This window comes from Phacochoerus africanus, chromosome 11 (assembly GCF_016906955.1).
Source record: "Phacochoerus africanus isolate WHEZ1 chromosome 11, ROS_Pafr_v1, whole genome shotgun sequence".
NCBI classification, from domain to species: domain Eukaryota; kingdom Metazoa; phylum Chordata; class Mammalia; order Artiodactyla; family Suidae; genus Phacochoerus; species Phacochoerus africanus.
Genome location: NC_062554.1, coordinates 5,390,201 through 5,810,289, shown reverse-complemented (window position 1 = coordinate 5,810,289; position 420,089 = coordinate 5,390,201). Strand labels below are relative to the sequence as shown.

Below are 420,089 nucleotides of genomic sequence, written 5' to 3'. Positions count from 1 at the left end.
GATTTAAGAAGTAACCACATAACTTACTGCAATAAAATTAAAATTAGGAGTTCCTATCATGGCTCAGTGGAAACAAATTTGACTAGTATCCATGAAGATGCAGGTTCAATCCCTGGCCTTGCTCAGTGGGTTAAGGACCTGGCGTTGCCATGAGCTGTGGTGTAGGCTAGTGGCTGTAGCTTTGATTCAACCCTTAGCCTGGGAACCTGCATATGCTGTGGGTGTGACCCTAAAAAACAATAAATAAATAAAATTAATAGATTAGACACAGCTGAAGAGGTAACTAGTGAGTTTAAGGACAGATCTGAAGAAATTACCTAAAAAGAAACTGAGACTAGGAAACAGAGGAAAGAATGTGAAGGTTAAGTATATATTTAACTGGAGTCTCAAAAAGAGAAAACAGAATGGGGGAAGTCAGCGCTGAAGAGAGGAGAAAGAGAGGAACAAAACCCAAGACACGGAAAATAAACAATGTTATACATAAACTCAAACTTACCAATATTTACATTAAACACATGGCCTAAACACATTAATTAAAAGGCAGAGATTACAACACTAGTAAGAGAAGGACAAGCTAGACTGGAAGAAAATATTTACAAATCACATAGTCAACAAAGGACTTGAATCCAGAATATATTTTCTCAAAACTCAATAGTAAGCCACATAAAATTTTAAATAATAAGGAAAAAAATTTAAAACAGAGAAACAAAAAAACAACACATACACAAAAGAAAAAAAAAAGTGGGCAAAGGATTTGGACAGACACTTAACCAAGGAAGAGATAACGACTGCAAATAGGAGAGTGTCCCCATCGGGGCTCAGCGGAAACCAATCCGACTAGCATCCGAGAGGCCTCTCTCACTGGGTTAAGGATCCGGCATTGCCCTGAGCTGTGGTGTAGGTCTCAGATGCAGCTGGAATCCTGCGTTGCTGTGGCTGTGGTGCAGGCCGGCAGCTGTAGCTCTGATTCGACCTCTAGCCTGGGAGCCTCCATGTGCCTTGGGTGTGGCCCTAAAAAGACACACACAAAAATTAAAATTAAAAAAACTTAAAAATAGAGACTGCAAATAAACACATGAAAAGTGGTGAACAGAATTACATATAAGGGACATTAAAATTAAAACTTCAATGAGATGCTACAATATTTATGAGAATGGCTAAAAATATTAACAATACCAAGTACGGGAGAGGTTGTGAAGCTGCTGTAACTTTCATACGTTGGTTGTGGGAACGCCAAAATGGCACGGCCACACTGCAAAGTGCTCTGATAGTTTCTTATACTTAACCACATGACCCAGGAATCCAGTACCAACTTTTATGGTCACACAAAATTCATGCATGAATATTTACAGCAGCTCTACTTATAAATGCAAACCTATAAAAAACAAAATGTCCTTTAATAGATGAATGGGTAAACACACCATACATCTAGACAATGGAAATATTTAGCATTCATCACTAAGAAGAAATGAACTATTAAGCTATGGAAAGACAGGGAGGAATCTTAAATGCATATTAGTAAGTGCAAGAGTCCAATATGAAGGCACTACATCCTCTGTTTCCAACTATATGACGTTTTAGAAAAGGTGACACTATGAAGATAGGAGGTTGAGTGGTTGACAGGTGCCAGAGGGGGCTGGAGGAGAAGAATCAGTGGAGCAGCAAACCCCTAGAGCAGTGAAAAGACTTTGCCACAACGATAGATACATGTCACTATTCATTGGTCTAAACCCACAGAACCGCCAACCCTAAGCATGTAATATAAACTATGTATGGACTTTGAGTGATGATGTGTCCAGGAAGGTTCAGGTGAAAGGAGCTCCCTGGTGGCACAGAGGGTTAAGGGTCCATGTTGTCACTGCTGTGGTGAGGGTCTGATCGCTGGCCTGAGAACTCCTGCATGCCGCACACACAGCCAAAAATAAATAAATAAGAGAGACTTATGAGATCTATCAACCACATGCAAAGTCAGGAACCCTGTTTTGTCCTGATTCAAACAAATCAACTGTAAAATTTTCCTTTTGAGACACCTGGAGAAATTTGAAAATGCAGAGTATTAGGAACAGTAATTACTGGAATTAACAGGAATTACTGTTAATTTTGTTAGGTATGACAATGGTATTGTTATTATAATTAAAAAAAATTGTGTTAGAACTATTGATGAAATGATCTCCCTTACAGATACCATTGGGGGGAGGGTAAGAATAAGAATGGGGGGGATAAAGATGAAGTAAGATTGAAAAATTGAGACACCATTTTACTTGGGTATGGGTGAAAATTTCTACAATAAACGATTTAAAAAAAAAACCCTTAGCGGAGTTCCCGTCGTGGCACAGTGGTTAACGAATCCGACTAGGAACCATGAGGTTGCGGGTTCAGTCCCTGCCCTTGCTCAGTGGGTTAACGATCCGGCGTTGCCGTGAGCTGTGGTGTAGGTTGCAGACGCGGCTCGGATCCCGCGTTGCTGTGGCTCTGGCGTAGGCCGGTGGCTACAGCTCCGATTCGACCCCTAGCCTGGGAACCTCCATATGCCGCGGGAGCGGCCCAAGAAATAGCAACAACAACAACAACAACAAAAGACAAAAAAAAAAAAAAACAAAAAAACCCTTAGGGGGTTCCCACCATGGCACAGTGGGTTAAGAACCCAGCTGCAGGGGCTCATGTCGTAGCTGCAGATCAGATTCAATCCCTGGCCCAGGAACTCTCATATTCCACCACTAGGGCCATAAAACACAACAAAAAACCCTTAGGAAGGAAAGCATAAGACTGTTTAAAGCCAAAATTAATATATTACAATACACACCTTCAGTAAAACTTTTAGTCTGAGAGCTGATTCTTTGAACGATGACAAATTTAAAAATCTGAAGTAATTTTCTGGGAATACAGAGTAACAAAACAAGTCAGAGTGAAAACATCTAAAAGGTACAGCTACTCTTGCAAGCCTTGGCTCTGCTAATCTAACAGTTAATCTCCAAACCTTGACTTTGATTCTGGTATTAGGCAGCATCCTGATGAGGAAATACTTATTTTGGGCATTGTATGAGGTGGCAGATTCCACAGCTCTGTTGGCTTTTGAGACAACAGTTTCCTATTTTTATATCTTTACAAAATTTTAAAACTCTCAGTAGCATTTCAAAAATGGAAGAGACTCATCTTTATCACTTTGAACTGGGAGTCTATTCTTTGTGATTACAACGTAATTGCTGTGGTAAATATTTTAGAGCTTAAAAAACAAAAAGGAAATACCTTATCTGGAATCTAATAATGTACGGCACAAAGAAACCTTTCCACAGAAAAGAAAATCATGGACTTGGAGAATAGACTTGTGGTTGCCAAGTGGGAGGGAGGTGGGTGGGATGGACAGGGAGCTTGGGGTTAGTAGATGCAGACTGTTGCCTTTGGAATGGATTAGCAATGAGATCCTGCTGTGTAGCACTGGGAACTATGTCTAGTCACTTATGATGAGGCATGAGAATGGGAGAAAAAAGTATGTATACATGTATGTGTAACTGGGTCACCATGCTGTACAGTAGGAAAAAAAATTGTATTGGGGAAATAATAAAAAAATTAAAATAAAATTCAAAGATAAATTAAAAAAAAAAAAAAGAAATACTTAAGAGTAAATGCTGGAGTTCCCTTTGTGGCTCGGTAGTTAATGAACCCAACTAGGATCCATGAGGATGTAGGATCCCTGGCCTCACTGAGTGGGTTAAGGATCCAGCGTTGTGGTGACTCTGGTCTAGGCTGGCAGCTACAGTTCCAGTTGGACTCCTAGCCTGGGAACCTCCATATGCTGCGAGTGCGGCCCTAAAAAGTAATGAAGCAAAAACAAAACAAACAAACAAAAAAAGGAGTAAATAATGTGCACATTCACTATTCTTAACACTTAGGGTACATTTCACTTTTCCTAAGACCCTTCTGGTGAGCAACACCGAACAAATGCTTCATCAGAGGGTCAGTAACTGCTCCGTGACTCACCTGCTCGGTCAGTAATGGTGGGAGATTTCCAGCTGAGCAACCCTTGTCCTCAGGGGCCCAGATTTAAAGAGAACCCCCGGTCACTGGGAGGACCCACTCTCTGCTTTCTCATCTCCTTGATCTCCCAGAAATCTCTGGCTTAATCCTAACTGGAATTTGCTCACATCTTCAGTTTAACAGAACCAACCAACCTGCTCATCAGCAACATCAGGGACCATTACCTCATTTACACAATGAAACTGAACGATGAAGTGCCAAGGTTTCAAAACAAAGCCCCCAGGAGTTCCCTTTGTGGCTCAGCAGTGACGAACCCCACTAGTATCCATGAGGATGCGGGTTCGATCCCTGGTCTTGCTCAGTGGGTTAAGGATCTGGCCTTGCTGTGGCTGTGGTGTAGGCTGGCAGCTGCAGCTCCAATTTGACCCCCTAGTCTGGGAACTTTCATATGCCTCGGGTGCAGCCCTGAAAGGCAAAAAAACCACCCCAAACAAATAACACAAAGCCCCCAGAGCGAAAGAGCAATGAGGTTTGAATACTAAGCATATTCCCCTGGACAATCTGAGACCCTCCCCACCCCCACTGAGAATCCAAGCACATAGAAATAAATGTACAGAAGTGAGGATTCATCAATAACCTCAACACTTTCACCCCAAATTGGCCCTTACAAACCTAGCCTTTGATCCAGTCTGTATCCCAGCTTAGAAACTGTTCTCCTTTGCTGTACAGCAGAAATTGACAGAACATTGTAAATCAACTATAGTAAAACATAAATAAATGAAAAGAAACTGTTGTTTCCTTCACCTGCGGCCAATCCCTTTAGACTGCAAACTGAACAAGGCCGCCCCAAAGCTCCTTGGGGCACAAAGGCTCCAAAACACAAACGAAAAGCCAGTACCAGGGATGCTATAAACATTTCATTTTATTTTATTTTTTTAAGAAAGTAGCTTCAGAAAAAGAGGAAAATAATCTAGATCATTTATTTATATATATATATTTTTCAATAAAAACCTTTACATAATCTTCATGCATAAAGACCCGGGCGTGGATATGCTGTCTGTGCCTGCCCCACACCAGCAGTCTCAGGCCAGGACCTGGGGCTCCCCATAGCTGGCAGCAGTGGAGCAGAGGCCCTCTGCCTGTCCCTGAAGCCCAGCTCCCTATCTGCCTCAGTGTCCGCTTTACCTTCTGGGACCGTAGGTGGAGGGTGGAAAATGATCTGGGCCAGGATGGGAGGGGCAGGGGCGCTACCCAACCTGCCACGTTTCATCCAAATCCAGACAGGAGGCCTAGCAACAGGACTGAAAATCAGGACTAAACTGAGTTCTGGGAGCTTCCCAGATTCATGGGCTCTGTATTCAAGGGCTTCTGCACACGGCAGTAGGGAAGGTTTGGTGTTCATGGAACACTCACGGCAAGAACAACAAGCAAGTCTTGAAGCCCCAACCCTCCGTGGTAGGCACTCTCCCTACCCTAAATGAGTCAGAAAGACCCTGTTCTGCTTCCAAATTCAGTCCAACCCTCTTCTAAGAGTCAGATCAGTCATCAACCAACTTTAGAGACAAATTCTCTTCTTTCTGTGGACAGGTGACCTGTCTAGGTCAACAGTTCGTCCTTCTACCTGTGCCCCTCCTTCAAGAGTCCAGTGCTCAAGCACAGGCGGAGGAGGCGGCGGCGGGCTGGCATGTGAAGGATCACGAAATCCAGAAGGGCGGAGGGTGGGAAAGGACTCCCCTGGTTCTTTGGGAAGTGGGGGAATTCTGTCAAAGGTGTTTTTACTGACCGTTTTTTTTTTAAAAAAGGAAAAAAAAAAAGTTTTGAGGAGAGTAACAAGAGACCTGGCTCCCTTTTGTGGGTTCCGAAAGCCCTTGTGCTGTGTTTAGTAGTAAGAAAGCCCTGAACAACTGGAGGCTGCTGCTTGGGCAGCAGGAAGGGAGGGAGATTCCACAGCCAACCCAGAGAATGGCAAACAGTGCCAATCAACTCAATGCAGGGGCTCTGAGCGTGAGTGTGAATGCGCATGAGTGTGGCGGGAGGAGACCGCGGCTCATTGGCTCCCGACAGTCAGTTCCCGAAGGTAGGACTGTGTGAGACTGCGCAGTTCCTCCAAGGCATAGTCCTCGGGCATGGGGAGCCGGCCAATGTGGGGAGCCAGCAGGCGCAAAGGGACTCGCTGAGGGTCTGGGGTTGACTCGGAGGCAGCATCAGGGGTGTGCTGGAGGCTCAGTACCACCCGCAGCAGGTTGGCTACACGTTTGGCCATGTCTGCAGAAAAAGAGCAGAGTGAGCACCCAGAACCTGGTGAGGTGGCGTGTCATCAGCACGAAGACAGGCCGTGAGGAGGCAGGCGAGGGGACGGGCGGGAGGCTGACCTGACTGAGCCAGGCGGTCCTTGGCATTGTGACACTGGATCTGCTCTATCCGGGTGCACAGTGAGGTCACTTTGGTGTGTAGCTGCTCGAGCTCATAACCTGAGCAATCCACCTACAAAAGAAGCAGAGAAACCAATGAGGCCAAGAGGAGCTCCCATCACTCCCATCCTACATACAGACTATGCAAACCTCTGCATCAAGAGTCAAGCGAGAGGGGAAAACCAAGAAGCCGGCCCGAAGTGCCACGGCACCGACCTCCAGCCTGGGCGCCCAGGATAAGGCAGGACCTTAGCAGTCACACACAACAGGAAAGCAATATGGTGTACAGGGGCTGGGTTGGGCAAGTCCTGAGATCACCATTCATAGGCCACTTAACTAGCGAGCTTTAACATGGCACCAAAACTCTGGATGGGTCTGAGCAGACACCGTACTGACTTCTCAGAGGCACACAGTGAGAGGTGGAAGCCAAACCTAAATTTGACTTAGATCTCCTGACTCCACCTGAGAATTAGCATTTAATTATTAACGTAGATATTAACAGGAACTGTGATGTGTTATCAACAGAAATCAGTTACTCTCACACCATTTTACAGTGGCTAGTGACTTTTCAATATACTACTTCAAAATTCCAGCAGTTGGTAGATCCACTGCTAGAGCTTGTTATTTAAGATGTTAGTTGGGCACTTATGACTTACCATAAGTTTGTTTGTTTGTTTTGGCTGCACCTGTGACATGTGCAAGTTCCCAGGCCAGGGATCAAACCCTAGTCACAGCAGTGACCTGAGCCACTGCAGCTGACAATGCTGGATTCTTAACGCCCTCAGCCACCAGAGAACTCCCCAAAGTATTTAATATTTTGATAACTGTATCTTAATAACTAGTTTCTTTTGTAATCCTATGGATTTAAATCCTAGGCATTAAAAAACATTAGAGCTCCATCCATGGGCCTCACCAGACTGTCTCCGTAATATTTGCAATTGTAAAACACACCAAATGTTACACCAAACAATTAGCCTCATCACATCTGACCTTACCGTATCTCTCAACCCTAGGCTTCTTACTTAAACTAGGTGAGAAGACAAAGGGAGAAGACTGACTATGGATAAGCCTTAGGAATGTCCACCGGACATACTCCTTGGCCATAAGCAAAAAAAAAGTTCTGAAGTTTCATCAGAGCTGTCATAATGGCTACATCAAAGCAGCTTCATGAAAACCTTTCTCCTGCACCAACAATGCTATCTCTGCCCATAAGGTTTTCAAGTAGGTGCTCAGGCCTTTGGAGGGCTCTGTAACCTCATGGGCCAGGAAAGAGGAAAACCAGGCCGTGGTTTAGATACCATTGTACCTGCTGTATGCGACGGAGCATCTCGATGACGCGAATGTAGTCCAGGTAAACAAGCCCGGACGTTTCCCAGTCCTGGATCAGGCTGCTGCGCTCTGGGGGTGCCAGGTCTTCCAAGAACCCCTTCAGGTAGTCATAGTTCTCATTAATGATGGCATCTGAAGAAACAAAATATTGACCCAAAGTGCACAAGAAGAAGGACATGGCAGAGATCCAAGACAGGAAGAAAGGGAAAACTTGGAAATCACAGTGGATATTTTGAAATCCTCTTAAGAAAAATGTGAAGAATTTCTGGCTTTCGTTTCCCAAACAGGTATCTCTGGTGTTCCAGGTGAACAAAGAGCTTAACACAGCTGTGCACACCAAGAACACTCTGGGCAAACGGTAACGGAGCACCACTGCTGCTGACCCCCGGCGCCCCCCGCCCCCAGTCCCTTCTGCACAGGGAGCTCTCACAAGGTGTGGTCTGATTCGAGGCTGCCGCAGCCCACCCTGAGCATCATCTCGGCCCGACTCGCTGGGGGTCTGAGGCCGGAAGAATTCAGGGTAACGGCAGAAAACCCAGGCCCTCATGTGCAGCACTCACCGGAGGCTAAGTGCCGGATGACGAGTTTGTGGCAGCGGTTCCAGTGCCCTGCTTTAAATAAATAGAGGGCCTCCAAGTGCTTGTCAGATTCCATGTGTGCTCGCACTGCTTTGGCCTCGTGAATCCATTCAGCAGGCACACAAAGCTTCTGGGTCAGGAAAGCCTCCTTAGCCCAAGATTCAGGGGTCTCTAACAGCTGGCAGTGCCGGGTAAGCAGCTCTCGAACAGCCTTCTCACGGATGCTGTATGGGAGGAAAGATCAGGTAGAAGAAAGCCCATTCTCACTGATGGAGAAGGGTGCCTCAGACAGCTCCAAGCGCTCCTAGGGCAATCTCTTCAGCCTTATGGATCACCTCAAACTTCACTTAAAAAAAAAAAAGAGTTGCCATCGTGGCTCAGTGGTTAATGAATCTGACAGCATCCATGAGGATGCAGATTCTGTCTCTGGTCTCGCCTAGTGGGTTTAAGGATCTGGCATTGCCGTGAGCTGTGGTGTAGGTTGCAGATGCAGCTCGGATCTTGAGTGGTTATGGCTGTGGCCTGGCTGTGGTGTAGGTTGCAGATGCAGCTCGGATCTTGAGTGGTTATGGCTGTGGCCTGGCTGGCAGCCGTAGCTCTGATTGGACCCCTACCCTGGGAATCTCCATAGGCTGTGGGTGGGGTCCTAAAAAGCAAAAAAAGAAAAAAAAAGCTGGAAGTTCCCTGGCAGCCTATTGATTAAGGATCTGGCATCGTCACTGCCTTGGCATGCTTTGCTCCCTGGCCTGGGAATGTCCACATGCTGCCAGTGCAAAAAAAAAAAAAAAAGTATCACATCAGAATTATTTTTTATAGGGAATTCCCATTGTGGCTCAGCGGTTAACAAACCCAACTAGCATCCATGAGGACGAGGGTTCGATCCCTGGCCTTGCTCAGTGGGTTAAGGCTCCAGTGTTGCTGTGAGCTGTGGTGTAGGTCACAAATGGGGCTCAGATCCCATGTTGTGATGACTCTGGTCTAGGCTGGTGGACCCCTAGCCTGGGGGCCTCCATACGCCTCAGATTCAGCCCTAGAAAAATAAAATTATGGAGTTCCCATTGTGGCGCAGCAGAAATGAATCCGACTAGGAACCATGAGGCTGCAGGTTCGATCCCTGACCTCGCTCACTGGGTTAAGGATCTGGCATTGCTGGGAACTACATGAGTTGCAGACTCGGCTTAGACCTCATGTTGCTGTGAGCTATGCGCTATGCTGTAGGCTGGCAGCTGCAGCTCTGATTTGACTCCTAGCCTGGGAACCTCCATGTGACGAGGGTACTGCCCTCCAAAAAAAAAAAAAAAACCAAAAAACAGAGAAAAACAAAAAGACAAACAAAACAAAGAATTTTTCTTCTTAATTTTTTTTTTTTTGGTTTTTTGAGGGCCGCACCCACAGCATATGGAGGTTCCCAGGCTAGGGGTCTAATTGGAGCTGTAGCCACCGGCCTACACCACAGCCACAGCAACGCCAGATTCTCAACCCACTGAGTGAGGCCAGGGATGGCACCAGCAATCTCATGGTTCCTACTTGGATTTGTTAACCACTGCGCCACGATGGGTACTCAAAGGTTATTTTTATCTTTTTTTTTTTTGTCTTTTTTTGTTGTTGTTGCTATTTCTTGGGCCGCTCCCAAGGCATATGGAGGTTCCCAGGCCAGGGGTTGAATCGGAGCTGTAGCCACCGGCCTACGCCAGAGCCACAGCAACGCGGGATCCGAGCCGCGTCTGCAACCTACACCACAGCTCACGGCAACGCCGGATCGTTAACCCACTGAGCAAGGGCAGGGACTGAACCCGCAACCTCGTGGTTCCTAGTCGGATTCGTTAACCACTGCGCCACGACGGGAACTCCTATTTTTATCTTTAAAAAGTTCAGAGATCTCCCTCCCTCCCTCCTCAGAATCCTGGGAGGTCTTAGGATAAACAGCATAGTTTGACACTTAACCAAACGCAGTCTCATTTCTAACTTGTTCACATAAATACAGACACTGTCTTAAGGTTTATCACAAGGCTGGACCACAAATATATTCTGACCACTTACTTGCTGAATTGAACCCTAGGAGCCTGACTCCTTTGGCACTGCGCCCAGGGCGTGCAGCGGCTTCTCACTCACCTTGAGTTGTCAATGTGCAGGAAGACAAAGATGGCCCACTCCCAGAGCCCCTCGCTCTCCAGCTGGCCAGCATAACTGGCCTGCAGCACGCCCTCACACTGCTCGGAGAGGTGGGTGTAGTTCAGAGCCCGCAGCACTTCCCACAAGTGCCAGCTCAGGCGATAGTCCAAAGGATCCGCGGTGACGCTTCGAGGCTCCAGCAGCGGACTGAGATCGTAATGCCTGCGGAGGACAGTGTGCCAAGGTTACCATACCCGGCCGGGGGCCACCTGCACGGACAGGTCACCTGTTCCAGCTGTGGCTAAGGAAACAATAAAGGCAGGCGCCTGAGAGCAGAAGCATCATAAGCCCCCGAGTCTACTTCCTCTAGGTTCAGCCAGGTTACAGACCCTACCAAAACCCAAGGCATCTTTGCTTCTGTGGCTTTTCTAACAGGTTTGCTGGGTTTTGTTTGGTCTGTAATTTTACCATCCTGGTACGGGGAGCCTGCACAACCCTCACCCTTCCATACTTTCATTAAGTACATTTCATTACTTTGCTTAGCCATTTAAAAAATGCAACTGACCTTGTGTCTTTCAGGCTGTTCTATCTAAAGTTGCTAGCAAGCTACTTTCTCTGTCTGTCTGAACAGCTAACTCGTCTTCATGATGGGTACTTCCTTCCATGGCCTGTAAATCTCACCTTTGTCTACACTGGGGAGCATTCTCTACAAAGAAATCCAGGTACCTGGGGTTTGAAAGCCTCCCTACAGACCTTTGCTTTTTCTTCTGCTGGGGGCCCAGGGATTTCAATGATTCCGGACCAACTTATGTGTCACGTCCTTAGCTTCCAAGTCCCAGACCATAAGAACAGTAAAAGTAAAATCTCACACCCGTTAAGTTTTAAAGCTCTGGCCCTTGGATCACCAACCGAAGCGTTTCCTTTCACCCCAGGCCCCGGACGTGTCAAAAGTTCCTAACACCTGCCCCAGTGACAGACGCCTTCAGAGCCGTCAACCTGAACACTGGACGATGACGCACATGTCCTACAATTTGCCTTGACCAACAATATACGTCCTAGCCACATGCAGCCATTCGACACTCGAAAAAGAGCTAGTACGAAGGCGTAATTAAACCTGTCTTGTGTGAATAGCAGCCATTATGTTGGGCTGTGCAGCTCCTTACAGTTTATGTTAAGTTTTTTTGTTTGTTTTTTTTTTCCTCTTCTTTTTAGGGCTGCACCTGGGGCTTATGGAAATTCCCAGGCTTGGAGCCACAGCTGCCGGCCTACATCACAGCCACAGCAACACAGGATTCAAGCCACATCTGTGACCTACACCACGGCTTGCAGCAATACTGGATCCTTAGCCCACTGAGTGAAGCCGGGGGAATTGAACCCCTCATCCTCATGGATACTAGCTGGGTCCTTAACCCACTGAGCCACAGCAGGAACTCCTCTGTAAGGGTTTTAGTTACAGCAATTGTACCTTACACAAGAAGAAGGCTTACTATCTCATTCTGGCTTTAGTGTCTCTATTTCTGGCACCTTGAGATGTATTCTTTTCTTCCTCTTCTTTTTCTCCGTTTTTTTCTTTGACATTAGAAAACGACTTACAATAAACTGTGCATGTTTAGAATGTACACTTTCCTAAGTTTTAACATATGCATATTACACCTGTAAAACTACCCCCAAGATCAGGATGGCAAGCATACCCATCACCTCCAAAAGTTTCCTTAAGCCCCCCTATGAGCCCTCTTTCCTGCCCCCCTACACCTGCCCTTCCCAGGCAGACACTGATCTTCCTGGCATAGGGTAGCTTGCATTTTCTCGAGTTTTACAGAAACTGGAATTACGGTAGGTACATTTTGGAGCTATTCCTTTTTTGTCTCACCTCTTCAAAACTAAGTAAAATTATTTTGTGATTCACCACGCTATTATTGCATGTTATCAACAGTTCGTTCTCATTACTGAGGACTACCTATTCTATTGTAGGGATGTGCCACAATTTGCTTTTCTAATCACCTGTTAATGGAAATTTGGGTTGTTTCCAGTTTTGGATCTTTACATATAAAGCTGCTATCAACATACACAGACACATACATTTTCACTCCTCTTGGGTGGATACTTGGCTGGATCATATGTACGTAGCTGTACATTTGATTTTTTAAGCTGTCAAACTGTTTTCCAAAGTGCCAGTACTATTTAACTTTTTTCACCAGCAGCCTAAGAGAATTCCAACTGCTCTTCATCCACGAGGACAACTGGTACAGGTCTTTTTAATCCTGAGCCGTACTGACGGATGGGGAGTGGTATCCCACCATGGCTTTAATTCTACCGATTAACAACTCTTCACGGGCTTGATATGCAGGTCTTCTTTGGTGAAGCATCTGTTTAAGTATTTTCTCAAATTTTAATGTTTTTTAATTTTTAGGTTTTTTTTTTTTTTTTTGGTCTTTTTAGCGCCGCACCTGCGGCACATGGAGGTTCCCAGGCTAGGGGTCTAATTGGAGCTACTGCTGCCGGCCTACACCACAGTCACAGCCGAGCTGCGTCTGTGACGTGCACCACAGCTCACGGCAACACTGGACCCTTAACCCAAGGAGCGAGGCCAGGGATCAAACCTGTGTCCTCATGGATGCTAGTCAGATTTGTTAACCACTGAGCCACGACGGGAACTCCCCTCACCGAGTTTTAAGTTGGATTGCTTGTTTTCTTATTAACGAGTTTTTAAGAGTTCTTTACATCTTCTGGATAAAAGTCCTTCATCACACATATGAATGGCAATATTTTCTCCCAATCTGTGGCTCATCTGTTAATTCTCTTTTTTCTATCTCTCTTTTTTTCCCTAAAGTACAGGTGATTTCCAATGTTGTGCCAATTTCTGCTGTACAGCAAAGTGGCTCAGTCATATATTCTGACTCTGTCAAACGTTCTGACAAACTTTTTAAATATTATTTTCCATCATGGTCTATCCCAAGAAAATGGATAGAGAGAGTTCCCTGTGTTATACAGTAGGATAATGTAAAGGCTACCTTGATACTGATGGTAGTTACATTACATTAAAACATATATCAAAACACATACTTTACTGTATGTAAACTGTATCTCATTAACGTTGATTACAGTCATTTTCGTATTTCTTTTTTTTTTTTTGTCTTTTTGCTATTTCTTTGGGCCGCTCCCGCGGCATATGGAGGTTCCCAGGCTAGGGGTCGAATCGGAGCTGGAGCCACTGGCCTATGCCAGAGCCACAGTAACGCGGGATCCGAGCCTCGTCTGCGACCTACACCACAGCTCACGGCAACGCCGGATCCTTAACCCACTGAGCAAGGGCAGGGATCGAACCCGCAACCTCATGGTTCCTAGTCGGATTCGTTAACCACTGCGCCACGACGGGAACTCCATTTTTGTATTTCTAATCCTAGTTCCAATGTTCTTTGCACTCAACCACTTTAAGCTGTATTTTGGTAATTTATACAGACTTTCCCAAAAGGGAAAGGACTCCCCATGGCTCATGGTCCCCCCCCAAGTGGCTCCAACACATGGCTCTGATTTACCTGTCACTGTAGAGTTTTAGAAGGTGAAAGCAGACGTCTTGGAGAGGCCTCTGTGAGTCCTGTTCCTCCTCCACCATACAGCCAGAGCCCTCCAGGTATGAGGGAAGTGGGCAGCAGGCGTATCTGTCACCCTCAGAGGTATCCTGGAGTTGAAAATGTGATAAAAAAACAAAACGTCAGCTGCTAGCCTGTTTCACTAGATGCTATTATGTCTCAGGGATTTTAAACTTATTTTGATCAATGACCTACTCTACCTGCCTTCAGTGGACTGGCAAAGACCACGGATAGCTCTCGCTAACCCACCACCTTTCTCGCCACAATTCTTATTACACTCAGTTTTTTTAGTGTTCTCTTTTTCCTGACAGATAATTCTGACAAGTGATGATAAAGACAATGAAAAATTTTTAATTTTACATTTGTTAATAAGAACCCAGTGATGGCATTAAAAATGGTTTAATAACCCTTCAACCTCCAAATGGACAGGAATATGAAAGAAGATAGTTAGAGGCAGAGGTCAGACTTACTAATTTGGGGCGCTAATAAGCCTGAAGTCAGGCTGTATCTCAGGAAATTCCCAAAGGAAGGAGCGAGCATTAGTGATGAATGAAAACCGTCTAACGCTGGGGCAGGAAAACAGAAATAAGAAAGTGAATTGTGGAAACTTAGCGTATTAAAGAAAACAGAAGCAGACACTTGGAAATTTCCCATCAGATTTCCTGGGTCCCTTTCAATTTTATGGTACTTTCAAGAACAAACAGGAAAAGGTATTATGAAATGTGACTTGATGGTTTCTCCCCTGTGGTACCTTTCTGGAAAAACAGAACTACTACCAGGACTCTTGCTTGGCTCTACTGGACACGTGTACCTGAAATGCTTCTTCGTACATGCTGAGCGCCCTGGAAATGGAGGCTGTTGGCGGAAGCAAATACCAGAGATGGACAGCCAGGGAGCGCTTCCAGTCCAACTGGGAGCACACGTTGACGTGCTTCTGCTCGGAGAGCTGCCATACCTGCGGGAGAGGAAATCCCCGCTCGAAGTTACACGCTTCCTTGCTGCTGCCAGCTCTGAGGCTGGTCACTTAGATATTCAAGTTGCATTTCCAATGATTTAAACGGCAGTGTTAATGATCTAGATAGAAAATACGTACACCTTTGGTGGCAGGTAGCAGGGTGGACTTAGACAATCAGTCCCCTCAAAAGAGGGGAGAATAACTCACTGCCCACAGTTGCCACCTCTAAGGGGTGAATAAATTCTTTTTTTTTTTTTCTTGTTGGCCGCCCCATGGCATAAGGAGTTCCCAGGCCAGGGATCAGGTTTGAGCAGCAGGTGTAACCAAAGTTGCAGCTGCAGTAATGCTAGCGCCTTAACCCACTGTGCCGGGCTGGAGATTGAACCTGCATCCCAGTGCTCCCAAGACACCGCAAATCCCACTGCACCACAGCGGCGACTCCAAGGGGTGAATAAATTCTGGTCAGCTCTTTCCTTTACGGAAATTGACTTTGCGTGGGCACTGGTAGCAACAGAAAGGTGGCTTGAAGTGAGGATGCTACCTCGTCTGTAAGATGGAACAGAAGTGGCTATTACGAAGAAAGAGGCAGAGCTCCTGCTCTGGTGCAGTGGGTAAGAATCGACTGCAGTGGCTTATGTAGCTACAGAGGCATGGGCTCGATCCCCGGCCCAGCATGGTGTGTTAAAGACGTGGGTTGCAGCAGCGGCTCAGATACAATTCCTGACCTGGGAACATCTATGATATGGGTACAGTAATGAAAAAAAAAAGCCCACACAACATCAAAAAAATGTCCATATACAGTAAGTTAAAAAAACTTGCAGAACTGCTATGCATAATTCACTTTATTTGAATATACACAAGTGTAAATATATTTGAATCTATGTTGTAATAGGCTTAAAATACGTCTAGAAAGACAAACAATTATATTATCACTATGATATGGGATATATTGAATTTTAACATTTAAATTGTTTAAATATTTTATTTTTATTTTTTCCCTTATACTTGATTTATGCTGTTCTGTGAATTTCTACTGTATAGCAAAGTGATCCAGTCATTCACACACACACAATTCTTTTTCTCACATCATCCACCATCATGTTCCATCACAAGTGCTTAGATATAGTTCCCTGTGCTGTAGAGCAGGATCTCATGGCTTATCCACTCCAAATGCAACAGTCTGCACCTATCAACCCCAGACTCCCAGACCAACATTTTAATTTTTATACAACTAGCTTTTTGCCTTTTTAGGGCAGCACCCATGGCATATGGAAGTTCCCAGGCTAGGGACTGAATTGGAACTGTAGCCACTGGCCTACGCCTGAGCCACAGCAACACCAGAGCCAAGCCTTGTTTGTGAGCTACACCACAGCTCACGGCAACCCGGGATCCCCAACCCCTGACTGAGGCCAGGGTCCTCGTGGATGCTAGTTGGTTCTGTTACCGCTGAGCCAATCAAGAACTCCTTTTTTTTTTTTTTTTTTTTAAATGTATATGGAAGTTCCTGGGCCAGGGACTGAATCTAAGCCGCAGCTGTGACCTATGCTGGATCCTTAACCCACCATGACACAGCGGGAACTCCTATATAACAAGTTTTGTTTCCCACAGCGTATAGGTTGTACCTCTGCAGTTTGAAAATATTTGTTAAAAGTTAAGCACGTTAAATTGCTTAGTTATGTGTTAACAGTGTACAATTTACAAAGATAGCGCTTTGCCTTAACATCAAGCCGTCTTGAATCTATGTGGCGATTTCTGTGTGTTTATTAGAAAAGAGGAAAATACCGGTTTTCCAGCCAACAGGGCGAAGACACGCAGTCTCTCATCCTGGATGAAGCAGTCGGCCTGGAGCTGATGCCAGTCCACCAGCTGCATCGTAAGCAGCTCGCGGACCGACTGGCTGCCAACCAGCTGGGATAAAAGAAGGGCAAGACGATGGTCACCTACAAGAGACACAGAAGTTCTCCGGTGAAGCTGACAATCTGCAGACCGGGGGACACCTTTGGGCGCATTATCTTATTTCTTCCGTCCCTCAAGAGGGAGAACTTAACACCTCCGACTCCGTTCTGCAGTAGTGCTAAAATATTGATCAAGAACTCACCATTTCTGCTTGGTAGAAAATCTTTAAAGGAGCTTAACCTGCTGGCACAGCATTGTAAACCAACTGTATTTTTTAATAAAAATTTTCTTTAAATAAACAAAGTAGCTTAATCTAAATTACATATAAATTGTATGGTACACACAGTTTGGTGTCCAATGTACTATTACTTCCGTCACCCTCCACAGGGCACTTCATCTGTAAAATGGAGGGAAATATCAGGATTCAAAGGTTTGTAGTGAGAACTGAGATGAGGAGTTCCCTTGTGGCTCAGGGGTTGAAGATTCAGCACTGTCACTGCTATGGTGAAGGTTCAATCCCTGGCCTTGCTCAGTGCATTAAGGATCTGGCATTGCCGTGAGCTGTGGTGTAGGTCACAGACGCAGCTCGGATCCCGTGTTGCTGCGGCTCTGGCGCAGGCCAGCAACTACATCTCTGATTAGACCCCGAGCCTGGGAACCTCCATATGCTGTGGGTGTGGCCCTAAAAAAAGACCAAAAAAAAAAAAAAAGATTCTAATTAGCCAGAATGAGAGGTGACAGAAATTTTGGTTTATGAAAATTTCCAGTTAAATTGTGAGTTAAGTCTTGTTTTCAGCCCTAATACAAACCTCCTAAAAGTTAATACCGCTTTTCCTTTTGTTTTTGGAAATGGGTTAAGTGCTTACTCGACTAAAGTACTCTTCTGCCAGAAACTAAAGCTTTCATCTCAACGCCTTTCCTTCACAAACCACAGAGGCCTGGAGGAAAGAAATCACCCATCAGGAACGTGGTCGGAAGAGTGGGAACAGGCTAAGCTGTCTCCCTGAATGTGCACAGGTGACCAGAACACGACTGGACTACGATTCCTATAAGAAGGGTTGCAGCTCATCTGACCATGAGCTGCTAGTATTCTAGGGGAATAATAATCGAGAAAAAAAAAAAAGACTATTTCTCTGTATCTACTGGACAAGTTCTGAGAAGGAACTGGCATTTCACATCCTGAGTCAATCACCCATCAACATCATCACTCTGCTCTGATCAGCCAATCAGTTTCTGCAATCTTGCCTTTTCACATAGATTCTCCCACTGACAAGAACACACATCTGAGCAAGTGGAAGAATTCTAGCGCACCTCAGGTTGCGCTTACTGTGTGATGTGAGGGAAGGGTCTGGATTCATCTTTCGCATGTGATTATCTGGCGATTCCAGCATTATTTGCTGAAAAGATTATCCTTTTCACATTGAAACTATCTTGTATCTTTGTCAAAAATCAACTGACTATGAGTGAGTTTTATATTTAAATTCTCATTTCTGTTCCGCCAATCTCAATGTTCATCTTTCTGCCAGTTCCACACTGTCGTGACTGCTCTAGCACTACAGGAGTTTCGAAATCAAAAAGCACTGAGTCCGCTGACTTTGTTTTTTCAAAATTGTTAAGGTTTTCTACATTCCACATAAGATCAGCCTATTAATTTCTTTTTCTTCCCCCCCTTTGTTTTGCCTCTTCTAGGGCCGCTCCTGTGGCACATGGAGGTTCCCAGGATAGGGGTCAAATCGCAGCTGTAGCCACCGGCCTACACCACAGCCACAGCAACGCCAGATCCGAGCCACGTCTGCAATCTACACCATAGCTCACGGCAACGGCTGGATCCTTCATCCACTGAGCGAGGCCAGGGATTGAACCCGCAACCTCATGGTTCCTACTCAGATTCATTAGCCACTGAGCCATGACGGGAACTCCCAGCCTATTAATTTCTGCAAAAACATCTGTTAAGAGATTTTGACAGAGACGGTACCGAATGTCTAGATAAATGTGGGGATGACAGACATCTTAACAATACTGAAGTTTCCAATCCATCAGTGGTTCTCAACCTGGGAACATCTGGCAATGTCTGGAGATATTTTTGGTTGTCATAACTACAGGGGAACAGACTCTTTTGGTACAGGGCGGAAAGGCTGCTAAATATCCTACAATGCTTAGGACAGTCCCCACAGCAAAGCATTTCCAGCCAAACATGCCAATAGTGCTGAAGATGAGACATATTCCACAAATATAGATGTCTATTCATTTAGATATTTATCTTACCAGCAAAGTTTTTCAGTTTTCAGTACATAAGAGACTTTTGTTACATTTATTCCCCAAATATCTTATTCTTTCTGTGGCTATTGTAATGAAATTGTTTAATTTCATTTTTTTTTGGATATTTGTTGCTGATTTATAGAAATACAACTGAATTCTTTTGTTTGTTTTTAATGCCCACACTCATAGCATATGGAAGTTTCCAGGCCAGGGAATGAATCCAAGACTCAGCTGCGACCTATTGTAGCAACGCCAGATCCATCAACCCGCTGCACTGGGCCCGGAATCAAACCAGCACCTCTGCAGCAACCCAAGCTGCTGCAGTCGGATTCTTACCCCACTGCACCATGGTGGGAACTCCTACAACTGAATTCTGAATATTCATCTTGAATCCTGGACCTTGCTAAACTAGTTTATTGGTGTTACCACCTCTTCTGTGGATTCCTTAGGACTGTCTACATTCAGAATTACATATTTTCAGTGAATAAAACAATTCCATCTCTTCCTTTTCAATCTACCTTTTGCTTCTTTTCCGTGTCTGAATACACTGGCTACAACACCTATGACAACTGTCAAGGAATGGTGCTACAATCTTAGGGTGAAAACATCGAGTCTTTCAACGTCGAGTATGACGTTAGGTTTGGGTCGTAGCTCTGCTTTGACAGCAGGACAACGTCGTCAGAGGCTGAGCTGGAAAGTGCTCCATGGTCTACTTTCCGGAAGAGCTGCAGAAACTGGTATGACTTCTTTACATGTAGGTGTGGTCACCAATGAGGACACCTGGACCTGAACTTTTTCTAAGGCCACACCAGTGCCTTTGCAGGCTGCCAGGCTAGGGGTCTAATCGGAGCTGCAGCTTCTGGCCCACACCACAGCCACAGCAAGGCCAGATCTGAGCCTCGTCTGTGACCTACACCTCAGCTCATAGCAATGCCGGGTCCTTAACCCACAGAGTGAGGCCTGAGATCGAACCTACGTCCTCATGCATAATAGTTGGACTTGTTTCCTCACTCCTATTTTTGGCAATGTGTCTTTCTGCTTTTTTTCACTGTCCGTGTAGGTAAAGGTTTATAAACTTTCTTGATCTTTTCAAAGAAAACTAATTTTTGGTTACTGACTTCTCTATTGTTTCTATGCTTTCATTGACTCCTATTTTTAATATTTCCACCTTTTCTCCACCTTTGGATTTAATTTGCTCTTCTTTCGCTAATTTCCTTAGGTAGAAGCTTACTGATTTGAGGACTCTCTCTCTTTTGGGTAGATATCAGCTATGCTTATTGATAGTGTAAAGTATTCTATAGTCTTGACTTTCTGTTTACTTGTTCCACCAATTACTGAAAGCGGAGGTCGTGAAGCAGAAGTTTCAATAAGCTGTAACGTAGTTTGTGAAAGAGTAAATCTAAAGACCTGACTTCCAGCCACCCTTAAGATCTTCTTCCGATACACGTATGTGTGTGGGTAAGCCTAACACTATCTCTCTACTGATTCACCATCTTTATAACTTTGTAAGTCAATCCTGAAGACAAGGTCTCACTGTACAAACCGGAGCTGTAGCTGCCGGCCTACATCACAGCCACAGCAACGCCAGATCCGAGCCGTGTCTGTGACCTACACCACAGCTCATGGCCATGCCAGATGCTTAATCCACTCACCGAGGCCAGGGATCAAACCCACAGCCTCATGGTTCCTAGTTGGATTCATTTCCACTACACCACGAAGAGAACTCCAGGATACTATCTTTGGAAAGTATACGTGCATATGTTGCTCCCTGCATACAATCTGCACATACTTTACATGTTTCAGAGTACACATGCCAAGTACAAATTGCACATGGAAATGGCAATGGTGACTAGCAATAAAGCAGTATTGCTTTTAGTGGTAAACTAAAAGTTTTTTGCTTTTCACTTATCTGCATTTTCTAGTTCTACTGCACACATACGCAGCATGTAAAATGAAAATGATTTTAATTAAAATTTAAAGTTTCATGTTATAAAAGGAAAACCAGAAGATACAGTCCCTATTGTGGAGGAAGCAGCAAAATCTTCCGGGGAAGTTTATACTGACTATCCGGGGAAGAAGACGAAGGCAAAGCCGCAATGACGGGGTGGGGATAGTGAGTAGGAAGTAGGCGGGGATGCAGAGAAGGACCGAGCGCCCCACCTGACTGCTGGGCCAGGGAGCAGGCCTCACTGATCCTCTTGCCCGTGAGGAAGCTGAAGACCGCCTCCACAGGATTGTCTTTTCGGGTTAGGGACACTTCCTCCTCAATCTGGGGTGCGGCGGTATGGGACAGCCAGCGAGAGAAAGCTCTTCGACGCTCCAGGATCTGGACGTATTCGCTGGGCTCATCCAGCTGGCTATCGAGCTCCTTCAGGTGGCCCCACAGAGCTTCACACAATGTCCATGTTAGGCTCCAGTGCTTCACAACTAGCGAGGGACAGAAAAACAGTGCAGTGACACGAAGTCACACAGTAATAGAGAAGGGGTCGCTTGAACTGTGGCATTAAAAATACATAAATTAACAACCCAAACTGGAGCTGATTTCCCGGAATCTGCCTCCACTTCTCTCAGCTGTGTCTTACAAGCTCCAGAGGTGTGTGGTACAACTACCCGCTCAGTCCACGCTCCCAAGGTACTGATGTAACAAACTTACCTCCATGCGCCGTTCAACAGGGTTCTCTCGCCAAAGTATGGCTGATATCCTCTCGAATGAGAGAGAAAACCCCTCCAATGTCATCAAATTCTGTTCACAAAATACTCTAAAAATTTGTGAGGGATTATTCTCTGCTATAGGTCCAGCAGGTCCAGCTTAACATTTAGTGAGCCTGAATGATACCGTTCAAAGCACTGAAGAGTAAACCAACCCGAATCCACACGATATACCTATACAGCAGTTACCGACCAGCGGGATTTCACAGATGAGGAAACTGAGCGACAGAGCACTAGGGGACCTGATCAAAGCTCCAGGCACCATGTAAGAGAGCCAGGATTCACTCTCCAGTAATTGGAGTCCAAGTCTACACTCCTTTTTTTTTTTTTTTTTTTTGCTTTTTAGGGATGCACCTGCAACACACAGAAGTTCCCTGGCTAGGGGTCGAATCAGAGCTGCAGCTGCTGGCCTACACCACAGCCACAGCCACACGGGATCCTTAACCCACTGAGGGAGGCGAGAGATCGAACCCGCGTCCTCACAGATCTTAGTGGGGTGTGTTACTGCTAAGCTACGATGGGAACTCCCAAGTCTATATACTCTCAACCACGATGCTGACACTGCTCCTCATAGAGGAAGCACTCTTTACCACCTTAAGCCACTTAGGAGTACGCACTGGGAAGATAACTCATGTATTTGAAGAGATGATACAAGTAAAACAACCACAAAGAAATGAATATAATTCCCAAAAATGTGTGGTATGGAACATTCTAAAATGGTCTCCGCTGTTCAATGAAGGGGACGTAAAATACCGTGTGAAACGTGATCATGATTTTTGACTACCTGAAATCATAAGTACCCAAATTATAAAAGCTGTTTATCAAATACTGGTTCAGAAAAACATGGTCACAACAGTTACAGCGAGGGAACAGTGAGAGGCATCAGGAAGGGAAGTTACAATTACCAAAGTTGCTGGGAAGTAAAACTGGGACTTGAGCTGGACACGGAAGAATGGGCAGGATTTAGAAAAGCAAGAAGGAAGACTCTCTCTCCCAGTGTTGTCTGGGTGGAGGAAGGGATACAATGTCACAAACCCATGGGGTGTGACTGGCTACAGCTCCCGAGTGATGACAAACAATGACGTGGTTTCTTCCTGCTTGGACTCTGCTCTTCCTCGCACTCAACTATAGACAAGTGCCAGCTCAGGCGCCCACCTACTACACTGGCACAGGGAAATGGGTCTTCCTATGAACACATGTTCCTGCTCCTGTTCCATCAAAGGTTAGAAGCACAGTCCATACTCACTCTGGGCTTCCAGTAAGTCTCCAGATGCCTCCTTAACCCAATCTGCATAGTCATGAATGACAGCAACTCCTGGATTGGGAACAATCAGCGGACAGAGCTCATCCACATGGACAGTGCTATGTTTCAATTTAAGCTCCAGAGGTGTCTGGTATAACTGCAGGTCTTCATCCAGCTTCTTTTGCCTCAAACTGAGTTTTTCCAAATGAACTTTGAATGGAGACTCAGTTAGGCTACAAGGACAAACAACAAATAAGACAGAAAATGAAGACAGATGCTAGAATTTTCCTACAATGAAACCTTTGTTTTTTTTTTTTATAATTACAAAATAGGACGCAAAACATTCCACTGCAATTTTATTTATTTATTTATTTATGGTCTTTTTTTTTTTGCCATTTCTTAGGCCACTCCTACAGCATATGGAGGTTCCCAGGCTAGGGGTCTAATCAGAGCTGTAGCCACCGGCCTACGCCAGAGCCACAGCAATGCGGGATCCGAGGCATGTCTGCGACCTACACCACAGCTCACCACAACACCGGATCCCCAACCCACTGAGCAAGGCCAGGGATCGAACCCGCAACCCCATGGTTCCTAGTCTGGATTCGTTAACCACTGAGCCATGACAGGAACTCCCAACCACTGCAATTTTACAGAAATTTTTTTCTCCTATAATATAATGAACTTGATTACAATGAGCCAACAAATTATCCGACTCACACGTTCAGAATCCCAAGGCTTCTTAGGGCAGCTATAATAAGCATGGGAATCAGTACAATTAGCTTGGAAATGGCTTCTGTGTATATCTAGAAACTATGAAATCCAATGGCCAAAGGCTATTGTGGGAGACTTGTTTCTCACATTGCACCTGAGGAATCAAAAATCCTGGGGCTAGCTTATAGACACTAAAGAACTGACTCTCAATTAAGATGAGCATGCAGCTGGGTCTTAATCCAATTCTTAAGACTGACATTAACAATCTCTAAAATATCATGACATCACACATAAGCTGGGCTTGGCAGGAACATTCCTAACTGTGAGGTACAAGAGATGCTGTTTTTTATTTCTTCAAAATCTACTTTAAGAATAAGAGGTGATCAGAGTCACTTTATAGTAGAGATAGCACAATTTCTTGCAATTATAAAAAGTAAATGAAAAAATGTTACAGGAGTTCCCGTCGTGGCTCAGTGGTTAATGAACCCACCTAGGAACCATGAGGTTTGCGGGTTTGATCCCTGGCCTTGCTCAGTGGGTTAAGGATCTGGTGTTGTGGTAAGCTGTGGTGTAGGTCTCAGACACGGCTCGGATCCCACATTGCTGTGGCTCTGGCGTAGGCCAGGGGCTACAGCTCCAAGTAGACCCCTAGCCTGGGAACCTCCATATGCCGCGGGTGCGGCTCTGGAAAAGACAAAGAAAAAAAAGAAAAAACGTTAAACATATTTTGCACAAAATAATTGTATGCTTACCATCTAATAACTACCAAAACACTATATATATAATTGCTATGGCATACACACACAGTATATACAGAACTACAAACACACATATGGATAGATTAATGGTGAGGCTTGTGTAGACCTATATATAATTAACAGACGTCACCTTATTTCCAAGTCCTTGTGTAGGGATTATCCAGTTTATACATTTACCTCATCCCTAAGACACCGGGAATGTGCTTTAATCGAAAGTATATTTTATATATGAAGAAATCACAAATATCTAAGTGAGAAAATAGAGAAATGACTAATACAATACAAAGGATGAAAACTCAGGTTACGCTGCAGCATTAGCTTTTCCAACAAAAGTTTAACCATTAGGTAAGTAGTATACACTCTTCAACCCTGATAGAAGCAATGAAATTATTACCATCGCAGTTCTTAACTATACAAATGCCCTCTGCTATGGAAAACTGTGCTAAGAATAGATCTAGAACGTTCACAAAACAGACCCTGACCTTGGGTCTCTTGGTGATGAGAAGCTTTTTTCCTCACCCACCATGCTGCTTTTCTCAAAAAGTACAGGAAATGTGACTCACGATTTAACAGCTACCGCATTAGGGAGGAATCCGTACTCCACAGAATCAGTCGTCTGATGATGTCCCAGTTCCTGAGAGCCACTCAGCTGCTTTCCACTATTAGCAAGAGTCCAGTTGGGGCCCCAACCAACCCGAAATGAGCGTCCCATGAAGAGGGCCATGTCCATCAGGAGTCTCCCCTTTCCGTAGGTGACAGACTTTTCAAGAGGGACCAGGCCCGGCTGTCTGCGTGTACCCACTGTTTTCAACGGAACCTCAGGCGCTGGGCTGGGCACCGTGAACGCAGAGGTCAGGGGTGGAGGCGCAGACCACGGAGCTGCGGGGGGGATCTTCATCCATGAAGATGCTCTGGGGGTGCGGCTTTCTTGTAAAGAGGCACTTGGTGAAAGAAAAGTTCCACTTGTGAATTTTGATTGTAGCAACCCACCTACTAAAATAAGGAGCAAAAAAAAAAAAAAAAAGACTCAGAAAACAGAATAGTAGAGGTCTCAGAACAAATCTCATCAAAATGAAATACATTTTTTTTTGTCTTTTGCCTTTTTAGGGCCACACCCGCAGCCTATGGAGGTTCTCAGGCTAGGGGTCCAATGCGAGCTACAGCCACTGGCTGGCGCCACAGCCACAGGAACATCAGATCCGAGACGAGTCTGCGACCTGCACCACAGCTCACAGCAACGCTGGATCCTTAACCCACTGAGCAAGGCCAGGAATTGAACCCAAAACCTCATAGGTATCTGTCAGGTTCATTAACCACTGAGCCACAACCGGGAACTCCTGAAATAAATCTTTATTCCTTTTGTTTGTATCTATGTGAATACCGGTGTGAATGCTCTGTCTACAGTTTATTTCTTTTCACAATATAAATGTGAATGCGTTTTCTTTTCACAATATCAACGTGAATGCTTTGTTTACAGTTTCTTTTCACAATATGTGCTTTTTACCACTTGAAATCTAAGATGATTTTTTAATAAACACAAATTTTAATGTAAAAAAAAATTGTCTTTTTTTTTTTTTTTTGATTTTTAGGGCTGCACCCACGGCACATGGAGGTTCCCAGGCTAGGGGTCCAATCGGAGCTAGAGCTGCTGGCCTATGCCACAGCCATGCCAGCCGTGTCTGCAACCTACACCATAGCTTAAGGCAACGCTGGATCCTTAATCCACTGAGTGAGGCCAGGGATTGAACCCGCAACCTTATGGTTACTAGTTGGATTCGTTTCCACTGAGCCACTATGGGAACTCCAAGTCTATTGATTCTTGAACAATAGTGAAGGCTGAAATTACATTTTTATTAAAGTAACTCAGATATAGATGACCAGGAGCAGGTTATATTCTATAAGACTGCAGAAATTACCCTTCGAACCAGGAAATCAAGGCAGGAATTGTAAAAATGATGGTGTCAGCAAAAATAACATTAATAACCATCACTACTTACTGTTAAAAAAACTATCTAGTACTCACTGGCAGCAGATTCTACATAAGCCATTTGTATACAGTGTTTTATTTCATCCTTCATACCTTTAAATGAAGGACAACATTACAATCTTCAGTTTATGGGGGGTAAAACTGGGCTCAGATAAGTGACTTGCCTAAATCCACAAAGTTACTAAGTGGCAAGACTGAGAGAGAAACCCAGATTAAGTCTGACACCAATGCTCATGCTCATCAGAATGCCATCAGAATGCCAAATGTAAAACCTTTCTTAGTCAATATAAAAAGATCAAAGTTCAAATGCCTACTCTAGTGTTCAATGCTGGCCTGAAAAAAACAAAAACCCGCCGAGATATCTTATGATTGTACACAGGCCTTGCAGAAGGAATAGTTCTTGTTAATATCGCCTGTTTTCCAATTTTATTTATTTCCTGTCTAAATCAAGAAGTTAGTTATTAAAGTATGAGATTTCCGCAGTTCCCATCGTGGCTCAGTGGTTAACGAATCCAACTAGGAACCATGAGGTTTTGGGTTTGATCCCTGGCCTCGCTCAGTGGGTTAAGAATCTGGCATTGCCGTGAGCTGTGGTGTAGGTTGCACATGTGGCTCGGATCCAGCGTTGCTGTGGCTCTGGCGTAGGCCGGTGGCTACAGCTCCGATTAGACCCCTAGCCTGGGAACTTCCATATGCTGCAGGAGCGGCCCTAGAAAAGGCAAAGACATAAATAAATAGGAGTTCCCGTCGTGGCGCAGTGGTTAACGAATCCGACTAGGAACCATGAGGTTGCGGGTTCGATCCCTGCCCCAGCTCAGTGGGCTAAGGATCCGGCGTTGCTGTGAGCTGTGGTGTAGGTTGCAGACGCGGCTCGGATCCCGCGTTGCTGTGGCTCTGGCGTAGGCCGGTGGCTCCAGCTCCGATTCGACCCCTAGCCTGGGAACCTCCATATGCCGTGGGAGCGGCCCAAGAAATAGCAACAACAACAAAAAAGACAAAAGACCAAGAAAAAAAAAAAAGACATAAATAAATAAAGTATGAGATTTCCATGGAGTGTTCCTTAAGGAAAAGATTGTTATGAATGTTTAACTGATGCTTTATTAAAGTATTTTTAAAAAGGAACATTAATAAGGGCACTCAAAAGAACTGAAAAAGAAACGTTTAGTTTTTAAGCCAAACGTTTAGTTTTTATTCTGGTTTTCAGAATGTTTCCAAATTACGTCTGCTTAAGCCCTCTGTGGATATCAATACTCCACTTCCAATCCTACATAGCTCACAAGCCCACTAGAGGAGATGAGGAAAAGCCTCTAAAACGAAACAGGTAGTTTGCTTTCCCGGGACTTTGGGAGGTTTAGGGAAAAGCTGAAATCTGACAAGTTTTGTGCATTACACAAAGCAATATTTGCCCCTGAAAAGCGATGAGGGCAATGTTAGAACTGCACAAAAAGAATGCGGACAACTTGCTAATTCCTCTAAGGTGTGATAAAAATTAAGAAATTTGAACTTACTTTCAACTGTAAGCAAATAAAAACATCCCCTAAATAAAATACAAATGCTTTTTTCTCCATACAACTTCTGCATCTGCACCAATAATCATGTTTTTTAAAAAACTGGCCTAACAGGTATTTATAGGAATAAGTTTCCTCTTGGCATCATTATGTCACATGCCTTTAGGGAGATACTCGCTGTAGAAGTTAACTCAGCTTAGAGATGAAAAGCCAGGCTTTCTTTCTTTCCTGTAAGAAAGCATCTTTCACAGTACCTAAGGAACGGGATTTTGATGAGTGCGCTGCTGAAATGGGGAGCCTGGGAGAACAGATTTCTTGAGATGTATCCGCTTTAGAAGGAAGGCGACCGAAGCGTTGATCCAGGACCATATCTGCATCTTCTTCATCAGCAAGCAACGATGCTTTCATGATCTAAAAAAGCAGTATCTACAGAATGAATATGCTCCCCTAAATCCAAAAGCCATAAAAGAAAAATGCAACTTACAACAACTTACAAAAAGTTCTGCCTTAGGCTGTGTCCAGAGCTGGTATATCGTTTGTGTGACTGACTCTACTACACTGTATATGCCTGGAGGAATCAAGTTTTGCTCACGTGTTTGCTGACTGAATTAATTTCAAAATCAAACATAAGCCAAAGGCTAAATTCATAACATGGCAGAAAACACAGGCAGGGGGAAGTTAAGACAGACCTTAGAGAAAATTGTATCTGCAATTATCAAACTTTTGTGGAGCACCTTCCAGAGCCTCCAAAGCACTCTGTGAAGTAAATGAAGTTATTCACAGAAGTTAAATGACTTGCCTCAAGTCACATATTAACAGTTACAAAACTGGGGTGAGAATCCAGGTCTTCTGAATCTCAATGTAGTTTTCCAAGCACGAATGGGAAAATGATGCCCAAACATGGGTTGTATTCCTGTTTTTTTCTCATTCTAGTGACCACTCAATGCTTTTAAGAGATTAATGAAGACAGGGAGATGAACAGTAGTTTGGATTCCTATTGTAGTAAGGGTGGGTTAGGACTTCACCTGTAAGACATGTGGATTAATTCCCAGTGAAGACGCAATGTGAGTTGAGGCGGACACAGGCTCCTGATCCTCAGGCACGCTCTCTTCTAACATGGAATCCAAAACTGGCTCCTGGGTGATATCTACCATGTCACTGTCCAGCTCCACAACCCTCCCTAACTGCTCCACCTCTGGGCTCTGGCTCTGTAGACGGCAGAAAGATCAGGGAAGCAGCATTAAGTGACACCAATCAGACAAAGAGCTCGTATACCACATTGAGTTTATTCAGAATATATTCTAACAATATTAGATTCTGCCCATTCTAGCATAATGTGAGGTAGGATATTAGCTAAAAAGGATTTAACAATCACCCCAAAACTCCTCTGTTAGTACTTGGGATCTGAATGAGGACTCATGCAATCACCTTTTTGTACCATTAAGCCTGCACCCATATGAACAAATGGCAGTCTTCAAAGGCCGTGTCTTACCCGATTTAGCTAGCAACTATAATGTTCTGATATACACAGCAGTCCCCTGCCCTCACACTGCCTCATAAGCCAGAAGCCAATGAGAAAAGGGAATAAAAGGTACAAATATCGAAGTCTCCAGGAACCCTGCATTCACTTAGGGGCCTGGAATTTATCCTCTGGGGGGCTGAATCCTGACGGGAGCTGGGCCCTACCGATGCACCACTAGCCAGACGAGGAATGTCCACCCTAACTTCCTACAAGAAAAAAAAGTAATATTAGGAACAATTTTAATCTGGGAATACTCCCTTTATGTTTAAATGTGCCAAGAATTAGATTTATATATATTAAACAGTTTTAAAAATATAGCCATGATTAACAGCCTATGGTTTCAACAGGTCAAACACTCAAAAGCTCAAATACACTGTAAAACTGGCTCAGTGCAAATCATTAAATATGTCCTTAACTCGCATATTAGTAGAATGTTAATGGGTGGCTATGCCAATTTATAAAACATTCTCAAACCTGAAAGTCTGACTAATTATTTTTCTTATAATATCATCTATTTCTAACTTTTCACAATATTTGGCCTATCTTTCACGAATGGCCTATTTCATGCTAAACTTCAAATAGATGCTATAAGTGGTTAAAAAGTTTCATGCTTTGGACCAAGAAATAACCACTAGTCTTTTTTTTTTTTTTGTCTTTTTGCTATTTCTTTGGGCCGCTCCTGCGGCATATGGAGGTTCCCAGGCTAGGGGTCGAATCGGAGCTGTAGCTGCCAGCCTACGCCGGAGCCACAGCAACGCGGGATCCGAGCCGCGTCTGCAACCTACACCACAGCTCACGGCAACGCCGGATCGTTAACCCACTGAGCAAGGGCAGGGTCGAACCCGCAACCTCATGGTTCCTAGTCGGATTCGTTAACCACTGCGCCACGACGGGAACTCCACCACTAGTCTTTTAAAATTTTATTTTCAATGGTATATCACCTATCACTTCCTTGAACTCCTTTAACAAATATTCTGACTAAAAAGAGTAACAACTCCCATCTATAACTGCAGGAAAACTGAGGTGCTAGATGGTGAATTGTCACTTAAGTTGCGAACCACCCTAAGGACTGCTGAACAGAAGTGGAGACTAGATAATGGCTAAAGGCATAAATGATACTAATTTTTACCTGCTGGGGAGGCTATAGGCAGGTCTAACTACTTTTTTAAATTCTGGGAAAAAAAAAAAGTTAAAAGACCCCCTTTTGATGATGCTCCCGTTATAACAACAAGAACTATGGGAACACTCTGCCGGCACCCTGGTATATTCATTTTTGTTCTGGGGTGTTTTTTTTTTTCTTTTTTTTTAGGGCCGCACCTCAGCATGTGGAAGTTCCCAGGCTAGGGGTCTCATCGGACCTACAGCTGCCGGCCTACACCACAGCCCCAGCAACATGGGATCCGAGCCACATCTGCAACCGACACCACAGCTCATGGCAACGCTGGATCCTTAACCCACCGAGCGAGGCCAGGGATCAAACCTGTGTCCTCATGGATACTAGACCAGTTCATTACCACTGAGCCACACTGGGAACTCCACACTTTCAACCAATCCACTTTTAGGGAGGTTCTGAAACTCCTCATCCTCCGTCCACCTGTCAGGATATCCTCTTCAGCTGGGCTCCCATAACCCTAAGTACAGTTTACATAATGCATCATGCTGTACTATAACTTCTTATGTGTATTCATCCCCCAGATTGTGAAGGCTTAAAAACAGATGTTACAGTCTACAATTTTCTCTAGCACCAAGCACATTGCTACCTACACTAAAATAGTTATATCTACTGCCTAAGGCAGTACCTACGCCAGGGTAGAAAAGGCTAGTAACTAGGAAAGGATAAGGAGAGAGTAGGACAGGGAGGAAAGGAAGAAGGGGAGGACGGTTCCAACGTAGCACACGCTTCAACAGAAGAGTAACAGCAGCAGCAAGAGAGGCCCACTCACAACACTTTCAGGCAAAGTGCGAGGCTTTCATCGAATAACAGAGACATGGAGTCCCTGTCGTGGCGCAGCAGAAATGAACCCAACTAGGAACCATGAGGTTGCAGGTTTGACCCCTGGCCTCGCTCAGTGGCTAAGGATCCCCTGTTGCGGTGAGCTGTGGTGTAGGTTGCGGATGTGGCTTGGATCCTGCATTGCTGTGGCTGTGGTGTAGGCCGGTGGCTATAGCTCCAATTTGACCCCTTAGCCTGGGACCTTCCATATGCCACAGGTGTGGCCCTGAAAAGACAAAAAGCCAAGAGAGAGAGAGAGAGAAACGTAAGGGACTCAAGCTATCATTAAGAATGCTAAGGATCAAAAAAAAAAAAAAAAAAACCAAAAACCAAAAACCAAAAATAAATCACTTTCGGAAACAAACAAAAAAGAATGCTAAGGATCAAGATCTTACTGCTTCACCCTCATGCACAGACCTCAAAGCTAATAAGCTAATATTTGTAAGCAGACCAGGGCAAGGGTGGGGAGTGAACTACTATGAAACTGTGAGGATCTGGTAAACTCCTAGAACCCATGTGTGAACTTTAAGTATATCGAAGTAACTGAATAAACTACCCCAAAAGATGTTACTTTCAGAGAAATCTTGGGGTATCAGGGTGCTTCTTCAAAGCCAGTTCTAGAATGAAGAGGAAACTAATCAGGAATTAGTGGCTTAGAAGGAACTGAGGAACAAAAAAAATACTAAGTAAACACACAATATCTAAAAAAATGGCTTTTTCTTCAGATATATGGAGGATGAGGTTTCAGAACTGAAACCCTTCATGTTTTTAGAAACCTCCATCCTCCAACGCAGAAGAATCTTCCTCCTACGAACTATACCCTAAAGACAAAGCCTCTCTCAACCAAAGAGAGAAAGTAATTCAAGTAAAGCAAAGCAAAGCAGGCTACCTTAATTCAACAAAGGGTGAACTCCAATCCAAGGTCAAAGTCATATTTACAGAATTCGGACTGTCTTCCCAGCCAACAGCTTAATGGAGTATGACTACTACTCCTGCCTGTGTCCAAAATCAAAAACTCCTTTCCTAACTACAAAGAACGTGTTGTATTCACTTTGCTGGAACATCAGCCCGGTCAAGAATATTGTATTCAAAAGAAATTGCACGTCAGGCTTTCAAGGGCCCACTGAAGTTGGTGTATATTTCTACAAATACATTCACCGATACTACTACAGAGGCAGACAACTCAATAGTATGAGACAAAAAGACTTGTGGTTACGGAATTATTATATATGTAATATATATGTTACATAAAATATAAATTAAAATACATATTGAGTCACTGGGTAAATTTAGATAGCTGCCACTTTATTCTTTTAAAAAAGTAAATACAAGGTAAAATGGAAGAGTTCCTGCTGTGGCACAGTGGGTTGGGATCCAGCATTGTCTCTGTGGTGGTATGGGTTCCATCCTCGGCCCAGTGCAGGGGGTTAAGGATCCAGTGTTGTTGCAGGTGTGCTGTAGGTCACAGCTGTGGCTTGGATTCACTTCCTGGTCCGGGAACTTCTATAGGCCGTGGGTTTCAAAACCTGGCTGCATATCTCAATCGCCTGCGGGAATGCTTTTAAAATATAAATAAATATGCCTAGACCCGCTGCCAGATCTATAGACTCAAACTCATCAAGACAGCGATGAAAATTACCAGATGAAAACTGGGTCTCAGGTCAGCATTTTGGAACAAATGCTCCAAACAAATGTTCCTGCAACTGCCCTAATTCATCTGTGATGAAGGCTATCCTGCCACCATTTTCTCTAACTTAAAAGACACAGAGGAGAAGATTATATAAAAATTCAGTTACCTTTTCTGATTGTTTAGATGTACTTGTTTTTTTGGAAGCAAAGCAAGGCTTGAGAATGAACTGCAAAGAGAGGGCTGAGGATCTCACATAAAAGGTGGTACTACACGCAACTGAGTATCTTCCTAACAACGTAACAAACCTACCCGCCACCCTCCCCTCGCACCCCTTCGTCCCCACCAGATCAGAGAGCCTGAGCCTGTGTACAGGACAAAAAAAAAAAAAAAAAAAAGCCATAGCAGACTGAACACCATCATGAAGATCCACCTCTCCGGGGCCAGGTGACACTGTGGGGACAGTCATCTTGACGCAGGGATAAGAAGACTGCTGTTCCCGTTCATTCGAATGTCTCCAGTATTTTGCCCACGCCAAGTAAAACAGAGGTCTCTGGTGCTAACGACGAAAAGCTGAGTAACCACTGGCATTTCCCACCTCTCTCACTTAGGTCATCAGGAAGGAGAGGGCTCCAGGGTCCCATGTTATTTGTTTTATCACGTTGGCCCAAATATCTGAACAAGTCTACCTCTTTCTCCTGTTTCTGCTTTCTGCATCCAAGAGGCCAGAGACCACGCACTTCCTCAGAGGAGACGTCTGAGGGACTTGCACCTATTCTCTCTGTCCTTCTTGGTCCTCACTACCTCTCTTTCCTAGAACCTTCTCTGGAAACTCTTCAGCGCCCTGTTTTTCAAAAGAACTCTCACCTTCTACAGTGCTGTCACGGGAACTTACAGTTATCTTACTATCTGTACTCTGGAAATTAAAGAGCCTAAAAAAGACCACTGATGGCCGACATCACATAAATTTGCTCTGTCTGTCCACAGATAAAGCAAGCTTTTTTCAGCTCTATCTTTAGCATCCTATGTATTACTTTTATTGGCAGAAAAGAAGGCTATCTGACTTTTATCCTAAGCAATACATATTACGTAAGATTAAAAAACACTCTGGAAAGAGAGATTATGCAAAGTATGTGATTCAGACAAAATGAATGTGTGTAACTGGAAAACTGAGTCCATTTACAGTATTTCTTTAGTTCGGAAGATTTCTTAGGGGTATTCTAAATGCTACCATTATCAACATAAAAAGTCAGCATATTTCCCATGTTCCACTTGGATCACACCCTCCCCTCACCAGGTACACACAAACATGAACATTTATACACAACCACCTCCAGAAAGTGCCTCCCAATAAATTATTTAATAAATCATAAAAATCACACATTTCAGCAGCCATAAGAATTGCAGCGCAGAAAATTCCAAAGATCCTGCTTCTAGCAGCTGAGAGGTAGAGGATGCTTTACAAAGAAATTTTCTATTAAGTTCTCTTCTTTGAGGGAGTATGGCAGCAAAGGGGAAAAAATAACTTGATTGAATATAAACAACACCCAAAGAAAGTAAAACTCTTATGAGTCGGCAAGTAAACTACCTGATATTTGATTACAAACCTTTCCTTATAAGGACAAAAGGTTTATTTATTCTGGCTTAACAACACTGAAAAAGTATGGCGTGAGTAATTTTAATAAACAATGCAGGCCTCTACTCTCCAAGCCAAATAACTCATTGGTATTCTAAAGATTTATGTATTTTCATAAAGATTATGTATTCTTAAAATACGAGTATCAAGAGGTTACCTGAAGTAGAGGGAAACTTGAGAAATATGGAGTTAAAAACCCTTGCAGAAAGCTAACTGAACTTTTAAGAAACCATGGAGGTAAGGAACAAGATTAAACTGCACATCAGGTCGTCAACAAAAGTGTGATTTACTTTGCGTCAACCCACACAAGCAAGATACTAGCTTAAGTTGATCACTGAGTAGAGACTTCAGCAAGTCCAAATAAGAGAGGAAGGGGTTTAGAACGACAATCTGTAAAAAGAATGATCCAAACAGAATTCTTTGAATCTCGCAAGTAAAAAGCAGATGCCAGGAGCACCTCAGGCCCTCCCTTACACTCGTGTCAACACGACTGCCAGTACACCAGTACTCTTCAAAGTTCCAGGGACATAAGCAGCTTTGTGCTGAGGGACTTGCTTTCAGCTTCCGGATCATGGACTCCATTCAAACTCACTGTCCTGTCTCTACCTGGGGTGGAGGTGCTGGTTTGCCATTAAGAGCCATCTGGAATGGGGCGGCCTGGCCTGCAGGAGGCAAAGGGGCCGTCTTCAACTTCTTTGTACTAGTTTTGGATGGCCGTTCCTCCTCCTCTTCATCAGAATCCTGAAGGCCATACTTAGAAAAATGGGAGACCTAAGGCAGAGAAGAATCCGACAAAATCAATTTAACACTGTTATATTCAAAATCTTACAGAATTAGCTTTAAAAAAAAAAAAAAAAAAGAGCCATCAAAAATATTTAAAGCACAGTGAAATGTCACCTATCATACTTTACTGTTTTTCTAAGATTTAGATGGTTTTTAGTGTATGTACTAGCTGCTCAAATACTTATTAACTTAATATATCAAATATAGGAAACCACCTCCAAAAGGGCCGTTAGCACCTTCATATCCACATAGGACTCCACAAGGACTCCAACAAGCTAAACAATCCAACTGGCCTAGAAAGGAATGATGCCGCTGGACTGAACTACTGAGGAAGGGTGGAAGCCAACCTCCACACCCCCAGAAACCTTTAAAAGAGTAACAGTTACTTAGAAAGAGCTGATCTATCAAGAGGCAAAAAGTCTGCCTGATGTCCCTAATGATGCCACATATTAGAAAAACCACATGGGAATGGTCATAAAACAGGGTCAGGACTTGAATATTGAGCCCATAAAGTTTTATAATAATAGCTACTTACTCTGGGATTGAATAAAATGTATAATTTGGAGAAAATACTATGTATCTCTACATCTTTTATGTAAAAATAAAATTTAAGATAGGCTCTCTTCTAACACAGTTTATAGGAGTTTCCGTCATGGTTCAGCAGTTAATGAATCTGACTAGCATCCATCAGGATGCAGGTCCGATCCCTGGCCTCGCTTAGTGGGTTAAGGATTTGGCATTGCCAAATGGAGCTGTGGTGCAGGTTGCAGACGTGGCTCGGACACCAAGTTGCTGTGGGTGTGGTGCAGGCTGGCAGCTACAGCTCTGATTCAACCCCTTGCCTGGGAACCTCCATGTGCCATGGGTGTGGCCCTAAAAAGAAAAAAACAAAACAAAACCAGGTTTATAACTTCCACATACTATATACCATTTATAATGAATGACCGCAGATTATAAGAGTTAGGTTAAGTGACCATACCTTAAACACCCAAGAACCTGTTTCAGGACGGTACTCTTTGAACTGAGCTCCCTGTTTCCTTGAAACTGCTTCCAATCTTCCCTCATAGTTGATGTCAGCAAGTCGATCTGGGCTTTTGATTAAACAACGAGATGTTTTATCTGTTGGCCAAACTCCATCCAGCGTAACCTCGGCCTTCCTGTAAGGTACAACCAAGTGAAGGGTGAATGGTTCATACTTAAGACCAGAAAGCCAAGTAACATCTATATAAATCGCAAATAAAGGTATCTGTGTTACTTTGGGATTTTTCTGCCTGTATTTCATGAACTTGAGTCTTCTCTCCCAAAGCAAACAGGCTTATATTCAATTTTTTATGTTGAGCCGTCTCAACAATATATCCAATGGTCATGGAGTGTCATCTTTTTGATGCACTGCTGAGCTCTAACTGCTAGTATTTTGAGGATATTTACACCAATATTACAGAGACTGGTCTGTAGTTTTCTTGTAGCATCTTTGTCTAGCTTTGAATGACGGTAACGTTTGCCTCATGCAAAGTGTTAGCAAGTGTTCTCGCCTCAATTTTTGAGGAAGAGTTTGAGGAGAATTAGTGTAAATTCTTCTTTAAATGTTAGAGAGAATTCACCAGTGAAGCCATGTGGTCCAAGGCTTGAATAGGGTGGAGGCAGCAGTCGGGGCTGTTGATTACTAACTCAATTTACTCCTTAGTTATAGGGCTGTTCAGATTTTCTATTCCTGATTCAATCCTGGTGGGCTGTGAACATAAATTATTTTAACTATGGCCCCCTGACCTGTCTAAAGACATATTATGAGCTAGTGTCTCACACTAAATACAGAGAAAGGGTTAATAAGCACAATCACAGCAGAAACAAGAAAAAAAGTAAAATATTATGGAAAACTAACGATTGGACCTTAAAACATTAGAGAAAAGGAGTCAAGAAGGTCACCACGTAGCATTTCTTGTATCACTTGTCGCCGTGAATGAACAGTGAAGAAACAATAACCACACACTACATAGTGAGGCGAAGAGGCAAAGGTGCAGAGCAACATACGCAACATGAAGACACCCGTGGTAACAGGAAAAACTGTGACTTAGCTGATTATTTTCCAAACATGTAAATAAAATACCTATTTAGGCCTTCGCCCACAGGTGGTTTCTGGTTATCGTCTAAGTAGACAATCACCTCCTTCCTTCGGATATGCACGATATCATCCAAATTTAGATTTGTCAAATTAACATCTCCTTCAAAATAGATTGAACCATAACCTATAAATCAGAGCAAAGAGTTAAAAACTCATCCTGCATAGAAGGCAAATACCCACTTTATACTTCTAATGATTAATCAGAAGGAACAAGCAGCTCTAAACATTAATCAATAATTTAAATCACCCAGCAATCTTTTTTTTTTTTTTTGTCTTTTGACTTTTTAGGGCTGCACTGGTGGCACATGGAAGTTCCCAGGCCAGGGGTCAAATCAGAGGTGTTGCAGCTGGCCTACACCAGAGCAACAGCAATGTGGGATCTGAACTGTGTCTTCGACCTACACCACAGGTCACAGCAACGCCAGATCCTTAACCCACTGAGAGAGGCCAGGGATCAAACCCACCACCTCACAGCTCCCAGTCAGATTTGCTTCTGTTGTGCCACAAATGGAACACCTCACCCAGCAATCTTGAATAGAATATTTCATCTACATGTATTTGAAAGAGACACCAAATGCTTAATTTGATAAATGCATTTTTACAATGCTTATGTTATCCTACGGTTTTTGTTTTTTTTTTAAATGGCCACACCTATAGCATATGTGGGTTCCTAGGCTAGGGGCTGAACTGGAACTGCAACTGAGGCCTACAGCACAGCTTCGAGTAACGCTGGATGCTTAACCCACTGTATTTCTTGCTGTTCAGAGTACTTTCTTTAACTGCAGAAAGTCTCAATGAGTCAAATACTTACCTAAGACTGTTATAAAGTTCTAGTCTTCTTTTGTTACTTGTCAATGAAAACGTCTACTCAGGCCAAGGTGGGTCCAAATATAGGTAAAAAACAAATTCAGCTTCCTTTACTTAATTATAAAAATAAGGTGCAGGCACAGTGGTTTATACACCGCAAACTCCTAAACACGCACTCACCTTTCCGACCAATGGTGAAGTCAGAGACAACGCATTCTCCTTTTTCATTGGTGATCTTAGCAAGGTCGTCCATAGAGGGAATGGTATAGTAACCAACCTTAGTGAGAACAATGCCTATGACAAAGGAAACATGGTATGAGTCGTGACTGTCCTCAGGTGGAGGTGCACGGATACTAGCTGGGTTTGTCATCACTGAGCCATGACGGGAACTCCTGGATAATCACCTGAAATCATCATATTATATATAAAGAGAAAATTATACAGGAATAAAGCATTTTTCCAATGGTTTTTCAACATGGTTTCTCCCTGGAATAGTGTTTCTTAGAAAACCAACTTGGAAAAATGGTTAAGTAATTTTGGGGAATATGCACATGAGAGTATATTATAGGTTCTGAAAACACAAAATGAAATCCTATTTAACTTAATCTAGGTTTCCAAGACTTTTTTTTTTGGGAGGGGGGCTCTTTTTAGGGCCATACCCACAGTAGATGGCGCTTCCTGGGCTAGGGGGTCGAATCGGAGCTACAGCCGGTGGCCTACACCACAGCCGCAGCAACGCCAGATCCAAGTGCACCTGCGACCTATACCACAGCTCACAGCAATGCTGGATCCTCAACCCACTGAGCGAGGCCAGGGATCGAACCTGCGTCCTCATGATGCTAGTCAAGATTTGTTTCCTCTGAGCCATAACGGGAACTCCTTTTTTCTCCCCCTAAGACTTTAAATCATAGAACTTCCTTCTCATGTGATACCCATTAACATACTGTACTATGAAAGGTATTCCATAAATTCTGGGAAAGACTTCTTACTTTTATCTTACACATGGAAGATGCCCAAACCCAGGATTTGGGATTACAGAGTAATTCAGTGGTAGAGACAGAGCTAAAACTCTAAACCCAATACTTTAAATTTTATACCCTACTGTCTTCCATAAAGCTCTTTTATCTTTCAAATTTACACCCTCAATTTGATAGCTAAAATCAAGATGAAAACTCCTACATGAGCAAGTCCCATAAATGGAAACCTAAAGGTCTACAGTAATGTTATTTTAAAAAACATTATCTAGATATATTTCTGAAAAAATATGGCACAAGTATGCTTGTTCCAGTTATAGACAGAAATCAGACTAACTCGCTCTCTGAGAGAAAAGGGTTTAAGGCCAATAGAATATCAAATTCCAGCCTCCAAAAATGCCGCCGACATGCTTCAACTTGCTTCTTTACGGCAAGGTGTAGAGGGTGGATTGTTAAGGTGTCCTTGGGAGCGGAATTTTAAACTGGGCGGTAGCAACAGAGGTCAATGAAAAACCTAGAAGCAATAAAAACTCTAGACTGAGTATTTAAGATTTAGCATATAATGAACTCATGTAGATGTATAAACACAAATATAGATACTTAGGATTCTTAATGTGAAAATATAAAGTTATTTCCCTAGGGCACCAAGTGACCAGAAGATATATAGGAAAACAATAAGATAATTAGATATAGAAAAATCTTATAGACACATCAAGATGAACTGTAAAATAACCTCAAATGTTTACTAACAGAAATGGAGAAACTAAATGTGTCATATTTATGTAATAGAATACTACTCAGCAATAAAAAAAGAATGAACTGTTGGTATATATACACCATGGATAAAATCTCATAAAAATTGGAGCAAAAGGAGTTCCTGTCGTGGCGCAGTGGTTAACGAATCCGACTAGGAACCATGAGGTTGCGGGTTCGATCCCTGCCCTTGCTCAGTGGGTTAACGATCCGGCGTTGCCGTGAGCTGTGGTGTAGGTTGCAGACGCGGCTCAGATCCCACGTTGCTGTGGCTCTGGATTAGGCTGGCGGCTGCAGCTCTGATTAGACCCCTAGCCTGGGAACCTCCATATGCCACGGAAGCGGCCCAAGAAATGGCAAAAAAGACAAAAAAAAGGAGCAAAAAAAAAAAAGTATGTACAGTATGACTCCATTTATATGAGTTTCAAAAATAGAAAAAACTGGATTTCTCTTGTGGCACAGCAGGTTAAAGATCCAGTGTCACTGCAGCTGAGGTCGCTGCTGCGGCCCAGGTTCAATCCCTGGTCCAGGAACTTCCACATGCCTTGAGTGTGGCCAAAACAAAACAAAAAAGAATAGGCAAAACTAAGCTATGTGACAGAAAGCAGGCTGTGGTTAACTTTTGGAGATGAGAAAATTTCCATGGAAAAAGAATGCTCTAGGAGTTCCCACTGTGGCTCAGTGGGTTAAGAACCTGACTAGTATCCACGATGGATGCAGGTCCCATCCCTGGTCTTGCTCAGTGGGCTAAAGGATCTGGTGTTGTCATGAGCTTCGGTGTAGGTTGCAGACACAGCTCAAATCTGGCATTGCTGTGGCTGTAGTGTAGGCCAGGAGCTGCAGCTCCATTTTGACACTGGGCCTGGGAACTTCCACATGCCACAGGTGAGGCCATTTAAAAAAAAAAAAAGAAAAGAAAAATAAATGCTCTACCTCTCCCCCCCTCCCCGCCCTGGACCCACAACACATGGAAAGTCCCAGGCTAGGGGTCAAATCAGGGCTATAGCTGCCAGCCTATGCCAGAGCCACAGCAATGCCAGATCTGAGCTGCATCTGCAACCTACACCATAGCTCACGGCAATGCCAGATTCTTAACCCACTGAGCCGGATCCTTAACCCACTGAGCGAGGCCAGGGATCCAACCTGTACCCTCAAGGTTACTAGTCAGATTCGCTTCCCCTGAGTGATGACGGGAACTCCTCTACCTCTTGATTGAGTATATATATATATATATATGTCAAAATTCACTGAAATGGGAGTTCCCACCGTGGCGCAGTGGTTAACGAATCCGACTGGGAACCATGAGGTTGCGGGTTCGGTCCCTGCCCTTGCTCAGTGGGTTAACGATCCGGCGTTGCCGTGAGCTGTGGTGTAGGTTGCAGACGCGGCTCGGATCCCGAGTTGCTGTGGCTCTGGTGTAGGCCGGTGGCTACAGCTCCGCTTCGACCCCCTAGCCTGGGAACCTCCATAGGCCGTGGGAGTGGCCCAAGAAATAACAACAACAACAAACAAAAGACAAAAAGACAAAAAACAAAACAAAAAAAATTCACTGAAATGAAATTCAGGGACACACCTGCAGCACATGGAGGTTCCCAGGCTAGGGGTTGGACTGGAGCTGTAGCTGCCAGGCCACAGCCACAGCAACGTGAGGTCCGAGTAGTATCTTGGACCTACACTAGAGCTTATGGCAATGCCGGATCCTTAACCCAGGATCGAACCTGCATCCTCATGGATACTAGTCAGATTCCTTTCTCCTAAGCTACGATGAGAACTCCTGAAATGAACACTTGAATTCTGTGCGCTTCACTATATGTAAATTGTACCTCAGTTAAAAAGGGGCAAGAGGGAAAGTAATGACATCTGTCAACACCCAACACAGAAAAAAGGCAAAATTTAAGCATCTGATCGAGATGCTCTAATCTTGTAGTTTATACTAATTATTTCATGGATTAGCTGGGAAGAAACGATCAGTTCAATGTTGGTAACAAACAAGAAAAGCACAGAACAGGCGATAAGAACCACAGCGACCACTAACATCTGAATACCTACACTGGTTCGGCACGGTGGTCTATATATTAATCTATCAAACCCCAAAACCTCATATGATACTTATCACTATTATTTTAATTAAAAAACTAATAGGCAATCTATGTCAGTTTATAAATCGAGTAAAGGTTATGAGGGTAGTCTCTCTGGCTACAAAATTTGGGATATTTTAACTATACCAAGATAACTAATGAAATGAATTTTAACTACTCCAAAGGTACACAAAAATGTGAATTACAAATCAACCAAAGCATGAGTGAAAGGGTTTAAATGTTCACTTTCATAAAATACAATTAAAAAACACTTAAAAGTTCAAACAGCTGAGTTCTATCATGCTGAAAATCTGGGACAAACGAGGTCTCGAATGACTGGTAAGGGATTACCCATGTGCCAACTGGCATCTGACCTGCAGGATGCATGTGGTAAGCATTATTTTCTAGTTCTTCGCGGTCATCCTGCAGTGACTCCTCATGAAAAGAGGTTTCCTCGCTGCTTCCTTCCAGCCCATTTCGCAAGGCAGCACGCATGTTTAACGCAACAATGGTGTCATCCACGCTGTTGCTGCTGTTGTGTTTATTTCCAGCACTCTCTGGGGTTTGAGGAATGGGTTTGGCAATTGGGTTAGTATAAAATCGTGACACCAGAGAATCGTCATCTCCATCCTGCTGATGGTTCTCTTCCACTGGTTTGCTCATAAAATTGAATCTAAAAAGAAGAAAGTAAACAAAATCTCAGCCCCGGGTGCTAAGAGCAAGAGCAACAACGGTAACATTGGTAACCATTACTAAGCCTTTCCTAATGATCTGGCATGGTGTGAGGTAATTATACCTACTAAAACTTCAGTTAATACTTAAGAGAATCCTGTGAAACAGGCTGCTATCATTTTCCTCTATTTCATAGAAAATTCGGACATAGAAAAATAACTTGCCCGAAGTCACAAAGTTTTAAGTGCTAGAGTTGGGGTTTTAACCCAAAGCATCTGGCTGTAGATTTCATGTCCCCAAATTTTCAATTGGGGCTGCCATACTATGTGGGGTCAAGGAATAAGTGGCGAATTTCAAAATAAGACACAAAAAATTTTTATTTTTAATACAATCAGTAAGGTATTAGAAAATACTTCATTAATGAAAAATGATACTAAAACTGTATCCAAAGAGGAAAAAAAAAAAAAAGCAAAGACACATATATAAAGATTTCCCACTGAAGCATCATTTTTTTTTTTTTTTGGTCTTTTTAGGGCTGTATCTTCAACACATGGAGGTTCCCAGGCTAGGGGTCAAATTGGAGCTATAGCCATTGGCCAGTACCACAGCCACATGGGATCCAAGCTCCTTCTGCAATCTACACCACAGCTCAGGACAACACCACGTCCTTAACCCATTGAGCAAGGCCAGGTATTGAACCTGCATCCTCATGCTAGTCAGATTCATTTTCACTGAGCAACAACAAGAACTCCCTGAGGCAGTATTTTGAATACAGGAATACCAAAATAACCTAAATGTCCTCCAAGAGAGAACTGATTGAATTATCTCATGGTCTCAGTAACTGTTACAGCATCATTAAAAAAGAGGAGGCAAGGGAGTTCCCATCATGGTGCAGCAGAAACAAATCTGACCAGGAACCTTGGCGTAGGCCGGCGGCTACAGCTCCGATTAGACCCCTAGCCTGGGAACCTCCATGTGCCACTGGTGCGGCCCTAAAAAGACAAAAAGACAAAAAGACAAAAAAAAAAAAGAAAAGAAAAGAAAGGAAGGAAAAAAAAAAGAGGAGGCGGCGGCAAGATGGAGTTCCTATTGCGGCTCAGTGGGTTAAGGACCCAATATTCTCTCTATGAGGGTATTGGTTCGATCCCTGGCCTTGGTCAGTCGGTTAAAGATCTTTTGTTGGCGTAAGCTGCAGTGTAGATTGCAGATGCAGCTCGGATTCAGTGTTGCTGTGGGTGTGGCATAGGCCCCAGCTACAGCTCTGATTTGACCCCTAGCCCACTTCCATATTCCACAGGTGCGGCTGAAAAAGAAAAGAAAAAACAAAAACAAAAAGAGGAAGCAGATTATTCATATAGATATGGAAAGGTGTTTCTAGTAGTTGGAAACAAGCAGGTTACAGAATATTATTTGATGCATAATCTCTATAAGAATATATTTATAAATAAATTTGTAAACTGTAACTATTAAGGATTATTGTATATATATGCATTTCCTCCTTCATAATTTTTTTTTGGTTTGGTTACAACTATGTATCACTTTAATAAATATTACAACTAAAATATCCCTTATTTTAAGGGGGGGGAAGAGTTGTCATATGCATGCTAACCCTGTCCAAAATAACATACATGGAATACCAAAATAGTTTTGCAGAACTGAATCAGAGAAACAATGAGTTTAGGGTCTAAAGTACTCAAGAAGCAAAAACAACCAAAAATATGACATAATTTCTAGGTGTACACATGATGCAATACTTCGAATTTCATATATTTTCATAGGATGATAAATTCTAATTTCAGAATCTCTTCTAAATGAGAACAAAGCTATCAGAAATAACCCAAAACAGAATTCAGTTTACCTCTCTCCATTTTCTGGGTAATCAGATGGTGAAGCCAGATCTTCTGAATCACGATTAACAGGAGAGAAGAGATTGCTACTGTTAAGGTTTTTCAAAACCAACTTCTTAATGCTCTTCCTATAAACAGAGACCAAAAAGACAAGGAACTCAAGTAAGTCAAAGACATCATCTTAAAACCTGGAGTAGAAAAGGGCACTCTTAATTCCCGCCATATATGTCCGTATATACATACATATATATGTCTAAAATTGATCAAACAAGTTCAATTCACAAACCCGTCCCATAAACATATAACCAGACCACAAGGTCTCAAATATATTACACTCTGCTATTTCTAAGAATACGCTAATAAGCACCTCAAAACCAAGTAGGAAATCATCTTGAAAACACTCTTACTTTTCTGAACTTCCTGAGCATTTTGTCCAGACACTAGTTTACTCATCATACTGTCATATATTTCAACTCTATCTCTACAGTTTTTTTTCTCTCTTTAAATAAATATTTTTTCTCTTTTAGCAGTCAGGATTTTTGACTGCTTCTCCACAGAACTTGGCATGCTGCCTTGAAGGAAAATAGGTATTTGTTGATTAAATGAAGATTTCTTTAAAAAAAAAAGATAAGAAAGAGGGAGTTCTCTGATGGCCTAGCGGGTTGAGGCTCCTGCATTCTCACCGCTGTGGCTCTGGTTGCTGCTGTGCGGCATAGGTTCAATCCCTGGCCCAGGAATTCCCACATACTGCCTGTGTGGCAAAAAAGAAAAAAAAATAATAATAATAATTAAAAAAAAAAACAAGAGAGAGCCTGAAATAAACGTTGCAACTCTCATTAAAAAAAAAAAAAAAGATAAGAAAGAGAAAGGAGTTTCCTGGTAGCTCAGCAGGTTACAGACTCAGCATTGTCAGTGCTGTGGTGCAAGTTTGATACCTGGCCTGGGAAATTCCACATGCCACAGGTGTGGCCAAAAAAAAAAAAGGAAAGAGAAGTAAAAGCCCCTGATACCCAATGATGCAAATGATCCCGAACACCTAAAACATTCAAGTTGGTATACAGCAGATTTACCTGAGAATCCCTATAGTATATTGGCCTTAAGTAGAAAAATCATATAAAAGATCTTAACTGTCACTTAAAAAGTCACTGGACTGGAGCTCCCCTTGTAGCTGAGTGGTTAACTATTTCGACTAAGATCCATGAGGATGTGGGTTTGATCCCTGGCCTTGCTCAGTAGGTTAAGGATCCAGTGTTTCTGTGAGCTGTGGTATAAGTGGCAGATGCGGTTTGAATCCCACATTGCTGTGGCTGTGGTGTAGGCCAGCAGCTGGAGCTCTGATTTGACTCCTACCTAGCCTGAGAACTTCCACATGCCACAGGTGTGGCTTTGGGGGGGAAAAAAAAAGAGAGCGAGCGAGAATGCAAATTACAAGCATTCACACCCACTAAGACGGCTACAAACCAAGCAAACAATAAGTGCTGAAAAAGACATGGAAAAAATGAAAACACTGCACTGCTGAGGAGCATGTAAAATGGCGCAGTTGCTGCGGAAACAGGTGGGCAGTTCTTTAAAGGGTAAAAGTAGAACTGACGTATGACTAAACAACTCTACTCCTAGGTATGTACCCCCAAGAACTGAAAACAGGGACAAGTGTTTCGGGCAAAGATGACGTGCTCAAGACCTGAGCTCAGGGGCATTCTGGTTGGAGGCATGCCGGGAAGGGCAGGCGCCACCAAGGAAGACACAAGGTGCACCCTGTACGGTAGGGATGAAGCCGGAAGAGTGGGGGGTTCCTGCAAGTCCATTAACCTCAGCAAGGAAGAGGGCGATTAACTGTGCCAAGTGCTTCGGATACGGTAAGTAAAGACTTTTAAGAGCAACACCACAGCATTAACAGAAAACGAGTGTCTTGCCACTCCAGCAACCGGTTCCATCTGCTTCTCATAACCTTAAACCCTGAAAGTTGGTGATCTGGTGACTGGACTGAAAAGGGTGAATCCAAGCCCTTTTAATCTCCTGTCCACCAGACAATCTGCTAAATGCGGAGACATGAACATGAAGAATACACAGATCCTGGCCTTCAAAATAATCCAAAGATGTTCTAGGAAATGTATAAACTTGGACTCTCCACCTTTTCTGAAGCAGCTTACCATACTTTGAAGGGGGAAAAAAAAAGGAGTGAACATTTTTTTTAAACTATAAAATTCACAAAGAACAGCAAATGATGAATTCCCACTTTTCCCTCAAAGCTTTAAAAAAACAAAACTTTCCTTTCTGATTAGGAAAATACTTGGTGTTTAAAAAAAAACACAAAAAGCCTGTGTGCGTGTGTGCATGCATGCAGTTATACAGCTAGAAAAAAAACTTAGAGATGAAATTACATCGTGCCATATGTTAACTACTGTTAACATTTTGGTTTGTATGTTTCTTCAGTTCTCTTTCCCCTTATCTCTCTTTTTTTTTTTTGCTTTTTAGGGCCACACCCTCGGCCTATGGAGGTTCCCAGGCTAGGGGTCTCATCAGAGCTACAGCTGCTGGCCTACACCACAGCCACAGCAACGCCCGATCCTTAACCCACTGAGCAAGGCCAGGTATCGAACCCGCAACCTCAAGGTTCCTAGTCGGATTCATTTCTGCTACGCTACAATGAGAACCCTTCCCCCTTATATCTCAACACTCTAAAACATACTTTTGCTCCAATGCATACTTTACCCGTAATTTTAAATGTTTAACAAAAAATCTTGGAGTTCCCGTCGCGGCGCAGTGGTTAACGAATCCGACTAGGAACCATGAGGTGGCGGGTTCGGTCCCTGCCCCTGCTCAGTGGGTTAACGATCCGGCGTTGCCGTGAGCTGTGGTGTAGGTTGCAGACGCGGCTCGGATCCCGCATTGCTGTGGCTCTGGCGTAGGCTGGCAGCTACAGCTCCAATTCGACCCCTAGCCTGGGAAACTCCATAGGCCGCGGGAGCGGCCCAAAGAAATAGCAAAAAGACAAAAAAACAAAAAAACCTGCATACTTTCAATTTTCCATGTAATCATTTTCATTAATATCTGTTATAATAATTAAAACAAGTATGTGTGTGTATATATATATTCTTAATTGGTTTGGCAAATTTGAGTTGTAAGAAAATAGTGTCTTCTGCTTAAAATAAAATTACGTAAGCACTAACATCTCAAAAACAAAACCGAGTAAGTAGCATGCATACACCAAACTAAAAGTGTATTAACCAAACATTTTTACATTAACCATGTTTATCACTGGGACTGATCAAGTCACTTTTTCTTTTTCTTTTCTTTTTTTTGGCTATTTTTTAGGGCAGTGCCACGGCATATAGGGGTTTCCAGGCTAGGGGCCAAACCAGAGCTGTAGCCGCTGGCCTACGTCACAGCAATGTGGGGTCCAAGCCAAGTCTGTGACCTACACCACAGCTCATGGCAATGCCGGATCCTTAACCCATTGAGTGAGGCCAGGGATTGAACCCACATCCTCATGGATCCTAGTCGGGTTCGTTAACCACTGAGCCATGAAGGGAACTCATTTTTTTTTTTCTTTTTGCCATTTCTTAGGCTGCTCCTGCGGCATATTTTTCTTCATGATAGACTATATTTCTCAACTTAAAAACAAACGATAACATTTTCCACAGAGTTAACAGCTTTATACTTAGGTTACATTAGTATTTCACACTTAATTTAACAAAAACTCACTTGGGCATGAATGCTCCATTGGCTAAGGATGGTTCGTCGTCATCCAGCCCATCAAAGAGTTGTGACTTGGCTGTGCCTGTTGTCTGCAAAGCCTTTGGTCGGACTCTGGTGGCAGGGCGGGGAGTCAGTTTATAGTGAGTAGGAGTTGTGAGAGCCTTCTGGGCTGCTGGATTTGTTGGTTTCAATCTCTGAAAAATGACAACAACAACAGCAACAAATCAAGGAAAGTTCTAGTCTTACTCAAATGTATGGTTTTGGCCTTAAAAATCAAAAGATCAGAGTTCACACCTCATCTCGCCATTCATCCACGAGACACCTACTGGAGTCTCATTTATTCTCCAACTGCAAGTTTAAAGCTCAGTCTCCCTCACTTCTTTCTTTCCTTCCTCCTCCCACCTCCCTCCCTCTGAAAACTACTTCTTTGTTCTCATACCTATGACCATTTGTTTTGTTAGATTTCACATATAAGTGAAAAATAAGTGAGTCACGGGCATGAGATGCACAGTGTGGGGAAGAGAGTTAACACCTGTGTAAAATCTTAGTGTGGCGACGGATAGGAACGAACTTACTATCACGGTGACCGGTTTTGACACATAGAAATATTGAAACACTATGCTGTGTAACAAGTAGGTCAGTTATACTTCAAAAACGTAACACTCAGAAAAAAAGAGATCAGAGCTGTGGTTGCCCAAGGCAGGCGGCGGAGGATGGGAATTGAGAGGGAGACCTTCAAAAGGCAGAGACTTGCAGGTGGGAGGTAACTGCGCACTAGGGATGGAACGCGCGCCGCGGTAAACGCGATCCCCACTCCGGATGCGGCACGTGAACGCATCAGGGAGAACAAATGCTGAGTTCCCACCACAAGGAAACACTTTTTTCTCTTTAACCTTCTATCCATATGAGAGGATAGACAGTCACTAAACTTACTGTGATAATGACTTCATGATGTGTGAAAGTCAAATCATTACGCTACGAACCTTAAACTCACACAGTGCCAGTACGTCAATTACCCATCACTAAAACTGATACAGAACCAGCTGAGGGATAAATGAGATGACATAAATAACTGAATAGGAATTTCTGCACACTGAGCAACTTAAATTCTCAACACATATATCACTACTCCCATTTTACAAAAGAAACACATTGAGAGAGACAAAGAGAGATGCCCAGCATCTCATAGATTCGAAGTGGTAAAACGAGGGTTAAACAGACAAAAGACTGCTTTAACCCCACGCCACAGCACAGCGAGCGGAAGATCCTCTCTAGAGCATAAGAGATTAAGACAAAGCTATACAGGAATTGAGAGAGGAGTTCCTGCTGTGGCACGGAGGTTAAGGATTCAGTGTTGTCTCTGCAGCAGCTTGGGTTGTTGCTGAGGCACAGGTTTGAACCCTGGCCTGGGAACCTCCATGTGCCACAAGTGCAGCCAAAACAACAACAACAACAAACCCAGAAAAAGAAATCGTAAGAAAAAAATTTTGATTCGTCACTCAAGTCACGTTGTTAGGAAAATCAGCCTCTGTGCACCTTAGTTTGCTTAATTGTAAAATGGGTATAAAACTGGAGTTCCTCGTTGCTATGGCTCTGGCGTAGGCTGGGGGCTACAGCTCCGATTCGACCCCTAGCCTGGGAACCTCCATATGCCACGGGAACGGCCCAAAGAAATAGCAAAAAAAAAAAAAAAAAAAAAAGACTAAAATAAAATAAAATAAAACAAAACTGGAGTTCCTGCCACGGCATAGAATCTGACTGCAGTGGCATAGGTCACCGGTGATGTGGGTTCAATCCCTGACCTGGTGCAGTGGGTTAAAGGATCTGGCACAGGTCGAAGCTGTGGCTCAGATTCAATCCCTGACCCAGGAACTTCCACATGCTGTGGGTGTTGCCATAAAAAACAAACAAACATAAAAGGAGGATAATATTTGCCTTATTTCGGGGCTGTTGGAAAGTCTCAACCTTCACTTCCTATCCAGTGCTCGTTAAACTGTCATGCTACCTTCCAGATACAAAAAGAATTCATCCCCTGGTCTAGTGAAGAGCATCACATATTCCCGAGAACAGAGTTTACAGGAACACCCCCAATTTACCTCTTCCTTCTTCTTAGGGTCTGACATAGGGTTCCGGAAGAGAGGAGAGTCTCCAAAAGGTGAGTATGTCAGACTATTGATGTGCTGCTGGAGGACTGCCTGCTGTGCAGCAGAAGCATTTGGATCTGCTAAAGCTTTTAAAAAAAGAAAAGGCAAGATGTCAGTCCAAGGATCCAGTGCCTTAAATCAAGAGAACTCAAGACTCTCTCTGGAGCTGGAGTCTTCAAAGTGTTCAGAGTCACTCAGTGGCATTATTACTGGTAGCGAGCAGAGAAGCAAACTATGAAGAAATTCAACAAACAAACAAACTAAGATGTCAAAGACATAAGGAGGCATTTCCTAAGAGACAAGACACAAAAAACTCCAGTTAGGTGTTCACCACGACTAATGAGAAATCCTGAAGAAATCAAAACAATCTTGAAGAAATATTTTCTATTTATTTACTTCATTATCTACCAATGGCACAGTTGTATAAAAAGCAGCACAGAAGGTTAAAGATCTGGCATTGGCACTGCAGCGGCTTGATCCTCTGCTGTGGCATGACTTAGATCCCTGCCCCAGGAACTTCCCTATGTCACAGGTGTGACCCCAAGAAAAGCAAAAGCGTCGGATTGCTAGAAATACTGCAAATTGGTTTCATCTGTCTAGAAGAAACACTATGATAGTACATAGAGCAAGTACTGTTCTTCTATTTTTTAATCTAATAATTTCAGTCATGAAAACTTAACACAAGGATTTAATTAAAGTAGAAAGAAAATAAAGAAATGCTTGTAAGTGTTCACTGAACATATCTGTAATAGTTGACACTGGGAAACAACTTACATCCAACAAGTTAACAATTATAAAAATCATGATTCGGAGTTCCCGTCGTGGCGCAGTGGTTAACGAATCCAACTAGGAACCATGAGGTTGCGGGTTCGGTCCCTGCCCTTGCTCAGTGGGTTAAGGATCCGGCGTTGCCGTGAGCTGTGGTGTAGTTTGCAGATGTGGCTCGGATCCCGTGTTGCTGTGGCTCTGGCGTAGGCCGGAGGCTACAGCTCCGATTCGACCCCTAGCCTGGGAACCTCCATATGCGGAGGGAGCGGCCCCAGAAACAGCAAAAAAACAAAAATAAATAAATAAATAAATAAAATAAAAATTAAAAGTGACCAGGAGTTACTGGTATGGCTTAGTGAGAACGAAACTGACTAGTATCCCTGAGGATGTGGGTTCGATCCCTGGCCCTGCTCAGTGGGTTAGGAACCTGGTGTTGTTATGAGCTGTGGTGCCTGCAGTGTAGGTCGAAGATGTGGCTCAGATCCTATGCTGCTGTGGCTGTGGCTGCAGCTGCAGCTTCAATGTGACCCCTAGCCTGAGAACTTCCACAGCTCACAGCAACACCAGATCCTCAACCCAATGATGTAAGACCAGGGATCGAACCCCTATCCTCGTGGATCCTAAATAAAAAATAAAATAAGAAAGAAACACTGACCAGCACCAGCTGACCCTATCATTAACAAGTACAGGTCATCCCACCTTGGCTTGAGAAAACAAAAACCTTCTTCAACAAATTCAAACCTAATTAGGAAAGTGTGTGAGGATGTTTTTATGTTTTTATTTTTTTTCATGTTTAAATATGAAATCTTCTCTGTTAACTGTGTTATTTCAAAATACAGAAGAGAGATGCTAAGTTCGAAAAATAAGAGAAAAAGCAAGCATAAACACTAGTTAAGCTACCATTGTGTTATATTTCAGTTCTAGTAGTAGTAATTTGAAAACATACTAAAAAAACACATCTGAAGAAATAGAAAAAAAAAATAAAAAATCAAGTCTTCTGAGAATGGAAGAAACTGAAGATATTTATCTGAAAGAAAGGCATTAGGGTTAACACAAAGAAACCATAGGAGACTGACTTTGCTTGGCTCTAGGAGGTAGAAGTAGAACCACTGGGTGGAAATTCTATAAAGGCAGGTTTTGGTTTCTCAACAACCTGAACAAAACAATGGACTGGACTGACCTGTAAAGAAGCCACCATAACTGAGGGTTTTAAGACAAGTAAGGGACTCCCACAAGCTCTAAAGCATCTTCTAACTAAGATCCTGTGATGCAAAGACGTGCTTTCTCAAAGTCAGCACTGGCTACAGTGTATGCAACTGTAATGTCAAATTCTTGTGTCCAGAACTTCTAATTGGCTTTTGGAAAAGTTGCATTATTAAAATTCATTCAAAAAGCTATCTAGGAGTTCCCATTGTGGCTCAGGGGTAATGAACCCAACTAGGATCCATGAGGATATGGGTTCGATCCCTGGTCTTGCATCAGTGGGTTGAGGATCTGGTGTTGCTGTGAGCTGTGGTGTAAGCCAGCAGCTGCAGCTCCAATTCGACCCCTAGCCTGGGAACTTCTGTATGCCGCAGGTACAGCCCTTTAAAATAACTAAGTAAATAAATAAAATCTATATAAGTGAAAAACAGCCGGTTACAGTATTTATGCTACCTCCTACTGAAATGAAAACTAAGGAAAAGAAAAAATGAAAATATTTTTTATGATAAAACTGATTCTAATTTTCACACAAAAATTAATTAGAATCTAATTCACCTTTGCTATCTCCAAAGAGCTAATTAAAATCTATGGTCATAAACAAATTAAAATATACAGATATACCCTACAATGACAAAGAACAGAAAGGTATTAAAAGACCAGATAGGAGAAAGAAGTGGACAGTGATAAAGTAGGAGAGAGCAAGCAATACCTTAGAGTTCACTCTCAGGGGCTTCGAGCCAAAGCTAAAGGTGGGGGACTAGCTGCCTGAAGCTCAGAAAGGTCAGGGATTCAGGAACTCAAAGTGAAGAAAGACAAGAAGAACCTGTGAAAAGTACACATACAAAACAACCACTAACCTTGTAATCCTCCTAATCCACCATGTTCAACATATAAGCCAAAAGGGCAGAGTGTGCCTCTGATGGAATCAAGGTAACATATGGGAAGAACAAGGGCCCCTATTCTGAGTCCCTGCATCGTCCCAGAGCTAAGAACGTGGCATTCCAACATTCCGAGGGTCGCTGGCTACGAGCTGGTTCTTGGACTACTTATCAAGTGAAACCTACTGATGAAAAAGCTCTACCTAGATACACAAGTTGCCAGTGATGATTTTAACGATTTTATTCTCAAAATATGAATGGAAAGTATCACTGAAGACTAGGAGTAAAACAAAAATAATTCTAAAGAGTTAAAGTGCAGAAGTTCCTGTCATGGCTCAGTGGTAACGAGACCAACTAGGATCCATGAGGATGCGGGTTCGATCCCTGGCCTTGCTCAGTGGGTTAAGGATCCGACATTGCTGTAAGCTGTGGTGTAGGTCGCAGATGCGGCTCAGATCTGATGTTGTGATGTTGCTTTGGCTGTGGCGCAGGTCGGTGACTACAGCAACAATTCCACCCCAAGCCTGGGAATTTCCGTATGCTGCAGGTGCGGCCATTAAAAAAAAAAAAAGTGGGAACAAGAAGAATCCCGTCCCCCACCAATTTTTTTTTTTTTTTAAATGTCCATTAACAAATTCACTTTCAAGAAAAAACTGCATCTAAGAACTGGATGCCTGGAAAAAAAAAAAAAAACTTTCAGAGAATGAGAAAGAATTCTTTTAAGGTAAAAATTCCAAAAAGATGGGTTAGAAGCCAATGAAAAGATCTAGACACAATACTGTAAATGAACTCTACTTTAATAAAGAATTTTTAAATAACATAAATATGCTAAACGGTCAAAAAAAAGTCCCCTAGAAAGTAAAAACAGACGAAAAATCAAATGTTGAGACAGAAAAGGTCTAAGCAAATCACTAAAATTTCAGAACAAAGGGACAAGCCAAAATGTTTGTTTGGGTGGGGGATAGTCTCAAGAATGAGAAAGGCATCAGAATTCTCATCAAAAACGGCTCATGCAAGAAGCGATATGGTCAAAAGTCTAAGCGTGAATGATTTCCACACAGAATTCCGCTGCACTGAAGCGTGCGGAATGAACGGAGATGTTCTCAGAACAGCAAGGAGTCCGTGTTTACCTTCCATGGACACTTCACCTGGGCAACCAATGAAGAACATTTAGGAACCAGATCAAGAGGAAAACATCACCACTCCCACTGAGCAGACTTGAAGAGAATACCCCAGAGGAACGCTGAAGCCCTAGGAATAATCAGTCCATACTGCTGCAGGCCAGAGACATCAAAGAATGAGCTACCCAGGATAAAAGACTTCTGGTACCACGCGTAAGAATGTGGGCTAGTTTGGGAAGGTGCTGGTAATGCAGGGGAAACAAATAGTGAGAAGTTACAGGAAAAAGAAAAAGCTGCCTGACAAAGGTGGACTCTGATAAGTAGCAACGTTTTCACAGTTACAATAAAACACTCATTTACATTTGCAGATTTACATTATTCTTCACCCAAACAAGAGAAGACAGTAATAATGAGCTGAGAGCCCCTTATCAACGTTATCCGTACAAAAACATAAAGAGGGCAAAGAAATCAGAGAGAGAGAAGGGTAAGAAAGGACACTTACCGGACAAAGAGGACTCACGAAATACTAGCTCATAGGAGTTCCCGTCGTGGCTCAGTGGTTAACGAATCCGACTACGAACCATGAGGCTGCGGGTTCAGTCCCTGGCCTTGCTCAGTGGGTTAAGGATCCGGTGTTGCCATGAGCAGTGGTGGAGGTTGCAGACTCGACTTGGATCCCGCGTTGCTGTGGCTCTGGAATAGGCTGGTGGAGACAGCTCTGATTCGACCCCTAGCCTGGGACCCTCCATATCCCACGAGTGCAGCCCAAGACATGGCAAAAAGACAAAAAAAAAGAAAAAAAAAATACTAGCTCCTAGTGGAGAGAGTAAGAAAAAGGATGTAAAGACATGGTTTAAATCTGAAAAGGTTTCTGGAAACGTGGAAGAGCGTGACAGCACCGGAGACGAATTTAATGCTACACAGACCAACTCTTTCCTTCCTCCCTCCCTGCCATCTGTCCATCTCAGTCACTTTATTTCTGCCAGGCGATGGTGACTGTTATTTTTGATAAAATATAATTTTCTTTAAAACTATTTTTTTTTTGTCTTTTTGCCATGTCTTGGGCCGCTCCCGCGGCTTATGGAGGTTCCCAGGCTAGGGGTCTAATCGGAGCTGTAGCTGCTGGCCTGCACTAGAGCCACAACAACGCAGGATCTGAGCCGCGTCTACGACCTACACCACAGCTCACGGCAACACCGGATCCTTAACCCACTGAGCAAGGGCAGGGATCGAACCCGCAACCGCATGGTTCTTAGTAGGATTCGTTAACCACTGCGCCACGACGGGAACTCCTAAAACTATTTTAAAAAGTTAATTTTAAGTTAGAAATAATACTAAAGGTGACAGGTAGATATCACAAAAAATGAATGACGTATGAAGAGCACTTTAATAGAGTAAACTAAACTTAGGGAATTTAGTAAACATAAGCTATGCTGGGAGAAGTGAATAAAGAAAAGAGGTGATAACTAAATTCTTATCTACCAATAACAAGTTAAATATACATAGACTAAAGCAAAACACAGCAATATGAGCACATAGAGACATGAACTTACTTATATACCAGATGAATTAAAAGCTGGTTTCTTTGGGGGAGCAGGCCCAGGATCTATGAGAAGCCCTTCTGCACTACGTGACTGCTCAATGACCTGAGTGTGTGCACTGCTGTGGTAGGGACAGGACAGGATGGGGTGGAGAGGGAAATCAAGTATGAGCAAGAAAAAAACGGAGTAAAGCTTTCTAAAGTGACTGACACTTACCTACTGGAGCCTGGGGGGCTCCAAAGCCCAAAGTGGCTGTCGTAGTATTAAATCCAGGGGCCCCAAAGGCTCCTGTACCAAGAGGCCCTCCGAGCTTAGGCTGGTTGTTCCCAAACAAAGATGCCTGTCCAGCACCAAGAGCTATGGAGACAAGAGGAAAGAAAAAGTGCCACAGAAGAGCCTTTGAATGTTATGCCAGAGGTCAGTTACTTACAAATACAGTACATGTGGAAACTTCATAAAAACCATTCATTTCAACACAGAAGCTGATACTGTAAATGCTAACTATAGGCACGGCACCATGCTGAGCACATTGCTGTATCTGCATTATATAAGCAAAATACGCAACCTCTGTGCTTCATTTTCCTCCATTCTAACACAAGGTAATAATACATAGCTTAGATATGACTCCTAAGATTAAAATGAATAGACAGACATTAATTACTTAGAAGCGGTCTGGTAGGTACTAACACTCATTAAGTATTAGCTAGTATCATCTCATTTAATCTTCACAAGGCTGAAGCCGGAACCATGCTCATTTCATAGAAAATGGAGGGTTGAGTAATTCGCTCAACGTCACACATGTATTAAGTGGTGAAACTGCACTTCAAACCTCAATGCATCCCCACAACACAACCAGGGCTCTTAACTGCTACCCTATAGTAACACATTTCAAAAGAATTTTTAAATTGGCAATTCTCCTTAAATTTCAATATGTGCAAATCAAAATACTCAAGTGAACCAATTACCATGTCATCTTTTTGACTAACATATAGGCCATATAAAGTCAAATCCAATGCGTCTTCTTTGAAGAGCAAAAAGTAATACTTTCAAGTATACCATTCTTTGACAACTATTTCAAACAAATACCTAATTTTTTGCTTTAACAAAGCCAAATGCCTTGTGATGATGTTACTAAACAGATTCAAGCTTCAGCGTGAATCAATGGATGGAATAAGAAATTATTTTCACCAGGGGGAAACCTGTTACAGGAAATGGTTAGGTTTTAAAGCCTAATGAATCTTGTTTTGGACCATGTTGTTGGCAGTGACTTTTAAAGTGTAGAATGATAGGAATTTAGTTTAGAATAGGTTAAATAAGCTATCGGCACAAATTAAAAACACTTTTCCGGATTTCCTGTCATAGTTCAGTGGTTAATGAACCCGACTATTATCCATGAGGACGTGGGTTTGATCCCTGGCCTCTCTCAGTGGGTTAAGGATCCAGCATTGCTGTGACCTGTGGTGGACGGTGCAGATGTGGCATGGGTCCCGCACTGCTGTGGCTGTGGTGGAGGCCAGTGGCTACAGCTCAAATTGGAACTCCAGCCTGGGAACCTCCACATGCTGCGGGCGCAGCCCTAAAAAGACAAAAGACAAAACAAACAAACAAAATTTTTCCATCCCTGCTCCTCAAAAATTTACTGGCAGTTTAGAAGATCTGAAGTTCCTTTTAATGTATCAATGCTTCTTGACAGACACATGGTTTACCAGGAAAATCACTTCAAACATAATACTTCCAGGTCAAAAATATCAAATGGGAACTGCTTTGAGATCACAACCAAAAAAAAAAAAAAAAGTATAGAAAGTTTATACTCAGAGAATACACACAATATAAATCAGTGAGGGTATCTGGCTTTATAGCACAGGGAACCATATCTAATCACTTGTGGAACACGATGGAGGATAATATGAAAAAAAGAATATATAAGTGTATAACTGGGTCACTCTGCTATACAGCAGAAATTGACAGAACACTGTAAATCAACTATAATAAAAAATTTTTTAAATGAATAAAACACCTCCTTACCCCCAAACAAAAGCTTAGGTGAAACCCAAATATATAAGGACAAAAAATTCTGTTCTGGATGAATGCCTATTTGCATTAGCCCTGAAGGAAGAACCATGAAACAGTCTAAAAGTCACTACATTTCAATAACCTACAAAAGAATAAAAACATGTATTTTTTCCAGTTTTGCCTTATATTATGCACAAATTGTTTTTTTTTGTGTGGTTTTTTTTTTTTGGTCTTTTTGCCATTTCTTGGGCCGCTCCCGCGGCATATGGAGGTTCCCAGGCTAGGGGTTGAATCGGAGCTGTAGCCACCGGCCTATGCCAGAGCCACAGCAATGCGGGATCCGAGCCGTGTCCGCAACCTACACCACAGCTCACGGCAACGCCGGATCGTTAACCCACTGAGCAAGGGCAGGGACCGAACCCGCAACCTCATGGTTCCTAGTCGGATTCGTTAACCACTGCGCCACGATGGGAACTCCACAAATTGCTTTTTATGTTTCATCAAAGGACTTATAATACATAATTTAAGGGATGTTCTGATTATGACAATGTCAATTCATAAAATGTGCTACACTTATGATTAGCTGTACGAGTCATAAGGCAAATAAATATATTAGGAGCACCATGTTAATAGCAGTCCTAAAAACTCCAAGGATGCTCAAGGAGTAAGTAGAAATGGCTATATTCCTTTGAAATCACCTAATAAATATTAGTATTTAATTTTATCTATGGTATTTATTAGCTTTGGATAGATTATTCTGTGGATCGCTTGGGGTAACAAACTTTACTAGATGTACCCTTAAACTTATTATTACTTCGTGGAAACCAAAGAAGTAGTTTTTTTTGTTTTTTGTCTTTTTGCCATTTCTAGGGCCGCTCCTGAGGCATGTGGAGGTTCCCAGGCTAGGGGTCTAATCGGAGCTGTAGCCACCAGCCTACACCAGAGCCACAGCAACGCGGGATCCAAGCCGCGTCTGCAACCCACACCACAGCTCACGGCAACGCCGGATCGTCAACCCACTGAGCGAGGCCAGGGGTTGAACCCGCCACTTTATGGTTCCTAGTCGGATTCGTTTCCACTGTGCCACGAGAAATCCTAAAACTTAATAATTACTAAGTAACTCTCAAGAAAAGGACATACTGTTGATAGTACTAGTGATAGTATCACTGAGAAACAAGAAACTGATGCACCCATGATTTAATGAGTGTTCCTTAATCTGAGCATATTGAGAGAAAAAAGTATCATTTGCCAAAGAATAGAAAACATTTTATAGTTTGAGTGGTCACTTAAATCTAAGAGTATAATAATTTTATGCGTTTGTACATTTAAGATTCTACAGTCTACTACTCCTGAAGGCCTGTGTTACATGAAAACGTACTTCTACTGAGGTTTGAGTTTGAGTCTCTACCATTCAAAACAAAAAGCTAGACAGGAAAACCCGCTCAGCTAACGCCCTTCCAAAACAAAGTTCAAAGCGACCATGTTATTCTACTTGTGATACCATGACATGTAGAATTCATTAATGCAAGTATTTATACATAATAGTCTCCAGACACATTCCCCTCAAAGCTAAGTCTGCCTAGCAGACGTGATCATCAAAGGGTGTTAACAGTGTGTACTAAGTGACTCATGATTTTCACTTCCCTAGGGAATCTCTTACTACTAAGGTTAGCGGTGCAAAGTTCTTTATTAATTGTATTTGGCTTTTAGTTTATATCGACAGGGCACGAATTAGGAATATACAACATCAACAAAAATGAGATTCATTGTCTGATAGGTACAATTGTTCAAGGAAACCAAAAATATTCAAATAAATAAAAAAAGACTGAGATATTACATTATTGTGGAACAGAAGACAAAAGCATCAGGAAAAAAGTTACAGACCATGTTATGATATTAGACTAATAGGAGAAAGCACTGCTAATCGTAACCTGCAAGACCCAAAAGCAAAAAGGGAAAGGATGATAACTCTGACCACATGAAAATAAAACTTGTATATGAAGATACCATAAACAAAATTAAATGATGAGGACTGGGTGGAAATATCTGTAACAGACATCAGAGTAGTATCTAACCTGGGCTTAGGTTTATGGTTCATAAGCTGTCTATACTCAAAACTACCTTGAAAAAGTCCACACCAAAGCTAACTTTTCTTCTGGGATTAGAAGAAAATACTTACGTCAGATGCTATATTCTGCTTAAACTTAGGGATCACACTTTACAAAAATGAGACCTTTTTAGATTTTATTTTTTGAAAAATATATGTGGTAGATTTTGAATAAGCTAAAAAGCTCAAAGTCTGCCATGCAACCAAAAAGAATACCCTCAATATATAAAGGATTCTCAAAAATAAACAATGACCAAATACTATGAATAGAAAATTTAAAGATTCACATGGCTGATAAATATATACAAGGCTATCCTTCACCAATAATCAGGGAAGAGCAAATTAAAAAACATACCAACATCTACCATCATGCACACGAAGATGAAGAAGCCCAAAATATAAAACATATGAAAAAAATGAGCATTTTTATAAAATATAAATGCAGCAGTTCCCTGGTGGCACAATGGGTTAAGGATTTGGCTGTCACTGCTGTGGTTCAGGTTTGATCCCTGGCCCAGGAACTTCAACATGCTGTGGGCACAGCAAAAAAGAAAAAAAAAAAAAAAAGCAAACTGGCATTCATTTTGGAAGGCAAATTAAAGTTTAGCAAGACTGACCCAAACTCAAAAATTGTGTATCTTCTGAAATCATTCCCAATTCAATCCTACAGTGGCCTACCACACACAAACTCATGTAACTCTTCACTACTGCATTGCTAGTAATATCGAGTAACTCAAACGTCCATCAAAAGCTAAAACAATTATGGTGTATGTGGGTACTCATTTGTTATGTGTGTGTTTATATACACAATGGAATAGTACACAGGGATTTGTCTTTTTAGGTAGGGCCATATCCTCAGCAAACGGAGGTTCCCAAGCTAGAAACTGAATTGGAGCCATAACCGCCAGCCTACGCCACAGCCACAGCAACTCAGAATCTGAGCCGCGTCTGTGACCTACACCACAGCTCATGGCAAAGCCGGATCCTTATCCCACTGAGCGAGGCCAGGGATGGAACCCGAATCCTCATGGATACTATCAGACTCATTTCCACTGAGCCATGAGGGGAACTCCTAAACAGTTATTCCTAAAGAAATGAGTTAGAATTACACACACTGATGTAAGGAAAAAAATGTGCCAAAATGTCACGGAAAATGAAAAAATGAAAAGAATACTAAGGCAGGCAGCTACTTTCAGTTTGAAACTTTTTTATTTGGCTACATCTGCAGCCTGTGGAAGTTTCCGGGCCAGGAATCAAAGCTGAGCCTCAGCTGAGACCTGCACCACAGCTGCAGCAATGCCGGATCCTTAACCCACTGCACCACAAGGGAACTTCCTGAAATATCTGACTATATAGTACATACTATGAAACAGACTGAGAACTATAACATACATATATATAAATAAAAGTTAAGTAAATTGATACTTAACCTCACAATGAACAATGATTTTTAAAATTCTAGTGTTAGGTTGCAGGTTCAATCCCTGGCCTTGCTTAGTGGGTTAAAGATCTGGCATTGCCATGAGCTGGGTAGGTTGCAGACACGGCTCGGATTTGGTGTTGCTGTGGCTCTGGTGTATGGGGGGCAAGCTCCAATTAGACCCCTAGCCTGGGAACCTCCATATGGTGTGGGTAAACGGCCATAAAAGGACAAAAGACAAAAGACAAAAAAAAAAAATCCAACTGATATATATCTCAGTCTTTGGTTTAAAAAACATTCACGAATAATACGGCTTCCTTTTAAGACTACCACAAAAATTCTATATAAAAAACACACGTGTACATTTGTATTGTGTGTGTATACGTGTATGTGTGTGTGTATATATATGTGCATATACACACACACAAACATATAAATATACACACACAAGGAGTTCCCTAGTGGCCCAACAGTTAAGGACCTAACATTGTCAAGGCTGTGGTGTGGGTTTGATACCTGGCCAGAAACTTCCACATGCCATGAGCACAGCCAAAAAAAAAAAAAAAAAGTACATAAGGCAGCCTGACAAGACACATGCCAAACTTTCCATAACTGTTAGTTCACTGCTGAAAAAATGTGAACTTTTCACGATACTTCGGCAAGGCCGAATTTTTTAAAAAGTACTTATATCTTTTATCTTAAACATTAAACAAAAGAAATAGCTCACAGAGTACAAAATTAGGTTCTACTAAAAGGAGATGAGAGATAACTGAAGAGTAGAAGCAGAGACATGGAAATAAATGGTTTCCAACCAAATGACTGCACCATGGTCAGGTGAATGGTAGGCTTAAACCGCCTTATCAAACTGTAAAGCACTCACTCCTTTTATGACTGCCACCCCCGCTAGTTGTTTAAAACAGCTAGGCAGACAGAAGGGACAATGTCTTTAAAGGCCTTTTAAAACAATTATCAACAGCAGAAACAGAGACAAAGGCTTGAGATTTTAGCCCCATAAAAAGGTGAAAAGAACTGAAAAGCTTGCACAGTCCTTGAAAAACACCAGCATATTTGCTAACTACTTCAGCATGTGCTCTTACTGCTGCATTATTATTAGGATAATAAGGCCTACTTAATAAACAGTTCAGGGTCTCAAATCCCTGTCACAAAGACAACACAGGGGAACCTCAAGTTAATAATGTCATCATACCGACAAGTCTCGCCTTAAGTACTCAAAATTAAAAATCCCAGGTAGACCAGGACTATCAGAGGACAAACGTTTTGTAGAAAGGGAACAAATATAGATTCTAAGATAAATGTACCAGTGTTTAAAACATAGTAAAGCATATGGAAATGTTTTATAAAATCTGTGAAAATGAAAATCAGGGCCTCTTATTTCCATGTATATGGTTGAAGAGCAATCAGAAAGCCAAGATGCATTACTTCCTAAATCTTGTGGTACATACAGTTCCTTACCTGTTCCAAATCCTGCACCAAGCCCAGGTCCCAGAGTTCCAGGTCCTGGTTTACTTCCAAAAATACTATTCCCACTGGTATTTGTGCCAAAACCTAGAAGGACAAAAGTATGAGTGAACCATGCTTTTAACACAACTCTCAATTTCCTGTACAAGGGAATTTAAAACAAAGCAGTCTGACCCTAAGCTTCACATCTCTTCAGTTACTGATAATCAGAAATCCTAAATGGTAGGCCAATTTAACTTTTTTTTTTTGGCCACACCTGTGGCATGCAGAAGTTCTAGGGCTAGGGACTGAACTCATACCACAGCAGTGACCCAAGTCACAGAAGTGACAATACTATGCTGGATCTTTCACCAGCTGAGCCACGAGGAAACGCCTTAACTTTTTTTTTTTTTTTTTGGTCTTTTGTCTATTTAGGGCTGTACCCATAGCGTATGGGGTTCCCAGGCTAGGAGTCGAATCAGAGCTGTAGCCACTGGCCTACACCACAGCCATAGCAACACAGGATCTGAGCAGCATCTGTGACCTACACCACAGCTCACGGCAACGCCGGATCCTTAACCCACTGAGTGAGGCTAGGGATCGAACCTGCAACCTCATGGCTACTTGTCAGATTCGTTAACCACTGCGCCACGACGGGAAAGGAAACTCCTGCCTTAACTTTTTTTAAGTTTAATTCTGATTACTGAAAACAGACCCCACGGTGTTTACTTAATTATATTTCAGACATGAAATATCAATTCAGTATAGGGTAATACCCAACATTAAAGCAAAGTGACTATTCTTGAGCTTGGGGACTATTCCCTATGCAAGGCTCAAAGTCTCCATTCCATATTTTGTGTTTAATTATTAGAAGAAAAACTAAGGCCCTCAAACTTTCACTAAAAAAGAAGAACGTCAACAAGATACTCTACTGAACCTGTACGTTCTTGCTAAGACAAAAATTACCTATAAAAATCTCCACAGCAGCTTTTGTTTTGAACAGATGTACCGTGAATGAATACTAATGTGTGTGGATCGCACATGAGAGGCTTTCATGGTGTCAGATTTGATCAGCTCAGAGGAGCACTCAAGGACACAGCTAATCGATCAATAACTTTTATTGAGATGGCCTGCTTCATTATCAGAGATGATGGAGAACTGAACAAACCATCTTCCTTCGCTGTGACCCACCATTTAGAGAAAATGCTATGATTTCCCTATAAAATCCACAGGAGTCCCTGCAGACACCTACACATCGCATTACTGCTATTATTTCTCTTTTGTTCAGGTATGTCCACAGTTTCTGCACTCCTTTTTTTGAGCTAAGTATCAACAAAATAGCTGATGACATATCATTAATCTCTTGGGTTAAGAAGAAATCAACCAGGGAGTTTCCATCATGGCTCAGCGGAAATGAATCTGACTAGTAACCATGAGGACACAGGTTCGATCCCTGGCCTCCCTCAGTGGGTTAAGGATCCAGCATTGCCTTGAGCTGTGGTGTAGGTCGAAGACGTGGCTCAGATTCTGCGTGGCTGTGGTGTTGGCCAGCCACTACAGTTCCCCAAGCCTAGGAACCCCCACATGCCACGAGTACAGCCCCAAAAAGAAAAAAAAAAAAAAGAAGACGTCAATCAATCATTATTGGCTAGCAAATCCTGTTTGTTGAACACCTGAAGTCTTCTTAAAAGGTACCATGAAGGGACACAAGCTCAAAACATAACAGAGTTAAAGGAAGTGTCCTGGAATATATACCATTATTACCAACTAAATATATTGAAGTTCCTGTTGTGGCTCAGCAAGTTAAGAAAGCAATTTGTCTCCATGAGGGTGCCGGTTCAAGCCCTGGCCTTGCTCAGTGCGTTAAGGATCTTGTATTGCCGCAGGCTGTGCCTGTAAGTTACAGATGCAGCTTAGATCTGGTGTTGCCGTGGCTGCGGCACAGGCCTCAGCTGCAGTTCTGATTTGACCCCTAGCCTAGGAACTTCTATATGCCACACATCCTGCCATTAAAAACTTCCAAGTAAGTAATCTGACTTAAATATGTTTATTTCATGGATTCATTAAATCTTTTATTTTTTGGCTGCAGGTGGAAGCAGCAGGTGGAAGTTTTCAGGTCAGGGACTGAACCCACGCCACAGCAGTGACCCGAACCACAGTGGTCAAAAAGTGACAACACCAGATCCTTGTCACCACTGAGCCACACAGGAACTCCTTTTAAATCTTTTCTTGCATTGTGCTAATTAATAGCTATGCCACAAAAATGGAGAACTGCTTACTCAAACACAATCAATTTCCCTAACAAAAAAAAAAAAAAGAAAGAAAGAAAATATTCTTGGATATGTTCTTGATCTTTCTGAGTTAAAATTTAACCAAAATTAACTTAGCCACATAAACAACAGAAAACACCGTACTTGTGAACTATCTCAAACCCACAGGAGGGAAGTAAGTCCCACCTTACACTGTTTATACCACACATTTCCTCAGATTCTTATCTGAAAATTTCAAAACAATTTTAAATTAAGAAAAATGAATTAACAGTTAATTAATTTATGATAAAGGAGCCTAGAATACACCACGGAGAAAGGACAGTCTCTTCAATCAATGGTGCTGGGAAAACTGGACGGTCACATGCAGAGGAATGAAACTAGACCATTCGCAAAATGGATTAAAAATTGGAACATAAGATCTGAAACTAAAACTCCTAGAAGGAAAGAGGGGGTAAGCTCATGACATCTATCTTGGTGATGATCTTTGCATCTGACACCAAAAGCAAAGGTGACAAGTGGGACTATTACAAAACTAAAAAGCTTCTGCACAATACAGGAAATCAACAAAATGAAAAGGCAATGTACTGAAGGGGAAAAAATATTGGCAAATCACGTATTATTTGCAAATCATGTATCTGTTAGGGGTTAAAATTTAAACTATATAAAGAATTAATAATAATAGCTATTAATAATTTAATAGCAAAAACCCCCCAAACAATGCAATTAAAATATGGAATGAGGATCAGAATAAACATCTTTCTAAAGGTGACACCCAAGGGTTCCCCTGTGGAGCAGCAGGTTAAGGATCTGGCATTGTTACTGAAGCAGCTTGGGTTACTGCTGTTTGATCCCTGGCCCAGGAATCGCCACATGCTGTGGGTGTGGCAGAAATAAAGAAATAAGACACACAGATGGCCAGCAGGTACATGAAGACGGCCAACATCACTCATCATCAGGGAAACGCAAATCAAAACCAAAAGGAAGTATCAGGTCACACTTTTCAGAATGGCTATTATTCAAAAGACAACAAATAACAAGTGCTGGGGAGGATGTGGAGAAGAGGGAACCCCTGCGCCATTGGTGGGAGTGTACAGTGCAGCTGCGATGGAAAAGAGTACAGTACGGGACGTCCTCAAAAAATTAAAAACTACCATACACTCCAGCAAGTCCACTCTTAGGTATGTATTCCAAAGAAATGAAAACATTAACTTGAAAAGACATATGCACCTCAATATTCATAGCAGTATTCTATATAATAGCCAAGACATAGAAGCAACCTAAGTGTACATTAATGATTAATGGCTAAAGAAAAACAACGTATATATGCACGACATATACATGTACATATATATATCTATGTACAACATGTAATATTTACAATGTATCTAGCTACAAACATAATGAAATCTTTGCATTTGTGCAACATGGATAGACCTTACAGACATTAGTGCTAAGTGAATTACGTCAGGCAGAGACAAATATTCTATGACCTCACTTATCTGTGGAACCTAAAAAAAACCACCAAACAACAAAAAAAAAACCACCACCAAAAATAATGAGCTCATAAAACAGTTCACCAACAACAATAAAATAAAGAGCTCATAATGGTTCAGTGGGTTAAGGATCTGGCGTCATCACTTCAGTGTCATGGGTTTGATCCCTGGCGCAGGGAACTTCCACCTGCCACAGTTGCTGCCAAAAATAAAAAAAATTTCTTAAAAAAAAAAAAAACAAAAAAAGAGAAGTTCCCATTGTGGCTCAGTGAAAATGAGTCTGACTACTTAAAAAAGAAAAAATAAGTTGCTAACAGTAAATCTTAAAATTTTCATCACGAGGAAAAAAAATTGATCTATTATATATGATGACAGCTATTACCTAGACTTAAGGTGGTTGTCATTTCACAATATATAAAAATATTGGACCATTATGTCAATTCCATCTCCAATTTTTAAAAATCGGCTTCAAAAAAATCAGATTTTTATGTACACAAATTAATGTTACATGTCAATTCTATCCAATTCTTAAAAATTGGCTTAAAAAAACAGATGTTTATGTACACAAATAGCTCAACTGTCTCCTTCCACGAAGCATGAAGAACCAATAATTTATTACCCAGTACAAGCTTATCAATACCCAAAAGATCAACCTCTTTAAACTGTTGCTCACAAGTGCTGACAACTTGCCTGTAATTTCTCTCCTTAAACAATCCTATTCTACTTCATTCAGAAATTAATACTGCCATACACTCAACCTTAAACTAATTCCTATTAGGAATAATTACTAAGAAAATGAACTGATGATCTAAAAAAATGACTTAAGGATGTGGCAACATCAATTGTAGCAAGTACTCCAACACTTAACTCTATGGATATTCACCACCATTAATGAAACACAATCCCATGCTGCGTGATATGCACCTAACAGTAACATAATGAAGCTACAGATTTTTGTGTAACCTTACTCTATTTTCAGATTTGTTATATGACTTATTTCCATATCAGAAGATTACCCCTGCCCACGACATCAAAGCTGACTGCTTTCCAAGAAAATACGAACATCAAACACAAAGTCTTAGCAGATTCGGATCCCTCTAGGGTAGTAATGGAATGCTAAGTTCATCTGAGAGTGAAACAAAATTTGCCATTCTGAAACCATTGATTCATCCAGGGCCCCATTTACTCCTTGTTTAATTTACTAATAAACTTTTAGTGAGCAATTACTCTACATTAAAGATTAAAAAAAAAAAGACAATTCAAATTCAGCATGTAAGTTAGTAAGCCTTATCCAATAAAGATGAGAGTTTTCATTTTCTAATCACTCAACATGAGTATAACTATATTTACATAACAAACACTCTAAACAAATAGAAATCTGAAACCATAGAATAACATCAAATATTATTCTGGTCCAGCAAATTTTATCAAGCACAGCCTATACAAACACCTTGTCAGAATGAAAATATATTTAACTCTGAACATGAAGCGTCCACCAAAAAAACATGCATTTTCAAAAGGAGCAAAACTAGCTGTTTGGGGTTTTTTTGGCCACACCTGCAGCATGTAGAAGTTTTGGGGCCAGAGACTGAACCTGGGCCACAGCAGTGACAATGCCAAATCCTTAAGCTACTAGGCCACCAGGGAACTCCCAAAACTAGTTCTTAAGGGGCAGAAAAAAATCATAGATATAAGATGGTTTATGACTTTCCAAAGGGCCACTCTGCATTAACAGATACACAGTATATGTGCAGTATTAAAATCTCATGGGATGAGAAAATGGAAAGGTCCACAAAGGCTCTCTGGGGAAGAGGGAAGACAGTGATTTAAAAAAAAAAAAAAAACAAGCTGGAGTTCCTGTGGCTCAGGGGTTAACGAACCCGATTAGTATCCATGAGGCCGTGGGTTCAATCCCTGGCCTCAGTGGGTTAAGGATCAGGCATTGCCATGAGCTGTGGTGTAGGTCACAGATGTGGCTTGGATCCTCTGATTGGACCCCTAGCCTGGGAACATCCATAGGCCGCAGGTGCGGCCCTAAAAAGACCTAAAAGTTGAAAAACACTGCTTTAACCATTAAGTATCTTTTTCGTCCTATTTCACAAACAAGAAACAAGTGCATGGAGTTTCCCAGTGGCTTAGCAGGTCAAGGATCCAGTGTTGTCACTGCCTGGGTTCAATCCCTGGCCCAGGAACTTTTGCATGCCATGGATGCAGCAAAAAAGAAAGAAACAAGTACACAAAATTGATACCCATGCTGGAGTTCCCGTCATGGCTCAGAGGTTAACGAATCCGATTAGGAAGCATGAGGTTGCAGGTTCAATCCCTGGCGGGTTAAGGATCCAGCGTTGCCGTGAGCTGTGGTGTAGGTCATAGACACAGCTCGGATCTGGCGTTGCTGTGGCTCTGGCATAGGCCAAGGGCTACAGCTCCGATTAGACCCTAGCCTGGGAACCTCCATGTGCCAAGAGTGCAGAGAAAAAAAAAAAAACTTACGGCTTCTCAATTGCTGGTGAGGTAATACAAAGAAAATGATGTTTCCTCATTTCAAAAAAATATTTATCTCCAGTAGAGAATCAATATTCTGTAAGGTCCTACTGTATGTGCTAAATGCCCCATTTTATCCAAAGCAGGGAGTCAAGAGAATATAAATCAGGTTAAGGCAATATACATCTCTTCTAAACATCTCACCCCACGTCCTTGATTTTAAACCTTTCCCTCCAGGACCTCATATCAAGCCACCGCTTACCTGAGAATTTTTAAATATTCTCAGTCATGTGAATCAGGAGGATGATGTGTGGCATAGTCAGTGTAACCGTAAGAGCGTCAAACCTGCTTTTTATATGTACCAAAATTGGAAGTGTTTGTATTGGTTCCTAAAGTCAGGGTTGGTTTGTTACCAAAGAGCCCGCCACTGGTTGTACCAAATGAAGGCGCACTGGTTGTGCTGGTTCCAAAGGTCGTAAGCTTGTTGCTGCCAAACAGGGTCTAAAAAGAACACAACACAGGCGAATGTAAGCAGTATAAAGATACGCTCCCAACACAGGAAACAGAGGCTACCGCAGGTATCCCAGACTGGGTTTGGGCTAAGGAAGAGAAGACGCCATCATTTTTACGAAAAAGGTATGAAGAAGGATGACTAATGGTCTCAGAAAAATAAACTAATGTAATCAAGATTAACCTTATGGAGAATACTCCTAGCTGGAGAAGTTAATGGTAGCCCCTCAACAAACATATCTCAGTGAGACAAAGGAAAAAAACAAGGCAAATATTTTTTACCTGGTAACAGAAATGTTATCATGTATTGAATTTGTCAGTACAAACAGCTACAATAAAAAAATTTAAATATGCTACAAAATGGATGAATCTTCAAAGCATCATGCTAAATGAAAGAAATCAGTCACAAAAAATATAATTCCATTTATATGAAATGTCCAGAACAGGTAAATCCATAGGTGACAAGCCTGCTGTGATTTAGGGGAATGAGAGGTGACTACAGATGGGGATGAGATTTCTTTTTAGGGTGACAAATATGTTCTGAAATTGACAATGGTGATAGCTGTATAATCTGTGACTGCGCTAAAAACTACTGGATTTTAAACTTCAAAAGGGTTAACTATATATATATGGCAAGTCGATTATAGCCCAATAAAACTGTTTAAAAATGAGAACTTTCTGGCGTTCTCGTTGTGGCACAGTGGGTTAAAAATCTGACTGCAGAGCCTCTGGTCACTGCAGAGGCGTGGATTCAATCCCTGGCCTGGCGCAGCAGGTTAAAGGATACAGTGTTGCTGAAGTGGTGGCTAGGATTCAGTCTCTGGCCCCGGAACTTCCACGTGCCATAGGTAAGGACATTAAAAAAGAGAGAAATTTCTGAAGCATTATATAATTTTCTAAATTCTCACCTCAGTTAGCAATCCAAAGTTAAGAAATAATGGAGTTCCCATTGTGGTGCAGTGGAAACAAATCCAACTAGGAACCATGAGGCCTTGGTTCAATCTCTGGCCTTGCTCAGTGGGTTAAGGATCCGGTGTTGCTGTGAGCTGTGGTGTAGGTCACAGACGCAACTCGGATCCTGCGTTGCTGTGGCTCTGGCGTAGCCTGGCAGCTGTACCTCCAATTTGACCCCTAGCCTGGGAACCTCCATATACTGCAGGTGTGGCCCTAAAAAGCAAAACAAACAAACAAACAAAGACAAAAACAAAGTTAAGAAATAACAGATTTCAATTTCCATAAAAACAGCCACATGACTTAAGGGACTTTTCTTTCTTATGCCAGATCCTTAACCTGCTGCACCACAAGGGAACTTCCCTAAGTAGTAATTTTTTTACCTACATGACTTAACAAGGGAAAAAATTCAGTTAAGTCCCAACAGCATGAAAACTGTGAGAACACTAGCAGTTTTTTTTTTAATTTATTTTTTCCATTAACGGTTTAAACTAACAGTTTTAACAGCTTAATCACCACTAAAAATATTTAATTAACAAATATCATACCAATTTATCACCCAAAATAGAAATAAGAAATTACCTGATTTTAAGAGCAAAACCATCTCAATTCAGATGCAAAATTTAACTAGAGTGATATTTTGCTATCAGAAGTAAACTGATTTGAGGCACACAAGTATTGAGGCAAAGAAGTTTAAAAAAGAACTTACTATTAGAAAATAAACCTATTATAAATTATCTGATTTTTTTTTTTGCACCAGCTTTCAGTTACTATCAGTATCAACTAACGCAGTATACACAATAAAACTATTTGAAGGACAGATGTTTCTTAGAAATTCCTTTAAGAAAGTTACACACATCGGTACACCACAGTCCACTGTAAGAACCTACCGAACCAACGGCACCAAATCCAGTACTGGTCTGCCCGAAGAGACCCGTTCCCGTTCCAAACGCTGTCCCCGTGCTGGTGTTCGTTGCTGTCCCAAAAAGTCCTCCTGGCTGCGAAGCCTGGGTTACTCCAAATAGACCCTGCAAAAGGTAATCCAGATTATAAGATACTCTGTAATCGTCAGTTGTCTTTAAAAAGTCTTAGATGAATAGCTGCCATTTTTTTTTTCACATTTACATGACAGATATTATGCTGAATGCTTTACATGGAACATTTCTTCACAACAACCCAGAAAAGCAAGGCCATTTTCCAAAAGAAAATAAAGCTCAGAGCATTAAACACTTGCCCCAGATGTAATATATACTTTACAGCTCCTGGCAAGATCTGAAATCTGTGTCTATCATCTAAGCCTACTGGGCGCCCAAGCCATGGACACTGATAAAGACTACCCTAACTCTTGTTCTCTAAGAAATAACAGGGTTGCTACAGGAAAAGAAAACGGCATGACAGGTGCTTCATTTTCAGAGTTATGCCAAAAGAACTTATTATTAATACTGAGCTGGAGGGAGTTCCCATCCTGGCTAAGAAGTTAGGAACCCAACTAGTATCCATGAGGACATGGGTTCAATCCCTAGCCTTGCTCAGTGGGTTGAGGATTTGGTGTTGCCGTGAGCTGTGGTGTAGGTCACAGACACAGCTCAGATCCCATGTTGTCATGGCTGTGGTGTAGGCTGGCAGCTACAGCTCTGATTCGACCCCCAGCCTGGGAACCTCCACATGCCGCAGGCACAACCTTAAAAAGACACACACACACACACACAAATAAAAAACTACATACATTTCAAATACGCAAAATTTGTGTCATCTAATGTTTAAGATCTTTAAATATTTATTTATGTATTCTTTTCTTTTTACAGATGCAACTGCACCACATGGAAGTTCCCAGGCTAGGAGGTGAATCAGAGCTGCAGCTGCCAGCCTATACACAGCTACAGCAATGCCAGATCCTTGGCCCACTAAGCAAGGTCAGGGATCAAACCCACATTCTCACGGAGACTCTGTCAGGTTTCTTAACCCACTGAGCCACAATGGAAACTCCAAGATCTTTTTTTTAATGCATTCACCAATCAACAGAAGAAAAATATTGCAGTGATAAAGATGAATTGAGAATTCACTGCAGTGTTAAAGAGCTTTACTGAGACATAATTCACATACCCTAACATCTACCTCAGGTGGACTTTTCAGTGCCTTTTTTCTATGTTCAGTGTTGTGCAACCATCCCCACTCTAAATTTAGACCATTTTGATTACTCTGAAAAGAAACCCTGGGCCCATTAGCAGTCACTCTCCACACCTAGGTAACTAACCACTAATCTACCTCGTTTCCACAGACTCGTCCCTTCTCTCACATGAATGGAGTCAGACAAAATGTGGTCTTTCTTTTTGAGTGGCTTCTTTCACAGAGCATGTTTAAAAGTCTATCCACGTTGTAGCATGATCAGCGCGCCCCGCTCCATTTTATGGAGGAATAACAGTCCATTGTGTGGATGTACCACATTTGTTTATACATTCAACACTGACCTTTTGGTTATTATGATCAGTTGTATAAAAGTCCCTGTATTTTCATTTCTCTTGAAGAAAAGCCAACGTGGGCAACTGCTGGGTCAAATGGAAACTCCATTAATTTTGAAGAATCGCCAAACTGTTTCCCAAAGTGGCTGCACTATTTTATACTCCTACCAGCAATGTATGAGGCTTCCAATTTCTCCAAATACTGTTTTTTCGGGGGGGGGGGGGGGGAAACACCTGCAGCATGTGGAGGTTCTCAGGCCAAGAATCAAACCTGCACCATAGCAGGGACCCAAGTCACTGCAGTGACAATGCCAGATTCTTAACCCACTGTGCCAAAGGGGAGCGCCTCCAAATTTTTGAAAACACTCATTACTATGTTTTGTTTATAGCCTTCCTAGTATGGATATAAATGATCTCACTGTGGTATCGATATGCTTTCTCTGATGCCTAATGATACTGAGTACCTTCTCATGTGATTAGTAGCTATTTATGCATCTTTGGGAAAATGTCTATTCAAGTGTTTGGTCCATTTTTGTAATGTGTTATCTTATTACTGAATTATAACAGCTTTTTACTGTTCTAGATACAAGTCCTCCATGAGATGTATGACTTGAAAATATTTTCTCCCATCTCTAGGTATTCTTTTGGATTTCCTTCTTCTTTTTTTCTTTTTAGGGCCACACCTGAGGCATGTGGAAGTTCCCAGGCCAGGGGCTGAATCAGAGCTGCAGCTGCCAGCCTAGGCTAGAGCCACAAGGGGTTCCAAGCCACGTCTGTGACCTATGCTACAGCTCACAGCAACGCTGAATCCCTGATCCACTAAGGGAGGCCAGGGATAAAACCCACATCCTCATGGATATTAGTCGGACTCCTTTCTGCTGGGCCACAACAGGAACTCCCCATTTTGGATTAACTTTTATAGTTATCACAACTGTGAGGAAAAGGTCAACCTCATTCTTTGGCATGTGGAAAATCATCAACCCAGCACTATTTGTTGAAAACATTACTCTTCCCCTACTGAATTGTTTTAGTACTCTTGTTGAAAATCAATCAACGTCAAGGATTTGTTTCTGGATTCTCAATTCTATTCCCCTGATTTGCATGACATTAATATGAAAATATGTTGAACCAACTTTCCTAGGATAAACTCCACTGGTCAAAGTGCATAATCTTTTTTACTTTTTTAAATGTTCTTTTGCCTTTTTAGGGCCACAACTGCAGCATATGGAGGTTCCCAGGCTAGGGACTGAATTGGAGCTGAAGCTGCTGGCCTACACCACAGTCACTCTAACACCAGACCTGAGCCACATCTGTGGATTACACTGTAGCTCACACCAACACTGGACCCTTAAGCCACTGAGGGAGGCCAGAAATCAAACCCGCATCCTCATGGATACTAGTTAGGTTCGTTACCAGAAAGCCACAATGAGAACTCCTGTATAATACTCTTTATGCGTTGCTGAATTCAGTTTGCCAGGGTTTTTTTTTGGGGGGGGGGGCATGCCTTTGGCATGTGGAAGTTCTTGAGCCAGAGATCGAACCCATGCCACAGCAGTAAGCAGCCACAGTAGTGACAATGCCAGATCCTTAACCCGATGAGCCACCAGGAAACTCTTAGTGTGCCATTAGTTTCTGTGGGATTTTTTTACTTTTTAGGGCTGCACCCAAGGCATATGGAGGTTCCCAGGCTAGGGGTCAAATCGGAGCTGTAGCCACTGGCCTATGCCAGAGCCACAGCAACGAGGGATCTGAGCTGCGTCTGCAACCTACACCACAGCTCACGGCAATGCTGGATCCTTAACCCACTGAGCAAGGCCAGGGATCGAACCCGCAACCTCATGGTTCCTAGTCGGACTCATTAATCACTGCACCACGACAGGAACTCCGGTTTCATTTTTTTAAAATCAAAGACAGTGTATCTAATTTTAAGACCAGGTAAATTTCAAGGATTCTAATCCATAAATCATACCTCAAATTAACCTTTAATTTTATACTTCCCTACAAGAATCGCTAGAAAAAAGCTGTTAACGACTGTTAAGGACTTTATTACTATCTGGACAGAAGCAGCAACTATCCAATATGGCTCTGAACTGTAGTTCTCCCTCTATATTTTAATGAACTAAACTTCTTTGCCTGACTCTGCTTAAGGGAATGAGCTGAAAGAATATTCTGAAATACAGCCAGCAGTTAATATTTTCTCCCATATTCTACAGACTGGTTGGAGCCGATGTCCTAAGGTACAGCTTCAGTACGGCCAATTCCGACACACTAAGCAACTTCTAGTGGTAAGAAAATATGCTCAGAAAAAGGTTAAGTGACTTACTCAATAGCTTCTCATTAAATACAGAGTCGAGCCTAGACTGGAATCTATGTCTTAATTATTCAAAACTTTGCTCTCTTCCCTTTACTACATATACCCGTCAACCCTTAAGAACTGCAGTAGGGACGAACTTTCTAGTTGGACATAATTAAGAGCCTCGTTGCTCAGCTCTACAAATAAGACCTGTTTCCTTACCATGGTGTTGGTGCTCGGCTGTCCTAGTGTGCTGGTATTACCAAAGGAGAAGCCAGTGGTCTGAGTGGTTATGGCCTGGGCAAATGGTTTGCTAAAGAGGCTGGTGTTCTGCTGATTCTGTTGGCCGAAGAGACCCCCTGGATTTGTCCCAAATCCAGTTGTACCTTTCAGGAAAATAAAGAAAAGAAAAATGAGGGAAAAAAAAAAAACCCTCCCAACCTCATATTACCTTGTTACTGCAACAGTCTATGTTAGAGATTACATATCTAAATTACCCAACATTCATTCACTATTCAAACTAATAACCATTTCATTTTCCATCTTTTTTCACCTAACTCCAGATTTGGTTCAGACTTTAATCCCTTCGGCAACACTCTGACCTCAAGAATCTGGGCTGGAAAAGAAACAAACTCATGGACATGAAAACAGACTTGTGGTTGGTGAGGGAGGAGGAGGATTGGGAGTTTGGGGTTAGTAGATGCAAACTACTGCATTTGGAGTGGAAAAGCAATGAGATCCTGCTGACTAGCACAGGGAACTGTATGCAATCACTTGTGATGGAACATGATAAAGAATAACGTGAGAAAGAGAATGTGTATGTATGTATAACTGTCACTCTGCTGTACAGCAGAAACTGACAGAATACGGTAAATCAACTGTAATTAAAATTTTTAAAAAATAATTAAAACAATTAAAAAGCTTTTATGATTATAAAAAAAAAAGACTCTTGGCTGGGCTAAGTAAGCTTCCTTTGCAAGCCCACACCTTTTGTCTATTTTACAAGACATCATACTACACTTAAAGTCTACGTGTGTGTTTTAACCTTATTAGACTAAGGTTTCTTGAGAATGGGGGCTTTCTCTTTAAAGCTGTATATCCAGCCGAGGGTGTGACAAAATAATAGTACTTAATAATGAATATGTAGCTAAACTAAATCACAGAAGACCAAAATTGAGAAGAATGTAAATGCCATTTAAACATGTATCAATTTATGTGTTTGTGTGTGTATATATCTCTATAAGGCAACAAAAAAAATCTAACTTTTGCTCGTTTCTACAGAGGCAAACTGGTGGCTAGGGCTAAAAAAAGAAAAGACCTTTGGTTATGCACTTTTTTTGCATTTCCTAAACTTTATATCATATATGTAGTATCTTTGCAAAAGCAGTATTTTTACAAGGTAATTTAGTAACCATCCTAGATTCCCCTCATGCAAATCCCACATCAGGAGTTCCCGTTGTGGCGCAGTGGAAACAAATACAACTAGGACCCATGAGGTTGTGAGTTTGATCCCTGGCCTCGCTCAGTGGGTTAAGGATCCGGCGTTGCCGTGAGCTGTGGTGTAGATCACAGACACGGCTCAGATCCTGCATTGCTGTGGCTGTGGCATAGGCCAGCAGCTATAGCTCTGATTTGACCTCTAGCCTGGGAACCTCCACATGCCGCTAACGTGGCCCTAAAAATCAAAACAACAACAACAACAAAAAAACAAACCCACATCAATTCAATCCATCAATAAATCCCATCAACTGTACATTCAAACTGGGTCCAGATTCTGACATTTTTATCATTTCCATAGCACCACCGTTCTCTCTAAACCACCACCATCTCTCATGTGGAAAGGGACAGCTGTTTTTCTAACTGATTTGCTTCCATCCCTGCCCCTTACAATCTACTCCTAATACAGCACGCTTTAGAAAGATTCTTTCTTCATAATCGCATGACTTCTCGTTCTAAACCCACTAATGGTTTCCCATCTCAAATAAAAACTCACATCTTGACACCAGCCCTACAAGATATGTATTATAGTCCCCACATCCTCCAGTACATCCCTTCGTCCTCTTCACTTTGGCAGAAACTCAGGATTTTTAGGCTTCTAGTCCCCTCTAGCTGGACTGTCCTCCCCGTCAGAAATCTGCACAGCCTCACTTTCCTCAGTTTACAGCACAGATGCCACCTACTGGTGAAGCCCTTCCTAACCATCTACACTTAACACTACATTTCTACACACACACACACACACACACACACACACACACACACGCACGCATTCCTTATTCCTCCAGCATCCCCACATCATTCTTCTCCAAAGCACTTAATCACCAAATGACAGTTATATTTCACTCAGGTGTCTCTCCCTCCTTGATACGGCCCAATATGATGCCAAGTGCTTACTGGTTCCAAAGGCTGTTTTGTTCTGACCATATGCAAAGCTTGAATTTGTGGTCGAAGAGCTGAAGAGTCCTGCCGCACTGGAGGTGGCCGGCGAAGACCCAAACAAGCCAGTCGCAGTACCTGCTCCCACCTGGTTCTGTGGGCCCTTCCGGTTGGCTTGATAGTCCTCCAAGCGAAGTTCCTGGAGTGAGAGAAAACGTAGCCCAAATTAACGCACAGCCAAGAAACATTCAGGAGATTAAATACTTGAATTTAGTTTTCGATTTCTATGTTCCCACAGCAACTATGACTAAAAAACAAAAAATGGCTAAATGGTTAACTTAGTATCCTTACAGAAAAGTATTTTCAATAGCGTAGAACGGACATTTAAATCTATGCTACAACTACTGCAAGACCACAACTACAGGCCAAGGGACATCTCAATTTCAATTTTTTTTTACAGACAATAATACTTTCCTTTAGACAATAATTTTGCCCAGTCTTACTCCAAATGTGAATATTAGCTGATTGCAACATGGAAGATTCTGTGGAATTCAGAAAACTTAGGAAAAGAAGGGACAAAATCTTTTAATTAACAATTTTGTCTCACAAGTGAGGGTGTCTCTATATACTCCAATGAAGCAGGCACATTTGGGGATACAGAAGAAGCAAGAGCAGCAACAACCTGACGGTCAAAATGTACAATGACACAGCAACGATGATGCACAACCTGTAACTTCATGCAACACGGATAAACCTCACAGTGTTGACAGACAGACTTCAGAGTATATAACGTAAGACTGCATCCACACAAAGTTAAAAAATGGGCAAAACATGAGCAGCCAGGACACCTTGGCTACCTCTGGAAAGTGAGGACTGCGACTATGGGCAGAAGCCAAAGAGGCTATCGGGATGCCGGGGATGCTTTCTGTTTTTGATCTAGATCCTGATTACACGGCTGGGTTATCTTAGCAAAAACTTACTATGTTGCATACTCATGACCTTAGTAAAAACACATGCACGAGCACACACTGCCCAGACATACGAGCAAGAGCCCATCAGAACAGATCATTAACAGAACTGTACTGGTATATGCAAACTGAATGTCACCTCCATCTAAAACAACAGATACCTATAAATAATACACTAATTTTATTTTTTGGTTTTTTTTACATTAATTTTAAAAAATAATTTGACGTTAGTTTTTAACATAAATCCTAAAAAATAGTTAAATATTCGAAAAGCTGCTTTCCAACAGAATCGCGTTTTACTGACCTCTAGTGACTTGCTTTCATACTCCTTCATAGCAGTAATGCACTGGTGCTTGGTACTGATGTTAGTGCTAACTCCAGCCTTAACCATAGTATCTGTACCAGTTGGAGGCTGCAAAAGATAAAGGCAAATCTGAAAGGCTAAAGCAAAAATGCAAACTCAAGCTTTATACCCCTAGAGTTCCCTGGTGGCCCAGTGAGTTAAGGATCCAGGGCTGTCACACTGTGGCACAGGTTCCATCCCTGGCCTGGGAACTTCTGCAAGTGCAGCCAAAAAAAACAAGGCTTTACATCTCTTCTCTTATAGACACAATTCTTCAACCCACTCAACGCTATAAGCAGGCCGCCAAGTCTTTTACTAAAGAGACAGTGTCAAGAGTATTTAATTAGGAGTTCCCACTGTGGCTCAGTGGTAACGAACCCGATTAGTATCCATGAGGACACAGGCTCGATCCCTGGCCTTGCTCAGTGGGTTAAGGACCCAGGGTTGCCATGAGCTTTGGTGTAGGTCAAAGACGAGGCTTGGATCTGGTGTTGCTGTGGCTGTGGTGCAGACTGGCAGTTGTACCTCTGACTAGACCCCTAGCCTGGAAACTTCCATATGATGCAAGTGTGGCTCTAAAGAGCAAAAAAGAGTACTTGATTAAATACACTTCATTTCTGATCTCTTCTTACATCAAGGTTATATGCCTAAGTCAATCTCAGCAATAACAGGCATCAAAAACCTAGAAATTAATCCCATAACCAAGCCATCCAATTATCTATTAAAATACACTTTATATGCCCAATATATACATTTAAACCTCCACTTCTGAGTTCTACCTCCTACTCCGCTCTTAAGTGTTTACTTTATGACTACTGTTGCATTTAAGTAATATGGGAGCCAGGTTTTCATCCCTTATAAGCATAGGAGGCAAAAGGCACTGGTAACTGGAGATTCCTACTTGTATTGCTGGTTTTCTCAACTGTTGTACATTCTAAGAAACAAGACATGGTATTTTTCATTACAATTACATTTAACCTTATTTTAAATTCATGATTCTAAATTCAGTAAAATGAATTCACCACCTTGCCTAAGAAATTCTTCATTTTCTGGAGTAAACTTTAACAAGTTTTGTCAATCCCTATTTTTGCAGATTTCCATTACACTAACTGCACTGCCAGCCTATCCTAGAGTAACTCCCAAACAATCATATCAAGTGTATCTGACATCAAATGGTATTCCATACATTTTCACAAACTCTTCCATTCTAACCCTCTATCCAACTTCTCAAAAAAGCTACAGAACAAGTTCCCCTGTGGCTCAGTGGGTTAAGGATCTGGCACTGGCACTGCTGTGGCTCTAGTTACAGTTGTGTTGCAGATTTGATCCCTGGCCTGGGAACTTCCACATGCCAAAGGAGTGGGGGGAAAAAAGGTGAAGAAAACATAAAGCTTTATTTATTTTTCCATTTCACCAACAAATGTTTTATTTCTTTTTTTTTGGTCTTTTTTTGCTATTTCTTGGGCCGCTCCAGCAGCATATGGAGGTTCCCAGGCTAGGGGTTGAATCGGAGCTGTAGCCGCCGGCCTACGCCAGAGCCACAGCAACGCGGGATCCGAGCCGCGTCTGCAACCTTCACCACAGCTCATGGCAACGCCAGATCGTTAACCCACTGAGCAAGGGCAGGGACCGAACCCGCAACCTCATGGTTCCTAGTTGGATTCGTTAACCCCTGCACCATGACGGGAACTCCAAAAGTTTTATTTCTAACTGGCACACAGAACATTGATTGAGTTATTCCATTTATCTCCTTAAAGAGGCCCTGTTTTCAATTTTTATACAGTTTACCCCATACAATTCTATGGCTTGACCATTCAGAGGCCATTTACTATGAAAATAGTAAATACAAGCTCAACCTTATACTAGCTGTTGTAATCAAACACTGTGAATACAAATATAAGTAATTTGAGCATAATTCAAATATACATTATCATCGAGATTTATGATTCATGCCTTTACTTATCTACTGTACAACTATTCACAGATTTTGTTCTTAACACATCTTTCAGGAAGAGTAAGACTAAGCTGTGCAGAACTGTAAAGAGGAGAAATTTTATGATTCATTCTGCAAAAAAATATATAGGAGGAAAACATATTCCACAAAGACTTAAAAGAAAATACTTACGTTAAATTTAATAGTAGTCCCAGTAGGAGCCGCTGTAAAACTACTTGGCCCAAAGAGGGAGCCAGATGTGCTACCAAAAGGATTGGAGGTGGTATTTGTAGTTCCAAAAAGGCCCCCACTGCTAGTACTTGTTCCAAAATCTAAATATTAGAAAGAAAAATGGGATGGTAGAATTATTTAAAAATTCGTAAGTGATCTTAGGACTGGGCTGTGGCCCTTGAGTACATTACTTCACATCCTCAAACGTTCCATCTTTCAAATCTCCCCAGCAAGTACCTTCAACCAGATAGTTCCTACAGACATACACATAGTTCTAGGCTCACAACGCGGAAGTCAAACATCAATCCTGTAGTCAGCTCAGTGTCCATGAAGTCCCCCTTCTTGGGCATATTTAGAATACGAGTTAAAACAGAGCCCTGTTTCATCATATATTTTGTCTCATTTTTCTTGGTAAGACTAGATGCTGAACACGTCTTTCTGAAAATATCACAACGGACTTAGACAAAGATCACAGTATCTTTTATTTACATGTTACCAGAAAACCTACATATAACCAAGTTTAAAACATACAAATGGTCCCATTAGCACAACCAAACATAGGTTAGTATGAAATTTCACCCAGAAAAATAAGTGAGAAAAATTAGTAGGGGAGTTCCCTGGTGACCTAGAGGGTTAAGGATCTAGTAGTGTCACTGCTGTGGCTCGGGTCACTCACTGCTGTGGCATAAGTTTGATCCCTGGCCTGGGAACTTCCACATGCTATGGGTGAACACTTCCCTCCCAAATAAAAATATGAGTAGGCATGTTGATCATTTTATAAAAATAAATTTATTTTCCAAAAAGCTAATTTTTTTTTTTTTCTGCTGTTGTTTTATCTTTTTAGGGATGCACCCATGACATGCGGAAGTTCCCAGGCTAGGGGTCAAATCAGAGCTGCAGCTGTAGGCCTTCACCAGACCACAGCAATGTCAGATCCAAGCTACATCTAAGACCTACACCACAGCTCACAGCAACGCCAGATCCTCGACCCACTGAGCAAGATCAGGGATCGAACCTGCATCCTCATGGATACTAGTTGGATTCGTTTCTGCTGAGCCACAACAGGAACTCCCAGTAAGCAATGAAAAGTTACCTGCCAATATTTAATATTAAGCAACATCCTAATTACTAAGAGGAACTGATTTCTCACTGATAGTCAAACTATTTCTTTTCTTATTTCTCTGTTTCAACATCTCCTCAAACAACTTTCCCTTTGTAGAATACTGAGAGCTGTCTATCGTCCTCATTCTGCCATACTCTTGCTGGGAATGGTATCAACTGACAAGGCACACCTGTGCAAACTTCAGTGGCTGCTCAAAGAACTGTGTGGAGAACTATCCCCAGGCCACATTTAAAGAGAAAGAAGCCATAGATTAAACACCTGCCATCCAACAGAAATAAAAACAAAAATAAAAAAATAAAGTGAAATAAAAATAAAATAAACCAAACCAATGGGACCTAACCAAACTTCCAAGCTTTTGCACAGCAAAGGAGACCAAAAAAAAGTGAAAAGACAACCTAAGCAATGGGAGAAAAATAGATGCAAACGATGCAACTGACAAGGGCTCCAAAATACACAAAGAACTCATACAGCTCAGCAAAAAAAACCAACCCAATGGGAAAATGGGCAGAAGACCTGAATAGACATTTCTCCAAAGAAGATATATGGATGGCCAACAGGCACATTAAAAAAAATGCTATAAAACCACTATTAGAGAAATGCAAATCAAAACTACAATGAGGTACCAACTCACACGGGTCAGGATGGCCATCATTAATAAGTCTACAAATAAAAGCTGGAGAAGATGTGGAGAAAAGGGAACCCTGCTACACTGCTGGTGGGAATGTAAACTGACACAACCGCTGTGGAAAATAGTATGGAGGTGCCTCAGAAAACTAAATAAAAACTACCACATGACCCAGCAATCCCACTCCTGGGCATATACCCAGACAAAACTTTCATTCATGCACCCATATGTTCATTGCAGCACTATTCACAATAGCCAAGACGTGGAAACAGTCTAAATGTCCATCGACAGATGAATGGATTAAGAAGATGTGGTACATATAGGAGTTCCCATCATGGTGCAGTGGAAGGGAATCCGACTAGGAACCATGAGGTTTTGGGTTCTATCCGTGGCCTCGCTCAGTGTTAAGGATCCAGCGATGCTATGAGCTGTGGTGTAGGTCACAGATGCAGCTCGGATCCAGCATTGCTGTGGCCGTGGCATAGGTCGACAGCCATAGCTTCAATCTGACCCCTAGCCTGGGAACCTCCATATGCCACAAATGCGGTCCTGAAAAGACAAAAGACAAAAGACAAAAAAAAAGAAAGAAAAAGAAAGATATGTTACATACATACACAATGGAATACTTTTCATCCTTAAAAAAAAAACAAAATAATGTCATTTGCAGCAACATGGATGGAACTAGAGACTCTCATACTGAGTGAAGTAAGTGGGAAAGAGACAAATACCATATGATATCACTTCTATCTGGAATCTAATATATGACACAAAAAAAACCCTTCCACAGAAGAAAAAAAAAATCATGGACTTGGAGAACAGACTTATGGCTGCCAAGGCGGAGGGGGAGAGAGTGAGATGGACTGGGATGTGGGGTTAACAGGTGCAAACTATTGCCTTTGGAGTGGATCAGCAATGAGATCCTGCTGTGTGTATAGCGCTGGGAACTATGCCTAGTCACTTACGATGGAACATGATGGAGGATAATGTGAGAAAAAGAATGCATGTGTGTATGTGTGACTGGGTCACTTTGCTGTACTGCAGAAAACTGACAGAACACTGTAAATCAACTATAATGGAAAAAATAAAAATCATTTTAAAAAGGAGTTCCTGTCATGGATCAGTGGTTAATGAACCCAATTAGCATCCATGAGGACATGGGTTCGATCGCTGGCCTCACTTAGTGGGTTAAGGAGCCAGCGTTGCCATGAGCTGTGGTGTAAGTCACAGACATGGCTCAGATCCCAAGTTGCTATGGCCGTGGCATAGGCCGGTGGCTACAGCTCAGATTAGACCCCTAGCCTGGGAACCTCCACGTGCCTTGGGTGCGGCCCTAGAAAAGACAAAAGACAAAAGACAAAAACAAAACAAAAAAAAAACACCATTAAACCAACCAACCACCTGCCATGGACGAAGAGTGGAGGAGTCGCCCTGTCACAGCCAGTATTTCTCATTCCTGTTTCAGTCTCTCCAAACCGAAAGTGAAACAGAGGCAGGGAGGTGCCCCTGCAGGCTTCAGTTAACCGCCCACAGTCCTCCCTGAAATTCTCCTGTCCAGACACCCATGACACTACTGGGACCAGGCTCTTCATCCTATTCTCTAGTCCTTCTCTGTCAGGTGCTTCTTTCTCTGCCTGTCCCACTAACACCTGTGCTCCTCAGATTTCCATTCTTGGAGAAATGTACATACCCCCTCCTTTCCAGTCTACTAAACTTTCTGACACGTTCTGAAGTTCTCCTCTCCCCATGTCTTAGCTCTCTGGTGGGAAAAGGAGACGGGAGAACACACTCAACAAGCAAATCACATTGTTAGATGCAGAAGCCCAATGATTTACTACTTACTCCCAAAGCCTGTTGGTTTATTTTGTGCAAAGGCATTGTTTTGGGATGAGAAGAGACTGGTCCCTGTGCTTGCAGTTCCAAACAAGCTGTTTGACGTTCCTGTTGATGTGCCGAACCCAAAGCCAGTGCTTGTGGAGGTGGCTGGCTGGCTAAAGGAATTGGTACCAAATAATCCTCCTGGAAAGATGGAAAGGGGGGAAAAAAATAAACAGTTAAATGAACAGATTGGAGCCACTAAGGGAAGTCCTATACCAGCTACAAATAAATCAACTGTGTTCTATACAAAACCCCTACCTGGCTTGGTCTGTGAATTTCCAAACAGGCTTCCAGTATTGTTGCTGGAACCAAATGCAGATGTTCCAAATGCCCCTCCACTAGTAGTGCCAAATCCAGTATCTGATAAAGCAAAATCCAAGGTCAGAGTAAAATCTATACCAGGTGACCCAATAAAAAAGGATTCTATTTTTTTTTTTTAACATTTACCATTTGAACAGAACCACTAGTCTAATCCAAAAAATTTTTTTTTCAAAATTCCATCAGACTACTCACTACAGAATTAATATTAAGCCTCAGACATTTTAGTCGCTGTCCTGGTAAAGTAAGGAAACAAAGTAAAAAAGGTTATGACTTTTCAATGAGTTAAAAATGTTGGTAGATTTTTTTAAAAGAGTGCCAATGTAATTAGCTACTAAGAGCTACAGACAAAAATAAAATTATCAAAATAAAAGTGTTAAAATTTTCTCCAGACTCCGTACACTCCATAATCACTGGGATGAATGATCCTTAATTACAGGAGCGCATCCGAATGATCTGGGAAGTTTTTCAAAATACACATGTTCAAATTCTCATCCCAGAGATTCTAATTCCCTAGTTTTAGGATAGGAAGTATGTACTTCAGGAAAAAACCTCCGAAAGTGACTCTGAGATAAACAAGGTCCTACTGTAGAGCACAGTGAACTGCATTCAATGATATGGCAATAAATTATAATGGAAAAGAATCTGAAAAAGAATATATTTATGTATAATGAATCGCTTTGCTTTATACTAGAAACTAACACAACATTGTAAATAACTATACTTCAATAATTTTTTTTTTAAAAAGTGACTCTGGAGTTCCCGTCGTGGCGCAGGGGTTAACGAATCCGACTAGGAACCATGAGGTTGCGGGTTCGGTCCCTGGCCTTGCTCAGTGGGTTAACGATCTGGCATTGCTGGGAGCTGTGGTGTAGGTTGCAGACGCGGCTCGGATCCCGCGTTGCTGTGGCTCTGGCGTAGGCCGGTGGCTACAGCTCCGATTCGACCCCTAGCCTGGGAACCTCCATATGCCGTGGGAGCGGCCCAAAGAAATAGCAAAAAGACAAAAATAAAAAAAAGTGACTCTGACATCTACACTGTAGCTCACGGCAATAATGGATCCTGCCAGGGACTGAACCCACGTCCTCATGGATATTAGTTGGGTCTGTTAACGCTGAGCCACAGTGGGAACTCCCCAGGATGTGGGTTTGATCCCTGACCTCATTCAGTGGGGTAAGGATCCGGTGTTGCCACAAGCTGCAGAGTAGGTTGCAGATGTGGCTCAGATCCAGTGTTGCAATGGCTGTGGTGTAGGCCTGCAACTACAGCTCTGATTTGACCCCTAGCCAGGGAACTTCCATATGCTGCAGGTGTGGCCATAAAAAGAAAAGAAAATTTCCCCTATTATTTTTGTTAGGAATGTCTGAAGTTTGGTAGTTACGCTTTTTTTTTTCGGGGCGGGGGAGGCAATTCCAGTTCCTGAGCCAGAGATTCAACCCATGCCACAGCAGTGACAATGCTGGATCCTTAACCCACTGTCCCACCATGGACCTCCAATAGTTATGCTTTTAAAAACTTTCCTATGTTAGAGAAAGTTTCTGTTCTGAGATTTCTATTAAAATATTCTTCAGGAATTTCTGCTGTGGTGCAACAGGGACTGGTGGAATCTTAGAAGTGCTGGGATGCAGGTTCAATCCCTGGCCTGGCATAGCGGGTTAAGAATCCTGTGTTGCTGCAGCTGTGCTTAGGTTGTGACAGCAGCTCGCATCTGATCCCTGGCCCGGGGAAGTCCATATGCCGTGGGAAGGCCAAAAGTGGAAGAAAAAAAACCTCTTCAGATGCTTCTCTCCCTTAAGAGAGGGATAAAAACAAGACGGGGAAAATGCTGATTGCTGAAGCTGAGAAATAAGTACATGAAAGTTCTTTCTGCTTATGCGCCAAGTGTAAATTTTTAACAAAAAGTTTAAAAATGAGTGAATAAGGGTTGCTACAGGCAACTAGTGTCATGTATAATACTGAGTGCAAGGGGAAATCTCAGGAGGGCTGGTGGGCTTAGGGACTGATATTTTAACAGCTATGTTCCTTATTCACAGAGCAAATATCAGAGCTGTTATTCAATAAGTGCATTTTAGACTTATATTTAAAAAGGTATTTCTTGGAGTTCCCATCTTGGCTCAGTGGTTCCCGACCAGGAACCATGAGGTTTCTTTCGGGTTTGATCCCTGGCCTTGCTAAGCGGGTTAAGGATCCAGCATTGCCATGATCTGTGGTGTAGGTAGCAGAAGCGGCTCGGATCCCTCGTTGCTGTGGCTGTGGTTTAGGCTGGCAGCTACTGATCCAATTAGACCCCTAGCTGGGGACTCTCCACATGCTGCGCTGCACCTCTAGAAAAGACAAAAAAAAAAAAAAGACAAAAAAATAAAAAATAAATAAACAAAAAGGTATTTCCTGGTCTGAAATTAGTAGCTTTATAACTTTTTGCTAAAAGAACCAATTAATAAAAACACTTTAAGTACTTTCTACTGATAACTAAAAAACCATGAAAACTCAGAACTTCTATATTTTTAGGAAACGTTTAACAAGATCTTCTTCTTACATGGCCATTTTTCAAAGAGACTTTATTATAAAGACCAAAGTATGAATTAATTTCTATCTAAAACTATCAGAGTGGATTTGTTCTTAAGAATAGCTTTTTTCTCCCTCTCTTGTTATTTTTTAAACTTACTCTGCCCAAATGTTGAAGTTGTGCCAAAGCCACCTGTGCCACCCCCAAAGGGGGTTCCAAATGACTTATTAAACATCTTCAAAATGAGTCTGCTTCAGAAAGCTGAAAAGAAGGAAAAAATTATCACTTTTTAAAGACCACAGAATACAATGGAATTTTTTTTCAGAAAATGCATCATTCTACAATTTAGTTAGGCCGGCTCAACCTAGGGTGTAATGTTCACACTCATTCAATATCCTCAAACTCTATATAATAAATCAGACTTTGTAAAATTGTGCTGAATTGAGTTAGTACCATAACTTGAAGTTAAACTTCAGATTATACTCACAATCACCCCTTTAAAACAATGTTTTTTGACTTTTTTTTTAAACCTAAGCCCCCTTTTAATAAAGACTTCAGGTCTATTATGCCAGATTTTGGCATTCCTATGTAGGAAGTTTATGCCTAACACACACTAAAAATTACAATGATATTCTGTTCTCCCAACCAATCTAAGAAGCTAAAATTTTTGTCAGCTTTTTTTTTTTTTTTTTTGGCTTTTTAAGGCCACACTGGTGGCATATGGAGGTTCCTGGGGGTCAATTCGAAGCTACAGCTGCCAGCCTACACTACAGCCACAGCAACGCAGGATCTGAGCTGCATCTGTGACCTACATACACCACAGCTCACAGCATCGCCAGATCCCTGACCCGCTGAGCAAGGCTAGGGATTGAACCTGCATCCTCATGGATACTAATCAGATTCATTTTCGCTGCACCACAGTGGGAACTCCCAGCTTTTATTTTCTATAGTTTGCAGAGTAAAAAGTTTACCCCTTATTTTTTGTATACAAAATGTTACAATACTCTTCTTCAAATTATGCACACCCTCTCCACCCATCTCTAAACCCCAGAGATTCGGTGCCCTGACATCCTTTTTAAGATTACTTTCTAAACACTATGCTCTATGTTCCCCTAATCCATCTTCTACTACTTCTGGGAACATTATAGAAAACCTTTGGTCAAAACCCCCACCTCATATGAATGAGTCCCCTCCAGGATCTAAACAATGCACCAAAGTTCCACCAAGTACAAAAGTCAATCTCCATTCTTCCCCTCTAGATTTGAATGAAAACAAGGTAAAGGTAGAGTTTTCTAAGAATTAAGACTCCCCCAATAAATGTTTCTTAAACTTAAGACAGTCTGCTACCACTTACCTGCCGGCAGACAAGAAAATGAGTAAACTACTTCCAACATGAGAACTCAGTCAATCATGCTTGTTTAGATTTTATGGCAGATATGACGGTTTTTCTATTATTTATACATAACAAGCAGTTTTTTCTTATAGTAAAATCATACACCTCATTCATATAACAGAAATTAATGTAACACGCTGAAGTGTGCCCCACAAGAACCAGTGTCCCATTAGCACTTTGGTATTCTAACACTCAACACATTTTGTGTAACATAGGAAGAGATGAAATACAAAACGCTTTTACAGAAAGCAACATTCTGCCCCTCTGAACTCTCCCAGAAAAAAAATTCCAACATTGAGTTCTTTATCCCAACAATAAAATTAATAAAGCCTTCAGTGAAACAAAGCTCAATGAAACCAGTGATTCAAGAGGGCCACATCAGAATTAGATGGCAAGTTTTTCAAAATATAAACCCCTGGGCCCCATTCTGGAATTAAGACACCAAAATGTCCAGGGTTAGGATATAGACATTTCTATTTGGAAAGGATCCTCAAGTGGCTCTCATGCATCCCCTTGGAACTGGAGGCTATATTTCAAGTAATCATCATTTCTCTTTCAGTTATGAGATCTGCTTGAAGTGTCCTCCCTTCCCAATTTATCAGATGTCACAAAGTGACAGACTGGACTTTTACCGTATTAACTGGTGACTCTCCCTTCCAGGGAAATATTCTAAGTATTTAGCACAAGTCTAGATCTCTTTGGGTTTATCAATGTATTTGCTTTTCAACAGTTCGTTGGAACTGACAGCTGTGCTAGGGGTCAGACGTCTGGACCAATTTATTGGATTGTACCCCCTCTCACACCGCAGTCTTGGGTCACAGCTTCTATTAAATCTACTTCCCTGCACCTGTTGACTAAATTTTTTGATCCTTCACTAGCAACACAAAAATATAGTTGAGTTATAATAGTTACCATGCTAAATTTGCCCTTCTTTTTTTTTTTTTTTTTGCTTTTCTAGGGCCACACCCGCAGCACATGGAGGTCCCCAGGCTAGGGGTCTAATTGGAGCCAAGCTGCATCTGCGACCTACACCACAGCCCACAGCAACGCTGGATCCTTAACCCACTGAGCGAGGCCACGATCGAACCTGAAACCTCACGGTTCCTAGTTGGATTCATTTTCACTGTGCCACTACCAGAAATTCCCCATTCATTTTCTTATTCGTCCCCACAAACAGCAACCTATTTACTCATGGAAATCTGACATCTCCTATACAGCACACGTCAGGATTCAAAAGCCAAATAAAAGAGTTTTCTCTATTAAACTTGTCCTCATATAGAAGATTTGTGTTAATTCAAGTTTTAGTGGCACTAGGTTCCAGAGACAATAGCCAGAGCTTCTAACAAGCAAAATTTGATTTTTCATAATCTTATTCTAACACAGAAAACCAGCATCACATATACATTCCACAAAGGGATTTTAAGTAGTAAAAAAAATGTTCTGAGAAACACCTCAATGTTTATAAGCACTTAGATGTTTTGTTTTGTTTGTCTTTTTGTAATTTCTTGGGCTGCTCCTGTGGCATATGGAGGTTCCCAGGCTAGGGGTCGAATCGGAGCTGTAGCCACCAGCCTACACCAGAGCCACAGCAACTCGGGATCCGAGCCGCGTCTGCAACCTACACCACAGCTCACGGCAACGCCGGATCCTTAACCCACTGAGCAAGGCCAGGGATCGAACCCGAAACCTCACGGTTCCTAGTCGGATTCGTTAACCACTGCGCCACGACGGGAACTCCAATAAGCACTTATATGTTATCTCAACAACCTTAAAAGGATTGTATTGTGCACCACCACCTAGACTTTACAGATGAGACAACAAGATCAAATCTTCAGTAAGTTTCCCAATGTCAAAGTAGTGATAAGCAGTGGAGCCCCAGTTTAACCTCTGACTTTGCATGGACACGCTCAATCCTAGAATGAAGGATACTAAGCGACAAGCAAGGACATATGCAGTATATTAAGGAAATCCATGTGTTCCAGATCCAAGAACAAGATCTATTACAGAGGCCAAATGCAATTTAGACTCCCTGGGCGGTAAGGGGTAGGGAGCTTCTCACTCAAGCTCAGCCTATCTTTTTGATTCTGGCAAGGATGAACCTGCTTTGGCTCAAACCTGGGATTCTGGGTTTTTGTTTTTGTTTTTTAAATATCACCGTGGAAGTGAACCAAAATTGTGGAAACAGCCTCATGATTTTCAGAAATTAAATAATGGATAATACACAAAACCCTCTGTTCTTCAAAAAAATCAATTTCCTGACTATGCTATGAAGTGTCAGTGATTTGACCAAAAATGCCCCTCTCTCTACTCTTGCCCCCTACCAAACAACCTACAAATTCATTCTTCAAAACCCAGCTCACAGAGTTCCTGTTGTGGCTCAGTGGTTAACGAACCCAACTAGCATCCATGAGAACGTGGGCTCGATCCCTGGCCTCACTCAGTGGGTTAAGGATCTGGTGTTGCCGTGAGCTGTGGTGTAGGTTGCAGACGTGGCTCAGATCCCAAGTTGCTATGGCTGTGGTGTAGGCCAGCAACTACAGCTCTGATTCGAAACCCTAGCCTGGGAACGTCCATATGCCACCAGTGCGGCCCTAAAAGACCAAAAAAAACCACACAAAAAACCACAGAAAACACCTCGCTCAGGTATCATCTCTTCTCTAAGCCCTCCTTAAGGCCCTCCATCAGTGAGTGGTCACTCCTTTGGGCTTCTACAGAACACTGCATGTTTACACGCACCCATCTCGACTCCCTCTACCCTGCGCCCTGTGATAACATCAACTACACAGATTTCCCTTTAGGACCGGGGAGCTGTCAGCCCGCTGCTGCGAAGTTCTGCCGAGAGGCCTTAGCTGTCCGTCCCCTCAGCACAGTCCCCGCACTGCCCCCAACGAAGAGAGCGACCTCATCCAGGCTCTTATCCACAGCCAGGCCCCTCCACGTCAACTGAGGGTAACTCTTGGTAACCCCAGCTTCACATTCCCCATGGACTGGCTGGGACGTTATCACAACTCTGCTTCTCCCCCAGCCCATTTCTCCTCCTCCACAGGCGGTGATCCCAAGCGCTCTTCAATAAAACTCATGCAGGACCATCTCCAACTCGGAGGCGGCTTCCCAAGGAAATCAACCTCTCAAGCTCCCCAGCGCTCTCCCCCCACTTTGTCAACTGTCCAGGGTGGAGACGGTACCCTTTGTTTACTATCCCGGAACCTAACCAAGGGTCCACGTTCTAAATTAATGACAATCATCATGAGTGTGTTTTAAAGCAGCCTGAATGACCAGGTTACTTGACCAGTAACTTCAACTGGAAAATAAAATTATGCTAGATTAATTCTAACAACAAAGGAAGCCATGAAAGGGAAAGACTCTTGGTAGAATTTATCATCTCATTCAGAAGCGATCGCAATGGCGGATACGACCAGCAGACACTGCTTTGCCGAGCCTTTACATACATATATAAAATCAGATTCTTAACCTGCTGAACCAACCACACAGGAACTCCCCATATGTACGAATGCTGAAATGTTTAGGTGTGTGTATATATTGTCTTAAACTAGCTGACAATATTTAAAATAGGGATATGGGAGAGTTCCCGTTGTGGTGCAATGGAAACAAATCCGACCAGTATCCATGAGAATGTGGGTTCAATCCCTGGCCTTACTCAGTGGGTAGGGGATCTGGCGTTGCCATGAGCTGTGGTGTAGGTCATAGACATGGCTTGGATCCCACACTGCTGTGGCAAAGGCCCACAGGTGCAGCTCTGATTTGACCCCTTACCTGGGAACTTCCATATGCCACCGGTGCGGCCCTAAAAAGCAAAAATAAGTAAGTAAATAAATAAAACAGGGATATGTCAGAGTTTCTGGACGGCCTAGCAGGTTAAGGATCTGGCATTGGGGAGTTCCCATTACGGCTCAGCGTGTTAAGAATCTGACTAGTATCCATGGGGATGCGGGTTTGAATCCCTGGCCTTGCTCAGTGGGTTAAGGATCCAGCATTGCTGTGAGTTGTGACATAGGTTACAGATGTAGCTGGGATCCTGCATTGCTGTGGCTGTGGCACAGGCTGGCAGCTACAGCTCTGAGTTGACCCCTAGGCTGGGAACTTCCATATACTGTGGGTGCAGCCCTAAAAAGCAAACAAACAAACAAACGTCACCACTGTAGCTGGGGTCAGTACTATAGTGTGGATCTGATCCCTTGCCCAGGAACTTCCTCATGCCACGAGCAGAGTCAAAAAAAAAAAAAAAAAAAAAAAAAAAACAAAAAAAAAAACAAAAAAAGGATAGCTCCTACCGAGCCCCAGACTGTTACTGACATGAAATGATTACAGTCCTAGGCTGCATAATCATTAGGTTTTTCATGTGAACCCGTTCCTACCGAATGCAGAAGTTCCCGGGCTAGGGATTGAACCCACACCTCAGCAGTGACCCAAGTCACAGTAGTGACAATAAAAAATCCTTAACACTAGGACACCATGGAACTCCAGGAACTGCTCCTTTTGGTCAGAGTCATATTCTCCAATGTGCTGCAATACCCACCCATTATCACTTATCACCATCAGTTGCCTCGCCCTAACAGGTTGAGTTTGTAACTTCTGATATAATCAGAGAAAGGAGCCATACATTAAAAACTCAAAGAGCATGTAAGTGACAAGAAACAGGAAGTCAAAGTTAGGTCAACAAATGAGCAAGGAGTTCCTGTTGTGGCTCAGCGGTAATGAACCGGAATAGGACCCATGAGGATGTGGGTTCAATTCCTGGCGTTGCTCATCAGGTTAAAGATCCAGTGTTACCATGAGCTGTGGTGCAGGTCGCAGACGAGGCTACACCAAGTTGCTGGGGCCTCTCTGCAGTTCGATCCCTCACCCAGCACAGTGGGTTAAAGGATCCGGTGTTGCCTAGGTGGTGGGAACTCCATATGCTGCAGAGTGGCACCCCACCCCCAAAAAGTGAACCAGGCCTTGAGGAATTAGAAAGCGAAGAGAGGGAAAGCCTAAGAAAGGAACACATGGAAGTTCCCGTGTGGCACAGTAGGTTAAGGACCCTGTGGGGCAGGTCACAACTGCAGCACAGGTTCAAACCCTGGCCCGGGAACTTCCACATGCCAAGGGTTTGGCAAAAAAAAAAAAAAAGAAAGAAAGAAAGAAAAGAAAGGTATACAAGTTAGAATGGGTTATTTGTGTACCATCTTGTCTGGCCTTGTATCTAAACACCAAGTCCAGTTTTGCTCACATGATAAGCATATAATAAATGTACTTATCGGTTTATGACGTAGTGATATTAACCTTAAACTGCCCAATTAAAGGAATGGCTCAGAGCACTCTAAGTCTGTACCCAGGATATCATATCAAGAACAAGGCACTACCACAACTTTTACACAAAGTTACCCTAAGGGAATTATTTCAAGTAAAAGATGTTTAGGGAGTTCCTGTTGTGGCTCAGTGGGTTAAGAACCCGACTAACATCCATGAGGATGTGCGTTTGATCTCTGGCCTCGATCAGTGAGTTAAGGATCTGGTACTGCCCACAAGCGTGGGTCACAAATAAATGCAGCTCAGATCCGGCATTGCTGCGGCTGTGGCAGAGACCAACAGCGACAGCTCTGATTCGACCCCTAGCCTGGGAACCTCCATATGCCACTGAAGTGGCCCTAAAAAGACAAAAAAAAAAAAGATGTTTGATGAAAAAAATCAAGTTACAAAAAGATATACTTGGCGGATTCTTTATATAAAATAGAAAAGATAACACTGTTTTTTATGGATACATACATAATAAAAGTAAAGAGGGAGAGGAGTAAAATACATGAAAGTGGTTGCCTCTGGAAAGGAAGGGAAATGACAGAGGGGCAGAGAATCAGAGGACCCAAACACTTCTGTAGTGTTTAATTCCTCTACTAACAGCAAAAGATTTAGGATGCAAATATTTGCACTAACTCTATTTCACTTAAAAAATCTATTCAAAAAAGAGGACAAAGGAAGTTCCCATTGTGGCTCAGTGGTAACAAATCCAACTAGTAACCATGAGGATGCAGGTTCCATCCCTGGTCTTGCTCAGTGGGTTAAGGATCCGGTGTTGCCGTGAGCTATGGTGTAGGTTGCAGACACAGCTCAGAGCTGGCTTTGCTGTGGCTGTGGTGGTGTAGGCCGGCAGCTGCAGCTCTGATTCGACCCCTAGTCTGGGAACTGCCACATGCCTCAAGTGTGGCCTATAAAGACATTAAAAAAAAAAAAAAAAAAGGAAGACAAAGTATTCCTGGAGACTGAAATGTACATGACTTCTGAATCTGTTGAAGTTTATAAAGGCCTATCATACACACATTCAAGTCTATCCTTTTATATATAGTAACCTGGCCCCAAATGAAACCCTCCTAGAGTAAATAATACTAGCTAACATTTGAGTTCTTATTTTGTCCCAACCACTGTTTTAAGTGCTTTTTATGAATTATCTCATATAAACCTCCCAAGAATCCAATGAGGTAAGTATTTTTATCCCTATTTCACAAATGGTGAAATTGAGACAGAAGTAACGTGACCAAGATCACAAAGTTATTATGGACTCTCGAGATTACGCTCGAGTCTGGAGTCCAGACCTCCTCAGGAACACACACTGACAACTAAAGGGAAATGACTCTGCATTCACTTTCAACAGGAAACCTATAAACCCAAAATCTGGAAGTATTGATCCAGCACTATCAGGAGAAAGAGAAACGTCTCCGGCAAACAGGGGAGTTCAAGTTCCCAGAAAGATAATCTCTCCTGCCAGATGACAATTTACATGGTTTCACCCAGCCTGGAGGAACTTTCCTACCAAAGTTAACCACTTCCTTTATGGACAGACTGACTTACACTTGCTGCAATTTGGGCGGAGGGTATAAGACATACTTAGGAAAAACAAAAAAGAAATAGTGCTATACAGAAAGAGACAATGCCCTTAAATTTACTCTGCGCTCTATGCTTCGCTCCTAATTGATAATTCAAACTGTCAAATACAAAAAAAGAGGTAGCTGTAATAACACACCAGTAGCCCAGCAGCCCCTGCTGTCCAGACTCGAGCGAGACAAACTGATGTCCAATTTTTGTGAGCTTTATGAACTTTGTGAACAAAGACAAAACTCAGTTTTCTCCCAGAAAAATGGACAGACCCTGAAACATGGTAACACCCAGTCAACTGCCAACTTTAAGTGCTATCTGAATGACTAAGCAAGCTTGCTGCTCTCTGACAACAGAAAGTTACCCAAATGGCACGTTTTTCATTTCACTCCACCAAGTTCCTCTGTATCAAACTCAGTAAAGAGCAAAAAACACTAAATATTTGTTAGATGAACGGAACAGTACAGTTAGTTACTTTCCAGCTTACAAAGTACTTTTTTATATGCTCTCTCTCATCTTCACAAAAGTACTAGGGAAGGCAGGAATTATCACCCACAGTTCAACTCAAGAGAAAAATGACTGCTAATTTTTGCCGTAGGTGGGAAGAGTGGTATGGGAGCTGGGGAGAATCCCAGGTGAAAAACATTGTCCTGATCTTCACACCTAGTAACATACCCAGCAAATCATCCACTCCCCTCTTGTTTTACAGTATCCTTCTTGTGACTGACCCCCAGATCAAGTCACTCCCTTTGTTAGAACTTTGTTTTCTCCTAAAAAAACCCGTCCTCCTTTCTAAAAAGTGCTGCTCAAGTCTCACCTGCTTCTCATCTGTCCCAGATTAGACCCTTCACTCTTATCAGTATAAAAATACTTCTCCTTCCCCTCCCCCTTTCCAAGCCCTATTACATAAACTAATGCCACCCAGCTGTTTTCAGTTACGCAATGTATCTGCCACAGTACCTGCCGCTCGAGTTTATGAGCTGTGTGCTGCCCTGGTAAACACCATCTTGATTGTGCTCAATTCCTCCCACTAGTGCGAAAATTAATTTGACATAATCCACTGTATCTAATACAGCTCCCTCCTCATAGCACTGCATGGCATTTCCTTATCCCCTTAAACCTAACAGTCATTTTACAAACTCAAGGAGTGAAAAGAGCACATGAGTTTTAGAGTGAGACAAATCTGTGTTTTAAACTCTCTGCCATTTAGTATCTCTGTATTTCTGTCAATCTAAAATTAATTCAAAATAGTTAAAAGATGAATAAAAAACTGTGCAACTGTAGTAAAGTCATGAATCCAACTTTAGACCTCAATTTCTGACAACAGGGTTTATACAGCCTATACCAAAGGACTGCTAGGACAAAGATGCCTCAAACTAGAGCTCCTCAAAAGCGGGTTTTGATTTAGTTTTACAGTATTTTTTTTTTTAGAAAAATGTATTTCCCCTTACTCTCAACCTTGATTGATCAACGCCTAGCTAGAACTCCATACATAATAGGACTTATTTTCCAATACTTCAGTGTCACCTACTGACCATTTAACACAGCCATAAAGCACCACTGCAAACAATAAAAACAAATACCCCTCCCCCCCCCCACACACTGTACTGAGGTCACTCTGACCCTTCCCTTACTTCTGCTCATCTCACATCTCTAGCCTCATCCCCGACTACTCACCTTTTTCACAAACCCTTGTGCCTGTTTCTTAAGAAGTTTATTCCAGCAAGAAGGGTTATGCAGATCCTAGCAATCTTTATATAAAAGCAGCACATGGATGTAGAACTGAACAAAAGTGTGAAGTGATGAGTGACTCCAACACATGCCCATGGAGAGAGGATGAACAGACTAATTCAGGCATTCCATTATCTTCCCCCGATCAGTGGCTGTCAAATATTTATAGCTATGGAAACCTATATATAAAACAGACATAAAGCACGAGCTGCTCTGGCTGAAGGAAAGAAGGGTGAGGGGCACAGCACCACCAGCTGAGACCTTTCAAAGCAGCTTATGGCTGTAGGAAGGAGTGTGAAATTCATTGTCCGAGATCAGTGGTTCCCAAAGTGTGGTCCAAAGGCTCCTAGAAGCCCCCAAGACCTTTTTCGGTAAAGTCTAAACTATTTTCAAAATATCCTAAGACATTATTTGCCATTCCCCCCCCTTTTATTTTAACTGTGCTGACCTCTGCATGGCTCAGCAGAAACAAAATCTGACTAGCAACCTTGAGGACGCAGGTTTGATCTCTGGCCTTGCTCAGTGGGTTAAGGATCTGGCGTTGCCCTGAGCTGTGGTCTAAGTCGCAGACGTAGCTCAGATCCGGCACTGCTGTGGCTGTGGTGTAGGCCGGTGGCTACAGCTCCGACTCGACCCCTAGCCTGGGAACTTCTATATGCTGCGGGTGCGGCCCTAAAAAGACAAAAATAAATAAATAAATAAATAAATTTAAAACCACTAGAATCTGAGCAAGAAAACACCCAAACTGTATATTTACTGACTTCTTCACTGCCACCCACTTTCAAGTGAATGTCCTTGATAAAGTAGTAAAAATTATTCCTGTTACTGATGAAGTAGTAAAAATTATTCCTGTTATTAAATCTTGACATTTCAGTACAAAGCTTTTTAATACTGTGTAAAGAATAATGATTCTTTGGGATGAAATGGGAAGTACTCAAAAGAACTTCTACATATTGAAAACACGAAGGTTGTCCCAAGGAAAAACACTTGTGTCACAACAGTCGAGGAGAAAGGTAAAGAAACGGCTCAGGGAGTTCCTGTCGTGGCGCAGTGGTTAACGAATCCAACTAGGAACCATGAGGTTGCGGGTTCAGTCCCTGCCCTTGCTCAGTGGGTTGACGATCCGGCGTTGCCGTGAGCCCACATGCTTCGGAAGCGGCCCAGGGAAATAGCAAAAAGACAAAAAAAAAAAAAGAAACTCGGCTCAGATCTGACATTGTTGTGCCTGTGCTGTAGGCGGGGAGCTGCGGCTCCCATTCGACCCTTAGCCTGGGAATTTCCATATGCTGCAGGTGGGGCCCTCAAAAGACATTAAAAAAAAAAAGAAAAGAAGATAAAGCAATTGATTTTGTTTTCATGGAGCACCATTTTTATTTCAAAGGATAAATGACAAACTATGGTTACTTAGATTTGAAGTGAAAATTGGAATCTTGAAAATCTGCGTATGCTGCCAGGAGCTTGTGAGTTTCCCAATTCTTTTTTTTTTTTTCTTTTTAGGACCGTACCGGCGGCATATGGAGGTTCCCAGGCTAGGAGTCAAAGCGGAGATACAGCTGCTGGCCTACATCACAGCCACAGCAATGCAGGATCTGAGCCGTGTCTGCGACCTACACCACAGCTCATGGCAATGCCAGATCCTTTACCCACTGACCGAGGCCAGGGATCGAACCTGCAGTTTGCCAGTTCTTAAAAAGACTTATCTGATGAAACAGGCAGAAATATTAGCAACTGCTAATTTGTCAACTTTTGGAAGAGCTGCATAAGTCAGTGAACCAGTGATTTCTAAATGACCAATGTATGATGTCATGAAGTCATGCACGGGTAAATACCCAAAGTGCAAGACCAATGAATTTTAATGTAACCTTGTAACAAAGTTCAATGATATGCTTTCAGATTCCATGTTGCAACAAAACTTTAAAAAGGTGTGAGCAGTGTTGAAGGAAAACAACTGCCACTATTTGAAAAGGCTTTTATTGATACACTGCTTCCGGAGTTCCCGCTGTGGCACAGGGGAAAAGAGTCCAACTAGGAACCATGAGGTTGTGGGTTTGATCCCTGGCCTTATTCAGTGGGTTAAGGATCCCGCGTTGCTCGACTGTGGTGTAGGCTGGCAGCTGTAACTTCGATTGGACCCCTAGCCTGGGAACCTCCACATGCCGTAGGTGCGGCCCTTAAAAGCAAAAAAAGAAAGAAAAAACCACTGCTTCCTTTTCCAACTACTATATATCTGTATGAGGCTGGATTTTCTTCACATATTTCAACCAAAACAACATACTAACCATGCGAATGCAAAAGATCTGCGAATCCAGTGGTTTTCTACTAAGCCAAACATTTAATTTGCACAAATGTAAAGCAATGCCACTCTTTTCATTAAACTTTTTACATAATTTTTCCTAGTTATCTTTATATTAACAAATTTATTTTTTTAAATCAATAAATCTTTTAAAAGTTGGTTTCAGTTTCTAGTGCAGTAAAAATGAGTAAATATAACCCACATAAGCAAAAGCTGCTTGTAGCCTTCAATAATTCCTAAAGGTATAAAGGAGTTACAAGGCCTCAAACTGAAAACTTTGAGACCATCGCTATAGCCTCCAATTTGTCTGACCAGTATCACATCTTCCAATTTACTCCATTCCCTTCTCAGCTTAAAATCACCCAGTATCAGAGTTAGCTAATTAGACCTATGTTTTAAGAAATAATTTTTATTTCTCTACTAAAAAATTACAATTACTTCACATTGCATTGAATTAAGTAAAAACGCTTCAATGTGACATATAATTTTCAGTGTTTATTAAATTCTCAAGAGTCAGGAGTTCCCATCGTGGCTCAGTGGTTAACGAACCTGACTAGTATCCACGAGGATTCAGGATCGATCCCTGGCCTAACTAAGTGGGTTAAGGATCTAGCATTGCCATGAGCTGTGGTGAAGGTCAAAGACGTAGCTTGGATCCTGCTTTTCTGTGGCTGTAGTGTAGGCCATCAGCTTCAACAAAGACTGGACCCCTAGCTGGGAACCTCCATATGCCTCAAGCGGGGCCCTAAAAAGAACAACAACAACAACAAATCTCAGAGTCAGTACAACTGGCCAAGGCCTCTGATTCACGTGGTATCAAGTACATCAGTGAAACGGAGAGATAATGGAATCAACAGCATCACATTTAATTACATCAATTCAACTACAAGCTCTTTCGCCCTCTTCCACAAAACTGCAATAGATGTTGCTCTATTTACCCAATGGCCTATCCCCTTTCCGACACGACTTTGATTTCTCCTATCCCAGAGGAAGGGAGGCTACCATAGAAATGAAAGAAGAAACTAAAAGTGATTCTAGGACTCTTAGCTTTTCCGCTTCCCACACCAGATTTCAAGGACAAGGGTTTTCAAGGACAATCTTAACCAAATGTACCTTATTAGCTGACCCCACAAGCACTGACCAGGCAAGATAAAGATAAAAGTTTTTTTTTTTTTTTTTAAGCTAAAATACTGGGAACATTTTCTCTAGAACACTGGTCTCATTCAGGGGCAGTTCTGCCTCCCAGAACACCTGACAATGCTCAGAGACATTCTTGATTATTACAACTTGGGGAGGAGTGTGTTCAGAGTATCTAATGGGTAAAATACTGTTAAATATCCTACAATACACAAATGCCAAATACTTAGGTTTTCTTTTTTTTTTTAAGTGAGGCAAATAAACTGTCAAAAGAGAAGAAAGCAAGGGCTGGCTCAGGTGAGGTGGGGGCAGGGGAGAAAGAGACTAGGTTCAATTCTAAACGCAAAGAATGCAGGAGTTCCCCCTGTGGCACAGTGGGGTAAGAATTCAACTGCAGCAGCTCGGGTCTCTGAGAAGTACTGGTTTGATCCCTGGCCCAGGAACTTCCAAACACCTTGGGTGTAGCCATTAAAACAAACACACACACACAAAGAATGGGCCAAATTCTCAAGAAACAATGGTTAGAGGCATACCTTGTCTCTAATACCTATTGTTAAATCTCTAAACTTCTTAGTCTCCCAAGCTTTCAACAAATTGCATAATTACAGATGTGCTCTTTACTGGAAATTAAACATCAGTACTACCACCCTCTACTTTCTAAAGTTAATTGCTATTATGAAAATAATATTCCAGGAGTTCCTATTGTGGCTCAGGGGTAACAACCCCAACTGTATCCGTGAGGATGTGGGTTCAGTCCCTGGTCTCGCTCAGGTGTTGATCTGGTGTTGCTGTGGCTGTGGTGTAGGCCGGCAGCTGCAGCTCCGATTCAACCCTGTCTGGGAATTTCCATATGCCTTAAAAAACAAGAATAGGAGTTCCTGTCGTAGCACAGTGGTTAACGAATCTGACTAGGAACCACGAGGTTGCGGGTTCGGTCCCTGCCCTTGCTCAGTGGGTTAACGATCCGGCATTGCTGTGAGCTGTGGTGTAGGTTGCAGACGCGGCTCGGATCCTGCGTTGCTGTGGCTCTGGCGCAGGCTGGCAGCTACAGCTCCGATTAGACCCCTAGCCTGGGAACATCCCATATGCCGCGGGAGCGGCCCAAGAAATGGCAAAAAAAATAAATAAATAAAGAGCAGACATTAAAAAAAAAAAAGAAGAATAACAATATTACAGTAAAGTATATCTTTTCCAAGCTATGAATGTTTCCCTAATATTTGTGCCTATTCTTACCTACCTAAGAGCAAGTGGACATGAAATAAAGTTAGGTATCAAAGAACTGTGTAACCGTGAGCAGTATGGGTTCTCTTATCTGGGTCCCGTATTTCAGGAGTACACAAATACTCAGCTACTTTATAGACTATTTTTAAGCTTAACTCCTCCATGTTTGTTTATTCAGACTGGCAAGCACACTTACAGAAGGCCTGCTATGCGCCAAATTATCTGAATATAAAGGTAAGACCACAAATATTTCACCACAATCTAATAAAAAGACACATCTAAAATACAAAATGATTTGTGCTATAAATAGAAGTATCAAACAAGTGTCATGGAAGCTTGCAGTGGAGAGAATGCCAAGAAAGACTTCCCCAGGAGAGGGTGATGTTTGTTGAGAAAATGTCACAGAAGACACCCCACTCACCTCTTAAGAGTTAGGACTACAGTTCTGCGCTTCTCTTACACACTACTGTTTTTCAGTTTTTGCTTCGTCATCAAAACAAGAGTAAAGTGACAGTCTGACTGATGTGAACAGACCCAAGTGTCAACTAATTCGATTTCATTAAATCTCAATGAAGAGTCAAAAAATAATTCTATCAAAGTATTTCCCAGTACCTCCTTCCTATCCACCTCCTGGTTTTGTTTTTTAAAGATCCAAACTTCTTTCACCAAGAATCCAAACATGCCATCTGTCATGTTAACAAGTGTTTCTTTCTGAATTTATAAGACTCTTACAGGGAATGATCACTGCTCTTTTTCTTTCTTCCAGTTAGATTCTCCTCTGAAAAGTTTAATTTTCTCACCTTTATCTACTACAATTTTCAAATTCAGCAAGAGCTGAGTTCCAAGGTACCAGAAGCACAAAATGACTGCAGTGTACCTTTCTAAATCTTGTCCATATTTCCTGTTTTCTATTCCAATACCGTTGCAGGTCACTAAACTGGACTCTCTTCCGAGTCCCCAGAAGCTGATACTAATAAAAATTTAAGATCTGGAACAGAAAACCAGTCAATAACACATAGTTTTATTGATTCATTTACAACATAACATCACTGACATTCTTTTTCTGTGTGTGTGTCCTTTTTTGTGTTTTCATGGCCTCAGGGTTGGCATATGGAGGTTCCCAGGCCAGGGGTCTAATCAGAGCTGTAGCTGCCGGCCTACACCACAGCCACACCAACATGGGATCTGAGCCGTGTCTGCGACCTACACCACAGGTTACAGCAACACCGATCCTTAACCCACTGAGCAAGGCCAGGGATCGAACCTGCATCCTCATGGTTCCTAGTCGGATTCGTTAACCACTGAGGCATGACAGGAACTCCATAACAAGTGGCCGCACCTGCGGCATACGCTAGGTCCCGAGCTAGAGGTGGAGCCACAGCCAGTGTAGAAGCAAGGCTGAGTAGTTATGTTGTGAGCCACAGCGGAAGTCCTTTATTTTTTATTTTTGTCATCACTGACATTCTTTAACCAACTTTTTTTCCCCTGCATCTGTGACATGCAGAAGTCCCTGGGCCAGGGATCCAACCCCACAGCAGCATCCTCTGGAGCCACAGCAGTAATAATGCCGGATCCTTCAGCATGTGCCTTATCATGAACAGAGCTGGTAGCAACTAAATCAGAAACGCTACTGAAGACTATGTCTGCTTCTAACTACCCAGGGTCCCCACCTTAACCCCCTCCACCATTCCAAAGGGAGTCCTCAGTACTGGTAGGCTAGAACCCAGGAAGGGTGGTGCAGGAGAAAAATTTCTAGACTGAGTCAGACCTGATAATTGGTTAACTCTGTTTCTTCTCTGAGCCTCAGTTTCTCCACCTAAAAAACTTGCACGTGACTTACAGTAAGGGGATTGGCTTAATTTCTAATGTCCTTATGTCCATAGTAATCCAGACACCTCAGATGTCTCCTCGTCAAGCTTCACAGGGAACACGTGGAGAACAGAAAATAAGCTTTCACACCATTAAGCCGACATTAGTTCTCATTGTTTGAAAAAGCTAGAAACTCCTGACCCACTCATCCTCCCCTAGAGCTGCAAATTTCCCCTTGGAGGAACCAAGGCAAATAAAGTCCATCCCTCGCGAGGGTCAGGGAAGTGCTGGGGGAACCGTATTCAGCGTTTCAGGGCGCTGCCCTCCCAAAGGGCCGGCCCACCTAAACACCGCCGGGCCAATGAATGAGTACAACCAACTGCAGGCTCGTCCCCTGAACGCAGGCTGCAGCGCGGGACCCCTGGGCCCAGACCCCACCGACAGCGACTCCCTCCCCGAGCCCCGAGCGCGGACCTCGGGGCCCCGCCCCCTCCCTTGGGGCCGAAGGTGCGCGCAGGGGCGCGAGACTTCAGCGCAGCGAGGGCCTGGGACGCCCCGCGCACCGGCCCGCCCTGAGGGGAGGAGGAGCCTGCGGGTCCCGGCCACCACCGCCACCCCGGCTCCCCACTTACCGCGGTGCTGTGGGGGAGGGGAAGTGTCAGGAGTGAGGGCCTAGGCCCGTCCGCCACCCGCCGCTCCGAGAGCAGCGCGCGGCCGCCACGAAACCGTCGCCGCCTCCGCCGCCACCACCGCCACCGACCGCCGCTCGGGGCGCAGCGCGCAGAGGGCCCGACTGCGTCACACGCCGCCCGCCGTCAGAGGCTCGCTGCGAGCGCTCCGCCCCCGCTGTCTTCCCATTGGTAGATGCCGCCGCCACTCTAGGGCCTCCCTGTTACTCATTGGACCACGGGCCTTTTGAAACCGAACGTGAGGGCTGTCTTCGGGAAACTGGGAGAGGGGGAAGAGGAGGGACACAGGAACTAGGGGGAGGAAAGGGGAGGGGCGGTGGGAGGGACATGGAGTCCCGCCCCTCGTCGCCGTGGTTGGCTGGGAGCGAGTCGTGACGTCACACAGGGCTCCGTTAGGTGGGCTGGTGAGTGGCTACATCGGGCGGGGTTGGGAGAAGAGTGATGACGTTATACCAAGGCTCCGCCCCCTTCTTTGGAGCAGAGAGACTCCGGCGGCTGAGGCTCGGGCCAATCAGAGTGAAGACTCCAGGATGGCATGGTAACTATTCTACCCTTTCCCTGCCCCAGTCAGCCGGAGGTGATGGGAAAGCACCCCAGTCGTCCTGCCCTCATTTCCTGGCCAGACCACGTGCACGGATGGAGGGCTCTCTTAGGAGGTCTGTCGCGCGCAGTTCACCTGCAGCTGCTCGGAGGCCCCGAAACCGGGCCTCCTTGTCTCCTGACCCATGCTAACCCCAACACTACCGTCCCCTCCTTGTTTCCCTAGAATAGACGTTAGCATTAGAGATGCCATAGGGCATGGCTCAACTTAAGGTTTGTACAAAGAACAGTTCTGGTACTTCTTTCCCACCTGCACTTTAGGAACCCCTACTTATTCCTAAAGTCCTGGTTGAAATGTTCCCACCTTCTCTGGGATACATTTGCCTATCTCTCCCAGTGAGTTGGGGGTAACGCTTGGGCAGGCCTCTGTTACAGCCTTGTTACTTTGTATTCTGTTATTTACTTTCCTATCTTTTGTGCCGGGCTCTTGAAGGTCAGTTTTATTTTCACACTGGTGTTCCTTTCCTCCAGAGCCTAACTTGCAGCAGAAGCCTGCGAGAGGGTGGGTAGAGCCTGTTCTAGAAAGTAGATCTAGTGACTAAGGGTCCCACATAAAATAGCAGAGACTGTGCTGAGAAAGCAAAACCTTGAGATTTACCACTCGGCCACCCCCTTCTGGGACATTAATAGATTGAAATAGGCTCTGCCCAAAACATACATAAATCACTCTGTGTTTTCAGTGGTGGCAAGGGATTAGTCAAAAAGTGGGGTGGTCCTAAAGATAAAATAATGGGTAAGAGAAACGAAATAAATGTTCAGTAGATGCTTGAGGGGACAGAGAAAGAAATCTATGGATGGTCAAATAGTAAAGCTGAACCTCTGACTCCAGACACCTTCCCCCAACTCCTCCAGCTCCTCCATTGAAACCTCACTCCCTACCCTCCACCCTCTCTTGCCTGTGCTCTGCATCAGAAAGTCATAAGCTCTCCTCCCTGCCCTCATGGACTCTTGTTTTCTCACCTTCCCCGCCTCAATCCTCAGTCCTTTCAATCCTATGTTTGAGCTTTTCCTCTCCTTATTTATTCCGATGTTCCTAGGCGCGCAGCATAGGTGCACATTAAATGTTTGATGCATGAGTGAGTGAATTACTCTCTCTCTCTCTCTTTTTTTTTTTTTTGTCTTTTTGCCATTTCTTGAGCCTCTCCCGCAGCACATGGAAGTTCCCAGGCTAGGGGTCTAATCACAGCTGTAGCTTCCAGCCTACGCCAGAGCCACAGCAACGCAGGATCCGAGCCGCGTCTGCGACCTACACCACAGCTCACAGCAACACCGGATCCTTAACCCACTGAGCAAGGGCAGGGATGGAACCCCCAACCTCATGGTTCCTAGTCGGATTTGTCAACCACTGCGCCACGACGGGAACTCCTGAATTACTTTCTTAAGTAGAAGAGAAATATGGGACTTTTGAGTCAGAGGACCCTGGATGTTAAATCTAAGCCCAGGAGTTCCCGTCGTGGCACAGGGGTTAACGAATCCGACTAGGAACCATGAGGTTGCGGGTTCGATCCTTGCCCTTGCTCAGTGGGTTAAGGATCAGGTGTTGCCGTGAGCTGTGGTGTAGGTCGCAGATGCGGCTCGGATCCTGCTTTGCTGTGGCTCTGATGTAGGCCGGCGGCTACAGCTCCGATTCGACCCCTAGCCTGGGAACCTCTATATGCCGCAGGAGCGGCCCCAGAAATGGCAAAAAGACAAAAAAATAAATAAAAAATAAATCTAAGCCCAATCATGTATTAGCTATATGAGTGTGAGTAAAGTTCTTAACCCCCCTGAACCTCAGTTTCCTTGTCTGTAAAATGGGAGTAATAACTGTACTTGCCTCACAGAGCTCTGAGGATTAAGTGGATAAGGCCCTTGATGTGGTATCTGGTACACAGCCCTCAGTAAATGCTAGAGAGTATTTGTATTCCTTAACGATGTTAAGGAATTCCCATTCTAAATATTCTAAGACATGGATTCTGTCACAGAAAAGGAGCTCAGAAATGTGTCAGTCCAGAGTAGTACTGGCAGGTGTGCAGGAGCCAGTCTTCTTAAGTAGTGTATACCAGTGGGCCAGCTGGAGGGGGAGACATCGGACAAGGCGTGCTGCAGGGACAAATGTCTTGTGACCACGGTGATTTCTAAGTAGAAGGACCTCTTATGAGGTACTCTGGTAGGCATCCAGCCCACGAAGGATTTCTCTGTGGGCCAGGGCTTCTTGGGCCTGCACACTCTTACTCTGCCTAATTCTCATAAGCCCCTTGGATTGCCATCATCTTCCTTCTTCCCCTCTAAAGCCAAGGAGTTGGGTGCATATTCACAAAAGCTTGATGAGCCACTGTCCTGGACATCAGGAGCCCAGAGATATCCACAGCTCAGTTTTCTGCTCCGAGACAGAGCTAAGTGAAATCTAGTTCTGTCCTGGGAGCTCCCAGTCTCTCTCACACATGGCCTGAGATCTCAGTTTGTGCAGCTCTGGAGAACTGATGCCCAGGGAAGAGACTGACCTCTAAGTACTGCAGAATCATCAAAGGAATAGATGATTCTAGATTTCTTTTTCTTTGCTTTTTTTTTCATGCTTTTTGGGGCCGCGTATGGAGGTTCCCAGGCTAGGGGGGATTGAATTAGAGCTATAGCTGCTGGCTTGTACCACAGCCAAAGCAATGCCAGATCGGAGCCACATCTGCGAGCTACACCATAGCTCACAGCAACACCGGATCCTTAACCCACTGAGCAAGGCCAGGGATTGAACCTGCAGCCCCATGGTTCCTAGTCAGATTTGTTTTTGCTGCACCATGACAGGAATTCCGATTCTAGATTTCTTATACAGTGCATTGGAAAGAGCAGTAGAGTTAGACTCAAACACATCTAAATTCAAGTCCTATATCTGCCACTTGTTAGACTTTGCACAAATTATTTAATTGTCCTGTGCTCCAGTTTCCTCGTCTATAAAGTGCACACAATAACTTCTATTTTGCAAGGTGCTTGTGAAGGTTTAATAAGACCGTGAAATTTGCAAAGGACTGGGCCTCTCATTGGCACATAGTAAGCACTCAGTAAATGTTGATTGACTTCTGCTCCTATAACTTGATAAGGAAGTGTGATATTTATAAATGGCATATAATTAGATTTGTATAAATCTTATCTGAATATCCTTGATTTTTAACTACAGCATTTAGTCAATTCCATTTAATGAATTTACTGGTATATTTGGGATTTTGTCTAACATTTTAGTCTTTCTGTTTGTCCCAGTTCTTCTGTTTCTGTTTCTCTCCTTTAAGATTAAAAAAAAAGAAGCTTCTGGGAGTTCCTGTCATGGCTCAGTGGTTAACGAATCCGACTAGGAACCATGAATTTGCAGGTTCCATTCCTGGCCTTGCTCAGTGGGTTGACGATCCGGCGTTGCCATGAGCTGTGGTGTAGGTCGCAGACGCGGCTCGGATTCTGCGTTGCTGTGGCTCTGGCGTAGGCCGGTGGCTACAGCTCTGATTCAACCCCTAGCCTGGGAACCTCCATATGCCGCGTGAGCAGCCCAAGAAATGGCAAAAAGACAAAAAAAAAAAGAAGCTTCTGTTTTTCAGTAATAATAATAATTACCATTTATTGAGGCCTAGCTCTTTGTCAGATCTTTTTTTTTTTTTTTTGGCTTTTTAGGGCTGCATCCACGGCATATGGGGGTTCCCAGGCTAGGGGTCTAATCAGAGCTGTAGCTGCCGGCCTACACCACAGCCACAGCAACTTAGGATCTGAGCCATGTCTGTGATCTACTCCACAGCTCACAGCAACACTGGATCCTTAATCCACTGAGCGAACCTGCAACCTTATGGTCCTTGTTGGATTCATTTCCACTGCGCCACGACAGGAACTCCTCTTTGTCAGGTTTTTTTTAAAAATTGGGATATAATTCATATAATATAACATTCATCCATTTAAAAGTACCATTCAGAGGGTTTTAGCATATTCACAAGGTTGTGCAACCATCACTACTGTATAATTCCAGAACATTTTCATAATCCCAAAAGAAACCCCAGCCCATTAGCAGTCGTACCCCATCTCCCCTTCCACCAGCTCCTGGCAACTGCTGATCTACTTTCTCTCTCAGTGGATTTGCCTAATCTGGACATTTCATATAAAGGGAATCATACAACATGTGGCCTTTGTGTCTGACTTCTTTCACTTAGCGTAATGTTTTCAAGGTTCATCCATGTTGCAGCATGTATCAGTACTTTATTCCTTTTTATGGTAGAATAATATTCCATTTTGTGAGTATACCATATTTGTTTATTTATACCTTCATGAGCTGGATGGCATTCGCGTTGTTTCCACCATGAATAATGATTGTTCCATAGTTCCACTATGAATAAGACTGCTGTGTACCAGTTTTTTTGTGGACATGAGTTTTCAGTTCTCTTGTATTTATACCGAAGAGTGGATTGGCAGGGTCGTGTGGTGACACTGTGTGAACTTCTTGAGGAGCTGCCAAACTGTTTTCCAAGGTGGCTGCACCATTTTACATTCCCACCAGCAGTGTGTAAGGGATCCGGTTTCTCCACATCTTTGCCAGTGCTTTTCATTTTCTTTCTTTCTTTCTTTTTTAATTATAGCCATGCTAGAGCGTGTGAAGTGGCATCTCTTTGTGGGTTTTTCTTACACATTTCCCTAGTGACTAAGGATGTTCACTGTCTTTGCTCATGCTTATTGGCCATTTAAATCTCCTTTCTTGCAGTCTTTTGAATTACTTCATTTTTCCTCCTGTGTCAATTTGGAAATTAAATTATTTTTCTGTTTTTTAGTGATCTCCGTAGAAATTACCACATGCATTCCTAACTTACTGAAGTGTCGCGTGCTAACGAATACCATTGTAGGAAGGGTGGAGTTTGCTGAGACGAGGAGAAGATGTGAGCAAGGAAAACAAAGATATGAAGCCAGGGAAGAGCTCAGTGTAGCCATGGGTGCAAACTGGGACTTCATCTGGAAGAGACAGGGGAGCCAAAGAATATTCTATAGAACAATGAAGATGTAATTGCTATTTGAGGCTGAGTGGAGCCAGAGCAAGATGGGTGAGCCTGGGGTGAGAGTTTAATGCCATCCAAGAAGGGGGTCTCTGCCACGAAAAAGATCTCTGGGAAGAACAAAGAACACTCCTCCTTAATCCAGAAAGACTTTCCTGAGGCTGCCCAGGAGGCAGGGCAGAGTTTGGCCCCAAGCTGGATGCTTTTAGCACTGTTTCTGTCCCTGCCACTTTACCTACTCCCTCTGACCCCACCTCCACCCCCAGCAATCATTCTTCAAAGGCTTTTCTTGCATTGCTAAATCTCTTCTTGATATATCTAAATCCTGCCCATCTTGCAAAACCCAGTTCAATTAAATCAATCCAGCAAATGTTTCTGGGCTCCTACTATATGCCTGCCCCTGGGCTAAGGTGAGATATTCAGAAATTAATGGCACAGGAGAGTTCCCATCATGGCTAATGAATCTGACTAAGAACCATGAGAGGTTGCGGGTTCGATCCCTGGCCTCACTCAGTGGGTTAAGGATGTGGCGTTGCCATGAGCTGTGGTGTAGGTTGCAGACGTGGCTCGGATCCCGCATTGCTGTGGCTGGGGTGTAGGCCGGCGGCTATAGCTCTGATTAGACCCCTAGGCTGGGAACTTCCATGTGCCTTGGTTGCGGCCCTAAAAAGACAAAAGACAAAAAAAAAAAGAAAGAAAGAAAGAAAGAAAGAAAGGAAAGGGTGGAGGATCTGTCCTTAAATGAGCTCCCAGGGAGGTGGGGACAAAATTATTTTGCTTCATCGTGGTCAGAGCCCTAATACGGGTGTGCCAGAAGGCCCTCCGAGGCTGCCTGTGGAGTGCGGAGGGGGCAGATCTTGGAGGCTAGGGAGAGAGAAGGAGGAAGTTAAGCGACGCTCCGTGGAAAAGTGTGGATAACCAGACGGCAAAATATGTGGTTGCTGGAGGAGTAGAGGATGGCCAGATTTTGAGAGGTTTTGAATACCACACTAAGGAATTTGCTCTTGATCCTGGAAGCCATGAGGAGTTATGAAATAATTTGGCACGAGGGCAAGATATGATCAAAATGCTTTGTAAGAAGAACCAGTATGGCCATCATAACGGGGAAGGATGGCGAGACAGGAGGGCAGCGAGGGAGACCTCCTACCGGGAGCCTTCCTTGGCAGGTACATCCCACCTTCACTGCCCCCTTCTTCCCCTCACATCTCTGCTGCGTCCATGCTCCTACAACACCCCTGGAAACACCTGCTCTGTCAGCTTGGACGATCTGGCATGTGTATGTGGAGAGGGGAGGGAGCAGTGGTGGCTTGAGCTGGAAGATGGAGGGGCACTGGCCTCTGGGGGGGGGGGCGGTATGACCAGGGTCCAGGCAAACTAACCGGGACGGAGGAGACCTGGAGGGCTTCAGCAGCAGCCGCCGCTCGGACAGTGGACAAAGGCCAGGGCAGCAAGCCCTGAGCACCTCCTGAATCAGGGCGAGACTAAATTCTCAGATGCTTGTTCAGTGTCTTACCTACAAAATGGCTTTCATCAAATTTACCTCATCGGATTATTAAGAGGATGAAGGAAGAAAATGTGCAGATAGTCCCTGGCACGTGGCAGGAACCCATTCTTCTTTTGCACTTTTCCTCACAGGAGTAACTGATAGTCTTTCCACCTGACAGTGGAGGGAAGAGACTCGGGGGGGCCAGTGACAGCGGAGGTCGGACCATTCAGAAGAGGCTCCGTCAGGATGAGCTCAGCCTGTAGCGGATACATGGTGTTGTGATCAGTGTGGCGTAGTGGGTACTTTCCTCATGCCCCGGCACACTGCTGTGTCACCTCATCTAACCCTCACAACCCCCATTGCGTGGGTGTTCCCCAAACCATTTTACAGATGAGGAAACTGAGGTCCAGGACTGGAGGGTGACGAACTGCCCAAATTACCACAGAATTAAAGGCCAGTTAGAGGAGTTCCCGTCATGGCTCAGGGGTAATGAACCCGACTAGCATCCATGAGGATGTGGGTTCGATCCCTGGCCCCAGTCAGTGGGTTAAGGATCTGGCAGTGCCATGAGCTGTGGTGTATGTCACAGATGCGGCTCAGATCCTGTGTTGCTGCGGCTGTGGCGTAGGCTGGCGGCTACAGCTCCAATTAGACCCCTAGCCTGGAACCTCCAGATGCCACGTGAGCGGCTCAAGAAAAGGCAAAAAAACAAAAAAAATAAAAATAAAGGCCAGTTAGAGCACCTCAGGTGTGAGGCATTGGAGGTGGTATAGAGGCAGGGAGAAGGGACTCAGACTCAGGAAATGGTATTTAGGGCCAAAGGAGCAGACAAGGGGTTAAGGCAGGGAACAGGGGAGTTGCAGTTGTGGCTCAGCAGGTTAAGAATCTGATTTGTATCCATGAGGATTCATGTGTGATCCCTGACCTTGCTCAGTAGGGTAAAGGATCCAGTGTGGCCGTGAGTTAAGGCGTAGATCAAAGACGAGGCTCAGATCTGGGGTGGCTGCGGCGTAGGCCGGCAGCTGCAGATCTCCGATTTGACCTGGGAACTTCCTTGTGCTGTGGGTGTGGCCTTCAAAAAAAAAAAAAAAGTCGTTTTTAGAGTAAGACACCTTCCCTGCAGACTTGGAGCCCCCAGGAGTGAGCAAAATAGCTCTGGGTCTTCCATCATTGCCTACCACAGAGGGGGCCTAGGTTGGATGCATGCAAAAGGGTTCTGACAAATAATCCATTTGGGGCCTCTGTTTCCCCATCTGCAAAGCGGTGATTATAAGTGCCTTGTGGGATTAACAGTATATAGTGATTGAGGGAATGACCGCCAGTGCCAGACCTGGATCCTGATTCTGACACTTACTAGCTGTGTACGTAGGTAAATTTATCTTTGTTTTCCATTGGTGAAATGGGGATATTAATGGTACTATCCCACAGTAAAAGCATTTTAATAGGGCTTTTATGAGGATTAAATGGTAAAACATAAAAAGTAGAAAAGTACTAAATGTGCTAATTATTACTGTAGGGGTTTAAATGCAAAAAATGCGACTGGTAAGATGTCTGGCTCCTAGGTCCTCCACCTGCTGTGGACACCAACCCCACACATAACTGTAGGAGGGATTCCAGATCCCTTCATTCTTTTTGTTTGTTTGTTTTCTTTTGTTTTTTTGTCTTTTTAGGGCCACACCCGAGGCATAGGGACGCGAGGCATAGGGCCACTCCCAGGCTAGGGGTCTAATCCCAGACTAGGGGTCTAATCAGAGCTGTAGCTGCCGGCCTATGCCAGAGCCACTGATCCCTTCATTCTTCTTCCCTCTTGAGGTAGGACGGTCTCTACTAAGTCGCCAAGAGTCCCCTCCCCTCCTTTATGGGTCGGTCAGGGAGGGGCAGGAACCCTGGCTGGGAGCTGGTTTCTGGAGCTGATGGCGAAGAGGGACCCAGGGCGCGGGGCAGGAGATCCGCTCCCTGTGCTGCGACAGTCGGGACAGGGCGCCCTCTCCTGATCAAAGGCCGGAATAGCTCTGGCCCAGAATTTCTGGGTGGGTCCCACCGGATTTCACTGCCTGGAAGGAGCTCTTGCCTTGGCTGAAGTGCCCCGATTCGGCTCTGGGGAGCAAAGTTTGGGGGAGGATCGCCAAGGCTGGGGCCACACTGAATTAATGTTTCAGAATTCCTCTAGATTAGAGGTAGGAGGAGGGGTAGAGACTGCGGTCTGGCAATGAGAGAATTCGGGGCCCTGTTGTATTAATTCTGTGCTCTTTCAACAGGTGATGGAACGCCGCTGAGAGGTAAGGTGACAAAGTGGCTTATCCAAAGTGTCAAATCCCGGTGTCCAGGGCTCTTTCGGCCGCCCCCACGCAGCTGGCATTAGTGGGGGAGACCAGGGCTGGATCGGCGAAGGCCTGAGGGGGGACGCTCGGTTAAGGGGTCAGAAGCGGGGCGGGGCCAGTGGAGAATTTGTGCGCAGTTTCCTCCCCGAGTCCCGCCCCCAGCGCGCCGGCCCCGCCCCCGCCGTTCCCGCTCCGACCGGCCCCCTGCCGCTCGCCCCCGGGGCCGGCCTGGGCCTCCCTCGGGCTCCCCCCCCGCCCCCGCTGGCCTGCGCCCGCACGCCCGCACGCCCTCCTCGCCTCCACAGCTTGGGTGAGTATGGGCATGAGTGTGCGGGACTGTCGGGCAGCCCCACTCGGGGGCGCTCGGCCTGGCGGTCTGGCCGAGCCCCGCCCCAGGCCGTGGGGGTCCGGGTGCGGGCCCTGGAGCTGCTGCTGTCCTGACCTGCGGACCTGACCCCTTTCCCCTCTGCTCCCTGACATGAGCCGGGTGTTGGGCGGTAGCGCGCCCGTCACTCCGCAGGGACTCCTGGTCCAGATTCTCCCTTAGGTGCCCGAGGATGGAGGTGTGAGTGGCCTTGGGACCCTATAGATTAGGTTCAAATCCCAGCTCTGCCAGCTATTAGTTTGTGATGTTGAACAAGTGTCTTTAACTTCCCTGAGCCTCCCTTTCCTCTTCTGTAAAATGGAAATAAAATGGAAATATACTGGCTTTAGCCCCTACCTCCCAGAATTACAGTGAGGATTAAAAGAGACAGGTGTTTCTAGTGCTAAACAGGGTGCCTGGTCCTCAGAAGGCACCCAGTAGGTGTGGATTTGGGCTGGAGGCTGAGAAGATCTTTAGGGATCTTCAGAAATAAGGTAGGGATACTCCTAAGAAAGCAGTTTTGAGGTAAGCGGTACCTGGGCGGAAGTTCAAGTTGGCTGGGGCTGCACAGCTGCCCTTCCGATAGTGAGCTCCCTGTCCCCAGGCCTGGGAGGGCAGAATGGCCAAGTTGGAATGGCCTTCTTAGTAATCCACACCACGTGGGCACCATGTTGTGCAGCTGTGAAAACAGGTCCAGAGTGGTTAGGTGACTTGCCCAAGGTCACACAGCTAAAAGGGAAATTAGGCATACTTCCAAGAAATGGAGCAGACTGTTCCCTCACACCTCCTTATCAGCCCCTGCCTTGGGCACTGCCTGTCCATTCCTGAGGATCTGGTCTTCGATGTGAGGATCCCAGGGATTCCTGAGGGATCCAGAGCAGCTGGCTTTAGGGAGGGATGCTGGAAGGGACGACGGACACCATTACAACCACAGAATCTGGGTTTGGGCTGCCTGGGGGAGGTGTTTGGAGATATCCAAGGAGTGCAGGTCTGTGCTTGGTTTGAGAGGGCCGCCAGAGCCACTCCCACCTCCCCTGGGAAGCCCTGGCCCCCAGAGGGAGAAAGGAGCTTGAGCAGTTGGCCCGGCTGTGTGATGGAGCCTGGCAGAGAGGCAGGTGAAGACTTGGAGAGTGACAGCCTCCTGACTTGTTCCGGATTCCAGGAGGCCAGCCTCCCAGACGACAGGGTTCCTCCTGAGGGCGGGACCAGGAAGAGCCGGGACTTGGTTTGCCAAGGCCCTGGAGTCCAGAGGGCAGGTTCTTTGTGTGTCTGGAGCCAGAGCTCTTTTGGCAACAGGAAGCCTGAACTCGGAGGATGGCTTTCTCTCTGGCTCAGCCTGTGGCTTTCAGGAGGAACCTTCCTCTCTCTGTGTCTTGGTTTCTCTGTCTTTCAAATGGGCACAGGGCTGAGTGATGCATCTCTCGAGGACTTGTTTTTTTAGCTTTTTTCCTTCTGCAGACAGGTTCCCCTGACTTTCCCCTCCTAACCTGACCTAACCTAACCTTTCTGCCCAGAGAGGAAGGGGCCAGGAAGGCCAGAACTGCAGTCTGTGACCTGTGAGCCCCACACCTCCTGCACTGCTGGCCCTCCCTCCTATGGGCTGTGCGGCCCCGAGCAGGGTCCTGCCCCTCTCTTGGCCTCAACGTCCTCTTCTGCACACTGAGGGGTTGGGCTGGGATTGCTGGGATATGTGGCTATTGCCGTACCTGACCCTGGACAGCCTCACCTGAGCGGGCCTGCGGAGCCCTTACCTAGTATCTGGAAGGGGGGGTGGGTAGACCCCTGAGCACAGGGAAGCTTCCAGAAGCTGACCAGGCAGCTCTCTCCAGCAAACAGCAAGCCCAGGCTAGCCCCAGGCCTGATTTTGCAAAGCCTTTTACTCTCAGAGCACGTGAGGCAGCAGGCCTGGACAAGCAGGGGCTGGAGGCTCTGCTGGCTTCCATGGAATCCCTTCTGGAATGTGGTGCAGGCACACAGAGCCTGGGAAGGGACCAAAGGTGCAGAAGGGCCCTGGGCCGGTGGGTGAAGCAGTGAGAGCTGGTGGGAGGTTCTGCTCTGAGGCCTGGCGGGGGAGATGGGCCATTCTGTCTGTTGAGAGGTTTTAGGATTCAGTCCTAAAACAAGAGAGACTCGTTCTACCAGCTCCTGGAGTCCCAGGCCTGTCAAGGCAGGCATAGGGTGAGGATCTTTCCCAGTGTCTTCAAGCTTCATCTTATCACCGATTTGGCTCATTGTCTTTCCTCTGAAATTGAGGGTGAATGTCTCCTGGGATGCTGAGTCCATCTTCCTTGTCCAGGGCAGTGGCTGCCTGGGCTTAGGGGCTGGATGGCCTCCTTCTCAGACTCTCCACCCCCGTAGTAGAGCCAAGCTGAGGACTGAGCACACAAGCCGCCTGCGCTGCGTGCCAGCCCTGCTCCCTTTGGCCCTGACGCCACACCCCCTCCATCCCCAGGTCTGACAAGATGTACCAGGTCCCACTGCCGCTGGACCGGGATGGGACCCTGGTCCGGCTTCGCTTCACCCTGGTGGCCGTGGTCATGGTCTGCTGTCCACTTATCGCCTTCTTCTTCTGCATCCTCTGGTCCCTGCTCTTCCACTTCAAGGAGACTACGGCCACACACTGCGGGGTAGGGCTTGGGGGAGGCGGCGGTGGCACCAGTACCTCCGAGTCAGGCCCAGTCAGATCATTTTTAGATCCTGATTCTATTGTAACAGGATTAGCCAGCAAACATACTGGGCTGCTGGAGGGGCGGGGGCGGGGGGGGGGTGCCTGCAAATTGAGGTCCCAAGGACTTGTCTCCCTGTACCTGCCCTGGAGGTCACTGGAGGGGGGCAGGGTTCCAGAAGCTGGGCAACCCAGAACCCAAACCTTCCTTCACAGAGGGGCATATTCAGCAGCCCCAGGGCTTTCCGGGGTTAAAGAGAAGACCAAGACTAGGCTGGCAGACACTTGGGCTTCTTAGTGCGGCGCAGGGGCTCTGCCTGTCTCTGTGGGGTGTGAGTGTGAGTGCGTGTGAGAGAGAGACTGTGAGGGACGTGACTCTACTGGCTGTGAGTTTGGAAGAGAGACTGCCTCTGCGCCCGTCCAGCTGGGGACCTGATTATGTGTGCATGCATGTGTTTTCTAGGGTAGAACCCATGACCTCTGAGGTTCCATAGGTGGATCCTAGCTCTGGACAGGATGCTGGGCCGGAACGACATTTGTGCGAGTTCTCTATTGGAATGCGACCTGCTTGGGCCTTTGTTACTACCCTCCTGGTCCATCCTCTGACTGTATTGCCTGAGACTCAGAGACTGAGCTGCAGTTTCCCCAAATCTAAGACAGGGCCGATAATTCCCATCCTCCTCCTCCTCCTCCTCCTCCTCCTCAGGGTTCACGTCGAACTCCAGGTAGAGGAAATAAGAGGATGGTCTGGGAGTGTGAAGGGTGGAGAGCAGAAGGAGGAAGAGGACTTTCAGATTGGAAGGCAGGGCAGCAGAGGAACGTGGCCTAGGGTCTCCGGGGTGGGGTGGTGGCGGGGGAGGCAGAGCCTGGACGTGGGCCCTTGGACTAGCCTCGCAGAGAGCTCTGAAGGTCCCCAGTCAGCTGGGCGGCCCACCTGCCTATAAAGAGCATCTGCTCCAGGAAAAGGGGTGCAACTAGGTGTGGGATCCGACTGGCACGGGTGAGGGTGCGCTTCTTTGGTTCCTATGAAGCTCTCCCGTCTTCTTGATTTGTCAGTGCCTAGATGTGGGCCTTGAGTTGTGGGCAGCCAGTTTGATGAGACCCAAGGCTGGGAGCTGTCAGAAAGAACAGGACTGGAAGAGAAGGACAGACTGGTGACCAGGTGATCTGAAGGGAGGAATCAGAAAGGGTCCATCCAACAGCCTCTCCTGACCTAGCTCTCACCTTGGAAATGCATCAAGTGTTCCATTACCCTGGCCAGCTCCTCTTCATATCTGCATCCTGCAAAGCATTGCTCATGTGTCTCCTTCAAAAAGCCTTCTCCAGCCGCCTTAGAGCAAGCTTAATTACTCCCTCCTCTGGGGTGCCCACAATTCCCTAGGTTCTCTCTTGTCCAGTTTTTGGGGTTTTTTTTTTTGCCTTTTCTAAGGCCCCGCTAGCGGCATATGGAGGTTCCCAGGCTAGGGGTCGAATTGGAGCTATAGCCACCAGCCTACGCCAGAGCCACAGCAACGCGGGATCCGAGCCGCATCTGCAACCTACACCACAGCTCACGGCCATGCCGGATCCTTAACCCACTGAGCGAGGCCAGGGATCGAACCTGCAACCTCATGGTAACTAGTTGGATTCGTTAACCACTGCGCCACGATGGGAACTCCCTGTTTTTGTTGTGTTCTTGTTTGTCTTTTCTTGGGCCACACCCGCAGCATATGGTGGGTCCCAGGCTAGGGGTCTAATTGGAGCTGTAGCTGCTGGCCTACACCAGAGCCACAGCAACTTGGGATCCGAGCCGTGTCTGTGACCTACACCACAGCTCACGGCAACGCTGGATCCCTAACCCACTGAGCAAGGCCAGGGATCGAACCCGAAACCTCATGGTTCCTAGTCGGATTTGTTAACGGCTGAGCCTCATCGGGAACTCCTGTTGTTGTTGTTTTTTTAGTACTCTTTTTTTTCTGTCTGCACCAGGGATGGAACCTGTACTGCAGCATCACAGGAGCCTTAACACACCATGCTCCGCCAGAACTTCCTCTCTCATAGGGTTCTATCACATCATACTTATGTCTCTTCCCTGCTAGACTGGGAGTTCTTAACGGTGGGCATTGCATTTAAATAAAGCACATATTTGCTGAATAGATGGATAGGAACCACGTCCCCCCCACCCCCGCCACACACACACACCAGCCCAGAGCCTTAGGAAAAGGGGAAGCACGATGTGATGCAGTCATAGCCCATACAGAAAATTATAACATTTGTAAGGCACATGGAGTTGGATGGAGCAGGCTGTTTGCTCTAGCCTTCGTGGCTGGCTCCAAGGGCTAATGGGATCAATAACCTCAGCATACTTATAACCCATTCTTAGTCCGCTACTTAGGGGCTAAGGCATAGGTAGTTGCTGGAGGTGTACCTGGCCCCTCTGGGGCAGGGTTAAGTCCCTAGTGATCCCAGGAGTTTTTTGTCCCCACTCCCTGGGACTGTTATGATGAATCACCTGGGCAATTTCATATATGCTTTGAATTTCTTACCCAGAGTATCCCAGGGATGGCCAACCTCAGAAATAAAAAAAGTAGCCTTAGTCTAATACCTCTATAATTAGATGATGTTGGCTCTGCCTGCATGTCCCCAGGATGGGGGCCACCTTTTCTCCCCAGGCAGCCTATTCTTTTTTTTTTTTTTTTTTTTTCCAGGGCCACAGGTGTGGCATATGGAGGTTCCCAGGCTAGGGGTGGAATCAGAGCTGCAGCCACCAGCCTACACCACAGCCACAGCAAGGCGGGATCTGAGCCGCATTTGCAACCCACAGCCACAGCAATGCTGGATCCTTGACCACTGAGTGAGGCCAAGCATCGAACCCGCATCCTCATGGATACTAACTAATAGGGCTTAAGCCCCCTGAGCCATGACAGGAACTCCACCCAAGCAGCCTGTCCTGAAGATACCTAGTAACTAACAGATAGCAAGGTCTGTCTGTCTTTCTTTTCTTTCTTTCTTTCTTTCTTTCTTTCTTTCTTTCTGTCTGTCTGTCTGTCTTTCTTTCTTTCTTTTCTTTCTTTCTCTCTCTCTCTTTCTTTCTTTCTTTCCTTTCTTTCTTTCCTTCCTTCCTTCCTTCCTTTCTTTCTTTCTTTCTTTTCTTTCTTTCTCTTTCTTTCATTCTTTCTTTCTTTCTTTCTTTCTTTCTTTCTTTCTTTCTTTCTTTGTTTCCTTTCTTTCTTTCCTTCCTTCCTTCCTTCCTTTCTTTCTTTTCTTTCTTTCTTTTCTTTCTTTCTCGGCTGCCCTGCGGCACATGGAGTTCCCAGGCCAGAGATCAGATCAGATCTGCACACAGGTGTAGCAACGCCAGGTCCTTAACCCACTGTCCCGCGCCGGGGATCAAACCTGCATCCCAGCACTCACAAGACATGGCCGATCCTGCTGTGCCACATCGGGAACTCCAGCAAGCTCTTTCGTACAGTGAGCATACACTCTCTTTCTGGTGAAGCTGTCTTGGCTCTGGCTCTGCTTCGAGACCCCTGGAGCTTCCCATCTGGCTTCCAGCCAGCCCTGCAGAGGTGGGAAGGCAGTCAGGGTGGGGGAAGGGAGTCCCCGGCCTTTACTCTTCTCAGGTAGCATAGTTGCAATTCCTTCAGCATAATTCCAAGCTGGCTTGGCCCAGCTGATCACTGTTCTCTCCTAGGCTCTGATAGGGTACAGGACTTCCTATGGCCTGGGCGGTACAGCCAAAAAGCAGGACCATTCCTAGCACTAGCCTTTAGACCTCTGTTAATCAGCCTGAGCTGCTCCCAGCTGTTTCTGCGCAGATATAAGCTGGACACCGATACCTCATATTCAGGTCTGTCTAGATCTCTTTTGGATCCTGAATCTATTGTCTAAGCTAATTCTGAATCTAAGATTAGCTAGCTCTCTATTAGCTAGCTCTCTAACGGGGCCCAGCGAACATGCTCGATCCTACTCCAACAAAAAGGGGCTAAATCCTATTCTGCTATCTCGCTTTCCCTCCTAGAAACCTGCCTATATCACTGGATTCAAGCCTCAGAAAGGTCCCCACCCCCGTCTCTGGCAAGGAAGCTGCTGGAGGCTGACCTCAGCCACTACTGCTTCTTACCTTTGCAGACTGTTCTGGGATGATGACATGACCTTTTTGGTCCTGGGAAGGCTGTGTGCCTGAGCAGGCGTGGAGATCTGGGCTCTGTGGGCGGGAGGCAGGCGCTAGGGAACTGGGGGTGGGACCCTCATTTTAGAACAGTCTCAGTCTGACCAGAGCCCTCAACCCGAGCCCGGGATCCTTCAGCACCCAGTGTGAGTGTCGCGTAGTGCAGCCCCCCCTCCCCGATTCCTTGATGCTAAGCTCAGCCGGTGGACTAGGTTCCCTTAATGGAGGGAGATCTGAGTACCAAGGGGAGCTTGGGTCCTAGGCCTTTTAGCATAAAGCCATCTCTGTCCTCCAGAAGGGAGCCCAGCTTGATGTGTCGTGGTCGTGGGGGCGGTGGGGGTGCGGAGGGAGTTCTCTGCCTTCGGGGGCGGGGGAGAGAGGGAGCAGAAGAAGCCACCTCCTTAGTCTGGGTCTGTCCTTCCTCGGTCCGGCCCAGCAGATAAGGCTCAACCTGAGTGGAGAAGGTGCCCATGACCCACAGATGCCCGAAAACCTTGGACTGGGTGACATGGTCTTAGGAAGGCGCTAGAGGTCTGGGCTTCTTGGAGGGACCCTGGTATCTTAAGGTCAGGGTACTGCTGGCCTGAGGCTTGGATCATTCTGAGCCTGGGGCTGAGACGGCTGGCAGCCTGCGGTCCCACTGAAATCGATTTGGGGGTTCTCCCACTGTTCTTCGTCAACCTTGGGTGAGGAGCAGGAATGCGGTCAGACAGGGTCAGCGGGAGGGCTTGGGCTCGGCTGAGCCAAGCGTCGTTTGTCTGGGTTTCTTGGCCTGAAGAAAGCCTGATGTGGAGCCTTAAGCTGTTAGGCAGCAGGCCTGAGGCCCGATGTTTGATCCTGGCAAAGTTCTGGGCCTTCATCTTCTCTTCCGTGGAATGGGAATAACACCCCTTCCACCTCTGACCCTTCTCCTGCACGGGTATCAGGGTGACGGGAAGGAGGAGGGCCATCGGAGCCCCCATGTCCAGGCCACCGGGAGCCTCTTTTCTGCAGACTCTTTGAGAGATGCACCTAAAGGACCAGTGCGCCCAGGGGGCGCCTGTGAGCGGCCCCGCCGCACTCTGCTGTCCCTGCCCGGTTCCCTCCGCACCTCCTGCTCCTCTGCGTCGTCGCTGTCCTTTCTCTCTTAGGCCCTTCCTTCGCCTTCTGCACTGGCTCTTCCCTAACCCGAGAAGCCAGCTCTGGAAAAGGCCCGCTTTCCGAGGCCACGGTCTCCTGCCAGGCCTCAAGTCACGTCCCTCGCCCGCCTGGGCACCACTCCCTGCAGGATGTTCTCTGCGGCCTCCCAGCCCTTGGACCCCGATGGGACCGTGTTCCGGCTCCGCTTCACCGCCATGATCTGGTGGGTCATCACTTTCCCTGTGTTCGGCTTCTTCTTCTGCATCATCTGGTCCCTGGTGTTCCACTTTGAGTACACGGTGGCCACTGACTGTGGGGTGAGTGCCAGGCTCCCCAGCACCTGGGTCAAGGCCAGGTCAGGAGATGGTGATAAGCTGGAATCAGAGAATAGGAGGAGAAAGTGGGGGGGTAGAAAGAGGGGAGAGGGGTGGGGGGGTAGTCAGAGGCCGGGGGGACTTGGGAAAGTCGGTCCCAGTCTTCCAGGAGTAGAAGAGGGTCAGAGAGGGTGTAGGGAGCCAAGGGGGTGTGGCAGACAGGAAGGGTGAGAACAGGCAGGCAAGATTGGGAGAGGGAGAAGGGGCTGAAGAAAGCCCAGACTGGGCAGGAGGCCAAGGCTGAGGAGGAAGGATGAGGCCAGGAGCCGGGAGAAGTAACAGATGGCTTTGCCCAGACGAGGGGCCTGACCTGAGAGGACCCCTAGCTCTGCGCCGGGTTCTTCCAGCTTCGCTTCTCCTCCAGCAACCTCGGGCCCCATGACCGTGTCCACTCAGGGCTCTGCCAGCTAGAAGCCTAGGAGGAGTTCCTGCCTCTAGCAACTATGCTTCTCCTAAGGGCCCGGGGCTGGAGGTTCTGGGTCAGGGGCATGGAATTGGACACGGACGACTAGCATCTTATTCTTTTTTTTTTTTAGTTGAAGTGTAGTTCATTTGCAGTGTTGTGTTAGTTTCAGGTGCACAGCAAAGTGATTCAGTTATACATGCATATCGATCTATTCTTTTTGCAGAGCCTCTTCCTTTTTAGGTTATTACAAAATAATGGTGTAGTTCCCAGCATCTTATTCCTACAAGAGACAGACCTAGGCACAGATAGTCACAGTACTGTGAGAAGAGATTCCTTTTGTGATAAAAGGGAGCAAAGAGGTGGCGGGGCCCAGGAGAAGCACTTAACCCAGCTTGGCTTCCTGGAGGAGGGAGAATTGTTGCTGTGGAGGCGAAGAAGGATCTTTGTGTCCTCATTTATTTTTTTATTATCTTTTTCAGCCGTACCTGGGGCATATGGAAGTTCCCAGGCCAGGGACCAGATCTTAGTCTCAGCTGCAACCTAAGCCACATCTTCAGCAACACTGGATCCTTAACCCACTGCACCCAGCCAGGATCGAACCAGCGCTGCTGCAGAGACAAGCCAGATTATTAACCCACTATGGCACAGTGGGAACTCCACAGAAGGATCTTTATGAATGCCATGCTGACAACTTCTGATTTTATCTAGAGGGCAATAGTGAGCTTTGGAAAGATTGTAAGCGGGAAAGGGCCATGATCAGATTTGAGCTTTAGAAGACGGTTTTGGCTGCTGAGTGGAGAACAGATTTAAGGGCAGGGGGTGGAGTTCCTTTGTGGTGCGGTGGGTTAAGGATCCAGCACTGTCGCTGCAGCAGCTCGGTCAGTGCTACAGCATGGGTTCGATCCCTGGCCCAGAAACTTCCACATATCCCAAACAAACAAACATACTCCCTAAGAGTAGGGAGGCCAAGTAAGGAGGTTAGTGTAATAGCTCGTGGTACAGGGGGCACCGGAGCCAGGATGGGGACCATGAGGAGGGAGAAGAGGGCATGGAGCCCCAAAGCGAGGAGCCAGTAAGATTGATAGGAATGGGAGTTTTTGTCCAGTTGGTAGGGGGCCGGGGTGGATGGGGGTCGGGGGTGGGTGGGCAGTAAGTTACAAAGAAAAGTGATCCATAATTTTAGGGGACTTTCATCTGAGGCCCAAGGAAGGGGTCTCTAATGGTGAAATGTGAGGAGCTAAGATAAGAAGTTGTGAGGATTCCTGCCTTTAGACTGTGTGCATTGCTAACCCACTGCACTGCCCTGTCCTCCAGGCCAGAGTTTCCGGTCTTGGGGAAAAGGGTTCTATTCCGGTCTCTCCGTATTCTTAGCCCTGGGCTTGTGGAGAGGTTTGGGGTGAGCTGTGTACCTGGGCTCTGACAGCTCCTGATGTTGCTTTTTTTTGGTATAGTTGGTGAGTGTGGAACCTATGTACTTGGGATGGCAGGGGTTGTGTGTATGTGTGTGTGTGTGAGAGAGAGAGAGAGAGAGAGGAAGAGAGAGAGAGAGATGAGGGAGGCAATTCCTGTTCTTATTTATTTATTTTTATTTTATTTATTTATTTATTTTGCTTTTTAGGGCCATACTCGCGGTACCTGGAGGTTCCCAGGCTAGGGGTTGAATCAGGGCTGCAGCTGCTGGCCTACGCCAGAGCCACAGCAACGCAGGATCCAAGCCGCGTTGGCAACCTACACCACAGCTGACAGCCCTGCTGGGTCCTTGACCTACTGATCGAGGCCAGGACTCAAACCCCCGTCCTCCTGGTTTCTAGTCAGATTCGTGTCCGCTGCGCCACGAGGGGAACTCCCCCATCTCTACTCTTTACCTGTTTCCCAGCATTGGTCTGGGCTCTCCCAGCCACGCTTTAGATGCTGGTACTGTTCCCCCTAGGGCAGCTGAGACTGGGGCTGGATTTTTCAGAATGAACATTCCAGGAAGTGGCGGCAACATTCCTGCTGCTTAACTACTCAGGGACGTACCCAGAGGGGCAGAAAAGCTCAGTAAGGAGGCTCGGAAGTCTCAGAAGTGTCCCGTGAAGATAGGATTTGCACCTTTCGCCCCTATGTTAGCCTTCCCACGTTACAGCCACCTAGCTATGGCCGATTTGCAGGCTTTTCAGGGAAGTTTGTCTTCTGAAAGCCCTCACCTGTACCTGCTGCATACCAAAAACGGTAGATGCCTTGTACACATTATATTCGGGATTCACCATCACCCTGCAAGGTAGGTGATATCATCCTTATTTTGCCAATGAAGACATTAAAGCTCAGAGAGGTGCAGTGACTTGCCCAAGGTCACCCAGCTGATAAAAGCAGAGCTGGGACGCAGACCCAGGTCTGTGTGGCTCCAAAGCCTCCAGGCTGCCTCTTCACTGATTGCTCAGAGCCAATGTCCGAGCCTGGTCTCAAGGTACCACATCTTAAGCCATGGCCTTGAGAGCATCGCCCTCTCTCCGAGAGCTCTGCACTTAGCCGCCTCTGACAGGGCTGAGGGGGAACGCATCTCCTTTTCTGTGAGGCTGTGAAGGCCCTGGCTGGTCCTGCCTCCATCACTGCCTGTCTCCCCAGTCACTGCTGGGACCCATTCAGCAGCCCCACTGGGAGAAAGGGATCTTCCAGAAGTCCGTCTCTGAGGACTGGCCCTGCCGTGGTCACAGCAGGATCATCCCCTCTCTGCGTTGCTGGGCTCTGGCGCTGCTCTGGCTCTTGCTGAAAATCTAAAAAGTCCATAGAAAGTGGGGCCACAGACCGGTAGCTTCCGCAATCATAGAATCTTTTAGAAATGCAGATTCTCCGATTCCATACCTGCATTCTCTCACAACCCAAGGTGAGTTGTATGCATATTAGTTTGAGAAGCACTGCTGTAGGCCCCCCAGTCTAAGAGATTCCTGGCTTCCCTGCCCCATTGCAACTACTGTTCACCCATCCCCAATTCTTGCACCTTCCCATAAAAGCAGCACACCAGTCCTGCAGCTGTGTGATATTATCTTCCTTCCTCAGCTTTAAAGAATGATATTTCAGGAGTTTCCGCCGTGGCTCAGCGGAAATGAATCTGACGGAACCATGAGGTTGCAGGTTCAATCCCTGGCCTCGCCTAGTGGGTTAAGGATCTGGTGTTACCATGAGCTGTGGTGTAGGTCATAGTCGTGGCTCAGATCCTGTGTTGTGGCTGTGGTGTAGACCAGCAGCTATAGCTCCAATTCGACCCCTAGCCTGAGAACTTCCATATGCTGTGGGTGTGGCCCTACCACACACACACACACACACACACAAAAGACACTCCAGTTCCTAAAAGAATAAGGAGAGATAGATGAGAGAGATGCATAAGAATAGGGTTGGAGGTCCCTCATGGCTCAGCCTTTTTAGGGATCCAGTGTTGTCACTGCTGTGGCTCTGGTTACAGCTGTGGTGTGGGTTCCATCCCTGGCCCAGGAACTTCTGCTTGCCACAGGTGCAGCCAAAGAAAAAAAAGAACACGATCACTTTCTTAGATGACCTCAGATTAGAAGCACCTTTCTTTCTTAAACATGATCAGAGTTGGGGTACCTTCTGGCCCAGCCCCCCCAGGGTCTCACAGCACCCTCTGCTACCTTGGCGCCCCTGAGCAGAGCAGGTGCAGCTGGGAGCAGTCAGGAACAGCTCAGCTGGGCAGTGAATCCAGTGACCTCCCAGGGAAGTTCAGATGGTCTGTGACTCTTTTCTGTCCTTGGGACTGAATCTGGGGTGCTGGCCTCCTGAAACCAACCACAGGGCCTTATGCAGGGCACAGCCCTGAGCAGTGGCTGGGAGAGCATCTGAACCTGTCTCCAGCTTTCCCCGCCCCCTGTAGGGAGATGGAGCCGGTTCCACCATGCCCTGTAGGGACCCCGGGCTGGCTGGGGAATGAGAACCAGGCACCTTGGGGGCCCAGAACCTGGAGGGATAGGTGGGAGCCGGGCCTTCTGAAGGTCAAGGGGATACAGGGGTGGAGGGACTCATGGTGGGCGGGTCAGCAGGGGGCCGGCACCCAGATGGCTCACACCTCTCTAGGTGCCCAATTACCTGCCCTCCGTGAGCTCGGCCATAGGCGGGGAGGTTCCCCAGCGCTACGTGTGGCGCTTCTGCATCGGTCTGCACTCGGCGCCCCGCTTCCTGGTGGCCTTCGCCTACTGGAACTACTACCTCAGCTGTGCCTTCCCGGGTCCCTGCTACCGCCAGCTCTGCCGCCTCAACTTCGGCCTCAACGTCGTGGAGAACCTGGCGCTGCTCGTGCTCACCTACGTCTCCTCTTCCGAGGACTTCAGTGGGTGCCCAGAGGCGGGCCGGGAAGGGCGGGGAGGGGGGGCTCCCCCCTTCCCCCCTTCCCCCCTCCCCCCTTCCCCCCCCCCCCCCGCCCACAGCTCTCCCCCCCGCGGGGCCCTGGTGGCCCCAACCGCCCTCTCTCCCCGCAGCCATCCATGAAAACGCCTTCATTGTGTTCATCGCCTCATCTCTCAGTCACATGCTGCTCACCTGCATCCTCTGGCGCCTGACCAAGAAGCACACAGTAAGTCCGGAGGTACGGTCTACCCCTGGGGGGGGGGGGGCCCGGGCGGCCCCGAGGAAACTCAGGGACGCTGGTCCGAGGGATGCCGGTCCTGGTGAGGCGGGAACGCGGGTTCTACTGGACCGAGCGCTGGGGCGGGGCTTGGGGCCACGGGGAGGGGGGCTGGTCCGAATCCAGGGCTGCGTTTGGGTGGCAGCCTGGAGAAGAGCAGAGGTGGAAGCTGCGGGGCCGGGGGGGAGAAGGAGGGGTCGCCCCCAGGCAGCGCCGGGTTAGGGACCCCGAGTCAGGGGGCTGTGGTCTGTCATAACTCCAGTCCCCCCCCACACACACTCTCCCCACAGTATCTAGAGGCGGAGGGATGGTGGGAAACGCCAAGTAACGTTCATACTCATCCCTCTGCAGTGGGAGGGACAGGGACCCCCTGCTCCTGGGCCTTATTACACCCCCAAGTGTAGGGATATGAAACGCCCATCACTCCTGCTGCCCCCGCCTGTGCCCCCTTCCAAAACCAAGGGAGGTCAGACTCGGCCCTTAGGAGTTGGGGCCAAAAGCGGAGGCTGCCCACCGGGACCCACAAGCTGCAGGGTGATCAGAGGGCCCCTCCCGCAGGACCGCAAGTCCTACAACTGGAAACAGCGGCTCTTCATCATCAACTTCGTCTCCTTCTTCACGGCGCTGGCTGTCTACTTTCGGCACAATATGTACTGTGAGGCTGGAGGTGAGAGCACGCTGGGACCTGTAGGTGGCCCCAGGGGCTCTGGGGCAGTTGTGGTGTTCCTGCCGTGTAGACAGTGGTCTCGGGGTTTGCTGCCGCTGTGTTCTCTGTGTGGCGATGCAGTGGGGGTGACGCCCGGAGGCCCCTGGCGGGCGGGGAAGGAGGCTGAGCATGCCCTGTCCCTGTGTCCTTGCCACAGTGTATACCATCTTTGCCATCTTGGAGTACACTGTTGTCCTGACCAACATGGCATTCCACATGACGGCCTGGTGGGACTTTGGAAACAAGGAGCTGCTCATCACCTCCCAGCCTGAGGAAAAACGGTTCTAAACCCTTCTCTCCTGCTGGGCGAGAGGCCCACTGCCCCGACACCAGGAACAAGATACCACTCTGGCCGTCCCCTACCCCCTGTGTCCTCTCGGGGCCCTCCTGAAGCTGGGCAGAGGGGAAGGGCGGGCGGGCACAGGACACGGCTTTACCCGGCCCTGCTGGGGTCTCCTCTCCCCCGCCCACTGGAAGGCACCAGGGCCTTCAGACAGCACCACCTGTACTTGGGAAGCCCTGAGAAGCCGAGTTGGCAGGAGAGCTTCACCGTCTGGTGCTAAAAAAGTCCTGAGGTTCTAACCACCATCCGGTTCTTGGCCTTTACAGAGCCACCTCGCGCTGAGGTCAGGGACCACTGAGCAGCGGCTGCTACCAGAAAACCACAGCCATCTCGCCCCGTGAGGTCATTCACTTGACTAATGTGTCTAAGAATTTCCTCTGCACAGTCAGGCCTATGGCCACGGTCCCGCTAAGGTTGCCCAGGTGTCCTAGGCCTGACCTCACCTCTGACCGGTGTGCGCCCTTCCCTGTCTGGGCCTCCGCGTGTCCGTGTGGATGATGGCGGGTGGGGGATCTATGATTTCCAAGGGCTCTGCCAGCCTGTGCGTCTCCTGGTGGAGGTGGGGGCGGGGTTCTGCCTTCTGCCCCCCAAGGATAAGATCCAGAAAAAACACTGGCACAGCTCGTCTTTCCCTTCCCTTCCGAAATCTCTGGCTTACAGACGCTTCCTCCTTGGCACAGGTGTCAGGTAGAGGGGTCAGAGGCACAGGTTCCCACCCAGAACGGGCTCTCTGGTGTCCCCCCACCCCATCCCATCCTCCCCACTGCCTCAGGCCCTCTGCTCTTGGGGTTGTACATTTTATTTCAAAGGAAAATAAATTTTTTTTTTCCCCCAACAGTCTGGGCTAGGCTTGTTTGGGGGCTCATCTCTGTTTAATGGAACTGAGGTGAGGGACAGGCCCCTGGGATGGAGGGAGGAAGTCCATGCAGCGTGCGATTCCATGTGGCAGCCTCCTGACCCCCTTAGGCTGGGCGTCTCCGAAGGCTGGTCCAGGCCTGGATTCTGATGAGCAGGAGTGACGGAGCTAGCCCTGTAGTGACTCCAGGCCTGGAAGCTGGGATGCCTGGGGGTCTTGGGTTGAGGCAAAGGCCTGAGTTCCAGACCCAACTCCGTCAGTGAAGGGTTTTTCCCCTTCGGCGTATAAGGGGATGCATGTCGGAGAGCACCTACCTGCAGGCTGCTGGCTCTCAACCTCTCCCTTGCTGAGCCCTGGATCAGGGTTTTCCCTCGTGCTTTGTATCCCAGTCTGCTCCGCTCAGCGGGCCCCTCCAAGGGAGCCCAGCGCTCTGTTAGGGAAATTGGGGGGTCGGGACCACAATGAAGCCTATTGTCTCCTGTACCCTCTTGCGGGAAACAAAAGGCTCCCAGTCTCTGGGGAGCCCTAGCTCAGGCCCAGCCCCTGCCCAACCCCCAATGCCTAGCACACAGGGAGGAGCCAGGGCCACTGGAGACAGGAGGTTTTATTGATGCTGATGGGGGTAGGAGAGGCCCCCAGGAGCCCGGAGGGGGTGGGGTGGGGTGGGGGCCAAGTCAGTCGGCGGGCGCGGAAGGCCTGGGCACAGGGGCGTAGGGTAGGGCACGTGGATCTTCTCAGGGTTCCGTGGCTCCTTCCTGGGAAGGGGGAGCATCTTGAGGGGAGCGATTCCAAGAGCAGCGGGGAGAGGTCGGGGACAGCCAGAGCTCCAATCTGAGAAAGCACCGCAACTGGCAGCGACATCTGCGTGGACAGCGGGATCAGCTGCTCAGAAGGGAGGGGGCGCTGGGTTGGCTTCTTGGGGAGGGGTCCGACCTCGGCCTGGGGGAGCTCTCAAGAATACCTGGTGCTCCCAGGCGGAGTGGGGTGGGGCCCAAAGCCCCTCTCCCCGTGGGCCTCCTTAAGGAGCGAAAGGCATTTGGGGAGCCCCCTGGCAAGGGGTGCCAGGATTAGTCCTTAAGGCACAGCTGGGGGCAGACAAGGCGCCAAGGCACAAAGGCACAACTGGTGGGGGGCAGGGGCAGCCTCCAAGCTGAGTGCCAGGGTCACAAGAGGACGCAGGACCGCCCACGCTTGATGGGCGTGGGGTTGAGCACGGCCCGGACGGCCTCAGCAAACACTTCCTTGACGCCGTCCTGCTGCAGGGCCGAGCACTCGAGGTAGCGCACAGCGTGGATCTGCTTGGCCAGCGCCTGGCCCTGCTGCGGCGTGATGGGCGCCTGGCCCTGCTCCTTGAGGCGCCGTAGGGTGTCAGGCTGGGATCTCAGGTCCTTCTTGGTGCCCACCAGGAGGATGGGCACGTCGGGGCAGTGGTGGCACACCTCTGGATGCCACTTGTGCCGCACATTCTCATAGGAGGGCGGACTGGCGATGGAGAAACAGATGACGAAGACGTTGGTCTGAGGGTAGGAGAGTGTGCGGAGGCGGTCGTACTCCTCCTGGCCCGCTGTGTCCCACAGGTTCAGGTTCACGGTGCGCCCGTCGACTGCGCTCTGGGCGCTGTAATTGTCGAACACTGTGGGGATGTACTCCTTGGGGAAGGCGTTGGTTGTGTAGCAGATGAGCAGGCACGTCTTGCCCACAGCGCCATCGCCCACCACCACGCACTTGATGCTCTGCATCGCGGGTGCGGCTGCTGCAGTGGAGGCTGTGCCTCCCTCCCCTTCTGGCCTAGGGACAGACGAGAGGGACTCGTGGTTAGGGAGTCCGCCATCCACGGGCAAGAAAAGATGGCATACAGAGGGAAACCAGGCGTTCTCGTCATGTCGCAGTGGTTAACGAATCTGACTAGGAACCAGGAGCTTGCAGCTTCGATCCCTGGCCTTGCTCAGTGGGTTAAGGATCTGGCGTTGCTGTGGCTCTGGCGTAGGCCAGCGGCTACAGCTCCAATTCGACCCCTAGCCTGGGAACCTCCATATGCCCCAGGAGCGGCCCTAGAAAAGGCAAAAAAAAAAAAAAAAGGGAAACCCATTCTTTTTAACCTGACACCATCCCGAAATCCTATCAAGAGAGACTCAGAGAGACAGACACATGATGGGAGAGAGTCTGAGACCAAGCGGAGATGCTCGGAGGTACGGCGGCTGGGGCTGGGGCGTGTGATAGAGCAGGTGAAGCACCTGAGTTCTGAGGCCAGACGGCGAGGGGCAAAATCTGGTTCTGCTGTCTCCTAGCTGTATGACCCCAGACAAGCTACTTCACCTCTTTATGCCTCATTGTTCTAATCTGTAAAACGGGAGTAAAATAATAGCTCCCCCAGTGGGTTGTTGTGGGGATTATGTAAGTCTATATATATAAGGCAGCACATGCAGAGCATTTAGGACAGGCCGGGTCATAACAAGCCGTCAGTAATCATGCGCTGCTTTTCTTTTTCCTGCTTTTCGTCTAAGTGTAGATAAAAAGGAGGGGGCATAAGCGTAGAGGCCGGCCAGATCCTCCGGCAGACACGGAGCCCTCCTACTGAGCGGACTGGGGAGGGCTTCCAGCACAGGACAGCCGTCCCGGGTCCCTAGGAGATGCAGCCATGGATGGAGCCCCTCTCAACTCAGGGCCAGCCCCGCCTAACACTCTGATGTTTCAGTTCTAAATCTGACATCCTGGCAACTGAGGGCAACCCAAATGGTGCAGGGAGAAACCTGTTGAGTAGGAAGCACAATTCTCTAGACAGCGGCCGTATCTCATCCTGGGTACCCTGCGTGCGGGGAAAAGGAGGAAGAATTCGCCCCCTCGTTCCTGGAAGCACAGGAAACCCCATCTGGCCACACACAGCCAGCCTGGCAACTCAGGGCCGGAGACTGCTGGCGACTGAGCCGGGGCTGGGACTGGGTCTGGAACCTTGTACGGCACGATGCAAGGAGGCAGAGGCTGTGGCTCCCCGATGTCTGTATCCTGTCTCAAGGTGGAGTGAGGCCGACCTTCTAAGGCCGGCCAAGGAGGATGAACAGAAAAGTAGGGCAAAAACTTGATTTTCCCCTTAATTCCCTTTTCTGAGACCACGGCGTCTGCCTCTGAAGAATCCGAGGGGCTGGCAGACGCGTGGGTAGAGAATGAAGTACCACAAAGCACGAGCGCTGAGAACACACACAGGCTGGAACAGACTGGCCTGGGACTCGAAGCACAGCTCCCCCAGCCGGTCCTGTATGATCTCGGGCAACGTGTTTACGTTTCCTGAGCCTCAAATCTTCTCCTCCGTAGGACACGGATAAGCTTGCCTACGGGGCTGGGGTTGGTCAGAATAAAACACGTAGGAAGAGTCTGCCGGGAGGCGTGGCGCGCGGGAAGTGCCCTGTGAACAGGCTGCTGTAATTGTCAGTGGGGCAGGTGGAGAGGAGTCCAGCCCCAGCCATCACCCTGGTCGCCCCTGCATCTCACAGGGCCTGGAGGCGAGGCACCCTCTTCCGAGTTCGGGAACAGACCAGCACTTCCGGAAACCTGTGACTATTTATACGGCTGTGGCAAGGGTCCTCTAATTGGCTACTTCCTCTCAGCCATGGGGGACTTTTTCTGGCTCCTATGTGACTTCCTTTCCCTGCCGCTCCCTCACAGCCAGGTCCCTGCTCCGGGGAGGGCGCAGCCCTGTGTCAGACACACCCAGATCTCGGAGTACCCCGGTGTCACACAGCTAGAGAGCCTGGGAGGTGGGACGCAAGCCCCAGGCACCGTCACCACGGACACAGGTCCTCCGTTTCACTTCATACTCGGCCAGACCACACCCTGCTCTGACCACCTCTCACCCCTCCGCCTGACCTCTCCACCACGGGCTCCAAAGCCTCAAAAAATCAAATTTGGAGGCGGTAGGGGGGCAGGGGGGAATCCACCCCTGGGAAGCGGAAAAGGAACCCTGGTGGCGTGGAACCCGCTTAGGGCCCAGGGCTCGGTCCCAGCTCTCTCCCAGGCCCCAGCTTCCCCTCGGGCCAGCTGGGAGGGAAACGGGTTCCTTCTATGAGACTGCCTCTCTGTTTCACATTAAAAATATTTCCCTCTTATTTGCATGAGCACGTGTGTGTATTCAATCTCAGGAGAGGGCTTCGGGTATGGGTCCAGGAAGATAAGGACCCTCTAGGGCAGCAGAGAATTTCAGACTGGAGGTCAAGAAACCTAACAAGTCTAAGCCCCAGCTCTGCTCTGCTGCTGACGCTGCAACCAAGCAGGGGACACTTGGCCTCTCAGGGCCTTGGCTCCTAACCACGCCATGGAGAGCAAAAAGCCTGTGCAGGGCGCACTGGCTGAAAGGAGCCCTGAAGAGCCCGGGAAGCCGAGGGTAGTAGCCTAGGCCCCTGGGAGTATGGGCTGGGGGAGGTGAGTGAATCGGCAAATGCACAAGACTAGGCAACGTGGGGGCGAGTCAGGGGCGTCCATCCTCCCAGGGCTGTGCGGCCTCTCCCTTGGGGAGAAGGAGGGGGTCTTCGGGGGGAAGGTGTTGCTGCCATTACTTCTGACCACTGGATTCGCCAGGGACCCCAGCATCTCCAGAGCAGAACTCTGAGGCCTATAAACGCTCAGTTCCACACACAGCAGGGGAGTGGGCAGGACAGAGTGGCTGGGAGCTCTTCCCCCTCAAGCCCAGCACCGGGTTGGCCCAGGCGGGGAGGCGAGCGGGGAAGCCTGGCCGGCAGTCACAAGGCCCAAGAGACTGGAAGCACAGCTGGCTCCAAGGAGCTCTCCAGGGTGGGGTTATCAACGGGCAGTCCGTAGACCAGCCCTCGAAGGAGCGGGAGGGAGAGGGGAGCTTCTGGGCTGCCAAGGGAACAGGGACCGACACCAGAAAGGGACCCTGAGTGAGGCTGTGTCCAGAAAGAGTCCGGGCAGAAGCAGTGTCGCATCAGGTGAGGGCACTAGATACCCGAATCTGGCCTCCTGGGTTCACCTGCTGACTCTGCCCCTTGATTAGAAGCCCTCACGACGTACCACCCTGTAGCGATCACGTGCTGTTACATTATGTGATCCTCCCAACAGCCGGATGGTACAATTCCCATTTCCGGATGAGGAGACAAACTCAGAGCAGTGACAGTAACCCAGTGTCACACAGCTAGACAGCCTGGGAGGCAGGACGCAAACCCCGGTTTTGTGATCCAAAGTCCTCAGCGTGTCACACGGCCTCCAAGGTACCTCGTGCCAACTGACTGTGTGACCGTAAGCAACAGCAGGCGTGATAAAGCTCACCCTCCCGACCGCGAAGGGCAGCGAGGAGGATCTGAAGCCTGAGAATACACGTGCTTTGCAAACCGGGACGTGCCGTGCACACACAGGAGGTGGCGAGAGCCGAGCTTTTCACGGCAGGAGGCAGGAGGCACTGGGTCCGCGGGTGTCAGGGTGGTGCGGCAGCCCAATCCTCCTCCCCATTCGGCTCTAATTCAGACCCTCACCCTCTGTCCCAGGACAACGCTTGTCTCTGAAATCCCACAGCCTGAACCCGGTCAAATAAGCCGCCACAGCGCACTTAAGGAGGCTGCTCAAAGGTGGGGCCAGCCTGTACCCCATAGGACGAAGGGAGTCAGTGGTGCAGGTGGTCAAACAAGGAGTGTGGCTGCCTGGGGTTGGGGTTCAACTGTGACCTATTCACTATGTCACTTTAAAAAAAAAAAAGAATATTTGTTGAGTAAATAAATTAATGTTTGCAGATCAGTGTAGTATTAGCCATAATAAAACGACTTGATCAGGCTTTCTCTTCCCAGCTTAATAAGAGATCACGCCTGGTCCTTCATCTTGGCATTCAGAGTTCATCGTAATCTGACAGGGGTTCTGCAGTCAGATAGACCTGGGCTGAAATTCTAGCTCTGCCACTGGGAGCTGGGTAACACGCCCAACCTTAGAAGGCGGTCACACGAATGAAGTGTGGTGATGGGCAACGCACGCGCCCAAAGCAGGTACCCCTGCTCCAGAGGGGTCTCCGCGGTCCTTTGTAAGCATCAGGATGATTCTCGCCTCTGAACTTTCACTCTTGTTCTTCTCTCTGCTGCGTTCCCTCTCCCTTTTTGGAATCTGCCTCACTCGAGGCCTGGCTGAAGTCTCACAGTCCCACGAGGCTATGGAATTCTCCTTCCTTTGAACTTCCACAGCAAGGCCATCCTTTCAGTCCTTCTCTGGCTCTGTGACTCCTTCTCCATAGCCATCCATAAGTTCCTCAGCTTGCAGGTGGCCCCCTCCCCATGAGAAGCTTGTGCCTCTGGACCCCCCCCTACAAAAAAGCTGACTATGGGGCCAGGCAAGCAGGCGTGTGCCCCCACGGCCTTCTGGTTTGCCGGCTTCTGTCCCTGTTTCTGGGATCTGGGGAGACAGGTCAGAAGGCCATAGCTGGACCCACACCCCCACAGCCAACAGTGCAATGCTGAATCTTTTTGGACAGCAGTGACAGCCAAAAGCTTTGCCTGGGATGGGGAAAAAACAAACAAACAAACAAAAAAAAACCCTCTCTTCTCAGGACCAGCTTGACCTGGTTCCTGCAGGGAGCACAAGCCACGGGGCTCACCCCGTCTGTGTGTGCTTCCGAAGTCCAGCTTGTCCCCAGTGGGGACTGGTCTTGGGGTGTGGCCCAGGCAGGCCCAGAATGGGGGAGGGAAAGGAAGCAGCAGATTGCCTGATTGCCAGCTCGCTGCTGTGGCCGTTATAGCAGGGGAAGTGTCCCAACTGGGAGTGGGGGTAGGGGTGGGGAGGAATAGCCCTCAGAGATGGGGGAGTGTGGAGGCAATGGGAACTTTCTATAGCCTTCTAAACTGCTTCCCTGAGATGAGGGCTCCCCCTCTGCAGCCCTCCCTGAAACTCATTCCTACTATAGTCCATCCCTCTGGCCATTCTGATGCTAAGCTCTGGCCACATTGCCCTGATCCCTTCCAGAGGCAGCCTCACGTGCTTTTCTCCAAAACACATCAAGCGGCGCTATTTGCTGTCCTGGAGGGAATCCAGCATTTCTCCCCCATTTCCATCCTTCACCCCCCTGCCCCCCGACCCAGCAGCTCCAGCACCACTGCCACCTCCTCCAGGCAAGTTTCTGTAAATCACCCAAGTGACAAGTGACTTATCCCATCCTAGGTCTGGCCCCTGACTCTCTCCCAGGTGCAGTCTATCTTAGTCACGTGGCAACTGATCTGAATCTTATCGCTTGTCACCAGACCAGGAGGTCCTAGAGGGCAAGGTCCCGGCTGATCCGTCTCCCCAGGCTGAGCACAGCACACAGTGGCTGTCACAAAGTAGCTGAGTGAACTCAACTTGTCCTTCAACGCCGTGGCACATGGGAGGTGCTCTCCCTGGAATTCTGCTTCCCTACCTCAACCCCATCCCAGAGCCCCCTAGTTCTTCACAGCTCAGCTCTGTCCCCAGCTCCTCTAGGACACCACAGCCACCCCTTCTTCTGCCCTCCCTTCCCCAGCACTGCTGTTATACTGTTCATTGTGCTGAACCAACTGGATGTCCCATGAGCAGGGCACTCTGTCCTGCTTATGTCCAGAACCCCAGCAGAGGGCTGAGCAAAAGCTGCAGCCTGACACATGTCTTCCCCCATTGATTCACAGACCTTAATTCTGGGAACAAGGAGGGCCTCCAGGCCCAGAAGACACCGGACAAGGGCAACCAACTTCCTCTCCCCGAGGTGTGCAGTTTAGGGTAAAGAACACGCAGACGGGACTGCCCTGTCCTCAGCCGGCAGGGTACGAGAGGTACAGCAGGCCCAGCGGCCCAGTGGTGACGAGGTAGCTGGGAGGACAAGTGGTCCTGATGAGGCTAAGGACTGGGAGTATCTGGAGACTGGAACTGCTCAAGGATGAGGCCAGGGTCAGGGTCAGGAGGAGGGGTCAAGAAGCTCTGCCCATGGATCTGCCTGTTTTGCAGGGAGGGGTGAGGAGCACTGGTACCAAGAGGCTCAGGGGGCTGCAGCTGGGCGAGGAGGAGGAAGCTGGGGGAGACATGTGGTCAGCGTGGGGCTGGGACCAGGCCAAGGGCTGAGTCTCTCTCTTTCTTCCCCTTCTCTGATCAGCAGGGACAGAACCCAAGAGAACCCCGTTCCCAGCCTTAAAAAAACTCATCCATGCTGGAGGCTTCTCCGCCCTTCAGCCCCTGGAGAGGATCCCGCCCTCTGCAGGCAGGGTAAGAGACACAGCAAGCTGACTCTACCCACGAGGGGCCGGAGAGCAGGAGCAGACGGGACAGCTGAGCCCGGGGACCCGCTCACTCAGGCCCGCGGCCGTCCTCCTCTAGGCGGCCCAGCACGTGGGGTGCTCCACGAACCCCAGGGCGGGGCAGCTCTGGCCGGGGGAGCCAAGGAGGCTGCCCTCCCCCACCAGGCGGCCCAGAGGAAGGCTGAACACTGGCTTCCTCCTGCCTTCCTCCTCCCCGCCTACCAGCAGCTCAGCAGTCCCAGGGCCCCACGAAAGGCCCGACAAGTGGCACTTCCTTTGCCGTGGCTCATCCTGCACGAGGCTGTACAGAAGTGCCATCCTCCCGATCCTGCCTTCCCCAGCTGAAAATACCCACAGAGGCCCAGGGCTGCCCGGGCACTCCGGCCCCGCCCTGGCCCCCGGGGGGTTTCCACAAGGGAAAAACACATCAGGGAGGAAAGTCCGGCATCTATTTTCCACCACCAGTGGGGCAGAGCTGGAGCCGGCATGGCCTCCTCCCCATATTGCCGCCCCCCCCGCCCCCGGGAAACTTCCCGACGCTCTGCCCTCTTCCCTTGTGCTCTGGGGCAAGGGCCACAGCTTGTGGCCCTCAACAGATACTCGGACGGTTCAACGCTGGGCCCGGGGTCAGGGATCCCGCTGCGTGGAGCCACTGGGGGAAGGCGAGTCAGAGACAGCAGTGTTCTGGGCAATCTCCGGCGGCACCGACGGGCACCTTCTTAATGCTGAAGCTGAGCCCAGGACACAGAGCTGCCTCGGGTTATACCGAGGGCTGGGCGCAGATCCCGGACAAGGAACCAGGCCTCCTAACCTCTACCCTGGGAATGGGCCTATCTCCGTGACCTCTTTCAAGATGACCCTTCCCTGATTTATCCCTTCAGGAAATGGGCCAAATGGATCAGGCTGGTGTCTGAAACCTTTTTGCTTCTGGGCCATGACGCCTAGCCCACAGCGGGCAGCCATGATGGAGAAGTGACATTACTGGACTGACGGCCACCCCGTCCCAGCTGAGGAGTGACTGGGCAGAGGCCTTTCCCCCAATGCATGAGGACAAAAGAGGAAGCTGGACCCTGGACAGGAAAACCGGTCTGTTCTGGGGAGGTGGCCCAGGCTTTGTCTTCGGTTTCCCTCCTCCCGGACCCCTTCAAGCCTCACCTCTGGTGGGTCTACACTGGATGGAGGAGGGGTCTTCAGCCTGGACCTGGGCTTCCGTCTTCTTCCCACTCGCCTAGCTACTCTCATTCTAGTATCTTCCCAACTGTGTCCCTTTGGCCACAACCTTCCCAACCTTCCTGCTTAGGACCCCCCAAAAGCTTGCACCAGTCGCCTCATTTGCCCCAACGTTGTGCCAGAAACAACTCTCCAGATCCTCGACTCGCCCCCAGGATCTGTGACCATGTCACATTAGCTGCTTCTGTTCATGTCAAGTCCTTGACCATATTTCTTTAGCCAAGACCTCAACGGCCGCCTCCTACAGCAGCAGACAGACACATCTCTCCTGCCCCCCCCACCTATTTCCCCACTTAAATTCCTCCTATTCTGGTCATATTTTTCCAGCAATTAGCGCAAACCTGTAGGAGGCCCAGATCTTACGGGGGAGGAGCCCCTGGGTCTCATCCATCCTGTCTTCACTCAGAGCCGTGTGAGTTCCTCAGTTATCTAAGGTAAGTACTAGTTTGGCAGGTGGGGAGTCGGGGCTCCTGGGTGGTTTTTACCGAGCCCTGATGCTGGGAACGTGTCTTGACTACTCAGCTTCCCTGAGCTGGGATTTTTATGCTGGTCCCCTGGGATTTCCTCCTGGGGCCAAACTCCCCACATCTCCCGGAATGAAAGGAGGAGAGACAGGAGCACAGCGAAAGGGACAACAATTCATGGGCGAGGGACAACTGTGAGAAGGAAGACGACAGAGTGGGGGATGGTGCCAGACTTTAAACCTACTCTGCTTCGAACCCCACAAAACCTGCACTTGGCTTCGCTCCACTTCTTTTTTCCTCCAGTGGAGAGAAGTAAACAGAGCAGACCTGAGGAGGTGGACAGAGGCGGGATTTCTCAGGATGCATCCCAAAGGCTTGAGGAAGGAGCTCTAGAATGGGGACAACAAGAGCTTATAAAGCCAGGCTGAACTGCAATTAGACTCGGGAGAAATTCCCCAACAGAGGGAGAAGGGGCTAGGAGAGCCGGGGAGTACCAAGGATGCCTGAAGGCTGGGGGTGGGCAGAACTCCAGAGGGCTACCCACTCCAGGGAACGTGGGCACTGAGCTTAGGCAGGCCCTGAGAGGCAGCAGGGGGGAAGGGGCTCATAGCCCTCTTCTTTCTCGGAACTGGAACGAAAACGCATAAAGCTGAAGGTAGACCAGCTGTAGTCTTCCCTCCAGAATCCTGCCTTGACTGCTCCCTTTCCTTCCATCACACTTAGCTGGCCTGGGCCCATTCTCTCCACCAGGTGGTACTGGAGCCACTGAGCCCTGCAGTCAGGGACCTGGAGGCTGTCCCCGAGCCTCCAGGCCTGGCCTCTTGATCAAGCAGCCAAGGGTCTGGGCGATTTTGATTTCCCACGGCCTCTCTCACCAGTCCTGTTCCTGTGTCACTCTCCACCCTGATACCCTGACTGCTACAAACTGCTTCCTCCTACTAAACCACAACCTCACCCACTGCAGGTTCCCTTCATTCTGCTGGCTTCCCCTGCTCTGGGTCTTCTCAAGGCTGAAGGCAGTTATTTTGGCTTCAAAAGATAAAGATGTAGACACGCAGACACTTGCACGGGCACACACACACACACACACACACACACACACACACACACAGGTTTTCCAGCCCTTTCATCATCTCTGTCACAGGGAGCCTGCAACCTGCCTCTCTGAACTAGGGAGGTCTGAAAAGGCCTCACACTCACCAAAGATCCTGACCCCAAAGCTGGAGATAAGTGGCTGAAAGAAAAGAGGACAGAAAGTGATCCAGGGGAGTGGGGGAGATGGAAGGAGCAAGAGAGTGGATCTGTGCAGAAGCTGGGCAAGGACGTGGAGGGGCAGGGAGAGGACAGAGATGGCCAGAGAGGCAGGGCAGGCGAGAGGCCAGGGGCCAGGAATGACTGCATTTTGGGGAAAGGAGGATACAGGAGAGGGTGATGGAAGGTCTGTGGGTAGAGACTGAGGAAGGAACGGAGGAAGGCAGAATGAGCACATGCAGAATTCAGGGACTAACAATGTGGGGGGGGGGGGAGATTAGGGGATTAGGAGCCTCTCTGCTGCCTCCCAGAAGCCCTATTCTCTCCATCTCCTGAATACAGTACTGCTCTTGTGATGCCATCTCACCAAGGACTCTCAGTGCCTCTGAATAAGAGTCCTACCACTTCTACTCATAAGGCAGGACCAGGCCCCTGCCGTCCTCAGTTCACCCCCCAAAGGGCAAAGCCAGGCACAGGTCAAGGAGCACAACCCAGGTCTGCTCACTAAAATACCTGCTGCTCCGTCCCAGGGATGAAGAAGCCGGGCCTCGGGAAAACAGACTTACAGCGAGGGCTGGGGTCGGCGGGGCTCCCCCACCCTCCTCCTGAGCGCGAGGACCCTTGGGCTGCAGGCGGCGAGTCTGTGTCTGGACTGGCCCGATCTTCCTGGGAAAGAGCTCTTCCTCCCCAGCCCAGAGCTTCAGAGGCAACACACACGGCCCCTTTCACAACCTCACAGGTGTCACAACTGCCAGGGCACAGGCAGCGCCTTCTCCCGCTCAGAGCCCCCTCCCCGCACACGCTTCGGAACAGCCCCCACCTCCGAGTCCCCCCGCTGAGCTCTTCCACTCGGAGACTTTTCCCTCGGAGCAAGAGCCCCTCCGACCTCGGGAGTCCCTCGCGGCTCCCGGGAGCCGGGAGCGCCGCGGTCCGTCCGGAACCCGCCCGGCCCGAGCCGCCGCCGGCTCGCAGGGGCCCGTCCCCGCCCCGCCCGGCCGGCCGCGCCCGCCCAACTTGGAGCGAGCGGAGCACCTCCCGCTGGGGCCTCCTGCAGCCAAACTTGCCGGGCCCGCGCCCGCGCCCGCTCCCGGGCCGGCCGGGCTCCCCTTCCCCGGACCCCCCAGCCCGCCGGCCCGCGCCGGGCCTCACCTGGTGCCCTCCCCGCTGCGGGGGAGCTGGGGGCGGCGGCAGCGGCTCGGGGCTCGAGAAGGAAGTGAGAGCGGGAGGCCGGAGGAAGTGGGGGGGGCGGGCCGGCCGGCGGGGCGGGGCGGGGCGCGGGGGCGGGGCGGGCCGGGGCGGGGCCCGACGAGGAAGTCGGCGGGTCGGTCCCCCCACCCTCGGCGGCCCCCCGGCGGGGTGCGGGCCCCCCCCCCCCGACCCCAGCCCTCTGCCTCTGAGGCACTGAAGGTCGGGCCTCGGAAGGGCAGTCCTCCCAGTCTCCTTCTTGTCATCCCCGCCCCAGCAGAGGCCCTGGCCTAGGCGCTCGGCTGTTGTACCCCTCCCCGTATCTCGCCCCCACCCATCCCCGCGGGAAGATGCTGAGAAACGGCGCCTCGAGGCCTGGTGCCTTCCGTCAAGCCCAGGGATCGAGTGATGGCCTGGGCTGGGGGTTGGCCAGAATGGGTCCGTCTGGGACAGTCCCCACCCCTGCCCCAAGTCCCGGGGGAGCGCAGGGTGGCGGTGATTCAGCAGCGGGAAGGCCCCAGACCCCTGGGAAGGGTGCGGAGACTGGGGGAAGTGGAGCTAGCGTCAGCACCCGGGGAAAGACAAGATCAGCAGAGGCGCAGGCGGAGCCGCGGGCCCCCAAAACAGGATGTCGTGTCGTCGTTCCGCACCCAGCGGCTCCGCGCGCCTGGGCTCTGGGGAGGGGGGCGGGGCGGAGCCAAGTCGTGGGGCTCCCTTCGGCCCCTTTCCTCGCCGGGGCGCGCAACTGCTTGGGACTCAGGGACCGCACCCAGTCCTGAATCCTGCCGGGGCCCTGGGTTCAGGCGGGTGGGTGGACTCGTGGGCGCCCTCTGGTGCATCCGCGCCCCGGCTTTGCGCGTGGAGCTCTGACAAAGATATTCTTGGTGGGACCCAAACTTTCTGAGCACCTACCACGTGGAGAGCTGCGTGCTAAGCGCTGTGAAGGAAAGCAGAGGCGTTTACGAATGGCTCCCTGTCCCCAAGAGGCTTTCCGGATAAAGAGGAAGAACAACTCCAAGACTAAATAGTTGAGTCTCTCTGAGCTTCGGTGCTGTCTTTGGCAAAATGGAATAGCCTCCCTTTCCTCTGGTAGTTGTGAAAACACGAGAATGGATGCGAAAGACCTGCTGCCAATGCCTGACTCAAACACTCAACAAATGCTTCTTTTCGTCTTTTTTAGAAATCATGCTACTGGAAGAATGACTTCCCTAAACACCGTGTGCCTGCCTCCAGCTTCGGGTCTGCTCATTCTCGTCCCTCGGCCTGATGTCTTTCCTGTCTTGGCTGCCAGGCCAAATCCACTCAGTTACGATCTGGCCCTAATAGACTCCTCCATACCTGACTGCCTCCAACCACACACACACACACACGCCTCTGCCACGCACTTTATAGTCTTTTCCAGAGCTGTCCAGTGGAAATATAATGTGAATCACATATGTAACTCAAAATTTTCTAGTGATGACTTTTTTTTTTTTTTTGTCATTTCTTGGGCCGCTCCCGCGGCATATGGAGGTTCCCAGGCTAGGGGTCGAACCGGAGCTATAGCTGCCAGCCTACGCCAGAACCAAGGCAACGCGGGATCCGAGCCGCGTCTGCAACCTACACCACAGCTCACGGCAACGCCGGATCGTTAACCCACTGAGCAAGGGCAGGGACCGAACCCGCAACCTCATGGTTCCTAGTCGGATTCGTTAACCACTGCGCCACAACGGGAACTCCTAGTGATGACATTTTTTAAAAAGTAAAAAGCAGGTAAAAATAATTTTCATAGTCTCTTTTACATAGCCTAACATATCCAAAATATTATCATTCAACATATGATTAATATAAAATTATTGATTATGAAAACAAATAGAATATTTTACATTCTTTTTTTCTTTCGTCTTTTTAGGGCCACACCTGCGGCGTATGGCGGTTCCTAGCCTAGGGGTCCAATCGGAGCTACCGCTGCCGGCCTACACCACAGCCACAGCCACAGCCATGGAGATCCGAGCCGCCTCTTCAACCTACACCACAGCTCACGGCAACGCCGGATCCTTAACCCGCTGAGCAAGGCCAGGGATCGAACCCACAACCTCGTGGTTCCTAGTCGGATTCGTTAACTGCTGCGCCACGACGGGAACGCCTTTCTTTTTTTTCTTTTTCTTCTTCTTTTTTTTTAATGGCAGCTTCTGTGGCATATGGAAGTTCTCAGGCTAGAGGTCTAATTGGAGCTTCAGCTGAGGCCTATGCCACAGCCACAGCAACACCAGATCCAAGCTGCTCCTGTGACCTAGGCTGCATGACGACAATGCCGGATCCTTAACCTGCTGAGCGAGGGTAGGGATTGAACCTGTATCTTCAAGGACACAGGTTCAATGTCAGATTCTTAACCCACTGAGCCACAATAGGAACACTTTCTCTTTCTTTCTTCCATTCCTTCTCTTTCTTTCTTTCTAGTCACACCCGTGGCATTCAGAAATTCCCAAGCCAGTGATTGAATCCAGTGCCCAGCTGCAATAACACCATATCCTTTAACTCACTGTGTTGGCCAAAGATCAAACCCTTGAGCCTCTGCAGTTGGATTCTTAACTCACTGCACTGCAGTGGGAATGCCATGATATTATACATTCTTTTTGTACTAAGTCTTTGAAATCTGGTGTATGGTTTTTTTTGTTTGTTTGCTTGTTTGTTTGTTTGTTTGTTTTTGTCTTTTTGCCATTTCTTGGGCCGCTCTGCTCTCATGGCACATGGAGGTTCCCAGGCTAGGGGTCGAATCAGAGCTGTAGCCGCCAGCCTACGCCAGAGCCACAGCAACGCAGGATCCGAGCCGTGTCTGTGATCTACACCACAGCTCACGGCAAAGCCGGTTCGTTAATCCACTGAGCAAGGGCAGGGATGGAACCCACAACCTCATGGTTCCTAGTCGGATTCGTTAACCACTGCGCCACGATGGGAACTCCTGGTGTATGTTTTACACTTAGGATACATCTGAGTTTGTATCCTAAAAATGGGTGCAGTAGACCAAAAGGCTGCATTTGGCTAGACCGAGTTCAGAATCTCAGTGGTACATGCAGTTAGTGGATATGGTACGAGCCAGAGATGTTAAAGCCTCCTCCCTCAGATTCCGGCTGGTAAAACTGAGTAGATGAATGCACTCCCCATGATCCTTCTGCACAAGCTTCCCCTGATCTTCCAGAGTCTGAGCCTCTTTCCTCCCTCTGCATAGCACTTGGGACCTACTCCTCTCTGTGGAGGAGAGGAAGCCAGGAAAGATGTGGGGAAATAGGATCCCTCCATACTTGGCATCTGATGACGAAGAAAGGATTGCGAGTTTCCATTAAAGACAGGGTTCAGTGGAGGATCGTATACTAAAATGGCTTCTGTGAAGCCATTAAAAATTGTGGGCGAGGAGTTCCCTTGTGGCTCAGAGGGTTAAGGATCCAGTTTTGTCACTGCTGTGGTGTGGGTTGCCTCCCCCGACCAGGAACTTCCACATGCCACAGACGTGGCCAACAAAACAAACGAAGACACTACTGAGTTCTAGAACAAAGATTTTTGAACTGTGTTCTTAGGTTTCCTACCCCAGAACTAGACAGCGGAATAGAGTAGGGCTTTGGCCTTTCTTCCCTTCACGTGGAGTTGATTTGCTTTTATTTGATTTATATACTAGTGTTCTAGATAAAGGGCTCATTTTTTTTTAACGTTATCTGCAACCATATTTGAAAAGTTGGTTTTATTTTAGTTTATATATTTATATATTTATTTATTTATTTTTGTCTTTTGTCTTTTTGAGGGCCGCACTTGCAGCATATGGAGGTTCCCAGGCTAGGGGTCTAATCGGAGCTGTAGTTGCTGGCCTACACCACAGCCACAGCAACACCAGATCTGAGCCACATCTACGGCCTACACCACAGCTCATGGCAATACCAGGTCCTTGACCCACTGAGTGAGGCCAGGGATTGAACCTGCAACTTCATGGTTCCTAGTTGGATTCATTTCCGCTGCGCCACAATGGGAACCCCTGGAAATCAGTTTTAGAAGCATAGTGGTAAAAATGGGTGCAGTAGACCAAAAGGCTGCATTGGCAGTCTGGGGTCAGGCCGTATTTCCCGAGCCCTTGGTCTCGGGTATGTCTGGTCCTGGTTCAGCTTGCTTAGGTGGGAGAAACTGACTTGGCCTTGAGAAGGTCATGGTCTGATGGGGATGGGACTGCTGCATGTGACGCTACCAGCAGAGGAGGAAAGGGCTGGGCTTCTGAACACCTGAAGCCTCGTCTTGGTTCAGCCAGACTGGCCCATGAGACTTTAGAAGAGGCCTCGCCCTCCTCTGGGTCTCAGACTCCACGGAAAAACAAGAGCTTGAGCCAGCTGAAACCTTTGAGCTCTGACCGTCTATGACACACTCTTCAGAATAATCATTAAGTAATTACGGTTCATGCATGTAGCATATTGCTCATAGTTTTTAATACCAGTTAGGTCATCTCGCTTTGTGCTCCAGTTAATCGTATCTGTGCCTCATGTCTGTCTCTGCCACTGAGTATCAGTCCTTTGAGGCTGGTCTGATTCACCTCTGTGTCCCCCGCTGGGCCTGGCACAGGCAGGCCTGACCACACGTTTGCCTTCAGTATACATCTGTGGAACTGAACTGCCTTCAGAGATCCCGAATATGTGTACGATTATCAGAGGTCAGGTGACCTGGAGCCACTTTCATGGCACAGATATAGGAAAGACCAATCAGGCCAGAGGCGAGGGAGAGAGGCAGAGAGGTGGGGCTGTCTGCAAAGGCTTCTTGGAGGGGGAAGATGCTGAGCTGCAGCGGGTAGGAAGAAGGCATAACCCTGATGGGCTGTTTCTTCTTCCTACTCGTTCATTTACTATCCTTGAATCGGTGGGATCTTGGCAGGTGGTGTACGTAAGCAGCGGAGACAAAAGGTCGCTGAGAAAGGACGTTTAGACATGAGACAACGTGTGAACACACTCAGTGGGGGTAGAAGAGAGAGACCGGAGGTGAGTTCTAGAGCCAGGCGGTCCAGGATTCAAACCTGGTTGTACAGCTTACACTGGGAACCTTTGACAGGTCACATGAACTTTCTTATTTATTCCTTGAACACGTATTTATTGAAAACCTCTGGACCAGGTGGAGTGTCATAGGCCGGTGATGCAGCAGTGAAAACAAACACAAGCCCCTATCCTGACGTGACTAGCAAGGGAGATAAATCTCAAACAGGTTGTCATACAAAAGTACAGAGCGCTCTAAGAGCATGTAACAGAGGCATTTAGTGTCATTTTAAAATTGGAATGACAGTACCATGTGCTTTGTGGGATCGTGAGCATTAAGTGAGGTAAGCAAGCCAAGAGTCTAGAAGATTGCCAGGGCACAGCACATAAACATTAGTTAACGTCGCCAAACACTCGGGTTGTTTTCAGGTTTTTCACCCTGACAATTCCTCCCTCTTTCCCAAGGTCGAAATGCTACAGCTGACTCAGTTCATCTCAAAGAGCAGGATGGGGACAGAGAGGCGGAGAAAGGCCCTGAACGGATCTCACCCCTGCCCTGGTGTTTTCCAGGTGGGTCCTCCCAGCCTCATCCTCGCTGAGCTCCAGCTCCCATGGCTCACCAGTGGGCCACAGGGGCTTCTGCTCGGTCCCAGCCCCAGCCTCTTGGAGCTAACCCTAAATCTGAGTTCTCCTTTGTCTCTGACTCAGCCTTCTCGGGTCTCCCCTTGAGTCCCCAGGGTCCCCTCGCTCAGCTTGCCTGAGTAGAAGTAGGAGTCTCCCCCTCACTATTGCCTTTGTAGCCACCCTCAGCCACAAGCCCGATGGACCATTTTGTAACCTGGGAAGGTGATGGGCAATATAGGAGACAGCAGAAAGAGTGAGCAGGGGAAGTGACAAAGTTCTGGAGTTTTCATCTTTGGATCCATTATTCCTGATTCCCTCTGAGGAAATAACGGGATTGGGGCGTGGTGGGGGCGGGGGAGGGGGCGGGGGGGGGCGGAGGACCAAGCACCTGCCCAGTCCCTCAGGAGGGCCCCCTCCTCCCAGTCCCACAAACAATATGTGTCCTGTTGGCCTCCAGGACACATTTGCTGCTGCTGCTGCTGCTGCTTCTTTTGCTTTTTAGGGCTGCATCTGTGGCATATGGAAGTTCCCAGACCCGGGGTTGAATTGGAGCTACAGCTGCCTGCCTACGCCACAGCCACAGTGGCACGGGATCCGAGCTGCATCTGCACCCTATACCACAGCTCACAGCAACGCTGGATCCTTAACCCACTGAGCGAGGCCAGGGACCGAACCTGCGTCCCCATGGATCCTAGGGGGGTTCGTTAACTGCTGAGCCACGAAGGGAACTCCCCACCTCTGCATCTTTGGGGTTCTCTGAACTGAGTGGACGCCAGGTCATCTGGCTTGCTCTCCTCTGGGAAATTCCTCTCTCGTCAACTCTAATGCATTTAAGGAGCATCTCCGCTTACCCAGAGTCACGCAGCAGAGCCAGGAAGCGAATCCAGGGAGCCTAATTCCAGAGCCCCTCCTCCATCCCCTGTCCGTCCATGTCCACGTGCACCACTTCTCTGACTGCTCTAGGCAGGTACTTGCCCCTCCTCTGTGTTCCCTCACCTGCCCCTCCACCAGTTCTTCTCAAGACATTACCAAGTACTAAATACTGTTCATCTATATATTTCTCCTAAGAACCAAGCTCTTGGAGGATAGGAACTGGGTTGTTACAAACTGGGGCTAAAGTGGATGGGAAATGAATGAATGAACATTGGCAGTAAGATTCCAGAACTGATTCTGGGAAGGGAGCTGATTCTCTTTGTGACACTAGCCTGGGGAGAATCGGTAGAAACCAAGATTTCGCTCCTCATTCCCTGCCCAGCCGGACCTTATTCTTAGCGATAGCTGTATTTGCCATTTTTGGACACCAGGGAGCACCACTAGTAACACAGCCTCAACTTTTCGGAGCAGATTTCCCACTCTTCCCTACAATTCTACCCAAGAGTCTCTCACTTTCCGAAGGAAAGCTATTGGCAGTCCCGAACTGTGTGGTGTAGAGGATGGATGGCTAGGCTACTCTACAGAGTGCCTAACATTCACTCATTCTTTTTTTTTTTTTTTTTGCTTTTTAGGGCCTCACCTGTGGCACATGGAGGTTCCCAGGCTAAGGGTCCAATCGGAGCTGCAGCTTCTGGCCTACACCACAGCCACAGCAACATCAGAGCCGAAGCACATCTGCAATCTACACCACAGCTCATGGCAACTCTGGATCCCTAACCCACTGATCGAGGCCAGGGATCAAACCTGCCACCTCATGGTTCCTAGTCGGATTCATTTCCGCTGTGCCACGAAGGAAACTGCTCATTCACTTTTATTGAGTACCAGCTCTGTACTGGGTAAAGTCCTAGCCCAGGAAAATACAAAGATGAATGAAATGAAGTCCTTGATGAGCTCACAGGCTAATGGGGAAGAGAAATACTTATTAGATCATCACAACCCAGTTATATAAGTAGTCCAAGGTGTAGCAGAAGACCCGGGAGAAAGAGTAAGTCAGGGAAGATGCCAAAGGAAGGAACAGGTGACTTTTGAGCTGGTCTTTCATTTATGTATTTATTTTTAAACCAATTGTAACTTTTGGTTCACGCTGTGCTGTCATCACGTGTCAAGACCTGGCTGGATTTATTTCACTTGAACTGAGACTTGAAGGATGAGGAAGAAATCCCAAAGGAGAAAGACAGCTTGCTGTGGTTGTCACTTCATCTCCTCAGACTCAGTTTCCTCATCTGTAAAATTAGTAGAGTCTCTGACTTAGCAGAGCTCTGGAGAGCGAGAGAGGAGATAATAGATGTGAAAGCGCTGGCAAATAGTGGAATAGAGGCATACGAATTTTTGATCCAATTTAATTTAACCAACATCTGCAGAATATCTATTAAGAGCGAGGCCCTAAGTGTGATGCAAGGCGCATGGTAAAGGCTTGGTGTATTGGTTTGAAAGAGATACAGAGATGAAAAAAAGCTCTCTGTTTTCTCCTGGGACTCACGGTGTTGTGAGGGGTTCTTGCTGAGGCTGCGTTTAGACAAGGACCCAACCCAGGATTTACCGGGGTGAGGCACAGCTTCTGATCTAGGAAGATCCATGAGGTCTAAGGATTTTCCTATCTTATAGAGTGTTAAAGCTGAGCTAGATCAATGCTCTGGTGCCTACCCATTCTGCAGCGGGGAAGACTGGGTCCAGAGGGGAAATGGCTTTTCTTTTCTTCTTCTTTTTCTGTCTTTTTCGGGCTGCACCCGAGGCATATGAAGGTTCCCAGGCTAGGGGTTAAGTTGGAGCTGTAGCTGCCGACCTACACCACAGCCACAGCAACGTGGGATCTGAGCCGCATCTGTGACCTACACCACAGCTCACGGCAACGCCGGATCTTTAACCCACTGAGCAAAGCCGGGGATCGACCTACATCCTTGGCGATACTAGTCGGGTTTGTTACCACTGCACCATCATGTGAACTCCGGAACCGGCTTTTCTGAGGTGACACCACAATCTTGGAGTCAGAGAAGAGACCAGAATGTGTCTTCTATTGTCCAGACCATAGCTTTGGCTCCCAGACACCATTTATTTGTATTTTTAAGTGTGGTAAAATACACATAACATAAAATGTACTTTTTTTTTTTTGGCTTTTTAGGGCTGTACCTGCGGCACATGGAGGTTCCCAGGCTGGGGTTGAATCAGAGCTACAGCTGCCAGCCTATGCCAGAGCCACAGCAACTTGGGATCCGAGCTGTGTCTGCGACCTACACCACAGCTCATGGCAACGCCAGATCCTCAACCCACTGAGCGAGGCCGGGGATCGAACCCGCAACCTCATGGTTCCTAGTCGGATTCACTTCTGATGCGCCGTGACGGAAACTCCAAAGTTTACATTTTTTAAGTGTGTTCCGTACACTCACATTTTTTTTTTTTCTCCTCTCACACTTGTGGCATGAGGAAGTTCTCGGGGGCCGGGGATCAAACCCGAGCCACAGCAGTGACAACACTGGATCCTTAACCTGCTGCGCTACAAGAGAACTTTGTATTGACATTATTTTTTTGGCCACCAATCTCCAGAACTCTTTTCATCTTGCAAAGGGGAAACAATATTCATTACACAACAATCCCCTATCCTCCCGGCCCCAGGCCCTGACGACCGCTGTCCTACGCTCTGTCTCTGTGAGCGTCCCTACTCTAGGAACCTTATAAAAGTGGAATCATAGTAGTTGTCCTATTGTGACCAGCTTATTTCACTTAGCATAATGTCCTTAAGGTTCATTCGTATTGTAGCCTATGGAAGTTTTCTTCCTTTTTAAGGCTGAATAATATTCTACTGCATGTATATGTGCCACATTTCGTTTATCCAGGCATCCATCCATCCACAGACACTTGGGTTGCTTCCACCTTTTGCAGTTGTGAATGGTGCTATGTACATGGGTCTACAAATATCTCGTTGAGAACCTGCTTTCAATTTTAGGGAGCAGGTGCCCAGAAGTGAAATTGCTACAGCATATGGTAATTCTATTTTTAGTTCCCAGACACCATTTTAGCCTCACAGGAAATGCAACAGGCTCTGAGAGATTCAAGGCCTTGGTGTGAATTGGTAACATACCCTTGCTTCCTGCCTCCAAGACCCAGGCTCTTTTGTACCAAATGTGTTTTGCACCCATACTCCCAAAGAAATAGCATGGGGGGCGAAGAAGAGAAATGATGCACTGGAGCTGAAAGGAGGTTGTTTTAAGCATGCTTTCCTTTCCTTTTGTCTTGTGTGTTCTCTCAGACAAATGAGTGCACCAGCAGGTGGACTGGCTTAGGCAGAAAGGATAAACTAGTAGTCTGAGTGATCAATGTAGGCTGCAAATGTGTTTTATGTGGCATATATACGGTTTTATACCTTTAAAGGGCTATGTCATTAATTTTTTTTATATTTAATTTTTTGTCTTTTTAGGGCTGCACCTGCGGCATATGGAGGTTCTCAGGCTAGGGGTCTAATCAGAGCTGTAGCCGCCGGCCTACACCACAGCCACAGCAACGCAGGATCCGAGCCATGTCTGTGACCTACACCACGGCTCATGGCAATGCCAGATCCTTAACCCACTGAGCAAGGCCAGGGATCAAACCTGCATCCTCACGGATGTTAGTCGGGTTTGTTACGCCTGAGCCATGATGGGAACTCCCAAAGGGCTATATCATTTAAAAGTTCAGATTTTCATCTTCTCCTAAAAGTGATCCAACGATACTGAGTCCACCTTCCTGCCTACTCACCAGTGTGCCACTGTCCCCACCACTCCCTATTACTTCCACCTACTTCTCTCGGTAATATTGGCTATTTCCCCGTTTTGCTGTTTGAGCTTAAGACTCCTGGCTCAGAGTGTAGGTCTAGGAGAACCTAGATCAGGGGCTTATCTTCTGTTAGGGCCAGCTTCTCAGCACACTGCTGTTACTTGAGAAGAGTGATCAGAGGAATTAACTTCTGTCAACCAGCTTTTACTGAACCCTAACTATGTATAGGGCCCATGACTGGATGGTTGTTTCCTAGACATGAGTAAGGCCCAGCCTCTGATCTCTGAAAAGCCACAATCTGATGGAGAAGGCAGACGTGTGTACGGTCTGATTCTGCACCAGAGGTGTGTGTGTGGGGGGGGTCAGAGCAGCAGTTTCTGAGAAGATCTGGAAGTGTATCTGGAAGGAGAGGTCAGCTGTATGAAGAGGTGGTGGCACCGGGGCAGAGGAGAGTATTTCATGCAGACGCAATGCCCTGGGGGCGGGGGGGCAGCTGAGGTTCCGTGGGTTTGAGGAACTTAAAGAGGGCCAGGGTGACTGGAGTTTAATAAGAGTGGGGTGAGTGGTAGTAGGTGACGTCAGATGTGTATTTTTATATCAACAGCCTAACCCTTAAGCCGGGCAGCTGTTGGGCAAATCCATGTTGCCGGTCTCCAGAAGCCTTGCTCAGGACAGGTAGCTGGCTTAGCAGTGTCAGAGGAGGGACCAGGCCTAATCCCTTCTCCTGCCTCCGATGCCAAGGACAGGGTAGGGCACGGAGCAGGTTTCAGTAAAGATCTGCTGACAGCATACTTGAGATGAGAACAGGAAGTGCAGGCTCTGTTGAAGGCGGCCCAGGGCGGCTCCCTCTTTGTGGGGGCAGGTCGCTAACGCCCCTAAGCCACAGAGGGCTGGGAGAGTAAGATGCAGGGAGCAACCAGCCACAGGCCCTACCCGCGAAAATCTCGGAGGGGAGGGGACCTGAGGGGGCAGGTGGGAAAACGCGCTGTGAGAGTTGAGGGAGGGCATCCGTTTTAGCTTAAATGAGTGTGTGGCGGGCGGTCAGGAAGGCAGATGGGGGCCCTTGAGCTGAGACTTAGGGGAGGGGTAGGGCAGTTTTACCTACAGTGGCTTGGACGCTTCAGTTTGTTTTCTGGCATCATTTCCTCTTAAAACACCAACAGGCCCTAATGGGCCTCCGGCAGGGCGGGTCCTCGCTCCACTCCCCAACCCTCCGCAAAGGGGCAGGGCCACCCAAGGAGCCCGGGTCCCGACTGCAGCACCCAGATCTGCCCGCCAGGGGCCGCTGCGCACGGGGTGACGAAGCGCGCGGGTTCCTAAGCTGCAGAGAGGAGGAAGCCGATTGGCTGAGAGGCGCGGCGGGAGGGCGGAGCTTCGGTTGCCTGTCCGGAGTGGGGGGCTGGGAGCGCGCCCCCGGCCGCAGCAGGCCCGGCGGTTGTCGCCGCCGCAGCCCCGGGCGGCAGTAGTGGTGCTGAGGGCTTCTGTCCAGCCTGGCTCTAGAGCTGAGGCGAGTGGAGCCAGAGATCCGGGCCGGGCTGCTACTGTCATCCTCGCAGCTGCCGCCGCGGGCCTGGGTTACCTGAGCGACTGCGTGCCGGGGGCCCGCCGGTCCCTCCGCGGGCGGTTGGCGCGGGGGAGACGCTCGCGGGGGACGGGGAGGCCGGGACCCGAGCCTTGGCGGGGGAGAGGGGTCCTGGCCGAGACCCGCGCGGGCCAGCGGCAGGGAGCGCCCGCAGGGGTCCGGGGGCGCCGGGCTGCTGCCTTGCCCAGGTTATTCCGGGAGAAGCCCGGCGCTGGGGCGGGCCCGAGCTTCGCTGGGGGCCGGGCGGCGCGGGGCGGGCCTGCCGGAGAGCACGCCCCCGCCCGCCCCGGGCCCGCCCCGCGCCGCCCGCCCGCCCGCTCCCGACCCTCTGTCCCGGGCCTGGCCCGTGCGCGTCCGCCTGCTGAACCTGGGCACTGCCGGGCGCCTGGGCACGGGACTGGGCGGGGGCGCTGACCTCGGCCTAGGAGGCCTGGGATCCCCGAGCCACCCGCGGGGGCCTGGGAGTCGCACGCCCTCCTCGAACCTGTGCTGCTCGCTGCTGCTCGGCGGGGCGCGGCCAGGTGCCCCCCTCTCTCCCTCTCTTGTCTCCCTCCCCCACCCCGGTGCCCGCAGGTCGTCCTGTCCGCCCGCCCCGTCTCGCAGGGGTGTAGCCCGCTGCGGAGCTGACAGCCGCTCCGCGGCCACCCAGCCCAAACTCTCCGGAAGCGGCCCGAGCCGACAGGGCGCTCAGGCCGTCGCAGCTCCGGCGGACCCACTATTGGACCAGAGGCGCCGGCCCTCCTCCTGCGCCCAAACTTGGAGCACTTGACCTTTGGCTGCCAGAGGAGGCCAACTCGCGAGTGGCTGGACAGCTGCGGCACCTCGAGGGCATCTTGCCTGGGGTTCCAGGACCGTCGGCTGCACTCCGGGGCTCCCGGCTTTGCCTCTGGGATCCCGAGGTGGCCAGAGCCGGCGCATGGTGACTGAGACCGGGAGTCATGGATGTGTGCGCCCGTCTCGCCCTGTGGCTCCTCTGGGGGCTCCTCCTGCATCACGGCCAGAGCCTCAGCCAAAGCCACAGCGAGAAGGCGACCGGAACTGGCTCAGGGGCCGGTTCTGAGGAGTCCACTGCAGCAGGTAAGGCCTTGCCACGGGCAAGAACTGAGTTGCCCAAGTGGGGAAGTTGAACCCTGGGTCTCTGCATGTGCAGTGGATGGAGGCCCCACACACGGCACTGGCTGTTCTTGGTAGTCCAAGGAGTTCTTTCTGTTCAGGAGCCGTGACTACTGTCTCTCTGTTTCTCCGACAACTTCACTCATCCCTCCTCAAGGTGTCCTTTGTTGGCAGTGAAAGGAGGTCTGCCTTTGGGGTAGCTTGGCCTTGCAGGTCAGCAGGCCAAGACCCCTTCTCAGGACGACTTGACTGCGAGGGTGGCCCGCGCGGATGATAAGGCTGTTGCTCTTGGCCAGTTTCAGCACTTGGCAGCACAGGAAGGTTGAGGCTGCTTGGGTTGGTCAGGGAGAGCCAGGACCGGGCCAGCTCTGTTACTCCATAACGTAGTGTTGAGGTGTGCCGGGCTATTCCAATAAGTGTGGGAAGCCAAGTCCGTCCCTTCCCCTAGGTGATCTGCTGTCTCCTAGCTGTGCCCCTTTGAAATAGCAAAGCAGCTCGTTCCTTAGATGGATTCTGACTTACGGCCGTGGAGTTCAATGGCCTTTTCCTGAAACGGGCGTGATAAAATTCCTGGGACCACTTGTTGGCTTATTCTCTCTCTTCTGACTGATGAGGGTAGGAATTCTACGGTATTTTCGATCTGTCCTGGTTTTCCCTGTGCACCGGGGGAGCCTTGTCAAACAACAGGAGCCCTGGAGTGCTGTGGCAGGAGAGCAGAGCACGTTTAAAATCCAGTTGTCGTATATGTGTGTGTGTGACTGGGTCACTTTGCTGTTCAGTAGAAAGTTGACAGAACACTGTAAACCAGCTATCATGGAAAAAATAAAAACCATTTGAAAAAAAAAATAAAACTGACTTGTTGTACATAAGGCTGAGAAGGAATTCAGTTTCGTATTCCCATGTCTCTCACCCTGTCACTGGGATTTGCCAGAAGCAGTGAACTCAGAGTGAGGAGAGTTTATAGCTGGGTTCTTTTCTGTGGGTGGGCGAGCTGGAGTCAGTATCTGTTGATAACAGGGAGGAAAAGGAAGTGTAGGTCGTGGTGGCTAGGAAGTTTTGTGGACGGATGCAGAGGCTGGCTTTGGCCATAGACCCTTTCTTAGGAAACCCCCTTTTAAATTCCTTGACTGGGCTGGATATGATTGCAGGTACCCCAGGTGCTGGCTTCCAAGTGAGCCCAGCATTGCCCAATGTACCAGCATGATACCTCGGCTGCTGCTTTGAAGATGGGCCCTTCTTGCCTGTGAATCCTGTTTCTCCAAACAGTGTCTCCTTGGCCCCTGACACCCAGCTCAATGCTTGGAAGGGGAGGACTGGTAGGCAGATGTAGGTCAAACTTTGAAAAAGACTAAAGGAGCATCTCTGCTCTTCCAGTGACATCCTTGTTTGTAATTGATACTATGTCCCTTTTTCACCCTGTAATATGAGCGCCTGACATAAAATGTGCATATATATACATGTATGTTTTTTTGGGGGGGGAATGTGTTCTATATTTTAGACACACGCTGAAAGGGAAGACGTTTTGAAGTTAGACATTGGCTAGCTCTCAGGAAGATTTGTTCGTGTGTGTTCGTGTGCCTTCCGTAGGTCCTTCCAGCATCCCTTACAACACTCCTGATTCGAGCTTATGGAAATAGCCCTCCATGGGTTGTAGGGGCCTGGCTGTGTTGATTATTCTACTTAGCCTTCTTTTTTTGTTGTTTTTTTTTTCCTTCCTCTCAGTTCAGAAATTAGTTTGTCACCACCATATACTGAATCCCAGGAAGTCTCAGAGAGCCTGGTGCTGGAAGTGACTGTGGTTTGGGGTAACCTGGAGGCCCCAGTTGCAGTTATTTGGTAGACTGTCCCCTTAGGACTGTCTGGGGCTTTGCCTGTGACTCAGATAGGAACTCATTTTTGCAAAGAGGTAGCCTAGGCTCATGAACTGGGCTCTGCTAAAGGGTTTGGTGAAGAGCTTCCTGTGCAGCCAGGAACTCTTGTAGCCTTTCCTGTCCCTCTGGAGCCTCAGAACACAGGTGTTTTACTTACTCTTAAAGCTGCCACCTTTGGAATCAGATTGAACATATTTAGTCAATTTGTGTGTTCTCTAAAGTTTGTGTTTTACAGTCTCTCAGCTGTTTTTCCTACAAAAGTCTCAAAATTGTCCTTTTAGAATGAGGGGCAAGTGATGCCATCACCATTTTTGCTGGTGAGGAAACTGGATCCCGTGCTCATTTTTCCGATTCTTAAGTCCTAGACCTCTTCCATCTTCCGTCTTCTTAGGGCCCCCCTCCTCCCCCATTAGAGGTGCACTGGGCAAGCCCAAGAGAACACTGCTTCCTTCTGGCGAGTTAGGTAGGCCCCGGTGACTCTGCAGCAGAGATGCGAGAAAAGGGCGGGCTTTCTCTCCTCTGCAGAGTCTTCGGGGGGGGGGGGGGGGGTCCAGAGAATTTTTCTCTCTTTGGAGAGGTATATGCATTTTTTTCTCTCCTTGCATGTATATACCTATTTTAAAGGTCTGCCCCTCCAGTGAAGGCAGATGCTCTGCGAGGAGACCCTCTCATTAGGCTGTGGAGAGGCCACTGCTGGCTCTTTGATGCCTGTGCATGTAGCTGTGCTCAGTTACTTTCTCAGGAAAGATCTGTGCCTGACTGTGCTGCCCTGGAGCCTGCACTTGTGAAACTGGCCTGGAATTGATGCTGGGAACTTCCCTTAGACGCTGGACTCACTGCCTGCAGAAACTCCACGTGTGTCCCGCAGAACGTGTGTGAGGGGTCGCAGGTGTGTCTGGAGTGGTGACTGCCAGAGCTGCTTGCGGGCCTCTCATCAGGAACTCTGCTTGGACTCAGCATAGCTCGAGCCGGGGCTCGGACGATAGACATGCTGGCGGTTTGCGGAGCGCGACCGGACTTCTCATCAACCCCTCGTGGAGTGGGAGGCCGGAGTCCCGCCTGCCCACCCAGCTGGTTGCTCCTGCCTCCAGGGCTATAAATGGCCTGGCCATCTTGGTGGCTATGCTAATTTTAGCTGAGGGTGGCTCCCGGAGCTGGACTGGGGCCAAGGGCAGGTGGGTGGGGCTTGGCCCAGGCTGGTATTGGGGGATGGGCAGAGGGGCCCACTAATCATAGAGCAGCCAGGACAGCCTCTGCACCCACACCCCAGCTTGGCCAGTCACCCTTAAGGTGATTTCAGCATCGAATGGTGGACATCAGTTTCCTCATACGTCAAAATAAGTGGGTTGGGAGGTCTGCTGTGGCACAGTGGGTTAAGGATCTGGCATCATCACTGCAGCGGCTCTGGCTGGTGATTTCACCAGCGCCTGTGGTGTTTATTCAGCAAATATTTGAGTGCCTCCTCTGGGCCAGGCACTGTGTTTGGTGTTGGGAATTTAAGGATGAAGCAAACAGCGACGTCCCCTGCCCTCATGAAGTTTACAGTCTAGTGGGAGCTCGACAAGCCACCAATCAATACCCCGTGGTAAGCGCTACGGAGGAAACAGAGGGTGGGGTGGGGGGCGATGGGAGGAGCGCAGGGACCCCCCTGCTAAGCCGCTACTGATACCAGGGACGTCGGCAGTTGTAACAACGTGCGTTTTTCCGTGCTTACCGTGTGGCCAGCACGATTCCAAACATTTTATTCCTTTTCATTCTTAGAACCATCCTGTGTGCTGGGTTGTACCCCTGGTTTATAAGCGCGGAAATGGTCTTAGGGCAGTCAGGTGACTGCCCAAGGCTGTACAGACAGCAGGGACGAGCCCCAGAATTAGACCCCAGGCAGTCTGAGCCTTCTCCCACCTCCACCTCAGCCACTAGGCTGTACACTCTTTCAGAAGGGTGTGGTAAGCGCCGTAGTAGCGGTAGGATCCGTACATACAGAAGGCTGGGGAGGCCCAGAGCAGCAAGTGACTAACCCTGCCTGGGAGAGCTGGGGGAGGCCTTTCCGTTTCCCCCATAATTTTTCTCAGATCTTGAGGAGATCAAAAGTGGTTGCCTTGTTCAGAAGTTGAGCAGTGGAAACATGAGTTAGTTTAACTTACCTTTTTTTGGGGGGTCGCACCCTCAGCATGTGGAAGTTTCCAGGCCAAGGATCGCATCTGCGCCACAGCAGCGGCCCGAGCCGCTGCAGTGATGATGCCAGATCCTTCACCCACTGTGCCGCAGCAGACCTCCCAACCTGCTTCTTTTGACGTATGAGGAAACTGATGTCCAGAGAGGCTTCACAGAAGTTCCGTAGCGGGTCACTGGTGGACCTACGCAAAAGCACTTGAGTCAGGGACCCTGACTTGGTTGGTTGTTCAACCCACAAGTCCAGTGAGGTGCTTGCTCCTTGCTACGTACCATGGAAGAACTTAAGGCTACCAAAGAAGTCTAGTCTGGGCGTGGGGGTGGGGATATATATTTAGAAAATATTAAATAAAACATAATGGACAAACTTAATGAAGCACAAAACCAAGCAGGGTGGATCCTGTGGGTTAAGGATTAAAAGAGCTCTGTGTGGACAAAGCTAGGCTAAGGTGGCTGGAGAGGGCTTCCTAGAAGGAGGGACTGGGGGGAGGCAGAGAGAGCTGGGTGGGGAGAGGTCTGACCTGAGGATTGGGGGAGGAAAGGGGGCACTATAGATCCGAATTGCCCCTGTGAGCACAGGAGGACTGGCTGTTGGGCAGCTGAACAGTTACAGGGCTGAGTTGCTTCATAGTTGGCCAGCTACCTTGCACGAGGGCCTGTAGACAGGAAGGATGCACTCACGGGTGATCTGCAGCAGGTCTGAGAACTACTGTTACTCTAATTTTAAATTAATGATGAATGTAAATAATATTTGTAGACATCTGTCCTAATGTGACATGAAAATGCCTGTAATTTCTGTTGGTGAAAAAATCATAGGTAGTGCTAATATGATGGTTGGTTAGAATATATAATTAAAGGAAATGCTGACTTTCAGTGAGAGGTATTGAAAGTGTAAATGTAAATGAAAGAAAAGATGTAATTTCTTTCCCACCCAAATTCATAGGCCTCCCTGAATTCTTCTCATGGGTCCCTTAGGAATGTGGGGCCTTCATGTTAAGAATTCCTGTTCTTGGATTTCCCGTTGTGGTTCAGGGGTAATAAACCTGACTAGTATTCATGAGGTTGCGGGTTTGATCCCTGGGCCCACTCAGTGGGTTAAGGATCTGGTGTTGCCTTGGAACCTCCATATACCATGGGTGTGGGCATAAAAGGCAAAAAAAAAAAAAAAAAAAGAATTCCTGTCTCTGATAAGGAAGGATGAGGTCTTGAGGGAAGGCTTTCCTAGGTCTCCACAGGCCTTGGGGTTGAGTCCCAGAGGCCCCTCATTTCCTGCTGGGTAGCTTTGAGATCCATTGCTGAGTGACTTGATGGGCATGCTGTGGTTTATTTCCCTTTGAGGGAAATGATTCTCCAGGAAACGCAGCCGCTCTGGCTGTCAGACTTTTTGGGAGAGAGAAAGATACCAAACTGGGTCTCCAATAGAACTTTTTTTTTTGGTTACTGCTGGTAAAAAAAAAGTGAACTCCTAAGATACATAACTAAGTATAAAGAATAATACAATGAATACCTGTGTGCCCACAAGACAGTTTAAGAAATCAAGTAATAACAATACAGAGCTTTCTTTATTACCCCGGATACTTTGTATCAATTGCTAATGGAACACAGAGCACATTGTGCATAGGCTTTTGCTCTCTTGCAAGTGTAAGCTCCTGCTGAAAGAAGGGAGGAAGGGTTGTACTTTATTAATCTCTGCTTTTATGGTGCCCAGCCTCAAACCTCTGTTAAGGTTTGTTGGAAAAGCTGGAATCAGGGCCTGTTTGAATGGATTATATTTTCTCTCTTGCTTTCAAACCTTCTCATACATCTTGGTACAACTTCTGGGCTTTTCATCAACCCTTGGAGGTCTTGCTCGCTGAGGGCGCTTTCGTATTTTCATTCAAGCTCAGATCTGCTTATCTGTTTTCAGTCTATTCTTTTATCCTTAACTTTGGAAGTAGGTAGAGCAGGTTTTTTTTTTTTTCCTCTATGTCCATTTTATTGTATTATTATTATTATTTTTTGCCTTTTTGCCATTTCTTGGGCCGCTCCTGCGGCACATGGAGGTTCCCAGGGTAGGGGTCGAATCAGAGCTGTAGCTGCCGGGCTATACCACAACCACAGCAACTCGGGATCTGAGCCGTGTCTGCAACCTACACCACACCTCATGGCAATGCCGGATCCTTAACCCACTGAGCAAGGCCAGGCTCAAACCCGTAACTTCATGGTTCCTAGTTGGATTTGTTAACCATTGCGCCACGACAGGAACTCCTCCATGTCCATTTTAAAGGTGAAGAATTTATAGCTGAGAAATTTGTGTTCTTGGTCACAAAAGCTAAAAAAAAAATGTGGCAGGATCAGAACCATAACTCTGGAGATCTGTATATCAAGCGTTTGCTATTTTTTCTCTTTCTCGTTTTTTTTTTGGTATGTGGAAGTTCCCTGGCCCAGGGATGGAACCTGTGCCTCAGCAGTGACAACACTGGCCAGCAGGACCTCCTTTCTCTCTTTTATTTATTTTTTATTTTATTTTATTTTTTTGTCTTTTCTAGGGCCGTTCCCATGGCATATGGAGGTTCTCAGGCTAGGGGTCCAATCGGAGCTGTAGCCGCCAGCCTACACCAGAGCCACAGCAATGCAGGATCTGAGCCATGTCTGCAACCTACACCACAGCTCACGGCAACACCAGATCCTCAACCCACTGAGCAAGGGCAGGGATCGAACCCGCAACCTCATGGTTCCTAGTCGGATTTGTTAACCACTGAGCTATGACGGGAACTCCCCTTTCTCTCTTTTAAAACTTGAAGTAGGAGTTCCCGTCGTGGCGCAGTGGTTAACGAATCCGAGTAGGAACCATGAGGTTGCGGGTTCGGTCCCTGCCCTTGCTCGGTGGGTTAACGATCCAGCGTTGCCGTGAGCTGTGGTGTAGGTCGCAGACGCGGCTCGGATCCCGCGTTGCTGTGGCTCTGGCGTAGGCCGGTGGCTACAGCTCCGATTCAACCCCTGGCTTGGGGACCTCCATATGCCGCGGGAGCGGCCCAAGAAATAGCAACAACAACAACAAAAGACCAAAAAAAAAAAAACTTGAAGTATAAGTCCTTGATTTTTTTTTTGTGTGTGTGTGCCTCACCCTTGGCATATGTAAGTTCCCAGGCTAGGGGTTGAATCAGAGCTGTAGCTGCTGGCCTATGCCACGGCCATAGCAACGCCAGATCTGAGCTGTGTCTGCATCCTACACCACAGCTCATGGCAACTCCAGATCCTTAACCCACTGAGCGGGGCCAGGGATCGAACCTGTGTCCTCGTGGATACTAGTGGAGTTCCTATTCAATGAGCCACAATGGGAACTCTTTTTTTTTTTTTTTTAAATAATTTTCCCATCCCCCCCAGGGCTGATTAGTTAGTTAGTTTATTTTGCTTTTTAGGGCTACATGTGAGGCATATGGGAGCTCCCAGGCTAGGAGTCAAATCGGGGCTGCAGCTACCAGCCTATACCACAGCCACAGCAATGTAGGACCTAAGCCGCGTCTGAGACCTACACTGCCGCTCACGGCAATGCCAGATCCTTAACCCACTGAGCGAGGCCCAGGATTGAACCCGCGTCCTCTGAATGCTTGGTGGGTTTGTTACTGCTGAGCCACAGCGGGATCTCCCCCTTGACGTTATTTTATCAGCACATTCATTACCTGTCCGTGATTCCCTCACCAGGCTGGCGTGCAGAGCCTCAGCCCCAGTGGTCCTGCTCTAGCCCTTGTTAATGAAGGTGTTTAAATAGTCTAGTCCCCTGCCTCAAAGAGCTGCCCTGGAGGATGGTGGAGTTACCAGTATATGTGCCTGCCTGCCTATCTTGATAGAAACTCCTCAAGGGTTAGGACAGCAAGCTCCCAGCAGAAACTTGGCTTGTGGTCTACTTTACATACTGTAGAGTTTGTAAAAGTGAATCGAAGGGGATTTATTGTCTGGTTTTGATCCTACTGTAGTTTACTAGGCCCTTATTTAGAAGTTGAAAAAATTTTCCTTCACAAGGGCTAGGTAAAGTAGAAGAAGTAAGTTTCACTTATTTAGAAAGGTCCCTGCTTGTTTGTTTTATTTATTTACTTATTTTGCTTTTTAGGGCGACACCTGTGGCATATGGAAGTTCCCAAGCTAGGGGTCGAATTGGAACTACAGCTGCTGGCCTACACCACAGCCACTGCAGCTGCTGGCCTACCCCATCATCCTGGATGCAGGATCCGAACTGCGTCTGCAGTTCACCATAGCTCACCGCAACGCCGGATCCTTAACCCAGTGGAACCCGGATTCGTTTCCACTGCGCCTTGATGGGAACTCTTAGAAAGTTCACTGTTTTAGAATTTCTCATTTTTTTTTGTTTGTGTTAAAAAATTCACCCAGAACAGTTTGAGTCCAACAGCCTCACTTCACTTGGAAGAAGTTTGTCTAGGATTTTAAGGAAACCAAACTTGTCTTGTTGCAGGCCCTATCAGGAGAACACAGTTAAGAGTACCTGGAGGAGGTCTCATAGTGGCGCAGCGGAAATGAAACCGACTAGGAACCATGAGGCTGTGGGTTCGAACCCTGGCCTCGCTCAGTGGGTTAAGGATCCCGTGTTGTCGTGAGCTGTGGTGTAGGTCCCAGATGAGATTCGGATCTGGAGTTGCTGTGGCTCTGGCGTAGGCTGGCAGCTGTATCTGATTAGACCCCTGGCCTGGGGACCTGCACATGCTGCAGGTGTGGCCCTAAAAAGCCCACAAAAAAAGAAGGTGGGGGGGGGAAGTAGCTGGGAGACTATCTAATCCCACAGAGAACCTGTGTGCAGTGGGGAGGAGAGTTGAGCAATGAGTGGGTGGGTGGGGCTGGGTGGAAGCCATGATGAGATGATTGGTTTTGGTTGGCAGAAGGGTTTGAGTTGGCCACAGCCACAGACGTAAATATCCGGCTCTGGGGGAGCTGAAGAGTTCCAGCTCCTGTTCTTGCTCTCGGTGCACCCTTTGGAGGGTAAGTCACCGCGTCTCTCTCGGCCTCGGTGTTTCATTTGTAGAGCAGGCATGACGCTCACGACTGTCTGCAGCGAGGATGACGTGAGACAACTGACGGGGGGCAGGGGCTTTATGAACTCCGAGGTTCGGCACTGCTGGGGAGAGTTGGGTCCTCTCAACCTTTGCTCTTGTGGGCCTGAAAAGCCTCGGTCCGAATCTCAGCCTCTCCTTATGGCAGCACCTTTCCAACGGAAGTTGCTTCTCTGAACCTGCTACCCTTGCGTTATTTTACTTCAGGGGGCCCCATGGGGCTTACGTGGGACTCTGGGTGTGTTCAGGCTGGGCTTTTCCTCATGGCTGACTCTAGGCTGCAGGGAAGCTGTTGGCGAAGGCTGGGTGCTGGTGTTTCACTTGATTTCTGGTCCATATCCCCTTCCTTTTACTGGGTGTCACCACTTCCCTGGCCCCACCTGCAGACCTGAAACGGCTACCAGAGGGGCCTGGTTCCCACCTGCATTGGTGCGTAACAAAGTATCCCCCAGTTAGTGGCTGCAAATAGCAAACATTTACTATTTTCAGTTTTTGTGGGTTGGGAATCTGGGTGCTGCTTAGCGGGGTGCCTCTAGTTCAAGGTCTCTCGTGGAGTTGAAGTCAGGCTCTTGGGCTAGGGCTCCAAGGCTTAGTTGGGGGGTATTTGACACACTCTCTATTTTTTTTTGGCCATGCCTGTGGCATGTGGAAGTTCCTGAGCCAGGGATCAAACCCGTGCCACAGCAACAGTCTGAGCTGCTGCAGTGGCAACGCCAGATCCCTGACCCACTGTGCTATAAGGGAACTCCCGGGGGAGGGTATTTGCTTTCAAGCTCATATATGTGGTTGTTGGGAGGCCTTGGTCCCTTGGCACATGGGCCTCCTCACTGGGTGGCCTCATGACCTGGCAGTTGGCTTCCCCCAGGACAAGTGAGCCAGGAGCGCACAACGGGGAAGCCGCATCTTTTTACTGCCTGATTGTGTAGTTCGGATGCCACAAATGCTGCCACCTTCTATTTGTTAGAAGCAAGTCAAGGGAGTTCCCTGGTAGCCTAGTGGTTAAGGATTTGGCATGGTCACTGCCGTGCTTCAGGTTTGGTCCCTGGCTTAGGAACTTTTGCATGCTGTGGGTGTGGCCAAAAAAAAATTAGTCTAGCCCCCACTCAAGGGGAAGGGATGACTCACAGGCATGACCTGCAGGCGGGCAGGGGTCACTGGGGGCCCCCGTAGAGGATGCCTAGGATAGCATTCTAGGGCCACCATCTTGGGAGCGATGGCTGTTAGGTGCTACGTCCTCTTAGCTTTTCTCCAATTTCCTTTGCTTGCCTCCTGGAGTCTGGTGGAGTCTGTCTTCCCTCTGGTATTGTGTCCTCTGGTTCAGTTCACGTGTGACTTCATTGCTTTGACATGGAGAGTTGACGGCCCTTCCTTCTGTACTCCTCCCCTGTTTTACACCCAGTCTGAAACTAGCTTTTTAGCCTGGGTTCTGGTCCTGCCTCCCAGCTCCTTGTTGGTACCTTCCGTGCTGGAGCACAGTGTGTAGCCAGTGACCTTGGAGCTGCTACGCACCGGTTTGGTAATGAGAGCCAGACTTACAAGGGGCCCTGGGACTTACACATGGACAGTTGAAAAACTTACTCTGAGCTTTTGGGCTCTTGGTGCTGGCTGCTAGGGCTTAGCATCCTGGTAGGTCAGAGCTGGGAGGGCTTTCAAGTACCATCTCTCCTCAACTCCTCAATTTGCACACGACAGGAACACATTTGTCCAAGGTCTCTGTTGAGGCCAGAATCTCATTTTGTCTGATTATCATTCACATGCTGTTCCCACACTGTCATGGAGCCTCTTTCCCCTAAAGTAGCCGGTGTGGGTTGTTAGGGGATCTGAGGCCTGCACAGAGGACGACCAGAAAGCAGTCAACAATACCGTATTGTGTTCACAGCCCTGGGCTGGGCCGAATGGCAAGTATGCAAAGTCAGTGTCAAGGGCTGCCCAGCGAGGGAGCTTTTGCATGAGGTACCGGAAAAGACGCCCAGGACTGTCTGTGGCGTGTGGTGGCCCGTATCTGTACTCTGTGCTCCCTTGGCAATTTCATTTCGAGCAAGGAGAGGTCTGCTTGTTGGCATGCACAGAGCAGGCTTCCTGCAGAGCTGCATCAGAGCGTTGTACTGCTGTCTCACTGGTGTTCGGCTCAGCTGGTTGCATGATGTCTAGATTTGGGGCCTCTACAGGCGGATAGATGTGTCTGAAGCCCTGTAGGGTTACTCATGGCCGCCCGAAAGGTGCCAAGGGGAAGCTTTACTGGACACTGAGAATTTGACGAAGCCTTGCTTGTGTTGGCACAACTTGCTGGAGCAGGGCTTGAATAGGGACGGCTCTGGCCCTGTCATGCTAATCAGAGTGGAGTAGATTTTTTCAGTGAGAAGCCACGCGAAGAAAAACCTGAAGTGGGCCTGCAGCACTGTACTTTTGTTTTCTGCTGGGGAGCTTGGAATAGAGATGCTGAGGCTCTAAAGCCCTTTGTGGGTAGGAATTTCCTCCCTGACCCAGGGTTCTGGCCCTGGACCACTTTGCCCACTTCGTCTTCCTCTGTCCCCCTCTCTGCATCTTGGCCCAGCCGGGCTTTTTTTCTTTGTCCTGGTCTGCAGAACATACTGTATTCGGCTTCTCTTTTGTCTTTCCTGCCTCCCTTCTCTTCCTTCCTTCCTACCTGGCCTCTCCATCCTCTGCGAAGTGTTCCTGATGTCAGTGCTAGCTGCAGGTTCTCGTCTCTGATCAGACGCCAGTAGCACTTGCTGCACCTGCGGTACCCTGTGCCCTGCACACCCTGCTCATGCCTCGTAAAGCAAGAGGTGGCTTGATGGGGAAACAAGAGCCCTGGGGCCTGGCCTGAGCCCTTATTGACAGTATGACCCAACCTACATTTTCCTCACTCAAAATTTCTCTGAAAGGGGAGTTCCCATGTGCCTCAGCGGTAATGAACCTATTATCTGTGAGGACACAGGTTCGATCCCTGGCCTTGCTCTGTGGGTTAAGGATCTGGTGTTGCCGTGAGCTGGGGTGTAGGTCACCAGAGGGGCTGGGACCTGGCGTTGCTGTGGCTGTGGCGTAGGCTGGGGGCTGCAGCTCCAGTTTGACCCCTAGCCTGGGAACCTCCATGTGCTGTGGGTGCGGCCCTAAAAAGACAAAAGAAAAGTTATTTGAAAGGGTTGTACAGCTTTTCAAGCCTTTTCCTCCACATGCTTTCCTCTCTCCCGAGGGCAAGAGCCACGTCTGTTCTCTGACCGTAGCACCATCCTTGGTTATCGATCCCGGTGCTGGTCCAAGAGCACATGCCTGGTGGGTATTTGTTGGATACAAGATGAGTAATAATGCGTTGCCCCTGGATTGAGGAGTCATGGGGGTGGGTGCCAAGTAAATTGATGCCAGTTCCTATGAAAAGCTTTGGGTGAAGGGGTGGAGTTCACATTGCAGGTGATTTCTGAGGCATCCTGTGGGCACTATTTTTTCTGCTGCCTGGTACTTTGTCCCTATTGATTGGGTACCCGCTGAAGCTGCGCTCAGAGACAGTTGTCCTCACTGGGGGATGGCTCGGCCCTGGCCTCTGGCCGGCAGTCTTTGTTTGCCACCGTGGCTGGCTGCGGTAGGAATGGGGCAGGGCTGTGCTGGCGGAGGCCTGACGTGAGACTGGAGGCAAGGCTTCCTTGGGTCCTGCTGCTCCCTGCCTTTGGTTCCATGGCCCACACGGGTTCCCCGGAGGTCAGATTTGAGGCAGCCGGTTGAGCAGCACTGTGTCCCGTCGCCTGGCTTGTGGGATGGCGGAGGGGCTTGGTGTGCAGCAGGGAGAGAGGACAGTCCAGAGTGGGGATCGCTGGCGTTCGGAGTGTTGTCTCGGATGCTGAGCCTCCCTGGGCCGCAGGGAACTCTAGCCTGGCGGACGTCACACCAGCTCTCCTTCAAGGCGTTAGGGAGACGCGGCAGGGAGACTGGGTGAAGGGGGCAAAGGTATCAGACAGCGGTGACAGCATGGCCCACCTGGGACAAACCCGTCCTTTTCCACTGTGAGCCACACTTGGAGAGCTCCTGGCTGCCTAGTGTTGAGTTCTGGCCTAGGTAATGGCCAAAAACCTCACCCACAGCCGGGCAGGCGGGCGGGCGGGCGGGCTTCCAGGTCTCACACGCCTCTCATTTCTCCGGTGAGATTCAGTAGCTCAGCTCCTGATTGGCCTCTCTGGGTTATCTTAGCGCTCTCAGAAAGCTCTTAGAACTCTCATCACTACAATGTACATTAAAACAAATGTGCCTGTGTTTGCCAAGTTCCCAGAGCCGGCACCTGGAATGTAGGACCAGGGGAGCTGGGTGCCTTCGAGTGTAACACATACACGGGTTAGAAAGCAGCTTGTGTCTGTGTGTTTGTGCCTGCGTGTTGCTGGGTACTCAGACCTGTGGAGGTCTTGCTGCAAGAAACTTTTGCTGACAAGAGCAAAGTTCACTGGAACTCATACTGCGTATCGCTAGAGAGATAAATATGTAATTAAGACAACTCACACGACTGTAATGATAAGAGTGACGATGAGAGCTACCATTTATTGAGCACCTGTATCTTCTAGGCACTGGGCTAGGAGCTTTGCATCTGTATAACAACCCTTGAAGACGGACATTTTTGCTCATTTTATAGATGGGGAAGCTGTAACTCTGAGAATTGAAGTCATTGTCCCAAGGTGACTAAGCCTGGATTTGAATTTAGGTTTATCTGACCCAGAGGCCAGTGCTGTTCCTATTTTTGTTTAATAACGTTGAGAGGGAAGGAAACAGCTCTGTGGACTTCAGTAGAGATGTGTATTTGGGTTAAAAAGCAGGCACCTTATCAGACTGTTAGTGGCATTAGTTTGTTCTGTCACCTCAGTGGCCTGGAATCAGCTGGGATTAGAATTTGGGGCTTGGGGAAGGGAACGAGAGAGCGCATTCCCCTAGGAACTCTGCGTGGGAGTACCGCATGGGTGAGGGGCAGAGCCGGGGCGCCGTGTGTCCCCACGGCATCTTCCACAAGCAGCGTACGGCTGAGCGCTCGTGGGTACGGGCTTTGGCATAAAGTCTGAATCCACGCGGCGTTTTACCCTTCATTTAACATGTACGTCGGGTGAACACCGAGGTCCTGCTGCAGAGCACGGGGAACGGTGTTCAGTATCCTGTGCTAAACCAGAAGGGAAAACAGTATGAAAAAGTACGTATGTGTATAACTGAGTCGCTTTGCCGTGTAGCAGAAGTGAAGCTGTGCTTCCCTTCCCCTGCCCGGGAAAGCACTGAGTGTGACTGGGAAGCCAAGGCGCGTACTGACGTTGTCCTTGATTGTGAGGCCCCTGTTTGTTGAGCACCTGCTGCACATGAGGATTGAGCTAGATCCTCTGACATACACGGTCTGGTTTCATCCTCGCAGTGGGTCTCCCGTTTTATAGCTTCTTGCGCAAGGCAATCTAAGGTCCGTGCCCTGTGACTGGTAACCTGCGGTCCTGTTGGAAAACGAGGCCCCCTCTGCCCGGAGAGATCAGGGAAGCTTTATGGAGGAGGAAGCAGCTTAGTAGGTCTTCAGAAATAGAAGGTAGATTGCAGGAAGCATTCCAGTCAGAGGATATGCCTTGGATAAAGGCATGGAGTAGGACAGCGTGAAGAGTCTTTAGGGGACATTAGGTGGCCCAGGTCGGCTGGAGAGGGGCATCTCTGAAGGAGAGAACTCTAAATAAGGCAAAAAAAGAAAAAAAGATGAATTGAGGACAGAGAATGGAGGGCCTCAGTGTCAGGCTAAAGAGTTTGGACTTGCCTTTGTAGGCCGTAAGTCGTCCCTGCAGGTCTTAGCAGGGGAGAGTCGTGACCTGACCTTTGCTTTAGGGAGATAATCTCACGGAATGTGCATGATGCATTGGTAGGGAGCTTGGAGGCAGGGAGTCTAGGCAGGGGCCTGCAGTTTTTCACGAGCAGAGCTCAGGTCTGCATGGTGGAGGCAGAATCAGAAGGACCTAAGCGTTTAAGTGTAGGGAGGGAAGGAAAGAGACACCCATGTCTTGGGTGTGGGGAACGAGGAGCCTGGCGGTGTCCTTAACAGAAATTCTGTGGCACTCTTAAGGAGGCCAGGCTGGGGCTGATGCCTAGAGGGTGGCTGACTTGTTCGGAAGGGCTGGGCAGGGACTGCTCTCACAGCACTCTCTCTGGGAGCCAATCAAGTCTCTTCTTTCCCTGCTCGTTTGGCGTCTCTCCATTCCAGATGAGTTTTCTGATGCCAGTGAAGGGAAGGGATTGGCCTGAGGTCGCACAGGAGATCCTTGGTGGATTCCGAGTCTGAGAGTCCAGGTCTCTTGCTTTTAGTTATTGGGCTTTCTATCAAAGCTGGGCCTTCACTGTGGGAAATTCAGAGGATCTCGGAGGCAGGAAAACCTGGGATCAGCTCCAGGCTTTGCCATGTTCCATTCATGAAGTCTCGAGCAGATGGCTTGTTCTCTCTGAGCCTTTCGTTTCCAGCTTTGCAGCGGCTGGACTCTTAATCTCTACCTCTGGGAGGCAGCGGGGGCCAGGGCATTTTGTGAAGCGCGCCACAGCTGTGCGGGGTGTTACTCCGCGATCACGGCTTGGGTTGGGGCCGTATGTATAGTGAATATTTTGGCCCAATAAGAGCGGACTTAAACTCACAGTTTTGCATGGAAGAGCTTTCTCTTTAGGCCATGCAGTCACCTCAGTTGGGGCTTCAGGTCTGGGAACACACGCCGTTTCCCACAGTCACTCATCTCTGATTGTCTGTGCTGGAACAGAGGTGCCGAAGGAAGCCCGCGCGATGCTACCCTGTCAGGTGTCCTTGGCTGAGAGAAGGTGATTCCCGTCCCTCTCCGCCGGGGCTTCCTCCAGCCCCAGCTGGCTTGAGGCGGCCCGCAGAGTGTTAGCCGGTTTAGGCCGTGCTTTGAGGGGAAGCTCCTGCTAGACTAGAGTAGCCGTGTCTCGGGACAGAGGCACCAGGGCGCCCTGCTGGTCACAGCTAGTGCCTGGAGTCCTGCTGTGGTCCCCTCTTCGGTTTGGCGTCCATGTTCCTGAGCCCTCATGACAGGGGAGGAGGCTGCTCATGTATGGTCACGTAGCAGGTCTGGGGTTGTCTCAGCTCATTGTCGTGGGGCAGCCTGAAACTGCCGTCGGGTCTGATGTCTTGTCACACACCCTCTGAGAGAGTGGGAGGGCGATTGCAAGAAGGTTTTTTTTTTTTTTTTTTTCTGGTCGTTTTTAGGTCGGCATACAGAGGTTCCCAGGCTAGGGGCTGAATTGGAGCTGTAGCTGCTGGCCTACACCACAGCCACAGCAACCCGGTATCCAGGCTGAGTCTGTGACCTACGTACGCCACAGCTGACGGCAATGCCAGATCTTTAACTCACTGAGCGAGGCCAGGGATTGAACCCATGTCCTCATGGGGTTTCGTTACCGCTGAGCCACAATGGGAACGCTGCAAGATTTTCTTTTCATTTTTTGCCGCCCCTTGGCATATGGAGTTCAGGGCCAGGGATCAGATTCGAACACAGTTGAGACCCAAGCCTACAGAACACTGGATCCTAACCCACTGTGCTGGGCCGGGGATAGAACCTGCGTCCCAGTGCTTCCAAGATGCCACCGATCCCATTGTGCCACAGAGGGAGCTCCATAAGAAGATTTTCTGATTAATAAAATAGCTGCTTACTGTTTTGTAGCTTCTGTCTTTTTTTTTTTGTCTTTTTGCCATTTCTTGGGCCGCTCCCGTGGCATATGGAGGTTCCCAGGCTAGGGGTCGAATTGGAGCTGTAGCCGCCGGCCTACGCCAGAGCCACAGCAACGCGAGATACGAGCCGAATCTGCGACCTACACCACAGCTCACGGCAACGCCGGATCCTTAACCCAGTGAGCAAGGGCAGGGATCGAACCCGCAACCTCATGGTTCCTAGTCAGATTCGTTAACGACTGCGCCACGACGGGAACTCCTGTAGCTTCTGTCTTAACGCATTTTCTTTCCACTGTTTCTCTTGAACCTTTCTCCCCTCTTTTTTTTCCCTCTTTCCAGCTTAGTTCTCTTGAGTCTTCATGGCTTTCTTTCTGAAATAGCTAGTTTTTAAAAAAAGAACATTAAATACCCTGGTTCTTCCCCTCTCTTTACTATCTTATGTCTCCCCTCTCTTTACTCTCTTAGGTCTCCTAGGTTCTCGCTTTTTCTTACAACCTTGCTTTTCACCTCTCAGTGACAACTGGAGAAGTGTGGCTACCCTGGAACAGTTGTCAGGCAGAGGACTGAGCCTTAGGAAACATGATGTTTGTTGGCTTTTGAGTATAAGATCTTTTTTTTTTTTTTGGTCCAGATCCATGGCGTGTGGAAATTCCCGGGCCAGAGATTGAACCTGTGTGGCAGCAGCAACCCAAGCTGCTGCAGTGACAATGCCGGGTCCTCAACCCACTGTGCCGTAGGAGAACTCCTGCGTATAATATCTTGTCATTAACTTGAACAAGGCTCCTTCCCCCTTCATGCCTCCGTTTTCACGTTTGCCCCCTGGTTTGCCATTCAGCTCAATTCTTATGAGCCCCGAAGTCATTTTCACTTTGGAAAACCCCCCTTTAAAATACAGGCATTACTGGGTTGAGGGTACTCTGGACTGGGAATCAGAACTAGCCTTCGGGAGTTCCTGCTGTGTCACAGAGGGTTAAGGATCCAGCATTGCTGGATAGGTCACAGCTGCGGCTCAGATTCTATCCCTGGCCTGGGAACTCCATGTGCCTTGGGGGTGGGGGTGGCGGTGGTGGGCGGGGAGAAGAACTAGCCTTTGCTAGCTTTTCAATGTGGATTTGGTGGTTAGGGTTCAGCCCCGGGAGGGTAGGTCACAGTAGGACACTGGGGAGGGGCTAGGACCCGGCAAGAGGGGAGTTCTTTGTTTACTGATGTAGCGGAGGTGTCGGGGTCTCATGCTTGACGCTGCCTCTCCAGCAGCCCACACCCAGCTGCTCTTCCTGAGCTGAGCACGTGCCTGTGCTCTCAGCCAGAAGTCAGAGCTTGGCGAGGCCGGACTCCCCCCGGAATTCGGTGATGAAAATTAGGGCACTTGAGCAGATTTAATTGGCTGGACAGAGTGGAGGGCAGAGGCTTTCCCTGGGGGCTCCTTTTAATCTCCGTGGTTGCACACTTTTAAGGTTGGACTAATTAAAATCCTGGCAGCTGGACCCAGTGGTTTCCTTGCACTAGGTCCCGCTCCAGCCTCCTAGCGACCCGAAGTCAGCGTGGGGCTGTCTTTCCCGAGGAGCTGAGGTGGGGGCTTCCACTTCCTCATCTGACTAAGTCCATGATGATGTACTGTTTGTCTAGAGTGAGCTGCCACACAGTTCATGCTGGAGAGAGATGTAGGCTGAGACCTGGATCCAGGTATGTGCCTGGATTTCCTACTCTCCCGACTCTGCAGGTACCCTTTCGGGTCAGTTGTCTGTTTTATTAGCCCCCAAAGGGCTCTGCTCTGTTAGCTGGCAGGTGATTGCCATTGCCCTGGGGTATCCTTCCCGGATGCGCGTTCCTGTTCTCAGCAGAGAAAGGGATGTTGGTTAAGTCCCATCGTGTGTCCAGGTGGGACCAGGGTTTTATATAGCTGTGTTTTGAGATATGGCTGCATCTTTTCACAATGCCTGTTTTATAGAGGAGAAAATACTCATAAAAGGAAAATAATTTGCCTGATTATCATTACAGCCTATAAGCAACTCAACCAGAATTCAAGTACGGGTCTCTCGAAATGTATGGTTACATTCCTAGAGAGGCAGTACAAATGATTTCATGTTCTCCTGCCTTTCTAAGCTGAGCTAATTCCCTGACTCCAGAAAGACCTCTTCAATTCCTACAGCCAGAATTCTTTTCCTTTTTAAAAAAATTTTTTTTTTTTTGGTCTTTTTAGGGCCATGGCCACAGCATATAGAGGTTCCCAGGCTAGGGGGCTAATTGGAGCTGTAGCCGCCAGCCTACACCACAGCCACAGCAATGCAGGATCCGAGCTGTGTCTGCGACCTACACCACAGCTCGTGGCAACACCAGATCCTTAACCCACTGAGCAAAGCCAGGGATTGAATCCGTGACCTCATGGCTCCTAGTCGGATTCGTTAACCACTGAGCCATGACGGGAACTCCCTCTTTTTTTTTTTTTTTTTTAATGATTTTTTTTTCCCATTAGAGTTGGTTTACAGTGTCCTGTCAGTTTTCTAAGTGACCCAGTCACACACACATATAACATTCTTCTCCCATTATCCTCCCAGAATTATCCTCTGACCCGCCTTTCCAGAGCGCCTTGCCCCCTCCAGTCTGCCGGACACCCACCGAGGCTGGCTCTTCCTCCCGCGCTCGACCTCCCCGCACTCCTGCAGGGTGTGGCACTTGGGACGGGTTCACTCACTAAGGACCCGAAGGAAGTCATGGTGCTGGAATTTCAGGCATCATGACGGGCTGGTCCTGGAACGGTTTGGGGCGTTGTCTCCACTGGTTCCCCGCCGAAAGCCTGGCCTGGGTTTGCTTGGTTTGCCGGGTGTGCTGTGCTGTCCTGGAGGCAGCAGGGGTTTCTAGGCAAGAGGACCTTTGGGTTCCCGGCCTCTCTCCCCTCAAGTCATTTTCCTTGCATCTGGCTTTACAATTAAAAAAAAAAAAAAAATAGCCCTCCTGTGATTAAAAGAGTTAGATCAGGGATCCCTGGAGTAGAGCGGTGTGACAGAGCCCTCAGCCTGGCCCTGGTTGCTGGAATATTCCGGATGACTGCAGGTGCTTGGGTTATTTTTGCAAAGAGCATGCTCAGTTATCAACTCTAAGTTATTAGCCCTGCATTTGGGTGTTAGGCTTTCCGCAGCCTCTGCCTGTTGGTGTGCCTTACTTCACAGGATGAAGGCTTCCCTGGAAATGGGAGGCCTGTGAAAGTATTTTTATAAGTTGAATTATCTTTCTCATTGACTTGAAAAAAATCGTTAAGTATTTTCACGGCTTTTTCTATGACAATAGCATATTCACTTAGTGTTTTTAACATCAAAAGTTTGTTCCTTTGGTAGGAGGTCCCTGCTGGCCGAGTGGTTAAGGATGGAGCGTTGTCACTGCTGTGGTACCAGTTTGTTCCCTGGCTCATGTTCAGGTGTGGCCAAAAAAAAAAAAAAAAAGACAGGAGTTGTTGTCTGTCTTATACACTGCTGTGTATTCACTCAAGATTAGTGCTTGAGGGAGTTCCCTTGTGGTACAGTGGGTTAAGGATCTAGCATTATCACTGCAGTGGCTCAGGTTGCTGCTATAGTGAGGGTTTGATCCCTGGCTCTAGAACTTCTACTTGCCATGAGTGTAGCCAGAAAAAAAAAAGAAAAAAAAAAAAAGATTAGTGCCTGACACATAGCAGGCACTCAGTAAATATTTGTGGAAAGAAGAGGCCCAGTTGTGGAATTTGATAGACTGAGTTCAGATCCAGGCTCTGCCGCTTACCAGCCCCTTTTCTGAGTAAATTGCTTAATCTCTCTGCTGCTCAGACTCCTCATTTATAAAGGGAGACTAGCTTCAGGGTTGTTGAGCATGAGCCACCTATTTCTCTTTGCTTGGCCCTGCAATAAATCTTTCTCTGCTCCAAAGTAAAATGAAGTAAAAGCATAAATAGAAATGGGACTAGGATTAGCTATCATAGAGGAGTATTGGGAGGATTTTTTTTTTTTTGGCCATACCCGTGGCATGCAGAAGTTCCCCAGGCAGGGATCAAACCTGCGCCACAGCTGTAACTAGGGCCACGGCAGAGATAACACTGGGTTCTTAAGCCACTGAGCCATGAGGGAACTTCTGGGAGGATTTTCTGTTTTTTATTTTTTTTGGTCTTTTTAGGGCTGCACCTGCGGCATCTGGAGTTTCCCAGGCTAGCGGGTGAATCAGGAGCTGTAGCCGCCAGCCTACGCCACAGCCACGCCAGATCCTAGCTGCCGCGTCTGTGACCTATGCCAGAGCTCACGGCAATGCCGGATCCTTTAAGCCACTGAGCAAGGCCAGGGATTGAACCTGCGTCCTCATGGATGCCAGTCAGATTTGTTTCTACAGAACCATGACAGGAACTCCCTGGGAGGGTTTTTTAAAAAAGGAAAAGTTTAAAAAATTTTGTACAAGTCTTGGTAAAAGATGGTTCCTTTTGTTTTCCCTTCCTGGTTTGCAGAGTGTGATGGAGTTAGCAAGGGTGAAGCAGATCTGCTTGGGGCAGCCTGGCCAACGGCTTCACGGGTTTGATCGGACTATGCCTTCCTAATTTGCGAGATTAGAATTCCTGGTATTATTTCCTCACAAACGGAAGCTCCAGGGATTGAGCAAGAGTGTTGGAATGAACACGCGCCGCTTCCCTGCGTCTCCCGTGTCTTTGCGGGGGGCTGGCTCTTGTCTTGGAGGGCAAGATAACGTTTGCACTGCAGGTCTGTGCAGAGGTTGTTCCCCGAAAGAGCAGCGTCCCCTGGAGGGACGACCCACCTGCTCAGGAGTAGGCTTTTTTAGCCAGCCATCGCCCCCACCGCAGGCACGCCCCTCGGTAATGGTCAGTTACAGCTTTGAACGGCCCTTGCCGCTTGACTTCTGTCCCGAATCTGTTGTAAATTCTAACAGAACATGAAGCAGAGCGTGTTCGCATGGGTTAATCAGGTATGTATGAGCTGCCCTTTGCTAGTGAACACCTAATTATCTCTCCTGCCTGGGTGACTCCAGCAGGCTGGGGGCCTCCTTCCGAGACATTCCTGCAACTGTTGGAAGTGGCAGCAGCTTTGCCTGCCCTTGTCCTGAGTGCGCTAGACCAGTGGGATCTTAAGACCCTGAAACACCACTCTCCTTGCTTTTGTCGACATTTAGACTTCAGGCCTTTCTCTTCTGGCGCAGTTTCTTGGAGGATGGGTCCGCAGGGGAGCTGCCTGGCGGTCAGATGGTAACATTGAAGCCGCCTGGCAAGCAGTGTGCAAAGAACACCTTCCTGGGTGGGGGTGTTGGGCCTTGGGGTAAGTTAGGGTGAGTCTGGGGGTTGGGGGCTGGTGCCTTCTCAAAGCAGAGAGGGTAGATGCTCTTGTGGGCTCTGTCCCCGCCTTTGGGAGCTCGCATCGCTACCAGGGAGACCCCAGATGTGGGCTTAAGCAAGGAGACAGAGGGGAGCGAGGGAGTTCTGCTGAGCTGTCGCTTCACGCCAGGTGCTTTCGAACAGTTATTCCCTTTAATTTTTACCACAACCTTTTGACCTTTACAGATGATGAAACCAAAGCCCAGAGAAGTTAAGCAGCCTTCCCAAGGTCGCAAAGCTGGTGAATAATGATAATAGTTATTATTTGTTGTGTGTTGAGCAGGCACACGCCAATTTGCTTTTTTAACTGCTTTATATAATTTCCTACTCAACACCATTCCTATGAAAGATTATCATCGCTTCTGCTTTGCAAATGAGGAAACTGCTAATCAGAGAGCTTTGGTTCCTTGATGAAGGTCATTTATGTAGCAGTGGTGGCGCAGGGACCTGAATCCAGAATTCTGTGGTTATAAATAAAGCTTGTACTTTGATGTCTGTGTCACCGCAGGTGGAAGAGTAGGATTCAGACAGAGTCCCGAGGTGCGTGTCTCATTCCATCTCTGGCTCCTTATAACCTGTGACAGCGCCTGCCACATCATTAGTGCTCAATCCATGTTTGCTGTGAAATCCAGCTCTGCCCACCCCACGCACGGCCCCCTGTGGCCAACTGCATCCTTTTCTAGCTCCTTGGCTGACCGGCCTCTCCGCTATCTGGCCTTATCCCACCTGCGCCTCCCGGCCTCCCTGACCTTGGCCTCCCACCACCCGGCGTCTGATCCCGCCCTGCTGTACTTCTATTGCGAGGCCGCCCTTTGCCCTCCCTGGCTCCAAGCTTTTGCTGCCGTGTTGCTCTGTATCCCCTTCAGCCCTGGCCTTCTTTCTCTGCAGTGTCTCTGACCAATCCCAGAGACTACCCCTCTCCTGACCGTAATCGTCTCAGTTTGTGCCATGTAACTGGGCACTGAATTAACTACTCTTTCACCTTCTACTTGTTTCATGGGCATGAATCTTCTCTCCAGCCAGCTTGTGGTAGTTGTGTCATAATGACCCCTCAGATTAATTTGCGCTTTGCACTTTTCAAAGCACTCTCACCTTCAAGACCTGTTTTGTGCTTCTTATGTCCATAGCAAACCTGTGAGGTATGATGGGAGGGAATTGTTATTTGCATATTATAGCAGAGAAAACAGATTCAAAGAAGGCAGATGACCTCCCAGGGTCATATAAGTAATTAGGGGCAGAACTGAGACTGGGTCTCAGGTCTATTGATTTTCTTTTTTTTCTTTTTTTCAGGCAGCACCTGCGGCACTTGGAGGTTCCCAGGCTAGGGGTCGAATCTGAGCTACAGCTGCTGGCCTACACCGCAGCCACAGCGACCTGAGATCTGAGCTGCATCCTCGACCTACCCCACAGCACACGGCAACACCAGATTCTTAACCCACTGAGTGGGGCCAGGGATCGAACCCATACCCTCATGGATACTAGTTGGGTTCGTTTCCGCTGCGCCACGACGGGAACTCCTGGCGTGGCGTTTTGTTTGCCATGCCTTCTGCAATTGTGTTTCTCCTGGGCGTTTCCCCTCTTGCCTTCAAGGGCTATCCAAGGCAGAGCACAGATGGTTGGGTTTTCAGGAAGCTAGATGGGTGACCTGGAGAATGGTGGAGTGGCCCAGATAGCACTCTCAGGTGCTTCTCGGGGTGTCGGTACTCTGGGTTGTTACTGCCTGAGGGGGTTCTGTCTCTGAGAATTACTGTTAAAGTAATGTTAAACTAGAAGCATTGATTTATTTTGAGTGATCAGAGCGTTTTCTCCTGGACACACGGACCTGTTGGGGCAGGATTCGTGGTGCTGGCCTGTGCGATGGCGTGATGTTTGGAAGCACGCAGACCAGAGTTTAAAATCTGGCCTTGCCTTTGTGTGTTGGCTTCGTGGCCCCGGGCAAGTCCTTATCAAGCTTAGGGCTCTGGCGAGAATGTGCTTAAGGGCCACCTAATGGCCCTGGATGAAAGGAAGTACCTGTGGGTGGATTTTATTGTCAGTGTGGCTCTAAGGCATGAGGAGCCTGTGGAGGAGGTGCCTGTGGCCCTGGCAGGTTACTCCCTGTGGCGTGAGTGAGCTCGGGGCTTCAGTGATGACGTGTCTGCTGTATCGGAGCCTTATGGCTGAGCGTGAAAGCTGTGCCCAGAGACTCTGGCCTCCAGGTCTGCCTCCCAAGGGCAATGAAAACAGCATGTGGGCTGCTGAGGCCTGGCCTCCGTGTCAAACTTGGGGAGTAAAGTCTTTTATGTTCTTCTGAAAGACGTGGGCATCAGAATTGTTGCTTCTGAAAGGTCAAGAACCCAGTTATTGTTGAGGGAGTTTAGTTAGTTCGGAAACCAGATATTGCTTCCGAGTTTTTTGTTAATTACTTCTCTGTTCCTCTTGAACCCCCACCCTTTCCCCGAAGAAAAATAAATCAGATTCAGGCCTTGAGTGAGGCGTGTATTTTTGGTCTCCCTGGCCACTCAGACTCTGACTCCCTACGCAGACAGCTCCCACCTGCTGCTTCAGGGGAAGGCGTGCATCCTGCTCTCTGCCTGTGACCTGCTCTAGGGGAAAGGGAACAGGTACACATGGACCTGTTTAAAAGGGAGTTTGCTTTCTCATTAGCGACTTTACATGGCCTGACCTAGGAAACGATTTGAAAATGAAAGCAAGGCAACATCCCTGTTGCTGTGATGGCAGGACGGGAGGGCAGGCTTCCCGGAAGGTCAAGAAGGAGCAGGTGGATAGGTAAACTCCAGGTCGCTTTGAGTTTTTCCTTTCAGAGTATAATGCCTGAGACAGTCATCTTTTGAAAAAAAATTGATGTGAAATTCACATAACATTGACCATTCACACACATGATTCAGTGGTTTTTAGTGCATTCACAGTGCTTTACAACCACCGTCTCTGTCCGATTCCAAACCATGTCCAAAGGAAACCAATACCTTAAGCAGTGGTTCCTGTTGCCCCCAGCCCCATCCCCGTCTCCTTGCAGCTACCAAGCTGCGTTCTGTCTCTGCGGATTTACCTATTCTGGATATTTCTTATGAATGGAATCACATATTTGTGTCTAGCCTTTTTTACTTAGCATAATATTTTAGAGGTTCATCCATGTTGTAGCATGTAGAATAAAGCAGTATTTCATTCCTTTTTATTGGCAGTGTATTTATCCACTCATCTGTTAATGGACATTTGGGCTGATTCTGTCTTTTGGTTATTGTCAGGAGTGCTGCTGTGAACATGTGGATACATGTACTTGTTTGAGTATCTGTTTTCACTTCTTGAGGGGTAGATACCAGGGGTAGAATTGCTGGGCCATATGGTAATTCTATGTTTAAATTTTTGAGGAACTGTCAAACTATTTCCCATTAGGGCTGAACAATTTTTTACTTGTACCAGCAATACACAGGGAGTTCAGTTTCTCTGCATTCTTCCCAACATTTGTTGTTTTTTTTTTTAAATTTATTTTTTAATGATTTTTATTGTTTCTATTATAGTTGGTTTACAGTGTTCTGTCAATTTTCTACTGTACAGCAAAGTGACCCAGTCACACTTTTTTTTTTAGTTTTTTGATTATAGCCATCCTAGTGGGTATGAAATGGTATCTCATTGTGGTTTTAATTTGCATTTCCCTGATGACTAATGATGTTGAGCATCTTTTCCTGTACTTGTTGGCCATTTGTGTATCATCCAGAGAGAAATATTTATATGTCCTTTGTCCATTTTTAAAATGGGTTTCGTCTTTTTGTTTTTGAATTGTGTGATGGTTAATTTTATATGTCAACTTGGCTAGCCCATGGGATGCCTAGATAGCTGAGCATCCGTTATTTCTGGAAATGTCTGTGAGGGTGTCTTTGCCTCAGTAACTGATTGGAGAAGATCACCCTCACCTGTGGTGGTAGGTGCCATTCAATCTGCAGAATATGCCTGAGCGGGGCAAAGAGGGGTGGACGGGGCGAATCTGTTGTCACTGTTTGCGATGGGACACCCGCCTCCCCCCACACCCACACTGGAGCTGCTGGTTCTCAGGCTTTGGGACTCAGAGTGGGACCTGTGCCATCACTGCTCACACTCCCTCACCCCACCCCGTTCTCAGCCTTTGGACTTGGTCTGAATTAACCACCAGCAGTCCTGGTTCTGGAGATTGCAAATGGCCGACTGGGGGACTTTTTGGCTCACGTTCCATAATCGTGTGAGCCAGTGTCCATAATGAATCTCCTTTTTAATATGTCTACATATCTATGTGTTATATTGGTTCTGTCTCTCTGGAGACCCCTAATACAAAACTTGGAGTGTTTATATATATATGTATATATATATATATATGTATCCCCCCCCCCCTTTGGCTGCACCTGCGGCATATGAGCATTCTGGACCCAGGGATGAAATTGAGCGGGAGCTCTGACCTACGTTAATACCTGCAGCAAAGCTGATTTCTTAACCCAGCGTACCGTAGTGGGAACTCCGTCTGTATGGGTTTTGGATACTAGCTCTTTTATAAAAACATAAATTTGGGAGTTCCTGCTATGGCCCAGTGGGATCGGCGGCATCTTGAGACTCCTGGGATGCAGATTCGATTCCCAGCCTGGCACAGCAGGTTAAGGATCTGGTGTTCCCACAGCTGCAGCTTAGGTTGTAACTTCAGCTTGGATCTGATCTCTGGCCTGGGAACTCCCTATGCCCCAGGGTGGCAAAAAGCAAACAAAACTAAAACTAAAACAAAACGTGATTTTGGGCCAACCTTCCTTGACTTAAAAATTACTCACTAATCGCAGGTATAGACAACAAACTTTTGGTTACCAAAGGGGAAGGGGCAGGGGGAGGGATAAATTGAGAATTTGGGATTAACATACACATTACTGTATATAAAATAATAGGAGTTTCCCAGTGGCTCAGTGGGTTAAGGACCTGGCATTTTCACTGCTATGGCTTGGGTCACTGCTATGGTGGAGGTTTAATCCCTGGTTGGGAACTTTTGCATATGCTGTAGGTGTGACCAAAAAAAACAACAACAGGGTAAACAAAAAGGACCTATTGTATAGCACAGGAAGCTATATTCAATATCTTATAATAATAACCTATAATACAGAAAAATCTGAAAAAAATGTGTACATTGAATCATTTTGCTGTACACCTGAAATACTGTAAATCAACTACATTTTTAATTTAATTTAATTTAATTTTTTTTAATCCTTTTTTGTTTTTTCTAGGGCCGCACCCACGGCATATGGAGGTTCCCAGGCTAGGGGTTGAATTGGAGCTGCAGCTGCCAGCCTACACCACAGCCACAGCAATGCAGGATCTGAGCCGCATCTGTGACCTATACCACGGTGCAGGTCACGGTAATGCCAGATCCTTAACCTGCTGAGCGAGGCCAGGGATTGAACCTGCAACCTCATGGTTCCTAGTTTTATTCGGTAACCACTGCGCCACGTTTGGAGCTCCTCAGCTATACTTAAATTAAAAAAAAATCACTTACTAATCTTTCAGTATTCCTAGATCTTTGATGTCTCTCAGAAAGCTTGTGGTTTTCTTTTTGTCTAGAATATTCCCGTCTTCTTCTCTGGTGGCTAAAATTGTGATTGTTTTTCCAGGTCAGGTCAAATGTCAGCTGCCCTGCAGAGGTCCCTCAACCCCCTTCTCCTTCTTCCACTAGTTAGGCCCTCCTCCCAGGAGCATCACCGTCACCACTGTCACTTCTTCGTTGTCTGTGTGCTTCGAACCCCTAGGTCGTATTTCTGGAGTCGGGGATCGCGTTTGGATTCCTTTCTGTCTGTGTTGTCCAGCGTACTGCCTGCCATGTAGTGGATGTTAATAAGTGCTGAGTGAAACAGACATAGATGGGAATTTTGATGGTAGACTGGAGGCTTACTCGGCAGAAATGACGTAGAGGGGATCCATGGGGGGCTGCACTGTATTTGTTTATTCATATAATAAATATTAAGGCCTTATTGTGCACCAGGAACTCCGCAAGGCATTTGACATGCTGCAGATAATAAGAATAACAGTCCCAGAGTTCCCATCATGACTCAGTGGTTAACAAACCCAACTAGTATCCGTGAGGATTCGGGTTTGACCCCTGGCCTCGCTCAGTAGGTTAAGGATCCAGTGTTGCCGTGAGCTGTAGTATAGGTTGCAGATGTGGCTCGGATCCAGCGTTGCTATGGCTGTGGTGTAGGCCAGCAGCTACAGCTCCGATTCAACCCCTAACCTGGGAACCTCCGTATTGCCACAGGTGGTGTAGCCCTGAAAAAAACAAAACAAAACAAAACAAAGAATAACAGTCCCTATTGTCTTGTTTATTTTTTTTGGCTGTGCCTGCGGCATGTGGACGTTCTGAATCTAGGGATCAAACCCACACCACAGCAGTGACCCAAACTACAGCGGTGACAATGCTGGGTCCTTAACCTGCTGAGCCACCAGGAAACTCTGTCCCTGTTGTCTTATATTCAAGTAGAAAGATAGTAAACAAGTAGTCATTTAATATAATTTCAGGCAGTAATAAATTCTATTTTTTAATTTATTTTTTTCCATTTTTTTATTACTCAGATGAATTTACCACATCTGTAGTTGTATAATGATCATAACAATCTGATTTCCCAGGATTTCCATCCCACAGCCCAAGCACATCCCCCACCCCCCCAAACTGTCTCCTCCGGAGACCATAAGTTTTTCAATGTCTGTGAGTCAGCATCTGTTCTGCAAAGAAGTTCCGTCTGTCCTTTTTTCAGATTCCACATGTCAGTGAAAGCATTTGATGTTGGTGTCTCAGTATGGCTGACTTCACTTAGCATGATAGTTTCTAGGTCCATCCATGTTGCAAAAAATGCTGGTATTTCGTTCTTTTTAATGGCTGAGTAATAGTCCATTGTGTATATGTACCCCATCTTCTTGATCCACTCCTCTGTCGATGGACATTTAGGTTGTTTCTATGTCTTGGCTATCGCAAATAGTGCTGTAGTGAACATCGGAGTACATGTGTCTTTGCGAGTTGTGGTTTTCTCTGGATAGATGCCCAGGAGTGGGATCACTGGATCAAATGGTAGTTCTATGTTTAGTTTTCTGAGGCATCTCCATACTGCTTTCCACAGTGGTTGCACCAATTTACAATCCCATCAACAGTGTACTAGGGTTCCTTTTTCTCCACACCCTCGCCAGCCCTTATTGTTTGTAGACTTTTGGATGATGGCCATTCTGACCTGTGTAAGGTGGTACCTCAGAGTGGTTTTGATTTGCATTTCTCTAACAATGAGTGACGTTGAACATCTTTTCATGTGTTTCTTGGCCATCTGTATGTCTTCTTTAGAGAATTGTCTGTTTAGATCTTCTGCCCATTTTTGGATGGAGTTGTTTGTTTTTTTCGTGTGGAGCTGCAGAAGGTGTTTATAAATTTTGGAGATTAATCCCTTGTCTGTCGATTCACTTGCAAAGATTTTCTCCCATTCTGTGGGTTGTCTTTTTTTGTTGTGTAGGGTTTCCTTTGCTGTGCAGAAACTTTGAAGTTTGAGTAGGTCCCATTATTTTTCGTTTTATCATCAATACTCTGATAGGTGGATCTGAGAAGATGTTGCTGTTGTTTATGTCAGAGAGTGTTTGGCCTGTGTTTTCCTCTAGGAGTTTGATAGTGTCTAGTCTTATATCTAGGTCTTTAATCCATTTGGAGTTTCTTTTTGTGTATGGTGTTAGGGAGTGTTCTAATTTCCTTCTTTTCCATGTGGCTGTCCAGTTTTCCCAGCACCACTTATTGAACAAGCTGTCCTTTCTCCATTGTATATTCTTGCCTCCTTTGTCATAGATGAGTTGGCTGTAGGTGCGTGGGTTTAATTCTGGGCTTTCTATCCTGCTCCACTGATCTATATTTCTGTCTTTGTGCCAGTACCATGCAGTTTTGATGACTGGAGCTTTGTAGTATAGTTTGAAGTCTGGGAGCCTGATTCCTCCAGCTCCATTTTTCGTTTTCAGGATGTCTTTGGCTATTCTGGGTCTTTTGTGCTTCCAAACAAACTTTAGAATACTGTGTTCGAGTTCTGTGAAAAATGTCCTTGGTAATTTGATAGGGATTGCATTGAATCTGTAGATTGCCTTAGTAGTATAGTCATTTTGATAATATTAACTCTTCCAATCCATGAGCATGGTATATCTTTCCTTCTATTTGTGGCAGTAATAAATTCTAGAAAAGATGAAAAACCAGTACAAAGGGTTAGAGTGATGAGAGTGCTATCTTAGGTAGAGTGGTCAGAGAAAGCCTCTCATTGGATGAATCCATAGTGTCACTCCACCAGGGTCTGGACCAAGAATCAGAAGACCTAGGTTCTTCTGTTTCTGTACTTAAATTTTAAGGTTGGAGTTTCTTTGTGTATAAAATGTAGGCAGGAATCCCTGTTTTGAGATTATGGGGTGTTGTAAAGATTCAGTGAGTTAATAATGGACATTGAAAATGCTTTCTTAAATGGTCACAGCATGGTGCCTGGCTCTCCCTTTCCTAAGTCCGGAGGATGAATGAGCAGGGTGGGGGCCCTCCGGATGTTTTCAGCACCTCAAAGACCAAGGAACTGGCTTTTACTAGAAGCTGCCCTGTCACCTGATCTGGACACTGACTGATGCAGCCCTGATTCAGGTGTTGAGAATGAAACCCATGCTCCAAGTGGGGCTCCGTGTAAATTGGCAAAAGGGAAGAGCCTGGGGGAATTTGGAGCCTGTTTATTAGCTCAGCCCCCAGGAGGAAGAGTGCGATTAGCGTCCTGTGCAGTGAGGCGCTCATGTTTGTTCGCTGTCTCTCGTTCTCGCTCTCTCTCTCATTTTGGCTTTATTTCCTGCTATGTCTGAGTCCAACATGAAGGATTAATAGTAATCAGCAGCCCTCTAGAAACATGAAGATTTAGTACTTGCTTTGAGTTCTGCTCTTTGTTACACTGAAGAGAGGAGACTAAAACGTGGTCTGTATTCTTGTCTTTGGGGAACTTGCATGTCAGATAATTTCTTAACTAGTTAGAGAGCAGCGAAATATAAAACAGAGCAGGAGAGAATAGTGTGGCCTGCAGTAATCCAAGGAGACTTTCTGAAGGAGATGGTGCTTGGATGGGCCAGCCCGGAGTATAGAAAGAGTGGATTTAGATTAGTGCTTCTTTTTCATGCTTCTTTAATGAAGTCTTTTTCTTTCTTTTTATTTTCTTTTTAATTTTTTAAAATGATTTTTATTTTTTCCGTTATAGTTGATTTACAGTGTTCTCTCAATTTCTACTCTACAGCAACGTGACCCAGTCTCTTTGGAACCTTATCCTCTGTCCTGTTCCATCACAAGTGACTGGATATGGTTCCTTGTGCTGTACAGCTGGATCTCATTGCTTATCCACTCCAAGTGCAATAGTTTGCATCTGTTAACCCCAGACTCCCAGACCATCCCACTCCCTCCCCCTTGGCAACCGCAAGTCTGTTCTCCAGGTCCGTGATTTTCTTTTCGTTGGAAGGGTTCATTTGTGCCGTATATTAGATTCCAGATATAAGTGCTATCACATGGTATTTTTGTCTTTCTCTTTCTGACTTACTTCCCTTAGTATGAGAGTCTCTAGTTCCATCCATGTTGCTGCAAATGGCATTATTTCATTCTTGTGATGGCTGTGTAGTATTCCATTGTGTGTATGTACCACATCTTCTTTATCCATTCATCTGTTGATGGACATTTAGGTTGTTTCCATGTCTTGGCTTTTGTGAATAGTGCTGCAGTGAACATATGGGTGCATGTGTCTTTTTGAATGAAAGTTTTGTCTGGATGTATACTTGAGTGGGATAGCTGGGTGGTATGGTCTTTCTTTCTTTTTCTATATCCTAATGTGACTTCTATTCTTTTGAAATCCCTTACCTCTCTCTCTATTTTTTTTTTTTTTGTTGTTGTTGTTGTTTTTGGCCACCCCGTGGCATAGGGAGCTCCTGGGCCAGGGATCAGATCCAAGCTGCAGTCGAGACCTAAGCTGCAGCTGCAGCAGTGCCAGATCCTCAACTCACTGTGCTGGGCTGGGGATCGAACCCTGGGCCCAGTGCTCCCAAGATGCTGCCAATCCCGTTGCACCACAGTGGGAGCTCCTGAAGTCCCTTAGCTCGTTATCTGAATCTCATTTGTGCCATTAGCACATCTTGCCGTATTATAATCATTTGTGTGTAATATAGCAGTTAAGAAGACACACATTGGGAGTTCCTGTAGTGGCTCAGTGGTAAAGAGCCTGACTAGTATCCATAGGGATGCGGGTTTGATCCCTGGCCTCACTCGGTGGGTTAAGGATATGGCGTTGGTGTGAGCTGTGGTGTGGGTCGCAGATGTGGCTTGGATCCCGTGTTGCTGTGTGGCTGTGGTGTAGGCCGGCAGTTGTAGCTCTGATTTGACCCCTAGCCTGGGAACGTCCATATGCCGAGAGCGGGGCCCTTAAAAAAAAAGGAAAAAGAAAAAAAAAAGATAAGCTTTGGAGTCAGATTTTGTGGGTTTAAACCGTGGCTCTATTTACTAGCTGTGCACCTTGAGGCAAATTGTTTAACTCCTAAAAGCTTTGATTTTCCCACTGTGTCATGGGAATGGTACCTGGGGTTGCTGCGATGATTAGGGGATAATCGCTGTGTAGGTCTTGGCGCCGCGTCTGACCTGTTGTAAACATCCGTCATGTGTTAGCTGTCGCTGCTCCCTGTCAGCACTGTCCAGCAGGACGCTCTGCGGCGGTGGGACTGTTCCGTATCTGTGCTGTCCAGGCCGGCAGCCGCTAGCTAAGGTGACAGCTACTGGGCTTCTGCACGTGTGTTGGAGAATGGGCCTGATCACGGAAGGTCTTGACGCGGAGGGAGGCAGAGGAGTGAGTATAACTGGGGAGTTCCCCGGTGGCCGAATGGGTTAGGGATCTGACATTGCCACTACTGTGGCTTGCGTCACTGCTGTGGTGTGGGTTTGATATCCCTGGCCTGGGAATTTCTGCATGCTGTGGGCACAACCAAAAAAAGAAAAAAAAAAAAAGAAAGAAAAAAGAAGTAATTTGGCCTTTAGGTTAAACAGAATTACCCAGTAATTCCATAGTGACCCAGTAATTCCACTTTTAGGTAAATACTCCTAAGAACTGAAAACATACTTAGGCAAAAACTTGTACATCTATATACATAGTAGCATTATTCATAACAGCTAAAAAATGGAGATGACCCAAATGTTTATCAACTGATGAATAAATAGACAAAATGTGAAGTTCCCGCTGTGGTGCAGTGGATTAAGAATACGACTGCGGGGAGTTCCCGTTGTGGCTTAGTGGTTAAAAAATCCAACTGGGAACCATGAGGTTGTGGGTTCGATCCCTGGCCTCGCTCACTGGGTTAAGGATCCGGCGTTGCCGTGAGCTGTGGTGCAGGTCGCAGACATGGCTTGGATCCTGTGTTGCTGTGGCTCCGGCATAGGCGGGGGCTACAGCTCCAATTAGACCCCTAGCCTGGGAACCTCCCTATGCCACAGGTGCGGCCCTAAAAAGCGAAAAAAAAAAAAAAAAGAATCTGACTGGAGCAGCTTGGATGGCTGTAGAGGCATGAGTTCGTTCCCTGCCTGGCACACTGAGTTGGGGGTCTGGCATTGCTCCAGCTGTGGCGTGGGTCACAGCTGCAGCTTGGATTTGATCCCTGGCCTGGGAATTTCCATGTGCTGCAGGTGTGGCCAAAAAAAAAAATGTGATAGACGCATATAATTGAATATTATTCAGCCATAAAATGGAATGAGGCACTGATACATGCTACGATGTGGATGAACGTTGAAAACGGGCTGGGTGAAAAGGCCACATATTAAATACTTCCATTTATGTGAAGTGTCTGGAATAGGCCAATCTATAGTGAAGGAAAGCAGATTAGTGATTGCTGTGGGCTACCAAGTGGGGATAATGCAGAGTGACTGCTAAGGGGCATAGGGCTTCTTTTTGGGGTGATAAAGATATTCCAAAAGTAGATTGTGGTGATGCCTGCACAATTTTGTGAGTATGCTGAAAACCATTGAATTTCTGTACTTTAAATGGGTGAATTGTATGGTATGGGAATTATATCTCAATACAAAGATAATTTGGGTTTGCTAAAAACGACTGGCTTTCACACAGTTGTAGAAAGTTGTAATTTCTTTTCTTTTCTGATTGGAAGTCTGCCCCTGGGACTTCAGCCCCCAAAGGTGAGGACTTAGGGGCCCATTCCCCGTTTGAGAAGTGAGCCTGGACATGCTGTTGGGGCTCCCCGGTGGGTGGGCAGGCTGGAGGACGCAGCACTGTCCTGCTTTGGTTCAGGGGACGTCCCCTGCCTTTGGCTGGGATCGGCACGGATGAGTCACCCCTGTAGCGGGAGGGATGTGGGATGTGAAGAATGAGCTGTCATCTCTGTTCTGATGACATCTTGAGTATCACAGTCGTAGGCCAAATATAGGTGCTGAACCATTTGGCCTGAATTCTTCATAGAGAATCCCCTGGGAATCAGCTGAGGCCGTGGAGAGAGAGAGAGAATCTGAGCCTGTGGGAGCAACCAGGTGAGACCAGGTGAGAGATGCTGGTGCAGATGTTCTTTTTACCTTTTCGCAGATGAGCGGTTGAAAGCTCAAGGGAAGTAGACTTTCTTTTTCTTCATTCTATAAACGTTTATTGGAGGGTTACCCCCTGGCTGGTCCGTGGGCCACGTCTTCAAGGAATTCCCAAACACACCCAGAGGATGAAACAGACTTCTAGGATGTTAGGAGCCATCCAGGGGGGGGTTCACATGGGATGGTGCACAGCCGAAGGAGGGAGAGATGGCCGGGGGCTTGGTGATAAGAGAGGGAGCCTGGGAAACCCCCCTGAAGCCCAGGGCCAGAGGGCAGCAGGCACTGGGCAGGGGGCTTCAGGGAGGGTAAGGCAAAGTACGTTCCTGTCCTTCCGCTTCCTGTCCTGTTTCTGTGCCTGCTCACTTTTGCTCCGTAAAAAGCAGGCCTTTGTGCTCCTCGTCTTGCATGTCCCTGTTCTGGGCAAAACTGGAGACGCAGGCATTGGGAGACCTGGGCCCTGCCTCTAGAAGTGCTTAATGTGTTGGGGAGACAGACGTGGAGACAGGTGGCTAATGGCACGGACCAGGGTGTGTAACAGACAGGGACGGACTTGGCGTGTCAGACCGCAGACGGACCGACTCTGACTTGGGATTACCAGGCTGCTCTTTAACAGGCATCGAGACAGGGCCTTGACAGAGAAACTTCTCGTGGTCATTGCCAAGAGATGAAGCAGGGGTGCAGAACGCTGCTTTCTTTGGGTGTGGGCTGCTTTGGGGCCTTTTGCTGTGGCCTCAGATTTGATGAAGGACTAGAGGGTCTGTGTCTGGAAGGAGCTTTCTCTCCCTGCCACCCCTTCACGCAGTGCTGAGCTGACTGCAGAAGGCCTTGCCTGTCCTGCACTTGTTCTCTCGCTGTTTTGGAAAGCTGAAGCCTGAGAGGTGCCAGAGCAATGCCAGTTGCCATGGGGCCGGAAACAGGTGAGGCTTCTAGCTCTGCTTGAGTTGAGGAGTGAGGGGTTTGTTCTCTTCAGCCAGCCCAGGGCCTGCCTTTGCAGTGAAACTGGATAAGTAGTCCACACAGCTTGTTTTTCATTTGGGGCTATTTTCAGCCCTGGAGCCCAGCAAGGTGGAATGATTGAGATGCTTTTGTGGGGTTCAAGCTTTTGCCAGATCCTTTTTGCCAGGGTATGGGCCCAGCCATTTCCCAGGAGATGAGCTTTTCTAAACAAACAGTGCAGGAAGGAAGCAGAGTTTCTCCCCCTTCTCAGTGGGGAGTGTGGGAAGTGTAGTGGTGTGTGTTCAGTTTAATCTTCCAGCCCCGGTCCTGAATGGAGAGGCTGTGTCATTTGGAAGGTTGCCCTTGGTCTTTCTAGCAGTTTCGAGGACTTCATCTGGTTAACTCAGTGGCCAGGCCCCCCTACGGGAGGGGCTCTGTACACCTGCAGGCCGGGGACCTGAGCTTTTCTGTGTCTGTGTGTCTCTAAGGCTAGCAGAGCAGATGGCCTGGCCTCGCTGCCCTGACAAGTGACCCATCAGTGGTCTGTGTGTCGTCTTCCCGGGAGCTCCCTGTTTAGCAAGTGCTTACTGGGTGCCAGGCATCCGTGGAGGGCACTGTGCTAGATGCCGAGGTTCCATCAGAGACACCTAAGATCATTGCCTTGCTCCTGATAAGATAGTAGGTATCTGTTTGTCCCATAGAGAAGTACGTGTGGTTTAATAGATGTTGGTGTTTTTTTGATAGGAATTCACGCAGAGCGCATATGAGAAGGGCGCTGGCAGTCAGTGAGTGCCTGCTATGGTCAGGGATTGGGTTAAGTGCTTTCACAGACATTTACTTTTAGTTTAATTTAATTTAGTTAGTCTTTTTCTTTCTTTTTTTTTTTTTAGGACCGAGCCTGCAGCATATGGAAGTATCCAGGCTAGGGGTCGAATCGGAGCTGCAGCTGCCGGCCTCCACCACAGCCACAGCAACGCTGGATCCAGCCAGTGTCCGAGAACTAGACTGCAGCTCACGGCAACTCTGGATGTTAAAATCGACTGAGCGGGGCCGGGGATTGAACCCTCGTCCTCATGGATGCTAGTTGGGTTCGTTATTGCCGAGCCACTGCGGGAACTCTGATTTTTGCTTTTTAATACAGTCTTCCTAGATGATGATTGCTCTCAGTATCTTACAGATGAACAGTTAGGAGGTTGAATTAGGAGCTCCCTTGTGGCTTCGTGGGTTAGAGATCTGGTGTCGTCTCTGCTCTGGCGTCGGTTGGATCCCTGGCCTGGGAACTTCCACATGCTGTGGCATGGCCAAAAAGAAAAAAAAAAGAGGTTTAATTACTTGGCCTAAGAAACTTCCTTTTAGCTTCTTTCTTGAGGGTCGGGCTTCTTCCTCTGGTAGACACCTGGTAGGATATACATGCCATGTTTTTAGTGTTGTGGGGGTGAGTAGGGCTGGGGTGAGTCTTCTCAAAGTCATCCGGAGGTGCGGCTGTATGCTTGGCCTGGGTGTTGATAATATAGATAAAGATAATAAAATGTGGGGAGTTCCAGTTGTGGTGCAGTGGAAATGAATCCCACTAGCATCCATGAGGATGGGAGTTCGATCCCTGGCCTCACTCAGTGGGTTGGAGATCCAGTGTTGCCATGAGCTGTGGTGTAGGTCGCAGATGCTGCTCAGATCCTGTGTTGCTGTGGCTGTGGTGCAGGCCAGCAACTGCAGATCCGATTCAACCCCTAGCCTGGGAACTTCCGTATGTCCCAAGTGTGGCCCTAAAAAGAAAAAAAAAAAGATAATAAAATGTGTATAACCTTGGGGAACGACCATCTAATGGGAGAGATGGGTAAACAGATATTATAGGTAGCAAGTATTATAGAACCGGCGCGGCCAAAAAGAAAAAAAAGATTGTCCTTGAGATTCGGTGCCTTTTTTTTTCTTATCCTCTTAGATATCTAACCAGGGCTTTGTCACTTACCCTCTCTGGACCTCAGTTGCTTTATCTGTAAAATGGGGCTAATGACAGGTGGGTCTCTTACAGTCTGAAAGTCCAGGTGGGGGTCTCCGGCCACCACCTCCTTCTCCCACTGCTAAGATTTCGGTGACCTCACCCTTCTGGTCCTGATAGAGGGCTGGGCATCCAGGAGGCTTTGAGTAAAGTCTGTCACAGAGATGGCCGAGAGTGTTTTATGGCATCTCAAAAGTCTAAGACTTCTCTCCATCACCCCTGCGGTGCTGACGGGAGCTCTTGGCCCGTCTCTCTTGGACTGAGTCAGCGCTTCTAGGCTGGGGGTTAAGGTCTCACTTGGATTTTAAGCTCAAGGGGATATTGTATTTAAATGTGTTTTCTGGTGTGGTTTCTTTCATTATCTGCCGGGTCAACTAGAGGTAGTGGTTTCCTGATTTTGCTTCTGGAAGTCATGGCTTAAGCAGGGGGGACTTTGACTTCTCCAGGCTGTGGGCCAGAAGTCTAGAAACACTCACTTTATGGACAGTCCCCACTTGAACTCTGAACTTGGTAAGACTTGGGAAGGGTGGCGGGGGCCCCAAGGGGTCAGGGGGAGTTCCGGGAACAGTGAGCTCTAGCTAAGTCCACCACGGACCCAGCAGTGAGTAATAATAAAAATAATGCTGTTCATTGTTAGGAGAGGAACCAAATGTGTATCGAGTACATATGTGTCAGGTACAATTATGTATTTATTTAGTTCTCACAGCGGCCGGTAGGATAGATATTGTTACTCTCATTTCGTAAAAAGGAATCTAAGGTCACATATCTGGTAACTGGTGGAAGTGGGACTCAGCCTAATTAGAAATTGCATGTTCTAATTCCAAAAGCCTGTGTTTTTAACCATTTCCCTGTGCTGCCTCCCCAGTGGTCTGGATGTATGCTGCTGTTTCTGTGGGCTGGGCTGCCTCTTTGGGAGGAAGGAGGTGTGGTTACAGGCTGTCTCTTCCTTAGCTCTTGAGTCACTTATTTTTAGAATGTCTTCTTAGTGCCAGGCACTATTTAGATACCAGGGGTACTAATTTTATTAATTCACATTTTTATTCAATAAAAAAGGTAGTGTAGGACTTCCCATGGTGGCTCAGTGGATTCAGGACCCGACATTGTCTCTGGAGGATTCGGGTTTGATCTCTAGCCTCTCTCGGTGGGTTAAGGATCCAGCATTGCTGCAAGCAGTGGTGTAGGTTGCAGATGCGGCTCGGATCCGTTGTTGCCGTGACCGTGGTGTAGGTTGGCAGCCGCAGCTCTGATTCCAGCCCTAGCCTGGGAACCTCTCTATGCCGCAGGTGCGGCCCTAGAGAGAAGGAAAAAAGGTCATATGGCGTTGAGCTAGATCCAGAGTCCTGGCTCCACTTCTTACTGGCTTTGCAACCTTAGACATGCTATTCAGTTTCTTTTCAATTGGCTAGAATGTTTAAAGCTCTTAGAACAGTAGGAGTGAGTGGTCAATAAATGTTAGCTATTATTAATATGATTTCTAAATTGAGGGCTAATAACTGTACAGGATGTGGGAATACAGTGGTAAAAAGATAATCTCAACTCTGTCCGTGAAGAGTTTATAATCTAGTGAGGCAGATGGGTTTTAAACAAACCATTAGAACCCTGAGGAGCGCTGTGGAGAAGAGTCAAGTGCTCTGAGTCCCTGTACAGAGGGGCCTCATTCCTACGGGGCCCAGGATTCTCCGAGTCATGGGTTGGGGAACAGCACAAACTCTGCTGGGATTCAAATACTGGCTCTCGTCTTAGCTGTGTTACTTTGGGCAAGTTACTTAATTAGCCTGTGCCTTTTATCTGAATAATGAGGGTGATAATAGCATCTATCTCACAAGGCAGTTATAAGGTTGAAGAAGTAATATTTGCAAGGTGCTTAGGCAGTGTTTGGCCCATAACTGCTCTGTGTACATGTTAAATGAATAGATGAAGTACACTGTACATACATTTTATTGGAGTATAGTTCACTTAGAAAGGGGTGTTAGTTTCAGATGTATAGCAAAGTAAATCAGTTGTACATTCACATACAGCCGTTCCTTTTCAGATCCTCTTCTCATGTAGGTGATGACACAGTATTGAGACAGTTACCCTGTGCTATGCAGCGGGTCCTGGTTACCTACCGGTTTTATGTATAGCAGTGTGTGTGTGCCAGTCCCAACCCCCTAATTTATCCTCCCCGCCCTCCCATGTTTCCTCTTGGCAATCATGAATTTGATTTCAAAATCCTTGAGTCTGTTTCTGTTTTGTAATTTGTTTTGTATCATTTTTCATTAGATTCCACATATTAGTGATCTCATATGATATTTGTCGTTGTCTAACTTACTGCATGTAGTGTGATAATTTCTAGGTCTATCCATGGTTCATCCTTTTTTATGGCTGAGTAATATTCTACAATACAGTACAATACAATACAATATTCTATTGTACATATGTACCATATTTTCTTTTTTTTTCTTTTTTATGGCTGTACCTGTGGCATATGGAAGTTCCCCGGCCAGGGGTCAAATGAGAGCTGCAGCTGTGGCCTGTGTCACAAACACAGCAACACCAGATCTGAGCTGCATCTGCAGCCTACACTGCAATTTGCAGCATTGCTGGATCCTTAACCCACTGAGTGAGGCCAGGGATCTAACCCGAATCCTCACAGAGACAACGTGTTGGGTCCCTGACCTGCTGAGCCACAAGGGAAACTCCTGTACCGCATCTTCTTTCTCCTCTCCTCTGTCTGTGGACATTTTGGTTGCTTCCATGTCTTGGCTATTGTAAGTAGTGCTGCAGTGAACATTGGGGTACATGTATCTTTTCGAATTATGTTTAAATGCCCGGCAGTGGGATTGCTGGATCGTATGGTAGTTCTATATTTATTTAGTTTTCTGAGGAACCTCCATACTGGCCTCCACAGTGGTTGCACCAGCTTACATGCCCAGCAACAGTGTAGGAGGGTTCCCTTTTCCCCACACCCAAAGTACCCCCGAGGTACTTCTTAAAGCAGGCTGCCTGTTCACAAGTCATTGGTAGTCACAAGGGAATAAAAATGTCATCCTTCCAACACAGTTTTGGTGGCTTGTGGTCTGTGGAAATTTAGAGATCTGTGAAAGCAGTAAAGAAGTTTATTTGTGTGAATCCCTCATGGTCCCTTGAGGCCATGGGCTAGTGCCTAGCTAGTATAAGGTCTTAGGGATGCTTAGTAAGTATTTGTTTTTGGATTAATAATTTGACTTCAGCATTTCAATAAACCTCATGGAAATTGTGTATTTACCTACAGTTAAAGTGTCTCTGCTTTTGGTTTTAATTGTGCCAGTGCCGTGTGGTAGCTCTCGTTTGCTCGTGCTGATTGGTGCTTTGGCTGGCAGTGGATGGCATCACAGGACAGAAACCTGTCCAGCAAGTGAATGACCTTGGACACAAGCACAGAGCCCAAATAAGCAGCCGGTTGAGTGTCTACTTGTTTACTTTCACTTTCTCACTCATTTAGCATCAAAGCCGCCTTGGAGAGGTGTCTCATCGCTCAGTATTGTTAGGAAGTTCTAAAGCTTGTATATGCTTGGTTAAAATCTGGACCAGCGTTTTGAAAAGAAAACCTAGTGATAATAAACACAGCTGAGAATGTCGAGTTATTTCTCAATAAATGACCTTTATTTATAGGCAGAATCATCCAGAACATGAGGAACTGTGAAAAGAAGATAAAGTGTTGATGAAAAGGGAGAGGTCCTGTTATTTCTGAGTCAGGATCAGGCGGTCACACTCTGTCATTAACAGAGTTTTCCCGGTAATGGGTGGCCAAGGAGCTTTTTTTTTTTTTGGTCACTTGGGACTTACAGTTAAGAGACCTAGATCCCAGGCTGAGGATGAATTTGCCGTAATCTCTAGGGCAGTTTCCCGGCAGCTGTCCCCCTCGCATCCCCCGAACACCTCCCCCCTGCCCAAGCTGGTGGGGCACACGGCGGTTGCCCACCGAGAGAACCTTACGTCCTGCTGCCTCTCATGTCTTCACAGAATTTTCCGTGTATTTGCTGAGGATTGGCAGAGACTGGCTTGAAGACTCTGGTGGGCTGGGGGTGGAGCGACGGCCGTCAGGAATAAAAGGCACGTTGTCTCCATCACGGTCCCGATAATAACGATCCTGTGTACTTCTAGAATATGAGGGATTTCAACGCCGTTTTTTCTCTGACCCTCGTCGCTATCCTGAGAGGTAGTCCTGTCTGCGCAAGAGTGAGATGGAGCTCAGGGGTAACTTTTTTAAGGTGTCACACTGCTATTAAGGCAGTCAAGATGTGAAGCCAGGTCCTCTTACCATCAGGTGTCTGTATTCCTTGTCATTCAGGAGTGGTTTTCAGACTGTTTGGAGGTGCCCCAGGGTTGATCTGTTCACTCAGATACTTCCCATCAGCCTTTTGCCGAATGGTTTTAGGAGCCACTGATGTTTACCACCCAGCTCCATTGTTAGATATTAGACCTAACTGGATGTCAAGAGTCCTCATTAGGTTTCACTTGAGCTGCCTTTGGAGAAGAGGGTGACATTGTTTAAAATGTAAAAGTTCAGGAGCTGTTGGACCGTAGCTATTCTCTAAGCACAGCAGTTACAGCAGGAACCGGGAACTGGGAAGCGGGGACTTGTGGCTGTAACTAACTTGTAAGACTTTTTAAACTCCGTTACTTCCTCCTGGGTATTGTTTGAGGACTGTAGTCCTTCCCCACCCAGCAGTTCAACCCTTACAACAGGAAGGGCCCGTGTGTTTGACCTGTTGAGGAGTGGAGTGGATGGAGTGACAGTTTAACGCTAGGCGCAGGCGTGGGGGCGGTCGCCCTGAGGGCTGGGTGAGAGTTCTGCTTCCGTGAGCAAAGGAAGTGGTGAAGTCCCTGGGGCCTGTGCAGCCCGAAGGGCCTGAAAACGGCCTTGGGAGCCTCTACGACTGAACGCTTCCAGCTGCGAATGGGAAGACCCGTTTCTTTGCCTTTGCCCTGTTCTCCAGCATCCAGAGACACCCTCATCTGCCCAGAGGGCCTGGCTGCACTGGCTTCAGTTGTGACACATGGGACGTGGTCCAGACCCAGGGTCCTGGTAGCCATGTTTATTAGGGCTGCTCTTAGGAATCCTAAACTCATAACCCCAGGACAGGCCGAGGGCTCTTTGCTAGGCCTTTAAGGAAGGCCAAGGGCAGGAACCTCTTAGCAGAAGCTTTGGCTGGTCCTTAGCTGGCAATACCTGGTCACTCTGGCCAGGAGAAGCGTGTCCGCGGAGGACTTGGTGTTCTCTAGCCTTTGCAGAGGTCACAGGCAGACAGGCAGGGGGTGAGGCCTTAATTAGCTGGGGACTGCTGGAGCAAAGCCACTTGGCAGCGTCTTCCCTCCGCTCCTTGGTGCGGCTGGCTGCTTCCCCTGGTGACAGTGCAGATACGCCCTCCTTTTATGGTTTTAGGTCTCTGACAGCTCACGCCTCTGTGGGCTTCGGGACCCTCGTATGCAGTGGGGCTGGTTAAACGCTGGGCGGCTGGAGTGACCGAAAGCCCTCCTGTCTGTGAGTGCTTTTTAACCCTGAGGCACATTTTATTTCATCGGTTCCGAACCAGCGGTTCTGTGCACTGCGGATGGGGAAAGTGAAGCTCAGAAAGAAGTAACTAAGACGATAGCTAATTAGAGTCTATACTCCCAGACTAGAGCTCTTTCTACAACAGGCGGAGGCCAGCGGGAAGGAGGATGATGGCAAATGAAACAGAGTGACCTTTATGTGCAAAAGGCACTAAGGGGCTTAACTTAGTTTTCTCTGAAAGTTTTTCGGAAGGAAAATTTTGCCAGTCTGAGTCTGAGAGTGGTCAAGTGATAGCTAAGACCACATAGCTCAGAAGCAGCTGTGCCTGAATTCCCATCTAAGTCTGTTTGACCTTGAAGTCTGTTTCTTTCCTTCCATCATTACTATATTCTTTGACAGTTGTTTCTTTCTTTCTTTATTTTCAGTCATTTTGTCTTTTTAGGGCTGCACCTGCAGCATGTGGAGATTCCCAGGGCAAGGCCGGATCCTTAACCCACTGAGCGGGGCCAGGGATTGAACCCGAGTCCTTATGGATGCTAGTGGGGTTTGCTAACCGCCGAGCCACGACGGGAACTCTGGCAGTTGCTTATTCTTAAAAAATCATTATTGAGCTGCAGATGCAGTGCTAGGTACCAGGGATGTAAGGAAGCTTAAGATTTAGTAACCTCTGCTTTCCCGAAACCCATAGTTTGGTGATGTTCTCAGCTATGATAGAGGGAGTGGGGACAGAGGGTAGGGGGATGGGGCGGTAGGAGCTGGGCGCCCTGATTTTTGGTGGTGGGGCGAGCTGTCGGGGGAGGCTTCCTGGAGAAGTGGTTTGTTACCTTGGCTAGTCTAGCAATGAAGGACCTGAGCCCTGGGTCCCATCACATGCTGGTCATACTTGGGTAAGTAAGTGGCCTTGCTGAGCCTACTTCCTTGTGTCGGGCAGAGATAATCGTATTCTCCACCCCACAGGGCTGTTGTGAAGGTTAAGATGAGATAATTCCTGTTGAACATTTAGCTCCTTGCCTGCCTGATAATAAACTCGCATTAATTGTCAGCCATGATAATTGTCATTGTCTGACTCGTGTTTCTTCCATATTCAGCTTGTATGGCCAAATGAAGCCAGGCACTTTCAGGGTCTCTTATCATCAGGGAAGTTTCAAAGTTTTCCTTTCAGGCCTAAGATTCTGCCAGGTTGTTTCCAGGAAGGCAGCCGTCAAGTAACTTGGTCTCTGGAGCACCCCGACCCGGTGGGCTCCCTGAAGCCCCTCTGGCTGGCCCTTGGAAACGCTGAGGCTGATAAGGACCCCTCTCTTCTCTGTACATCTTCGTTGGGTAGGCTGGGAGCTGTCCTCCTGTGGAAACCGGTCCTCCTCCCTGGAGCAGGTCCTGCGGGTCTTCTTCTTCTTCTTTAATCTTTCTAGGGCCGCACCTGCAGCATGTGGAGGTTCCCAGGCTAGGGGTCAAATTGGAGCCATAAGCCGCTGGCCTATGCCACAGCCACAGCAACGCAGGACCCGAGATGTGTCTTCGGCCTACACCACAGCTCACGGCAATGCCGGATCCTTAACCCACTGAGCGAGGCCAGGGATTGAACCTGTGTCCTCATGGATGCTAGTCAGGTTTGTTTCCGCTGCGCCACAACGGGGACGCCGAGCAGGTCTTCTTCGTCACTAGACTAAGGGAGGCACCAGCTTCTCTAAGAAGCCTTCCCTAACAGCTCCCCCTTCCGCAATGATTGGGGGGCCCCCTGAGCTCCCGCGGCTCCCCCACCCCCTCTCTGTTCCTGTTTCCCCATTCCCTCTGTCAGGTAGTGAGTATCACCAAATGCTGCGTCCGTGGAGGCAGAGATGACTACATCTCATGCTTCCTTGTATTGCTTGAGCCTCACGTGCACCTGCAGCTCCACAAAGGCGTTGTGAGTGAGTGACTGTCGAGGGACATGGTGCAATGATGGAGACTCACAGGCTTCAAGTCAGGCAGACTCAGATCCGAATCCAGGCTAACCTGCCCGCAAGTTTACTTTGATGGAGAAAACAGTGTCATTTCAGTAGTTCGAGTAGCCCTGCATTCTCTCCTACTTCAGGGTCCTGTCTATTTTGGGGTAGCAGTAACTTTATGTATTTTACAGTGTACTCTCTTTTTTTTTTGTTTTTTTTAGGTCCCCCCCACCCGTGGCACATGGAGGTTCCCAGGCTAGGGGTCTAATCGGAGCTGCAGCTGCCAGCCTGTACCACAGCCATGCAATGCCGAATCCAAACCATGTCTGCGACCTACACTACAGCTCACGGCAACACCAGATCCTTAACCCACTGAGCAAGGCCAGGGATGGAACCCGCGTCCTCATGGATGCTAGCTGGGTTTGTTTTTGCTGAGCCGCAACGGGAACTCAAGTGCACTCTTTTAAAATAAGTGTCCTGGAGTTCCTGCTTTGGGTGCAGTGGGTTAATGACCTGGCTTGTCTCTGTGGAGGTGCTGGTTTGATCCCTGGCCCTGTGCAGTTGTGCTACAGCTGTGGTGTGGGTTGCAGCTCTGGCTTGGATTTGATCTCTGGCCTGGGAGCTTCCATATGCCATGGGTGTGTCCGAAAAGCAAAGCAAAGCAAAGTGTTCTTTAGAACATTCATTTGAAAAGACAATAGGTATTAGTCTGTAAGAGGCCTTTGAGATCAAGTTTGGAAAAGCTGGGAGCCGCTAATAGGGTAAGGAAAGGTATGCAGGATTTTCTGCATTAAAAAAAAAATGGAAGTATAGTTGATTCTACATTTTTTGATCATGGAAACCTGCCCCCCCAAAGAAAACCCCGTCCACTGCTATGTCATAAAACACCAGTGTTCCGTGGTAAAAGGAGCACAAAGGGGGTCTCTGCTTTTCTCTTAGTTGGGCTTGAGGAGGTAGACTGCAGACTCTCCCCTGGCGGCAGAGCCCCTTCAGTGCTCCCCTTCTTTCCACAGACGGGGGGTTGTCGTAGAAGCCGATGGTCTCAGTTCATCCACCGACCGGTCTCTGGCGGTGCTTCTGACTCACTGGTGGATGCAGCCGGTGGAACCTCTGTAGTCGGCTTCGTCGGCTGCTTCTGGAGTGGGGCTCGGGATGCGTGTGCAAATGCTCTGCTTTGAGAGGAGAGCATTTAGTCAATCAGAGAACTGTCTGCTGCCTCTCTTGTTAATTGCAGCTGGCCCAGAAGTAGTTCGGGCAGGAGGGATTGTGTTCAATATTTCAGTCTTATGGAGTTCTGGATTCCAATTCCAGTCCTCACGTTGCCGTTTTTTGGTTTTGGTTTTTTGGTTTTTTTTCCATCTTTTTAGGGTTGCATCTGTGGCATATGGAGGTTCCCAGGCTAGGGGTCCAATCGGAACTGCAGCTTCTGGCCTACACCACAGCCACAGCAGCTCGGGATCCGAGTCGAGTCTGCGACCTACATCACAGCTCATGGCAATGCTGGATCCCCAAGCCACTGAGCAAGGCCGGGGATTGAACCCGAGTCCTCATGGATGCTCTTTGGGTTTGTTAACCACTGAGCCATGATGGGAACTCCCTCACTTTGCTTTCAGTGAGGTACCTCTATCTTCTGAACCTTGGTTTTCTTATTTAGAGGTGCAGAAATTGTGTTTGGGAATTCCCTCCATGGCCCAGTGGTGAATGAACCCGACCAGTATCCATGAGGAGGCGTGTTTGACCCCTGGCCTTGCTCAGTGGGTTAAGGATCCAGTGTTGCCGTGAGCTGTGGTGTAGGTGCAGTGCTAAAAAGACAAAAGACAAAATGAAAGAAAGAAAGAAAGAAAGATGCAAAAATTGCCTTAGATTGATTACATTCAATAAATATCTATTAAACATTTAGTATGATCCAGTCACTGTGTTACAGTAGTGGGGATATAGCGATGGAAGCCTAGACTCTGCCTCAGGATCTAAATTCGGCAGAGATGATAGGACGAGATGAGTGTGGACGTGTATGTTATACCTTAGGATTTCAGCGGTTGAGGAAGGCAGGTTGGAGCCCCTGCAGTCCAGCAGGCTTCCTGGAGAGGGTGTGACAGTCTGCAAAGCTTTGAATTCAACACCTTAGGACTGTACCCATGGCCGGAGTGCAAGTGGGGCTGGATGTGGAAGGCTCAGGAGAAGGCGCTGTCCTGTCCTGCTCCAGGGGGCCTTCTGCCGGGGGGGCGGCCCGGCCGGGGCAGTTGAAAGTAGCCCTGCCGGAGAATTTGCAGCTGAGGACCGGGGGAGGGGCCGGGCAGGTGTGGGCGGTCATCGTGGACGAGGGAAGGAACCCTAAGTGAGGAGGGCAGAGGGTAAGAGGTTTGGGAGCCTGTGCGCTGACGAACGTGACGCGGGTCAGGGCAGCAGTTCACGTCTCAGGCTGGGAGTGACAGAGGACCTGAAACCCGGCTACGTTCATGTGTCATGTACAGAGTTCTTTCCATGTGCCAGATGCTGCTGTTAGCATTTCGAATGCTAAGCTTATTTAATTCTCCTTAATTCTTCTTCTTAATGTATTTCATCTTTATGCCAACCCTAATAGGGTTGGGACTGTTAGTTTCCCATTTTAAAGGCGAGAAAACTGGAGTTGCTGTTGTTGCTCAGCGGAAACGAACCCGACTAGTATCCATGAGGACGCAGGTTCAATCCCTGGCCTCGCTTAGTGGGTTAAGGATCCCATGTTGCCGTGAGCTGGTGGTGTAGGTTGCAGACGAGGCTTGGATCTGGAGTTGCTGTGGCTGTGCTGTAGGCCCATGGCTACAGCTCTGATTCGACCCCCCAACCTGGGAACCTCCACATGCTGCAAAAGTGCGGCCCTAAAAAGACAAAACATAAAAAAGAAAGTTAAAGGTGAGAAAACTGAGGCCAGAGAACTTCAATAACTTGCTCAAACTCATACGGTTACTAAATGATGACATTAGGATTCGTGCCTGGGCGGTATGTCTCCAGAGTCCTTGCCCTTCACCACCGTTTTACACAGTTTTGGGCCATCATGCGTGTTATGCGGTGAGAAGCCACCGCGGACCCCTGGCTAGCGAAGCAGCTTGTTGCGCCTAGAGTGATGCAGGGCAGTTGCCCAAGGCGAGGGGCTCGCGGGCGGGAGGAGTCACGGCAGTTGGCTGTGGTCGTCACCTCAGTCACTTTGAAGGTGTGGCAAGAGCTTCATTTCACAAATTACTTCCTGAGATAGACTCACTAGTTGCCAGTCCTGTCTGAATCTCTGCCCATTTTAGACATCATTTTCCAAAGAGTTTTAATCTACAGGAAGCGCTCCTGTCCCCTGCCTCTTCCAGGCAGAGGGACCTCGGGAATCAGGTCAGGACGACCTCCTCTGGGGTCAGAGTCCAAGCAGCCTCTGGAAGCATTTGCAGGAGGGGAAGTTGAACCTTTGAAGACTTCCTGGAGTTCCCGCTGCAGCACAGTGAGTTAATGACCTGGCTTATTTCTGCCAGGGCTCTGGTTTGATTGCCAGCCTGGCGCAGTGGGTTAAAGGTCTGGCATGGCTGCAGCTGTAGGTGGCAGCTCCGGCTTGGATTTGATCCCTGGCCCAGTAACTTCCATATCCCGCAGGTGCAGCCAAAAAAGAAAAGAAAAGAAAAAAAAGAGACTTCCTGTCGTCATTAGAGTTTGTTCTCGTGTGTGTGTGTGTGTGTGGGGGTGCTAGTATCCTCTGTCATAATTCATAGTGAACCTCGTTACTTAGCTTGAGAGGCTGGGCACGCGGGTCGGGGGACAGACCTGTGACACGGTCCTTGTCCTCGAGCAGTCCACAGATGACGGAGAAGTAAACACACGAGCAAGTACACTCGACATAGTGTCACACACGCGACATTAGAAGAACATAGATAATATGCTGAGAGGGAAAGGGAGGCAGGTCTAAGTGCTCAGCAAGAGAGTCAGGGAAGACCCTCGTCAGAGACGTGTACGCTGGGTCTCGACGGGTGACCAGGAGTGTGCCAGGCAGAGAGGGCCCTGCCCGGCCCTCCGGGCGCCGTGAGTGTGGAAGCGCACGGCGTCTTCAGGGCGTGGTGGGCTGTTCCTGGTGCTGGGCTGTTGGGCTGCTTGGGAGGGATTCTGAACCTCCCAGTGAAGCGCTGAAATCCGATTGGAGCTGAGCTTCCCTGTAGCTGTTTAAGATGCAGGGGTGCGGGGGGGACGGCAGGGTCAGAGTGGCGTTTCGGATGGCTTCCAGGCTTGGGCGCGGGAGACTGGGTCGGTTCAGCTAGAGGCGGGCGGGCCAGCCCGAAGCCGGCTGCCGCAGCAGGTGGTAAAGTGGGAGCAGGGCAGCGGCCACGGGTGTGGATTTCAGTTGTGTGACTGCAGGGAGCGGGGAGAAGCGTTTGGCGTCTGGAGGCTCCTGTGATGCTCTCAACACGGGGCACGTGGGCGGGAGAGGCTGCTATGGGGAAGCCGGTGTTAACCTTGAAATGTCTGTGGGTGACGGGCGGGAGAAAACGTCTGGAACCTGGGGGAGAAGTTAGGAGGAGTTCTGGAGCTGCTCAGAGAAGCAGGATCGGCCGCGGGAATGCTGACTTCTAAGCGAGAGTGGGAACCAGAGGAAGAGATGAGGTCGTCGGACTGAAATCCATGACGTGGGGGCTGGAGGGAGGTTGCGGAGAGAGTTCGGGGAACTCTGGTGTGAGTCGACCGAGAGCAGGGGGGCACCTGAGAGGGGCCCCCGGGAGGAGGAGAGCCTCGCAAAGGAGCTGGATGTTTATCGGAGCGGAGAGCAAGGGGGGCCAGCCCCGAAACGAGGCTGCTGACCCATTGGCGACCTGGCGAAGTGGGGTTCCGTGGATGGGGGCAGAGCTCGAGCTCTGTGGCTCAGGGAGGGATGGGGTGAGAACCCCAAGGCAGCAGATGCAGGCTTCTCTTTGGAGAACAACGGTGGTGAGAGAAGGGAAGAAGAGCGTGTGTTTTGAAGAGGAACCGGGGAGGCAGGTTCAAAGACTGCGTGTTTTACAGTTGGGGGAAGAGAGTGGGGCCTTGAGCTGGTGTGGGTTGAGGGGCGAGAGGTGGAGGAGGGGGGCCAGCAAAGGCGTCCAGCCTCTCCACCTGCTCCGCGTGCTGGCAGGAGCCCTGGGCTGCAGGGCTGAGCTGAGCCTGCAGTCGCTGGACGGTCGGGGGGCAGACAAGGGAGAGCCCGACCTTCGTGGCCTGAGAACACCCCGTGTAAGTCACCTCTGCATACCGGGTGCTTTTCGAGAGACATCTAAACGTTAGACACAATTCTCATGCTCACCACAATGCCCAGAAGCAAGTATTTGTGACCATTTTCCAGACGAGGAAACGGACGGTTCAGAGGTGCAGCTGATTCGCAGTGAAGCCAGTTGCAGCCTAGGCCGTGAAACTGCATCATGCGCTCTCTCTCATCAGTGGCGTCCTTTCCACTAGGAGTTCGGTGTTGAGACTCTAAAGGGGCCCTGGAAGGGATGGACGGGCCAGAGGGACGGAGGTAGGTTCTGGAGCTGGTCCGATCCTGGAGGAGCATGGCTTAATCTCTGGATGAAGGAGAAGGTCCTGCCTGGCCCGGCCCCGCGCTGCCTTCTCTGCTTAGCCAGTGACTTCAGTGACTGCAGCCTTTCACTTTATTTTTCTCCATCTTTCTGTAACTTCCTACCAGGGCTTCTGAGGTCCCAGATGCTGTCTGTTTTGGATGGTTTACAGAGAAAACAGGATCCACCTCTGAGCCCAAAGGGCTTCTCCTTTCTGACAATCCACCTGCGAGGAATTGCTGAGCTGTAGGCTGGCACTCTTTGACATAGGGCATATGGTAGGCTTCTTGCTGAGAAGTATTTCTGTTTGAATTGAGTAATTAAGAAAAAAATTTTAAATGAGAGTTGCAATGTTTATTTCAGGTTCTCTCCTGGTTTTTTTTTTTTTTTTTTTTTCACCTTTTTTGCTACACAGGCAGTATGTGGGAACTCCTGGGCTAGGGATTGAACCTACGCTGCACAGCAGCAACCAGAGCCACAGCGGTGAGATTGCAGGAGTCTCAACCTGCTAGGCCATCGGTAGACTCCCTGAATCGAATAATTTTGTTTCAGTGGAAGGAGCAAAACACTGAAAATTAGAAAACGTGCTTTCCAGCCCAAGTGATCATCCAGGTTCCCTTGGGCAAGTCACTTGCTCCCTGTTTATTTACCTGACGTGAGGTAGGGCCTGTTTCACTCATCCCTGTGTCCCATGTACCTGGTGCATGGCCTGACCGATGAGGTCCTGAGTAAGTCTATTATGGAAGGACTTAATCTTCTCCTCTGTTAAATGAGGGAATTGGACTTTGTGAATTGAAAAGTCATTCAGATTCTAAGTGTGTTGTTTTATGAAGATTTATATGCTTTAATTATAAAACAATAAGTTCTGTCATTTATTTTGGCCTCAGATATTTGCCTAGGCGCTGTGAGGCTATTTACATATTTATTTTATTTCGATGATTTATTTTCTTTTTTCTTTTGCTGTACCTGTGATGTGAGGAAGTTCCTAGGGCAGGGGTCGAACCTGTGCCACAGCAGCAACCCAAGACACAGTAGTGACAGTGCCAGATCCTTAACCTGCTGAGCAACAAGAGAACTCCTAGATGATATTTTTATTTATTTTATTTTGTTTTTATTTTTGTTTTTTGCTTTTTAGGGCTGCACCCATGGCACATGGAGGTTCCCAGGCTCGGGGTCTAATCAGAGCTACCACTGCTGGCCTACACCACAGCCACAGCAACACAGAATCCCAGCTCCTTCTGCGACCTACACCACAGCTCACGGCAATGCCAGATCCTTAACCCACTGAGCGAGGCCAGGTATAGAACCTACAATCTCATGGTTCCTAGCCGGATTCTTTTCTGCTGTGCCACAATGGGAACTCCCTAGATGATGTTTTTAACTTAAAAATTGTGTCTGGTTGTTTGGAAATATCATGGTCCCTTGGGCAGTAAGCTCCATGAGAACAGTATCTGTGCCTGTTTGCTGCTCTAACTCTAGTGCTGAACACGGCCCTGGGCATGTGCTGAATGCTCAGTAAGTATTTGCTGAACAGATGAATGAGGAGATGTCTTATCATTGTAACAGTCCTGTAACATAGGTCCTCTTAGCCCCGTCTTAGAGATAGTAATAAGGAGGTTGACGTTCAAAGGGCACAGAATTAGTAAGTGGCTGAGATGGAGGATTTGAACCCCATTCTAACTCTAAAATCGGTGCCTGGACCGCTCAGCACCACAGAGCCTCCACTTACCTAGTGCTTTAACTGAAGATTTGGACAGAGAGGAAGGGAGTTGAGGGACGGGGGGTGGGGCTAGAGGGAGGTCCCTGAAGTTTATTCACGGAAAGAACTGGCGGTTCTTTCTAGCATTTTAAGAAAACAGAGTTACTCTGCACTGGATAGTTCATTTATTGAGTAATAAATAAATGGCATTCAGAAGCCACTTGAATAGTTTTAATTATCACCTGTTCATTGACAACTCACAAATTTATGTGTCTAGCTCAGGTGTCTCTCCTGAACTTCAGACTTTATTTTTTATTTTTATTTTTTTTATTTTTTGTCTTTTTGCCTTTTCTAGGGCCGCTTCCCGCAGCATATGGAGGTTCCCAGGCTAGGGGTCTAATCAGAGCTGTAGCCACTGGCCTACACCACAGCCACAGCAACACAGGATCCTTAACTCACTGAGCAAGGGCAGGGATGGGATCGAACCGGCACTATCATGGTTCCTAGTCGGATTCGTTAACCACTGCACCACAACGGGAACTCCCGGAACTTCAGACTTTATATCCAACCCCCCCCCCACCCCTTTTTATGGCTGCATCTATAACATGTGGATTGAACCTGGCGACAGGTGCCACCTGTGCCGCAGCTGCAGCAACGCAGGATCCTTAACCCTCTGTGCCACACAGACACTTTCGTTCAGCCCCGTAATCTAATTGGCATTTTAATTTCACAAGTTCACACTTAACATTCAATTTGTCTGCAGATCCTATTGGTTCCTTTAGAACCCGTCCAAAATTCCAACACTTTTTGTAGCCTCTGCTTCTGCTGCCGGGATCCAAGCTACCACTGTCTCTTACCTGGAGAGAGAATGGCCTCTGGATTGGTTTACCTGCTTCTGCCCTTGCCTGCCTTGTTTTAAACAGAGCAGCCAGAGGAGTCCTTTCAAAACCTCAGTCCCCTCATGTAGATCAGAATCATTTGGTACCTTCCCAGCTCTCAGCACACAAAGCCGGAGTCCTCGGGGCGCGCTTGGCTCCCCGTTCCTGGCTCCCCTCCTCTCCTGTCCACCTTCTCCCCGGCCTGTCACCTTCCTCCCTGTCCTTTGAGCAAGGTGGATGTGCTCGGGCCTCTCTGCACTTGCTCCCCCCGCTTGCTCCTCTGCACGGCTCATCTCGTTTCCTTCGGATCCTTTGGTCACGTGTCGTCTTCTCAGTGAGGCCTTCTTCAGTCGTTCTGTTTAAAAGTTACAGGAGTTCCCGTTGTGATGCAGTGGAAATGCATCTGACTAGTGTCCATGAGGATGCAGGTTTGGAACCTGGCCTTGCTCAGTGGGTGGGGGTGGGGGGTTCCGCGTTGTGAGCTGCAGTGTAGATCGCAGATGCGGCTCGGATCCTGCATGGCTGTGGCTGCGGTGCAGGCAAACAGCTGTAGCTCCAGTTCCACCCCTAGCCTGGGCGATTCTGTATGCCACCGGTGTGGCCCTAAAAAGAAGAAGAAAAAAAATTGCAAACCCTCCGCTAAGCACACCTCAGCCTCTGTTCTCTAGTTGATTTTTCTCTAAAGCGTTTATCACCCTCTGACGTCTTTATTTGCCCCCTACTCCTTGTTAGTTCTAGAAGAACAGCGATTTTTGGTTATTGTCTAATCCTTAGACTGGCACGTGACATGTTAGTAAATATTTGCTGAATGAAATATGTTGGGCCAGGTGCACTGGTAGATGCTTTATATACATTTATTGGATTTATTTGCTTTTCTTCACAACAACTCTGCAAGATAGTCCCAGTTTACAAATGAAGAGAGTCGTGTGCCCAGGATTGCATGGCTGAAAAGTTATAAATCCTAGGTCTGTTCCACTTAAAACATTGCCAAACTCAAAACATAAAGTTTGGAGTCTAAATATTATTTCTTCGCTTCCGAATGGAGTGTTTTAAGCCACAGGCCTAGAAACAGAGCAAGGCAAAGTCCGAATGCCTGAGTCGGGCACTGTTTATTCACTTACGTGGAAACACTGGTATCTGTGATGCTGCTGCATCTGGAAGCCTGAAACACCTGGAAAGAGACAGATGTGACATCTTCCTGTGCGCCGTTGGGAACACCTTTGGCTTGTGTATACAGGAAAACGAGAACAGTGTGTGACGACTTGGATATTTTTTTCCCCCACTCCTCAGGAAAGACCTTCCTTCCCTAATTTGGAATAATATTAAGGTTACTTTGAGGCAGTTGCTTCATGTCACTTTGGTTTCCTGAAGGTGAACTCTGGCTGAAGGTCAGAGTTTAAACCATCTCCTGGGTGTTCAGCGGTGTGACTTCATGGCAGGGTGGTGGGGAAAGGCCTAGATCAGAGCTATTCCCAAAGTAATGAGGCCGGGGTGTGAGCTATGTCCAGGGTCAAGTGTGGCTGGGCTCGAAATGCCATCCCAGTGGAGGGCATCATTCTTTGAGAAACGAAGGAGTGGGAGAGTGAGCCCAGGATCCAGCTGCTCAGCTGGCTGGGATGCCCTGTGTCTCTCTCCCAAGTCCCAGGTACCAGTCCCTTCCCCCAGTTAAAAACAATTGTGGTAAAATACACATAACATAAAGTTTACCATCTTAATCATTTTTAAAATCGTGTAGCGGTATTAAATATATCCACAATGTGGTGCAGCCACCACCACCACCTGTCTCTGTTACTCCCGTCGTCTTATAAACCAGAAAATCTGTACTCATTTATTTATTTACTTTTTAAATTTGTTTTGCTTTTTAGGGCCACGCTCTCAGCATATGGAGGTTCCCAGGCTAGGGGTCCAGTTGGAGCTCTAGTCACCGGCCTACGCCACAGCCACAGTAACACAGGATCTGAGCCGCATCTGTGACCTACACCACAGCTCACGGCAGGATTGGACCCTTAACCCACTGAGCGGGGCCAGGGATCGAACCCAAAACCTCATGGTTCCTAGTTGGATTCATTTCCTCTGCGCCACAACGGGAACTCCTGCACTCATTTAAATAGTAATTCCCCACCCCCGATTGTCCCCAGCCTCGGGCAACCAGCATTCTTTTTTTTTTTTTTTGCTTTTTAAGGCCACCCCCTTGGCATATGATTGTTCTCTGATTTTGACTCTGCTCTAAACGCACATATCACATACCAATAACTTTGCAGTGAGAGACCTGGTGAACCCCTGGGCTTCGAGGGGGCCCGGATTATTCAGGACCAAGCTCTTCTCGGCAGCGTGACAGCAGTGGAAGAGGGGGAGAAAAAAGGCGTCCTGTGCTATGACATGGTCCGTGACGTATCCAGAGCACAGTGACTCGTCAGGGGTGGGTCCCCAGGGTAAGATGAGACTGGGGTCAGAGCTGTTCCCAGGGAATCGTGGAAATAGGCTGAGACCTTTCCCCAGGGGAAGATAAGCCTGGGGAAGAGTGTAGGGGTGACAACCTCATTCTCAGTGGGAGGGAACGGGGACTAGCACTCGGAGTGGCCTCCGGGAGCCAGGGAAACAGGACGAGAGGAGCGAGTTTAGGGCCACACATTTAGGAGAGGAAGCTGGGGAACAAGCAGACGCCAGGCTGGAGAGAGCCTTGCAGGCCGTGTTAGGGATTTGAAACTTTATTCTTTGGGCAGTGAAGAGCCACCGAAAAGTTTCAAAAAAGAGATAGGAGTGGCCTTGGGAATGAGGTCTTTGTTTAATCAGACAAATAATTAGAAAAAAAAAAAAAAAGACTATTTGAAGTGGGTGTGACAGAGACTGCCTTTCTCTCTCCTTCTTTAAGGATAGCCTGTCTGAGTGTTAGCAGGGCGCCTCGCTGCCCAGCCTCCTTCGCACGTCTCCCGAGTTCTAACCTGGGGATCTAAGTGGAGGCAGTGCGTCTCCCACCTCCGGGCCACGTGCTTGAAAGGGGTGGGTGGGGGCTTCTCTTGATGCTCTCTCCTTCCTGCAGCTGGAAGGTGGTGACAGCCCCGTGCCTGTGGCGAACGCATTAGGCCGGGCGAGGATGCCAACTTCCACTCTTAACTCCAGCCTGCTCACTGCTAAACCATTATATGAGCGAGAAAGGAACTTCCCTTTGGTTTAATCTGTTCTGGGTGGGGGTCTTTTAGCTTTAGCGGCTTTCCCGGTACCCTCCCTCCCCAGTGCAGGGAGAAATACCAGCGATGCAGCACCAAGGGGATGCCTGCTGCTCTTTCTGGAGAGCTCTCAGAGGAGCCACTGGGTTCCTGGGTTTGCCTTGTCTTGCCCCTAGGCCCTGACTCCTGCTTCCCAGATGATTCCTTGAGTTCTCTCGGGTACTTTTAAAACATGTATTGAAGTGAAAATCACGTAACATAAAACGGGCCACTTTAAATGGAACATTCAGTGGCATTCAGGACATCTATAACGTCCTACACACCCTGCCTCTGTCTCGTTCCAAAACGTTTCCAATACTCCAGAGCGGAACACCTTACCCAGTGTTAGGTCTGCTGAGGGAGGAACGCGCACAGCCAAGTTAGTAGCGCAAAAGAGATTTTTTAGGGCATCCGAGGGGCACGGGCTGAGCTCAGGATGGCGCCGGCTCTGACCGGGAGGAGGTGCTGGGTTACCGAGGACCTGTGGCGGGAACCTGCAGAAACTGGTGGCAGGAATGAGAAAGAGGAGGGGAAGGTCAAGGGAGGGGTGGGGGTTCAAGTCCCAGGACAGAGGGCACTTCATCCTCGTAGGAGGTTGATCTCTGCAGGCAGTTGTCTTCCGAAGGCTGTTGTTTCTTGCTGCCCGATCTGAGCACCCCCATTCTGGGAGAGGGTGTCCCCAGCAGGTCTCCGCGATGAACAGCCACGCTTGGGGGGTGGGGGTCTGTCCCCATTGTCCTGGAACCTCTCACCTATTGAGCAGTTTCTCCGCATTTCCCGCTCCTCCTGGCAGCCATCAATCGGTGTTCTGTCTCTGTGTTTTTTCTTTTTTGGCTGCCCCACAGCGTTTGGAGTCCCTGGGCCAGGGATCAGATCCCAGCCACAGTCGAGACCTATACTGTAGCTGCAGTAGCGCCAGATCCTGTAACTCACTGCCCCGGGCTGGGGATTGAACCTGTGTCCCGGCACTGCAGAGATGCCACTGATCCCCTTGTGCTACAGTGGGAACTCCAAGTTCTGTCTCTATGGATGTGCCTATTCTGGGTATTTTATATGAATGGAATCCTACAATATGTGACCTTCTGTGTCTGGCTTCTTTAACTTTGCTTAATATTTTGTAGCATGTGTCAATATATCATGCTTTTTTTTTTTAGATTTTTTTTTAATCATGGTAAAACGTATAGCATAACATTAGCCATTTTAACCATTTTTAAGCGTATAATTCTGTGGCAATAATTACATTCACACTGTTGTGCAACCATCACCACTATTTCCAGATCTTTTTCATCATCCCAGACAGAAACTCTACCTGTGAAGCAATAACCCCCCATTTCCCCTCCTCCTAGATCCTGTTAAACTTTAATCTACCTTCTGTCTCCATGAATTTGCCTCTTCTAGGGATTTCATATAAGTGGAATCTTGAAAAATTTTCCCTTTGGGTCTCCTTATTTCACTAAGCGTCGTGTTCATATAGTGCCTCTGTGTGGTAGTAGGTACCAGAAAACGCGTTCCGTTCATCTGGTGATGGGCGCTTTGGCTGTTTCCACCTTTTGGCTGTTGTGCGCAGTGCTGCCGTGCCGCTCTGGACGTGCGGGGACATGCACTTGTTTGGGTACCAGTTTTCAGTTCTTTTGGCTGTTTACCTAGGAGTGGAATTATGGACATATATGGTAATTCTCCGCTTAACCTCTGGAGAAACTGCCAAACCCTTTATTGACCACAGCAGCTGCACCACTGTACATTCCTGTCAGAAATATACGAGGGTTCCATTTCTCTACATCTTTGCCAGCACTTATTGTTATTATTATTTTTTCTTTTTTGGCTGCACCCAAGGCTTATGGAGGTTCCCGGGCCGCAATCACGACCCATGCTGCAGCTGCAGCAACGCCTGATCTTTGAACCCATTGTGCCACAGCGGGAGCTCCCAGCCCTTGTTACTTTTCAGTTTGTTTGTTTTTTTTTGGGCTGCCCGGTGGCATATGGAGTTGCCAGGCCGGGGATCAGATTTCAGTTGCAGTTGCAGCAGTACCAGATCCCTAACTCACCATGCCGGGCTGGGGATCGAACCTGCATCTCAGTGCTCCAGAAACTTGGATCCCGTTGTGTCATAGCGGGAACTCCTTGTTTGTTTGTTTTAATTAGAGCTGTTCTAGTGGGTGTGAAGTGGTATCTTATTTTGGTTTTCATTTGCATTTCCCTGGTGGCTAATGATGTTGAGTAGCTTTTCATGTGGTTGTGGGCCATGCATATTTCTTTTTTTTTCTTTTTTTTTTTTTTTTGTCTTTTTGCCATTTCTTGGGCAGCTCTCGCTGCATATGGAGGTTCCCAGGCTAGGGGTCGAATCGGAGCTGTAGCCACCGGCCTACGCCAGAGCCACAGCAACACGGGATCCGAGCCGCGTCTGCAACCTACACCACAGCTCACGGCAACGCCGGATCGTTAACCCACTGAGCAAGGCCAGGGATCGAACCCGCAACCGCATGGTTCCTAGTCAGATTCGTTAACCACTGCGCCACGACGGGAACTCCCTGTATTTCTTCTTTGGAGCAATGTCTGTACAGGTCCACAGCCAAAATATATACTAGATTGTCTTTTTGTTTTCAAATTGTTAGACCTCTATATATGTTCTAGATACTGGACCCATATCGGATAAATGATTTGTAACTATTCCTTCCCACTCTGTAGGTTGATTTTCTACTTTTTTTTTCCTTTTTATGGATGCACCTGTGGCATATGGGTGTTCCCTGGCTAAGGGTGAAATCAGAGCTGCAGCTGCCAGCCTACTCTACAGCCACAGCAAAGACAAGTCCTTAGCTCATTGAGTGGGCCAGGGATTGAACCTGTCTCCTTATGGATACTAGTTGGGCTCATTATTGCTGAGCCACAATGGAAGCTTCCTCTTCTTCTTCTTCTTCTTCTTTTTTTTTTTTTTGACTTTGCCTGCAACATGCGAAAGTTCCCGGGCCAGGGATTGAGCTCGTGCCACAGCAGTGACAATGCTGGATCCTTAACCCGCTGAGCCACCAGCGAACTCCAGTTTTTTACTTTCTTGATAATGTTCTTTGATGCTCAGTAGTTTTTAATTTTTACAGAGCCCCATTTATCTATTTTTCTTTTTGTTGCTCACACTCTTGGTGTATATGAATCCATTGCTGAATCCAGGGTAGTGAAGATTACCCCCGTGTTTTCTTCAAAGAGTTTTATGGTTGGAGTTCCTGTCGTGGTGCAGGGGTTAACGAATCTGACTAGGAACCATGAGGTTGCGGGTTCAATCCCTGCCCTTGCTCAGTGGGTTAAGGATCTGACATTGCCGTGAGTTGTGGTGTAGGTTGCAGACGCGGCTCGGATCCCACGTTGCTGTGGCTCTGGCTAGGCCAGTGGCTACAGCTCCGATTCGACCCCTAGCCTGGGAACCTCCATGTGCCTTGGGAGTGGCCCTAGAAAAGGCAAAAAGACACATACACACACACACACACACACACAAAGGAGTTTTATGGTTTTAGCTCTTGGGTTGTCACTCCATTTTGAGTTAATTTTTATATATAACTTGACCCTAAAGTGCTGTTATTGAAGTCTTAAATGTATGCTCTTGGGGTTCTCCCTGTCAGTAGTCACTTTTGGGCCTTCAGAGTCCACTATTTAAAGAGATTGTATTAGTTGCTGTTGGTTGAAGTACAGCTTCTCATCACAGGTACATCTTCTTTATTTTCATTTTTTAAATGTATTCTTGATTTTATGGCTGCACCTGCTGCATATGGAAGTTCCTGGGCCAGAGACTGAATCCCAGCCACAGCCACGACCCATGCCACAGCTGCAGCCACACTAGATCCTTTAACCCACCACACCAGGCTGGGGATCAAACACGTACCTCTGCCGTGAACCGAGCTGTTGCAGGTGGATTCCTAACCCGCTGTGCCACTGCAGAAACTCCGCCACAGGTGCATCTTAGAAGATGCTTCTTCCTCCTCAGAGCTTATCTACTGATGTGCTTTTGGTAGTTCTAGAGCTACTTCGAGTATAAGGCCGTGACGTTCAGGGTTGCCAGTCAGCTGAGTGACACAGCCTTATGTGCTGGCACTTGGAATCTGTGCCATGAGTTTGTCTATATCTCAGGTTTTGTGGAAAGCGGGAAAGTGAGCAGAGTGAGGCAGAGGTGCCAGGGGTCCAGGGAACGGTGCTGTGAGGGAGCAGGTCTGTACTGAGCCCAGGCAGGGTCTCAGCCTTGTGTGTAGCTTGCTGAGAACAGTGCAAAGCAGTAATAGGTAGTAACAAGAGGTAATTTGGAGGCAGAAGCCTTGATTTCAAATTAGATAACTTATTAGTTACTTCTCTCTGGGGTTCATTCAGTATCTTTAAATATTTGATACGAATGCTGACCTCACAGGGTTATTTTGTTTTGCGGATCAGGTGAGGTTATCAGTGGAAACTAAGGCCCTGTGCCCTTTCGGGAAAGTAACGTGGAATCAAGGAGAAGATGAAGGCTTCTGGGAGGTTTTTTTTTTTAAACTACTCAATGAATTGTATTACATTTATAGGTGTACACCCATCATCACAACCAAATTTTATAGCATTTCCGTCCCAAACCCCCAGCGCCTACCTCACTCCCCACCCTGTCTCCTTTGGAAACCATAAGTTTTTCAAAGTCTGTGAGTCAGTATCTGCTCTGCAACGAAGTTCCTTGTGTCCTTTTTTTAGATTCCACGTGTCAGTGACAGCATATAATGTTGGTGTCTCCCTGTCTGATTGACTTCACTTGGCATGAGAATTTCTAGGTCCACTTTTCTTTTTTTTTAGATTCTCTCCCTGACTGCGTAAGGTTTGATGTGTATTGCCCAGATAGATGTTTTTCCAGTTTTTTTTTTTTTTTCCAAATAATTTTACATTTGTTGTGAGTTCTTTTTTTTGGCCATGTCTGTACAGCATGGAAGTTTCTGGGCCAGGGATCAAGTCCACGCCACAGCAGTGACAACGCCAGATCCCTACCCTTCTAGGCCACCAGGCAGCTCCTGTTGTGATTCTTTTGCAAGAGATAGAAATACAGGTCAGACTGACTTATGAGAGGGACTTATGGCTGAAGTAACTAAAAAACTGAGAAGTCAATTTCCCTTTAGACACAGCAAGATCTAGGAACTTGAATGATACCATTTAGGCCCATTTTCTCTCCTTTCGGCTTTGCTTTTCTTTATTTTGCTGTTAGCCAGGCTCCACCCATGTAGTGGCAAAGATAGTTATCAGCTTTGGGTGTGTAATCTACCAGCTCAGCAACCACTCTTGGGAAGATAATACCTCTTCCTGAGTGTGCTGGCAGTCTTGGGTGTGCCTTTGGCTTGGGTCATGTGCCCACCGTAAAGGAATCACTGTGGCCTTGAGAAGGCTGGACTTGCATTAGCTATATTAGCTTGCATTAGTTATAGCCCACTCTTGGAACCCAGGGATAAGGGGGAGCTCCCCTGGAATATGTGAACTTGGGGGGGGGGTGCGGAATCCGTAAGGAAGATCAAGGTGTGTGTACTTAAAAGAGGGTTTGGGACGAGGGGACATTATGTTTTTTTTTTTTTCTTTCTTTCTTTCTTTTTTTTTTTTTAAGTGTCCAGCTGTCTTCTATTCAGACAGACATTAGAGAAATTTGCAGAAATGTAAAATGATGCCACTCTTGTCTTAAACATTTTTTGTTTTGGAAAACAGTTATTTTTCTTTTTTTTCATTTTTCTTTGTTGTATTTTTTTATTACTCAATGAATTTATTACATTTACAGTTGTAAGTGAGCTTCACAATCCAGTTTTGTAGGTTTTCCATCCCACAACCCCAGCACATTTCCTCCCCCCCCCACCAGGAACTGTCCCCTTTGGAAACCATAAGTTTTTCAAAGTCTGTGAGTCCGTATCTGTTCTGCAAAGAAGTTCCGTCTGTCCTTTTTGCAGATTCCACATGTCAGTGAAAGCATTTGATGTTGGTGTCTCATTGTATGGCTGACTTCTCTTAGCATGATAATTTCTAGGTCCATCCATGTTGCTAAAAATGCCAGTATTTCGTTCCTTTTAATGGCTGAGTAATATTCCATTGTGTATATGTACCACATCTTCTTGATCCACTCCCCTGTGGATGGACATTTAGGTTGTTTCCATGTCTTACTTAAAAGAGGGTTTGGGACAAGGGGACATAGTATTTTTTGGCTGTACTTGTGGTATGCAGAAGTTCCTGGGCCAGGGATTGAACCCCTGCTGCTGCACTGATAACGCTTAACTTGCTGCGCCACAAGAGAACTCCTAAGGGAATTCATTTTCTTTTCTTTCTTTCTTTCTTTCTTTCTTTCTTTCTTTCTTTCTTTCTTTCTTTCTTTCTTTCTTTCTTTCTTTCTTTCTTTCTTTCTTTTTTTTTTGTCTTTTTTGGCTGCACTTGTGACATAGGGAAGTTCCTGGGCCTGGGATCAAACCCTCGCCACAGCAGGGACCTAAGCCTTTGCACCGACAGCTCACATCCTTAACCTACTGCCTCACAAGAGAATTCTGGGGAGATGGCTGCATCAGCAAAATTCAGGCTACAGAATTGAGCCTTTTTAATTTTTAAAAAATGTGTTTTCACTCTTTAAAGCTCCACAAAGTCAAGCTGCCCTGCTTGAGGAAGTAGATATTGCCAGGGGACCCTGGGGGCGGGGGGGCGGGGGGAGGGAGGGGTCTGCAGAGCATAATGAACAACTTCTAGACCGTTGGTCCAGTAAATATTTGCCTGAGGCATGATAGTCCCCGAGTCCTTTCTTCCCGTCTTTCTGGATTTATGTAGAAGGGATTGTATTTTCGTTAAAATATGGGAGTGTGAGATAAGCAGCAGAGCCAGTTATTGCCTGGGGTTAAAGATGCCAAGGATCTTGTTTGGCCTGGACACCAAACTGTGCTTTTTATTATTATTATTATTTTTTTATAGAAGCTATGGGCCTTTCACATTTAAGTAGAGACTCCTAGGAAGAAATGGCTTTACAATGTATTGGTTAACGTGAGTGGCGCCGTATATCTGTATCCTCACGTTTTGCAAGAGCTCCTTATGCTACAATGTATGATGTGCGCTGGACTGTGTGTGGCACATTGAGTGAGGCTGAGTGTTGTTCTCATGCATCAGCCAGCTCATCAGGCAGCCAACAACTCTTTGATTCTCTTTTTGAGATAAAATTCCTGTGACATAAACCTTGCCATTTAAAGGATTCGATTCAGTGGTTCTTAACGATTTTGTGCAACCATCTCTACTCTCTCCTTCCAGAACATTTTCCTCCTTCCCAGAAGAAGCCCGTTACCCATGAAGCAGTCACTCCCTGTTCTCTAGCTCCTGGCAACCACTCATTCTCTCTGTGGATTTGCCTATTCTAGACGTTTCATATAAATGGAATCATGTCTGGCTTCTTTCACTTAGTACAATCTTCATAGACATGCACCTAATTACTTTTTTTACGGTACTTTTTAGGAGTAGAATTATCCCACAGACCTATCCTCAAATGTCTAGCTGGGATGGACAGACTCAACGGTTGGGGTAGCAACTACCTCGGATCCTTGACCCATCAAATAAGAGCTCTGGTAGTGGAGAAGGCCAAGTGGAAGCTTTTGAAGCTGCTGCTTGCTCCCCCGGCCGTGATAGTGAATCGAAACCAATATCCCATTTTGTGAGGGACGGGGGAGGTGAGTGCTGCCGTAGTACCTTAAGAACGCACGGCCGGTGGTCCCTGTTGTGTCTGCATGTGAGCCGGTCGCCTGCCCTCCTTGTAAAAACGGGACGGGTTCTGGAGAACGTAGACGTTCGCACGTTTAAATGATCAACCCCCGCTGTGACTCCAGAGATGGTGACGGTGTCTTTGCTCGAGCAGGTTCAAACGGTATCTGGGCACTGGTGGGGTGAATGCATTCTTTTCTGTCTTGGGCAGAAAAAAAGTAGCCCAAACTGCAGTTATGTGGAACAGATGGGACCACACCTTCACAGTTTCACCCGCACCCACCCTTCTCCCCTTGGTCGTGGTAGAGCTGGAAGAGGCCTGGGCCGTCTGGCCATCTCGTAGGAGCTCCCTTTGGTCTGTTACCTTGACGACCTCGCGCTGATGCAGGCGGTGTGCGTAAGAGGAGGTGAGCACGTGGGGATGTTGGCAGGTTACATGTGCTCCGGAGTGGGCACTGCCCTGTCGTTTGCCACAGGGAAAGTATTTGGCTTTAAAATACGTCCACAGATGGTTTAATGCGCCTCCCATCGAGAGGGGGGACCTCATTCCCTCCCCTGGACCCGGCTAGACCCCAGGCCCTCGATTCCAACGAAGAGGAGAAAACAGAGGGACGGTGCAGGGCTTCAGGTAGGGCCCTAGGAGGTGCCGCTGTTGGTCTCACGGTCTCTTGGGTCCGTCGCTGTGGGGGAGGAACACGTGCATGTGGTTGGGCTCCCCAGGCCGCCTGCGGAAAAGGCCACCTGGAGGAGAACCGGGGCTTCCTGACCACGCTGGGCACCGACTTGCCGGGAGTGTGAGGGCGCCGTCTTGGAAGCCCATCCTCTGGCTCCGTTCAGGTCTCTCGTGGATGTGGCCCTTCATGAACGCTTATGGGGGTCCTGAGCCAGAGCCTTCTGATTGCTGACCTTCAGAAACCGCGAGATCATAAATTGTCCAGCAACTTAGCTTTGGGGTGTTTGTTACACAACAGGAGAGACTACTGCACGGTCCCCCAAGCTGGGTGGGAGGTGCCCGTTGTTTGAGGTCCTTTTCCACCGCCAGCATGGCCCTGGTGCGTTATGTTCGCCAGTCTGGCGGGGGCATGGCCTTATCACCCGGGGTTTAATTTCGGTTTCCCCCGTGACTGCGGCAGTGGAGCACCCTTTCATTCATAGCTCCCCCGCTCTGTGAGTGCTGTCTGTGTGCATAGACACACATGCACACACCCACAGTCTGCGTTATTTGGTGGAGTGTTCAGGCTTTTTGCCCACTTTTCTGTTGGGTTGCTTGCCATTTCCTAATTGGTTTGTAGGAGTTCTTCATGTGTTCTCGATACACGTCCTTTGTCTTATGCGTATTGTGAATATCTTTTCTCAGTTTATCTCAGCTTATCAATTTTTTTCCTTCGTTTTTAGTCCTTTTGGTGTCCCATTCAAGAAAACGTTGGAGGGGAGTTCCCGTCATGGCTCAGCGGTTAACAAACCCAACTAGGAACCATGCGGTTGAGGGTTTGATCCCTGGCCTCGCTCAGTGGGTTGAGGATCCGGCATTGCCGTGAGCTGTGGTGTAGGTTGCAGATGTGGCTCAGATCCCGTGTTGCTGTGGCTGTGGTGTAGGCCGGCAGCTGTAGTTCTGATTCCACCCCTAGCCTGGGAACCTCCATATGCCGCAAATGCAGCCCTAAAAAAAAAAAAAAAAAAAAAAAAGACAAAAGACCAAAAAAAAAAAAAGAAAGAAAGAAAGAAAGAAAGAAAACTTTGGAGTTCCCTTGGGGTACAGTAGGTTAAGGATCCAGCATTGTCACTACAGCGGGTCGGGTCGCGGCTGTGGTGTGGGTTCCTCCCCTCGCCTGGGAACTTCCATATACAGTGGGTGTGACTGAAAAAAAAAAAAAGGAAAGAAAGAAAGAAGAAAACTTTACCTACTCCAGGATCATGAACCCGTTCTCCTATTTTCTCATTTAAGAGCTTCATTGTTTTACCTGTCATTAGATCTGTAGTCTATGTGAAGTTAATTTTTTTATGTGTGGTGTGAGGTGTACTGTCAGCCCTGTGCAGAAATTGGGCTGCTCTAATACTGTCGTTGAAAAGGTCGTTCTTTTCCTTCTCTGCTCTGGTACCTCCCTTGTCATAAGTCAGGTGACCGTGATGCGTGGCTCTGTTTCCAGGCTGTGTTATATTCTCTTGGCCATTTTTGTATCCTTGCACTGATACCATGTTGTCTTTTATTTAATCTAGTTTATTTTTTGGCTGAGCCCACAGCATGCAGCAGTTCCTGGGCCAGGGATAGAACCCAGGCCACAGCAGTGACCCTAGCCACAGTGTGGACAGTGTTGGATCCTTAACGGCTAATCCACCAGGGAACTCCCACACTGTCCGTACTATTACAGTAGGTTTTGACGTTGGCAGTGTAGGCCCATCAGCTTATTGTTCTTGAGGCCTTGGCTGTTCTTGGCCTTTTGTATTGCTATGTGGATTGTGGAGTCAGCTTGTCAATTTCTGCAAAGAAAAAAAACCTGTTATGATTTTGTTTGGGTTTACATTGAGTTTATAGATCAGTTTGGGACAGCTGACATTTAACTACATGCAGCCTTCAGTTAATGAATGTGGTACGTCCCTCTGTTTATTTAAATCTTTGAAGTTACTTTTCTGTAATAGTCTAGAGGTTTCCTTATATTGGTCTATGTATCGTCCATTCATTTTTTTTTCCCCCTCTAGATATTTAACATGTTTTGGATGTGATAGTAAATGATACTACTAAATTTAAGGGTCTTTTATAAAAAATAAAATCAATGATTTCAATGAAATCTCTTAGTACTCATCACTTCCATCTTTTTTGTATCTTTGCTACAAAAGCTTGCTTATAAATGAGTCAAGAAAAAATTCTGTGTGTAGTGCTGTTTCTTTAATCTCACCAGAATCTTTTCAAAATTGTAATTAAAGCAGTTGCTGGAGTTCCCATCGTGGTGCAGTGGTTAACAAATCCGACTAGGAACCATGAGGTTGCGGGTTTGATCCCTGCCCTTGCTCAGTGGGTTAACGATCCAGCATTGCCGTGAGCTGTGGTGTAGGTTGCAGACACGGCTTGGATCCCACGCTGCTGTGGCTCTGGCGTAGGCCGGAGGCTAAAGCTCTGATTAGACCCCTAGCCTGGGAACCTCCATATGCCGTGGGAGCAGCCCAAGAAATAGCTAAAGAGCCAAAAAAAAAAAAAAAAAAGCAGTTTCTTTATCAGTGGTTGTACTTAAGTCATTTTCAAAGAAATTTTATTTATTATTATTATTATTTTGTCCTTTTAGATCTGTACCCGTAGCACATGGAAGTTCCCAGGCTAGGGGTCCAATTGGAGCTGCAGCTGCCAGCCAACACCACAGCCACAGCAACACCAGATCCGAGCCGTTCTGCGACTTACATACACCACAGCTCACAGCACCACTGGATCCTTACCCCACTGAGTGGGGCCAGGGATCGAACCCGCCCCTCATGGGAACTCCTTTATTATTCTTAAAATGAAAAATGATTTTTTATTAAAGAAGTCTTATACTGTAGAGAATAGTTCTCTTCTTGTACATTTTTCCTTTAATGGCCCTTCAAAGGTTGTTCCTTTTGTATTTCAGCATTTAACAGAATGTTGCAAATATGTTTAACTGGCACTTGAAGGAAAACTTACATTCTGCTGTATAGCAGTTGCCCATGCTCCATAATTCGTAATATTTATTTTAATCTTAAGAAATATTTTATATGTATTGTTCAAACCACATTTGCTGACAAATGAGTGCAGTTTTGAAAATATTTCTTTTCATGTACTCCTTAATCCTTTTTTTTTAACTGCAGCAAGAAGGAAATAGTGTTTTACCAATGATTTGTGCCTTTTATTTTTCCCTACTAAGCAGAAGACCTAAAAAGAAACTTCTTAACTGAATTGAGTATCTCCAGACTATAAACATCACAGAAAATTTATAGAGGTTTAGATTTAATTTTTAGACATATTTTTAATCATGATAGCCTTATATTGTAGTTATTTAATACATCAGTTGGCAAACCACACTAACTCTTTTTTTTTTTTTCCTTCACTTTTTAGGGCCACACCCATGGCACACCGAGGTTGCCAGGCTAGGGGTTGAATCAGAGCTACAGCTGCCGGCCGACGCCCCAGCCACAGCCATGCAGGATCCGAGCCTCATCAGTGACCTACACAGCAGCTCACGGCAACACTGGATCCTTAACCCTCAGTGGGTTCTGAGCGAGGCCAGGGATCGAACCAGCAACCTCATGGTTCCTAGTCGGATTCGTTAACCACTGAGCCACGACGGGAACTCCTACACTTGCTTCTATAAATAAAGTCACGTTCATTTGTTTGTGTATTATGTGTGGCTACCTCTGCAGGCTAGTGGCAGAGTCGTGTAGTTACAATAGAACAGGGTGTATGCATGGTCTCTGAGCCCGAGATGTTTACTACCTAACCCTTTATAGAAATGTTTGCTTACCTTAATCGAATCCAGTCAGTCTATTAAGGACTGTATACACTAAGGATGCAGTTCATTGTTAATAATAAATGGATCGGAGTTCCCGTTGTGGCGCAGCAGAAATGAATCCGACTAGGAACCATGGAGTGGTGGGTTCGATCCCTGGCCTCGCTCAGTGGGTTAAGGATCTGGTGTTGCCGTGGGCTGTGATGTAGGGCGCAGATGCGGCTTGGATCCCGTGCTGCTGTGGCTGTGGTGTAGGCCAGCAGCTATAGTTCCGATTTGACCCTCAGCCTGGGAACCTCTCCATATGCTGCTGGTGTGGCCCTAAAACAAAAGCCCAAAAAAAAATGTATAATAAAGCTAAATCAATCTTTCTAGTAGTTTTTTTTGATAATTTTGAATTTTTGGGGCTAACTTATTATTATTTGAGCCCGTTAGATTGTGTTTATCCTGAAATGCAGTTGATAGAGAGCTTTTATTAGGAATAGAAAAGTCAACTCTGTCACTTTCTTATTATTTATTTTTTGTGTAATTTTAATATTATCTTCAACCCATGGGGATTTTTTTCTTGTTATTTACTTACTTGCAAGAATCCTGTAAAATCATTTATCTATGTGGTGAGGGTTGGTTTATTTGGGAAAAAATAGAAAGCATAACTTGTAAGTTTATTTAGTCAGACATGTATTATTTACAGTCTGTCATGCTATCCTGGAAGCAAATGAGCGCCTGCCGACACTGTTGTTCCCCTGCAAATTCTGGGGACCCCACCACCCTCATTCTCAGGACACCTTTTATGTGTGGAAACATCTGACAGACAGACTCAGAGCGGGCATCATGGTTAGTCTGTACACTTAGTATTGGTAAAGCGTAACTCTTATATTTAATATTAGAAAAAGGATGGAGTTCCTGTCGTGGCGCAGTGGTTAACGAATCTGACTGGGAACCATGAGGTTGTGGGTTCGATCCCTGACCTTGCTCAGTGGGTGAAGGATCCAGCATTGCCATGAGCTGTGGTGTAGGTTGCAGACGCGGCTTGGATCCCGCGTTGCTGTGGCCGTGGTGTAGGCTGATTCGACCCCTAGCCTGGGAACCTCCATATGCCGCAGGAGCGGCTCAAGAAATGGCAAAAAGACAAAAAAAAAAAAAAAGGATTAAAAAAAGGATAAAACGAGGGATTTAACTTTTCTTTCTATCCTTGCATTGGACAGTCTTGTGCCCCCACTTTGCAGATGACTCTCAGGATATGTGTTGTTTGTGTGAATCCTTTCTGGATGTCGAGGTGATCCCTGAATGTAAGTAAAAGGCCGTGACGGGGTAGGAACTGAGCACGAAGCCTGGCTAATGGCACTGCCTGGTGTAGCAGCTCTGGTTGGACAGTTGGGAAGCCAAACCAAGCCTCACCCAGATGCATCGTCTGCTGTTGTCCTCTGTGGATGGCCATCTCCCTTTCAGTGGAATTTTGTATCTGTAGCAAATTAAATCAAGAATGGAGCCTTCGAATGGAAGAGAGAAAGTGTTTCTGTAACCCACCAGCAACACTGCAGTGAGCAGCACGTCACTTAACGGGCTTCCTCAGGTGGGGATTTACTCTGGGTGGTTGACAAAAATACAGAGTCACACTACCTGGGTTCAAATTCTGGACTCCTCAGTTTATTCGTTGCGTATTCTTAGGCAAGTTTATTAAGCTCGCGGTGTCTCAGTTTCCTCTTGTGTTAAATGGGGAGAATGGTATCTGATTTATAAGGTTGTTATGAAAAATGAATCCATAGAAAGTGCTTAAAATAGTATCTGGCACATATGAAATGCTCAGTGAATTTTTTTGTTAGTGTTTCACTTATTATTGTTATTTTTTAAATGGCTACACTCTCAGCGTATGGAAGTTCCAAGGCCAGGAATTGAGTCCGAGCCACAGCTGCGACCTATACCACAGCTGCAGCAACACAGGGTTGAACCCATGCCTCTGCAGTGACCTGAGCCTCTGCAGTTAGATTCTTAACCCACTGTGCCACAGAGGGAACTCCAGTGTTTCACTTTTCGAAGGTTCGTATTTTGTCAGTACTCTGAGAATTTTTATCTCTTCAAGCAGAATCTCTTAACCAAGTTCACAAGGCTGATACATAAAAATCTCAAGAATGCCTGTGTTAGTATGACGAATGCATTTCTGCCTTTTGGCAATGGGGAACACCAAATCCTAATCATAAAATTTATGGTGAACAGGGAAACTGAATTAGGAGCATTTGTTAGATGAATCCAGGGTTTTGTGGATAATGCCAGAGCAGCTGAAATGAATATTTATTACCCTTTCCTGTGTTTAGGAATTTTTCCACTTAAAATGCCAGGCATTTGCTTTCAGCCTCTTTTGCAGCTCGCCCTGGTTCTTTTGGTCTGATCCACTGACCATGGACTTTGAAGAGCTGGTGATGCGGGAAGCAGGGACTGCGGTTGGTGGTGGAGCCTGTAGCAAGATGGGGTTCCCAGAGCAACAGTGGTAGTGGTATTGCAGTGGCTGGATCGTGGTGGCTGGGGATGGGGAGGCTGGCAGAGGGAGCAGAGACGTCCTGACCAGAGCAGTTCTGCTACCTGATAGGAGGCGTTGTTCTTGGCATCCATCCCTGGTTTTCCCCTTCTCCAGGTGAGTTTGAACTCTCTTACTAAGTTTTTTCCCCCTGCTTAGACGCTGCAGAATCAGTTTCAGTTGTTGAACGTACAGACCCAGTTGTTTCTGGGACTAAGGACCCTGGCTGCTACGGACGCTGCCGTAGCCTGATGCATTCGTCTCACGGTAGGGATGGAGAGGTCATGGCAAAGCAGCTGGGAGGTTTGAGCTTTGTGGACGCCCTTTCTTTTTGAGAGTGTTAGGATCACTCTATTCCCAGGGCCTCGAATTGTGCCTGGTACACAGTAGGTGCTTTGTAAACCTCTATGGGATGAGTGAGTGATGGGTTCGTCCTGCCAGTGAGCTCCGTTGTGTGTCTGCCAATATGTGGTTGGAGAGTCTGCTTTTTCTCAGCTTCTGGGGATGTGAGCAACCCTCCCTGATGAAATGCAGGTGTTTTCTTTAGGGATGTTAATAGGTATGTAATCCAGTATAATAGTTACATGTTAGTCTTGGAAACTGTTGTCTTTTAAACCTATTTGGCCTGTCTGTGCTCTGTGGCTTTTTTAGTTTAGCCCTGGGATGTATGACTGTGTGCGATTGTGTGTGTGTGTAGAGGGGCACCTCACAGAGCCCCAAAGTGCTGATAAGAACTTAAATCCCTGAGTTCACATTGTGGCTCAGTGGGTTAAGAACCCAACTCGTATCCACGAGGATGCAGGTTCAATCCGTGGCCTCACTCAGTGGGTTAAGAATTTGTCAATGCTGTGAGCTGTGGTATATAGGTCACAGATGTGGCTCGGGTCCTGTGTTACTGTGGCTGTAGTGTAGGCTGGCAGCTGTAGCTCCGATTGGACCCCTAGCCTGGGAACTTCCATATGCTGCAGATGCTGCCCTAAAAAGAAAAAGAAAAAAAAAATCAAAAAACTTAAATCCTTTCCTGGTGTCAGAGCTTTCCTGGCATTTTGGAAACTCACTTTTTGAGTCTTCTCATGAGGCTTACTGGCGGAATAAAGAAAAGGCCATATACCACAGCCACTTCCGCATCTGCACGTGCGCGCACGTGCGCACACACACACAGAGAACTGTATTTACATCTCAGATCTGCCACCTAATAACTTTATGACTTTATGTAGCTAAGTTTCCTACAGATGTCCTGCTTTCCCCTGATGGTGGTGCTAAAATTGGGAAACACAGAAAATACAGAGCTTTTCCAGGTCTTCCCTTAAAGAAACTTTATGGGAACTGACAGTTTGCACCCAGCTTCTTGTTCACTGAGCCCCTTCCTGGGTGCCATAGGATGGTGGCCTTCTGGGACTGGAGGTGCCCAGGAGCTGAGAGGTTGAGGTGGCTTGTTCCTGGTTCCATGTTTCTTGCCTCTCTTCCCGGTGGAGTGGCTGAGGCTGCTGGCAGAGGGCGGTACACTGGAGTTCCCCCTCTCTCTCTCCATCTCTAGAATGCAGCGTTTTAGACTTTGGGTTCCCAGAAATCAGGGCCGGGACTTGGAGATGAAAATTTGCGAGCAGACTCGTTAAGAGGTAGGATCCTTGGCTTCCTTTCCTGAGTTTCGGGTGTGGAGACAAGCCGAGAGGGCAGTGGGGTTCCGGGGGAGGCCGTTGGCTAGGCTAGAATGAGTATCCAAAGATGTTTCTGAGGGCAGCTGACATCCTGGAAAGGCTGGGCCCCCTCTGAGCTCTCCTGGACCGTCAAGCTTGTGGGCTGGGGCGGAGGGAAGGGTTTGCTCTGCGTTTTCCTTCCCTGCATCTTGTGACGAGTCAGCACGTCGCTTCTGGTGGCTCTAGTTTGCACCCACGTTTCATTGCTTAGAGTGGACCGCATGCTGCAGTCTGTGGTCTGGAACATACCTCAGCCCTAAGTTGCCTATCTTGGGCCATCAGTCACCAAGTTTACAGATAACAGTCCTGTGCCTCTGGAGCCACGTGACCGGGCTATTCATAGACCTGAAGTTCTGGGAGAGCCTCAGCTCTTCCCCCACCTCCCGGGTCCCCGCAGCCCGCCTGGTGGTAGTTGCCTCCGGCTCAGCCAGCCCGACAGAGGATGGAAACAGGGCAGTGTGCCCAGCCCGTTTTGGGAGGTAGTGCAGGCCCGAGTCTGTATAAGTAGCCTCTCGCCTCACGAGGCCTCAGGGCTGTGTCAGGTCAAGTGAAAGGGCTTAGTCTTTAGGAGGAAATAATAGCCCTGAGCCTTGAGTGGGATTTTTTTTTTTTTTTTTTCAAATAAACCTATGCTGGCTCCTCACTCTATGAAAGGCACTGTGCGAAGCTTCTCCGCGTAGGTGTCTCAATCTGCCCTACAACCTTGTGAGATAGATACTCTTCTTATTTTGTAGCAGCGATGACTAAAATGCAGAAAGTTTGACTGAGTAACTCCTGTCACACAGCCGAACAACCCTTAAATCCAGGCCTTCTGGTCTTGTTTTTTCCAAATGACAGCTTCCCTGTTTGCAGCTTCCTTTAGTAAACTTGGGCGAAGGTAATTTGAACAAATTACCCTTGGGGGCATTTGTGTTACTGGATGATTCCATATGGCTCAGAGAGTTGGAGGTGAACCTGATGGGAGAGGAGGGGCTCTCTCAGTCTGTGGGCAGCAGAGGGAGCTCAATGGATGGCTGCAGCAGGACAGTGCTTATTGTAGGCTGTGTGCCCTTGGTAAGCCCAGATCAGACAGTGGCTGTCCTGCAGGCTGATGCATTATATTTCTTAACATGGCATTCAGCATGCTCAGAGGTGGGGTTTCTGATTTATCTCTTCTTATTTCCTATCACACAAACTGTTCTTTGTTCTTTTGTTCATCGCATCTGCTGTCATCTTCCATGTGTGGGCACTTGTAGGCTCTTTTCAGATTCTAATCACAAAGTAACATCAGGAGTTCCCCTTGTGGCTTAGTGGTTAATGAACTTGACTAGGATCCGTGAGGATGCAGGTTCAATCCCTGGCCTCGCTCAGCGGGTTAAGGATCCGGTGTTGCTGTGAGCTGTGGTGTAGGTCTCAGACATGGCCCAGATCTGGCGTGGCTGTGGCTATGGCCGGCAGCTACCGCTCCGATTTGACCCCTAGCCTGGGAACCTCCATATGCCACACGAGTACAGCCCTAAAATAGCAAAAAAAAAAAAAAAAAGAGGTAACTATTGAGTTCCCTGGTGGCTCAGCAGGTTAAGGATCTTGCCTTGTCATTGCTGTGGCTCTGGTTACAGCTGTGGCATGGGTTCAGTCCTTGGCCTGGGAACTTACACATGTGTGGGCATGGCCAAAAAAAAAAAAAAAAAGAGTCACTTGACAGCTTAGGCCTGAAGAGAGTTGTGCATCTGCAGTTGCTCCAGAGTCATTCTGGACCGGCGCTGCCTCAATGCTTCATCCCTTCATTCATGTGCTCAGTCGTTCTAAAATATCGGGCATGCCCTCCGTGCCAGGTATTCGTACTAGGCCCTGGGAATCAGCATAGTGAACAAGACAGATGTGGTTCCTGCTCTCCTCGAGCTTACAGTGTAGCCAGGAAGGTAATCACGGCGACACCTGGTGACTCATGGAGTGGACATGCAGGATGCGATGAGAGCGCAGCTTGTCCAGGGTGTCGGGAAGGACCTCACGTTCCCTTCCTTGATAGGTGGCATGTAAGGTGGGGCTGGAGAAGTGAGACCAAATAGCTAGGCAGGTAGGATTAAGAGAGGTACTTCCAGGCAGCAGGTGGAGCATGTGCCGAGACCTAGAGGCCAGGTGACAGGGATAAGGCCGCACCCTGATGGTTCCTTTATGCGGCCGTTGACAGCTGCTGGGTTATCTCAGGCACGTGCTGGGGTCTGGGGGCGTAGAAAACAACCAAAATGTCCCTACCTGCTCTGGAGAAACTCAGAAGCAGTGGCGTTGCTCCTTGGGAGCCTGGGTGCTAAGGTCATCCTAGGTCTTGGACTCGGTCTCCTGGGACCCATGTGACAAGACCTAACACCTTTAGAGACACTGACTGCCCTTGAGTGGCCCACCTGTCAAGTGAGAGGACGTGGACCTCGGCTGGAAACCTGCAGCATTTGCTTTCATCCCTGGCTTAACACCCACCACATCCTTGGTGGATGGGATTCGTCTATTGACACGAGGGTTGTGGCGGGCCAGACATGGCTCTTCCTCCAGTAGGAGCTGGTGGAGGCTTTCTCGCTGAGATGGAGTCGCCGTGGTTGTCGGAGCCCTATGTCCCTGGGGTCTCGTGTTTGTTGGTTGGATTGACTGTGTGGTCTCAGACCCATCATACACCTGTGATGGTATTTTAGCTCCGTTTTTCTGAGGTCTGGAACTGCTCATAGGCATAAGTCTTAGTGGCTACCTGCCACGGGCTGGGCATCGCCTACCTCCAGGGGGCGCTGTTTACACAGACTATTGCGAATGGGGCCACCCCTCCCTAATTGGGCAGCAGTGCATCTTTGTGCCTCTAGTTGAGGGGGAGGAAGTTCTTTAAACACTGACTGTGTGCCTCAGGCTGGTGGGTTTTATTTACTTCATTTAATCACCCCACTCATGCTCTGAGGTAGATACTCTTATTATTCTTGTTTACAGATGCGAAGTCTGCAGGTTCAGGGAAGCTGGTGAGCAGTGGCTTGGGATTAGAGCTTGGGTCTGACCCAAGTCCGTCTGTTCCCCAGTGTGGCCCCAGACTTCACAGTTTGTGTGTCGTCTTGTTGCCATGGCTTCCTTGGCCTTGTCCACTTTGCCTTATCTTCCCGGCTGCCCTGGGTCTGTAACCCAAGGAGCCTCCGCATAGCTGAGGCTCAGGCCTGTGGCCTGCTCGGGAGAGGCGCTATGGAGTCGTTTTTTTCCATCTTACATTTATTTTGTGTTTAGCCTGAAACAATACCGTTAAGTGCTACACAAGTACTTTTAAGGGTAAATCAGCTCTGAGTTTGTGGGGCTCCCTTTAGCCCCCGCGGCGTTCTCAGCGGGAAGGAAGCTGGCTCACTGCAGATGCGTTTGGGTGAGAAAGGCACTGGCTCTGGGCTGGGGTGACGGGACGGTCCCCTTGGCCTTTCTTGGTTGTGGGGCGGTCAGGCGTGGCTGGCTCTGTGTACGCTCGTGCTTGATGTGCCTTTTCCAGGGGCCTGTGGCTCTTCTCTCTCTCTCTCTCTCTCTCTCTCTCTCTCTCTCTCTCTCTCTCTCTCTCTCTCTCTCTTGCAGGTGATTCTGGAGCTACTTCCCGGAGCTGTCTGGGGGCATGTGGGGTGTGGGGGCCGCACAGAGCGGAGTCCAGGGGAGGCAGAGAGGACAGCGCCTGGCCCCGTCTCACCCAGCCCCGCGGTCTCTGCTCCCTTCCTTTCTCCCTGCAGCTCCGCAGCCCCGTTTGAGAAGTAGGGTCTAAAGAACCCCAGACCCTGCCCTCACCCGGCTCGTGCTCCAGCTCCAGCAGGCTGCTGGCTGGTCCCGAAGCCTGACCGGCGTGTCCGTATCTCAGGTCGCTGTCATTCTGTGCCCCTGTGCCTAGAGAAGAGGGGAGACGTCCTTTCTGGCTTCTCTGCCCCACGGATACCTCCTCATCCTTTCAGGACCCAGCGTAGACGTCCCCTTTTCCGGGACGCTGCTTTCCCCCTCCCGTCCATGAGGCGGGCACGCCCACGTCTGTGCCTCCACGCGCTCCCTGCGGCCCCGGACGCCCGCGTCTTGAGCCTCTTGAGAGCAAGGCAGCGAGGCGGTTCCAGCTCCCTTTAGCAGGCACGGGGCCTGAGGGAGGCTCGCGAATGGGGTCATGTTGAACTGAGCGACCCTGACGCCTGAGCTAGCAGGCGGTGGGGTGCACCATCCTGTAGCTCCGTAAGCTGTAGAGGGCGCGCTCCCCACGCGGCCGCGTCGGGTGTCCTCCAGGTCCCGCAGGCCTTCCCTGCGCCCCGGTAGCTGACTTCCAGAGCACAGGGTGTGCTCCTAGACGCGGCCTGGGCCTGCTTTGCTGCACCTCGCCCCGCGCCTCACAGGCTCGGCGAGGCCCTTGGGCCCGATACAGGGAATGAGGAGGGAGGAAATGCCAGAAATGAGCTACGCTTGGCACCCGGGATCCTTCATTTGCAGGTTTGGCCTCGTGGGGCAGTGGAAGGTGAGAACGTGGAAATGAACCCGTTCCCTGTAATAGCAGCTGGAAGGCCTCCCCTCCAGACCAGGCCTGCCATCCTTGTCACGGTGGCAGCTGCAGGGCGAGGCCCTCCCCTGTCTCGTTCTGGACCAAAGACAATCAGTTCTTCTAAATGAGCTCACTGTGCTCCCCGGGGATTTCTCACAGGGCCCAGAGCTCGAAACACGTCCTATTACACATGTTTTTCAACTGTGAGATTGCTTCTTCTCATCTTTTCACAGGGGAGGGAAGGGAGGTTCGCCGCAGGCCTGTGGCGGGGGAAGCGCCAGGCGAGGCTGGCTGCTGCTCTCGTCCCTGTGCCTCATTGCCCCGATACCATTGCTCGTTGCTCCTGCTGCCTGCAATTCCTATAGATTGTGAACGTGATGAGGGCGAGGGAGCCGGGACTCTTGCTATCTTTTCCTCCTGTCTCCCCTTCCTCCTGCCTGCGCCGGGCCACGAAGGCATTCAGGGGAGACTTGGCGAAAGACTGAATAAAACCCCGAGCTGGCCCGGGAAGACCTCATAGGCTAAGCCAGAAGAAGACCAAAGAAAGCAGAGCCCTCCCAGCTTCCCTGCAATATCTTTGGTTTTGATGATGATTCCTGTGGCTTGGCTTTCGTCGTGTCCAATGCCGCCCTGGCTGGAGCATGGACGAGGTGTGGTTTGTGACACTGGTGTTTATCTGGTGAGAGCCAGGTCTGGAATGAAGCATCTCGGCTAGCTGAGGATTCCTTTGGGTTTTCAGCCCCCTCCTTGCTCTGCAGCAGCAAGTACAGGGCACAGAGATTGTGTGCAGCCTCGGAGACGCCATCACAAGTCAACACTTCTTGGACTGTTTTAGGTATTTCAAAATTCTTTTAATCCTCACAGTCCTCTAAGAGTAGTTACGGAAATTTTTGTGTTTTTTTTTTTACCTTTCAAATTGATTTTATTGGGATAGAATTTATACACAGTAAAATGCCCTCATTGTAAGTGTGCAGTTTGAGTCCTGACAAGTGTAGACAGCTCTGTAACCTCTCCCCTGCAGTCAAGGCATCGGCATGTCTGTCAGTGGGCACCACTGCATTATCCTCCTTCCACAGAGCGGGAAACTGAGCGACTTGCTCAAAGTCTCATGGTTAGTGAGTCGTAGAACCGGAATTGGAACCCGGGCTCTTCGACGCCACAGCCCAGCTTCTTAACGCCTGGGCTGTCCTGGTTTCGGTCTCTTCTGTGGTCCTGCCTTTGCCCACCTGGCCCTGCTGCACAGGTGCGTCAAGGAGCAGGATGACCCAGGCTCACAGTCTAAGCCCTGAAAGAGTCTTGGGGAGCGGGAGGCCCAGAGGTCGGCGGTGGGAAGGGATAACACAGCTCCCAGCATCCCTAGGATCTCAGGACCAGAGCGGGCACAACTGCTTGCCTTAGGCGCAGGCCTTGCCTCTCCAAGCCTATGGAGAATGGGCTGGACTGTGGGCCTCCTCGCAGGGTGTAATGTCGTATCTGAAAAAGGGCCTGGCTCCTGGCTCGCGTAAGGACATACGGAAGTACAGGTGGTGAGAAGACACAGCAGTCTCCGTGGCAGGCTGCAGCCCGTTCTGGGCGAGGCACCGAGAGGGCGTCATGGACAGGCCAGAGTGTAGGTATGTAGAGGAGGCAGGATGGAGAGGGGCCTTGAAATCTAGTCCTTTAAAGAGGGGTTGCAGGAGCCAGGTTGGGAAGCCCTGAAATGTAATCATTGTTTTCCTACTCTTGACAGGCCGTTCTTTGGAAGAGAAACATCAACTTGTTTTTCTTTGTGGCTTCAGAAGACATAATTAGAGCCCTGTGGGTGGGCCAGCATAGAAATTAAAGTGCGGTGGCTATGGCAGAGCTCATCAGATGGTCATTAGCTCGAAGTACAAATAAGGCCAATATCTCCATATTCAGATTAAAATCTCTTGAACGCGTGTGAAATTATTAGGGAATTCCATTTGTCTCTCTTGGGATGTTTCCTCCTCCCTCTTTCTGAAGTACTCAAGACGTCTAAGGAGTCAGACTTAAATCCAGATAGAGGACTAGAGAATCTTACCCATCGGGTGATCGGTCGTAGGTTCCATGTTTTGGCTTCTGTTGATGATGACACAGTGTGGCTTTTTAGAAAGAACCTCTTACTGTATTTTGTTTCCTTATTTCCTGTGGCCATGAGGACTTGGCTCTGCAAAAGTGACGGGTGTTAGTGTTCCTTCCGTGTCACACGTGGCCTGGGCTCCCCAGTGCTTGAGCTCTCAGGAGATGCTCCTTAGTTTATATATCTGTATAGTTTACATATCCACATAACCTACATGTCTATATAGTCTATGTAGTTTATATACTTACTCTCTAGGCTCTATATCTGTATAGTTTATGTATCTGTCGAGTCTGTATGTCTGTATAGTTTATATGCTTATATAGTCTGTATATCTACATATGCTCCTTCATGGAGAAGGGAGCCCCTACAATTCCTAGTTGGCTGAGCCCAGAAATGTCTCTAGATTTAGCCATGTTTCACTTCCAGAGCCAGCCGTCTTGGTAATCGTTTTGGTTGTAGTGTTGAGCTCGGCACACCCATTCAGACTTTCTCTCTTCTCATCGTAAGCGCTTGCTGTAGGCTCTTACTGTCCCTTCCTACTTTGAACTTATCTTAATATCTCTGTCAAAGAAATTCTAATAATATTGAACCTCAAAAGAAAAGGGTCTAGGTTTCAGTCTTCGTTCCTGGGAGGGATTTGGACACCGGGCGTAGTTGCATTCATCTGCCGTAGTAGGTTTTCATACCCAGGGGTACTGGGTGCCGACTTGGCCGAGTCACCGAGGATTACCTTGTATCCTTTCCCCAAGGGGGGGGCGTGTGCCTGCTTGCATCAGATTTAGACAGCTCAAGGGGGTAAAAAGGCCCTCAAGGAAGCTCCTGTGGGGTGCGGAGGGTTAAGAATCCGCGTTGCTAAAGCTGTGGTGCAAGCTGCAGCTTTGACTCGAGTTTGGTCCCTGGCCTGGGAACTTTCACATGCCCCGGGTATGGCACCCCCCAAAAAAGGCCCCCTCAATGACAAAGCTTCCCCAAGAGGACTTGATGTCTCTAAGACAGAGAGGGGCTGACAACTTTTATAATGGTGGTTTTTCTCTAATTAGTTTGAAAAAAAAATTTTTTTTTTTGGCCCACCTATAGCATGCAGAAGTTCCTGGGCCAGGAATCGAATCCGAGCCACCACAGTGACCTGAGCCACAGCAGTGACAATGCTGGATCCTTAACCAGCTGAGCTACCAGGGAACTCCCTTGAATTGTTATTTAATGTGGTGCCCTGCTAATAAATAAGATTTTCGTACTGCAGTAACTCTCTGTCACTGGAGCGAGCCACCCAGAGATAGGAGTGCTTTGGCATTACAACAGTTAAACAGAGACTGGCTGCCTAGGGCCACAGTGACGAAATGATAAACCTCCTAGTAAGACCGCCATGCAGACGAGTGAGGGTAGAATTAGCAGAGGTGAGAAGAGGCACCTGGACCACGTCATCTGAACCTGGGTCTTGAAGCCCGTTCCTCTTTCCTCAGTATCTGTACTCCCACCTGCTAGCTTTGTAAAGTACTGCTTTCCTTTATATTTGGGTCTAATTTGGGCACAGGAGCTTTTCTGTATTATCAAGTAACTAAGCCCTATGCAAAATGTTTACTTGTTTTTTATTTATTGTTTTGTTTTGTTTTTGTCTTTTTCGGGCCACACCCACAGCATATGAAGGTTCCCAGACTAGGGGTTGAATTGGAGCTGTAGCTGCTGGCCTACACCACAGCCATGGCAGTGTGGGATCCAAGCCACATCTGTGACCTGCACCCCAGCTCACAGCAACCCTGGATCCTTAACCCAGTGAGCAGGGCTGTGGTCAAACCCGCATCCTCATGGGTACTAGTCAGATTTGCTGAGCCACAATGACAACTCCCAGAATGTTTATTTTTTTCTTAAAAATATTTTTGGGAGTTCCCGTCGTGGCGCAGTGGTTGACGAATCCGACTAGGAACCATGAGGTTGCGGGTTCGGTCCCTGCCCTTGCTCAGTGGGTTAACGATCTGGCGTTGCCGTGAGCTGTGGTGTAGGTTGCAGAAGGGGCTCGGATCCCGCATTGCTGTGGCTCTGGCGTAGGCCGGTCGCTGCAGCTCCAATTCGACCCCTAGCCTGGGAACCTCCATATGCCGCGGGAGCGGCCCAAAGAAATAGCAACAACAACAACAACAAAAAAGACAAAAAAATATATATATATTTTTGGCCTCGCCTACAGCATGTGGAGGTTCCTGGGCCAGGGATCAAACCTGCACCACAGCGAGCTGCTGCAATGACAATGCCAGATCCTTAATCTGCTCCGCCACAAGAGAACTTCTAAACAGGATGTTTAGACAGGGATTTTCTAAAGACTCAGAGACGGCATTAAGAAAATAAACAGGGTTATTGGACGTCAGTAATCTGGCTTATAGAATGCTGTTTGATATGTATATCTCAGCAGGTATCCATAGGCGGTGCACAGTTATCTGGTGATGAGCTGGAGAATGAGGAGAAACGGGCGGGGGTTAGGATGAGTTTCGTCCACAAGGCCCTTCTAGCTCTGAGACTCCATACGTCTTCTAGGTCCTTCCATCCTGAACATTCTAGAACTGACTTTGTGCCGTGATTCCTGGAAATCTTGCAGGCCCAGCAAGGGTCAGGACAGTGGGCAACTGTGACGGAGGTAAAGGGACCGCTGCTCTCATTTCTGTATTTCTCCCCGGTGCGGCTCTTCTCTTAGGCCGGAGAGATGCAGACAGCAAACAGGGCCTCTTATATTGTGTTTACTCGGCAGCAGTTGACTCCCACGGCCGTGTGCTTTGGCCATGATGCTCCACTGCCCTTTCCTCTCTTGGCCCCTCGACGTCTTGTGAGATGGGCAGGAAAGTGCTTATTCAGCTCCTTTTGGAGGCGAGCAGATCGACGTCCAGAGGAGCTGAGTGCTGTGCTTGTCTGAGTTGCACGCTGGGCTGACTCGCGTCCTTAGTTCTTTGGATGAACACCGTGGAATCGATGAATGGATCAGAACCGGAGCCCACACTCTCTGTCCCTCGGCCCGTGTCTTGCGTCCGTATTATTCCGAGCCTTCGGGGGCTTTCTGCGAGCCTCCCTGGGACTGGCTGGTTGTGCTGGCCTTCCTCTGGGGCTCCCCGGCTGGGGAGCTGCCGCTGCGTGCCCGCGGGAGAGAGCCTCGTCCCGAGCGTGCTCCCTGCAGAGAGGGAAGGGCAGACACAGGCCGCCCACTGGAATTCTTTTTTTGTTCCTTGTTTTCTGGGATCTTCATATGATTGCTGACAGGAGTGACTCACAGACTTCACTGTGTGACTTTCTTGGTGGGGAGAACTGTTCCCTCAGCCCTAGAAGAACTCGGTTAAGAGGTGTGTGTGTGGTTGAGGCACTTGTGCTGAGCAGCTGTGCCCAGCACCCAGCAGTTCTCTCTTCCAGCTGAGCCCCACCTACTGCTTTGGTTTGGTGACACGCGTGGCCACCCTGTGCCCAGGCGCGGGTCAGGTGCCGTGGGGAAGCCCTTCTCGAGCGGCTGAGGGTTCCGCTGTGGAGAGAAGGCACGTACACCACAAACAGGAAGACAGCCTGAGGCGGTTTTGAATAAAGTGCCCAGTCACCTAGTGTGGCCGGGTTTAAAGTCTCGACGTGTCGAAGCGAGGGGTGGGGGTCCCGGGGCTGGGAGGTCTGGTGGGGGGCGCGTCCCGGTTGTGGGCCATCGACGAGGTGACCCACTGGACCACCTTTTTCTTGCCTGTGAAACGGGGCGCCGGGGAGGAGGCTTACCAGGTTGTGACCACTGAAGGAGCCTCGTGTGCCCAAAGCCCGCCCAGAGGGGCCGATGCCCGGTAGGCGGTGAACCAGTGCCTGTTCCCTCCTTCCCTTTTCCAGGAGCTTTCCCAGAGGAACTCCGCCTGAGAGGGGGGTGAGGATTTGGGGGAAGGAAGAGTAGACGCGGGCGATGGGGAGCGGGAGGTGCAGAGGGGCAGGGCCCGTGAGCGTGGCAGTCTGGTGGGAGTGGAGGAAGCATCAGTGAGAAGTAAAGCTAACGAGACAGACGTCTAGACTTTATTTAAAAGAGACGTTGGTGTTCTTGTCATGGCGCAGTGGTTAACGAATTCGACTCGGAGCCATGAGGTGGCGGGTTCGATCCCTGGCCTCGCTCAGTGGGTTAAGGATCTGGTATTGCCGTGAGCTCTGGTGTAGGTCGCAGACTTGGCTCGGATCCCAAGTTGCTGTGGCCGTGGTGCAGGCCGGCGGCTACAGCTCTGATTAGACCCCTAGCCTGGGAACCTCCATATGCTGCAGGAGCGGCCCTAAAAAAAAAGAGAGATGTTATCATGGGAAGTGTGTTTTGAGCTCTGCGTACAGTTGTGCATGTACGCATATGCACGCCCTTTTAGCACGCTGCAGGTTAGTGCAGTAGCTACGAGCTTGGACCCTTGAGCCGGACTCCTTGTCTCTAAATGCCACCAGTTAGTTTATTTCTCTGCGCCTTAGTTTCCTGATCTGAAAAATGGAGATGAGCATAATGATACCTTGTAAGGTTGTCGTGAGGATGAATGGGACAACAAAAGGGAAGTGCTTAGAGTGGCTCCCGACAGTGCTCCATAAATGTCAGGTGCTGCAACCACTGTAACTGTTCTTTAAATGAAATAAGACCTTTACAAAACAGTGGATGCCCTTACTGGTAAATTCTGGTAATTGGTGGGAAAAAAAAGCTGATCCACTAACTGAGGGACTGGAATTTGTACTTTGAAGACCTCTGCTGTGGATGATGAAGAGGCTTCAGTGTGACGAGTGAGCTGTGGCCTGCGTGGAGGGGTGTGGAACATTTTGAGGTTTGATGTGGCTCAGGCTTGATTTAGAGAGGGAGGTTGGGCACTGGGCTCTGGAGATGGGGCGCGTCCATGCGAAATCATCCAGCGTGATACATTAGTTGCACTTGGAGGCAGTTCCTGGGAGGGTTGGGCAGGAGAAGTGCAGGACTTTGGCAGACTTGTCCGGGAACTTGAGTTCTGGTGAGGGAAATGCAGCAATACCACAGTACACGCTGCCACAGAAGCAGCCTTTCAGGAGTTCCTGTTGTAGTGGCTCAGTGGGTTAAGAACCCAACACCATCTCTGTAAGGATGTGGGTTCGATCCCTGACCTTGCTCAGCAGGTTAAGGATCTGGTGTTGCCGTGGCTGTGGTGCACGTCTGCAGTTGCAGCTCTGATTTCACCCCTAGCCTGGGAACTTCCATATGCTGCAGGTGAGGCTGTAAAAAGAAAAAGAAGAAAAAGCATTGCTACATATGTTTTGAGTGAATAAATGATTGTCCAAATAAAATAGGCTGGTCATTGAGCACTGTGGGAGGCAGTACGGGGCTTGGGCTTGAAGGTAGGGTGGGTTTTGATCACAGGGCGACAGCCTGGAGGGGAGAAAGAACATGGTACATGATCACGTTAGTAGCCAAACTCCGACCCAATTTCTCTATCCAGAGCAACATTCCTTAAAAAGCAATTAATATCTAGGCTGCATGTGGCCGTCACGTCATGTGGGCATCACAGCTTTTGAAGCCCCGCAAGGGCCAGGCTGAGCTGGCATTCTCTGCAGTCGGGTGGGGTATGGGAAGGGTGCAGTTATACTGCCTTCCATGTGGATAGTGCTTCAGGAGGATCTGAGCACCTGCTCCCCTACCCCTCTTTCAGCGCTGCTGTGCTGTGTGCCTTGGCTGGGCCCAGCTGGAACGTGGGTTTGGTGCTGGCTGGGTACAGTGGCAGGGACTCCCAAATGTGGGGCTTCCACAGAATGGGCTGTGGTTTGGTATGAGCTATTTGCTTTGCTCTGTGTTGGTGCAGCATTAAAGGAGTTTTGCTTTTATCTTTGGCTCACTCGAGGTTAAACCACCAAAGATTGCCCTTGGACTGAACTGTTTCTCATTTGGGCTGGCTTAAGGTTTAAGTCCGAAGACCATTAATGGTGGTATCCGCCAGCAGAGCACTTTGTGAGCTAAGGTGGCTCTGGCCATCCTGGGAGGCTGTGTGCAAGGCAGGAAGCAGAAGTGGTGCGGGCATGATACCGAAGTCTCTTGCAGATTCTCAGTCTTATGCTCAGGGCTTTGGGTCTGTGTGAGTGCAGTGTTGAGCTGGGACTGTTGTAGAGTTGTTTTACATTTTTCATTGTTTGCGTTTTAGGGCTGCACCTGCGGCATATGGAAGTTCCCAGGCTAGGGGTAGATCAGAGCTGTAGCCACCAGCCTACACCACAGCCACAGCAGTGCCAGATCCAAGCCACCAGCCTACACCACAGCCGAAGGCAACACCAGATCCCTGACCCACTGAGCCAGGCCAGGGATCAAACCCGCATCCTCAAGGGTACTGGTCGGGCTGGTTACCGCTGTGCCACAACAGGAACTTCCGTCCATTATAAAGTTCCCTGGACTTTACCTGGAGCAGATGCCCCAGAGGGGAAACATAATTTTTGAAGCACCCAGGGCTATAGCATATTTATTTTGTCCAAGGCAACCCCTCTGCTAGGAATCTAGGCCTCTCCAGTCTGCCCTGGAGACTTCTCTGTCCTCGTCTGTGCAGCCTTCGTGTTCTAGCATCCACATGGTCCGTATTCTCCAAGGCCAAGCCGATGGCCAAGTCGGCCTTCTCTGGGAAGCCTTTCCCTGACCCTTAAAGGAGAATTAGTCATCTTGCTTCCACAGAACTTGGTATACCCCTCTTTTGTCCTTTATAGGGCGCACCTATGGCATATGGAGGTTCCCAGGCTAGGGGTTGAGTCGAAGCTGCAGCCAAGGCCTGCGCCACAGCCACAGCAATGCTGGATCTGTGACCTATGCTGCAGCTTGCCACAATGCCGGATCCTTAACCCACTGAGCCACAATGGGAACTCCATATCCCTTTTTTTTTTGAATCTTAAAACTTTATTGACGTATAGTTGATTTACAATGTTGTATTAATTTCTGCTCATATATCCCTTGATTATAGCTCTTTCCTTATATCCTGATCACCTGCCTTGTCCACTAGAAGGCAAGGCTTTGCTTTTGTTTTTTTGATAAAGCTATTGATTTTTTTTTTTTTTTTTTTTTGCCTATGGAGTTCCTGGGCTTGGGATCAGATCTGAGCCCAAGCTATGAACTAAGCCTCAGCTGCGGCCACATGGGATCCTTAATCCACTGTACCAGGCTGAGTATCCAACCTGTGTCACAGGGCTCCCGAGACACCGCCAATCCTGTTGCGCCACAGCAGGAACTCCAAAGTTATTGATTGCTTTTTAATTAAAAAGATAATTTACTGCTGAACATAATTTCCCCAAAAGAGCTACTGGCCAACTCAAGGTTCTTAAAAACATCTTCTGGAATAGATGAAAAAATACACCAGAAAATAAATGTAACTTTGATTCTTCCTCTCTAATTCCCACAGTCACATTACTAAGACTTGAAGAACACAAATTATCACTTGTTTATATAAAAATTACGTAAGTGGAGTGTCGGTTGTGGCTCAGCGGGTTAAGAACCAGACATCGTGTCTGTGGGGATGCAGGTTTGACCCCTGGCCTTGCTCAGTGGGTTAAGGATCCAGCATTGCCCCCAAGCTTCAGCATAGGTCATGGCTGTGGCTCAGATCCAGCATTACTGTGCCTGTGGTATAGGCCTCAGCTCCAGCTCTGATTTGACTCCTAGCACCGGAACTTCCACATGCTGCAGGTGCGGCCCTAAAAAGAAAAAAAATTCACAGAAGTGATAGAAGCAAATGACTTAGTCCAAAAATGGCATCATCCATAACAATGAAGCAGAAATGAAAAGTTAAGCTTTTTTTGTTTGTCTTTTTAGGGCCACACCCACGGCATATGGAGGTTCCCAGGCTAGGGGTTGAATCGGAGCTGTAGCTGCTGGCCCCTACCATAGCCACAGCAACGTGGGATCCAAGCTGCGTCTGCGACCTATACCACAGCTCACCACAACGGATCCTTAACCCACTGAGTGAGGCCAGGGATCGACCCCGTATCCTCACGGATACTTGTTGCGTTCCTTAACCACTGAGCCACAATAGGAGCTCTAGAGTTAAGCTTTTTGAAGACAGAGGGGTGTGTGTGTGTGTGTGTGTCTCTAGTACCTAAGTTGTATACAGGATAAACATCAATAATGAAGAATGAATGAATAATTTAATGGTGGATTTTTTTTTTTTTTTTTTAGTCTTTTTCCTTATTAGGAGCTCAAGAGTGCAACTGAGTTGATTTGGTAGCTGGGCCTCAGGCTGGGGTAACTTTGATTTCTCCTGTGCAGACTGAAGAATCCTTTGAAATATTCCCCCCTCCTAGGGTGTTTCTCCCTGGCCTTTCCTTTTTCGGCCTTCCTCTCTTTTCTTTAATTGCCATTTAAAGCTGTGTCTGCTGAGGAGGAGCTGGTGGAGGGGAATGTTCCCTGAGGACATGGTGTCTAATGGCAGCCAAGGCTTTGCGGTTGATTAACTCATGGGTTGGCTCCCTGACTTTGAGGCATCAAGGGCGGGAGCATGAGAGCGTGTCAGCTGAGTTTCAAGAGTCTGTGTGCGCGCCAGGTCGGGGCGGAGGTGGAGGGAGGAGGTTGGGAGCCGTGTCGGGATGAAAAGAGCCTGGTCAGAGAAATCTGGAGCTGTAGACGCCTCCTCAGGACTGTGTCTTAGATTTTCCTTTGTGTGACCCAGAGTCAGCTCAGCCCAAAGAGCGGAAGTCCAGAGACTTGACGTCCTTCGGCCACCGCTCACGTCTGCTACTGCTCCATTGGCCTCATTTTTTCTCACCTGTCAGGTGGGAATTGGCAGTCTCTGCCCTGCTGGCCTCCTTGGCTGTCGTGAGGATCAGAGCCCTGTTCAGAGCAAGAGAAGAGGGTAATGCCTCCGGCCACTCACCCATCTTTTCTCATCAGAGCCTTCCTGACTCTGGAGGAATCGACGGCTGTGGCCCAGTCCCTCATGCTCGGGTCCCTCTGACCTTGCTGGCTCTGCAGCCTCCAGATCGTCACTCATTGGTACAGGGGTCCCAGCAAGGGCCTCCGCTGGCTCTGACCGCCTCTGTCAGGGCTGTCGCCTTGCTGTCTTGACCTTGTCTGTTTGCAAGGAGCTATTACAAGAAGAGGCTCCGGCGTCAACCTTCCTGGGTTTGAATCCTTACTTTTACGACTTACTGGCTGTGTACTTTGGGGCAAGTTACTGAATATCTCTGTGCTTTAGTTTCCTGTCCGTACGTGAGGAGAATGACCCTAACTGCCCCACTGAGTCACCATGAGAATTAACTGCACCAGTGGATGCAGAGAGCTTAGAGCAGCACCTGGCACATGGCAAGCATTCAGACATGTTAGGTGGTGTTACGATAACTCTTCCTTAACTCACTAATCCCTATGTGGAACTCGGGTGGGCTGCTGGCCATGTGTGTTTCCTTTTGTGCCCCCAGCTCTGCTCCACAGCCTCGGAACAGCAAGCTCTCGATAAGAATTTCTTGAATGGGAATTTAAGTTGAATCCTGGATTTGCCGTGGATGGGTCCTCACTTCACACCTGGGACCAAGGGCCTTGCCTTCTCAAAGCCCTAGTTTCCACATCTGTTAAATGGCAGTTATAATCCTTGTCTGGCAGGGCTGCTGTGAGGATTGAATAGGCAGGAATTGCCAGGCATTGTCTAAATGTAGGCGCCCTCCATACCTGCCGGCTGCGTGGCGCGTGGGGCCTAGGAGTCTGCGAGGTGCTGAGGGCCCCATCGTGGCCCACTGGGTCCAGGTGGCTTCCAGGGTGACCCTCTCCGGATCCGGGCCCAGGACAGAGGAAGGAAGCAGAACCCCGGGATTTCGCTTAGCGTTTCCAGCCTTTTCTGTCTGCCTTCCCTGCGCGTTCTTCTTTGGAGTCTAAGTTCCGAGAATAGCCAGAATATTTTTCTGCCTCTTAGTTTCCCAAAGTGTCTTAAGCAACCAGACCACTTTTGTTTTGGCTTCTCTAAGCTTGCTCTGTTTGCTCCTTGTCATTCGTCATTAGCTGTTAGTAGATCCTGCCTGTTTTCAGTTTCCTGACCTGTTGTACTTTTTCCAAGGCCAAACCAGCAGCCAAATCCCTTTGTCCTGTTCACTCTAGCCAGTGGGAAGCGCCCTGGCCTTGAGGTAGAAGATGCGGTTCCCGGCCGGCTGTCATGGCCTAGCTGTGTGACCTTGGGCAAGCCCTCTCCCTCTTTGGGCCTTGGACACCTCATCATTAAAATGAAGCTTTGGGAGTTCCCATCGTGGCTCAGTGGTTAACGAATCCGACTAAGAACCATGAGGTTGTGGGTTCAATCCCTGGCCTTGCTCAGTGGGTTAATGATCTGGCGTTGCCGTGAGCTGTGGTGTAGGTCGCAGACACGGCTCAGATCCCGTGTTGCTGTGGCTCTGGCGTAGGCTGGTGGCTGCAGCTCCAATTCGACCCCTAGCCTGGGAACGTCCATATGCCACAGGAGCGGCCCTAGAAAAGTCAAAAAATAAAATAAAATAAAATGAAGCTTTGGAACCAGCTGCATGATTTCTAAGGGTTCTTAAATTCTATGTGTGAGTTTGGACAAGTCACTTTTCTTTTTGGCGAGGCGCTGCTTCCTCATCTGTAAACCTAAGCAGGTTGCCCTGAATAACTCAGAGTCAGTTCTCGGCCTGAGTGTTTCTCTTTCCTGTGGGCCTCGTGTTGCTTTCTGGAGCGTTTCTGTGACCGTTCGCGGCTGCAGACAGGAAACTCGAACACCTCTAACTTGGCAAAGGTGGCTGCTCCCTCTGAACCTCATCCCAGCCCGTTTCCTGTGTTTACAGCGTCCAGGTTCTGCCCTTGGTGACAGGCCTGACAGGCCATACTCCAGTTCTGCCTCCGTGGCCTGGTGCAGAGGAGGCCAGAAATGAGCAGCAGCTGGGGAGCCGGGAGGTAACGTTTGCGTCTCTGCTCAGCTCTGTGACCCGAGGCAAGTGAGCCCCCCCTGGGGTTCCGTGTCCTCATCTGGAAAAGCAGAGGGCTTACCCCCTGCTGTTTTCTGGCTATGAATACTTGCCTCTCTTTTCCCCCACCGAAGGGCTCTTTGTTTAGCCTGATTCTTTTACGTACTCCACCCTGGAAGGGACCCAGGGCAGCTCCCTTTGCATTTCCTCCTGGGACACAGTAAGAGGAAGAAAGAATAGCCGCTTGGACCCAAATTGGCAGCAGAGAGGAGTTGAGGTGGGGGGCTGGCGTGACTGAATTGCCCAACAAATCAGCTGTATGGTTGGTGACCAGGCAGATAGCAGTATGTGCTTAGTCTTTTTTTTTTTGTCTTTTTTGTCTTTTTGCTTTTTCTAGGGCTGCTTCCTGCGGCATATGGAGGTTCCCAGGCTAGGGGTCTAATCAGAGCTGTAGCCACCAGCATAGGCCAGAGCCACAGCAACGCGGGATCCGAGCCACGTCTGCAACCTACACCAGAGCTCACGGCAATGCTGGATCCTTAACCCACTGAGCAAGGCCAGGGATCGAACCTGCAACCTCATGGTTCCTAGTCGGATTCGTTAACCACTACGCCACGATGGGAACTCCAGTATGTGCTTAGTCTTATCAAAATTCTGGAGATGAAAAAAATGATTGTGGAGATAGACAGTATCTGAATGCTAGCCCTGCTTTCCCCATTTATGTGACTTGAGTGGGTCCATTGACCTGGGCCTCGGTCTCCTCATTTCACATCTGGAGTAGTAAAGGTACCACCTTCACAGAGTTGTAAAAAAGACGCTGTCGTGTTCATCCTCTCTCTCTCCCTTGGACAGTTGGAATGTGCTTAATTTTGTACCTGAAGAGAGAGCAGGAGGATGCTCAAATCCCATTCCAGAGATGCTAACAGGCCAGCTGGAGACAGAATTAAATTATGACTGGAAGAAACCTTACGAGGTGGTGCCTGGACCAGACTGGGCTCAGTGCTCTGACCTCAGAAGGGAACATTCCCAGGGCCTGGGATGACTCAAGAGGGTTTCCTGCTGGAGAGAATATTCCCTGAAGGGCCAGCAGTCTTAACCAGGAGGAGCCGGGGGGACAGTGATCCTAGGTACCTGCCTACTGTTTGTCAAGCCTTTGCTTTATGTCAGTCGGTTTCACATACATCTCTTCCCTCTCCCTTCAGCCAGGTAGTTATTATCCAAGGGGTAGATTTTTAAATTTTTAAGAGAAAAAATATAAGGGGAAAACATAGCTTTTATCCAGCAAACGCCTTGATCGATGGGTTAGGTAGTTTGCTTGCATAATCGTAAATGCTTAGGGTATTATGTTATTATGCCACATTTTACAGATGAAGAAGCAGTGCCTCCAAAAGGTTAAGCAACTTTTTCAGTTCAATATTAACAAGTTACAATGACAAATCAAAGGAGTTCTCCATAATAATTGAGTGCCGCCAAAACCAGTTTAGAAGATGCATATAATTGAGCAGCCCTTGTCTGTGTTTAGTTACCCAAGTTCTCAGTGATCCATGAGCATCTTTTGTGTTCATCCTTCGGGGATGGCGGCCTTATTCCTGGCTTCCCTTGTGCTCGCCTCTGGCTCTTCGCAGTGATTCCCAATTCTCTAGACCCCCAGTTCTACCATTGACTTAAATTCAGCCTCCTTACCTCAACCTTAGATCCCTCAATTCTCTTTCCAAATACTGATCAGGCACCTGCCACATACCAGCCTGGAGATGGATGCAAGTACCAGTTCCTGCTTGGATCTTTTAGTGTAGTGGTTAGACAGAACAAAAACAACTTGGTAGTAATTGAACACTTGCTGTGTGCCCGGCTCTATTCGAAGGGCTTTAGATATGTTAACTCAGTTAATTTGCACAATTTTATGAGGTAGGTACATACTGTTTTCTCCTTGTTTTAAGACAATGAAATGGGACAGTGAGAGGTTAAGTGATTGGTCTGAGTGTGATGGGGAAGCACAGGGGCCACGAGAACACAGAAGAGGGGCTCCTAATCGAACCCCAGGAGTTTCAGTGTAGAGAAGATTTATTGGAGGAATCAGAAGAAGCCTGAATAGAATCTTAACACTTGAGCAGGAATTAGTCGGGTGTAGAATGGGGCAGGCGGAGGGAACATCGTGTACAGAGCCCCAAAGTGAATCTCGCACTGAGATCTTGCATCTTGAATTGAAAGTAGTTTAGTGTGGTGGGAGCGGAGTGTGTGCGAGTGAACGGCACAGTGGAAAGCTAGAGGACTCAGGGGGGACCACCCTTGAAAAGCCTTGTAAGCTCAGTTACTTTATATTCATTATACAGGCCAAGGGTTTCTGCTCTTGGGGATCTGAAGCCCTGAAAAGTCCTTGCGGGATGTCTCACGAGTCCATGTTGTTTCCACAGTCAGTTTTCAATTGATGGATATTAAAAGTACAACTATTATTATTACTGTTTTTTGGCCGGGCCTGCAGCAGCTTGATAGGGGATCTCAGTTCCCAGACCAGGGATTGAAGCTGGGCCACAGGGGTGAAAGTGTCAAGTCCTAACCACTGGACCACCAGGGAACTCCCAAGTACAACTATTATTATATGGAGCTTTCATGAACTACTCATTGAAAAAAGTTAGGAATCCCTGTTGTAGGAACTTGGGAGCCCTGGGAAGGATTATTTTTGGGTTTTTTTGTTTGTTTTGTTTTTGTCTTTTAGGGCCATACCTGCGGCATATGGAGGTTCCCAGGCTAGGGGTCGAATCGGAGCTACAGCTGCCGGCCCAGGCCACAGCCGCAGCCACAGCCATGCCAGATTTGAACCGCATCTGCGACCTACACCACAGCTCACAGCAATGCCGGAAGGATTATTTTTAATTACAAATTTTATTGAGATAATTACAGATTTACCTTCAGTTTTAAGAAATATTACAGAGAGATCACTGGAGAACTTGGTACGGTTCCCCCAGAGGAACATTTTGAAAAACTGTGCTGTGATATCACAACCAGAATATCGACATTAACACTGGCCTTGTTCAGATTTTCTCAGTTTACATCTGCTCATGTGTGTGCATGTGCATGTCTCTGTGTGAGGGTGTGTGCACGTCTGTGTGTGTCTGAGGGTGTGTGCACGTGTGCGCGTGTGCACCAAGTTCTGTTCGAAAGCCGTGAAGCTCGTTCGTGTTTTTCTTCTATAATCGCTCCTTCCCTCTCACGCCCATCCCTGTCCCTCACCCTCTATCTTTCATTTCTAAAATTCTGTCCTTTCAAAAAATGTTACATAAATAGAAGCATAGAGTTTGTAACCTTTTGGAATTGGCTTTTTTTTTTTTTTTTCTTGCTCAGCATAATTCCCTGGGAATTCGCCCAAGGTTGTGTATCATCACTTCGTCCCGCCTCACGCAGAGTCGTGTGGAAGGACTGCAGTGTAACCCGCCACCCTTTGGAGGACATGGCGATGGATTCCAGCTTTTGACGCTGACACAGAGACCTTCTTTCGACAGTCGTGTGCAGGTGTTTAGGTGAACCTGTGAAGGATTTTATTCAGCAGAGGTTGGTCTGGTCGGATTTGAATTTTAGAAAAATTACCCTGCCCGCTTTGGTAGAGGATGCGTTTGAGAGACGCCCGAGCAGGGCCACAGGGAGGTGAGCGGGGCGTCTGTCGTCGTGACCCGGCAGGTTACCCCGAGACCTGAACTTGGGTCTCTGAGCTGGACTGTGCTTTGCCGCAGAGGCCTCGCCTTCGAAACCACGTCGCGCTTGTGCCGATGAGGGAGCGGGGGCCGTCGGGAGGCTCCGGCTCTCCTCCTTCCGGAGGGTCCGCGCCCGCTGGGGAGCCGGCTCTGCCGCAGGAGCTGAGAGCCGCACGGGGTGCCAAAGGCCTGCGCCCCTGCTTCTCCCGAGGTCGTCCTGACTGCCGGGTGTCTCAGCGGACGTTCTTGGTTGTCTTCCATCAGGAAAAGGAGGCGTGGGGCCCGTGAGCTTCCTCGCGTTGTTTCAGTGGAGGCCTCCAAGGGGCGGGAAGACGGTGAGCAGTTCTCTCCTGGTCCTGGGCTCTTTGGAGCCTCGAGCTGGGTTTGCTGCGAGGCCAGCCAGCCGTGGGCCTGGGAGGCTCGGGATGACCTCTTGCCGCTTTGGAAACTGGAATCCACGTTGATTTTACCCCATGCAGTCATGTGCCTGGTCCCTCAGTGTTGATGTCTTCAAGGCATTTCTCTCTGCGCGTGGGGCTGCTATGGGCGACACTGATTGCTGTGGGCCAGCCCCCCTTCTGAACCCAGAGGGTGTAATCCTAGAGGACGTCTGCCCTGGGCACCGCGCAAAGTCCCTGTCTGGGCAGGTCCTTGGATGCCCACCCCGGCACTTTTAGAAAGCTCTTCCTAGCAGAAAGCTGTTTTGAGTTTGTGTGTAATTATTTTTTTGGCCATCCCAGACCCTGACAAGTGCTGGCCAGGACCCAGGAATGTTTGGGTTAGGCACCAGATCAGGGAATTTGGGGTAGTTTTTGAACAAGCGTGTGTTGATGGAATTTTTCTTGGACTGCCACCCTTCTGGGCACAGACGCCTTTAGAATGTAAAGACCTGTGATGTTTGGGACTCCAGAGCTGAGGAAGTGCATCTTCTAAATCTGTGAGGAGCTTTCAGGTGTCACTAGGCCAGGTAGTGCGCTGCCCAGTCCTGGACCAGACATAGAGGACACCAGAAAAATCAGACTCCTCCTGCTGTCGGTGGGAAGATTAGACTCAGAGGTAAAGCAAAGATGAGAGAAGTGACAACAAGCGACAACCCTTTCTATGGGGCCTCACTGTTTTTCAAAGGACTTTACTGATTTTTCGGGTAAGGAAATTAATCCTTAAGAGTAGTCAGGATATAGGAAGGTTGGATTTGAAGACCCACACCTACAGCTTCTGCGGTTCAGTGTGTATTTTAGTAGTTGGGAGGTAAGAGATGGAGGAGGCCCTGGAGGCTGGAGAGGTGTCTTATTTCCCTTTGTATTCCTACTGCCTTTAATTTGCTTACTGTTCAACAAAATAGCTGAAAGTCATAAATGAGTGTTAAAAATGGCAGCATGTAAACACTGAACGTGAGGTCACATACTTGTAATTCAGTCAGAAAGGTTTAGGTTTAAAAGGGCAGGCAGGGAGTTCCCGTCGTGGTGCAGTGGTTAACGAATCCGACTAGGAACCATGAGGTTGCGGGTTGGATCCCTGGCCTCGCTCAGTGGGTTAAGGATCCGGCATTGCCGTGAGCTGTGGTGTAGGTTGCAGACGTGGCTCAGATCTGGTGTTGCTGTGGCTGTGGTGTAGACTGGCGGCTATAGCTCTGATCGACCCCTAGCCTGGGAACCTCCATATGCCACAGGTGTGGCCCTAAAAAGATAAAGACAAACAAACAAACAAAACGACAGGCAAATAGGATGTTAAGCAGGTGGGCGGAACCCCAGGCTCTGCCGGAGACCAGAAGTGGGCTCCTGGAGCCAGCGCAGCCAGAAGGTCGATGCACCGGAAGCTATTGAGGAGTTACTGAGGTCACGGCCTGCTTGGTGGGGACCAACTTTAGGGATTCACCATCCCTGAAGGAGGCTTCTTGTGAGGTCGGAGTTGGAAGAATAGAATACTGACTGGAGGAAGACGGCAGAAATGGGACACAAAGAGGTGACCAAATGCCCCCCGACTCAGCCCGGGGGGAGAGGCCTGTGCCCCCCGACTCAGCCCCGGGGGAGAGGCCTGAAGATTTCCTCCTCTAGCAGATGATTAAGTTGCATGTGCTGAAACCGTAGCACCTTTTTTGCTCTTTTTGCTCCTTCGTAACCTACACCAGGGACTCAGTGTTCCTCCTGGGTGTCTTTTTAACTTTCAGGACCTAATGAAGAAGCGCCTTTAGCTGGTGCTGGACACTGAAGAAATGAAGGCAAAACCAGGAAGTTGTGTTTCACCCTGCTCGGGAACGGCAGAAGCTCACTTAGCATTTCTGCGTTTTCCCCTAGCAGACGAAAGGAATCTGCTGGATTCCTTCCCCGTGCCCCACCCCATTTGTTGGCCTTGGAGAGTAAGAGTCAGTGGTTGAAGGGCGTCCTCTTGTGCAAGCTCCTCTGGATCTCCCAGCTACGGTCGTGCTGCAAGACACGGCCCAAGACGTCAGCGAGGCTGCTGACCTCGTTCTGACACTGCTCTGCGGGTCCACCCGGGGCACACCACCCCATTTCACGGCCTCAGTTTCCTTCTCCAGTTGTAAGATGCCTTCCAGAGCCGCCCCCTCCCCCAGTTCTGCCGCTGAGAGTCTGAGTCTGATGAGGGATCCCAGGATCCGTCACCCCCATTCCATGCCAGCAGCTTCTGCAAGATTAGCGAGAAGGACCCTTTGCTTTTGGCTCCTTTGGTAAATCGGACCATGGGAGATGGGCTGGCCTTGCTTGGGTGGCCTCCACTCCTTCTCTTCTACCCATCGTTCATGCTGTGCCATCTCCTGCTTCTCTGGTCTCTGGCCTCTAACCACATTCTACCTGTATCTTTGTAACTCATGTACTGTGCTCATTCTAGTGCTTTTTGTGGGCAAAGACTGTATTTGTGTGTCTCTGGATTTGCTCCTTCATGCAACAAGTTCTGGGGATTCATTTGTTTATTCAACAAGTGTGTATTGAAGCCAAACTGTTGTGCTAAGGACTTGGCTAAGTGCTAGGTGTTGTCTGGAAGCCAGGATTCAGCCGGGAAGAAGCTGGCTAGCCATGGTTCCTGCTGCTGTGGAGCTTATAGTTTAGGGAAGAGAGAGGTATTAAGCAACATATCATACAAAGAATTACAGTTGTGTAGAGTCTTATAAATGAAAAATGTAGGATACTTTGGAGAATATATAATGTGGGCCTAAAGCAGTTTGGGAAAGAAGATGAGTCAAAGAAGATTCTTTGAAGAAAAAGTATTTAAGCTGAGCCCAGCAGTATGAGTCAGAGTTTGCAGGTTAAGAAAGAGAAGAGTCTTTTCATATAAAAGGAATTCTAGGTGGTTCTGCCCCTGGGCTGCACATCAGCATCCCCAAGGATAGGCGAGTATATGAGCATATGTTCACACAAAGACATATATACAGATATGCATAGAACTTTATTTTTATTTTTTTTTGGCTTATAAGCAATGGAAATTTATTTCTCATCATTCTGGACATAGCACTTTATTTTTAAAAGTTAGAAACTGGTCGGTGGGTAAACCGCGTGGCATCCATTCGGTGGCCGGCTACTCAGCGATGCATCGGAACGCACTACTGCTTTGTGTGACCACATGCTTAAAATCTCAGATCTTGCAGAACAAAAGAAGCCAGACGCAGAAGAGAACAGAGTGATGATTGTGTTTACCGGAAGTTCTGGAACAGGCAAAACTAATTTCTAGCGATAGGAATCACCTCCGTGGTTGTTTGGGGAGAGAGAGAGAGGTTGGCGGTGAAGCCAAGTGGGATCATTTTGTGGTGGCGGGAGGGTTCATGTCTTTACTGGGGTGGTGGTTACGTGAGCGTGAATGTTTGTCAAGTGCGCTTTGAACGGGGGCATTTTATTATACCCTAAGAATGTCCATGCTCCATCATTATAAGTGTCCAAAAAAAAGGAAAAAAGGCAAAACCTATCTGTGGTGATTCAAGTCAGGATGGTGGGGTCACCGCTGCCAGGGTACCGCTGCCAGGGTACCGCTGCCAGGGTACCGCTGCCAGGGGAGGAGGGCTGTGGTCGTGGAATAGTGACTGGGAAGGAGCGAGGGGAGCGAGTCTTCCGGACGCGCTGGGAATGTTCCCTGGCTGGGTGTTGGTGGTCGTTACGCAGTATATGGGTCGGTAAAAGTTAATTGATCCTTATGCTTATTCATACACTTTCTATGTGTTATTTCTCAATTTAAAAAAAAAAACAACAACCCTCCCCTAACCCAAATCCATACCTAAGTCCCATCCACAGAGATACTGACTTGATTGATCGCGGATGGGGCCTGGGCATCGGTAGTTGGCGAGCTCCTAAGGTGCTTGGGATGTGCAGCTGGAGCTGACAGCCATGGCACCGTGTGGAAAAGCGGGGCAGGACGTGCCGTGTTCAAGAAGATCACACGAAGCAGGAGGAGTTGCCAGACGCAAGACCAGAAAGGTAGCAGGGGTCAGATGCGGCTTGGCAGGCCGCATGAGGAAATGTGGGCTTTATGCTAAGAATAATGAGAGGCTTTTGAAGGGCCTTTGCTAGGGGATGCCTGGGACAGCAGTGCAGCTGGTCTGCACAGCGCTGCGACACCTGCATTGCTGCTGCTGGCTCGTGCGGGCTGAACTATCCCCCTGACAGGGCCGGGCTGGGAACAGAAGAGCCTTGAACTAGGGTCAGTGAGTGATTCAGTGTGAGGAGTGAGGGTGAGTGAGACCCCAAGAGTCCCGAGGGCGAGGTAGGAAGCCTGGGGGGAAGGAAGTGCCTTTAGACTCAGACACGATGGGTCTAGACCTCCGTGTCAGGAGGTAGCTGGATCTGGGACTTTCCATAGGCCAAAAGCGAAACTTGAACCAGAGGCATCGTTTTGTTTTTTGGGAGTTGGTAATAGCTAGTAAGTTTTTAAAAATGGGAGTTGAAGCTATGAGGAGATTATGAGAATGTTGTGTGAGATGAGAAGAGAGCCTAGGACTGAATTATTTAAAACTCCAGCATTTAGGGAGTTCCCATTGTGGCTCAGCAGTAACAAATCTGATTAGGATCCATGAGGATGTGAGTTCGATTCCTGGCTTCGCTCAGCGGGTTAAGGATCCACCGTTGCTGTGAGCTGTGGTGTAGGTCACAGATGTGGCTTGGATCTGGCATTGCTGTGGCTGTGGGGTAGGCCGGTGGCTACAGCTCTGATTAGACCCCCTAGCCTGGGAACTTCCATATGCCGCGGGTGCAGCCCTAAAAAGACAAAAAAAAAATGAAAGAAAAAAAAAGTTATGTAGAGAGGAAAAATCTGTTTTGCACATTAGGGAAGACTCATTCATTCATTCATTCATTCATTCAACAAATCTGTATTGAACCCCTACTATGTGCCAGGCACTGTGTGAATCCCTGGGAATTCTGCAGTGAACACAAAAGTCTCTGTTTATAAACCTTACTTCTGTTGGAGGAAGATAGCAAACAAATCAGTCAGCAAATACATCATGTGTGAGGTGGTAGTAGGTGCTGTGAAAAAGTGCATAGGGCTTGAGCTCTGCCCTCAGAAACCATCCAGTAACTGGACTTGTAAGCCAATTGCAGTAAAGCTGGTAAGAGGTACACCGTCAGAAATGCCGGTGGAACTCAGCTGTATCTCCTTATGTTGCATACTGGAGGGTTTTTGTTTTTGTTTTTGTTTTTGATCTTTTGTCTTTTTTAGGGATGCACCCATGGCATATGGAGGTTCCCAGGCTAGGGGTCCAATCAGAGCTGCAGCTGCCGGCCTATGCCACAGCCTCAGCAACGTGGGATCCGAGCCACATCTGCAGCCTACACCACAGGTCACAGAAACGCTGGATCCTTAACCCACTGAGGGAAGCCAGGGATCGAACCTGCAACCTTATGGTTCCTGGTCGGATTTGTTTCCACGACGGGAACTCCTTTTTTGCCACACAGGCAGTACGTGGGAATTCCTGGGCCAGGGCTTGAACCTACACCACACAGCAGTAACCAGAGCCACAGAGATGAGAAGGCAGGAGCCTTAACCCACTAGGCCATCAGAGAACTCCCTCATACTGGAGCTTTATAGTTAGTGCTCTGGATTATTTTTTTTTCCTACTGATGGTTTTCTTTTTTCTGGCCATGGCCTGCAAGCGGCTTGATGTGGGATCTCTGTTCCCAGACCAGGGACTGAACCAGTGGTAAAAGGGCTGAATCCTAACCACTAGACCACCAGGGAACTCTCAGATGACTTTCTTTAATTATATTTAATATAAATTTTAAAAATTGTTACTAAAGTATTGAGATCATGGAGCGAGAATATAATTATCTTACATTATAATCAACATATATTTTTAATAAGCCAGCTAAGAAGACTTGGAAAAACCTCTATCAGTCATACACATATTGTAGGCTATCCTTTTTTTTTTTTTTTTTTTTTTAAGGTTTTATTTTTTAGAGCAGTGTCAGCCTTCCAACAGAATTGAGAGGCGGGTGCAGAGATTTCCCATATGTCCCCTGCCTCCACATGCATTGCCAACCCCATTATCAGCATTACTCACCAGAATGGTATATTATTATTTCAACCGAGGATGAGTCTGCACTGACACACTGTAATCACTGTAACGTCTTCGGTTTACACCAGGATTAACTCTTGGTGCTGTATGGGTTATTTTTTGATGTGTTCTCCCTCGGAGCAGAAGTGAGTATGGTCAGCAGCCTCTCGGGTCGGTGCTGCTTGGGTAGTTGCAACCAGTGGCAGCTTTGTCCAGAGAGAAGGTTCTTCGGAGCTCCTGTCCCCACGCTGGGAGGGGACGATCCTCTTCCTGGCTCTGAGGGCGTGATGTTCTCACGGGGGCGGGAAGGCTGCGTTTCTCGCAGCCCAGGGATCTGACTCCTCTTTCCTTGGTGGCTAGGCCTGCTCTCTGCTAGATTCCAGGGGACCTTTGCTGCCAATTCCAGGTCCCAAGCCAGTTCCTCTTCTGAGCCTTCACACTTGTGTCTAGAGTGTCTCCTGACCTCCCCACAGCCGAGTTCTCTTTCTAGGTTCCAGGGGTTTTGTTTTGTTTTTGTTTTTGTTTTTGTTTGTTTGTTTGTCTTTTTAATCTCTGGAACCTCCTGTTTCTTGGTCAAATCTGAACGTCTTCCCTGGGCTCAAGCTCACAGACCTACAGCCTTTGAGCCCTTTCTAAGGGTAAGGGTGGGTTCTTTTTTTTTTTTTTTTTTGTCTTTTTGCCATTTCTTTGGGCCGCTCCCCCGGCATATGGAGGTTCCCAGGCTAGGGGTCCAATCGGAGCTGTAGCCACTGGCCTACGCCAGAGCCACAGCAACGTGGGATCCGAGCCACATCTGCGACCTACACCACAGCTCACGGCAACGCCGGATCGTTAACCCACTGACCAAGGGCAGGGACCGAACCCGCAACCGCATGGTTCCTAGTCGGATTCGTTAACCACTGCGCCACGACGGGAATTCCAGGGTGGGTTCTGATCCCATCAGAGTCACTGCAGCGCTGCCAGTCCTGGCTGGGGTGGAGAGGGAAGGGGAGAAGCCGTTTTCAGAGAGGAGGCCCCTGCTGGTCCAACAGCCCTCTCCAGATCCCCCTCAAGGACCGTCTGAGGGTGCCTTTGTCTCCTCTGTCTTCTTCCTGGATCGCCGCTTCTCTCCTGTATTTCCCTCTAGGCTTGTTGCTCGCACCAGGCAGCCCGTCGCCCGGCTCGGCTGCGGCGGCTCTGCTTTGCATGCCTAGATGTGTGTTCCCGGGATGAACTGATGTTTAGTGACGAGGACTGAGAGTGGCTGGGAGGGGAGAGGTATTAGGCCAACGGCAGATCTTGGTGCTGGGAACTGGTGGGTCGCACTCAGGAAGCACTTGTTTTTTGGGGAGATACGGTTTGGTATGAATCCATTCATTCATTCAGCCAGCATTTGCTGACTTCCTACTTGACCAAGTGGAAATTAGGGATGGTGCCATACTGGGCCCTGGGGGATGGAGTGAGGCAAATTTACTTCCTGCCCTTTTCTGGATGTGGCATGCCAACAGCTCAGAGCATGAGAATTCATCTAACAGAGGTAGGTACAGAGTGCTTGGGAGCATAGAGCAGTAATTGATCAGCTCCGCCTGGAGAACGGAGAGGAGATTTGGACAGGAGTGGGAGACCTTTGCGGTTTTGTCTGCCAGTGGTTAACTGCAGACCACTGGGGGGGAGTCACCAAGATTTTTTGGGGGGTTGTCTAGAAGGTCAAAGTCATTTTAATAAAAAAAGGCTAATATGCTATCTGCTTTTCCCATTGTTTGTGCATTTGCACTGGTGGTGCAGAAAAAAACAGTAGATAAAACTGCTGGAATCAAAACAGTGGCCCCAATTTTACCAGTAATCATTGCATTCTTCACCTCCATGCAGTTTCAGATTTTTTTAAAGCTTTTAATAAAGAAATAAAAATTATCCCTTTTTTTATTTTTTGGGGGCTTTTTAGGGCCGCACCCCTGCAGAATATGGAGGTTCCCAGGCCAGGGGTCGAATCAGAGCTATAGCTGCTGGCCTACACCACAGCCACAGCAATGCAAGGTCCGAGCTGCCTCTGTGACCTACACCACAGCTCACGGCAACACCAGATCCTTAACCCACTGAGCAAGGCCAGGGATCAAACCTGCGTGCTCAAGGATGCTGATCAGATTTGTTTTCGCTGAGCCACGATGGGAACTCCAAATTTATTCCTTTTTTTAAGTTGTATGCCGTGAATAAATGTCTCTCTGGTATTCTGTGATAAAACAGGAAGCACGCATAAAGCACTTCGGCCGCATTGGAAGGAAGCCTGCTGTTTATTTATGTCAAGGAAAAGCATTTGTGTGCTTGAGTTGCAAGCCGAACTACCTCCTTTTTTCAGGGAACACTATTTCGACTTGAAAGTGTAACTGACAAAACTGCCGTTATTCAGACTTATGTTTTTGGTGGATATTTTCTTGAAAAATGGATGCCGTGAGGCTGCTACTTTAAGGAAAACCAACTGGTAGCATGTGTTGCCAATGATAAAATTTCAGCTTTTACTTGCAAATTAGCGTTTTTGGAGAACGTGTATTTGCCACTGTGAGCTTGATTTAAAGCTTCCTCAGATTTAAAGCTTTTCGATGAAATCAGTGGTGCTAGTAATTGTTCTGATTATTTCGATACTGAATAAATGATCGGTGTCAAATTTGGGAGCTCTGCTTAACTCATCACATCACTAGTTTACAAATGACTAACTAGTATATCATGTTACAGAATCACCCATGGGTAGAGATCCATTCAAAGTGCCAGATAGAGGGATGGATTTGATTGTGATAGAGTATACAACGTTCTTCTCTATAGTTTCCCATGCCACACTGTAACTAACCTTTCGTAAACCGGCTGCTTGTTGAGTTTTGGTGAAGTAGCTATCAGAGAAGAGTGACTGCAGTTATCTGAAAGGTTATTAAAATACCCCTGCCTTTTCCAGCTGCCTCTCTATGTTTTGATCTTCAATCCAAACAACACACTGGATGCAGAAACAGATAATAACAAGGCCGCAACAGCTGTCTTCGATGGAGCCAGACGTTAGAGTTGCAAAAATGTGCAACCAGTCCCACTTGGCTCATGAATTTTTTTTCAGAAATCGATCATTTTTATAAAAGCATGTTTATACTGACATATGAGATTTACGGTTTTAAAGTGAATTAATGGATAAGTGTTAGCATTTATATTTTAATTTCTAACATCATAAATATCACACAGTGTGGGGATTTTCAACTTTTAAGTGTGAAATGGGATCCTGAGGCCAAAAATGTGAAACCTGGTCCTATGCTATTCTCTCTACCTAAACTTCTTCTCTTTTCTGCCTGCAGAAATCCCACACGTAATTGTGGTGTTGGTATTTAGTTAGTCATTCAGGAAACACTCGCTGAGCATCTGCTGTTTCTTGTTGCTGAGGACATGGTTTCAAGCCCTCATGGGGACGACACTTAACCAGACAGCTAGAGCACAGTGTGATCAGTGCTACCAGTGACGGAGGCATAAGGGTTGTGAGAGAGGACAGGCTGCAGTCGGAGTCACTTGCCAGCTTACCTGGAACATATGTCCAGCAGTTTAATTGTGTTCCTGTCCGGGATTCTTGGCCTCCTTAGTCAGTAGAAATTAATGAGGCCAGACAAGAAAATTCAGGCAAGGCGTTCCCACTAGTGTGGTGGGTTAAGAATCCCACTGCAGCAGCTTGGGTTGCTGCAGAGGCACGGGTTCGATCCCTGGCCGGGAGGGGTGGGTTAAAGGATCCCTTGTTGCTGCAGCTGCAGTGTAGGTCGCAGCTGCAGCTTGGATTTAATCCCTGGCCTGGTGGAGTCGTATGAGAAAAGAACATTCAGGCAAGGCTCTAGTGGGGGAGCAAAAACAAGCAACAGTTTCCTTTGCTTGCTGGCTCACTTGCTCCCCAAGTTTCGGGGTGGATGGTGAGCTGGTTCCTTGCATAGGCCTGGGGTGCGGGTGGCTAGGGGGCTAGCCGAGGTGGTCTGCCCACTCCTTTGGTGGTGCCGTGTGCAGGGGGCCTGTGAAGTGCCCGGCTTTGCTCCCAACAGCCTGCTTTTGCTCTCAGCTCTTCAGAAGCGGCACTTGATCTTTTAGTGTTTTTTGTATCTTGTTGTCCATAATTTGCCCCAACTGCCCAGTTATTTCTAGTCTGTTGTAGTTTCTTTGTATTTTGTTGCTGGAGGGAGTTGTTTGTTTTGGTACAAGCATTGCAGCAAAGGGTCCCAGGTCCCAGCCTGTCTCAACTGGACTGTACCTCCTGTGTTTGATTCTTTAGGGTCTCCAAGGGCAAGTGGCGGAAGGTAGAAAAAGTTGGGAACTGCTCACTTGCTGCTCTGGGAGGAAAGGAGACTACGGATGTGTTTTATGTCAGCTTCATGCAGACCCTGTGCTAGGTCTTTTAACCAATACGGTCTGTCTTAACTCTCACAAAAACCCCATGCAGCAGAGATAATTATCCTCATTTTGCAAATGTGATATTGGAGGCTCAGGGAGGTTAAACAGCTTGTCCAGTATCACATGGTTGTAACTGATGAAGCTGGGATTTTTGACTTATGTGTTCTGACTCCAAGCCCAGGGCTCGTTTCCTGCAGTAATAATGTGTTGCTAAGTGGTTGGATGTCTGAGGTATGTCCAGATGGATCTGGGAAACCTGGCCAGATTGGACTAAATTAAGAGAAGGCAGAAGAGGTCTCAGGAAGGAGAGAGAGACAGCCTAGGAAATGCTTGGTAGAAGGAATTATTTGTGAATTTTGGCTGACGTGATTTTTCTGGAGAGGGTTTGATGGCCATATGAGACATGAAGATTTTCTACTCCCTTAGCCTCAATCCCTTTAATCCTTCTCTGTGCCAGGTGATGCCAGCAGCCAAGGTCATGTGTCTGTCCAATCAGGTTACAAACTTAGAGCCTGGCTTTTGAAGCCCTACATCCTTGGATTTGCTGTAGGCCTTTGGGAAAGGGGCTGGCTGACCTCAGGCCAGTTTGACCAGCCTAGAGACCCCGGTCCCTAGAGCTTGGTAAGCCCTTTCTATCATTTTAAAAAGCCTATTTGAGGTACTTTTCTTAGGATAAACCTGTGTATGGATGCAGACTAAATGAGAAGATTACGTTTCTTTGTTTTGGGTCAGAAATCTGTTGATCTGATGTGCTTCAGGTGTGCTACCTCTGGTCCTCTAGAACAGGGGTCAGCGAAGTCTGGTTTAGGGTCGAAATCCAGCCCACCACCTGCTTTTGTAAATAAAGTTTTATTGGAACACAGCTAAGTTCACTCACTCATGTTTTGTCTATGGCTGCTTTTGTGCTCCGTGACAGTCAAGTAGTTGCAATAGAGACAATGTGGCCCATAAATCCTAAATTGTTACCGGAAGTTTGCTGGCCCCTCACCTACCTTCAGTTCTGTCATGGCACTTAGCACACAGTGTTTAATTGCCTGTCTCTGCCACTTTTCTAATTGAGCTCCTTGAGAGCAAAGGTGAAGTCTCTTTCTGCCCTGTGCTGATTATAGAGCTTGACGTATGAGGAGTGCTCAGTAAATGTTCAAGTGGCCCATTGTCTGCTGATCAGAAAGCGCCGATAGGCACTTAGCTCTGACTTCAGTACCGTAGAGGCAGGAATGAGGGGGGAGAGGGCTATGTTGCTTATGCTAATCTCAGTCCTTTGTGCTTCATCTGAGAGCCAGTTGTTACTTGTTGCAGTTTGGGGAGACTCTAGAGTTCATGGTAGGGATCCATGAACCAAGCAAGCGATCATGCCAAGAACTCCTGTTGGTGCGGAAGTTGGGAAACAATGCCTTCATTCTTGGCCGCATTCTCCTCTTTCCCTTCCGTGCCCACCACCCCTTACCCCAGCCTCCAGCTCCCACTCCAGCTCGGCAGGACCAAGGGAGAGGACCATAAGGTTACATGGAGGCATTTATTTCTTCTGTATGCATCCTGCTTACCTTACTGTGTCTTTTAGAAGCAATTTCTTTAAAAAAATTTTTTTATTGAAGAATGGTTGATTTACAAGGCTGTGCTAATTTCTGCTGTACAGCAAAGTACTCAGTCGTGCATATATACACATATTCTTTTTAAATATTATTCTCCAGCATGGTCTATCCCCCGAGATTGGATATAGTTCTCTGTGCCATACAGCAGGACCCTGTTGTTTATCCATTCTGAATGTAAAACTTTTTTTTTCCTTTTTGCTTTTTAGGGCCTCACTCGCGGCATGTGGACGTTCCCAGGCTAAGGGCTGAGCTGGAGCTACAGCTGCCAGCCTGCGCCACAGCCGCAGCAACATGGGATCAAAGCCATGTCTGCCACCCTGCACCATAGCTCATGGCAACGCCGGATCCTTAACCCACTGAGCAAGGCTAGGGCTCAAACCCGAGTCCTCATGGTTACTCGTCGGGTTTGTGACCGCTGCGCCACAGTGGGGACTCCCTGCAGTCGAATTCTGAACCCACCGCGCCTTGGTGGGGACTCCTGTACAACCATGTCTTAAGTGTGCTTCCTGCTGGTATGCGCGTCGGTGGCTTTTGGAGGACACCTGACCTAAAGCTGCCTGGCTGCCGCGGTACAAAGGCAGTCAGATGAGGTGCTGGCACGGGGTCGGCAGCCCTGGGCCCTCCCTGCCCTTTCCGCAGCCTTTGGCTTTGGGCACCTCTGTGAGCTTATCCAACATTTCTACGGAATCGCATCTGGGACTTTAAACATTTCCTATTTAAACCCCTCCTCATTTTGAGAAGAATTCAGACAACTAGCAAGTGATAGAGGGGTGGCCTGTGCTTTCCGTCACTGTTTCCGACCAGCAGGCAGGCAAACAACTAGATGGCTCTGGCTGTTTCCGGTCTCTGAGCAGGGCCTTCGAGAAGCCTGCGTAGCCTCAGCCTGTCCACCCTGTCCTTGCGTTCCGTCCTGTGGCTGCTTCTGTTACCTGAGAAGTCGCAGTCTTCCTTCTAGCTTCTTTGGGCGCTATCACAATAGTATTGCATCTGGAAAGTAGTTATCAAGACCCGGGGTCAAATGGAAAGACGAATTTTATACTCTAAGAATTGGAAGAAATGCTAGATTTTTTTTTTTTTTTTGCTTTTTTAGGACCAGACCTGTGGCGTATTGAAGTTCCCAAGCTAGGGTCTAATTGGAGCCACAGCCACAGCCACAGCAATGTGGGACCAGAGCTGCGTCTGCGACCTACACCACAGCTCACAGCAGTGCTGGATCCTTACCCCACTGAGCGAGGCCAGGGATGGAACCTGCAACCTCATGGTTCCTAGTCGGGTTCATTAACCACTGAGCCACGAAGGAAACTCCCACTAGAAACTTTAAATGTCTTTTTCAAATAGTGAACTTGAAGCCTGGGAGAAGGGAAGCAACCTCCTTAGAGTCACATGGTAGCGCTGAGAATAGATTCCAGGCTTTTTCTGCTGTGGGCCTTGGTCAGGCTAGGTGTTCTCCAGGTGTGTAAGAGGGGATTCGGTGTTGGGAAAGAGCCCGGGTGGGCTTGGCTCTTGTGCAGGTTTTGTTCCTGTGTGACTGTGCGGTGGTGGGCAGAGGAAGCTGCCCTCCAGACCCCCCAGCTGCTGCGCAGATGTGCTCAGGGCCTGAGGTGTCTGAGAGAGATTTGCTGAGTGAAACTCTGCTTAAGATGTGAAGTTGCCCCAGACAGCCTGTGGCTGGTGGTAGATGCACTGGCGGTGACAAAGTGAACAAAAAGAAAAACTGCCTGTCATTTTGGCGTCGGAATATTTCTAGAAAGGTTGTATTAACTTACATTCATTTCTTGACTGACTAAAAATGGCATTTCATTCGAATGTGCAGTTCTTTTCCCGTATTCGTTGGCTGTTTGTACTTGCTCTCACTTGTATTTTTTCTTTCCTTGGAAGCGCCTTATTCATGTTCTTTGCGTAGGTTCCAGCATATTCCCAGTCGAATGTTTGACTTCCCTGACGAGGCGCTCTCGGGGTAGTAAAGCACTGTCCCTCAGTGGGGAAGACAGTCAGTGTCAACCCCTGTGCTTACAGTGCAGCCAGTCAGCTACGTGACCCCATGAAGCGTCAGGTGCCACAAGCGGAGGCCAGCGAGACAGGCGGGGGTGGAGGCAGAGTGTCAGCCCCCGGTAACGTCGTCTCTTGCTTTTCCCGCGCAGAGTTTTGCCGGATTGACAAGCCCCTGTGCCACAGCGAGGATGAGAAGCTCAGCTTCGATGCCGTCCGCAGCATCCACAAGCTGATGGACGACGATGCCAACGGCGACGTGGACGTGGAAGAAAGCGACGAGGTGAGCTGCTCGCCTTGCACGGCTCTCTCCTCCTCCTGCGCCAGCAGGCCCTCCAGCAGGCTACACAGGCAGTTCCCTCTGGGGAGAAGTTTTTTTGGCCACACCTTGTGGCATGGGGAAGTTCCTGGGCCAGGGATGGAACCCGCGTCACAGCAGCACCCTGGGCTGCTGCAGTGACCGTGCCGGATCCTTAACCTGCTGAGCTGCATGCGCGCCCCTAGAGAGACGTGCTGGATACCGGTGTGTTCGCTGGCAGCTCGGCCCTGTCGGGGAAGGTGGTTCTCAGCAGACGGCCTCTAGGAGCCGGCCGGACAGCGTGAGGCCTTACGTCTGTGTCTGTGCCTGGACTGGCTCCTGTCTGTGCAGGCTGGAAGCTCAAGGCTGTGCAGGCTGTGCCATTTGAGAGGGAGGAGGAGCCCCGGGGCTGGTCTGTGCAGCCTCCCTGCGTCCTTACTGTAATCCTGCTGTAGATGGAGGGCATCTGCCTCTCTCGCTCTGTGCTCCGCCCTGTGCTGCCATGTGGAAGAGAAGGCAGGACAGTCAGGTCTCTACACTCTGTCCGTGAGAAAGACACAGAGGTTTCTGGAAGGCGGCTCTAGTTGCTGGGAGCGGTTGGGTGCTCCAGATGGCAAGAGCAAGAGGAGTGTCTAGGCGGAAAAACCCTCTGTTGGTGCTTCCCCTTTTGGCATCGCCGCAGCCCCAGTTCCACCGAGTGAGGAGCACAAAGTCATCCTGAGCGAAAAGACGCGAAAGTTGCAGTTACGTTCAAGCTCAACGCGAGCCGGCGGTGTGGTGAAGCTGCCAAGTCATCGCAGCTCTTTAGCAGTGACGCGGCGCGTGTCGGGAGCGGGGAGGTGGCTCTGGTCTCTCTCTCATGGTTAGCCCCCCTTTGAGTTTTGAGCTCAGTCTTGGATCTCACATTGTCAGAAACTTTGGGAACAGTGAAAGCCAGTACAGAGAGGAGGGACACGAGTGATGAAAGGTTTGGAGACTGTGGCAGGGAGAGCGTTCAGTGCAGTTCAGTGTTTACGTGTCTAATGCACCTGGGCTGGGCGCTGTTCTAGACGTGGGATGCGGCAGTAAATACATCCAACGGCGTCCTCGTATGATGTACAGACTAGTGAGGAAACTTTAGCCTAGAGGAGTTTCAGAGAATATAATTTCTATTTTCAAATATATTAGAAGTGGAGGAATCACACTTAAATGAGGACGCGGATAACGAGGAAAACCGCAGCACTGTGTACTGAATGCTTACCCTCCGGCCGGCACCATGGTAAGCTCTTTGCACAGCTACTCTGTTAACTTTCTTAACAGCCTTATGAAGTTGGTATCATCACCAAGGACTGGAACGTTGGGCAGGTTCTGCGTTTTGTCCAAGGACACACACGGTGTGAGCACACATCTGATTTCAGAGCCCATGCTGTTAAGTGCCGCTGAGTCGTTTTTCTTATTCTAAGGGCAGAACCAGGACCCCTGTGGGGAAAGTAAAATACACGTGAGACATAGGCATATTCTTCTGGAATAAAGGCTCGCCTGACAGCACTGCCTCAGCGTAGAAGAGGCTTCCTTGGTGGGAAGGTAGGCAGTGATCTGTCTGTCCCTGAAGATGGGCGGGTGGGTGCAGCCCTCCCCTGTTGGGTCAGCACAGGGGACCTGCTGTCAGGATGCACTGGACAATGCCTGGGGAATTTATAGGAGGAGAAAAACAGGCTTCCTGGAGGACAAGTAGGGCTGGGGTGAGTGGGAGGGGTGGCAGCCTGAGCAGTAGGGACACAGCGTGAATGTAGATGAGGAGGCAGCAAGAAGCAGGGTCAGACGGAGTGACCGTGCTGGAAAACTGCAGACTGGCTGGGCAGAGGGCTGGGTAACCAGGCTGCGGGGTGCCAGCTTGTTGAACCTGGCAATGGTAGATTCTCAAGCAAGGGCAGCAATGGTGATGAAAGGATCTGAAGGTTTGGTCCCATCCAGAAGTGTCACGACCCTCAAAGAACCCAAATTTTATTTGTGCTGGGGATGGAGCTGAGTTCCCAGTGGTGAGGGAGGCCCAGAGGTTTCCTGACATCTTTCCGGGGGCCTGGCCGCAAGACTGGGAGATGGGTGGCACCGTGGTCAAGAAGGTGACGGGACCCAAGATCCACAAATTGCAGGACATCTTTGTCATCTGCTCCTCCTCCTTTTCCACTTTCTGCTGAATTACTTTGTCAGGGAGGGAGGAAGAAAATGTTCTTTGAAAGGAATGTACCGCAGCAAAAGCTCAGCAGCACAGACTGTGCCACAGTAACCCCGATGCTGTCCCCTGCTCTTCCCCGGGCCAGTGGTGAGCTGTTGCTGTTCGGCGTAGCTTCTGCCTGCCTTGGCTTCAGCTGCTCTCTCTGCAGTCCCGGCCTCTGGAGGGCAGGTGCCTGCTAGCCTGGCGTCTCACGACTAATCACAAGCCACTGTCTTTGAACGAGAAAGGCACGGCAGCGACGTGCGTGTGCTTATGTCAGTGTCAACACACACGGAGCTCAGGATCTAAGTTGGGGGACAGTTGGGGGACAGCTCAGAGCTTAGAATTTTGGAGGACAGATGGTGAGATACCAGAGGTGAACCCCCGTTGTGCTGGCGTCAAGTACCTGAGATTTTTTGTGGCCCGTTTGGAAGCATTGCTGAGTACCCTGGGCCTTAGGAGAAGTCAGAGGGCTACTCTGTTAGGGCCTCATTAATTCAGCCTCATATCAGTAAGTTTTTCAGATCACTGAACTATAACCTCATAATTATGTATTGTAAAATATTAGCCCTCCCCCCCTTTTTTTGTCTTTTCTGGGGCTGCACCCGCGGCATATGGAGGTTCCCAGGCTAGGGGTCGAATCGGAACTGCAGCCCCCCGGCCTACGCCAGAGCCAGAGCCAGAGCCACACGGGATCCAAGCCGCGTCTGCGACCTACACCTCAGCTCACGGCCACGCCGGATGCTTCACCCACTGAGCGAGGCCAGGGATTGAACTCACAATCTCCTCGTTCCTAGTCGGATTCGTTAACCACTGCGCCACGACGGGACTCGAAATTTGGCCCTGTTTGCAGTAGGACTCCCTTCCTACAGTTGATTGTGAGCGGTGCCAACGTTCTGTGGAGAGTCCAAAGCATGTCTTCAGGGCCTCCTGCAGCAGTTACCCCGTACCCAGATTCCTGCGTGCACGGTTGTGGTTTCCCTGCCTCTTCTTTGGTTCATTCGCATGTCTGCTTAGTCTGTCTCTGCCGTGAGCTATGGAATTTGATTGATGGTATTCCGAGACTCAGCAGGAGTTTTACAGAAAATGTATAATCGTTTGCATGGGACAAACGCGGGGACAGCCAACTTGGCTTCTCGGGTGTCACCTTTGCTTGCTTCTCTCCTGGATCGCAGAGGCTGTGGGTTGTGGGACCTTCCGATGAGCAAGAGGGCACTATTGATGCCAGTGTCCTCTTTGCAAAGCTGGCAGGGAGTTCTACCAGCTGGCAGTGTGAGAATTCATGACCTGTGTCCCCTTGAGACCTCTGGTGGGGACACCGACCATGGGCAAAAGATGTGCAGCAATGGATGGCCCCATCAGCCTGTCCTGACGGTCTGAGGCGGCAGACAACAGCTTCCCTGAGAACCACTGTCCCCTCGACTGGACCAGACACTCTGAGAGCACTTTGATTTTCTTCTGTGGAGCCTATATGGGAAATAAAGGACATTTGCTCATCCATTCAACAAATTCTTACTGAATACCTGTTAGGTGCAAGCACTGTAACAGGGCTTGGACTCCATAGAATTGAAGTAACATCCCTGCTTTCACAGAGCTTGCATTCTAGTTGTGTGTGTGTCACAGGTGAGTAAGTGATAAGTAAACTTGAAATTAGGCATAACTGCGAGCAGGTTATAGTTGTTTAGTGACTTCCCTTTGGTCTTCTCAGGGTAAAATTGTGGTTAATGATGTCTACCCTTGCAGGGTTGTTGTCAGAATTAAGTGAGAAAAGTGCTGTTAAAAGTTCCCAGTACAAGGAGTTCCCGTCATGGCTCAGTGGTCAGCAAACCCGACTAGGAACCATGAGGTTGTGGGTTCGACCCCTGGCCTTGCTCAGTGGGTCAAGGATCTAGTGTTGCCATGAGCTGTGGTGTAGGTCACAGACTCGGCTCAGATCTGGCGTTGCTGTGGCTGTGGTGTAGGCTGGTGGCTACAGCTCCTATTTGACCCCTAGCCTGGGACCCTCCATATGCCGTGGGTGTGGCCCTAAAAAGACAAAAAGACAAAAAAAAGAAAAAAAAAAAGTTCCTAGTACAGGAGTCCTGTTGTCGCTCTGCCGTTAATGAACCCAACTTGGTGGGTTAAGGATCTGGCCTTGAGCCGTGTAGGTCGCAGACGCAGCTCGGATTGCACATGGTTGTGGCTGAGGCATAGGCTGGCAGCTGCAGCTCCAATTTGACACCTAGCCTGGGAAACTCCATATGCCTTGGGTGTGGCCCTAAAAAAAAAAAAAAAAAAAGACCAAAAAAGAAAAAGTTCTCATGTGACGCAACAGATTAAAGAGCCAGAACTGCATTGTTGCAGCTGTGGTGCAGGCCTGCGATGGGGTTCAATCCCTAGCCCAGGAATATCGCATGCTGTGGGGAAAAAAAAGTTCCCAGTACAAATAAAAAAACTCTCAAAACTCATCAATATGAAACAGGCAACTCAGTAAAAAATGGGAAAAAATTTGAACAGATACTTTTATCAAAGAAGACATATGCATGACAAATAAGCATATGAAAAAATACTATCATTAGCCTTTAGGGAAGTTCCAATTAAAACCACAGTGAGATACCACCAAATGCCAATTTGAATGGCTAAAATTAAAAACTGGTCAATGCCAAGTACCATGTGAGGAGGAAGAGCCCTAGAACCCTTGCTGAGGGAGGTTCTTATAAAGTTAAACAATTCACCACATGTCTCAGCAGTTCCACTTCTGGGTATTTACACATGTAGATAAACAAAAATTTATGTTCATACTAAAACCGGTACACAAATGTTTATGGCAGCTTTCCTCATTATTGCCAAAAACTAGACACAAATCAAATGTCCTTCAATGTGCGAGTGGATTAAAACCAACTGGAAAACTACACAGCAATGAAAAGGAAATGAACGATTGCTGCACACAGCACATGAATCTCAAAGGTGTTATGCTGAACGCAGGAAACCGTCTCAGATAGTTACAGACTATATGACTGCACCTAAGGACATTCTGAGGAAGGCAAAACCGTGGGGATGGAGACCAGGTCAGTGGTTTCCAGGAGTTAGGAGAGTGGGGCGGGTTTGATTACAAAGGGGCAGCATGAGGGAGTTGGTTTTTGTTTTTTGTTTTGTTTTGTTTTGTTTTTTTGTAACAGAACTGTCGTGTCTGGATCGTAGGGCAGTTACAAGAATTTGCATATGTACTGAAACTCATAGAACCATATCTCCCCCCCAAATGATTTCGTCATATGTTAATTAATTAAGAAAGATGTCCCCAACATGGTGATGACACACAAGTCAGGCTCAGTGAAGGCTGGGCACTGCCCCTTTCTACTTCCTCCTTATTTCAGAGAAAGCCGCATGTGTCTGATGTTTGTGTTAGAGTGCTTGTGTGGAATGACTGGCCAGTTTCCCCGTAGCAAGCCTGGTGTCGGGCCGAACGGGAGTCTTATGCAAGGGTGTGATCACACACACAGGTGGGGCCTGGGAAGCTGCGGAATATGCTTCTGGTAGCGTCTGTGGTGTCCGGTGTAGAACAGAGGACAGGGCCAGAGCTTGTGCTGCAGAGTCACGCAGACTCAGGTTTAAACCTGGCTCTCCCTTTCCGTGTTGTGGAAACTTTGAGAAGTTACTTAATCTCCTTCAGCCTCAATTTCCTTATTAGACGTTTCCTCATTAGAAGAGGCGTAATAGTAGGTACCTCATGAGGTTGTTTTGAAGGTTAACTGAGACAATGCAGGTAAAGCGCTTAGTGCAGTGCCTAGGACATAGAATAGGCTCCATACACGTTAGTTTTTGTCGTTATTGTCATCAGAAAGAGCTTACGTTTTGATATGGATAGGCTTGTGTTCGAAACTTGGCTTTGAGGGTTTCTGTTGTGGCTCAGTGGTAACGAATGCACCTAATATCCAGGAGGATGCAGTTCAACCCCTGGCCTCGCTCGGTGGGTCGAAGATCCAGCGTTGCCGTGAGCTGTGGTGTGGGTCGCAGACATGGCTTGGAACTGGTGTTGCTGTGGCTGTGGTGTCGGCCAGCATCTGCAGCTCCGATTGGACCCCTACCCTGGGAACTTCCATATGCTGCAGGTGTGCTGCCCCCCCCCAAAAAAAACCGCCCCAAAAAACCCTTGGCTTTGCCACTTACTGGCTGTGTGATACTAGACAAGTAACTTCTCTGAGCCTCAGTTCTTCAGCTGTTTGAGTAGGGTAACTCTTTCTCGGCAGGCTTGTTGTAAGAATGTGATGTGTGCGAAACCCCAAGCACGAGGGCCGGCACGTGGGGAGTTCTAAACTCACGGTTTTCCTCCCTCCGCGTGTTGGTACCGACCTGTATCGCAGGCGTTCCCCGCCAGCTCGCTCATTGTCCCGGGGCACTGCAGCCTTCTGCTCTGGGAGCCCCCCCTCCCACTGCCCCCCCAGCAGCTTGGCTGACGAGACTGGGGCCAGGATGCTGCAGGAGGCGCGTCTCTCTTCATCTGAGATCTGATGTTGAGAGAGGTGGGCGTGATAGAGCAGGGCCACACGTTTCTAGAGGCCACAACCATGCTGGCAGCTCACCCAGCCTCCTGCCAATGCCTTGGATTTGAAAAAAAGTTCTAGGTGAGCGAGAACTTCTGGTGTCCCCCACCCACCTGGAGGCCTAGAGGGTTTGAACCACAAAGCCCTATTGTGTCGTGTCATCAGAGCGGCTTGACTGAGCGAGGTGAAAGGTGACTTGTTTTTTTGCCTCTTTGTATTTATTGACCTTTTTCCCACTCCAGTTAGACTGGGTTTTGACCAGTCGCCTTTACTGATTGTCACTCCAGGTGGGAAATACTTGGAATTCATACTTACAAAGGTACACAGATGAGCATCTTTACAGGTAGACATACATACATATGTACATGCATGTAAATATTGGAATCTACTTGGGCATTTTGGGACAGGGCATAGATGAATGTATTGAAGCTGTTACCTCTGGGGTTTGGGAATAAGGAATCAAGGAGAGAAGAAGGAGCGCTTTTAAATTTCATCCAATATCCTTACATTAATCGCATTAACATGAGTGTCTTAGTTTTTAATAAAGTTTTAATTAATTCATGGCCGTGGCATACAGACGTTCCTGGGCCAGGAATTGAAGGAGAGCCACAGCAGTGGCAACACTGAGTCCTGAACTGCTGTTTTGCCTCTCGCTCTCGCTCTCGCTCTCTCTCTTTCTCTCTCGTTCTGCCAGAGACATGCTCGGTCCTGGGAGGCTGTCAGGGCCAGGAGGGTGGAATCTGGGCTGGGGAACTAAGCCCAAGGGAGTGGCCGGCACTTCCACGTGCACCGTCCGGGAGGCATTGGGCTGCATGGGAAGGAGTGTATTGGGCTCTGGGTGCTTCTCCTGCGCGGCCGGTGCCAGGGCCAGCATGGGCTGACATGGATGAGGACGAGTAGCTGCGTGAGGCTCAGAAAGTATTATCATGACGAATAGTGCTTGTTAGTCCCTTCTCGGGCTTTGGGCCTCACTTTGTATCCACCTAACTGTAGGCGCCTCTCAGTTTTACCTTGCCTCTAATTTCTCCTCCAGCAGCACATGCCGTACAGGCTGCCAGTGACTTTCCTAAGTTGTATCTTAGTTTTCTTTTCTTATTCCAGCTGACGTCCCATGCCTGGCACTCCATCCCTTCCAACCTGACCTCAGCCTTTCCTTTCTTAAGTCTGTCTAGGCCTCCTACCCCTCTGGCCCGGCTCTCGGTGTGTCATAGTCATTCTCTGTTTATTCTAGTCCCTTTCTAGTCACAGTTCAGGTGGTTCTCCTTCCTGGGAATTAACTTCCCATGTCCCTCCCGCCACCCCGGCTCTGTCTGCGTCAGTCCTCTGATGCCCCAGCCTCGCTTTTCCTGAACCTGCCCTGCGTCTCACCCTACTCACCTCTCATCTCAGCACCAACTCCTGCATTTGGCGCTTAAGTAGGATGTCTTGCTTTGTACCCCAGTGATTTTGATTGTATTATCTTGCCTATAAAGTCTTTTTGCACCAGTGCTGGAATTACTAACGCACAGCTCTGATCGTTTGTCCTACCTTGTAAAGAGAGGACGGTGCCAGCTGGTGACAGAGCCAGTGTCACTTAATTCACAAGCACTTTGGGAACTAAGTGTCATTAACTGTGGTGGAGATGAGGACACTCTAGGAGAGGCTTACCGTTCCTTACTAAGCCAATCCAGACTCTGACCTGCCCGTCGGTGCTCCGCAGTCAGACTTCCGTTCCCCTGCCCAGTTCACGCTGCCCTGCGTCCTTCAGTCGATGCGCGGCCCTCTCAAGCAGGCCTCTGCTATCCCATCCGAGGGCCTTTGCTCCAGATAAGTCCTCCTCCTGGCCTCTCTCTGCCTCCCCCACCCCGCTGTTTTTGGCTGCTCCCTCGGCATGTGGAAGTTCCCAGCCCAGGGACAGAACCCGCGTCACAGCAGTGACCCACATCGAGCAGTGACCCGAGCCACAGCAGCGACGACACTGGATCTTTAACCCACGGCACCCCAGGAGACCTCTTCGGCCTCCCCTTTTTGCCTGTCAAAATTCCCCTTGTCCACCGAGGCCTAGATCAGGGTTTCTCAGCCTCAGCATTATCGGCATTTCGGGCTGGACTGTGGGATGTCAGGCAGCCTCCCCAGAGCCTCCATTCACTGGATGCTAACAGCACCGCGCCCTGCACCCCCCGCCCAAGCTGTGGCAACCAAAATTTTTCTGTTAGCAATTGTCAGTTGCCCTGGGGGACAGAATTGCTCCTGATGGAAAACTCCTGGCCTGGATTACACGTTGCCTTCAGGAAGTCTTGTTCCCCTGCAGTGGGAAGTACCCCTTCCTCGTCCGTGCTCCCCGGTGCTTGGCCTGGAGCTCAAAGGCAGCTGGCTCCTCGGCCCCAGGTTTATTTTTCCTAGATGTGCCTTGTGCTCCTCTGGCGTGTTGCTCGGCTCCGGATTGTGGTCAGTGGGGTTCATCTTTGTCTGTCCTCCCAGATTGCGAGTGCCTCCTGCGGGCAGGAACTGGGTCTCAGTCATCACTGCTTCCCCCACAGGGCTTGTTGTAAGGCCTTAGACACAAAGGGGACAAGTTAACGTTGCTTTGAATTTGAAAGCAAAGCCTGGAGTTCCCGGTGGGTCGTGGCGCAGTGGTAAAAGAATCCGACTAGGAACCATGAGGTTGCCAGTTCAATCCCTGGCCTTGCTCAGTGGGTTAAGGATCCAGCGTTGCTGTGAGCTGTGGTGTAGGTCGCAGACGCAGCTCGGATCTGGCATGGCTGTGGTGTAAGCTGGCAGCTACAGCCGATTAGACCCTTAGCTTGGGAACCTCCGTATGCTACAGGAGCGGCCCTAAAAAGACAGAAGACAAAAAAAAAAAAAAAAAGGGAAGCAAAGCCTGTTTTATCTCTGTGTGCCCCTTACATTGTTTCTTTGAGCAGAGCAAGAGGGCAGAGTTGGCTGGTCAGTGGTATGGGGGTCAGGGTGCTTTTGGCTGGTGAGTTCCTGGCCAGGAGAGCAGCTGAGCTGGTGGTGAGCTGTTTCAAGGACTTGCTGGGGTCTGGGCTGCAGACGTGTTTGTGTTTGAGAGTGTCTGGTCTGCTCCGGGACCCTTCCCTACTCCCCTGCCCTGTGCTATGAATCACACACAGAGTCGGGACGGAGATACAATCACTGTAGTTAGAATCCTAGGAAAGGCTTAGAGCAGAGCATACGAGAGGGGTGTTGGCGCAGAAAGGAGGAGATGCTGAGAGTGCTGGGCGGCCGACTGGCTGAAGGGGTGCGCAGGCTTTGGAGCAAGAGAAGTGAGAGCTTCACGTGTACTTTCAATCGATGGTTGTGTGACCTTGGAAAGTTTCCTCAAGCTCTATGAGTTTACCTTCATCACTGTCGGTAAGCCTCACCTTGAAGGGTTACGGCAAAGGTGAAATGACATTGTGTGTTTGGCTCCTGGCAGTGGTGTTGCTACTTCTCCGTCCTTCTGCTCCGCCACCGCCAGTGCGGTGTGCGGGGCCTGGGCTGCGGGCTTCACGTGTGGCCGCTCATGTTGTCTCTACAGGCAACCTCTACCGTGGGGTAGGTAGTGCTTTTTCCATGTAACTGATACGGAAACAGACTGAATTAGCCCGTAGTTATCCTTTTGTTTCTTGGTTATTGCAACTCAGATATGCATCAAGCTGAATCAAGTGCGTCAGACTTGTGGCGGTGGTTGTGCATCTCTGCGATTACGCTAAGAACCCTTGAGCTGAGCACTCTCCTGGTATGTGAATTATATCTCGAAAAAGATCTTAAAAAATAAAAGTGTTCTGCCTTGGTTGGAGCAGCGGTCACCTCCCACTTGCCGTTCTGTGGCCCTGTCCGGAGGAATCCCCAGGGCTGTGCAGAGGATTTGGGAGGATTTGCTGAAAACCATATTGGTTTCTGTCTCCATCCACCCCCCCCCGCCCCCGCTTTGACGAATATGCAGAGGCGCTTCCACGTCCGAATTACCGTGGTTTCTGGAGGCAGAGGTCCCTGGTTCGCTAGCTGACAGCGAGGTTGCCTCTGCTTCTAGCAGGTGGCAGGTGTAGATGGTTTTTGAGGACACCAGCCCGAAGACGCGTGGGGCTTTCTCCTGGGGAGAATTCCTTCCTTCTTCCTGGCTCCCTCCCGCCCTTCCTTCCTTTGTCTTTTTTGGTAGCTGTCACTTCTGGGGAAGCTAAGGGAGAACCTAGTTGGTAATTCCCTGTCACCCATATACCTGTGACCCGAGTCAGATTCTCACCCCTAAGACGGGGAGCTCTGTGGGGAAATGTCAAAGGCAGCTGGCTCCTTGGCCCCAGGTTTATTTTTCCTAGATTTGCCTTGTGCTCAGGGCCTCCCTCTGATGCCACTGCTGCCGCCATCCTGGCCCCTCAGAGGCAGAGTTCTCCCCTTGGTCCCTGACCCAATCCTGAACATACATTTTCCTTGCTTCCTCTTTTTTTTTTTCATTTTTAACTTTATTTATTTATTTATTTTTTTCCATGCTTCCTCTTCGAACAGCTTTGACAGGGAGCTTAAAAAAAATTTTTTTTTAAAGTTTCTTATATGCAAAGTAGAGCAAAAAAGAAATAATCGCTCACAGTTATTCAAATCACCTCAGCATAGGTTTTTCCATGTATACTTTTCTGTTGCTGCAGTAATTCTTCTTTGACCTAAAGGGCTGTTAAGAGTTTGGAGGCATCTCGCTGGATTTTTACCTTCTAGCTCCCTGCCTATCTCCTGATGCAATCCCCAGCTTATCTCCTGCCTGGTGGAACATTCTGACCTCCTGCCCTTAATCCAGACAAAGCATAGATTGAAGTCTGCTCAGGCCCTTTGGACAGTACAGAGGTGACATACCGTGAATGGCATTATTCTTTAGGTAAAATCTGCTCTTGTAGGCAAAGGAAATGACATATCGCCATTTTTCCTTGTAAATAATTAATTTTAGGATGGCTGTAGCATTCACCTACCAGGAGTGGCTCTTAGCTAATAGGCCGCAACCCACACTGAGTCCGAGTTCTGTGGCCTTGCGCATGCCTTCAGCCCTAACTTTTATGAGGGCTTCATGGCATTTTGTGAGTTTCTTAGGATAAAGTTTTTGGACATTGACTTTTGAAGAGTCTAAGCATGAGCTTTGGAGTCTTGACCTGAGCTCAGATGCAGGCTTGCCAGGGTGCTGGGTAATTCAGAGCCTCACTTTCCTCATCTGTAGGGTGGAATAGAGACGACGATGTACTCTTTGCCATTGACCGGCCCTTGGGCTAGTGAGGGAGGCAGGTATGCAAACTGGTGAGGCCAGCAGTGCATCTTGGGAGCTGTCACGGGGTCTGCCCTGGAGGCTCCGGGAGTTTCAGGAGGAATAGGGGTGAGGTATACTCACATGTGCTGGCGCAGCCGAAGATGCGTTGTCAGCTGGCACTCAGGGGAGGGTACCCGCTGGTAGACAAGCTGAGCACTACATCGGAGGGAGTAGGCTTAGCTTGCAATCTGTCCCAGTGCCTTAGCCAGAGACAGGATGAAGCAGTAGCTCCCCAGATGGTTCCGGGAAGACCCAGACGGTGGTTTGCTTTGACAGAGAGGGGAATTCTTTCTCCCTAAGCAGACTGTTGTTTTCCTTCCTTCCCTCTTTGTTGGTGAGTCTGCTTGGTCTGTTCTGTTAATGGTGTACTCATAAGGTTTTTCTGTGTGTGTGTGTGTGTGTGTTTGTGTCTTTCTAGTATCTATCTATCTGTCTGTCTATCTAGGCATATGTCTGTCTGCGCCTTTGTGTTTATTTCTTTGTATACATCATTTTGTCCTTCTGGTTTTGTATGTGTCTTTCTGTCTTTAAATGTGTCTGTGTGTATAAGAAATTGAGAAGGGGCTGAACACTGAGCCAAGGAAGCAGGCGCTGAGCGAAGGCCTGCAAACCGGGTTGCAGATGAAGCAGATTAAGAGCAAACGTGTGAGATGAAGTGCAGGGCAGTGTGCAGGACCTGGGGGTAAAAACAGAGCCGGAAGTATAGTCAGGAACCCAAATATGCTGTTAGTCCGGGCAAGATCTGGGCCGTACAAGTAGCAGGCAGAATGCAGGGGGCATCTGTGGTCAGCGATGGTCAAGCCAGTAGAGAGAGGAGATCTGCTTCAGGTATTAGGTAAACGTCTGGATTTTCCTGCCTGAGGAGGAATCAGCCGCTAGCTCCCACGGTCCTGGTTGTCTTCCGACCTGTTTGTGTGTCTGTTTGTGTCTGTCTCTTGTGCGTGTCTGCATCTGCGTGGGCATCATGTGCAGTGAACGTAATGGCCTGAGAAACACTGGGTTCAGTGCAGTGTCTGATTCACTTAAGGATCAGTGACCCCCCCCCCCCAATTTGTCCTCGTGTTCCCCGCCCCCTTCTTTCTCTCCTACCCAAACATGTTTAGTGTCTGCTTTGTGCTGGATGCTGGGTAGGCAAAGACTAATAAGGAAGACAGATTTTCTACCCGCAGAGAGCTCACGTATTAGGCAGAAAGACGTACATGGGAGTTCCCATCATAGCTCAGCATGCTCAGAACCCAACTAGTATCCAGGAGGACTCAGGTTTGATCCCTGGCCTTGCTCCGTGGGTTAAGGATTTGACATTGCTGGGAGCTGCAGCACAGGTCACAGATGCGGCTCGGATCTGTTGTTGCCGTTGCCGTGGCTGTGGTGTAGGCCGGCCACTGCAGCTTTGATTCGACCCCTAGCCCAGGAACTTCCATATGCCGCAGGTGTGGCCATTAAAAAAAAAGAAAGACATACGTGTTCAATTCTAATAGGTATTGTGATGAGAGATGAGCCGTGCATGCTCTGTAAGTGCAGAAGAGGGAATTTAACCTGCCCTTGGATGTCAGGAAAGGCTGCTCAGAGAGGTGGTGCCTGGGAGGAGGTTTGGAGGAGGAATTGGGGGTGAACCTGGGGAGGAGGAAGGAGAGTGATGTCCCCGGGGATCTGCGAGTTGGAGCTTGGATGGTCATAGCGGGCAGGACGGGGGGGGGGGAGGCTAGAAGGGAGGTTGGAGAGAGGGGCAGGAGCCGGATTCTTGCCGTAGCGAAGCGCTTGGATTTTATCCCAAAGGCGATGAGCCAGAAGGCGTGTAAACACAGATGACGGTAATTCTGAATGAAGGTGTGTCAGGAGCAGGCCTTGCAGAGCAGGTACGACTGGAATTTGGTTTTTAAAGAGGAGCAGAGTTCGCAGTGAAGAAAGAAGGAGGAGCTTTCCCGGAAAGCGGACCTTTGTAAGTAAGGGCCGGAGGCAAAGGTGGGGGCAGGGTTGGGAAGACGTCAAGTAGGGAGGTATCTAGAGAGTCATTTCTCCCTCTGGAAGATGGGGTACTGGTAATCCAGACCTCTGACGGCTGGTGGGAGGCGCAGCTCAGGTAGCAGGTGTAAAGGATCTTCGTAAGCCGGGACGCGTGGGAGCCTTTCCACAGTGGTGGCTGGTATCCAGCGTCTTCTCTCTTCCCCGCAGTGCCCAGCGGCATCAGGCCCTCCCGGGCGTTGGCCGGGGGAGCTCAGCAGCGTGGCATGATGCTTAACTACCCTGCCTCTTGCCTCAGGGGCTAAGACTGGAGTTGCTGGGACCCAGAGGCTGAGTGCTGGGACACTCAGGATTCATCATTTTGCACAGTCTGAGCCCTTTTGCCAAGGGGCCCAGGTTCAGAACAAACATTCACGCAGTGCCTGTGACATATAGGGACTGAGAGGGACCGTGCCTTAGATGATCGCATCTTTTCCACATTGTAACTGTGAGGTAGTCTGCATTTTACAGGCTTCAAATGATACGGTGAGTAAGTGGCCGAGATGGGATTCCAGGCTGTATCTGTGAGGTGTTTTTCCCTGCCTGTCCCTTCACAGGCCTTCTGCTATCTCTGGGTGGTGAGCAAGCTCCCTGATCAGTTCAGAGTGGAGAACTCTGTGAGGTCTCAGGCCGTGGGGTTGAGAGGCCTGGAGAGAGTGTTCCGGGCTCTGTCTTCGGGAATGAGCCGCAGCCCTTTCTTCCACAGAGAACAGTGGTTCTTGCCTTTAAGGACTGACTCGCCTCCGTATATCTGACTCACCCAGTGCTCTCAGTGTGTTTGATTAATCTCTGTGTCTTCAGATCCCCGCGTAGGGACATGCTGCACAGTCACTCTTGCGTAAATGCCGGCTCGGCGAATGAATCAATAAACCCCTCTGGACAGAGGCTTCTAGGGTCCCTCGTGCCTTCACTACCTCCTTCTGCCCTCTCTCAGGGTACCATCATGCTCTAATAGAAGATTTCATTCTTAAGGACTTTTATTTTTTATTTTATTTTATTTATTTTTTTGTCTTTTCTAGGGATGCACCCAGGGCATATGCAGGTTCCCAGGCTAGGGGTTGAATTGGGATCTGAGCCGCGTCTGTCACCTACACCACAGCTCACGGCAACGCCAGATCCTTAACTCACTGAGCAAGGCCGGGGATGGAACCCGCAACCTCATGGTTCGTCGTCGGATTCGTTAACCTCTGAGCCACGACGGGCACTCCCAGGACGTATAAAATGTTGCTCATTGACACATAAGCCTGAATTCTCCCTCTTGGAGTTGATTAAGAGCCACAAGGTTCTTAAAGAGGGGGCGTAAGTGTATCTTACTCTCCTATATTGTCTGTTTCCAAGGCTTTTTCTCCACCCACTCAGTGCCCACAGGGGCGTGGCATTGATAAGGAACACATGGTGAGCCCTCGACTCCTTTATCGAGTTGGTGTAAGTGGTGTTCTGTTTTGGAAGTGGAGCCCAGGAGGTTTTCCTGCTGTTGGGTGCTTGGCTGGGTTTGTGTTTCCTAGGGTCTTGGAAAGCCGTGCGTAGGGCTGGTGGCATGGGGGGAAGGCTGAGAGGGGATCAGAGTTGACTCTTGTTCATGGGGTGGTAAGGGAGAGAGATTTCCTTAGTACTTGAAGCCGTAACGGAGGGAGGATCAGGTGCATTTAGTCCAGGGTCTGCAAACTAACACCTCTTGCTGTTTTTTGTACAGTCAGCAAACTAAGACTAGCTTTTATATTTTTAAATAATAGGAAGAAAGGTCCAAAGAAGAATTTTGTGATATGTGAAATCTGTATGAAATTCAAATTTCGGTATCCATAATTCACCGGCACAGAGCCACTCTAGCTCATTTGCATATTGTCCATGGCCACGTTCCCCTCGAGAGCAGAGCTGAGTTGAGTAGTTGTAACAGAGACTGTATGACCCACCAAGCCTAAAATAGTTACTGTGTGGCCCTTTACAGAAAGAGTTTGCCTGGCCCCTGGTCTAACCCACCATTAAAACACAAACGGCTTTATCGGGATATAATTCACATGCCATGTAATGTGCGCATTAAAGAGTAAATTCAGTGGTTGCGAGTATATTCACAGATAGGTGCAAACATCACCAGAGTTCATTTTGGAACCTTTTTGTCACCTCAAAGAGAAACACATTATCTATTAATCCCCGTGTCCTCCTGTTGCCCCAGCCCCTAATCTACTTTCTGCTTCTATTGAGAGGATCATATGGTTTTTATTCTTCAGTTCAGTTAATGTGGGCTAATCTTTCTGTCTCTATGAAGATTTGCTTATTCTAGACATTTCATATTGGAATCATATATAATGTGTGGTCCTTTGTGACTGGCTTATTTTACTTCGCATAATGTTTTTCATGTTGTAGCATGTATCAGAACCTCATTCCTTTTTAAAAAAATTTTTAAATTATTATTTTATTATTATTGTTATTATTATGTATAGCTGCACCTGTGGCATATGGAAGTTCCCAGGCTAGGGGCTGAATCAGAGCCAGTTGGCTCCTCAACCCACTGAGCAAGGCCAGGGATCGAACCTACAGGCTCACAGACACTATGTGAGGTTTTTAACCTCCTGAGCCACAATGGGAACTCCCTCATTCCTTTTTAATGGCTGAATAATATTTTATCGTGTAGACACTATATTTTGCTAACTCATTTACCAGCTGTTGGACATTGGGTTGTCTCCACCTTTTGACTGTTAGGAATAATGCTGCTATGGTACAGGTTTTTGCAGGTTTTATTTCTCCTGGGTATGTACCTAGGAGTGGAATTGCTGGGTCATGCGGTAACTCGCTCTTTACCCTTTGGGTACCTGCCAGATTGTTTTCCAAAGTGTCTGAGCCATTTTACATTCACGCCAGCAGTGCATGAGGGTTCTCGCTATAGTTTTTTTTTTTTTTTTTTTTGATTAAGGGCTGCACCCAAGGCATATGGAAGTTGCCAGGCTAGGGGTCAAATTGGAGCTATAGCTGCCGGCCTACACCAGAGCCACAGCAATGAGGGATCCAAGCCACATCTGTGACCTACACCACAGCTCATGGCAATGCCAGTTTCTTAACCCGCTGAGCAAGACCAGGGATGGAGCCTGCATCCTCATGGACACTAGTCAGATTTGTTTCCACTGTGCCACAGTGGGAACTCCTTCGTTACAGTTTTTTGTTTTGTTTTGTTTTGTTTTGCTTTTCAGGCCCGCTCCTGTGGCATATGGAAGTTCCCAGGCTAGGGGTCAAATCGGAGCTGCAGCTGCCAGCCTAAGCCACAGGCATAGCAATGTGGGATCCGAGCTGCGTCTGCGACCTGTACCGCAGCTCATGGCAACGCCGGATCCCGATCCACTGAGTGAGGCCAGGGATAGAACCTGCATCCTCATGGATACTGGTTGGATTCATTTCTCCTGTGCCACCATGGGAACCCCCAACTTTTACTTTCTTGATAGTGTCTTTTGAAGTACAAATGTTTTTAATTTTGATGAAATCCAGTTTATCTTTTTTTGTTACTTTGCACGTTTTTGATACCATATCTAAGAATCCATAGCCAGTTCCAAGATCATGGCGATTTCCCTCACCTTCTCTTCTAAGAATTTTAAAGGCACATGAAAGCTTCCTGTGACCCAGACTGGGTTCTAAATGTCAGCTCATCCAAAACCAGCTCTCCCCATAGCCGGCCTTATCTCAGTTGAAGGCAGCTCCATCGTTGCAGTTGCTTGCGTGGAAAAGATACTCTGATCACCCATAATTCCTCTCATGCCTCTCATCCATTTATCCATTGGTAAATCCAGTGGGTTCTGCCTTCAAAGTATATCCAAATTCTAATCACTTCTCACCACGGCTCCACTGCAGCCACCGACACTCAACAGCCTCCTAACAAATCACCACGTCTACGGTCTATTCTTAGTGTAGCAGCCAGAGAGCTTTAAAAAACACAACAAAACCCAAAAACCAGATCATTTCATTCCGCAGCTCAGAACCCTGTTATAGCTTCATTTTTTGTTTAGTTTGAAAGCCAAAGTTAGCACGGGAGTCAGCAAGGTCCTGTGTGGCCTGGCTCCGCTCATCGCGAGGGTCTGTGCTCCTTCATCTGTCTCCCTTGGTGTTTCACCCCAGTCACACTCCATGCGGTTTCACAGACACAGACACGCTTGTTCCTGTTTTAGGGCCTCGGTTCTAGCTCTCCCCTCTGCCTGGAATATTCTTCCAGATAGCTGCTTTGATAACTCCCTCATGTTTCCAACGCTTTTGTCTTTTCTCATACGTCTCCTCATCCATGAGACCGTTCCCAGCTCATCCTCTTTCATAATGAAATCCGCATGTGTACCCATTACACATCACTTTTTAAACAAAAAAAAAAATTGAAGGACTTATCACCTCTGGATTCTATTATTTAAGCTCTAAGGGCAAAAGCTCTGTTTGATTCACTACTAAATTTTTGGCTCCTAGGATAGTACCTGGCTCAATGTTGGTACTCAATAAATATTAAGTGAATGAATGAATTTATTTAAAAAGGTACCGATTTAGGAGTTCCCGTTATGGCTCAGTGGATAACAAATCTGACTAGGAACCATGAGGTTTGTGGGTTCGATCCCTGGCCCTGCACAGTCGGTTAAGGGTCTGGTGTTGCTGTGAGCTATGGTGTGGTTCAAAGACGTGGCTTGGATCCCGTGTTGCTATGGCTCTGCCATAGGCCAGTGGCTGCAGCTCCGATTAGACCCCTAGCCTGGGAACCTCTGTATGCCACAGGAGTGGCCCAAGAAATGGCAAAAAGACAAAAAAAAAAAAAAAGTACCAATTTATTTTTTTATGGATTCAAATTACTATCTGGTGTTACTTACTATCCTTAAGAACTAGGCATGTCAGCAAGATTTTTTTTCAGTGTTTATCTTTATTTTGCATTTGCTTTTAAAAGTTAGTTTTGCTGGATGCAAGATTCTTGGTTGACAATTTTTTCCTCAGCACTTAGGGCCAAGGGTTGAACCTGAGCCACAGAAGTACAACATTGAATCTTTAACCCCCAGGCCACCAGGGAACTCCCAGTATCCATTTTTCTTTTTCTTTTTTGGCTGCCCTGTGGCATATGGAGTTACTGGGCCAGGGATCAGATTTGAGCTGCAGCTGTGACCTATGCCACAGTGCCAGATCCTTCAAGCCACTGTGCTGGGCTGGGGATCACACCTGCATCCTGGCACTGCAGAGATGCCTCCGATCCTCTGGTGCCACAGCACAAACTCCTAGCATCCATTGTTTTTGATGAGAAGTAGGCTGTTAATTTTATTTGGCTTCCTTTGTACGCAGTGAATCCTTTTCCTCTGGCTGCTTTCAAGATGTTCTCTTTGCCTTTGACTTATTTTCTGTACTGTGTCTGTCTGTAGGTCTCTTCGCATTTATCGTATCTTCTTTGAAGTTTGTTGAACTTTCTGAATGGGTCGATGAATGTTTTTCAGTGAGCTTGGGAAATTCTCGGATGTTATTTCTTTGAAAAGTTTGTTCTGCCCCTCTCTCTTTATCCTCGTCTTTTACTTCCCCCGTCATGCGCACAGGCAAGGTTGTAGTCTGCATCTCTTGGAAACTGCATTTTTTTTCTCCTTCTTCTTTCTCTCTGTTTTTTTCGATTGTGTAATCTCTTTCAGTTCTCTTCAAGTTTGCTAATTCTATATATATATATTTTTTAAAGGCCACACCTCCAGCATATGGAAGTTCCTGGGCCAGGGGTTGAATTCCTGCTACACCTGCAGCCTGAGCTACAGCAGCAATGCCAGATCCTTAACCTGCAGCACCACAAGGGAACTGCCTGCTAAGTCTGCCTTTTGCTGGTTCGGAGCTACCATTGAGCTCCTCTTCTAAAATTTTCTTTGTAGTTATTGTACTTTTCAACTCTATGAGATCTATTTGGTTCTTTTTTGTAATTCCTGTCTATTGATTTTCTTTCTTTGGTGTGATATTGTCATCACACATTCCCTTCTTCAGTTCCTGAATATATTTATGATGGCTACTTTGAAGTCTTTTTCTGCTAAATTTGAAGTTTGGCTGCTCTCACAGACAGTTTCTGTTGTCTGCTTTTTTCCTCATGTCTGGGTCACACTTTCCTGCTAATTTGCGTATTATATATACATTTCACTGTTGGTGACTGGATGTTTTTGACAGTATTCTGTAGCAATTCTGGCTACTGGTCCAGCACCTCTGGGGTTTGTTTTTATTTGCTTGTTTTTTTGTTTGGTGACTGGAAAGATGATTTCAGTGATCTGTTCCCACCACATCCTTATAGTGGGAAGACTCTGATGTTGCCTCCCAGAGGGTGCGGCTTTGGATATGCCCACAGTCGCCTGTGGATGACAGTGGTTTTGGCAGGGCTCACTCAGCCGTTAGGCTCTGTTTGTTGCCGTCTGAGTTCCGTCTTGTTTTCAGCAATGTTCTGGGGTGTGACTTTTCTCCACAGACTGATCCAGTCGTAGTATGGCTCCTTGGAAAGGATTGTCTCTGAGGTCAGTGTTTGAGATTTGTTTTTACCCCAGGAGGGCCCCTCTTAGCCGTCTCTTTCCCCAGTTCTCATCAGTAAATTCTTTAGCTCACAGGTTATTCTACGTCTCCAATGAATCCGCCACTCTCCTCTCAATTGCATTTTTCCTTGACTTTCACTGCCTTTAAAAGAGCCCCGAGTCTTGACCTTCTTCCCATTCTGTTGCAAATAAAATCATTTCCTGTGGGAAGAGGTTCAAAACTTTCTGTTTAAAGCCTGCTTCTCCCACCAGGCAAAATCTCTGAGCTGTGGTTCTGGAGCTGGAACTGGGACAATGGTGTGCTTCTCTTTGAGTGACACCCCCACTTGAGGAGCTAAGCCCTTGGTGGTGTGGTGGCCACAGTCATGCTGTCTTAGCTTGTCTCTGCCCGAGTGTAATTGCTCTCTTACAAGCTAGGGAAATGGCAGTCAGGGCCCCAGTATCCTCATTGGCGCTGTGTCCAAGGTGATGGCCCTGCCCCATGAGTGGGGACTGGGCGGAAGTAGAGAGGCCCACTTCTTGGCTAGATTCACCTAGAACTCAGCCTTAGTAACAGGTAACTGCAGACAGGAGACGTGCTGCCATCTGCACCTCTTGGGCAGATAGCCTTCCACCTGGGAGCTTGGGGAAGAAGGAGCCCTGAGTTCTCGGCGGTGCCAGTCTGGAATGGGGTTTCTGTCTTGCTGATCTGGAAGTGGGGAGGCAGAGAGGGAGCACGTGATAATTAAAATACTACAGACTCCCACTGTTCTTACTGAGTGTTAGTAGATCTTCTTGAGCAAATGTTTCTTCACTTGCTGTATGCCCTCGAACCATTCTAGAGACGTTACGTGGAGCTTCTCACACTGTCAAGCCAGAAGTCCCCTCTAACTCATCAGGTTTTTAAAATCTTCTTACCCATAATACATTCTGTGCAGTGAGGTGTGTTCATCCTATGCAAATAGAGCAGTATTGACCCCAGTTAAAAAGATAATCCTTTATCTCCAGGACAATGTTTTAAAATTAGTGATCCATTTCTGGCCCCCTTTTGTAAGATTCCCCAGCCAGTAGTCCTTGGCTTGCTTTGATACTTTGGTCTTGAGAGTTTGCAAGACTGGCAGTGCCTAAATTTCCCAGTCTTTGCCACTCTGGCCAGATACAGCTAGCAAGCTGCAACTTTATTTTATTTTTTTATCTTTTTGCCTTTTTAGGGCCACACCTGTGGCATATGGAGGTTCGCAGGCTAGGGGTCGAATTGGAGCTGTAGCTGCCGGCCTACACCACAGCTCGTGGCAACTCGGGATCCAGGCCGCGTCTGTGACCTACACCACAGCCACAGCAACGCTGGATCCTTAAGCAGAAAGTTGCAACTTTAGATGCTGCCTTGAGGATTTGATCTGTGTCATGTGACCAGTGTCATGGCCTGAGGACATCAAGGGTGATTCCACAACAAGGACTAAGCTTTCTCCTCGGCTCAGAGAGATTCTCGTACCTGCATTATGTGTTGAGTCCTGGATATGTAGGAGGTAAAGGAAAGGCGAAGCTGCTGCCTCAGAAGTTCCTGTAGTGGGAGAAAGAGCCATGTCCACAGATGCGGTTACTACCTTGGGATAAGTGGATGCTGTGATGGCGTCACAGAAGAGGGAGACCTGAGCTTTACCCACGTACCGAGTTGCTGATGTGTCATTTGTGTCGGAAGAGATGGCCAGGAATAATCAAGACAAGGAGAGTGTTTCGCTGAGGGACTAGTGCACGCAAAGACTTGAGCCTAGTCAAGAGCCTGGTACTTTCCGGGAACTTCAAATCGTTCGCTGTCATTGCAGATGGCAGGAAGTGGCCGTTGATGTGGCAAAGCAGGCAGGGAGGGTCTTGCCAAGGTTGTGAAATTTCTATTTTAAACGGAGTTAAAAGCTTTCAAAGCAAGAATCTCAGCGTTAAATGGAAAGAGCCTCCGAAATCATGAGATTGCGGTGCCGTGTCTGTTCCTGCTCTCTTGGCACGTGGCGGTTATACAGCCAGCACTTAGGAAACACCTGTCTCCTACCTCCTCTGTGTGTCTCCCTCGCACAGGGGAGGTGGGCGTCACGGCCACAGCGGGCCCCGGAATCGCGTGTTCTTAGGGTCTCGATGTTCCTCTTACGGTCCATGAAAGGTGTGAATATTTAGGAGAGCTCAGTTCCTGAGCAGGAGAGCTTGTTTTGTACCAGGTTCTCTTCTAAATTCCTTATGTGAGTCAATGCGTTCACAACACTCCAAATGTGTGGGTGTCAGGCGGTTTCGTACCGTTGTCTCCATTCTGCAAATGATGCGGCCGATGCAGTGAAAGGAAGTGGTAGAACTAGGGTTCACGCCGAGACAGCCTGGCTCTGGAGTCAAACTCTAAACCGTCATGTTACACTGCATCCAGCCCAGGGTCACCTTTTGGCCTTTAACTGAATGCCTTTGTTTTAGACAGACTGGTCCTCTGGGGGCCTTTTTCCTTCCTCCGTCTGGGAGACATAATATGCACTGACTACCTGTTGTAAGCTAAGCATTCCTCTGGGTGTTGCAAGGCAAGCTTAAGTAAGAGACACTCCTTTAGTTATTTGATAACCACACCCCTGCCCTGTGCCAGGCTCTAGGCTTGGAGGTAGGCTTACGGAGCTAAACGAGTGGTTCATTTAGGTGTTCCAGAGAGTTGGCAAGGTGCTGGGTTAAGAGATAAATGACAAATAAAATGCACTTTCTATATTTGAGTTGCTTGGGGGAGTTAAAGGGGGTAATTAAATAGTGATTAAGGTATCATGGGATAAGCGCTGTCATAGATGTGTATATACCCTGAGATGGAAGAGAACAAATCGTGCGGGGCAGGTGCTTGCTCGGGAGCGGTCTGGAAAGCTTCAGAGAGGCAGGGACTTTCTCTTCAGCAGATATAGAGAAGGAAAAATATTTTAAAGGGAGCACCTTGTACAAAGGCTTAGAAGTACAAAAGATGGTTAGTTCTAGGAGGCTGGAGTGATTTGATGTGTCCAAAACAGATATTGACACACTTTTTCTAGGAAGGGCCAGATAGAAGATGTTTCAGGCTTTGCTGGCCATATAGTCTCTGTAGTGACTCCACTCTGCCTTGGAAGCGTGAAAGCAGCTATCGAAAGTGCATAAATGAATGAATGTGGCTGAAAACTTTACTTGCAGAAATAAGCAGCAAGCTGGGTTTGGCCCACGGCTGAAGTTTCCCGACCCCTGGCCTGGAGTGTGAGTGTCTGGATGGGAGGGAGGATGGCCAGGAAGCTGACTGGGAGATTAGTCTCTGGCCCTGAAGGCGAGGCTGGGAAGCCAGGGCTTTATCCTGTGGCTGCTGCGGAGTCATGAGATTTCGAGGAGGTGTATCGGTGTGGTTAGATGTGTGCTTTACCAAGGTCGCTCTGGCGACTAGTGTGGTAGACGGACTGACAGAGCGAGACCGGACGTACAGACGGAAGAAGCGATTGTCTTCTCCCTGACCTTGAGCAGCAGCTGCTGCTGCTGCTGCCGCCGCCTCCTCCTTCTCCTTCGATCCGTGAGGACCCAACCTGCGTCCTCGTGGATTCCAGTCGGGTTCGCTTTTGCTGAGCCACAGTGGGAACTCCCTTGAGCAGTAGCTTCTAGCCTCACTGAGGACGGATGCTTCACCCCCGAGCTGTCCACATCCCAGCCTCCTGTACAGACGGCACTCAGAGCTCTGGTAGCTAAAATGTGGGTCCTGGCTACGTGTTCAAGGGGCGAGCAAGAGCTGGAAAGCTTCTCAGATCTGGGACGTGCGTGTTGTGTTTCTGACTGCTGTCTGTGCAGGGAGGCGGGAGTGGAGCTAGGGCGGACCCGTTTGAGAGACGCGGAAGGTGGGCAGTGGGGAACCAGTGGGAAGGGGAGCGAGGGGCGTTGCCGCCAAGGAAGAACCCAGGAGACCCGCCCAGAAGGTGCACCGCTGCTCTTGCAGCTTAACGCCAGTGATTCTGCTGCCTGTGAAGGTGGCTAGAGCTCTTGTGTTGGGAATTCTAGAGAGGTCTTCCCTCCTGCCTGCTCTCACCCACACCCCATCACTGCGGCTTCACTTGGGATGCGTGTGCATGCTTTGTGTCACCACCGGGGAGATCACTTTTCTGAGCTCATAGAGCTAAATATACCGAGGACAACTGGTCCCTTGGCTCTTCAGAGAGCTGTTGAGCTGCAGCTCCAGCCAATGCCGCCTCTCCCGCGGGTAAGGCCGGGCTTTCAGGGAGCCTCCTTAGAGCTTCCCGAGAGAAGATCTGCTTGTTCTGAGTCTGAAATAGTAAATCTTCGTGGGAGCCAAAATTTGCCTCTTGGCATTTGTTTTGTTTTTGCTTTCTGTTGCTTTTAAACTTTTTCTCAAATCAGACTTGAGCCATCAGCTGAACGTGGGCCCGTGTTCGGAGCGTGACGTGGAAGTGGCTTCCCTCTCGTGTGCCGGACTTTGGAGTCCAGTGCAGCGCAGCGTTCTCGCGTGTCCTGTTCACGGCTGGGCAACTGGGACCTTCTGTCAAAGGGCCTGTGCTTTGGTAGGGGAGACAGACACACAGCAAGACCGACGAGGGTATAGACGGGTGCTGTGGGAGAACGGCAGACTCCGCTTTGGCCAAGAAGCCCTCATCTCGCTCAGCACTAACTCACCCACCTCTAAGAGGCCCCAAACTGCGGCATGTGTGTAATACCGTTTGATTCGGACAATTGATTTTTTCTTAGTTTTAAATAAAATATGAACAAAAACATCTTCATAAAATGTTCCATTCTAAAATTAATTTTTAAGGAACAATCCACATAAAAACAATGTGCCTGGAGTTCCCTGGTGGCCTAGAGGTTAAGGATCTTAACCTTTGTCACTGTCGTGGCTCAGGTTCCTACTGTGGCACGGGTTCGATCCTGACCCAGGAACATCCACATGCTGCAGGCGCGGCAAAAACAAACAACCACCCCCCAAAAGACCAAAAAACACTGTACTTGCTGTGCAAACACAACCTCATGACAAGTCCCTGGCCACCACCCTCCTTTCCAAATCAAATCCTAGTCCTTAAGCCTTTCCTAAATACAATTCTGGGAGTTCCCACTGTGGTGCAACGAGATCATCTGCGTTTGGGGAGCCCTGAGACACAGGTTTGATTCCCCAGCCCAGCACAACGGGTTAAGGATCCGCCATTGCCGCACCTGCGGCTGAGGTTGCAGCTGCCACTCGGATCTGCAGTCCCTGGCCTGGGACTTTCATGTGCCTCAGGGCAGCCAAAAAAAAGAAAAAAATAAAGTAAAATTCTAGAGTTGTCACTGGAGCTCAGTGTTCCTAGTCTTTGGGTGAAATTTGATTTTTAAATATAGTTTCTATTTATAAAATGCTCTGTAGGCCATTAAAAGATGTGTGCAAAGCATTTTTATGACTTCTGCCTTCTGCAAACATGACTCATTTCATCCTCATCACACTCAAAGGAAGGGGGTAATTAGCCCTCCTTCTGAGGAGAAAACAGGCCCAGAGATGCTAAGAAGCTCGCCCAAAAGTCACACAGCAAACGGTCTGTTTCTGTAGGTTCTAAGCTTCTAATGTTTACGGTACGCTCCATCTCCTGCTCCAACTTAGGCTGGATTGTTGTGGTCTCACTTCTTTGTTTTCTAAAGAGCTTCCGCTCAGCACGAGGTCCTTCCTTCCGTAGAGCTTCTGTCAGCCCGTGTTCCTGGTTTGGCACCAGCTTCTTGCTGGCCTAGTTTTCTTAAATTTTTTTTTTTTTTTGGTCTTTTTAGGGCTGCTCCCGCGGCATATGGAGGTTCCCAGGCTAGGGGTCCAGTCAGAGCTGCAGCTGCCAGCCTATACCACAACCACAGCAACGCGGGATCTGAGCCGTCTGCGACCTACACCACAGCTCACGGCAACGCTGGATCCTTAACCTACTGAGCAAGGCCAGGGATCGAACCTGCAACCTCATGGTTCCTAGTTGGATTCATATTGGCTGTGCCCCCACGGGACCTCCTGGCCTTGTTTTCTGACCACTCTTTCTTCCACGCTTTGTGGCACCAGCAGAGCCCGAGGAGAGCCCCTGGGCGGAGCCTCCTGGCACTTTCTTCCCTTGTGTTCTCTGCTCTCCACACACCTCAGTGACCAGATTGGCTATAAAAAGTAGTCGATTTCTTATTGGCTCCCCGTATGTAGCGGGTCTATCTCCTCACCTGGTTTCCGGGGGTTTGCAGGTAATGGTAGAAAAACCCCTTTCTAGAGGTTTGGGCACTTCTGCTCCTGCTGCCTGCATGTGACAGGGTTTCTCTAGCCTTAGATTAAGAGTCTGGGTTAGTGCCCAGGAGGGCTAACGTAGGGTATGCTTTAAATAAAGGGCCTGATGAACCAAAACTAAAAAACTATGAGGATGAGAAATGGGATGTCTGTAAAACCTATGCGAGCAGCTGGCAGCTCCCCACTCCCTCTGCTCTGCCGCTGGGTCTCAGCCGCCGTGAGCACACACCCTCATCACCGAGGTTGCTGCCTGGTTTCCCTGCACCTGCCCCGTCCACCTGGGATCTGCTGCTCAGCCCAGCGCCCAGAGAAACTCTCTTTCCAATGTCAGGACGGGAGTTCCCTGGTGGCTCCGTGGGTTAAGGATCACCCAGTGGGTCATTGTCACCGCTGTGGCTCGGGTCACTTGGCCCGGGAACGTCCGCATGCCGTGGGCGAGGCCAGAAGAATGTCAGTGCAGTCACGTGGCACATCTCTTCCAGTTCCTTCAGCAGCTCCCATCTTCGAGCAGAAGCCGAGTCCTCCTGATGCCTACGCGGGCCTTCAGGATGGACCCCCGGGGCTTCCCCGAGGTCACTGCCTGCTGGGTGCCGCCCTACTCGCTCCTCTTTGGCCACACGGGCCTCCTTGCTCTGCCTCGGACGTACTCGTTCTTGGCTCAGGGCCTTTGCGTTGGCCGTTCCCTGTTCTCGGGGTCTTCCTTCAGTTATTCTGTTTTCTTTTCTCCAACATCTCCTTCAGATATTTGCCTAAAAGTTACTTTCTTATTGAGCCTTTCCTGACTCCTCCAATGAAGATGTTAAATCACTAATACCATGACTCTTGGCCTTCTCTGTTGCTCTTCCCTGCTTTATACAAATTATTGTCTCTCAGCCAAGTTGGATGTTAGCTCAATGAGGATAAAGATTTTTGTCTGTTTTGTTTACTACTTACTGCATTTCTAGTGCCTGGATCTATGCCTGGTACATAGAAATCTTATATTTGTTGAATAAATGAATGAGTGAATTTCTGCCCCCAGACTGGCTGTCTCAGATTGCTTGTAACTGTGTCTTCCCTGAGATGTTCTTATGTCTGGTCTCATCACTTTGGTCCCCAGGGAGAGCAGTCAGACTCTCAATAAAATTAGCAAAATTGTTTTAAGATTCAGTTTAAAAAATAAGCAACTGAGATTGACAAGAAATATTCTGAAATAAGAGCCATGGAAAAAGGGGATCAAGACATTAGAAAACTTTTAAAAGCATAAAATTAAATTAAACTAAAATTAAAAGTATAGGAGTTCCCGTCGTGGCGCAGTGGTTAACGAATCCGACTAGGAACCATGAGGTTGCGGGTTTGGTCCCTGCCCTTGCTCAGCGGGTTAACGATCCGGCATTGCCGTGAGCTGTGGTGTAGGTCGCAGACGCGGCTCGGATCCCGCGTTGCTGTGGCTCTGGCGTAGGCCGGTGGCTCCAGCTCCGATTAGACCCCTAGCCTGGGAACCTCCATATGCCGTGGGAGCAGCCCAAGAAATAGCAAAAAGACAAAAAAGACCAAAAAAAAAAAAGTATAATAAGAGTTCCCATCGTGGCTAAGCAGAAACGAATCTGACTAGCATTCATGAGGATGCAGGTTCGATCCCACGCTCAGTGGGTTCAGGATCCCATGTTGCTGTGGCTGTGGTATAGGCCAGCAGCTACAGTTCTTATTCGACCCCTAGCCTGGGAACCTCCATATGCTGTGGTGCGTCCCTAAAAAGACAAAAAAGAAAATACAATAACATAGTCAAGTGCTCGCACAAAATAGAAGTATGGTTTAGTGCAAAGGAGTGGAGAGCCTAGAAAATGTACCCGAGTATATGTGAAGTTGTCATTGCTGTACATAATAAGTTCTTATTAAATAACGTTTCCCAAAAAGGGATGGAAGACAGATAAATTTCTTTTAAGTCCCAAGTCATTTATTTATTTATCTGTTTAAGTGAAGTATCATTGATTTACAATGTTGTATTATTTTCTGGTGTGTGGCAAAGTGATTTGGTGTTTTTCCTTTTTTTTTCTTTTTTTTTTTTAGGGCCACATATGCAGCATGTGGAGGTTCCCAGGCTGGGAGTCAAATTGGTGCTACAGCTGCCGGCCTGCGCCACAGCCATAGTAATGCTGGATCCCAGCTGCGTCTTCGACCTACACCACAGCTCACGGCAATGCTGGATCCTTAACCCACTGAGCAAGGCCAGGGATTGAACCTATGTCCTCATGGTGCCTAGTCGGGTTTGTTACTGCTGAGCCACAATGGGAACTACCCGGTTTTATGTTTATGTGTGTGTATGTGTGTGTGTGTGTATTCTTTTTCATATTCTTTTCCATTATAGGTTTTTATAAGATAATGAGTATAGTTCCCTGTGCTCTACAGTAGGATCTTGTTTATCTGTTTTTTTTATTTTATTTTATTTTTTATTTTTTTTTGTCTTTTGTCTTTTTGTTGTTGTTGTTGTTGTTGTTGCTATTTCTTGGGCCGCTCCCACGGCATATGGAGGTTCCCAGGCTAGGGGTTGAATCGGAGCTGTAGCCACCGGCCTACGCCAGAGCCACAGCAACGCGGGATCCGAGCCGCGTCTGCAACCTACACCACAGCTCACGGCAATGCCGGATCGTTAACCCACTGAGCAAGGGCAGGGACCGAACCCGCAACCTCATGGTTCCTAGTCGGATTCATTAACCACTGCGCCACGACGGGAACTCCTGTTTATCTGTTTTATATATAATAGTTTCTCTTTGTTAATCCCCAACTCTTAATTCATCCCTCTCCGCCTTTCCCCTTTGATAACCGTGTTTGTTTTCTAAGACTGTCGGTCTGTTTCTGTTTTATAAATAAGTTCATTTGTTATCACTTTTTAGATTCCACATATAAGTGATATCATATGGTATTTGTCTTTCTCTCTCTGATTTAATTCACTTAGTATGATAATCTCTTGGTCCATCTGTATCACTGCAGGTGGCATTACTTCATTCTTTTTTAAGGCCGAGTAGTATTCCATCTTATATACATACCCCTTCTTTTTCCATTCATCTGTCAATGGACGTTTAGCTTGCTTCCATGGGAACAGATAGTTTAATGAATGGAGTTGGGATACTAGGTAGTACCTTGGGGAAAAAATGTTGAGAATCACCATACAGCATACAATACACTGGATGTAAGATGGCATAAAGGGCTATTTAAAAATCCGGATATGTAGAATACATTAGTCAGTTTACCTGCCTAAGATCTGATAAAACCTCCTGCTCTGGTCCCTTCACCATGTCACTTACTTAATCCTTATTATAAAGCAGATTTTCAGTTTCCATTGTGGCTCAGTGGGTTAAGAACCCGACTAGTATCCTTGAGGTTTCAGGTTCAATCCCTGGCCTCAATCAGTGGGTTAAGGATCTGGCATTGCCATGACCTGCAGTGTAGGTCGCAGATGTGGCTTGGATCTGGCGTTGCTGTGGCCGTGGTGTAGGCCAGTAGCTGCAGCTCTGATTTGACCCCTAGCCTGGGAACTTCCATATGCCACAGGTGTGGCCCTAAAAAGGAAAAAAAAGAAAAAGTAGATTTTCTCACCAGTTTCAAATGAGATATTGAGGAGCTGGAGAACCTAACTCACAAGTGTCAGAAGGGGCCTGGATTTAGTTGTGGCCAGAGGACTGTAAACTTAAACTCAGGCATGTGAGCCCTGGTCTCACGCCTCGTCTCCCCTGAGGTCTTGACTTCCCCACACCATTCTAGCCTGCGTGGGGGTGGAGCCAGGCATACCTCTACCCCAGGTAGGTAGTAGACTGCACTAAAGCTGCTCTCCAGCAGGTAGCTCTTAGCCACCGGTGGCCATATGAACTTAAATGTAAATTGATTTTTTAAGGATTTCAGTCCTTTAGGCACACTAGCCTCATCATGAGTGCTCGACAGCCCCCTGTGCCTAGTGGCAGTTGTTTGGACTGGCCAGATGTCAGGCCTTTCCATGACTGCAGGAAGGTGTACTGGACGGCGTTGCATTACAGCCGTGGACATGGTCAAGTTGCTTGGGCGCGGCGGCCTGTATCCCCTGGCTAGGCTGAGGGCTCCAGTGTGGACTCTCTTCAGACTGGTCTCCTGAGTCGTTAAGCCCAGATGTCTTATTGTCTGGAAAACCCAGGGGAGAAAACCATCCCTTGACCCTGGACATAGGGATCTGGACCCCTCTGTCAGCTGTGGATTTGCTTAGTCAACGGCGTTTGCTGACATGACTCTGGGTCAGACGCTGAGGAGAAGGAAAGAGGGACGAGACAGTTCCTGAATATTCTGGTAACGCGTGTTCTTGAGAGAGTAGTGGTCAGAGCTCATAGTTCTTTGATGTTGGAGGCTCTGCGGAAAGCGGTGACCCCTGTTCAGTCTTGTGCTTAATAACGTGGTTAAGGATGAGGCTGAATGAATATCTGTGAAACTAATTACCGCGTAAATTTTTACAAGCTTTGATTTCTTTTGCTTTTCTTTTTTCGTGTAAAGGTATAGTATGAAAAAAATCCGCATAGCTAAAGGACGGCATGTGCAATGCAGGGGATTTTAGACTCTAAGGTCAGATATCTTGGGTTGGAATACTGTCGCTTATCAGCTGTAACCCCAGGCCGATGCGTCAGCTGTTTAATGCTGAATAACCAACTTCCCCCCAACATAGTGGCACTAAACAGCCGTAACACTTATTTTGTCATGTTTCTGCCATCTGGGCTTGGCTAACTGGCCACAGCTCCTCTGTTTCCCCTTGGCATCAGATGTGATTATTCCAAAGCTGGGGCTAGAATCACCTGACGTCTCTGTCACTCGCAGGTCCGGCTCCTGGGCTGGAAGACTCTGACAGCTGGGGCTGCTCAGACACCTCTAACTCCATATGGTCTTTCCACATGATCTGTCCAGCATGATACCTTCCGGGTGGCCAAGCTTCTCACATGCTGGCCCAGAGCTCCCGAGGCATGAGTCCGGAAAGGGAGCGAGCCAGGTGGGAAGTGCGTTGCCTTTTCTGACCTAGCCTTGGAAGTCATTCGCCATCACCCCGCCACATTCTCTTTATTAGATGCGTCACTGATGGTTGCCTGTGTTCAAGGGGAGGGGAATTCAACTTGTGTGGGAGGATCATCAAGGAATTGTGGGCACATTTTAAAGTCATCACAGCAAGTAATTTAATCTCTTCAGTCTTAACGCTTTGAGTACTTGGGGGCCAATTGTGTTCTTTGAGAGTATTGCTGTTCTCAATTGTAAAATAGGTGTGATAATTCATTGGTTGTTCAGATTAGGTGAGAAAATTGAAGTTCTTGGAATGCTGCTTGGTGTATAGATAAATGCTCAAAAGTTGTTCATTCTTCCTTCCTTTTCTCTAATTAAAAAATTGGAGTTATCTGGTGGCTCAGTGGGTTATGGTTCTGGCATTGTCACTGCTGTGGGCTTGGGTCACCACTGTGGCATGGGTTCAATCGTTGGCCTTGGGAACTTCTGTGTCCTGCAGGTGCAGCCAAAAGAATATGAGAAAGGAACTTCTTATTCATGTTTTTTTTTTTTTTTTCCCCCAAGTGAAACATAACAAAGAAGAAAAGACAGTCTAGGCGTTCCCGTTGTGGTGCAGCAGAAACAAACCTGACTAGTACCCATGGGGATGTGGGTTTGATCCCTGGCCTCACTCAGTGGGTTAAGGATCTGGTGTTGCCACAAGCTGCAGCGTAGATAGAAGATGGGGCTCGGATATGGCATGGCTGTGGTTGTGGCGTAGGCTGGCAACTACATCTCTGATTCGACCCCTAGCCTGGGAACCTCCATATGCTGCACCTAAAAAAAGGGAAAAAGACAGTCTAGTTGGCGGGTAGGACATAAGTGCGCAGAAGGTGCACGGACGATGGGATGCCCTGTGCGCCAGGCGGATGGGACGGGCTCTGGTGACTAGACGACCTGTGGGGAGACTTGGGCTGGCTCCCAGGCGTCTCTTGTGACTTATGTGCTTTTCCCTTGCAGTTCCTGAGGGAGGACCTCAATTACCACGACCCAACAGTGAAACACAGCACCTTCCATGGTGAGGATAAGCTCATCAGCGTGGAGGACCTGTGGAAGGCATGGAAGTCCTCAGAAGGTAACAGGCAGCCTGGTTGTCCATCCTAGTTGCTGGGAGGTTTAGAGAAGATGGGTAGCAGTTTGGCCTTTAAAGGACCTGAGTATAAGATGCTCAGTAGAGAACAAATTACTAAAATGGATCTACGTACACTCACTGACTAGAGACTCTGCAGAGACCGAATGAGATGCTGGGCAGAGTCACTGTGCTGGGACTGGGAGAAGATGCTCCAGACGGAGCTGGAGTTGTTCTTCATTAGAATTCTCGCTGGATGCGATCCTATCCCTGCCCCGCCTCCTCACCAGCTCCCCGACTCCCCAAAGGAATCCCTTTGGTTGCTTCATCTCCAGAGAGAGGGAGCTGGCTGGACTTTTGAGGCAGCCCTTTTTTCCGAAGCTCCCCTCGTGGCCCTGGCTCTGCTGAGTCCTAGGTGGTTCAGAGGTTGAGTTGAAGTACAGGTGGACTCTCTCCTGAGTCTCTCTTCCAGGTTAAGTAGCTCTAGTTCTTTGGGGAAAACTTCTTTCCCCCCAGCCGCCTCCTCCTCTTGGTTTCCTGCCTGTGGACACGTGCCCGTGTCTTTCTTGGGTCTTGGGTCATGGCTCCTAGAATTGGGTGCAGACCCCCAGGGGTGGTCAGATGCGCGCAGAGCTGAGCAGGACCGTCCGCTTCTCAGTTCTGGACCCTGTGTGTCTGCCGATGCGGGCTGGTGAGACACCGGTGCCTCCAGCAGTCACGTCACTTTGCCGACTCATTTTGAACTTACTAGATGCAAACTTGAGCGCTTTAGACCATTGCCATTTGTAAAACTGCCAAACTCTGAGGCCCTCGATCGCCCCTCTTCTTCTGGAGCATTTGCTTCAGAGTTCCGAGTGAAAGAGCAGGTCTCACTGTGGGAGACTTGACAGCGAAGAGCAGAGCAGTGCTTTCGGCTCCTCTCCATTCGTGGCAGCGGCTAGAGCTTCCTTCAACACTCAGCAAAACAGAAGCCGTCTCTCCCCTGGCGTCTCTCAGGATACGTCTTAATGCTAAGACGTGTTCAACGTAAGTGACCCTGAGGGTCCCTGGCTTTTCAGATGAGGAACCTCAGGCCTAGATTTATATAAAGTTACTTGTTCATTGTCATGCCTTTAACACATAGTGGAGCCGGGCCTTCTGCTCTCTAGGCCATTGCTTTTTGTACCACTTTAGTTGAAAGCACTAGTCTGGTGGCAGAGAAGACCAGTTTTAGGAGGAATGAGGTAGTTTCTGTTTTTGTTTAAATTCTTACCTAGGATAATAGAATTTTATTTCTGGAGAATATATCATCTGTATTTATAGATGGATTTGAACAGGAAGACCTGGATTCTAATCCTGGCTCTGGGATGGACAGGCTGATGCTTCTTGTGGACTCTGTTTTATCAAGTTATTTTATTTTATTTTATTTTATTTTGCTTTTTTGAGCCGCACCCACGGCATATGGAAATTCCCAGGTTAGGGGTCGAATCAGAGCTGCAGCTGCTGGCCTACACCACGGCCACAGCAATGCCAGATCCGAGCCTCGTCTGCGACCTACCCCACCGCTCACAGCAACGCCGGGGATCGAATCTGCAACCTCGTGGTTCCTAATCGGGTTTGTTTCTGTTGCGCCACGACGGGAACTCTTGTTTTATCAATTTAGAAGAAGCATAAGTCAGCTCTACAGATTGCTTTCTGGAAATCTTTCGAAGCTGAGTTCCCTGCAGGGACTTCTGTTTAATAGCTCCTGAGCCACTCAGGCTGTCTGGGAGACCAAGCATAGACATGATCTTCGGAATGACACCAGCACTGCCAGGAAAAATCCTCCGATGGTACCATTTTATTTTAGTTTTCTTCTTTCTCTGTAATAACTTGAGGCCGTGGCGCCTGGGTTTTAAGAGTGGTGTCATAAGTAGGAACTTAGAATGAAAGATGGCAGGGAGAGCATTCCTGGGCTTCTCTGAAGGCCAAAGAGCAGTAGCCGGGAAGGGAAAGTGACCAGGAGAAGACAGGAATTGAGGGACTAAATCATGGTATTAGAAAACAGCTCGAGACAATTTTCTGCTTAAGAACTTTATTTTTGGACTCAGCAACAAACTGGAATACTTCCAAGCGTGTTCTAAACGACAGGAAGATGGAAGGCATAGGAGTGAGTTCTGCGGAGTCAGTGTCCATTAAGGATGAGCAGAGGAGAACATTTCAGCGCACAGGGATGTAGCCCTTAGCTAAGCTGGAGGTGATGCATGTGCCACTTTGGGGTTTGATTACTATGGGTCATGCCTGATGGTTTGACAGACTAAAAGGGAGAGTTCTTCTGGTGTCCTCTTTCTCCCCAGAATCTGCTTCATTGTTACAAGGGAGGCCCCTAATCTTTCTGGAGTGATGATTTCCAGAGCTGCGGAAAGCATGCACCATTCTGGCACTGGCTCACACTGCTGGCCTGGATTTTGCTGCATGATGTAGCGATCAGCAGGGGTTGTTTGTATTCAGAACATGAGCTGACTAATGTCAGTACCATCCATGTGATGGGTGTTGTTAACTTTTCCTGACTAATGTTGGAGCCAGTCTTTCCTCCGTGTTATTTAGCTTTAAGCCAAAAAGCCTGATAATCTCTACATTAGCCAGACATGGAATTTAATAATAAAAACAACAACTAAAAACTACTCTAATACTTATATCCTATTTAGTATATGCCAAGCAGTGCTCTGAGGGCTTTACATGTATTAAGTCATTTATTTCTCATAAAAATCTTATGAAGTATAAATACTATGATAATTTCCATTTACAGAGGAAGAAGATGAGGCAGAGAGAGTGATTACATGAAATAATATAATGCAGTTCTGTCACTAACTATCCAGGGTTAGTGGAGACTTCATAAGAAGAGGGCACAGTACCCAACAAGGCCACCCTCACTTCAGGCTACAAACTGGCCTTGAGCTTTGGGTGCTCAACCTGTGCTCTGATCAACTGGCTACAAAATCAGGGGTTCCCACAAGTCCCTCAGGTTTAGTAGTTTGCTTTAGTAAATTACATTTATGAGTCTAAGAATTCAGGGAAGTGCTATGCCTGTGATCACAATTTTATTATAAAGGGTAAAGAAGACACCTACGTGGCAAGGTCCTGTAGGGTCCTAAATGCGGAGCTTCTGTGTCTTCTCCCCATGGAGTCAGGACATATCACCCTCCTGACACATCAGTCTTCAGTGCAAACACGAAGCTCAACCAAGCGTCATTGTCCAGCCTCGTTTTTATTGGATTTCCTATAACTTAGTCCTGATTGATTGACTCCATGATTGAACTCGATTGCCAGCCCCCTCTTCTTCCCCAAAGGTTGGGCTGATACGACCTGGCTCAAAGCCCCGTCCTTTGATCACCTAGCTGGGCTTCCTGGTGACCAGCGCCCATCCAGAGTCATCTCATTAGCGTGAACTCGTGTGACCCAAGGGTCCCACCATGAATAATCGTGATTCTTCTATCACCAGGGAAACTGACCTGAAGACAAAAACCAGCCAAATTCTTTATTATACAGAACTGAGTGATTAAGGAAGGAATGGCTGAACTCACAGGGCTGAGAAAGAGTCGAGAACAAGGACAACTCCAGAGGTCCCAGCAGCGGGAACTGGGGATTGGCCTCTTCGAGCTGGTTACTCTCAGACGTCTCAGCCACATTCGGTTTTCATGTCTCAGTGTCTTTGCTCAAGTGCCAGACATCGTGGAGGGAGAGTCAGCCCGCCACAGTTTGGATCACAGGCTTACATAGGGTAGTGACAGTGAGACAGAGTGTGTAGATGGGGGGTGGCAGTTCTGTAAAGGAAGAGATGCCCGGTAAATTTTGTAGAATCGCCGAGAAATAGAATTGTTGTTTGCATATCTGAATCAGTGGGAATAGTAACAGTGCCCTTTGAAGGAAGGGGTGGTGGGAGGCACTGGGGGAGTCCCTTCTAGAGGGTGCCTTCCATTCTTCTAACAAAAGGACGTCATTACTATTTCTTCTCAGCTTTCCTGGATGTGAAATTTATTTAAATTTTTGTTTTGTTTTTTCCATTACAGCTGGTTTACAGTGTTCTGTCCGTTTTCTACTGTACAGCAGAGTGGCCCAGTCGCACCTACATGTGTACATTCTTTTTCTCACATTGTCAGGCTCCATTGCAGGTGACTAGATAGAGTTCCCAGGGCTACACAGCAGGATCTCGTTGCTTATCCACTCCAAATAGTTTGCATCTATGAACCCCAAGCTCCCAGGCCGTCGCACTCCCTCCCCCCCCCCCTCGGCAACCACAAGTCTGTTCTCCACGTCCATGAGTTTCTTTTCTGTGGAGAGGTTCATTTGGGCCTTATATTAGGTTCCAGATATAGGTGATATCATATGGTATTTGTCTTTCTCTTTCTGACGTACTTCACTGAGCATGAGAGTCTCTAGTTCCATAAAAGCCCCCTTTATTAATTTAAATAAGATATAAACAACAACAAGAGAAACCCAGTGAGATACCTGTTTAATCTCTTCTCCTAGTTATTTAAAAATTACTTTGGGAGTTCCTGTTGTGACTCAGTGGTAACAAACCTGACGGGTATCCATGAGCACGTGAGTTCAGTCCCTGCCCTTGCTCAGTGGGTTAAGGATCAGGTGTTGCCGTGAACTGTGGTGTAGGTTGCAGACGTGCCTTAGATCCCACGTTGCTGTGGCTGTGTCGTAGGCCGGCAGCTGCAGCTTTGATTTGGCCCCTAGCCTGGGAGCCTCCATATGCTGCAGGTGTGGCCCTAAATTAAAAAAAAAAATACTTTGCAGGAGTTCTGTTGTGGCTCAGTGGAAACGAACCTGACTAGGATCCATGAGGATGAACATTCGATCCCTGGCCTTGCTCAGTGGGTTAAGGATCTGGCTTTGCTGTGAGCTGCCCTGTAGGTAGCCGACACGGCTCGGATCCTACATTGCTGTGGCTGTGGTGTAGGCTGGCAGCTGTAGCTCCTATTTGACCTTTAGCCTGGGAACCTCCATATGCCATGGGAACGGCCCTAAAAAGACCAAAAAAAAAAAAAAAATTGCAGATTGGTACAACATTGTAAACCAACCAACTGTACTTTAATAAAAAATTTTAAAAATTACTTTGCTGAGTGGATCTTCACGTTCATTTGGTGAAATGCCTCATCCCTTAGTTGTTTGTTGCTACATTTTTAGGGAGAAGGATGTCATGGGCTTTTTCTTTCTCTTACGTTCCTTCAGATACACGTACAGAAGGGCTGCGGTAGGTGTCGAATCACAGAGTCAATGCTGGGGTTTTTTGTTATTTGAAAAAAATTAACGTATTGCAGTCATCTTCTATTTATATTAAAAAGCCAGCTGAGGATAAAGTGTCTTATTTGCATCCTCATGTAATAAAGGAAGCAGCATCTCTAACCTATTTCTGTTCCCAAGTCCTCAGGATTCCACCTCTGTACTAGATTCTATGTGTATCTCCTACGATACTGTTTTAGCTCAGCTTCCTTTCTTGAAAGAGATTTATTGACAGTATTGTAATTGACAATAAAATATGGTATGACTATTTAAAGGGTACAGTTTTAAAGTTTTCACAAATGTCTGCAACCGTGAAAGCACCCCCACAATCAAGATAGTATGTACATTCTTCACCCCAAAGTCGCCCCCAGCCCCTTGTGATCCCTCCTGTCCCTCAGACAGCTGCTGACCTGCCTCCAGCCAAAGGCTAGTCTGCATTTTATACACACAGAATCACGTATGCCTTAAAAAACTGGCTGCTTACCATGACTATTTTGAGAGTCATCCATGTTGCATATGTAAGTGTGTTTTTTTAAATTTTTGTTGCTGAGTCTAAAATTATCTAAATATACCACACTTTATCCATTCACCTGCTGACAGACATTTGTGTTATTTTCAGTTTTGGGTTATTACACATAAAGCTTCTATGAATATTCATGTACAAATCTTTCTATGGACATATGCCTTTTCTCTTAGGCAAATGAGGGTGGAATGGCCAGGTCATATGGTAGGTTTATATTTTTAAAAAACTGTCAAACTGAACTCAACAACAGAAAAACCAGTAACCCAACTGAAAAATGGGCAAAAGACCTGAGTAGACATTTCTCCCGAGAAGATATACACATGGCCAACAGGCACATGAAAAAATGCTCAGCATCACTAATTATTAGAGAAATGCAAATCAAAACTACAATGAGGTATCACCTCACTCCGGTCAGAATGGCCATCATTAGTAGTAAGTCCACAAATAACAAATGCTGGAGAGAGTGTGTCCTGCACAGTTGGTGGGAATATAAATTGGTACAACCACTATGGAGAACAGTATGGAAGAACCTTAGAAAACTATACATAGAACTACTATGACCCAGCAATCCTACTCCTGGGCATATATCCAGACAAAACTTTCATTCAAAAAGATACATGCACCTGTATGTTCATTGCAGCATTATTCACAACAGCCAAGACATGGAAACAACCTAAATGTCCATCTACAGATGAATGCATTAAGAAGATGTAGTACATATACACAATGGAATACTACTCAGCCATAAAAAAGAACAAAATAATGCCATTTGCTGCAACATGGATGGAATTAGAGACTCTCATCCTAAGGGAAGTAAGTCAGAAAGACGAATACCATATGATATCACTTATATCTGGAATCTAATGTACGGCACAAATGCACCTTTCCACAGAAAAGAAAGACTCCTGGACGTGGGGAACAGACTTGTGGTTGCTGAGGGGGAGGGAGTGGGATGGACTGGGAGCTTGGGGTTCGTAGATGCAAACTGAGGCATTTGGAGTGTATAAGGAATGAGATCCTGCTGAATAGCACAGGGAACAATATGTAGTCACTCGTGATGGAACATGATGGAAGATAATGTGAAAAAAGAATGTGTGTGTGTGTGTGTGTGTATATATAGCTGTGGCACTTTGCCACACAGCAGAAATTCACAGAACTGTGTTAATCAACTGTAATAGAAAAAACCAAACTGTCAGTATGTCTTCAAAGTAGTTGTATCAATTTTACATGCCCATGAGACTCTCTGTTCCTCCACATTCTTACCAGAACTTGGTATCATCTGTCTTTTTAACATTAGCCCTTCTAATAGTGTGGCGTGGTTTTATTTCACATTTACCCGATGACAAATGATGTTGGGCATCTTTTCATGTGTTTAAGTTGCATTCATGTATCTTCTTTGGTGGATTATCTGTCCAAATCTTACGTCTGTCTTTTTTTTGTTTTGTTTTGTTTTGTTTTTTGTTTTTTGGGTTTTTTTTTGGCCACACCTGTGACGTGTGGAAGTTCCCAGGCCAGGAATTGAACCTGTACAACAGCAGTGACCCAAGTGCTGCAGTGACAACTCTGGATCCTTAACCCACTGTGCCACAAGAGAACTCCTCTTATGTCTATTTTTTTTTTTTGTCTTTTGTCTCTTTAGGGCTGTACCCGTGGCATATGGAGGTTCCCAGGCTAGGGGTCCAATCGGAGCTGTAGCCACCGGCCTACGCCAGAGCCACAGCAACGCGGGATCTGAGCCGCGTCTGCAACCTACACCACAGCTCATGGCAATGCCGGATCGTTAACCCACTGAGCAAGGCCAGGGATTGAACCCGCAACCTCATGGTTCCTAGTCGGATTCGTTTCCGCTGCGCTATGACAGGAATTCCCCGCCTCTTGTGTCCATTTTTTAATTGGGTTGTTTTCTTTCTTATTGTTGAGTTTTGAGAGTTCTTTATATATTCTGGGTATAAATCTTTTATAGGATGTATGCTTTACAAAGATTTTTTCTCTTAATCTATGGCTTGTCTTATTATCCTCTTAACAATGTCTCTCTCTTTTTTTTTTTTTTTTTTCCCTGCCTTTTTGGGGCTGCACCTGTGGCATATGAAAGTTCCCAGGCTAGGGGTCGAATCGGAGCTGTAGCTGCCAGCCTACGTCACAGCCACAGCAACACCAGATCCGAGCTGCGTCTGCAACCTACACCAAGCTCACCGCGATACCGTATCCTTAACCCACTGAGTGAGGCCAGAGATCAAACCTACGTCCTCATGGATGCCAGTCAGATTCATTTCCGCTGAGCTATGATGGGAACTCCAACAATGTCTTTTTATTTTTATTTTTGGCCACACCTGTGGCATGTGGAAATTCCTGGGCCAAGGATTAAATCCACTCCAGAGCAGCAACCCAAGCCACTGCAGTGGTGACGCTGGCTCCTTAACCCACTGCACTGTTAGAGAATTCCAACAGTGTCTTTTAAAGAACAGAACGTTTTAATTTTTCTGAAGTCGTTTGTCAATTTGTTCTTTTGTGGATCATGCTTTTGGTGTCATTTATAAGAAATCTTTGCCTAACCCTAGCTTACACATTTTCTTCTGTATTTCCTTCTAGAGTTGTGTAGTCTTAGGTTTTACATTTTAGCCTATTGTGTGTTTTTTATTACTTTTTCTTTTTGGCTTTTTTTCGGGGGCCACACCTGCGGCATATGGAAGTTCCCAGGCGAGGGGTCGAATCCGAGCTATAGTTGCCAGCCTACACCACAGCCACAGCAACACCAGATCCCTGACTCCCTGAGAAGGGCCAGGGATCGAACCTGCATCCTCATAGAGACTAGTCAGATTCGTTTCCACTGCGCCACAATGGGAACTGCTGTATTCATTTTTTCTATGGAGTTAGACATGGATTTTTGTCCTTTTTGTGCTTACGGATGTCCCAGTTGTTCTAGAACCATTTGTTGGAAATTCCGTCTTCTCCACTGCACTGCTTTGCACCTTTTGTCAAAAATGATTTGTCCAGGAGTTCCCTTCGTGGCGCAGTGGTTAACAAATCTGACTAGGAACAATGAGGTTGCAGGTTCAATCCCTGGCCTCGCTCAGTGGGTTAAGGATCCGGCGTTGCTGTGAGCTGTGGTGTAGGTTGCAGACGTGGCTCGGATCTGGTGTTGCTGTGGCTGTGGTGTAGGCCGGCGGCTACAGCTCCGATTCGATCCCTAGCCTGGGAACCTCCATATGCTGAGGGAGCGGCCCAAGAAATGGCAGAAAGACAAAAAAATTTAAAAAATAATAAAAAAATGGTTTGTCCATATAGATGCGGGTTTATTTATGGACTTTGTGTTAGGATCTACCGATCTGTTTGCCTGTCTTTACGTCTATACCACGCTGTTTGGGGTGCAGTAGTCTTCTGATTCTTTTTCAGTCAGTGGTGTTAGCCATCGAACTTTGTTTTTCAGAGTCCAGAGTGCTCACCAGTACACAGGAACCTTCGCTAACTTTGTTTTTCGTTTCCCAAAGTTGTTTTGGCTGTTTGTCCTTTAGTCACCTCGTGAATTTTTATTTAAAAAAACCTCCTGGGATGTTGACTTCGATTGCATCAGATTTGTAGATCAGTTTGAGGGCACTGACCTCTTAACAATATTTCATTTTCTGACCTATGGACAAGGTGTATCGCTCCATGTGTTTAGGGGATACACTTTCTCTCAGGAATGTTTTGGAGTGTTGGGGGGTTTTTTGGTGTGCTTTGTTTTTCGGCCATGCTCGTGGTGTGCAAAAGTTCCCAGGCCAGGGATTGAACTCTTGCCGCAGCAGTGACAGCACTGGATCCTTAGCCCTCTGGACCACCAGGGCACCCCTTGTAGTTTTCCGTGTATAGGTCTTTCATATCTTTATCATGTTTATCTCTAAGTATTTCACAGGTATTGATGCTATTGGAAATAGTATTTCTTAAATTGTGGTAAAGTGTACTACTACTATTAAGTGGTTTTTAAAAAATTACTTCCTGATTGTTGTTTTATATAGAAATATGATCGATTTTTACATATTGTCTTGTATTCTACAACCTTGCTAATCTCGCTTGTTAGTAGGATACCATCGGATTTTCAGATCAGACCATCGTGTGCTAATAAAGAAAGTTTAACTTTTTCCTTTCTAACTAGATGCCTTTTTATTTTATTTTTTACATTTAAAATTTTTTTGTTTTTTGCCTGCATCCATGGCATATGGAAGTTCCTGGGCCAGGAATCAAATCTGAGCTGCAGCTTCAGCCTATACTGCAGCTGTGGCAAAGCCAGATCCTTAACCTACTGCACCAGGCCAAGAAACGAACTTGTGCCTCCATAGCAACCTGAGCCGTTGCAGTCGGATCCTTAACCCACTGTATCACAGTGGGAGCTCCTAGATGCCTTTTAAAAATCTTTTTTTGGAAGCTTCTGTCATGGCTCAGTGAAACGAATCTGACTGGTATCCATGAGGATTCAGGTTCAATCCCTGGCCTTGCTCGGTGGATTAAGGATCTGGCATTTCTGTGGCTATGGCCTAGGCCAGTAACTGTAGCTCTGCTTCAACCCCTTGCCTGGGAACCTCCATATGCCGTGGATGTGGGTCTAAAAAAGACAGAAAAAAAATATTTTTCATATCCTATTGTCCTAGTTCTTATCTGCAACACAGTGTTGAGGAGAAGTGGTAAAGGACAGACATCTTTGTCTTGTCTCTGATATTAAAGGGAAAACATTTCGTCTTTCACCATTAAACATTAGCTGTGGGTTTTTGTAAAACTTCTTTGTCAGATCAAGGAAACTACCCTCTATTCCTAGTTTGCTAGGAGCTTGGGTCAGGAATGGATGTTGGATTTTATCAAATGAGTTTTCTGTGTCTATTGAAATGTTGCTTAGTTTTTCTGTTTTTGTCTGCTAAAATAATTCTATTGACCGATTTTTCAGTGTTAAATGAACTCTGCATTCTGAGAGAAACTCCACTTGGTCGTCCTCTTACTCTGCGGATGTTATTTGCTAAAAAATGTATTTTTATTTTTACTTAAAACTTTTTATTGAAGTGTAGTTGGTTTACAGTATTATATTAGTTTCAGGTGTCCAGCATAATGATTCACCACTTTTTATAGATTATACTCCATGAAAAGTTATTGCAAGGTAGTGGCTATAATTCCCTGTGCTATACAGTCTGTCCTTGTTGCATATCTATTTTTTCCTTTCTTTTAACATTAAAAAAAATTACAGTTGATTTACGCTTGTATATTTTATACAGTGGACTTTGTATCTCTTATTACCACTTCCCAAATTTCCCCGGTGTCCTTCCTGTGTCCCTTTGGTAACCACTAGTTTGGTTGGTATATTTTCTTTTCTTTTTTTTTTTGTCTTGTTGTTGTTGCTATTTCTTGGGCCGCTCCCGCGGCATATGGAGGTTCCCAGGCTAGGGGTTGAATCGGAGCTGTAGCCACCGGCCTACGCCAGAGCCACAGCAACGCGGGATCCGAGCCGAGTCTGCAACCTACACCACAGCTCACGGCAACGCCGGATCGTTAACCCACTGAGCAAGGCCAGGGACCAAACCCGCAACCTCATGGTTCCTAGTCGGATTCGTTAACCATTGCGCCACGACGGGAACTCCCTGGTTGGTATATTTTCTACTTGCTAAGATTTCGTTTCAGACATTGGGCACCTTTGTTAGTGAGGGATATTGGTTTGTTATTTTCTTTTCTTGTAATACCTTTGTTTTTGGTATCAGGATAATGCTGGCCTCATAAAATAGTTAGAAAGTATTCTTCAGTTTTTCATGTGACTTCATAGATATATTTTCCCTTGATGCTTTGGTAGAATTCACCAATACAGCCATTTGAGTCTGGCTTTTGACCTGTGGGAAGGTTTTTTTTTAAACCACAGTGTTTTCTTTCCTGTGCCTTCAGTGAACTTTTGTAGTTTGTGTCTTTAGGAATTTTTCCATTTCATTCAATTTTCAAATTTACTGGCATACATTTGCTCATAACATTCCCTTATTATTCTTTTAATATTGTCTTAAACCTGTAATCATGTCTCATTTCTGATGTTGGTAATTTGTATCTTCTCTCGTGCTTGCTTTCTTTTTTTTCACTCAACAGTCTTGTTAGATTTTACTAATTTTATTGATCTTCTCAAAGAACCAGTATTTTGTTTCAAGGATTTTCTCTCCTGTTACCTGTTTCATTAGCCTTACTTTGTAATTTCTTCCTTTCTGCTGCTTAGTTAGGGTTGATTTGCTCTTCTTTTCTAATTTGTGAAGGCGGCAGCGCAGGCCATTGATTTGAGACCTTTTTCCCCCTAATATACGATGCTGTAATGCCTTCAGTACTAATAATAATGCTGTGAGTTTCCCCTAAGCCCTGCTTTATCAGCATTTCACAAATTCTAGCAAGTTGTGGTTTTTTGCTTTTTTCCAGCTGACTTACTGGTGACATAGACAGAGTGAAAATGTCTAAAAGGAAAACATAACTGCTGGTAAATGCTTATTCTCACCTTTTTTTTTTTTTTTTTTTCCGGTCTGATGTAGTCTTTAATAACTTAGCATCCCTAACTGTGTTCCAACTTGAGGGATTATTTTTGCCCTAGAAATGCATACCTCTGAAATCTGTCTTATATTTTTGTATTGGTTCTTCACGATGTTAGATGATATGTTTTATTTTTATTTTCATTCAACTTAAAATATTTTCTATTTCCTCTTTGTTGTCTTCTTTGATTCATGAATAATTGAGAAGCGGGTTGTTTAATTTCCAAATATTGGGGGATTTTTCAGAAGTTTTTCTGTTTTGTTTGTTTGTTTGTTTGCTTTTTGGGGCTGCACTCTCGGCATATGGAGTTTCCCAGGCTAGGGGCTGAATCGGAGCTATAGCCGCCGGCCTACACCACAGCCGATGCCACATCCGAGCCGCATCTGTGACCTACACCACAGCTCATGGCAACGCTGGATCCTTAACCCATTGAGCGAGGCCAGGGATTGAACCTGCAACCTCATGGTTCCTAGTTGATTTCATTTCCACTGCTCCACGATGGGAACTCCTTTTTTCTGTTATTAATTTACACTTATATTTTTCATTGTGGTCTGAGGACATGCTTTGTATGGCTTGAATCCATTAAAATATTTTAGACTTTTTTTAAAAACATACTTGAACGTGATCTATCTTGGTAAATGTTCCGTATGCCCTTGGCTTTTCTTTTTCTTTTTTTTTCTTTTTGTCTTTTTAGGGCCACACCCACAGCATGTGGAGGTTCCCAGGCTAGGGACCCAATTGGAGCTGTAGCTGCTGGCCTACACCATAGCCACAGCTATGCTGGGATCCAAGCTGTGTCTGCCACTTCCACCACAGCTTAGGGCAACACTGGATCCTTAACCCACTGAGCGAGGCCAGGGATTGAACCTGCATCCTCATGGATGCTGGTCCAGTTTGTTAACCGCTGAGCCACCACGGGAACTCCACCCTTGGCTTTTCTTAAGCAAAGTGTTATGTAAATATCAGTCAGGGAGTTCCCATGGTGGTTCAGCGGTAATGAACCCTCCTAGTATTCATGAGGACTCAGGTTCCATCCCTGGCCTTGCTCAGTGGGTTAAGGATCTGGCGTCGCTGTGACTCTGGTGCAGGCCAGCAGCTACAGCTCTGATTCAACCCCTAGCCTGGGAACTTCCATGTGCCTTGGGTGTGGCCCTAAAAAAAAAAAGACAAAAAATAAATGTCAATCAGGTTATGCTGGTTGATGACTGTTCACGTCTACTGTGTCTGTGCTGCTTTTCTTCCTCCTTGTTATGTCGTTAATGAGAGAGGAGTATTTCAATTTCCAAGTATAATTGTGGATTTACCTATGTCTCCTTGCAGTTAATTCTGTGACTTTTTGCTTCATGTCTTTTGAAAGTCTGTTAGCTAGGTACATACAGGTTTAGGATTATTGTGTCTTCTTGATTAACTGCCCTCCTCATTATTATGAAATGACCTTCTATATCCCTAGTAAAATTCTTTGCTCTGAAATCTATTTTGATATTAATACAGCTTTCTTTTGAGAATTGCTAGTTTGGTGTATCTTTTTGCATCGATTTATTTTTAACTTATTTGTGTTTTTCTATTTAAGGTGCATTTCTTACAGAGAGCCTATGGTTGGGCCTGATTTTTTGCAATCTGACAATCTCTGCCTTTTAATTGGGTTGTTTAGACCATTAACATTTAATACGTTTATTAACATGGTTAGATTTTAGTCCATTACCTTGCTATTGGTTTTTGTTTTCCCTTTTTGTTCTTTTTTACTCTTTCTATGTCTTCTTTTGGATTAATGAGTATTTTTATGAGTCTATTTTATCATCTTTGTTTCCTAAACTTTTTGTTTTGTTCATTTAGTGGTGGCTTTAGGATATAAAGCTTACCACAGTCTATTTCTAAGAGATATTGTTATACCTTGTCGCATGTAGTATGAGAACCTTCCAATAGTGTATTTCCATTTCTGCCCTCCCAGCCTTAGTGTTCACTCTCTGCACAGTGGCCTGGAAATTTTCTCACAGCTGTAAGCTGGGGCAATTGTATGATTCGTGTCATTTGTTTACCATCTCCCAAATATCTGTCCATTGTAGACTGATGTCTAGTGTCTTAAAAACTGTTATTTCATATGTTTTTGTCTTTTTTTTTTGTCTTTTTGTCTTTTTAAGGCTGCAGCCGCAGCGTATGGAGGTTCCCAGGCTAGGGGTCAAATTGGAGCTATAGATACTGGCTGCAGGCACAGCTACAGCAACACCAGATCTGAGCCGTGTCTGTGACGCACACCACAGCTCACAGCATTGCCAGATCCTTAACCCACTGAGCGAGATCAGGGATTGAACCTGTGTCTTCATGGATATTAGTTGGGTTCATTACTGCTGCACTACCATGGGAACTCCTGTCTTTACTCTTTTTTTTTAAGTTGTTTCAGGAGGGTGGGTAAATTCCATCCTGTTTACTTCATCTTGGCCTGAAGCAGAAGTCTCAGCTTAATCGTCTTTTAAAATTTTTTTTTTAATTTTTATTTTTTTTAGAGCCGCACCTGTGGCATATGGAAGTTCCCAGGCTAGGGGTCAACTCAGAACTGCAGCTGCTGGCCTACACTACAGCTACAGCAACTTGAAATCTGAGCCACAGCTCACGGCAACGCTGGATCCTTAACCCACTGAGTGAGGCCAGGGATCAAACTTGCATCCTCATGGATACTAGTCAGATTCATTTCCTCTGAGCCACAATGGGAACTCCAACAGCTTAATCATCTTTTGCTTTGCTTGAATGCTTTCATACTTTGCTTCTTAGCCTAGTCTAGCTCTACTGCAGTTTGTCCCTCAGGTGGTCCCAGAGAGATCTTTCTAAAATAGATCTGACCAGGTCTCTGCTTACATTTTTAGTGGGTCACCATTTTTTAACTTTTTAAAAAAATTTTTACTTTTTTGTCTTTTGTCTTTTTAGGGCCACACCCCATGGCATTTGAGGTTCCCAGGCTACGGGTCTAATTGGAGCTCTTGCTGCCAGCCTATACCAGATCCGAGCTGTGTCTGTGATTATACCACAGCTCATGGCAATGCTGGATCCTTAACCCACTGAGCAAGGGCAGGGATCGAACCCGCAACTTCATAGTTCCTAGTCGGATTCGTTTCCACTGTGCCATGATGAGACCTCCCCCATTTTTTTATAATAATGAAATGGTTATCTAGGACACTGAATTTTGGGATGGAAGAGTTATTACTAAATGGAACCTAGAGAAATGAAGATATTACTAAAAACATCACAGGTAAATTCCTCTGTAATCATATGTAACCATATATTATTTTGAAAAGATAGTGACTTTTCTGTTGGTCAGGCAGCACTTAACTTGTGTAGAACTAGCACTTAGTTGACGTCATAACTGTGACTGAGTCCAAGCGAGTACTGCCCACCACACAGCAAGGCAGTGAATTGAGAGACTATTTGCTGGGGCAAAGGCATAGCGACTTTATTCAGAAAGCCAGCAGACTGAGAAGATGGTGGACCCCTGTCCCAAAAAACCATTTTGCCCGAGTTGGATTCAGTCTGCTCGTATACTAAAGGGGGGGTGGGGGGTTAACCGTCAATCACGTCCTGGCCCCAGTACAGCCCCCCGAGGGGATGCGGTAATTTCTTCCCGCCTGCAGCCCCCTTGACAGGTGGTCAGGATATTTCCTGTGAGCTAAACAAAGGTATTTTAGCTAAATGCTCATTCCTTGGGGAGCAGGGTCCCCAGAGATGGGCCGTTATGTATAATTTAAGGTTATAGGCAACATCCCTTTAGTGATTAACTTGTAATAGAATCAACCTCCCTGCTGCAACTGCCCTCTCATTTGAAAAATCCTCAAAATAAAGTATTGAAAGCTTCGTTGTTGTTGATGAAAGAAATTATTGTAGAAAATGCCATTGTTTTTTTCATGTTTATCTATGTGGTGTTAGATGCACTGAAGTAAATGTCCATTTGTTATCTCAAAATGAATTACCTCAGGAAGAAAAATCAGTATGTGCATGTAAATGAAAATCTGGTTTTCTTTTATATTCTGAGAATTTCCTCATATTTTGATGCTCTTGTTCCTTACTCACCTCTGTAGTATCGGCCCCCAAAGTTACTGTTTTTCTCCTCCAATTAGTGTAAACATGCCTGCATTTGAAACAAAATTAACCGAATTCCTTCTATATACAAGGCATTGTGCTAGAGTCCTTTTGCATACCAGGCTCGTGCTTATTTCTGTGCTCCACTTGTTTTCATATTTTCTATGGGTCTTTTATTTTATTTTTTTGCTTTTTTAGAGCCGCACCTGCGGCATATGGAAGTTCCCAGGCTAGGGGTCGAATCGGAGCTGTAGCCACCAGCCTACACCACAGCCACAGCAGCGCCAGATCCGAGCTTCGTCTTTGACCTACACCACAGCTCACGGCAACGCCGGATCCTTAATCCACTGAGCGAGGCCAGGGATGGAACCTGCAACCTCATGGTTCCTAGTTGGATTTGTTTCTGCTGTGCCACGATGGGAGCTCCTCTATGAGTTTTTATTATCTTTTCCATGGTCCCTTCTCTGTATCTGCACTGGTTCACCTGCAGTTACCAGGATATCCACTTGCCGTTCTCTTCCATCCTTTGCTGCTCTCACACATACTGTTCCCTGTTCCTTCCTTCTTTGTTGATCTGGTTAAATCCTACTTGATATTAAGACTCAATTTAAATATCCCTTTCTTTAGGAAATCTTCCCTGAAAAACCACAGGCTGGGTTAGTGCGTTCTCTGTTCCTCTAGCCTCTTTGTATTTATCTCATCACCGCACCCAGACACTAATTGCAACTGTCTGTTCCCTTGCCTTTTTATTTCCCCAACAGACTGCTCGAGGGCGTTATCTTATATGATTCTATCTTTTTTTTTTTTTCTTTTGGCTGCACCCACAGCGTGTGGAAGTCCCCAGACCAGGGATCGAACCTGCACAGGAGTTGCCACCTGTGCCACAGCTGCAGCAATGCCAGACCCTTAACCCACTGTGCCACAGCGGAACTTCCTGATTCTATACGGTAAAGCACAGGACCTGGCCCAGAACAGGGATGCAGAAGACGAGAGTTTGTCCTTGAGTCTGCCATTGTGCGCGCTATGGAAGTTGTTCGGCTCAGTCAACATCCCAAACTCCAGGTTGCCCAGCTCCTCCGCAGCCACGCTGCTCGTCTTTCTCTAACCTGGTCTCTGCTTTACAGGTGGTCTTCACTGTATGTCCTTTCGGGCTCTGGCTGACCTGTTTTGTTGCCAGATAGTCCAGTGGGCCTGTCTCGTGGGGCCTGGGTGAAATGGCCAGATTCTTTTTTGCAGTGACAGCTTAGAGCTTGGTATTGATGCCGTGTTGGCACACTGGCACGGTATCTGCCTCCCTCTAGGTCAGATGACAAACTGCTGCTGAGAGCCGGAAGGAAACCACTCAGAGAAACAAACCACAGGCCTCAGCTGCACACTCTCCTTGGGGAGTGCTGCTTTGGTAAGACTCTGTCGGTGTCTTGGAGTGTTCTCTGTCCAGAGTAGCCAGATGAGAGGCTAGGCTTCTTGCTGGCTGTTCTGACTCACTCCGGCAGTCCGTCACTCCTTCGTCTATGCCCCGCTTCGCCGTACATCCCTCTTACCTAGCCCCTGTCGCACGGCGTGGCTCGTGTTTACCTCCCTGTCTCCTCTCCAGAAGAGAGCCTTGGTGCTGGAGGTCATCCAGATTGAGCTGGGTATCTAGAAACGAATCAAGGATCTAGCTAGGCTAGAAGCCCGTGAGAGCTTAGCGAAGGAATGAATGGCGAGAGCAATAATAGCTAATGTTTGCTTAGCACTTCCTGGGTGCTGGGAGCTTTTCCTCTTTTCACTGCACTCTTGTGATGTGAGAACCCGCCTCTCATCATTTCGTAGGTGACAGAACGGGGCACAGAAGGTTAAGTACCTTGTCCACGGTCTTACGTCCAGTAAGTGGCAGGTCTTGAACTCAAGCCAAGGCACTTGGTTCCCAAGTCCAGATTCTTAACCACTGGACTCTGTCTGACCAAAGGCTGACTGTGTGACCAGCTTACTGACAGATGTATGAAAGAGACAGAGAAGGTACTGGTAACCTTTCTGCCAGACGTAGGTCTTTTGGGATGCGAGTTTGAAACGACAAAAGTGAAGGCATTATCTGGAGGCACCACCATTAGGGGAGGGACATACTGATTCAGGAGCCTACTTCTTAACTGCTTATTCTTTCTCTGACAAGAAAAAGAAATGGCCAAGGCCAGGCATCTGTTCTGGCCGATCCCGGGAAGCACCGCTGCAGCTCATGTGCTAGGCAGTCACACCTAATGTTCCATCCCCCAAGTATCCACGTGGCTCATGTCCTCATTTTCTCTGCAGATGTTACCTCATCAGAGAGGCCTTCCCTGATCTGATCTGACGTGGCACTATTCTTTATCCCCTTGCCCTGCTTTATTTTTCTTCCGGTATTTATTACTACCCAACGGATAATTATTTGTTAGAGAGTTTTCGTTTGTCTCCCTCTACCAGAATATAGGCACCAGGGATTTGTGACTGTTTTGTGTACTGTTATATTCCTAGATTTTAATGGGTTTTTTTTTTTTTTTTTTTTTTTGGCCACCCCTGTGGCATGCAAAAGTTCTTGAGCCAGGGATTACAGCTGCACCATGGCAGTGACAACGCCTGATCCTTTACCCACCAGGCCTCCAGGGAACTCCTCTATTCCTAGTTTTTAGAGTGGTGGCCTGGCAAGTAGTAGGTGCTCAATGATGTTGGAATTTCAGGCCACCTGCTTTCAAGGGCTTTTATCATTTGGCCTCAGCAGGGCCTCACTCTGCTTGTCCCTATGTGTAACCCTTGGACTCCGGACAAACTGGAGTCAGAGTTCACTGAACAGGCCCCACACATTATAGCTCTCTGAATTGCTCATGCTTCTTTCGTTGCTGGAAATCTCTGTCCACCCCGATTCTGACCAGTCCTCAACATCTACCTCATTTTAACTGTTTTAAAGAAACAGTTACTACTGAGGTTGTATTAAATCCTAAGCATTTTCAAATATATGGACTCATTTAATTCCACAACTCTTGAGAGAGGTGTTGCTAGATTGTTAGCAATGTGGCTATAGGATCTCTGTCTTGTTCCCAGCGCCTGGCCCAAAGTCGTGTACCATGAGTGTTTTGAATAACTGGATGAGTATTTTATAGAAGGGGAGGTTGAGGATCAGAATGGTTGTGTGATTTACCCAAGCTGGTCCATGAGGGAGGCAGCATGCAGGGTAAAGCAGCTCATTTGTGTTGAGCTGAGCTGGACTCTTAGTCCAGTGGTTTCCAACTGCACAAGACAATCCCCTGGAGTACCACAAGAAAATATAGTAACTTGTATTTATATTGCATTTATTTTTGTCTCATTCTTTAATGTTTATGTATGTTTTACAATATTCCTAATATCAGTACAGAGGTCTAATTTATAAATAGGTACTTGTATATTGGCAATATGTGCTCTGATTGCTTTTACCGGTAGATGATGTCATTAAAAAGATTGGAGCCTACGAAGTTAGTCAGCTTGTGCATTTCCTCCCTCCCCTCCTCTCCCCCCCCTTCTCCTCTCCTCCCCCCTCATGGCACATGGAGTTCCCAGGCCAGGGATTAGATCCCAGCCATAGCTGCGACCTATGCCGCAGCAGCCAGCAATGCCAGCTCCTTTAACCCACTGTGCCAGGCCAGGGATTCAACCCGCAACCTGGTGCTGCAGAGACACAGCTGATCCCATTGTGCCACAGTGGCAACTCCTTGTGCATTTTTCTTGTAAGGGACTCTTGGTTGCAAGAGACTCCAGGGGTTGCCCTTCTCCAATCCTGTGTAATACTTTTTGTTGTCTTTACACGGAGATGTGGTCTTTGATGTCTCCGGGAGCTATAGGCACAGGCTTAGGGGATGAGGGAGTCAAGGCTTTAAAGACCATCTCTTGCTTGAATGTCCTCCTGGGATCTGGTCATGTGAGTCCATTGGCGCTGTCTCTTCTAAGCTCTCCTGGCCAGATTCTGTGTCTTTTCACTGACAGCCACAGCCCTCTGTACCTGTTACTTTTTCTTCGCTTTGGCCTGGGGAATTCTGCCTGTCTTCTCTTTTGGAATGAGGAAGCAGAACAAGACTTTAACTTTTAAGTACTTAGGGACAAGGGGGCCCTGATATCTCACCTTGACTCTGGAGTGAGAGCTTCGTGCTGGAACACAGGGTTGCTGTCTGACAAGGATGCCCCTTATCCTGGCTTACTTTGTTCAGACTGCAGTGCCTCTGAGTGGGCAATGCCAATGCTGCCCTACCTAGGTAGGGCATCTGCCAGGTAGCAGAAAGATACATGGAGCACGAAACCCAGAAACACCTGCCTTGAGGTTTGCCCTGACATGTGAGCTCATCGTCCTTTTGCCTCTAGCCTAGCCAGGCAGGGACTGACTGTGTTCAGAGTCCATCCTCACTGAAGTGCCAGCCTGGGTCCCCTCACAGGCCTCAGCCTCACTTAACGTAGTGTTCAGAGCAGTCGTTCTCAGCCAGCAATGGTTTCGTTCCCCGGGGACCGTTTGGAAGTATCTGGAGATATTTTTGATTGTCATGACTGGCAGCATGCTGCTGGCATCTGGTGGGGAGATGCCAGGGATATTGGTAAACGTCCCACAGTGCATGAGACAGTCCCTGCAACAAGGAATTAACCTGTCCAAAACGCCGTGGTGCAGAGACTGAGAACGCCCCGTCTAGAGTGACTCTCCCACGACAGTGGAGGTGCAGCTGGAAGAGTTCCTGCCTGCCCAGGGTCCATGCTCAGGCTTGTGTCAGGGCGTCTTCCCTGCAGACAAAAGGCCCTTGTGACCCGCTGGCGTCAGGCCTTTCGAGCAATGAGACATGACGTGGCCTTTCCACTCCACTCGCCGTGCTGGGTGATGCCAGGCTCCCTCGAGAGTAGGGCAGGAGCGTGTTGTTCTCTCCGCGCTTTGCAGGCTGGCACTTGCACGTCTGCCTTGCATCTCGTGCCCCTCTGCCAGGCCTTCATTACCTGATACTCCGGACCACAGCAAGCGCTCGTGTCTGTAATGTGTGGGGAGATGTGGTCATTTTCAGGCCTGTCCCTTCTGCTTTCCTCGTGCCAGTTCATCCGTCCTTTCCCAAGCCCTAGGATTTGAACGTACCTTTCGGAAATTAATCTCGCTCTTCCCTCTGATGTATGCTAGCCTGGAAATTAAAAACGCAAGCAGGCAATGACTAAGCACCTTCCACCGGGGCGTCCGGGACCCTGTCTTCTGGGATGCGGTCCGAGTGCACGGACCTTCCTCCCTCCTCTCTGGGTCCTTTCCTGGGCCCCTGAAGCTACTCTCTCAGCTTCGGGGCTTCCCTCCCGAGCTCCAGCAGCTTCGGGAGGACATCGAGAGACTAGAGCGTTTTTGCCTTCAGTTGTTTCATCCAGGATGTCTTATGAGCGTCTGCTTTGTACTGTGTGTGGCTCCTCTGTGGGGGAGGCAGGAGGATGAAGGGACAGGGCCCAGCCTTCCATCTTCTGTAGAGTGACAGGAGCAACCCAGGATTTGAGGGGCACTCCTCAGGGGTCAAGCATTGCAGAAGTTAACCTCCACCTGAGCTGCGTATTTGTCTAGGGAGATGGTGGTTGCTGTTTGAAAGCCCCACTTTCAGAGCATGTCTGGAACTCCTCAGTTGGGGTAGTTATTCTCTGAGTACATTCTTATGGATGCCACTGCACATGAAGCACTGTTTTAAAGACAAAGGGATGAGCAGAAATCAGCAGGTCATCGTCCCTGACTTCCGGGCAGCTGACTGTTCAGGGGAAATGAGACAGCATTCCGATGGAGGTCAGTTTTAGGGAGAGACAGGGATCTTAGGAGAGGCGGGTAATAAGTCTCACCATTTCATTCTGCTTCAAAACTTGTTTGGCATCTTGAGGCTCACAGCAGTAGTTTTCAAACTTGAGGAATGTTCAAATTCCTTTTAAGGGAAATACTTGATCTTGGACCTGTAAAGCTGACCTAACTTGTTTTTATTATCATGGTGTTTAAATATGTACAAACATAAAATGGAATTCCGGTTGCTATATAAGATGTGTTTATAAGCATAAACAAAACCACGCTGATGCGTCAAATCAAAGCACACTTTGCATCAAGGAAATGACCGCGTGTGGCTGAAACCCAGCTGCTCGCAGGCTCTTTGGGTTCCGCAGGGACTCAGCCCTCCCACCACCTTTCTCTGCTCAAGCTCCTGTGAAACTGTGATTTCTGGAGCACCCCGTGACGTCCTCTGCCCTTTCCCGGCTTGAACACGCTCCTCGTTTATCACGTCTTTATTGTTGACCCTTGACAGAGTACGGAGATACGTTTGCTATCTATGTGGCTAAACACCACACGAATATTAAAATTACTTTAAAGGACTATTTTTATGCTTGTCTGTTTAAAAAAAAAGTCCCGGGAGTTCCCGTCGTGGCGCAGTGGTTAATGAATCCGACTAGGAACCATGAGGTTGCGGGTTCGATCCCTGGCCTCGCTCAGTGGGTTAAGGATCCCGTGTTGCCGCGAGCTGTGGTGTAGGTCGCAGATGTGGCTCGGATCCCGCGTTGCTGTGGCTGTGGTGTAGGCGGGGGACCACAGCTCCGATTCGACCCCTAGCCTGGGAACCTCCATGTGCCTCGGGAGCGGCCCTAGAAAAGGCAAAAAGCCAAAAAAAGGAAAGAAAGTCCTGTTCTCACGGTGCTGAAGAAGATGATGAGGTGCGCGGGTCCGCAGGTGGTAATGATGCGATTTGCCGGGCGGTGACGGATCACTCAGTCATTGTTTCGGTGAGAACTGGCTCCTGTTGTGACGGAAAATCCTTCAGTCTGATGGGAGCAAAGGGGAACATTTAGGCATTCCCGCCGTGGTGCGGCGGGTTCGCAATCTGACTGCAGCAGCTTGGGTCGCCTCAGGGATGCGGGTTTGATTCCCAACCCGGCACAGTGGGTGAAAGGACCGGCCCTGCTGGTGCCGCGGCGTAGGCCACAGCTGCAGCTGGGATTCAGCCTCTGGCCGAGGAATTTCCACAGGCCGCGGGTGTGGCCATAACAGGTAAAGGCGGGAGGAGTGTACTCTTTGCCCAAAACTGAGAGAGGAAGCAACAGGGCTGTCTGCAGCTACGCTCTGACTCGTCTGGATTCATCTCTTGGCTCAGACTCACCTCTGAGTGCAAGTTTCTGGCAGCGTCAGGGAAGATGTTTATGTATGTATGCAATACACACACACATACACTTTGGATAAATTAAAAAACGTGGGGAGTTCCTGATGTTGCTCAGTGGTTAACGAATCCAACTAGGAACCATGAGGTTGCGGGTTCGGTCCCTGGCCTCGCTCAGTGGGTTAAGGATCCCGTGTTGCTGTGGCTCTGGCAAAGGCCGGCAGCTATAGCTCCGATTAGACCCCTAGTCTGGGAATCTCCATATGCCTCAGGGTGCAGCCCTAGAAAAGGCAAAAAAAAAAAAAAAGAAAGAAAAAAGTTGAATATATGATATTTGTGACATAATGGCTAGGGCAAGGGCTATGGAGCCAGACTTCCTGAGTCCAAATATTGGCTTTACCGATTCTTGGCTGGATACCTTTGGGGAAGTTATATAACTTTTTTGTGTCTCAGTTTCTTCATCTGTAAAATAGGGATACAATGGAATATATCCTTCGCCTGTGGTTGCATGGATTAGTGAGCATTAATATCATAAAAACATTAACATATGGGAGGTGCTTAGCTCAGTACATGTTATATGGTAAGTGCTGTATAAACGATGGCTTCTGTTAGTATCATTTTGTTGTTACAACGTTACAGCTCAGGATTATATCATCGCAGTTACCGGTACAGTAGGAGAAAAAGTCCATCGAACAGAAAGGGCAGTACATGCTCCCGTCATCCTTGGGCTTTTCTGGGAGAGAGAGCTGATAAGCACACGGCCGTGTGGCGAAGGCGTCGTAGTCGGTGCGGCTGTGACAGCAGGGGCACGCGGGGCTTGCCTTCTGGAGTCATGGCTTTGTGTGTCTCTCCCCGCAGTGTACAACTGGACCGTGGATGAGGTGGTGCAGTGGCTGATCACGTACGTGGAGCTGCCTCAGTACGAGGAGACCTTCCGGAAGCTGCAGCTCAGCGGCCATGCCATGCCGAGGTCAGGAGGCAGCTGGCTCCTCTGCCCGGGGCTTTGGGGAGGGGGCCGGGCTTGGCCGGCCTTCAGGTTGCTCTCACCTGCTAAGTGACGTTTCACCCCCTTTAGGGCAGAATCTGTGGGCTTCTCTTCTGACATCTGCTGCGCACTTGCTGTAAAGCGTAATGGGCCCTCCTCATCTATTATTTAATATTTCTGTCAATCCCGGGTGAAATGGCAGTGCTGAAAGCTGCCATTTATCGAGTGCCGAGTACATGCCAGGCACTCTCCTTAGCACTTTCTGTCCCGTCTCTCATATAATCCTTCCATCAATACTGGAAGGTAGGTGTTATAATATAGAGTTGATGAACCTGGCTAAGTAATTTTTCCAAGGTCACATGGCTGGTTAGAGGCAAACTGCGATTTAAACCTAGATCTGGGAAGACTTCAAATCCTGTGCTGTTTCTCTTTTCTTTTGCTGTCCCCCACCCCCGCCCCCCAGCAGCTACCTCTTTGATTGCCCAGGAATCTCAAGGCTCTTTTAACCTCCCCTGAATGATCCATATACACTTGAACTCCTCTGAAGACACGGTGCAGAGGTGGGGGCCGCCTACCATTGGCCCCAGCCTCCTCTCTGGAATAATTCTTCCAACACTGTTGTGGCCTAACTCTGCCCCCCTTACATAGGGCCCAGTGTGCCAGGGCTTGGGGTGGGCGTGGGGAGGGGTGGGAGTACTGCATTGATTTCTCGTTATGTCAAACGAGCGCCACATGTCCATCAGTCATTAATCCATTTACTTCTTCGACCGGTAGTTACGGTGCCAAGCACTTGTGCTGGGTGCTGGGGATAAAGATGACAACAGTGTGCCCTTGCCCTCCGAGGGCTTACCGTCTGGTAGTGCTGATGATGAATAATCTGTCATCTTATTATGTAGGTGCCTCCGGTTATGAGCTTCGGCAAAGGGGAGAGGGCAAGGTGCAGCTGTTGGAGTGCCCACCCTTGCAGCCCCAGCCAGAGAGCTGCCGGGCACTGCTGTCCAGGCGCAGCTGAGCGGGCTGCCCCCTTCTCTGCTGCCCGCTTGCCCCTCTTCTGGAGAGAGCAGTAATCCTAATGTGTGCGCATCCCTCAGAGAGCAATTTCCTGCCTGTTCCCTCAGTTGATCCCCACAATTCTGGGCGGAGTTACTCTTCCAGCTTTGTGGCGAGCAAACTGAATGTCAAATATTTTATGATTATCAAGGCTGGTAAGTGGCTGAGCTGGGATCTGAACTCAGGTTCTGAGGGCCTTGCTTTTCCCCCTGGATTTTCCTTTTGCCCCATGTGGTTGAAAATAGGCTTCCTGGAAATACTCAGTTTCGTTCTACTTAACAAAACTCTACCAAGCACTTACCATGCGCTGTGGTCTCTCTTGGGCCCCGAGGGCAAAGAGATGCATTCAACCTGACATTTGCTTTTGGAACTCAGTGTTTAGTGGAGGAGCGAGACAGTTGAGCAGGTGACTAAATAGGTGATTGACCACGACGTTCCAGGATTTAGGTTTCTTTCCCAGGGACCTTGTGAATCCCTGGCCGATTCCATCTCGACAGATGGCTATGGCTTGGATTAAAACTGTGAAACGTAGGATAAGGAGTCAGTTCTCAGGTAATGAGCTCCCTTGGCCCTTCTGTGACCAGAATTAGATTTAAGACCAGAGCCAACCAGGCAGGGCACAAGAACAGAGGAAGCTGTGGCACCTTAGTGACAGCAGGAAGCACAGAGCCTTCAGAACACGGGGTGTGGGGTGGAGTGGGGTGCCTCTTGGCCCATCACTAGGCAGCATGGTTTAATGGGGTGAATCTAGCAGATTTGGGTTGTGTCCTGCCTTTGCCACTTACTTGCTATGTGGCTTTGGGCAAGCTCCTTATCTCTAAGTCTGTTTTTTTCTCTGTCAAGTGGAGCTAAGAGCAGACTTGGGTTCTTAAAGCAGGAGGACTGAATAGGTATTACAGGAAAAGTGTCATAGCAGTAGAGATATGCAGCGTCTGGTTCAGTGTTAGCTCCTTTCTCGTTGCTTAGAAGCTCACAGGTTTATTTGACAAATAGACTGGAGAAAACATGACACCTATTTCCATCAGTTAGACGAAGGCCAGTATACTTGATAGAAGTGCTCTGAAGAGGAGCCCCAGGAACTCTGGGCTTGTAGGAAGCATCCGACGTATATAAGTGTATACAGAAGGCCCCTGAGGGCCCATAAGCAGCTTATGGTCAGACAGGTGAGTCATGGATGGAGCTGGGACCAGAAGCTCCATCCTCTGACATCCCCACCTCCGACCGCCTGTCTCACCTCCTGTCTCGTGGGAGGGCTGCATTGCTTCCCAGGGCTAGGGAGGAAGTGGTTGCTCCTGCATGCCCAGGCGGGAGTAGGAATGACACACGGATGGCAGCAGCTTCTTTCCTAGCTAGGGAAACCAAGCTATGAATCAGGAAGGAGCAGCAATCCTGTGGAGTGGTGTAATAGTTCGTGCTCCTGCGAGACCCACCCCAGTGGTTTTTCAGCCTTTCCTATCTTATACCCCTTTCTTCCTATACCCACTTCGTCCCAGCAGAAGAGAGGCAAAGTCCCGTTTTTCCTACATCATTTCCTTGTTTACAGGTCCTCTCTTATTAAGTTATCATTAACATTATGGTTGGAGAAAATAAATTATGATAATCTGATTGGGAATAAATCCCTGTGACTCAAATACAAGATAACAAGACTAATGCAATGCTTGTTGTCAGCAGATTTCCCTCTCATGACGATGCGTTAGGATTAGGATAATTCAGAGGTCCCCAGAATCACTGAGTCACGTGGCCTCATGTTCCGACCCGGGCTGGGCAGGAGAATGCATGTACACATAGTAAAAGTGTGGGGCCAGGTAGCTAGCGGATGATCCCCGGCAGGAGAAGCTCAGCAGAAGTTGCAGCTGAGCGTGGGAACCGTCACAGGTGGATAATCCTTAGAGAGCGGGACACTCGGGACACAGTGGACCTGGAGGGAAGGGCGACCACGTCCTCGGGGGACGTTACGTGTCCTGCTTACTCTTTGTCGAGATCTACTGGCCCAGACCCGTGTTCTGGGGCGCAGAGGGGAGCAGTCCCCGGGAGCGAGATGCCACGGAAGTGTCCCCAGCGGGGTGGGTAGTCCTACCCGGATCCATCCCGCTGTGCTGGGCACTGAGCCCTGCTCTTCACCCCCACAGACTGGCTGTGACCAACACCACCATGACAGGGACGGTGCTGAAGATGACAGACCGCAGCCACCGGCAGAAGCTGCAGCTGAAGGCCCTGGACACGGTGCTCTTCGGGCCTCCTCTCTGTGAGTCCTGTGGAGAGGAGGGCGGCGGACGTGCCTGGACCCCGAGGCTCTCGGAGCGGCTGGGCGCGGGTCCCGGCTCTCCGAGGCCCACCTGCAAGGCAGCGCCTCCGCTTTTGAGATGTGAAATGGTCTTGCCTTTGAGTCAGCCAGGGGTCAGAATCCATTCGTTAAATGCATGAAGAACATCCCGGCTTTGTGCCAGGGCTGTGCTGGGCCCCCTAGGAAGATCTGGATGACTCGTGTTCCGCACGAAATGTTTAAAATGAATGTTCTAGAGAGGTACACAGTGCTTCTGAGGCCCGGGGTGGGATGGAGAGGGCATCCTGTAGAAGAGGCGGTGTGTGGCTTTGTTCCGTGGAGGTGGCTGGAGAGGGCATTCTAGGTGGGGAAAGAACCTGAGCAACAGTCCAAGGCTCAGACATGCAGGGTGTGTTCAGGAACGCTGAGGGGCTGAGTACCATTTAGCTGTCCCTGCTCTCGCGTGGATGAGCAGAGGGCACGAACCAACCGCTGACCATCTTTTGTCCTTAGACAACCGAACAGGACTAAGTGGGTTTTTACTGAAGCAGTCAACACACCCAGGCCTCAGGAAGGCTGGTCCCTTGTGCTCAGGGTTAGTGGAGAGAATTAGGCGCTTCAACTTTTGAAGCTCTGTGGGGTGGGAATGGCCAACCTTGCCGTCCCTTTTTGTTCTAAGGGGATTCAGCACAAAAGTAGTAGGGTTTCTTAGAAGAGGAACCTCGACCAAACAGGCTCTTCAGGGCCTCCTCTCTGCCCTTCGGCAGCTGCTGGCATCAGCTGCGGATGCCAGCGGCAGAGTGCTTTAGAGCCAAAAACCAGGCCAAGAAGCAGCTGGCAGGCAGGGTCAAGGGCAGGATAACATTCCCTTGCCCGGGCTCTTGGCTTGACAGGTGCCCATGCCGATGTCCCAGGAGCGGTGAACGGGCCTGTGCCTTTTTTGGTTTTAAACGTGTTTAATAGGCTTTATTTTTTAGAGTGGCTTTGGGGTCACATCACGATTGCGTAGCAGGTGCAGAGGTCTTCCGTAAGCCTCCTGCCGCGTGCCCGCACGGCCTCCCTGTCTTTGGCCTCCCCCGCCGCAGTGGTGTGCTGGTGACGACGGAGGACCCTCCATTGACACACGGTTGTCACCCGGAGTCCACAGTTTATACTGAGGGTCACTCGTGGTGCTGTGCTGGCTGTGGGTTTGGGCAGTGCCACGTGTCCCCCTGTACGGCGTCACACAGAGTGGTTCACTGCCCTGGGGGTCCTCTGTGCTCCATTGGTTTCTCTCTCTCTCCTTCTCGAGCCGTGGCAGCCCCTGCTTTTTCTTAAACTTCTCCATCGTTTTTCCCCTTCCAGAAGGTCTGTATCTTTTGAAAGTGTGAAGCGGGGCAACGGGACAAGGCCACTGCCATGTCCTTTGCCGCCTTGTTTTCCCCCGATCCTGGGACATGTGTTTTCCTACCATTTACTTGTGTTTTTAGTAAATGACATAGGGAAGGCCCTGCTCTTTATATGAGGCTCCGCCTCTGTACTGAGCACTGGCCTTCCATTCGTCCACTGACGTTTACTGAGCGCCTAGTGCGCCGCTCTCAGGGGCAGGGTCCCTGCTCTCGAGAAACCGCCTTTACGTGGGGATTGGAATGTTCACTAATGGAGTGAATGGTGAGCAGATGCAGTGGTAGACCTGCCGGGTACGTCTCTCCAGAGGGGGAGTGGGAGCACCGAGTGGGGGGGTGTCCAGTTGGAGGCCAGGAGGCTTAATGGCCAGGATCAGTCTTGAGCTGGTTCTTGAAAAATGGGACGTGGCCTTTTCAAACGCTCCCTGTTAACGGCTCATCCCCCTCGCTCTGTATACACCAGCAAAGGAACCAGAGCCAGCAGCGAAAGCTAGGCTACTTTGGCAAAGGCTCTCCTCTGTCAGCCCTAAGGAAGGGGAGCCCTGGGCAGCCTGAAAGGCTTCCTTAGTCTGCTGAGATGTAATAACAGAGACCGGTCCATGTTCTGTATCAAAATGGGATTTCCCATATCCAAAAATGTGCGTTCGAAACTGCAGGTTGAAGTGGGCAAAGAGACTATGTGGGAAAATCAGCTAGGGCAGGACAGCTTGGGAACCAGAAGCCTGGGTCCGTGGTAGTCGGTCCTGGAGGTCAGCGCCAACCAGAGGAGCCCTAGTGAAGCAGGGCAGGCTGATACCAGGACAGGAGTATCTTCTAGACGCATTCCAGAGCCTGTAGGTGGCATGTGACCTAATCTAAGGGAGGTCAGAGGTCCGCAGAAAGCCTGTTTCTGAGATAGGCAGAACAGAAGTACTAGCGCTAAGAAGATTCTTCACACCCGCTAGGATAGCTGCAAGAGAAACAAAAACACAAAAAAGGGAAAGGAAGGGCTGGCAGGGGTGTGGAGAAATCAGAACATTGTACATTTCTAGTGAGAGTGTAAAAATGTTCAGGCGTTGTGGAAAATTGTTTGTTGTTCCTTAAAAAGTTAAACATAGTTATTATGTAACTCAGAAATTCCACACCTAGGAATGTACCCAAAGAATTGAAAACCGGTCTGAAACAAGTCCATGTACGCATGTTTGTAGCAGCATCATTCACAAGAGCCAAAGGATGTGAGCAACCCATATGTCCACGAATGGATGAATGGATAAATAGTTCTGGTAAAGACATGCAATGGAATAATACTCAGCCATAAAAAGGAATGAAGTTCTGATACATGCTACAACATGGATAAACCTGGAAAAAAAAAAATGAAGTGCCATAAAAAGGAGAAAGGAGTGAGTGAAAGAAGCCAGACACCAAAAAGGCCAGATATTATATGATTCCATTTATATGAAATACTTATAACAGATAAATCCATGGAGACCAAATGCAGATTGGTGGCTGGCAGGGGCTGGAGGGAGTGGGAAATGGGAAGTGACTGCCAGTTTTTGCTGCCAGACATGGCTACCTTGCCTATCTTGAGGAAAATCCTGCCTTTGGTCTGAGGCTCGAGAAATCTCAAACCATAGGTTTGCTGTAGTAGCCAGGAGGGCCCACTGAGTGAGCAGGACCCCCTGCCCACAGCAGCCTCAGAGCTGGGGAGGGAAGAGGAATCAGCTGAATCCGCACAGCGCCACCTCAGGGTCTGTTTCCTTCCTGCCCGCCTTCCTTCCTCTCTCTCTTTCTTTCTTTCTTTCTTTGTCTGTCTGTCTGTCTGTCTTTTTAGGGCCGAACCCATGGCATATGGAGGTTCCCAGGCGAGCGGTCGGATTGGAGCTATAGCTGCCCGCCTACACCACAGCCACAGAAACATAGGATCCGAGCCGAGTCTGGGGCACATCACAGCTCACGGCAATACCAGATCCTCAACCCACTGAGCGAGGCCAGGGATCAAACCTGCGTCCTCAAGGACACTAGTGGTGTTCGTTACCGCTGAGCCATGACGGGAACTCCTGGGTCCATTTGCTGACAGTGGAAGGCAGCTTGGTTCTCCTCATGTGGCCACAGGGCAGCCCAAGTGCCTTCCCGTCTTTTCCACCTGCAGAGCTGGCTCTAGGCTGGCCCGCCTGGGGCTCTGCTGACAGCGCCGGGAGGCAGGGCCTAGGTGTGCTCCGAGCACGGAGGCCCCCAGGCCGTGTTCAGGTTGGGGTCGAAGCTGCTGCCTCCCCATGGCAGCTGGTGATGTACTGAGGGCCAGGCTGAGGCTCAGGTGATGCGGAGGCACCAGAGGTGGAGGTCTTAGAGGTTGTTCCCCTTCTAAATAGTGGAGCCCTGACACACACCTGGGTCTTTAACTTAGATTTCAACGCTCTTTTCTACTGTGTTATCCTGCCCTCCACTCTGGGTAGAGGAGACAAGATATAAGGGTTCCGGCTCCGAAATCAAGCAAACCCCCGGCCCCGTGACCTCAGGCCGATTCCTGAGGTTCTCTCCGCATTTCCCCTGTGTGCACGGCCGCTCCTGTTGGCATAGGCCCCCTGAGGCCAGTCCCGGGCTGGGCCTGTGTGCGCTTTGTGCTTCCAGCAGGGGTGTTGAGAAGGGGTAGAGAGAGGCCTGCACGGTAGTTCTTGGGTTGGGGGCAGTGGTGAAGGGGAAAGGTTGGCCACACCTTGTGTTCCTTCCAGGGTGGCTCAGATGTGAGGCAAAGCTCTCAGGACGTAGGAGTGGCTGCCTCTGGCAAGCGGGCTCTGGGCTCTGCCAGCTCTGCCTTCCCTCTTTCTCCCTCTTGTCGTGTTCTCGTCTGGCCTGCCCTTCAAGCCTTGCCCAGGATGCCATTCTAGCCCCATCCTGTCCTCGGGGGACCTGCAGCTCTTTGTTGCTGTCGTTTCGGATGCCCCCGCCCCTGGGAAGCAGATGGGCTTATGGGCGTGGTGTTAGTTTCCGGTGCACAGCGAATGATTGTACCTGCTGCCTTTCTAACAATCTGTTTCCCCATCTGTTACTCTTTACGCTGGGAGCTCCTTGACGGTGGAAATGTCTGTTCATCTGTCATCAGCCCTCAGGCCAAGGCCTGGCAGGGAGCAGGTGCCAGGAAATGAATGCTAGAAGTTATCCCGAAGGAGGCTGGGCCTTTCCGGGGCTGCGGGCTTGGGGCAGGTGGGAGAAAAGTGTGGTCCAGCTTGGTTGTGGGGACAACTGCTTCCTATGGAGTGGTGTGGATGGGTGAGGCAGCTAAGGCTTTTTTTTTTTTTTTTGGCTACAACCGCCAGGGAGAAGGGCCCAGTCTGTTTACAGGTTAAACAGACTTCTCAGCCCAGAAGGCTGTATAAATGACAAAAGCCATTCCTAGCACATACTTTGGCAGTAAGGGGCGCGTGGCTCTATCTGCCGGACCCGCGGTTCTGTGGGCAGTGGAGAGGTGGAGGGACCAGATCGGAGAGGGCATTCCAGAAAGTGGTCATGATTTGGAGGCCAGCTGGCACCCTGCACGTTCTCACCATTACCCCTGACTCTGTTCACACGTCAGCATCTCATTTGTTTACACCCTCCTCCGTCGCCTGAAGCCTGATTGTGCTAACAGTTGACCTCATTTTGCTAAAATCTATTTGTAGCACTCAGGCTGGGAGTTCTGCCACCCTCTGGCTTCCCAGATCCTAGCCAGCTTCCCCTGGTTAGCACTGTTCACCTAGCTAGCCATGTCTGTGTTCACGAGAGCGCCGTGGTCTCTGTTACCCTGGCTTTTTTTTTTTTTTTTGTCTTTTTAGGGCCGCACCTGTGACATATGGAGGCTAGGGGTTTAATCGGAGCTGTAGCTACCAGCCTGTACCACAGCCGCAGCAACACCAGATCCGAATTGCGTCTGCAACCTACACCACAGCTCACGGCAACGCCGGATCCTTAACCCGCTGATCGAGGCCAGGGATCGAACCTACAACCTCATGGTTCCTGGTTGGATTTGCTTCCGCTGCACCACAATCAGAACTCCTACCCTGGCCCTTCAGTGGCATGAGGCGGGTTGTGAGAGCCGAGCTGGTGCGGGGGTTGTGCAGGACAGCTAGCTTACTCCTCTTGATCCCAGGGGCTGGTATTTTCCTTCCCCATTCACTTTATATTTTGCCCCCCTTTCCTGCTAAAACCTCCCTTTCCTCTCCTTTCCACCTTTGCTGAGTACCTGCTCTGGTCAGGCTCTAAGCTAAGGATGAAGCTACAGGGATAAATGAATCTCGTGCCCTGGCCCCGAGGAACTCGCAGACTACCAGCAGGTGACGGACAGGAAAGCTCAGAAACACACAGGGCAGCCCTTGAGAGAGCCTGCGTTTTTAGCTGTCAAAGAGTGACTTAGAGGATCCCGGTTCAGAGGAGAAGGAATGGGCGGATCTCTGTAGACGCGGGTAGGCTGCTAGAAACTGAGGAATGGCACCAGGATCACGGCAGCAAGAAGGACATCCTGAATAAAGCGTGACTAGGCTCTGAATGCCCTTCCCTCTTTCTTTCTGGCTCAGTAGTTTATACATCCTGAATTAGTCAGGTTCTCCAGAGAATCAGAACCGATAGGCTGGAGTTCCTGTTGTGGTTCAGTAGAAACAGATCTGACTAGGATCCATGAGGAGGCAGGTTCGATCCCTGGCCTTGCTCAGTGGGTTAAGGATGCGGTGTTGCTGTAGCTGTGGAGGAGGCCAGCGGTTCAACCCCTAGCCTGGGAACTCCATATGCCGTGTGTGCGGCCCTAAAGAATCAAAAAAAATAAAACAAAAACAGAACCCATAGGCTCTGTATATCAATATGCATGAGGAAATGTATCATGAGAATTGACTCATGCAATTATGGAGGCCAAGAAGTCCCACAACCTTCCGTCTTGAGCGGAAGACCCAGGAGAGCCATCGGTGTAGTTCAGTCCGAGTCCGAAGGCCCAAGAACCAGGGAACTGATGTGTGAGCCCGGGTCCGAAGGCCAGAGGGTGCGAGTCCCCGTCTGCATCTGGAGACCCGAGAGCCAGGAGTGCTGGGGGAAGAGGGCAGGAGACGATGCCAGGCTGAGAGCGGATTTGCCCTTCCTGCGCCTTTAGTCCCGTTCTGTCCCTTAGCGGCACGTGGACGGCTGGAGATGCCCCCCCCCCCCCAGTGAAGATGACCTTCTTTGTGCAGTCTGCCGAGTCAAATGCAGTCTCTTACAGAGACAGCTTTGTAGACACACCCAGAAACAGCGTTTCACCAGCCATCTGGACGTCTCTTAGCTTAGTCAAGGTGACACATAAAATTAGCCCTCATGGATTCCCCTAGGACTGTGGGGTTTGGCCCTGAGCCCCACCGAAGGGACCTAACAATTCTCATATCTGCTTCTCCAACTCCTCCCTCTTCCTCAAACCCCGCATCCGCATGCTTCACCACCTGTGGGGTATGGCCATCCAAGTACTTCCAAACACCTCAAGGCATGTTCATTTACGGCTATGCCTTTTTTTGGGCTCCTTCTGTGGCTCATGGAAATTGCAGGATCAAACCTGAGCCACAGCAGTGACAACACAGTTAAATCCTTAGCTGCTGGGCTACCAGGGAGCTCCTACACTATGCATTTGATCTCTGTAGTAATTCTGTCATGATGTGTTTTGCAGCTGAAGAAGCTGAAACGCAGACGGGGGAAGTGAATTGCATAACAGATTGGGGCAGAGGCAGGTGCAGAACCTAGGCTCCCTAATGGTTGATACAAGATGCTCCCTTTGATGAAACAAGAACATCTCTTCGTGAAGCCTGTCATATGACCTCAGAGGCCTGGCCCTTTGGCCTTCGGGTCTTCACTGTCCAGAGGGCGGCACCACAGTCAGCTCCCAGCAGGTTGTTTGGCAGGGAAACTCAGGCCTTGGAATTCTTGGAGTCACACTCAGCCTAGATCGGGGATAACAAAGCAAGAACAGTACCTGCCGCCTGGGTATGAGGGAGTGGGGTTCAGCAGAAGGACCGTGCAGTCAGGCAAATCTGGATTGGAATCCTAGCTCTGCCACTTTGTATGGACTTTGGCAATTCAGTGTCCCTACGAAGCCCCAGTTTTCTGGTCTACAGAATGGGTGTGCTCATGCTTACGGACCAGCATGCCCCCCTTAAGGACGTGGGGCCTTGGAGGCCACAGGAGGAGGGGGCTGGGTGCCTGGGGTCATGTGCGAACAGAGCGCCTTTGGCATTTGCTGAGAACGCGAGGGGGGATGTTGGACGTGAGAAACCCTGGGAAGCCAACAGTTGTGAGGGTTGTAATGTGAATATACATGCCTGACACATTTTGTATTTTCTCTGTTTCTCTTCCTTACGTGGATTAAGGAGAGGGCGATGTCACACTTGTGGCTTATCAGTTAAGATTCAGTCCCACAAATAGGTACTGAGGCCCTTCTGTGTGCCGGTCGCTGCAGACAAGTGATGACCAGTGGGGGCACAGAGTAAATCAGCCAGGTTGGACTGACTGCCCTCTCCCCACAAGCCTGGTAGCTCCTGGGTATCTGAGCTTCGGCTATGAATTTGATGAGGCAGGGGACATATGGGCTGGATTTTTGTTTGTTTGTTTGTTTGTTTGTTTGCCTTTTCTAGGGCCACTCCCGCAGCATATGGAGGTTCCCAGGCTAGGGGTCGAATCGGAGCTGTAGCCGCCGGCCTATGCCAGAGCCACAGCAACGCGGGATCCGAGCCACATCTGCAACCTACACCACAGCTCACGGCAATGCCAGATCTTAAACCCACTGAGCAAGGCCAGGGATCGAACCCGCGACCTCACGGTTCCTAGTCAGATTCGTTAACCACTGCACCACGATGGGAACTCTGGGCTGGATGCTTTTATATAAGTGGAGTCAAAACTGGCTGAAGAGCTCCAGAGGGTACTGATGGGTAGAACAGTGTTACCTTAGAGGATGGTGACTGATAGAGCTTTTTCTTGTCCTTGCTCATTGAGTATTTTTATTCATAAGTTGGATGGGAATATAAAGCTGGAAAAAAAAATAATAGGATCTTGTTCCAAATCAGTCTGGACAGGGTAGGACGAGGGACTGAACAGAACAGATAGGCGCTGATCTGCACGCCGCCCCCCTTAAGAACGTGGGGCCTTGGAGGCAACAGGAGGAGGGGCTGGTGCCTGGGGTCACGTGTGAACAGAGCACCTTTGACATGTGCTGAGAACCTGAAGGGGGGATGTTGGACGTGAGAAACCCTGGGAAGCCAGGGTGAAAAGTCCTTAAACAGGGGAGATGCCCTGCACCCCAGCCTTTGGTAGAAGCCGAATAGGAGGCAGGTGGGTTCCAGAAAGGAAGGAAGCTGACTGTGCTGCAGAGATACTGCCTCCTGGGAACACGAGGCAGGAGACGGGGGACTCGAGTATGGCTGCAAGTGTAGCCCGGCCCGGAGGCTAGAGGACGGCCGCTGGAGGCCCCTCCGTTTTCTCCGTCAGAGTCTGATGTACACGTGTCAAGGACACGGCCACACCCTGGACCTGGTAATGCCCCTCCCACCCTCCCTCTTTCTTTCGGGCCTGTGTCTGCAAAATGAATACTTCGTCCTTCATTAATTCCCTCAAGACCGCATAAGACTTCCTCATTCCTTCCTTCCTTCTTCCTTCCTCCCTTCCTTCCTTCCTTCCTTCCTTCTTCCTTCCTTCCTTCTCTTCCTTCCTTCTTCCTTCCTTCTTCTTTCTTTCTTTCTTTCTTTTCTTGTCTTTCTTTCTTTCTTTCTTCTTTCTTTCTTTCTTTTCTTATGGCTGCTCCTGCAGCATATGGAAGTTCCCAGGCCAGGGAGAGAACCTAAGACGCATCTGTGACCTGCATCACAGCTGTGGCAATGCCACATCCTTTAACTCAATGCTCTGAGCTGGGGATTGAACCCACGCCTCCGCAGCAAACAAAGCCTCTTCAGTTGGATTCTCAACTCACCATATCGGAGTGGGAACTTGTGGGCTCACCTGTCTCGGATCGCACCCCATCCCTGTTTCCTGCTGCTTAGCCTTTCGGGGAGGAGCTGTGAATAGCCTTTCAGGGAGGACCTTTTTGCCAAACTAGGCCTCGGCTTCATGCAGTGGAATTCCAGTTACCTGTGTCTCTTCCAATTGCCTAGACCCTTTCTCAACCTGCTGGCTCCACGGGGTCCTTTCGGGTTCCTCTCAACCCCACTTCCTTTCCAGGCACCGATACCCCGTCAGTGCTGCCGCTCCTTCCCCAACCCAGGTGAGAGCCGCGCTGGGCAGCAGCACATTCCCTTGTTCCCTTGGCGGGGGCTCCACGGAGCCACTGCTGCTCTGTTTCAAGTGCAGGGCTGTGCAGGCAGGGCTGCGGTACCAGTCTTGTCTGTTCATGGTGTCTCTCCCAGGCTCCTGGGCTGTGGCCCTGGGCCCAATCTCAGGCCCCAGGACTGCCCCTCTTCGGGCTGGCCCGGTTCTTAGCACAAGGCTTTGGCTCGTGTCTGGTGTTACTCCTTGCAGAGCGTCTCAGTTTTGCTCTGGAGCCTGAGCATTGATTTGAATCCCAGTGGTGGCCAGGGCCCTGGCACTTCACCAAATTGCTGCCAGGCTTTCTCTAAAGGTGGATCTGTCCCTAGATTCTGGCACATGTAATTTCTTCTATGTTCCTTCTCTCTCTTTTCCATTTGGCACCGATATTTTAAAAAAAAATTTATTAGAGTATAGTTGATTTATAATGTTGTGCCAATTTCTGCTGTACAGGAAAGCAGCCCAGTCCTATATGAATATACGTTCCCTTCCTTATATTATCGTCCATCATGATCTATCCCAAGACACTGGATATGGTTCCAGTAGGACCTCATCGCTTATCCATCCTAAATGTAGTAGTTTGCAGCTACTTTCCCCAAACTCCCGGTCCATCCCACTCCTTCGTCCCTCCCCCTTGGCACCCACATGTCTGTTCTCTCTGTCTGTGAGTCTGTTTCTATTTTCTAGGTTGGCTCATGTGTGCAATATTTTAGATTCCACATATAAGTGATATCATATGGTATTTGTCTTTCTCTGTCTGACTTACTTTACTTAGTATATAATCTCTAGTTACACAGATGCTGCAAATGGCATTATTTCGCTCTTTTTTATGGCTGAGTAATACTCCGTTGTGCATACATACCACATCTTCTCAAATCCATTTATCTGTCAGTGAACATTTAGGCTGTTTCCATGTCTTGGCTTGGCACCAATATCTTAACATCAGATCTTAAGGGGCCACCAGAGCTACAAGACAGAGAAAGCAATTCTTCAATGGCTAGTGTAGCTGCCATAAGAAGCACTGGTTATTTCTGTGTCTCCTGGTCAATTCGGAGATGGTCTCTCAGTTGTGTACCAGTCTCTCAGTGTGCCTTCTGTTCTGCCTGGTCTCTGGGTGGAGCTGCAGCCCGAAGTGCTCTCCATAATGAGCCTTGCAGACCCTTACCTGCTCTGGGCTTTGTGACACTAATGACACTGCTTTGTACCCTTCTCCCTCCTGGAGCACCTGCCATTGCTTACCTTGTAGGGCAGAGGCCACCGCCCTCTGGGCCCATGGCCTCGTCACAGCCCAGAATGTCTGGGACGTGTTGAGAGGCACTCGTTCTCTCCACTGCATGTTAGGGAAGTGTGTCCAGGAAGCTTGCTGTATGGCTCCGAGGTCTCTGGTCCTGTCCAGACGGGCCTTGACTTAGCCGAGACGTCGGCACAGGGGTGGCGAGGGTGTATCCGAGAAGAGAAGCGCATTCCTCCCGAGGGGGCGGGCTTCGTGGAGGGGCGCAGCGGAGGCCCCTCCGGGCGCCGGACCCCTCATCGCGCCCTCCCTGACTCGCAGTGACGCGCCACAACCACCTCAAGGACTTCATGCTGGTGGTGTCCATCGTCATTGGCGTGGGCGGCTGCTGGTTTGCCTACATCCAGAACCGATACTCCAAGGAGCACATGAAGAAGATGATGAAGGACCTGGAGGGCTTACACCGAGCCGAGCAGAGTCTGCACGACCTGCAGGAAAGGTAAGGCCCTGCCCTGTCTCCCCAGCCCTGGTGCTGCCAGCTCTTGGGAGCCTCCCGTTTGCACCTGGGCCGTGGGCGGCCCGGCCTCTGAGACCCTGCTGCCTGGCTGCCCGGGCTGTGTCATCCTCACACAACCGCATCCGAGCCTTCGTTCCTGCCGCTCCCGCCGCCCAGGCAAGTCTTCCTCCCAGGGCACAAGCTGATGGCTGTCTTCTCTCCCTCAGAGCTTCAGGGGGAGCACAGACGGGGAGCTGTCGGCAGCCTGGAGCTTTCCTGGCTGAATGGCTTGTTCGGGGCCATTCTGTTCTCCATCTACCTCTGGCCTGCTTCCTGTGGCCTGCGGAAGTTCCTGGGCCGGGGACTGAACCCGAGCCACAGCAGGGACAATATCGGATCCTTAGCTGCTAGGCCACCAGGGAATTCCTTAAGGAACTGTCTTCACTGTTCCCTGAAGAAACCTCACAAATCTGTCTTCCTGATACCTGCACTGCTTTCTTGTATAGAATCTAAATCTCAAAAGTACTCACTTGTTGTATGACTTTGGGTAAATGCCTATTATTTATTTATTCATTCATTCGTTTATTTTTTTATTCATTTACTCATTTGCTCTTTAGGGCTGCACCTGCGGCACATGGAGGTTCCCAGGCTAGGGGTCGAATCGGAGCTACAGCCACAGCAACGCGGGATCCGAGCCGCATCTGTGACCTACACCACAGCTCACGGCAACACCAGATCCTTAACCCACTGAGCGAGGCCAGGGATCGAACCCACAACCTCGTGGTTCCCAGTCGGATTTGTGTCCACTGTTCACGATGGGAACGCCTCCCTTTCCTTTATAGGACTTATTTCCTCCCCAGTACTGCAAAGGGCTTGAACTAGGTGATTACCGAGGCCTTCTAGCTCTGATGGTTTGAGATTCTGCTTGATTAAAACTGGCTTAAAAAAAACTATTGTAGAAGATCTTGCTGTGAAGAGAAGACGCCAGTCAGTCAGCCAAGCTCAGTGCTTCTTGACATCTAGGAACCAGCTCTGCGCAGGGAGCTGTGAGGAAGCCAGGGCTCCTGGGGCCACAGCGCGCCCCCCTCAGAAGGAGCAGTGACTCAGTGACAGCTTAGAGGAGACAGGTCCAAGGACGGGACGGGCACACAGGCAGGAGATGAGTAGGTGTGGTGTGTGAGGAGGTGGCCCTGAAAGGTGACTGGGAAAAAGATGGACAGGAAAGATGAAATTTGGTAGTTCAGGTGGATATATAGAGCAAGGCCCGCGCCCTGGGCCCTAAGGCTTACATAGAGAAGGTGAGCAGGATGCAAGGGGCATTTGAGAGTCAGAGCAGGTGTTTGGCTTTTTTGCTTTGGTTTGGTTTTGAGAAAAGGAGAGGCCTACTTCAGGACTGTCTTTTAGACAGTGGAGGAATCTCTTCAGGAGTCCATGTAAGAGGAAATGGGATCTGGCTCTTTTCTGTTCTTTTTAAATGGTAGATACTATTTTCTTTGGAGGGATGGGGAAAGGACGTCTTCAGAGCCAGGTATTGTTGAACGCCTTCTTGTTGTTCATCACCACAACCCTGTTCGGGAGGCACTGTACCTCGACTGTAGAGCTGAGGAAGTGAAGCCTCAGAGAGGGCGGGTGCCTTCTCTGGGGTCACACATCACGAAGCTAGGGGTGTTGACACCCTCAGCCTGCTGCCTCCGTAAAGGCCGCCCGAGCAGATTCATTTCGGCGGGCTGAGCTTGGGGGGGCCAGAGGAGTTTTATCTTTGAGCCGATTCCTGGCTACTTTGCTGGGCCCCTTATTCCTGGGCCCTCTTCCAGCTGGGGGCTAGATGCTGCTGTGTGGGCCGTCCCCATTCTTCACTTGTCTGAAAAGCATGTACTGTTTTCATTCCAAAGGCAAAGAATCTAGGCAGGAGACATTCCAAGTTTGGGGATAAAACTAAGCTCCCCGCCCTCCCTGCTCCCCAAGGCCTCCAGAGCGAAAGGACCTGTGGCCCTTGGCGAAGTGAATGTACACACCTGCCCAGGGCCAGCCTTGCACCCGTGCACACGCACACCCTCTGACGGACGGTATCCAGAGCCCACTTGCCTCTTGTCCCTCCTGGCTCAGCAGGCCTACACTGCCGGCCACTATGGTTTTTTTAATAGAGTTCCTGATATTTCGGATGACTACATATCATGCTACATGTGCATTCCAGCTAGGATTTCATTTGGTTCAAGATAATTCTTTGAAGCAGGGAGGAATTTTGATTCCCACTTGAAAATGAAGAAATAGGCCTTGTCCAGGGAAGAGACCTGTCCATAGTCACACAGCTCCTTAGAGGCAGGGCTCGCAGTCAGGCCGCTTAGTTTTCTTACTCGTATGTGCCGTCAAGGTGCTCAGTCTTCTGTGGAGGAGGCGGCGCGGGGCAAGCTTTCAGTGTATTTATGTTTGCTCATTTCTGCGCCCAATAGCAGTTACGGAGACTCATCTCTACAGATCCTGTTAAGACTCTAATAAACGTGGGTCAGTTTAGATTCTGCTTTAAAGAGCTCCCGATTGTACAGAGAAGACAGGCATATTGTAGGCTTTTTGGAAGAGGCTGCTTTCGGAGGAGACTGTTTGGTGGAGAACTGAATCTGTAGTGGTGTAATTTCAAGCAGTCGGGTCAGGGACTGACTGTTCGGTGAGAGAAGGAGATGGGCCTGGAAATGGCGCCTCTGGTTTGTTTTCGCTGTGCCTCTAGCGCCACCTGCTGTGCACATACGGGGGCGGGGGGTGGGGGGGGGGTAAAGTCCTTGCGGCTCCAGGGGCCGGAGACTGCAAGTTGTCAGCAGTAAGCTTGCAGCCTAGATGTTTTTCCTCTTGTCACCACATCTTTTGAGGCTTTGGTCACCGACACATCCGGGCTTGGGATTTTTCAGAGGTTTAGTTCAGTTTCTGCCTCTTCTGTTTCACCCACGGGATTAACTCACTCGTCAGTGCTCTTCTTTCTGGACTATTCTTGTTCTGTAGCCTGGCCTTCCTCTTCTGTAGCTCAGGTCGAAGCCGTATGTCACTTGTCTTCCTCATCATCCTTTTCCCTTCCCATCCTGGTCCCCTGGTCATGTGGTAGTTACGAGGGTAGGAAGACTCGACAGTGGCTAGGTCCTTTCCCTCTCCTGGAGGAAGGAGCAAACTCACTTTTTCTGCTGAGTCTGCCCAGGCCGTCCTGTGCCCTGAGTCCTTTCAGGCAGAGCCTGTCACCCCATCCTTTGGGCCTATCCAACCCCTCGTGTGTCTTTCCATTATAGAACCTGTCACACTGTGTGCTGCTGTCTGTTTACGTGTCTTTATTGGACTAAATCCTGACTACCGGAGTTCCCGTCGTGGTGCAGTGGTTAACGAATCCCACTAGGAACCATGAGGTTGCAGGTTCGATCCCTGGCCTTGCTCAGTGGGTTAAGAACCCAGCGTTGCTGTGGCTGTGGCGTAGGTGGCTACAGCTCTGATTCGACCCCTAGCCTGGGAACCTCCATATGCCGTGGGAGCGGCCCTAGAAAAGGCAAAACAGACAAAAATAAACAAATAAATAAATCCTGACTACCTCAGTGGCACTGACGGTTTTCTCATTCACGTCAGTATATCTAGGGCTCAGCCCTGGACTTGTCATTTTGTGAACTCCTTTAAGTACTTGGGAATGAGTGGAAGGATGCCTGACTGAATGAACATAAGATGGGTCTGTGGAGGAAGCTTGGTTGGATGCGTTGAGGTTTGTTTTTTTTTTTTTCCAGTGAGCAGAGGGAATGCGTGGGTGGGTACAAGGGTATTTTCATTATAACTGACGCCCCTGAGATCTTACCCACCATGGAAGATACTTAGGAAGGGAGCTAAGGGCTGGGAGCAACAGGGGGCCCTTCCAAGGCCTGCCCAGCCCCTTTGGCATGAATTTCATTTTTCTGGGCTTCTGAGCACAGGTCCTCAGGAGTCCAAGAGGTACAGCTCAGTCGTTCCTTCCTCCCCTCCCCAAATCTCTCCGCTACTGCCACCCCAGTCGTGTCTCAGCCATTGGGCTTTCTCTGGGCCTTTGGTCTGGCTTGCAGGGTATTCTACATTTATTGCACCTTCCAGATACCTGAGTGTAAGGGGAATGGTTATGAGCTTTGAGGTTGAACGGATGGGAATTCCAGTCTCAGCTCCACCTGCCGTTAATGCCCCTCATGTGCCTACCTGTCCCAGGCTGATAATGATACAGTCTGTCATTATCTGCAGAGAGGACAAATGTGAAATACCCACCAAAACTAGTAGGTATGATCTTAGTATGTGAGACACCATAGAAAGAAGGATTCAGATACCCAGGAATCTAGCTTCGTAGCCTTCATTACTGACAACAAAATGATGGCCAACCTGAGAATTAGGGTAATGGGAGTTCCCATCGGGGCTCAGTGGTTAATGAACCTGACTAGCATCATGAGGACTCGGGTTTGATCCCTGGCCTCACTCAGTGGGTTAAGGATCTGGCGTTGCTGTGAGCTGTGGTGTAGATCGCTGATGCAGCTCAGATCCCCCATGGCTCTGGCATAGGCCGGTGGCTACAGCTCCAATTGGACCCCTAGCCTGGGAGCCTCCATATGCTGTGGGTGTGGCCCTAAAAGGCAAAAAAAAAAAAAAAAAATTACGGTAATGACCATGGATTCTGAGTGCTGGAGCCCTCGTTTTCCTCTTCGATGCCACGGCTCACGGCGGGGCGGCTGGTGCCCCCTCCCTGGCCTTCTCCAGCTGCCTGCCTCGTCCCCAGGCTGCACAAGGCCCAGGAGGAGCACCGCACAGTGGAGGTGGAGAAGGTGCACCTGGAGAAGAAGCTGCGTGACGAGATCAACCTCGCCAAGCAGGAAGCCCAGCGGCTGAAGGAGCTGCGGGAGGGTACGGAGAATGAGCGGAGCCGCCAGAAGTATGCGGAGGAGGAGCTGGAACAGGTGGGAGAGTGCGGAGCCCCCTGGGGGCGGGGCAACGGGGAGGGGCCAGAGGTCACGTGGGAGGAACGCCGCGGGCTCCGAGAGTATCTTGGAGTCACTAGACTCTTGCAAGCGGGGTGGAAACGCTGCAAAACACGGTCACCGTGGTTGTCAAAGAACAGCGACTAACAGATGGTACTAGTTATTCTGTCCCTTTTTAGTTGAGGTATTTACATCAAGTATGCAAATCAAAAGTATACAGCTGACAAGCCCTTACCCGTGCGTGTACTTGTGTTGCCACCATCCGGATCAAGAGTCAGGATCTTTTAAGCGCTCAGAAAGCTCACTTTTGCCTCCTCCTCTTTTCAGTATTCTTCCCAGAGGGAAACTATGGTCGGAAACGCTAAGCCAAATTAGTTTACCTGATTTTTTTTTTTTTTTTTAATCTTCCCATGTGTTTATTTTGGATTTGGGTTTCTTTTTCCTTTTTTTCTTGTTTGCTTTTTAGGGCCTCACCCGCAGCATATGGAGGTTCCCAGGCTAGGGGTCAAATCTGAGCTACAGCTGCCAGCCTACACCACAGCCACAGCAACACAGGATCCGAGCCACGTCTGCAACCTACACCACAGTTTACAGCCACGCCAGATCTTTAACCCACTGTTTGAGGCCAGGGATCGAACCCACAACCTCATGGTTCCTAGTCGGATTCATTTCCACTGTGCGACGACAGGAACTCCAAACAGAAGTTCTTGATTTTAATGAAGTCCAATTAATCTTTTTTTATGGTTGGTGCTTTTTGTGGCCTGTTTAAAAATCTTTCCCTAACTCCAAGATGTTTTCCTAACTTTTCTTCTGAAAGCTTTACTCTTTTACTTTTCACATTTAGGGATATGGTTTATTTCAAACTAACGTTTGTGTGTGAGATGAGGTAGGAGATGAAGGTTTTGTCCCCAGGCAGATACTCGATTCTGTTCTCTGGTGTGTCTGTCTCTCTCTTTACCCACGTCTCTCACAACGAGTCTTGGTATGTGATGGTGTTTGCTCCTCCAGCTTTGTTCTGTGAGATGCCCGTGGCCATTCTGGGTTCTTCGCCTTCCCAGGTCGGCTTGTCACCCTGTTGCACATGCTCCCCTGGGACTGCTGCTGTTTTCGCATTGAATCTATAGATTAGCGGAGGAGAAAACTAACATTTTCAATAATTATTCTAACTCGGGAGCATTGTTTATCCTATCATCTAGTTATAGGTCTTTTAAAGTTCCTCTCAATAATGTTTTGCAGTATTTAGTGTGGAAGTCTTGCCCTTGAAAAAAAAAATTTTTTTTTAAATTGCTCTTATTTTTCTCATTGCCTGAGATAGAAGATTAGGTTATAGATTTTAAACCTTTAATCTTTTATAATACATACCTTTAGAGCTATAAATTTCCAAGTCAGCACTGCTTTAGCTGCATTGCCTAAGTTTTGATATTTTAATTTTCACTATATCCTTCAGTTCACAATGTTTTCTAATTTCTATTGGAATTTCCTTTTTGACCTGTGGTTATTTAGAAGTGTGTTGCCTAATTTTCAAACACTTGGGAACTTTGCTATTTATCTTTCTCATTGATTTCCACTTTAAATTTTTCTGTGGTCAAAGAACATGTGCTGTATGGTTTCAGTCCTTTGTTGAGCCTTGGTCAGTGTAAACAAACTGCACAATACAGCTGAAAGGCAAGGAGTGTCTGTGGATAAAAAACAAAACCCAACTATTTGCTGTTTGCAAAAGATACACTTTAAATAGGAGGATACAATAATGGTTAAAAGTAAAGAATGACAAACTGTTACGTTTAGAATGGATAAGCCATGAGGTCCTATTGTATTGCCCGGGGAACTGTATTCAGTCTCTTGGGATAGACCTTGGGATAGACCGTGGGTGACGATAATATAAGAAAGGAGATTTTCAGATATATAAGTATGACTGCTGTACAGCAGAAATTGGCACGTTATAAATCAACTACTTTAATTTTAAAAAGGGAAGAAAAGGAGTTCCCGCCGTGGCGCAGTGGTTAACGAATCCGACTAGGAACCATGAGGTTGCGGGTTCGATCCCTGCCCTTGCTCAGTGGGTTAACGATCCGGCGTTGCCGTGAGCTGTGGTGTAGGTCGCAGATGCGGCTCGGATCCCGTGTTGCTGTGGCTCTGGCGTAGGCCGGTGGCTACAGCTCAGATTCAACCCCTAGCCTGGGAACCTCCATATGCCGCGGGAGCGGCCCAAGAAATAGCAACAACAAAAGACAAAAAAAAAAGGAAGAAAAACGTAAAAGATGAGAAAAGATATACAATAAACACTAAGCAAAATAAAGCAGCAGTAGCATTATATTAATATCAGACAAAGTAGACGTTAGAGAAATATGTATTAATAGAGATGAAAACAGACGTATATATTGGAGTTGCCGTCGTGGCACAGCAGAAACTAATCTGACTAGCATCCGTGAGGACACAGGGTCGATCCCTGACCTTGCTCAGTGGGTTAAGGACCCGGCGTTTCCTGTGAGCTTTGGTGTAGGTCGCAGACGTGGCTTGGATCTTGCATGGCTGTGGCTGTGGCTGTGGCGTAGGCCGGCAGCTACAGCTCTGATTCCACCCGTAGCCTGGGAACTTCCTTATGCCACAGGTATGACCTAAAAAATAAAAAAAGACAAAACAAAAACAAAAACAACCCCAGTAATATATAACAACCCTTAATTTGGATACACCTAATATTATAGTTAAAAAAAAAGTGTACATATAAAGCAAAAGTTGAAAAAACTAAAAGGACAGTAAACAAATTCATAATCAAAGTTAAGAGACTTCACGTGCCTCTCTCAATAATAAGCCGCCAAAACTGGGTAAGGATACAAAGCATTTAAACGTGACTCATCCGTTTGACCTGGTCCATGCACACAGAGCACCCTCCCGACAGCTGGGGACACACTCTCTCTGCGGGGCTCCGCGGTGCCTCTGCTCCGTTCCCTCCTCCCCTTCTCGGAATCCAGTATGGAGCCGAGGCCTTTTAACTCTTTTCCACGTGTCTCTTATGTTTAGTTGTGTTCTTTTTTTTCTCTCTATGCTTTGGTTTGGTCATTATATATATTTCAGAATAGTAAGTTTTGTTTTTTAACAGCAAAGTATAGTGATTTATCATGGGCATTGTGTTTAATATGCATAGGTAGTTAATAAGGGTGGAGAAGGAAGGAGACATTGAGCCTGGTGTTGTTTGGTGACTTTATATTGACCTGAGTTCCCTAGTCCTGTGCCCTGCTGTGAACATTGTCCTCGGCAACCCATTCAGGGAAATCCTACTCTCAGATAATGGATTTTTCTCGAATGCCTATTTCACTCTTTGTAGATTCTTGTCCCCTGTCCAGAGGTTCCCTGTTTTCATGTTTTGTGTCCATCTTTTCTCATATTTTCTTTAACATTTCAATCATAGTTGTTTTAAAGTCAACATCTGGATCATGTGTGGGACTGCTTATTTTTCCTCTTGATTATTGCTTATATTTTCCTGCCTCTTCTCATGTCTAGTAATTTATTTTTTAATTTTATTTTTAGTTTTGGCCGTGCCCATGGCATATGGAAGTTCCCAGGCCAGGGGTTGAACCTGTGCCACAGCAGCGACCTGAGCTGCTGCAGTGACAGCACTGGATCCTTAACCCACTCACAAGGGAACTCCTGCAGTAATTTGTTTTTATTAAAAGCTGGACAGTGTGGAGTTCCCGTCATGGCGCAGTGGTTAACGAATCCGACTAGAAACCATGAGGTTGTGGGTTCAATCCCTGGCCTTGCTCAGTGGGTGAAGGATCCGGCGTTGCCGTGAGCTGTGGTGTAGGTTGCAGACGTGGCTCGAATCCCGAGTTGCTGTGGCTGTGGCTGTGGCCTTCAGCTACAGCTCCGATTCGACCCCTAGCCTGGGAACCTCCACATGCGGTGGGAGCGGCTCTAGAAAAGGTAAAAAGACAAAAATAAAAAATAGTAGAGGCTCCAGATGATTTTATCTCCCATAGATGCAGGGTTCCATGAGGCATGTCATGGCTCTGAGGACCTCAAGCCAATGAGAGACTGAGCTATGTTGGAACTGGGTTGTAGTTTAGTAGGACTTGGTCCAGGGCTCACTTGTCCGAGTTTCTCAGGGCTGCTCTTTCCTTTTTACTGAGCTCTCCTGGGTTTCTCTTTCTCCTTGGCCCTGAAAGACTATGAGAGATTCATGTCTGCCCCTTGGAGGTTTTTAATTTAGCTCTTTGGCCTTCTCCTCCTCAGAGCTTCAGTGCTTTGCAGCTCTCTTGAGGGTAGCACTGGCCGTGTGTTTGAGTCAGGTCCCCTCCTCCTTGCAGTGCTGTGTCTCCTAGGCGTGGTGACGTCATGGGAGATTTCATGCCACTCTTAGCTACCTATTCTGCACAGCTGCAGAGCGCAGGAAACGCCCCGTAGAGAAAACAAGTGTGTCTGTGTCTGTCTCTGCCTCAGCTCTCCCCCGTTCCCTGCTCTGCAGTTGCTTCTGTCCTCACGCAGCTTTTAAGCCTGTTGGGCCAGCCCTCTGCGGGCCGCCCCGACCCCCGCGCTTCTCCGCGGGCTCTCTCTTCGCCTTCTCCCTCCTTCCTCCCCTTCTCAGCCCACCACCCCATTCCTTCAACTGCCTTTAAGGAGAACCCGATCCTACATTTTCAGACTGGGTGTGTTCGTCTCCGAGGCACCTGCTCCTCATTTTAAGTCTCTGAAGCCAGGAGCGGGCCATTTTATGGTTTCTTTTTCAAGGAGCAGAAACCCCGTGGTCCTCTCGTTGGCTCTCAGAGGATGAATGAAGGTGTTCTGACCTGAGCTGAGGCTGAAGGGAGGACCTCGGGCCTGCTCGGGGTACTTCCCTCTTGTACTGGCTGAAGTTGGCCGGGTGACCGCTTTCAGCCCTTTTTCTCTGGGGCTCTGGCCAGCTGACGGTCCGCATCCGGCCGGGGGAGTGGGGAGCATTGATCCTGGCAGCCTGGGTGAGAGCGCAGAGAATCGCTGCATGTAATGGACTCTGTGTGTGTCTTCAGACCTTTCATGCCCAAGTGCTTTGGGATGGTGTGGCTTCCTTGTGTGCTTCTTGCTGAGAAGTCAGCGCAGAGATGCTGCTTACACATTGGGCCTTCTGTCTGTTGGCCTGTATTGGCAATGCCCACATTAAGTGTCAGCTCGCTTGCTGTTTTCCTGCCCTGGAGAGAGTTCCTTCACAGCCTGCCTGCCCTGCTCAGTAGGAGAATGAATCACAAAGTCTCTGGGCTAGCGGAGACTTTGGAAAGCATTCAGGCCAACCCCCCTCTGGAGTAGCCATTGTTTTTAAGGTCCTTCTGACATGAGGTTTTTACATACCTCCCATGATGGGGAGCTCACTCCCTCTTGAGATCACCCCTTCATTTACAGTGTGGATTTGCGTGAGAGGAAGCCTTTTACTGACGTGGGATCTTCTGTATGAAGGACGTGGTCGCAGAGCCAGCTGAGTAGTGGACCAAAGATCAGATCAGATTTCCAGACTCCCAAACAAGTGCTTTTCCTGCCGCATTGTGATGTCTTGAGCCCAAGAATAGGCCCCAACTCTCAGAAAGAACATGGGTCATTGTGGTGACATATACCTCTGGAGAGCAGGGAAGATTTCTGAGGCTGGCTCTTTGACCAGGAGAGGCAGCTAAAATGTGGGCAAAGAATGTTCTAGTCTGGCAGAAAAAAAAAACAGCAAAAAAACTCCATTTGAGTTCTGGTTGACACTACTGACTGTGTGACCTTGAGTAGGTTACTTTTCTTCTCTGAACTTGCTTTTTCTTTTCTTCTTTTTTTGTCTTTTTTTTGGGGCCGCACTCTCGGCATATGGAGGTTCCCAGGCTAGGGGTCGAATCGGAGCTGTAGCCACCGGCCTACACACCAGGGCCACGAGGGATCCAAACCGCATCTGCGACCTACACCACAGCTCACAGCAACGCCGGATCCTTAACCCACTGAGCGAGGCCAGGGATCGAACCCACAACCTCACGGTTCCCAGTCAGATTCGTTTCCCCTGCGCCACGACAGGAACTCCTGCTTTTTCATATATAAAGCATAGAGGGTAGTCTTTGCCGTTTCTCCCGCTTGGGGGAGTTGTAGAGCTCACAGGAGATAAGAGAACCCTGAAGCCGCAGACAGAGGCTTTGGAGGGGGTCTTGGTGGTAGTGAGTGCCGCCCGTGCCCTTGGCTGCAGGTCCGGGAGGCCCTGAGGAAAGCGGAGAAGGAGCTGGAGTCTCACAGCGCGTGGTACGCCCCGGAGGCCCTGCAGAAGTGGCTGCAGCTGACGCACGAGGTGGAGGTGCAGTACTACAACATCAAGAAGCAGAACGCCGAGAAGCAGCTGCTGGTGGCCAAGGAGGGGGTGAGCCCTGCCCTTCAGCCGCCCTCCACCCCGGCCCGCGCCCCGGCCCTTCCAGCCACCCTTCTTCCTCGTCGCTGCCTCTCCCTATCTGAGCCTTCCGGGTGTGGGCTTCTGTTTCTTCCCCTCATGTTGCAGCTCCTAATAATGTCCTCAAGCCCCCGGAGGAGGGGGTGTGGCTGGGGGTCACTCGCACCTGCTTTCCGGGAAGCAAGTGGAGGCAGGTGGCAGGACGGCCCTGCTGGCCCCGGACGGCCTGGGGGCAGGATCCTCCTGGGGCCAGGGTACGGCCAGGGGCTCCCTTTGCTCGTCTCGTTCCCTCTCTCTTCTGCCTTCTCCTACCTTTTTCTCCTCCCTTTCCCTTTTTCTTCTCCTTTCTCTTGTGCAGCCTAAGCTGTGCTAGGAGCAGGGGACCCAGCCACAGAAAGGCATTTCTCATTTTTCCAACTGTTAATGCCTACTCTTTTGAAGCTGTGGGCCTCATCTTTGCAGGCTGAGAAGATAAAAAAGAAGAGAAACACACTCTTTGGCACCTTCCACGTGGCCCACAGCTCTTCGCTGGACGATGTGGATCATAAAATCCTAACAGCTAAGTAAGTGGCACCTGGGTCCAGATGGGTGATGTCAGCCCATCTTCAGAGTGTGAGGGCGTCCAGGGCCTCCACCCCAATCCTGCTTCTTTGCTGGTAGAGGTACAGCTCTGGGCTCCTGCCGCAACCCTTACCTACCTGCACCTTGTTCTTAAGTTTATGATGTAGTTGTGTTTCTTTCTTTTTCTTTTTTTTTTTCTTTTTCGGTTTGGCTGTGTCTGCAGCATGTGGAATCAAACCCACGCCCCTGCAGTGATCAACACTGGATCCCTAACCCCTGCACCACAAGGGAGCCCCTAATCGTGATTCTTACTCACGCATACACCCCACCCCCCCCAGCTTGCTCCTCAGAGAAGAGTCTCGTCCCGTCGGGGCGCACCCCCAGCCCGTGCCGTCATCCTCTGTCCTCTGTCTCCAGGCAAGCTTTGAGCGAGGTGACAGCAGCACTGCGGGAGCGCCTCCACCGCTGGCAGCAGATAGAGATCCTCTGCGGCTTCCAGATCGTCAATAACCCCGGCATCCACTCCCTGGTGGCCGCCCTGAACATAGACCCCAGCTGGATGGGCAGCACGCGCCCCAGCCCGGCCCACTTCATCATGACGGACGACGTGGACGACATGGATGAGGAGATTGTGTCGCCCTTGTCCATGCAGTGTAGGTGACCCCTGGGGGGCGCTCTTGAGCAGCGTGCGGGGCGGGTCCCAAGGAAGGTGGTTCCACTCATGACGCCGGTTACAAAAGCCCGACTGGCATCAGGACGTGTCTTTACGGCCGTCCTGTCCCTTCGGTGGTTTTCCTGGCCCTACGCTCCGTCTGCCCTGCGGGTCTGCTGTGTTAAGCGTGTCTCTGTGCTTTTTTAATCCCTTTATTCTCCTTGGTCCTCCCGCCCACCTACCTGTGTACGAATAATCTCCGTGAGTGGCTCGTAATATAAAAATGGCATTCATGTTGACTCCTTGTTGCTTTTATCTGTGGTAATTTTACATCCCTTGTTTGTAATTGCTGAAGTAGATGAATGGAGCCATGTCTCTCTCTGTTTGTGTGCGCGAGGCCGCAGGAAGCAGTGTCCCTGGCAGGCGGGCATCCCGTCCCGGAGGGTCTCCTGCACAAGCATGTCTGGCTCCAGCTCGACTCCGGGGCCTCCCCACCGTCTGTCCAGGGGCTTCCCTCTCCCTTTTCTCCCTGCGAGTGGCGAGTGGCGGGGGCTGAGTGGAGCGGAGTTGAGAGGGCCAGTGCTCCGTGGGACTTCCTCGGTGAAGGAAGGGACCTCGCCCTTACTGGCCCATTTGAATTCTTCTCTGGATCAGAGGCTGTTTTAGAGAAGTAGAAGAGCCTTATATGGAGAAGCTCTTGTCCTGAGCCCCTACCCACTGAGTGCAGAGGGGATGGCAGGAAGCTGGCCGGGGTTAGGGGCTCACTTCTAGAAAACCAGATTCCTCGGCAGGCTGATTCCAGCTCCGGACAGGACTTATTTGTAAACCTCTTCGGGATAGTTTACCCTGGGCCAAGCTGCTTTTTCTCCCCTGGGTGGTATCTGGCAGGGCTTTATCAAAGGTCCAGCAAGGTTCGGATCCCTGGCAGGTGGAGCTTGGTCCCGTGAAGGCTCCTGTGCTCTCCGGGTTGGGAGGGATGGGCATTAGCTCTGAGCCCCCCAGCCCTTGCCCCCCAGCCCTTCCCTCCTCCACCGAGGCGCAGGGTGAAGCCCTCGGTAAATCAGATTCTCTTCTCCTTTTGGCCTGGCTGTTGGACCCTAGATGCTGCCTGGTTGATGGGGCGTAGGTTCAGTGACCGCTCTCTCTGCTCAGCATCCGCCGGCTCGGATGATCAGTCCCTCTGGAAATACCCGGGTTCGAGGAGCCCCTTTGGGGCTTTTGTTTTTCCGACTTTGGGGACTAAACCAGCACTCCCACCCCACGGGCCCTCGTCCTGCCTGCGTCACTCCCTGCCTGCTCCCTCTCTTCTCTCACCATCATCCCTACTAACTTCAGGGAAGGGCCCGGGGGGGGGGTGAGAAGAATCAGCCCGCACAGCTGAGGCCTGGAGAGAGAACAGTCGTGGTGATGGAAGGCTGGGCTTCTCCTCCGAGCCCAGCTCAAAGGACCAGGATGTCCTGCTGGTCCTTCGAGCGGGGCTGAGACGGAAAGAGGGAAGGAAAGGTCCTGCTCTTTCTCTTTCTGTCCCTCTCCTCTCTCCCTCTTCCCTTCCCTAGTCCCTGCTTTCTCTTCCATTTCCGCCCCCTTCGTGCCTTGAAAGCCCCCAGCCGTGGGGGCCCGCCCTCCCCAGCTCTCCACCACCGTGGAACTGTGCTCTCTCTCCGGTGGCCGTTCCAAGGTTTCTTCCATCCTGGCAATCCGGCCCTTTCTCCCATCTTGAGGGAGAAAGTAGGGAGGCCCACCTATCAGGGTGGAGGAGGAGAAAACAAAGGTGTGAATGCTGTCTTAGCTGGAGGTGGACGCAAGTCCAAGACGGCTGCTCTGGCCCACTCCTGAGTTACCCGGTACCCACATGCCCCTCTGGGCCTGGCGGTCATCGTCTTCCAAGCGCCTGGCTTGTAGCATTGGTCCAGGAGCCAGTTCTTTGCTGGGCACATGCTTATTAAAGGAAATTTGGAAAGGCAAAACAGTAAATAGGAACATTAGAAAGGCACTGTAGTCCCATCATGTTTGAGCACCTTTTCTTTCCGTCTTTTGTCTGCATTTTTAAATAAGTTTTACGTGGTCAGGATGATAACCGCTGCCATGTTTTGAGTGCACGAACTGTGTTGGGTACTTGAAAAACATTTTCTTGAAGCCTCCTGACAACCCTACAGGATTTTATAAATTAGGAGTTAAAACAGGGAAGCGAGTTGCTCCAGGTCACACCTAGAAGTAGGAAGGCCTGGTTTCAGACGCCTCCCATCCTTTGGATTCCATAGGCTCGAGGCATTTCTTTTACATGAAATTTCGTAGCCTCTTGTTCACCCCAAGCATTTTTAATAGGCATTTTCCCATGTCTTAAAAACCCGTTCGTAATCAGCATTTACAACAACTGTATAACCTTCCAGCAGCTAGCTCTATATTAAGTTCCCCATTCTTCCACCTTTGTTTACTTTCATACGATAATTAATGATGTGATGAATTTATTTGTGTGTCAACCCTTGTCTAAATGGTGAATTTCCCCCTGAGTTTGGCTGTCTAAGCAGGCTGGTTCTTCGTGCTCTCCCGGACCTTGGCCCAAACCCTAGCCTCCCTGTCCTGCCTGTGTCTCCCACTAACTGCCTGGCCTTCCCCGTGACCGTGGTGTCGGCCCGAGGCCTCCTTCCATTTGAACTGTCCCTAAAGCGGACCTGGGCCCCTCATCTCCACCTTCCCCTTCCTTTCAGGACCCCGGGTGGGAGGTTTCGGGGGAGGGGAGGCGCCCTGTTCCCCAGATTGGGCACTAAAGGCCCAGGAGTGGTCTCCAGCACACGTTTCTCCGCGGGCGAGCCTGCCTCCTCCCGCCCAGAGCAGGCGGGCCCTCCCTCACCCCCCTTCTCTCTCCTTGCAGCCCCCAGCCTGCAGAGCAGCGTCCGGCAGCGCCTGACGGAGCCACAGCATGGCCTGGGATCTCAGAGGTTGGTGGAGGGGGAGGCTGGCCACCTCTTGACCAGCCGGGTCTCTCTGCGGAGAATGCGCAGCCTTTCCTCCGGACAGTCTTTCAGTTCTGAAGGCCTCGGGACCAGCGCTCCAGCAGCCTCTGCTTCTTCCTCCTGCTCCTCTGCCGCCACCGCCACCACTGCCACCACCACCTCCTCCTCCACCACCTCCACCTCCATCACCTCCATCACCACCGTCCACGTGCACCCTGTCTATCACCACCACAGCACCTCCTATTTCCTCCAGACGGGGCCCTGCCCCGACCTGCCCCATCCTGACAGCGCCGCCGCGATGCCTTGGCACTCAGAGAGCTTGGGGTATCGGCGGTCTCTCTTCTCTGTCTTGCTGCCTTTCCTGGCCTCTCTGCTGCCTCTCCCTTGGCCTCTGCCTGCGGGCTGCGCTTGGTCCGCTGTGGGGTGTGCAGCGGGCTCCTCTCTGTGTCCTGCCCCCTCCCAGCCTGGGACGCCTCCTCCCAGAGGTCGGCCTAACTCCGCACCCCGTTCCTCCCTCCCCTGTCTGGGGTTTGCTGACTGTGGAAGCAGTAACACCCGCTCTGTCACCGTCCTCTCGCACCCTGGCCGAAACTCTCACACGTGCTCCCAGAGGGGGCCTCACTTCCTTTACTCCCTCAACAGACGCTTCCTGGCACCTGCTCTCTGCGGGGCTCTCCTGGGCACAGGGATCCATAGATGATAAGATCAAGAATTAGAGTCTGGTCTGGCAGAAGCACGTAAATAATTCCAGAGCAATCGGAGAAGCGCTCTGGGGCGTTGAAGAGGGAGTGACTCCCAGTGTGAACCTGGCGGGGGGAACGCTCACAAAAGGGGTGACATCTGTGCCAGCACCCCCAGTGCAGGAAACGGAGAAAGGGTTTTCCAAGGCAGAGGAAACGGGCACAGGCGGGTCTGTGGGTGCTTAGAGCATTGGGTGGGTGTTGCTGGGAAGGGGGAGTCGATGAGGCTACAATGATAAAGGCTCTGAAAGGCTAGCAGCTGCGGCCATTCCCCTTTAGGAGACAGAGAACTGCAAAGGGGCTTCAAAAAGAAAGGGAGTCGGTCAGAGGCGCATTTTAGAAATAACATTTTCCCCTGCATAAGGGAAAGAAGGAGGAGGTTTGGAGATCGTCACGGGAGGCCAGTTGGGGAGTTAACGAGCAGGGTCTTGGGACAGAAAGAAGAGGATGAATTTGGTAACTGGTTCGAAGGGATAGAGGAGAGGGCGGAGTCTAGGATGATGCCTGGGTCTCTAGCTTGGGTGACTGCGTGGACGTGCTACTCCTCCTGGAATGACTCTCCAGAAGGAGAGGGGACAGATTGAGGGGTGTTGGCCCAGTGAAGCTTATAGGTCAAGCAGGCATTAAAAGACTCCTGTTCACAGTGCAAGTTCGGGTTCTGAAAGGTTGAGTGATTTTCCCCGGGTCCCAAAGCTAATTAGCAGCAGAACACAGACTGGACCTTAGCTTTCCGTTCCGGGACACACTGTGGGGTGTTTTTGTCCTCCTCCCAGGTGCCAGTAACTGAACTAGAAGAACTGGTGAGAGGCCTTCTCCCACAGCCTGGTCCAGCAGCTGGGGGGGCTTTCCCTGCTAATAACTCAAGACAGCAGGCAGGGTCAGAGAGAGTGGCCTTGACGTTGCCTGGAACAAGCGTAGAGCACCCTCAGAAAGTCTGACTCCCCTAGAGGGACCTCTCCCCTCTGAGGTTGAGGCCACAGCCGTGTCCTGGCCTCTGGGTTACAGCCTGCTTACCGCGTTGCTTCCTCTTGGTCCTCCTCCCTGTGGGTGCCCATCTCTCTAGCACTGCCCCTCGAAGCCCTGGATAGTTACCCTTGAGGGCACGAGAGGACAGCCTTTACCGATGCCGTCACTCCGCAGAACTGCTCATCTTCATCCTCATCCTCATCTCATCCAAAAGCCTGGGCAGGAAGACCGCCCTTCCTGACACGGACGGAGAGGCCCGCGGCGGGGTGGGGGCACTAGAGATGCTGGAGTCTCACGTTCCAAGGCCCAGACTGAAGGCAGAGGGGAGGGAGGATGGGGAGGAATCCGCACCCACCTGGGCCGTTCACTGCTCAATTTTCTTTTGCTCCATGCGTCAGAGGACCGTCTCTAAAGGCAAACAGGCTCTCTAGTAAGGTTAGTAGCTTGGGGCGGGAGCCCACGGCAGCCCAGCCTTGGGGGAGGGACACCCCCGGCCTGAATTGTCTCCAGGATTCAAAGGGGGAAGGGGAGCCTTTCCCTCCCACGTCCACCCGGGCTTCCTCCCAGGCTCACTTTTTGCTTTAGAAGTCTCAGCTTCTGTTTATGACGGAGGCAGAGAGGGATGGGACTCCTGACCAAGTGGGGCAGTGGGCCAGGAGGAGTGAGGCTGAGCGGACCCCGACCTCTTCATCTCTCTTGCTCCACTGGCATTAGAAAGGTAGGCTCCCAGGATCCTCACGTCCCCAGCCTAGCGGGCCCCTCGTCCTGGGTGGCTGCTCCCCAGCACTTCTGTGGCACCTTCCTCAGTGGTTCAGATATGTGTAGGGAAGGCAGGATATGGAGCAGGTTGTCTTGGGTCTTAGAGAAACGAGGTCACATTTAGATAGAAGCAAGGACACCGTCAGAAATACGAAAGCAAACATGAGGCAGAATTGGTCGTCACTAGAGGAGGTGGCTGAAATAGTATGTGGGATGGAAGCCGGCGCTGAGATTGCCCTCGGCTGTTCCCTGGCTCCAGGAAGGTACTGGCCCATGGCATGGCTGCTTAGTTGATTGTTTCCTCCTGAGAGTCAACCCCACAGCAGCTGTGAGCCCGCCGCCTGCTTTTGCCTGTTCTCAGAGCCTGGCGCCTCCCTAACTTGTCACACACAGCCTCCTCCCTTCCAGGGCCTGCTGCGCTCTCCTCTCCTACCCGTGACCCTTTCCTTTTGGTCTCCTGAAAATTGGCTGTTGAAACATTTCCCTCAGCCCTCTCCTCGGCCTCTGCCATGGGTTCCCAGGCCTCTGGAAAAGCGGAGGAGGATTCAGGGATTGGCAGGGACTCCCGTACCTCCCCTTTGTCGTAGAGGCAGGAGGGTGCCTCCAGAAGGGTTCGTGGTCTTCTTAGCAGCAGCCAGCTCACCGGGGTCTGGGTAAGGACAGTGTGCAGGTCCCGCGTGCAATGCCATGTCTCCAAACTCGGCCTTGCAAAGGAGCCTCTCTTGACTTGGCCCATGACTGGGTCGTCTCGCTTCACCGGCCTCGTCATCTTCATTCCCGCCATACTTGCTGCATTTTCAAGTGCTCTGCCAATACATTTGGTCCCCAAAACAGTCTTGAAAGGTAACGGAATTGGTATTCTCTTCATTTGGCCAAAATTGAGGACCACCGGCTTTAGATGACTTGTCCAAGGTCACACGGCAAGCCTCAGGCAGAGACGGAAACTGGAATAGACCCTGGGGCTGCGGGCGCTGCGCTCTTCTGAAGCACTGCTCCTGAGGGCCGCGTCCTGTCTCTCTGTGCCTCCCTTGCCTACGTTCTCCCTGTCCGCAGAGGTCTAAGAAACACCCCGGCCTTCCCGCTGCCAGCCGGCTTTGCTCTGGACTCTGAAGCGCTTCTCTGAGACCCCCCCTTTGAATCCTGAAGAGGCAGCATCTCAGCCTTTGCCGGTGGGGGAGGGACTGTTTGCAAGGCTGTTGTAGCCTTCGTCCCCCCAGGCTGGGTCAGGCCCCCTTACCGCATGTGCCCTGTTCCCGGGGGCCTGGCCCAGGCCGGATGTATCCTGGGCATGCCCAGAGTCCGTCGGGGAGGAAGGCGGGGAAGGTGGGGATCAGAGCAACGCGCGGGTTCTGTGTTAGCCCGGGGTCGAGTCCTCGGAGGTCCAGGCAGCTGTGGAAGCGGAGGTCTTTTTGAGGAAGATGCCTGTGGCAGTCAAGTCCCCGGCCGCACCCGTTTAGGGCCTGGCCCTTCCTTGGGGTGGGGCGCAGGCATCGGGAAGCCCTGGCCCGACGGAGAACGGCGCCCTAATGACCAGTGTTTTTGCTTCTTCTCATCTCTCTCCGTCCCCTCTCCCTCTTTCTTTTTCCCTCCCCTTTGTCCTCCTTATTTCTACCTGATTCTCTTTTTGTTTTTCTTCCTCCCCAACGTTGCTCCCTCCTCCTGGCCGCGTCTCCCATCTGCCCTTCCTCCCCATCCTGCCTCCTCTCTAATCCTGTCGGCCTCCTGGGCTTCCGTCCGTCTCTCCTTCTTCCCTCCGGCCTGTTCACCCCGTTCTCTCTCTCCTGCCCCTCCGTCCGTCCCCGCTTTCCTACCCCGGCCTCGTCGTGGTCCCTCTCGCCTCTTCCCCGTCCCCTGCCCCCGTCTCGCTCTCCTGTGTGTGTGCCTGTCTCCCTCTCTGCCGTGTCTCGCAGGGATTTGACCCATTCCGATTCGGAGTCCTCCCTCCACACGAGTGACCGCCAGCGTCTGGCCCCCAAGCCTCCTCCGATGGTCCGTGCTGCAGACGAGGCGTTCAGTGCCATGCCTTCCAACGGCAGCCACCGGCTGATGGAGGGGCTCCACCCTGGCGCGCTGGTGGAGAGACTGCCCGACAGCCCTGCCCTGGCCAAGAAGACACTGCTGGCGCTGAATCACGGGCTGGACAAGGCCCACAGCCTGCTGGAGCTGAGCTCCTCGGCCCCGCCGAGTGGCTCTCCACCTCTGGATTCCTCCCGTTCTCACAGCCCCAGTCCCCTAGACGCAGACACGCCGTCGCCCGCGGGGGACAGCCGGGCCCTGCCAGCCAGCCGCAACACACGCATTCCCCACCTGGCTGGCAAGAAGGCTGCGCCTGAGGAGGATAACGGCTCCACTGGCGAGGAGACAGACTCCAGCCCAGGCCGCAAGAAGTTTCCCCTCAAGATCTTTAAGAAACCTCTTAAGAAATAGGCAGGATGAGGGTGGCAGTGGCGGGACAGCTCGTCCTTCCCGGGTCTTCTGCCTCCTCTTCCCTCCCTTCCAAGACACCGAGCCCCCAGGCGGGGGCATGGGAGGGGCTGGCCCCGGGGCCTGGGCACTGTACAGACCGCCCCCGCACCCTTGGGGCCTTCCACATTATTTATTACCCGACCACCGCCGCCTGCCTGCCCTGCCTCCCTCCCAGCCAGAGGCTGCTGCTGTCACCCCCTCTCCACTTCAGTGCATGTCTTAGTTGCTGTCCCCGCAGCTCCCAGCTCCTCCTCGGGGGTCCGGCTTCTGTCTCTCTCTGCTGTCCCAGTTTTGAGGTTTGGTTTCTCGTTTCTCTCTGCCTCCTGCTTTCAGGCTCCTCCCTCCCACCCCTCCCCGACTTCCCCCAGCAGCTGGGGGAGGAGAGGGGGCGTAACTTCTGACACCTGTGCCTCAGATCTCTTCCACCCCATCAGGAGGGTTCTGTTTGCCCCAGACCAGGGGCCCAGGACCTGATATTTGAGGTTGGTTCTTTGGGAGTGTGGTGGGCCAGAGGGAACCTTGGCCTGGAGTTCACTCAGGCCTCCGGCGGCCCACAGGGCAGCGAAACCAGTTCCCAGACTGCAGGCCACTAGAGGGCTTGGAAGAGAGGCCAGGCTAGGGGCCAGGTCAGGAGAGACTTGTCGTAGCTGGAGGATGAGTGGAAGCCAGAGATGGGGGCTACGAGGCAGTCACCTTCTCTCTCTCTCCTCTCACCCACACCTGCCTCTTTCTCATCCCTGCTCCCCACCCTGCAGGATGGTTTGTCTGTCAGAGGTGCTGCCCAAGTGCTCCCTAGGCATCAAGACTCCTGAGGCTCTGGACAGTCGGCTCCCCTCGTCATGGGAGCCTCAGCCACGACACAGGGGCTGTCACGGGGCCTTGGAGCTGCTGGGCAGCATGTTGTTGCATTTGAACCAAAAGACAGTTTCAAATTGAAAAATGAAATAATCTGAATTTCCCAAGTGCCTGCACCATGCACTCCCCTTGTCAGAGCCCGTTTTCATGTTACGGCATAGCCTGGGCCAGAGGCTCAGAAGGGACACAGCCAGCTTAGGGAAGGGGTGGCCAAGGAAAATGGTATAGGTCAAGGCGGCTGTGCGACCACCTCCCCCTGCCCTTCCCACCCCCAGACAACTCTCTCCCTCACCTGTTTTTGCTGTGGCTGTAAAGGTATTTCCCCTCTGCCCTACTCTCTGCCATGTCTTTACCCTGGGATCCTGTTTGGGGCCTGGGGTAGGGGTTCCTGGGGCTGGTCTTAGGAGGGTGCTAGGCTGCAGACTGCCTTGTACCCCCTGGACACCCTCACATGGGTTTTTCTGTGTTATTTCATAAGACTCTTTGAAGTCCAATAAAGCATGTAGGAGATTTTAACCTCTGCTGGCCTTGATTCTCATTGTGTTTTCTGTGCTCTTTGTGGCATAGCAGACAGGATGAAGAGACATTTTGCCTTTGCCAAGGGAAAATGAAACTAATACACTTACCCAAAAGCCCTCTGGGTAGAGCTGCCAGATGAAATACAGGAAGCTCAGATAGACCTGAATTTCAGACAAGTAACTTTTTTAGTATAATTATGTCCCATGCACTATTTGGGACACGTTATTTTTATTTGCTAAATCTGGCAACCCTATCTCTAGGCCGTCCTGCCCTTGTCTGGCCTATGGCTTCAGCTGTCCCCTATGACTCTTAGAATTAGGAGCAAACCATTTGACTGTGCTTCCCAGGTACTGCGTTTTTCACACATTGAAGGTTTGTGGCAAGCAATGCAGTTTTTCTAGCAGCATTTGTTCACTTCACGTCTCTGTGTCACATTTGGATGATTCTTGCGACATTTCAAACCCGCCACGGGAACCAAGTTTATGACTCGCTCAAGGTTCAGATGGTAATTAACATTTTTTTAGCAATAAAGTGTTTATTGAGGTGCGTACATCTTTTTAAAGACATGATGCTATTGCACACTTAATAGACGACGGTGTGGTGTAAATATAACTTTCCTATGACTTGCAGCATCGCGGCAGTGTCTGTGTTGTGATGGTCTGGAACCAAAATGCTAGTGTCCTCCAGGTATGGCTGTACTTCATAGGAAGCCTGGACCACGTGGAGAGCAGTAAGAAACCGATGAAAGGATCCAGGGAAGGAATGCCACTTCAGATTTCATAGATAGCAGTTTGCCTAGCCCACAGAAACTTGAGCCTCCCGAGTCACGTCTCCTCCATTCTTCCTCCCCACATTCGGTCTCCAAGTCCTGTCCATGCTCCCTCCGCAAGGCCGTACTGCTGACCCTGTCTCTGCCACCATCCACTAGGTAATTCCAAAAGCAGTACTTTTAGTACTTCTGGTAATTCTAAAAAGCAGCACTAAAAAGGTCAGTGCTCCTGCCCCGCTGAAAACCCCGGCAGGGCTCTTCCCCACCGCCCTTGGCCTAGCAGGGCTCGCTTCCAACACAGCGCGCTAGGCTCCAGGCGACCTCACAAAAGGTCGTGGGGCTCCCGAATGCCTCCGGCTGCGGAGCTCAGGCCCACGGTGGCAGTCTCGGGTTATCCTAGTGTAACAGTCATCGAGACGAGAAAAAGCCGGCCCGCGGGCTTCGGGTATTTCAAAAATTCCTGAACCGTCTCCACCCACGCAGGGCGTGCCGGCGAGAGGGGCGGGGCCAAGCCTGGCGGGCTCGGCGTGCTACGACCCGCCACAGGGCTCCAGATTCGCCTTTGCCCACACTCAACATGGCGGCGGCAGAGCGACGTTCCCGCCAGGCGTGCCCACAACCCAACGTGGTCGTGGGAGAAGCGCCTTCTCCTGGGCCCTGCCCACACTCAACATGGCGGCTGCGGGACCAGGCCGACTATTTGGCCGCCGTTACGGGCGGCGACGCGTAACGTCATCATCTGAGCTCCGTCGTGCGGCTCCTGCGTCGCGGCTGGCGGGAGCGGGAAGGGGATTCGGATCGCGGTACTCCGCCCTGAGGGGAAAGTGCGCTGTGGCCTGGTTCCTGGCCCTGCACACGAGCAGCTCCTGGAGCTCGATCTTCCTCCGCGCTCTGCGCCGTCTCGATCCCGCCGACGCTTCGGAGTTGCAGCCGCGTCTCGTATCCGTCAGCGCCTCGTCCACCAGCGGCGATGCATGTAATCAAGCGAGGTGAGAGGCCGGCGGATGAGGGACGCGGGCTGCCCGCCCGCCCAGTCAGCCGCGCCCGCCCGCCCGCCTCCGCCGCTTCCCGCGCTGCCCGCCCCGGCCGCCGCTCGGCTGCTGCCCTTCCTCGGTTTGCCCCCACGCCACCCGGGCCTCGGCTCTGCGCCCCTCGGCTCTGCCCTCCGGCCTCATTTCCCTGGAGTAACCCCTTCCCTTTAGCGGGCAGGTTGCCGGGCGCGCGCTGCACTTGCTTCCCCAGCGCGGGCCGCCAGGGACGGATTTTAGCTCCATTCCGCCCGTGAACAGCCTGAAGCGCGGAGGTTGGCGGACCGACGTTAACAGCCGCCCGGTTTCAGAGGATAGTGAGGCCGGGGCTCGAACCCATAGCCAGCAGCGGAGTTTTATTTGAAAGCCTTGGTCACCCGTCCTGCGCGCCGGGGGAGCTAGGAAAGAAGGGGCTCTGCACCCCGCACGGGCGCCTGCCAGCTCGATCTCTCTCGTGGGGCCAAGAGCGCCAGACGCAGGCCCGGGCATCTCCATGGGGTTCGCCCTTTGTAAGGGATGTGCTGCCAGCGGCCTGAGTCCCAGACGAGGTTGGGGTCGAGACTGGCAGGCCTTGCCCTTGATGGGAAGAGCTATGGCATCAGTAGGGCGGCCCAGAAAACCTCTGACAGACGGGGGCCCTGTGTTTCCTCAACGCTCATTTCCCGTTATGCTCGCTGAGTACTTGCTTTGTGCCAGCCTTTTGCTTGCTTCTGGGAAATTCATTCCAAGAGGAGACAGCCCTGCCTGGGGAAAGGTTTAATCAGGTTGAAACAACAAGAGCAAAACACACTTGCAGCAGGGAATCATATGGAACAGGTACGAACAAGTTTTGAGCCGACTCCCTTTGCTTCTGTTAAAGCATTGACGTTCTTGCAAACTTGTAGGCACTTAGGAAGTAAATACGGGCGGTTGAAGTGTTCTGTCCGCTAGGCTGTGAGTGTTTCAAAGTTGGGGACTTTATGCCCACACTTCACGCAGAACCTGCCATGAATAGGTGCTCAAAGAGTGGGTGAGAATAATTATTTTATTTATTTATGTCATGTCGTTTCAGGGCCGCACATGGAGGTTCCCAGGCCAGGGGTCCAGTCGGAGATGTAGCTGCCAGCCTGCGCTACAGCCGCGTGAGATCCGAGCCCCGTCTGGGACCTGCACCACAGCTCAGGGCAACGCAGCTCCTTAACCCACTGAGCGAGGTTAGGGATCCACCCCGAGTCCTCATGGATAGCAGTCAGATTCGTTAACCACTAAACTACGAAGGCAACTCCGGGAATAATTACTTTAAAATACAGAGTATAATGAGTGATGTGGAAGGCAGGTAGTTGACTGGGTTGCAGCTGGGTGGTTTACAGATGCAGAGGTGCTCAGTGGGGGCCCTTCTTCCTGGCATTAGCATCTGTAGAACATCATTCTCTGAATTTCCCGTCTCCCACTTTAGCTGATGAGATGAAAGACCAAAATACAGAATGTGTTTTTATCAGTTCATTCCTATGATCGAGGGAGGCTCATTCAGTTTCGTTTTTGATTTTTCTGTTTTTTTTTTTTTTCTTTTTTCTTTTCTCCATTTTATGGCTACACCCACGGCATATGGACGTTCCCCGGGCCAGGGCTTGAATCCCAGCCAGAGCTGCAGCCTACAAATCCCTTAACCCACTGCACTGGGCCAGGGATCAAACCCTGCGCCTCTGCAGCAACCTGAGCCGCTGTAGTTGATTCTTAACCCACTGAGCTGTGGAGGGAACACCAGCATCCAGGTTTTTTAGACCTTAAACATATGGAAGGATGAGGCGCTCTTATGATAAATCTGTAACAGTTGAATTGAAAACCTGTAGGCATATTTCTGGGGTGAGTGACACCTCTGTGTTGCATTTTTAACCTTTGGGTCCACTTTCAAAGACTGTAGTTTAGGAGGTCCCATCATGCCTCAGTGGAAACAATCAGATTAGCCTCCATGAGTATGCAGGTTTTGTCCCTGGCCTTGCTAAGCGGATTAAGGATCCGGCTTCCCTTGAGCTGTGGTATAAGCCACAGACTCAGCTCCTGTCTTGCTATGGCTGAGGTGTAGGCCAGCAGCTACAGCTCCGATTCGACTCCTAGCCCGAGAACCGCCATATACCATGGGTGCGGCCCTAAAAAGAAAAAAGAAAGATACTGTAGTTTAAAAAGTACTACCTACAACAAGCTCTAAGAGGCAGATCTTTTTTGTTTTGTCTTTTCTAGGGCTGCATACGCGGCATATGGAGGTTCCCAGGCTAGCGGTCTAATCGGAGCTGCAGCCTCCGCACAGCAATGCCAGATCTGAGCTGCGTCTTCGGCCTACACCACAGCTCACGGCAATGCTGGATCCTTAACCCACTGAGCCAGGCCAGGGATTGAACCCGCAACTTCATGGTTCCTAGTTGGATTCGTTGACCACTGAGCCACGACAGGAACTCCTAAAAGGCAGGTCTTATTTTGTGTCTCATTCCGCCAGAGGACATTATTTAATCCAGATGGTTTGCTCCTAGATTCCGCCAGTGAGCATTTAGCAAGGCTTAATATACACAATTGTACTTAGATTTGTTTATTTTATTTTTGATTTGTGATGTGCTTAGGGTATTCCCCCCAACCCCCTTGTCTTTGACATGACAGTGTAGTAGCAGACTAACTCCTGTAGTTCTTGTTAACTTTAATGTAATATTCAGGAGGACAACTAGCAGTCAACCTAAAGTACTTAGTGAACTAAGCACTATGAAGAAAACGTTAGGGGGAGAAGGCATCTCCATATTCTAGGACCCTAGGGCTGCCAGGGACGTGGAATAATTCAAATTGTTAGATGCTAGAGAAGTAGATGAGTTTTTCTCATCTGCTGTCTTGGGCTATTTTTTCTTTTTTTTTTTTTGGTCTTTTTGCTATTTGTTTGGGCTGTTCTCGCGGCATATGGAGGTTCCCAGGCTAGGGGTCGAATCGGAGCTGTAGCCGCCAGCCTACGCCAGAGCCACAGCAACGCAGGATCCGAGCCGCGTCTGCAACCTACACCACAGCTCACGGCAACGCCGGATTGTTAACCCACTGAGCAAGGGCAGGGACCGAACCCACAACCTCATGGTTCCTTGTCGGATTCGTCAACCACTGCGGAACTCCTGGGCTATTTTTTCTTGATGAGACAATATGTATTGTTGCTCAAGGAGATTAAGGTTAAAAAAAATAATAATAAAAGTTGAGGAGTTCCCACTGTGGTACCGTGGGTTAAAGATTTGGCATTGTTGCAGCTATGGCGTAGGTCGCAGCTGCCGCTCAGATTTGATCCCTGGCCCGGGAACTTCCACATGCAGCCAAAAACAAACAAAAAGATTGAGAACCGTTGGAATTAATGCAGCGGAACCGAGCTGTGAAGTGTGCCCTGGAATTTCGTGTTTTCACAACTTGGCATTGTACCTGCAGTGAAAATTACATTTCACATCATCACTGAGTGTGCACACGTGTGTGTGTGTGTGGGGGGGGTAACTCTCTTCTGTTCCAGAGCTGCTTCTTTCCCTTCCTCCTTCGCCTTCCTGTCTTCCTCCCATCCTTTGTGTTTCCCTTTCCAGCCCACTCTGTTATGACTTTACACATCTGCGTGGATACGGTGCTGGGCCCTGAGGTTACAGTGGTGAGTGGGCAGACGTGGTTTTTGCCTTCAGTGATCTTAGAGTCGGTTGAGAAAGACCAAAATGTTAATACAGTAAAATACGAAAATACTCTACTAGGTATTAGAACGAACAGGCTATAGAAGCCCATTCGTTCAGTTATTCAGAAACTATTTGCAATCATCCCTTGGTATCCATGGGCATTTGGTTCTAGGAGCTGCTGGGGCTACCACATTACAAGTATGCTGCGTCCCAGAGCTGGCCCTCTTTCTCTGTGGGTTCACTGTCTCATGGTTCTGCATCCTCGGATTCATCCAGCCTTGGCTCCAAAATAATACGCAGTCCACAGTTGGTGGAATCTGCGTGTGGAACCGCAGGTACAGAGGGCTACCCATATTCAGCATCTCTTTGTGCCAGGAACTCTTTTAGGTAATGGGATTCAGCAGAGAACCAAACAAGCTAAATCCCTTTTTCCATGGAGCTTACATTCTGAGGTAGGTGAGAGAACTGAAGTGTATGCAAGAAACAGGTAAATTAACTGTAAGAGTCAGATCATGTCAGATGTGACCAGTGAGATGATGGTAGTAAAACAGGGCGATGTGATAAAGATGAATGAGAAGACGATCTTGGGTTGGGTCCTCAGGGAGGGAGCTGACGTTTGAGCTGAGCCCGGAAGGGTACTAAGAATCAGCCCTGTGAAGATCCCGGGCTGAATGGGCCGAACGTGTCCTTCATGGCTCAGGGTTAGCAGTCTCCCCGAAGAGAGGAATTAAAGAAGACAGCCAGCTAATAACCAAGAGGAAATCGGACAGTTAGTATCCTAGGATTTCCCGGAAGGGAAGGTCTACGTGAGTCACAGTGGCTGGGGCAGATTGCATGGAGGTGCAAGAGTTGGAGCGTGGGTAGGAGTTAGACGTTTGGGAAGGTGGAAGCGGGGCTTTCAGGCAGAGTGAGGTCTAAGCAGTGATACGGAGGTGGGAGTGGAAGGCCCTCTTGGGACTTGGGATGTCTCCTGGGACACTAGAAGAGATGTGAGACCAAGTGAAGGAAGGCCTGTTTGAGAGAAGAGGATGACGACGGATGTACGCAGTGGAAGCAGGCATCCGTGGTTTGATAAAGTCAGCTTGTGGGTTGAACACAATGACCAGGTGGAATGATGCGAGGCCAGAGGCCAGTGGATCACTGCTCCTTGGGCCCTTTCGTGTGCCTCCTCTTTCTAGGGTGAGTCCAGACACTTGCTGTTGTACTTTTTGTCCGTTTCCTGATTAAGTTGGCAGCTGCAGAATTCTCAGTTTGTTAATCCTGCTTGGTGGCCCCTGTCTGCCTAACCAGTTGGTAGACCATTGAGGGCTCAGGCCCAGAGTGGGCCAGTTAACTCTGTTCAGAGTTAGACACTGCATATGTGAGTCCGGCTAGAAAAGGGGTCCCAGTGATGGTCAGAAAGAGAAGGGCTGTTTTAGTTAATGTGTCGGTGTTCACGAAAAGCTAACTTCTTCGGTCAATGAGGGATTACTAGTGGTATCTTATTGTTCATTGATTCTGCATCAAACAATTGAGAACGTACCTCAGGTGGCCAGGACTTCTTGTTGGGGAGAACGAAGAGCAATAGGATCTAAGTCCAAAATCGTAAAAGGACTAACCGGGTAGGGTCTACACGTATTTGCTTCCATATCCCCCAAATAAAAACTAAGAGGTTGCCTCTGGAAGATCATCTGGAGTTTCACATAGAAAGAAGTACTTCTTTACATGGGGTGAAGTAAATTCAAAACCATTAATTACTCCAGGAGAGTATGGAAGCCGAGTTTTTGATGAAGGTGTTGGAGTGGAGATAGGTTTCTAAGTAATTTAGCATTCAGTACGGTTCGTACTACGTGCTGGGCCTTGGTCCTTGGTATGGGCACTGGGGAGTACATTGGTGAATAAATAAACCACGGCAAAATTGGTTTCCTTTTGGAAGTTACATTCTAGTGGATGGGTGGGGAGAGTCACAATAAACAAATACATACGCAAGATACAGAGTACGTCAGATGATCGTAAGTGCTATGGAGAAAAATAAAGCATGGAAGGAGGAGGAGGATAAAAGGAGCAAGGCTGTGTTTGGGGCATTGCAATTTAAAATAGGGCGAGGACAATGGAATACTACTCAGCCATAAAAAAGAACAAAATAATGCCATTTGCAGCAACATGGATGGAACTAGAGACTCTCATACCAGGTGAAGTACGTCAGAAAGAGAAAGACAAATACCATATGACATCACTTATATCTGGAATCTAATGTACGGCACAAATGAACCTTTCCACAGAAAAGAAAATCATGGACTTGGAGAATAGATTTGTGATTGCCAAGAGGGAGGGAGGTGGGTGGGATGGACGGGGAGCTTGGGGTTAATAGATGCAGACTGTTGCCTTTGGAATGGATTAGCAATGAGATCCTGCTGTGTAGCACTGGGAACTATGTCTAGTCACTTACGATGGAGCATGATCATGTGCGAAAATAGAATGTGTACATGGATGTGTAACTGGGTCACCATGCTGTACAGTAGGAAAAAAAATTGTAGTGGGGAAATAATTATTAAGAAAATAAATAAAATAGGGTGAGGAGTTCCCAGTGTGGCACAGTGGTTAACGAACCCGACTAGCATTCATGAGGACGCAGGTTCCATCCCTGGCCTTGCTCAGTGGGTTAAGGATCCAGCCTTGCCATGAGCTGTGCTTTAGGCCACCGACGTGGCTCAGATCCCGCGTTGCTGTGGTTCTGGCGTAGGCCAGAGGCTACAGCTCCAATTTGACCCCTACCTGGGAACCTCCATGTGCTGCGAGTGCAGCCCTAAGAAGCAAAAAATAAAAAGTTTGTGTGCTGATTACATTAGATTCTTTGACATCGCTGTCTTTGAAGTACTGACGTGAGTTGTATGGTTTGGATCTTCAGATGGCCGCCAAGAGCGAGTTATGTTCGACAAAATCACATCTCGAATCCAGAAGCTTTGTTATGGGCTGAATATGGACTTTGTTGATCCTGTAAGTAAGTGGGGTTTATAGCTTGGATTCTTCGCTTCATGTAATTCTTTTTACTTGTCTCTTACCTCTGGCCCTTCACTCACTTTTTTTTTTGTTGTTGTTGTTGTTATTGCTATTTCTTGGGCCGCACCCGTGGCATATGGAGGTTCCCAGGCTAGGGGGTCGAATCGGAGCTGTAGCCACCAGCCTACGCCAGAGCCACAGCAACGAGGGATCCGAGCCGTGTCCGAAACCTACACCACAGCTCACGGCAACGCCGGATCCTTAACCCACTGAGCAAGGGCAGGGACCGAACCCGCAACCTCATGGTTCCTAGTCGGATTCGTTAACCACTGCGCCACAACAGGAACTCCCTCACTCACTTTTTTTTTTTTTTTGCTTTTTAGGGCCGCACTTGCGGTACATGGAGGTTCCCAGGCTAGGAGTCAAATTGGAGCTACAGCTGCCGGCCACAGGCACAGCAGTGCAGGATCCAAGCTGCATCTGCGACCTTACACCACAGCTCACGGCAACACCCAATCCTTAACCCACTGAGCAAGACCAGGAATCGAACCTGTGTCCTCCTGAATGCTAGTCAGATTTGATAACCACTCAGCCACACCGCAAACTCCCCCTTCACTCACTTGATACATGTTTTGGTTTGATGTTCTGCTTATGACCTTGGATATAAAATGCAAATTCATTGCTTGAAACTTTTTTTCCCCTAAATTTTGGTTCTGTGCTGTGAGTTCTGACTTTTCAGAGAAGTGTCAAAGTGAGCAAAGAAGAAAACTTGACGTTAACACTTCACATTAGAGACATTGAGTAAATTATTTTATTCACAAAAGTTGAAAAGCTTTTAGTAAAGCGTGTTTTGGAACTGTGGTCGTTTGAGTAGGTGCTGGTTTGAAATTTACTTTCTTGTTACTGTGTAGAAAGAATATATTAAAGTAGCATAAAATAGATTTCATGGTCAACAATTAAGTCGCGGAGAGCCAGCTATTCACAAGCACGTTGCCCTGCTCTTCTCCTTATCTTCTGTAACTCCTCGACTCTAGACACAGCCTCCCTTGTCCAGATTGCTGTCTAGAGCTGTCTCTGAAGTGTCCTCTGGTCTTCTCTCATCTTGTCATCTTCAAATACATCTTCCATATTCCTTTCAGGGTGATTTATTAACATGGAGTTTCTAAGAACCTTTTTTAAAATTGTGTTTATTTTTATTTTTGGCCACACCCACAGCACGTGGAAGTTCCTGGGCCAGGTATCAAACCCACACCACAGCATGCTGCAGTGAAAATGCCGAGTATTTTCCCCCGAGCCGCGTGGGAACTCCCAGAACCTTTTTTTAAAAAACCCACCCGTGTTGCCCCGTCCTCATTTAGGTATTTCACTTGTACTACTGTAGCACTTGTGCTGGCCTCATAGCATTAACGTAGAAAGTAATTATATGTCTCTGTCCTCCCCTAGAACTGCTTGGAGGCCTGTGTCTTTTTCTTGTAACATCTGCAGTGTTTGGTGCATATATAATTAGATACTCAGTAAATACCGAATTGACCAAAATGGTCACAGAATATAATTTTATACAGCTTTAAAAGATGCTTATACATTTCCTTTTACATGTAGAAATCTAGATAATTAGAAGAGTAGAATACTAGAGGTGGGCGAACCTGAGGGATCATCCCCGTTCATCTTGCTTGTTTTATAGATAGGAGAGGTCCAGAGAGAAGGGGTGTGGCTTGGACACGTGAGTGGGAGTGTCGGGGAACCTCGGTATCCCGACGCCTCGTGTTCCGTGGCCTCATGCAGTGCTAAACTTCAGTGTGCACGGGTGCTGGAGCTGACTTGAGCTTGAAAGAGTCTGTATGCGTTTAGATCTGGCACAGTTAGCACATAGATGTTCTTTTATTCTGAGTTTGATTGCTTTCCATGTAGCACGAGACGTTTCGAAGACTTCACTGCTCTACTGACTCTAACTCATCTACTGGATCTGAGAAGAAGCTGATCAGGAGCACTTTGAGCTTAGGTCTTAACTGTAATTGGAACAGGTTTTATATTAATAATTATATAGACAGTTTCTTTTTTGAGGGGGCCATGCTTTGGTCAACTGGGAAGGCACTCATTTTCTATTGGATACTTTTCTTTTTTTAATAATTCAGTGAACACACACATATATATTATATATACATATGCAATTTAGGAATAGTCTTTTGGCCACGCCCACAAAATCTGGAGCTTCTGGGCCAGGGATTGAACCTGTGCCACAGCAGTGACCCCTGCTGCTGCAGGTAACAACATCAGATCCTTAACCTGCTGAGCCACAAGGGAACTCCCTAGAATTTGTCTTTCTTAAAAATATGTGGTGATGATTTGTACATTGTATGTTTTAGAAAGGGGTACCTCAGAGTTCCTGCTGTGGTGCAGTGGGTTAAGGATCTGGCATTACTGCAGCTGTGATGTCAGTTGCAGCTGTGGCTTGGATTTGATCCCTGCCCTGGGAACTTCCATATGCAGCAGGTGTGGCTGAAAAAGAAAAAAAAGTGAGGGGTACCTTTTACAGTATGGTCTTGTAAACAGTGAAATAAGATTGAATGGGCTGTGCTGTGGTGCTGAGGACTTAAACATTAACCTTGTGCAGGTCCCAATAACCTGAGCCTCGGTTCCTCATGTAAAGTGACAGTAGCAGTGATACCCATCTCACAGGTCATAGTGAAATGTCAGAAGGTTATCAAAGTTGGAATATTTCATAAAGTGTTAAAGAGCAGTCACTAAATTATTTGATGACTCAGCCCCAACTCTAACTTGTACCGTTTTCTCCTTTCATTGGAATAATTAAATGAATTTGATTCATTTGCACTCCTGTACTTATGCTGAAGTAGAATTAAAGGAAAATGGGTGAGTATATAATTCAAACTCTGGTTTAAATGGGGAGAATTTTAAAGAAAGATGGGGCAATGCTTGTAGTATCATTGGTCTCTTTTCAGCTCTTTCCTTGTATGACTGTTAATCTTTGTAAAAGTTAGACTTTAAAACTTTATTTATTGTGGATGCTGCTTCATTGTATACGTAGTATGCATTTTCTAGCAGCTCTATTAGCTTAGTAATGCGCATTTCTAAATTTTCCACAGCTTACCATTCTGAAAGGTAATTTTTCATAAAGGAAGTTAACTGTTTTATTTTGATATAAATTTCATTTTCTTCACTACTCTCTTGAGGAAGCTGCTGGTTCTCGGGAAAGCACAAGTAATTCTTGGTTTTGCTCTTATAGGCTCAGATCACCATGAAAGTAATCCAGGGCTTGTACAGTGGGGTCACAACTGTGGAACTGGATACTTTGGCTGCTGAAACGGCTGCAACCCTGACGACTAAGCACCCTGACTATGCCATCCTGGCAGCGAGGATTGCCGTCTCTAACTTGCACAAAGAAACAAAGAAAGTGTTCAGTGGTGGGTCTAGAGGAAAAATTTAGAATTAGTAGTCTCAGAAAATTTATAAGGGTACCAGAATGAAACTTAAATGTCAAAAGAAAAGTTACACCTGGAGTTCCCGTCGTGGCGCAGTGGTTAACAAATCCGACTAGGAACCATGAGGTTGCGGGTTCGGTCCCTGCCCTTGCTCAGTGGGTTAACGATCCGGCGTTGCCGTGAGCTGTGGTGTAGGTTGCAGACGCGGCTCGGATCCCTCGTTGCTGTGGCTCTGGCGTAGGCTGGCGGCTACAGCTCCGATTCGACCCCTAGCCTGAGAACCTCCACGTGCCGTGGGAACGGCCCAAGAAATGGCAAAAAGACAAAAAAAAAAAAGAAAAGAAAAGAAAAGTTACACCTTGTTTAAAAAAGTGACGTATCCAAGTTAACGGCAGAGAAGGGACTAGAAATTCCTCTTTCTCCATGCTGCTGATGGCTCGCTCTCTCTTTGTTAAGTCCCATCTTTAGGCTCTTAGTGCTGATGTGGTTGGAAAAAAGAATTAATATTTATGGATAATTTCTGGGCTTAAAAAGTGTTACGGGCAGTCTTTGTCACCAGTAGCAAACCCTGCATTCCGTCGCTCCCATTTTAGGGCTCTGGGAATGTGGGCAAAGGAAGGCTAAGCAATTTGTTAGGAATAAAGAAGTGGTGTTTAACAAGTCAGTCGGTAGACGAGAGGAGACGTCTTTTGACTTTCACTTCAGATCTGTTTTGTGGGGCCTTAAACATTACATCTCCCTCTGGAGTAGATTTATCGTAAAGATGTCAGTTCTCCCCACACTGATCTATGGACTCCAGTCCGTTTTAGTCAGAATGCAGTTTGTGTGCGTAAGGCTCACACGTAAACGCAGAGGATCGGAGGCTGCGATGGTGTCTGGAAGGAGAGCGGCGAGAATTTATTTTCAGTTGCGTTTCTGTTGTGTTAGGATTTAAAGAAAAACTTTGAGATTATGATTTCTATTTTCCGTTAATTTCAACCAGTAATTCTCAGTGGGGTTGGGTGTCAGAATCATCTGGCAGCGAGCCTGTGCTCCCTCCCCCTCTGGGGGATTGTCTCCGTGAGGGTTTCCTCATGTAAGTGTCCCCGTATGTATTCACTTAACATTTATATGTTTATGAAGCACTGTCTGTGCTAGGCACTGAGGCGAATTGGTTTGAAGAAAAGCACTGAGAACCAGTTTGGACTGTTACCTGAGGTCGAGGTAGCTATTAAGCCATTCTGATGCCTTGCGTCTCTGCTGTGCTGCCCTTAGATGTGATGGAGGACCTCTTCAGCTACATCAATCCGCACAACGGCAAACACTCTCCCATGGTAGCCAAGTCAACGCTGGATATTGTTTTGGCCAATAAAGATGTATGTAATCATGCTTTTCTGGTGGAAGTCTTTTTTATAGATTGTATTTTTTAAAGCAACAAGCACATTTTAAACAATTTGAACACTGCAAAAAATATAGGTAAAAAATAATTCTCACTCCTCTGAATCCTCGTTTTCCTCTCTAGAAACAATGTTTTATCATTTTAAAGTGTATTTTTCCAGAGCTGTTCTGTAACACACATGTGTGTGTGTGCGTGCGTACATATATTTTTCCATTTAATGCTTGTGTTCTATGTGGGCTATTATTGCTGATGCTTTTTCCACTTACAAGTGTATCTTAGAGATACTTCTGTGTTAGCATTTTCGAATTTACCTTGCCCTTTCTAACAGCTGCATAGCATTCCATTCTGTAGCTATATCATCATTGTGCATATATATAAGAATTGCTCTAGCGATGAATATTTGTTTTCCGTTTTTTGCTGTAGTGAATATCTGTATATGGTAGTGTTTCGCTTGTAGATGAGTATATATCGGTAAGATAAATACATTAAGTGGAATTGCTGAGCCAAAGAGTCTGTGCATTCAGAATTTTAGTCGACATTGCCAAACTGACTTCCAAAAAGGTTGCTCAGATAAAATTTTGAAAGATCTTCTTGCTCAGCAACTTAAAAATTATCCACTTGTGTTTCATTCCCTTTCTTAACTATGTCCCAGAGGACAGAAGGGAAAAGATGGGTAGATCCAGCCAGCCCTTTTGCGCACAAAGTTTATTTACCATGGCTATTTGCACAGATTAGAAACCAGTTTTAAGTGTAGGTAATAAAATGATTAGTTGGCTGTCTCTCTAAATATGTATTTGATGTTAAAAGACTGAGTGAAAACTGTGTTGTTCAATATGTATAATCTTGAAGGTAAGTGAAAAACAAAAATAAAATAATGGCAGCAAAGAAGTAAATATTGATAATCAGGTATTTCAGTTCCCCATTATTCATGTAAGACTCTACCTGCCTTTGCCTACAAAGATGTAGGCAATAAATAGAAATAGAAAAAAATAGAAAGGGAAGAATTTCATATAGACTTTTCATGTCCTAGGTCATGGATTATTATACGGGAACACTGATGATATTCTTTGAAAGGCTGGCTCTGTTTTTCTCCATCCAAAATGATTATTTGTACCTAATTGCTTTTGTTTTCTTCTAAATGGCTCTGTAGCAAGAGCTCTCTCTGTAGCAGTGGCCGTTTCTGCTATAAAATCTTACTGTCCCAGCAGTAGTTTGTTTAAAACCTGTTAAAGGACCATGAACTTGACGAGCCTTAGAATTAACGTAATCCTACCATCTGTCATTTTTTTTTTATGTTACATATTGTTATGTGCAGTTTAAAGTGGGCTAATGTTAAAACTATGTATTAGTAAGTACGTGGTTCCAATACTTTTGGGTTAATAGCTAATCTAAAAACATGTTTCAGGATGATGGTATAGTCCCTTTCATGTTCTTTAGAGATGTACTGTAGACGTAACAGAGCAAGTTTGGAAAGTCACATTTACATTTTCACTTCTATACAACTTACATGTTTTCTTCTAGTCTTTATTTAATATGCATGTTTTTAAACCTAATCGGGGTACTCAATTTATAGAAATTTTTTTTAACATTAGGTGTGGATTTCTATTCTACAGCAGTCACACCTACTGTTTTTTTTTTGTTGTTGTTTTTTTTTAATTTTATTTTCCCACTGTACAGCAAGGGGATCAAGTTATCCTTACATGTATACATTACAATTACATTTTTTTCCCCACCCTTTGTTCTGTTGCAACATGAGTATCTAGACATAGTTCTCAATGCTACTCAGCAGGATCTCCTTGTATATCTATTCTAAGTTGTGTCTGATAAGCCCAAGCTCCCGATCCCTCCCACTCCCTCCCCCTCCCACAAGTCTCTTCTCCAAGTCCATGATTTTCTTTTCTATGGAGATGTTCATTTGTGCTAGATGTTAGATTCCAGTTACATACTTACTGTTTTATCTCTTTTGTATCCTATGTCATTTTAGTTCTGGAGTCAAGGCTGAAAGATTCCAGATTTAGTGAAAATGAGTCTAATTATCTTAAGTTGTCTTTTGTTTTTTTTTTTTTTTTTCACTTCACCAGCGCCTGAATTCTGCCATTATCTATGACCGAGATTTCTCTTACAATTACTTTGGCTTTAAGGTAAGTAATGGGTTTCAAGTAAGTGGGAATTCCTTCTTCAATCAGGAAATGGAAATTTGTGTTTATGTTTTAGTGAGAGCATTATAAAGGTAGTAACTTGTTGGGAGTTGGGTTGGACCTGAGGGATTAGTGGGGTTGGTAGTTGTTTGAATTAAGGAAGGATAGCTTATTCATTTGCAGTTTTCAAATTTCCCATGATTACTTCTGGATGTCTGTGGAATGATGCAGGTAAATTGCCGGAATGATCCCGTATGATTCTACTGTGTGTGCGGCAGTTATTTATTGAATTCCTACTATGTGCGTGCTTTTCTAGGTGCTTTTGTGTTGATAAACAGTGTTGTGTAGTGATTGAGAAGATGAGTGTTGATGTCAGACCAGCTGGGTTCACAGCTCTGCTCCCTTTCTTATTGGCAGGTTACTTAATTGTGCTTCAGTTTTCTCATCTTTAGGATGGGGATAATAATAAAATTTCAGTAACATTCTCTTGAGGATTAAGTGAGTGTGTCTGTTGCTTAGATTAGTGTCTAGCCTATTAGAAGCACTTTATAGATGGTAATTATTGTGATATAATGGTGACTACCACAATTTTTGCTATTAACATACATGTTAATGTAGAGCTAGCTTTTTCCAGACGTTTTCAGGCAGTCTTTTTTAAAACAGATAACCAGTTGATAATGTTCCAAGCTGAAGCGAGTGAAACTAAATATGCTTTTCTTCTCATTAAAAATTATATTAAAAACTGAGAAGATTTTTTTTAATAATGATTTTTATTTTTTCTATTATAGTTGGTTTACAGTGTTCTGTCAATTTTCTACTGTACAGTAAAGTGACCCTGTCACACATACATATGTACATGCTTTTTCTCACATTATCTTCCATCATACTCCATCACGAGTGACTAGATACAGTTCCTGGTGCTGTACAGTGGGATCTAATTGCTTATCCATTCTAAAGGCAGTAATTTGCATCTGTTAACCCCAGACTCCCAGTCCATCCCACCCCCTCCCCCTCCTCCTTGGCAACCACAAGTCTGTTCTCCAAGTCCATGGGTTTCTTTTCTCTTGAAAGGTTCATTTGTGCCTTATATTAGATTCCAGATATAAGTGATATCATATGGCATTTGTCTTTCTCTTTCTGACGTACTTCACCTGGTATGAGAGTCTCTAGTTCCATCCAAGTTGCTGCAAATGGCATTATTTTGTTCTTTTTTATGGCTGAGTGGTATTCCATTGTGTGTATGTACCACATCTTAATCCGTGCATCTGTTGATGGACATTTAGGTTGTTTGCATGTCTTGTCTGTTGTGAATAGTGCTGCAGTGAACATACAGGTGCATGTATCTTTTTCAAGGAAAGCTTTGTCTGGATATATGCCCAAGAATGGGATTGCTGGGTCATGTGGTAGTTCTATGTATAGTTTTCTAAGGTTCCTCCATACTGTTTTCCACAGTGGTTGTTCCAATTTACATTCCCACCAGCAGTGTAGGAGGTTCCCTTTTCTCCACACCCTCTCCAGCATTTGTTATTTGTGGACTTACTAATGATGGCCATTCTGACCGGTGTGAGGTGGCACCTCGTAGTACTTTTGATTTGCATTTCTCTAATAATTGGTGATGTTGAGCATTTTTTCACGTGCCTGTTGGCCATCTGTATATATCTTCTTTGGAGGAATGTCTATTAAGGTCTTTTGTCCATTTTAAAAACTGAGATTTGAATAGATTGCCTTATTGTGAATGATATATCCAATGTGTCTTTAAAACTATGCTCTGGAAGTGTTTTGGTTGCTTTGCTTTTTCTAGACGCTGGAGCGGTCCTATTTGTTGAAGATCAGTGGAAAAGGTGAGACATGAATGTGTTCGTGTGTTATGTTCATGTGTTACATTATGTTGAAAATAGAACTTTGAGCTACTAGCCCTAACATTTTTCTTTAAACTCTTAAGTGACTTTTTTTTTTGGCTGCGTCCATGGCTTATGGAAGTTCCTGGGCCAGGGATTGAACCTGAGCCATAGCAGACGCCCAAGCTGTTTCAGTGACAATGTCAGATCCTTAACCCTCTGTGTTATAAGAGAACTCCTAAATAACATTTTTTTTTTTTTTTGTATTTTTAGGTCTTCACCCACAGCATATGGAAGTTCCTGAGCTAGGGGTCGATTCAGAGCTGCAGCTACCAGCCTATGCCATAGCCACAACGGGAACTCCCAATGTAAGATTTTTATTTTATTTTATTTTTTTGCTTTTTGCTTTTTAGGGCCGCGCCCGTGGCATATGGAAGTTCCCAGGCTAGGGGTCTAATTGGAGCTTCAGCTGCCGGCCTTCACCACAGCCACAGCAATTCAGGATCCAAGCCATGTCTGTGATCTGCACCACAGCTCATGGCAACGCCAGATCCTCAGCCCACTGAGCAAGGCCAGGGATTGAACCTGAATCCTCATGGTTACTAGTCGGCTTTGTTTCTGCTGCGCCACGACAGGGACTCCCCAGTGTAAAATTTTTAGAATTTTCCTTTGGTGTTTCTTTTTTTGACTAAGTACACGTCTCAGCCTAGTTTTTCTGATATATCCCACCGTGTGAAAATTCCCGTTGTTTTTAGTGGCCGAAAGACCACAGCATATGTTGATGAGGGTGTCTGTGGGGATTCACAAAGAAGATATTGATGCTGCCATTGAAACATACAACCTTCTTTCTGAGAAGTGGTTTACCCATGCCTCGCCCACTCTCTTCAACGCTGGCACCAACCGCCCACAGCTCTCTAGGTATGTGCCATCTATCATTGCTTTTAATGTTCTGAAAGGGTCTTGACTGGGAAATAAACCTTGACCTGAAGACGCTGGGCAGTTCATCACATTCAAGTTAATTTAATAAACCTTTGACTAGTAAATGTAATACTTAATTACGTTATAATCCCACTCTGATTAAATCAGATTTACCTTCTGAAAAGATCTCATACTGTGATGTGAATGAAGAAAAGCAAATGTTGCTGAAGAAATTTTAAACTTGATTGTGGTAATGGTTGTACAACTCTGACTATACTGAAGGCTATTAATTGTACACTTTAAATGGGGAATCGTATGGTTTGTGAATTGTAAAGTTTTTTCAGAAGTACTGATAACAGGACTCTGATGGTGGTCTGTACCAGGGATTATGGTATTTCAGCTTAGGGAGGTGAAAGTAAAGATTGGGGAAAACAGATTCGAGAGATTTGGGGGGTAAAGTTGACAGAATTTGATGATTTGGTTATGAGTCAAGAGTGGTTCCTGAGTTTATGAACAGAGTAGTAGGAATTATGGTGCTATTTTCCGAGAAAGGGAACGCTGGGACGGAATCTGGGACAGTGTAGTGTTTGCCCTGGGATAGGCAGATAAACCACTGGAATGTAACCGAACGTAGGAAGAGATTCAGGCCTGTATGGGACCTTGATGAATAGCAGGTGTTGTTGCATTTTGTTAGGAAACCAGTACTTAGGAAAATTGGTTATCCTATGGGGAAAAGTATAACTAAATTCCCCTTCTTTGTGCCTATATGGAATAAGTTCAAGAAAAAAATTCTAAAAGTGGAACTAAAATCTTTTAGAACATACAGAGAAAATAGGTAAATATCCTGTTTTCCTCCCCAGCTTTTTAATATGAATTTCAAATATTCAGAAAAATTTAAAGGACAATGAAATTCACCCATACATCCACCTCTACCAAGATCAAAATATTACTAACGTTTTGCTGTGTGTATTTTTATTTTTTTATTTTTTGCTTTTTAGGGCCGCACTTGTGGCATATGGAAGTTCCCAGGCTAGGAATCGAATTGGAGCTGTAGTCGCTGGCCTATGCCACAGCCATAGCAGCTCGGGATCTGAGCCACGTCTGTGACGTACACCACAGCTCACGGCAACGCCAGAGCCTTAACCCACTGAGCAAGGTCAGGGATCGAACCTGCATCCTCATGGATACTGGTTGGATTTGTTTCCGCTGCTCCACAACAGAAACTCCTATGTATTTTTTTATTTTTATCTTTAACATAAAAAAAATTTTTTTTGGCTGAATCATTTGAAAGTGAGTTACAGACATCATGCCTGTCACCCTACATCTTGATAGAACATATATGATCTTAGAGTAATGAAGATTTTCTTTCTTCTATTTTTTGGGGCCATGCCTGCCACATGTGGAAGTTCCCAGGCCGGGAATTGAGCCTGTGCCACAGCAGCCACTCACCACTGCAGTGACCACATTGGATACTTAAACCTGTTGAGCCACATGGGAACTCCTAGGATTTCTTAAAAGAGATAAAATAAGCAAACAACAGAAAGGAAAAATTGACTACATTAAAATTAAACTTCTGCAAATGAAAAACACAGTGGAAAAATTTCAGACTGGGAGAGGATCTTTGCAAGTATGTTAACAGTCAAAGGGTTATAAGAAAAAGATACAAAACCAAATAGAAACATGGGCTTATTTGTAGAAGAAGTTTGACCAAGAAACATGTGAGATTATGTTAAACTTCCTTGGTAGTTAGGAAAGTGAAAGTTAACATCATGAGATAGTTCATACCCCCACAATAATACTTACAGATTGATGCAAGTTAAACGGTTGAGGAGTTCCCGTCGTGGTGCAGCGGAAACGAATCCACCTAGGAACCATGAGGTTTCGGGTTCGATCCCTGGCCTTGCTCAGTGGGTTAAGGATCTGGTGTTGCTGTCCGCTGTGGTGTAGGTCGCAGACGCTGCTTTTATCCTGCATTGGTGTGGCTGTGGCGTGGGCTGGCGGCTACAGCTCCGATTGGACCCCTAGCCTGGGAACCTCCACATGCTGCCACTGTGGCCCTTAAAAAAAAAAAAAAAGTTAAAAGGTTGAGAATACCAAGTTTGGTAAAAATGTGGAACACAGGCAAGTCTCATGCATTGGCGGCTAGAACATCCTTATCCATTCATTCTGGAGACTCTTTAGGAAAGTAAACACATGCACAGCTTTTGACCCAAAAATCCTCTCCTAGGTTGACACCTTAGAGGAGTCTTTAGGCATAAGTGCAGTGAGATCTGTTGAAGACATTCACAGCGGTGCTATTTAGACAAATGGGAAATAGTCCCCGTGTCCCTCAGCAGGCCAGTGGGCGAGCGTACTGGTGCATTCACACTGCGGAGCACCTTAGGGCGGTGAACGTACCGTCGTCCTGTATGCATCAGTGGGACTGAATTTCTAACACACTAGCGAGCGAAATAAACGCAAGTCTCAGAGGGATAAATAAATATGGAACCAGAAAATTTTGAAGTGTAGAACATACGCAGATGCTAAAACAATGTAGAAATGCATGGACGTGGTGTACGATCGTAATTAGGCTGTATTTGTAGTGTCTGATTCCTCGAGGCAGGTGGTAAGTACGATGTGTATGTTATATTATTCTCTGTACCTTTCTGAATGTCTGAATATTCATGGAAGGGAAGCGTCACCCGATAGAATCCATTCGATTGGCTGAATTTTCAAGATAGCGAAGGGATCATTGGTGGCGTAAGTTCCTAGGGTCAGAGCATAAGAGCCAAAGCACAGTCTTCAAATGGACTGTACAGGATGTAAATTTTGGTCCATGTGTCAGACTTGGTTCACTCTTGGATAGGTGGCTTTTTTTTCCCATGAATGTTAATTTTTTTCCTGGCTTTCTAATAGCTTGAAAAGATGTTGCATATGCTTAGGAATTTACATGAGAAAATGTAATAATGGCACATTTGTAGTCAGGTGAACATGTAAGCTAATATTGTAGACTTTAAGACTTCCTTCTAAGCTAAGCATCTAGGGTAGGCAGCAAGGTGATTTTAAAACAGTATATATTGATATGTCTTATTGTGTCATATCCAGTAAAAGTTTTGTTTCTTAAAACACTTAGGAATTTTGTAAGCTTCAAGTTGTTTATTTGCCTAACTTACTGTCTTTGGATTATACAGTCATTTTTCTGACTCTGCTTTGCTTCATTTCTCTTCTGAATTGTGACTTTTTTCCCCTGTAGCTGTTTCCTTCTGAGTATGAAAGATGATAGCATTGAAGGCATTTATGACACTCTAAAGCAGTGTGCATTGATTTCCAAGTCAGCTGGGGGAATTGGTGTTGCTGTGAGTTGTATTCGAGCTACTGGCAGCTACATTGCTGGGGTAAGCTTCTGTTGTTTGACTGAGAATGTGTAGGCCAGAGGGATTCAAGCCTGCAAGCAACCAGGCTCGCGGTTGAGAGGGTTTGTGCTGGGGCTTAGGAGACCTGGATCTGTGTTAATTACTACTAGGCTGGGTGACTTGGGGTGAGTAATTTCACTACTGCTGGCCTCATTTTCATCTGTTTTGTTGGCAGTTTAGTTGGTCTATGGGGTCCTTTTTTAGCTCAGATTTTAGAATTCTTATTTATTTTATAAATAATAATAGCAGCTATTATTTATTCATTGCTTACTGTGTGCTGAATCTGTCATAAAAGCTTATGTGAATTACACATTTAACCCTTACTGCCGTCTTAGGAGACAGATATCATTACAGACACAGTAAACGTCACTCCTTACAGTGACTTAGGAGGATAGACACTTTTTCCTTATTTTACAAGTGGGGAAGCTGAAGGTAAGAAAGTTAAATTACATCCAGAGATTGGTTACTTAATATGTGATAGAGCCAGGATTCAGGCTTTAGACACTGGCATTTTATGAAGTAAATTCCACATTTTTCTAGTTCACTGTTCACTAGGAGTCAAGATAATGGTTTGGGGTGGACTCTAAAAAATAAGACAAATGGATGTATATGCAAAACAGAAACACTCACAGAGCAAACAAACTTGTCATTACCACAGGGGAGAGGGAAGAGGGGATAAATTAGGGGGAAGGATTAGCAGATACAAACTACTAAATATACAATAGATATACTCTGTGGCACAGGGAATTATACCCATAACCTATAACCTTTAATGGGGTGTAATCTGCAAAAGTATTGACTCAACTACGCTGTACACCTGCAGTTAGCATAATACTGTAAGTCATGCATACTTTAAAGAAAAAAAAAGGTAATGATTTTGTGTAAGACCTAGATTTAAATCCAGTATCACTCATTCCCAGTGGTGTGGCCGAGTGCAGGTTACTTTACATCCCCGAGTTTGTTTCCTCCTCTGTAAGGGGAAGAAGATACCCAACCCGCTAGAATACAGTTAGCACAGAGGAAACCCATTCCATTATGTGGTGTTTGTTGCACAATAGTAGAGTGAGCCATTGCTCACTTATCTTTCTAGGCTGTTCGAAGGTTTGCCTTGGGGATAGAGGGATTATTTTAAAAATTAGATGACGAATCTTCTAAGCAGTTTCTATATTTTATCTTCACTTGAGAAACCATTTATTGCTGAGAGTCTCCGTTTACCTTATTGCCTTGATTTATCCATTGCATATAATTCTTATTGTAAATTGCCTTGAATTCTTTTGGGAAAAAGATATTTTAGTAGCCTTTTTACTCTACCCAAAGTATTTCTTTATATAATGGCCTTTTGAAGGTGTGGGGTTTAGATTTAGCTATTCTGATTTTGGATTCTTTTGACTTGTAGTTGTCATTTCTCATTAGAAATTAGAGATGCCATGAAATAACTTTGCACATAATTGTAGTTTATTCAACAAAATTCAGAGTTGCCATTGTGGCTCAGTGGGCTAAGAACCCAGCATAGTCTCCGTGAGGATGCCTGGCTTTGCTCAGTGGGCTAAGGATCTGGCGTTGCCGCAAGCTGTGGTGTAGGTCACAGACGCGGCTCAGATCCGGCATTGCTGTGGCTGTGGTGTAGCCTGGCAGCTGCAGCTCTGATTCGACCCTTCATATACTGCAGGTGTGGCCTTTGTAAAAAAATTTATTTTTTAATTTGGGCGTTATGTTTTTTAAAGAGGTAGAAATGGAGAAGCAGATAAAACTTTATCGACTGAGAAAGAGTCATTTGTCCACTCTTGAGCCATTTTGTTCTCTTCCTTGCTGAGCCCCCCCTTCCTCCTCCAGATGCCTTTATCCTCGTCTCTCTTTCAGACGAATGGCAATTCCAACGGCCTTGTACCGATGCTGAGAGTGTATAACAACACAGCTCGATACGTGGATCAGGGTGGGAACAAGGTATGTTCTCGTCCTGAGAGGACTGGGAATCAGAACTGCGGATCTTTTGTCATACACGCTTATAATAAGATAGCTCGGTGTATGTGCGTCTAACAAGTCTGCTTTTTTGTTTTTACGATCGATTTAATAGTGTGATTTTTACTTAAAGTATCCACACTTGAGGTGTACAGTTTGATGGTTTTGACAGATGTACACACCTGTGTGATCCCACCAGGCAAGTTTTAGAACATTTCCGTTACCCCATCATGTTTGCCGTGCACCTTTGTATGAATCACCGTCACCCTGACTTGTACGTACTGTACCCCCGGCTCCAGGCAGCCAGTGACCTAGTCAGCTTTCTCACGTGACAGTTCAGTTGCAGAGAATTTCTGAAGTCGTGACTCGTACTGACCCCTAACCTTGAAAGGGGGGTGTAATATGTTTGCTGGGTATCTCTTAAACAGACAGACCAAACTCTGCTTATTTTCCAGAGGAACGTGCAGCCGAGTGTACTGGGTCATTTATCCAGTGTTACCGGCAGGGTAGTTGGCTGCTTGAGCCTGTCTCTCGCGGATATGTAGGCACACTAATCACTTCTGAGTTTATGAATTTCTCTCTGATGTACTTAAAAAAATCTATGGGGACCTCGATAAGACCTCCCACCTTTTTGACCTTTAAAGAGAGCAAACACATTACTGTCAAAGGTAAAGCGATTTTCTTTGGGCTTTGCACACACACATACATGTAAAGTGAGCTGGACGCCAACTGAAGAGGAAGCGCCATCTCTAGTTTACTGTGTCACTTGGCATAAGTATTGTCTCTCTTATTCCACATTTTCTTCATGTTAAATATTCTTTTTTTTTTCTCACCCCTAGAATTGTAAGAAGAATACAACTACTTTATGTTTTTATAGTACTTTTATTTGTATTATCTCATTAAACTTATTAATTGCAGTGAAGATCCAAGGAGATATTATTGAAGTGCTTTGGAAAGTACAAAGTTTCTTTGTTTCATTTTGATTCTGAAAAGAATGATGATTTATTTACCATTAGCGACCTGGGGCATTTGCTATTTATCTGGAGCCTTGGCATTTAGACATCTTTGAGTTCCTTGATTTAAAGAAGAACACAGGGAAGGAAGAGCAGCGTGCCAGGGACCTCTTCTTTGCCCTTTGGATTCCGGATCTCTTCATGAAGCGAGTGGAGACGAATCAGGTGAGGGATAGGTACTGGTCAGCAGTGGCAGCTTGAGTCGTACAAGTTTTCAGTCACCTTGGCCATGTTTAGCAGGAGTCCACCTATATGTTCTGCCCGGAAGGGCATTCTGAGCAGGCTAAGAGATGCCACTCTTGCCTTGTTGGGTTTCCAGTCTCTAAAGTAGATGCTCTGACCTAAATGCTGAAAAGGTCATGAACTAACAGGTAGAACTAGATCTCTGGGTCTGAGCCCAAAATGATTATTTCTAAATGAAATTTTTTTTGTTTTTGTCTTTTTTTAAAGGACTGCACTCAGCACATGGAAATTCTGAGGGGGGGTTGAATCGAAGCTGCAGTTGTCAACCTACAGCCACAGCAGTGCCAGATCCAAGCCACATCCGCAACCTACTCTGTAGCTTGTGGCAGTGCCGGATCCTTAACCCACTGAGTGAGGCCACTGATGGGATCAAATCTGCATCCTCATGGATACTAGTTGGGTTCTTTCTTTATTTTTTTTGCTTTTTAGGGCCGCACACCACATTGTATGGAGATTCCCAGGCTAGGGGTGGAATCGGAGCTGTAGTTGCTGGCCAGTGCCACAGCCATAGCAACGCCAGACCTGAGCTGCATCTGTGTCCTACACCACAGCTCATGACAAACACCGAATCTTTAGCCCACTGAGCGAGGCCAGGGATCGAACCTTTGTCCTCATGGATGCTAGTTAGATTTGTTTCTGCCGAGCCACAGTGGGAACTCCTAAATCAAATTTTTAAGACAGTCTGTGGAAGCCACTCTATCCCTTGAGTGTGCTCATGAGCTGTGTGTGATTGGTTATTCGAAGTTTCTTATGGTTGGTACTCTTCTTCCCTTTGCAGGACTGGTCCTTGATGTGTCCAAATGAGTGTCCTGGTCTGGATGAGGTCTGGGGAGAAGAATTTGAGAAGCTATATGAAAGGTATGGGAAACATAGGAAAGTGATAATGTTTTGACCATGTTCTCTTATTTAGAGGATCCAGGTTTTTATCGGCTTTTTTTTTTTTCTGTCTTTTCTAGGGCCACACCCACGGCATATGGAGGTTCCCAGGTTAGGGGTCCAGTCGGAGCTGTAGCCTCTAGCCTACGCCACAGCCACACAGCAACTCGGGATCCCATCCACATCTGCGAACCACACCACAGCTCCCGTCATGCCGGATCCTTAACCCAGGGAGTGAGGCCAGGGATCGAACCCGTAACCTCGTGGTTCCTAGTCGGATTTGCTAACCACTGCACCATGACGGGAACTCCCGGATCCAGGTTTTTAAACGACCTCAGTCATGAGCCAGTTTTGAGGAATCTTTAGAAGCATCTAGAAGATAATGTAACTAATAATTTTATTTTGGTCATATTTTCTTCCTGATTCCTCACTAAAATTTTGGTTTCTGTTTTCTTGAAACTTTCGGACATGTGAATAGGTATTTGGGGTTCTTTAACTGATCCTTTAAAAAATTAATGCAGGGTTATTAATTTGCCCTGGAGTACATTTGATGAAATAAGTTATGCTTTGCATTGTACACAAGCATCAAGAACGACTAGGACACATTTTTTTTTTGTCTTTTTGTTCTTTTAGGGCCGCACCAGCGGTATATGGAGGTTCTAATCAGAGCTGTAGCCGCCAGCCTACGCCACAGCCACAGCAGTGTTGGATCCGAGCCGCGTCTGTGACCTACACCACAGCTCACGGCAATGCTGGATCCTTAACCCACTGAGCAAGGCCAGAGATCAAACCCAAAACTTCATGGTTCCTAGTCGGATTCATTAACCACTGAGCCACGACGGGAACTCCGGACACGTGTATTAAATGATAACACAGGAGTACTGCTTTCATACACTTGCGAAATTTGACTTCTTTAGGTTTTGTTCCTTTTTTTTTTTTTTAACTTAATGCTTTCGTTTATTTATTTCTTGCTTTTTAGGGCCGCACCCTCGGTATGTGGAGGTTCCCAGGCTAGTGGTCTAATCGGAGCTGTAGCTGTTGGCCTGTGCCACAGCCACAGCAACGCCAGATCCAAGCCGTGTCTGACCTACACCACAGCTCATGGCAACGCCGGATCCTTAACCCACTGAGTGACACCAGGGATCAAACCTGCAACCTCATGGTTCCTAGTCGGATTTGTTTCCGCTGTGCCATGACGGGAACTTCCAGGTTTTGTTCCTTTTTATTATGGAAGGTATTGTTGATTTAGTGGGATTGGCTTTAGTCAGAGTGAAATGAATATCGTGTTCTTAATTTTATTCTCTCAGCAAAACAGTAAGAAATTTAAAAGTTTTCCTGATTTTATATTTTGGTGTTTCTTTTCATGCTGTCTGCAGTAAAGATTTTCTTAGGGAATATGAAAATGATGTTAGCTTTGCCTTTCAGTTATGAGAGACAGGGTCATGTCCGCAAGGTTGTAAAAGCTCAGCAGCTTTGGTATGCCATCATCGAGTCGCAGACAGAGACAGGAACCCCCTACATGCTCTACAAAGATTCCTGTAATCGGAAGAGCAACCAGCAGAACCTGGGAACAATCAAATGCAGCAACCTGTGCACAGAAATAGTGGAGTACACCAGCAAAGATGAGGTAGGTAGAAGAGCGTCTGCCTTGAGCACCGAGGCAGGAGTCTTACGAGTTGGTGACCTGTTTGTGAATCCCTCGCATGAGTTCACTGGAGTTGGTGGAGCGAGTGTTCATAGCTCTCCTCTGTAAGCAGCAGAGCACTAAAATAGACAGAATGTAAAGGAAGGAAGAGGTGTGATGTGTGCCCTTATGTGTCATTCAGTCCAAGCCATGAAGAGACGGTCAGCTGTTTCTTAGACTCACGTTGTTGTCATAATCCTTACTTAAGAAAAACGGCAGTGTGTAGTTACAGTGTTTTAGGACAAACGTGGTAATGTGTTAGGATGCTCCTTCAGTTCAAAGTGTGTAAGCACGTAGAGAGTCCTTTCAGCGGTGAGCCAAAATTCTCATCTTAAATATTTAAGCAATTCCCAGGAGAAGCAAGGCTAGGAATGGGACATAGATTTGGTTATTTTTTAAAAAGAAGTTTATGGAAACTCTATCCATTTGGGAAGAACAGCCTGTATGAGAGATCAGAGGTCGGGATAGGTTTTGTGCAGTGAGTGTAAGGTCAGTTTGATTTGATGGAGCAAATATATTCAGGCATGTCTCAGAGGAGGGAAAGTCCTTGCAGATTTCTGGAAGAAAATAGCATCAGAATGCTAGGGTGGGAAGCCCAGCTCTTGCCTCTGGTTATAGAATGGCGTAGTGTGGGAAGAGGCTAGAGGTACGCTTAGGGAGATTGTTGCATTCGTCAGATGACGGGCTGCTTGGAAATGGGATGTAAACTGTGGAAATGAGGAAGGAGCAGATTCCAAATTCTGGGACCTAAAAAACATGACGAATGAAAAGTCAGAAAGAAATAGTGAGTTGAATAACTGCTGAAGTTGCAGTTGAATTTTAAAAAATTGATTGAGCACCAGTTATGTGTGAGACACTGTACCAAGTACTCTGGGCCATAAATGAGTATGGCTCGGCCCCTGCCCTCTGGAAACTGACATACCCTCAAATGATAGAAGGTGAATTACAGAGAGTGAAGTGACTCTTTTTAGAGCACAAATCAGATCATAGCATTCCTCTGCACAGTACTCGTCTTTGACTTTCCAGCCCACCCTGAGTTCATTCATTCTTTTTAAATTGAGATAGAATTCACGTCATAAACCTCCCTTTTCTAAAGTGTACAATTCAGGGTTTTTTAGCATATTCACAAGATTGTGCGACCAACCATCACTGATGACTAACTCTGGCATGTTTTCATCACCCAGGAGGAGATTTTGTGTCCATCAGCAGTCACCCCTGTTGCCCTTTACACGCAGCTCCCGGCAACCACTAATCTGTTCTCTGTCTCTGGATCTCGTTTTGTGGGCACTCCGGGTACCAGCGTCATTGTGCCCATGGTCCCTGCTGTGGCATGCATCGGCACTTCCTTTCCATCCTTCGGTGCCCTGCGAGAGCCTGCACAGCTGAGCATCTGCACCTCTTCCCACTCTTACTTCCCCCCTTGCTCAGGGTGCTCCAGCCCTGCTGATTCCCTCGCTGTTTCTCGGACATCAGGCATACTTCTGCCTCAAGAGTTTTAAATGTTAAAATGCTTTTACTCCCCCAGAAAGCCACATACTTTCTAACTTCTTCAGTTCTTGGTTCATATGTTACGTTCTCAATGAGTTTTTCTGTGACAGCTCTCTCTCTTTTTTTTTTTTAAGGCCGCATTCGAGACATATGGAGGTTCCCAGGCTAGGGGTTGAATAGGAGCTGTAGCTACTGGCCTACATCACAGCCACAGCAATGCTAGATCTGAGCCGAGTCTGTGACCTACATCACAGTTCATATCAGCTCCAGATCCTTAACCTACTGAGCAAGCCCAGGGATTGAACCTGCATCTTCATGGATACTAGTTGAGTTCATAATATTAGCTGAGCCACAATGGGAACTCCCAACAACTCTATTTATTTAATTATTTTGGCCATGGCGTGCATGCATGGCTTGACACCTGTTCTCAGTTCCCAGGCCAGGGATTGAACCCAGCAGTGATAGCCCTGAATCCTGACCACTAGACCACCAGGGAACTCTTGACAACGCTATTGAAAAATGTCACTCCTGGAGTTCCCTCTGTGGTGTAGCAGGTTAAGGATCTGGTGTTGTCTCTGTGGTGGTGCAGGTATGATTGCCTGCCCTGCCTGGTGTAGTGGGTTTCTGGATCTGGTGTTGCCATAGCTGTGGCGTAGGTTGCAGCTGTGGCTTGGATTCCATCTCTGGCCCAGGAACTTCAGTATGCTGTGGTCACAGCCATCAAAAAAAAGCACCCCTTTTATCCTTAGTCCCAAGACTCTCTTTTCCTGCTTTATTTTTCTCCCTAGCATTTATCAGAATTTTGTGATTTGAGCTATGTTTTAAAAATGGATACTTTGGCAGGAGCTCCCTGGTGACCTCGTGGTTCAGTATTGGTGCTTTCACCACTGTGTCCTGGGTTCAATACCTGGTCTGGGAACTGAGATCCCACATCAAGTGGCTGCAAGCCATGGCAAAAAAAAAAAAAATTAAAAAAGAGTCTTTTGGCAGCATATATAGAATCGAGTAGATGTGAAGGGCCTGAGGGAGTCTAGGTGAGAGGAGTTGAGAGTTTGGACTCGATAATCGTAATCAGAATTGCAAAGAACATGTATTCATCAACGTTGTGAAGTGTTTACTATCTGCCGGATGTGGTGCTAGTACTAAAAACATAAGGATAAGTAAGACATTACCCCTACCTGAAAAAGCTCACCACCTCGAGTAGTATAGCAAGAGAATATCACCTGAAGAAGAGCTTTTTCAAAATGCACCCACTTGGATCTTGTGTTCAGGGCTCGTCAGGGTCTCCGAGAGGATGCGGTCGGCATGCGTGATGTGGAAGAGCTTTATGCAGTGGTGGAAATGCTGTGTATTGGGTGGCTGCTGAGCACCTAAAGTAGGACCAGGACCGTCGAGAAGCTGAGTCTTCAGTTCCGTTTATTTTAACCCAGTGGTTGACGTAGTGGACAGTGCACACCTACTGATAGATATAAATACAAAGTCGTGGCACAGAGGGACGCATGTCTGGTGGCAGAGCCGGGCACTCCGGGGCACGGGGTTCTCGTCTTACCTGTTTCACGGGTGAACGTTACCAGGCCACATAGGGGAATAGGAATTGGACTGAGGAGTGAACTGGCGAGTGATGACGAGGGAGGCATCGAAGACAGAAATTTAAAATTTTAATGTCAGAGCGTGTGAGAGGCTGAGAGGGTGGTGTCGCTGACAAAGGGGAAGAAATAAAAATTGTGTGACTCTTGACTCTTTTTCTTTACATTGCAGGTTGCAGTTTGTAACTTGGCTTCCCTGGCCCTGAATATGTATGTTACATCAGAACACACATATGACTTTACCAAGTTGGCTGAAGTCACCAAAGTTATTGTCCGAAACTTGAATAAAATCATTGATATTAACTACTACCCTATCCCAGAGGTACAGATAGATTTCTCTGCTGATTGATTATTGAAATTAATCATTGGATTAATTACGGAAATCCAAGGTGGAAGGAGTTTATCACAGTCTTCCAGTCATCGTTTAAATGGTTATCATTGGAATCCTATGAGCATCCCGAGATAAAAAGTATCATCATTTAAATCTTATCATTGGGATTATATGAGCATCCTGAGATAAAAAGTATCATTTAAATGTTATCATTGGAATTATATGAGCAACCTGAGATAAAAGGTATCGTCATTTAAATGTTACCTTACCTTACCGTTGGAATTATATGAGCATCCTGGGATAAAAGGTATCACCATTTAAATGTTACCATTGGAATTATATGAGCATCTTGAGATAAAAGGTATCATCATCATTTAAATGTTATCATTGGAATTATATGAACAACCTGACATAAAAGGTATCATCACCATTTAAATGTTACCATTGGAATTATATGAGCAACCTGAGATAAAAGGTATCATCATCATTTAAATGTTACCATTGGAATTATATGAGCAACCTGAGATAAGGCGAATAGGTCATCGTTTAAATGGTTATCATTGGAATCATGTGACCAGCCTGATGTAAAGAGGGTATCATCCTTTAAAGGCTGTCCTTGTGTGAGCAACCTGAGATAGATATGTCATCGGGTACAGAATCTTGCTTTTGTTGTTTGTTAATGTTGTCTCCTCTCTAAATCTGTTGGCATGAAGGCAAGTTTATCAAATAAACGCCATCGCCCCATTGGAATTGGGGTACAAGGTCTGGCAGATGCTTTTATTCTGATGAGATACCCCTTTGAGAGTCCAGAGGCCCAGTTATTGAATAAGCAGATCTTTGAAACCATCTATTATGGAGCCTTGGAAGCTAGCTGTGACCTGGCCAAGGAGTATGGCCCCTATGAAACCTATGAGGGCTCTCCAGTCAGCAAAGGAGTAAGTATATGGATGAAATTTTTTTTTTTTGCCTGCGAGTGCCTGTGGTAGGCTGAATGGTAGCCTTCAGAAATAGATGTTCACATCCTAACCTATGAATGTTACTTTATTTGATTTAAAAGGGATCTTTGCAGATGTAGTTAAGGGTTTTGAGATAAGATTATTCAGGCGGGCCCTAAATCCAGTGACACTTGTCCTTACAACTTGACCCTGGAGGCAGAGATTAGAGTGATGCAGACACAACGCAGGGATACTGGTGGCCACTAGAAGCAGGAAGAGGCAAAGCACAGAACCTCCTCCAGAGCCTCTAGAGGGAGTGAGGCCTTCCCAACATATTGATTTGGGATTTCTGGGCTCTGGAACTGTGAGAGAATAAATTATTATTATGTTTTTCCTTTTTATGGCCACCCCACAAAATATGAAAGTTCCCAGGCCAGGAATTCGATCTGAGCCGGATCCTTTAATCCATTGTGCCAGGCCAGGGATCAAACCCTTGGCTCTGCAGTGACCCAGGCCACTGCAGTCAGACTGTGCCATAGTGGAAACTCTCAAATTTTTATTATTTTGAGCCACTAAATTTGTGGTAATTTGTTAAACTGGTCATAGGAAACTCATATGGTACTTTGGACCTCTGGAGTGAAAAGGATACTCTGTTTTAATCTCTTAAAACAGATTTCATTATTGCTAAAATGATGTAAGAAGAATGCCAACTGTATTAGTTTTCTATTACTAAACTCAGTGCATCAAAACAACATACACTCATTATTTTCTTTTCCATGGGCCAGGAGTCCAGGCTTGATTTAGCTGGGTCTTAGTCTCTGGGTCTCGAGGCCACAGTCAAGATGTTGAGGCTATGGTCTCGTCTGAGGCTTAGGGTCCTCCTCCAGGCTCACCCGATTGTTGGCAGAATTCACTTCCTTGCAGCTCTAGAACTTATGACATCTTGTTTCTTCAAAGCGAGTAGGTGGGAGAGTCCCCCGTTTCTAGAGGAACCCAGTCCAGTTGCTCTCCTGAGGGTTTTCATTTGTTAAGTCAGGGCCATCCAGGATAATCTCCCTTTTAACTAAAAGATGAACAGACCTTCAGCCTTAATTACGTCTGCGGAAACCCTTCGCATGTGTCCTAGTGATGTGAGTGGCATTCATCGTGTTTCCAGGTCCTGTTCACAGTGAGGAGGAGGAGAGGGAGATGGGCTCCTGCACCTGGAGGTGGGAATCCGGGCGCTGCCTCGGTTCCGCCTCCACGGTGCCTTGATCACCGCTAGTGTGATTCTCCTCCCTAAATGAAGGTGTTATTTTTAGTTATGGTAGATCCTGTCGATATTTAGGAAATACGGATTATTTGAAAATAGGTGTTGACTAGGTTAGTAGATAGATGGAGGGGGCAGCTCAAGGCATTTGGAAAGATGCGGGGGAGAAGTGCTTTTACTGTGCAAAAAGAAAATGCATCTCAGCAACAGGCTTTGAGGAGTGTTAATAGGATTTGCTGGTTTGTAGCTGTGATTGGGGTCCTCTGAGAGGACTCACCGGGGATGTGGGAGAGAGACCAGCCTTAATCAGTTGTCTTAGCCTGCTTCTGATCAGTAGGATTACTGAGAAATTGGTCCCAGAAGATCCCTGGTCCTCGTATTCCTTACACAGCTCTACGAGAAGGGAGCCCTCGCTAGGGTGTGGGGCCATGCAGTTTAGTCATTTGCTTGATTTTTGTCATCGTTTTAAATTGTCATGGAATGTTTTATCATAAATTTGGGTTGTTTATTCCATAGATCCTTCAGTACGACATGTGGAATGTTACTCCTACAGACCTGTGGGACTGGAAGCTCCTGAAGGAGAAGATTGCGAAGTAAGTAGAGATGGGAAGTAGCTCTGATGGGAGGAGGGTTCAGGTTTTCATCCTGCCTCTTTTCTGCCAGGATGTGTCTGTCATCTATGGATTAATGCATGTGCAAAGTGTTTAATGTTTGCAGAAGAAAGCAGTAGCTTTACAATGTTCTTTAAAAATATTTATATGCCTTCAAATTGTTTCATTACTCACGTAATACATGTTAGAAAATTTAGAAAAACATACATGTGGAAAGGGAGAAAAATGAAAATTATCCCAAGACCACCTCCGCCCTAACTCCTGTCTGTCTGTGTCTTTTTGTCTGCCATCCTTCAGATTTTCCTCTGAGTTTGTGTATATGTGTATATGTAATGCAGATTCAATTGTTACAAAAATGGACCCGTACTATAGTTTAGATGTTTTTTATGTAACTTTTAAATTTCAAAATTAACGCCTGAAGACACAGTCACTGTTAATAAAGGTCCAATAGAGAAGTAGTGCAGCAGCAAAAGCCTTTGTTCATACCTCTCTAGCAACAACCACCTGTCTCATAAAACGGCCAACTTCCTCCTTTTCTCAAGAGATACACTGTGAACGGTGCATGGGGACCTTTTTCAGGGCTTCTGCGGATACACACACGCAGTTTTATTATGTAAAGGGGATCAGGCTTGCTGTGTTCTGAGACTTTTTTACTTAGTGATTTATTTTGGACGTCTTTCTCTTTTAGTACATGCAGATCTACCTGATGTTTTAAATGATGGTAGACAATTTCATGGTTTGGATCTGTCACACATATATGACTTTTCAAAACATTTTCTTCCTCAGTAAAGTGTCTGTCCACTTTACTGAGGGGTAAAGACCTGGAGACAGTTGGTGCTTTGCTTGATGCCAACCAAGTGCAAAGTGACAGAGTGAGGTCGAGAGTCAGTTGTACAGACTCCATTAGGACACAAGGCTCTATGCCTAGTAAGGTGTGAATCCAGAGGTGCAGAGGGTAAGAAAGACGAGCTCTCGTTTATACAAAGTATGTATAAAGGCACGCAGGTCATAGAAAATCGTTGCAGTGCAGCTGTTTGTATTTGAGTTGTCTGACTGTCAGGAAAGATGGAGTAGATCTCTCAGGCTGAGCTCTGAAGGACATGCTTAGTGTTCAGATGGTATATTTTAAGTACTTTCTTCGGCACTGAGTCGAGTCAAAAGATGTTAGCATTCCTCCAGGAACTTTCATTGGAGAGGTGATAGAAGAAATTGGGTATACTTGGGGCAGAATTTTCTCTGTTCACCCTCCTGTTTAGGGTAGTGGAGAATCGTGGATAGAGGTCTGGTTCTGACCACTTTCGCATCGTTGTTTCCTGAAAGGGCCTAGCACGGTGACCACCTGGGTGCTTAGAAAAGAGGGAGGGCTGAATGAGTACACCCCGATACCGGCGGAATATCTCCAGTAGCCTTTTGAGTGTTTCCTTGGGCGAGATAGTATCAGGTGCATGATTCCTAAGTGGCATAAGTCGTGACATGATTAGAATTGCCAGCAGTAAAAACTGCTAATTCTGTTTAGGAATCAGGCATTCAGGAGAGGAGCAAGCTGTATCACTCATACTGTGGAGTTGCATCCTTGTAGGGATTAAATTCAAAAGTCAACATATGAGTCTAATGTGTGTATGATACTGCTCACAGCAGCTGCATTTACTACGGTGACTTAAAGTAGCTGCCTTCCTGGCAGATAGTCCTAGATCAGCACCTAATGACCTCCTTTTCTTTAGGTATGGCATACGAAATAGCTTACTTATTGCGCCGATGCCTACTGCTTCCACCGCTCAGATTTTGGGAAATAATGAGTCCATTGAACCTTATACCAGTAATATCTACACTCGCAGAGTCTTGTCAGGAGAATTTCAGGTGAGACGGTCACAACCAGGCCTACAGGAAGATCTTTCAAAAGACTGATGTTGGGAATAAATGCTGCTCATGTTTAATGCCTCTTTATCTTAGCATGGGGCAGAGTTTCGATAAACTGGGTTATCATCATCCCTCATATTGTTTATGTTATTTCAGCATATAATGGACATTTAATAAATATCTGCGAAAAGAATGAAGCATTAAGGGTTGAGTATGAAGGCAACTTGTTGATATTAGAGTTTCCATGGTATTTAACCATTCTGTAATCATAGCGACATACATATGCTGTGACCTTAGATGCTCAAGTTGATGACTCAAGATGTAGAGAAGTATCATTTAAGGAAATTCCTCTCGTGGTGCAATGGGAATGAACCCCACTGGTGTCCATGAGGATGTGAGTTGGATCCCTGGCCTGGCCCAGTGGGTTCAGGATCTGGCATTGAAGTGAGCTGAGATGTAGGTTGCAAATGCAGCTCAGATCATACATTGCTATGGCTGTGGTGTAGGCCGGCAGCTACATCTCTGATTCAACCCTAACCTGGGAACTTCCGTATGCCTTGGGTGCTGCCCTAGAAAAAGGCAAAAAACAAAGAGTATTATTAAGATAGTGGTTCTCAACTTTGGTTACAAATTAGAATTTCTGGAGTTCCTGTCATGGCGCAGTGGTTAACAAGTCTGACGAGGAACCATGAGGTTGCGGGTTCGATCCCTGCCCTTGCTCAGTGGGTTAAGGATCTGGCGTTGCCGTGAGCTGTGGTGTAGGTTGCAGACGTGGCTCGGATCCTGTGTTGCTGTGGCTCTGGCGTAGGCTGGTGGCTACAGCACCAATTCGACCCCTAGCCTGGGAACCTCCATATGCTGCGGGAGCGGCGCGAGAAGGCAAAAAGACAAAAAAAAAAATTAGAATTTCTGATGGGACCAGTGTTTTTTATTTTTTTGTTTTTTTTTTAAAGTTCCCAGGTATTTTTATATGCAGCTATGGTTGAGAACCACTAATTTAAAAAGTTTTTATTTATGGAGTTCCTGCTGTGGTACAGTGGGTTAAATATCCGACTACGGCAGCTTGGGTCACTGTGGAAGAGCGGGTTCAGTCCCCAGCTGGGCACAGTGGCTTAAAGGATCCAGTGGTGCTGCAGCTGTGGCATAGGTCACAGGCCGAAAAAGGAAAAAAAAAAAAAAAAAGATTTTTATTTGTGAATTTGCAGATATTCTGAAATAAATTTCTAGAAAGTTTAGGGTAGATACGTTTCTATTTCTCATCTTATGTATTTATTATATCCTTACTTAAAAAAAGTATCATTTTGCATGAGTTTACCCAGTTTAGGTAATGTTACTTCTTTTCACTTTTGCAAATACCATACATTATGATTTGAATGATAAATGCCAAGATTTTAGAGGAATATAGCTTTCATGTGGTGGATAGGCCTTTCAGTTTCATAAAAAATAGAATTTATGAAGCAATCGAATGTTAAATAATTCTTCAGTGATCTTACTTGAAGCTCCAAGTCTGTGATCTTGTTTAGGCCCTGTCATTGTTTATTCCCTCATATTTTTTCTGCTTTTTCTTTCAGATTGTAAATCCTCACTTACTGAAAGATCTTACGGAGCGGGGCCTGTGGAATGAAGAGATGAAAAACCAGATTATTGCATGCAATGGCTCTATCCAGGTACAGAATGAAAAAAAGGATGTGCTCCCCAGGAGCTGAATCGGACATTGACACCCTCTCCCTTTCCCAGGCAGTGTAGAGAATGCGTGGTGGCCATGTGGGCGTACGTAGCTCCGTTCAACTCTGCCTTGTTGGGTGAGGGTTAAAAGGTATCTTCACGTAGCTAAGCCTTACCCTCTTGTTTGTGCAGTAATATAAAGCAGTGGTTCGCAACTTCTCTGCACATTGGAATCAATGAGCTTTCAAAATCCAGAAGTTTAGGCTCCAGACCAATTAAATGTCTGGAATGAGAGCCCGGCATAACTATTTTTTAAAGTCTCCCTTGGTGATTCTAAAGTACCTAAGAGGAGTTCCTGTTGTGGCTCAGCAGTAACAGTCCTGACTAGTATCCATAAGGATGTGGGTTCAATCCCTGGCTTCGATGTGAGCTGTGGTGTGGGTCGCAGATGTAGCTTGGATCCTGCATTGCTGTGGCTGTGGTGTAGGCCGGCAGCTGTAGCTCCAATTGGACCCCTGGCCTGGGGACTTCCACAGGCCTCAAGTGCAGCAGCTCTAAAAAGCCCCCCCCCAAAAAAAAAAAGTGTGCAAGAGTTTGGGGCCACTGATTCGTAGCCTGAAGTTGGAGTCAAACCTAAATTTAAAAGTGTGATGGAGATTGAAGACTGATAGTCTCAGAGACAGAGCCACGAATAGTGTTTAGCAGTAAAATATTTGCAACTGAGAATCAAGAAGCATTTATTTATTTGTAGATAGAGGCCTCTGGCTAAACATTGGTCTGCTTGGCAACACAGATAAAGATTCCTATGACATTTCTGTATTTGCTGTTAGAAACTGTAACATTAGCCATACTCTATTTTCTGGGGTTTTTTGTTTGTTTGTTCGTCATTTTAGGGCTGTACCTGCAGCATTTGGAAGTTCCTAGGCTAGGGGTCAAATCAGCTGTAGCTGCCGGCCTACAGCACAGCGACAGCAACGCCGGATCCAAGCTGTGTTGTGACTTAGACCACAGGTCATGGCAATGCTGGATCCTTAACCCACTGAATGAGGCCAGGGTTCGAACCCACGTCCTCATGGATGCTAGGCAGGTTCGTTACCACTGAGCCGTGATGGGAGCGCCTCTCTGTACTATATTTTGATGCAGGCTAACCCTAGACCTAAGGAAACTCATTTCTCTTGACTCCAAATGGATTCTGTGGGGTCCTAGCTTACCTAAAGGATTTTGTCTTGTTGCTTCCTTGGGTCAGGTCCCTGTGAGTTGTGGCCCTGAGTTGTATTTTCTGCAAAACTCAAGAGTTATTGATCGTTGCTGATCTCTGATTTTTCCTGCCTTTATTAAATGCCTCTAGCATAGTGATTGTTTAGGCCATTAATCAATTAAATAGGAATCTTAAATCACTACCTCCAGATTGATGTTTTGTTCATTAAATGGGGTTGTGTTGGACTTTGTAATCCAGAGGTGAGTGGTCTTGGGAAACTCAATATATTGTTTTTAACTGAATTGTTAGGATCAGATCTGGCTGGAAATAGAATCAAGACTGGACCCTTGGGTCATCATGCTGTTAGCCATACTGCTTTCTTCGACTAGAGTACAATAAACATTTGCTTTTCCTTCTTCAGAGCATACCAGAAATTCCTGATGACCTGAAGCAGCTTTATAAGACTGTATGGGAAATCTCCCAGAAAACTGTCCTCAAGATGGCAGCTGAGAGAGGCGCTTTCATTGATCAAAGCCAGTCTTTGAACATACACATTGCTGAGCCCAACTATGGCAAACTCACAAGTATGCACTTCTACGGCTGGAAACAGGTTGGTGGAGGAAGTCCGGGAGGACTTATTGCCAACTTGGAACAGAGGTTTAGATTCTAGCTACCTGTTAATGCTGCCGCTTGGTAGTTCTTTAACTTTAAATCCAATATGCTAAAACCAGCCCATGGGTTTTATACCAGATTAAGCTCTCACTTTGGATTTTCGTATTTCTTTTAGGTTTATTTTATTCTAAGCTTGCAACCTTGGAGTTATCTGATCCTCTCTTTAATCTCCGTGCAGTCACTCACTGTGTGCTGTTGGTTGTTCCTTTGTACTGTGTCTTGAATGTCTTCCCTTTATTCCACCATCCCTATTCTCAACTTTAACTAATCTCTTCGCTTTTGGCATCTCTGCTCTAGGCCATCTTATGTTTTGCTGCCATTCCTAAAATAAACCTTTACCCATATGTCAACCCACTACTCAGAAATATGCTGTTTCCCCCTTCTATCTACAGGATAAAAGCCAGTCACTTAGCTCGTCACTGCTGCCTGTAGAGACCTGTGATTCTGTATTATATTCTTATTCCCTGGCAACATTCTGGGTATTTAGAAAGAACTATGGGTTTCTTTTCTAATGTAATAAACATTTGCTGAATGTATACTGTGTGCCAGGACTGGGGATATCCTTGAAGCAGTCATATCTGTTCTTATACAGAGATACAGGCCAGCCCTCTAAATAGTTATAATCGAAGGCAGACGTGTTGTCGTAGGCGGTCCTCACGTGAACCCCACAAAAGGGGGCTTGGTGGCTCAGCAGGCGAAGGATCCCACTGTCACTGCTAGGGCGTGGATTCAGGCCCGGGCCCAGGAACTTCTCTATGGCGTGGGCCCGCCTAACAAATAAAAGACCAGAGAACCAACAATATTTGACATTTTCGGAGATAAGCCTGCTTTAGGGTGAAAAGGACAGAGTATGCTGTCCGACCGTCTCTCTCCGCCTCGCCTTCCCTAAGCATTTTTGAGAGGGTTTCCTGAAGGAGATAGAATTCCAAGTTTGGAAGGCAGTCTGGCCTGGTTTATGGAAATGTGTTTTAAATGTTGGTCTTGAGTAGCTGGTGTCCTCACAGTTTCTCCTAATGAGTTGTCTCTACTTCCCTTTTAGGGTTTGAAGACTGGGATGTATTATTTAAGGACAAGACCAGCAGCTAATCCGATCCAGTTCACTCTCAATAAAGAGAAGCTGAAGGATAAGGAAAAGGTTTCAAAAGAGGAGGAGAAGGAGAGGAACACGGCGGCGATGGTGTGCTCTTTGGAGAACAGAGATGAATGTCTGATGTGTGGATCCTGAGCATTGGCTTACAAGACACCAGCGTTTCTCCAACAGCCAAACTGCTTCTTTAGCATAGTTCTTTGTAGTGGGTTTGCTTGAAGCGGTGAGGCTTTGCTGGACCTTATTGAAGCAAAAGGATCAAATGATTTAAAGTATTGTTTCTATATAAAGCGTGAAAGTAATGATTTTTAAAAATTGATATATTGGGAATCAAATAGAAGTTTTAGGAATGCACCGGAAGCCATCTTGCAGATGGGGAGTGGTTAAGTAGGGCTTCATCACCCACCCAGCACCCCTTTCCTGGTGACTTCAGTTTTGGTAGGGAGACTTAGTTTTGCTGCTCTGACTGGCGTTTCCATAGAAGCAAAACAGTCATAACCTGTGAGAAGTGTTGACAGGACCTTTATCTGGACGAGGTCCTATTGGTCATTCTGAAATAAAGATACTCACCTATCCAAGTGATTGTGTGAGACTAATTTTGTCATTTATGTTCATACGAAGGTCAAATTTTCAAAAACATTTTCTGTTCTTGAGTTACTTAGACACCATATAGAATCTGATTTTAAGGTATACCTTTTTCCTCTTTAAAAAAAAAAATTGTGGGAGTTCCTGTCATGGCTCAGCAGAAACGAATTCCACTAGGAACCATGAGGTTACGGGTTCGATCCCTGGCCTTGCTCAGTGGGCTAAGGATCTGGCGTTGCCATGGGCTGTGGTGTAGGTCGCAGACGTGGCTCGGATTTGGCGTTGCTGTGGCTGTGATGTAGGCCAGTGGCTACAGCTCCAGCTAGACCCCTAGCCTGGGAACCTCCATATGCTGTGGGTGTGGGCCTAAAAAGACCAAAAAAAATTTGTGGTAAAATATATATAACATAAATGTTCCCATTTTACCTGTTTAAAAGCATACAGTTAGTGGCATTAAGTACATACACAGTGCACAACCATCACCACAGTGTCTAATTTCTAGAACTTTTTCATCATCTCAAACAAAAAAATCTGTGTATAAAACAATAATTACTTGTTCCCTTCTCCCATTCATCTCTGATAACCTGTATTCTACTTTCTGTCTCTGAATTTCATGATTCTAGATTTTTTACATAAAAGGGACCATACAATACGTGTCCTTGTCTGTTGGATTATTTCACTTAGCATAATATTTTCAAAGTTCGTTTATGCATCATGTATCAATTTCATTTCTTTTTAAGGCTGAGTAGCACCCCGTGTGTGTGTGTGTCACGTTGTGTTTATTCATGTGTTAATGGACATTTGGGTTGTTTCCACCTTTTGGAAATAAGAATGCTGTGAACATTGGCGCCCAAGTATCCCTTCGAATTCCTGCTTTCAGTTCTTCTGGGTGTGTATCTCGAAGTGGGATTACTGGAGTGTATGGTGGTCTGTTTAATTTGGGGGGAACCACCACACTTTTCTACAGCAACTGCACCATTTTACATTTCTACCAGCAGTAGCTGGCAGTTCCAGTTATTCCACATCTTTGCCAATACTTGTTAGTTTTTTGTATTTATGACAATAACTATCTAATGGCTTTTGACAATTTGATTATAATGTGTCTTGGTGTGGGTCTCTGAATTTGTCCTAATTGGGGTTTGTTGAGCTGCTTGGATTGATAGAGTCACATCTTTTGTTAAATTTGGGAAGTTTTCAGCCATTATTTCTTCAGATAATCTTTTTTGTGCTATTCCCCCTTTTCCTTCTGGAGCTCCCATGACGCATCTTTTGGTCTACTTATCAGTGTCCTATGGGTCTCTTAGACTTTGTTCACTTTCCTTCCTTCTGTTTCTGTGCCTTAGACCCTCTGCTTTCAGTTGTCTTATCTTCAAATTCATTGATCTTTATTCTTGCTCAGTTTTGCTGTTGAGCCCCTTTAGTGAAATTTCATTTGTTATTATTTCCAGCTCCATTTTTGTTTGGCTCCTAATTTTTTCTGTCTCTTTGTTGATATTCTTATTTTGTTTATACATTGTTTTCCTGATTTCCTTTACTTGTTTTCCTTTAGCTCTTGATTTAATGTTTAAGACAGCCGTGGTTTTTGTTTGTTTTTGTTTCTTTTTATAGCCGCACCTGTGGCATGTGGAAGTTCCTAAGCTAGGGGTCAAGTTGGAGCTGCAGTTGCCGGCCTATGCCACAGCCACAGCAACCACCATATCCGAGCCACATCTGTGACTACGCCATAGCTTGCACTAATGCTGGCTCTTTAACCCACTGAGCAAGGCCAGGGATCGAAACTGCATCTTCATGGATACTAGTTGGGTTCTTAATCCACTCAGCCACAACAGGAACTCCAAGACATTTGTTTTAATGACTAGAAAGTCTGATGGCTGGGCTTCCTCAGGGGTGGTTTCTGTTAATTTATCTTGTTCCTTTGATGATCTGTGTTTCCTGTTTCTTTGTAATGCTTGTGATTTTTTGTTGTTGAAATACTCTTGCGACTTTTTCAAACTATTTTTGTAGTGAAATCTGCATTTTAGAGCATGCTCAGTTAATATTTTGACAGCTTCCCTTGATCTTTGCGGACTGGCTTTGTGCTAGGACAGTTTCAGACTTGGTTAGGCTTGGATCTGAGCCTGGGCAGTGTGATGATTATTTTATGTGTCAGCTGGCAAGGCCATGGTATCCAGATATTTGGTCAGACAGCAAATAGAGCTGTGGAGATTTTTTTTTTTTGGATGAAATTAGCATTTAAATCATAGACTTTGAGTAAATCGGATCACCCTCCATAATGTGGGTGGCTTCATCCACTCAGTTGAAGTCCTTGAGAGAAAAAAGGCTGAGGTCCCCTGAGAAAGGAGGACTTCTGCCTCCAGACTGCCTGCCTCCAGACTGCCTTTGGACTTGAGCTACTGTATCAGCTGTTCCCTGGGTCTCCAGCCTGGGGGCCTGCTCTGCCAGTTTTGAATTTGCCACTTCTACAATTGCGCGAGCCCCTGACTTAATGCCTCTCCCTCCCTCTCTCCGTCTCCCTCTCCTTCTAGATAGGGCAGTATAATATATGTTTGGCTGTTGAACAACGTGAGTTTGAACGGTGTGGCTCCACTCACACATGGATTTTTTTCAGTAAATGCTGCAGTACTAGATAATCTGGTTGGCTGAGTCTGTGGATTGGAATCACAGATATAGAGGGCTCACTATGGGACTTGAGCTTCTGTGGATTTCAAGATTCTCAATGTGTCCTAGAACCAATCCCCTGCATTATTCAGAGGTCAGCAGAGTATGTATAGAGTGTGTGCGCGTGTGTGTGTCGGCGTGTATCTGTGCGTATATCTGTGTGTATCTACATGTATCTATGTGTATCTGTGCGTGTATCTGTGTATATACCCACACACGCAACACCTATTGACTGTTTCTCTGGAGAATGAGAACAGTGACTAAAACAGGTTTTGGTACCAAAAATGGTTCTACAGGAACGGGATCTTCAGGATGAGTTTTCTAATTGGTTCTGGAACCCGATGGATTTAAGCAGTAGTGAGGGGGCCCTGGTGGTCCGTGGTGTGATGGGGCCGTGAGACATGCAGGATACCATCCCTGGATGCTCCTGATGGAATGCACGGGGCAAGCCCCTGGGGGACCGTGTGTAGGTTCTGCCTCAGGAGTTCATCAGCTCTCCGGCCCAAGGGTCATAGTTTAGTTCATCTTGACCGCTTTTCACAAACATTGCAATGCCAGTTGGACTCAGTGAGCAAGCAGCAGCAACTGCTCTAGACTTATTGGTAAGACGTTTGTGTGTCAAGAGGGAGGGAAATAAATCTGACCAAAATTCAAGGACCGTCCACCTCAGTAAATTTCTGGAGGTCCAGTGGTGTGGATCAGGTTGAGATTGCTTCTGTGATGGGGGAGAAATTGTTCTATCTGGCTCCTACAACCCAAAGAGAAGCATAATGCCTAGTGGCCTCTGGATTTTAGGGGCGACATGGCAATACTCTCCTTATTTGGGTGTGCTACTCTGCCCTCTTTACCATGTGACCCTAAAAGCTGCTAGTTTTGAGTGGGGCTGAGAACAAGGACGGCTCTGCGGCGGGTCCAGCGTGCTGTGCCAGCTACTCAAGTGGCAGTGGCGGGTGGGATGCTGTTTGGAGCATTTGAGAGGCCCTTAGGGTTTTGAAGCAAAGCCCTACCTACCATGCTCTCTTAATGACTAGTCACCTTTTGAGAGACAGCTTTTGGCTGCTCCTGGGCCTCATTAGAGATTGCTTGGCCACAGTAGAGACGTGCTTCACGGAGCTACCATACAGCCTGAGCTGCCTGTCATGAACTCGGTGTTGTCTGATGCACTAGGCTTTAAGTTGGGTGCGCAGTGGCTTTGCGTCATCAGATGGGAGTGTTGTATACAGGACGGGGCTCAAGCAAGCCCCGAAAGCACAGGCAATCTGAAGAGGTGGCCCCAATGCCCACAGTTCTCGCTCCTGCTGTGCCTTTTCTCTCCCAGTCTGCACCTGTCACCTCATGGGATGTTCTTTACGATCAAGTGGCAGGAAGAGAAACCTTGGGTGGCTCACAGGTGGTGCTGCACAGTGTGCAGAGACCACAGCTTTTTCTGGGATATCCCTGAAGGACACTCCATTCTATAGATGACAGCTATGGAGGCCTTCCAGGTAGAGGTGACTTTTTATTTTCGATAAATCGCAATGGCCGTCGTGGAAGCCTTGTGGATCTGGGTCAAGCTCAAGCACAGATACGGGTCTAGACTGATCTTTGGGTGAGACTGTGAGACTGGGTCCCAGGAGAAGACCGGGTTGGGGTCTCTGTCAGACTGGGGGGCCTGGCAGGACCTTACCTGTCTGGGCTAGCCTGGATATCTGGAGTAGGCCTCACCTGCATGCCTGCGTCCAACCGGGGATGCCCTCACCTGTGTTTGGGACTTAGTGGACTCGAGAACCCAAACTGCTTGGGTTAGACTGGAGGCGTCAAGGCCAGACTGGGCTTTCATGTCAAGTTTTACACTGCATTTGCGAGACTGGGCCCCAAGGAAGAGCCCAGCCTGTTGGTTTGTTTCACAATATTTCACTGGGCTCTGCAAGCAGTAATCTCAAAGCTTTGACCAGGTGTTTGTATAATTAAGAGCAGATATTTAAAGGTGTGTGATTCAGTACCACTAAATGTGCCCATGCCCAGGAGACCTAAATTCTGCTATAATCTAAGTGTATGTTACCAATCGGCTGCCTTTCTCTTTGTCAGTCAGTTGACAATGCATTTTGTTTTTTTTTTTTTGACCATGCCACAGCATGTGGAAGTTCTCAGTCAGGGACTGAACCCACACCAGACCCTTCACCCTCTGAGCATCCTGGGAACTTCTGACAATGAATGTTTGAGTTTGTGAGTTTGTAACTTACTGCTCAAAGTTTGCTAGAGGGACCATGTCTTAAAACTCTTAAATTGCTGGGGTTTATGGGTCAGAAATAATGAATCAGCAGTTTGTCAGAGGGTCAACCTAATACCTCAGTTTAACTGCGGCCCGTTAACCTTGGGCCAAAAGTAAAGCTTTCCTTCAAAAGTGAAGTGACTTTGCTGGCATCTGAAGGCGCTCGAGCTGTTTTTAACACATAAAATATCCTTCCTAACCGCTTCATTTCATCTTCTCCCATGGCCAGATACTGAACTGCTATACCTATTAGAAAGGAGTAAGCTTGGAAAGTCCCAAGTGGAAAAATGGCTAAGAGCCCTGATCATGGAGTCAGATAGGTCTGCGCACATCCCTCCTTTCTGCATCGTCTCGCCACTGTCCTGCCAGTTACTCAAATTACTCGAGCCTCAGTTTCCTCACCCATGAAGTAGAACATGCATCGTTTACCATCAGAGCTGCTGTGGAGCCCACTTGGCACCTGGGGCAGGTGAAATGTTTTTACAAGGCCTATCCTGTCACAGACTGCAGTGAATGATACTCTCTCTCAAACGAGAAGATGGGGGATGCAGGGCTGGGCCCACGTCCTCTCCAGGTTCTTGGGGAGCACCCCCTGGAGGTGGTCGGGGTGACGACAAGAGGAATTAACACGTGTGCAATGTACGTGACGTAGGTAAAAAGAGCGGACACCTGTTTGGACATCGACCACAGGCCAGGCAGTGCTCTAAATGTTTTCATGTGTTAGCTTTTAAAAACCTTAATGTTACGGATGAAGCGAGGCTTAGAGAGATTAAGTCTCTAAGACCATACGGCTGGTAAATGGCAGAGCTGGATTTGAACTCAGACCGCGGCGTGCATTCTCCTGTCAACTTCAGGAGGATCAACTTGTCCTGGTTCGCCTGAGACGTCCCTGGTGTCAGACCTGAACAAGTCGTGTCCCAGGAAACCTTTCAGGCAAACCGGGTAGTTGATCACTTTACTATTACTACCAATTACATTGAGGATTAGAGAAGCCTTATAAATTGTGGAGCAGCTAGGAAGAAATACCCTCCTTCCTTTTCTTTTTTTTTTTTTTTTTTTCAGGCCGCACCCATGGCATATGGAGGTTCCCAGGCTAGGGGTCGACTCAGAGCTACAGCTGCCGGCCTACACCACAGCCACAGCAACGTGGGATCTGAGCTGCATCTGCAGCCTACGCCCCAGCTCAGGGCAACACTGGATCCCTGACCCACCGAGGAGGCCAGGGATCGAACCTGTGTCCTCATGGATCCCAGTGGGGTTTGTTTCCGCTGCGCCACAAGGGGAGCTCCCGCTTCTTCCTTCCTCCAGGTTTACAGGCACTGCCTCTGAAAGCCCTGGTCACACGGACGTTACCACAGCCGCCCCCTGAATCCACCGCAGAGTAAGAGGAACATCTTGCAGTTCACCGTCGGGCCTCAAGAGTGGACTCGGAATTCCACATCCCAGCCTGGAAAGCGTTTCTGCAACTCTCAGAGCATTCTTTTACACAGGGTGACTCGGATTTGGGGACGTGCGCTTTCGTTGCGGTTAGGCGGGGACCCGACAGCCCTCGTGGGGAGCTGGTCAGAATCCTCACAGCGGGCGGCTGCTGGCAGGCGTCCGCGAAGGAGGGCAGACTTGAGAGGCGGAAAGAGCGTGAGGGGAGAGGGGATCCGTGATAGATTAAAGGGGCAAGGAGGGACCCACGCACCTCCTTCCCAAACAGCACAGGGCGCTCATCCTCGAGGGGCAGAAAAAGCTGGCACGGGCTTCCCGGAACCTCTTAACGTGGCCAGGGCTGGTCTGTCTCCATCACGGGGACTGTCATTTGCTCTCCTGTTGTATTCAGGGTTATCCAGTAAATCACACCACAAGGCTCGCTGTGCCGAGTCGCAGGGGAGCGGGGCAGGTAGGAGGGCCGAGATCAAGCGGCCAGATGTCACCTGCTCTCGGCAGAAGGAGGCAGCGCCCCTCCGCCCGGCACAAGGGCTCCTCTGACTTCCCGGTCCCCACAGCGTGGCTGCCGTGCTCAGCTTTCGCTCTTCCATTCCCAGCGACAGGCATGTCCCTCCTCTCTCGTCCTCAGAATACTGTCCACTTCTCCCTTCTTAACCCGTCAGCATGTGGAGACGTTCCAGACTCGGTCACTGGTGGAAATAAACTCTTCCTGGACTTCCTGCAGCCCTCTCGCTTCCAGCCTTCCTCCTCACCGTTAAAGCCAAGGCCCTGGACACGTGTTTCCATGCAGCAATCACCGGCTTGCTGACCTAGTTCCCCGCTCGACGGCAAGCGTTGCTGATGGGGAGACCGTGTCTCACTCCTCTCCGCCCCGCTGCCCAGAACAGAGCCCACTGCAGAGTGTGTGTCTGCCCAGTGATGGTCGCGTTGAAGGAATACACGACGCACCAAGGGATCCGAGTAAACATTCTCTCTTGCAACTAACTTAGAGTAGCCTTTTGAGGTGGAATGAATGAGTGAAGGAAGGAAAAACAAACCCCACCAAGGCTCAGAGATACCAAGTGCTTTGCTTAGTCTCCCCAGCCAGAAGAGCCAAGCCTCAAATCCTGGTCGTCTTGGGCGCTTCCGTTGACACCACAGCTTCCCCCTCCCACCGCACACACGAGGCCACATCCGACAGGCTCCAAGCCGTCTCAGCGACAAGGCTACAAGTTAGGGTTTATTGAGTACGTACTACACGCCCGGCATGGTCTCAAGGGCTTCTCCATATAGTATCTCTGATATTCACAGCAGCCCTAAGAGATGAACACCGTGTATTAACCCAGTTTATAGATGGAAACACCAAGACTTTAAAAAGATAACTCATTTTCCTAAGGTGTCATAGATGCTAAACGGTAGAGCTGGGATGTGAATGCAGGTTCGTCAACGGTACAGGCGGTGCTCAGTTCCAGTCTCAGCTTTACCTGCCTCCAAATCCCCCATAAAAGTCTGGTCTTCTCATCACGTGGCAGCCTCCAGGGGACCCTCGATGGGTCGTAGCCTGCTGTGGCTTTGGTTTCACTCGGAAGAGGTGAGGCCTGTGGTCAGTGGCCGGCTCCAAGGCGCTGCTCGGTGAGGTCGAGGGAAGGAGGGCTAAGCAGACCCGTGCCCCAGGGCATTCCCAGCGGGGACGCGCCTCCGGGGACTCAGGAGGAAAGCGTGAGAAAGCCAGGAGCACTCGGGGAGGACCCCAGGGAGAGGGGCTGGGTGGAGATGACAGTGTGCTAACACTTCCATTTCTGTGGCTCCTGTATTTTCTCACAAAACAGTCGCGTCTGCTGAGGGGTCTCCTCGCTTGAAAGATGCGCCCTTAGCGGCTCAGGGAGAGCAAGTCAGGTTCCTTCCCAGGGGCACTAACAGGCGGAAGCTGGGTGTCACCGACTGGGCTGACCCGGGGCTCAGCCGAGGGGAAGGGGATCCTGCAACGTGGGAGCACCCAGAGGTAGGAAAGAGCGCTGGGGTGACAGCGAAGGAGCCCCGCGGTTGAGACAAAGGCTTACGCAGTGTGTGTGCCCGTGTGTGCGTGCGCGTGCGTGCACGTGCGCTTGATGGCACGATGCCTGCAGTGCGTGCGTGCGCGCGCGTGCACGTGCGCTCGATGTGCGCGGGAGCCCGCATGCGTACGCGCACATTGAGACTGATGGGCCTTGGCTTCTCCAGAGTGGGCGCTTTGAGAGCCCGAGAAGGAGGCGGCTTTGGTGCGGACCCCGGGGAAGCAGGAGGCAGGGGCCGCCTCCTCCAGGTAGGGAGGCATCACCTACTGGAATTTGAAGGCAGTAGGACCGAATAATTCTTCCTCTTTTTCTCCCTTCTTTGGATTAACTATTTTTTCCTGATTTCGTTTCTTTTCCTTGTTGGCTTATAAACGGTGCCTCTCAGTGGTTGCTTTCGGACTTGTAGTACATCCTTCATTTTCCGTAGTCTGCTTTGAAGTATTCTACCACTTCAGCGAGGAGGAGAAGATCCTTGCAAGAGGACTCTAACATTTTCCCTCTCTCGTTATGGTGTGACAAGTTGTATTAACTTGTCATATAATAACATAAATTATTATTGTCATGTGCTTTATTTCCTCATAAATTATAAACCCCACATATTTATACATCTTAAGCTTTGTACAGTCGATTCGATTCTAAAAGGTTTTCGAAAAATCGTTTGCACAATTCATTCATGTCGTACGTGACTGTAGTTTATTTTATTGCTAGCGTCCAGTGTATAAATGTACCGTAATCTATTTACGTATTGTTTTGCTTTATATCTAGTTTTTCACAATTAGAAGCAATATGCTACCAGGAATATTCTTGTACATGTATTTTGATGCCCATGTGCCCGAGGAGATTTGCTGGGTCTAAAGAGATGAGTGTATATCTTGAATTTTGCTGGAAAATGGCAAAATTTCTTCCAAAGTGGTTGTAGCAATCCATAACCTCAGTGGTGATGTATGAGAGTTTCCATGGCCATCTGCCAGGACGTCGTTGTGATACATGTCCAATCCACCTGTCTACACAGCGGATGGTGTGAGATTGTACAGTGCACAACCTAAACACTGTACAGGAGAGCCTGGAGGGCAAATACCTTTTCATAGGCCTATTTTTTGAAGTGACTGTCGATTTTACCTGTCGATAAAATCAGTTATCTTTTTCTTACTGATTTGTAGCTGTGCTTTATATATTCCGGATACCAGTTCTTTCTAAATATCTTTCCCAGTTCTGTGGCTTGCCTGTTCACGCACTTCATGGCACCTTTTGATCGAAGCTGTGTCTAGTGCACAGGATGCCTTTGTAGAAATTATGAAAAACTTCCTCTCCGACAGCTTGGTTCGTGTAGTGTGGGCTGAGTTTCGTCTTTCACTTGTTTTTGGCAGATGCCTCTGCACAGGTGACGTCCATAATGTATTACATAAAAGTGGCAGCTCTGCTTTTGAGTACTCAAGATTCTGAATTTTAATGTAGTCAAATTTATCGCTTCTTTCCTTCACACAGTCAAATTTATCGCTTTTCTCTTCCTTTGTAAAAAAGTTAGTGCTTTTTATGTCCTGTTGAAGAAGACTTTGATTACTCCAACATTGTGAAGATACATTCCTTTATTCTCTTATAAAAGCTTTGTGGTTTGGATTTTAACACTTAGATGTCCCTTTAATAGTTCCAATAAGTAACCGAGTGTAGCGTATACTTTATATCATGTGCCTAACCTCATCTGAGTTCACTTTGTCCTCATTTTTTTTTTTTTTTTTTTGGCTGTACCCGCAGCATGTGGAAGTTCCCAGGCCAGGGACTGAACCCATGCCACAGCAGTGACCCAAGTCACAGCAGTGACAAGCAGGATCCTTTAACTGCTAGGCCACCAGGGAACTCCTGTCTTTGCTCTTATGTTTGCTGCTTTCTTCGGTTTCTTTGTGGCCTTGTGATTGCTGTAGCCATCACTGAGGGGGTTAGAGGGAAGGTCACACCACAGAGCACACATGCTTTTGTCACGTCCTTTCTCTTCTTCCTTCTCTCTAGGAGCTGATCGCTTCTCTCCTTTTTCTCAGAGAGTAGTTCTACCCACTCTTACAGTTTTCTTTGTAATTTTCAATTTTGAAATAATTGTAGATTTAAAAAATGTTGCCACGACAATACAAAAAGCTTTATGTGTACCCTTCACCCGGCTTCGCCAATGTTAGCCTTGTCCAAAACCACAGTACACTTACCTGTATTAAGAAACTAATATTGAGGCGTTCCCGTCGCAGCACAGCAGAAATGAATCCCTCTAGGAACCATGAGGTTGGGGGTTTGATCCCTGGCCTCGCTCAGTGGGGGGAGGATCTGGTGTTGCCGTGAGCTCTGGTGTAGGTCGCAGATGTGGCTTGGATCTGGCATTGCTGTGGCTGTGGTGTAGGCCGGCAGCTGTAGCTCTCATTAGACCCCCTAGCCTGGGAACTTCCGTATGCCACAGGTTCAGCCCTAAAAAAAGACAAAAAAAACCCCAAAAAACCAAGAAAACCAAAAAACAACTAATATTGATACTATACTATTGTCTAATTTATAGACATTATCCAAATGCTGCCATATGTCCCACTAATGTCCCTTTTCTGATCTAGGATCCAATCCATCATTGCATGTTTGCCTTTATTTTTAAAAAAATTTTTTTATTGCTTTTTGGGGCTACACCTGTGGCATATGGAAGTTCCCAGGCTAGGGGTTGAATTAGAGCTGTAGCTGCCAGCCTACACCACAGCCACAGCAACTAGGAATTGGAGCCATATCTGTGACCTATACCACAACTCACGGCAATGCCAAATCCTTAACCCACTGAGCAAGACCAGGGATTGAACCCACATCCTCATGGATATTAGTCAGGTTCTTAATCAGACTGGTGTGGGAACTCCGGCACCTTCTACTTTCAAGCAATTGTCAATGCATTTTCTCTAAGAATGATTTTCCTATTAAAAGAATAGTGTTTTCTCACTGCCTCACTCTGTTATCTTTGTTTTTATTTTTATTTTGTTTTTTTGTCTTTTTGCCATTTCTTGGGCTGCTCTCGCTGCATATGGAGGTTCCCAGACTAGGGGTCGAATCGGAGCTATAGCTGCCGGCCTACACCAGAGCCACAGCAACGCAAGATCCGAGCTGCATCTGTGACCTACACCACAGCTCACGGCAACGCTGGATCCTTAACCCACTGAGCGAGGACAGAGATCGAACCTGCAACCTCATGGTTCCTAGTCGTATTCGTTAACCACTGCGCCACCACGGGAACTCCATCTGTTATCTTTCAAATACAGTTTCTACCCTTATAGAATGCATCATTAAGCAGTTAAAAAGACATTTATCCAGCATATCTCACTATAATGTGATAAGGTAAAACGACAAATATTGTAGACATAATATGTATAAACCATTGTTTAGTCACTTTGTCAGTTATCTCTTGTCACAAAATTGCTGCATAAGCAGCAGCCACAGAAAAATCAAGGGCTTACACTTATCGTGGACATTTATCATTTGCACACTGGGGTGTCAGCTAGGTGGCTCCGTGCCTTTGTCTAGGCTTGCTCACGTGTCTAGGGGTTGGCCATCAGCTTATCTAGGTTAGCATTGGGTGGGATGGCTACTCAGCTGTGCAAAATGCATCTTTTGTTCTTCCAGCAGGCTAGCCCAGGCATGCTCTCATAGTTGTGGCAGAGATGCAAGAGCATAAGTGAAATACTATAGACGAAAAACCAGGAGTTTCCTGCTGTGGTATGGGTTTGATACCTGATCCAGGCACAGTCAAAAAAAAAAAAAAAAAGAGGGGGAGTTCCCATTGTGGCTCAGTGGTGAACGAACTTGACTAGTATCCATGGGGACTCAGATTCGATCCCTGGACTCACTCGGTGGGTTAAGGGATCCGACATTGCCTTGAGCTGCGGTGTAGGTCGCAGATGCGTCTTGGATCCCAAGTCACTGTGGCTGTGGTATAGGCCGGCAACTATAGCTCTGATTCAACCCCTAGCCTGGGAACTTCCATATGCCTGAGGTGTGACCCTAAAATTAAAAAAAAAAAAAAAAGAAAGAAAGAAAGAAAGAGAAACCAGAGCTGGACAATGAAGTGGTAAAAACAGTTTTTATTTAAAAAAGTACATCAAGGAGTTCCCTGGTGGTGCAGTGGGTTAAGGGTCCAGCATTGTCATTGCTAAGGCTTGAGTCATTGCTCTGGCAAGGGTTCAGTCTTTGGCCCAAGAACTTCCACATACCATGAGTGCAGCCCAAAAAAAAAAAAGAGAAAAAAAAAACCAAACCCAAAACATCAATAGGGGAGAGGAGACCTCAGTATAGAACCAGGCTCAATTACAAACACAACATGGGCAGGTGGGAATTTATAGCCAAGGAGCGGGGTGGGGGTGGGGGTGGGGGTGGGGGTAGGTCAGTGGACGGAGGATTACTAAGAGGGGATAACAGAGGCCAGGGGATTCAGGCTAAATCCACCTAACAGGATTCTTTGCTTGAGGCTGGTTAAACTGACTTAGCAGGGTTCTTGTTGAAACTGGATTTTATAAGGACAGGCCTTGGCGAGAAGGTTCAGGAACTTCACTGGAGTTTGGTCACGCAAAGAATATTTGCCAACACCCAGGCACCATTTCAAGTCTTTGATTTGTCTCAGCTGTGCTCGCGTCTCTGTGGCCGAAGAAGATGCCGCGGTTTAGCTCAGAATTGGAGTTTCCTCTCTGTTTTTCTTGCCTCGGTCCACAGATCAGTCACAATGCCAATGGCACATGTTTTAGATGTTTGTTGTCCAGCACCCTGCTCCTGCTAACATTCTCTCTTTCACTTAACGTATCACCGCAGAATCGCCCTTGACAAACTACTGCAAATCCTCAGTGGCACACATGCAACATCTTATTGGTTGACCAGGTAGCTCAGTGGGTTTTGACCGGGCTTGCTCACATCATGGCTGGTCGTTGGCTTATCTACGCTGACCTTGGCTGGAATAACTGGGGTGATTCCGCTCTGCCTCATGTATTTTTCATCCTTCTGCAATTTAACCTGAGAATGGCAGATGTGCAAGACGACAGGAAAAAGACGCTTTGTCCAGATGGGCTGATGTCCCCTTCACCAAGGTGAGTTGTCACCGAATTGGTCCACTAGACCGGCGCTGAAGTCCTAGCCCAGGCTGAGACCCTTTGTCTCACCCGGGGTGGGGGGGAGGGTCTTTTTCTGGTTGGATTTGCACCGCCAGTAATGAAACCAATGCTGAGATAGAGCAGCACGAGCTTTACTGAATGGCCAAAGAATGAAGAAGGACCAACCTCGGTTGCAAGTCAACTTCTGAACCCAGTTTGGTAGAAAAGCCAAATATATAGGAGAGTCGAGGTGGGGGGCGGGGATTGGAAACAACGGGAGGCATACTCGTGAGTGATCCAAGAACAGAGGTGTGGTTTGGACCCAGAACTGATACACTTCTTCCTTTGCATCCTTGTCCTGTTGTCATGGCAGGTGTCACCTGTCAAGTCAGATCTTCTGCCATCTTCCGCCTAGTCAGTGATAACCGGTTCTTGCTCTTTCTCTGTGTAGCTTCTTCCTAAAACTTGGGTGAGAGTAATTGGTTTCCAGTCAAGGGAGGGGCAGGGGTATATTCTGGGGCAGCAGCCTTGGCAATAAAGTTACCTGCTGTCATTGCTGTGTCTGTTACAGGAGCTATTGTGGGACTCTCCTAGGCGGTGTGCTTATTTTCCTGGCTGAACAAAATGTAAAGGCAGGGGGTCGGGGGGTTCCCGCTGTGGCACAACAGGATTGGTGGCATCTGGGGGAATGCTGGGACGTAGGTTCGATACCCGGCCTGGCATAGTGGGTTAAAGATCTAGTGTTGCTGCAACTTCAGCTTAGGTTACAACTGTGGCTCAGATCTGATCCCTGGACTGGGAACTCCAAAAAAAAAAAAAAAAAAAAAAAAAACCAGAAAGAAAGAAAGTGTAGAGGGGGCCTTTTATGACCCTCTTGCAATATGTATAAAATACATAAGAAATAGGAGTTCCCGTCATGGTGCAGTGGTTAACGAATCCAAGAACCATGAGGTTGCGGGTTCGATCCCTGGCCTTGCTCAGTGGGTTAAGGATCTGGCATTCCCATGAGCTGTGGTGTAGGTTGCAGATGCGGATCAGATCCCGCGTTGCTGTGGCTCTGGCGTAGGCCAGTGGCTACAGCTCTGATTTGACCCCTAGCCTGGGAACCTCCATATGCCACGGGAGCAGCCCAAGAAATGGCAAACACACACACACACACACATATATAAGAAAGAGACAAGAATTCTCTGCTTGCTTACATAATGGTCGGGCCAGCCCCGTGCAATATTCTCATTTTCTGTGAAACATTTTTTGCAACAATTTCAAAGTTTTTAAGCTATCGTGTTTCCCTCCAAACTCAACCTTCTACGCCCAGCTTTGTGGTGGTGGGGTTAGGACTCTGCAAACTGCTTCTGTCCTTCTCCACGTAGACGTTGCGCTCTATTCTTGTAATAGTGGATTCTTGAGGGTTTGGGGAAAGCAGGAGGGAGACAGCATGGACTCCTCCTTCCTGGTTGCCTGTTGTTGCCACCAGTTTCCCTACCAACAGACCTTCTCTCTGGCAACTGCAGTTCCTTCCAGTTTATGACTTCTCTGGGCTCTCCCAGGTCCAGCCTCATTGTTTCTGCTCAGCAGTATATTCTGGGTAGTCCCCAACCCAATGAGAGGTCTGCCTCCCAGCCTCATGGGCCTTCAAAAGTACAACACTAGCCAAGAGAGCACCTCCTTCTCTTAGATACGTGTCCCAGCTCTGTGCATCCCTTCCTGTGATTTCCTGAGGTACCAGCAGCCTGCAGGCAGCGCCTTCTGCTCAGAGGTCTGAGTTTCAGCTTTTCGGGGCTGCTTCTCCAAGCTTCCAGGTTCTGACCATCTCAACCTCTCCCCTTTGTTCCCTGAGCCCTGTGGCTGGGAGCTCCTTCCTGCTATCCATGTGTTACTTTTCAAGTCTCTGCCTTCTGTCTAACTAATTCCCCACATTAAATTCTCTGTTGAAATACCCAGTGTGGCTTCTGATTTCCCGAGCAGACCCTGACTGGGAAAAGTAGTTAGGAGACTATTCCTGTCTTCAGGTTGGTTTTCTCTTTAGGGAGATGTTAGGGCCATTTAACTGGCACTGCACAGGTGGAACTGGGAGCGTGAGATAAAATTCCAGGTGTTCATTTTGGTTTGATGCTTCTAGTTCTGTGAAACCTTCCCCTCACCATAAGAGCAGTGAAGCAGGCTCAGAGAGGGCTTGCTGTGCTAGAATTTTCTTCTGTAGGTCTACTTTTGTTCTTTGTTCATCATGCCTACCAAGCAGCTCAACCTTCAGGCACAGCTGGGTGTTAAACCCAGATCCGATGGACCTTTCCTGCAGACCGGGCAGCATCCTCGGGGGCTGGCAGGGAGGGTGAAGGCAGGCCTTGAGGGGCTCAGTGGAGAGCATGGGGGCAGAGTTGTTGTGCTGTGTTTTGGAGTCATATCTGGATTCTTTGGACAGTCGTGAAGAGAGCAGTGTCCGACTCAGAAAGGAGAAGCCTCCTTAGAATGGAGAGGATTGTCACCCTCTGCCTCTTTAACGTCTTCTCTGCGGTCATGACATGTGACTGAATTTAATCCAGAAACGTGTATTGGGCTTCTTTGGAAGCTTGCCTGCTTCTGTCTGGTGGAGGAGCCCGGTGGAGCAGTCGCTGGCTAGTAGGGAGCACAGACTTAGATCGAGCGTACCCTGAAGGGGAGGGCTGGTCCCTCCTGCAGGATGCAGGCCAGGCCTCCTCCATCATTCTTGAAAGGCAGGGACCACAACTCCTCCATCAGCCTGGGAGCTGCCCCCCTGCGTTTCTCTCCGTGCACACTCCAGCCCGGGAAGGACGACTGCGTGCTCTTGCACTCCTGTTCCCAGGGACATTGTAGACACGCCTGTTTATTCTTCTCATCCGTTCCCCACCCCATGTTCTTCTAAGAAAAATCAAGACATATGCTCTTCCCCCAAATGTCTGCTATACTTATTACATATTATTGGTTTGAAACAGAACTGATCGAAGCCGGACGGAAGTTGGCCTGAGGGGGACGAGGACAGGTCAGCCCTCGTTACACTCTCGCTACCCAGGGGCTTGCACCGTCTCCCCATCCTGCCTGTCCTTTACTGGCCTTGGCGGGAGGTTGTCGGACTCTCCCTGCTATGTGCTGTGGAACAGTTGTCCTCTGTCCTGAAGGGCTCAAGCGCCAAGCCTGACACTCAGGAGCGAAGGAAACCTTCCATTCTTCCATTTTATCATGAGCTTTAGGAAGTAATCACTTGCAAGTCGTTCCCCTTTTTACTCTTTCTCTTAGAACCCTGGATAGCCCTAGCTGGACGTTTTGGTCATTTTTAGAAAGTACGTCCCTAGTGTTGCGTAAAATGGTTGTTTTTCTACGTTTGTGGCCCCTTCCTTCTTCACCGTTGTTACCCAACCGCTTCAAGGTCCTTTTCCCATTTTCATAGAGGACGTCGGCTCCGTCTATCTTTCCTGCCCAACTCCTGCCGTTCTCCTGGACGGCGGCGTCCGTCGTTCGTGGCCGTGGTCTGTCTAAGCATCCTCGTCCAGAGCTTCCTTGCCTTCTTGAGCACCAGCGACACGTGCTTCCTCCGCCCAGGCCACACACACGGGACTGCACTCGAGATCATCGCCCCTAAGTGCCCTCCGTCTGAGATCGTCTGTTCTACTGTCTTTCTTTCAAGCCATCCTATTCCTCCCCCCCACCCCCCCGCCCCGTAATCCCTACTTGCCTGTCTCATGATGACCTCTAGGACTTCAATCTTTCTTCAGTTTTCCATCACCTCCTATCTTCCTTGCCCTTCCCACGAAGCCCGTGGCTGTCAGGCAGCTCCGTGACTCTCTCTCCAGTATTCCTGTCCTGCTGTATGTACCCGTCTGACAACCGGGTGAAAACTGTGCCTGGAGTTATCTGGAGAAACAGCGCAGCTGTGCAGCTCTGCGCCCCTCTTCGCGCCTTCTTTTTTTTTTTTTTTTGTCTTTTTGCTGTTTCTTGGGCCACTCCCTCGGCATATGGAGGTTCCCAGGCTAGGGGTCGAATCGGAGCTGTAGCCACCGGCCTACGCCAGAGCCACAGCAACGTGGGATCCGAGTCACATCTGCAACCTACACCACAGCCCACAGCAACGCCGGATCGTTAACCCACTGAGCAAGGGCAGGGACCTAACCCGCAGCCTCATGGTTCCTAGTCGGATTCGTTAACCACTGCGCCACGACGGGAACTCCTCTTCGCGCCTCCTTTATACATCGGAAGGAGGAGGTTCCTTCCCTAAAGAGTCAGCTTTTCTCTTGTTTCCATACGGCACCTCTTTAGTGGATTATCCATTGGTTTTCTCTCAACTAGTCCTCTCCATATTATGACCTCCGTTTGTAGATGAGGAAATGGATCCAGAGAGAATTCCAACACGGCCCCATGGTCCTTCCGACCCGTACGTGGCTGAGCCAAGACGCGAACCCAGGTCGTTTCCTCTCCGAGTCTCGCATTGTTTCCTCCCCGTGGAGCTTACCCACGTCCTCTCATCTGCCTTCCCTTCCCCTACTGCCCTCTATCCCCCCCACCCCAAACTTCTCTCTCTCTGCGCTCAGAATCCCAGTACTTTGTCTCGGTCCCCGCCACTCCAGGGCACTCGTTGCCTAATGCCTAGGTCTCCTCTGAACTATAAAGTCCACAAGGGCAAGGACCATGTCGTGCTCATCATTGTATCCCCAGGGCCTCAAGAAGGCAGCCACCCTCGCTAAAGCACCATCAGCTGCCTGCGTCTTGCCGAGTCAAACCCTCCTCCTCCTTGACCCGTCAGAGGATTTAACACTTCCGACCACGCCAACCTTCCTAAAACCGTCTCCTCCCTGGGCTTTGGGGAGGCCACTCCCTCCTTGTTCTCCTCCTGCCTCTCTGACTCCCGCCCACAGATTCACCCTTCGGAGGGCCTCTCACATCTCTCCACCTCTTGTCATCCCTGCAGTCACTGCTTAGGTCCAGGCGCTCATCCTCTGTAGTGTCGCAGCCTCTGAGCTTGTCTCCCCCAGCCCACATCCTGCTGTGACTGCAGAGTGCTCTGAAAGACAGGTGTGATCTTGCCGCTTCCTTGCTTTAGATTCGTAAGTGGCTGCTTGGAGTCAAAACTCGATCTCCTCATCATGACCGATGAGGCCTTCCGTCACCTGCTTCCTCACCCAGCCGCATGTCCCGTCAGACCCTCTAATCCCTCTGTGCTAGGGAAACACGGGCTTCCGAAGAGTTTCCAGGTCAGCTGTCTTTACCCAGGTCTCTGTGGCTTTGCCCATGCTGGGCCTTTGGCCTAGAATGCCTCTTCTTCTTTCTGTCTCCTTGCTCTCCACTAAACACCTTACCTTATCCTCAAACACGATCCAGTTTCACCTCCTCTGTGAAGTGTTCTGTGACTGTCCTTTCTCCACGGTTCCACAGAATTTGGTTCATAAAGCTATTATTGAACATTGCATGTCTTTATTGCTTGCTAGATGGGGCCCTCCTTTGGGGAAGACACCAATTTTTTTCTTCCTTTGCAGTTATGGGGCCAACATGAGGTATGCATATAGAATAGATGTTTGATGAATGAATGAAAATCACATGCAGAAAGAAGGGGAGAAAACTTAGAAGCCAGAGACAGAAGCTTACTTTGCATTTGCTTACTGTGTAACTCTGGATGAGGAGCCATTTTTCAGAATGTGCCTGAAAGATTCCGGGAGATGAACGCAGAGAGCCAGAGCCAAGAGATAGCAGACGTGAATAACCTGCACATTTACCCCCTCGACAGTGAGAGTGATTTGTAGGACCTCCAAGTCAGAGTCAAGCAGGAAGCTCCCTCTGTGAGGCTAGGGGCTGGGGTTTCTCACGGGACCTGTGGTTGTGGCCTCTGGAACAGCGTTGCCAGGTGCTGCCTGATTTCCTTGGTCCTGGCCCCATAGATGAGGGGGTTGACCAGACATGGAAGCAGCAGGTAGCAGGCGCTGAGCAGACTGTGCACGTCCTGGGAGGCCGTGCGGGCCACATGGTAGGCGATGGACGAGGACCTGGTGGAGGAGTAGACAGTGAAGATGACCAGCAGGTGGGAGCCGCAGGTGTCCAGGGCCTTGGAGCGGGCCCCAGCCGATGCCATCCGAAGCGCGGCATGGATGACGCGGGCGTGGGAGGCTCCGAGTAGCAGCATGTCCAGGACTCGGTTGAAGATGCGGACGGCGAGCCCCACGGTCTTGTTTAGGGAGACGTCCCCACAGGAGAGCCTCATCAGGGCCATGTGCTCGCAGGCAAAGTGCTGGATCACATCTGAGCGGCAGAAGCGAACCCGGGAGGCCAGTGCCACCACGGGGGCAACGATGCAAGTGCCCCTGGCCGCTGCCACCCCCAGCAGGCCAGCCAGCAACTGGCTCGTCACTATCTGTGGGTAGCGGAGAGGGTAGCAGATGGCGACATAGCGGTCCAGGGCCATGACCAGGAGGATGTTGCAGTCAAAGACGATGAGGAAGTAGATGCAGAACATCTGGACCAGACAGCGAGCCAGAGAGATGCGGCTGAAGCGGGCGGAGAAGCTGAGCAGCATGGCGGGCACCACGGTGGTGGCAGCACAGATGTTGACAGCCAGGAGCAGGGCAATGAGCAGGTACATGAGCTGGTGCAGGCTCCGCTGGGCCACCACCGTGCGGATGACCAGGGCATTGGCGGAGACGATCACCAGGTAGAGGCTGAGGAAGGGCAGCACCAGGAGGGCCCGGGACTCCTTCAGCCCTGGGAAGCCCAGCAGGAGGAAGCTGGTGTAAGACACGGTGGAGCTGCCGTTGGTCCACCCTGACATGTTCCCTGGGCAGCAGGGTGGCTCTGGGGAGATGAGAAGGACAGGAGGCCTGGTTTCTGTAGCTTGGCCCCCACCAGGGCTGGCCCCAGATTGACCAGGCTTTGATCTTCAAGAGTCTCCAATATTCCTAGAGAGAAAATGAGAGATTAAAGCTCCTTATTGACTGGGAGATGCATCTTTCAGCAAATCTTTATCCGGGAGTTCCTGTTGTGGCTCAGCAGGTGGAGGTCCTGATGTTTTCTCCATTAGGATGTGGGTTCGATCCCTGGCCTTGCTCAGGGGGTTAAGGATCCTGTGTTCCCATGAGCGGTGGTGTAGGTCGTGGATGCATCTCGGATCTGGTGTTGCCGCGGCTGTGGCGTAGACCCCAGCTGCAGCTCTAATTCAACCCCTAGCCCGGGAACTTCCATATGCCACAGGTCTGGCTGTAAAAAGAAAAAAAAAATCTTTGCATGTCAGACAAATTCTTCAAGGGAGATTTTAGATGTAAAATTATTGGGTCATATTATATGAACATTTTTGAGGGTGTCAAGTAGATTTCTGAGAAAGTTACATCAATCTTGTCACTGAATCACTTGTGCTAGTATTAAATGGCCATGAATAAAAAATTATTTTAGTACGTTGATGGTCGAAGGTGCTATTGCATTTTAATTTGCATGCTCTCTTTTGTGACTTTTCGGTTTGTGTACTTTGTCCATGTACTCTCAGAGACTATTTCTCCTAGTGGTTTAAATATTGAGATCATCGTCCCTTTTATATTCATTGAAACAGATTTTCCAAATTTTGTTAGTATATTTATTTATTTATAATCTTATTAAGGATAAGTGTTTTAAAATTACAAAATGAAATTTATTGCTATTTCTCTTTGTGAGTTCTTTTCTTGGTTTTTTATTTTATTTTTTAAAATTTTTGGAGTTCCCCTCGTGGCTCAGCAAAAAGGAATCTGACTAGCATCCGTGAGGAGGCAGGTTTGATCCCTGGCCTTGTTCAGTGGGTTAAGGGTCTGGCATTGCCATGAGCTGTGGTGTAGGTTGTAGACATGGCTCAGATCTGGCATTGCTGCGGCTGTGGTGTAGGCCAGCAACTACAGCTCCGATTGGACCCCTAGCCTGGGAACTTCCATATGCCGCGGGTGCGGCCCTAAAAAGACACAAAAAAATTTAAATTAAATTATAGTTGATTTACAATGTTTTGCCAATTTCTGCTGTATGGAAAAGTGACCCAGTCATATATATTATATATACACATATATATACCTATATACACACATATATATGTATATATTCTTTTTCTCATATCTTTTCTTGATTTTTAGCTTAGCAAGTCCTTCCTCATTCAAAGATCAAAAAGATAATATACTATATTTTTTCTTTAAAGTACAGCTTAATTTTTTTTTTGCCCATGCCTGTGCCATGTGGAAATTCCCAGGCCAGGGAGCGAACCTGCACAGCAGCAGTGACGCAAGCCATAGCGGTGACGGTGCTGGATCCTTAACCCACTGAGCTACCAGGGAACTCCAAGCTTAATTTTTTATAGTAAGTTTTGATGTACATGAAATTCAATTTGATATGTGACATGAAGTCATGGTCCAACTTGATATTTTTGCCCCCAGTAGCTAAAT

General features: G+C 47.8%; 6 protein-coding genes across 37 annotated transcripts; 3 read left to right on the top strand and 3 right to left on the bottom strand.

Annotated features, from left to right (window-relative positions):
- Positions 1-4,939: 4,939 nt before the first annotated feature.
- Positions 4,940-105,190, bottom strand: NUP98 (nucleoporin 98 and 96 precursor). 5 transcript variants are annotated; one of them, XM_047753993.1, is made up of 33 exons: positions 105,026-105,190; positions 88,102-88,203; positions 85,377-85,478; positions 85,083-85,259; positions 81,457-81,596; positions 79,293-79,400; positions 78,039-78,219; positions 75,867-76,030; positions 71,783-71,920; positions 69,794-69,932; positions 63,200-63,292; positions 56,403-56,543; positions 50,628-50,761; positions 48,538-48,725; positions 44,844-44,960; positions 42,688-42,986; positions 38,689-38,802; positions 37,687-37,825; positions 36,562-36,739; positions 35,406-35,570; positions 29,047-29,229; positions 28,276-28,432; positions 25,090-25,519; positions 23,061-23,290; positions 21,266-21,532; positions 16,733-16,890; positions 14,807-14,950; positions 13,942-14,084; positions 10,406-10,627; positions 8,276-8,517; positions 7,693-7,847; positions 6,348-6,459; positions 4,940-6,240 (listed from the first exon to the last, which is right to left on the bottom strand). In XM_047753993.1, the coding sequence occupies exons 2-33, from the start codon at positions 88,175-88,177 to the stop codon at positions 6,023-6,025; spliced, it is 5,454 nt and encodes a 1,817-aa protein (XP_047609949.1). In that variant the 5' UTR covers positions 88,178-88,203; positions 105,026-105,190; the 3' UTR covers positions 4,940-6,022. The 5 variants fall into 5 exon arrangements, with proteins under 5 accessions (XP_047609949.1, XP_047609950.1, XP_047609951.1 ...); XM_047753994.1 differs by having other exon boundaries at positions 69,845-69,932; XM_047753995.1 differs by having other exon boundaries at positions 69,869-69,932.
- Positions 105,191-105,558: 368 nt separating this feature from the next.
- PGAP2 (post-GPI attachment to proteins 2) lies at positions 105,559-130,053 on the top strand. 19 transcript variants are annotated; one of them, XM_047754223.1, is made up of 8 exons: positions 105,559-105,620; positions 114,415-114,435; positions 117,294-117,468; positions 122,924-122,998; positions 127,621-127,873; positions 128,022-128,128; positions 128,726-128,834; positions 129,031-130,053. In XM_047754223.1, the coding sequence occupies exons 3-8, from the start codon at positions 117,304-117,306 to the stop codon at positions 129,159-129,161; spliced, it is 840 nt and encodes a 279-aa protein (XP_047610179.1). In that variant the 5' UTR covers positions 105,559-105,620; positions 114,415-114,435; positions 117,294-117,303; the 3' UTR covers positions 129,162-130,053. The 19 variants fall into 19 exon arrangements, with proteins under 19 accessions (XP_047610179.1, XP_047610176.1, XP_047610178.1 ...); XM_047754226.1 differs by lacking the exon at positions 105,559-105,620 and adding an exon at positions 113,860-113,968; XM_047754219.1 differs by lacking the exon at positions 105,559-105,620 and adding an exon at positions 113,860-113,968 and having other exon boundaries at positions 122,924-123,092.
- Positions 130,054-130,658: 605 nt separating this feature from the next.
- On the bottom strand, positions 130,659-142,497 carry RHOG (ras homolog family member G). 2 transcript variants are annotated; one of them, XM_047754236.1, is made up of 2 exons: positions 142,392-142,497; positions 130,659-131,860 (listed from the first exon to the last, which is right to left on the bottom strand). In XM_047754236.1, exon 2 carries the CDS (start codon positions 131,809-131,811, stop codon positions 131,236-131,238), a length of 576 nt encoding a protein of 191 aa, XP_047610192.1. In that variant the 5' UTR covers positions 131,812-131,860; positions 142,392-142,497; the 3' UTR covers positions 130,659-131,235. The 2 variants fall into 2 exon arrangements, with proteins under 2 accessions (XP_047610192.1, XP_047610193.1); XM_047754237.1 differs by lacking the exon at positions 142,392-142,497 and adding an exon at positions 142,063-142,197.
- Positions 142,498-154,602: 12,105 nt separating this feature from the next.
- STIM1 (stromal interaction molecule 1) lies at positions 154,603-357,676 on the top strand. Of its 9 annotated transcripts, XM_047753983.1 has the most exons (15): positions 154,603-155,369; positions 263,837-263,967; positions 296,654-296,768; positions 321,078-321,189; positions 324,384-324,499; positions 335,708-335,885; positions 340,636-340,813; positions 347,013-347,180; positions 347,670-347,770; positions 348,186-348,421; positions 349,522-349,614; positions 351,293-351,359; positions 353,479-353,515; positions 353,666-353,798; positions 355,750-355,811. In XM_047753983.1, the coding sequence occupies exons 1-14, from the start codon at positions 155,231-155,233 to the stop codon at positions 353,792-353,794; spliced, it is 1,800 nt and encodes a 599-aa protein (XP_047609939.1). In that variant the 5' UTR covers positions 154,603-155,230; the 3' UTR covers positions 353,795-353,798; positions 355,750-355,811. The 9 variants fall into 9 exon arrangements, with proteins under 9 accessions (XP_047609939.1, XP_047609941.1, XP_047609935.1 ...); XM_047753985.1 differs by lacking the exon at positions 353,666-353,798 and having other exon boundaries at positions 154,604-155,369; positions 355,750-355,942; XM_047753987.1 differs by lacking the exons at positions 349,522-349,614; positions 353,666-353,798 and having other exon boundaries at positions 154,605-155,369; positions 355,750-357,676.
- Positions 357,677-359,144: 1,468 nt separating this feature from the next.
- RRM1 (ribonucleotide reductase catalytic subunit M1) lies at positions 359,145-398,235 on the top strand. Its single transcript, XM_047753988.1, has 19 exons — positions 359,145-359,437; positions 366,011-366,099; positions 369,344-369,521; positions 370,794-370,894; positions 372,999-373,058; positions 374,857-374,896; positions 375,649-375,811; positions 379,044-379,185; positions 381,064-381,147; positions 382,179-382,340; positions 383,197-383,276; positions 384,720-384,921; positions 388,225-388,374; positions 389,097-389,318; positions 391,084-391,160; positions 392,900-393,035; positions 394,607-394,702; positions 396,320-396,508; positions 397,610-398,235. Exons 1-19 carry the CDS (start codon positions 359,419-359,421, stop codon positions 397,793-397,795), a joined length of 2,376 nt encoding a protein of 791 aa, XP_047609944.1. The 5' UTR covers positions 359,145-359,418; the 3' UTR covers positions 397,796-398,235.
- A 19,273-nt stretch (positions 398,236-417,508) lies between these two features.
- LOC125111901 (olfactory receptor 52K1-like) lies at positions 417,509-418,468 on the bottom strand. Its single transcript, XM_047754050.1, has one exon. The coding sequence runs from the start codon at positions 418,466-418,468 to the stop codon at positions 417,509-417,511; it is 960 nt and encodes a 319-aa protein (XP_047610006.1).
- Positions 418,469-420,089: the final 1,621 nt, after the last annotated feature.

Bases quoted from the DNA above. Each gene is read 5' to 3' on its own strand.
- NUP98 (XM_047753993.1), bottom strand. From the start codon at position 88,177: ATGTTTAATAAGTCATTTGGAACCCCCTTTGGGGGTGGCACAGGTGGC. The intron at 71,921-75,866 runs GTAAGGAAACAG...TACCTTTTGCAG, and splicing joins AGCCGAGCACCAACACCATG to GGTCTATTTGGAGTAACCCA. The intron at 50,762-56,402 runs GTAAGTGTCAGT...TTTTTTTAAAAG, and splicing joins AGCCCCCCAGGCTCCAGTAG to CTTTAGCAGATCCAAATGCT.
- PGAP2 (XM_047754232.1), top strand. From the start codon at position 117,304: ATGTACCAGGTCCCACTGCCGCTGGACCGGGATGGGACCCTGGTCCGG. The intron at 123,093-127,620 runs GTGAGTGCCAGG...ACACCTCTCTAG, and splicing joins CGGTGGCCACTGACTGTGGG to GTGCCCAATTACCTGCCCTC. The intron at 128,835-129,030 runs GTGAGAGCACGC...TCCTTGCCACAG, and splicing joins TATGTACTGTGAGGCTGGAG to TGTATACCATCTTTGCCATC.
- RHOG (XM_047754236.1), bottom strand. From the start codon at position 131,811: ATGCAGAGCATCAAGTGCGTGGTGGTGGGCGATGGCGCTGTGGGCAAG.
- STIM1 (XM_047753979.1), top strand. From the start codon at position 155,231: ATGGATGTGTGCGCCCGTCTCGCCCTGTGGCTCCTCTGGGGGCTCCTC. The intron at 324,500-335,707 runs GTGAGTCCTGTG...CCTGACTCGCAG, and splicing joins GCTCTTCGGGCCTCCTCTCT to TGACGCGCCACAACCACCTC. The intron at 347,181-347,669 runs GTGAGCCCTGCC...TCATCTTTGCAG, and splicing joins TGCTGGTGGCCAAGGAGGGG to GCTGAGAAGATAAAAAAGAA.
- RRM1 (XM_047753988.1), top strand. The intron at 369,522-370,793 runs GTGGGTCTAGAG...TGCTGCCCTTAG, and splicing joins AACAAAGAAAGTGTTCAGTG to ATGTGATGGAGGACCTCTTC. The intron at 383,277-384,719 runs GTATGGGAAACA...TTTGCCTTTCAG, and splicing joins TTTGAGAAGCTATATGAAAG to TTATGAGAGACAGGGTCATG.
- LOC125111901 (XM_047754050.1), bottom strand. From the start codon at position 418,468: ATGTCAGGGTGGACCAACGGCAGCTCCACCGTGTCTTACACCAGCTTC.